Below are 576716 nucleotides of genomic sequence, written 5' to 3'. Positions count from 1 at the left end.
AAAACTGGACTCAAACATCTTACAGAAACGTTATACAAACAAACGGGGGTTTAGTTCTTACCCGGTCGGCAGACAGCCTGTCTAGGGACAACCACTTCTCTTGGTCGATCCTCGGAAACATTAATCACAGGACTTTCGATAGTTTCTGTGTAATTAAAGAGACCGGCATTAATATATATTAAAATGTTTTCATAACTCTAATGAGCCGCTTGAAAACCACACACACCCATACATAAGAACCCATGAGCGCAAACACAAAAAGCTTACCGTCGTTGTTCCAGATGATCTCCTCAGCGTTGGGAATTAACTCCTGTTGACTGACTGAAAAATAATTTTACAGAACTTAAAACAGATGCTATAACCTTATTTACAATACATGCACACAACACGTTCTGAGTCAATGAAAATAATCTGAAGACTTACCTAAAAACTCGTTTAAATCGAAGTCGCTGATGTTGTTTCCGGACATTGTTGATCTTTAGTCTTAAATCGAAAGGTCAGTATGAGTCTGTCGAGCTGAAGACCAGACCTTCATACTTATACTGATGGCCACATGCCGGATCTGCTTGTAAGGCATTGTTCTGGTCTGGCCTTTGTGCCGCCCTGTTACCAATTAACATATCAAAACCAACCAATAAAATGACACTGCATCAAATTTCAAATAGAAACCTAGATGGAGACGATCTCTCTCCTCTCTACTCTAAACTTTTATTAGAACCTTTTGGTCTCTCAAAAAAACATTTTTAAGCATCTAGACCTATAGTCAACAACCACTAAGAATATTTCAGGCCTTTATAAGCGCTAAAAAACAACCTGAGCCAAGAAAATAACTATAAAGATCTAAAATAACTAGCGCTTTTACAGTGATTTTTTTTTTTTTTTTTTTAATAGCGATGCTTTGTTTGGTATTAAACAAGTCACAAACTACTCAGAACAGCGTTTATCCCCGCAAAAGAGATATTTGGGTTTATTTTACAAAGCTTATAAATTATATAGTTTAAAAGTATTCTGAATGTTTTGATACCACACGCCATACCTACTGTTGTCTGAGCCCACCCCCGCCCCCCATGGTGTGAGTGATTTAGCCTTGAGTGTTGTGATCTATTTAGCATTGAGTGATCAGTTGTTTTAATTTTTTAAACGATTCCTTATCATCAGGGATTGAGACCGCTAAAATACCTTAAAAGCATATCCTTATCTTAAGTCTAACTCTTATGAGCTTTAAGACCCTAGAATGTATTTAAGTAAAACAAATGAACACATTATGTGAGAGATAAAATATAACCACAGCTTTTTTTTTTTTTTTACAAAAACAATTAACCTATACACACAAACACCCACACACACACCCTCTTTTTTAATTTTATTTTTAATTAAATTTGAGGCGAGAGACAGAGCCAGATACAGTGTGGATAACATAAGTACCCTATGCAAAACAGGCATTGTTAGGACCTGGGACCATTACAGAGAACAGAACTTGTTGATCTTATAAAATCATTGGGCGAGAGAGAGAGAGAGAGAGACAGACAGAGACAGAGACAGTGTGAATATGATAAACACACTATTCAAAACTGGCATTGTTAAGACCTGGGACCATTACAGACAACAGAACTTGTTGATCTTATAACGGTTTAGATTTACTAAACCATTACATGTATATTTAAAAAAGACCCCCAGACACTACATTCACACTCTACAGTTGACCAACAAGAACAACAAGAACAACGGGTTTTGGGCGGCCTTGTTGTTTAGGGTTTTATGGGTGTACACTTTCTGACGGATATGACGTAGGAATAATTAAGGAAATAACTCTACCTAAAATCACGCCCCCCAATTATGACGTAGGAATATTAATAAGCTTAGGGCATACGTCATAACAAAATAGGCCGCGCCCAAAAAACCCTACTATCTACTATTATGACCACCTGCCTAATATTGTGTAGGTCTCCCTTTTGCCGCCAAAACAGCCCTGATCCGTCTGGGGATCTGGGGAATTTGGAGGCCAAGTCAACACCTTGAACTTGTGATTTATCAGACCAGGCCACCTTCTTCCAGTGCTCCGTGGTCCAGTTCTGATGCTCACGTGCCCATTGTAGGTGCTTTCGGCAGTGGACAGGGGTCAGCATGGGCACCCTGACAGGTCTGCAGCTACGCAGACCCATACGCAACAAACTGCGATGTCCTGTGTGTTACACCTTTCTATCAGAACCAGCATTCACTTTTTCAGCAATTTGAGCTACAGTAGCTCGTCTGTTGGATCGGACCACATGGGCCAGCCTTCGCTCCCCACGTACATCAGTGAGCCTTGGCCGCCCATGACCCTGTCGCCGGTTCACCGCTTTTCCTTCCTTGGACACTTTTGATAGGTACTGACCACTGCAGACCGGGAACACCCCACAAGAGCTGCAGTTGTGGAGATGCTCTGACCCAGTCGTCTAGCCATCACAATTTGGCCCTTGTCAAAGTCGCTCAGATCCTTATGCTTGCTCATTTTTCCTGCTTCTAACACATCAACTTTGAGGACAAAATGTTCACTTGCTGCCTAATATATCCCACTCACTGACAGGTGCCATGATAACGAGATTATCAGTGTTATTCACTTAACCTGTCATGTTATGTTATGGCTAATCGGTGTATGTTTGATGTACCTTGAATTAATTATTACTACTTTGAAAATCATATACTTACTTTGGCAAATATATTCACAAATTCATATACCTTCTAAATTGACAAATTTAGGCTTGTGTTAAAGGACTTAAGGAGACAGCTTTGAAGCTCTGTGTTTTACGACAGGCCTGTGCTCACCAAAGTACGACAGATAACACATCCATGCTGGAGACCCCCCCAACTGAAAACAGGCAGCCATGCCCATCTCCACAGAGACCAGCACCACATCCAAAAATGTATTTTGTATAACTCAGACATTCAATGTACTTTATATATTCCATAGACCAGGGCAACAAACCCAAATACAAACTATATGCTGCTAATAGAAGTGTTGCCCAGCTTCTCCCTCAGTTTGATAACAAACAAGAAAAGGTGACTTTAATGACACGTTAATTGTAATTGTACCTCAATACCAAAACATTCTCAAGCCATGTTTGGTCTTAAAAGAAAGATAATAAGCTACAACAATATGGTAAGAGAATTATTCACACATCCAAATTCACCCTCCACTGGCATGGGCATCAGACCAGCCCCCATGGAATTCCAGGAAATTGCAAATTTAACATTACAATAAAATGATACCTGGCTTGTCTGGTACACTTTGAGGGACTAACTAGAACTAAAATGTGACAATATAGAGTTTTAAACTCTAGGTAACATTTGAACCATTTTCACATTCCTCAAAGCCATCACACCCCCAACACACATTCTGTAGGAATCAAGGGAGAGGAATGGCAAAGACTGCATTGATGATTTGAATTAAAATTGTATCACATTAAACATATAAAAACAGAAATGTAAAATGAGCAATTCGGAGTGGAGTGGAGTGGAACAACCTGGGAGAAGAAACCAAGGAGACAAAATCCAGGAAGACTGAACAGAACCAGAACTAGAACTTCTCCACCAAAAACCTGAAAGCTTTGCAACCGTCCTCAAGTGGACGCAGTTTGCCAGCCCTCCCCGCTTTCGACCGTCTGCATAAATGAATCTCAGTAAACCACACAGGTAGTATATTTCATATACTAGTCAAGAATTAGGTAAACCACAATGACATAAAACCTAGTCGTGTATGGGATCTGAATTGTAGGGACGACTAGCGTAATCATGATACTTGTTTGTTATTTTACATGTTTTGTGCCTCGAGTCAAATCTCAAGTATTGGATAGATCTCTCTCTCACTTTTAATATTATCCACCCTGCTTGTCTCTATCCTATCTTTGCAAATACATGTTGTCTATTTACATGTTTAATAAACCTATATCTGTATAAAATGAAACAGTCTCAAGGTTAATTCATGCAGATCAACCTCACCGCTGATCTGAGCTCATATTAGTAAAGTATTGTGGTAACTTATGCATCAACCTGGTCTTGTTTTCAGAGGACTTGACCGCTGTGGGTTGTGTATGTGGGGGTCAATAGATAGCAGGACTTTTTTCAGCAATTAATATTTCTTCTGATATTGATACCAGATAAACAAGCCAAACTCCTGTTTAAAGTACTAGATCAATAGAAAGTACTTACTAATAAAACAATTTGTCCATTTGGCTGTATCTTATCAGATCAGTATCCTTTCATTTCATTAAAATATTTACAACTTATGACATACATGTGTGGTGAATTAACTAACTGGCTTGTTTTACAATGATGGGCCTTGTAAGAGAATTTTGAATGCTTGGTTTTTCAGTCAATCTAAATAAATAGTTGAACTGAAAACTCATAGGTCAATTGGTTTCTCTTTTAAGATTTAAGAGGGAAGATGCGGTCAAGTCACAGATGTGCAATAATCATTTATTTTGACAAAAATAGGAAACTATCATCATTCAATAATATTACTGAAAATAAGTAATATTAAGCTTCTGCTGGATTACAGTAAGAAACAGATAATACCCATTTTCTTCTTTCTCCTCACAGGACACCTTAGTTCAGTCTGGTCATGTAGGCAGCGGTGTGACTCTCTCTCTCTCCCTCCAGCCCTCTCTTGTTGTGTCTCGTTGCAGGATGAAGAAGTTAAGAGACTAAAATTCTCTTTGTTTTCCCTTTTTATAAGGTTTCCTTCCAACCAGTAGCATTTTGCCACCACCATGACTTAGGTGACTTATGCTAAAGTAATTTAGAAGTGGGGGTCATTTCGAATTTGACTAGGAGCCAATAAGAGGACAGGTCCTTTTTGGTCTTCTGGACATACAGATAAGGTTACCAGGGCCTACCAGGCTACCAGGGCTACCAGATAAAAGGGAGGAAGTCTGTTTCCTCTACCAAACCAGATGGTATAGAATTTCCCATAGAAAAATATATTCTAACAAATAATATCTTACAGCCTTGTTCTCTATGCAGAACCATCAGGAACAATACTGGATGATGAACTGCAATCAAAAGGTTTTTGACATTGAACCACAGTTTCAATAGTCCTAATCTCTGATTTTCCTTCCTGGTGTATAGTCACAGATTATGAGAGGTGAAGGTTGCGGCTATCACGCCTTGCTAATGGTACTAAAAACACTCTGATGTGTGAATTTAGAAACTCTTAACTTTTCTAGAATAATGAGAAAGGTGAAATTTTAACTGTGGCATCTGAAGTCTGAACCTGTGACCCAGCCAACACATTGTGTTCTGGCAACATTGTGTGAGATTGTAGTTTTGTTTGTATTTTGTTTCTGACAAAGACGAGAACAATGTTGCATAAACATGTAACCCTGACTACACAGAGCCTTTAGTGTTTTCTGTTAGTTGTAGCACATGAAACAGTTTCCTCTCTGGAACCATACCTATCCAGTGCCTTGGTAAGACATTGCATGTAACTGTTTTCATGAAACTCTTTCTTGAATTTTGTTTTTTCTCTTCAATCTAGTTACATATGTTAATCTATCACAGTTTTCTAGAAAGTTATGAAAAATGATGTTGCCACACAGTCAAAATTATTCCTTGTGCTCTTTTCTTTTCCCCTCTGTAGACACTTTTTACATTCAATAATGTGCTCTACAATATCCCAACTAATTCAACACAGTCAGAGTGTCTTGGTTTGGTTAACCCCCTGGGAACAGCACATCAGTGCGTACGCAGACCTCCCAGCTGTCAGTGCCACAGGGACAGGACCAGAACTGCTCTGGAGCTAAGCAGCATGCCCTGTCATTCGCCCTGCTAGTTTCTGCACTGGAGGATGTGCACAGCAGCTCAAACAGTGCTGTCAACAATTGTATCCAATATGGCGGATCCATAGAGCTGTCTGGAGATGGAGAGAAAGGGGATATGGCATCTGTGTCACTGCCTCTCAATGGGGACAGCACTTTACCTTCTCTGTTGGACTTGGAAACATTTGTTTAGGGGTTTTTAATCATTGGATTTGTTTTATGATCTGGACTTGCATTGCTTTTTTTGGTAACACTTTATTTTAGGGTTCACTTACTATGCATGTTGTAACGACCTCGAGGGCAAGGTGGATAGATCCAAGTGCAGGCTCTTAGGTAGAAAAGCAGAAAGGTAAACAATCCGAGAGGGGAAATCCAGAAGGGAAAACAGGAACAGTTCAAGGTCGGTCGATCGGGCAAACAGGCTAAACTGGGAGATCCAAAAGAGATGGTCAAAGACAGGAGAACAGGAGTCAAAACACGGTAGGCTAACAAGGAATAGGACTCAGAAATGATCCAGGAATGAATGCAAAACTTTGTGATTAGACTAAGAAACAAAGGGGTTTATATACTGTGTTGAGGGGAAAGAAAAGACTGGGTAAAGGGTGATAGACCAATGGGAAGAGGGGAAAGACAGAACAAGTGCACATGGATGGAAGGAATGAATGTGACTGATTGATCCGGGAACTGAGAGAGAGAAGCACAGGGATTAATACTCGGGAGAGAGAGACTTCTGGTGGTGAGCTGAAGGAATAGGAGGTGAGACCGTGACAGTACCCCTATCCCTAGAATCGGCCCAGGCCGGACCAGAGCGATGAAGACGGTGGCGGGGACGGCCATGGGGCCGAGGAGCAGGAGCAGAAGGATGAGCTCTGTGGAAGTCATCAATCAAGGATGGGTCCAAGATATCAGGAGCAGCAACCCAAGAGCGTTCTTCCAGACCGTAACCTTCCCAATCAACCAAATACTGTAAGCATCCCTTATGGAGACGGGAATTTATCAGGGTCCGGACTGCATATGCAGGACCATCATCGAGACCCAAAGGAGGAGGAGGAGAAGCAGCGGCCCTGGATGGAACAGAATCAGAGGCAGGATCTGGGTGCACTGGTTTCAACAGGGAGATGTGGAAGGAAGAGGCAATTCTGTAATGAGGGGGTAACTGGAGACGATAAGTGACAGGATTAATCTGGTGGAGTATGGGAAAGGTCCAATGAAACACGAACTCAACTTTCTAGATGGGAGTTTCAGCTTAATATCTCATGTGGACAACCAGACCATCTGTCCTGGGTGATATTGTGGAGCGGGGTGTCTGTGACGGTCAGCCATGATCTTTTGTCGACGGACAGCTCTGTGGAGACAGACATGGGCTGCATTCCAGACAGTAGCACTGCGGCGGAATCAATCGTCGATGGCTAGAACGTTAGTGGGTTCCTCGTCCCAAGGAAACAGGGGTGGCTGTTATCCTAGCACACACTGAAAAGGAATAAGGCCTGAGGAAGAACTGGTTAAGGAGTTTTGGGCGTATTCTGCCCAAGGTAAGAATCGGCTCCATTCAGTTTGGGTGGTGCTGCAATATGTAATTTCGTGTAATTTCTTGAGTCAGATGTTCAGTTTGTCCATTGGACTGAGGGTGATAACCGGAGGTTAAACTGACATTTACATTCAATGCTGAAAATAATGCGGACCATACACGGGAGGTGAATTGAGGACCTCAATCTGAGATGATGTCTTCAGGTAAACCGTAGATGCGAAATACATATTGGAAAAGGACCTCGGTTGTCTCGAGAGCAGTGGGGAGTCCTTTCAGAGGTATAAGCCAGCATGACTTGGAAAACCGATCGTTTGCCACTAAGACTGTGATGTAACCCTGAGAAGTGGGAATATCAGTCACAAAATCGATAGAGATGTGAGACCAGGGGCGCTGTGGTATTGGCAGGGGTTCCAGGAAACCTGTTGAGAGGTGCTGAGAGGTCTTTGTAGGTGGGCAATTGATAGGAGCAGGGTCCGAAGCGAGTTCCCTCTGAATTTGGTCCAAGATATTCCATCGTATAGGGGCGACGATGCAGGTAGATGGCAAGATGGGATCAGAAGATGAGGGTTTATGAGTAGAATCAAACTGCCTTGATGTTTTTTGATCCCGGGCGATAAGTCAAGGTGAATTGGAAACGGGTATAAAAGAGAGCCCAGCGTGCTTGACGAGTATTGAGTTGTTTACCTGCCTGGATGTATTCTAAATTTCAATGGTCAGTTAGTACCAAAAAGGGGCTTTTAGAACCCTCCAGCCAGTGTCTCCATTCCTCAAATGCCAATTTCACTGCCAAGAGTTCTCGGTCTCCAATGTCGTAATAGTTTCTTAGAAAAGAAGGCACAAGGATGAAGCTTGGATGGTTGTCCGTGTCGTTGTGAAAGTACTGCTCTTACTCCGGTTTCTGAGGCATCCACTTCTACGACAAAAGGAAGGTTAGGATCAGGGTGTTTGAGGACTGGGGCAGTAGTAAACAATGCCTTGAGTTTCTTGAATGCAGCGTCTGCAGCTTCTGACCAAGGTAGACTTCGAACAGATCCTTTTAATAAAGAGGTTAAAGGAGAGGCAACCGAACTAAAGTTATGGATGAATCGATGGTAGAAGTTAGTGAAACCCAAGAAATGTTGCAACTCTTTAACTGTTCGAGGCTGAGGCCATTCCGTAACTGCTCTCACCTTTTCTGGATCCATATGAACTCCATTCGCATCAATGATGTACCCCAGGAAAGCCATGCGTTGACAGTGAAATTCACATTTCTCCGCTTTGACATAAAGTCCATTCTTTAGCAGAAATTGCAGCACCAGTCACACCTGTGAGATATGTTCGGAGAGAGAATAGGAATAAACCAAGATATCATCAATAAAAGCAATTACAAAACGGTGGAGATAAGGCCGCAGCACCTCATTGACAAAAGCTTGGAAGACCGATGGTGCATTAACCAGGCCAAAGGGCATGACTAAATACTCATAATGTCCAGTATTAGTAATGAATGCAGTCTTCCACTCGTCCTCTTTTCTTATCCAGATTAAATTATAAGCACTGTGCAATCCATCTTCGTGAAGTACCAGGCTCATCGGACTTGTTCCAGGGCAGCTGGAACTAAGGGCAAAGGATAGCGATATTTATCAGTTATGGCATTGAGCCCCCTGTAATCAATACAAGGTCGTAGACCACCATCCTTCTTTGCTACAAAAAATAAATTAGCCACAGCAGGTGATGTGGGAGGATGGATGATGCCCTGAGCCAAAGCTTCTTGGATGTAGTCTTCCGTGGCCTGCGACTCTGGAACGGAAAGAGGAAAAATGCGTCCCCTGGGAGGAGAAGTGCCTGGAAGGAGATCAATGGCACAATCCCAAGGGTGATGTGGAGGTAGGGAAGAGGCTCGGGCTTTGCTGAAAACGGCGGCCAGGTCCTGGTACTCAGGTGAAATCTCGGGCGGCGTAGAGAGGAGTGGACTTTCAATGTGAGTAGCTCTGCAGGGTGAAGACAAACAATGAGAGAAGTAATGATGGCCCCAAGAGATAATCTCACCCTCAGGCCAGGAAATGACTGTATTGTGATGAGTAAGCCATGGAAGTCCAAGTATAATGTCAGCTCCAAGTGAATCGATAACTAGAAAAGGCAACTGCTCAGTGTGTAGTAATCCAATGGACATAGTGACAGACTTGGTCTTTTGGGTAACCGGGCCGGGACCAATGGATTGATTATTGACAGCTTTGATATTAAGTGGTGGTAAGATTGGCACCAGTGGAATCTTCAAACGTTCCACAGTTCTTCTATCTATGAAGTTCTGTGCGGACCCTGAATCTGAGTGCAGACAAAAAAACTTGTTTAGAACCAAACAGAACACTGGCATGGACCATACATTGTGCAGGTGTCACCAGGGGACAAAGTTCAGCACTCACAGATTTCTCTAGGGAATCCGAGGAGGATTCAGGAAGATTGGGACAGGTATCACGATAATGTCCCGACTGTCCACAATAAAGACAGAGACGCTGTTGAAATCTTCTTTGTTTTTCTTCTGCAGAAAGTCGGGTTCTTCCTAATTGCATGGGTTCAGATTCAGGAACACGGCTGGGCTGGAGAGGAGGTCTGGTAAGTGACTTGGACATGGAGGACATGGAACGTTTCCCTCTTTTATTATAAGGTTATCCAAACGAATGGCAAGCTGGATCAGGGGTTGTAAGGTGAGTGTTTCGCCTTTACAGGCTAAATCGGATTGTAGGTCATCATTCAAACCAAGACGGAAAACGGTGATAAGAGAACGCTCACCCTATCCGCTCATCTCCGCTCACTAACAACCACAAAATACCTTTATTGGCAATATGAGGCTTTACAAGGACATTTTTACATAAGTTCAGTGTTCATTTCTTATTGAAGACAAGTTTTGGCCAACGTACCACCTTATAACCCATTTGATAATCATCCATACTGTTGTAATTAAGCAACCAATCACAGTGAGCCTAGACAATGTCCTGGAGGCCTACATACATAGGTTGTTGGTCACCAATAAAGGGTTTTGTGAAGATGAAATTAACATTAGTTAAGATCTTATTAAGAGTTTATACTGTACCTATTTCAACTATTATTTTTAGACTTAAATAAGTACACTTCTGGAAAATACTAATGAATAAAATACAAAACATTATGATATACACTCACCTAAAGGATTATTAGGAACACAATACTAATACTGTGTTTGACCCCCTTTCGCCTTCAGAACTGCCTTAATTCTGCGTGGCATTGAGTCAACAAGGTGCTGAAAGCATTCTTTAGAAATGTTGGCCCATATTGATAGGATAGCATCTTGCAGTTGATGGAGATTTGTGGGATGCACATCCAGGGCACGAAGCTCCCGTTCCACCACATCCCAAAGATGCTCTATTGGGGTGAGATCTGGTGACTGTGGGGGCCAGTTTAGTACAGTGAACTCATTGTCATGTTCAAGAAACCAATTTGAAATTATTCGACCTTTGTGACATGGTGCATTATCCTGCTGGAAGTAGCCATCAGAGGATGGGTACATGGTGGTCATAAAGGGATGGACATGGTCAGAAACAATGCTCAGGTAGGCCGTGGCATTTAAACGATGCCCAATTGGCACTAAGGGGCCTAAAGTGTGCCAAGAAAACATCCCCCACACTATTACACCACCACCACCAGCCTGCACAGTGGTAACAAGGCATGATGGATCAATGTTCTCATTCTGTTTACGCCAAATTCTGACTCTACCATCTGAATGTCTAAACAGAAATCGAGACTCATCAGACCAGGCAACATTTTTCCAGTCTTCAACTGTCCAATTTTGGTGAGCTTGTGCAAATTGTAGCCTCTTTTTCCTATTTGTAGTGGAGATGAGTGGTACCCGGTGGGGTCTTCTGCTGTTGTAGCCCATCCGCCTCAAGGTTGTACGTGTTGTGGCTTCACAAATGCTTTGCTGCATACCTCGGTTGTAACGAGTGGTCATTTCAGTCAAAGTTGCTCTTATATCAGCTTGAATCAGTCGGCCCATTCTCCTCTGACCTCTAGCATCAACAAGGCATTTTCGCCTACAGGACTGCCGCATACTGGATGTTTTTCCCTTTTCACACCATTCTTTGTAAACCCTAGAAATGGTTGTGCGTGAAAATCCCAGTAACTGAGCAGATTGTGAAATACTCAGACCGGCCCGTCTGGCACCAACAACCATGCCACGCTCAAAATTGCTTAAATCACCTTTCTTTCCCATTCAGACATTCAGTTTGGAGTTCAGGAGATTGTCTTGACCAGGACCACACCCCTAAATGCATTGAAGCAACTGCCATGTGATTGGTTGGTTAGATAATTGCATTAATGAGAAATTGAACAGGTGTTCCTAATAATCCTTTAGGTGAGTGTAACTTGCATTCATTAACTTCAGGAAAATAAAGAAAGTGAAGACTGAGGACTGGTTGCAGAAATGTGGTTGAATTCCAAACAACACAATATTTTACTGACATATCTAGGAGTCTACCAACTACAACTTACTACTTTGCAACCATATTTTATCAGACCAGAGAAGCCTTTTGTGACTATTGGGCAACATGCTCTAATAAGCAAACACACCAGCTATGTTCATATCATCAGACCTCTCACACCCCCCGTTTCCCCAAAGTCCTGGTCAACAGCCCCTCACAGAGTGAGAGCACCTGAGACTGTACCTGTACACCTGCACCACACTGATACCACACCCCCTTTCAACTGCCAGACAACAAACCTACACAAGAACAACACAACCAAACACACAATGCATATCAAGTTTAATTATTGTTAGAACGAGTACAACTTTCATGTTTAGAACAGTGTGTTGAAAAGATTGTATACTTTCTGTTTTTGAATGTTTTCATATAATGACAGAGCTTCAATGACTTCAAATGACCAATAACTGCTCATTATGTAACTGGATTTTGGTGATATATCCTTGTTATGAGAAAGATGCTGCAAAGGAAATAATATAGCTTGTTCACTGTATTGGGTGAAGGACATTCACATGCTGCACACTGCTGGGTAGTATTTTTGTACTTTATGGTAATGGTCATCTGCTCTGTAAAGAAATACATATTGTCTGTAGGGTTCTCTCACTGAGACATTTTAAAAGGTCAGCCATTTCCTGGAGAGTCTTGTGTCTCTGCTGTGCAGACAGGGAGACACTGTATCCTGAGGATTCAGTCTTATAGTTATTGTGTCAGAGACATTGTGTCAATCAGTCCCACTGTAGACATCTGGCATTAGCATGGAGGCATGGAGACACTGTGTCCACAGTGTTCAGTCTGTCTGGTGGTACTGGACCTGTGAATACACAGCCTGTCTGTCCATCTCCCTCCTCTTCCTCTCGGACTTCGTCCTGCTGTCAGTGAAGCTCAAGGCAACGTAATTCATCATGCCTGTTCCCTGATTCTTAAACAGAGACAATATACAGTGTCTCATTTCAAATCATTACTTAGCTTAACCATTGTTGGAATTCTCATTATATTTTATATGTGCTCAGGCCCTTTTGTTATATATTTATGTGAATAAATAGATATGTATGTTTTAAAAATCAACAACGTATTACTATTCAGAAATGAACACAGAAGGCTTGATTGGATTGATGTTGATTGAAGCTGATTGATGTTGTGGATTTGTGTTGAATATATATTTCACCCTCCAATCTCAAATTTCTATCAATACTATTCTACCATCACTGAATGTAATGATTGTTATTCTGTATTAACTTCATAATGGAAATTCAAACAGTCCTGTATAGCAGAGTAATTCAGTGTACCTGTTTATCTGCAATGTCTGCAATGGTGTGGCGATGAGGTGTTTACCCAGGTTCTGATATGAGAGAAAGATATTGGAAAAACACATTATATTAACTCTATACATATCCTAAAGGTCCACAACCCTGGGTTTCATATTACCTGGAAATTTGAATGTAAATTATAATATTTAAATGTGCATCTGTGGCAAACACAATAAACAGTATGTTTAGCCTGACCCTCAGTATTAACAGATCTCATATCATTCAGACAATAGCACAAAGTGAGGAGTGCACCACAGTAAGGATTGGGCAGCTGGTTTTTTCCTCAGACCGAAGGAAGAAATAAAATTAAGTATCCTCCTTCTGGGATTGTCATAGCTTGACACTTTGATAATTTCATAATTTTGTAATTGTATACATTTATTCCAGCTTATAATACTGGTAGCATTTCATTCTATGTATTTATCCTGAAATGTATATTGAAAAATACTGTATTGTTCTCCAAATGGAAACTCATAAAGCAAGTAGGAGGAAAGGAAGAGGTTAAATCATACTGGAATTAAATATTTCCTTGGTGGCCTCAAACATTACAGTTTTTCTAGATTGCTTGAGCACATTTGTACAAAGAGAATTCACCTTTGCAAAACAATTAACACACAGCCCCAAACTGAAACGTGTTCATTGGCAAAATGCACTACGACTCTCAAAACGTTAAATGCTTGACACAAAATCAACTACCTCCATCAAAATACACAACTTGTTATCTAATTAAAGATATTTCAATCATTCATTACATAATAGCCCAATAAATCCTAAATACAACTATCAATATACCCTAACATGGTTACCCACTTTGACATGTCTGTGCCATTTGTTTATACTATAAATACAGTATGTACCATACAAGTAAAATAATGTAATACAATTATAACTATTTATGTCACCAGGGATATTCTGATGTATTGTGTAAAATTAATGGATGTATGAAACATATATTTCTTAATTTAAAACAAAACATCACATAACTCTTTGTACTTAACTATTTTTGCACTTTGTTTTGCACTTATGTTGTAAGTCGCCCTAGATAAGGGCGTCTGTCAAAGAAATAATAATAATAATAATAATAATAATAATAATAATAATAATAATAATAATCATAATCATAATCATAATCATAATAATCATAATAAAAAGATAACCATAAAACTTGTTTGCTATATATTTAAAATGTATATTTACTTTTAATATGTTATTCTATATTGTCCTTGTCTTATGTCCTTGAGTATGTGTTGGGATAGTTTGTGTATTATTGATTGATTTAGTTAATTAATTAATGGTACTGCCTCTGTAGCACTTTTCTTTGTAAAGTGTATCTTAATAAAATAACTATTTTTTGCCTGCAATGTCCAGCCGTGTCCCGTTGCCAAACAGGATCTGCCCACATGTGGCCACAGCACAGTAGTAAGTCCCAGCGTCAGAGGAGCGGAGGTTCCTCTTGGGGAGCTCATAGACACAGCCCTGTGCAGGAAGCCCAGGCTCAGAGCTGCTCTCACACGGATCACTCCTGTTCCCATGGGTGTAAATGAGTCCTGGAAGGGCTTCTCCTGAGCCATGCCTGAACCAATGAACACTGTGCTCTCCTGCACAGGTCTCAGTGTGTATTGTACACTGCAGAGTCACACTGTCTCCTGGCTGGACGGGGACAGACGCTGGCTGCTGCACAATGGTTCTGTTGGATTGAGAGCCTGACAGTATAATGAAAATGTTAACATATGTTGTATAACTGTGACCCAACATTCATTAGGTTAAAAAATTCAATATATGAAATTAAGAAGATTCATTTAAAGGAAGATACTGATCATGCCATCCTAATCTCTCTGGGCAGGCAGGTGCAGAGTCTGGGGGCCCAGATGGGGTTACCCTGATCACCCTTTCTTTTTTCATTTTAGATTTTTGTTTTTGTAGAGCCAACCGGTCCCCCTCCTGAGGACGTTAGGATGTGTACCAGCTCATAAGGAATTCAAATTCAAATTCAAATTCAAATTCAAATTCAAAACAAGCTTTATTGGCATGATATGTTTTCACACAAGTATTGCCAAAGCAATTGGGTACATTGAAATTATATACAATAACATTAAGAACTTTACAAATATAAAATAAAATATATTGTTATTTACATGTATTTTACATGGTTAATGTGCTGTGTTGTTGGTTTGGAGACATGGTTGTGGTTCTCTGGCTGTGTGGCAGGCTGTGATGTATTCTGCCGCGATCACAGTGCAGTTTCTGTGCTCCCCCAGCCCCACTCTGAGCCGCGCCTCTGTGCTGAGCTGGGGGAAGTCGGGGACTCTGCTGGCGAATCTGGGGAAGAAGGCGTCTCTGACCTGTGTGTATCTGGAGCAGGTCAGGGCGAAGTGCGCTTCTGTCTCTACCTCCCCAGACCCACACTGTCTGCACAGGCGTCTGTCTCTGGGTGTCCAGGTCTGCCTGTTCCGTCCGGTCTCCATCTCCAGGCTGTGGTCGCTCAGTCTGTACCTGGTCAGAGTCCGTCTCTGCTGTGGGTCTGTGACCAGTGTCAGGTATTCTGCCGGGCTGTATCCTCTGCCCAGGGCCCTGTAGCACTCCAGCTTGTTCTGCTGTTTGGTTTGTTGAGCCCAGTGCTCGATGTAGCGGCAGTGCAGCGCCGCAGTGATGTGCTGGAGCTGGGGGGGCTGTCTCCTGCCTCGGCTGCTCAGAAGCTCTGTGCTGTCAGTGTGGCTCTGGGCACAGAGCCTCAGGGTCAGCTGGCCGAGGGTGTCTGTGTGGGGGCTGCATTCCTGCTGCCTCAGGGCACTGTGCTGGAGGGTCTCTGGGCTGCTGTGCTTCAGGTGCAGCCAGTATTTCAGGGCTCTCTTCTGCACTGCACAGCCCAGAGGCAGGCGCCCCAGTTCGGCTCAGCAGCCATTGTTGGGGCTGCTCCTGTGGAGCTTCAATATGTACCTGCAGAACTCGGCGTGCAGGGCTTCTGTGGGGCTCTTCTCCCATTTGTCGAAGTCGGTGCTGATAATCGGGCCCCAGACCTCACTGCCATAACAGGATGGGCAGGATCACGCTGTAAAAGAGCTTCATCCACAGCTGCACCAGGGGTTCAGGGAGCTGATCTTCTTCCTGATGGTGTATTACGCCCTGCATGCTTTGTCAGCGAGGGTCTTCACAGCGAGGGTGAAGTTGCCTGAGGAGTTTATTACTAGGCCCAGGTAGGTGTAGCTGGCTGTGTGCTCTATTGTGGTGTTGTTGAGAGTGAAATTGTATTTTCTACTTTGGATCCTGGCTTTCTTCTGGAAGATCATGATTTTAGTTTTGTCCATGTTGACCTCCAGGGCCCAGGCTCTGCAGTAGCGCTGCAGTGTGTCCAGCTGCTGCTGTAGTCCTTGCTCTGTGGGTGACAGCAGCACCAGGTCGTCTGCATACAGAAGGCACTTGATCTGGGTGTCGTCCAGCGTCAGGCCAGGGCCGGGGCCTTGCTGCAGCTCTGTGGCCAGCTGGTTGATGTATATGTTGAACAGGGTGGGGCTCAGATTGCAGCCCTGCCTCACCCCTCGGCCCTGGGGGAAGGCTTCAGTCTTCCTGGTGTCCACCTTCACTCTGATCTTGCTGCCTGTGTACATGGATTTGATCACATCGTACGCCCTCCCCCCGATGCCGCTCTGGAGGAGCTTCAGATACAGGCCGGGGTGCCAGATTGAGTCGAATGCCTTTTTGAAGTCGACAAAGCAGGCAAATATCTTCCCTTTCTGTGTGCGGTGGCTGTGTTGGCCGATCAGGGAATGCAGGGTGTAGATGTGGTCGGCAGTGCGGTGGTTGCTCCTGTATGAAGGCCAGGAGGCGGCTGTTCAGGACGCTACAGAACAGCTTCCCCAGGTTGCTGCTCAGACAGATCCCTCTGTAGTTGTCTGGGTTCAGTCTGTCTCCCTTCTTATATATCGGGGTTATGAGTCCTGTGCTCCATGTGTCAGGGAAGCAGCCCGAGGTCAGGATTAGATTGAACAGCTGTACCAGGGCACTCTGCAGGGTACTGTTGCTGTATTTCAGCATTTCGTTTGGGATGCTGTCCTGACCACAGGCTTTCCTGGGCTTGAGCCCCTGGAGTTTGTCTCTGACCTCCTGCAGTGTGATGGCCGAGTCCAGGGGTGACTGTGCATCTTTAATCACACTCTCCAGTGTTTTAAGATCCTGAAAGAGTTCAGTTTGCTCTGGGTTTAGGTCTTTGTCCGTGATTGGCTGGTATAATGATTCGAAGTAGTTTTTCCAGATATTTCCAGTTTGGATACCCAGCTGTTTGTCATGTTTGTTGGGGTTCAGATTGTGCCAATGATCCCAGAAGGTGTTTTTGTCAATGGACTCCTCAATTTGGTCGAGTTTATTTTTCTCGTACTTTCGTTTTTTCTGGATCAGTGTGTGTTTGTACTGTTTCAGGGTTTGGCAGTACGTCTGCCGCAGTGCTGTGTTGTCGGGGTCGCGGTGCTTTTGGTTTGAAAGTGCTCTGAGTTTCTTGCGCATTTTGTTGCAGTCGTTGTCAAACCATTTTTCTGTCATGTTTTGTTTTTTGCTTTTGTGAGAATGTTTCTTGGGCCTCAGATTTGATGATTCTGCCAGAGTTTTGAAGATGTGGTTAAGGTCTTTCACGGCCTGGTTGACTCCTGTCCTGTCCTTGGGGTAGGTGTTTTGCAGGAACTGGGTCAGGAGCCGGTTTGGTTCTTCACTGCTCAGGGCGCTCTCGTACTGCTCTCTGCTGTCTGCCATCCATCTTTAGCAGGGCTGGAGTTTGAGCAGGTGTGCCGAGGGAATGGGCTATGTGTCCGTTTGGGTGCCTGTGCGCAGGTAGAGGACTGTTTGGTTGTGGTCTGAAAGTGCTGACTGTGGTCTGATTACATAGGCGTTGATGCTGTGAGGGTCGAGGTCAGTGATGGTGTAGTCCACCACACTGCACCCCAGAGCTGAGCTGTAGGTGTAGTTTCCCATAGAGTCCCCCCTGGTTCTCCCATTGACTATGTACACACCCAGGCTCTTACACAGTCTCAGCAGCTCTTTCCCACTCCTGTTGACTGTGCTCTCGAAGCTGTTCCCTCAGGGTGGTCGTGGTGCTGTGGCACGGGTTTGCATGTCTGAACAGATGGCTGTTTCCATCGGGGCTGATGAAGTCTCTTTCTCTCCCTGTTCTGGCGTTGAAGTCTCCACAGAGCAGGATGTTCCCCTTTGTTTGGTAAAAGGCCATTTCGGCCTCTATGTTTTGGAGGTACTCGTGCTTGTAGTAGGGGGAGTCCGCTGGGGGGATGTATGTTGCACACAGGTAGATGTCTGATGTGCTTTGGAAAAAAATTCTGTGGAGTTTCAGCCACAGGTGTGTGGCTCCCCTCTTCACCGGGGAGATGAGGTCAGAGTGCTCTCCTCTGTACCACACCGCCATCCCTCCAGAGCTCCGGCCACATTTAATGTTGATGTGCTTGATGGGGGGCAGGAGGAGCTCTCTGTATCCACTTGGGCAGTTCGTGGTTAGGTCCGGTTTCAACCATGTCTCCAGTAGTATTGTGATATCAGTGTTTTTTAAACTATTTACAAAGTCATGGTCTCTGCTTTTCAGCCCAAGGGCTGTGCTGTACAGTCCCTGGATATTCCAAGTGCTGATGATGAAGGGTTTCATCTTCATTTGCATCCATTTTAACGGCTGTAAGTTGCAATTTGTAAGTTGTTGTTATTGTTAGGTGGTGTGGGTTGTGTCCTCACCCCATCATGAGCCTGGAGCAGATGGCACTCAGTAGGTAGCGGATGTCGCTGAGCTCAGAGTTGCTGCCGTGTGTCGCTCCTGTAACAGCCCTGGCGTAGCTCATCGGCGGGGGAGCTGCTGTGGCCCCTGTATTGGGTGGTTGCTGTCTGGTCGGCGGGGCGGGTGGTGCTCGGTGGGTTCGCTGGTTCGCTCTGCTGGGGGCTCTGGGAGTGTGCTGTGCTGGTGCCGTCCGGGGCCTCTGTGTGCGTTGCTGGTGTGTGGTGGGTGGCCTGGGTGTGGTGTGGCTGTGGTGCTGTGACCCAGCAGCTCTCCTCTCCCCTTGGTGTCTCTCACTGGGCAGGCATTCCAGCGCCACGTCTTTGATGGTCTTGGCAAAGACTCGCACGCCCTGGTGGTTCAGGTGGACATCGTCGTGCAGGAGCTGGGTGCCGATGCTGGGGTGTTGAGCCAGGCGCACATGGGGGACGCTGCTGCAGTTGCTGCTGATCCTGTTGTTGGTTTCCTGCGTCAGGTGCTGGGCGGTGCTGCAAGGGTCTTCAGGGCACATTCGCTTGTGGGGCATCTGAGCTTCAGCACCCGCTTGCCTGGGAACAGGCGCCTCTCATTCAGGTACTTACCATTGGAGTCGATAAGCAGGACGACATCCACTGCAGGGCTGGCAGGCTGGTTGCTTGGGCCAGATCGGGGGGGCTGGGCTGGGAGCTGCTTCTTCTCTCTGTGTCTGGCTCCCTGTGTCCCTGTCTGCGGCAGTGTCCTGTGTGTGTGCGGCGGGGTCCTGTGTGTCTGCGGCGGGGTCCTGTGTGTCTGTTGCAGCCCTGTCTGTCTCTGGTGTCTCTGGCTCCGTGTCTGCATCTCTCTCCAGGCAGGGAGGCTCCTGTGGGGGGGCTGTGTCTGGGTCATTCTCCTCTGTGTTGCTCTGTGAGGTGGGGGGCTGTCTCTCCAGTGCTGCCAGCCGGCTGTGTGTCCAGTGCAGCTCAGAGTGGAGCCCTCTGGACTCTGAGGTGAGTTTTCTGAGCAGCTCCTGTCTGGTGTTAAACAGTTCTGTTTGGAGATCTTGGTTTTGTTGTTGCAGGTCACAAAGTTGCCTCTTTAGGCTGGATGTTGTGGCCTTGTGGTCGTTTTTCATTTTGATGATCTCGTCTTTGATCATTTGCATGTCTGGCGTCTCCAGCGCAGTGAGGATCTTTTGTTTGAATTCAGTGAATTCAGCTTCCAGACTGGAGAGGCATTCTTTAAGGGGCCTGATTCTGGGCAAGACCACGCAGTGCCTTAAAAGTAATTAGTAAAATCTTAAAATAAATTCTAAAACTAACTGTTAACCAATATAAGAAATATAAGATTGGGTGGATATGTTCTCTTTATTTGTTTTAAATAGAATCCTCGTAGCCGCGTTTTCAGACTAAGGCTGGGATTAAATCAAAAGTTTGACCAACCCGCTAATAGAAAACTAGAGAACTGTACTCAGTTGCGTATCCATTTTTAGTAAGATGCCACTTTCTTCTACTCATAAATATAACCGCTATAATGTACAGGTTTGTAGTTTGCTATTAGCAGGGGAGTCAAAGTTTTGATTTAATCTGATGCTGAAACAAGAATAAAGTGCATTGCAATTGTCCAGTGAGAATAAATAAAGGCATGAATTACTTTTTCCAGGTCTCTGACAGATACAAATGATCTTATTTCAGAGATGTTCCTCAACTAATTAAAAAAAAAAAGTGTAATATATGTTGCCAGACTGGCTAGAATATGGCAGGGATTACAGTAAATCAAAATGTTGACCCACCTGCTAGTAGAAAACTAAAGAACTATAATCTGTGGTGGCTTCATTTTTAGTAAGATACCAATTTATTCAGATCATAAATGTAACCGCTATGATGAACAAGTTTGTAGTTTGCTATTAGTGGGTAGGTCAAAGTTCTGATTTAATTTTCCCCTATGTTGAAACACATTAGTGTAAATTGCCAGGCAAAGAAAACTATTCAGGATTTGTTATTGTTCAATTGCAGAAAGGTTTGTGACATTTGGGACTTGATATTTGCTAGCCAGTTTGTGAGATTGGCCACGGTAATAGAATCACCAGAATGAAATGGAACATATAACTGAGTGTCATCTGCGCAACAATGGCATGAGATATTATATTTTCTAATAATAATAAAGTCATAGCATATAAATAGTGAACAATATGGTTCCTAGGATTGAGCATTGTGGGACACCACAGGTAATGTGTGCTGAAGAAGAAGACAAATTATAAATTTGAACAGAAACAGTTATATTGGAAAGATATTAATTTAACTACTGAAATTCAGTTTTGGAGATGCCTACCCATTTATTGAGGCGCTCCAATAAAATGCAATGGTCCACTGTGTCAAAAGCAGCACTAAGGTCTAAAATAATTAAATGTTTAAACTGACTCTTTTGTTCTATTAAGGTAAAGTGTACAGATACATTTACTTATTTTAATGTTTATGTACCTCATCCATTCAATCCATTCATTTTGCCATGTTTTCATTAATTTATTAAACATGTTTATTGTGTCAAATCGTGTCAATCAGGTAAAATAGGAACTTGATTGTAAAGTAATTTGCAAAGCCTCATGTATGGCCATTTAATTAACTAATTTGAAAAGATTAATATACAATGTACTATGTACAGTATATACATGTTGCACTATAAAATATACAAAGTAACTGAATTGGTTATAGTAATCATATATATGACTTAATCTAAGACTTACTCAAATATTCAATTGATAAAATAATAAAATAGGATGTTTACATGTTTTGTATTAATGTCATCACTGTGCGCTGGAAATGCATTGTAGACATAGGGCCAGATTAAATCAAAACTTTGACCCACCCGCTAAAAATGAAGCCGCAACTGAGTACAGTTCTTTAGTTTTCTTTTGCGGGTGGGTCAAAGTATTGATTTAATCCGGCCCATAGTGGGTTTGCATTAATATTGCCCTGTGATACACTTTCTCTTATAACAACGATATTCATTTTAACAAACTTTTGGCAAACAAAGAACCCACAAGTTCACAAATCTTTTGATCCATAACAAGAGTAAAGAAGTTTGATTTTAGATTTTTTTTTCTGTAGACTTCAAGTTTACCCTTATTTGTAAATACATAAATAAATCACAGTGACAGAATAATCTATCATCAGAGACAGTGGTTATATCCATTTTTAAATGAATACTGTGCTGTTTTAACAATGTAAGAGTCTTGCTTTGCTGGATACATTTATGCAGCTGGAGGAATAAGAAGACCCTGCATTGTTGATATAAAGTAATCTTTGCTTTACCTGTAATCAATAAAAATGTCCCATTTCCAAATATCAGGAGGTCATAATCACGCACTCTGCAGTAAAATATCCCCATGTCTGAGGTTTTTAAGTCTGAAATAGTGAGGCTGAAACTCTCCCCTTCTTTCTGCACTTTAAAGCGAGTTTCATTAGTGAATTCTCCATACAGTGTCGGCACAGGTGAGTGCACATACAGGGTAAGTATGCACTTTGGAGGCTGTCCAGGGACCTGTCTGAATCAGGAGAAGTAGCTAGAACTGATCCCAGATACTGGTCACGGAGCGTCCAGGGCTGGAGGTCACCAGGAGACTCTGCTGGACAATCACAGCTGGACTCGCCCCTGTGGAGGAACACTCAGACCGTCAGCGTCCAGACACACAGATTCAACATCCCGCTGTATATTTAATTTCAATATTATAATGCAAGATACAAATGTTGAGATATCTCTTTGTCAATTAGTGATATTAATGAAAAGCTTGTTCTTTGTGTTGTTTTGCTGGAGAAATCGAGTCTCATCTGTTTGACTAGTAGCTATGATACATACAATAAAATGGAAATGTACAATCACGTCTAAAACCAAATGTATTTAAGTGAATCATAAATATCATGCTTTGTTTCGTAGATATTATAATATAGGAATGCACTGGATGTTCGAGCCATCATTATTTAGATAGTCTTACCTGCTATAAGCAGGAGCACTGCTGCTGTGCGCAGTGAGATCATCGCAGCGGCTGCGCTGTTGTCTGCTGCTCGGTGGCCCAGGACAGACTGACGCTGGGAATGCATCTGCCTGCCATGCGTGTGTGTAGAGACAGACACCGTTCCTGCACCCATGACACCTTCTGTTTGGGTACTCTGACGAGAAAAGTTATACACCCACAGCTCCTATCGTCTCAAAGAGCCTTCAAAGAAATGGAGCCGTGGTTTTCAAAGAAAACAGTGCAGCATAGACAGAGTTCATCACAACAGGTTTGAAATATATATATATATATATAGTTGTTTTGTTTTTGTTTTGTCAGCTCACAGACAGATCATGACAAAAGGTGCTGACTGAATGATTTTTCTTTACCATGTTATCTCCGGTCATTTGATAACATAAGATAACAAGCTTTTGTTCCTCTTGTTTGATTGTGTTCACACCTCTGAAGATCATACATTTACTTGAGTGACAACAGGAAGTTGTGACTCTGTACGATATGCACTGAGGCACTGCTGGTGAGATTGTATGAACAGGGTGGTACCACTAACTAGAAGTTATTCCTGATTTTAAAATCTGGTAAAGAATATAAAATTCACAAAAATAAAATAAATAAATAAATAAATATAATAAGACAGCTGTTTTCAGAAACTAATACAGATCATAAGAAATGTGTTCCCCTTTTGTGAAATACCCATGTGTGGTGCTGCTGGGATGGCATCAGTTTCTAGAGTCTTATTCTCAAAGTAAATGAGGAACTGATTAATGGATGGATGATAGATGGAGGCAACGTTTCTCATTGCGGATTCAGCATTTACACACAAAACAACAGCTTCATAACCAGCACGATTTCTACTGATGTTTCCCATTTGATACTGAAAGTGATATGGTATTAGGGCCACCACAGACAAGGCAGTGCGCCCCACTGCACAATACATAATGATTTTGTAATTTCATTAGCCAGGGAGCCAGGGAGAAATGTCCTGCTCAGAACTCAGGAGGAAGCAGACTCTTTAATTCAACACAAACTCATTCTTACTCAACAGAAGAGAAGTACGGTCTGACAGAAGACATCTCATCAGAGAATGAGAGGGAGGAATAGATCAGATATTTCACTGTCAGTCAGGATGGATTGTGCTCCTCGGGACAGATCCACTGCACTGTGTTGGTCTTCAGCTTGAAGATTAGAGAAAGATGATGTGAAATTAAGAAACTCTTTAATATGTGAACAGATCTGAATACACAACATATGAGAACTATTGCCATTGTACTATTAAAAGTAAAACAAAACAAAAATAATAATTGTGCTTATACAATATCCTGAGGGTAAGAATTTGAATTCTTGAATTTGCCTTATTTGTAGTTAATTCAGTACAGCTGTTGTGTTAGTTAGAGTAAAAATATTGAAGGAAAAGTGACCAGTTTAGGAAAGTGGACGTGGAGTAAGTGAGTCAGAGAGGTGTCAATTGGTGGCAAGAAGCTCATCACAAAGGTATTTAAGCTGATCCTGAGAAAGAGCTGTGCTGTTTCTCGGTAACAAAAAAAAAGAAGCGAGGCAGTTAAATTAGGGGACCAACAACTTATTAAATTTAGAAGCATGTGGCCACTACACTGTCAGGTTTGCAGAATGATTGCCTTCGTGGATGAACTCATCCAAGAAGATTTAATTTGTGAACGTTGTCGGCAGGTTGAAATCCTAGAGATCAAGGTTCGAGATCTTGAGGCTCAGCTTGTCGATCTGCGCTGTATTAGGGATATAGAAGAATTGGTCAATCAGCCCATGAGAGAGATCTAGGAGACCTAGGAGAGTTGAGACCTCAGAGCAGGACAGCGTAGAGAACTGCTGCGTTACAGTAGGTCGTAACTCCAGAAAAGGGCGTGCACAACCCCTAGAGACACCCCAAGAGCTAGAATTGCCCAACAGTTTCCAACTGCTGGACACTGAGTTGGACAATTACAGCTCAGAGGGTGATGGGGGGGGGCAATTGAGCACCAGAGCACCATGGTGCCCACTCCCCCCAGAAGAAGGAGGTAGTTATAGTAGGAGACTCAATTCTTAGAGGTGTAGATCACACAGTGTGTTCTAGTGACAAGGAGACCCGCATGGTATCTTGCCTGCCTGGTGCTCAGGTTGCAGATCTCCCTAAACTAGTAGATGGGCTACTGGCCAAAGCCGGGCGGAATCCACTGGTCATGGTCCACATTGGAACCAATGACATAGGAAAAGGTAGGACAGAGGTTCTGCAAGACAGATTTAAAGAGTTATGAACAAAACTAAAGAGCAGGATCTCCATGGTAGTTTTCTCTGAAATACTTCCGGTTCCACGTGCCAGGTCAGGGAGACAGGCAGAGATTAGAAAGTTTAACATGTGGTTGAAAGCTTGGTGTAGGGAAGAGGGGTTTAGGTTTATGGAGCATTAGTCTTTCTTCTGGGATAGATGGGACCTGTACAAACTGGACGGTCTACATCTAAACAGAAGGGGGGCTAATGCATTGGGAGAGTGTATGTGCAGTGAATTTGAGAATCATTTAAACTAGGGACCAGGGGGGCAGGGAGCTCTGACAATGGGAGATGTTCCACTAAGGAAAGAAAACCAAGGGAAACTGCTAGTAGGAAAGTCCTGAAATGATTGTACCTCAATGCCAGGAGTATAAGGAACAAGATGTTAGACCTGGAAGCCACAGTGCTGGCATGTGACTATGATGTTGTAGGAGTGACAGAAACATGGCTTACAGAAAATGATGGGCATGAATACAAGTTGAAAGGATACACACAGTTTAGGAGAGACAGGCAAAATCGAAGAGGAGGTGGGGGAGCATTATATGTGAAAAATGACATTGAGGCAGAAGAACTCAAATGAGATCCCAGTAACGGAACAGAATCTTTGTGGGTGAAACTTTTGAATAACAGATCTGGAGGATTAGTGGTAGGAGTGTGTTACAGGCCACCCAACAAAAAGCTGCTGCATTGTACAGTGTAATCAGGACTGCATGTAGCAAGGATGTGGCTGTTATAATGGGGGATTTCAATTTCCCAAACATAGGCTGGAAAGCTCAGTTGGGACCACAGAAGCAGAAAAAGAAATGGTTGAGATGGTAAATGATGGTAAATGATGGTAAATTTGTCAGGGAACCAACCAGAGACCGTGCATGCATTGACTTGATCTTTTCAAATAAGAACTTAAGAAGAAAGTTTTCAATTGAGAGGAGGCCATTCGGCCATTCGTTTTTGAATGTTCCCAAATTGTGTCTTCAGCCAAATCGCTGGGGAGTTTGTTCAGATTGTGATGCCTCTCTGTGTGAAGAAGTGTCTCCTGTTTTCTGTCTTGAATGCCTTGAATGCCTTGAAGCCCAATTTCCATTTGTGTCCTCACGTATGTTGCTGAATAATAGGAGGCAGGCGCGGATTGGCCTTCAGGCTGATGGACTATTGGTGGCTCAGCAGATACAATCTGTATTATGTTCTTAATAATCCAAATAAATAAATTCAAAATTCCCCTATTTTAAAAAACCCTGCAGATTTCTCAAATTATGCCACAGTTACATTTGTGCTGTACCAAATCTGTGCATAGAACATAAGAACATATGGAAGTGTCCAATCGAGAGGAGGTCATTCGCCCCATCGTGCTCGTTTGGTGTCCATTAATAACTAAGTGATCCAAATATCCTATCCAGTCTGATTTTAAATGTTCCCAAACTTTCAGCATCTACCACATCGCTGGGGAGTTTGTTCCAAATTGTGACAACGGGATAACCCTGCACTTCTCTTGTACAAATAGCTCAAGACCAAAGGGGTTCAGTAGATTTCTACAGCCCTACAGAAAGTCAAAGCCTTGAGACAGTGGGTCTGATCTTAGTCAAATGTTTCGCCTAAATGTAACTGGAAAATGTGTAAAAAGCTGAAGGTTAAGTTCAAATAGAAAATACTGACCATTATTAACCTGCATTTGACATTATATTCCTCACACCCCATTCTATGATCCACGTCACCAATTTGGGAGGGATGAATATGGACTCGTTTTGAAATCAGAGCAGGTTTTGCAGTAACATGACGGTGGCAGTAAGGATGGCTGTGATCTTTGTCATCTCTGATGTTTCATCTCATCTCAGCGCTCATATCCTGTGGGTGACTGTAGAGGAGATATGAGCTCTGAGACATGAGCTGTGATCACTAGACGGGTACAGGAAGCCCCCCGGCCTGTCTGACACACAGTGCACTGGCTCTCTGTCTCTGTCAGAGTGAGTCTGTATCTCTGTCTCTCTCTCTGTCTCTCTGTCACTGATACTGTGACTCTCTCTGTCTCTCTGTCACAGTCTCTCTCTGTCTGTCACTGTCTCTGTCTCTCTGTCACTGATACTGTGACTGTTTCTGTCTCTCTGTCACTGATACTGTGACTGTCTCTGTCTCTCTGTCACAGTCTCTCTCTCTGTCTCTGTCTCTCTGTCTCTCTCCCTGTCACTGAGACTCACAATGTCTCTCTGTCACTGTCATTGTCACTGTCTCTGTCTCTGTCACTGTCTCTGTCTCTCTGTCACTTATACTGTCACTGTCTCTCTCTGTCTCTGTCTCTCTGTCTCTCTGTCTCTGATACTGTGACTAAGTCTCTGTCTCTGTCTCTGTCTTTGTCTCTGTCTCTCTCCCTTTTGCTGTCAGAGTCACTAGCTGTCTCTCTCTATCTCTGTGTGTCCCTGTCCCTGTGACTCTCTGTCTCTCTCTCATTGTGACGATGATTGGGGTATCAAATGATATTGATATATTGTTTCTAGTCTGGAAGTGTAGCCCACCCTGTCTGAGGCACCACCCACAGTGAGGAACCCCACCTCTCCCTCCCTCCCTCCCTCCCTCCCTCCCTCCCCCTCTCTCTCTCTCTCTCATACACACACACACACGACAGGCACTGCTGATAGCTGTTCAGGGTGATTACTGAGTTATCCCATCACTCGCCTTGTGGAATATACACATACTGCTTTAAAAATAGGATTATTGGCTGATAACTAGATTGCACATCATGTTATTGAATGTAATATTACATTAATCTGGTAAACACCTTGATCCAAGGCAACATACCAGGCTAACACGGTCATACAACACTGCACACTAGCTGCGTGTGGAGACTGTGGCACTGCACTGATATTAGCATGTCTTCAGCTGTGAATACTCAGTTCGCTCTGTGTGTAAGCAGCACATGAAGCAGAGACACAACAGTGCAGCTCTGCAGGGTCTGAGGAACAGCGTGTCGGTACACGAGCAGCACAGAGTGAAACCGGCGCTGAGCTCGAAGGGGGGTGTGGTGGCATCGGCATTGTGCGACCGTCTCCAAAAGGGACTGTGGGTCCTGCTCTCGACGTGGCTCCGCTCAGAGCGACCGCTGCTCTGGGAATCCCCTGCTTCAGCAGTTATTAAGTCAGCAGACAAGAAAGAAAGCAAGCACATCATTAAGAGACTAACAAAGTAACTTAGAAAAACTAGGTACAAAAAATGATTTATACATATATACATAAGAACTTAAATCAAAACGACTGAAAGTGTCCAGAGTGAGGTCAAACGTCTCAGTGTTACAAAGCAACATCAAAAATGCAAAATGTTCTGAAACCTTCCTCTCTCTCACTTGGTGTCTCTCTCTTCCTGCCTCTGTCTCTGTCTCTCTCTCTCTCACACACAAACACACACAAAGCGGACTGAAGGACACACCAGGCCCTCGCAGGGATGGTGAGAGATACCATCAGTTCTGGCGGGGGGGGGATCTACTCTACTTTCCGTTGGGTGGTGTTTCGTTTCTGTAAGATTTACAAGAAAAGATAAAACGCTTTTTGGTAACATTTTTTTTTCTTTCAATTCAATACAATTGTGTTCTGGTTTTGTTTTGTTTTTTGTAAGAGGGGCTCTTATGAGAATGTATCTATACAGATACACATATCACCAATACTGACACTTTTTCTAAAACTTCTGCAGATACTGTTTCTGTGAGCACTGCTGCTGCTGCTACTATTATTATAGTCATACTATTGGAAATGCATCAGTATTACACCTCAGAAGTATTATTTCCACACAGAAAGGTTATATTTACACTAAAACATTGACAACTTGCACAAGAAATACGCAGCAGCAGTACAACAATATCTGTACCACTTCAACTACTACTACTATAATGAGTATCACTACTACTCATACCAGTAAACAGCAGTGATGATAAGATCGAGACCCAGAAGACATGAAACAGAAGAAGCAGAAGAAGACGCCCTTTTTCTCACCCCTGGCTGCATTCATTCTGCTTTAGGAACAAAGACGCACAACAAAGAGTGCGTTACACAAACAGCATCAAAGTTCACATCACAGCAGCACATCCTGTTTCAGCCCATTCAGGCTGAAGAGTGGGCGTCTCCTACGCAAATGGCCGCAGTGCTCGTGACCACAGCACAGTGCTGTCAGCGCCCCAGACAGACGCGCCAGACCGCAGCTCGCTTGCTCGGCCCACACAGGGGGGGCTTCGGTTGTCAATAAACAGCTCAGAACAGAAAGCGCCCGGCGCTGAATCTCGGTGTCCAGTCTGCAGGCGCTGCGCTCGTTCTGTTTGTGGTCTGGAAACATTAACCACTGAAACACTAGCCTGAGAAGAAAAGCAATACAAATAATTTTCCAGAGCTATTCACACCAGCAGCGCAGCAGCACTCAGAGGTGATGCAGCCTGAGACAGACTGAGAGCTGAGGCAATCACCCTGCACACACACACACACACACACACACACACACACACACACACACACACACTCACACACACACACACACACCCCCACACACGCACACACACACACACACACACACACACACACACCTGCTTACAGAAGAACATACACTTCTGAGAGACTTCTGTCTACTCTTGATTGTTTATTGTGTATTTTTTGTGTTGTTAAAAATGCATTTGAAGTACATTTATGTATGTATGTATGTATGTATGTATGCATGCATGTATGTTTGTATTTATTTATTCTAATCTAATAGCAGAAGAGCAGCAGACTGTCGACTCTCCAGTCTCTGTACTGATCTCCCCCCCGCCATGAGGCTAGAGTACGACACGCCTGGGCTCAGCCTGTGTGTTTTTCTAATGAGACACAGCTGGGTGTGTTACAGAGCTGAGGTGAAAACTGATCTGTGCAATAGAATAATCCAGATTATGAACTGGAGAGGGTGTAATTACACACAGCTAATTGCAATAACTTAATAATGAAATATCTAAATGTGGTGCATTTTGAGATGCATTATTTGGTCTTATTTTTTCTAAAATACCCAAGCCCCAACTAAACTCTCTCTCTCTCTCTCTCACACACACACACACACACACACACACACACACACACACACACACACACACACACACACGCACATACACGCAGAAATCTGTTTTTTTCTTCTATGCAGTTTGCCTGCATTCTTTATACTGTGCTGCCACCTATTGGTACACTAGGGAACTGCAATTCAGTGTGTGCATTACCAGTTTCTCATGGGCAGCCTGAAGCTTCTCTGTACTGAGCTGGAGGGACAGCCCCCTGAGGTTGGAGGGGACCAGGAAGCTCTTCCTACTGCTTACTTACTGACACCTTGTGAAGCTTTTGTATTTGCATGTGTGTGTTTCATTGATAAACATTGCTTTAGATTTGCCAGTAGTCCCCGTTCAGGGGATAAACGCATAACATAAAATGTTTAAAAATAGCTTAAAGCACTGCAGACAACATAAAACCAGAAACAGCAAGTAAACAGATTCTATAGTTAGAACATAAGAACATAAGAAAGTGTCTAATCGAGAGGAGGCCATTCGCCCCATCGTGCTCGTTTGGTGTCCATTAATAACTAAGTTATCCAAGGATCCTATCCAGTCTGTTTTTGAATGTTCCCAAATTGTCTCTTCAGCCACATCGCTGGGGAGTTTGTTCAGATTGTGACGCCTCTCTGTGTGAAGAAGTGTCTCCTGTTTTCTGTCTTGAATGCCTTGAAGCCCAATTTCCATTTGTGTCCCCGGGTGTGTGTGTCCCTGCTGATTGTACAGTCATTGTGTCGGCCCACACCTGAATATTATCTAAGTCCCTCTGAATAGCCTGTGCTGCCAAGATTGTATCTGCTGAGCCACCTATTTTAGTATCATCTGCAAATTTGACAAGTTTGCTAACTATCCCAGAGTCCAGATCATTAATATAGATTAGAAAAAGCAAAGGCCCTAGTACTGATCCCGGTGGAACTCCACTAACAACCTCACTTCATTAGAAGTGACTCCTCTAATCGACACCCTCTGTTTCCTATACATCAACCAGTTCATAATCCATCTACTTACATTACCCTGAATGCCTACAGCTTCCAATTTGAGGATCAGTCTTTGTTGTGGAACTTTATCAAAAGCTTTCTGAAAATCCAAGTATATCATATAATTTGCTTAAACGTGATCTACAGTTAATATACTGCAGAAAAGTATATTGTATAAAAGTATATTAATAATGCTCAATATATTTCTTGTTATTATGTATTGCAATATATTACTATAAAGCAGTCTCTAGTGTGGCTATGTATCCAGAAGTTGTATTTCTACTTTTGACCTGAACTCTGTGTGAAAAGGAGGACCTGCTCCTCTGCTGTTGTGCCGTATTTATAATGCAGCTTCCCAGCAGCCTCTGGGAAAGTTGCTGTGGTGGTAAGGTCTGGGTGGAAAGGTCTGGATGATCTTTGTGAAATAAATAACCTCTGCCAATGAACTAGAGGTACACAGCAACAGGTATAACATCCCTGAATAACATCCAAACAGGACGTTTACCCCTCTTTCTGGTCTGACTCTTAAATAATTGTATAGCAGAGCTACTATCAAAGGGAACTGTTCTGCTGCAATTGCTCTTATTGCAAAGTCCGCATGGCGAGTAACCAGCTGCTCACCTGTCAGCCCAGCCCGGTTTTATAATATTAATATATTCCAGTTCATACAGCATTTATAAACGCAGTTTGTGTACCTTGATCTAAAGGCTAACTAGTAGCATTGAGATGACAGTAATGTTATTTTTGTTGGTGTTATACACGGGTTACGTTAGTAAATCACATTGATAAATGAAATCTGTCTACTGCAGGTCATTGAGATTGTGGCAGTGTTTTGTGTTGCCTGTTATAATTTAAACACAGGGCAAAGCTCTACATAAGGCAGTGTTGCGTGCGGACTATAAAGCCTGACAAAGTAAACAAACAAAAAATAATAATATAAGTGGATAACTTCATACAGTGTCTGATTGAAACCGCTGGCGCTTGAAATACCAATTTCTAGTGATTTATTATAATGTCAATCTTTTTTATCCCTTTCTTTGTTTTTCCATAGCGCACAAGCTGCATGTGTGTGTAGAATGTGGAATTCATGTATTTCTTTCATGTTGTTCCACTTCGACTCGGGGTCCACACATTGCTTTGGCTCTTGACCCCTGTAATTCACCACAGGCCCATGCTGAACAGCTACTACAGAGGCATGGCTGTGTGAGAAAGCAGGCCCAGGCCAGTGCCTGGGTCGCTGCCATGTGTTTGAGATTACAACGCTGCGCAACCCCTGAGATACGCCACTGTGGCCCTCAACACAGCAAGAACAAACACTGTCTCAAAAAGTATAATGCAGATCTGGGCAGGCCGCTGCCATGCCTTTGTATCCCTGTGGAGGGATTACTGGAGGCAAAAAGAAAGTCTGCACAGTTCCTGCCTCTGAGATCAGGAGGGCTTGTTATTAGAGTCTGTCTTTCGCTTCCCGGTGCTGAGATGGCATGTTAGTAGCAGAGAGAGGGAGAGTCACTTCTCAGTGTGTGTGTGTATGATCATGTTTTTGCATGAGTGTGTGTGTGGTGTGTGTGTCAGTGAGTGAGGGTATGTGGTGTGTCAATAACAGCAGAGAGCAGATTTACATGGTGCTGCTTCACTCCACATCCTGAAGCAGGCTCATGCCAAAAGTGCTTCTCAGCAGCACTGGGGTCAGAGTAACACTGACAACACCCCCGATGCATCTGAAAATGCTTTCTACACTCATAGCACTGGATAACTGCACACAGATTACACATAACATATATAATCTATTACTGTCGCAGTGTAGCCATGCACAACAACAGCAATGTTTACATTCAGTGTTTGTATATTTTAATTAAACCGGCTGTGTTTCTTTCAGCTTCACATATTATTTTATACTGTAACAGTTTCAGGGGTTGTGTTGTGGATGGGTGCTATGTGCCTGCCAAATATCTGTCTTTTTGACTGACAGGACCATGGACAGCATCAGGAAACAGTGCTCAGAGTCAGGACCATGGACAGCTCAGGGGGAAATCCCACACAATCTCCCGATACAATGAAGCCGATCCTGCAGAAAGGTGGCCCTGATCAGCCCAGCCTCTGTTTAACCGCTTCCTGTGCTGTCTTTGATCATGGCTGGAGAAGAGATGGGAGAGTAGTGGAGGTGGGAAAGGGAAAGTGAAAGGGAAAGGGAAAGGGCTTTTACTGAGAGGAGGCATACAATACCCAACGACAAACTAGGACTGGAACACCGAACTGGAATACACTTCTCGATGAGAACCCGACCTGGAAGAACCCCTGCCTGAGACTACGAAACTGAAGATTCCCTTGGGCTGTATAGACTTTTGAACAATAAACACAGACTCAAGTCTGTTTGATCATTATTCATTTCGTGGTGTTGTCTTGTGCACAATTCCCACCTCACCCTACAGTGTTTCAATAACTACAGTAAAGTTGTGGAAAGCAGCCTGGGGAGGAGGAGAAGAAACCCCTGGGCTCAGGAGGTTCCAGGTGTGTCAGGATGGAGAAGGCCGTAAAGCACCCATGCTGACTGTAGTCACTGTGTAGACATACGGTCGGAAAGCGGCCCTGTTCTGTGCACCTTAATTAGCTTTATTCATCTTCATACTCTTCTAGTGTTATAAGAAATTACAAAGATCAATACAGATGATTTATCATGAGCAGTGCAGCTGCCTTCTGCTTGATTTGAGTTAAACACTGTTTTTATAAAGGAACCCCAATCAGCAACAGGTGTTATCATTATCCTGCGGAGTGTCTAACCTGTACAGACCCTGATGTGTGCTGGAATCTGTAGTCTTTTCAGTGTCTACCATATATATATATATATATATATATATATATATATATATATATATACACACACACACACACACACATACACACACCCACACAGAGAGATACTGCAGATAGTCACTGCTTACAGTATTATTATTTATTTTTTAGCAGACACCCTTGTCCAGGGCAACTTACAAAATATAAGAGCAATACAAATTATAATAAAGTGCAGTTCAAGGCAATTCCAATTTACACAAGTGTATACAAGATGTACAGTAAAGAATATATAAGGTCTTACATCCTAGACTGTAAAAGCTGATCAGTGCAGACAAGATGTTAAGTCTAAGTTAAGGTGTGTCTTGAGTAAGCGCTGGAAGGAGGTCAAGGACTCTACTGTTTTGACTTCGGTGGGCAGGTCGTTCCACCATTTAGGGGCCAGGGATGAGAAGGAGCGGCTCTGGAGGAAGGAGAGTGGAGAGGAGGTAGAGTTAGTCTTCTGGCACCAGAAGACCGCAGTGGTCTGGAGGGGAAGCTGGGAATCACATGACAGTGTTATTATACAATGATATACATGATTTAAATAACGTGCAAGTCATTGTGTAATTGTGGTTGGAGTATTGTCCCTGTGCAGATCAATGCCAGTCTGTTTGGCAGTGCTTTTATCAGTGAAATATCGCAGCTCAATCAGGACCGCTCTACCAATGCAGTAGTCCTCCCTGACAGACGAGCACTCAGAGCTGTGTGGAGGAGAGTTTAATCTGGCCCGTGACTGAGAAAGACTGCATTCAATCACAGCTATTTACATTACATTGTCTCACCAAGGTAACACCTTGCAAAAATGTGTAATTTGTTTTGCTGAGAATACAGTGCAGGGTATCGATGCCCATCCGTCCCTGCCAGAGCCATGCAGCCCGAGTCTCTCCATGGAAAAGGGCAGGAGGTTCCTCAGACGGAGGAGAGGGACAGTATCACACACTGAGCACAGTCCCACCCCCTCATCATCGGCTCCACAGCTGTTACCCTGTGTACAAAGCTTTAGAGTACATTTCTTTAAAATAATGTAATTCATTTGTATTATTTCTTGCTTCTTTCTCACTAATGGCATTAATGATCTGGACTCTGAGATAGTTAGCAAACTTGTCCAATTTGCAGATGATACTAAAATAGGTGGCTCAGCAGATACAATCTTGACAGCACAGGCTATTCAGCGGGACTTAGATAATATTCAGTTGTGGGCCGACAATTGGCAGATGAAATTGTGGACAAGTGCAAGGTAATACATGCAGGTAACAAAAATGTCCACTATAATTACACTATGGGAGGAACAGAACTAGACGAAGTAACACATGAGAAAGACCTAGGAGTCTACGTGGACTCCTCACTTTCTCCATCCAAACAATGTGGGGAAGCAATAAATAATGCAAACACAATGCTAGGGTATATTGTCAAAAGTGTAGAATTGAGAACAAGGGCAGTGATGTTCAGACTGTACAATGCACTAGTTACTGTGGACAGTTCTGGGCTCCACACTTCAAGAAAGATATCACTGCTCTAGAGGCAGTTCAGAGGAGAGCAACCAGACTTATTCCAGGGAATGTCCTACTGAGAGATTGAGGGACCTGAACCTTTTCACCCTGGAACAGAGGAGACTATGTGGGGACTTGATTCATGTCCTCAAAATCATGAAAGGCATCGACCACATCAAACCAGAGGAGCTTTTCCAGATCAGCAGGGACACACGCACCCGGGGACACAAATGGAAATTGGGCTTCAAGGCATTCAAGACAAAAAACAGGAGACACTTCTTCACACAGAGAGGCATCACAAATCTGAATAGATAATCTAAATAGAGATGTTTCAGCATCATCTGTTTGGGCAACTGGTGTGCTTTTATAATAAAAACTTAAACAATAATTACACGTTGGATTATTTAATTAATTAGTAGTTATATTAGCCAAGTAGAGGAAGGTGGTTTACAATATTCTATTAATGAGAGTGCGGGTTTGTAATCTGGCCTTCTGGTAGTAAGGAAGGAAATGTATTGGCCCTCACCACCGTCAAAGTTGCCCATCCCTGGTTAAGAGGATATCCAAGCCATTGTTCCAGTTAGTCTAGCTTCATGCAAAGAAACCATTGTTAAGAGTGCGGAATAAGAAGAGACTTGCCTGGGTCAAAAAAAAAATGGCTTTCATCACATATTTTAGAGGCATGCAATTCCATAAGGAGGAGGGCTAGTTGGGCAGTCCTGCATTGTTCAGGTAGACAATGATCGAAAACATACTCTGGTGAAGAAGGCTAGTGAGTATGCCAGTTCATTAGATTGACCCTTCTGTCCAGTTCATCCCATACTAATTCTATGGGATTGAAGGGCTACTCAAGGCAAAGCTACCCATAAGTGCCTACATCTCTGGGCATTGCTGCAGAAGAGCTGGGATGATGTCGGCTAATCTCCTGCTGAAACTTGTTAACCGAATGCTTTGTGTTCATGAGGCTGTTATTAAGGCAATGGGAGGCTATTTTGGGGACTCCAAGATTTAGGGACAATTGTCAATGTTCATGAGCACATGTTGCAATGTACAAAACAGTATCAAGGCACTGGTCATTTAAGTATTTACAGAAAGATATGCAACATGAAAAACTAGTTTACATGAACAAAACTCAAACTCAAAGGGTACTGCAGCTGTGATAAGACAATTGGGCCAAATGTGTCGATAAATAGAAAAAAGGAAAACAATACAACTGAAAACAATGCTCTCACAGTTGTGTTAAGCCAGATTTAATATTGTAGGAAGTCATTTGGAGGAAATGTTACAAATGACCACAAGAGAGCAGTATCACTGCAAAATAATACTTCCTTAAAACTACATGCAACCTTAAAAAAATTAAATAAACATTTAAAGGCAATTGAAATTTTCCACAAGGGGGGTGCAGCACTGTCCAGTGCAGTCTCACACATTCACAATAAGAAACGAGGGACAGAGTCCTGTTTAGCGGAGTTAACAAACGAAAAAGTTAAAAAGTCACAACTGAAATTATCTGCTCTTTATGGGTTAGCTCATAACAATGAGCTCACAACGGTCTCAGCCTCCTGGTCCGGCAGAGCATAGGCTTCTGGCCACTTTGTGAAATAATCAAGGGCCACTAGCACAAACCGATTTCCCCGGTCAGACCTAGGAAAGGGCCCTAGGATGTCAACCCCGACCCGCTCCATGGGTCCGCCAACCAGAAACTGTTGAAGGGGTGCATGGGACCGGCCTGTGGGTCCTTTCTGTGCAGTACAGTTGTCGCAGCGGCGGCAAAAGTCTGCCACATGCCCAGGGGCTGTCTGATGGTTCAATTAGACCTGCCTTGTCCATTTCACCCAACATTTTTTCTGCAGCCTCCTGGCGTGCCAGGGGCAGGAGGCGGGGGCGCTGCTTGATGGGTGTCGCCTCCCTTGTGTCGATATGGTGTTGCACCAGAGATGTCTGGCCAACTCCTTCCGGGCTGGCAGCAAAACTGTTCCTGTACTCCTGTAGCAGTGCCCGTAGCTCTTCCTGTTGCTCCAGGTCAAGCCCCTCACAGTTGCGGTGCCAGACTGTGTCCACAGTTGCAAGGGTTGCTTCCTCCTCCGACGGTTGCCCCCATTGAATTGAAGTAGCTTGTTGCCGGTCCAGGGTGGGGGATGGAATATCCAGCACTTCCTGTGCTAAGGCCTGCTGATGACAGGTGGGCAGTGTTAACAGATGTGTTGTCTGGCTTGCTGGGCCTACCGGAAAAAACCTGTTGGTCGCATTCTGTACTTGACAGGTGGAGGGGCTGTGGCCCTGATTAAGCTGCCCCAAGGGTATGGCTAGTTCCCCGGGGTGAGTCATGGCCACGGTGATGCCCCCTTTAAAATATAGAGTGCTAGTTCGATGATCCAGTTGGCAGTCAGTGGATTTCAGGAAGTCGAGCCCCAAGATACAAGGATCTTGCACAGCTGCAACCCAGACAGGGTGGTGTACAGTCTGGTCTGCCAGCCGGATGGCCAGGGTCCCCTTCCCTCTTATTGGTGCTAGCTCAACCATGACAGTGTGGAGTTGTACCGTTGTAGGGTCTAAGCGGACCCACTCAGGAACTACATCAGGTCTCACCAATGTCACAGTGGACCCAGTGTCAACCAGGGCGGTGCAGGGGACCCCTTCCACTTGAACTGGAACATGGCAAAAGTCCCCCACCAAGGCCGGCCTACAACAATGACTCACCTCTGTAATGCATCTGTTAATGCCCCATAGTCTTTCCTTTGATCTGGTGTTAACAGCACTAAACAGGATAAAGCATCATCAGTCAAACACATTGCTAATTGTAGAGCTTTCATCTCTTCAGTCCATCCCCCTGATTGTGCTAACAGTTCGAACTGAGCATGAAAAGCATCCCAATCTGCCTTACCAGAATATTTGGGTGTCTTAATGTGAGCTGCACTTTGTTTGTGTACGTCAGCATGGGCGCAGCCATCTTTGTTTTCATTCCATAGCGGAAATCCTCTGTCGCGGCTCTCCGACATCCTCATTTCCGCGCCGTCTCGAGTCCACATGTCCGCACTCACCCCCGCCGTCATCCTCGGCTCGGGCCATCTTCTCATGCAGCCAGCCTTTCATTTTCTCAGATGCCCGCTTATGCTCCGCGGTCGCTCTGCCTTGCAGTCTTTCCTCTCCCCCCGCAAACGAAATCTCTGTCTCTGTCTCTTCTTCTTTCACTCGCCATGGCGCGGCTTCCATCTCGCACTTCTGATCACCAGTGTAACGACCCACAAAATAAAGTAACAGAGACTTACGTACCGTTTGCGAATACACGGTTTATTCTTTGCACGTGTAAATAACACAGACTACTGTTGGCCGTAGTCCACGCCAGGACAGCAAGTAGGAACAGCGAACACACTCTTCTTTGGGAAAAGACGCAACCAGGTCTCCACACCGCATCAAACCGCACACCTCTCTGTTCCCAGTTCTGGATCGCTCTGCCCTTCCCAGCAACATACCCGTATTTATCACCTCCTTTTACAGCCTGCCCTGTCCCCCCCAGCACCAACCAACTGTAAGCAAGCATTGCCAGAATACACTGTATGCGCAACCGCCATTGTCTTGCTACAACTACAGAGGAAGAACATCTTCAGCTCTTTGATGAACTCTTAAATCTCCTTTCACAAGCAGGTTTGAAAATCAACCCAAAGAAAGTGCAATTGTTTCGAGACTCTGTTTCATATCTAGGTGTTACTCTCACTCCAGAGGGGAAATCACCTGACAATGCCAAGGTTCAGCTAATCACAAAGTTGCCTTTGCCTGTCACTAAAACTGCATTGAGTTCTTTCCTAGGTTTGATGGGATACCAAAGAGATTTTATTCCAGAGTTTGCTGCTTTTGCAAAGCCACTATACAAACTTTTGCGAAAAGAGGTGCCTGAAGATTTCTACAGTACTGAAACTTGGACAGAGAACCACACTAAAGCTGTTGAACAGTTAAAACAAGCATTGGTGCAAGCTACTGTGCTGCTAACTCCAAACCCTACACTACCTTTTCACCTAGAGGTGGGCTCCTCCAAAGAAGCACTGACTGCCGTGCTTTGTCAAGAACGCCACGGTGTGCTGAAACCAGTAGCCTTCGCTTCACGGTGTCTTCAGGGTGTTGAGAGACAGTATGATACGTGCACTAGACACTTGTTAGCGACTTTTTGGGCAGTGAAACATTTCACTTATATTACAGGACTGAAGAAAGTGGTGCTACACACACCACATACTCCACTGAACTTGTTATTGAAGCCCACAGATACTTTAGTTTCATCACAGAGACTTTCGCATTGGACTTTGTTAATGTTGCAACGTGACTTAGACCTTGATTGTAAACGATCCACATTGATTCCACAAATGTTGCTTATGCAGGGTAAACCATATGAGTGTCCATTGCCTGACACTGATATCTTGCCTAATCCTTTTGTTTTTGAGCCGCTTTCACAGGTTCCGAATGTGTATATTGATGGATCAGCATACATTTGTAAGAACTCTGGTAGATTGCTAGCAGGTTTTGCAGTATTGTTCCCTGAGTACACCATTGGCAAGTGCCCGGGGGACAGACAGGCAGCTCTTTCGCGCCCAGAGGCGTCATAACAGACAGAACAAAGCATGCGCAACAGAACTATATACACTGACTCTCCTGCACTCCTACACCACTACCCCCCTCACAGTATAGTTTGCAGGCTCACTACAGTATTAAATGTAATTTGAAAATAGGTGATTATCAAACAACTTGGTCTCCTATATTAATGCCTTTACCTGAGGGTCAGTCAATTATTGGTCCGGATGTCTTGAGAAGAGAAGGTGTAATACTTGATTACGCTAATAATCAGATTTGGTTTAACAGTGGCAGAAATGTTGTGTACACTGTTAGTGATTAACATGCAGTATGTACTATTAAGTCACCAGGTGAATTACCGCTTCCATTCAATGAAAATTATGCAGAGAGGCAAATAATAGCGAAATACTCTGATGTGTTTGCCAGGCATAAGCATGATTGTGGTAATGTGGGTCAGGAGGAAGACATCAATGGTCCTCCTCATACATTTCAAAAACAATATGGGATCCCCACTGAAAGTCACGAATCTGTTGCAACTGTTATTAGTTCTCTGTTACAGCAAGGAGTCATAAGACATTGTACTTCTACAACAAACTCTCCTATTTGGCCTGTGCGGAAGCCAGACGGATCCTGGAGACTGACTGTGGATCCTGACTACAGGCGACTCCATGCTGTGACACCTACCTGTGCACCGATTGGAAGAGACACTGCCACTCTACTGTCCTGTGTCCCAACTGACAGTAAGGTCTTCACAGTGCTGGACATTTCCAATGGTTTCTGGAGCGTTCCACTTGCTCAAAATTGCTAATACAAATTTGCTTTCACTTTTGCCAATCAGCAATACACATGGACTCGCTTACCGCAAGGTTTGCATAATTCTCCAACCATTTTTCACAAGCGGATGGCTGAGGCTATAAAAGGTTTTTCCAGACCTGAGTGCCTTGTCCAATACGTCAATGATCTACTGCTTGCTACAACTACAGAGGAAGAATATCTTCAGCTCTTTGATGAACTCTTAAATCTCCTTTCACAAGCAGGTTTGAAAATCAACCCAAAGAAAGTGCAATTGTTTCGAGACTCTGTTTCATATCTAGGTGTTACTCTCACTCCAGAGGGGAAATCACCTGACAATGCCAAGGTTCAGCTAATCACAAAGTTGCCTTTGCCTGTCACTAAAACTGCATTGAGTTCTTTCCTAGGTTTGATGGGATACCAAAGAGATTTTATTCCAGAGTTTGCTGCTTTTGCAAAGCCACTATACAAACTTTTGCGAAAAGAGGTGCCTGAAGATTTCTACAGTACTGAAACTTGGACAGAGAACCACACTAAAGCTGTTGAACAGTTAAAACAAGCATTGGTGCAAGCTACTGTGCTGCTAACTCCAAACCCTACACTACCTTTTCACCTAGAGGTGGGCTCCTCTAAAGAAGCACTGACTGCCGTGCTTTGTCAAGAACGCCACGGTGTGCTGAAACCAGTAGCCTTCGCTTCACGGTGTCTTCAGGGTGTTGAGAGACAGTATGATACGTGCACTAGACACTTGTTAGCGACTTTTTGGGCAGTGAAACATTTCACTTATATTACAGGACTGAAGAAAGTGGTGCTACACACACCACATACTCCACTGAACTTGTTATTGAAGCCCACAGATACTTTAGTTTCATCACAGAGACTTTCGCATTGGACTTTGTTAATGTTGCAACGTGACTTAGACCTTGATTGTAAACGATCCACATTGATTCCACAAATGTTGCTTATGCAGGGTAAACCATATGAGTGTCCATTGCCTGACACTGATATCTTGCCTAATCCTTTTGTTTTTGAGCCGCGTTCACAGGTTCCGAATGTGTATATTGATGGATCAGCATACATTTGTAAGAACTCTGGTAGATTGCTAGCAGGTTTTGCAGTATTGTTCCCTGAGTACACTGTTAAATTTTCTTGTCCAGGACAATCGTCACAATATTCTGAATTGGCAGCTTTGCTAGAAGCCCTTAGGATAACTGATGATTCTGCAGATATTTATACAGATAGTGCTTATGTTGTTACTGCATGTACCTTGCTACCTCTCTATGCCAAAAACAATTTCCGATCATCAGATGATCGTCCCTTGAAACATACTACCTTACTACAGCATATTTGGTATTCTATTCAGTCGAGACCAGGCGAAATTGCTGTTTTGAAAGTGAAGGCCCATGTGAGAAAGGATCGTAGAGGTGAACATCATATCAGAAATGATGAAGCTGATCGTTGTGCTAAATTTGCTGCTAGACACTGTGGTCCGTGGCATTTGCCAGACCCATTGCCTACCAATTAAAATGTCTCTGCCTTGGTGAACTCACAGTCTCTTTTTGAGATTCAAAAATTAGATTCAGACATCCAGACTAATATTCACTGGCATTTGCAGGAGAATCCGCTTCCACAACCTACGTTTTGGTCTCACAAAACTACTCTAGTGGGTGCGGGTGATTCTGACAAAGTCCTCATGGTAAACATTCCACAATCTGAATACCCTGTAGTCTGTGTTCCCTCACAATTAGCTCCAGATATTTTTGACCTATTTCACAACTCACCAGTAGGAGGTCATTTTTCTGTAGAAAAGACACTAGAGAAGATTACACAGTACTACTGGTGGCCGACTATGAAAGCTGACATGACCACTGCATGTGACCACTGTCTTGTCTGCTTACAGGTGAATCCTGCACCTTTCACACACAAATCCAAACTCAGACTATCAACTCCACCAGAAGGTCCCTGGATTCATATTCAAATTGATTTCATTGGTCCTTTATCCAAAACATCACAGGGAAACCAGTATATTTTGGTTATCCTTGACAAATTCACAAAATGGATTGAGGCTTTTCCTTGCAGGCGTGCCACTGCTGCTACTGTAGCGAAAACTCTCATACAAAATGTGTTCACTAGGTGGGGACTACCGAAGGTGATTGATAGTGATCGAGGAACACATTTCACAAGCAGTGTAGTGAAAGTTATGTGTCAAGCATTAGGCATCACCCAGAAATTACATATTCCATTCCATCCTCAATCGTCAGGAGTAGTCGAGCGTGGAAACCGCACTCTAAAAACACTTTTGAAAAAATGTGTCAAGACAATCCAAAAAGGTGGACTGAGGCATTACCTCTGTGCCTAATGGCAATGCGGTCAACACCACACTCCACTACCAGAATTACACCACATCAAGCAATGACTGGACGTCTTATGTATGTCCCAGGACATTGTTTGCTTTCTTTGGAAGAACAAGCTGTTCTTTTGCAAGCTGCTAATGTGACTTGGTTATGAAATTGCCTAGCGTCTGTAGATCAAATGTAGCGCTTTGTAGCTAAACAATTACATCACAAACAGAGACAAATTAAGAAATATTTTGACACCAAAGTTCATGAAGAAGAACTGCAGATTCGAAATTACAAACACAGACGCCATAACTTAGAAGCCGATTGGTATGGACCATTCCTCATTGTGGACAAATTAAGTCCAGCAGTGTACAAAGTCTAAATTCAGTAAAGATACTCTTAAATGGTTTCACATCAATCAGATAAAAACTGTTAAGTGATCACTGCTACCCTTGATCTTTCAGGTGTTCCTGAGAGAAAATGGAGACCATGATGCTATTCCTCGTTGGTTTCCTGGGGGTTGTCATTGATGCTGCAATAAGTTTACAAACAACCATGAGACTCCATAACCATTATGGGAATTGCAAGCCTAAAATTTGTTCTGAATATTGATAATCTGACTTAGATGTAGAAACTGCTGTAATAGTATCCATGTGTGTTATCCTCATTTAAACTCTATAATATGTGTTACTGGATCTGTAGTTAGTAGACACTTGGTTTGTGATGTATATGATGCACAAACTTGTCAATCCCTGTCACTTGAATTTCCATAACTGTTGAAAACTGTTAGTGTTACCAATTGAAACCACATATAGACACTAAGACTATAGGTTTTGTTTTTATTTTGTATACAGCTGAAAATGTGATGAAGTTCTTGCATAATGTGTATGATTTAGGTATTATTGCACATGGAAAAGTATTAACTCTACGGCAATTACCTCCATTTGTAGGTCAAATGAGAACCCCTTTGGAATGTTGTTGATCATACTGAATGTTGAATCACCTATCGCTCTACTATGTTGTGTACATGTTACGTTACTGGAGACTCATTACAGTTTAGGGTTAATAACATAACCAATTTATCAACCTTACATGCTGTACCTGTGGATAAAATAGGATATTTGCAAGCATGACTAGTAGGCAATCACACGTGGTGCATTACAACAAACCGTTATTATTTGTACAATAATTTGTAATAATGTTGAATAACTAACTCCACTTTCTGTGTTCAATCCAGAAGTGCAATTAAGATTGGTGATCTGACCTTGCCTTATATTCCGCAAGACTTAATTTTTGCACCCATGTTGTCGGCTATGTTTGCAGAGATCCTGAAACCTGTTGATGCCGAAGGTCTTATTAATTTATAGAAACTTTCTGATATAATTATTCTCAAACTTAAAAAAAAATCAATCACAAAACAGTTCAACAGGGGGTACAACATTTGATTTCTGATGGAAATATGGAGATCACTTACATTCTTGGTGGGATTTTGCTTTTAAAGGTGCTACTTTCTTATCTGTGTTAATTGTTACTATGTGTATGTTTTATTACCTATGTCCTCTAATATGTACTTATTATAGTGATTTTATCACCATTCGACGTGGTCAAAATCTCACTGGAGAAAACGCTACAACAAACTTACAACAGTCAAGTCCTACCACAGGACAACCTGGTTTTGGTTCTTACTCCCCCTCGTGGCTGAGGGGATATTGCTGGTTGTTATTATGTTGGTTATTGTACTGCAGGAAGTAGTATATTGCTATCATAATGGCGAGAAAAAGGCATTTAATAAAGGAAGACAGACAGACCATTATAACCCTTAAAAGTATAGGACATTGCAAAGAAAGCCAAGGTGTCAGTGAGTACAGTTTCCTACACCATCAAAAGGCAATTGGAAATTGGAGGAAACTGACAGGAAGACATCTGACAGAGGCTTGTCTGGGCCATGAAGCACTGCCAGTGGACTACTGAAGACTGGAAGAAGATCTTATGGACCGATGGATCAAAATTTGAAATCTTCGGTTCATCACACAAGGGTTTTGTATGCCGTCAAGTAGGCGAAAGGATGGTGTGTGAGACAACAACTGTCAAACATGGAGGAGGAAGCGTGATGATCTGGGGCTCTTTTGCTGGATCCAGAGTCGGCGACTTGCACAGAGTGAGTGGCAGCCTGAATCAAAACGGCTACCAAAGCATTTTGCAGCGCCATGCAGTACCCTCTGGCCAGAACTACCTTTAGAAGAAAAGAACAGGACGGTGGCATCAAAACATGGAATGGCCAGCACAGTCTCCAGACTTAAACCCCATCGAGCTGGTTTGGGATGAACTGGACAGACGGGTGAAAGCAAAGCAACCTGCAAGGGCAACACATTTGTGGGAACTTCTGCAAGAGTGTTGGGAAGAACTTTCCAAACAATATTTGATTTCCACTGTAGAAGGAATGCCACGAGAGTGTTCGGCTGTTGTGACTACTTTGAGTCAAAAAGTTTGATTACATTTTGTTAAAACGATTCCATGATTTCCTTTTTATCTCCAACTGTTTATTTGTTATGTGCTTTAATTTCAGAGTACATTGAAACAAACTGCGTACATTTAAATAAAAAAAAATGGAAAAATTGAGGTGTTCTAAAACTTCTGACCATTAGTGTGTGTAATTATATATATATATATATATATATTGTGATCCAGCTCACAGATCCTCCACTAGGGGGAACTTATGGGCAGGGCTGGAAGAGACCAGAGCAAGCACTCACCCTGGAATCAGCCTTCCTTAATTAGGAGAGAACTGGGAGATTGGCTACAGGTGTGGGTCATCAAGGGCGGGAATCAGACAGCACCTGCAGCCAATGTAATTGATTCTCTTTCCCCCTGTTACACCATTTAAATTAAATTTAGTTTCGGGAGGGAGAGAGGAGAAGCAACCAGGGCTGCAGACTTATATTTTGGAATAGTGTTTGTTTCTTCTTCTTCTTCTTCTTCTTCTTCTTCTTCTTCTTCTTCTTCTTCTTCTTTTTTTTTTGTGTGTGGAGAGACTGGATATAACTTGGGACCAGTTGTTTCATTTTATTATTCTTTTTTTTTGTGTGTAAACCCTCCTCAGCATTTGTTGTTAAAAAAAAGACAAATAAAAAATAAACCCAGCCACTGTTGCCTTCGTTCTGGTGTCTACCTCCACTGTGTCCTGCCTAGGGAGCTGTGCTTGCAGGGTGAAAGGTCACAAAAAAAAAAGTATATATATATATACACTCACATAAAGGATTATTAGGAACACCATACTAATACTGTGTTTGACCCTCTTTCGCCTTCAGAACTGCCTTAATTCTACGTGGCATTGATTCAACAAGGTGCTGAAAGCATTCTTTAGAAATGTTGGCCCATATTGATAGGATAGCATCTTGCAGTTGATGGAGATTTGTGGGATGCACATCCAGGGCACAAAGCTCCCATTGCACCACATCCCAAAGATGCTCTATTGGGTTGAGATCTGGTGACTGTGGGGGCCAGTTTAGTACAGTGAACACATGGTGCATTATCCTGCTGGAAGTAGCCATCAGAGGATGGGTACATGGTGGTCATAAAGGGATGGACATGGTCAGAAACAATGCTCAGGTAGGCCGTGGCATTTAAACGATGCCCAATTGGCACTAAGGGGCCTAAAGTGTGCCAAGAAAACATCCCCCACACCATTACAACACCACCACCAGCCTGCACAGTGGTAACAAGGCATGATGGATCCATGTTCTCATTCGGTTTACGCCAAATTCTGACTCTACCATCTGAATGTCTCAACAGAAATCGAGACTCATCAGACCAGGCAACATTTTTCCAGTCTTCAACTGTCCAATTTTGGTGAGCTTGTGCAAATTGTAGCCTCTTTTTCCTATTTGTAGTGGAGATGAGTGGTACCCGGTGGGGTCTTCTGCTGTTGTAGCCCATCCGCCTCAAGGTTGTACGTGTTGTGGCTTCACAAATGCTTTGCTGCATACCTCGGTTGTAACGAGTGGTTATTTCAGTCAAAGTTGCTCTTCTATCAGCTTGAATCAGTCGGCCCATTCTCCTCTGACCTCTAGCATCAACGAGGCATTTTCGCCCACAGGACTGCCGCATACTGGATGTTTTTCCCTTTTCACACCATTCTTTGTAAACCCTAGAAATGGTTGTGCGTGAAAATCCCAGTAACTGAGCAGATTGTGAAATACTCAGACCGGCTCGTCTGGCACCAACAACCATGCCACGCTCAAAATTGCTTAAATCACCTTTCTTTCCCATTCAGACATTCAGTTTGGAGTTCAGGAGATTGTCTTGACCAGGACCACACCCCTAAATGCATTGAAGCAACTGCCATGTGATTGGTTGGTTAGATAATTGCATTAATGAGAAATTGAACAGGTGTTCCTAATAATCCTTTAGGTGAGTGTATATATTAGACAACTCAAATTACATGTCAATTGGATCCCTTGGACTAGATTTCTATTACACAGATATTTCCCATTAAGACTAGACTGCTTACTAAAATAAATATTAAAACCGTTTAGTCTCATCTAAAAGCAAATATCCTACTCGAAATACGAGGATTTGTTTAACCGTTACAGTGGTAAAGTAGATAAAGTAGGCATTAGGCTACCTATTAAGCCTTTCAGTACAGTAAAGTAAAAAAATTGTCCCCATAAAATAACCCCCCAAACAGCTGTCATTCATCACTATATATTAATTACAATGACACAATCATCTGGGCCCAGTTTTTCAAAACTTGTCTGATAGGATTTAAGTAATTTCAAAACTGAAAAAGGAGATTCTGTTCTTTGAGACTGGGATTTGGATCTGGTAATCCAATCCTACCTTTAATCAAGCTTAAAGGTTTTTTTTTTTTTTTTTTTTTTCAAAACTCAAGGGTGAGACAAGGATAGTCTTGATGCTGAAAATCAGGATAATCTTGATCTTGGAAGGGTGGATTCAGGGTGGATTTAGACACATATTGTGATGTTACTACAGTGGGTAATCTTGTAAAAGATATACAACTTGGCTATAAATCATAAACAGAACTTAATGTTTACATTTTATTAAATTGACACAAGAAATAAGGTGTTCCAATAATTAACAAATGCCTCAATATATAAACAAAAATTAATTGTCTAAAGTTCTTAATCTGAAAAATTAACCCCAACATCTTGCAGTTGTTTTGGAAGAAGACAAATGCGCAATTTTGCTTCTTTCTGTTGGAGCAAGGTCAGCTTGATATGCAGTCTTTCAACAAAACCCCCCAGAGGGCATCATACTAGGTGACAGTGCGTACCCACTCTTACCATGGCTAATGACACCTTTTGCCACAGCAAGCACTGATGCAGAGGAAAGATTCAACAGCACCCATGGAACAACCGGGAGCACAACTGAGCACCTGAATGGAGTGTTGATGAGGCGCTTTGCATGCCTGAACTACCTACATGTTGAGCCACAGCAAGCATGCAATATAACTCTCGCCTGTACTGTCCTTCATAACATAGCTCAAACACGCACAGTTCCTCTCCATGATGACAGCGTGATCTTCCACAGCCCTAAGTGGATGGTCCTGTCACACCACTGGCAGCATTGCAGCGGAATGGATGAGAGATGCTCTAGTGAACCTTTATTATTAAAAGGGTCCTTGAATGAATGAATGATTTATAACAGTTTTCACAGAAATGTGAAGTTTTGTTTTGTTAATTATTTTGTTATCCATTGATATTTGAATTTTGCCTATAAGTTATCTTATGCATTTCATTTATGTATTTACAAACTTTGTGTTACACTTTTTTAGTCTAGTTCACTCATGTCTATTTGGCCTAACATGCTAAACAGAGGCCTATTCAAATCAGGATTCTGTAATCTTGATCTTGTGGTATCTGGATCAGAATGATTCTATCTGATTATTTTCTTAAAAACCGGCACTAAATCAGCAAGATTATTCTGATCCTCGATTGTAGAAAAGGCGATTTCCAAATCGGGATCATACTGATCCACATCAAACATTTTGAAAAACTGGGCCCAGGAGAGCAGGTCTGATGTCTGCAATTCTTACTGTGTCCACAGGGTGGAGACAAACACCACAACATGAGATTCATGCTTTTTGTTCACCGTGTTTTTTTAATCGATTAATCAAATCGGCAGTTTGATTGTGACGGTCTCAGCGAGCCACGGGTTTAGATAACAGTAAATATTACATTTCAATCAATGTCATTGTGCACTGATAATAAATGCGTTAATGAAGAGCTATGAATAAAATGTGCTAGATGAGAGCCAGCGAGGGAGCGGGGAGGAGCTGCTGGAGGCCAGTGAGAGCTGGCTGTTACACTGAGCTGCTGCTGCCCCTCTGCGGTCACTAACGGCTGCAGCTGCTGCTCACTGTCTGATGACACAGCTGTGCAGGAGAAACACACGGGGGAAGTAACACACTTGCTGTTAGTTTTGATGAAAACCGGTAGACATTGCTATTATTGGCACCATCATGATTTAAATTGACAAAACAATAAGATGGATATGAACACAAACACTGTTACACATTCATCAACTCAAACAGACGTCTGACATTGGACCATGGCTAGCGCTCTTGACACCTTAGCGGGGCTTCATGGGTTCTACCCTGTTGACCCCTGGATTGCTCTCGAATAGAAAACTGCTGTATAAATGGGTCAGTGCATGTTATTGTATACAATCATACTGTAACAATGCAAGTTGCCTGAATAAGGGATGTAGCAGTAATGACAACAGTTCAAGGTTAATAAGAGGCCCCTGTAAGGATCACCAGCCCTGGAGTCCTCAGACAGATGCATTGTTCTGCAGACTCCCACAATGAAGAAGCACTTAAAGGCTCGGGGGAAGGATGCCATTCACTGCGTCGATCGGCTGTCAGAGATGCCCATGGATAAACCTGTGGCACGTGTAGTAATGCAAGTAGCTTTATGACTTTATTTCCCAATCCCCCAAGGTAATTCTAACTGTTCATTGCTGTACAATGCAATTCAGACTTTCTGTGTTTCAATAGATAAAAAGCTGAGTTTTAAAGCACACGTGTTTTCTAGAGTTGTTTCCCTAATACTTTAATAATTACATTGCAATCCTGTACATAATGTAATTCTCTCTTTGGAGAGAAACTATAGTATTTTCTGTAAAGTTGCTTATGACTACATTTTGAAAACACGTGAATGTTTTTAATGGCACACAATAGCTTAATTTCTGTAAATAGTATGTCATTAGTTTTGTATTGGAATGAAGTAATATGCTTCGTTTGCAGATCTGGTATTTGTTTCTTGAAGATGGCTGTAATATAGCTTAGAACTAAAATAATGGAAACTTAAAACAATTACACAAAACGGTACTTGTACGGATGTGCAGGGCAGCAGTGTGGAGTAGTGGACTCTGGAGGGGAGGGTTGTGTGTGACTCCCAGCTGGGAGACACTGCTGTTGTGCCCTGGAGCGAGCCACTGCACCCGGATTGCTGCAGCACAAACCCGGCTGTCATCTATTGTAACAGTTGTTAGTTGCCCTGGATAAGGGTGTCTGGTAACAAACGTAATAAAGATGCAGAAACACATTCTCTATTTTCCCAGAGGGACATCAGCAACACTGTCTGACAGACCCACAGACACTCAGCAGTGTGATGGATAGACAGCAGTGTATCTATCCCCTTCCACTCTCTGTGACCACTCTGAACATCTCAGACCTCCACTTTCCATCACATCCATTCCTCCCTCTCCCCCTCCACCCTTTTCTGCACTGCTCTCATGGCTTGACCTCCTGTTGACTGAATCTATCTGTTGACTGTGCTACTTCCACCTTGTTCTCCTCCCTGGATTCTCTCTGCCCTCTCATGTCTTTTCTCTCTACATAAGCTCTCTGAGCCCCTCATCGCATCCCATGGTTTCTCCCATGCAGATGATTCCTAGATGTCCCTGTCTCTGACCTCAACACCCCTTTTCACTTCTCTTCCTGTTTGTCTGCTCTCTCCTCCTGGATGCACTCGCACCACCTCAAGCTCAACTTTTTAAAATCTGATCTTCTCTTCTTTCCCTTCCCCTCCTCACCTTCTACTGATTTCTCAATTTCTATTTCCTTGGCATCTACCACACTCCCCCCACCTCTTCTTCTTCTTCTTCTTCTTCTGAGAGTCTAGGAGTGGCCCTTGACCCGCTGTGTCCTACTCTCGGCACATTCACTCTGACATGCACCTGCCAAGGAGACGCACAAGCCACTGCTTGTCCAGATGCTGGATCTTTCGCCTGCAAGAAGCATAGTTACAGAAACTGCAATATTATCATTTGCTGAACAGCTCAGGAGAATAAGCTGCTGTATTACAAGTACCTGTTTATATGCTTCCTCATGCTCCTGTTTACTTATGCATTGCTGGAAGTATTGTGTTACTGAGATTTCTCCTAGGCCCCTCCCTTAGCACATACCTGGGACTTCACTGCACTTGTTACCTCTTGCTACTGCATGCTTGGCATTTCATAAACTGTACTACTGCACGTTATTAATGCTTACATTTGACTTTGTATTGATTTGTATTACTGCACTTTTGAAATGCTCATGTAAACTGGCTAAAGGCATTTTCCAATAAAGAAATATGTAATGAAGATGATAATGAGGCGTCATGTTATCTTACAAACGCACAGACAGTTGAGGTGACTTGAAAACTGAAGACATACAGACAGATCCGTGCCAAGGTCATATACCTATACTGCCCAGCTCCACAAATAACCACTTCAGTTTGTACATATTTTCAGTTCTTAAAGAGCTTTCAAATCACTTATGTAATTTATAAAAATATCCAAGCTTATTAAAAACAGAAAATGGTTTAAAAAGTTTAAAAAACCTTTTTGTTAATAAAGGATTATGGTAGATGGAGGAGTGCATCTGACAGCCTGATTCACCTCTTCAGTTTAATTTACCACCATTTTAGATGTTTAACTATAATTTAATTCCACTGTATGAATCTGACCAGCAGTCACTTGTGATGTTAGTTTTGAGTGGCCTACTGCATATCCCTGTTTTCCTGTTACCATTATTATTATTTTTTTCCTTTTGTTCTCCAGGAAGTACATTTCCCTGGTTTCTCCAGGCCTGGAAATGCACGCTGGAATTTCCAGGGTTTTCCAGGACTCAGAGGATTCTGCTGGCTGTCCCCTGATCTTCCACCAAAACCACCTTTCACACAGAGAGTTGTCACAATCTGAACAAACTCCCCAGCGATGTGGCTGAAGAGACAATTTGGGAACATTCAAAAACAGACTGGATAGGATCCTTGATCACTTAGTTATTAATGGACACGATGGGCCGAATGGCCTCCTCTCGTTTGTAAACCTTCTTATGTTCTTAAGAATAGATACAGAATGTATAAATATGACACACACAGCAATAACTTTAAAAGACTATACAAATCACATTCAATACCAGAGACGACACATTTATTTGTGAATGATCAAAAGATAGACAATCTGTGTTGATGCGCAGCTCACAGGAATTTCTACATATTTATTGCATTTTATACAGGCCACTAGGAATAGGGGTCAGAAACTGAATGTTAATTATCAACCAGTCAGCTATGAGCCGACGTTTCCACTCACCTTTGAGCCTGCAGAGGCACTCCTTTTTCCATTTGTTTCACACCGTGACAAGATTTTTCAGTTATGACTTCCTCCTTTTACTGCTGTCTGAAACTGAGTAAATGTGCTTTTGTACTGGGTACAAATATCAACCTCAAACGAACTGAAACTAGTTCCCATCGAAACCAATTGTTCCTGAACATTTTTTCTACAGTGAAACTAAAAATCACAAATTAATTAAAAGTATGTCTATATTTAGGTTTATCAAAAAAATACACATGGAATTTAAGAATTGAACGTGTAATTATGTTAATTGATATTAGCCTTCCTAGTTTGGCAGTTGTGTTTCATTAAGGTTTTATTCAAAATGTCAAATTGTCCGAACGAAGGATTTTCACAGTTTTTAGATTTTCACCGTTACAAATTACATATTTGATAAATGTACAACAAACAAACTAAGGCCTGGGCAAAATCAAACCTTTAACCCACCGTCACCTGCAAGTTAACAGTGCTCGGTGGGAATGAAAGAAACAAGCCAGGCAAAGAAAAGGGTTGAGATGGGACACTTGTTGGCAGATGATTGTAGCGTTATGTTGGGTGTATTTGGATAAGAGCATTTGGGCTCTGAGCTGAAGCACTGATCTAAAGAAGACCTCTCCCCCCCCAAAGTTATCAGATTTCCTTAGCTCATCAGCTTGGAACTGGTTTGCAGCATGTGTGCTGTTATCTGAGCCCGAAGCCAGAGAGGCCTCTCTGCGACGAAGTTCACATAAGTTTAACAGTTTGGAGTTCATGATTCATGACATTTGAGAAATCAATTAGGAATGTTAATCTGTGATTCATAACTCTAGAATGTGTAATATCATTTAGTTTTCTTAAATATAAATGTGTGTTGCATTAAACTGTTTTGTTGATAATTTTAGAAATAAAATCTATCAACGCCGAGAAATATCTTCTCATTCCTGTTTAACTGTTTAGTCTGAAATTGACACAAGTTAATAGACATTAGATTATTGGTGGCCCTGCCTATCCTTAATCATTGAATAATAATCAGTTAAGGGAAATTGTGGTAACAAGTAATGATAGGATCTTTCTCGGCACCTAAATGTAAATGAGACTGATATATATATAACGAGAAGTTACCTGACATAAATACTAACCTGCGTAGTTATTTAATGTCTGACTAATAATACTAACGAGAGTCACCTTCGTCTTACTAACCGGTATTGTAGTCAATGTGTTTATAACCTTTTTTGTTTAACGATTTGTGTTATCATATGCGATCCCATGGTCTTTGATTTGGTCACGGAAGTGATTTGTCTTTGATTTGTTGATCTAGAGTTGAATTTTAATTAGTTTTTCCCTTTTGTATAATTAGTGTAGTGCTACATTTAGTCTTTGTTTTGAATAAATTTGACAATTTATATCTTTGGAATTGGTGTCTGCTTCCAATTATTACAGAAATTGAGTTCTACAAGATTCCAGGATTCGTGATAAGGTGATACTATAAATTCACTTCTTTAATTGAAATTTATAAGTGTACCTTACGCTACATGATCATAGTAAGAACATGGGCATGTAAATAATGCAACATTGCTGTCCATAGCATTTTATATATAGGGCTATGGCAAATGTATAGATCATTTATTAACTTTACAACAATCGTTTTTAGTACATTTGAAATCAAACTTTCCTCTCAAAATTATTATTTTTTCATTTACATTTTTAATAATCTATAGGTTGCCTTGTATTCTATAAATACATACATGAACAAATACATACATAATAATGTGGTTAAACCTAACTCTTCCATACTACTGTATGAATTTCTCCCCTCCTCGGTATTGCGAAAGAAGAGAAAGTCTGTGGGGAAAGTCCCAAGAAATTCCATAGAGATAAGAAAATGTATGTAGCTTTCTGTCTGTGTGTCAGTCTGTCTCTGTATAAATGCATAGCTTACAGGTTTATGGGACATGGTGAAATAGTTGGGCAACACTAACAGCACTGCTTGTTGGGCACTACAATATTGAACACATGCTCACTGCTTTACTGTACTCCAGGTGTCTCAGATGGTGCACAAGCTTGTCACAGATTTGTTACGGATGTTGAGTGATTCACAAACACACACACACACAGAGTTATGTAGTTTGATAGTTTTATTAAAATCAACAACTGTAAAAACTGGAATGTAATATAACACAGGCTCTAATATATTAGTAGCAGAAGTAACTGTATAATAAATGTAAGGTATCGCTCAGCTGTGCAGTTTAGCTTGACGGCTGAGCACAGTGTTGCCTTTGTCTGCCTGTGTGCTGGTTTCATAGCACGCCACTCGCCTCGTCTGTGTCTGCGCTAATGAAGCCAGGTTTCCTGCATATCTCACATCTTTCAGAAACACACACTTTTCCAGGAGTCAGTTTTAGACATGGTACATTTAAACTGCCTACCCAGGTGGGTTAGAGATCCTAAGGTGTCACAATCTTTCATTGCTTAGTACAGGTTCACTGCTTACAGATACAAAATAATGCCCAGGAAACTTTTGACTTTTGACAATGACCTTCATTTCTGTAAACCGCAGAGTCGTGTCTCTCACAGTGCAGGTCCTCTGTGCATGATGCTTACATCTTCTCTTGTTCTTCTTGGTTTGACTATAATATTACTTGATGTCTGTTTACTAGGTAGGCCTATCTTAATTTGTCACCAGCTTGTATTTTATGTTTGAAGGCGCCCACAAGACAAGATCTTACATAAATAGCTGACGGTAGACCCATAATTGCATTTCCTCCTAATCAAGAGCCTACTTGAGCTAGCAAGTCAAAAATACTGTAAAAATAAATACACAAAATACAACCATTATATGTATCAATTGACTGAAAAATCGAATGAATTATTATTGCTCATATTCGTTTTATTTGAAAACGAATCTTATCTAAGGTACATTAATGTATTATATACCTAAAATATGAAATACACGTTATTCAGTCGAAATGTTCAGTAGTTGCACAGATATGTATTCCTGTCATAAGGTGATAGATTCATTGTGATTGAGATTTTGTCCTATTATTCCTGGTGTTTTGTGCATTGACTGCTCTGCTGGCGTGTCTCTAGCAGGGAATTCCCACGCCCGTGTCCGGGACTAACCCGTGCTTCGCGGTGTGGGCCGGGGCGGGACTGCGGCGGGGCTGCAGCGCCTCTCCGGCCGCTCTCTCTCTCACTCTCTTCCGTGTGGGCGAGCGGAGCACAGCCCGCCTCCTCTCCCGGCAGCGGGGTTTTCCGGACCCGAGCCCAGCGATGCGTGTGCGCTGTCCAGCGGCTGCCGTGTAGGACAGGACTGCCAGAGACCATGCCCGGGTAAGTGCCTGTTCACTTCGCTGATTCAGCCCAGGCCCGCAAGAACCTCTATTACACATGCGCTTCCACAGGGAAATGAACACAGGCTGTCATTATTCTTAATTAACTGGTTAATGACTTCCAATACAGGGATGCTGTGTCAATACGCGTGTAAGAGATGCTACACAGCCTGTGAAACCGCAGCTCAGCGCCGGGCCGACCGGCAGGAAAGGGTGAAGTCTTTAGCGCAGATATCGGGGCTGTGAAGCCCGTGTAGCTGCAGACACGTCCGGCTGTCGTGATTCACACCCGGGCAGAAAGCGAGAGCTCGGCTTCATTCATACTGTCGACACAGCGACTGTGTCAGCGCTCAGCACTGCCAGCGCCACAACACCAACAGAACTTTAAATATTGAATGAGCGCTTCTCTTGCTTGCTTATGAAGACAGTTATATACATTATTATTACTGGTATTAGTAGTAGTATTTCAAAGTAGCCTAATTGCATGTTCTGGTTTATGGAAAGTTGATGGGCAGTTGAATTCTCTACCCATGATTATGAGCAGCTATACAGATTTGTGTCTCTTTCATTGGAGTCAGAGCTGCACATCCAAAGCTCCTCCCCTGCTCTTGAAGCCCTTGTTTCGCAAATATAAACACTTTTGCAATATAATGATAGTCATTTTTGAATAAAATGATAGAACCGTGTTTGAAATCCATGATGTTTGAGTAACTGAGATCTACCACAGTTCATGAATGTGAATATGTCTGTTTTCACACAGGGCGGGTAACAGCGTTTGGATCGCATTCCTTTTACTGCCTTCCATTTTCTTATATGGTAAGTGTTTATACTGGCTCGTATTCATGTCTGCCTTGTTCTCAGATACACCCCAAAAGATATAGTATGAAATAATAATACTATTAGCAGAGTGAGTCCAGTATTCACTAGATTTGATAATGGAAGCCACCTCTTCTTTCACTGTAATTGAATAGCGACAGGGGATTTAAACACGTTGATGAAAAGAGAGAAATCCCTTGCCTGCAAAGCTGAATAGTGTTCTTTGGGATAAACACACTTCCTTCAAATGCTGACCCAACATGGATGCCTTAAATGAAGTTCCTTAATCTATTTGTGTAAAGCACATCAATAGATAGGTGTCCAGTACTGAGGTGTGCTGATCAACAATGGGTGGAAGTTTCAAAAAGAAGTGAAACCAGTGGGTGTCAGCAAGTATCACTTTTTAAAGGGTTCAGTCATACACAAGTGGTTTGAGACCATTAATAGTAGGTCCTGCACTTTACTGCTGTCTGGAAAGGAACTGAATATGCAAAAGTAGAGAACAATATATTGAGGAACCCATAATATATCTCCACTTTTTCACGTGCCTTGATTCAGTTCTTGAAGCCTACAGCCAACCCATTGCAGGGTCATAGTTGCACTGGATTATATGAGATTAAATACCAATGAAACATACCCTTATAATTTATTTTGAGATGGACTCCACACTTGGTTTATGAACTCTTCCCTTCGTAGCCAGCGTTCTGTTCTGATGCCGGCCAGCAGCATCATCACGGCAGGCAGCGCGCGTACCTGAGCGGCATTCATTTCTCTTCAGACTCAAAGTGCCTGAACGACTGTAGACAAGCGTCCCAGAGCTTGATAGCATAAGAAGAATGCCCTGCTACCCAGAATGCTTTGCTCCCCTTGATGTAAAAACAATAATAAGCCATCTTACTTAGTATAAAGATATAGGGCAGGGGTATGAGTTCAGACAGACGTGGTTTTAAATTAGGTTCAATAAGATACCAGTTTCCAGTTTTGCATGATGGGCCAAATGGCCTCCTCTGGCTTGTAAACTCTCTTCAGTTGAGTTGAGATCTTTATACTGTACTTGTACTCATGCACAGCCTGGTGCAGACGTGTATTAAAGGCAGTTTAAACTGTAGACATGGAAGCAGGACACTTGACAGTTCACCTATCTATAGGGATTCCCATCTAACATGAAAGCTCATACTATTTCAGTATTGTTTTGTAAATAGAAACGTTATAATAGTACATTTGTATAATGTGAAACAATTAGAACATCTTCACTACAGGGGTGTTGCACATTTTTGTGAGACTGAAATTTTAATTTTGCTTTTTGAGCAACTATGACTTCTATTAGACAGACATGCCACATGTAGTCTCCTACAATATGACAGTTTAAGTTTGATCAATCCTCACTAAGGGAAACAATCAGCCTTGAGAGTCTCATTCACACACCTGGAACATTTTATGAGACATTCAAATATAGTCCAATTTACTGCAGCCCTTATTCAGTAGATTGATTTCTCTATAAACTAGGTATGGAAGTCTTTAACGTGTCATTTGATGCATAAGTTCATGAGACCAGTTGAGAGTAAGAGCAGCATTGATCCAATGAGAACAGAGGGAAGTCGTGACGTGGTGTGTATCTGGGCAGATTGTTTCTCTTGTGAAATGGAGGAACGGGAGTGCCGTTGCAGCAGAACTGTGAGTTTCAGCCACAGATTAAAGCAGAAGTGGAGTCACATGAGTGAACTCTCTGAGGTAGACACTGACCCAGGTCAACTGGGGAAGAAAGACAAAGAATGAACAGACAGACTGAAAAATGAAGAAACAGAAAAGGATTAATGTTAGTGTTTGTAAACCTTGGGTTACATTTGGTTAAAATTTCCTATGTGATCTACTTTTTTTTACATGTTTCATTATAAAGGTAAAATAATGCAGGACAAACAGAAACTGGAATAACATACTAGAATAAACAATATTGCCAAGCCTACAGTTTTTCTCACAGTTTAAGAACATTTCTGAATACAAAACATTTGTTTTGCCAAATTAAATTTCAGTTACACTTTATAAAAGGTTTGAATAGACTTGGAGGCAATTGTACTGTATGTTGTTATATATAATTGACTACAGTCAAAGTAAACCTGATTAACATTTAGAGAAAATAATAGAAAGTTAGAGGTAACTGGTGTTTTTATTCGTAGATTTGATGTTCTTGGTATCTTGTTTATTATGAATCCAATATCACTAGCTCTCTGTCTTGTGTTTCCACAGCAGGTGCAGAAACAAAGATACTTGGTTTCATTGGGGAGGATGTGATCCTGCCGTGTGCCTGCAAATTAAATAAGCACAACATATACCTAGTGTGGCAAATCGGTGAATCTTCTGTAGTGGATGCATTTATTAATGGCAGACCATACACAGAAAATCAGAAGCTGGAATTCCAGAACAGAACGCGCTTGTTCGTCGCAGAGCAGATGGGAAACTGCTCCCTCCAGCTATCCAGTGTCTCCGCAGCAGATGAGCACACGTATACCTGCTACTATGAAGGAACTGTGATAGAACAAGTCGTGGTCTCTCTTGAAGTGGCTGGTAAGTGTATTACTTTTACTTTATTATTATTGTAGAACTAACTGTGTTTTTTTGCAAGAAGTCTTGTGAAAGTTATTTGTGCACCTTGTTCTTCAGTCCACTGGGGCTCCTCATTAATCTCCTTTCCCTCCTGATTATAAATGGCCCAGTGCCAAGAGGACTTGAGGCTCGCAACGGTATTTCCTGTGAAATGCTATCTTTAGGTAATCATTTTTGAGAGGATGTATTGCAGAATTAGTTAAAGAAATTTAAAAGACTATTTAAACAAGTTGTTTTGAGTTAATACCGTCGTCCTTGCTGCACTATGAGTCCATAACTGACCCAGGACTGCTGTGATCCTTTATTCCTACGTTTGTAATTGGAAATAATTATCAAATGATGAATGTAAGAAGTGGTACCGTGCCTGTTGTACATCAGTCAGGCGCAGCCTCATGTGTTAGTGTTGATCACATGACCAGACGCACATGTGGCCCTTCTCAATGACTGTCGTTCCTGTCGCAGCGCATTACAGCAATCCGGTGCTGTTGAGTCCCAACGAGTCTGCAGTGGCCGATGCACCAGAGAGCTACAGCTGCATAGCCACTGGGGGATACCCCAAGGGCCGGATTCACTGGATCCTCAACAACAGCAGTCTGGCCTATTCCCGAGACAACAGGCGTGACGTGGATTCCTGGGACAATGCCACGGGCACATACAGCTTGAGCAGCACCCTGAACATCAGCCTCTCCAGAACAGACGTTCTCACCTGCATGGTGGAGAACAGCCGCCTGCAGGTTAACATCTCTGCATCAAAGACCTTCAGCAGGACGGACGGAGGTGGGTCTGACCGACGTCTAGGAAATCTCACTGACAGTTATAAATAGAGAGTTAAGACACATAGACTTTCCCATATTCCTAACAGTGTACTATACCTGTAGAAGATGGAGTACAGCACCTTCAGGTTAGACATTACCCACTGACAGGCCGTTATTTCTAAGCAGACGCCCTTACCAGGGCAACTTACACTTTGCATTACATACAATCAGTGCACAATACAATAATCTCACATGGCAGCAGAGTGAGCTGTGCAGATTAGTGCACTTCAGTCGCAGGCCTGTGCTAAATGGAGGGGTAGTTACAGTGAAGTGATGGAAGTGCTAAAGAAATCATAAGCAAGCAGGTGCAGTGCAGAGCAGAGTTCAGTAAAGCTGCTGGACAGATACAGTCATAGAGGATGTGTAATGAGAAACCACCGGAAAGGGGTCAGGTACTCAGCGGTGGGTGGAGGAAGGATAGTGGAGGGTAGAGAGGGGGTATGGTGAGTCTTCTGGACCAGGAAGACAAGATGGTCTGGAGGGAGGAGTGTAAGGAGAGATGAGAGTCTGGTAGAGGCAGCTGTAGGCAAAAACCAAAGTCGTGTACTGGGTGTGAGCTTACAACTGTGTAAGGCCTGCCTGTGAGAAACACAAGCACTCCCAGGACCGACCCTCGACCTGCTTTATGATGTGAATGCTGTATTAACTCATACCTTCTGTTCTGATATTGTAGGAAGTCCAGACTCCTCTGCGGATGCCCCTCCAGCCCTGAGAATTGTCATCCTGCCTGCTGTGGTTTGCTGCGGTTTTATCCTGGGTGCGATCTTAATTTGTCTGCTGATGAGAAAATTCAACATGTTTAAGGTATGTCTATTAATCTGTATTTAGTCTGCTATGTTGTGTTTCTTGGTTACCACTGCTTTATTGGCAGGGAGAGATATAGAGCCATGTAGTACAGTGTAAATTATCTTTTATCTTTTATCTGCTGGCCCTTTGTCTTGAGGTTCCCACACAGCACCGGCATCTCTTGTGTGTCACAGCAGTGCAGAGCAGGAAATAGTTGTACTAATTCAGGATTGAATACTTAAAGGTTGGAAGCATTTGAACAATCATTTGTCTACTGAAAGTATGCTGTCGTAACACCAGTTCAGAAAAGATCTGAAATTAAACCACTGGGTAAAACCTTTAATTAACTTTGTGATTAATTAGTGATCGTGATTACCGGATCTCGTGCACTCCAGGAGTCCTCAGATCACATCAGTCGTGAAAGCAACACATTTGTGTAGGAACACCTGGGCACACTTTATTTTCATTTTGTTATTTTTATGTATGTATGTATTTGTGTATTTATTTATTTATTCATTCATTCTTCTTTTTTATTTTATTTGAAAGACAAGAGACCCCAGCCCTGCCACTCCTGCCATCGGAGCAGAGAGACAACGCTTGAATGAAGAGCCGGTCTGACTGGGCATGCAGGCCTGAGCTGTCTTGGACGGGACCTGACCATGACCAGCTCGCTAACACTGAGACTGTCCAAGAGACTTCTAGCATTAAGCACAGACTCTCTCTGGCACCTGAGTTCTCCTGCTTCTCTTCACTTTACAGAGAGTTGCAACCTATAAATATTAGTTTTACTGCAGTAATACCTCAGTTAACAAAGTAGACTTCGTTATCAGAAACCATTACCTGAGGTAGAATTAAAACGGGAGGCAGGGGATGCGCTCCAGGTCTTCAGAGAAGGGGGGTTAAAGCATTATCATTAAATACAAACCAAATATATCATCAGATGTGTCTACAAACATGAAATATGCAGTAATGTGCTGCACTGAAGCCTTCCCTTGGCCTGCTGGGAATGAACCAGAGCTTATGATCTGTGTTTTCCACTCCAAAGAGATGCATTACACAGCACTGATGGTGACTTGGGTGACATCACTGCCAAAACCACAACTTCATAAATGTTCCATGAGAGGATATTGAGCAATGAGAGCGGGAAGGGGAAGTTGTGAGGAGCTCTGCTGATTGGACCAGCTGCGGCAGACGCATGCATCTCTCCACTGCTGAGCGTTTGATGATGTAAAGCACAACCCGTGGGTGAGTCTACAGGGCAAGGGCGTCATTCTCTACTCTGGAATTCCTTCTGTGTTTCCGTCTTCATTTCATTGTGTGCACAAAAACCCATTAATGACCGACTGAGTTTTAAAGGAGCTTCTTTCCCCAAGGATTCATTACCTGAGGTGTTGCTGTACTCTAACGACAGATCGTCCCCATGGGATTTTATTTGTACTATTTTTTTACATTGCATGCTAGTATGGTGTCACGTATGCCACATGTATGCCCCAGCTTTTGGTTTTACATATTTTCTGTTCAATTACTTTTTATAAGGGTATATGCTATGCATATGTGTAACATGTAAATTAAACCAGCTGTTTTTTTATGATTGTAATATCCTGATATGGACAGAAAATTCAATGACTAAATTAAAGCTGGCTGATTAAATCTGGTTTAATACTAAGCAAAGTTTTTATACTTGTATTCAGTTGCCATTTCATTGTATTACCACCACTTGTGTACAGTTTTCCTCGATTGCTAGAGCACAAACAGAATTCACTTTTTCAAAACAATGAACACACACGCCAAACTGAAACACATTGGCCACAATGACACAGATCCTTTGCAAAATGCACTCAGATGCACAAAATGGCAAATACACTTTCCATCAGGCACTTCACAATGACACAATAAACACTAACCATGAGCATCACTATGACAGCCAGCCCTGCACTGCTCTCTTCATTCACAGTCTGCTATACACCAGTATTTTACTGTATTTACTGTATTTTACCAGTGTTGGTCAGATACAGTAAGCATAAATGGTCAGTAAGCTTTTCACCCCAGCATGAGCTGCACTCATGTTTTCAGAGTGACTCCAATCAAGACCAAGTAGAAACAGTTTCACTCAAAAGCAGAAAATACACTGACAAAAGATGTTACTATATTTAGTTACAGTAGTGCTCCTGATGCACTGAATGATGCTGGAAATTGCAGCAAATAAATAAGTCCTCTGAAGATACTCGGGGTCAAGCTGGCTTGGGCATTGTCCTGCTGGAAACATCCATGCGCAGATGGGAATCAGGAACCGAGGTTCATGAAACCAGGGCATGTTTTTCCTCTCCTCTGTGTAGTGTTTTCATGCCTTATGCCTTTTCATGCTGCATGTCCTTTGGGTGGTGGAACATCCTTGATCAACACGGGCCACTGTTGACCTAAACCCAGCAGCGCTGCAGTTCTCCACTCAAAGTCCTGCATGAAAAGCAAACAGTATATTTGAATTTGTCCTAAATGGTCATCATTTTTATAATTATGAATATTTTGGTTCTTGTTTCTTTCCATGTTTGTTTTATTCCTCTGCTAGGTAACACTGATATCTGAACCTAAATATAAGTTATCCTTCATTTTGAGAAGTGTACAATATTTTTGGAAGACACAAAGTAAATCAGTGATACGAATTGTGCTGTTCCTAGACGAGCAGATGTAGGTCACTTGAGAGTACATGATTAATTTCACACTTGGGGGAGAAACACAGGTGGTATCGCTCTCATGCACAAGACTAGTATTAATCATCTGTGCCTTATTTGTGGTTATGATCTATGAAATTGTTCATAGTTTGTGAGACTCCAGCCTTTCTCTCATAACACTGGTTACATGAGGGATCTCTGCAGGTTGCAGAGTAGAGAACAGCAGGAGATTCTGCCAGAGGAAGGTTTGGATGCTCTTTTTGCTGCTTGTACACCTTGCTTTTGGATTTTCCAGTAAGAAATGATAAGGGAAGACAGAGAAACCTTACAGGCTTAGAGCAAATTATTAGCCCCTGCAATGTTGGAAGCTGGATCATTAGATAGAAATCAGTGGGACCCTTTCAGGGATATTTTTCTTAAACTCAACAAGATTTGACTTGAAGGTATAATATCCACATGCTGCTTGGTTGTGACAATTTTAACCTTCCATTCCTCTCTATTAATTTAATTCATAGGTAATCATTTGAAGATTAAGCTTCCACCTTCATTTAGTCATCACTTAATCTGACAAGTATTGAGCTCCTTGTGTTTGACCACAGAGCTCTGATGGTCTGTTGTGTTGATTAATTTGAACATACAATTTAAACTGCCATTTTCACTCACCCTTATTCATGATGATTTTTCAGATTTGTCTTCTTTAAACCTGTTCTGGCTAGCCGTGGTGGTATAAGCATTGTGACTGGTGATTGAGTGTATCCTGGGAAGAGAGAATGTGTTCAGATCTTTCACCTTAAGCCACAAAAACATTACAAGTCCGTCTGGCATTGGGGTGCAGCGGGCAGTGCTGTAACACTGTTTGAGCGGGGTTAGCATATATAGAGCCATGCAAAGTTATTCAGACAGATCCTCTCGCAGTTGTCACATTTTGTTGCTTAAAAGCCTTCAATGATGACACTTTGAAGTAGGAATTAATGTGTTATATACACAACCTACCCAAAGCAAAACAAAAAGTAAGATGTGAATTGATCATCTGAAATTGAAAAATGGAAAGTCATGACTGTGTACATATTTTAACCATTTGCTGTGGGATGTGTAAATCAGGTGCTCAAAATTGCCTTTAATCGCAGTGAGTTGAATGACCTCTGTCTGTCTGAAATAATAATGGTTATCAAGATTTGGGAATAAGAACACTGGTTTCTCTGAAACTCCTTTCAAAGTCAAGTCAGGGATAAAATAATTGAAAGATCAGGAGAAGGGTAAGTCCCTGTGAACAATCAATCATGAAGAAATGGAAGATTCATTGCACCACACAGACACTGATCAATAGATCAGGTAGTCCCTCCAAACTGAGCAGCTGGGCAGGGAGGAAACCAGTGAGGGATGCCACTGTGAGGCCATCGACACGTTTGAAAGAGAGTTCAATGACTGAAATTAGTGACAATGTGCATCATTCAACAATATCCAGAACACTTGACACAACTGACCTGTACAGCAGGGTGGCAAGATGGAAGCCATTACAAAAAGTAACCATTTCAAAGCCTACATGGAGCTGGCAACAAAGCACCTGAGTGATCCTGCAGAAATAACGGGTTGAAGTCCTGACTTGGAGAATCTGTGGAAAGACTTGAAAACCGCTGTGCTTAAGCGATCCCCTAGTAATCTGAAAAAGATTGAGCAGATCTGACATGAATAATGAGCACAAATTGCAATGCTGGTAGAGACTTACTTGCAGCTGTAATTGCTGCCAAAGGTGCATCCACCAAATATTATTTGACAGGTCTGAATACTTATTCAATCAACATATTTCTGTTTTTCTTTTGTTTTTGCTGACATGTACTGTAACTTCTCTTACACTTAAAAGTTTTGAATAAAATATAAAATAAAATAAATTAAAAGCATGTAAATACATCATTGTAGTTTGGCCACTAGAGGAAGTGTCTGAATATGCAAGCAAGGCGCTGTACGTCACTGGCAGCTTCACCTCACTGTCTCACTGGGGCTATTTATTATTAATGGTATTTATCCATCATATCGTTAGTATAGAGTTGATATAAAGAGATACTTTTGTTTAACTGAGAGAGGGAAGTTATTAATATACAAACCGGTGACCAGATTTAGGGAAGTGAAAAATCATGCGCTTGACAAAAGGAACTGTTTCCTGTATGACTTCCACAATGAACAAAGACTTTCATGTTATGAAGGTTAAACCACTGAACTTACAGCATTCGTAACATTTTCTGTGATGTACATTTTTAAAGAACAATGTATTTGTCTTTTGTCATAAATAATGCAACGCATAAATATCACCTTTCACCATGAGTTGGAGTGACTGAACCGAGCGGAGGTGCTATCAGTGATGTCTGCAGTAATTGAAGGAGTGTGCTATGCTCTGTCCTGAGGCAGTGTTCTCCCTTGGCACAACCATAACGGTAAACAAGACTCTGACAACAATAAACACATTGCATTACACAGGTGATGAGTGGCCACCAATCCCTTAGCTACAGTGTTACAAGTTACAGTGACTACAGTTACCTCACTATCATCCCTTCCCTGTGCAGGTTCCTCTTACATCTCAGTACACAGACCATGGACAATTTAGGGGTCAGAAGTGGTTATGTATTCTATTAAAAGAATATACTGTAGTTGGGCACAAAGTCTGCTACTACAAAAATGCAAAGGGGATAAACTAAACTAAATTAATAGTCTGTTAAAATTGCCTTCAATAAAAAAACAGGGTTATAGAAGACCATAAAAAGTAGCTTCCCTATAATGAACAAAAAAAAGACAAAACTCAGCTAAAATCCTGAAAACTAACTAAAACCCTTCATCCCCGTAGTCCAACAACATTACCACACATTGGCAAGAAAAGACTGACTGCCACTGGACTCCTCCCCACTGGTGCAGCAGATGACTCCAAGACTCAAAACTAGAAGAGAGAAAGAGCAGGAGGGGGTCTCAGGGACTCAAAGGAGCTCTAATTACTTGGTTTTTGCTTCTTTGCTGTGGTGCTTATAACAAGTTTCTCACTGCTCTAAAACAACAACGCAGATGCGAGTCCTGGACCTAGAGCACCACCTGTATCACAGGGACCCTGCCTCTATAAGGTAGGTTATAAACAACATAGTCTGTTATTTTCAGCATGTCCTAACCCTGTTTGTTTCCTCTTTCACAGGTATCAGATCTTCATGGTCTGAAGGGAATGTCCTACTGAGAGAAGGAGGGAACTGAACCTTTTCACCCTGGAACAGAGGAGACCAGGGCTGGTTCCAAACTTCAAGGTTCAGGTTGGCTACGAAACGATGTCCAGGATCAGTGTTGGGGTGGGGGGGGACAGGGTGCTGACGGGGTGCTGACTAAATAGTGTCTAGAGCCGCCACTGGAGGAGACTATGTGGAGGCTCCTCTGGATTGGACACTCTCATGTTCTTATGTTCTTATAGGGAGGATTCCCTCAACACAACGGAAAAAGCAGCAGCAGGGTCATAAGAACATAAGAAAGTTTACAAATGAGAGGAGGCCATTCGCCCCATCGTTCTCGTTTGGTGTCCATTAATAACTAAGTGATCAAGGATCCTATCCAGTCTGTTTTTGAATGTTCCCAAATTGTCTCTTCAGCCACATCGCTGGGGAGTTTGTTCAGATTGTGACGCCTCTCTGTGTGAAGAATTGTCTCCTGTTTTCTGTCTTGAATGCCTTGAAGCCCAATTTCCATTTGTGTCCCCGGGTGCGTGTGTACCTGCTGATCTGGAAAAGCTCCTCTGGTTTGATGTGGTCGATGCCTTTCATGATTTTGAAGACATGGATTAAGTCCCCACGTAGTCTCCTCTGTTCCAGGGTGAAAAGGTTCAGTTCCTCAGTCTCTCAGTAGGACATTCCCTTCAGACCTGGAATAAGTCTGGTTGCTCTCCTCTGAACTGCCTCTAGAGCAGCGATATCTTTCTTGAAGTGTGGAGCCCAGAACTGTCCACAGTATCCAGATGAGCTCTAACTAGTGCATTGTACAGTCTGAATATTACTTCCCTTGTTTAAATTCTACACTTTTGACAATATACCCTAGCATTGTGTTTGCCTTTGTTATTGCTTCCCCACATTGTTTGGATGGAGAAAGTGTCCACATAGACTCCTAGGTCTTTCTCATGCGATACTTCATGTATTTCTATTCCTTCCATAGTGTCAGGGAAATGCAACTTCCAAACATAGTCTGACTATTATTTCTCCCTCTGTATTCAGTATTTTCTAATACAGTAAGATACTTAGCTGGCTGGCTGGAAACCCTCACGGCCCCTGGCTCCTTCTGAAACAAGACAGTCATCTCCGGCTGCCAAGAACAAGCAGGAACTAAAGACAGCTGCAGAGCATCACCAGGGAAGAAACCCAGCATCTGGTGATGTCTATGGGTTCAGACTTCATGCAGTCATTGACTGCAAAGGATTTTCAACCAAGTATTGAAACTCACAATTTAATTATGTTAGTTTGTCCAATTACATTTGAGCCCCTAAAAGTGGGGGACCACATATAAAACTGGGTGTAATTCCTACACTGTTCACCCAATTTGGATGTAACTACCCTCAAATGAAAGATGAAAGTCTACACTTAAAGCATATCTTGATTGTTTCCTTTCAAATGCATTGTGGTGGCATGCAGAGCCAAAATAATGACAATTGTGTCACTGTCCTAATATTTATGGACCGAACTGTATAAAACTGCATGTAAAACTAAACTAACTATAAATTATTGTTCAGATGATTCAGACAAAACTTGAAGGACCTTGGTTTTGCTTTAAAAGATAAACGTGAGATTGAGAAGTTATCAAAGCTGAATTGTACGTGAATACCTTGTCCTGACCTAGGAGTGAATGTACAAGAACCGATACACAGGCACTGGAAACTGCGCTGAGACATTTACAGATGCACACACTGGCATTCAGAGTATGAATTGAAGTGGATGTAAAATGCAAGCTGAAGACTGAAGGTCAGTGACATTTGTCTGATGGATTGGGTTCCTCTATCAGTCTAATGGGATGACATCTAACGACATGGCGATACATAAATCCTCAGCAGCTGCACTGAGGTGACTTTCAGGACTGTCAGCTCTCTTTCTGCAATCCATATATCCAGACCTGAGAGCCCCAGGAGATAAGCAGATACAGCCCTGGTCCCTAACACTGACACATTGTCTCTTTTCTGTGTTTAGGAGTGGTGTTATACGTGCAACAAACACATTTCCCAGTCAGTGACTCTCGGGACTCCAACAGTAAACTGAGTTGCTGACTGACTGTAGTCAGCAGAGACCCCTGGTTCCATTCCTTTGGTTCTCTGTCTTACCTGCTGCTGTGGAATAGCAACTGAGGGAGGAGAGGTGAGGCCCCTCTCTTCTTCTTCTTCTTCTTCTTCTTCTTCTTCTTCTTCTTCTTACTATTACCATGGAATGTGCAACGTAGGGTGCTACAGTGTAATCAGATTTCAGAAATCATGTCTTCAGCCAAATTATTAGTCATCCAGAGGAAGGGCACCAGCTGCTTTACCTTCGCCTCCTGTCTCTCACTTGCAGAGAACTTTCCTGTTTGCTGATGATCCTTAATGCTGGGCTTATTGGCATTACAGATGGCTGGGTTTCAATTCAGCCTAAAATGTCATTTTCTCTGCTACATTTCCTGCTCAGTGCTCTGATAGTACCAACTGATATGTCAACTTGTGACATTTAACTCATCTCAACGATGATTCATCTAGTTCTCTACATACATGAAACAAAGAGATTGATGTACAGAACTGAGACTATTGTGAAACAGTTTAAAGTAACATCCTTTAATATTAAAGGTGATTCACATGCAACCAATCCCCATTCAAACAATGTGAGGAAGCAATAACAAAGGCAAACACAATGCTAGGGTATATTGTCAAAAGTGTAGAATTGAGAACAAGGGCAGTGATGTTCAGACTGTACAATGCACTAGTTAGAGCTCATCTGGATACTGTGGACAGTTCTGGGCTCCACACTTCAAGAAAGATATCGCTGCTCTAGAGGCAGTTCAGAGGAGAGCAACCAGACTTATTCCAGGTCTGAAGGGAATGTCCTACTGAGAGACTGAGGAACTGAACCTTTGTCTGAAGAGACAATTTGGGAACATTCAAAAACAGACTGGATAGGATCCTTGATCACTTAGTTATTAATGGACACCAGACGAGCACGATGGGGCAAATGGGCTCCTCTCGATTGGAAACTCTCTTATGTTCTTATGTTCTTATGAATGTCAAGGTGTGCAGATAGCAGTCATAGGTACACGACAATGATTTGACCTGGAATCAGCAGTGATGTCTTGGGCAGCAGCCTTACACTGGGGGGATCATGTCTGTAGATTGGTGATTTCCGCTGCTATTGAGCAGAAAGTGCAATTCTCATAAAACTTTCACGGAAACTGTATTTTCCTACAATCTGAACATCAATGTTCGAATTAAAATCAGCTCTGCAGTAAGACAAGTCACAACAATGCAACTGTGCATGTGATTAATGGGAAGTCTAGGTGTTGTTGAGGTGGCATCAGGTGAATGTGTCTGTGGTTAAAATGAACTTAATAAAATTCCACAAAGAATAGAAACAGCACCATAATTGATAGAAATTGAAGTGATATAAACATTTACATTTTGTTTTGATATGTCTTACTTTAATTGTATTGTTATCAAAATATACCAGTGTTAGCTATCACATTTACACCTATGCTTACTATTCTGTCAATAACTCACTAAAAACTTGCGGTCCACTGCATCATTAACTAAAATCACAAGTCAGTATTTCCCTTGCTGGTAATTATTTGTAGCTGAATACAATTTTCTCTTTATGTCTTCCAGCAATAGCCCCCTCAATAGCTGACAAGTTAGCTTGTCCCCCACTTTGGAGTGCGGATGAGGCACCCCACCCTAGGGTGCTGATAATGCACCCCCACTGCTGAGGGCTGACGACTTATCCCCACCCAAGGCCTGTTGATGTTCCATCCCCCCCAAAGCACTGGTCACAGGCCCCCACCTGAGTGAAGAACACAGTCAGGAGCACCACCTAAAAACCTCCTTATCTTCTTGCTGCTGTATCACATAATTACACTGCCTTATTTTCTCCTGTAACAATCTGCCATCCACAGGAGTTTTAGTTTTTTTCTCCTCTCTACCACCACAGGCATGTCTGTGATCTGGGAGCTGTGTGTAGACAGATCCTCCTGATTCTCCCAGACATCCAGATACCACTGAGGAGACCCAGAGCTCTAAATTACTTAATTGAACCCTTAATTGAACTTATAATTTCCTAAGTCAGAGCCTTTTAATTATTTTAAACAGTAGGGGTTTTAAGTTAAGTATAGAATTGTATTAATCATTTCTTAAAAAAACAACTATTTTCTTACACAATTAAAAAAGTCAAATCTAAGCAAAGTATTACTTCAATTAAGGCTCAATTAAGTAAAAATAACAGCAGGGTGGGGCTCCTCCAGGACAGGTTTGGGAACCCCTGGTTTAAAACACAGAGGAATAAGACAAACCCATTCATCTGGAATAGGTGTAAAATGTTTCTTTTGCTTGGAAATGCAAATTGCAATATAGTGTCGGCCAGTAGGTGTTGGTCAGAAAATTATTGAATCGGTTGTTAGATTCATCAATGCATGTAGTTGCATCAGTTAAAGGGTGAAGATGAAAAACATGGAGGACACCACAGTAAATGAAGGGGTCCTGAACTTGCTCAGCGAATATGTGGAGAGTTCGCAGGCAGGATCCTCTCCAATGCCCCTGGGAAGGAGCAGAGCCGGCTTCCAGTCAAGGGCTGTGGGGTTTGGAGCGGATATCAGGTATGTATAAAAACAAATAATGTGTATGTGTGTATACTTGTGTATATACACTCACCTAAAGGATTATTAGGAACATCAAACTAATACTGTGTTTGACCCCCTTTCGCCTTCAGAACTGCCTTAATTCTACGTGGCATTGATTCAACAAGGTGCTGAAAGCATTCTTTAGAAATGTTGGCCCATATTGATAGGATAGCATCTTGCAGTTGATGGAGATTTGTGGGATGCACATCCAGGGCACGAAGCTCCCGTTCCACCACATCCCAAAGATGCTCTATTGGGTTGAGATCTGGTGACTGTGGGGGCCAGTTTAGTACAGTGAACTCATTGTCATGTTCAAGAAACCAATTTGAAATGATTCGACCTTTTTGACATGGTGCATTATCCTGCTGGAAGTAGCCATCAGAGGATGGGTACATGGTGGTCATAAAGGGATGGACATGGTCAGAAACAATGCTCAGGTAGGCCGTGGCATTTAAACGATGCCCAATTGGCACTAAGGGGCCTAAAGTGTGCCAAGAAAACATCCCCCACACCATTACACCACCACCACCAGCCTGCTCACTGGTAACAAGGCATGATGGATCCATGTTCTCATTCTGTTTACGCCAAATTCTGATTCTGACCATCTGAATGTCTCAACAGAAATCGAGACTCATCAGACCAGGCAACATTTTTCCAGTCTTCAACTGTCCAATTTTGGTGATCTTGTGCAAATTGTAGCCTCTTTTTCCTATTTGTAGTGGAGATGAGTGGTACCCGGTGGGGTCTTCTGCTGTTGTAGCCCATCCGCCTCAAGGTTGTACGTGTTGTGGCTTCACAAATGCTTTGCTGCATACCTCGGTTGTAACGAGTGGTTATTTCAGTCAAAGTTGCTCTTCTATCAGCTTGAATCAGTCGGCCCATTCTCCTCTGACCTCTAGCATCAACGAGGCATTTTCGCCCACAGGACTGCCGCATGCTGGATGTTTTTCCCTTTTCACACCATTCTTTGTAAACCCTAGAAATGGTTGTGCGTGAAAATCCCAGTAACTGAGCAGATTGTGAAATACTCAGACCGGCCCGTCTGGCACCAACAACCATGCCACGCTCAAAATTGCTTAAATCACCTTTCTTTCCCATTCAGACATTCAGTTTGGAGTTCAGGAGATTGTCTTGACCAGGACCACACCCCTAAATGCATTGAAGCAACTGCCATGTGATTGGTTGGTTAGATAATTGCATTAATGAGAAATTGAACAGGTGTTCCTAATAATCCTTTAGGTGAGTGTATATTTATATATAGCAAAACAAAGCTGCCACACCCAGGCAAGCTCCTCCTGTCCTCAGTGAAAAGGCAAGTGAGAGAGTTGTAGTGAATGTGGCCTGTGATGGGGGCAGGCCCGGTGAGTCACGGCACGTCTGGGGCTACTGGAAGCTTTGCTATAAGGCTTTCAAGAGCTTCCTGGTGTAAAGGTGATGTCCCATAATCCCCTGGGAACTGTTTTAGAGTTGAAAGATAACTGCTGTTCTATTGGTGGGTCTAAGCCATGAGCTAAAGTCATTGGGTTACTTTATATTTTTTCATTAATTACATTTTTGATAGTATCCTGATAGTATGTTTTCTCCCCTACATGGAAAAAATGTTTTTTTTCTAAGAAGTGTCAGTCTGAGGGTTGAGTTGGATGTTTAGAGTCCAGTACACTTGTACCACAGATACACAGAACTGTGTATTATTTAAATAAAAAGAAAGCAAGCAGTAGACGTGACATGACTGACAGTGTTTCCAGTTGTTTTATTATTAGTAATAGTATTTAAAAAAAATACTATTGCCATGTATTGTCAGTGCTTGTTTTTCTTTACAATGTATTACTTTCATTTTATTTTGCTCTTAATTGAAATGTTCAATTTACTTACTTTATTTGTATATTTTTGCCCTGTTAAAACTGTTTAAAACCGGATGACCTTCCTGTCAAGTTCAGCTCTTCTGTAATCTGGCTGCTCTTGGCTCCTCCCCAGAGGATACAGTTAAAAACACTTAACTCAAGCTGCTGTGAGAAGAACTATAAAGATAAATGTTAAATGTTGATGCTTCACAGTCTATGGTGAAAGAAAATCTGATGATCATTACAAACACAGAATTAGGTTTTAAATCGTTTGTCTTGTAACACAAACTGCAACCCAACTGATGTGCACTTTATTTTTGTGAGTGTAAAAACAAACAGTTCTCTCAGAAGTTCATGTAATAGAAGAACAATATATTAATCTAGAAAACAATGTAGCGATTAGTCCTTGCCATAGGGTTATTATTAGCATAGTATTCGCACACGCTACTCCACTGCTCCGCTCCCTCCACTGGCTCCCGATAGCGGCACGCATTCAGTTCAAGACACTGACCCTCACCTACCGCTGTCTTGACCACACTACACCAAGCTACCTTCAGACCCTCGTCTCTCCATACATCCCCTCCAGACCACTGCGCTCCTCCAGTGCCAGAAGACTAACTCTGCCTCCTCTCCACTCTCCTTCCTCCAGAGCCGCTCCTTCTCATCTCTGGCCCCTAAATGGTGGAACGACCTGCCCACCGAAGTCAAAACAGCAGAGTCCTTGACCTCATTCCGGCGCTTACTCAAGACGCACCTTTTCAGACAGTACTTTATTTAGTCCTTTACTCTCCTGTAAGATTGCACTTTACAATGTTTAATCATAATACTTGCCTTATTATTATTTATTTATTGGCAGACGCCCTTATCCAGGACGACTTACAAAACATAAGCGCAATGAAAAGTGCAAAAATACAGTTCAGTACAAGGCATCAAACATTACAAATTACAATTTACACAAGTGTATACAATAAATTAGGTCTTACATCGTAAATTGTAAAAGCTAAGTTCGGTCAAGATGTTAGGTCACAGTCAAGGGCCAGAGGAAAGGGAGCACAAGGGAAAGTACAAGAAACGCAAGAAGCATGGTAAAAAGTAAAGTGCAATCTTACAGGAGAGTAAAGGATTAAAATTAAAGGACTGTCTGCTGTGATTCTGCTGTTTTGACTTCAGTGGGAAAGTCGTTCCACCACTAGGAGACAGCGCTACCACTGGGAGACAGGGAGACAGAGCTACCACTGGGAGACAGGGCTAACACTGGGAGAGAGGGAGACAGCACTACCACTGGGAGACAAGGAGACAGCGCTACCACTGGGAGACAGGGAGACAGGGCTACCACTGGGAGACAGCACTACCACTGGGAGACAGGGAGACAGGGATACCACTGGGAGACAGGGAGACAGCGCTACCACTGGGAGACAGGGCTAACACTGGGAGACAGGGAGATAGGGCTAACACTGGGAGATAGGGAGACAGGGAGACAGGGCTAACGCTGGGAGACAGGGAGACAGCGCTACCACTGGGAGACAGGGAGACAGCGCTACCACTGGGAGACAGGGCTACCACTTGGAGACAGGGCTACCACTGGGAGACAGCACTACGACTGGGAGACAAGGAGACAGCACTACCACTGGGAGACAGGGAGACAGCGCTACCACTGGGAGACAGGGAGACAGGGCTACCACTGGGAGACAGCACTACCACTGGGAGACAGGGAGACAGGGATACCACTGGGAGACAGGGAGACAGCGCTACCACTGGGAGACAGGGCTAACACTGGGAGACAGGGAGATAGGGCTAACACTGGGAGATAGGGAGACAGGGAGACAGGGCTAACGCTGGGAGACAGGGAGACAGCGCTACCACTGGGAGACAGGGAGACAGCGCTACCACTGGGAGACAGGGCTACCACTTGGAGACAGGGCTACCACTGGGAGACAGCACTACGACTGGGAGACAAGGAGACAGCACTACCACTGGGAGACAGGGAGACAGCGCTACCACTGGGAGACAGGGAGACAGGGCTACCACTGGGAGACAGGGAGACAGCACTACCACTGGGAGACAGGGCTAACACTGGGAGACAGGGAGACAGGGCTAACACTGGGAGATAGGGAGACAGCGCTACCAATGGGAGACTGGGAGACAGGGAGACAGCGCTACCACTGGGAGACAGGGCTACCACTTGGAGACAGCGCTAACACTGGGAGACAGGGAGACAGCACTACCACTGGGAGACAGGGCTACCACTGGGAGACAGCACTACGACTGGGAGACAGGGAGACAGCGCAACCACTGGGAGACAGCACTACCACTGGGAGACAGGGAGACAGGGCTAGCACTGGGAGATAGGGAGACAGCGCTACCACTGGGAGACAGCGCTACCACTGGGAGACAGGGAGACAGCGCTACCACAGGGAGACAGGGCTACCACTGGGAGACAGCGCTATCACTGGGAGACAGGGAGACAGCACTACTGGGAGACAACATTATCACTGGGAGACAGGGCTACCACAGGGAGACAGCATTATCACTGGGAGATAGGGAGACAGCGCTACCACTGGGAGACAGCACTAACATTGGGAGACAGGGCTAACACTGGGAGACAGGGAGACAGGGCTAACACTGGGACACAGGGCTAACACTGGGAGACAGTGATAACAAGGCCTGTTGTGAAGTGGAACGTGTATCAAACTTTTCATAACTGATGGACGAGCTTTCCTTTTCAAAAAGCATTTAATTTTGTAATATTTTAATATATTTGTAATTTGATCAAGCAAATCATTAATAATAGAGTTTATTCACAACAACACTGACAACATCTTGTAAAAACTGTGATCAATTTATTAATGTATAAATTAAATACATTTTATATCTGCTGGTTATTAAATCATCTCCTTAAATGTATCATGACTGAAGGGCAAAATGCTTTAGCCTGACAGCTGTAGCGTTATGTTGGGTGTATTTGGATATGAGCATCTGGGCTCTGAGCTGAAGCACTGATCTAAAGAAGACCTCTCCCCCCCCAAAGTTATCAGATTTCCTTAGCTCATCAGCTTGGAACTGGTTTGCATCAAAGTGACAGTTTTGGGGAGGATGGCACCGAGAATGGGCCGAATGGTTTAGAGTCCTGCTGTGAAATGTCTGGAGAAAGGGGCCTGTAGGTGATAAAAACTCTTTGAAGTGGATGAGAGCCGAAATCCCGACATAGAGCTACGAACCCAAGCCAACCGGCATTTCCAAAAGATGGCATGGATTGACATCAGTCATAAATCAAGCCCCCCTCCAATAGGACACTGGGGGCTGAAACCGAAATCCAATCTCAAGAACTCAGAGACCAATCACCTATTGATCTGACAGACTATAAGGAACAGCGGACAGTCAGGCTCTCGCACTCTCTCACCTGAACCAGTAACTCGCTGCCACAGCTCAACCTGTAGCTCTGTTGCCAGAACCGGAACCAGAAACCAACCAAGTCTTTGCCGGCAACAGAAGAGTTAAACTGGGAGAAGGAGATTGAGCCGTACGAAGAATTCTTTTAAAGGACTTTATTAAATAAAGAACTTTACAGACTGCGCTGCCCGCCTGTGCCCACCTGATCAGTGGAGTTTTACAGCTGGACAATTGACTAATTCGACTGTATACGAAAGTGTTCAGTCATTTAAATAGCTATTTGAGTCTTAAGAAACTTGACCCTTGGAACAAACAGGGCCCTGCTTTCCTCAAAGACTTTGTCTTCAAGTAACTAAGGTGGAACCCCTGCTTACAAAGAAGATTTTGTGCACAACCTTGGAGCCTTCAAACCAGTGGAAAATCTGTTTGGAAACGACTCTACTTTCGCGAAACCCCAACTTCCAGGTGCATCGACTGAGTGGAAGTTCTTGGACAAAGCCGAACCGGACTGCCTTTGTTCCAAACCACACGGACCTCGTGCCATGTGCTGTTATCTGAGCCCGAAGGCAGAGAGGCCTCTCTGCGACGAAGTTCAGATAAGTTTAACAGTTTGGAGTTCATGATTCATGACATTTGAGAAATCAATTAGAAATGTTAATCTGTGATTCATAACTCTAGAATGTGTAATATCATTTAGTTTTCTTAAATATAAATGTGTGTTGCATTAAACTGTTTTGTTGATAATTTTAGAAATAAAATCTGTCAACGCCGAGAAATATCTTCTCATTCCTGTTTAACTGTTTAGTCTGAAATTGACACAAGTTAATAGACATTAGATTATTGGTGGCCCTGCCTATCCTTAATCATTGAATAATAATCAGTTAAGGGAAATTGTGGTAACAAGTAATGATAGGATCTTTCTCGGCACCTAAACGTAAATGAGACTGATATATATATAACGAGAAGTTACCTGACATAAATACTAACCTGCGTAGTTATTTAATGTCTGACTAACAATACTAACGAGAGACTCACCTTCGTCTTACTAACCGGTATTGTAGTCAATGTGTTTATAACCTTTTTTGTTTAACGATTTGTGTTATCATATGTGATCCCATGGTCTTTGATTTGGTCACGGAAGTGATTTGTCTTCGATTTGTTGATCTAGAGTTGAATTTTAATTAGTTTTTCCCTTTTGTATAATTAGTGTAGTGCTACATTTAGTCTTTGTTTTGAATAAATTTGACAATTTATATCTTTGGAATTGGTGTCTGCGTCCAATTATTACAGAAATTGAGTTCTACAAGATTCCAGGATTCGTGATAAGGTGATACTATAAATTCACTTCTTTAATTGAAATTTATAAGTGTACCTTACGCTACACAGCTCACATTGCACAGATGTTGAACATTTATGAAGAAATTGTGAAATTTTATGCATTGATTTCACCACCAGCCAGTAGTCTAATTAATGAAGCATGCATTGACTGGTGATGACAGGAAATAAACAGAGCATTGTATTTAAACGAGAATAAAATCATTGAGCTGTGTCTCCCTAATGAGCCAATGAAAGTCCAGACACATACAATTAATTAATTATGAGCTGACATTGATGGATAAAGACCTACAGGCAGATATCATTGTTTCTGAACATACACCGATCAGCCTTAACATTATGACCACCTGCCTAATATTGTGTAGGTCCCCCTTTTGCCACCAAAACAGCCCTGACCCGTCGAGGCATGGACTCCATTAGACCTCTGAAGGTGTGCTGTGGTATCTGGTACCAAGACGTTAGCAGCTGATCCTTTAAGTCCTGTAAGTTGCGAGGTAGGGCCTCCATGGATCGGACTTGTTTGTCCAGCACACCCCACAGATGCTCGATTGGATTGCAGATTGCAGAGCTGTAGTTTTGGAGATGTTCTGACTCAGTCGTCTAGCCATCACAATTTGGCTCTTGTCAAAGTCGCTCAGATCCTTATGCTTGCCCATTTTTCCTGCTTCTAACACATCAACTTTGAGGACAAAATGTTCACTTGCTGCCTAATATATCACACCCACTGACCGGTGCCATGATAACGAGATTATCAGTGTTATTCAATTCACCTGTCAGTGGGCATAATGTTATCGCTGATCAGTGTTATATAGTATATATTACTTGTTTTAACCACCAATACAGTAAATACAATGGAATATGAATCTGCACCACTTTAAAAAAGAAATGATGTGCCAGGCATTGTGCACTATCTATCATGAAGGTAGCCATCAATCATCAGTGAAGAGTTGATCACTGATCTTTATGAAACTCACAGCGTTGCTGCAACTGAACTCGCTTGAAACTCTCAATTATGCAACAGGATCGCTGGGCAGCTGGATGTTACAACTGAACAACACACCTACTGTCTGTAATAACTGCAGGAACAACAGGAACACATTTTTCACAGGGGATCAATGGCACATGAAGCCCAAACTACTAGTTATTTAGTGAGCAGGGGACCCTCACACCACCCCAATGCACCCCTGTGGCTCGGCTCGGATCTTCAGACACCCACAGATACAGTAAGTCCATATTTATTTACAGTGTATCCACAGAGCCCAAAGTCTGTGTTGTAGGCTAGTATAGGGGAAGCTGATATAAAACGACCTTTAATAATCACCAGCATAAAATCTAGCTAAAGCCCCAAATTTCCCGGTTTCCCTAATCTAATTAATGAATATAAACACGAAAACCCCCCAAAAAACTATTCTAATAAAACACTTGCTTCCACTTTTGCACAGAGACAGGGAATTTCACAGTACACACACCAAGGGATAAACAGTTCACTTCCACGCCCGGCTCTTGGTTTATTTTGGCTTTGTGCTTTAATTACTATGTCATATTGTTCTCTCTGTAGCACCATTTTTTATTACCAAATGAAACAGATTGATTGATAATCCTACCAAATACCTAAGATAATGACCATGTTATCCAGGGCGACTTACAACATAAGTGCAAAAATACAGTAAGTACAAGGCATCAATCATTACAAATTCAATTTAACTAAAACATAGCAATTCAAAATACATTTTACAAATTCCAAATTAAAATTTACACAAGTACAGTAAGTGAGGTCCTACATCCTGGACGGTGAAAGCTAAGTGCTGTCAAGATCAAGGTCACAGTCAGGGGTTATGGGAAAGGGAGCACGGAGGAAAACAAATCAAGAATGCAAGCAGCATAATAAAAACTGTGAAGTGCTATCTAGCAGGGATAAAAGGACTAATATTAAAAGTAGAGTCTGAAAAGATGTGTCTTGAGTAAGCGCCGGAATGAGGTCAAGGACTCTGCTGTTTTGACTTTGGTGGGCAGGTCGTTCCACCATTTAGGGGCCAGGGATGAGAAGGAGCGGCTCTGGAGGAAGGAGAGTGGAGAGGAGGCAGAGTTAGTCTTCTGGCACTGGAGGAGCGCAGTGGTCTGGAGGGGATGTATGGAGAGACAAGGGTCTGAAGGTAGCTTGGTGCAGTGTGGTCGAGACAGCAGTAGGTGAGGGTCAGTGTCTTGAACTGAATGCGTGCCGCTATCGGGAGCCAGTGGAGGGAGTGGAGCAGTGGAGTAGCGTGTGCGAATCGGGGCAGAGAGCATATCAGACGAGCCGCAGAGTTCTGGATGAGCTGGAGTAGACGGGTAGTAGATGCAGGGAGGCCGGCTAGGAGGGTTGCAGTAGTCCAGGTGGGAGAGGACCAGTGACTGGACGAGCAGCTGAGTCGAGTAGTCGATGAGGAAGGGACGGATCCGGCGTATGTTGCTCAGGAAGAATCTACAGGTTCGTGTCAGCGTGGTGATGTGCTGGGTGTAGGAGAGTGCAGGATTGAGGGTGACTCCTAGATTTTTAGTGGAAGAAGAAGGAGAGAGTGTGGTGGATTCCAAGGGGATCAAGGTCAGCAGAAGGTGAGGAAGAGTGGGGGAAAAACAGGAGATCCGATTTGGAGAGGTTGAGCTTGAGGTGGTGTGAGTGCATCCAGGCGGAAATAGCAGACAAGCAGGAAGAGATGCGAGAGGGGATGAGAGGGTCAGAAGAGGGAAAAGACAGGAAGATCTGGGCATCAGCTTAGAAGTGGTAGGAGAAACCATGGGATGTGATGAGGGGGCTCAGGGAGCGAGTGTAGAGAGAACAGGAGCAGGCCCAGGACGGAGCCTTGGGGAACGCCTGTGAGGAGAGGTTGGGGGGTGGATGAGGAGCCTCACCATGTCACTTGGTAGGACCGGTCACTGAGGTAGGAGGAGAACCAGGTGAGAGCAGTCCCAGAGATTCCAAGGTCAGCGAGGCAGGAGAGGAGGATGGAGTGATCGACGGTGTCAAATGCTGCAGAGAGGTCAAGGAGGATGAGGACTGATGAGAGGGAGGCTGCCCGAGTACAGCTGAGGAAGTCAGTGACTGCCAGGAGAGCCGTCTCAGTGGAGTGAGCTGTGCGGAAGCCGGATTGCAGAGGATCAAGGAGTGAGTGTTGGGACAGAAAGTCAGATGACGGTGGATCGCCCGCTCGAGAGTCTATGAGAGGAAGGGGAGTAGGGAGACAGGGTGGTAGTTCTGAGGAGAGGTGGCGTCAAGGGTTGGTTTCTTGAGCAGTGGGATGACAGCAGCTTGTTTAAATGCAGAGGGGAAACAGCCAGAGAGGAGGGAGGAGTTGAGGAGGGAGGAGATGAAGGGGAGAAGATCAGGAGTGGTCGCTTGGAAGAGGTGAGAAGGGAGAGGGTCCAGGGCACACGTTGTAGGTTTGTGACGGAGGAGGAGAGCAGAAACTTCAGCATCAGAGAGAGGTGAGAATGAATGAAGAAAAGGAAGCTTGATCGGTGGGAGATTTGGGTGTGATGGGAGATGAGGGTGGAGTATTGAAGAGCCTGCGGATGTCTGCAATCTTGGAAGAGAAAAAGGAGGTGAAATCATCAGCAGTGAGAGATGAGGGAGGAGGAGGGGGAGGGGGGGCAAGGAGGGAGGAGAAGGTGGAGAAGAGTTTGCAGGGGTTGTTGACAGTGGATTCAAAGAGTGATTGGAAGTAAGACTTCTTGGCTGAGGTGAGAGAGGACGAGAATGTGGACAGTAGAGAGCGGTAGAGTTCGAGGGCAGCTGGGAGTTTGGTCCTTTTCCACTTCTGTTCGGCGGCATGCAGACTAGGAGGAGGAGGTAGCACAGTTGACAGATAGATGGTAAAAACAGCCAATGGAAGGTAAGAGGGTGAGGGCAGTGGAGGCAAGGGTGGAGGGGGAGACAGCGGAGATTACGGCGGAAGGTGACAGAGGGAGTGGGTGGAGTCGGGAGGGAGGGGAGGGAAAGGGAGAAGCAGATGAAGTGGTGGTCCGAGATGTCCATGGGTGTCACGGAGAGTGTTGAAGGGGAGCAGCCTCTAGAGAAGATGAGGTCTAGCTGGCGGCCAGCCCTGTGAGTGGGGGGAGACAGGGAGAGAGAGAAGTTAAAGGAGTGAAGGACAGGAAGAAATCCAGCACCATGTATAGTTCATACATTTGCAATAAGTGAATATATCAACAGATATACAAGAGATGCCTAAAGTTATTTCAGTAACTGGGTGCCCATCTATTTTTCACTGTAAATATAGTTATTCATTTACAGTTACTTTATTTTACTTATAAATTAAGTAACAGTTTGCATGTTGCAATTAACTTAGATTGAGATCTATTATATTCTACCTCTGTAATTGATGTCAAAATCAAAAAACAAAATTATTAATGCAACTGAAAGCTTCTGTTTAATTGCAATGCATTATGTATTTTTCAGACTATGCAGGTGATTGAATTAGCCATAAGTATTTTGGTTTTATTTACTTTAGTCATCAAAGCAATTTCAGGTGAATACCTGTGTGCATTAAGTGACAGAGCACTAGATAGCACGGTTGTGTTATTTTATCATAAGAACATCAGACCGTGTCCAATCGAGAAGAGGCCATTCTCCCCATCGTGCTCGTTTGGTGTCCATTAATTATTAAGTGATCAAGGATCCTATCCAGTCTGTTTTTGAATGTTCCCAAATTGTCTCTTCAGCCACATCGCTGGGGAGTTTGTTCAGATTGTAATTTTTGTTGTAATGAAAGTAACAAAGTAAATTTAAATGTTCATTGACTTACTCTTTCCAATGCCTTCATGTACATTGAATCCATGACAGAATGAGAAGGTTCTTGGTTCAATAAATTATGATAATTTTTATTAGTGGATTTTAAGATTAGTCTTAATTGTTGCAGGGCTGGCGTTACTGTTAATAACATTTGAGATATGATGTTATGATAAATAGCACATTTTAATACACAGAATTTAAAATAAGTTATTTATTTTAACAATTACACTAAAACAATGACAGTTTTGATTATTGTTATTTAACAAAGGGCTTTTTGGTGACTCAAAACTCTAAGCAATAGAAATACAGAAACGGAGGCCTAATAGGAAACATTATGAATTTATCTTGCCAGAAATCTGTGCTCAGAGACGTACTAAAATAAGACATGCTGTTGTTGGGGCTAACAGCTGTCTCCAAAGGAAAATATAATATTCTGACTATAATGAAGTTAATATTTTTCTCATATTACATCTCAGTTCCACAGCTCAAACAATGCAGTTTTCATTTAGATAGGCTTTCACATGAGATAGAGAGGAGATCACAGACTTCTTAAGTTTAAATAAAATATTAAATGTATGGTGGGGAAATGTTTATCTTTAGGGCATGTGTTATACTATGGGTTTTGATTAATTAATTTCCACAAAAGACAATTACAATAACTGTTACCTAACCTTATTTAATGTATTGATTGATCATTTTAATGAAAGTGTAGGCATTATTAACAATGCATTTAGACTATCCATTTGAAATTTGATCTTTAGTCTTTGATCTAAAGTTGTAAAATGTTCAAATGAAAGAGTATAAACTTTGGGATTGAATAGAATACTCCCAGGACAGGGAGATGGCTTCGTCAGGGAGCGAGTCTTTGCTTCACTAAGGGAGGGGCACACGCATTACTATAATTAATATATTCTGTTTCGCTTCTCCTATAGGGGAATATAAAGAACATGAAAGACAGACTGCCTTGTGTGATTATGGTTCCTGGGGAGGTAAAGTTATTTATGCAATTAGTGATTGTTTAACATGATAAAAATTATATTGATTGTGGGCATGTGGAGAAGGTATATTGCAGCAACAGAGAACCCATGCTGGGTTACAGTAGCTAGAGCCATTTCAATCTTCAATACTTTTCTGGAGGTCCTAGTGAAATGCGTAATTCCTGATTCAAGAAGCTGGTGTAAAAGAGCCTGCATTGAGAATGATATTCAGAATATGTGCTCCATCGTGTTATGCTTGGCTTGTGGGTAAAGTACAGCCTTGCTGTTGGATTGCTTCTGTCAGGTGGACTTTAAAATGCAGGAAACCTGGAAGCTGTCATTGTATGCCTTGATCACATAACAACATTATCCAATACAATTCCAGTCACATTATTAAAACAAACTTCAAAATAAGTGTCACAGTGCCCTGTGCCACCCATGAGTAATTAACAGTAAATACAGATATACTGTCACACATTTCTACCAGTTGTACAATTTTCATCTTGTGCAAATCAGCAATTTGGGCTGGATATTGCCTTCTCAGCTGATCTGCTGTATGATCCAGCAATAAACTGCTCCTGAATTTATTACGTTTGTTCAGAAATGCACATAATTTGGGATTATCATTTGTCTCCTCCGGGGGAATATTAGCACAAATAAATGCCTCTGTCAAATTGAGTAAAACATCTTGTCTGCATTCATAATTTTCTTTCCACTTGTGTTTTGTATTGGAGGATGCCTTCTCATAGCTGTCAATCTCAGCCTTTCATTTCTGTGTTTCTCTGATAAGTGCAGGTCTGTTGTTGACTTTCAAGTGTGGATGAAAGATAAATTGCAAGTTGTGCAAAATAAATAAAGCCCATTGGTACAGAACACCAGGTGGATATTGTTGCATTCGTTCGCTTAATGAAAATCTCAATTTTCTTCTTGTAGTGCATCAATTTATTCAGTTACAATCTATACTCATCATAATTAGTTTTCTTCTAATTAATCAAAGTGTAATGTGTAGATTTCTTAATTATTCATTACTATAACTAGAGAGCCTGCAGTGATATTTAGGGCATAGCAATTCAATTACAATTAAAAACAAGTCACATAAAACACCGGGCCCTAATTATATGTTCTTCCAAGTAAAGGCCCATAGTCACTGGATATTCCTCTCATATAGTTAAATATTATACTGTAGTGATCTTGGCGGGTGTCTGCAGGGTGAGTGTGTGTGTGTGAATGTGCCAGTAGGGCAGGCCAAACATGGGGGGGTGTAAAAGTGTGTATGCAGGGTGGGTGGGTCAGTTCGGGGACCCTGTCCGTCTGTGTGTGTGTGCATGAGTGTGAATGTGTGTTACATGTGAGTTGTTATTGTGTGGGGCTACGGAGGGTTTATTGTGTCTGTGTGGCTCCCCCGTCTTCGGGTGGTACAGCCAGAGAGCGGTGATTGGGCGGGAAGGAGTTGCCAGATAGGGGGATACAGTGAGGGAAAAAAGTATTTGATCCCCTGCTGATTTTGTACGTTTGCCCACTGACAAAGAAATGATCAGTCTATAATTTTAATGGTAGGTGTATTTTAACAGTGAGAGACAGAATAACAACAAAACAATCCAGAAAAACGCATTTCAAAAAAGTTATGAATTGATTTGCATGTTAATGAGGGAAATAAGTATTTGACCCCTTCGACTTAGTACTTGGTGGCAAAACCCTTGTTGGCAATCACAGAGGTCAGACGTTTCTTGTAGGTTTGCACACATCTCAGGAGGGATTTTGTCCCACTCCTCTTTGCAGATCCTCTCCAAGTCATTAAGGTTTCGAGGCTGACGTTTGGCAACTCGAACCTTCAGCTCCCTCCACAGATTTTCTATGGGATTAAGGTCTGGAGACTGGCTAGGCCACTCCAGGACCTTAATGTGCTTCTTCTTGAGCCACTCCTTTGTTGCCTTGGCTGTGTGTTTTGGGTCATTGTCATGCTGGAATACTCATCCACGACCCATTGTCAATGCCCTGGCTGAGGGAAGGAGGTTCTCACCCAAGATTTGAAGGTACATGGCCATCGTCCATCGTCCCTTTGATGCGGTGCAGTTGTCCTGTCCCCTTAGCAGAAAAACACCCCCAAAGCATAATGTTTCCACCTCCATGTTTGACGGTGGGGATGGTGTTCTTGGGGTCATTCCTCCTCCTCCAAACACGGCGAGTTGAGTTGATGCCAAAGAGCTCGATTTGGTCTCATCTGACCACAACACTTTCACCCAGTTCTCCTCTGAATCATTCAGATGTTCATTGGCAAACTTCAGACAGGGCCTGTACATGTGCTTTCTTGAGCAGGGGGACCTTGCAGGCGCTGCAGGATTTCAGTCCTTCACGGCGTAGTGTGTTACCAATTGTTTTCTTGGTGACTATGGTCCCATAATCGCACCAACTGTTGCCACCTTCTCACCAAGCTGCTTGGCGATGGTCTTGTAGCCCATTCCAGCCTTGTGTAGGTCTACAATCTTGTCCCTGACATCCTTGGACAGCTCTTTGGTCTTGGCCATGGTGGAGAGTTTGGAATCTGATTGATTGATTGCTTCTGTGGACAGGTGTCTTTTATACAGGTAACGAGCTGAGATCTCAGCTCGTTACCTGTATAAAAGACACCTGGGAGCCAGAAATCTTGCTGATTGATATGGGATCAAATACTTATTTCCCTCATTAACATGCAAATCAATTTATAACTTGTTTGAAATGCATTTTTCTGGATTTTTTTGTTGTTATTCTGTCTCTCACTGTTAAAATACACCTACCATTAAAATTATAGACTGATCATTTCTTTGTCAGTGGGCAAATGTACAAAATCAGCAGGGGATCAAATACTTTTTTCCCTCACTGTATATGCCGCTCTGAGAGTTGTAGGAGAGCTGGACAGAGAACTACACCTGAGAGTTTAATATAACCTGCATAGAAAAGAGGGAAAGTTGATGTACCTTTGGAGAAAGGTTCATAAAGCCTGTTTTTGTTTTGAAAAGCTCCTGTTTCAGTCGCATTTATTTTGATGGTGATCAGAAGAGTGAATAAGTCAATTTAAATGTTCATTGACTTACTTTTTCCAATGCCTTTATGTACATCGAATCCATGACCGAATGAGAAGCTTCTTGGTTCAATAAATTGTGATAATTTTAATTAGTGGATTTTAAGATTGGACTTGATTGTGACAGGGCTTGTGTTACTGTTAATAATAATACTAATGATTAATCAGATATTTGTTCTTACTATAAAGCAATACAAATGTACTGCCTGTATACGTGCATGTGTTATTTTGTGGCAATCTTTTGCTATCAGATTGTGTGAAAGAACTATTGATGAACTGATCCAGATTTACTTCCCTTGGAGGCAGTAATTAGTCAGCAGTGGTCACTTCTTGAGCACATTTACGAGTATCTCAACCTTGAGGAATACCTTGCTGACCTGACTCTCAGTGAGCTGCACACAGACCACAGGGACGGACACCAGCCAGGCCGGCTGCATTGTGATGGGAACGTAACTCTGCTTTGATCAACTTCACATCAGAAGAATTGATCTGTGAATCTGTGTCGTCCAAAAGTGTTTACAGATCATGATTTGTAAATAGAAATAAATAACAAATAAACACGGCAAGTCTATTTTTGTCTCTTTTCCAATTCTAGAACAGGCAAGGTTAAGGTAGAGGCCTCCATTGTCTAAATCACCATGCCTTCGTTTTTCTGAGCCGTGTAATTGCCTGGGCCCCTGACACTTCATGTTTCTTTGGTATTCAGTCAATAAATCAAATAAATGAGACCTGGATAGAAGTTACATTTGTTCTCAAGTAAAAAGACCAGGCTTATATATTGGTACAGGAAACATAGAGCAAACTGATCTTATAAATAGGTAGATTAGTAACAGGTGTTGGGAAAATGTATTAGAGCAAAAATAATAATAATAATCATAATAAATACATTTTGATATATATAGAGAGATGGAGCGAGGGAGAGTGAGAGAGAAACAGGAATCTGAGGAAACAGCAATCACTCAGTGAAGGTTTCTTAGATATGGGTTAAAGCAATAACCAAGTGCTTTGTGAAATTATAATGCTGTAATTTAGCTCTGCCGGTCATTTCCATGATGAAGAGTTTGATGTCCCCAGTCATAACGCAAAATCCCTAAATGCACTGAGTAGGTAAGAGATAAAGTATTGCTCACTTCAATCTGGCTTCGGTAACACACACCAGTGTAGATTGGACTTCAATAGGAGGAAGCTGAAACAATTAAGACATATGAGCCGCACAGGCGGACACCTGTCTTAGTGCTCACACAAGCTCTTTGTTAGGGAAGTGATTGGCTGTACACATTTAATGAAACTTACTTTCCTGAAGTACTTGGGAATCATTAGATATAATAGAATAATTATATAATGTAACGGTATGATATACGTATGACATATATCGATACATAACTTTTTCTGGGGGTAATATTAGTTAAGGAATGAGAGCGGATGAAGAATGTATTAATATGTAAAAATACATATGGGAAAAGATTGGGGGAAGATAAAGAGATAAATAAAAGTGAATTGAGTTAAAGTCATGAAACTCCAGAAAGCTGATGCTGGGAGAGATGCAGTGAGACAGGGCCACACAGAGGGGGGGCAGTGTCAGTGGCTGCAGCCTTGGCCTCCCAGCTGTTCGCCTGCCAGACAGCACGGCCTCACACAAGAAGTTGAGATAGAGAGAGTGCATCTTCGTGTCTTTGACTTTGTACATGAACGGGTTATCATATTGTGATAGAATATTTAACTTATAACTACCTTTGTATCTGTCTTCACAGGCAGGGGCCAGCAACAACAATTAACCCTCACATTCATCCCATAGGTCCCCTACACAAATGCCATGACTTATCACATTGAATGGCCAATGCTCCTGGATGAATTCATCATGGGAATCTACATATTCCCCGACACAGGCTGCTATCATCTCCAAGAACAACAGGAGTGTTGATGTTCATGTGGAGGACATGAACATTGACAGTAACTGTCAGAGGGCCAGAATAATGGTGAACGCTGCTACGATCACTGCGAGTACATGGGTAGTAGTGTGGACAAAGAGGATATCTACATGAGGGACTGGTTTATCTGGGGTGTAGCAGTTGCTTTCACATTTATACTGATAGTCAATACAGGCATGTGTTTCTGTTTAGGACAAGCGTTTGAAAACTACACTTCATGGTTTACATGCACACATTCACTTATATTCTGTAGCTGCCTGCTCCCGGTTCCCTACTGAAGGGGTGAAAGAGATTGCCATCTCCAAGGATGAGCAAAGCTGCCTTGCTCCTCCTGTAAGAGAGATCTGTATTTTAGTAGGGGTTTAGATTTATTTGTGGTTCTTCCGTTACTGAAAGTGCCCAGAGTTATTGTTTAAAATGTCACTAGGTGTTTGAGTATGCTCTGTGTATGTTCTGTCTTTTTCACACTGCTCGGGCAGTAATATTATCTGCCCTTTTCCCCTCACTTCCTTCCTCTACTCCCTGTTTTAGTTTGTTTTTGTACTCAGGGTACTCTGCTGATTAGGCTTTGTGTCCTTCAGGACTTTCCAGTCTGCCATGTTTTTATTTCTTTACTGATGTTTTCATTTCTTGAGATAACTAGTTTTTCTTGGCCGAATGACAAACCACTTGATTTCTTCTTTTAGGATTTCAAAATTGTATTAGGATTTGACTATTGCATTACCATTGAAACGTAGCACTCCACTTTCAAGTTTTCTTATTCTGCAACTGTGATGTTATTGAATGCTGTAATCAATTAAGTGTTTGGAGGACTGCCCTATGGCCTCTGTTGGGAGAATCTGTTGAAGGGATTCCCCAATAACACTCTCTTGGGTGTGTGAGGCCTCCTGATTATGGTTAATATGACATGTTGACATACATGTTTGTATGAGAACTCCTCTCTTCTTTCTCTCTGCTGATGCTTCATTGTGTTTCCCTTCCACTGATGATCATTTATGATTTCTCCCCAAACCTTTCCAATGCTTTGGGTTTAAACCCACGGGAGCAGTACACACTGGCTGTGCATTGCTTTGGAACTCCTAGCTACATGTTGTCATTTCCAGACAACCTTTAATGAGGACAACAACTGACGGTTGCACTAAACTGTCTTTTATGGCTTGTTCGTGTTCCACTCTCCGGGGACGACACACCCTTATCCGTCATCACTGCGCTTTATCCACAGGATGCCAAGGCAACTATACAGGTGTCTACTACACACATGGTGCGCCTTGCCTTAATTAACCACATACAAATTCAGCCCACTGATGTGCTCTACAAACATGGACAATGTGTCTTCCGCTGACTGACACACTGCTCATTGGAGATCCGGGTGCATCCTGAACGGTCTGGTGACCGCACCTCGGTGGCATGGGCCGTTAGCGACGAGCATTGCCCTGGCACAACTTGCTGACACATTACAGACCCTTCCTGATTCCTTGCTCGAACCAGGATGGAAATTAAGCATGGACAATACGAGGTGTAGCTGGGGTCAGCACAGGTCGAAGACCTCCACTCAGTTGGAGGACTTTTTTCAGAGTTCTGCTGCTCTTTGTCGCTTATATTCTTTCTGCCTTATGTCTGTTATTTCACGTTTGTCATGGTGTCCTAGAATACAGTTGTTCCAGACTGTAAGAAGTAATTATACTACCACACCCTATTATAACCCTTAATCACACTATTTCCGTTATTATATTATTCCCTTTAAACACCAACAATCCAGCACCTGCTTACACTTTGCCGACCATATCTGGTAACTGCATACACTTACTGCCTTACTGATATACATCTTATGACTACAGGGATAGAGCTAGACAATACATAGTATGGGGGGGACTTTTCGTTTTTCCGCTCATTTAATTTGCTGTACCGATAGGAGGGATTGTTGAACTGCATGTCTTTCCCTGTGTCTGTGTGAACAAGGTCACTGTGCTACGTACTGTGCTATAGTTACTGTGATACCTAGCAGAACAGGGTCTCATAAGAACCAGTTTTCTCTAGCAATGTGGACTTGATACATCACACAAACCCCCTTATATTAATCATTAATCCTCACCGGTTTGACTATATATGGGTCTTTCTCAGCAGATGTCAGGCAGAAACCGAACTCCACTCCTCACAGGACAGACATGTGGCATGTTATCTGTCTCTACTGTCTGGTCTGCATAACAGTGCCTGTAGTTTGTAACTTCTCTAAGACTGTTCTCGAGATCGCCTCTTGAACTTCTTCCATGCAGCTGCTTGTAATAAAAACCTTTTGATTGGAGGTGCATCTCTCTCTGGATTTCTCTGGACTCTTCAGTGTCCCAATCCATTTTATACATGTATATAGTACATGCATGAAGGCTATAATTGCATCCTGAGCCATACTAGACAGAAATCATAATAGCATAGCTGTCACAATGTCACATTCTTCTTGGTAACTGCGTCTTTCCCTTCAGCCCAATGTGAAGATACACTACTAGGTTGTTGTGAGTTGTAGGTAAACAATTAAATGTTTGTGACATTTCATAACACTCCATTGTACTTGTGGCACAATGACGCACAACCCCTCAGTGGATGCATTTCCTTGTAAAGCCGATCACGCACACGCACACACACACACACTCACACACACACGCACACATGCACATACACAGACACACACATACACGCACAGACACACACACGCACACAGACACATGCACACACAGACACACACATACACGCACACATGCATGCACACGCACACTACAGGGGCAATCAACTTAGTAGCATTTATGTGGGATGTAAGATAAATCTGGAGCACTGAGGGAAATCCACGTGGCCATGTGGAGATCATGCAAGCTCCACACAAGCAGACAGCCTGAGCCCCAGCACCTGTGAGGCAGCAACATTAACCACTGATCCACAGTTACACCATTTTAAAGCTCCTGAATATTTATTGGTTCTGTCTGAACACACAACCCATATTGATGAACATGGCATTATTGTGCATTTCTCCCTCTGCCCCACCCCAGTATTATGAGGGGAGAAAGAGCACAGGTCCTTTTCTCGAGCACTGGAGAGATCAGATCACAGTGCAGCACTCCTTCCACAAAAGAGATAAATGAGTGTATCATACATTCCGTTTGATTCCAAAGCCAATGCATGAAGATAGAGCATATCAACAGCATCTAACCATTCTGCCAGTTTTATGACTTAATACTGAAGAACTGCAGGCAGTGAGCAGGTGGTGCTGCTGAGAGAAGGACAGGGTATTGATGTGCAGTGTAATCCTCATGAGGACTCATCTCAAGGAATAATTGGCCCTGAAATATATCCATTCTCTGGGGTCTAATGCTGAACATTGCATGGAGTTCACTGTCTTCTCCAGGGCAAGTGAGTACTGATTAAAGGATTATTAGGTAGTACCATTATCGCCATCAGTGGGGACTGCAAACTGAAAAAACAAACATTTAAAAACTCAAAAATTGTTAGTTGAAAATAATCAGTTATCTGCATTACTGCACTTTTGTGAAGCTTGTGTAAACTGTAAGTCACCCTGGATAAGGGCGTCTGCCGATAAAAACATATTAATCATATATTAATGCCTGAGGTTCTTAAAAGGACAAATATTGTGTTTGTATGGGTAAGACCAATGTTAAAGAAATAATGGCTCCTAGTTAACATTTGGGGGAATGTTATCTAAATAAGACAACAGTGACCTAACATCCTACCCAAGCGTAGAGGATCATTAGCTTCCTAGCATGCCTTGCATTTGAATGGCTCCTCCTCCCCCGTTCTGCAGCTGGCTGTGTGTGCCCTCACCATGGCACTCACCCAGAGGACCCTCACCCAGAGGACCCTCACCCAGAGGACACTGACCAGGGCGGTCTGCAATACTCCCTCTCTCCCCCCTTGTGCTGGGCGGCACATACAACTCTCACAGTTCCTTGTTGTTCTTCTGTCTTGAGCTGTTTCGGCAGCTGTCCAGCCTAAAGTTTCGCTGCAATGCTTTATTTCAGAGCAGCCACCTAGTGGAATTTATACATTAATTCCTGGAGTGAACAACACCGATGTCATCACCGTCGCCTCCGGTCAAAGCGCATAAATACCCCGTCATCACCGCGCGCCGCCACACCCGGCAGCCTGTCGCTTCTTCGCTCTCCTGCCTTTCATCCAGGCTGCTGGCAAGAAAGTGAGTTTTATGAACCGCTTTTATTTTGCCAGCAGCCTGAGACCATTCGGCCTCTGCGCCATGGATAACACCAGGCCGCACTCGTGGGATCCCCCGCCGTTCTACAGGGCGCTCCGAGCCTTTGCGCTCGAAGTAGGCCTCCATAAAGTCGTGCTGGCCTCCTGGGATTATAAGACCATCTGTAGCCAGATGAGATCTGCCCAGGAGACCAGCCGGATAGAAGATTTCCCTCCCGAAACCTGCCGGTTTATCTGGGCTAACGCTACGCACGTTTGCCTCACGAATACGCAGAAAGATGTCTCCTGGATGGCTGTGAGTCGGTGTCTCCCCACCCGAGTGTTCATGCACAGAAGGGGCATAGCTCCTTATGACACCTGCCCCTATAAGTGTTGCCTGGGGAAGGAGACGGAGGCTCACATCTTTAGTGAGTGCCCCTCCGCCCACAGGGTCTGGCTCCTGTTTTCTCCGTTCCTCCACAGGTTTGCCGTTCCTGCGCGGGCGACCGCCCAGCAGATCCTGTACGGTCCGGCCAGGGGAATATCAACATCCACCCTGAGGTGCTGGTGGCGTGTCGTCTGCGCAGTGAAGCAGGCACTGTGGGAGGGACGGAACATCTGTTTGTTCAACAAGCAGGAGCTGGACCCGATTGTCATCGCGCGGAGGGGCATGGTGTTCGTAAAAGACTATGTCAATCTGGAGGTCCACCAGAGGGGCAAGGAGGAAGCCTATAAGAACTGGCGTATACAAGATCTGGGGGAGCTCAGGATCTCATGATGGGACCCACCTCCGGGGACGGTCAGTTCCCCCTGCTGGAGCCCGAGTCCAAGATCTTTTAAAGATTTTACGGATGATTGTTTTTAAAAAGATTTTAAAAACGAATCTTAATTGTTTTTAAAGATTTAGTTGTTTTTAAATCACATTGTTTAGGGTTTTTGGTATAGTTTTGTTATATTCTTTTGTCAAATACATTGACCGTTTTGGGTTTAATTTAAAATGCATTGGACCTTTTTTGTTTGTTTTTTATTTTTACTTTTTTAATTGTTTCTTTATTTTGTTCAATGCATTTTCAGTTATTTTCAATGTATTTGACCTTTTTGTTGGTGAGCAGTTTTTGCTTTTATCACGTTTGTTTTGTTGTTTTGGGCACGTTTATTTTAAAGTTAATTGTTTTTGTTCTTGTTAAAATCACAGATTTTAAAAAATTTTAAGTGATTTTAAGGATTGATTTTAAAGATTTTAATCATAAGTATTAAAAAAAATGAATTGTTTTTATTCATGTAAAATGTAAAATACTAAACCAAATAAACAGTATTTCATCCAGGCTGCTGGCAAGAAAGTGAGTTTTATGAACCGCTTTTATTTTGCCAGCAGCCTGAGACCATTCGGCCTCTGCGCCATGGATAACACCAGGCCGTACTCGTGGGATCCCCTGCCGTTCTACAGGGCGCTCCGAGCCTTTGCGCTCGAAGTAGGCCTCCATAAAGTCGTGGGGGACCAGCCTGATAGAAGATTTCCCTCCTGAAACCTGCCGGTTTATCTGGGCTAGCGCTACGCACGTTTGCCTCACGAATACACAGAAAGATGTCTCCTGGATGGCTGTGAGTCGGTGTCTCCCCACCCGAGTGTTCATGCACAGAAGGGGCATAGCTCCTTATGACACCTGCCTCTATAAGGGTTGCCTGGGGAAGGAGACGGAGGCTCATAACTTTAGGGATTGCCCCTCCGCCTGCAGGGTCTGGCTCCTGTTTTTCCCGTTCCTCCGCAGGTTTGCCCTTCCTGTGCGGACGACCGCCCAGCGGATCCTTTATGGCCCTGCCAAAGGAATAACATCTCCCTCCCTGAGGTGCTGGTGGCGTGTCATCTGCGCAGTGAAGCAGGCCCTGTGGGAGGGACGGAACATCTGCCTTTTTAATAAGCAGGAGCTGGACCCGATTGTCACCGCGCGGAGGGCCATGGTACTCATTCGTGAGTATGTCAATCTGGAGGTCCATCAGAGGGGCAAGGAGGAAGCCTTTAAGAACTGGCATATACAAGATCTGCGGGAGCTCTGGATCCCATGATGGGACCCACCTCCGGGGACGGTCATTTCCCCCTGCTGGAGCCCGAGTCCAAGATCTTTTAATCCTTTTATGAATGATAATATTTTAAAAATGAATTTTAAAAATGAATTTTAATTGTTTTTAAAGATTTAGTTGTTTTTAAAAAACACTAGTTTGATTGGTTTTTTGGGTTGTTTTTGTTATATTTCTTTGTCAAATGCATTGGCCGTTTGGTTTTAATTTTAAATGAATTGGACTGTTTTGGTTTGTTTTTTATTTTTCTTGTTTTATTTTATTTTTTTGATTTGTCCGATTCATTTTCAGTTATTTTCAATGTATTTGACATTTTTTGTTGGTTAGCAGGTTTGCTTTTAGCACATTTGTTTTTCCTTTTATGCACATTTTCAGTTATTTTGAATTTAATCACTTTGAGATTTTAATTTTTTTTAAGTGATTTTAGTAATTGATTTAAGATTTTTTTTTTTTATCATAAGTATTAAAAATTTGAATGTTTTTATATTTGTAAATGTAAAATACTACTACCTAATAAATAGTATTTCATCCAGGCTGCTGGCAAGAAAGTGAGTTTTATTAACCGCTTCTACTTTGCCAGCAGCCTGAGATCATTCGGCCTCTGCGCCATGGATAACACCAGGCCGCACTCGTGGGATCCCCTGCCGTTCTACAGGGCGCTCCGAGCCTTTGCGCTCGAAGTAGGCCTCCATAAAGTCGTGCAGCCGGATAGAAGATTTCCCTCCCGAAACCTGCCAGTTTATCTGGGCTAATGAGAAATTAGTCTGAAGTCTGAAGTATTTCTCCCTAGAATGATAATTGTCAATTTGACTCAAACTCTCTGTGAGAAAAGACTGAATCTCTTCATTCTGAAAATAAAGATAAAATCATATAAAACAATTAAAAAATATGTGTTCTAGGTATATTATAACATATTATAACATATTAACATATTATAGATTATAGTGAAATTATTCTTTATTAATTGTGGTGCACTGTAATCCTTAGTTTTCAGTTTACATTTTTGTTAAATTTAACAAAAACAATATAGGATTGACAGGTGTATTGATCATAGAACCAACAAATACATTTGAGTTTTTCTAAAGCTAATAAGAAATGCATATGAAAGTAAAAAACAGCTGTTATAATGTGCTTGCAGTTCTTATGTTCATTATGTGTTTGCTTAGTTTTGGATTTAAAAAGTACACAAAAACCATAAATATAGTTTTTTTGAATCGATCTTGTGAGGCGTTTATGTTCTTGCCGAGTTTAGGTTCAGTTATTATGATATGATTCTTCAGAAGCACAGAAGACCGCAGTATTGGAAAACTAAATGTAATTTTTATGACTATATAGATGCTATAAAATGTAACGTGTATCCTCAGTATGACAAAACAAGTGCTTTAAACATGAAGACAATTCATACAAGGCAGTTCAATAATTATTTAACCATTAGACATACCGATGGAAGCAGGCTATAGGAGAGAATAAATGTCGGGGGGTCCAAGGCTTAAGACCTAGGCCTAATGGTTGCCCCCCTCCAGGCAGTGTAACTTAAACAAAAGCATGCCCATCAGAAAGCTCTTAATGGTGCTGCTGGTGGGGGCGTCTCCGGGTCTCTGGTGGGTGGGTGCGTTGGCCTCTTCGGGGCTCAGGAGTCGGAGCCACAGCTGGTCTGTGTTGTCCCTGGCCCCCCTTGTAATTACATAATGCCAGACTGCTGCTTGTAAACTTTTTTAACTCCACGAATAAACTAGAAATGTATGTTTGTTCTAAAGCAAGGAGCTCATTTTGATACACTTCTATTAAACTGTGTATTGATACATCCTTTATCTGAAACATTCGTGACCTATGCTGCTGATTTTAATGTTTCTTTTAACAGCTTTGAGGAGAAAGAAACTAGTCTTCTTATCTTTGTTTTATCTCTGAAATTATAAAACTGCTATATACTATTATAGCCTATTCAGGGCATATGGACGTTATCTAAAAACAAAAGTTATTACAAATTTGTAATCATATCTGTAATGGGATATTTGCAGAATGAAAACAACAAATGTATTATATATTTCTAGAAATTACTGGTTTTATTTATATATTTACGAGCACCTTTTTAGTGCCTTGAAAGATTGCCTTCATCAATTGTAAAATGTATTTACAAAGTCAGTCCCTCTTTCTAGTCTGTAAAGGTGAAATGAGTTGTAACCTGCAGGAGGAAAAGTGACAAATAAAACTCAAGGCTTCACTTATGATTCTGTCAAGATTGATTACTGTTATTTTATGGAGTTGAAAAGGTTTCCCTGGTTAACTGAAATATTGTATTAAGTTGTCTAGATAGAGGTCCACAACTGCCTCCCATATAAAAGTAATTAAATTTATGCTGTGAAAAAGGTTAATGGTAATGCACAAAAGTGCAGTAATGTGTGCTGGAGAAAGCCAGTCTGTACTTGTCCTGCTCCTCATGAGGTAATTATGTTCCTCCAAGTGTTAGAAAAGGCATTTTATTGTGTCAGCAGTATATTACAGATTGTGATTCCATGAGCACAATATGGAGGTGAAGGGTGAAAAACAGATAAGAATAATTGTGAAAGTATTTACACACACACACACACACACAAAGGTATTCACCCCCCTTGGACCTTTCCACAAGAACAATTTGACATTATGGACATGTTCTGTGTTGATCAGTTGCACAAAGTCCTGATTAAATTTCATGTTGTACCACAATGACCTGTGGAAAAGGGGGTTGAATACTTTTGAGAGCCACTGTATATATACAGCGGGAGTTGGAGGGGAAAGCTAAGGCCTGAGAAGAATAGGTGTTCCCGGCACCAGGACAGTTTGTTTTGTGTTTTTTAGTGATTTTTGGTTTTGGGAAGGATTGGAAAGAGCTGCTCAAAAAAGAAAGATTCTCAGTTGCTCTGTTTGGTGTTTTCTTTTGATTCCCCACTGAGCACTGTATATAATGAAAACACGCACTTTGCATCATATCCCTGCCTTGTGTGTTTGTTTCCCTGTACCTCGCCTATTTCGAGAGCATTATATTCTGCTGTGTAGAATAAAGTTGCTCAGAAAAATGGTTTAAAATGACACTGAACTTTTGGTGGCATAAAACCTCTTTTGGTAATAAAAGTCATACATCATAAATTGATTCTACTTGTATGTGTATGAAATTATCATACAGTACTGTATTCTTTGAACTTGTGACTATAGTGATATTTGATCATATTAACCTTTTGACAATTAAAAAAAAAAGCAGGCTTGTTTCTGTCCCAGTGCTTGTTCATTTCTGGCCTTGAGCTAGTCCAGATAAGAGCTTTCACCTGCCTGTAATCACAAATGAAGTAGTTATACCCTGTCGTGTTTTCATTTGTAAATAGTATAATAACAATAAATAATGCCATGATTGTGCACAATTTTGAATAGGTCTAACCCTTTGATTTAATAAAATATGTAATCAATACATTTCGGTTATGAAATTGTGTTGTAGTACAGTGTGCATGTAAATTGTAAGACAGATCTTGACTTGAAAGCACATTGGACAAAGTGGACATCTGGATCCCATTTTATAGAAGTGGTTTGTGCTGAATCACCAGCACAAGACCCTCGCGAAATTAAATTGTTTCATAAAGTTCTCGCAGAGCTGCCAGTATCACAGATTTTACCCTGAAACCCACGACTCCCCCCACGATACAATTTTCAGAATATTCTGCCTGTTGGTCTTGTTACACAAAGCAGAGGTCCTGATAATTCACATTCACAAACATGAGAGGAAGCACAAATTGATAACCATGCTGGTGAGAAGGTTGTGTAGTACCCTGCAAACCACCTGTTTTCTCCACCAGGATCCCCATGTTTCCTTAAACCTGGGGCCGGATTAAATCAAAACTTTGACACACCCGCTAATACCAAACTACAAACCTGTACCTCATAGCGGTTACATTTATTCATTTGAAGAAAGTGGCATCTAACTAAAAATGAAGCCGCAATGAGTTAAAGTTAATCCCGGCCCTGGTTCATCACTGTGTTAATAATGCATGCAGTCTTTGAGTGTAGCAGTGCAATAATCATAGTGTGTCTCTATTTACCACTGAGTGCCGCTGTTGTGAAAACATCCTTGTCTTACACGCAACCCCTGTGTCGGTCTTGGGATTTTGAACCAGGCCGTTTAATAAGATTAATAGAGGCACTTTGTTCCACATCATGAATCCAAACTGTAGGTTTAATTAACAAGGTATATAAATAAATGTTGCAGGCGTAAGTGCATAGTGGTAGCTGCACTTTAATGATTACAGGTTCAGGTTTATAAAAGCCATCATTTAATACACTCTGAGATTTACTATATTATAGATTTTATTTAATTGGTAATTAATGTATAGATTGTATTTCTATAATGCATTTCAGAAAACTCAAATTCTTTGAATTGAAATTTTAATTTACTTGAAAACTATGGTGAACATCTCCTAAAGTTAAAGCATACCTGTACATTTCTTTTCACAAAACACACTATATTTGCCCTTTTCTTTGTGTCACTGAGATATTTCCTGAATAGCAGATCTGATCTTCAGTTCACCTACATGCAACTCATGGTGTATCTGAGATTTCAGAAATGAATGTATGATAATGCAAATTGAATGAGATGAAAGGGCTGAACACAGGTCAAAGCCAGTGAATTGTTTGCAGCTGCTGTTGTTGTAACCTCACTCTCCTATATAGTGATATGGAAATACAGTGATACGGGACTGTTGCACTGTATGAATGATTCATTCTGTGGGGGCTTCCCTTTGTATGTTAATGAGTCACTGTATAATTTGCATGCTTTCAGTTCCTAAAAAATCTCGAATTTGATTGATCAGATCACAACGCACTCATAATAACTCTGAGCTCTGCTACACACTGGCTACTCAAGCATAGTGTGTGTAGCTTCCGTGTAGAACTGATTTACGTATTTGTATGTCTTGTAGTTGTTGTTATTGAATAATTTAAAGTTTGTCATTAGGAATGAAATGCAGTATTGATTATGATCATGTGACATTAATCAGCAGACACCGTTATTGACGCTGACATACATGTTTATTTTGTTTTTCCAAATGCTTTGTAAAGGGCAGCAACATATTGATACAATAATCTACACATTACACTGAATAACATTAAGGTAAAATACATGTGTAAGAATAATCTCATGAGGAATAGAACCTGTCTAGCGCAGTGGCAGGTCCCAGCTGTGTAACAGGGCTTATTCTGTGATGGGGACGATGTGTAGCGGCTCTGTCACATGTCTGGGTTGTGCAGAGTGGGGTGTGTGACGTCTGGACAGAGGCAAGCCCTGTGTGATTCATTAGCTGTGGTTTTGATGTGCTGCTTCTCCAGAGTGATATAAAAAGTTGTGGTACAAAAGACCCATTAACCACATCCTTGTCACTGTACAATATACTATGGAAGCCAAAATTCAGGAACTATAAAAGGAAGAGAAAAATACAATATTTATATATTCTCAACACACAACATAGACTATCTATTTACACACCGTCCTGACTGGCCAGAGCTCCACATTTGTGTTCTTCTAATTCCCTGTGATAAAGGCGCCCCCTGCTGTCCTGCTGAGACACAGTCCCATTTAAAGAGATGAAGAGATTATTAAGACTGCAAGACTAACTGTGAGGACATCTCCATTACCCAGAGTAAATGGAAAGCAGCCTTTGCACAAATGGGATAGCCTCTCAAGTTGGCGGGCTGCTTGAGATTCGACAGAGAGGCACAGGGTTAATGGAATTCTTAAAATATGCAAATTAACAGCTGACCCGTCAGTGTCCTGCCTCACACACTGATTGAATAATCCTCTCGCTCTGGAAGGCAGTGTGGGAAAAGCAAAGGCACACTTTCAGGATTTCATATTCTTTCCTTCAGATGTTCTGGTCATGAATCACCTGGAAGTGACCCTTGGCTTTTTCAGGGGAAAGCACAATTGCACAGTCACACACATTTACACACTCTCACACATACTCTCACACTCATGCGCACGCACACACACACACACACACACTCTCACACATATACACACACACTAGCGCACTTACACACTCACACACACACACACACACACTCTCACACACACACTCTCACACATATACACACTCTCACACATATATACTCACGCACACACACACTCACACACACACACTCTCACACTGGGTTTATTCCCAGTTCAAATCGAGGCGTTGGTCTCATTCTTACATATTGGCTCTGGCTGAGGCTGACTTTCAGACGTCCTGTCAGGAACCCTCATGTCACCAAAAGCCTGCTTTGCATTCAGCCAGGATACCTTGTGTTCACCGGTGTCGGTATGCCGGCTTTTTTCTGGTCTCTTAAGAATATCCAGAGTAATGTGAAAGCATCATACAAACACATTTTGACTGTGACATTTGAGATATATACAAATATAAAATATTTTTAAGGCCAATATGTAAATTAAATGATCTCCAAAATAAATACAAATAAACATTATTCATGAATATATCGAGGCAACTGTAGGTCGATGATGGGACAGAGCGACAACACAGTCTCAGATTCCATCTGGCAAAACCTCCTAATGCTTAATTAATATTAAAAATGGAGAAAATACTGTTTAAAGGCTGAAGGATCTGGATTTCAGATGGGGAAAAGTGTGTTGCAGCAGATGGCTGAAGAAAGCATATGGTATCTGATAAAGTAAACCCAGGCCGTTGGAAAGAAAATGACACTTCATCAAAGTAATATCACACTAAGGAGAATACATAAAGAAATGCACAAATGGGGTTGTTCTACCAGATTTCTCTCCAATCAATCTTCCTAGTGAACCATGTCTTTCTCATCCGTGGATGTGCTGACTGATGGCACCTGAGACTGAGGAGGTGCAATTGGGAAGAGCGAGGGATGGGGGCTGGGCTGGGCAGGGAGGGGCACTATTAAGGGCTAGAACACAGACTGTCAGTGTCATTATGCACTGTATTTCAGTCAGATAAGCATAGTTCAGTATTAGGATGTTATAGGGCAACTTGCAGTGTAGACAAAGACTTCCTGGGGCAGCCTGGGGGCAGTTTTCTGAAGTCTTTTCTCTCTCTTTCTCTCTGCACTGCATACTTGTCTTTTTCACTGTTCACTATTTACAGACCATGATAAGAAACAGTCTTGGATTACCAGACCTTCAATAACATTGGGTCATCCAAGACTTCAGCTAATCTGGGTCTGTGATTCCAGCCTTTACAAGAGATATTTCTAAATGATCATTTGAACAGAAGAATATTCGTTATTTAACTGCAATAATCACAGGACCAAGCAGTAAAAGCTATTGTTACTTGCATAGAAATGCTTTGGAAGTACTAATGACCATGTGTCTGTCCAATGATAACACTACAGCTGGATTTAGCGATCGATAGGAGGTAATGTTTTTAGGTTTAGAACCCAACTGAACAAATTCTCAAGCACAATTAAGGAATCTGTTCTGACTTTGGTAGGACTGTGTCACGGGGACATGAGGCATAATGACTCACTAGCAGTGTTGTTTATTTATCTCCCCAGATTAACAGCGTTCCCACCGTTGCACTCCACTGCCACAACTCAGTATTGCTGGGAGTTGTCTGCATCCTTGTGCAGTGATCTGCCCTAATCTGTTTCAGATCCTGAGGATGGCAGCCCGTATTATGCAGACAAATGACAGAGGAAGAGATAAAGACACAGCACAATTACCAACAGGCTGCTGCATAGTGACAGGTGAAATGAAGACATGAAATAGAGACCAAAGGCTTCAGCTTTAAGCATCTCTGGCGCATGATGTGTCTTTAATGGCTAAACACACCTATGACAGCTACATTCATGTCAGGTTTTTGTAACTGTGATATTTTACTGTTCCTCTAATAACTGACAATGCCATGACAATATTAGTAGTGTTATAATTGATGAAAAAGTGTACAAATGCGGCCTGCCAACCTATTTTGTGTGACACAAATTCAGGGACAAATCGTTTACATAAAATTGGGCTAAAATACCTAATACATATTAGAGTTTAAAGTATCTGCAGATAATGCATGTGACAGTGCCTTTTGCATAATATATTATTCAGTATGTTTTATTTGTGTGGTAGTTAGTATTTTTTGTTTGTCATAGTAGTAGTAGTATTTAAGTTAGTAGTAGCATGCATCAGTGGTAGTATGTGATAAAGTAGGTTAGTAACAGTAGTATAATTACAGGTAGGTTAGTGTCCATGATAGTATGTAAGTTAGTATAGGTATATGCATGTCAGAAGCAGTGACACTATGCATGTATATGGAGACTTACAATAACATTAAACTTTTATTAAATATGTAATAACTGTCAATAACGGTAACTTTAGCTTAAAATCAAAAGGCAGATATTTTGCATAAATGGACAAGAAACAAATCTCTCATCTCCACAGAGCTGCAGACAGGTGCATACTGTCCCACTGGTCAGATGTTTGCATGAAGCACGGGGTGGGCCTGCTGAGCAATGCCAAGGTCGCCATTTCACACAATGAACTCTGTGTTGTGTCTGTGTATCAGAGAATTTTGTCCCAGACTGCTGAGTTTTTCAGCCCTGCCTTGTGCACAATCCAGCCAGCACCCGATCTCTGTCTATCCCTCTCCCGTGTCTATTCTCTGACAGAGGAAAGAGGACAGAAGTGGCAGAGGGAAAGCTTTAGGCTGTATGTAACAGAAAGACACATAGAAAAAATAGTGACTAGAACTGGGTTGTTTCAAAGGGAATATATTGTGTGGCAGTGTGAGAGGCAAGGCTGTGGTCAGGGCGGGTCTTTCAGTGGAGGAGACTACAAAACCTCTTCTCCAAGACTCCAAACCCCAGAAGCCAGCAGGGCTCCTGATGGCCATAGCCCGGCCCACCACTTCCCCTATAAAAGGAAGCGGGAAGCGAACCACTGTGTGCATGCTTGGCTGGGGTAGCAAGGTGCACAGGAGGGCGAGAGGCGAGAGGCGAGAGGCGAGAGGCGAGAGGCGAGAGGCGAGAGGCGAGAGGCGAGAGGCGAGAGGCGAGAGGCGAGAGGCGAGAGGCGAGAGGCGAGAGGCGAGAGCAGGAGAGCAGGAGAAAGAAGGGATAAGTTCACAGTTGATGGATTCACTGGCTTACGACCCTTTTTCTGGACCTGGACCATTCTCCCTCTTAAACCCTGGACTGTCTGACAACCTCCCATTGGTAACGAACTTTGATTACGGACTGTGACTACGAACCTGCCTTGCCCCTGTCGTGCTTCTGTTTGCCCGGTGTTCAGCTCCATTATTGTTTGTTTTATAGTTAGGGATTGTTTAAGTTTAGTTAGTGCTCGGACAGAGCTAGGTTTTGTTTTGCTTTTTGACACTGTGCCTGCCATTTAGGGAAACAATAAAACAACAGCAAGCCTGTTGTGTACCCTTTGCCTGCCTTCCTACTGTGTGTTTCAAGACCAGACCCCGTCTACATACAGCCCTTTCTTGTGACGGGCCCCCCAACCCGTTACAATTGGTGGAGAATGCGGGCATAGGCTGTGTGGTCTGGATCAAGAAAAGAAACACACGCAAGGTTGTTTTGGAAAAAAAAATGGGCCGAAAATCCAAAGCCAAACAACAAAGGCAGGCACACAAAATGGCGGCGGTGGAAAGCAAAGTGGAGATCGGGGCTGACTGGATATTTAATCCCAGCTCTCCACTGTGGCTGAAGACAGAAGGCCTCAAGTACCTGCACCTAACCACTTGCACCTTCCTGTTGGAGTTTCTGAACCTGTCTATTCCTGACAAGCTGGAGGTTATCCAAGGAGGTCAGTCTGACATGAAGACAGCTGTTCAGGAGTTGCTGGATTTCATGGAGAAATGGAGCCTGTCCAGTGTGCCTTGCAGGGGAAGAGTGGTGTTTCCAGGTTGGACAACCTGGGCATGTTTTGCCTGACGGAGAGGAATACTGGGAAGGGGGAAAAGCCTTACCAGTAGAATGCTGTCTGGAGCCTGAGGAGGAAGAGGAGAAACCTCTGTCTGTCCCTGAGCTGAAGACAAAGCACGAGGACCCACAATGGGAGGAACTGGTGCCTTGGCAAAAGACACCAGGAGAAGATGAGGAACTGTTTCTTCCACCATGGTGGGGACAAGAGGAAGACCTGCCAGGGAGAGAGAAAGAAGAGGAACTGTTTCTTCCACCATGGCGGGGACAAGAGGAAGACCTGCCAGGGAGAGAGGAAGAAGAGGAACTGTTTCTTCCACCATGGCGGGGACAAGAGGAAGACCTGCCAGGGAGAGAGAAAGAAGAGGAACTGTTTCTTCCACCATGGCGGGGACAAGAGGAAGACCTGCCAGGGAGAGAGGAAGAAGAGGAACTGCTTCTTCCACCATGGCCAGGACAAGAGGAAGACCTGCCAGGGAGAGAGGAAGAAGAGGACCTGCTGTGGCTAGAGCAAGAGAGCCTCTGGCCATGTCTGCCTCCGGAGCCACAGAGGGCCGAGGTGTTCCTGCCGCCAGAGCCACAGAGGGAGGAACCCGAGTATCCCGTGTCGGAGAGGGAGGAGCCCGAGTGTCCAGAGCCCCGGAGGGAGGAACCCGAGTATCCCGTGTCGGAGAGGGAGGAGCCCGAGTGTCCAGAGCCCCGGAGGGAGGAACCCGAGTATCCCGTGTCGGAGAGGGAGGAGCCCGAGTGTCCAGAGCCCCGGAGGGAGGAACCCGAGTATCCCGTGTCGGAGAGGGAGGAGCCCGAGTGTCCAGAGCCCCGGAGGGAGGAACCCGAGTATCCCGTGTCGGAGAGGGAGGAGCCCGAGTGTCCAGCACCCCGGAGGGAGGAGCCCGAGTATCCTGAAGATGAGGAAGAGGTGCTGCCTTCCTCGTCCCAATCCAAGGGTGAGTGTCCGCCACCATACCTGGAGTAAGAGTATCTGCTACCGTGTATGGCAGAAGAGTTAGCACTGAGGAGCTACAAGGAGAAGATGACTTCAGGAGGGAGTCGCCGTCTGTCTCCTCAGAGGCCACACCAGAACAGGAGGTGCCTACAATCCAGGAGAAGGCATCACCTGTTGTCCCCTGCACTGAATCAGAGGGGAAGATTATACCAGGCCCTGAATGTGGAGAGCAGCCGGAGCAGCCGGAGCAGCCAGAGCAGCCGGAAAAGGAACAGCACCCGCAGATGCTGCAGTTAACTCAGTCAGGATCCCGGAAGACAGAGGAGCTGCAGCAACCAGAGGGTGAGACTCTTGTGCTTCCTCCATCAGGTCTCCCGGACAACCGGAGTTCCTGTCCTCGACCTGAGTTCCTGGCTGCAGTAAAGGAGATGGAGACACCCCAGCATGCCCAGGACCTGCTGTGTCTCCAGGCTGGAACAGAGACTGGAGGGGAGCCAAGTGATGCTGTGGCAGCAGAGAGGTCTCCGCCAGACAAGCCTGGTTCCTGGAGGGATCAGGGAGCAACATGGGAGCCACCTTCATGGCAGTCCACCCCGAGGACCAGATGGGTGCGATATACGGAGAAGGACAGGACATGGGGGACTGGCAGGTCCACCGTGAGGATGACCCAGCAGATGGAGACCCCAGCTGGCTCTTCGGCACTCCCGCCCGCCCCTTGTGTCTTTTGGGGGGGCTTGGCCGTGGTATGGCCGTCATCGTGTGCGCCCCTGGCTTCACTCTTGAGGGGGAGGCTATGTGGCAGTGTAAGAGGCAAGGCTGTGGTCAGGGCGGGTCTTTCAGTGGAGGAGACTACACAACCTCTCCTCCAAGACTCCAAACCCCAGAAGCCAGCAGGGCTCCTGATGGCCATAGCCCCGCCCACCACTTCCCCTATAAAAGGAAGCAGGAAGCGAACCAGTGTGTGCATGCTTGGCTGGGGGTAGCAAGGTGCACAGGAGGGCGAGAAGATGACGGAGAGAGGAGAGAGGAGAGAGGAGAGAGGAGAGAGGAGAGAGGAGAGAGGAGAGAGGAGAGAGTGAGAGTGGAAGAGCAGGAGAAAGAAGGGATAAGTTCACAGTTGACGGATTCACTGGCTTACGACCCTTTTTCTGGACCTGGACCATTCTCCCTCTTAAACCCCAGACTGTCTGATAACCTCCCATAGGTAACGAACTTTGATTACGGACTGTGACCACGAACCTGCCTTGCCCCTGTCGTGCTTCTGTTTGCCCGGTGTTCGGCTCCATTATTGTTTGTTTTATATTTAGGGATTGTTTAAGTTTAGTTAGTGCTCGGACAGAGCTAGGTTTTGTTTTGCTTTTTGACACTGTGCCTGCCATTTAGGGAAACAATAAAACAGCAGCAAGACAGGTTGTGTACCCTTTGCCTGCCTTCCTACTGTGTGTTTCAAGACCAGACCCCATCTACATACAGCCCTTTCTTGGGACGGGCCCCCCAACCTGTTACAATTGGAATACAAATGCATTACTATTATAGAAACACTATAGTAATTAAAAAATATATGTTCTGTAATAAATAATTCTATACTCCCATTTTTCTTTTTCACATTACATTTTTCTGTAATATGTCTTTGTTTTTGTGCAGCCCATGATACACTTCAGGCCACAATGAAAGGCGATCTGAGCTGGTGCTGCTGCATGCCAGGGCCTTCAGTCGAAACAGGAGATGTTTTTCTATAACGAGACAACTGAGATCGGTCAAAAACTGTAAACTACCAATCGAAAGTAACACTGAAAAAGAAATTGGCAGCATTTACTGTGCGCTAACATTGAACACTGATATGCATTTCAAATTGTGCATTCTTTGGACAATGTCTTGTGGTTCCATTCAGCCTCCCATGAGGTTTAATGCTGTGAAACTGAAAGCTTAAAATGACTGAGAATATTATCTGAAGGAATTAATTATATATATACACTACAGTATATATATCATATTCTAAAATGTTTAATAAATCATAAGTGTTTCTTGATTTGAATTATTTAAATTTTAAACTGTTGGGATATAATCAAAACAAACATATTCTTAAGAATAATGTTTAATATCTTGTTTTAGTAACTGGCCTAGTTTACGGTGCATGTTATTTTTAACTGGCTTAGTTTTCACTGTGCCCTTGTGCAACACTTGGGATTACTCAGACCCTGGTGCCTGAACATGTTTTGTATAAATAATTACTATAACATTCAAAATGTTAATTTAGATTTTAAAAAAGCTGTGTCAGCTGTGTTTTGTTTATTTATTTTCAGATGCCCAGGTGCACTTTTCAAAGCAGTTTCAAAATAAAGATGAAAGCATATTACTGTAAGCAGTGACATTAAAATACATTAATTAATGATTTGCGTGCATCTTCAGTGTCCTGCCAATGTTGACTGCGCTTTTGACAGCTGTGAGGGGACAAGGGCATCTCCGTGCTACGCTTACAGGTGCTTTCTGCATCCAGCAGATTTACAAAGACAGAGTAGTTAAGGCACAAACTGAGACTCTGGAGGTGATCAGGAGTTTGAAGGAGTAAAGCTAGGTCAGTCGGCATGGCCTTGAACCAGGAACTCTGGCTAATTGCCAAAATATTGTTTCTCCGCTGTTAGCTCGCCCGCTGTGTGCAGAGAGAGATGGCAGCTGCTGATCTCTTTCAGTGATGGAAACAGATCAACAAAAAGAAAAATCTTCAATAAACTGGAGACATAAAACTCAGGAGCAAAAGAAAGATAAATACTTCATTGTTGTCTTTATTGTGTGTGCATCTGTGTATATTACACCATGGGCAGGATAATGATTCCAGCACCCTGCTGTGTGCTTACGAGAGGAGGAAACCATCTTAGGTCAGAAATGAGCCAAGTGAACACGACAGTCACATCTGCTTCTCCACGGCGCTGCAGGATCTGCCAGCTGTTTCTGGTTGTACGGGTTCACAAAGGGCTCCCTGCAGGAAGCTGAAAGAAATATCTGAAGGCTGAAAGTAAATTTCCAACCAACAAACAAGGACATTTAAGAACTACACAACCAGCATGAATACAGACTGACCTTCGTCTTCAAAGTTGTATCCACATAGTTGGGAATTCTTTATATTCTCTATCATTTTATAAGCCTTTAACACATGACATCCCCTGTTAAAGGAGTGGTGGTAGGGAGGGTCAAGAAGTAATTAGCTACATGCATTTGTTATAATATTAAAAAATAAAAACAAATATGTGTTAAAGAATAGATGTTCTCTGAGTTTACATTCGAATGTTGAACCTGCAGTTTCTCCCACTTGCTAAGACACAGTCGTTAATGGTGAGAAACAAGTTATGAACTCTTTATATTTTTCTTTCAGGAAAGACACGAGAAAGACAGTGATGAGCATAAAGTTCTTACAACGTGTCTCTTTTGAGATGTGAGAGGAATAGCTGTAGAAATAGGAAGTACATGTACAGAAACGGCAAGCACTTAGAACTCCAGGATTGAGTGTGTCAGCCAAGGCAGTGCTGGACAGTTCCTCTCTCAGCGGGTGGAGGGAAATCGAGCAACAGTCCACTCTCATTGTATCTCACTAGGGACTGCAACAGAGAAAGTTATATTTTTATATGAGTGAACTAATCCTGAAGGGAAGCATGATAGTTGTTTAATAATAAAACCAATCTTCCGTCCTCCGCTCAACCAGATCCGCTCTGTGCTCTGCTGAAGACAAATGGAAGAGGTCCAAACTCGCGGCTGCCCACGACCACTGCTGCTCTCTTCTCCTCCTCACTCACCTCATTTCTTTCAATCACTCTTTGAATCGTCTGGTTTTCTTTCCACCTTCTCCTCCCTCTTTGCCCCTCTACTCCTCCAATCTCTGCAGATGATTGTGCCTCCTTCTCCTCTAAATTCGCTGATATTCACAAACACTTCAACACCCTTCCTTCTCCTCAACTCTCCCCTAGGACTCTAACTAAACCACCCTTTTCTTCTTTTTCAACTCTCTGATTTTGAGCTCTCCTCTCTGCTTCAAGGCCACAAACCCACCACATGCACCCCCTCTACACTCGCCTCCTCCAGGCGACTGCTCATGATCTTCTCCCTGCATCTCCTCCCTCCTCACTCCTCTCTGGCTTTTCCTTCAGTTTTCTACACTGTGGACACTGCCGATCACTCCATCCTCCTCTCCTCCCTTGTTAACCTTTGAATCTCTGGAGCTCCCCTCACCTGATTCTTCTCCTGCTGCAATGACCGCTCCTACCGCGTGACAGAACACGCTACTCCACTGCTCCGCTCCCTCCACTGAGTCCCAATCTCGGCTCGCATCCAGTTCAAGACTTTCACTCTCACCTACCGCTGTCTCGACCGGACTGCACCTCTACCTGTACACCTCATCTCTCCATACATCCCCTCCAGACCTCTCTGGTCCTCCTGCACCAGAAGACTCGCTGCATCCCCTCTCCCCCTTCCCTGACCACCTTCCTGTGATGACTCAACACACCTGTTCAGACTGTACCTGTAATACAGCAGCTTATTCTGATGGCATGTTCAGCACTCTTGTAATGTTTTACTTTATATAATTACTTTATATAATTAAGCTCCCTTCTGCTCTGGCTAACTGATACATTGTTGGAGCTCCTGTTGTTTACTGTGATTTCTCCTCTGCCTCCTTCCCTTTAGCTCATACCTTGAACTTCACTGGATCACTAGCTACCTAGGATGTATGCTTTGTATTGTATATTCATTGTACTACTGCACTTTTGTAATGCTTACATTGTATTTTGTACTGAGTTGTATTACTGAACTGTACTACTAATGCTTGTGTAATCTGTAAATCGCCCTGGATGTCTGCCCCCCAAAATGTAAAACAAATACATAAATAAATAATATGGTAATGGTTTTGTCCGGTTCAGTCTCTCAGAATGAAGAACATGAAAGGATGTGGGATGTTTTAACAGTGAAATACACGCAGAGTGTAGAAGTGTGGATCCAGGGACTTGGAGATAAATTTGAAATCAATTACATTTGAAAAATCCCAGTTTCAATTTGTTTTAGTGTTGTAAGGTAATCTTATTCAGAGTTCACTGCTGGTAATTGTCAGAGAGGGAATCAGAGATAATTTATTTTGTTCCTCACTTAAAGGGCAGAAAACAATAGGAATCTGTCAGTTCAGGCTGCCAGCAATATTTAATTGGCTTCCAGTGAGTGGATCGAAGCAGGAACACAGTTCTCATTAAGTGCGGCCCAGTTCACAGAATCAGCGATTCTACTGAATAGTAATCATTTCCTGTAGGTTCCGAGGACACTGCGCTTCAGACTGGCGCCAGCGTCAGATACACGCACTGAATCAAAGGCTGTGGTGCGGTTCCTTCCTTTATGTTTCCCATTGTTATTTCAAAGAAAAGTCAGTCAGCAGGCACCTCTCTATTTACAAAGGAGTGCCAGATGCACACAGAGACCAGCATTTCTGTGCCCGTGTTTCCTATAGCGAAACATCACCCTATTATGTAATTATTGTACATTTTAAAGCTTTTCTGTGTCTTGAGACAGACCCACAGTGTTGAGTACTTAGTAGATTGGAATGATGCTGTTGGCCTCGGGTGCAGGGTGGCTGGGGAGGTTTGGCCTGGAGCCATGGACACTGGGAGGTTGTCACTCTGTGTGTTTATACTTAGGTGGGCAAGCAATCAAAGGTGAGTTTCGGGGCTGTGCTTCTCTCCTGAGCTTCTTTATAAAACTGAATTCAGTAACCGTCTTCTCATCTTATTTTCCACTCCAATCCTTCTTAAAGCCCTGTCTCCACTGGCTAGCAGTGCTTGTCGAGAGTTATTTTTGAAAAGCTCCTGAACAGAGCTGTGTCTGTCGGGAGTTTCTTAATTACAGCTATTATAACACCAGCCATGCACTGCAGTCTTTCCACACAAACTCATCAACACTCCCAAGACTTCAAAAATGGAAACCAGATCATTGAGACCTGAAGGATGTATTGTTCAGTCACGATAACTGTTTTGAGATTCCCTTCTGACCCTGCTTTTCAAAGTACTGTGGAGACCCTCACATTATTGCTCTTCCTGGTGCAGCAATGGCTGTGGGAGTCGCACAGGCTGAGCTTAAATAAAAGTTATTGAATAGTTCATACAAGTTGTCTTATCATTCAACTAACACAAATACATGACAGGATTAATACAGTATAAAAGCAAACAAAAGGAATGCTGAGAAGCTGTACATTTGTGTCTTATTTTACAGTACGTGCCATCCACTTAAATGTGATCTTGTTAAATGCCATCCATTTAAATGTGATCTGCTGCAGATGCATTTGTCTTCCTCTCAGTGATCATAATAAATAGTGAATATTCTGGTTCCTCTGTCTTAGCGCACATTTGTCATTTCTTGCCAGGACTGTAAGGCATTTATCAGGTTAATGTGTTCAGTTCTGTGGGCGTCATGTTGGAAGGCATAGGCATGGTTCAGTCTCTGTATAATAAAGTGGCTAAACCTACAACACAATACAATTTCAGTGAAAATTATTCTTTATACAGTTCCTGAATTTCTGCATTCATGTTGCTTAATTTATAATGTCCTTAATTCTGCATTCATCTGTTCATCTGAAAAGTGGTGCTCAAACTGAAAAAGTGTAATATTGAAGCAGGTGTAGGTAGTTTGGTTTTATATAGAAACTCAGAACTTTCACCCCAGGGAATAGTTGTTGTTCTAACTATTAAAATATTGACAGACTTTCACACTGCAGAGCAAAGATGGCAACAGGGAAGAAACAGAGAGAGGTGCACACACTGAAATGGACATATCTTTAACAGCCAAGCGATTCAAACTTGGGGATCAGTTCCATGTTAAAAAATCATAAATATTTTTTTATTAGATTTATTTTTGGATTTACCAGACCAGTGCACGTATGCAGAAAACATCTCAGAATTACTCCTAGGAATTAGGAGTTAGTGTAGGAGTAAAATTATTAAAGTCTCTCACATCTACATTTAGCTGGGATCCAATTGTATGAAAAGCTTTTAGCAAATGTTTGCGACAGTTTAGGTTAGAATACAGCTGTCTGTGATGTATTTTCTTCATTTTGACAAGCAGAAGCGAAAATACAACTACACAAATATGCTAAGCTTATTACGCTTTTATTTGTTCATAATTTGACACAAAATAATAAGATCTTCCCTCATATTCCTTCATTACGAGGACGTTAAGGTGCTATGGAATTAAAATGCTAGATTAACTTCAAAATTCATAATAACAACCATAATGATTTATCTTTCTGCTGTACATAGGAAATTGTCCACAGGTGGAAACTGTGGGATATTTTTATCAAGGATTTTACACCAATTAGCTATTTCAGACACTTTTGAATAAAATACAAATTAAAGTTAACATGCATCGTCACCACACATACAGTTTATGATGAATATGTTTTGCTTGAGTGGATAATTTTTCATTCATTTTGCAGCTAAGTTGTTACTTTTATTCATGTTAGAAAAAAGTTGGATATAGGACTGGTGTAATGTAAAACCCTTGATGAATATAGGCTAGCACTGATTATGAATTGATTAGGCTGGCATTGGTTTATATAGGCATAATCATTGATTATGAATACGGTTTGTTTGGGGGATATGTGCCGTGCAGTGGTGGGGAAATCAATAAACTGTCGAAAGATCTTCTTATGTTCTTATGTTTCTTATATAAAACATTAACTGCCATTATATTTTGCTATTTTTTTTGTCCATAAGTTTTCCTAATACATTTTCATTAAATCATTAGTTCAAATTACAGGATTTATTGGAGTTCATTGAAAAAGGTAATTGTTCTATCGCAATGAAATACATAATTCACTTTTTTTTAATTAAGGGAACATAATTTTTGAACAACATAAACAACAATGCAATGATAAAGGAGAAAATTAACAAAATTGCAAAGTAATTTGACTGGCACTTTATTCACCAAGTGCTTCCTATTATGTGTGTGGAAAAAGTGCCAGAAAAGTGCCCTATATTGACATGATCTCTCAGTGCAGAGCTACTACCCAGAACAACATCAATGGCTGTGGTAGAAAAACAAACAAGTAAACCTCTCAAATAAAATGATAAGCTATACAGCAGAACCAGTTTTAATGAAAAGAGGGAATTCTTCAGTAAATAATGGAAACCCTTGAACTGCAACAGCTGCTGCCTCAGAAATCGCATGCAGTCACCAATCATAGATAATTCTCTGTGACACCAGATAAATATTACAGAGCCCTGGCTAAAAGTAGCTGTACAGAGTGAGATCAAAGGCTGTGTTAGATGTGTGGAAGTCTCCCTCCGTCATTACCTGAGCTCACAGCTCTGTGGGATCATTAATAATTCTCTGCTCACAATATTTACACTTCGACCTCAGCAGAGATGCAGAAATCATTTGCAGAGCATGATAGATATGTCAAATGCACAACAATAATTAGAATTCATATTAATGGTTGAGGGTAGGGAAATATTTTGAAAACACATGCACACAGAAATAAACACACCAAAATTCATGATGCTCAACAGAAATGATTTAAATGATGGAACTGTGGACTGATGTAATCTGCCCGTTCTCAGTGTTGTTCTGCATAGTGTATTTTATTGTGCCAGTAGGCAGTCATTCATGCAGCTGAAACACCAGTCACAAAACAGAAAGAGACTTACAGCCAATTCATAAGAAGAGATACTTTAAATTCCAGTTTTATATGTCTTCTGGAAAAAAATAAACCACTGCAGTGATGCATCATGTGAGCGCAGGGGTGAGGAGGTTACAGTTTTTTGTAAATCAAATCATGCTTTCTGGGAAGCAGTCCCAGAAATGTAACTGTTCTGACTTGTAGGCTTTTCATTTGCAATGTAAGTCTCTAAAGGCGGTGATTAATAACTAGGCCACAAAACTATTTACAAATTCAGATTTGCTATATCACCCCCTTTTTATGCTTTAAGTTAATTTGCTATACACAGGCATAATGCATACAAACACTGAGAAAGTGTACTTACTGTACTATAGGGCAGAAATCAGTTCGTTACATAAATAAATATATAAATACATACATAAATAAAAACCTTGCTGTTTTGTTAATAATGACAGTGTGTAGTTTAATCAGTATGTCTCTTTTAATGACACAAGACAGGTGACTGAAAAGTCAAGTACCGGGGGATCTTTTTCACTGAATGTACTGAATTTAAAAAATGTTATATTTTATATACAAAATAAATAGAGTTTGGAGATGTTTTAACAAGAAAAGTATTTTGGACAAAATTAGGAAAGCAATTTTAAATCCATTAGTGGAAAGCAAACAGCCCCCTCTTATCGTCTCGTGGATGCTGAGGGCTATTATGCTTTCACAGGGGTAATTTCCATTTCACTACAGGGACAGGCTTTTAGCGCTGATAGATAAATGCTAGTCTAAATCTCTGGAGATTTATTCAAAATAATTGCTATTGTTTGTATAAACTGCGTACTGTAGTAGGGGGTAAGAGGAACATCTATTATTGAATTGATTAAATGATGTTGTTTTTTCTTAATAAAACTCGAAACACCAAATATCACAGAATGCAACTCTTCCAGCCTCATTTGATCTCAAAACTCACAGCGCTTTAGGTTTACCCTGGAAGAGTCAGCTTTATAAACCTTGACACAGCTCTCTAGGGTATTGACTCTTAATAAAGTATTGTTTAGCGTGATGTTTCTGGGACTGCTGGGATGTGGAGCTGCCCTCCCATTCTGGACCATTTTCTCTCTCTCTGGCCCCCTCACTGAAGACCACAATCACAGAGACCACAGTGCCACCCAGAGGTGACAGACACTGCGGTGTCACAGACACACTACTGCTCAATACGACTGAGTACACTGGAAAAGGAGTCATGGATGATAGAGCGGCTGAATCAATCGAAGCCTGAAACAAGCTGCGCTGCTCCAGCTGTCGAGCCTGGGAGAGCCGTGCAGGCTATACAGATACAAATCAAACCAGCGCACAGAGCCCTGCCACTGAGCTGTAGAGCAACAGAAGGAGGGGCAGAGCAACACATGTGCCTGTAATTAAATGATCCCATGGCAGAAATATTTACTGAGATCGAGGACTGTGTTGTGTCACTTTGGCACTGGTGCTTGGTGTCTGATCAGCACATTTCTGTGATTGTCATTCTCTTCTTTCATTTCTGCCCTCATAGCCCCTCATAAATGAAATGCTGCTGTTATTTGTCATTTAGTATATTTACCGAGTCAGGACGTGTGTTGTTAATTAAGTTAGCATTCTTCTCTATTAATTAGAGGAATGCTGGGGACTTGATCACTGGGAAACTGTTTTGAAATCTGTTGACATCCTTGTAGAAACTATTGGAAATTATTGCATTATAATGTGATCTGAACACAAGACTGTATATTCCTAATATATCAAGCTTGACAGCTAAAATCCCAAAATAAATAAATTACACTTGGATTTATTGCATGGGTTATTCTGAATGAAAGAATAGTAATAATAATAACTCAAGTGATCAATGGGGGTGGGCGGGATCAGACTAGATCATGCAAGGCAAACAAAGAGGAAATTAAATGTGTTGTATCTGTCGATTTAGTCCAATGAAACTCACAGCATAAGTGAATTCAGTTGTATAAACCCCACATTATCAAAAATATATATTTTCACGGTAAAGTACAGTTACATATATATACAGGTAGCACTGTGGAGTAGTGGTTAGGGCTCTTTACTCATAACTGGAAGGTTCAAATTCTGGCTGGGACATTGCTGTTGTACCCTTGAGCAGGTACTTCACTTAGATTGCTCCAGTAAAATGCCCAGCTGTATAAATGGGTACAAATGTAATTCATCCTGGATAAGAGTGTCTACTAAATGATAAATAATGTAATATATTTAGAGATATTGTAATTAATTGCTAATTAAAACACCAAACAAGTTGCAAGTAAATTGCAAGTCTGGATGTAGAAATGTTAAATGTTTTGTTACTTACAGTGCCTGAAGTTTAATTTGACCTATTCTATACTTTTTGGCCTCGAGCTGAAAAAAAAGAAACATAGCTAAACTAATGCAAAGAGCTTTTTTCAATATTACAACAGCAGGATGACAATAAAGTAGGAAGTGAAACAGATAAAGGGCAAAAATGGAAGTGTCTTGGAAAACAAACAAGATGTGGCAAATGTTCTAAATGAGTATTTCACAGAGGTGTTCACAAAAGAAAAGACAGATGACATGCCACAGGTTAACAATCAGTCCAGTCAAACCCTAAGAGAGATCAGGATAAATGAGGAGGAAGTACTAAAGGGACTAGCAGAATTAAAAACCAACAAATCACCTGGGCCAGATGGGATATTTCCAACAGTACTTAAAGAAATTAGGGAAATTATTTATAGGCCGCTAACTCAAATATTCCAAATGACACTTAGAACAGGGGATGTGCCGACTGACTGGAAGACAGCAAATGTCATACCAATCCACAAGAAAGGGGACAAAACTGAGCCAGGAAACTACAGACCAATCAGTCTCACCTGCATCACCTGTAAAATGTTGGAGGAAATTAGATTAGAGGAGTTGCTTCTAATGGAGTGAGGTTGTTAGTGGAGTTCCACAGGGGTCAGTACTAGGGCCTGTGCTTTTTCTAATCTATATTAATGATCTGGACTCTGGGATGGTTAGCAAACTTGTCAAATTTGCAGATGATACTAAAATAGGCGTCTCAGCAGATACAATCTGGGCAGCACAGGCTATTCAAAGGGACTTAGATAATATTCAGTTGTGGGCCGACACCTGGCAGATGAAATTAAATGTGGACAAGTGCAAGGTAATACATGCAGGTAACAAAAATGTCCACTATAATTACACTATGGGAGGAATAGAACTAGATGAAGTAACGCATGAGAAAGACCTAGGAGTCTACGTGGACTCCTCACTTTCTCCATCCAAGCAATGTGGGGAAGCAATAAAAAAGGCAAACACAATGCTAGGGTATATTGTCAAAAGTGTAGAATTGAGAACAAGGGCAGTGATGTTCAGACTGTACAATGCACTAGTTAGAGCTCATCTGGATACTGTGGACAGTTCTGGGCTCCACACTTCAAGAAAGATATCGCTGCTCTAGAGGCAGTTCAGAGGGGAGCAACCAGACTTATTCCAGGTCTGAAGGGAAAGTCCTACTGAGAGACTGAGGAACTGAACCTTTTCACCCTGGAACAGAGGAGACTACTTGGGGACTTGATCCAAGTCTTCAAAATCATGAAAGGCATCGACCACATCAAACCAGAGGAGCTTTTCCAGATCAGCAGGGACACACGCACAGAAACAGAAAACAAGAGACACTTCTTCACACAGAGAGGCATCACAATCTGAACAAACTCCCCAGCGATGTGGCTGAAGAGACAATTTGGCAACATTCAAAAACAGACTGGATAGGATCCTTGATCACTCAGTTATTAATGGACACCAGATGAGCACGATGGGGCGAATGGGCTCCTCTCGACTGGACACTGTCTTATGATCTTATGTTCTTAAATGTGCTGCAACTGATCAGAAAATCTCCACAGTGACCTGTGCGTGCTTCACGCCAGCTAGAAAAATAACAAACAGGGTGATGGACACAGAGGAAACTGTGACAGGCTTGTCTCGCTTTGTCACTCAGTTAAAGGTTTGCTAAGCCAAGGGAATATAAGTATCTGGCAGAACAATTAGAGAGAAGAGTGAATAGGTTTTAGAAACAGAAATCAGTCATTAAGTAGATTGATAAAGTAAGTAAAAGGAGAGAATTTATAGGTACCATAATCAATTAAATAATATTTTAGTGTGTCACGGTATACCTATATGCATGAATGTGTGCATAAGACTTTTTAAAGACTTGTGACTGTGGTTCTGCTGTAGTCATCTGGATGTCATTCCAATGTTACTGTATTTTTTTGCAGATGTAAATCACATTAAATATTGATTAAACATAATAGTTACTCTTTCTGAGATGAGACATACGTGTGATATGTAATTGATATTTCAGAGTTCTGTTGTGTTATCAGTGTCCAGAAAGTGCCTAATGTCTGAGCCCTGTGGTGCAGAGATAAGAGGACACATGGGCAGAGTGAACCATTAGTCCAAAGTAACCTGACGGGTGACATCAGGGCCTGGCTGCGAGCCCGACTGCCATGTCCTTAACTCTGTGTCAGTCTACAGTCTGCAGTTAACAGCGATGTGATTTTTCCATTACTCTTAACAGACCATTCACTAAAAAAAACAGGATTGATCTTTCTTTGGCAGAAGACACTAATCAATAAACAGTAGAGGGTATTATAAAAGGTATATAGGTGTATATAAACTCCTCTCAAAATGTAGCGACGGGATATCTGATTTCAAGACTGGTTGATGGCAATTTAATTATGCATTGGAAATCACACGCTCTGAGGGTGTGCTTTCTTTGTGTTGCTGTGTTTACAAGTCAAAGTACACGACCAGGTACAGCAGGACACAGTTACTCACTTGCTATGTCAAAGCCAACACAGAGAGAGGGAAAAGGAGGAGCGATGGCCACAGAGCCACACTCGCCCATCCTGACGCTGTAGTGGACGCCTGAAATGACGCCTCCACAGCAGCCTGAGAGCTCAGGTGCGGCTGCCCTGCTCCCTGACAGTGCTGGCCTCGCACAGCCATGTACAGCCCACTCTGCACACGCACATTGTTTACATGTTTGGTATTTACAGATGTCCACAGATGCCTCTAAAGCTGTAATGAGAGTTGTTAATCCAGGTCTGTTTCTTTGGTAAATTGATGAATAAGCATTTAGTACTAATAAAAAGGACTTTCCATTAAAAGGACATTCCTTAAACTGAAAGGAGATGATCCAGAACAATGCAGCCGTTAGTACAAGACACGAGTCCGGTAGTGTCCCTTGTGAGTGTCCACCCATGGACACAGGTGTGTATCAGTGGCAGGTCAGTGGAGTTTGCTGCTTGTGTGCCTTTACAGTCTGAGCTTGTGACGCCTGGCAGACGGACTCTTGTCACTCGTTGCTCAGTAGGGAAGTAACTGCGATGCCACAATGTGCTCAAAACTCTTAGCCTAGGAAGGTGAATCTTAAATGATAATTGCAAAGCAAATTAGAAACCATATTTTTCTGGTTTCTGGGAGTGAGTGCAGGTGTTCTAGATGACCAGGGTGTGATTCCATATCCTAAAGAATCATTAAATATATTGATCACAAATGGACAAAGGACTGGACATGTAAAGGTTTATAAATATTTTGTATTATAATTATTATTGGAACCTGTCCAATCCGCTCTGTACCTGGGTACCTATAGAGTCTGGGCTATTGGGTCCTGCTCCTTAAGACCCCCCAGGCAAACAAGGATATGGAGCAGAGTGTGATCTTTATATGTAATGCAATTTATTATAACAAAACAAAATGACAGATAATTGGGAATAATTAAAATAGCTGCAGGTAAGTACATTAATCTAGACACAATTATACAATAAATAGTAATTGGTTCAGATTATATTTATCAAATTAGGCACCCTTTAAGACCCTTTGTCAGCAGTGAAAAATTATCACAAATTGAGTCACGATGCATCTAACAATGAGTGTTGTGCTCTTCACTAATTAATTTGAAATAGTATAGAATAATACTGTTTAAGCTTTTTCTGCACTTATATTGTGGAACTAAGTATACTAAACATGACAAAAAATTTCTGCCACACATCAAATAAAAGTAATTAAAATAATAGAGTGTGTATATTTAAATATATATACATCTGGCAGCTGATTAGAACTCATTAAAAAACCTTCCAAGTACTGCGTGATTGGAAACTGTTCTTTAAGTAGTGGACTAATTATTACAATTGTTAGAATATGGATGTTTTTAAGAACAACTTTTGAGAAAGTTTACAAACGACTTTCGCTCGTTTGGTGTTTTAAGTTATATTAGAGGTTCTTAGAGATCACTCTCAAACCTCAACTAAATGTCATAATCGTAATGTAGGAACTAACATAAAAGTGTTGAGTGGTCCAGTGGGTGTGCTGTGCAGCTGCGCTGTGGTCCAGTGGGTGTGCTGTGCTGCTGCGCTGTGGTCCAGTGGGTGTGCTGTGCTGCTGCGCTGTGGTCCAGTGGGTGTGCTGTGCTGCTGCGCTGTGGTCCAGTGGGTGTGCTGTGCTGCTGCGCTGTGGTCTGAGTGTCTTGCTTTGTCCTGGAAGTGGGTGCATCCCTGGGTGTGATTGTTCAGATTTGTGGAAGATTTGTAAACTGGTGCTGCTGTTGTTACTTTTGCATTTCATTCAATGAAATATACATTTAAACAGGATGCCTCTTTTCATTGCCTTTATTACTTGGCTAATTGTTACTGAAGCATCAATGTAATGAGATCAGATTACAGAACAAACAACACAGATCTGTTTGCGTTGTGAAAAACCCCAGTCTCTACTGAGAGCTTTTCGGGAATTGAACAGTAATATTTGACGAACATGTCTGGAATGGTAACGGCCTGAATTAACGGCTCTGTGGTTCAGATTTCGAAAGCTGTGTTCAGCCCCATGCTTGTGTGCAAGGGTACCTGCTCTTGAATGTGTTTCTTCTGCGTTTAGTGTTTAACTGGACCAAACCTAAGCGTCCTGTGAACAGGTGTGACTCCTTTGAAGGTCTTCAGTGGCCCAGCGTCCATAGAGGTTTAATGCCATGTCAAGCAGAGATCTACACAGATTTGTATCTTTCATGAGCACAGGTTCATGGCTCCTCGGTTTACAAGATGGCACCTCCTGCAGCACAGTGACCACAATGCAGACCCAGACCGGAGTTGGTCCTTAATGTCCTGTCTGTAAAACCGTATCCAGCAACACCTCCAATCCAAGTACTGAACCAGTCCGGCCTGCTCCGCTTCCGAGACCCGTTGAGCACCGCTGAAAGAACAGATGTGTTAGAGGCACAAGTCTTTGAGAACTTTGTTCCAAAATTATATTCCCAACGATGATTGAAAGAGACCGGGAGTCAGTGTACCACCGTAATATGTGCCTGGTATGATCTTCTGAGTTAAAGACAAAAAATGAAAAAAACTGTGGTCTGGAGTGCTAAAGCAGATATCCTTGAATTGGCATATGGATTTGTAATGGTGTTTAACCTTCACCCAGTTCATGCGCTTTTCACCCCACGACCAAAATGACAGCTGCAGCAAATTACCCTAATTAACACACAACCCCACTAAATCCCTGGCAGGGCACTGAGATGGAGCTGGGTGTTGCGTCTGCGGGGGTCTGTGGGTGAGGTGTCAGGCTTGAAATCCAGCGGGAGAATATTCACAGAGCCAGAATGGAAAGTCACATATTTCATGCATCCTCCTTCACCATGCTGTATGTAAATGCCTTACATTTGAGTTTTCTGAGCTTTTTAGTCAGCTGAAATCAGGAATATTCCTGAATTGTAACACAATTGGTTATTCATAGTGACTCGATTAATTTCCTGGACATTTGTATCACTACAGGCCAATTAAAATGCAATCAAGCTTTTGAGAAGAGAATAGAGAGACAAAGTAATTTATCTGAAACCTAACCTGAGCCTGACCTGGTTCACTCAGTTTGCAGATTAATTATTTCATGAAAACTTATGTTGATTTTACTAATTAGCCCTTGTTTTCCCTTTCGTTCAACTAAAGCCTATCTGATTATATATATATATATATATATATATTAAATATCTCCATCTATTTAAAGAAAGATCTGCTGAAGGTGCAGCTTCAATGAATTAGAAATGGGAGAGTGGATCTCTCTTAAACGACAAACACCCGGGCGAATTCATATGTTTATGAGCTCTAAATAACCTGATAGCCTCTCAGTAATCTGAATAAGGCCCAGCAACAGCTGTGGGGCTGCTATCTCCGTCCCAAACCATTAAAACATTGCAGTCGGCTGTCTAATTAATTCTATGTCTACTTTTAAGCCTCATCCTGTTATTGGGACTCTTTGTTTCCCTGCTTTTCTTTGTAGGTCAGGTCAGCCAGGAGGAACGCAGCGATTCAGCCCTTTCTTCCCCAGAGCGTCGTTGACTTGTTAATCAGCCGCATTAAAGTGCAATGTGAAGAATAATACTACCTTCATCAATCTCAAAAAGAAAAGTGTCGGACAGACCAGCCACTCAGCAGTGATTACATGATGTGTCAGATATAGTGCTAATTCCTGAGCATTACATTTCTGTAAAAATCTTGCTTTCTATTGAAGCTTGAATTTATTTCCTTTTATTCAGTGCCAGGAAAGCCCAAGGGTGATATGTATCTATCTGTCTGTAAGAGCTGGTTCAATTGTCCTTCACAGACACATGGACATGAGTTGGAGCTTTCTCTGAAGAGTAATGTATACAATCCGATGAGAACAGGAAAGAACAAGGCTATAGCCTGACAGCAGGTATTTTACGCTTCAGTAGCTTCGATTTTGTATGATTATACTGGGTGCAGCAGTCTCCTGCTATCTGCAGAAAGCTTCCTCATGTCCGAATCGTAGCCATTCAACTTCCCTTCTGTACGGCCGGCATCTCTCGATGTATTTGATAAAACCAGTTTTCTGCTGCGACTGCATAGGTAACTGTTCAGGTGATTTCTGAATTTCAGTTTAAAACATGTTTGTGTAACTTATGCCATCATGATTGTTTTTCAGAATAGTTTTGATTGTCGAATCTTGATAATATTGGACCGGAAGTGGCTTTGGGAGAAAATATAAAACAAGTAAAAGGTAAAAACTGGAGAATTGTTCATGTTATGTTTCAGTTTATAAGTTTCAGCAAATGGTACAAATGTCCACTGTACAAACTCGCTGACTTTACATTTCTGTGTATGTATTTATTTAAATGACCTCTAGGATGAGAGTCAGATATTTCACACTGGTATGGTTTGATTTGTACCCAGTGTCAGCAGCAGAAGCCAGAAAGCATGTGCAGCACAGAGAGCTGTGAGCATGAATAACCCTCACAAGACATCGCTGGCAATGTTATCCGATGGTGGAGAACACACCGCGCTCGCTGCCCGCCTCCCCCTGTGACCCACTGCTGCTGTGTGCAGCCTCATGACAGTGTTGACTGGGAGTTCACTTTGGGGCAATGCTGGTTTGATTCAGGTCCCTCACAAATTTAAATTGTATTTGAAACATGTAAATTAAATGAATGCAATGTCTGAGTGATAATTGTATAATTGTTGAGAAAAGATTAGGATAATTAAAAACAAGGCCAATCTTGACGCTGTATTAATACAATTAGAGCGATACGTTATTGAAATGCCAGTATGAACTGCAAAGTCCTCAGCCTGTTACCAGTGGCAGAATACTGTTGTCTTGAACTGTGTGCTGGGAACCACATCTAGTTCTGCATGGCTAAGGGCAGTTCTGTGATAATTTCAGTTTGAATCAAAGGCATTTCAAATGCCAAACAAGAATACATTCATGCTGCTCATCTGCATATGAGAAATCCCTTTCAACACGGCAGGGCATCTTTAATCATTTCTGATCAAAGGTCACACCTTGTCCAGGGATACACAGAGATTATAAACCCAGTCTTCAAAGACTCATTTGACAGTTATAGATCAAATGTTTTAATGTTTCAGGTAGGTTTTTCCCTTGATAACATAGAATTAAAGCTTATCTCTAAATACTTTGTGCAGAAATATGCTTAATTAAATGTATTTGCATGACAGTTTAATTCTATTGCATAACCTTATTTTATGCATGTTGTACTTTATTTAATAAATGTATTACCTTAAACATATTCAAATAATTGTATAATAAAGGCACTTGACAATTAACTGTTCGTGATTGGGGCAGCAGTTCTCTGTGCACTGAATAGTGTTGGAAGCTCTGCATACGAGCCCCTCGCGGTCACATGACTCGCCTGCCCCTGATCTTGGAAGAGCGTCACACCTTGGGAGTCGGCCTCCTGTCGTCGTGGGTTTGTGTTTTGCAGGATCAAGCACTAGATGTGATTCGGAAGATTCTTCCTGAGCAACATACGCCGGATCCGTCCCTTCCTCACCGACTACTCGACTCAGCTGCTCGTCCAGTCACTGGTCCTCTCCCGCCTGGACTACTGCAACTCCCTCCTGGCCGGCCTGCCTGCATCTACTACCCGCCGCTCCAACTCATCCAGAACTCTGCGGCTCGTCTGGTACTCTCTCTGCCCCGATTCACACACGCTACTCCACTGCTCCGCTCCCTCCACTGGCTCACGATAGTGGCACGCATTCAGTTCAAGACACTGACCCTCACCTACCGCTGTCTCGACCACACTGCACCAAGCTACCTTCAGACCCTCATCTCTCCATACATCCCCTCCAGACCACTGCGCTCCTCCAGTGCCAGAAGACTAACTCTGCCTCCTCTCCACTCTCCTTCCTCCAGAGCCGCTCCTTCTCATCCCTGGCCCCTAAATGGTGGAACGACCTGCCCACCGAAGTCAAAACAGCAGAGTCCTTGACCTCATTCCGGCGCTTACTCAAGACACATCTTTTCAGACAGTACTTGTAATATTAGTCCTTTTATCCCTGCTAGATAGCACTTCACAGTTTTATTATGCTTCTTGCGTTCTTGATTGTTTTCCTCCTTGCTCCCTTTCCCATAACCCTTGACTGTGACCCTACATCTTGACAGCACTTAGCTTTCACCATCCAGGATGTATGACCTCACTTACTGTACTTGCCTGTGTAAATTGTAAATTGGAATTTGCAAAATGTATTATATTTTGAATTGCTATTATTAGTTAGCTTGAACTTGTAATGGTTGATGCCTTTAACTGTATTTTTGCACTTTGTTTTGCACTTATGTTGTAAGTCGCCCTGGATAAGGGCGTCTGCCAAGAAATAAAAATAATAATAATAATAATAGGTGTGCTTCTCAGATGAACCCCAGAGGGCTGATGAGGCACAACCCACCACGGAGGGCTGATGAGGCACAACCCACCACGGAGGGCTGACAGTGCACCCACACCCAATGGTGGACGAGCCATTGCCACCCCCCCGAGAGCCGGCAAGAGGCCCCACCAGAGGGAAGACCACGGCCAGCAGCACCGATTAAGAACTGATCTCCTTGCTGCTGTAACAACTATAGTGCCAGGAGGGCAGGCGACCATTAGGCCAAGGTCTTGAGCCGTGGATCCCCAGAGATTTATTTTCTCCTACATGCCATCCATAGGAACTTATATTTTTCTCTCCTCTGTGCCTAATGGTTTATTTAATTTAATTATTTATGTTTTATTTATTTGTTTGTTTGTTATCAGTCTGTAAAGCACTCTGTGGCTACTCTGCAAAAGGCGCTATACTACATAAAAATGTATTGATTGATTGATCATCATAGTGTTTCTGCAGAGTCATCCCCACATTCTGTACACTAAACTCAGAGTAGCAGGACTGGGGTGTTCTGGGTCACAGCATCACCCTGTAGCAGAGTGCAGACGCTCACAGCACATTGACACAGCTGTGTGCCGTGCAGCCAACTCTGGTATGAAGATGTGTTTGAGTCTAGGGGCCGGATTTAATCAAGTATTTAAGTATTGATGCTAATAACATGCTTAAATACTTAAACACAGACATATTTTATAGTGGTTATATTAATGAGCAGAGGAAATAACTTTCTGTCAAAATATCATGCAGCCTCTGAGCAAAAAGTTGTTTTATGTTGCCTTAGGTTAATAGTTTTAAAACCTTATTGTTCACTTTATAATTGTCAATCACGACAGATCAGCACGTTAGTCACTATATCTGTAGCATTCCCACTGAAATGTAATCAGGCGTGCTTCAGTCAAGTACATGAACTGTAATTATGTTTCATGACACAGTGTATACACTCATGTGTGACAGAGCATTGTACTCCACATTCTTAGTTTAATTTGCTGCTCATGATAATGAATTGAGTACAAGGTTATAACTGTATGACTGCAGGCTATGGAAAATGCAGATGGGCGAGTTACGGAATTCTCATCTAATATTTGAAGGATTTAAAGTGGATTTAAGGCACTTCAGTGCTGTTTCTGATCGAGGGGGCAACTCTTCTTTTGTATTAGATACGTACATTGTTCATGTACTGGGAATCAGTACTACTATAAGTAGGAGTGAATACTTTATTTCCCCTTATTTGGAAAGCTTTTAGTCATGGAAAGAAGACATCTCGAGTTAAAACATGTCAATGGCTGGTGTTCAGCCCTCAGCAGCTGTGAGGGGCCTGTGCTCCTTAAAGCCATGATGCAGGTCATGTGACAGTGTTGTGAGTTCAGCAGATATTCAAATTCGAATCTGAAGACATATTTTATGTCAACATGAATGTTCTTTGAATTAAAACTCTGTAAAGATACCGGCAATTCTGGAAAAAGAAGGATAACTCAAGATGTGTTTTTATCAATACTATACAATCTTAAATTACATAGAAAATAGGTTTGTTAAAAAAATGTTGACACAATCGACCCTTCACTTCCTGAGTTCCTCTCAGTGAGTGCAGAGACTCGTCCGCAGTGAGGACCCTGGCTGTAGCTGTGAGCGCGACTCCTGCAGCGCTGGGTTTGGGTTTGCTTGTCTTCAATGTTCAAAGCCTCTGGAGGCTTCACCTTCACTCGAGAAGCCAGCTGTTTCCCTCTCCTGCGCTGGGGCTGTGAATTGGCCTATCTTGGATGGCAGTCAGGACTCTTGGAGGTGAATGAAGAGTAATTTTCACTTTGCTGCCGATCAGAAATAGAGATGCGAATCTAGTACTACTGATTTAATACACCAACGCTTGTGTGTGTGTGTATACACCTCTCCTTCTCCCTCTCTCTCTCCTCTCTGTGTATAGTGATATGGCTAGGTTTGTTACAAACTTTGCACAAGCCTTGTGTCACAGGCGGGGCATGATTGGCAATTTAGCACTTAATTGATTGCACCTCATTGATTTATTACAATGTATTTCACTTATTTATTTAGATGTGTGTACTTATTATTTTCTAAATCATGATTGTCTTATGAACATAAGAACATAAGGCAGTGTTCAATTGAGAGCAGGCCATTCGCCCCATCGTGCTCGTTTGGTGTCCATTAATTACTAAGTGATCCAAGGATCCTATTGTCGCTTCAGCCACATCACTGGGGAGTTTGTTCTTATTGCCAAGCACACATTCTCACCTGGACTCACCTGCACCCCTGCCTCTTTGTTTTTAGTATTTAAGCACAGAGACAGTGTCATTTGAGAGAGAAGCAACTGACCCAGCACACAAAGAGGATATACGGGGTGCAGCAAAGCTCCTGACTGACATCCAAACCAGAAGGCACAGGGCAGGAGGGAAGCAGCGAAAGATAATGAGAACGGCGAAGAACTCCCCCAAGAAGGAGTACAATGAAATTGCCAGAGGAAGCCCTTGGAGGCTGAACGCTGATGAAGGAGAAGGAGACTTAATTGTTGAGAAACCAGAAGTCTAGGCAGCGTTACGTATTCTGCTTTTGTTCTTGAAGGAAATCGTTAAAAGACAAGAAGCATACACAGTGTTCATATAAAATCTGAGACTTTGGACATTTACCTGGACAGAAGGGTCTCTGAGCTGGGTTGTGGAAAGTGTCGCTGGCTTTCCCTCTCCATAGTCCCTGTGGTGTGGATCCGTGCCTGTAAAGATAGTGATCAATTACATTTGGGCTTGTGCAATCTGAGACTTGACATTTAATACTTATTTCTCACCTGCAGTCCGGTTGGGGTCCCAGTCGGCCGACAGGGTCCCGGCTACAGCCGAAAGACTTGTTCAACATCCTCCAAGAGGAAGGGATGTATTCTGCGCTATTGCACTTTCCTGTGAATGAATTAAGAGATTGTGGATTTATGGTTGCTGTTATTTTTTTATTTTAGAACAAGGCAATTGGGGTTTATTCCTAATTAGTTCCTTGCTTTCTTTTTCTTGTTGTTTTGGGTAGGGTTTTTATTAGTTTTATCACCCTGTTTATTAAAGGCAATTTTAGATTAGGTTTTATAGATCTAGCTTCCTTATGTACTGTGTTCCCCGCTATGGCACGGTCTTCATGCCCTGTCCTAGCTGTGTAAATAATAATTTGTGATAGTTGCTGGAAATGTGCCTTTCTGTGTGCATCCGGTCGAGCTTGCCCAGAAAGAGTTAGTGGGTGAACGAGGTCCTTTTGTTAACGAGAGGTGGCGTGGTCGCACAGCGTAGTCACCCCTAATCATCCACTAGGGCGTGACACTAGCAATGCCAAAATGGTTAATATAAATGAAAAACATCAACCACAATCATGGCAGCCGCCCCATACACACACAGTTAGGTCCATAAATATTTGGATCGTGACACAATTGTTGTAATTTTTGCTCTGTACACCATAATGGATTTTAAAGGAACCCCCCCCACCCCCCCAAGAACATGCAGGAACTAAAGACAGCTGCAGTGCAGGCCTGGCAGAGCATCACCAGGGAAGAAACCCGGCATCTGGTGATGTGTATGGGTTCAGACTTCAGGCCGTCATTGACTGCAAAGGATTTGCAACCAAGTATTGAAACTCACAATTGAATTCATGATTATGTTAGTTTGTCCAATTACTTTTGAGTAAAATTAAGGGGACCACATATAAAAATGGGTGTAATTCCTACACCGTTCACCCAATTTGGATGTAACTTCCCTCAAATTAAAGACGTGTCCAAATATTTAAGGACCTAACTGTACACAATTACATAAATGCACACATATTTTGCGATATCATGGGGGGCTGCCAAGGCAGTGGTCTCAGGTAAGAGACACACAAAAGGTAGTGATATGGTGTGAACAATAGATATCGGCTAATTCTGAATGTGTTTTCAGTTTGCCAATGTGTTTGTGTTTCCCAAGGCTCTTGTAAAATTCAGTTTGTCCATATAAAATGCATTTATCTCTTACTGTCCCAGTTACGGAGATTATGTCAATCTTATTTTTCTGTAGAAGTGCAGCGCTCAGCCCAGCAGCCAGAAGGAGTCGATCTGAAGTCACCGCAGCCCCACGACACTATTGAGTGTGCGTTTTATTGAAGATAAGAAATCCTGTTCGAGAAGCCACATAATTCACACAGCCGTCTTATTATTTGTCTGTGATTAAATGTTGCCAAAACACAATCTAATTGAATGAATTAGTCTGAAAATAAATTAATAAATGATAATGATGTATTAAATTCTGTGAAGAAGTATAGACATTTCAAGGACTGCAATTAACACAAAATACAGTATTTATTGTATAATGTTTCACAAAGTTTTGTTTGTCATGCTTCCCTGTTATTGAAAGATGAGAAGATTAATTTTCAGCAGTTTGTCATTGATGCCTCAGCACAGGTCACTGAGAGGATGTACTTTTTCACTGTATTTATAAAGCTCTCCATTTCAGAGTGCTATTCATATAACAATTTCAAAGTCACTTAAAAAATCACACAGTTTAAAATGGCAAGCAAACAAATGTCATGCATGCCTACTCAAATAATGAGTCATAAATTAGTTAATTAAAACTAAGGCAATTAGAAATCCATACGCTCATTATTTTTTAAGCACAACATTACATTTGAAAATATCTTTCTTTAAATAGTGCAGCATGCACTAGTGGTTCTATAAAATAAAGACACAAAGTGATGTTTATTTATGATTTATTTCATGATGAGTGTCCTTAGCTTTTCACCTGGGGACACCGTGAACATTTCTCCATAAGTATCCATTTCATACAATGTTAATAGAATTGTATTAATTTAATGGGTTGCTGGTAGGGCTGGTAAAAATGAAAAATAGTGTTACAGTTACACTCATGCATACATACGTACATTGAATATGTGTCGGTGGTGATGGTAGCTAAGAAAAGGATCCCTTTTGCTGCATGATGACATCTGAACAGTTTTTAGTTCCTAGTGACGTAAAATAATCAATGCAAAGTACATGGATATAATAATGAAATACGGCACAGTGACCAGGAACAGGGCGGCACCTCGGCATGTGTCAACCATGCAAGGCACTTCCCACCAACAGATAGCTATGCTTGTAATGGCTTTTATTAGCCAGATCAGTGGTCTGGCAAATTAATTAGTTCAGAAGTGAAGTACACATTTTTCTGATTAAAACTAAAATGATGTAACTACCATAAAAATGCAATATATTATTTTACCAGTTATAAGTTTTGATATATTGTATGGTCTAGCACAGTCCTGTTACTTAAAATGGAAAGAGGTTGACTATACTATTCAGAGATAAACTGCATCTGTGGTGAACTGCAACAATTTAATTACACAGTGAGATGTCAATTTTATCATTTCCTTAACTGTAAACCTTGTTAGCATTGTACCTGCTTATTTTACCTCACCCATAGCATAGATACAATTTAAGATAATAACATATAAAAACATATAAAAACATGCATTTTATGGTGACAGTGCACACTGCGGGACATTGTGGAAGAATGCGCCTTAACCTAATCTAAAATGCTTTCATCATTTTACCTCATAGGACTAAATTACTGACATCATGAGGAAGATGTATGATTGCTTTTTCTTTCCTTTATTAGATAATGTCCCAGATCCTGGAAGAACCTCATGAGAGGAAGGAGGTCCCATGACAGGAGCATCATTCCTGGGGAGACGGGTCATTCTCACTCAGCATTAAATGTATATAGTGGTCTGAGCCTAGGTAAGCAATGATTTGGGTCATGTATGGATGGTCCAATTGCCAAATAATGTGAAGAACAGCAAGTGTAAGAACTGACAGATAATAATAATTGTAGCCAGGTGGTACATTGATGCTATTTTCCTTGGAGAAACAGTGTTGTATTTAAGTTTAATTTAGTTTAGTTATAAAGCTATGTACGTTGAAAGTTCGCATACACACTGGTTTGTAATCGAGATATGTAGAAAAGGAAGTGTTTGTGGGCTAAGGAGAGACAAATGCAAAAGTGAATCTGAATGGTGACGTCTGTGAGGGCCTTCCCACCTCCAGCCGGCAGGGCCGCTGGTCCGCAGAGGGTTAATGATGCACTTCCTCTCTGGGTTCGGCTGAGTGGGCGGAGAGACAGGGGTGCTGCGGTGCATCGACGCCGATCTGCGGCACAACTTTCATATAGCAAAGGCACTTCATCCAAACCAAACGGTTTCAAATTCACATTGGTGTTTTACATTTGAAATACTGATGTTGTGTGTTAGTGCCTTTTCCTATTGAAACGAATCCAGACGCAGTGGTGACAGTGTATTGTAAGTCAGTGATTTATATGAGGAAGTCAACACAAACACATCTCTAAACACACTGTATTGCATGCATGTATTCTGTCTTTGACACTGCCGTATTGTCTACTATTATTTTGTATTATTTACTATTATCTTGTATTTTTTGTATTATTTTGGATTACATCCTATGATTGTGTATTATCTCATATTTCGTGTTCTGTATTTGCATGTTGTTTGGTGAATCCATGTTATGCCAATTGAGGGAGGCCAGTTGCACATCCTTTCATACCAACATATATAAAAATATCAGAGCCCCAGAGAAGTTGGTGTGTCCTGTGTGGTGCCTCATTTCCACAGCTACACAAAAATAATAGTAATAATAATACAACAATTCTGATTTGTTTGTTAAACCTTCAGTTGAAATTGAAATACAAAAATATAAATAATTTTCCACACTACAAAACAAGTACACGCAATGGCAGTGAAATCCCAAACGCATCTGTTTACTGGCTGCATGGCATTAGTCTCGGCTGAAAGAAGTGTGCACTGAAATGTCTTGTCCTCAGTTTGTCCGTTGTCCACTCTGTCTGTGATCTGCCGATGCAGACCTTCAGTTTTCGAAGCTAGGTTAGCCCCTGCGGCCGGGACATTGAAGGATGCACCTTCTCACTTACCTGTGGCATGACGTATAAATCAAGCTACATGGGACATAAAGCTATGGGCACCAATCATCTATCATTTGCTTGTTCCTCCTCTGCTTTGCTTGCTGGTATGGTGCTGCCTGTGTAGCCTCAATACAGTCCTCTCTGGGATGTTCTGGGATTTTAAAAGCCATGGAAATTACAAGGAAAATTAACATGACTGAACTGACCAGAGATCAGTTTTCATACCTTCTATAACAGTTTATATACAAGAAGATACATTCTGAAACACAGCCCCTCAGCCTCAGGCCAGTCCTGTGGCACGGTGGGGTCTCCCAGGTACAGCTGACAGCAGCATCTATCCCATTCAAACCAGCATTGTCGGGACTTGACAGCATAGTCCCAAAGTAAATGATCAGGGGATGAACCTCCATACAGAGATAATTGTGTACTCTTTCGAAACTAAGCACACCAACTTGCTGCAGCTATATTGGGAATAAACAGAAGGTTCTTAATTCCCTTAACACATTTATTTTTTATTCAGTTTGTTATTCATGCAGTTAGTTGAGATCTCTGAATTTCATGTGGTTTAATCTCTCTGATCTCGCCTTATTCTATTAAACTGAAACACGGTGCAGCCTGTTTACACTGCAGTGTGTTGTCTGTTTAAATCAAATACTCCTCTCAATTTCGCTCAAAACATACATTTCAGGGAGTCCTTAATTAATATTTATATGTGCATACGTGCTTATACCATCATTTACTTTGGAGAAAAATTGGACAAGAAATCAAATAAATAATTGAAGCACGTCCTGGTTTAAACTCCCTTCATGGCAATTGAGCAGCCATGATAAAACTCTTCCAGTTGTCACTGTCACAGAGGCAGCAAGTCATTTCCAGCCAGAGAGAAATCCCGAGCTGCTGTTCTTTCTCGTGTCCTTGGGTCTGGTTTCCTGCAAACTGTTGCAAACCAATAAAGGACTGCAGAGCCCTACAGGTCAGCGGGGCCAGGGTTCTCTCGTTCCACTGCTTCCCAATACAGGAGAAACTGGGAATATTAGGAGTTCACAGCTGCCATTTTCACCTTCTGTTATCTGGTTATCTATTGTTCCTGCAGAAGATAAAAATCTGATGCAATAAATCCAAGTGCATAGAAAATATAACCAAATAAAGATAATTCCTCATATGATATAGCAAGTCACAGTTTCTGATTAAAGCATTTTTAAAATAAAAATATATGCTACCAAATGAAATGATTTAAGAAATGTGCCATCTTGTTACGGCACAGATATTCCTAACATACTGTCCAACATATAAGGATGTCAAGGTCACAAGTCACTGTCTTCATGCACAATGTTCTGATGTCTCTGGAAATGTAGGACAAAGTCCAGGAAGAACTACAAATCAGGTACTCTTAATGTACATGACATCATGACAATATGTGGAAAACAGCCGTAATTAAATAACCTAATGTCACCATTCGCCAGTGTGTGTGCAGAACAGACGCTACCCTTACTGACCTCAGTGCCTTCAGCGCTTCTGTATGCTTTGTCCTGTTGGGTGGTTGTCTCTCAGAGACTCCTCTCCAGCACCGGTGTGTATGATTCAGGGCTGTGTACTGCTCCTTTGCGTTCAAATGAATCTCTTCTGAAATTAGTTCTGGACAGACAGACAGACTTCATTCTGACACACCCTAACCTGCTTGTAGAAGAAACACATACAGTCTCACTCATATGTTAAAAATATAGAGATCTAGAAAATACATGATTTGTGATAAGGAGTAGCTAATCTAAATTGTACAGAGACGGGAATTTGATTATAGTATTAGCCCTTGAGTCACTGACTTTGCACTTGATACCTAAAAGAGAGTTGTCTTTATAATTAATAAATCATAATGCCATTGTCAGCACTGCTCTGCTCGGCTGAATTTACAAAAGCCGCAGCTAAGCCAGGATTAAGTCTTGTAATGCACAAAAGCTCCACATTCCTTTTTTTATGTGAATTTTCTGCTTATTACCTGCTGCTCCCTATTTATCACATCCCTGGCACTTAGCACAGAATATTAATGCCAGAGTTTGGTTGACATCCAAAGGTTTTAAATGGAAATGTGACATTTTACAGACGTTTTCCAAATAACATTTATCTAAGCGCAGTTGGGGACTGATTGAACACACCACACAAGCAGAGATGCAAGCAGAACGAAAGGAAATCAAGAGATGAAGATGATTCACTTAGTTTCTTTTGATGTTCTGTGATGAGCCTGTGATGGATTTCGGTTTTCAAAGGCATGACTTGCAAGGCTGTACAAGCAGAACACCTGACCTTTACAATGCACTTCTGGAAACTCATTATAAAGTAAAAGCTGACAATTACAAGCGTGGCCAAAGGACCCCAGAGGGGCCAGAACAACTCAAACAGCAGCAGAGGTCAACAGCACCCTGTTTACACTCTCTCTCTCTCTCTCTCTTTCTCTCTCTCTCTCTCTCTCACACACACACACACACACACACACACACACACCCTGCTTCAGATTTCAGAGATTGTGACTAGTTATTACTTACTTATTATTTATTTCTTAGCAGACACCCTTATCCAGGGTGACTTACAAAACATAAGAGTATTATAAAAGTGCAATACAGTCTAGAATTACAGATCAAACATATTACAAAATATAATTTGCAAAATTACATACCTGCAAAAGTGAAATACAGTTCATACAAGTCCTACATCCTAGATTTGTGATCTTATAATTGCAGACAAGATGTGAAGCCATAGTTAATAGCTCAGGGGAAGGGGACATAGGGGTAAACAACAGCACGAGTACTAGCAATGTAAAAGCAGTTGGAATTATTGTGAAGAAGAAACCGGGAGGGAGTAAGGGTGTTTAGGATCGTTGTGCAAGCAGCGATTGCCTGCAAGTTCTTCATGGTGAAATGGAAGTAGGATATTCTGATTAATATATTTACATTGTTCACTGGATAAATACTGGCATTAACCGTTTTCGTTGTTCCAGTTTTGATCGTTAACATGTGGGCTACAGTATAGATGTGTATTATACATCTAGTGCAGGGGTGTAAAGTAATGAAGTACAAATACTTTGTTCCTGTACTTAAGTACGTTTTTCGAGTATTTGTACTTTACTTAAGATTTTTTTAGTTGTGGCTCCTTTTACTTTTACTCCACTACATTTATGAACAAAATAATGTACTTTTTACTGCACTACATTTCCCACAGACGACTCGTTACTGTTTTTATAATTGGGGAGAGGAATTACATACATATACGTGCAATTAACATGTTTCAGGTTTGCTAGATACTTGTGACCAATCACACTGTAGCATAATGAGCAGTGCTGCAGTGAGCCAATCAGTGAGCCGGATCCGCGGCTCAGACCCGCCCCTCTCTTGTCATTAGCGAATCAGCTCTTTGATTTCCTGGTCAGAGATGGACTCGGACCTGCGGCCGGACCGGACCCTCCGCACTGAGACACACGTTTAACCTTTCAGAGCAGGTTTCTGTTTTCTGAACAGAGTGAGTTAATGATTGCTCTTATGCATGCATTCGTCTGCAAATAATGTTATTGACATCCAGAGGCTGTTTGGGGTTTGAAAGAGGTCAGCTACACTCTCCACAATGTGGTCCATGTCTCCGACCTTAACAGCTTCATAAAATTAGTAAGAATCGCATCCTCTGAAGGCTCGTCCTGCGTCAGACAGGAATATAAAGTGTGTTGGTGCTTCACACTGGACGGGAGTGGAAATGGAGAGCGGCCTGTATTTCAATAGGAGCTCCATAGACAATCGGCACCCATGACAACCATGGACATCTCAGACCACCACTTCATCTCCTTCTCCCTTTCCCTCCCCTCCCTGCTCTGTTTCTGCTCTCCTCCTACGTCACAAACCTACAACATGTGCCCTGGACCCTCTCCCTTCTCGCCTCTTCCAAGCAACCGCTCCTGATCTTCTCCCCTTCATCTCCTCCCTCCTCAACTCCTCACTCCTCTCTGGCTGTTTCCCCTCTGCATTTAAACAAGCTGCTGTCATCCCATTGCTCAAGAAACCAACCCTTGACGCCACCTCTCCTCAGAACTACCGCCCTGTCTCCCTACTCCCCTTCCTCTCCAAGACTCTCGAGCGGGCGGTCCACCGTCAGCTCTCTGACTTTCTGTCCCAATACTCACTCCTTGATCCTCTGCAATCCAGCTTCCGCACAGCTCACTCCACTGAGATGGCTCCGTCCTGGGCCCGCTCCTGTTCTCTCTCTACACTCGCTCCCTGGGCCCCCTCATCGCATCCCATGGTTTCTCCTACCACTTCTATGCTGATGATGCCCAGATCTTCCTGGCTTTTCCCTCTTCTGACCGTCTCACTCCCTCTCGCATCTCTTCCTGCTTGTCTGCTATCTCCGCCTGGCTCCCGATACTGGCACAAATTCAGTTCAAGACTTTGACCCTCACCTACCGCTGTCTTGACCACACTGCACCAAGCTACCTTCAGTCACTCGTCTCTCCATACATCCCCTCCAGACCACTGCGCTCCTCCAGTGCCAGAAGACTAACTCTGCCTCCTCTCCACTCTCCTTCCTCTAGAGCCGCTCCTTCTCATCCCTGGCCCCTAAATGGTGGAACGACCTGCCCACCGAAGTCAAAACAGCAGAGTCTTTGACCTCCTTCCGGCGGTTACTCAAGACGCATCTTTTCTGACAGTACTTGTAATATTAGTCCTTTATCCCTGTTAGATAGCACATCACAGTTCTTATTATGCTTCTTGTGTTTTCAATTTGTTTTCCTCCTTGCTCCCTTTCCCGTAGTCCTTGACTATGACCCTACATCTTGACAGCACTTAGCTTTTACCATCCAGGATGTAGGACCTCACTTACTGTACTTGCCTGTGTAAATTGTAATTGGAAGTTGTAAAATGTATTATATTTTAAATTGCTATATTGTATGTAAATTGAATTTGTAATAATTGATGATGAATTGTATTTTTGCTCTTTGTTTTGCACTCATGTTGTAAGTTGCCCTGGATAAGGGCATCTGCCAAGAAATAATAATAATAATAATAATAATAATAATAATAATAATAATAATAATGTTTTTTATGTGGCATAACCGCCAGAAGAATGCATAAAAAATGTATTACATAGCCTACATACACAGCACTAAACCTGGACAAGATGGAGTCTCTCTTTACACACCAAAATGACAAGACCAATCTAGTGATTTTAGCTCTGTGGTGTATTCGCTCTACTTGGAGGAATTCTGGTGCTCACTGTATTCCCGTCCCCGTTTTCTGCACCATTGACACTGCCATTGACACACACACAGACAGAGACCCTGACACACTCCTGAGTGAAGGAGCGTACACCCGGAACCGCTGTGACAGGGACTTGTTTCTGGGGGGGGGGGTGTATTTACATGGCGACTGGAGCCTCCTGAGTGTGGTCTGTGTCTCTGTGTGTTTAAACTGGGAGTGTGTGTGTGTGTATGTCTGAGAGAGAGAGTGTGTGTGTGTGTGTGTTTAATCTGACTGTCCCCTAGATGCCCCCTGCAGTACTAACACTCGTCTGTCTGTCTGTGTCTGTCCAGGAGGAGGAGGGCGGAGCCACAGAGGACGAGGATGCCGGCCCTCCAGACGAGTGTTCGCCTGGCTCATCTCGAGTCCCCCGTAGAGCCAACGCTCAGCCAACAGGTCAGACTGACTGACTCTGACTGTAACAAGAGCGAGACACTTACCCGTCTCAGCGGGGCGATGATGTTCCGCCCGTATCACTCTTCTGTATGGCACTGTCCCCCCCGTATTACTCTTTTGTATGGCAGTTTTCCCCTGTATCACTCTTTTGTATGGCACTGTCCCCCTGTATCACACTTTTGTATGGCACTCTTCCCCACTGTATCACTCTTTTGTATGGCACTGTCCCCCCTGTATTACTCTTTTGTATGGCGCTGTCCCCCCTGTATTACTATTTTGTATGGCGCTGTTCCCCTGTATCACTCTTTTGTGTACATTCTCGGCCACAGTCAGAACATTAGCAATGTTTGTAATACTGTTAAAAATGTATCTGAATATAGAAGCACCATCTGAGTGCACATTTTAAGAGTGAACGGAGACTCACTGAGATTGTTTAATCCAAACGATTCTAATAAAGAAGAATGTTACGAGACAGGATTGCTGTGTTTAAAAGGTTCGTGTTCATTGAGATTGACTCTCAATCCATACGTGTGAACTGTCTCTCAGAAAGCAGCGGATATCCGATGGCTGCGATTGGTTGAAGGTACAGACGTGCCGCTCCTTCCCTCTGGAATTCCCTCCCCAGAGACTCTGATACAACTTCTCATTTAAAATCACTGCAGACATTTTTATTCATTACAGCGTTTGGTTTCCTATTTTATTTTATTTTGTTCTGCATTTCTGTTTGTGTTTAACATCCTGTTTTGACACCTCAGTATGAAAAGTGCAATAATAAATTAATGAATATTGTTACACATAATATACAGCAAATAATAGTTCTAATCAATACCTGTTCCTAAGTATTATTATTGGTTTAGTGTGGGTGGAAGACACACAATGAAGAGAAATCTATGGTTTGAGGTGAAAACTATGAGCATGTTACAATAGCGGGCAACGGCACCTGTATCAGCGCCGACCCGCATGCACAGGACCCGACCCCAGGACGGGCTCTGCTGGTCTCCCTGAGTCCGCCCCCGGGGTGCTGTGCAGTGCAGATGAGACCGGTGAAAGAAGAAACACGGAACGAGTCCTTATAGTAGCAAAGAGGTTTATTTTATCGCATTGAATTCCCTGCTGTCTGGGAGAACAGCTGCTTCTGTATGAGCGCCGGCACCTGTGTGCCGGACTCTCCGTGTGCCGGACTCTCTGGACTCTCCATGTGCCGGACTCTCTGGACTCTCCGTGTGCCGGACGCTCCTATTGCCGGACTCTCTGGATTCTCCGTGTGCCGGACTCTCTGGACTCTCCGTGTGCTGTACTCTCCGTGTGCCGGTCTCTCCATGTGCCAGACTCTCTGGACTCTCCGTGTGCTGGACTCTCCATGTGCCAGACTCTCTGGACTCTCCGTGTGCCGGACTCTCCGTGTGCCAGACTCTCTGGACTCCCTGTGTGCTGGACTCCCCGTGTGCCGGAATCTCTGGACTCTCCATGTGCTGGACTCTCCGTGTGCCGGACTCTCCATGTGCCAGACTCTCTGGACTCTCCATGTGCCGGACTCTCCGGGTGCCGGACTCTGTGAACGACTAAGGACTTGTGCTAGTGCAGAGCTTGTATGGTCCTGAACAATGAGTAGAGGAGCCTGTGCTTCATAAACTGATAAGAAACAAAGCGTGCCCTGCAGTGTCTGACCAACATGACCAGTGGTTTGATTGACAGGTTCGGTTAATATTTTAGAGGCGTTCTGCACGATAAAATGTTAAAATGTCTGCTTGTGGAGCACGTGTGCGAAGCATTTAAAAGACATATATTATTCTCCACAGGAGCCGATTGGGCTGTGTTGATGTCTCCTTCGTGTGAAAAGAAGCAGCAGAGCTGTGATGCAGAGGGTCCAGATAAATGTAATGAAGTGAATCATGCTAGTTGTGTCTGCTCTTGTCACTGAGCAAACACAGTGGTGAAAAACAGCTGTGCTGTAGTTCTGATCACACTCGGGCAGGGATGGACAGAGGGGCGAGTGTGTCGCGAGAGCGGGGGACATCGAGGGACATCGAGGGACAGACGTATGAAAACGGCGCCTCAGTCGGGAGCTTTATTGAGATTTGACGGGAAACTGTTCTCGTCTTCACGTCGATGTGGAAAAGTGGAGTCGGAAGAGAACAGTTACTGAGAGAAACTGACAACGTGAAACAGCATGATTCACTTCATTACATTCATCTGGACCCTCTGCATCACAGCTCTGCTGCTTCTCTTCACACGAAGGAGACATCAACACGGCCCAATCGGCTCCTGTGGAGAATAATATATGTCCTTTAACTGCTTCGTACACGTGGTCCACAAGCCAAGCAAGTATCGTGCAGAATGCCTCTAAAATACAAACCGAACATGTCAATCATGTTGGTCAGACATTGCAGGGCACGCTTTGTTTCTTATCAGTTTATGAAGCACAGGCTCCTCTACTCATTGTTCAGGACCATACAAGCTCTGCACTAGCACAAGTCCTTAGTTGTTCACAGAGTCCGGCACCCGGAGAGTCCGGCACATGGAAAGTCCGGCACACGGAGAGTCCAGAGAGTCTGGCACACGGAGAGTCTAGAGAGTCCGGCACACGGAGAGTCTGGTACACGGAGAGTCTGGCACCCAGGGAGTCCAGAGAGTCCGGGACACGTAGAGTCCAGCACCCAAGGAGTCCAGAGAGTCCGGCACACGGAGAGTCTGGCACACAGAGAGTCCAGCACCCAGGGAGTCCAGAGAGTCCAGCACACGGAGAGTCCAGAGAGTCCGGCACATGGAAAGTCCGGCACACGGAGAGTCCAGAGAGTCTGGCACACGGAGAATCCAGCACTCAGGGAGTCCAGAGAGTCCAGCACACGGAGAGTCCAGCACCAAGGGAGTCCAGAGAGTCCGGCACACGGAGAGTCTGGCACACAGAGAGTCCAGCACCCAGGGAGTCCAGCACACGGAGAGTCCGGCACCCAGGGAGTCCAGGGAGTCCGGAGAGTCCGGCACACGGAGAGTCCAGCACCCAGGGAGTCCAGAGAGTCCAGCACACGGAGAGTCCAGCACCAAGGGAGTCCAGAGAGTCCAGCACACGGAGAGTCCAGCACCAAGGGAGTCCAGAGAGTCCGGCACACGGAGAGTCTGGCACACAGAGAGTCCAGCACCCAGGGAGTCCAGGACACGGAGAGTCCGGCACCCAGGGAGTCCAGAGAGTCCGGCACACGGAGAGTCCAGCACCCAGAGAGTCCAGCACATGGAGAGTCCAGAGAGTCCGGCACATGGAAAGTCCGGCACACGGAGAGTCCGGCACACGGAGAGTCCAGAGAGTCTGGCACACGGAGAATCCAGCACTCAGGGAGTCCGGAGAGTCCGGCACACGGAGAGTCCGGCACTCAGGGAGTCCAGAGAGTCCGGCACACAGATAGACGAGCACCAAGGGAGTCCAGAGAGTCTGGCACATGGAGAGTCCAGCACCAAGGGAGTCCAGAGAGTCTGGCACACGGAAAGTCCGGCACACGGAGAGTCCAGCACACGGAGAGTCCGGCCCACTTAAAGTCCGGCCCACGGAGAGTCCAGAGAGTCCGGCACACGGAGAGTCCGGCACACGGAGAGTCCAGCACCCAGGGAGTCCAGAGAGTCCAGCACACGGAGAGTCCAGCACACAGAGAGTCCAGAGAGTCCGGCACACGGAAAGTCCGGCACACGGAGAGACCGGCCCACTTAGAGTCCGGCCCACTTAAAGTCCGGCCCACGGAGAGTCCAGAGAGTCCGGCACACGGAGAGTCCGGCACACGGAGAGTCCAGCACCCAGGGAGTCCAGAGAGTCCAGCACACGGAGAATCCAGCACTCAGGGAGTCCGGAGAGTCCGGCACACGGAGAGTCCGGCACTCAGGGAGTCCAGAGAGTCCGGCACACAGATAGACGAGCACCAAGGGAGTCCAGAGAGTCCGGCACACGGAGAGTCCAGCACCAAGGGAGTCCAGAGAGTCTGGCACACGGAAAGTCCGGCACACGGAGAGTCCAGCACACGGAGAGTCCGGCCCACTTAAAGTCCGGCCCACGGAGAGTCCAGAGAGTCCGGCACACGGAGAGTCCGGCACACGGAGAGTCCAGCACCCAGGGAGTCCAGAGAGTCCAGCACACGGAGAGTCCAGCACACAGAGAGTCCAGAGAGTCTGGCACACGGAGAATCCAGCACTCAGGGAGTCCGGAGAGTCCGGCACACGGAGAGTCCGGCACTCAGGGAGTCCAGAGAGTCCGGCACACAGATAGACGAGCACCAAGGGAGTCCAGAGAGTCCGGCACACGGAGAGTCCAGCACCAAGGGAGTCCAGAGAGTCTGGCACACGGAAAGTCCGGCACACGGAGAGTCCAGCACACGGAGAGTCCGGCCCACTTAAAGTCCGGCCCACGGAGAGTCCAGAGAGTCCGGCACACGGAGAGTCCGGCACACGGAGAGTCCAGCACCCAGGGAGTCCAGAGAGTCCAGCACACGGAGAGTCCAGCACACAGAGAGTCCAGAGAGTCCGGCACACGGAAAGTCCGGCACACGGAGAGACCGGCCCACTTAGAGTCCGGCCCACGGAGAGTCCAGAGAGTCCGGCACCCAGGGAGTCCAGAGAGTCCGGCACACGGAGAGTCCGGCACCCAGGGAGTCCAGAGAGTCCGGCACACGGAGAGTCCGGCACACGGAGAGTCCGGCACCCAGGGAGTCCAGCACCTCAGTATACAGTGTGTCTCAGTATATATAGTGCGTCTCACAATATGCTGAGGTATATAATGAGACACTATATACTCAGCTGTCAGTACTACTATGTTTACTCGCGTGGGCAGAAGCACTCTGGAGGAAGGCAGACTGCGCCCTGCGAGCCCCAGGTGCCGTGCTACAGGCACTTAGGGGAAGCCAGCCTTGGCCAATTCTGCCGACTTCTGGACTCCCCGATCAGGATCGGTCAGAAGGTGAGAGAGAGCTGTGAAGAGAGAGAAACCTGCTGTAGATACGTTTTGCTTTGCACATTCACCAATAAATGACTGAAGTCTCAAATCAAGAGCTTCTCAAGACAGCATTGCTACCCAGTGCTATGGTGTTGCAATGGTGCATCAGGTTTTTTTTGGATTGTCAATATTATTGGGCCATCAAAGCAATCAAATCTGATCACAGTTGCAGGAATGATGCATCAAGCACTGAGCCAACAGCATAAGGCACAGATTTGTATTTCTTCTGTCAATTTAGTTCCTCATTTCCATATTTTCTTTTGTGTTATTGAACCGTGGAACCTTCTTGCACCAAAACAAGCAAGACCACGGCCCTTAAAGTTATGAACCAGAGACGTTTACTTACCTTTCTTCAGTTTCATCACTGTGAAGAAGCTGAAGACGCCGATCCTTTCAAGCAGGGCCCCTGACACAGAAAAACAACAGGTGTGAAACCATGCAAGCTGCTCTACACAGTGGGACAAGTTTATTATTTTAGTGCAGGTAAATAAACCAACATTCGTGACAGAGCTCTTACCCATGAACACAGCGGCACTCGCACGTTGGTTAGGCTGGGGGCTCTTGGTGAATTCCAGGGCAACGTCTCGATACATGGACATCATCCCAGGGAATTTCTCTCGCTATAAGAACAAGAGCAATGTTCAGCAGAAAACACAGGAGGCCACATGATGTAGACAACAGCCTCAAACGCGGACACAGCGAGCGGAACTCCATCCAGAGTCCTGAGAGGACACAGCCGTGGACAGCCACTTACCAGGGCGGCGGCCGCATCTCTGATGAAAGGCGTGTAGACATAGGTGTATTTGCCGAAGTGGTCCTCAAACACCATGCTTAAAGCGTAGCTCTCCACAGCTGGAACACACTTCCTCAGAGTCTGCTGGCAAACCTGGGGAGAGGAAGCACAACACACCCTGTTCACTGAGGCACCAGGAAGCCAGCAGGACAGGGTCATTGCCGAGAAATACAGAAAGAGCTGCTGGTGGCTTTTCTTTGCTCCGAGGTCGCCAGGTTGAGTGTACCGTCTTTCCCCCGGAACATTTGGAACCTGCGACCCACAGCTCCTAGGGCTCAGGCCGCGCTTTAACTGATTGAGCCCCTCGTGAGGCCGTTCAAGCACTATTTTGGTAAAGCCGTCCGAGAGCCAAGATCCTCCTCACAGTCGGAATTCACGGCCCAGCGTTTTTACCTGGGCGACCATTGGGCTGGGGTCCAGCAGCTGGAGCAGCAGGCAGGCCAGGGAGCCGTGGAGCTGCTTCCGGAGTCCTCTTTTACCAGACGACGTCTTCAGCATGGTCCCCAGCAGAAGCACATAGGCCTTGCGGATGTCGGGGTCCTCCTGCAACACAAGCGCAGGACAGACATGACGATGAAGACCAATTGCAGCCGCGATGTTTCAGAGACAGGTGAGCAAACTGGTCAGTCAGAAATGAAACGCTATCCTCCACTCAGACCACACAGAAGAACGTGGCCGTCTTATAAAGAAAGGGGCGGAGTGAGAGAGAGAAATCATCATCTTCTTGACTGATGAACCAAGGAAAAAAGACAATTCTGAGACTCACATGTGCTAGGCCCTCCTTGGCCTTTGGGAACAGCCTGGGGATCAATTTGTCTGGACAAAACTGGAGGATGGTCCTCAGACAGGTGATGGACCTCAGGATCACCGGCTTCCACTGCACCTTGGGCATGCAAAGGGCGCTGGACAGCTCTGCCATCTCCACCACAGCATGCTTGAATATCTGAGCAGAGAAGAGGGCCGAGCTTAGCTTCCTTCGACACACTCCTCTAATTCCCCTCATTTCACTCTAAGATTACAGCCCTTATTTCCTCCCCCACCAGGTACAATTTAAGAACACGAAGAAAGAGTAATTTCATATCAAAAATGTAAACTAAGCACTTTATATACAGTGTCATTATATATACACTCACCTAAAGGATTATTAGGAACACCTGTTCAATTTCTCATTAATGCAATTATCTAACCAACCAATCACATGGCAGTTGCTTCAATGCATTTAGGGGTGTGGTCCTGGTCAAGACAATCTCCTGAACTCCAAACTGAATGTCTGAATGGGAAAGAAAGGTGATTTAAGCAATTTTGAGCATGGCATGGTTGTTGGTGCCAGACGGGCCGGTCTGAGTATTTCACAATCTGCTCAGTTACTGGGATTTTCACGCACAACCATTTCTAGGGTTTACAAAGAATGGTGTGAAAAGGGAAAAACATCCAGTATGCGGCAGTCCTGTGGGCGAAAATGCCTTATTGATTATAGAGGTCAGAGGAGAATGGGCCGACTGATTCAAGCTGATAGAAGAGCAACTTTGACTGAAATAACCACTCGTTACAACCGAGGTATGCAGCAAAGCATTTGTGAAGCCACAACACGTACAGCCTTGAGGCGGATGGGCTACAACAGCAGAAGACCCCACCGGGTACCACTCATCTCCACTACAAATAGGAAAAAGAGGCTACAATTTGCACAAGATCACCAAAATTGGACAGTTGAAGACTGGAAAAATGTTGCCTGGTCTGATGAGTCTCAATTTCTGTTGAGACATTCAGATGGTAGAGTCAGAATTTGGCGTAAACAGAATGAGAACATGGATCCATCATGCCTTGTTACCACTGTGCAGGCTGGTGGTGGTGTTGTAATGGTGTGGGGGATGTTTTCTTGGCACACTTTAGGCCCCTTAGTGCCAACTGGGCATCGTTTAAATGCCACGGCCTACCTGAGCATTGTTTCTGACCATGTCCATCCCTTTATGACCAACATGTACCCATCCTCTGATGGCTACTTCCAGCAGGATAATGCACCATGTCACAAAGGTCAAATCATTTCAAATTGGTTTCTTGAACGAGTTCACTGTACTAAACTGGCCCCCACAGTCACCAGAACTCAACCCAATAGAGCATCTTTGGGATGTGGTGGAACGGGAGCTTCGTGCCCTGGATGTGCATCCCACAAATCTCCATCAACTGCAAGATGCTATCCTATCAATATGGGCCAACATTTCTAAAGAATGGTTTCAGCACCTTGTTGAATCAATGCCACGTAGAATTAAGGCAGTTCTGAAGGCGAAAGGGGGTCAAACACAGTATTAGTTTGGTGTTCCTAATAATCCTTTAGGTGAGTGTATATTACACCATGCATATAAAAACATACTTCAATACAAACACACATTCATTTTCCTACCAATTACAATATGAAGAGAACAAAGATGCATGGTGGGTGTGTGTCACTGTCAGACAGACAGATATGATCCTGAGAGAGAGGACCATCGATGGCTCTCCTTACCTCACTCACGGGCACAGCCTTCAGTCCCTGCAGTGCCAGTAAGCGAGTCTCCTCCAGGTGGTCCTCATAGATCTCCAGCATCATCTCGATGACCGATGCTAGCAATCTGCGTCCCATCAGGCCTTGGTTTTGCAGGAGCTTTGGAGAAGGGAGAGCGAAGAGAGATGGGTGAATCTGGAGACACTGTCGGCCCCAGCGAGCTCGGACAACAGCTTCTCAGTTTAACACTAACGCTGAAGGTGCTGGCACTCACTGTGGAGAAGAAGGCAGCTGCGCAGACCCTCTGGCCTGCGCTCAGCAGACCGTGGCGCTGCCAAACGTGATACACAATCGACGGCAGGATCGGGGCGGCGAACTTCATCAGGGCCCTGTGGATCAACAGCACAGGGATCAGGCCGATCTGTATACGCTTGCTTCTTCTCTAGCTAAGATCGTATTCATCCTGTACTCACGGATGGCTGTAAATTATCTGTTTCTGCTCTGGGCTTAAGGCTTGAGCCCGGCTCGTCTTACCTGGTCAGCAGGGAGATGCCCTCAGTCTCCCGACCTGGTTCCCCCATCAGCGCCCAGGCTCTGTCCTGCCTCATTTGTTGAGCCACTGTATCCACTTTTGCCATGGACAATGTCAATTTCAGGGCCTGGATCGTGGCACTGGAGAGAGAGAGAGAGACATAGAGAGTCGACTTGACTCTGCATTGCAGATAAACGGATACACGTTACACACAAAGCCGTTCTGTTCTGGTGCGATGCTCGGGGTGTCCTGGCTCTTCACACACGTTCTTACCTCCTGACACTCAGGTCTCCGTCCGTAGCTCGGTCCTCAGTGCCCAGGAGAGGCAGCAGAGCCCCGATGAGCTCTGAGAAGTCCATCCCCAACTCCTTCAGGCTGTTCCTGGACAGGAGATCCACTAGAGCACGGGCCTGAGCGAGACAAAAGAAGAGCAGATTGATTCAGAGTCTAGAGGGACAGGTCTGTGCCGTGGCATTGTCACGTTGGGCTTTCTAGTCACTCACCGCCATGGCATGACCGTTCCTTGCCGAAACGATCAGCACCCTCACTGACCAGGGAGCCAGCTTGTTGGGCTCGATGGCCACGGCCTCGGGTTCCCTGTGCTCAGCAGTGCCCACACCGGCCGAGCTGGCCTCCACTGGCTGGGCCACGCAGACAGGCAAGTTGGAGTCAGGGGTTGTCATCGGATCCTGCAAGAACCAGAGCACAACCTCTTACTCACAGAGAATGAAAAAAAAAAGTGTCACAGTACAGCACTTTTCATGATGACACTAAATAAGAGCAAAGAAGTTTTAACAATTATAAACGCCATGAATGAAATGTGTACTAGTTCAAATATAACCTGCTTCACTGTAGCTGCTGTCACTGTATGCGTATTCATGAATCATGTGTATTTGCCCTGAGTAAGGTAAATCAATAATACTGCAAAAAGTGTGTTGTTGTTGGCAGTTATACTATACAAGTCTGGAGTGAAAATAATAAGTTAAGAGGGTCAAGTTGTGCCATTTAAAAGCCACAAACTCTCCTAAATCAGCTACAAGAAGGCATATTTACTAGCACATATCTTGATGATGATTACAACAATAATAATAATCGAACCCTTAATTTAAGTAATTTGATTACATTTGACTCTTTAAATTGTGTTATTGATAAAAAGTTCGTTGCTTAATAAGATAATACTTTCCTTACACAATTCTATACTTAAAACCCCTACTGTTAAAAATAATTAACACTTCAATTAAGGGTTCAATTAACTAATTGGGAGCGGGGTTGGAACACAAACCAGCAGAGTATGGTAATTTACTCAGTTGGAATTTAAGCTTGCTTCGAGGAAGGGAAAAAGCCAGACTTGTGTCCTGAAAGTTTTCTGTCTAACTCGGTTATACAGCTAAGAGGAACACGCCCCTGCTTTACTTTCATTGGGCAAGCATAACTAAACACTTGCAATCGCAAAAAATACAACATGCATTATACAACATAAAGGTTTGTTTGCACTTACAGCTTAATAGATACACGCTCTTCAATGTCGGATGGTCGAACTGTGAGACTCCAGCGCCAGTGAGGATTAAACCACTGTATCCGTGCATTCTAAGAATTGTGACGTAGGCGCCTCTGGAAAGGAGAGCTGCGTCATCACATCCTCATGAATATTCATGAGCACGGGACCGTACGCAGGTGTTGCTAGAAATCCTCCAGTTTGCGGAATTAAAAGGACAGTTATGTCAACATACGAGCTGACGTGATAGCCGTGAGGCACTACAATCAGGAGCTTGTTGTTGGCATGTTCCCTCCGGCCAGGGACAAATATTGTATCAGTGCATCACTGTCCCAAAGACGCCGCACAGCGCCACTGAAACTGGGCGTCCATCTGCCCCCAGTGACGTGTGCCGGTCACCCCCTCTTGACACCTGAGCCCCCCGGCGCTACAGAGTGAGCCCGCAGGCACGGTGCTGCTGTGTGAGACAGACGCTGTCACTGGACCGGCTCGGCTGGTTATTTCTCTCTGAACTACACGTGTCCTGTCCCGTGTAACCGTGCTCCCCCACACAGCGCAACCTCGCTTCAAAATCACGTTAACGCTGTCTCACGAGTCCGCGCCTGTCTGTTCGTTGCTATTCTCTGCTGATGTCTCTGTTTAACATGTCACATGCTTTCTGGGGACACTGAAGTCGCACATGCGCAGTGACGATGTCGATGTTTTACTCGTTGAAGCGTTGCTGACTGGGGCAGATAACCTGCAGGGTCACTTTCGGCATTTCTGTACGCAGCTGAAATGTCGGCAAAGCGAAGCTGCTGCTGGACGTTATATGCAATTGAACGAATAAGCAGTGCTATCGTTTTCATTAACTAAACACATGATAATGCATCCCCAAACACCCGGCGCTGGGGTGGACGTGGCCCGCTGTCTGAGAGTGAAGTGAAGGCCGCGGCTCATGGCAGTCTGAGCACCGAGCAGGCGGATGTTTGTGTCCTCACGGCGGGCATGAACCGGTTTCACTGTATACCGCGGTTTGAAAGTCACGGTTTCCCGTGATACCGTGCGGTATGAGAAAGCGCGGGATGCGCGACCCCTGCCCGGCCTCAGGACCGAGCTGCAGCGCCGCCTCCCGTGGATACAGGAGGAGGGGGACACGCGGCTTGGATGTGAGGAAGAGGCTGCAGGCACTACGGCATGACATCCCGTACGGGACTCACGTCACTCTGCGCCGAGCTCAAGCTAACGCTGTCTTCAGATGGACATTTGCAACAGGCTAAAGAGCATGATTAGCGCTGGTGAAATGATACTACTGGCTTACTACGAGGCAGACAACACGGGTAGTGTCTAATTATAATATATACAGTGCGTAACTATAATATATACAGTGTGCAACTATAATACAGTATATACAGTGTGTGACTATAATATATACAGTGTGCACCTATAATACACTATATACAGTGTGTAACTATAATATATACAGTGTGTAACTATAATACACTATATACAGTGTGTAACTATAATACACTATATACAGTGTGTAACTATATATATAGTGTGTGACTATCATACACTATATACAGTGTGCAACTATAATACACTATATACAGTGTGTAACTATAATACACTATATACAGTGTGTAACTATATATATAGTGTGTGACTATCATACACTATATACAGTGTGTAACTATATTTAATAACTGTTGAACCAGTGTGTCTTCCTGTCCACGTCATCACTGCAGAGAGAGCTATAGAGCTGGTCTTTAAAATGTCTGCTTTCAGACGAAGCCACATCAACTCAGTTCTTGGTGAAATACTTGAGGAAAATGTTTTCCCACTGTGCATGTGACAGAAATGTGTTGGAGGATGAGTCCTGGTTGCAGGAGATGCAGATCACTGGTTTGTGTTGTGGTGGAAACACATCCAACATTTGACACATCCCCACAACCAGCGTCCACTGGTGGATAATCCGTGAGGGCTTGGAGTGCCCGGACAGTCTGTGTAGCTCCTCACATCCCCAGTCCTGGACTGTCATTGCACTACTCTGTGTTGTGATAATCCTCACTAGCTGATGACTTGGACATGGCAGGATATTAGAGCAATTCAATCAGTTGCATCTGGGACACGGAGGATCACGGAACGGCAGCCTTGTCATGCTTATCTCTGTCAGAGATGAGATTTAATAAAATCATTTATGGAACATTAAATGGGAAAAATCACAGCAAGTTAATAGATTGCTATGGGAAATGACTTGCTGTGGGAAACAATTTCACAGAGCATCTGAGCTGCATGACACAGATCTGCTGAAATCAGTGTTGTCCACATTTTTGTAATATTTTATTTTATTAGGGTTGTAATACATGATCTAATCATTCTTTTAAATAATTTATTTTGGGCCAATCACGGTTATTGGGTGATTCACATTTCATTCAAGTCCCAGCTGTTTCTCTCCCCTGTGTTTCATGAGAAGGTTCTCATCGTTGACATTTGAGTTCATGCAGTAATGGGCCCCCAATAACATTTATAGGCACAAGAAGTAACACTTGTCCTTATCAAAGCAGACATTTGTTTGTACTTGATGGAGAGAACTGGTCTCTGGTGACTCTGAGAGCTCAGAGCTGAATTTTGAGCTGCATTAATAAAAGATCAGGCTGCCTCACTCCTGGCATTGCAGTGCATCATCATCAGCGGTGGCTGTGTCTCCAGGGGAGTCTTGCTAACCACATTAGGAATGTATTACACCATCTCAGACAGCCCTGGAAGAATGACTCCCACAACAAACTTCTGGGCTTAAATAAAACACTCAAACACAATTTTGAATGTCAGCATGCACTTTTACAAGCAAATGCATTGGAATCACACTGGCATGCATTTTGAGTTTAGTCTGCATATGTTAAAGGGGTACTCAACTCATTTCACAATATATTTTTACATTACACCTAGACATGACCATATTTAAAATATGAAACATTCGATCTCCATTTTGTGAAATCAGTCGCATATACATGAGTCCATGATGTAATTGCAGAACCATGCAATTTTAGATATAATCAAGTTACCGTGGATCTATCATTACAGTCGTTTTACAGTGTGCATATAGACTTCAGACTAGTGCCACCTCGAGTGCATTGCTCGACAGTTTAATCCTACAATATGCCCGACTGCAGCAGTCGGTTGCAAATATCACAGGACCTACAACAGGGTAACAAGTTGAAAGAAAGTCTCTCCATGCATTTCCACTAGGAAATATGTTTCATATGATTATGAGACAATGCCTGTGTTTTATTACTTGCAAAAAGAAAAACCATCGCTGTATCTCTGAAAGTATGCAAACATCTTACATTTAAAATATTGAGAATGTATTTCCATTGTTAGTTGCAACTGAAAGATATTGTTTCAATAATAATAATTACATATGTGTAAACATTATGACCTATGAAAAGATGTAGCTTAATACCTCCTTAAAATGACATCGTTATGGGTAATTTATTGCACTACTTTATTGTATCATCTTACGGCTTTGGTGTTCAGATGCTTCATTCTGGGATGTGTATCGGGACATTTGCAGAGCTGTAGTGACAGCCAGTTTATGTATTTATTTATTTTACTTCAGTCATCATCCAAATTAAAATGTTCAATGTTTTCTGCTTCACATTCTCTCCCAGAAACGATATGGGGTTTCATTGTGTGGAATGATTACTTTTCAGAGTACTGGCATTATGTGTTGATGATTATTGCCACTACATTTGTGTAAGGGCAAGTCAGCTGTGTGTAAATGAATCAGCCATTGTGCACGCACCACCAGTGCTTTGTGTGTGTAGGTGTGTGCTGTGTATGCCAGTGTCTGCTGTCCATAATCCTTCAACTTTAATTTTACGTTATATACTTTATTGACGTGATCTACATGAGAACGCGCTAGTTGCCCTCTTTAGTTAGGCTATTACACTGGACATCACTGGCACAGAGTGCATATCAGAAAGTAGACCAAAACACACAATCACAGCTTAGATCACACAGGATTGTTTTCTTTGGGAAACGTGTTGGACGTCTTGTGTTTTCATTCCACACTGGTTATTAATATGCTGGCTTTATATTTTACAATATGTTTTCATTTAAAAGTTTTTTGCAGCTGAATCCTTTAAAATTGGTTAATAAGAGCAACCATTAACAATACAATAAATCAAACACAAATACTGTCAATGCAGAGCTGCAGCTTGTGAAGGCAAATTGTAAAGCTATTGTATCTGTGGTTCACGTCAGACTTCAGCAGACAGAGATGGGCGGCTTCAGCACTTCCACACATAGATCTTCATCTTAATCTGTTCACTTGTTTTACATCTGGAGGGATGTGTAAGGGACTGTATAGCATTATATAGCAATATAGCAGTATAATAAACATTTGTAAAACCTCATTATCTTGTGTTAAAGCTACTCTAAAGGTTTTAAATGTAATGTGAAATGTGTGTGTGGCTTTGAAGCATTAATCAAATTGAAGGCACTAAAACAAAGCAAAACAAATCCCCACATTGAGTAAACTCATGTTTTATTGATAATGGCTTTAAAAGAGTTTTTAAACAGTCACAATGAGAATACATTTTATTATTGTTACACACACACACACACACTGGTCTGGGCTGCTTCACATGGACTGAGTAATTGAGCTGTGTAATGTGTGCCACATGTTCGGGCCGGAGCACCGTTCATAACGATGCAGACATTGTGCAATACATATATATATATATATATATATATATATATATATATATATATATATATATATAAAGATCTATCCTGAGGTGTCTGGAAATATGTTTTACATTACGTTGACAAACCATTTTATATATTAATTTCTGTATCTCATCAATAATGAATTGTTTTCCTTTGCATTGCATCTTTCTTACATGGACAATTAGGTTAGGATGATAGTTTTATGCAAATTGTATGTGGGCTGCAAAAACATATTTTTTTTGTACTCTGGGTACCTGAAATAAAGAACGCTTCAAATACATATGTGTAAACAATGTTACACACTGGAAAGCTCATATTTAACCCCACGGTTTGCAAACAGCACTATTAGGGCTCAGCCGTTTGCTCTTCCAATGCCAGAGATGCTGTGATGTATTTTACTGTAGGGAAGTAGGAATGACATGAGCGCCAGTCACTCCTGAAGGTGTGGCAGCAGATCTCTATCCTGCCTTCCAAGGAGGAGGTCTGTATCTGTAAACAGTCACCTGGCCAGCTATTGAAAGCTCCTCTACACACCTGGCAGGATCTCAGATCTGCATTCAGAAACACAGGGGCAATGTTATAGCTGGTTTGATGCTGATGTTGACATTTGTTTCCCATATTTACTTTTAGAGCAGGTATTTTTTCTGCCCTCAGTATTATGTTATGTTTCATTTAAATAACATGAAAAATAAGATAAGACATATCTTTTTCACCTGTGAATCCCCCCAGAAATAAAACATCCTTCTGTGATATAAACTGAAATTGAAATTACATCTTGTTTACCAGATCTGATCTTCTTTAATGCACATAAAAAATATATTATGTCTTTCATCGCTATATCCACTCATGTAAAGAGGGTTAATTCTGACAATACTGTGCCATCCTCAGCCTCCTGGCCAAAGCGTCGCACACGCCTGCCATCAATCACCGTCCCCAAGGTTTCTAATGTATTTCACCACCATTATATCTTTGTCCTTGAGAGCTGAGCAGAAGTGCCTTGAATCGGAGCTGCACTCAATTCTCCTGATAGCGTTATCCTTGAATACTGAGAGACTGTAATCGGATATCTGAAATATGCTCAAGTCAAAGGTCAGCCACCGAAGCATTTTAGTGAAGATGTGATCTTCTCTGTCTTGTTTAAGTTACCATTGAATTGCATTTTTCTTTTCAGTCGACTTCCTAATTTTTAAAAGTACAAAGTTATACAAAGGTAAATGTTTTGGTAGAATTAATGACTTATTATTCCTCATGAGAGTTGTCACACACTAAAGAAGCCTTCTTGTTGGTTGGGGCTGCGAGAATCTCATGGCACCGTCTTTCTCTTGTTCCTGTTTTAAACAGGGATCTCATTGGATGACGCTCTTCTCACCGGTGCTCGGAGGCCCAGTGGGATGCCCTGAGCGGACGGGCAGCGACAGGACAGAGGGCCTATGAGAGGTGAGGGCAGAGTGCAGGTCAGGAGGACCCACAGCTGTGAAGAGCAGACATGGGGTCTTGAATTGTGCACAGGGAAGCTTGAGCACATGAGAGATTCAGTTTAGTTCTGTATTTATTGATCAGTATCAGGAAATGTCTGGTTGATTATTTGATGCCTCAGTTCAGAGTCATTATAAGCAAACCGTTACGAAAAGCAACACATTACAGAACAGAATCGTTAGCCTGTGGCCTGTAGCTTGGAGAGGGGCTTCCCGGTCCTAGGACAGCTGCTGCCATGTCTGTTTGTATGGACAACAATATGATCAATTAGATATTTGGTTTTGGAGATTATCATGTTTTACTTTTGGTTGTAAACAGTTACTTTACTGATTTTTTTTATTTTGTATTTAAAGGACTGAGTATTAAATTGTCATATCAGTTAAGATTCCCTGTTTGTAGTTTAGATGTTTGATTACGCATTATTAAGAGCTTATCACCCATTATTGTGTAAGAAAATTATATTTGCGACAGGCTGTGCAGTGCTGGACCTTCGCTACACTGCAGTCATGTCTTCATGTCAGCAATCAGCCCACCCCCCTGGAGACGAGATCAGATCAGCCACACCAGGCCCTTATTTATTCACTCACCGGAAAAAAGGATTTACAAGGATTAATAAACCACTTTAACATGGCCTTATTTTCAACCGTGTGTAAATATGACACACACAACACAAGCAAACCCTAAAGAGATTAACAGTGGAAAATAAACACTCAAGATTAATTTGATCTTTCTGTAATGATTACATAAATAACCTGACTTGACAATGAATGGCTTGTCTTACATTTATATGCCCTGAAATAATCGAGCCACAAGTTCTATGAAATGCAAATGAAGTGTAATAATCTAAAACTGTGTAGCAGATCCAGCGCTTTCCGTTGAGCGGATAAGTCACGTTTATGAGTCGCCATGCTGAGGCACGGGGTGCCAATGAGATGTACTGTGGGACCGTTTCCAGGACTGATTACAGTCGTTAAAAATGTATGCACTTTTGTTTCTGATGTGATTGGAGACTATCAATTTGTCCATGTATGCATTATTATTATTATATTATTATTATAAAAAAACAAGATGCATTGAGGGGGAGAACAGAATCGGTCTGACCGGCCGGGTTTCTGTTAATCTCTCACAATGAAGTAGATTATTTACAAATAATCAAACAACAAACAAAACCCCACAAAGGGAAGTGTGAAAGGTAGCTAGAAACCCACACTTTGTGTTTCACAGTCACTACTGAATATGATAGTGTCCCTCACCTTCACTGATGTCTGCGTGGCAGTGAATTTGTGCCGATGTTGCCCTGCGATGCACGGTCCTGTCCTGTCTCCCTGCGGCTCAGCCCTTCAACACAGGCAGCTGTCTGTGACACAATGGGCCGCCAATCCCAATCGTCTGGTCTGAGCAGCGCAGATAAGACTGACTGCTTTATAGCTTCCTACAGCAGAACTATATCACGGGTAATTTCGGCGCTGGACAAGCTTTTCGCTCAAGGAATGTGTCAGATATGTGAGAATAAAGAGGACCTTTTCAACAGGAGGTTTGTATGAAGGTTGCTCTGTACAAGAAGTTGAAGAATGAGATTATTAAAGTGTCTTTGTGGCAGTAAATATTTCAGCAGTGAGTGCAGTATATCAGTTTCACCCGTGCTACGCCAGTGATGCAATTATTTGTCCAACCTCCATTTTATTCATGGCCTCGCTTCGTCAGTCTATTAAATTGCATTAATTCTGATGAATCTCAGTGTCTTTATCTTTGTAGGAGATGTAAGTCTTTGCCGTGACTTGAGAAGCCTTATAACATCAATGTGTTCCTTTTTTGCATACAAGTGCCTCCTATTTCTCACTGTAGTGAAGAGATCACTGTAGGGACTGACTGAATGAAATGAAAACCTTCCAGCTATTTCTTGCAAGATTGTAGGAGATCTGCTCTGTGCAGCCATGAATCAATCTGCAGTTCTTTTAACCTTCCACTCTTGTGATCTAGTACTTAATGCTGTGTTGACTTTGATCATCTGGACTAGCTTTGTCAATCTTTTTGGAAACAAAGACCAAACAAACTCACACTAAGACACCTGTAATGTAATGGCTAATTGTTTAGCTCACGGTTTATAATGACTTTTCTTTAGCATCTCGTCCCTCATCTGTGTGCTGCTCAAAACATTCAAGTCTGTGCTCAGGGAACAGCGGCGCCGGCAGAGACTGCGTTTACTGCAGGTCTCCCCTTACTTTTCACTTTATTTCCAGAATGTGAATTGGCTGTAAAAGCACAGGGATCCCGCAGTGCTTTGAGATGAACTCATGGCTGTGACAGAATGTGAAATATTGACTGTTGTGTTTCTGTCTGAGGCGCAAGGCTAAATCACCAGGCTGTACCTGGGCAGCGCACTGCTCTTCACAGAGGGGGTTTCTGTGCTTCATCTCAGCTCCACAGCGTTTGACCTCCAGTCTTTCTTGGAAATCCTGTTTATTTCACCACTCTTGGGTAGCTGTGGAGTAACGACCAGGAGCCCTGCAGGAGCCAATGAAACGGATGTTGATTGATTTACAGCCCAATCAAGACGCATTTGATTTTCACAGTTGTGTGTGGAGAGATGAGACGAATACAACAACTATATCTTCTTGGAGTTTTTTGGTTTGAAAAACGAATTAATTTCCCCCTTCAATTCAAAGTGTTGGAAGCTAAATAATATGAATTGTCTGGTTTTATTCAAACGTGTGAGTTGATGTTTGCTCATGAGCTCATCACTGTCAGAGGAAGCTGAGTGGTGCTGTAGTTAAAATTAAACTCGTTCCTTGATACCTAAATAATATTGTAGTTAATTAAATCATTCATTTTTCATCCTGCAATACACACCTTGATCTGTTAGTATGATTGTGTTTTTTATGACTGGTAACAACTCTCAGGACAAGCAGGCTCTGTCTGATAGAAATATGAAGATGACAGATCTGACCACTCTTTATCCCTGTGAAGCAGACTCTTTCACGAATGCGTTCAAGATGCCTTGTGTTTTTATCACAGTTACTTAGTCTGTGTCAGTGACGTGTTTTGTGTTTTTGTTTGCTTTTTAATTTGTACATTTTTCTAGTAAAGCCAAACAATTCGCTTCACTAAACTGAAGAGTCTTTCTCTTGGAGATTGTTGTGGTCAAATGAAACGATCATTATCTGAAGTACCAAGGACGCAGGGAGTAAATATTATTTTAAACTGAGCAAATTCTATCTTCAGTTGTGCAATAACCAAAATGCATATAGACAGACATAGAGAAATATGTGGAGCATGAATTGCAAATAAGTAGTGGATTTGTAAACATGAATACCGTACTGTTGAACTCGATGCCTTTTAGCCGTGACTAAAGCCGGAGGCAGCGACGCAGGCTGAGGGAGAACACCAGTGATGGGGAAGCGCTCGTTTGTGTAGCTGTGATCCTGATGTGACTGTTCTGTGACTGGACTGTAACAGCCTCACCATACTCTGACTGAATTACTATGAACATGTTGTAGTCCTACTGTAACGTCCCGTTTACAGTGTTAATTCTGCTTTCTTTACCGTGTAACGCAGTGTTGCATTTACTTCGTATGTAAATGTGTCCTCTGCCACGGGGAGTGGTGGCATCGCTGTCACTGTGTGAGAACAGCAGGATATTCAATTGCGAAATGTAAATGGGTGTGTAATGCGCATCAATGCAGTGACCCCTGCAGATCCCTAATGTATGCACATGCATTGTGATACACGTATATTATTACATGCTGGTAATGAGTAACACATGGGTGCACTTGGACACGCACATAACGTTCTCCTCAGCTGGGACTGAACGTCATCTACGCTTTTCCATGAACAGTTACAAAAGTAATTACATGCTTAGAAAAGGTTTCAGTTGTAGCATTTTGTAAAAACAAGTAATTTTAAAAATAAGAGAAATGTCTGAAAGCTTTACTGACAATCACTTTAATTGTGTTCTACAGAAAGTCCCGGTGTCGTTTATCTTCTCTGTCCCCCCGCTTTAATGGGCTTCCATATGATGAATTGCTGCGATTGAACTGTTTCTCCTCCCTCTCAGGATAGCTGGTTGTAGAGCAGCTGCCTTTTCCAAATAATCTTTAACACGGAAGCCAATAATATATAGCTCTGGAAAAAATGAAGAGACCACCAAGTTCAGTTATTTTTTTCCAGAGCTATATATGAATGAACTGCACTTAGCAACAGTAATGAAATGTGAATATTTTAAGGACACAATGATGGTCTTATACTCTTATATCTCATTTTTAATTTTAAAAGAAATCCCACTGTTCGTGAAATACTTGGCTTCGGCACAATAACACAGGATTATGCCGTTTACACCAGGTGGTCACAGTAATTGGGACGTCAAATTACTTTAATCAGGTTCTTGCACAGCATATGCAGTACTGAATTATTTAGGCTTTCCTTAATACTAGTACTGTTAGTCTCAATTAGAGCACTTCAAAGAAAATAAAATCATTCATGCAATAGCAGGTTGAAGGGATAGGAGCTCATTTATAACTAAGCAGGCTTAGACTGCAATTATTTGATAGTGAAGAACTATTTCCATCTTCTTTGCAATGTATTACTTTATTTCATTATAGATGTAAGGACCATTGCCCTCACACAATGCAATAAATCCACTACAGGGTTAAATACAGGAATACTACTACTGTCAAAAGCACAATTTATTCATGTCTATATTAACATTACAAACTAATAAATAAATAACAAATACATAAACACACACTCATATAAGAACATAAGAGAGTTTCCAATCGAGAGGAGGCCATTTGCCCCATCACGCTCGTTTGGTGTCCATTAATAACTAAGTGATCAAGGATCCTTTCCAGTCTGTTTTTGAATGTTCCCAAATTGTCTCTTCAGCCACATCGCTGGGGAGTTTGTTCAGATTGTGACGCCTCTCTGTGTGAAGAAGTGTCTCCTGTTTTCTGTCTTGAAAAAGCCCAGGCTTTTTTGGACAGAGTTAAATGATGTTCAAACCAGTGTGTTTTGGAGAACCATTTAAAATAGGAGAGAGTCGGCACATTATTCACAGGACACGCGGCCACGTGCTCAGCTGGGGACCAGGCCTTTTGGCATAGTTAACTAACTACCTCAATATATCAGCTGTCCATTGTGTATGTTGAACACTGATGTGTGCAATAAGCTTTTCTGCTAATATGCAATTGATATTTATAGGAACTAATTTATTTATAAGCTGAGTGGCTTTCATTTTTATTCTAACCATTTCTCATGAGAAACATCATCTTATTGCCAGGACTGCTATGGAAGCTGCAGAATTCACTCCTAATGGCATCTATATAATTTGTATCTTCTCATTAACATTTCAACAGATTTAAAAATAATTGCATATATGGGTCAATTGTATAATTCCCTGAGGTTCCCAGTTCATTTGACAAAAGTGATTCCACAAACACTGAGAGCTAAGGGAGGATTTAATTTTACAAAGACCCACAGTATGCCAACGTAAGACAGTCGTCTCGGAAAACGAGAGGCAAATAAAATAAATTATGCAATTTCAGAATATTGTGTATAATTGACTGTAGTTCCGGAATTGAATACGGGAGAATATTCCTCACATGAGAGCGTGCCATCGCCGTGTATGTCAGTGTAGACAGCTGTGCCAGATTCCACTCCCTATATATACTCTGAAAATATATAATGTATTAGTAACAATAAAGCATCCCAACAACGTTCGTGTTGTCTGTGATTGAAATGTCATGTGTGTGGCAGGGGGAGCGATTTACACTGCGAAGGATTTACACCTCACTGAGAAGGAGGACAGATCACACCAGCTCCCCCGTTTAGCATTTTACTGTTTAAAGGCACGTTCTGATTCCAAAGCTGGCCAAACTGGTGTCTTCATTAACTTGAGTTATAAACACGACACTTGACACTCAGTGATGTTTATTTTTAATGATGTGTAAGAGCGCAGTGCTTCACAACTTTTATATTACATGCAATATTTTAAACCTGCTGCTCAGGGAATATTTGATCTACACTATCTGAAAATATGAAACTGATTTCCAGAGCCTAACTGATACAGTCACAGAAACTTTCACTACTAGTAGTATTGTATATATTTGTTTTATTTACGTTACATTGGTAAAGTAAATCCACTAAAGGTATTGATGCAAATGTCCAAAAGCAGTAACATTGTCTGTAACTTGTCATATTCTAAAGAATTAAAAAATCGAATATCTGTATTTATTTTCAGACGTTTGGACACTGTTGGCATCTATAGGTGCTGAGAGGGAAGAGAGGCAGAGATGGAGAGAGAGACACAGAGACTGTAGAATTAGGACTCAGGTCCATAGTTAATTAAATGAATGAATCTGTTCATCAGTAAAGATCTGCTTGTGGTGAGTTTAAAATAATTTGTAGGAGTGAATTATGCATGACTTAACAATGAACATAATAGAAATAAGCAGGAAACACTTGCCTGATCTCGGGGAAGCTCTCGTCCGTGGCAGCATGGGGAGGTGTGTCAGCGAGCAGACAAAAATACAAACAGTGCTCAACCCTGGCAGCAGACCAGCGGCTGTGTTCAGCAGAGCGTTCAGGACCAACCTTGTTCACAACTTATGTGTCACTCCTGTTTTACTGCGAAGTCTGATTAGGTGTAGAACATAATCTGTATAAGTTTAGAAAGGATTTTCCCTGCTTAAAATATAGAAGGGATCAAAAAGTAACAGGAATATTAAATAATTGTGATAATTGTCAGAAGTGCAAGAGTTGTGTTTTGTGTAGACGTGCAGTCTGTAACATCGGTTGCTTTGGCATTATTTCGCATTGTTTCCAGGGGCATCGTGAGATGATGATTCATGTGCATTAGTAATTTTTCTAATATCAACACCTTGTCTCCTCTGTCATCGGCTGCACGGCGGAAAAGCCTGTCAATTATTGTGCTGTCAGCTGAGGTCATCTGTGTGGCCGGGCGAGGACGACCGCTTTAGTTATGTCTGCAGTGAAATGTACTCTTATTGACTGCAGTCAGGGAGTGATTGGGGGGGCGTTTTTTGTTTTACACTGCAAAAATATAATGTCTTACCATTCTACGTCATTGATAGCAAACTTTACTTATTTTAGTGTGGGAAGAGCTTTCTCTATCCTTGAGGTGTGAACTTGCATTGACAGCTCTGACAGCATAGTTATACCAGCCAGCAGGACGGCAGACTGATCGCACAGTTCACAACAGTCCTGCTGACAGCATTGCTCTGTGGCCTAATCTCACCTTTTCTCCAGGGACTCATACAAGGTCTCTATCTAGCTGTTCCGTACATTATTTAATTAACTGTATTAATCAAACAATTAACTAGCAGATTGTCCCAGTATTACATGGAAGGATTGAATAGACTTTACTGATGCCGGTTACTAAACCATTAGTAGATACAATTAGTAGATTTTTACATAGTTTTACATACATTAAATGTTTATTAATTGATCAACCTGTCTATTGGGGGGATTTATTTGCCATTTCATATTGTCTCCATAATACTCCCTACTATATCTGAATAGACGGATACTTCCTGATGCATTTCCACAATGAGTTACTATTCTTACTCTTACTCATTTGCATAATATTAGTTTATATATGCAACCAATTTAAAACAAATATTTCAATGCTCTAAAATGAAGATATTTTAGGGAAGCATTTTAAATGCTTGAGGCATTTCAAAGTCCTTTGAAATATCTTAATTTTAAATGCAATAAAAGGTCAATATATTTATTTTCAGACTACACCTGACCTTTAAACGGCCAGGATTTCTGAAAAAATAACTGCATCTGACACAGATTTAATTCAGTTCTTCCATTCTCTCTTTATCTGACAAAAAGAAAAGACAACTCGGTCAGATTAAAGTAGCATTTCATTGTGTTATTTGAGAGTAAAAATTGCTGTTGAGAAATAAAAAATGGCATGAGTACCAAAGGCCATATTGCCAACCATTCAAAATCAAGCCCAAGGCTAACTAAACATTTTAACCTGAGGCACAGTAGCCTTGTGGGATATAGATTGTATTATTGTTCCTTAAACTTAAAGAAATCTTACTTGTTTCTTCAGAGTGACTTCATAAATCATGTACTTTTGGGAGTTTGTTGAGCCAACAAGGTTATTTCACAACAAGCCAAAAGTATAATTTATGATGTTCCTACAGGGTTATATATACATATTCCTCAATTGTCAGAAATACTGAGTCCTTATCATTATTTGCTAAATCAAGTACACAAGTACACTCAAATACAATTTTCTAAATCAAGTACAGGGTTGTGTTTTCCTGGATATTGTACGACATACTTTTCTCATGAAGAATGGGGGACTTTCTAAAGCTTAGAATACATTCACAAAAGTTACATATTTCATGTCTCTTCACAGATTAATAGAGATTGAGCTTTGAAATGTATGTTTCTGCTGTTGAAATTGTCACAGCGCAGAACACAACCCTGCTCACCTGTTTTGCCTTGAGAACCCGGTGCAGGGATGCCACCGCTCAGCTCAGGAGGGTGATAATGCTCTGCCCATTATGCATGTAAAGGCTTCTGCCATACATTCATCAAGCTAGCAGATACAGTAGCTATCCTCATCCTGAGAAAAAAAAAAATCTCATTATATTTGCAGCTACAAGCCGTAATATTTGTCTTATCAGCTATCATGCATGTGACACTAGACTGCTCCACTTACTTACAGCACAGACCACATTGCCTCAGCACAGACTCACGCACGAGCACACGCACGAGCACACCCACGAGCACATGCACGGGCCCAGATCATAAAATAAGGTGTGGAATTACTTCTTAATGAGCCAGGATGTGATGTTCAACTGATTAAGGTTTCTTCGTTCCAGGCAGCACTCCGAGACCAGTTAATGTGTAACAATTTGCAAATGTAATTTCCGGAAATTAATTTGCCATTGTTTGTGTGGAATCATCAGCTGTCCTGTGCTCTCAAAGCCTCGGGGCCCCATTAGGAAGCAGGAGCCCCCGTGGGTGCATCTCTAAACATCAAAGCATAATGCTTTCTCGATTGTGCAGAGGTGCTCTGTGTACTGCTTATATAGAGAGAGCGTTCTGGGCCTGCAGTCTCTGAGCACAGTACAAAAAAAAGAATGTCTTTAATTATGTTCATTATCAGATTCTACACATTGCCTCTTCCTGTGAATGGTTTTATTATAGACAAACTATTTTTATCTTTTTGTTCTACCTCCCCTTGACACTATGAACAATGAGAACAATGCCGTACCTAATTATTTCAGTGCTTTAAAGATTTTCCACAGTTGCTTAGGAGTTGTAATATACCTTTTGAATTGGGGACACATGTAGTCTGATGGTGGATTACTTTGAAACGATTTCATTTTCTTCCTGGAAAGGAGCGGTCCCAGCCATTTAATCAGTTTTAACTTATTTGTCAAATGTCTTTAATAAGACCTGGTTTAGTATAGTGACTGGGACAGGAGCGATACAGATATATCATGTGAATACATATATTCGAGTAATAATAATATTACTCGAATTCTTAGCAGACACCCTTATCCATAATTGCCCCCGGTGGAACTGGTTGGGGTAGTGTGTGCGTGAAGAGAAACTGGTAATTGACCACTTTTGACTTGGACTGTGTGTCTTTGTCTGTCTCTTTATTAGATGTACACTACCGATCAACCGTTTTAGAACACCCCCATTTGTCCAGTTTGTATTGAAATGTAAGCAGTTCAAGTCCAGTGAATAACCTGAAATGGTACAAAGAGGTAAACTGCCAGAGGTTAAAAAAGTTCAGGTTACCAAAAACTGAAAAATAATGTACATTTCAGAGTTATATACTGTGTTACTACACCCTGTTAAGCATTGTTTGGCAGTGTTACGCGCAGCTCCTGTGCATAGAAGTGACTCTGTATTCCTACAATGCGCACATCGTTTGAAAGCTGATTCTCTTGGGTGCCAGCGCGTTTAATCTCAAACACATCCGATTCACAGTGCCCATGTTGCCCCGTCATTCAGAGCCCGGGGGGTAAACGTGCAGTCTGCTCCGGGAGTCTCATTCAGACGGGTACAGATCACTCAGTTTCGATCGGATTTCTTTGCAAATAGGCTTGTTTTGTTCAGAACAACCTAACGATATTATTTTATTTACTATCAAACACAGAGAAGTTCATATCTGATTATGTAAAATCGCTGTGTATTAGTACACTGTAAACAGAGTTGACCATCTTGACATGTTGAGCTCTCTACGGGTGTGTGTTGCTTCTACCAAAGCATGGATGTTTTGATCAGTAGACAGCCTGGTTCCAGAATATGTCATCATTGTCAATATTTTCTGAGATTTTGTATTCCTACTCAGACCAAGTGTAAATGCGGGGGGGAGGTATGAAAACCAAATCGGAGAATGCTTCACATCGTTAGAAAGCTGAGAGTCTCAGTTCGAGTGGAGCTTGGGTTATGTGTGGTTTATCCGCTGAGCGCTGTACACAATAATCTCACCTCCTTTCACCAAATCCCTGCCGTTGTGTGCCTGTTTTCCTTGACCCCACCTACACTCACCTAAAGGATTATTAGGAACACCATACTAATACTGTGTTTGACCCCCTTTCGCCTTCAGAACTGCCTTAATTCTACGTGGCATTGATTCAACAAGGTGCTGAAAGCATTCTTTCGAAATGTTGGCCCATATTGATAGGATAGCATCTTGCAGTTGATGGAGATTTGTGGGATGCACATCCAGGGCACGAAGCTCCCGTTCCACCACATCCCAAAGATGCTCTATTGGGTTGAGATCTGGTGACTGTGGGGGCCAGTTTAGTACAGTGAACTCGTTCAAGAAACCAATTTGAAATGATTCGACCTTTGTGACATGGTGCATTATCCTGCTGGAAGTAGCCATCAGAGGATGGGTACATGGTGGTCATAAAGGGATGGACATGGTCAGAAACAATGCTCAGGTAGGCCGTGGCATTTAAACGATGCCCAATTGGCACTAAGGGGCCTAAAGTGTGCCAAGAAAACATCCCCCACACCATTACACCACCACCACCAGCCTGCACAGTGGTAACAAGGCATGATGGATCCATGTTCTCATTCTGTTTACGCCAAATTCTGACTCTACCATCTGAATGTCTGAACAGAAATCGAGACTCATCAGACCAGGCAACATTTTTCCAGTCTTCAACTGTCCAATTTTGGTGAGCTTGCGCAAATTGTAGCCTCTTTTTCCTATTTGTAGTGGAGATGAGTGGTACCTGGTGGGGTCTTCTGCTGTTGTAGCCCATCCACCTCAAGGTTGTACGTGTTGTGGCTTCACAAATGCTTTGCTGCATACCTCGGTTGTAACGAGTGGTTATTTCAGTCAAAGTTGCTCTTCTATCAGCTTGAATCAGTCGGCCCATTCTCCTCTGACCTCTAGCATCAATAAGGCATTTTCGCCCACAGGACTGCCGCATACTGGATGTTTTTCCCTTTTCACACCATTCTTTGTAAACCCTAGAAATGGTTGTGCGTGAAAATCCCAGTAACTGAGCAGATTGTGAAATACTCAGACCTGCCCGTCTGCCACCAACAACCATGCCACGCTCAAAATTGCTTAAATCACCTTTCTTTCCCATTCAGACATTCAGTTTGGAGTTCAGGAGATTGTCTTGACCAGGACCACACCCCTTAATGCATTGAAGCAACTGCCATGTGATTGGTTGGTTAGATAATTGCATTAATGAGAAATTGAACAGGTGTTCCTAATAATCCTTTAGGTGAGTGTATATATCGAGTCCAGCATTGTGCTCGTCCCAGCACAGTGTCACAACATGTATATAATTCAAATACACTATGTACTGTATATATGTGGATTTGTATTGTGGTACTGGCCTCGTTCTTGTTGTCCAAACTTTAATCCACATAATCTCATACTGTGTGTATCTCATACTGCAGAAATTCCCCACACCCTGTCCCTGCGTCAATACTCATCTGTTCCAGTTTCTTTCTGTAGTTTTAAGCTTTGCCTTCACTACCTGAAGGTAGACTGAAATCTTATTAAAACTAGAGGCAGGAGCCAAATTTGACAGCAATTTAAAAATTATATAGAAATGCCTATGTGCCATTAGGCCATAGTTTTCACTATTATAGACAGTAGCACAAGAGATGCTGATTTGAATGCAAATCTGCCATAAACATAACCCGCTATTACAGTATTTGAATTGTGTCCTTCCTGCTCCTCTGGGAGAGAGCGCTCAATCTTCCACCGAGTTCCCCTGGCTGAGGAGGAGCATCTTTGAGATCCTTGTGTCTGTAAGTGCTGGATGAATCAAATGTGTATTAAATAAGGTATTGCATTCATAAGCTAATGCTGGCGAACAACATGTCTGTGGATGTTTGTGTGCTGTGAGGCTCTTTCCCAGGTGTTTCTTTCTGTGTATAAAGGAGTGCAATTCAAAGGGCCAGGCAGCGTGTTTCTGTGGGATTTGAAAGCTTCTCGATACAAAGTCGAATGAATAGGCGTACAGGGCTGTTTCCTGTTTGTATATGTTGCTTCTGTATAACTGATGATGGTCCATACTTATACTATAATTTTTATCTAGAGAGCTGCTGCAACTAGACCATAGTATCTGAGTTTTAATGTGATCTGAGGACATATGGAAACAAGGCAGCGCAGTGACTACAGTTTACACAGTCGTACTCTGCTTTTAAAAAAAACTTTTCTGACTCATCCACTCAAAGACATCATTACATGTGTTCTCTCCATCCCAGCTAGCTACACACTTCTCTGCATTTTATTATTTTAATATTTGACCTACTTTAAAAATGAATCTGTCATAAGTGAGCCATGTTTCCATGTATTAGCAGAAACAATGGAATTCCAGTTGAAACAAGTGTCAATAGGAGACGTGTTTAAAGTAGCGCTGTTGAAAGCTGCTTCTATTTCACACAGATTATATGGACTTTGAAAATCGTTCGTGAGTTCTGATTGTGATTCTGAACATTTCATGATCATGAAAAACTAAATTTTTCTAGTTTTAAAGCATGTAAAGATTCCTGTATTGTTGTTGTTATTATTAAAGGATTCAAATACAATGAACCAGAATTTCTTGATTCAAGATTGCCACCTATTGTGAAGCAGCAGGAGAAACAACCCCGCGCCTCTTTATCTCAGCTCTGTTAAATGGCCTCATCAAGTGACCTGGAACAGTCGGTTTTGTGCCGGACCCGTCTGTTCCTCCAGTCTCCCAGCTGCTCCTCAGCTCACAGCCCGGTGTTTCTGCCAAGCCCTCGTATTGCTGATGGGTAGTTATCATAATTGAAGCTGTGGTTTCTGAAAGTTACATTGTGCCAGACAATAAGCTACATAGACAATTTAATTACGAAAAGGTTTGCAGTTGAAGCTAAAGTAACACTCTAATATACTTCTGGGCTGGGGGTTAATTTGCTACATGCTACATGTCACGATCAATGAAAACTTTTAGCTTCAGATGTGCACACTTCTGTCATGCCACACATATATGCCTGTCTGCTACAGATTCTTAAGAAGGTTTCATGAAAGAATATTAAATGTAATTCCCATTGATGTTAGAGGTTAATCTCAGTAAAGACTAATCACATCTTGGTCATTCTGAAAAAGAAAGCTACCAGTAAAGATCTCTGACAAGAAAGGGTTTGACAGCACACGCTACGAACAGCACATGTTATGAGCAGCACACGCTACAGGGAAAATGTGTGATAAAATACTGGTAGCTGGGTTGAGTGAAGCAGCATTATACACTGTTGTTCAATTTGGGTGCCAGTAATTTAGTTTTGTTGCTGCTATAACTGCCTCCACTCCTCTGGGAAGGCTTTCCACTAGATGTTGGGTCATTTCTGTAGGGATTTGTTTCCATTCAGCCACAAGAGAATTAGGGGTGGGAATCTTTACCAATCTCACGATTCAATTCAATTTTGACAATTGGGTTCAAAGTTCGATTTTAAAACTAGTCGATTCGATTTTGAATTACCCCAATTTCAATGCAGTAAACCGTTGAATCAATCAAAGCAAAAATATTTGCACATTTTATACTCAAGTACTGCCTTTTAAGTTCATTATACATGCATTCTACTTTAGTTGAAGTTGTTCTGAATCCATAGCTATCAAAAACATTGTGGTTCATAGCAAAAACATGTTTATAAGCTACAATGTAAAAGTCTCTCTCTGTCCTCTGTGCTCTGATTGCTGAGCTCTGGACGTATCTGACACCTGCTGAATTCCAGGGCTTTCAGAGGGTCCTTTGGATTGGCTAGATATTCGTAGAGTCACTGTCTGTGATTGGGTAAAAAATAGCAGATATCCAGGGCTGAGGATAGGGATAATAATGTCCTTTCCACTGGTCAGTACAATCCCCATGTTCTGCAGTTGCGCACTGGATTGCAAATGGCAGGAAAGACACAAAGTAAACAAACCGCACATGGTTCTTTTCAGCGCAATCTCAGCTACACAGCTAAAAGCACTGCATGTCCCTATCACAAATAAATCCCCCATGAATGAATACTAAAAATAGATTTTTGGAATTTGTGCATTGGTTCGTAATCTTAGAAGATGATTCTTACATGAGTCTGTTTTTTCCCCACCCCTAAAGAGAATTAGTGAAGTCGGCCTCTGATGTTGGGCCTGGCTCACAGTCGGTGTTCCAGTTCATCCCTAAGGTGTTCGATGGGGTTGGGGTCAGGGCTCTGTACAGACCAATCAAGTTCTTCCACACCGATCTCAACAAACCATTTCTGTATGGAACTGCTTTGTGCACAGGGCCATTGTCATGCTGTAACAAGAAGCACAGAATCATCTAGAATGTCATTGTATGCTGTAGCGTTAAGACTTCCCTTCAGTGGATCTAAGGGGCCGAGCTCGAACCATGAACCACAGCCCCAGACCATTAGTCCTTCTCCACCAAACTTTCTAGTTGGCACTATGCATTCGAGCAGGTAGCGTGATTGATGCAATCAAGGACATATGATTTTTTTGTGCTACGCACTTCAGTGCCCGGCAGCCCCGTTCTGTGAGCTTGTGTGGCCGTTCACTTCGTGGCTGAGCTGTTGCTCCTAGACATTTCCACTTCACAATAACAGCACTGACTTTTGACAGGGCAGCTCTAGCAGGGCAGAACTTTGACAATCTGACTTGTTGGAAAGGTGGCATCCTGTGACGGTGCCATGTTGAAAGTCACTAAGCTCTTCAGTACGGTCCATTCTACTGCCACTGTTTGTCTATGGAGTTTGCATGGCTGTGTGCTTGATTTTATACACCAGTCACCAATCGGTGTGGCTGAAATAGTCGAATCCTCTAATTTGAAGGGGTGTCCGCTTTCGGATGCATAGTGAAATGTACCTCTAACTGGACACCTCAGAAGAATGTTAAGATCCAGAGATGGCACTGATAAACTTTCCCCTTAACACACATTGCCGGACATCGTAGTTGAGCTCAAAATCTCACTCTGTGTGCTGGCTCTGGTTCAGGACCCTGGCTGCGTTCTCTAAGCAGCTGAAGGTCATGGACTCTTCTGCAGGCACTGACTTTCAGACTCTTCAACCACAAGCTGCAGAAGCTGACCAACCTTCAAAGGCAGCCCCATACATTGTCCTCTCTCAGGGTTGAGGAAGTTGACTCTTGTCTGTGAGAACAGTGTGCTGAAGTCGCTATTTGTAGCATTTAGAGCAGCAGCTAGATTTCTCCTCCTGGATATCTCCTGCTGTTTAACACACACTCAGGGTTTACTTTTTTCAGTGTGAAGAACAATTACTGCTACAATGAAAATGTTGAATGAAAGCAATTCCTTTTCACCCTGAGCCCCACTGGACTGCGGCTCACTGTTGGATTGAATGTTACAAGGAAAGCAATGTGAATTTTGTAGAGTGCAATATATTATATACACCAACACAATGCACTGAAATACTGATTGGAGGTGCTTCTTCTGTAGCTGTACTCCATTAAGCACTGTTTGCGTAAAAGCTGGGATTATAGTTCAGCCATAATAATCAATCATTTGGATTTAAAATGCCAGTTCATTTTGAAATGTAATAATTAATACAAGTTATTCCTAATCTCCCTATCTCATGAGATTAAGATGATATCTCCCACGGATCTCCATTCGCAATCAATTCATAATTCAAACTGCACATATTCCCTGCTATTTCAATTCCATGAGCTTTCGCATTGGACAGGAAGTGCTTATGAAAATTTCACCACATTTTCACCAAATATTTAGTCTACTTCCCAACTTCCAATCTTACAACTTTTGCATATTTTGTCTGTTTCCTAAACAAGTTCTTCAGTCATTGTCTACTTATCCGGCATTCAATTCACAAACTCATAAAGGTCTCCACAGCTCCTCCGTCTCACACCCTCAGATTAGTGTGCTTATCAAGGGTCTCAGCCATCTGAAATGCCCGTGTTAGCCCATGTCAAATGTCCTAATTTGCTGCTGATGATTCTAGTAAATGGTAATAGCTCTCCCTTCATCGATAAAACTCTTGACGCCATTTTTCTACGGTCTTTCTTTGGCTCTTCCTATCCAACATCTCTATCCACTCTGATGACCTTATTCTGTTCCCCTTAAACAGAAGCAAAACTGATCAGATGGGTCAATGGTCTTTGATTTACCTTTTCAAATGACAGTCCTTAATCAGTCTCTTGTCACTCACTCTCTATCAAATGATCTCAAGCAACGGCTCTCAATAACCCTGTATTGGTTAATGATATGTGTCGTGACTAGTGGCTGATTTCTCCATCACCATCGCCTCCACAAGGATCTAAAACGGGCAGGCTTCAATGCAGTTATTTTTCAGGTCATTCCTTTCGGATTGGAGCAGCCTCTTCAGCGGCCCACCAGGCCAGTCCTGACCACATCATTGAAACACTTGGCTGCCGGCCCTCCGACGCGGACCAGCTGTATATCAAAACTGACACCGATGCATTGAAGCGCACTTACATTAAACTTACTTTATAATTCACCACACCTCGTCTAAATGGCCAGGTCATTGTCTGAAGGGAGTTCAAGCCAAATCTAAGTCACTCTGAAACCTCTCACTTCAATCTCACCCTGTGGGTGTGGCCAAAGCTGCTGAAATAAACAGCTGCATTCTGTCACAGTCCAGATGTGGCAATCTCAATTCAAGCCACGTCCCGTGTCTCCGATGCTGTAGTTATTGATCATATGAAACACACCCGTTTACAACGCAATGCTGTGTAAGTGTTTGTCTTGTGTGTCTGTGTGCCCTTGGTATTTGCGAAATGCTCCCAGTGAGACAGGATGACCTTTACAGCTTGGTCACCAGGGATGTAATTACAAAGCACTTTCAGAAGTCTGAAAATATTGATCAGTCATTTTGCTATGTCCAGGCCGGCGAAGCAAGTGTATCTTCTATATTTGACGTTTCGCTCATATTGTTTAAGTCCTACAGACGGAGGGCTACCACAGCACTGGATCAATAGGAAAAAGACAACAGGGGGGAAGAGTCCTTTCATTCTCACTCTTAGGCAGCATCCTTCGCTGGCTGCTACAAAGACTGCCGCCCATCGAGGTTAAGGAGAAATTCCTCGTTATTTGTGTCCTCTAGATTTATGATTTATTTTCAGTCTTTAAGTGGAGGATAAAATGCTATAAAACATAATTCAATCAAAATGATATAATAGGTAGAGCCATTCATCTGTACTGTCCCGAAGTTGGTAAAAGTAGTTAACTATTTAAATATGGCTTTATCATTCAGAGATTCATCTTTATTTCTTCTCTGTATGTTTTTCAACGGAATACTCGTGTTTCTTTATATTTCCTCATATTGCTGCATTCATGTTCCTATGGTTTAAAAGTACTTACTGAAATTGGATATTTAAAGCTTAAAGAATCATCTCTTCTGTGTGATTTAATTGTATTTTTATTAGCTGTTGTTACTTAGCTTGTGTTCTTTTGTGTTCTGATTTTGTATTTTGCTTCTCTGCTTCAGTTGTCAATTTGCAATTGTATGTTTGTGTTCCAAGAAAACCAGTTACTGTTAGTGTTGCTTACATAAATAGAGGATGGAGTGAGCTGAGAAGGTATCTGACACCAGGGGTGTGAAGCTCATTTGTTTCCTGACTTTCCTTCCACATAATCAGTTTTGTAAAGTCCCCTGAGAAGCAGTTTGATCGATCATTTTGATCTGTTCAAATATGGAGCACTTAGTGTGCACACAAAATGAGATTACATTCAGAGGCAATAACATACAATCATACAGAAGATGCTTCAAGCAAAGTGAAATGTGAGACACGAGAGGAGAGCACATTTAACATCTCAGCTCCTCTAATTTAATATTTTTTTCTCTGTAATATTCAATATTGCCGCAAAGAAGCTAATTTCTCCTCATTTTGAGTAATTTCCCTAATAATAATAAAAATAATATGGAGCTGTGTGATACAAAAGATGCAGTTTTATCTCAAATTATTATTATAGTCACTCTACTACTACTGCTGCTGCTACTAATGAGAAGCTGTACTACAGGTTCCCAAGAGTCATTGAATACAAATGTATTTATTATTAACGTCCTTATTTAGGCAAGGTACTTTTCACCACCTGCTATCTTAGGCTGCACTGCATTCCTCCCACCACAAGTCTGCTTAATTAAACTCCTTATTGATTAATCATCTCACGAGTCCTGTAATCATCTCAATTAGTCATTCTATTAACGTACATTGGCTGTACATTGGCGTTGATTAAGGAGCAGCGACTACGGACATTTATGAATCATACATCCCTTCATTACTGATGCGTCTTTGTCATATTATTTATTAGAATGTGCCAGTACCCATTTTAAATGTTTCAGTTTACTCGTAGAAGCACATCATTTGTCAACAAACAAGTAAAAAAAAACATGGATTTATGGAACAGTGTATGAATCATAACATCAATTCAGTAACATACACATTGCAAAGATAACGTAATAATAATGCAAGGTTGTTCACAAACAGCACTGCCATTGGAGAGTTATGAGCTGGTTGAATAAAATGTGTATTATTTTGCATTGTAGTAATTCATCAGTTTTCCAGAGAAGCCAGACGTTTTTACACATAATTTGTTAATTGTGGCATCTGTGCTGTTTACCTATGTATGTATTGGTATTTATTAATTCTGCAACTTGTATTATATGTTTGATCTCACGTCACAGCTTTCAGACCACTGAATCAAACCCACCGATCCCTGGCCATGCATTGGAATCAGGGAGAGTTGACATTTGCACATCTTCAGGACATTTCTGCAGGTCCTTTAACACGACAGTGTTTGGTGTGTATTTGCCTTTTCAAGAACCCTGTGTAGAACGGGATGTATTAGGATTGATATTCAGCAGCCGAAGAGCAAGTGCCCCTTGTGTTATGCTTGGCTTAGGTGGCAGCTCTGTGGGTAAAGCCTTCTTGTTGGATTGCTTTACAAAAATGTGAAGTGTTGCAACCAGCTTGTCTGCCTCCAGGACATTATTTGCCCAGATATTGCTGGCAAGGGCTATTATATGGGCATTACAAGTGTAATGTGCTGAAATTGCTATTAAACCTAGAAGAATGTCATTATATGACTCAGTCTTGTAACTGGTCTGAGGCAAACCCAGCCACATTATTAAAATGAACTTCAAATGGGTTTAACCTTTTCACAATGCTGCCCTGTGCCACCGAGGAGCAATTCAGAGTGCAGATTAATTGTATCGACTTTGTATTGTATTACTTTCAGTTCAGAGGTATAAGATAGTCCTTGGAGAACAATCAAAATGTGCAAAACAAACTGATCTTCTGCATCTGTAGACTGCTCAGTAATGAAGGTGCACTGTTAGACATCTTTGCCAGCTGTACAATTGTCGTCAGTTTGGATCCTCAGCTGGATATTGTTGCGTGTGTGAAATCTCAGTGGAAAGCTTTCCGATTGCTATGACTTAGGTTCATGTTTATGTCTCTTTATTTGTTTTAGCACAAAAAAGTTCAATATCCATTTATATGTATCATCAATTGAACTGAGGTTCTCTCCCTTATGGTCTTGTGGTGCACGGATACTGGCGCAGGCCCTGTCCAGACAGCGTCTATTGCATTGCATTATGGATGCTGATGCCATGGCCTACGAGTCTTGCGCATCCCAGGGCCTGAGCACCATGTGGCACGCTCTACTCGAGTCATGGCTTTGTCCTGGGCCCTTTTTCATGGTGCCTCTTTGAGATCTGTGCAGCTGCGGGCTGGTCTTTCATGCGGTTCTACAGACTGGATGTGAGCCCACCTCCGTCTGTTCCCGGTGTTGGCTTCCGTTGAGCCCCAGGAGCCTGTAGGTCGCATGCCCCCTGTTGTGTTTGGTAGCTGAGCAGCGGGCGTTCCCCATCTCCTGCCTCTGTTATTCATGCGTACCTATCTGTCAGCCCCTGTCTGAGCATCCTGGCAGACTATTGGCCTTGGATGATCCCTGCCCTCCCTTTTTCTCATTTATTTTACAGTTCTCAGTGTGGCCCTGCTCCTTGATTGGTGTTGCGCAGGTGACTCTTGGGCCCTACCTCCCATTTCTTTTAAGATATGAATTTTCTTTCTAGTTGAGCAGGCCGTGTTCCTGGTACAATTGTTGGGTGTTGTGCAGTTGCCTAATGCTCCTGCACTGCGTTCAGTGTGTTATGTTATACTTATTCCAGTTGTGCTTGGCCCTGTGGACCTTTGGCCCCGTGGCCCTGCTCCTGATTTATTTTGATTGTTGGTGTTTGTTGGTGTTGGTCACTGTTGTTTCCCTGGTTCTATTGGCAGGGAGCTCTGACAATAGGAGATGTTCCACTAAGGAAAGAAAACAAAGGGAACCTGCTAGTAGGAAAGTCCTGAAGTGTTTGTACCTCAATGCCTGGAGTATAAGGAACAAGATGTTAGACCTAGAAGACAAAGTGCCGGCGTGTGACTATGATGTTGTAGGAGTGACAGAAACATGGCTTACAGAAAATGACGGGGATGAATACAAGTTGAAAGGATACACACAGTTTAGGAGAGACTAATCGAAGAGGTTGTGGGGTAGCATTATATGTCATAAATGACTATCTGACAGCCCCTGTACATTTCTGGGCTCCACACTTCAATAAAGATATCGCTGCTCTAGAGGCAGTTCAGAGGAGAGCAACCAGACTTATTCCAGGTCTGAAGGGAATGTCCTACTGAGAGACTGAGGAACTGAACCTTTTCACCCTGGAACAGGGAAGACATCATGGAATTATGGAAGACATCGACCACATCAAACCAGAGGAGTTTTTCCAGATCAGCAGGGACACACACACCCGGGGACACAAATGGAAATTGGGCTTCAAGGCATTCAAGACAGAAAACAGGAGACACTTCTTCACACAGAGAGGCGTCACAATCTGAACAAACTCCCCAGCGATGTGTCTGAAGAGACAATTTGTGAATATTCAAAAACAGACTGGATAGGATCATTGGATCACTCAGTTATTAATGGACAACAAACGAGCACGATGGGGCGAATGGCCTCCTGTCGATTGGACACTGTCTCATGTTCTTATATTGTAATTTCCTGTCTTTAAGAGTCCTTCTCTTCCAGCACGCTGTGGCCTCAGGGCTGGCTTCCTTATCTGTATGCCGATGGTCTTCCTCTCAACAGCACCCCATCGACCTTTGGAACCAGAAAGATAATGATAGGTTGCAAACACCACCATGGTACCTGAGAAATAGATTGCAAGGTCATGGGTGAGCCTCGGGGCTCCAGCAAGAAGAGTCGCTGTGCGCTGTGCTTGTTAAATCAGGCGGGGGGGGGGGGTCTCGTTAGACCATGAGTTTGAGTTCCCAGGGTAACAGACGTGTCCCAACACCCTCTGGGTAGTATTCTCCTCCGTGTGCGCAGCCCAGCATCTTCCTGCTGAACAAAGACTTCAGAACATCTAATCCCTGTTGTCATAAAGATTCCCCTTTCAGGCTTGTTAAACGTGGAATATATCTGTGCTTCTGAATGGTTATGATGGCTAGAGGAGATTTTTATCTATGAATTGTCTGTGCTGCACAAGTTCTCTGTGATGAAGCTGGGGGGGTTAAGTATCTCCGGTGCTGTACCTGACAGGTGTGCAGATTGAGTGCTCCTTTCTGGAGCTGAACCCTGTGAAATATCGCTGATATATTAAAGAGGCTGATGTCTCTGTGCTACCCTGAACAATTTGTAAAGCTACCAAGCTGTGAAGACACCGTCCTCTGGGGACCCTTTAGCAGTAAACAGCTTTGATGTGCACAGCAGGGTTCTGGAGCTTCAGGAAAAACAAATTATGGGTTTCCATCAACACAGTTTGATGCTTCCTTTTATCTTCCTTATGTTTACCTGCTGGGATAGGTGGACTGTTTATCTCGCTGGAATAAGAACTAGCTGCCCCCTGACAAGTTTTTTAAATACTATCTAAGTACTTGCAAATTTGTCAGGATAGATGATGATTTTATTTTCAGGGAGTTTCCTAATGCTTTTGTTGTTGATCATTTGAATTAAAAAGATCCAAGGAGGTAGATACTCTGAAGGATATTTACCATAAGGCTTGGTTTTGGAAAAACAAAACCACAACAACAACAAACCATTACATCTATACAGGGTGTGTCCTGTTCATTACATATTTGTCAGTGGAACAGGATTAAAGTAAAATAGTATTTTCTAGCTAATTAATGATATTAGAATTGGTATGTTAATAAAAGACCAATCAGTTATTGTATAGTGGCAGAGAAACAGACCGGAAATAAACTCTTTTACTCTTTATTGACCACAACTTCAGTATTCAATATCTGTTTCTGTTTCTATCTCTACACTTTATAAAAGGAAAAACTCCCCTTTCTCGGGGGTTATTCTCGTGGTTACTGACTCTTAAAATGCACAGACCCGAGGCCATGTAACTGGGCCGCTATCTTCAGAGGTGTCACACCTTACACAGTGCTGTTTGATGACCAGACACTCAATCCCCTGCCACGTCAACTGTCAGAAGCCTTCAGGCTATCGTTGACCCTCAGCGATGCTCGGTGCCCTTGTCACATCCACCTCACTAATCCCCGCAAGCATGTTCTGTCTCCACTGGGATTCTTTATGTGCTTCATTCAGCGTCAATCAGGACACTTTTTTATAAAAGTGGTCAAGGGGTTAAGTATGAGATTCAGATGCAAACTGCTTCACAATAATCCCAGCTAATCACAGAATCACTGGCCTTTCACGCCTCGCATGGAATTATGCAGACAGTACAGCAATGCATGCACAGTTGTAATGGCACTCTTACTAGTGATAATAACATGTTTAAAGAAAAGCTGAATCCCATAGAAAATAAAATGCTATTTGAGCAGCAGCAATGCTATCTTTGGGAAATAGGAAGCCATTATTCAAACAGGGTGGTTTGTTTAGTCTGGGATACTCAAGGGGTTTGACAATTCATAAAGCAACAATATTGTTTTGTAGTAAAATTTAACTTTCTGACATTGATTGTGCTTTTGTCTCTTAACATTCAGAATGCCAGCAAAATTGTTGGTAAACAATGACCAGTTGTCCAAAGTGATAGAAACATCCTGTCACTATAGAGCTATAGAGCCGACATCACAGAAACATTGGTGATTTGATCAAGCCCCTGGATTGATTTTTCCAATCATGTATTTTATAGTTTGACATGGAGCAATTTCAATAAATACAATGATAAATACAATCACACACAGCCTTGCATCCCTCAGACATAATGATCAATCGTCAGATTAAAATAAAGAGAACACATATTTACAGTGTGTATGTGTGTTTGTGTAAAACCTCTATATATCTATCTATCTATCTATAGATATAGATGGATAGATATTGCTTGTCTATATTTCTCCTTGCTTTGAATTAGGTTAGTGATCCTTAGATCAATTTGTTTATTGAACCTTACTCACATTATTGACTGCTAAAACGCTCTGTGGAGTAAATCCTTATGTTATATAACAGCTAAACAACTTTATACATTAATCATCGCACACGATGCTCTGTGTCAGGTTTGTTGTATTTGTTGTGCTGCCTTTTGAGTCGGGCCATTCATCACGTGTGTTTTGTTCCACTTAGGTAAACCATTGCAAAGGCAATCAACCAGCCAGCATTATGTAACAAAAAAAGGTTCACTAATTGCCCTACATTCTTTCTGGGTACGAGATAAACTATTTGAAACAAGCTTTAGGACTCACCACCTAATGGGCTCTTCGCAGTTGCATATGTATCAATGTGAACGGATATCCATTTTAAATTAACAGATCATTAAATGCCATAAAAAAATTAACTCCACACGATCTTAAATACTTGTGTAGTATGTAATGCAACGTATTCATTGTAAATTTAAATTTGATTGCCTGTAGATTAATTCTGGATAACATTTATAACTGCGATTACACGGTGTGTGTGTGAGTGTGTGTGTGTGAGTGTGTGTGTGTGTGTGTGTGTGTGTGTGTGCGCGTGTGTGTGTGTAATTTGTAATACCTTGTTAAAAATGCAGTGCCATCTTATTGGTTTTATACATAAATACTGCAGTTTTGAACCTACCAGGGTGTGTCTATTTGTATACTCTGTATTTTGTAAAAGTTTGATCAATCTATCTTTTAAAATATTTGCCATTAGTTTTTGGGCACATGCTGTTGATGGTCGTGTATGGGCAGTAATTCATCATTTGAACCTTCGTCTCTATCCTTGTGATCAACTGCAGCTCATATGGACGTTCCTGCTGCCACGGATGTGAAAAACAAGCTACTATCACAATAGTGTACAGACTCGTTTTCCACAATCAAGACAATGCCGATACACTCTCTGCGACAGCACTGACAAAACAACAGCCTGCTGACCCACAACTGTGGACAGGAGGGCAATGCGCTCCGACACACTTGTCAGCCATCGTGTTGTCGGAGAATTGGTGACCTCTCCGATCCATCTCGGGGGGCCCAGGTGGTTTGTCCCCCCGGCAGTGAGGTACTGGTGATGACATGAGTTTTTCCGCTGCTTCACGTGGATGTGAGTTTTTTTAAGGACAACACTTGGCAGTAGCAACACAAGTCATGTTGTCAGTGAATCAGGCAAGAGTTAAATAAAAAGGCATTGCGGATTTCAGAAAGAATTAAAACTGCCTTCAGTGGAATTCACTGTGTTTCATCATCCTTACATGCAGGCTGCTATATTACTGCAAATGACATCTATATCAGATTGAAAATTATTGCTGTAAAGAATAAATCTCCATGGTTGTCAAGACAGTCGCAGCTTTATTTTAAAATTGAATTTTATAGTGTCCATACAATTCGGAAAGGCAATCCAATTTGCATGTGTGATGTAATGCATAAAGTGATGAGGGGCGCAGATAAATGTATTTGCAGGGATACTATGAATATGAAGTGTTTGTGTGCGCTGGCTTATGTATTCCTGTTTTAATTCCTGTTTGTGATGTATGTATCCAGTCATTCAGTTTCATTTACCTTCACGGGCATCTTTATTCAAACAGCACGGGGGCGAGACACACACTATACCAGCAGAACTCCCAAATCAACACCCTGGATGTGCAGATACATCTGCCATGTGATGAATAACCAGAGACAGTCCTGCAGTTAAGGCCTGGTTGTTAATGTGGTGAATACTCATTTACTTCTTTTAAAATAATCGGGATAAAAATGTATGAAATTAATAATTTTCATTCGAACAACAAGAACAACAAAAAACTGTACAGTGTCTTTATATAAGGCCTGTGTGTGTGTATATATATATATACATACCAATCAGCCATAACATTATGACCACCTGCCTAATATTGTGTATGTCCCACTTTTGTCGCCAAAACAGCCCTGACCCATCGAGGCATGGACTCCACTAGACCTCTGAAGGTGTGCTGTGGTATCTGGTACCAAGACGTTAGCAGCAGATCCTTTAAGTCCTGTAAGTTGCGAGGTGGGGCCTCCATGGATTGGACTTGTTTGTCCAGCACATCCCACAGATGCTCAATTGGATTGAGATCTGGGGAATTTGGAGGCCAAGTCAACACCTTGAACTCGTGATTCATCAGACCAGGCCACTTTCTTCCATTGCTCCGTGGTCCAGTTCTGATACTCACATGCCCATTGTAGGCGCTTTCGGCAGTGGACAGGGGTCAGCATGGCCACCCTGACTGGTCTGTGGCTACGCAGCCCCATACGCAACAAACTGCGATGCACTGTGTGTTCTGACACCTTTCTATCAGAACCAGCATTCACTTTTTCAGCAATTTGAGCTACAGTAGCTCGTCTGTTGGATCGGACCACACGGGCCAGCCTTCGCTCCCCACGTGCATCAATGAGCCTTGGCCGCCCATGACCCTGTCGCCGGTTCACCGCTTTTCCTTCCTTGGACCACTTTTGATAGGTACTGACCACTGCAGACCGGGAACACCCCACAAGAGCTGCAGTTTTGGAGATGCTCTGACCCAGTCGTCTAGCCATCACAATCTGGCCCTTGTCAAAGTCGCTCAGATCCTTACGCTGCCCATTTTTCCTGCTTCTAACACATCAACTTTGAGGACAAAATGTTCACTTGCTGCCTAATATATCACACCCACTGACCGGTGCCATGATAACGAGATTATCAGTGTTATTCACTTCACCTGTCAGTGGTCATAATGTTATGGCTGATCGGTGTGTATATATATATATATATATATATATATTGTACAGTATGTAAAAGAGCAAAGCTTTTACATCATGAGGCTAAAACAGCTCCTGAACATGATGATTTGGCATAACGGTTTAAGGGAACCTGTCATTTCAGGAAAATGTGCAGTTCTAAACAAAACGCAAGTGCTGAACAATAACACACATGGCTAGAGCAGGTGCCTAGTTAGTCTCCCCACTAGAGTTTATACAGTTAGTGCTCGAGACACCGTGTGTTATACGAAACTGCACTGTTTAATTTGCAATCACAGAAAGAACCTGCTTAGGCATTCAGGGCACAGTGTCATCTCCCAGGACGTGTCTGTGTTTAAGAGGCTTCCCAGAGAGCCCGAGCCCATCTTACTAAACACAAAGGATCCTTCCTAAGTCTGCTCAGTGCTTTTAATAAGGCTTATAAATGTTTGATTAAAGGTAAGATAATATATGCTTGTGCAAAGAAGTCGGCAGTATGCTAGATTAGCTGAATTGGAAACTAGATTAAAGGATTTAAGAGAAGATTATATCATGTATTCCTCTTGATTCCTTCTTGGAGACTTTGACTCATACAAATATAAAAATCAATGCAGGTGCACACTTAACCGCTCCAATTGCTTCCATTTGACTGGAGGGAGAGAGAAAAACCCGTTCACTTGAAATGCACAGATTGAGAAGGTTATGTTATAAAAAATCGGGCCTGTTCACGATGCACGTGTGAAGTGCTTCATCAGAAGAGAAAACCTTTCAGAGGCTGACGATTCAATCTTATACAAACCGATGTGTTGCATTAATATGCATTGTTAATGTGTCTGTTTCTAGATGTTTTCTGTATAGTAATAAGAATTGTTGTTGTTGTTGTTGTTGTCCACTGTGTCGTCAGCCTGCACTTCTGTGACTTGTGTGAGCAGCGTAGTCCACCCAGGCTCTGACTGCAGCTCGAAGCCTGTAGGCTCCTCACACTCCTGCCGCAGAAGCAGTCAGATCGGTGAATGAGTCACTGTGACTGAGAGTGTACACACGCACACATGCACACGCACGCAAGCATACACACACACAGACACGCACACAGAACAAACACAAAACACACACAGAACACACACACGCACGCATATGCACACATACAAAACATAAAAAGCCCTGTCCTCACGTGGGCTACAGTGTGTGTAAAACAGTTTGGGACTGAGGCACCACAGCTTGGGGAAAGCACAGCTGATGGAGCACCCAGTTTAGTGGCACAGCGGGTCTCCTCTGTTCCTGCTGCAGGGATGACGTACACTTAAGAAATACCTGAGCATCCTAGGGGATCCAGTTCACGACTGCCTCCAGCAGGTATGACTGCTCCCAGGACGAGGGTCTCCTGGAAATCTGCACCCCTTGTCAAAGCACAAGAGCCAGCGTCTCTCCTGGGTCCCAGTCACCAGCTCTCAGTCCTTTTCCCTAATCTTGCGTCGTGTGTAGTCATGTGTAGTCTACTACCTTCAACCCCGGTACAGCTGTATATTGACTACTGCAGCACTTCCTGCAATCCTGTGGCAATGTCTGCACTTGTCCTGTGTGTGATACTTACTGTGGCACCCCGTCCACAGGGCTGGGCTCGTTGTGTAGGTGGGGTCTAGGACACAGGCTCACACACAGGGCAGTGGTTGGGTGAAAAGGATTATATTACATACATTATATTATATACAGTGAAGACTCATGAACACGGATCCCTCTGTAAACATACAGGTGATAACTGATGAGACACAGCGATCAGTTCAAATCCCAAACCCAAAGTCCAAGTCTAAGTCAAATCAAAAGGCTGATTATCCGCACCGTCTTCTCTGTCACGTGCTCCTGCTCCCCCGGGACCACGCCCACTGGCCGCCTTCTTCATAAGAACATAAGAAAGAACATAAGAACATAAGAAAGTTTACAAATGAGAGGAGGCCATTCGACCCATCGTGCTCGTTTGGTGTCCATTAATATCTAAGTGATCCAAGGATCCTATCCAGTCTATTTTTGAATGTTCCCAAATTGTCTCTTCAGCCACATCACTGGGTAGTTTGTTCAGATTGTGATGCCTCTCTGTGTGAAGAAGTGTCTCCTGTTTTCTGTCTTGAATGCTTCGTAGCCCAATTTCCATTTGTGTCCCCGGGTGTGTGTGTCCCTGCTGATCTGGAAAAACTCCTCTGGTTTGATGTGGTCGATGTCTTTCATGATTTTGAAGACTTGGATCAAGTCCCCACGTAGTCTCCTCTGTTCCAGGGTGAGAAGATTCAGTTCCTCAGTCTCTCAGTAGGACATTCCCTTCAGACCTGGAATAAGTCTGGTTGCTCTCCTCTGAACTGCCTCTAGAGCAGCGATATCCTTCTTGAAGTGTGGAGCCCAGAACTGTCCACAGTATCCAGATGAGCTCTAACTAGTGCATTGTACAGTCTGAACATCACTGCCCTTGTTCTCAATTCTACACTTTTGACAATATACCCTAGCATTGTGTTTGCCTTTTTTATTGCTTCCCCACATTGTTTGGATGGAGAAAGTGAGGAGTCCACATAGACTCCTAGGTCTTTCTCATGCGTTACTTCATCTAGTTCTATTCCTCCCATAGTGTAATTATAGTGGACATTTTTGTTACCTGCATGTAATACTTAGCATTTGAATTTCATCTGCCAGGTGTCAGCCCACAACTGAATATTATCTAAGTCTCTTTGAATAGCCTGTGCTGCCGAGATTGTATCTGCTGAGCCACCTATTTTAGTATAATCTGCAAATTTGACAAGTTTGCTAACTATCCCAGAGTCCAGATCATTAATATAGATTAGAAAAAGCAAAGGCCCTAGTACTGACCCCTGTGGAACTCCACTAATAACCTCACTCCAGTTAGAAGCAACTCCTCTTATCAACACCTTCTGATTCCTATACATCAACCAGTTCATAATCCATCTACTTACATTACCCTGAATGCCTACAGCTTCCAATCTGAGGATCAGTCTTTGGTGTGGAACCTTATCAAAAGCTTTTTGAAAATCTAAGTATATCATATCATATGCTTTCACCTGATCTACAGCTGCAGTTGCATGTTCAAAAAACTCTAATAAATTAGTAAGACATGATCTGCCTCGTCTAAACCCATGTTGACTATCTCCAAGAATATGGTTTTCAATAAGATGCTCCTCTATTTTCTGTCTAATCATTTTTTCCAACATTTTACAGGTGATGCAGGTGAGACTGATTGGTCTGTAATTTCCTGGCTCAGTTTTGTCCCCTTTCTTGTGGATTGGTATGACATTTGCTGTCTTCCAGTCAGTTGGCACATCCCCTGTTCTAAGTGTCATTTGGAATAATTGAGATAGCAACCTATAAATAATTTCCCTAATTTCTTTAAGTACCTTTGGAAATATCCCATCTGGCCCAGGTGATTTGTTTGTTTTTAATTCTGCTAGTCCCTTTAGTACCTCCTCCTCATTTATCCTGATCTCTCTTAGGGTTTGACTTGACTGATTGTTAACCTGTGGCATGTCATCTGTTTTTTCTTTTGTAAAAACCTCTGTGAAATAGTCATTTAGAACATTTGCCACATCTTGTTCGTTTTCCAAGATACCTCAATTTTTGCCCTTTATCTGTTTCACTTCCTCCTTTATTGACCGCTTGCTGTTGTAATATTGAAAAAAGCTCTTTGCATTGGGTTTTAGCTCCAAGAGCTATGTTTCTTTCTATTTCCCTCTTTGCTTTCCTGATCCCTGTCTTAAGATCTCTTTGCAGCTCAACATTTTCTTCCTCTTGATATTTTTTTGCATACCTCTATTAAACTATTTTGGCCAGTGTTTTTTTGGCCTCAATTTGCTAAGTTTTGGTACAAATTTCTCCTGAGCCTCAAGTAGTATATTCTTAAAATATACCCATCCATTTTCAACTAACTCTGGTTCCAGTGTGCTCCAGTCTACCTCTTCTAAGTGCCGTCTCATACCTTCAAGGTTTGCTTTTCTAAAATTGTAGACCATTGTTTTAGACTTGGTCCTTGTTTTTTGAAAGAATGCCTCAAAGCTAACCATGTTGTGATCACAATTTGCCATTGGTTCTCTAACTACTGTCCCCCTGACTCTATCTTGGTCATTTGAAAAGATCAAGTCAATACATGCGCTCTCTCTGGTTGGTTCCCTGACAAATTGAGTTAGAAAGCAGTCATTTACCATCTCAATCATTTCTATTTCTGCTTCTGTAGTCCCCACTGGGCTTTCCCAGTCTAAGTTTGGGAAATTGAAATCCCCCATTATAACAGCCACATCCTTGCTACATGCAGTCCTGATTACACTGTACAATGCAGCATCTTTCTGAATACCTGAGTTGGGTGGTCTGTAACACACTCCTACCGCTAATCCTCCACATCTCTTGTTCAAAAGTTTCACCCACAAATATTCTGTTCCGTTACTGGGATCTAATACGAGTTCTTCTGCCTCAATGTCATTTTTCACATATAATGCTACCCCACCCCCTCTTCGCGCCGGGCCCGGCTGTGCCGTTGCTGGTGGCCATTTTGTGCACCACAGTACATACATCAGCATCAGCTTTTAATTTCAAATTCAGGAAAATCAATTCCCGAAACGTTGCAAATCATGTCTTCATTCTTTTCAATTTATGACTCTGAAATGAATTGAAAGAAATCTGAAATGTGGCCATTATCCAAATTGTATCCCCAAGCTCTGGAAGATAAGTTTTAATTTTCAGTGCCAACCCAAAGGAGTATAATACTGAGGTCTTCATTTAGCACTGATTTATATTCTCCATTGGTTAGAAATCTAACAACTGTTCCTAGTGAGACATAAAAATAATTCTGAAAGATGAGGGGAATTATTTATATCCTTCTGGGCTAGACTGAACCTAATTAAATTGGTGACCTTGTCTCAAAGAAATTATGTGCGAAATTCTCTTCCTCCAGAAGTCAGGAGAAGGAATCTTAAAACAATCATCGAGCGAAGGAGATGAAACTCACAATACACAATGAGTGTGTGTGCGTGAGCATGTGCGTGTGAGCACGAGCGTGTGTGTGTGTGTGAGAGCGTGTGTGAGCATGTGTGCGTGAGCGTGTGTGTGTGAGCGTGTGTGTGCGTGTGTGTGTGAGCGTGAGCGTGTGCATGTGCGTGTGTCTCACATGTCTCGCTGTATCTATATGTGTTTTTCATGTGAAAGTTTGTAAATAACCTGAGTGTTTAAACTGCTTGTTGCAGCTGGTATAATCACAATGACTTTCTATAAACCCTCTCTAAAGTTTCTGTTTATATCGGCAGCTCAGTCAAGGTAATTTAATTTATTACAGGTCCATGTTTAATTTGAGATAAAGCAAAATGTTCAGGGTGCTTGAACTTTACGGATTTTACTTTTAATGACTGTGCTGCTTTGTTTTCCAGGTTAGCCTGCTTTGCTAATGACATGTCATTACGTCCTGCAGAACAGATACACAGAGCCGATTCACTCTGAATTTATTCAAGCGCAGTTCAGTGCTGCAGATACTGATCACTTCTCATTACTTATGTATCATGAGCGTTTTATCTCAATTTCAATGGGTACATTTACTCAGTGTAGTTCTACGCATTCAACCGGAGCTGGCAGTCCTCAGGACTTCCTAATAATGTGTCAAAGAAAGGAACATCATTTACTGTAATTCCTGAAAGCCGTGGTTTCATTAATTCTTCCACAGTAAATGAATGAAATCAAAGTAAAACCAATTATGGAAACTCACATTTGTTCTCTGTGTTCCATTTCATCTTCATTCACCCAACTGAAGACCGGTGGACCTTTGAGAGCAGAAGACACTTACATTGTGCATTTCTAAACTGTGAATTAGGGCATGAAATGACAGGTCTTTTCTAACCCATCCTTAGGTCTTTATCTCAGATTGTCTAGACTGTAGAAATACAGTCAGCTGAAACAGACTCGGTCAGCCATTAGAAATGATTTTATAGCCCCTGACATTTTCAGCCATGACTGCGTTCATGGGTTAGCTATTACCGCACTCCTGTGCGATCAAGTGGCACCTTCATATTTAAAGACGCTACGGAAACATTTGCTCAAGATACACGTTGTATAATGATTCTGTTTTGACATTAATGGTACCTATTTTATAAAGCAGTGTATTAACATGTTTTTGAATCCTGTGACAGGCTGATAGGACAGTTAGCAGAGAACAGGGAATGTGTGTTACATGTGAGACATAGACTGAAGATCAGAGTGTCACCCGCGCTCCAAGCTGAAGCAAATGAACAAAGGAAGAGGCTGTTAGAAGAAGAAGAACAGAAGACAAGACGAGGGACTGCTTCAATCACAGGTCCTTCACAGAAACTTGCCAACCCTTGTGACAGCTTCTCTGGATTCCTGTAGTTAATATCTACAAGATGCCATTGCAACGAGGGGTAATGTATTTATGACCTTTGGATTTGTGCGACATTTCTCCTAACGTGTAGCGTCTGTCTGCAGATACTAGATCTGGAACCTGGACTCATTCAACACCATTTCTTGGGACCAGTGCGAGTGTCTGTGTCTGTGCATCTCTGTGTGGACAATGATGACAGAATTTTATTTTAAGCCCCAAAAAGATTACACTTATCTTGTCTTCAAAGTTCATCATCTATGCTTAAACATTTTGGATGGAATTCCTCAATTATATGAAGGACTTCAGTTCCAGTCCGGTCTCATGGAGGTTGCACATAATTAGACACACCCAGCAGCCACTGTACCTGTCATTGGACAGCAGAACTGGACTGAACGTGTCTGTAGTCATCCTCTATGTATCAAGATTGACCGCTGATTGATGCTTTTCACTTGTAAGAAACAAGTCTTAATGCATGTCTGAGGCTGAGACATAGCGTCATCTAGTATGAAATGTAAATATTTAAACGCATTTGCGCTGGCCTTCCCCATCCTTCAGCGCCATCTTGGTCTATAACCTATCAGCAGCATGAGACGCCATTCAGAGCTCAGGACAGTGAGTCACACAAATCAGAAGCACAGGGTCGTCTATTATAAGCACATTTATATCTGGACACTCCTTTATTTACATTTGAAAATTACAGTGGACAGCTATTTCATAGATACAATGGGTTCTTGCAGTGCCATTGCTCAGGCAGAACACACTACGTATAAAAACACTAGATCTTTCCTTAGATTAGGGAGTGAAATGAACCCATAAATAAAAAAGAACATGTACAAATATCACAGTCTTTGAACTCTGGCGTTTCATTACATCCCATTAAGCCCCCGGTCAGAAGGGAAAAGACCAGCCTGCTTCCCAAACTGCAAAACAAATATTGCATTAAATCATAAGGGAAGAAACAGAACCAAACAAAATGTGAATCTGGAACAGATACAAGGAAAATTCAAGTGCACATGCAGATGCTTACATTGTTACTCCTGATTCAGTGTAGTTTGTTTTCAATGATGCAAAGAAATTAGATATTGCAGTAATTTCATATATATAATCTGCATGTATTACCAGTTTGTTTGTTACTCTGTCCTTGACCTCTGTCTTGGCTGTTACAGTTCTGTTCTTCCAGTTTTATTAGAACATTTTATTTAGTGGACCTGGAGACACTGTGGCATAACAGTGACCTTTTTCAATACAGTCTTGCCAAATGCTCCACACACACACAAATGCCCTAATCTGTTATGAGTCTGAGGAGGAAGGCATGCTTTTTAATATAACTTTAAATTGACTGCATTTCAAGATCATTAACAACAGACACTCTATGCCCTTCTATAAGATGTAGGCAAATATTCCCACTTATGTACAATCCTATTATCTGTGAAGCTAGTAGAAGATTTCCTCATGATATGGTTTGAAGGTCTCGTAAACAATGAAAACAAGGCAGAAAAGAAACAACGGGATGATGTTTATCATTTCAGAGACCATGTCAAACTGGAGTACCGGTGCTGTAATGAGAATGTGAAATGAGGGCTCAGGCTCTGCCGTGGCGGAACGAAACAAAGTTACTGAACCTTTCAAACGCCGACCGATTCGCACTGCCCGAGTCAACGTCTGTCTGAAGGAGCAGAAATGCTGCCGTTTACCTGACAGCGACACCGTCTCACAGCATCTGTCTTTCTGGGCAGTTTGTAGGACACTGTCTGTGGGACACACCTTGCTCAGCATTGTGTAAGGGCAACAAACAACACACCTCCATCTGCAATGCGATATTGGTAAAGACCATACTGTCCTCGAGTCGAGCGCATGTGCTGAACCTGAGCCGCTGCAAACTGGAACAAAGGGAAGTGCAAACAAAGAAGTTCCAGGGAGAGCCAGGGGAGACAGCAACTCTCCGCTTGGAATAAACGACAAAAGAGCTTCTTGAGGATTGGCAAACCTCAGCACACGTGATACGTATTACAAAGCCTCTTTGATTCAATCAGAAACGATGGCAGGGTTTAGGACAAATACAGGTCTTGTAAAACAACAGGTACTTGATTAAAATGTGATGCTTTGGCCACAGCCTTGAGAGCGGAGCTGAAATACTCCTCACGGTGCCTGAATCAACGGCTGTCCTTTCCGATCATACTGAGGAGAGAGAACAGCCAACCAGCGGTGAGCAAGAGGACGTCTCACTGCAAAACTCTGACTTATCTATGTACACGGCACCATTCTGCATTATTGGCAGAGTTTTCTATCTTATTATTATTACTACTATTATTATATGTTATCCCTATTCATATTTTAATCTCACAGACACTGAATTTCTCTCTGCTGCTGGTGTGTCAAACATACGTGTTATTGTGTCCGAGTATTTATATATATATATATATATATATATATGAATGTAACTATCATGTATTGGGTAGAACTACACCAGACGCCATTAGAATGAATGGTAAATACATGAAGAACCAAAGCTTGCAGCGCAGTAGTTTCATTTCCAAATGTTCACGGAGCGGGGGTTATGGAAACATTGCTCCAGGCTGTATCAGCTGTCAGCAGTATGGGTGGCCTGTGTGAATGTGATTCGTTGTCATGCTAGAGCATCATATCGCACGTCCATTTATTGCACAGATCCAGGCTACGTGTATATCTTTCTACATCTGTGGAGGTGATGTATGAAGTGATCCACTGAAGGATGGCTGTGACAGAGACTGGCCTCAGCTGTGGGCTGCTATTTCCTTTGTTGTCATTCTGACATTATAATACAGTTGTGTCAATCTTTAAAAAACACAGTGCGAATTATATGTCAAAAACATTGTGATGTAGTGCTGGTGTAGCACTGCCGGTAGAAAAACGCTACACCTCCCAGAGGCCCTGGCAGGATGAATAACTTTTAGAGCATAAAAGCAGGAAGTTGGATCCCCTTCTATAAGTTCATTAACAAACACTAAAAACATCCAAATCATAATCCAAAAAGTCCAGAAGCAAAAGTTTGATACCAGGTTAGTTCTCTCTCAGTTCTCTTGGATTCTCTCCTCTGGCCTCCACTCCTTCACCCAACTCCACCACAAAGGGATCCGACTTCCTGCTTTTATGCCAGTCAGCCAGTCGGGCCTCCAGCAAGTGGCACGTAAAGTCCCAGGACTGAAATATTGATAGAGTATGTTGTCTGGAAAATAATAATAAACAGGTAAAATATTGATTTTCTTCAAAAGGACATAATATATTTGCCCAAGTGTGCCATGTAAATAAATGTGTTAAAGTTTGTTTTTTAAATGAGTGTAGATTTCCACAAATGCACCAGTCAGATCACATTCTCCTGCAGCACAGTTTACTCCTCAAAACAGACGCTCAAAGGATTTCTACACCCAGAGGCTCATGACAAACAAGCTCAGTGTATTTATCTTCTCGCCAGTGAAACACACATTATCAGTAAAACAACAGGATTGATCATCCACAATTAATTTCCCCTCGGATGTTCTTTTGAAAGATTAAATAATGGAAACATGTATAGCCTAGTAAATGTGAAAAACAATAAAACCAAGCAAATGAAAAAAGACCCTCACAAAACATTTGATCCACATGTTCAAAGGACAACTAAGCCGTCTCCTGTAGCAGGGCAGGATCGAAGAGGAAACGTGTTCTTTGATTTCTGTCATGGAGAATACCACCAAAAAGGAATTCCCATAATATCCCACAACTGATAAAACATGCGTCTTCCCAGGAGCCCCGTGCCGCACCACAGTTACAGTACCCATCCGTCCAGACATGTTACTTAATTACTATTTACATAATAACCGTGTGAGACAATGATAGTCTTTTGTACCGAAGATGCTATCTTTCACGGTGAACTGCAGAGGTGTGGGAACGTGTCCTGATGAGCGTGCAGCTGATCTGTGAATTGCTTTATGCTGTGTGTGTGTGTGTAGCTCTATATAAATGTAAGTAATTACAGAGCTGCATATGAAGACAATGCTTCTTTCCCACAGTCTCTGCTGGTTTACACAGCTGTACTGTCTTGTCATATCTGTTGCAGATGTCTGGAAATTGCAAGCAAACAGAAGTGCGAACACAGCATCCTGAAACCGCAGAGAGTGATGATCGACTGCGGCAAATCAGACCCACGTGTGCCGATACTGAACACTGATACAGGATAGATCTGTAAGCAACGCGTTTCATTAGACGATATAATACCTGCCTGTTACTGAGGAACCCGACTGTGGTACCGATTGGGGGATTAACTGAATTAAACAAGTGACAAGTGAGAAGTATTCACAATCATGCCACACCCTCAGGAGGAGACCTTGGGGGTGAAGCCCTTGTGTCAACCCTGAACACACAAACAGACTATACCTGCATTATTTATGGTAAATACAAACGGAAATCATCACAACTGATCCCTGGTGAAATCAGTGCGCTCTGGGAGGTGGTTAAGATGAGGTGATGAAATAATAAGGAAAAACAAATTTATATTTAAACACATCAACAGTTGTGTCACAGTGCTGATTAAGTGCAGCTGTGAGGGGTAACGAGGGTTGATGTTTTGATATCAATGATGATACTTTACTGTAAAATGACTGTCAGACAATCCCTGTTGGTTTCTATAAACAAAAGTGTTCGCGTTTGACTTAAGAGTTTATGCTGATTCTTTCCTTCCATTAGTAGGACTTCAGTAAGATCATCCAGCAGGCACTATACTCCTGACCACGTTTATATAAGTAAGGTATCTTTCAAACCACATGGCAATAACACACGACTATAGAATAGAGATTTTGAAAGCTTTTCACTTACTGCAATACTGTGGATTCCCAAAGAAAACAATCAAATATCTAGCAGTAATATGAGTAAGTAAACAATACAGTTTGACGGTGGAAGTCAGAGCCCCAGCGCCAGCGCGCGTCTCGGGTGCAGGGGGTTACAGGCGAGGCCAGCGGACGATGCTCACACTGTGAACCTGCTCTTTAACAGAGGGGAGACACGTGACTGTGAAATAAACATGAAATAAAACATAAAACAGGGTAACTTGGCAATTCAAAATAAATTAATAATATAATCATGCAAAGGCCATGAGAAGCTGAAGATATTGTGCTAACGTCCTGTGGATAGGAGCAGAAGCATTGTGTTTTGGCAGCAGTGGTCAGAGGCCCCTCATTCACCCTCATCTGTAACTCTTGGTCTATTGTTTTAAAGTGAAGTTACAGGACGTCCCCGGACACCACACACCTGTTATTCAGGCTCTGCAGCAGTCTGGTCTGTTTATTATACACCTCTCAAGCAGAAATGCTCGTGTTATACTGTGACTGTTACAACGCTGAGCTGGGAAATGGAGACTTACTAGACATTGGAAAGTGAGTTGCAAAGTCATATAAACAAACGGCAACATGGATCAGAATTTCAACACTTGGACTCCATCTAAATACGGCACAGTAGGAAAAATTGATATTTTCAAAGCCAATCAGAGATCTTATAACATTAACAACATATATTAACATGGACCTGCATTGTAAAACCCAGTACAAATGCCAGTTGCACGGTATATTCTTGAGTTCCCATCCTTTGTCTAGTTCCTGTCCTGAAGATTTACTTTGCTTTCTTCCCCTGACCTCCAGTTTGTGTATTAAGGGCGAAGATGACGTGAGGATGAGAGGCATGGTGCCCAGAGTGTGATTTCCTGTTCACTGATAACAGTCTCTCTGAAGTCTGTGCGTTTCCTTCCTGCAATGGTTAGGTTACACATGTATCTGAGATGCAGAAATAATTTCTTATGAAGGTTTACAGTGTGTGTGGGGGGGTAACATATAACTACAGTGGAAAAGAGTAAGAAATACAAGAACTTAAGTTTCACCACTCATAGTTAACCATCTGTGACTAGGTCCAGCAACCAGGGGCTGCCGAGCCCGAGCGCTTCCCCCGGGGGGGCCAGGTGGCTGCTGGTCTCTGCTGGCGGTCTGTGAACTCTGGACCTGTCGACACAGGTTATGAGTTCAGAAGCAAAGGAACAAAACACGGAAATAAACATGAGCGACAGGTAGGGCTTGAAAAGAAAAAACGATTCAAAGGCATCACTGAACAATGGTCACTACAGACTGGTGGCATCTCCCAAAGAATATTATTGATTTATCATAAAACTATTTTATTCTCCCCCACCCACCCTCTTCCATATTTACACACTGGCTTAGTTGCCCTGACCCCAAAGTTCGTCTCTTTTTGAGTTATAGTTTCCTTTCTTTCCCGCTTTGTCTTGGTTTTGGTCACAGGGTAGCTCGCTATGAATGTTCGTATATCTGGCTGGGTTTCCCATTATGCTTTGCTGTCCTCCTCCTTTGTTTGAATGCTGTTGTCACTGTGAACTTTGACCTCAATTGCTTCTGACTTCAGACTTTCTTTCCCGTTTTCTTCTTTCAGTGGTAGCTTCCTGTGAAGAAAGGGTGAACAGATGTTAGGGTAGATTACAGAACAAAACAGTAAAATAGTCTATTCCATCCAGCTGACTTTACATTAGTGTCTTATAGAGAGCGACAGATCGGACTGCCCATCAAGAACGGGGCACTAAAAACACAAATATGTCTGGGCAGAAATAATGTAATGGTGTGAGAAGAAGTGTTTGATCATTTAAAAGTTCATATACACGCACACTATATATGTAATGAGGAAGTAATTTAATAGAAGGACTTTCATTTTATCAGTCCTTAAAAATATGACATGTTCAAGGAGACTTGTAATGCTTATATGACAATATAAACATGCACAGAGCATGTTTCAACCTCTTGTCTCCAGCAGCCTAAACAAATCCACATGCAGTAAAGACCAGTCCCCTCATGAGTCCAGGGGAGTGATTTTCTGTAGCAGACTGATGTGCACAATGCATCCTCTTACATGTGCTTGTACTGTGTGGAAACTGGACAGATGTGTTCAAAGCAGCATCCTGAGTGCTGAGGATTGACTTAGTTTCCTTGCTAAGAAAGTGTGTGTGGAGCAGGGGAGCAGAAAATAAAAAGACCACTTGCCTTAAAGTTACAGCTCCATCCCAAAGATGATGGTTTAACATAATCAAAGTAACGATGTTTGGTTCTGCATCAGAGCTAGAACACAGACAACACAGCATGGGACATCCCAGGACTTAATGCTCAACAAACATGGTTTGAAATGGATGAATGACACAGTACTGTTTCAGAGGAAAATAAACAATACGCTAGTAAACTAGTTCAGATGGTCGGTGTAACTGTTGTTGAAAAGTAAAGAGAATAATGCCATCTTTACTATTTATTCCTCAACTGTGGACACAGTAACTCTTCACGTTGTTTATGGAAACTATAGATGCTATCAAGGACCATGAAACACTAACACTCGGTCGACTTGATACTCGTTGCCTCAGGAAAGACAAATCTGGTGACTGTGTAGTTTTTCCACAATTTGGAAAGTCATGACAGGACAGATCCGAACAGGCAGAGCAGACATGCTGGAGTTTGACATCCAACATTATTTGGTATATTTTACATTTTAAAAGGGAGCTTATATGATAGGATCAAACCGGAAGAGTGGTGTGTTTCTTACTAATACACCATAACACATAAAGATGCATAAAACCGTGATTTTAGAAATGGCGGGACATTCCCTTTAATAAACTAACTAAACAGGAAAGACTACTGGACTACACAGGCCACTCTGTCCTGAATGAGATCGCTGTTAGGATATCATTCCAGGATTAGTGAGGTTCCTGGCAAAGAGAGAATGAGACTCGGGGTCCGATAGCTCTGACATGTCTTGTCCGGGTGCCAGCGTGCTCTCTAATACACATCCTGCCTGGTCTGGAGTCTGGAGACCAAAACTGCTTATCTTATCTTCCACTTGCAAGGGCATTACTTTTCAATACTTCTTATACTTTTGGTCTTTGGAAAACACCTTCAATCCCGGAGCAGAATGCCCACTATTGCTCGCGATGCTCCGAGCCGTATTCAGTGAGTCAGAGATCCGCAGCCTTCATGCTGTGAAACTCACGCTGTTTTAGTGGCAAAGGTTTTAATAGATTGAGCTACACTGAATCTCTGAAGAATAAAATGCTTTTTATTTATAGATGCTCATTCTTCTAGTGCTCTGTTTTACTGCCAAGAAACACTGTTAATTAAGCCACATATTAAGCTTGCAAAATGTCCTAGTTCTAAATAGCAGCCTGCTGGTGGTTAATGTTGTTAATTATAATCTGAAATACAATAAGCAAAATAACTGTGACATATAAACCTGTTACATTTTTCAGCACGGAGAACTGAGTCATGAACTTGCCTCACTTAAAATAAACCTAAAATCTAGTTTCTTCAATATTGCTTCTACAGTGAGTTACTTATTTCCATCAAACAGGATCTTTCCTCTTCAGTTACATCAGTGTGGTGTTGATCGACCATTTTGAACCGGTACTAAAGATGTTATTTTCAGATCCATCGACTTTTAGTTTATTTACAACATGCTCAGTATATATTATAACCCATTTTCTGATGATGTAATACACAGCGGAGGAGCTGAGCTCGTTCCTCATGAATTGTAAGTAGTTATTCAAGCTGATTACTGCTTATGCTCTGAGGACTTGTGGAAATTAGATGTTCCATCTCAAGATATTATTCAATTACATATTTATTAATTGGATTCTTGATAGAATTTAACAGATCAACAATTGTATGCATTCATTAATTATTTTCTGTGGTATTTTGTATTTGTATCTTCATCCTGTTTAGGAATAACCCCATCATATTTACTTCAATACGGAGATGTTCAGGTATCTTCATAGACGTGCTGAAAATAAATGTAAGGGTTATGTATCGAGTTATTTATAGCTCTAAAGACACGAATATAAAGGAAGGCTGCTGTAAGAAACCCTGGCTATGATGTAGAACAGCTTTGCAGAGATGCACATTGTTTAAATAAGTGGAGGAAACTTCCAAGAACTGCATGTACTTAAACTGGAAAACAATAAATTAATGGCGATGAAATAGCAACTAGAAGGAATGAGAGTCTAGTCATGGTCTGCTTATTAATACACTAAAAACTTCTAATGATTTAAGATCATATATCTCCAGAGCCTGATCCTGGCCCATCAGCGATGGGAACCAACGCAGAAGCTCAAACGGGCACAATTTCAAATGCTACTTCCTTCTGTAGAGCCATTCCAGCAAAGACATTAAGATAAACTAAACTAACCAAACTATAAATAAGTCCAACTATAGATGACAACTTTTACACCTTTCTTTATGCCTTCAAATGCATGTGTGGCATATCTAGATGTTTTTGTATTACCCATGATGCACCACATTTCATATTTTTGTTTGAGTTTCAATGCACTTTCATTGTTAATGTTTCCAATGACATATATACATACATCAGAAAAGGATTAAACCTTTGACCTTCAGTGTGGGATACTGCACATAGTTTTACTTTTCTTATGAATGTGAACTAATTTCCAAATGGATAAAATAAAGATATTTCTGCTCTGTAGCATTAAGAGGTGGTTGATTTTGTGGCTTTAAAGCTGATTGGTACAGTATATACAGCTCTGCAAAAAAATAAGAGACCACTTAACACTGATTTCTGAACTTGGAGTGGTCTCCAGAGCTGTATATAAAGGGATGTGAAAGATAAAGATTTGCCCTGGTCTTTGACCACACCACTCCCCTGGACTGTGCTTTGCTCCGTTAAACCTGAACAGGACCCTGTTCTCTCATCTCGATGATGCTCTTTATTTGTCTGTTATTTCCCAGTCATCTGTCTGGAACAACTCACAATGCAGTGGAAGAAAACAATAAATAATTATGAGGAGAAGCAGCTGCGGTTATTTACAGTCAGTCAGAGACCTGAGATGGTACCTGCATTATTAGTGATCGTACTAAAGAACAAATATCTAAAGAATGTGTAAAAACCCTGTTCGATTGTTCTTCCTGGTTGGAAGGGTTCCTTTTATCAGGGCTCATGTTTGGGCATGCCTGGGATTGGCCCCTTGGTCTCTAGTGTTTGTGCATGTCTGGGATTGGGCCCTGTATGTCTAGTGCTTGTGCATGCCTGGGATTGGCCCCTCGGTCTCCAGTGTTTGGCCATGCCTGGGATTGGCCCTTCAGTGTCCAGTGTCGAAGCACTGCTAAGTGAGCCAATAAAAGCAATTCTTACTCTGGCTCTGTGAGTGGTGTGGTCTCATTGGGCTCGTTAACAGGGCTCCCGTCATCAGGGTTAGTTATTCTCTCCTCTTCAGTTCTCATCTCAACAATGGGCTCCTTCGACCCATCCTTCCTGCACACACAGAAGGCAGTCATTAGCAGCCCGTGTCACACAACGGCGCGACGCACAGCGCAGCAGGGAGCCGGCTGCTCCTGCGTCAGCGCTCTGAAGATGCTGTTACAGTACAGTGTCCCGCTGTAGCGTCCTCTGTCTCTCTTGTCGACCCTGAAGACAGTGCAGAGACAGCTGTCTACATCACAGTGCACATAGGTTTGCTAGGGGAGAAGATTGTAATGAACTCATAATTAGCACCGGGGCTATTGCACTTATAGGCAATGAGATATTATTATTTTCCTCCTTCCTCTTCTGTTTCCATACAGTATATTCTACACCAAATTGTGGAGTCAAGCCCAGCGGCTCAGAGCTGGTTTAATGCCAGACACAGAGACTTGCTGTTGACTCAGACAGAGGTGACAGGACAGGTACTATTACTGTATTACTCTTAACAGTGTGGAGAAGGATCGTGTGTACAGTTGTCATGTGTACAATCCGGAGCACAGAGCACAGTTATTTAAAATCATTCCAAGTAGTTTGATCTGTGTCCCTTCATTGAACTTACTTGTAAAGATTTCCAAGAAGGGCAAAACCAATATAAATAACAAATAAATAAACATAATCCTAGCATTGTTTCCCCTCACAAAATATTTTGCATGTCATTGCATGTCATGTCATTTACATAAATACACACACACACACACACACACACACACACACACACATATATATATATATTCATTGTAAGAGTGCAGGAATGCACACAACAGCACAGCGCAGGCCAGCAAGTGCAGGAGCGAGACTGGAAATGATCAGCTCGAGCTTGTTTGACTAAAGCAGCTGGTGGAGATCCACAGAAGGACAGAGTTCATCTCATTGACACACATGGCTGAAGGGCGGAGTGTGAAATCACGAAACACATTTTCATGTGAAAATGTTGCTCAGTTAGTACTGGGATATTATTATGCACTAATCGTATTGGCAGAGCAGTTCTGATGTCTCTCAGGTCAAAGTCATATCATTCCCTGCCACCATTTCAGACATTGTCCAAAACGATCAACACGAGGCACCCTTGACATCTGCTGATTGTCATCAACATACCTTTTCTCTGCATGGAAACCTTTCTTTTGAGGACTGGTAACACGTGGTCAGTATCAAAATTATAATCTTATGTTTTCTTGCCATTTGCTTCAAATTGATAAGATGGATGTTCCCAACAAACTCTGGCCAATGAAACAGTGATGATGAGACTCGAGGTCGTGCTGTTGTGTCAAGTTGTGGAGTGAAGACAGAGCCTCCGATCACAGACACATCTTTGCACTCAGGATCTCTGACATGGCATCTAGTGAGGCTGGTGCTCATGGGCAACGCTAGCGTTTCCTTCAGAGTCCAGTGAATAGTAAGCCACTGATCATAGACGCGTGTTTATAGGGGTAAGGTTTAAACATTTCAGTGTGGACAGTTTCTAATATAAATTAAATGAGTGAATTAAAAAGCTAATGTTCACCGGTTGACAGGCCGTCAACCGGTGAACATTAGCTTTTTAATTCACTACCTGTATTAATTGACCTCGTTCTCCTGTGTGTTTGGAGCATGTGGGCCGAGGGTCTGTACTTACAGGTAGGCCGCCTTCCCCTCCTCCAGGTCTTTGCTCTTGCCGCTGGTGGCCGTCTTCTTGCCGCACATCTTCCTGGTGATGCACATGAGCAGCCCGCACTGCTTCAGGAAGAAACAGCCCACGTCCACCGCGGCCAGCACCAGGATCAGAGCCGCGACGGCCAGCCCCACCACCGCGCCCAGGCCCAGGCCGCTGAACAGGGAGTCTGCTGGGACGGCACAACAGCACAGCGCTCAGGTCACAACTCTGGACAGCAGCCAGTAAAACACAACACAACACTGGCCTGTGGCACGGTCGACACACTTGTGTGTCATAATATTATTAATACAGGAATACTGCTACCACAATAACACTGTAAACACAAATGCAAGTGACCTTTTAGGCAGTTAGGACTGCAGAAACACGTGTTGAGAGTACAGTAGGAGGTTGCAGGTTTGTGAGAAACAGAAACCAAGTATCAATCTAATATTTATAAATACAAATAATAGTGATGAAAATTGACATGACAGTCGATGTATTAATATATTAAAATTACCAAAGCAGAAAGACCTGCCAAGTGAAGTCCTGAACTGTGTGCGCTGTGCAGTGCAGTGCAGATGTGAACACTGGCACTCAGACCACATCAGACTCCTTCACTGAAATTCCAAAATGTCCTTGAAAGAGACTTCACTTTTTAAACCATCAAATATACATAATCTGTATATGCTAAGATTAACTGGATACATTTTAATATGGTATCCTAACATAAACAGCATATTCTTGGTGTGTAATCAGCGGAAACCAGATGCACGTTTTATAATTTATAAGAGGCTTATGATTGAGGCACAAGGGTCACATTCTGGAATCAAAAGGCTCTCAGCTGTTTATTTCAATTAAAGTTTCAGTTTTAATTACTTGCATTTGAATATGATGTTTTCATTTGCAGGACAGAGACTGCCTGGCATTCGATCAATGTTTGTGTTGCTATAGGCGCCTGTTTATTGGTTTATCTCCGAGTTAATTCAGAGAAAGATGAGGAGAAAGTTTGGCGTGAATAGATACTTCCTCCTGTGATTAAAAGGTATCTTGTTATCCTTGAGGAAAGTCATTGGTTCCTCTCAGAAAAACAATCATCCTTTTAATTATCTGTATTGAACTTGCACAGACTAAAGCACAGAATGACCCGACCCTCTGCACATCGTCTAATTTTAGGCCTATCGTGTAAAATAAGAGGCGTGATAAACTCTGTCACTAGTTTTATATCACACGCTGTAAAACTGCAGCTCTGAGAATCAAGAACTACCAGAAAAAGATGTTTGTGTCTTCTGTGATGAGCACAGCATGTTATAGTGAACTATTCAAATTGACGTATGCTCTATTATATTCTTGTTTTTTGGTTATTAATCAAAATAATAACTTATACAAGCATGTACAGATGTCTGTGCATAGCATGCCTTCTTATTCTCTTGGGTAAATTCCTAAATGAGTGCATGCTGGTGAGGGCCGGCCTTTGCAGAACTGATCAGTGTGTGTTTCAGTATTTCAGCATTTCACTCCTTGCCTTCTGTGCACCATTGTCTGTCTTTCACCTTGGCTGAATGCAGCTTCTTCATCCATTCACCTCTGACAGTTACACAGCAGAGACCAGCTTCTCGTGTAACTAGTGAAAACACTCCATGGACGTCTGTTATTTTTGTCCTTCTCTTTGTCACAAGCACAAGACTAGTACTCTGACTCTTTTTCCATCCGTGTAGATGGATCTGCACGCGCTGAACACATGACGTCAGCGCACTGCTGGCAGAAAGGCCCTCGAACGCCATGCTGGCTAATCTTTTGATAACTCCATTCTGCTCCACAGTGTAACTCCTGCAGCGACCCTTCCTGTAATGTGAGCTCGCAGACTGAATATCGTGCCCCGCTAACTCTGCAGCAGCGCTTCATTCCCGACTCTCATCCTCGCACCACTGACCCCCGACACGCGGTTCCTCCCGCACGGGAAAATGTCATTTCAGTATCTGTCGTTTCCACTCTCCATTCTAATGGAGGCATGTTCATCAACACGCATGGCTGCCGCCTTCCACTCAGACATCACACACAGACATCCCCGCAGTTATTGGCCTGTCGCTTCACTGCGCGCCTCACACACCCGTTTAAGCTTCAGCACTAATATCTTCATCCGCCGTCCATGCAATCATGCCTGGCTGGGGATCCTCGCAGCTTATTGCTTCGTATTCCGTGCTCTTTTGCTCACGACGCACTTCGAAGTGTCCTGTCAGTCACGGCAATGCGATCCTCGTAGTCGTCCCATTTAGTCTGCGCTGTGGTCGAGCACGGCTCAGCCCTGATCCAATCGGCATCAAACAAGCACACGCTTCAGTCGCATCGCCAGCAGGTCAGCAAAGCAGTCTGTCACTCAGCGCTCAGCTGTCACAGCATGGGTGTTTGAATACAGCAGCCAACAGAAGAGCAGGGAAGGAGAATAATCTGACAGCGCTGCCTGGTCTGCAATGTGAGTAACTGCCAGGGTGTCCCGGGATCCACCGCGACTGCAGGCCACTGTGATTACTCCATAAAGGGACAATTCAAAAGCAAAAGAGATGTCATTGAATTCTCCAGGGCAGCTTGCCATGGGAGCACAGGCTTTACACTCAATGAACTGATTGTGTTGACCACAGCGCCTGTGAAGAACTGAGCAATTCCTACCCGAGTCACACTACCCTCCAGAGTCACAACTTTCAGTGGAAACAGGAGCTTGGAGTTGCGCTTTGAACGACTCAGGGAGATTTCCCCTTTGACTGCTAACCCTTCAGGAGCCACATAAACATGTGGAAGAAAATGCCGGGGCAGGCAGAAGAGAGGAATTATATGCTTTTAAAAAATTGTGCTACAAGAAAAAGTACAATAATAAATAAATACATACATAAAAATGATCTCACATTTCAGAGTAAAATAAAATTGTCTTGTGCACAGCTGCTTATTTACTCTGATACTATCAAAAGGAAAGTAAACAATGTATTGTCCACCCTGAGCTGTGACTATAAGGATGTTCTCACAGTCAGCTTTTAACATCCACTCTTCACACCTTAAAAATCCCATTCTACTGGAACGGACACCTTTCTTTAACTGGAGAGCTTCCACAGAAGCTGTACTCAACACACCTGCAGTTACTTGATAATTTCTACGTCTGTCCCTTTACCTGCTAGGTAACCTGATTGTGAAGCCCAGGTCATCGGCAGCCTGTCCATCCTCAAACTACCTGACTTCTGTGACCAGTCAAGGGGGTGGGACGCTTTTCGCAGTCTCGGGGTGAGACATCTTACTAACTAACACCTTGTATTTATTAACGTAAAAATGAGTATCAGAACCACAGCCAGGTCAACTGTGTACTTTTTGTTTAAAGGTCGTCTATGTTTGCTGACCTGCTATGGAAAATAAGTACTCAATTAAATCAATAAACAACACGAATCACACTCAGTAAATCAACTGTTTCATGAATGCCCCAAGTGAGACTGTTGAAGGGATTTGTCAGGCCGTGTATTAGTCTCCCAAATACATCTATCATCTGTGTTTCAGAGCTCCACAGCTGTGCACTTTGCATTTCATTACACCTTAGTCTGATCTCGAACCAAGAGAAGAGGAAATAGCAAAAGCAGCACCTTTTAAATCATGTGGAAGAGAGCCGTAGGGAAATAAAAGGAGCATTTATATATTTCACTCTACCTCTGCATGCAGCTTGCAATTCACACAAAAATCTGGTTTATTCTGAGAAACGTCAGGCATAAAAAAAAAAAGCAGTAGCCATTCAAAAGCACTTTATACTTGAGAAGAAAATCCTTAAAATAAGCAAAAGACTGTGACTGTCAATAGTCACGGTGGCATTAAATACATCCTTCAGTGAAGCAAACTCCCTTATCTGAGGCGTACTGGCTCGCTCTCAGGACTTTATTCTCAGTGTCACGATGTGAAGATATATAGAATGTGTGTGCATAACGACAGGGCTGAAATGGATATTGTATAGAAGTATTGGTGTAATATCATATATATATATATATATATATATACACACACACACACAGTCTTCCCCAGACTGTTTGAGGCGTTATAATTCAAAATACAAGATTGGCGAGGCGCTATAAATATTTACCGATGTGCTTACATTTATAGAATTTTAAGAAATATCGCAATTTTCAGTGTTAACATCATGATTTCGAGACCCAGGCAGTCATTTTTGTATGTATAAACACCAATGTCAACCGAACATTTCTGATTGGCTGACGAGCAAATCGCAAACACCAATTATACCTGAAGTCACCACATCCCTCACCACCCCCCCTCCGCAAGACAAGACACACATACAACATCCAAATTAATAGAATGAGATATTTTCATCATTAAAATAATATAATCACTCTGTTAATATTATTGAATTATTTGTTTGTTTATTTTTCCAGACTGATTTATTTTTCTGACAGAATTTATAGATACTTTATTATCTGTGTTAAGAACTTGTGCTTTACACATTCTGGGAGTAATCCATCCCATGATGCATTTCACCTGTTACAATGCTGTGGCCAAAAGGATTTACGCACCTTCCAGGTGGTTTACAGGGCCCTTCAGCACCAGAGTGGCCCTTGAGCGGCCCTTGAGCAGCTCATGCAGCGACGGCTCAGGGCAGAGGGCGAGGCACTTGGGGTTTTATTTATTTAATTATTTATGTTTGTGGTTGATGTATTGTGTCATTAACAGCGGTATTTAGAACATCATTAATCGTACTCACCCTGCCGTTGCAGTGGTGGGGGAACAAGCCGCCGCTGAGCTCAGACGACTCAATTCATTAAATCTGAAACACATTCATTTAGCCCTGATGAGCCGACTGTCTGACTGGGGACGGAGATTAATGTGCGGGTAATAAATTCAAACTACCAGTTTGCATGATTCCGGCAGGAAGTTTTAATTTATTTAATTATCGTGAAATAGTTTGGAAAAGGGTCGAGCCATGTATTGTAAGATTTTATGACCTAAACGCAATCGACAGATCCAGTACAAATGGTCTAAATAAATGGCTCTTCTAAAACCACACACGCCTGCCCTCCACTTAGCATTTCATTCATCCAGATAATAGTTAAAGAAGAGTCGAATAAAGGAAGTCTTCGTCTGGGTCATTCATGGTGACAGTATGAAAATGTACTTCGGGACTTTGAATAATGATGCTCCGGGTTGTCACTAAGTGTAGAGTTCTTGTCACTTCACATTAACTGGTTGGACTCACCAATACGGCTAGGACATACTGAGGGGCAGTTCATATGTATAAGAGCTAAAACCAGTACTACTGCTGTGAATATAGTAGTAATATCCACACTATAGTGCTGCCATTATAAACTGGATATCAGTTATTCATAGAGGGCGCTGGCAGAAATATGATGCAGCTGCTTTACTCCGGGGCAAAAACACATTTGTGTTTCATCGACACTGAGCTTTACAGTAAGCACACTGCTGTCACAGAATGTCATTTAATGTATTTAAGAACATAAGAAAGTGTCCAGTCGAGAGGAGGCCATTCGCCCCATCATGCTCGTTTGGTGTCCATTAATAACTAAGTGATCAAGGATCCTATCCAGTCTGTTTTTGAATGTTCCCAAATTGTCTCTTCAGCCACATCGCTGGGGAGTTTGTTCAGATTGTGACGCCTCTCTGTGTGAAGAAGTGTCTCCTGTTACAGGATGCCTTGAAGCCCAATTTCCATTTGTGTCCCCGGGTGCGTGTGTCCCTGTTGATCTGGAAAAGCTCCTCTGGTTTGATGTGGTCGATGCCTTTCATGATTTTGAAGACTTGGATCAAGTCCCCACATAGTCTTCTCTGTTCCAGGGTGAAGAGGTTCAGTTCCTCAGTCTCTCAGTAGGACATTCCCTTCAGACCTGGAATAAGTCTGGTTGCTCTCTTCTGAACTGCCTCTAGAGCAGCGATATCTTTCTTGAAGTGTGGAGCCCAGAACTGTCCACAGTATCCAGAGGAGCTCTAACTAGTGCATTGGACATTGTACGCATTGCATGAACGATATTTATCATTCATAGAAAAGCATATTAAGGAAATTAAAGTATGGCATATGTAATAAATAAATACGAAGATGAATACTGAATGTCCTGAGCTTTGGGGAATTCCTAAATGCATTGATGGCTTGTGCTTTATGAACTGTGTGACAGTTAAAGGAAAATCACTCAATTACATATCGCTGTGTGGGATTGCTTTTTGTTCCGCCCCCCACCAGAGTCGATATGCTTGAAATGCGAAACATTATCCTTTAGTTAAAAGTTTTGCTAACGTGCCTTGTTATGTTCACAACTCTGTGCTGAGCATGAAGTACCTCGGTGAGAATAGTGATGAGAAAGTATTTTGCCGAGTGAATTGCCTGCAGCGCAGAGAAGGAAAGGACCACAGGGGGAAACGAGAATACAGAGTATGGCATTAATGTGATGAAAACCATTGAATTAATGAGAAAATAATAATAATATTTATATTAATAATAATCTCCCCTTTTGAAATGTATGTTCAGGAAGTCACCACAGATATCTATTATTCATCTGAGCTTTCCACAGTCACTGGTTGTCATTTCTTTTTCCTGCTGTTGAGCAGAATCTGCGGTGAATCTGTGCCTCGCAGCAGCAGAGCCAGCAGGTTTGTAAGAGCCACTGCTATCTGATTGAGCTGTGAAGTTAAAGCTTGTGAAGAAGCAGTGAGACCTGGCTGGATTGGCACTGAGCCTTGTGCTGTGAAAGCCACGTGTTTTCTGCTGCTCTGGTGTTTCGCATAGCGATCAGGTGCGAGACGCTGGAGTATCTGGAGCGCTGCTGGACAGTAACATCGTACTGTTTTATACTGTGTTGCCTTGACAGGGCTCAGACCTCCCCGAGACCTGTGTACACATCAGCCACATGTTTTTATTCAGTTTCATTTCACAATATTTTATTTGTTCTGGTGTTTATCAGTTCGTTGGGCCCTCGCTGTGAAGTGCAGTTTTTGTTGTTGTGGATAAATCAGATGGCCAGTCTGTAATGGACAGACAATAGAAACACTTGGGTTATATTTGGTTTATTGAAAGCAAGGGCTTCCGCACGTGTGGCTCATGCGTTAATTAAGCAAGTAACATCCCAGCATGCTTAGGGTCATGTACAGAAACTCAGGACAGGCCTGGTTGCTATAATCATGGCTAGCATGGCTGCAAGAGGAGACCTCAGTGCTTTTGAAAGAGGGGTGATGTTTTGGGCATGTTTGGCAGTGACCCAGACAGCCCAACTTGCTGATGTTTCATGAGCGACGGTGTCTGTGGTGATGCTGGAAGTCCAAGGGAAAGACATCATCAGCAAAGGACAACAGTTGGTGGAGCACTTACTGCAGGATCGTGATATCCATTAATTAATTAAAGTCCAAGGCAAAACAAGCAAGATCTGCACATTTCAACCCGGGGCAGGAGCAGTCAGCTGTGTCTGCGGAGAACACCTCGGAATGGCACAGACTGCCCCTCTCACCTGGCAAGGCCCGTCTGGGACTGCGGCGGTGAAAAGAGCACAGGCAACGGCCTACAGCAGGGGAGAAATGCATGTGGTCAGATGAATCATCCTTCACCACGTTCTCAACAAACGGATGAGCACATGATGGCACCTAATGGACTCTACACCCCAGTGCTTGGCTCCCATGAAGGGTTCTGCTGGTTCTGTAATATGGGACGGTTTGGGTGAGCTCATTACCTTAGAAGGCAAGGTCGGTGTTAATCAATGCTTGATGGTACCGAGTGATCATCTCCCCCATGCTGCGGCCTCTTTCCTGAGAGGGGGGTCTTCCAGGATGACAGTGTATCCACAGAGCACGTGCGGTCTCTCTTGGTGAGCAGGACACTGATGTCATCCATGTCATGGCCAATCGAGCATTAAATGGGATATTCTGGAACGACACCCGACAAGCTTCTCCACGTCCATCAGCCAGGCGTGACAGATTGACTTGCTTGTGGAAGTAAGGCGCCGCATCCCTCTGGCAGAAGCGACGCCATGGCGCATACAGACTGCTGGCCACCATGGGGACTCAACTCCTCATTCGGTGACTTTACATTGATGTTTCCATGGCTCTGTCCACTACCTGTATCTTTTCATGAAACAACCTGTCATCTCCCTCAGATCATTAGCTTCGCCGTCAGGGTAGGACTTGCACTGCACATGAATTCATTATCATCATCCTTTTTAGTCTGTTCCTTTCTTTCTACAGGCACAGAGAATGAGTCACCTCGTTGGTGCATATTTAACTTATGCAGATGTACTGGATAATTTACTTTTTAAACCATGTGGTCTACTTATTTGTCTTTTATGTGTGAAAGCACAACAGGTGCCTCTTAGTGCCTTTAGTGTGTGTTTGAACGTGCAATTGTGGTGTCAGCAGGAGCCTACCTTCTGACTCTGTGAGAAAACTGCCTCCCACACTGGAGGGCCCACTCTCATAGAGATGTGAGCGAAGATATGGTGGAGCTCTGTGCTAACTGACACTCCTCCTGAGGGAACGTCCTGAGAGCTGTGTGGCTCCGCAGACACCCGTGTCCCAGTGCGAGCAGACGGGTGCAGTGCTTCCTCGGCACAGGGCCTGCAGAGCTATGCAAGCTTGAGTGAGAATCACCTTCCAACTCCTCACCTCAGGCAGACAATGGGGCAGTGTCGCACATGAGCAGGACAGAAATAAGCCCAAACATCTGGAAATGTCTCCTGAAAAGCCAAGACCCACAGAAGACAAAGCCACACTAATACAGGTCCTTTAGTTTACTTAACAATATGTTGAAGCCGTTCACAAAGTCAGCACAGAGACTGTTAACCCTGTGCTGCTCTGCCGATAACCGGGAATGTGTATGGATCAGCAGCAGCGCTTCTCTCCGTGAATAATACGGCACAGACAGCAGTGCAGTGCACGTATATCCATTTTACACACATCACTTTGCATTATGTCTGAGGATGACCTTTAAGATAGGAAGGCTTAGCCTGTGCCTACCCTTTCTCAGACAGCCCCCACAGGCTCTTACATGCGATACGGCATGCTTGACAGCTATCAGGAGAAAAATAAAACAAAATCGACTCCCTATTTGACTTGTGTGACCTGTGTCTACTTGTGTTACTGTATAACAGCCCGACAGACAGGGTGGGACGGATCTCCTGCTTGGTTTCATTAATTCATATCACAGCCTCACCCGGTCATTGTTTTAGTACAAAGTCTCCATTAATTACATTTTTTGCAAACGATGTGTACCTGTCCCGGGAGAACTCCAGTTAGAGCAGTTAACGAGTTAAGGAGTGTATTTTTAGACTTGCCCCTTCCCGTTTCTTTTAGTCTAGATACAACTGCTACAACCTTAAAAGTGTTCATCTTCCAAGTTCACTATTTTGCTCATGTAGTCTGAGATCTATTAATTACATAATACTGGTGTTTTCAGGGAGTGACTTATCTATTTAATGTAATCATTCTTTAGTTAATTGGCTAATTGGCATTTATTCAACAATTTTTAAACACTTAGATGTGTTGGATACTCATTTAACTGAATAATATAAAGAGAACAACCTTTAAAAGGCAGGTGGAAAAAATAGAACAGTTAAAAATGCTAATTCATTCTGAACCACAAAAGCTCGCGCGCACCGTGTGTAAACAATGACAATAATCTTGAGCCGGTTAGAGGATCGTCTGGCTACAGCAGCAGAGAGACGGAGCTGCAGGTTCAGAGCCGGAGACGCACCTGCCGTCTCTGTATGTGTGTTGATGTCAGTCTGGACTCGGGTGCACAACAGTGTGCCTGGGCCTCAGGTTGAGGTTGTCCTCCCGTTAACACTCAACGGAAAATTAAAGAATAACACAAAAATAGCCAACCGCTTACAAGACACACGTACATGTATCACACACATAAAAAGCCAAGTACTTCTACAGCAAATTGATTCATTTATTGTTCTTTTCCCCCTTGACGTTGAGTCACAATCTAAACTACCCACAGTGGTTTACTACAGTCACATTGGCATGACATGGAGTGAAGTATCGAAATGGCAGAGAGGAAAGACTCACAGACAGGACAGGAGCAGTGAATGCATAATCACACATCTGTCAGTTAAATGAACACGCAATACTTCACAATGACATGTGTTTGGTACACGGAGCGACACCTGACAGCGATCCTACACAAGTTCACACTGAGGGCGGTCGACGCGGCGCAGGACTGGTCTGCATCCCGTAAACAGCGCCTACTCGATGACGTAATGATATGTTTCACTGACATGTGGAATATCATGCTAAACAATAAAGAATATTGGCATAAGTTAACTCCCACCTCCTGCTCAAAGGTAGCCACAAGGCAGCGCTTAAAGACATTGTACATAGGGCTTGAAGTTTTAAAGTGTTTATTTTATTTATCGCTACTTGCCTTTAAAGGAAAACAATCGCAGTCCCTGAAATGATTGGTCTATAAGTACGTGTGTGTTAGCAGGAGTGTATTAGTTAATTAACTGATTTTTTTGTTCCATTTAGTCATTGTAGTAACTTTAAATTGTCTTTAAAATACACATGCATACTAGTTGTCAGAAATGTTGGTTTACTATTGCATTCAGATGACAAAGAAGGCAAAGTAGAATCAGCAGCTCAGTCGAGACACGGAGGTAAAAAGCATCTTTGTTTAGTCATTAACAGCTTTTTAATTGTTTAATATAGAAAGTGAATCATCTCAATGTTTAAAGGTCACGTCCTAAACAATAGAAAACAAAACTTCAAGCCCTAATCTTACATAAATATATACGTTTTCCTTCCATGTATCCAATACAAAGTGGACTTCCTCTCAGTTATCCTCAGCCACTTCATTTTGACCATTATTTTTAAAATGTTTACATTTTATCCAGTTTGTAATTAAATTAACTGTAAACATTAACTGGCAACACTTTATAATAAGGTGATGTTAATTGATGTGTTATTCATGATTTATACATGATTCATATATACTCAATGTATTATATATTAGTTATAACCCAGTTATAGCAATACAGGGAAAGGCCACAGTAACAGGTAGTTATAGTGTCTTACAGTGATTTATAAATCATTAATAACACATCAATAAGCAGCACCTTATTGAAACGTTAACAAGAAACTAAAGTCATAATCACACACAATGAAAACATGTAAAGCATTAAAATCGGTTGCAATATGGAGCCCAGAAACAGAAACGAGAGTCTCGACACAATCCCGAGAGCGGGGGGACTGGCCAGACAGACCGGAACCCCCGGGGGATGAGAAGCGGGGGACTGGCAAGGCAGACAGGATCCCCCCCGACTCGCACTGCCTCCCCAGCCCCGGCCGCCCCCCCGCACACTCCCTGCTCTGAACCCAGAGGATGGGGCGATGTCAACACAAACACGAATGGATGGCAAAGGACAGCGTGACTCCGATGGCAGCGACAGCCGTGATGGGGTGAGAGGGGGTGCTTCCACTTCCTGACTGGAAGCTGTCGTCTGCAATGCGCTCTGGGAAGAGGGAGGGGGGCGGGGCTGATCACAAGAGCAAGAGCAGCAGAGACCAGGAAGCACAGAAAGGAAAGGAAGGAAAGGAAGGAAAGGAAGCACAGGAAGGAAAAGACACAAACATAAACAATACAGCACAAGAGAAGGGTGATGAACATCCATGCAGGATATGGGGAGAGTCAGGGAAACAAGGAAACGTAGGATGGAAAAGGAGGATGAAGCCAGGAAACCGACGGGGTTTTAGAAAGAGCAGAGCAGAGGGGTTGTGTTGATCAGTCAATGTCAGATTTATACATTATTAAAAAGCGTTCATTGAGAGTGTTTATAAATCAAGGTATACAGAGCGTGAGAATCAAGCCGCAGCGGGAGAAGAGAAGGCAAGGGTTCAATAAGGATGCGGTCGCATTAAAAGGGTATTTGAACGAGACGAGAGACAGGGAAGTGAGGAAGTGCAGAGAGAGGCAAATGAAAGATGACAGCATTGAAGGAGACGCGGCGCGGAGAAGGCAGTTCATAAGACGAGGCGCGGGGATGGGGATTGTGTAGGTAAGGAGATTAGAATGCAATAAAGAGAGAAACATGAATTCAAAACAAGGGGACAGCAGGAATGAGTATATTATGATTTTCCAAGTTGTGAGTTTGAAAATTGAAAAGAAGCCAAGGGCACAGAGCAATCAGTCACGTTTGTCAAGCAGGGTTTAATAGGAGACAGGGGTATGTGGCGGCACATTGCAAAACAAAACCGCGCAGATTTGTGATAGAGAAGAGCGCAATGCATTATGCATTAGAGAAGGATTGGAAAGCAGGATTGTTTTGAGAGAAACAGCAGCAATGCAGTGCATGAGAATTGAAACATCAAAGCAGAGGATGGGGAGAAGGGGATGGGAGAAAACACAGAAATGGCAATTGATTAACAAGGTAGAATGGCCTTAAATAACTTCCCTTACACACACACATTGCTCATTAAACTATACAGTGATATAACTGAGGTATACAGATGAAGACAGGAATCAGGGCCGACTCACAGTTTTATTGTCACGGAGGTTGTAAGGGTGTGATTGCCACTACACCTCTACATTAATATATAATTAAGTGTTATAATATAATACACACTTATATGGACATGTGTTTCGCCTACATGACACAACACAGAGACAGCAATGCATGGGATTCCAGTGTCAAACACACAGCGACACCTGGGACACAACCATCGGGTCACACGTGCTGGATTTCCATCAGAGACCCACGAGCAGCACCAGCAGAGCAGCTCGTTCTCCACAGTCACAAAGTCCTCATTGTGGGGGAAGACATGGCAAATGGTGGATGGATGTGATTAGAAATGACTGAAGAAAGAGACGCAGGGAATCTACTCAGCCCTGCTTGTTCTTGCACCACGACTAGTTAGAGGTCATAGTTTCAGTTTGGTTTGCCTTGGGGAGTTCTGCAGCTCAGACAGCGGAGAGGTTACACCAGTGACACGTGCGAATCAGTTACACTTTACTCTGTAAAGTGCTAGATGTAAGAAACGCCTGCCTATGCATCACTCCCTGCCCGTGGCAGCGACAGACGCCCCTGGCACCCCCTGGAAACACGCGAGAGCCAGCCTGGCGGTCAGAGCCTCGGTCTGGTAAAACCGAGGCAAACGCACATTGCTTTCATTGTGCGATACGAAGAGGACTGCGCATGTGCTACAGTTTTGTGTTTTTTATTTAAATCATTTTATTTTGATTGGACTTTTACATTTCCTGTGAACAATGGCAATTTGTATTCATCGCACTATTCAGGCATGGTGTGTCAGAGCAGTATCTGCATTTCACAGGTTTTCTGCACAATGGCTGCCTGTCTTTCACAGAAAGGAAAGTGTGAGAAAAGGTGACAACTTTTCTTTAAATTGAGAAATGACCACATGGGCTGCGGCCCTGTTAAAATATGTAAAAATAACCCAGCAAACAGACCGAACGCACCCATCCTAACAGGACAGGTCCGGTTGTTCGGGAGAGCTGACACTGTCTCCTTGGCAGTGAGTGACGGTGAGAACAGCGAGCGCTGCGGCACCGGGTCAGCTGAGGGTGTCGGAGGCAGGGCAGGGAGACAGTCGTGCCAGGAGCGAGCGCTGACAGCTGCTGTGGGCGGCAGGACGGTCAGGAGGCCCTCAGTCTCCACACGAGACAGACAGGCACTTAGGCTCTGAGTACGACTGCTTATACAGATGTCTGTTATAGTGCCTGATCTGCGTGAGTTGTGTTTCTCGGGTGAGTGTCATTTACACGTGTGTAACGACTGTCACACGTGAGGAACTCTGTTCAGCTACTGCAATTAAACAAACCCTAACGGTTATTATATGCTGGAACAATGCATACATACATACATAAAGTGTTATTAATAAGTTTGTAATTAATTAGTTCAAACTTGAAAGACATGATTGTCAAAGGATTTGTCAGAAATAACATAGTTGAAGTCAAGACAGGCATGTTCTGCATTGCTTGTGTGCCAGTAAATGATGAACAAGCTCCGTCTATAGGAGGCGCCGTCGGAAGAGCTTCTGGAACTGGAGGGAAACTAACAGATCTGTTCTCTCTCTCTCTCTCCTCTCTCTCTCTCTCTCTCTCTCTCTCTCTCTCTCTCTCTCTCTCTCTCCCTCCCTCCCTCTCTCTGGGGAACACAGCGGCATGTGTCCCAGGTTCCCACATTTGCAGCACTTAATTTCACAATCGTGGCAGGAGGCCGGTTTCAGAGCTGCTCGTCGAGGCCCTAATGACCCATGCAGGTGTCGGCGGCGGGTCTCATCTGTACCTGTGATGTCTGGCTTCGGGGGCATGGTGAACTCGTAGCCGGTGGGCTCGGACGGCCCCTGCAGGTTCTTGGCCGTGATCTCCACCTCGTACTGCATGTTCCACTGCAGCTTCTGCAGCAGGACGTAGTCACTGGCGCCGGACACCACCATGGTCGCCCACGGCTCCTCCCGGTCTCTCTGCAACACACAACACGCGGTACTGTGCTGCCCTGCTGTGGAGAGTGACATGACTGTGTAGAAGCTCCCTGACATCTACAGCATTGGGCCCGGAGCCCCGCTCTCCAGATTTCACTCTCAAACTGCAATTCGGATCAATGCAATTAAAAAAAAAAGTGAATCCTGTTTGGAGGTGATTTGCTAGAGTATATATTAATCATGTATAAAATAGTCTTTTAGACAATCCCTGGTCCCGGATAGACCAGACTCGAGAATCTCAATTCCCCATCTTCTCAGGTCCACCAACAAACACCTGCAGATTCAAGACTCCCTACTTAAATGGACCGTGGAGCTGTGATTTAAATACTTATGTTCTTATTCCATCATCCACTAGACATCTTAATACACACCTGGATTTTAGAATTGAAATATAAATACGCAGCAGAGAGAAATTAGTCTGAATGTCAAGGATGTTAAAGGTTATTATGCAGAATCATTCTCCTCACATCAGCGATGAAAAGTGGATTTGTGTTCAAATGAACTCTGAGAATGTGAAAATAGGCTTTTGATTGAGTAGAAGAGTCGGGTGGAATCTGGGGATTATTTGCGATTTAAAAGCGCGGCTCCAATGAGGCCTAACCTTTGTCACGCGCTGATCTAACACAGCTGTAGAGTCTTACATATTAATTAGGTGTACAAGTTTACACATTCACATGCACGGCTTTGTGTACACACGCCTGCTGACACAACGCACACACGAGAGTATGTCTGCACACTGTGGTGTCGGCCGCTGCCATTACGACGTATGGATGCTCAGATAACCTCCTCGATATCTTTCCTCTCTGCATGTGCACAGCGAACACAAGTGACACCAGAGCTGCGTGCGTCCCGGCCGCAGAGAGAGAGATCTGCACAGCCGGAGATAAGATGATCTTCATCTTCTCTTCTTATTTCATTAAGGCCATGGAAATGTCAATGAGCTGCAGCGAAGCACGGAGCGAGGCACCAGAGGGGGAGAGCGTGCTCGTGTTTGATAAGCGCCAACGACGCTGACTTCATGAAGTGAACGGGGGGGTGAAAAAGGGAAGAGAAAGGTTACGAGCTGAAAGGTCACAGCGTGGCGCCCCAACAGACGGAACTGCCGCGGCTCTGCGATTACACTGTTCACAGTGTTGATGCCGTGAGCTCGCTCAGGGGATTCGGAGGCACGTGTGCGCGGGAGATCAGGACGGCAGTGCGGCCCCTGGACTGCTCCACCTCACCTGGGTGCAGCGATCAAGGCCGAGGGGCAACGCTGGTCTGACCGGGGCGCTCACGGATCTTATTTAAATTTAATTCAGGTCAAGATCAGTTCTAGCAGGAAAGACACCAACTATAAGGGTTCGGGCACACAAGCACAGCTTCCTGCGGGAGTCCCGGGCAGTCCTGCACCTCCCAGTCCCCGGCCGCTCTTGTGCTACGAAGCCAAGTTTAAATATCACGTGAGGGGGACCTCTGTCAGAGCGCACAAATGCACAGATTATATCGCATTTCAGGAGAATGCAATTGAGTGGGACTTCAGTTAACTCCAGGAAATGAGCTAAGATGCTCAACTCTTCTGCTTTCTGTCGAGTAACTGCCCCAGCAGTCGGTCCTCTGTGGTAAAATGTCATTCCCTCACCTGAATTCATTTGCTGCTTCGGTAGGCTATTTCAGTTTAAAACTATAAAATATTTTATTTCAATTACTTTTTATTTGCTTTAACTGTGTAAGTGTAAATGATCTGTATAAACTGATTGGTGACTGAAATCTGCTCAACACCTCGGGGGTGTGTTTCTGTAACTACAGAGCGGACAGACTGTGTGTTTGTTTTGCATTGCTATTGACAGTTAAAACTCTGATATACGGGAGCAGGGCATGCTGGGACACGGGAAGGCTGAAGGGGCTTTTAGGCAGCTGCACAGCTGGGGAGGCCCCTCTGGGCCGGCACGGGGGAGCAGTGTACTCACGGTGCGGTACTTGATGATGTACTCCATGATGGGCGTCCCTCCGTCGTCCTGCTTGATCAGGTTGAGTCGGTAGGCCTTGCCCACCATTCTCTGGCCGTGGACCGACGGGGGGCTGGGCTCTCCTGGAACCACAGGGAGTCTCGTCACCCCACAGCACCCAGAGGAACACGCGTGACACATGACCCGGCGCAGTGGGACATTATGTATTAAGAATATGTTATTAACAAGTGTGTGAAGTCAACAGACACTATATGTATTGTGCGAAACCAATGTCCTGAAGTTATCACACTGAAATGAGGCACCCTGTAATTACTGAGCTGCCCTTCACATGAATACAATATTATTATGCAGCCAGCATGTCAGCTCTACACCCTCCGATCATTCCTGTGCCGAAAGACAACATCAGTCTACAGAGATGGAGAGTCTCAAGCAAAAGAGTTTTCCTTAAAGACACTGAAACTCTAACCCGCACATCAGAAGCCCGGCGCCGCAGACTAAATGCCCTCTCGGGGCAGAGCCGAGCGGGGCGGGGGTGCAGAAGAGCACACGTGCCCCATCAGGCTGGAATGTGAGGATATTGCAGCGTGTTCAGCGTTTCACTGAGGGGCCTGATGTGATTTGCCTCAGATCTCTCATGTAGCCCGGTATCTGAGAGAAAATGGCTTTTCTGGAGCCGTTCCCCACATTTGATTACGCTGTGAGGAATGGTGAACGGGCTGGATGTCTGAGGCACATTAAATACGCTCGATGTCAAACCGATATTAGAAATACAAACTCCTCTGCTGGCAAGGAGGCTAATTGCTATGAGGGGGTGGAGAGACATTGCATTAATAAAGCCCCGATGTGGGGGTGCAGCACAGCAGGGAACTCAAGACTACATCAAAAACAGTGTGTGTATATTTGTGTGTGTGTAGCAGTGCAGCGTATTTTGTGTGTGTGTGTGTTGTGAGTTGTGTAGCAGGGCAGCATGTTTTGTGTGTGTGTGTGTGTGTGTTGTGAGTTGTGTAGCAGGGCAGCGTGTTTTGTGTGTGTGTGTAGCAGGGCAGTGTGTTTTGTGTGTGTGTGTGTGTGTGTGTGGTGTAGCAGGGCAGCTCACTCACGGATGGGCAGTGCAGTATGTTATATGTGTGTGTGTTGTGTGTTGTGTAGCAGCACAGCTCACTCACGGATGGGCAGGGTCTGGAAGCTCTCTGTGCGGCTGAACTCTCCCTGGCCTTTGCCGTTGACCGCCGCCACTCGCACCTCGTATGTGGAGTTGGGCTCCAGACCGGTGAGCAGGACCAGCGCTGTGGGACACGAGACAGAGCAGAGACACAGCTGAGCAGAGACACACATGTCCTCACACCACCACACACAGGGTAGCCAAAGGACGTAAGACCACAATTAGAACATTCCTCTGACAATTCCTCTGCGGTTCACAATGTCGGTAGACGCTGACCCAGTGAGATATAAGATTTACGAGCGCAGACACAAGGACCGCATGCAGCAACACACAGCAGTTTGACATGCATTGCGCTCAGCTGTACAACATGTAGCGCCACGTCCTGCGCTCAGCTGCGTAGAACTGTAACAGATATCGACACAAATAACATCACATCCCCAAGTCAGAGTACACACTGATAAAGGTGTAGGTTCACAGAGGAGGTTTCTATATGTAACACACACGCCTGTTTCACTGTGAAGTGCTTCCTGTGCAGAGACAAACACAGATGACTGTATTTACAGAACCATGTCTCCCTTTGTCATCAGTGTAGCAACACTATTTATCTGAAGTCAAACAAGCTTCCGAAACAGAGAACAGCTGTACATATTTGCTGAGAGAGAGACTGGGCTGCAGGGTTTAAACTCGAGTCATTGTGTTTGCTCGAGTTGTTCTCCAGGCCGCGGGGCAAATTCTGCCTTGGAAGGGTTACAGCGTATACTCACACAACTCAAACGATGCATGCAATCTGGATATTTACATGAATTCACATGTCAACTACTGCCTGTGAACGCACTCACACAACAACGCACTCTGGGCCCTGTCTGCGCAGCGCGCTCGACGCTGCCCTCTGGTGGGAACTTCACGTTCAGGACAAGGATGCAGGTGAAAGTTTACAGGTAAAGTTCACTCCTTTATTCTCAACAGTTGTTACACATCCGGAGGACGAGGAGAGAAGAGCAGCAGTCAGGACAGCTGTGTTTGCTCAGGTCCTGCTCAAGAGTGTGCGTCTGCTCCACTGGCCCAATCAGAACATTATTCTCCTCTTCAGTTTTTCAGACGAATCAGAGTAGAAATACAGTGAAAATTAATATCAGGTATCAACAATGAATCAATGAATATATAAATAAACAACTAAATAAATAACACAATTCATCAGCTGTGAGTGTCTGTGCTCAGCCATGCGAACGCCGCTCTGCAGCCGCCAGAGAGTGTCGGACACTGTAATGAGCTTGTACTGCGAACACAAACTGTGATTCTGTCGCATTCTCGTTAAGAGCACCCTCAGGATTTTTGCCCTTCCAAAGTGTCTGAATGAGAATCAAATCACAGTTCCAGGATTTGTGTGTTGCACTCCACAGCCCTCAGCTCCAGCACAACAAACGCACGCAAAACAAACCCGCTGTTGCCTGGACTGCAGACCTGCGCTCTCTGGCCGAGCTCAGGCTGATGTGCTGGTGCGTCCGTTACAGCAGGCTGCAGAGCTCGACACGAGCAACGCTGGACTAGAAGAGCCAGATTTCTGAGAGCCCTACATGCTAGCCAGGTGACATTTTATCATTTCAACGGCATCTGCAAGGTTTTCATGAACTGTGTGCTTCTTCTGACTGCAGGCACTTGTGCACTTTAATGTTCAGCAGAGGGAATCACTCGCAGTCTCGGCGCTGTTGTGACTGTTGTCACTCTGTTCATGGTTCTGGGGCAAACTGAGGCCCGTGTACTGTACGAGCTCCTCACTGCGCACACGCACACGCACCGACCCAGCGGGACTGTTCCTGAATCTCGGCAGTCTCTGAGAAGAGGCCGCCTTGTCCCTGAGCTGTCAGCAGCGCTCCTCTCACGCCGAGCGCCGCACCGACCTGTCCTTGCAGCCGCGTGTCAGAATGACTTCTGTGTCCCAGCGCGGCTCCGGTGTCAGAGTCAGGTGCCTCTTCCCACCGAGTTAGTTTACAAGCCGTGCCGGTCACTGGTGTCGCTGCCATTGTGCATCTCCAAAAACCAGTTCAGCGCTCTCTTTCTCTCTCTCTTTTTGTTTCTTCTAATATGTCAGATATGATTATATTTATATCATTTGCTTTAACACCCCGCCAGTCTCTCAGAGTTGTAACAATATGACCCCTGGGGTATTATCAGAGCAGATAGTATATACAGTGTGTGTGTGTGTTATAACACTAACTGGCCTTCATATAAATACTTTGTTAATAAACCAAAAAGGCTGATGTATTATAGTTGGTGTGTATTTACACAATGAAACAATGATATTTCTAAGCAATGGCCTTGATTTTCAACTTGCAGTGATCTTCTATTACCGAGTATTTCTCCTCCAGACAGCACGATCATCTCTGCCCTCTTCACTGACACTCGAACACAGTCAGAGGAAGGACAGGAGTGAAATAACGCGGCTCCAGCCCGAGTCTGAATCCACAGGTTCAGGACAGAGAGGGAGGAGCGAGGGAGTCGGGCTGGCGGTGAAGACTCTGCTGTGGATCACACGCTCTCGTCAAGATCACGTCACCTCTGAATGCTAATTTGCACAATGCTATGCGTTTGCTCAGAACTCGAGCTCGTTCGGTTAACGGTTTATCCACAGGCTCAACATGCCTCCCTGGCACGGCGGGGAGAGCAGCGCTGCGGAGACGCGCTGCATGAAGCGGCGCCGCTGCATTGTTCCGCTGCAGCGTGTATTGTTCATGAAACAGGTGAATCCCTGCTGGCTGGAAGAACAATCCGTATCAAAGGGAGCAATTACGAGCGATTAATTCACATCTGTTTGCGCTACCTGTTTCCACAGATATAATTTAGCACAGCTTTGTCATGTTCACCTCTATTCCCTGATCGTTTCTTTGTTTTTGCTGGTATGTTTCATGATCATCAAAGGGATGAAAGCGCCGCGCCACGCCTGCCCACAGAGAGGTGAGACGGAGGGAGGAGAGAGACGGGAGACGGGGCTTTCTGGAGAATGCGGGGCTTTGTCTTTCAATGAATCGCCATCGGCCTTGCACAGCCCGGCACGGGTACCGAGATAAGCCTGCTCTGGAGACCTGTGTGTGTGTCTCAAGAGATACTTTATATGGTTATTTTGAAACAATATAATCAGGCATGTCTTTTTATTGAATCACACCAGGAGCTGTCTAAGCCGTGCAGACAGCAGAGGACCATTGTAACGCTGATACACACCAACCAACAGAGAGTGACGTTTGAGACACGGGTCGCCTCGATCTCTAACATTCAGAGGGTCAGTGCATTCCACAGCATTGAAGATGCGTCCTTAACCACATTGATCATAACCACAGAGGACCCACATGAATCTGTCTTCCGGAGGCTCTTTCCCCCCCGCTGCTCGCTCCCTCCCTCTCCCGTCTACACTGTCGATAAGTGCTTTGACATTTGCATTTAGATTTGCACGCTGATTTAAGAGCCGCTAAACTCTCCGTCTAATCTGGCAACTTCCTCGTCACGCCGTGCCCACCTCGTGTGAGTGTTGTTCGGTTGTATAAGATGGAGCTGAAAATAAGACAAATAGACTCACAGATAGACTTTGCTTTTGTTGCCTGAAATATTGCAGGGAAAAGACAGGGCCAGGCAGGGAAGGAAGACAGTGCCACATACTGAGACTAAACCCTCAGTCGAGCTCTGTGTCGGTCCTGTGCCCTGACTGGAGTCAACAATGAGCGCTGAGCTTACACACACTTCACAAGAAGCTCTTGCAAAGACCTGGGGACACAGTATTTAACGCACATCACGCGCCCTCTGCCTGACCTCTCTCTCGGCCTGCGCTGAAAAACAGACACAGCCGGGGGTGATGTCAGGGTCTCTCAGACGGAGCTGGAGCCAGGCCTGCCCTCCACACGCACTGCCGTTTGTGTAATCAAACTCTGATCTACTGAGCTCTCCTGCTGCAGGGTCTGTGGCTCGGCCCGGCTGAGAGCGACGTCTCGGGAACACGTCCGGCTCAGAGCTCCTCCTCTCCAGCGTCTCTGACTCGGCTTCACAGCCAACCTGCTGCAGCTGTACAGACGAAGTCCAAAAGGACAGGGAAGCTCCCGGGACACGCATTGTTATGTTCAAAGGCCTCCTGCTCTGCCCTGTGGGTCGATGTGTGCTTCTTTAAGCTTAAAGATCAATGATGTTGTATTCCATTCATTCATGAGAGACTTGCATGAAAGAGAGACGTTTGTCTTAATTGTTCATTGTTCTAACATTGTGCTCCTGAATTTACCATTGTACTTGAAATGTACTTAAAAAATATACATATTTATACATTAAATATAGTGCAGCGCTGGGGTATAAAGGGTTTCAAAACATCAGACACTGCTATTTAAACAGGAATCTGCTCTCTGTTTCAAAGTCTTTACAAGTCTATCAGGCTGTAATCAGACACCCCAACACAGGGACAGGGATCAGACTGACACCCCAACACAGGGAAGGAAGGCTGTGATGCTCAACGCCCTGCCAGGGTGGACAGATGAAGGAATATCAGGTGCGGACACACAGGACGACAAGTCCACTTGTAACAGTCTCCTGGACAACTGTAACAGTCTCGCTGCCCTGACCGCAGAGTCCACTCAAAGCCCCAAGGGCCACTACACTCCCATGAGCCCCGAGGGCCACACCACTCCCATGAGCCCCGAGGGCCACTGCACGCCCCTGAGCCCTGAGGGCCACCCCACTCCCATGAGCCCTTGCACCGCGGTGACGCTGGCCTCCAGACCTCAGTGCTGACCACACCAGCAGAGGGCGAAACAACAAACACTCACTAATACTTAGGAAGTCACAAAGAAAGAAAAAGGCTGCAATTATATCAAATTACATGCCGCTTTTTCCAGCAATTTGTTGATTTTATGTGATACAAATCTTCCCCTATTTACCATCCCTGAGTTACGCTCATTTAATACCATTCTGCGTAATGCATGATTTTAATAAGTGTCATTAGTGCCGTATCTAGAAAACCTGAGCCCTGAAAAGGCACTTAAAAGCAAACAGTAACTCACACAGCGGTACTTTACTCAATGGCACAGCATTAAAGCGATCACAAACACTCATACATATTCATAGAGGGCAATTTAGCACTAATCAGCTATTTGCTTGATAAATACCAAATATCCCAATCTTTCATGTTCAAAGCAATTTACACTGCTTTGTGTTACATTAGGCACAAATCCCAAAAGGACTTAATAATCACACTCTGGTGTTTACTCAACCTGAGAGTGCAAGGGCTTGGAAGTTAAATAAAGCAGATAACAAATTGAAGAGTAATGTGAAATGAAGAATGAAGAATAAAAGCAAAGCGTTCAGACTTGCGATGATACACTGAAGTCTGAAAAGACGAATAAGTCATAGTGGCTCTAATCTCTATGCTGTAACTTTGGGCTTCGGCCACGTCTTCTGTCACCTGTTTAAAACGGGAAATAACAGATCTGCGTTTGTTGAATTGTCCTGTACAATACTTTATTGGATGCTTTTTGTTACACTGAGTATCTGAAAGGCATCTGGCTTATCACAGGCGTTTCCTCTGCCTCCCGTCCCACCAGGATAGAGGCAGAGGAAGCGTCTGATGAGATGAAGAACTAAAGTGAGGAATTCCTCCAGTCGTTCTTCTCTTTGCTGGTAATTTGCTCACTGAACTCAGCAATGGAAGACAAAATCAACAGCAGCACACCGGATCTAAGGGCCGCCACTCGATGCTACTAATTCACATTTCCCCGTTTCTAAATTTCAACTTTCATAGTTAAAAAAAAGAGCCGTATTTAGTCTTCATGTTTCTTTTTGATGCTGAAGATCACAGGCCTGCGATCACCTGGCTGCTGTAACATGTCCTACAAAATCTGCAAGATCAGACATCTGATCTGTCACCCGTCACTGGAAACACAGAAAGAGAGAATGGATTCGCAATTTCAAACCTTTGAGTAGACATTTCTGTGCTGGTTACTGGGGCTTTTTGTTGAACGTTACTGTAAGAATGTACACACACACATATATCACACATACACATACACAGACTAAACACACACACACACATACACAGATTGAACACACACATATATCACACATACACATACACAGACTGAAAACACACTGTGGCTGTGGTGCTGCTCGGCCGGGGACGTTCACTTACTCTGCTCTCCGTGGGACTTGACTTCCCTCCAGTCCTGCGACGCCACGTCCCTGAACTTCACCAGGTAGTGTCCGATGGGAACCCCGCCGTGCGAGTCCGGCTTCATGAAGGACATGGTGGCCGTCCTCTGGGAGACCAAGCTGAGGCGCACAGAGTACGGCTTCGAGGGGACGTCTGAAACAGAAGCACACAGCCGCTCAGTAAGTCTCAGAAAGGCAGGGCGACAACACAATGGTGACTGAACATTATTAACAATCATCATCGTCGTCGTTGTCAGTATTATTGTGAACACAGCCCCTCTCTGGAGTCTCACAAGGGCGGCTGACAGAGAAAGGGCTGAACACATTAAACCCACACGATCTGTAGCTCTTTAATGAGTTAATTTCATTGATAGATGTTTCCCAGTCAAACACAGCAAGTGAGCAGGACTACAGGTGTTTGCGTGTGAATATATTTCACGGCGTGCTTCTTAACCCGAGACACTGTGATTGTTTGTGATAAATTGCTTACATGTCTTCCAAATAAACTATAAACAAACAAACATGCCAAAAATCCCAACAAAAAGCCTCTTATAGATCAAATGAACTGGTCTGTGATCAATGACAATAGTCTGTGTCCCTGTAGTTCCCTGATGGCTGAATAGGAACATTTATTCTGCAGGAACTGGCAACAATAATAGTGACAACGTGTGCAATGAGGTCCTAAATGAAGTCGCTGGCATTGTGAAAGCATGAGATCATCGCCGCCCCAGCCTGAGCGCGGCCTCTCCCAGCGGTAGTGCCTCCCGATCATTAAAATGCAGACTCACACTTGGAGGGCCGATCGCACAAAGCCCGAGCAGACATCGCCTTTCACACACTCGCAAACATGCGTGGGCGCAGACTCGGTGTTAGGGTCTGCGTTTATCGCCAGCCTCCCCAATTCCCTTATCAAACAAGCACTGCTCCTCATGGCTTCATGCCTCGGGGCTTAAAGAAATCAAAGAAACCCCGTCTCTCCTGCAGAGACTCTCCTTTCAAGCAGGAATGACGGAGAGAGAAGTCTTTAAATCCTTCACTTACACACTCATGTGTGTGGAAACACGATGCCGATGCACCGGCGCTGCTGACCGTCTGTGTTGCGTTCATACAATTAAAACACAGACAGGCGTTTTAATAATGTGTCTACAGGACAAACCCCACCTGGATTAGGAGAGAAGGGATCGTAATAACGGCTCACATTGCAGTAATGTAACAGAAATGTAGATGATGCGTAGCAATCAGCACTGCAGACACACAAGCTACGAGTATCTGATTGTTCCCGTCCTCGGGTAACCATTCGTGCATTAGTTTCTATCCAATTTCTAATCCCTTTGTTGTTTTAGAGGCTTTGCTAGCATTTGCACAAAGTTGCAACTCGAGGAAAATCAATTCACACAGAGAGAGAAAGTGCAATAATCCAGTCGAGAGACAAACATCTTTCTTCTTCACAAATAAACTTCATATTAAACTTTTTAAATGGCACAACAGGTTACGCGTGTATAGAGGTTATAACTGTAGCAATGGCAGTGTGTTTGTTCTGTTTTTCAAATAAACGTATTTCCTTGCTTTTAATCCTTCTTTAAAACTGTCACATTTTATGTAAACCTAAACCATGTGAGTTGCAAAAAAATATAATATATTTAATTTTGATAGATCTGATCTCGCCATCTGGACATGTTTGAGCAGGAAGGAATCTGAATTTTATGGGGATAATATGTAAGTGAGCAGAGTATCCGTGCAATTTTTTCATCAAAGAAACTGCCAGAACAAGTAGTCAGTTAAAAGGCGAAGCATGTTGCGTTGACTCCATCACCGCCACTGCGGAAGAGCCGCACATGCTGATACATTTCTATAAATAATGGCTATCGCTCGTGCGATTCGTCACAGTGCCTATAGTGGAAATGCCGGGTGAGTGTATAGGTAGTATATTACACCCTGTGTCGGCAATTAACATGCAAATTATATGGCAACACATAACTTCCTGTGAATGTGCCCTAATTAATTACTGTCTGTGATTCATTTAGGCTGGGTCATGTTAAACCTCTAATTGAGATTAATTACCGTGTTCAGCGGTTTATTTGAAATGTGCTTATTGTCTTTATTTACAGGGGAGCCAGTGATTAGCAGGCGGGTGCCAGGCACTAATCAGAGAGGACCTTAGCACAGATCTCTGCCCCCCGCCCGGCACCCGCACACACACACTCGTACACAATTACAGACGCTTCATTGCTACATCATCCCTGAACTCTCACGCACACGCAGCTTTGTGTTCGTCTTCTGCTAGACTGAACATCATCATGCTTGTAAAACCACATTTAACTATTATTCTTTGTAGGTATTACATTGCTTTTTCTCTGTTTCCTGATTGAGAATGACCCCACCAAATAGGCAGCCTCAACGCACAGTAATGGGGGCAGAGTGGCATTAAAGAGGATGTCCTGCCCTCCAGTTTTCCAGCCCAATCCCCTTTCCTGATGCCCTCACGCCCTCTCACCCCGTTCCTGTTCCCGTGTTCGAGTCATCCCACCTCGTGCTCCTCTCTGTGCTCATTTACCCCCCAGCTCTTTACCCTGGATGTCTCTGGTCAGTTGCTCTGAACTCTCACTCTGCTGCTTTCCTGTCCCTTCCTGTCCTCACCTCAGCCTGTGAGGCTTCCTGTCCTCTCAGCAAATAACCACCCCCCAGATGAGTTGCCTGTGGCTGACAGTTCAAGGCTGTGGGACGTTCTCAGTCTCCTGGCGATTCTCCAGGCTTTCAGTGGAGCTGTGGTGACCAACGCCCAGCCTTGGAGCGGCGCTGACACCCGACAAGCGATACAGGTGGGACAGAACAGATAGCAGCCAGAGGGCAATTAGGGACTGGGCACCACAAAGCAGACTGGACATCGAAATGATGCAAGAAACTGGGCTTTAGAAAGCAGATTGGACTTCTCGGCATGGCAAGATAACAGCCACCCTGAGGGAAGGCAGACCACAGGGAGGGACAATGGGGCGTCATCCCTTAATACATTTACTCTTTAAGAAGTAATACTCTTTTCTCAAATAAATATCGTGTTGCAGTCAGCTGAGTCTGTGGGCTTCCAGGCAGTTCAGTAATTACTTTTTAAAGTCTTGGTATCTGGTGCTGTGTTTCTAATCTGTAGCAGCCGCCTGAAGGTCAGACAAATTATCAGTATAACTTCGTAACCATCGCTGCGAAGTAGAGGCAGAGCTGCCGGGTGAAGCCACATCTATTCGGGTGCAGCACTTGTCTGAGGAGGACAAAAGACAAGGCTTTCCATAAAGAACAGCCTCGCTGTGAAGAGCGTGAGACATCGGTCACTGCCCACTCATCTTGAGTTCACATTCACCGGCTCCTGCGCGTTCACTGGGCCAGGAGGCACTGGTTACCGGAGTAAACGCACACTTCTCATCCAAAAACATATTTCACATTCCAGGTTCTTTAAACCGTCTTGCCAAGTGAAAAATAACTTTAGTTATAGAGTAATGAATGATTTACAGGAGCTCCTCACTCATTTTCCGATTGTTATAAATGGAGGCGAGAGATCGTAGGTTTCTCAGCCATCCCTGCCATGGACTCATTCCTAATGGCTTCATCAGAGACACTGCCAGGAGGGTTCGAGACAGGTGCTCAATCTGACGGAGACGCGCTGCACACCGTGTATTAATGCAACGCTCACCATCGCCTGCAGGATTCCTCCGTCTTCCTCCTCTTCCTATTAGGATTCTGGAGTCCTTGCCCGGAATATAAAACATGCCCCTTTAATAAAACATGGATCCGGCTCTCTAAAAGAATTGCAATCGGCCGCTCAGAGTGAAGCAGTGGCTGCAGGTCACAGGACTCGAAACTGCATCCGGCTGCAGCTCGACTACAGCAGCTCGATCACAAACACACAACGCACAACAAGCGTCCGGGGAACTGATTCTGATTCCGGCTCAGAATCTCACTTGATTTAAATAACATTAAATATTAATTTTTGTATTATTTTTTAGTAATGATATGACCCCTTGACAATGTAAGAATGTGGCTTATAAATATTGTGTGTTTGTTGTGTAATTCCCAGTCCGCGCTGGCTGTGATTTGTGCTGTTTACACATTAATACCAGCAGAGGCTCAGAGACCCACTCGCCTGATTAATCCTGTTGGGCTCGTCCAACAACAGCTCCGAGTGAAGCCGGAGGAAAACTCAGACCGGCTGCAAAACTAAACCTAGTCTTTAAGGCAGAAGGAAGGCAAAACCACATGGATGTTGTTCCCAGTTACATTATAAACTGCGTGGCTATTTCCTGTACCTTCTGTCAGCTCAGCTTTGAGCGCTGGTGGAGGCCGATGCTGTAAGAACACTTGACATCTCAATGCAATCTGTACTTCCTTATAGCAGAACACTCAATCCAATAGATTCATTTATGCACATTTTAAGCAGAACTGAAGTACAAAGTTCAGCAGAACTTGGAAATATCTCCTGCAGACCCCATCTGTCCTGATAGCATGACCTCACACCCAGCAAACACCAAAATATGACCCTACCCTCAGTTCTATACTCGTTCTAAACAGTGGTGTTTAGCCAGGGAAATGCAACCCTTAGTTTTTGGGTGACCTGACTCTAACCCAGGCTAAGAGCAATGTTGGGCTGGGTAGACAGGTCAACTACACAAACGTTTCTAACCCTAAGAAAGTGGAATTGTGATGTAAACCACACTCACCAGCCTGAGCCAGGATGAACTCCTGGAATCTCAGTCCGATCGCATTCCTGGCTGTGCAATTGTATTGGCCGAACTCTTTATCGGACATGGGGGTTACCTGAGGGCAAACAAGAACAGTTTCATGAATGTGTGTGTGTGCCTGGAATAACACGAGGAGAAAAATACATTAATGAATCAGAGAACAAAGGAAAGTGTGTGACATCATGGAAAGAGTGGATGTGCCACAATGGACACACTGTGAGAAGAACAGATCAGAGATCAGAAGCTGCTGAATGGATCCCAAGAGATGAAGACCTGGAAGACCACATAGAAGATGAGAAGATGAAATGATAAGCTTTTCCGGGCAAGAGGAAACATCCTGGGGGGTCTTCACCAGCAGTGGATCCATACAGGCAGCTGATGACAATGATCTCTGAATCGCTCACCTCCAGCAGGGAGCGGCTGTCCGAGCTGTGCACCCTGGTGTTGCCCGTGCCCTCGGCAGGGATGGTCAGCTTGTCCCTCTTCCAGAAGATGGAGGCGGACGGGTTGGCCATGACGTCGCAGCTGATGTTGATGGGGTTGCCCTCCCAGGAGTAGAAGATGGTTTGATTGGTCTGAAACTTGGGAGCATCTTCAGGAGAAAAGGGAAGTATAAACTGATATTATACTGCTATTATTCATGCTTTTCCTGTTACTCTACCAGTAAAGAATAACAATGTACATTCATTCTACTTGGTGTATATATACAGAAAGAAAACAGGGACAATATAGGCTACAATTTGTATATATAGGAGAAGAAATGAATAATAAAGACACAATCCCCACATTGCATATTGATCTGAACTACCCAATTCCGTTTTAATGTAAATCTGCTAATAGGGGATAATAATAATAATAATAATACATTCTATATAATTACTCAGAGTTCACTCATTGTTTGATTACATATGGGAGCAGTGAGCCAGCGTCAATGTTTATGAAGGTCTTTAAAATCGAGATTAAGTTCATGTTTGTGCAATAACACAATCCAGGCGTGTTCTCTGACTCTCTGCAACGCTGTTGTGTGTCGATGGGACACGTGCACCGCCGCACACTGACACAGACACACCCCTCAGCAGCGACACGTCCCTGTGATCGAGTGCCATGTGGAGAGGTCAGGGAAGGTGCCGAGCAATGCGGTCGATGCCGTTTCAAACACACCCTCTGCACCTGCACAGCCAGGTGGCCCGGGCGGCCGAGACCTGTGAGGCTCCCAGTGAAGCGTGTTTGTCAATCAAGGCCTGTTGATCTTTCACAGGCACTCCACTCCCCGCCTGGAGAAATCACAGGCATCACGGGCAGCCATTCCCGCTAAGTATGACATCCATACAGTGCCATTACCAGGCCGACAGGACTTCATTACCCAATGTTAAGCTGATGTTGGTAATAACTGAGGGTGTTACATTTGAACCGGAGTCGGCAACTTTATTACACGCGCGGCTGTTTTATGCCTCCTTGCAGGATTCCATTTAGAAGATTGATGATCGGCTGTTTGTCACATTCGCAGACTTCTGGACTGTAACTGAGCTCTACAACTAAACAAATTAGCTTCATTAGCGGCTGGCGATCAGCTCTCACAGCGAGGGGCCGTTATGGGTTTTCTGACACCGACTCGGGGCCAGACTGAGGTATCGCAGCGTCAATAGGGCTTTAACTGACAGGGCAGTGAGATGTCTGAGTCGGTTCAGCCCCTATGTCTTTGTGACAGTGTCAGGTCGAAGGCCGTGCTATTTCTGCAACTATGCAAGGTGTGCTGGAGATCAAATTAGCCTCCGTGGCTGCGGGTCCTTCCTTATTAACCTTCTACACAGGACGAATTAAGCCAAGTGAAACCTCTCCTTACTGCTCTCAGTGTTGTAATTGGTGCTGAGACACCTCGTCTACACAGGACCCCCAGGACCCCAGCGCTGGAATTCAGACCCTCCGTTTGAAACCATGCCCTTCGTTTAGCTTCGCATTGTTCACTCAACTCCTCTTATTCACCGGCGATATGATGTCAGAGCTTCCCAACACTGATGAACAATATCTATTACAATAGGGGAGCCACTGAGCATCACGGCTCTAAACGCAGTCATACACAACACACAAGCAGCGCAGCACTCTCCGGGTGGAGAGCTGGCCCTACAGCCTCAGTGCCGGGTAAAGAGGGAGCCCCTACACTCGATCTCCAGGAACATGCTCTTCTGGTGTCCCCCGATGCGGCTCAGCGCCTCGCAGTCGAAGCGGCCCAAGTCCGACAGCTCCACCTCCTTGATGGTCAGCATGGACTTCCCCCGACGGCCACTCGCCGTGATCCTGCCGTCCGAGCTCTGCAAAGACAAGACCCACGGGGTCAACATCATCCGAAAAGTGCCCCACATCTCCCCACGTACAGCCCCAAAACCCTGCTCCCCTGCTCCCACTGCCACAGAGAAGACACACATCACACTGTAGCAATCGGTGCTGATGTATTTGTCTATTAATGTCTTGCAGATGCTTAACTGATGCTTACTAAGTGCACTACAAGCCCAAGGAATCCGTTCTAGGCTTCCAGGACAGAAACAGCTCATCTAACACAGGCCCACAGACCCGTCCAAGGGAATTAACGTGTGGCCGTTTAGTCCACTCTAACTCTCCTCTCATACAGGATGGATGCACAATTAAATAAACGAACACATCCAGGCCTGGCAGGCTGAGGGTGTGAGTCTGGGAGGCGCCGTGTCTCAGGATGGATTAGCGGTGCCACCCAGGTATAGATTTCTGCCAGCGGTGCTGGGAATCGATGTGCATCTTGGCTGATGCATCGCTGCTCATTGACCACAGCAGTCATTTGAAAGGACTTCTTTTATTCTCCATCTGTACAACACATTCAGATTGTATATGGCATTGTTAACACCTCCTTCTGCCATGAGAAACCAGACTTCTGGGCTGCTGTCCCACATTAAAAAATAAAGTGTAAGTGGATTAGTCTCCGTATTAGCGCTGTGCTGCCGCACACTGCTCTGTCCTCTGATCTGCTCACCTGTGAGACTGAAATAGCGCCAGCGGTTACTTCACACACGCACCTCATTGGGTCGGCTCTATAAGCGCTCCGTAACGCATGTCTGTTCTGGGTGTGAAGGCTTATACAGAAGTGATGTGTGTTGTTTTGTGTATTGTTTCATCCCCCCACCTCCCCACACACACACACTTGTGTAATGGTGCCCACAGACCACTGATGTGAATAGCATGAGTTGAAAGGTAGATGGCTGAGCCTCAGATGCCACAGTAAGACAGTGTTATGTAGGACTTGTGTATCTGGCTTTCCCTGCACTAATACACTAGAAACACGGTGACAATCCATCAGTCAGACCATTGAAACTATTGCTTCTATTCTAGACGGCAGCGGAGAACAACACATCTGGAGGGAAGGTGTTTAACGGGAACCCGGCTCCTGAAAGTGTGGTCGAATGCGTCTGTTCGTGTTCAGTGTAAGTAAGATGTATCGAACTCTTCCAGATTCGGTCATTTAGGCAACTATGACATGTAAAACGTACCAAATAATGGTGGACATCACTCACTGACACTCGGTGACTCGATGATAATGACTCGAGTTGCTGCAGGGAAGACAAATCTGGTGATTTTGTAGTTTTTCCGCTTTGTGGGAAGTTATAACTCAACACCTGAATCCCTGAAGGAACAGACAGACATCCGCCGTTATATGGTAAGATTTAAAAGTTGTCCATATGACTGGATCGGTCTGTAAGAGAGCTGTACATCTCACTTCTACACTACAGCAACACGGGACCTGAACCAGTCTCCCTGTAACCCTGTGGGAAGACGCTCTTCTGTGATTCAGCAGAAACCGGTAAATAAATACATAAATACATAATTCCAGTACATTGTTAAATAAATACACAGAAGCTCCAGTAAACAATGAGAAATGAGATGTGAATTCGGCTGCTCTTCTGTCTGCCAGAATCACTGGAAGCAGAAAGAAGCTTTGACACTAAAACAGCGAGGGTCCTGTTCTGCCTGTAATGGGAAGCATTTCTATTCACCCCTCAGGCGGGTCGAAATGCATGCAAATTAAAATATATTCAAATTAAAATGCCTTCAAATTAAACTATATTTGCCCATTCCTCAGATTTCCCATGGCCCGCTCTATAACGCAGCCTCCTCTGAGGGCACACAGCGCCGACGCAAAGCCCCCCTGTGCTTTTAGGCTCCGGTATTAAGTGAAACCACACACATACAGTTATAGCGCTGCCCCCCCCGGCCTGTCATCTCCGCCGCCCCACCCCCCCAAGGCTGTTTAAAACACTGATTTATAAAACATGGAGCAGTAGCAGGACTTGGCGCGCTCAGAAATAGAGCGAAACACAGATGGAGGTGAGAGAGATGGTGCCTGTGCTGCTGCAGGTAAACACTTCAAAGCAAGAATACAGGAATCACCTCTTCACTGCCATTAATATGACATTAAAGAGCCCTGGTTATTTTCACCTTTTTCATCTCTTGGCATTTTCTAATTAAAAAAGAAAAGATTTACTTCAGTGAAGGAGAGAGGAGAAAAAGTTTCCCTTGAAGAAAACTGTCACAGCACCGCCTGGAATAGGTGGCTGGGTTATTAACCCCAAAGTTGAGATTTATTGCTTCATTAATTAATTTTAAGGGAGACCTTTCATTAATACACAAGCTGAAGCAACAGCAATCAGATCAAATCATTCTCCTCAAGCCCGCTCTGGAATCTCTGCAGCGACCTTTATGTTGCCGACTGAACTGAAGTAAAAGAAATGCTAATGAAGCGAGTCTTAATGAGCCGCTCGGTGAGATGGGCCGGGGTTCTGCTCTCTGACATGGCGCTCGCTTAAGACACAACAAGACGGGTCTGGGACTCCACTCTCTCTGACATCCTGGGGCGCTGGGGCCATAATCGCTTCTGCCCTTCTCTACACTGGTGTCACATCCACACAGGCAATGACACTCACATACTAACACACACACGCATGTGCAAGCACACACACACACTGTCTCCTAGCCTCGGGACAGCTGTGTGTCTGCAGTGTAGGAGCTGAGAGACACCAGACCTCCTCAGTCCTGGATTAGTGTAGATTATCCACACGTCTCTGTCCTCTCTCTCTCCTCTCTGTCCTCTGTCTTCACTCTCTCCTCTCTGTCCGCTCCCTCTCCTCTCTGTCCTCTCCCTCTCTCTCTTTCTCTCCCTCCTCTCTCTCTCCTCTCTGTCCTCTTTCTGTCCTATCTCTCTGTCCTCTCTCACTCTCTCTGTCCTCTCTCTGTTCTCTCTGAACACACCAGCCCCTCTGAGCTATTCCTTACAGGACCCCAGTAAAGGGGAAGGCTGTGACTCAAAACCTGCTCCAGCCCAATGTGGAGACCAAACGCTGCGTCTCAAAGCCTCTTCATATCAGCCTCCGTTTGAAGTGTAGAGAAAAGGCAGCAATCAGAGGCGCTACAATGAGTGTGCGGTTTAATTGATTGTAGTCATATGCTTCACTGGCATTTAATAGTAAGGCGATGCTCACTTAATTTAGAGAGGGTGGAAATCAATACTATAATAGCACTCTCTGTGATTAGGTTATTACATATTTCCCTTTCATTTAGTGATGGCATTTCATTTTCCCTAAACAGTTCAAACGTATTTCATTCCGGGGCGGAGAGAAGCAGCCAGGCTGGGCTGCCACAGCGCTTTAAACAGAAATAAACCCATTTACAATCACATCAGGGATCTCTATTATAATAATAATATGGAACATCAGAGCAACAGGTCTGTCTGGGTGAGCAAGTGATCCGGATGAAATACAGAACCGGGTCATTACAGTAAAGCACAATATGGACCTTCCCTGGCTCTGCTCGTGGGATTGAACAGCGCAGTACAATGGTGCAGTGCAGTGCACAACGCCCTACGACACAACACATACCCCCGCTCACATCCGGACCCCCACCCCAGCCTCACCAGCGGAGAGGACAAACTCTCTATGGCCAGGGAGCGCTGCCCGGTGCCAGGGGTTCGAGCGCTCTGCTACGCCACGAGGGACGATCTCACGCTACAGACCCGCCACGCAGCGCAGCGCAGACCCGTGCGGACTGAGTACCGTGTCTCCGTCAGCGAAGCTCTGCCCGTCGCTCGCCCTCCTCCAGGAGATGTCGGGCACGGGCTCCCCCTCAGCCGTGCAGGAGATGAGTGCGGCGCTGCCCTCCACCGCTGTCACGTTCTTCAGCTGCGTGATGTGGGGCTGGACTGGAGGAACGGGGACGGAGAGAAGGACAGACACAGACAGAGGAGGGGACGGAATGAAGGAGAGAGACGGAGGAGGAAGAGACAGAGACATTTTAGATGGAAACACATCCATACACATCCACACAGAGGTTTCTGACATGCTAACGGACAGACCCGGCTGTGTGGGTCAGTGACCCGGCTGTGCTGAGATCCCTCAGTATCAGTCTATCTCACTAATTCATGCCTTAAAGCTCACAAGTAAGAAATTCCTCCTTTCTTCCGTGTAAACGGCCATCAGGGGCCCCGAGTTCCGCCTGACGAATGAGCACATGCCTCTACTCCTCTTTTCTACTGTGTCAGTAACAGTGCAGTTATTAGTAGTGTGGGTTTGCATGTCTCAGAGCAACTGAGCGAGTTTCGCACTTCCCCTCTAAATTAAAAAACGGGTTCACCGGTCAGGTTGCTAGCTCCCCCACATTTCCTGCACCATTTAAAAACACCATCAGATTATTTCACTTTGAATCTTACATTCCATCTCTCTCGTCCGCTGGGTGCCCAGACGCTTTCACAGAGGAAGAGAAGATGCTGAAATTCTCACAGATCAGCACAAACGCAGATAAGCAATAATGAAGCTCAGCCTGCCGCTCCCCCCCCCCCCCCGTATCTGTGGGATCAGCGCCGCCCCGTGTTTCCTCAGATCCTTCTAAATAAAGAACATGGTATTTCGGGAAGAGTTATGTATTATTTATTTAATGATTATAAAGTCTTCAATGAGGAGAGGTAGCCGCCTAATTACAACTGAACCCTGTGTCAGTCAAAGGGGACAGAACATGTTTTTCAAATAAAAGTATAAAGGCAAAAAACGCTCTCCCCACCCACTCCATCCTTTCAATAAGCCCTTAAAAATGCATAAATGCAAAATTAAACAATTTCAAATGTCACATGGAGTGCAGAGGGGAAATGAAAAAGCAACAACTAAATGGACTGCTTTCTTGATTAAAATAATTGTGTTGAGTCCAGGGCCTGCCTGGCCCTTCACCGAGACCCCCTCACCTGGGCTGGTGGGGGGCTGTCACTCAGAGGCAGGCAGAGTGGATCGGGCTGTGAAACACATTTCCATTTGGAGACGTGAATTAAATCTATCGCACCCTTTGCACCTGCAGCTCATCTGAGCGGCTGAAGAGAGCGTGCCATGTGAAGTCTGATCCTTGGAGGGCTTTGCCATGCGCTTAATACAGCGACACGCTGGCAGACATGTGTTCTGGGAAGATATCCGGTTCTGGACTCATTTTCTGGAGTGCCCTACAATTTTATTATTATTGTTGTTACTCTGAGCTGAAAGAGAGGCTTAGTCTGTTTTTACCTGGCCGATAAGAAACGGTAACTAATGAACAGATGAATCTGAGCCGATTCTGAGCAAACGAGCAACAGAGGATACCAGGACAAACCGGGAGATTAAAACAAGAGCACAGCCACTGTCCCCCCGAGAGACAGCGCAGAGCCGTAACCACCTGGGGGTCAGGACATTAAAACTGATGAGAAGCGTATGACCTGGAGGCAGCGCATCTCTCTCGGCACATCGCTGCAGGCGGGTCAGAGCCGACAGCCAATCACTGTCACTCGGAAGACAACACCACACTCAGAAGACAGCAGGGACACACGCACCAGCGATGTGCTAGAAGAGACAATTTAGGAACATTCAAAAACAGACTGGATAGGATCCTTGATCACTTAGTTATGAATGGACACCAAACGAGCACGATGGGGCGAATGGGCTCCTCTCGTTTGGACACTGTCTGATGTTCTTATGTTAGTTTGCTGTAACTCGTGCACATTGCTGTGTGAAATATACAGTTAAAAAGCTCACAAGAAATCACAACACCATTGTGGCCACATGTTTCCAGTGAAGAACAGAGTCGCCCTGCTGGTCTCCAGTCAGTCGATTGGACATTTTCTTATGTTCTTATGTAAGACCTTATTCTCTAAATCTGCAGCAACAAATAAAGCCGCACAGTAATTATTCACTTACAATCCATAAAAAAAATCACTATCCCCTTGTTTTGCTCATTAGCAGACTAATTGGAAATTCATCCCCTTCCAGGTAACAATTTATAGTAAGTGTTTTTCAGTGCCGCTATTAAACAAATACATATATATAATATAAAACCCACTGGGCAAGTTGTAATGCAGCTAAAGAGAATCATTTCAATTCATGCTTATTGCATTTATAATGGCTCTGCTGTTTTTCATTTAAACTGAGACGCACTTTCACGTCACTCAGCCAGGCGGCGATTCAGATGGAGAAGTGCTGCGGATCGCGGCCGGGACGACTCCTCTGGGTGAAGCTCACAGAAAACACAGAGTTCAGACAGATCTCTGCATCGCTCTCCTCTCCCTTCAGTAAGAGTGCACTTCGTGTGGAGTGAGCAAAGGAGTGTGGTGAGAGAGGGAGTGAGCGAGTGAGTGAGCAAGGGAGTCGACGAGGGAGTGAGTGGACGAGGGAGTGAGGGCGAGCGAGGGAGTGTACGAGGGAGTGAGGGCGAGCGAGGGAGTGGGCGAGTGAGGGAGTGAGTGGACGAGTGAATGGGGTCAAGCAAGCAGTGAAAACAGCTTGAACAGCGTTTGTTTTCCCCAGGAATACTTTTCAAATCAGTTTGCGAACGTATGTAATGAGAGGACTTCTTTATTAAATCATCAATCAGAGCTCTGTTCTGTGTTTTGTGTTTTAACTCCTGTGCAGCCGGGTGCTGATCTTACTGTGTTTTGTGAAGCTTTGAAAAATGTTTGAGACAAATGTGAGTCACCCTGGGTAAGAGATCTGCTAATCAATCCATCCATCCATCCATCCATCCATCCAAACAATTGCTGGCAGCTGTCAATAGGGACTGAAATGCTTTATTGATGTTCTTATCATATATTGAAAAAACTAATTATGTGCTTGTTAAATAAGCTGGCGATACGTACAGTGTGTGTCGTCCCACTCGTCCCCATGTATAACACAAGGCATTCTGGGGCTTCAGCACAAAACTCCTCCACAGAAGAGCCCTCAGTCTCAGGGGGCAACACAGCTCCTCTGCCCGGTCCCCGGGGATCTGGAGCCCCTTCAGAGGGAGCACAGACTCTCTCACTGTGTCTATCTGGGTTTCACATTAACCTCTAACAGCAAAACAGCACTGGGAGATCATCTGACGCGATGGAGGCCGAGGACAGCAGCGTCACACGAGTGCGAAGGCTGAGGGGCTCTCATTATCCTCTGAGTCCGTTAACAAACTCATTTACAAGCTGACTCAGCCTCAGTAATAAGCCACAGAAATGTGCGCAGCACCAGCAGTCGCGCTGCGGCAATGAAACTTCCTCTCTGCCGACGCTGACGCCAGGCACGCAGGTTTCGATCCAGCCAGCCCTTCATTTACTGCGCTGACCCCTAAATGCTTAATTGAGCATAGCTGATGATGATAACCTTAATTATGAATGATTAGCTGGAAGCAGAACAAAGATGAGCAATTAAAAGGCAGAGCCGAGGCAGGCGACCCCTGACCAAACCATCCCGACAGTTTCCCTGCCCTTCTCCCATCTGATTGGGAGAGGGCGTCCTCTCTGCACTGCGTCATGCCCTGGGACACGATGCCCTCACAGCTGGGGACTCACTTGTCCCACAGAAGCACTCAAGTCAGCAGCGACTGATTTTGAAGACAATCGCTTGGTCCTGGCATGTCTGAATGTTTGTGTGTGTGTCGGACACCAGTGTGGTTTGACGTGATGAAGGACTGTTCGCCCCTCTCTCTCTGCCGGCTCATGACTGTGGATATTTCTCTCCTTTAGTGGAGAGGTTGGCTGCTGCATAAACGGCTCTCAGTGTCGCCTGCGCTTCCTCCGCTGTCAGCGACCTGCCTGGAAGGGATGTGGAAATAATTAGGAGCCCCGGCCACCTCTGTTCAGACAGATGCCTAGGTACTCTAATGAGGTCCTGGAGACGAAAGCGCGGCGGAGCACAGCTGGGCGAGAGTGATGACAGTGACTCACAGAGCTCTGTGCCGCGGGTCTGATGTACGGCCCGTTGTGTCACACGGCCGCGGTGTTGGGAATCACAAATGAGCCCGAAGTCTGAAACTGAACCTAAAAGAGCTGTCTGTCCTCTCTCTTGCCCGCTCAACGGCTTCATCCATCATTACTTATTCATGTTTGACGGGTAAATGTTTTAGCTGCTGCTCACAATGTTATATCGCAGAATTACGTTTCTGCCATACAACAAAGCGTAGGACAGCAACACAACACAGTGTGAAACAATAGCGCGGGACAACGACACAACACAGTATGAAACAATAGCGCGGGACAACGACACAACACAGTGTGAAACAATAGCACGGGACAACGACACAACACAGTGTGAAACAATAGCGCGGGACAACGACACGACACAGTGTGAAACAATAGCGCGGGACAACGACACGACACAGTGTGAAACAATAGCGCGGGACAACGACACGACACAGTGTGAAAAAACAATAGCACAGGACAACGACACAACACAGTGTGAAACAATAGCGCGGGACAACGACACAACACAGTGTGAAACAATAGCGCGGGACAACGACACAACACAGTGTGAAACAATAGCACAGGACAACGACACAACACAGTGTGAAACAATAGCGCGGGACAAAGACACGACAGTGTGAAACAATAGCACAGGACAACGACACAACACAGTGTGAAACAATAGCGCGGGACAAAGACACGACAGTGTGAAACAATAGCGCGGGACAACGACACAACACAGTGTGAAACAATAGCACAGGACAATGACACAACACAGTGTGAAACAATAGCACGGGACAACGACACAACACAGTGTGAAACAACAGCGCGGGACAACGACACAACACAGTGTGAAACAATAGCGCGGGACAACGACACAACACAGTGTGAAACAATAGCGCGGGACAACGACACAACACAGTGTGAAACAATAGCGCGGGACAAAGACACGACAGTGTGAAACAATAGCGCGGGACAACGACACGACAGTGTGAAACAATAGCACAGGACAACGACACGACACAGTGTGAAACAATAGCACGGGACAACGACACAACACAGTGTGAAACAATAGCGCGGGACAAAGACACAACACAGTGTGAAACAATAGCACAGGACAACGACACGACAGTGTGAAACAATAGCATAGGACAACGACACAACACAGTGTGAAACAATAGCACGGGACAACGACACAACACAGTGTGAAACAATAGCACGGGACAACGACACAACACAGTGTGAAACAATAGCGCGGGACAACGACACGACAGTGTGAAACAATAGCGCGGGACAACGACACAACACAGTGTGAAACAATAGCACAGGACAATGACACAACACAGTGTGAAACAATAGCACGGGACAACGACACAACACAGTGTGAAACAACAGCGCGGGACAACGACACAACACAGTGTGAAACAATAGCGCGGGACAACGACACAACACAGTGTGAAACAATAGCGCGGGACAACGACACAACACAGTGTGAAACAATAGCGCGGGACAAAGACACAACACAGTGTGAAACAATAGCGCGGGACAACGACACAACACAGTGTGAAACAATAGCGCGGGACAACGACACAACACAGTGTGAAACAATAGCGCGGGACAAAGACACGACAGTGTGAAACAATAGCGCGGGACAACGACACGACAGTGTGAAACAATAGCACAGGACAACGACACGACACAGTGTGAAACAATAGCACGGGACAACGACACAACACAGTGTGAAACAATAGCGCGGGACAAAGACACAACACAGTGTGAAACAATAGCACAGGACAACGACACGACAGTGTGAAACAATAGCATAGGACAACGACACAACACAGTGTGAAACAATAGCACGGGACAACGACACAACACAGTGTGAAACAATAGCACGGGACAACGACACAACACAGTGTGAAACAATAGCGCGGGACAACGACACGACAGTGTGAAACAATAGCGCGGGACAACGACACAACACAGTGTGAAACAATAGCACAGGACAATGACACAACACAGTGTGAAACAATAGCACGGGACAACGACACAACACAGTGTGAAACAACAGCGCGGGACAACGACACAACACAGTGTGAAACAATAGCGCGGGACAACGACACAACACAGTGTGAAACAATAGCGCGGGACAACGACACAACACAGTGTGAAACAATAGCGCGGGACAAAGACACGACAGTGTGAAACAATAGCGCGGGACAACGACACGACAGTGTGAAACAATAGCACAGGACAACGACACGACACAGTGTGAAACAATAGCACGGGACAACGACACAACACAGTGTGAAACAATAGCGCGGGACAAAGACACAACACAGTGTGAAACAATAGCACAGGACAACGACACGACAGTGTGAAACAATAGCATAGGACAACGACACAACACAGTGTGAAACAATAGCACGGGACAACGACACAACACAGTGTGAAACAATAGCACGGGACAACGACACAACACAGTGTGAAACAATAGCGCGGGACAACGACACGACACAGTGTGAAACAATAGCGCGGGACAACGACACGACACAGTGTGAAACAATAGCGCGGGACAACGACACGACACAGTGTGAAACAATAGCACAGGACAACGACACAACACAGTGTGAAACAATAGCGCGGGACAACGACACAACACAGTGTGAAACAATAGCGCGGGACAACGACACAACACAGTGTGAAACAATAGCGCGGGACAACGACACAACACAGTGTGAAACAATAGCACGGGACAACGACACAACACAGTGTGAAACAATAGCGCGGGACAAAGACACGACAGTGTGAAACAATAGCACAGGACAACGACACAACACAGTGTGAAACAATAGCGCGGGACAAAGACACGACAGTGTGAAACAATAGCGCGGGACAACGACACAACACAGTGTGAAACAATAGCACAGGACAATGACACAACACAGTGTGAAACAATAGCACGGGACAACGACACAACACAGTGTGAAACAACAGCGCGGGACAACGACACAACACAGTGTGAAACAATAGCGCGGGACAACGACACAACACAGTGTGAAACAATAGCGCGGGACAACGACACAACACAGTGTGAAACAATAGCGCGGGACAAAGACACGACAGTGTGAAACAATAGCGCGGGACAACGACACGACAGTGTGAAACAATAGCACAGGACAACGACACGACACAGTGTGAAACAATAGCACGGGACAACGACAACACAGTGTGAAACAATAGCGCGGGACAAAGACACGACAGTGTGAAACAATAGCGCGGGACAACGACACAACACAGTGTGAAACAATAGCACAGGACAACGACACGACAGTGTGAAACAATAGCATAGGACAACGACACAACACAGTGTGAAACAATAGCGCGGGACAAAGACACGACAGTGTGAAACAATAGCGCGGGACAACGACACGACAGTGTGAAACAATAGCACAGGACAACGACACAACACAGTGTGAAACAATAGCACAGGACAACGACACGACACAGTGTGAAACAATAGCGCGGGACAAAGACACGACAGTGTGAAACAATAGCACAGGACAACGACACAACACAGTGTGAAACAATAGCACGGGACAACGACACAACACAGTGTGAAACAATAGCACAGGACAACGACACAACACAGTGTGAAACAATAGCACAGGACAACGACACAACACAGTGTGAAACAATAGCACGGGACAAAGACACGACAGTGTGAAACAATAGCGCGGGACAACGATACAACACAGTGTGAAACAATAGCACAGGACAACGACACGACAGTGTGAAACAATAGCGCGGGACAAAGACACGACAGTGTGAAACAATAGCACGGGACAACGACACGACAGTGTGAAACAATAGCACAGGACAACGACACAACACAGTGTGAAACAATAGCGCGGGACAAAGACACGACAGTGTGAAACAATAGCGCGGGACAAAGACACGACAGTGTGAAACAATAGCATGGGACAACGACCACACACAGGTTAGCAAACTGTTATACACAATCTACATATTAATTTCCAGTATAAGCAAAGAATAAAGCCAGTCTCTTACAGCGTCTTTGAAAAGACGAAGTAGGGAAATTTACCCTAAATTAATACTATGACACCCAGCTGTTGCATTTAAAACATTGTCTTCATAACGAATGTGCCAGAGAAAAGCTCATAAGAGCAGCCAGTGAAGAAGCTGTTTTGTCGCACAGATACGCAGAATTAAATCCTGAGTTTCATTGATGAAGTGTCTGAGACCAATGGATCGACCAATCGTCATTTCCCATCGCCGGGGTTTAGTGTTCCCTTAATTAATATAAATACTGTCAGAAGGTCTTTACTCAAACTTAAACTGAAAGCTAATTTCAAACATCTCTTTAAAAATGCAGGACTTCTGTAAAATGTTAATAAAACAATTTCCTCTGAATAAAAAGGTCCTGAAACACAGACAGAGTTAATGCTTTCAATTCAGCACCACTCAATCTTTAATGCACAGCTTAAGATTTCAATATAATTCAAAGAAATATATGAAATATCACACGTTTCAAACCACGGACTGTGTGCGTAAGTTATGATTATAAAAAGATTGTTTAATTTCGTCTAGGTTTGTATGAATTTCCAGATTTAAATATAATAGTTTTATTAAATATATTTCCAGGAAAATGTATCTTGGAAATAAATCTCGCTGCTCCTCTGCATAGATATATTTTTAAACAGATTTCATAATTAATAAATAAATAAATAAATAAATAAATAGACAGACAGCCTAACTCCTGTCAGTGATTTACAGTTAATTGTTAATTGAAAAAGGAAGAAAAGCTCAATTCTGTGACCCGACACCTCCTTCATTAGCACTGAGATTGATGTGAGTCAGTGATGCGTCCTGATCATGTCGCTGATCCTCAAAAATACTGTGAACACAGTGAGACACCTGTGAATCTGAGACGTGGTTTCTGTATCTGACAATTCGTTTGTCACACTTTATTTCGACACAGATTTGTCAAAAGCTCATTTTGGTCGTGTCTGTGGAGAACACACACACGCACACACACACAGACACACACACACAGACACAGACACACCACACACACACACCACGCACAGACAGACACACACTCACACACACTCACATACACACACACACACACACACACCACACACAGACAGACAGACAGACAGACACAGACACACACACACACAGACACGCGCACACACACACACACAGACACACACACACGCACATAAGAAGTACAAACATATATTTTGGAAGACATATTGCCCTACAAAGTTTAATAGATCTCCTTCATCAGTTAAGTCTCTATTGACTAATCCTTTAAGTTTTTGAAACTTAAATTATATTAGAATTAAAGTGGACGGAAATCCATGAAAATGAACACAAGGAAATCAGAATTGGACTAAAGCACGCATGTGATCCGAGTTCATAGAGGCCTTGATATGAAATAATCTGGTTGACAGGAAAACGCACAGTATCAGCAGTGTGTTATGTTGTGTTGTGACACCTGGCACACCTAACCCGTCACCAGACCCACAAACACATCCACACTGGTGCACAACCAGCACAACCTGCCTGCACTGTACAACAATCACGCACTGGAACATGAACTCTGTGCATGAACAACAACAGACGTGTGATAGGAGTTTTCAGGACGAGCTTCCAGGATGCAGGACTGACAACGAACACATCTCTCTGAATCCAGTGGCCTGATGATCCCAGCGTGCATTCTGGGATTGACTAACACACAACTACATTTCCCAGCATGCTCTGCTACAGGACGCTCAGCGGGGATCAGTTAATCTCCGTGTACATCTGTAGAACACGACCGCATAGTGAAACCATTCTGATGACTGTGGAATAAATCTGCATGCATTTACATTAACCAGGACACATCGGAATAATCTATAAAGCGCTGTCAATTTAATGAAAATGTATATTGTAATTCTTTTCAATAAAGCATGTGTCACAACTATTTAATAATGTATCACCCTATTTATAGCCCAGCTCCGGCCTGGAACATGGGGCTGCTCCCACTGGACCGGCTTTTCACATACAGTTAATAAGACGTCTCTCTCTTCAGTGCGTCACTCAATACCCCAGCATCCTGCTGTGCTGACCGCAGGAGAATCTCAAACGCTGCTCTAAACCCCAAACCCCAGTGAGGCCTTTGACTGCTGTCAGTCACAACACGCAGCACAAAACAATGTGCTAAATCAAGCGAATACATGTGGCAAACGACTGCAACTCTTTCTCCATTTTCCCTTCATTTCCTCCTGGGATTACTGAGTCCAACACCAGCGTTAACACACCAGGACTTGTGTCACAATGCAGTGCTGGCATGTTTGATTGTGTAAAACACGCAGAATGACACAGAAATACCGAACACTGAGACGAGAGCGTCGCTGCCGCGTTATTTAACACCAAGAACTTTTCATTTGTGTTACTTCCCTTTATATCCGCTACACAAGCACGGCTGATTTATTAATATCGTTTTCCAGCGCGGCTGCAAGCTCTTAAATAGGAAACAGACAGTTTTAAACAGCATCTGTATGCAAATATGAACAGATTAGACTAGAGTATTCCAGTGTATTTTAACGGCGATGTTGTGACGGAGCGCCAGTGCAGTAAACAGAGCGATTCGTCAGTGTCTCAGGAGATTTCTCAGAACGAACATACACAATCTATAGGATGTGACACTATAAGACCGTCCCACATGATGTGTAAATAATGAGTTGTGTAGCTGTTTGCACAATTCACAGGCTATACAGTGACACACTGTGATGACGGGTGCACAGAACAACGCACTGGAGCCCAGATGCGACATCAATCACTCTCTCCACGGTGCATGTCAGTGTAGCAGCTACAAACCAGTCCACTACTGAACACAGCCAGGCCACTGAGCATGACTTACTGAACACAGCCAGGCCACTGCGGATGAAACTAGGAGCCCCAGATCCTTACTGAACACAGCCAGGCCACTGAGCAGGCCTCTGGGGGCCTCAGATCCTTACTGAACACAGCCAGGCCACTGCAGATGAAACCAGGAGCCCCAGATCCTTACTGAACACTTTGAGCAGCAGCTCCTCCTCCACCTGCCCTGCCTTGTTGCTGGCCTTGCAGAAGTAAGAGCCGCCGTCGTCCTGCCGGATGCTGCGGATGGTGAGGGTGGTGCCCCGGCCCTTCAGGCTGTACTGGTCAGACTCCTCGATCTGCTTCCCCCTCCTGCACACAGACAGAGAGACAGACAGCACTTCACAACAACACAGACCACAGCCTCCGCCAGAACACAGGCCCCGAGGGCCCGGCCCCGCGGCGGACAGAGGCTCTCAGAGCAGGATCGATGGGGCTGATGAGGAACGAGGCCCATCTTGTCTGCATGCTCCTGCCTTCCTCAGCCAGGTGAGGGCCACGGGGCAGAGCTGGAGGAGGCCCCTCCTGAGAGGACGGTCCAGTCAGGGCAGCAGATGACCCGTCAGCTTTTCTGCATCGTGTATCTGTGGACGCTTTATTCCCCCCGAGTCCTATGCTATTCCCCTCAGCCTCACACCGTCTGTTCCTGTGATTCAACACCTCTCCATTACAGAAAACAAATGCTTTACACACGTTTAACTCAATGAACTATGGAGGTGTGTAATGAACTTCACTTCCTTTCTCTGAGACCGGTAGCAGTGCGATGAGAGTGGCTGCTGATTTGGTCTGCAGTCGTTCTAATAACACGCTTCCGTCAGAAGGTCTCACTCGGCTTCATTCTTGGCTTTGTTTCAGGCGTTTAGCATCGCAGGATACGTGTGAACTCTCGCTTAATACCATTGCCATTCTGCCATTTCACACAGTTAATTTGGGTTTCGCTGGCAATGAGAGGACCCCCACAGGACCCCCATCATGAGCAGTTCGATACAGTACATCTAAAATGATGCATCTAGGATTCACAATGTCAGAGCGCGCTGCACTGATTGTGGGTTTAAACTCAAAGCTTGTGCTACCGGAGCGTCTGTGACAAAACACGCCGGGACCGGCCAGTTAAACCACCGGGGAAGGCAAGCCTTGCAGTGGAGGTCACGTGACTCTGCAGCTGGAGTGTCTGCACCAGGGGATCTGCGGCTCTTACCTGTGCCAGGTGACCTCGGGCTCGGGGGAGCCGTACGCCCTGCAGGTGAACGTCACCGACTCCTGGTAATCGGCGGTGGCGTTGAAGGCGTGCTGCGGCACGGTGAGGACGGGGGGGACTGCAACACAGAGAACAAGAGGCTGAGATCCAGCGCTTAGAGGGAAGAGAGAATTCTTCATACTTGCCCTGCGGAAATTAAATAAAATGGTTTGTCACTCATGGAGCATAAATCTGAAGGAAAAGTGTGTAAAGTGCCCATTTTCATTTCCAGAATCAATACCATTCTGTTCCTGCTGGTCTGCTCTTATTTTATTTTCATGCTTTTAAAGATAAGGTGTTGGGGATACATTAAAGCCTCTGCCTGATCAATACCCTCAGCAAACAGCGCTGCGCCTCGCACTGCTGGGGGAGGAGGTGAAAATGAAAGGGCGCTTCTCTAAATAACTGAACTATAACTCAAGTGTAAACACTGAGCGCTGTGTGCAGAAGAGCCCCGTCGGGCTTTTCCAACAGGACTGAACAATTGTGTACTTATCCAATCAGAACGTGTTGCATTTCTATTTGTACACCATTCTGCACAGATTGCATGTAGTCATTCACTTCAAATTTACATTTTTACAATTATATTGATTATCTTACATTCTGAGTGCCACTTAATTGATTCCCTGATTGTCTTAAAACTGCCTATTAACCTCATTCTGGTCATTACTGCTCCCTGCCCAGCCTGGTCGTTACGTATATATGGGTCAAACCAGAGGAGCTTTTCCAGATCAGCAGGGACACACGCACCCGGGGACACAAATGGAAATTGGGCTTCAAGGCATTCAAGACAGAAAACAGGAGACACTTCTTCACACAGAGAGGCGTCACAATCTGAACAAACTCCCCAGCGATGTGGCTGAAGAGACAATTTGGGAACATTCAAAAACAGACTGGATAGGATCCTTGATCACTTAGTTATTAATGGACACCAAATGAGCACGATGGGGCAAATGGCCTCCTCTCGATTGGACACTGTCTTATGTGCTTATGTTAGTGTGCTGTAACTCGTGCACATTGCTGTGTGAAATATACAGTTAAAAAGCTCACAAGAAATCACAACACCATTGTGGCCACATGTTTCCAGTGAAGGACAGAGTCGCCCTGCTGGTCTCCAGTCAGAGCCCTGACCCCCAGCTCTGCCAGCCTCTCTGTACAATGTCAGCAAACCCACAACCTCTGCGTTCATATGAACCGATAACTATATAATATTTATATCCGTCAGCATGAGGTCTGATAGCCACACCCAATTAATCCACTGTGTGAGTAATGAGCTAATTTCACGGTCCGGTTGGCAAGCAGATAAGACTATCAAACAGCCAGGACCGATCACTTTAACAGCAGAGGGAGGAATTAAACATAAACCACATTCGATTCTGACATCTTCACAACAGATGTAGGAAACACAACAATGCAATATACAGATTATTCTCCTTAAATCACCAAGCAGAGAATAAAACAGACAATTTACAACTCAAGGTCAATGTAAACACAAGTAACAGATAAAAAGCAGGTTTTCTACTCCAATATGCAGAGTTAAAGAGATGCTAAACAGCAAGCAGAATAGACAGGGGGTGGAAGCAGTGCACTCTGGGACATGGACCTCAGTTTGGCCAGGGTACTGACCCTAATTAAAGGGACACATGGGGGAAATGAGCCGGCAGATTATGTAGCATTATGTAATTCTGTCTCTTGGTACAATGAGAAAACATTCAGGAAAGTAAGATATTGTTTATACCTCATGTGTTTGGTACCAGATACACCAGTTACACACAGAGATACATATCTGTGAATGTGAAACAACACAACACACACTCGGAGCGGAGAAATAGAGAATGAATGAAATAACTGAGAGAGGAAAATAAAAGCACAGGAAACAACAGAGAAGTCATGGCAGCAGTCGTTAGTCTGGCTCGATCAAAGCTCATATTTATATCCAAGAGGATGCGTTGGGAGAATTGACGGGTGTCACAACAGAGGGAACACATCAGGTAGTTCAGAAACGCTTCTCCGATCGCGGCCCCTAAGGATTGAATCTGGACTCCATCTCCGGCAGTGATGTTGGATGAAAAGAAGAATACAAAATGAATAAAAATCCTCGTACGATTGCTCCCAGTTGTTTGTGCGATGGCTTCCAGTCGAGTCTTCACAGAATTATACCCCTGTGTGTGGCAGGGAGAGCGAGTCGCAGGGCGTTGTGCCCAGGGTTAGCAGGGGCAGTGCAGGGTGTTGGGTGTGTAGTGTGTGTACAGGACTGTCTGTCGTTGTGTGATGCGGGCAAAGGGCGTCTCTGGACGGAGGATGTGTCACAGCCCGTCCTGTGATTCAGAGTTCACAGCCACATGGTGACGCCTGGACTGCATGGCCAAGGTTAATCTACCAAAACAGGGCCTGGAAACACTGCTCTTCAGGGACTTCTCTAAGGAAATCTCTCTCATGTCTGAATTATGCACACTTTTAACGCACAGGAAGGGAGATTTGATATCTCTTTCAACTTGACAAAACCAAAAGATTCTTAAGAATGCAACATCAAACAAACCACCCAGAATGGCATGAATAGCTGAGCTCTCTCCTCTAGGCATCGACATCACTGGTCTGGTCTGGTTCACTTTAGGTTTCATGCTAATTTAAATATGGATTCATTCCTTTGTTCTCTGTTGTCTCCTTTCCGTGTCATGCATTTGTATTATTACCCAAGGTCTGAGGCGTCAATGAGTTAAACTCCCCTTCGGAGATAATGGTACTGAAGACACTTACAGACAATTTACTTTGTACATTTCCCCCAATGTGCACTGCGACAGATTGGCAAATTCTCCCAGTAGACTATTATACATGATACATAAAAAAGACAAAGTGATCATTGTTATTAGACTACTTTGTGAAAAGCAGAGAGATAACAAGATTTAATGGAACATGCACTTATGAAATGAATAAATAAAAAGTATGTTTTATTCATGGAACATTTTTAAGCCTGACCTAGCTTTACAGCTTTCACTCACACATCGTCTCCACACTGTGGTACGCGTCACATGTGCCTGGAGCAAACGTCTGAGACCAGAACACGGAACCCGATGGGCGAGAACCCGTGTGTGTCCAGCAGGTCTGCAAAGGCCCTTAAAAGAGGAATGTAGCCTAGAGGTAGACTGGCCCTCAGACCAACAAGTGCAGTGATCATGGCAGGACGCCTTCATTCGACCAGAGGGAATAAACCTGGCCAGCACTCTGCTGACCCACTCACACTCACATGGAGGACAGAGACAGAGGCTCAGAGCTTAAGTTCTAGCTGTGATCTCTCTCTTGTTCTGAATCTCTGCTGTTTGAAAAAGTTGATTAAACAACGACGTACTTTGAGGCTGTTTGGGAAGAACAGATGCAGACGCCTCCGTTCTTTAAGACGGCATTATTCTGTAAGTTTTCCTTTGCCTCATGTGCGATAAATTACTCCCAGGACAGCCAATCATGCCTCCCTGATGCTGGCATTAGGAGCGTAAACTGTGATGTCAGGACGTAATGTACAGATTTATGTGTTTTGGAACATATCGACTTCCACGGGAGGCTGGACGTTTCTGAAACGCCGAACAGATGGGGAATATCGGGCATACGAGAGAGACAGGTGGGACACACACAGATTCCTGAGTACTTTAATTCCAGGGAAAGGATATTAATGGGAGTCGTGATGTGTGAAATGTGAATGTCTATGAGACAGACAAAGAGAAAGGGATGAAAAAGACAAAAATCATTCTCCGTTGTGGTGAAGGGAAGAGGTCGTAAATTCTATTTCAAGTCGTTTTGGAAAATATTGCAAAGTTGCAAAAAATAAATATGAATTCTACAAAAGAAACACAAATCATCATTTATTTTACTAAAACAACAAAAAGATGTGAACTTTAAAAAATGATCAGCTCATAGCCAAAGGAGTTCGAATGCCCTGTTGCTGTGAGAGTCACCGCTCTCAGCAGACAGACACACAACGCTGAGAGACACCGGAGCGCAGGCAGCGGACAGACACACAACGCTGAGAGACACCGGAGCGCAGGCAGCAGACAGACACACAACGCTGAGAGACACCGGAGCGCAGGTATCAGACAGACACACAGCGCTGAGAGACACCGGAGCGCAGGCAGCGGACAGACACACAACGCTGAGAGACACCGGAGCGCAGGCAGCGGACAGACACACAATGCTGAGAGACACCGGAGCACAGGCAGCAGACAGACACACAACGCTGAGAGACACCGGAGTGCAGGTATCGGACAGACACACAACACTGAGAGACACCAGAGTGCAGGCAGCGGACAGACACACAACGCTGAGAGACACTGGAGCGCAGGCAGCGGACAGACACACAATGGATGCACAATTGGCAGCGATTTTCTCTATAAATGTCTAGGACTTTGAAACCCATCGACTTCCAAGCCTGAAGGAACTGGTCAGGGACCGAGTCAAAAACCGGCGCCAATCGAGCAGATGAGTCTCCTCATGAACGCTGCTGTTTTTACGAGTCACAGAAACAGAATCAGCTGCCTCCAAAGACAAAACAAGCCTCTCCAAAGATTAAGCAATGTGCTTCCAGGCAAAAGATAACTAACTGTCCAGGACGTGGAATTTCCTGCTGGAACATCTGGGATGGGAATTAATGCCCTGACTTCTATCGCCCCGTATCTGCGGCAGTGCGTTTCCAGTTATGCACACTTCATTTTCATTTGACAGCTCTGTCAATTGAGATACGATAGATAAGAAAGAGACATCAAAGGCAGAGAACATCAGCAGGATGCTCACCGCGCTGCCTGAAGGCACACAGAGTTCACCGAGGCCCACGTGATGCTCGTCCGATGCCAACGCACCAACCTCGCGCTCACCAGACAAAAACCACAGCTCCTGCACTCGCAGCCCTGGCTACCGCACACTGTTACGCAACAGGGAGGGGGAGATCCTGGAAAGAACGGACACTCTCACCATCACCGGTGTGTGAGGCGCGGCGAGTGGAAACGCTCTGAGGACCAGCACTTGGAGATCGGTGCTCTGAGGAATACCAAGCCCTTCGCAGCGCACTGGGACAGCCCTGCGTGCTAATCGAGGGGATCGTATAACAACTGATCACAGCACACAGATCAATACCAGATCAATACCAGTCCACTCGCAACCCAGTCAAAGAGCACAACGCTGGCAAAACTGTGTAAATGCCAGATTCCAGATTGGAAAGACAGAAAGGCATCAGAGCGGCAGATTGAAAAAAAATCCAGAACTAATGGCAGTAATTACATCCTTGGATATTGCAAGTCCTGCATATGAAACTCTTCTAAATATGTTAGCAACTGCAAAACACTCCCATGTTGATGCAAACACGCAGATCGATTAACCCCTTCAGTTCTGAGGACATACCGTGCACACGTTTGCTTTATACCTTTGCTCTGCCCCTGTGGTTTTGCTACCAGCATCATTTGTATTTCCTTATTCCCTGCTGCACCATTTGCGGTGCATCAGAGCGCGAATGTAAAACATGGTCCTCGCGGAGACAAATGATACCGACACCACATGCCACGGCCGCGCACAGTGACTTATGGCTGAGTAAACACAATCCTTGCAATTTGTGTTAATGCGTGTTCAGGCACAAACACATCACAGAGCAGCACTCAAGGCACCCCCTGTCCATTTGAGAGATGATATCGATGCACTATTATCGTCAATATTATCTATTATATTAACAAACTGTAAAACATACTGACTTTTGTTTTAAATATTAAGAAGTATTTTAAGTAACAATGAGAGTGTTTACAAAATGCAATCATAACTCCAACTGGTGTTCCCATTTGCTGTTCCTAACAATGCCAAGGATCTTAACAGGGCAGCGTTTGTGTGTGTATGTATGGATTAGCTGCCACATACATCTCGTTTTAAATAAATGCATCCTTTGCAATCCATGTTTCTGTAGAGAACTTCACGGGCTTCATCTGCTTGGACACAAAAGCTCTTGCTCTTCTATATTGTTTCTAATCACTGTTTGGAGGGGGAATCGAGGCTCAGGTGGAGTTACTGAGTGATGTCAGTCATTCATGAAGCAGTCTCCCCGAGTGTAAGGTCCATTGATCAAGATGTACACTCCACACAACGCAGCTCTTTATTGCCGGTCGAGTCACGCTAGTGCCGCCCATAGAGCCGCTCCAGCGCCAGCGAGCGGCAGAGCAGTGCCTCCACAGCGCAGCGTGCCGAGCCGATCTCGGGAGGCAGGCGTGCGTTGGTGCTGCAGGAACATGTCGTTAATGGATGTCGGGTATCTGTGCCGGTGATTTATGCTGATGTTAAAGCTTTACTGCAGGTATTTGGGAAGCCATGATAAAAATAAATGAGTCCATTAAACCCTTCTATTAGCGGCCTGCGCTGCGCAGTTCTTGTGTTCAGGTGACTCGCCATGTCCACCCTGTTCGTGCGCTCTGCTGCTGAGGGCCTTTATCAAGTGCCGTTACTTCAGAGCTGTTACACACAAAACTCTCCAGCTGGATCAGTGTTGCGTGTCCTGACAACAGTTTTTCTTGTATCAACTTAATGACAGTGATGATCGATTACTTTTTCAATGGGCGCCACGCGGCCTGCAGCTCTGCCAGCTCTGCGCAGTAGGGCAGTGTTGTCCACACTGTGGTCTGTCACTGTCTCCCACAGTGCGTCGCTGTGGTCGAGACTGGTGGCCCCTCTGTGGACCCGGTGTCTAAACATGCAATCACATTCAATGATCACATTAAGACAATGCTTGAATGCTTGAATGCTGAACTAACCTGGCCGTACAAGAGCAGGCTGTGCTCATGACCATCATCTTCAGCAGCAGCAGCAACAGCAGTATTAATACATGTTAAGAGCACTGAATCTCATCCAGTACAGAGCAAGGACTGAATAAAAATGGTCCAGTAAGCGCAGGACGTGTTGTGTTGTCAGCGAGTGTCTGGCAGCACAGTTGCCCGGCTGGTCGCGGGGACTTTACTCAGGGGAACCTGCGAAACGCACGTCAGCGCTGGCTGCACTAACCCAATCAGTGTCACACATCAGGGATCCGGACCAAACTGTACATCTGTAAAACGATTAAAAAGAGCAAATCATTTCTAGTTTTGAAAGTGACCTGCTCACTGAGCAAACCGATTAACATTCAGTCATTACTTATCCCACCGGCCGCGCCGATGCTGTCGGTGATTCAGCGGAGACTCTGACACATGTAAATGGGTCCCTGGGGGGCTGGCTGCCTGTGCCTCGCTCTTCAATAAAGAGCCCGGCCCCCCGAGGGCCCTAAACCAAGTCAAGGGCTGTGATTTCACCTCCTCAGCACAGCAACACCCTGCAGCGTGCCCCCGACACACTGCACAGCCCCTCAGGTACTGAGTGTGAGGGGGTCGGGGGTCCGCAGCTCGGCAGCGATGGGGGGTAGGCCTGCGGTTTCGGGGTGGGCTGGGGGCTGCGCACTGCAGTGAATAATCGCCCTCTTAGAACATCATTCTGTTTTTTTTATTTTGATAACTAACTGGGATCTTGTCAAAAGGAATTCAGAATAATTCAGTTTTATTACTGTGTTTTTGGGTTAAATACTAATTATTTGTTAAAGATCGGTCTAGTACTGATTCAAACACTCTAGTCCGGCTGTGTCAGGTGATTTAGTGTCACAGCGCACTAATTAAAGATCTGACATCGAGAGATCTGGATTGGCTTCAAATGCAACAGAGACACTCAGAATAGAGGTCTGATTTTCTGGAGAGTAAAGAGACAAAATATTCTTCTTTGTGTTCTGTGTTTTTAAGATCCCGAACGGTTGCACCAGTTCATCTGTCATCTCTGTCACATGGGTCTCTAAATGGATCTATTTCAATGCCAGCAAACATGGCCATGATGGAAATGAAAGAAAGTACACACTACATGTTTAATAGCCTGCTGTATTATAACTATCACATCCTGCCACCGTGTCCCTATTCCTGGATGCGGCCGGCAGTGTGTGATGCAGATTTTCTGTCACATACGGTCTCATGCAGCGGCTGCTTTAATGTCTCTCTCAGTTATTGAGCACATCGTTTAATTATGAAGAGGCATTATAAGACTGCACAGACAGCTGCATTAGGAATACAATAAAAGCATGTGACACAGCCAGGGATTCAGCAGACAGTCCCTTGAAAAAGACATCAGCTTCCACGACCGCAGTCTGTCTTTGCACGGGCCGGTTCTAGAGACCAGAGTGAATCTGAAGCGGAGTACCTCGGCCCGGCACGATGTCTCTATCCACCGAGCAGGAGGGCAGATATCAGCCAGCCTGCGTTGAGAGTCTGTTTCGTCATCGGCAGGCAGGCGTTGATATTCTGGGTGCGGGTCTCGGCACGCCGTGCTGCCAGTGCTGATGTGGGATCACGAGGCGGTGAGACGGAGAGAGAGGAGGAACTGGTAGGGGAGCTGGTTTGCTGATGGAGGAAGTAAAAGAGTAATCTGTGTCCTTCCTCCGGGCTCTGGGATTCAGGGGCACTGGTGCACTGGGGCGCCTGCCGCTAACCCCCTGCACCGCAATTAGGCCGGTCAGAGGCGGATATTTGCACAGCAGCAGAGAGCAGAGTGGCTCTCGTCCGAAAAAGAAAGATGTGCAGTTGTGTTAACAGTTTCCCTGACAAACAGCGCCCAGTGAACTCAGAATTGTTTGTTAATGAGCCCTTGAACATTAATTCAGCTGCTTGAAATCCCAGCGCCCCCCCCAGTGTGTGGATTATCCTGGTGTTGAGCAGGCAGCGCCGGCCTGTGATCAGCATCACAACGCTGCTAATGAACGAGTAATGGCTAATTTGCAGGACACAGTGAGTAAGTGTTTCTGCAGTGAATCGTTGTGTTTAACCCTGGGGGTGGATTGAGCTCAGGCTGCCAGACGGGTCTTACTTTTGATCAAGTCGGACGGAATAATAAACGGCCAGTCACTGGGCACTGATCAGGGTAGAGTGACACAACACTCACACAACCACACAGAACAACACGAAACACAATGAAGTCGGGGCTAGTGCAGCTTCAGGACGTCCCGGCAGCAACATGTTTTATTAATTGACACACAGCTTTATTAATAAAATAGTGTGACAGCAGAGAGGTGGCGAAATTAATCACACCAACTGTTTCAGGAATCAAATATAAATCTCTGCCTGCTACTGTCTTTTTGTGGTCGTCCAAACCGCTGAAATCATTAAATTGTATCTCCAGTCTGAGTTTTACCCTTTAAAGCAGCAGCTAAAACTTTGTTTAAAACCTACTATATAAAATGTCCAGGTGAAGTCTTATTTGAACAAAATAAACAATACAACAATACACGCTGTGTGCAGCTGGTTTGTGTAGGCAAGTGGAGATGATTAAATAGGTAATTAAACGTACTTTATTACAGCTGTTGTAGACGATGCATTATTATAAATGCAAGGCTGTTGTGTTGTAAGACAGGAACCACATTCCCTTCATTCTTTACACTAAATACAAGGCTAAACACAATTCAAAGGAAAAGAGAAACACGCAAACAGAAAAATTGACCTCATTACAACAGAGATCATAGCATCGATTCCCCTCCTGTCAGAGTGAATGAGCCGTGCCGTCCAGCCGTGCCGTCTCCTCTCAGGGCGCGCCCCAGACTCCCAGCCGGAGAGATTCACTTTCGTGGTTAAATAAGTAAACACACAAAGAGATTCACTTTAAAACGTATGAACAGGAAGTGGAAGGAAAGTGACAGGCTTGAGCTAAGTTTGACAGGTTTTCAGTAAATATTCGTCTCTGTTTTAATCTTCTTTTCTCCAGTTGAAATCCAATAGGCTGTGCGAGGGTCACGTCTAGGTGACCAGGCTTCTCACATTTAACGACAGGTTACCAGGCTTTTATCTGTGATCGCGAAGCACAATTACATTAACAAGGCTTGTGGTGTAAGAGGAACAAAGAATCATTATTCACATGTATTACCTGAAAAAAGCATCTCCTTACGGCAGCAAAATACTTTCATCTGTGTATCTATCGATCTACCTATCCATCTATCCATCTATGTATCTGCCTGTCTATCCATGTATACACACGTATACTGCATGTATGTATGCACAGTATATGCTTCTGAAAGCCCGATCTTTCAGAAGAAAATTATTCAAACCTCTCCGTGGGGAAAGCTAAGTAAATCTGGCAAAGCACACTGGCTCTCCCTTCAGGCTCATTTTAAACTGTCCGGTTTCTGGTTCATGGAGTTTTCTGCAGATAAACGAGCAAACGGCACCAGGAGGGATTTCAGGCGAAAATTACAGTCGGCTGGCAGGCGGTTAACCTCCAGGCTCCTGTCTGTGCCGAGCTCTGAGGGCCCGGCTGAGTGAGGGAGTTTGTGTCACACAATCACGGGAGAAAGTGCTTTAATACATAGTGTGTGTGTGTTGTGTGTAAGTATGTATATGTGCACACACACACACACACAGAGTATATTGAAGGATGTTCTCTCATGACTATATACATACATGTGTGAGTCTCTCTTACCGTTGACGATGACGGCGATGTCTCTGAAGTCGATCTCGCCCCTGGCCTCCACCCGGGCCTCGCAGCGGTACACACCCTCATCCCTCTTCGCCACGTTCTGGATCTGCAGGTTGTTGTTGGGAAGGACATGGTAGTGGTCTACAGAGCGAGAGAGAGGGAGACAGATGCACGAGTGCACAGGGACACAGCTCCAGTCCTGTTGTAGGAAAGCCCAAGATGAAGCTGGGGGAGCAGCGATACAGGTGGGATCGGAGGTAAAGCCGCCGGTGATGCTTTAATGCCATTGAAAATCTCTTACAACAGCGGCTGGACAATACTGGCATTCATTTAAATTCTGCTGTCGAGTCGCACACTGCGAGAAGGAGCATTGAGGCTCGAGACTCAGCTGTTCCCCGGGACGTCGTTGAGAGATGTTTGCTCTGACCGTGGAGCGCTCTAAACTCGCCCGGTCTCTGGCCTCAGTTGGTCACTGAGGGACCCTGAGAGTCACCTCTCTCTACCCCGGCAGTGGGTCTCCTGCAGGCAAAGCTGCTGAGAGACGGAGGTGCTGCCCAGGGCACCTGTCTCTGGACTTGCACTGGGTGTAGAAACACAGATCTGCTCGAGTCTGGCCAGCGAGACTTTACCGATTGCTCTGTGATTAGACTGAATGCAATGACAAGCAGCAGAACAGAGATACTGTTCCCAGGGCTGGACATCAACACCTTCCCACCCCAGATACAGAAGAACAGACTTACAAGTAAATAAAAAACACACATGCTTCAGGCCTTAAGAGTCTAAAGGAGCACTGAGACGCATGTAGTGCCATCAGAGAATAATGGGCCGTGTGCTCGAGCCACATCTCAACATTTTAATAATCTACTCTGTGTGTGTCTGTCTTTGAAATATGAGACAATAATGTTCAGTAAAAACACATAGTAATGTGTTTTTACTGAACATTGCTAAAACCATAAATAGACAATGTTTAAAGACTATTTACAAAGTGAAGAGGACTTTAACAACACAATGTGATCTTCATACTTTTAAACTGATGGCTGTATGGCACAGAGAAATCAATCGGTCGTCCCAGCGGCACAGTCTGACACATGTGGCTCTTCCCCTCGTGAGGGGCACACGCATAAAACTGGCTCTGAACATACAATTCTGCCATCACAACGCAGGTCTTCCCATGGACACAGGCTTGTATACCACCACACTATCACAGCACAGGCTTTCACCATTTTGAGGAAATAAAAGCAGTACATCTGTCTATTGAGCTGGGAGATTAATCCTCCCCTCCCCCTGCACTCACTGAACTCCTCAGTTGTGATCTCCCGGTTGTTGTACAGCCAGGTGACCACCGGCACCGGAGAGCTGATGACATCACACACCACCTCCGCCACCTCGCCCTGCCGGAACTCCTGCGGAGACTGCACCTCACGGAACGTCAGCTTCTCTGGGGAGAGACACGCAGGGGACACACAGGGGACACGGGGAGAGACACAGAGGGGACACACAGATGACACAGGGAGAGACATGGAGGGGACACGCAAGGGACACGGGGGGAGACATTGGAGAGACGGGAGAGTTCAGCACCGGTGCTGCAAGTGAATTACACTCACACACGCATGCATACGTGAAAACTGGAATTATGGTGCACAAAAGCCATGTCCACATACATAATGTACAGTTTGGAAACATATTTACCAGCACATATTAACGTAGTCAGACACCATCCTGTAAAAGTCCACAGAAACTCACATAGACAGTAAACCACTTGAGCAGTACCAGCGCTTAGTGACGTCATGGACACATTCACAGCCTTGATGAAAACTGCGCCCCTCCAGTCTGAGCTGAGGGGAGAGGACTTGAGCGGGGGGGACGGGGATCATGCGTGTGTGGTGGCCAGTGCGAGTGCCAGGAGCGACCCTGGGCCCTCAGACGCACGCGGCCGACAACTCTGAGCTGGAAGAGCTGCCTGCTGCGGCCGACATGGAGCTGAAGTAGGCTGTCACAGCTGCGCGTCTGGGCTCTGTTTATATTTAATTCACACTATATGCAGAATGGGATCGTAAAATAAACACTGAAGTCGGATTAAACCAGTTTGATGTAATTGGATAGTTTATCCGAGTAGCAATCCCATCAATTCCAATGATATTTATTTGGTTACTTGTTCCTCCATGCAGTAACTCCTTTCAGCTGATCCAATTGAAACGATTTGTGTGTGTGCGTGTGAATGTGCGTGTGTATGAGAGTGTGCGTGTGAGTGTGTTTGTGTATGTGACTTTGTGTGCGTGTGAGTGTGTTTGTGTATGTGACTCTGTGTGCGCGCACGCGTGTGCATAAGTGAGTGTGTGTGTGTGCGTGTGTGTGAGTGCGTGTGCTCGTGTGTGTGCGTGTGTGCGTGTGTTGGTCCAGGGAGGCCCACATGGTGTGTTGCCAGTGTGCGCACATTTCCTGCTCATCACATCAGCCGCCTGATCTGCAGAGGCACCAGAAGCTGATTAGTTATCCTTTGCTGTTAAAGCACATTCCATATGAATGAGTGTTGGCTGTTCTTTTACTTGTATGTCTCTTTTTCGATCACACAGCACTGACAGTGTGGAAGAGCAGCTTTGCTTCGGAGAAAGTCCTCCTTTTAACTGTCAACCACTGTCTATGCTGGAAGACTGAACACAGGACTTCATTTCGGCAGATTTGTTTAACACGTTATAATGAGCACCCCCCCGTCCACCCTGGGACACATGAACATTCGTGTAGAGGCGTCACGTTGCTGGCGTTCCTCTCGCAGGCGCCTAGTTCAACTGCCTGCGTTTACAAATAAACTTGATCAACACAGTCATGTACATGATTCGAGTCTTCAAAATCATGAAAGGCATCGACCACATCAAACCAGAGGAGCTTTTCCAGATTAGCAGGGACACACGCACCCGGGGACACAAATGGAAATTGGGCTTCAAGGCATTCAAAACAGAAAACAGGCGACACTTCTTTACACAGAGAGTCGTCACAATCTGGAATAAACTACCCAGCGATGTGGTTGAAGCTGAAAGTTTGGGAACATTTAAAAATAGTCTGGATAGGATCCTTGATTCACTTAGTTATTAATGGACACCAAACGAGCACAATGGGGCAAATGGCCTCCTCTCGATTGGACACTGTCTTATGTTCTTATGATGGCGTTACATGCACTTGACCCCCTTCTTTAAATCGTCATCTTCAGCACTTTGGTCTTTATTTCACACTATTATCATCATCATCGTTGTTATTATTATAGTAATTTGGCAGTGTATCCAGTGATCGGACTCTGGAAGCGCCGTGCTCCCTCGATCACTAATCTTCTGGCTGGAGCTGCTCTCCTGCCGTCTACAGGCTGCACTAGACCCAGCTCTACTCGTCTTCCGGCTGACGTCTGTATCATCACTGAGCTGAGCTTATCTATATTCCACGCCAGGTTTAGCAGCTGCTGTCTGGATCTGCACACATTTCATTTTGGAAATAATCCACTAAAGCAACTGCATTTGTGTGTTGGGGGTTTGAAGCCCATTGCCTTCGTTTGAGATGCTCTTCCACACATTCCCTCTCTATGGCAGTTAAACGACACTGTGCAGACAGCGAGTGAAGAAGTAAAATAAACCGGAAGCTGTTTGATCAGATGCGTCCTGTTAAATAACGTTGTGCAGCTGAGCTGTGGATCCGACTCTGTGTCATTAAGAAGCTTTCGACAGGGACCGCGAGCATTAGAGGAGCGTTGTGCGGAGAAATGCTACTACATTTAGGGTTAATGAGTCAGTGATTTGTCATTAAGCAGAGCCCAGAGCATTATCCCAGACCTGTCACGTCTGTGTTTTATTTCTTGTGAGCGGTACTCGTGTAAATGTTTTCTCCTTTCGAGTGCGATGTCTCCGCAGGGGTTTCACTGTGCTGAGCTGATACCATGACCTGCTCAGACCCCGTGTGTGACCCCGTGCTGAAAAGGATCCTCTGTTTCACATGTTTTAAAACTGTTCTTCAGTCGTTCACTGGCTATGAAAGAAAGGGCAGCCCTGCCCTCCGCCACAGTTTACATGGAAGAGGAAGGTACACTCTGAAATGGAGTCCCATCTGTGTGGATTGTCCCCATCGCGCTGCCTGATTGATTGTTCATCGGTTTCACTTTTCGACTCCATCGCAGTCCCCTGGAGGCAGATCAGTCCTACAGTTCAAATCGTCACCACGTCCCGCTTACAGTTACATCCTACAGTACCAGACAAGATATGGATTTGGTCATGAAGGGATTTTATGTATTTATTTGTATTTGTTTTCCGGGTGGGTCTGATTACATCATCTTGTCATTACCAGTAGTTTGATTAACTATATTTTGAGTTTGTTTATTTACTAATTAAGTCAGTGGCTCTCAACCCTGTCCTGGAGGAGCCCCTACCCTGCTGGTTTGTGTTCTAACTGAGCTCTCAATTACTTAATTGAACCTTAATTGAAATAATCATTTCCTAAATCAGAGCCTTTTAATTATTTTAAACAATAGGCGTTTAAGTTAAGTATAGAATTGTATGAAGAACTTAAAGAACCAACTCTTTTTTTTGTTACACCATTTAAAAAGTAAAATCTAAACAGACTGTTACTTCAATTAAGGTCCAATAAGTCATTGGGAGCTCAGTGGACAGTCAGTACATTAGTCAGTAGTCAGTACTTGCAAGACAAACCCTGAGGCTTGATGACAGAGTCTTTGGTACCTTGGTGTTAGGAAGTCTTGAGTTACCACTGATTAAGTGGTATCAGTCATAGCCAGGCTGCGTCTCTGTTGTCCTCCTGGTCTCCGCGGCCGGACAGCAGAGCGGACAGACAGAGGCAGATATCGACAGGTGTGCAAATGCACTCTAACTCAACCTCAATCAAATATAGAGGAGAACGACATTTGCGTTCAGTAATGGAAGAATCGATTTGGGTCTAAGGTAGCAATGGCGATTACACACATTTATCTCGGCCTCTGCAGTGGGAAGGTCACTGAATGACACGGGGACCGCAGCAGGGCTGTCCTGGAGTCGAGGAACGAGCTATCTTACTCCACATCATTCCCTCTTTCTGTTTTTAAACTTGGTCTCAAGCCGAGGCTGCGGCCGCTCAGAGACGCAGCGGTCCACTGTGGAGGGGCAGCAGAGCCATCGCACGGGCCGACGCACCGCTGTGTCCGTGACCGTTACGCAGCGGACGGGCGAGGCCCACACACTCACGGTAGATCTCCAGCACCACCGTGGCCTCCTGTGTCTGGCCCTGGCCGTCGGTGACCTGGCAGCGGTAGATGCCGGCGTCCTCGATGTTGGCGTTGTAGATGGTGAGGCGGGAGCGGACGCCCTCGTTGTGCAGGACGACACGCTGAGACGACACCATGCGCTCCCCCTGCGGGCTGAACCAGTCCATGCTGACCGGCTCCCCGATGGCTGCGGACACACAAGACAACAGGCGCACATCAGTCCAGCATCTCTCACCACTCCACACCGCACAACACCACAGTTCAACGCCATGCCACGTCACAGACACACAGAGGGAACACTTTCATAAACCACAACCCAACATGAAAAAACAAGATCCCGCTCTTCTGTATTTAACCCTCTGATACATATGCGTTACCTGATTAATTATGTTGAGATAAACACCTGTGTTGTGTGACACTACAGTGTGATGCGTGTCTTTCACAGCACCGGGGGCAGACGTTGCTCTCTGCACTAAACACAGCCGCCCTGATGTCATAAGCTTATCAATCAAGTCACATGACTCCCGTCTTTCATTCAGGCAAGGTTAACTGACACTCATCTCCGCGTCTCCAGCAGCCATGACCCAGTGTGTCGTGGCCTGTTTATGTGGCTGTGGTTTTATCCCACCCATGCCTGTAGCTCATGCGGTGCTGCCTGTGACTCTGAGGGTGCAGCGTTCAGGAGGCTGCAGTGTTCAACTGTCGGGCCATGTTCGGCGTCCTGTAGACCCTTCGCGCAGAGCTCATAAACAGCAGAGCCAGGGAAGGAGAGCCAGCCTGTTCATCAGTCAGCGCCCATTTGTAATACGTGACAGACGACTGCGACTGTGATCCAGAGGAAAGTGGGTCACGCAGACCGCTGTGGATCGGAGGCAGGACACGTCCCATACATCTTGTGCACTAGGAGAAGCCATCTCAGCCCTGTGTGTGAAGGTCTGGCCAAAGCAGACCTACTTCTCTCCTTCTGTATGTAGTTAGAAGGTCTTGTGTGGATGGATATTTATAGAAAGGTGAGGGGTTAGCATGTCAATCAAAGACAAAATAACACATACAACACCCTTGTAAGTAATGTCAGTGAGGAGCTGTAAGTGCTGCCACAGCTTTAGAAACCTTAGTTCAGATGATGTCATACAAGAGCTACTGCTCAAGAGTACCCATCGCTATGAAGATCGATATGAACATATATCATTGAAGTGCCACTAAACGTTGGGTCTGCGACCTCGAGATAATTGTAATGCTTGTGAGTATTTTCCCCCCAGAATTAGATTTCTGACATCAAATCTTTAGCAGCTTAGTTGGTTATTTTACTTATCAGGCAGCAATGCCTTTTGACGCTGCAGAAACACTGAGGTTGTATATAAATTGCAGTTCATCAAAGTATAATAACCAAGCTATTAGCACCGATTTATTAACTCACACAGGGCTTATATTTTACGTCAAGAATGTGTCGTAATGAAATGCACTCAGTCCTCATTAGTGGCCAGCTCCTCTCAGGTCTGCAGATTCTCTCTCTGTTCGTTTACAGTGATGCGATGCCTGCACCCCCATCTGCATGTTTACTATCCGCTTTCACAGATGTAATCGCACAACACTTATTCACTGAGTCATGGCTGATTGTGTTGACAGTGCAGATCATATAACTGTCACTGACATTGTTGTGGCCTGTAGGCTCATCACAGAGGTGCGGAGTTCATGGTTTACTGCTCAAAACCAGTGAGACTGCATTCTGAGACCGCGTTCCTTGAGGTCCTTCACAGAGACACTTGCGCATGAGTTGCTTATTTGTTTGCCTCTTGATTTTATTTTTAATTAGTTGATGTGTCAGAATTGAAACCCTGCTTTAATACAGCTTGCAATCACACACCAAAGTGATCTTGATTATTAAAAGCGTCTGAAAAGACTTTCTGGTTAAAAGCGCAGTGATCGATGCCAGAGGAACCTCCCGGAGAAGGAAAAGGGTCTAATCTCACATCACGCTCCCAGGCCCCTCTCCTCCCTTAACAACCGGCACAAAGCAGGGGTTTAATTCCGCAAAACCCTTTTAAATGAACAATCAATGACTCACAGTCAGGAATAATCAATCAGCAATCACCCAGAGAAAGAAAGAAAGGAAGGAAGGAAGAAAATGAAAGGAAAAGAGAAAGAAGGAGAAAAACGCCATTTGCAGGAGCGAGAGTGATTTAGGAGATGGCAAAGATGGCGGGGCAATGAGATCAGCATTTCTACTCATAATGTTTTATCAAGTTATTATTTTACATTGTATTGATTTAGCTTCATTCTCACGGTAATTACAATTACAGAATCTGCGGATGTTAATTTAATATCATTACTTCTTTCATTAGTTTATATTTCCAGATTCAGGTACAGATCACATTCACTGGCTGGAGAAATAACAGCAGCCGGCCGTTGAATCTGTACATCTTGGCAGAGAAACAGTTTGTTATTGTTAAGACTGTAATTGTCTTGCTGGATGTGATGAGTGACAGTCTGTCTATCTGAGCTGCTCTGAGCCACGCGGTCCCCCGAGAGAGGTCAGTCTGGAGGGAGAGAGATATCGGCACAAACACTATATATATAACAAGAGGAAACAGCCACCGTTTCTGTTTAAAACAACCATCGAACACATCCTCAACAATCAAGGTTTTAAAAAAGCACAGAGACAGTTTGATCTTTTCCGTGTTTTGCCTCTGCATCACACACACTTGCACACGCACACGCACATGCACAGACACACACAGACATACACGCACACACACTTGCACACACGCACACGCACAGACACACACAGACACACACGCACACACACGCACATGCACACGCACACACACGCACACACAGACACACACCTGTAAACTGGCACAGAGAATCATCCCTCAGCCTCCGACTTATATATGTGCCGTATAAAAGGACACAGTACAGTAGGAGACAGAGTATGATACATGATCCGACTACAGGTGGCACACCTTGAAAACAGCCAGAGCCGGCGTGGAACTGCGGGAGGAAAATGAATAAAACATTGTGTACGACTGAGAGGGGAATACATCAGAGCCGGCAATCTGCCTGAACCATCTGCGGCTTAATAAAGACTCGGGGACGGTGATCTGAGGATGGAAAATCAATCAATCAATGAGAAACCTTGATCAGTTACTGCATCTGAAGTGTCTGAAGCGAAGAGAAACATTACAATACCTTTATTTTTGGCTTTTTTAGACCACGTAATGAGGGAAAAAAGAAAGAATCAGAGAAAGTCTGGTCTAGTGTTGCGGGAAGACAGAGGAACAGGATGATGGCTTTGTAATGCAGCTGGGCCGACATGTTTATTGCAGTGTATATGTAATATCATTTGTATGAATTACCTATCATTTAATAACACATCAATGAAATCTGTTGACATACAGTGATTGACAGAGCACACATGTAAACTGTATTTTGCTGCTTGGACCCCAGTGAGATGCGGACACGCAGAGACGCCGAGGTGTGTGCGGTGTGTGTTTTATTAACGTGTCAATCCTGCGTCTCTCGCCTGATGCCAGATGTTGCTGGATCCTCTCAGCGAGGATCACGTGACACGGCTGAGCATTGTGTCCTGAATAACCAGCCGTGCCTCTGGATTGTGTTAATTCTTCAGGGAGGATCCGGCTGAGAAATCGCTGCTTTGAAATGCATTGCATGACGTGAGTCCTGAGAAAGTGCAGGGAAATCACTTCATGGACACCTGAATATAGAATCTAATAAGGTGTGAACAAGCAAGGTTTAACTACACCTCATCTCACCTACGCCTACGGTCCCGTCTTAACTCAAATAACAGCATCCAAGCATCAATTCAAACGAGAGAAGAAATCAGACAAATAAACGTATACAGAAAGAAAGAGAGAGAGAGATCTAAGGAGATTGTTGTAGCTTTTACCTGCAATACGGATTCTGTCAAACTAGTGCCTGGAAATTAAACCCAACATGGCATACAGAGATGCAGGAGAGTGACCACAGAAAGTCTCCTGGGCCAAATATCTCATTGTGTCTTTTTCCATTTAATGCAACACAGATTTGCACAATCAGACAAAGCGTTTGGATGCCACTGACCTGCCCCTCCAGGGACCCTGCCCTGTGGACCCTGAGTGAGACGGGGGCTTGAACGCCCTGCAGGCGGCTTCGCAGACCAGCACAGTGTGACGCACCGGCCCAAATAAACTGCCTGTCAGCGGCTTTTTCAGGGTTTCATTTACCACAACCTGAAAGCGATTGCTCATTTACTGCCTTGATCTCACACAGAGTATCTTCGAAACTGAAAGAGAAAGGGCAGGAACTTCTCAACTAATACTTCTTAACACACGGGCAACAGAACATCCCTAGCAATCTGAGCTTTTAAGCCACGTGGTGCGATTCCTGCCCACTACATTCAGGGACAGATATCCTTCAGCCTATTAAAGATTATCAATATATCAGAACCCCGAGGGCATGACCAGCATTTCAAGGATGTTTCCACTGATTTAAATAAAACTATGTCTTTGAGCTTCCAGCACACAGACTGGCATACACAGTGCTGCTTTGGGAGACATCCAGCAAGTCAACATGGTCTGATCAAATTACTTCTCCTTGGAGAGCACGTTCTTCAGACAAGGTCACCCTCTCTTCATCCAGACCGGTCAGAAACCACTAAGCCATTGATTGTGTCAGAGCGCTGGCGCAGGTAACTGCAGGACCACAGCGAGACGGGCAGAGGGGAGGATGATGCACGACGGCCACAGGACTGAGCGCACTGATGAGGGATCGGTGCCAGTGGTTTCAGAGGAACTGACGTGAAGAAAAGAGCTACTCTGAGATCAAAGGAAAGTGATGACACGAATTCTCCGTCAACGCCCTGAAGGTGAACGACGTGCTGCCGGGGGGAAGAGACGGCACAACGGAGGTGTGTTTCTACATGCCACAGGTGCCTCTGAATCGCCAGGGCAGGACACTGGAGAACCTCCTCTGATAGGAGCATCTGGGGCAATTAGTGGAGAGTGAGCAGAGCCTCCTGTCCTGCTGGGGGAGCGCAGAGTAAAGACCCCAGGGGGGCCAACTGGGAGGTGTCAGCTGCTCCAGTCAGGCCACTGTCCCTCAGAGAGGGCATCACTCCGGGGGACATCAGCATGCCATCACTCTCTGCTTCAGTTCTGCAGGAAACATAAAATCACCCAGTCCCTCTTATCGGGATCACTTTTGCAGCACTTAAGCCTCTTTCACACAGTAAAACGTCTTACATAAGCCCTTAAAATAAGACCATCTTAACTGTGTTAATAATGGCGAGGCTATAAACGGCGCAGCGCTCAATAAAACTGTGCCATTTAAGGAAGGGACACAGTGTGTATTTGACTGTTCAGGCAGACGGGGGGTGAATACTATGGATAGAGAAGTACAAGTAATTATTTTGTGCATTGAATTAAGTCCCAGTAAAGTACAAACAGTAAACTGATTTGATGTTGTGGAGTTAGACGCACTAAACATGTTCCTCTTTGCACTCTCGGTCTACTAGATCTGTTCACCAAGTCACAGGATTCACCAACTCAAGAATCACAACATGGACTGGAAGAAAACAAAACCGGGAAATATGCAAATAATCAGGGAGTCTCATTAGGAAACCACTGGAATGTTACATTTATCTCCTGCATTGAATCACAGCCTTATTAGCATATTAATCATAAACAGCTGGATTAGCCACCAGCTACAGCCAGGCAGCAGAGCCCAAATCAAGAGCCAGAGAGGATGCGGCCGCTGCGTCGCTATCAGCCGAGCTGCAGACGCCTGATTTGCATGGCACCTGTGCTCACCTGGCAGGCCGACTGGTCCCGTCACGAGGAGAGAGAGAGGCTGATGATAACCCGATCCCTGCCTCTTTACACCACTGAGCATGGCTTCCACAGGGCCACTATCTCACACTGCCCATGAGCAGAGCAGAGCCGCTGCCCGGTGGTCTGAACTTGCAGAGCAGCCAGGCTCCAGTCAGAGACCATTAAGCCCAGTAATGCATCAATGGCAGCACATGTCCAGAACAGCGAGGTGCAGCTGTGATTCTAAATCAGGAGAAATACAGGAGCGATGCTGTGTCACGGCTGAATTTCCCAGAATGCATCACATCCACACGTCAGAGCTGCAGCGCATTTACAACCAAACAGCAGATCCTATGGGCTTAATAAAGACTCCCCCCACAGCCGGGGGGATTAGAGTCATGGCTATTAAATACTGTTTATTAGGTTGAGTATTTCACATTTTACATAAATAAAAACAATTCCAATTTTAATACTTATGATTAAAATCGTTTAAAATATCAGTTCTTAAAATCACTTAAAATTTTTAAAATCTTGTGATTTTTAACCAAACTAAAACAATTAACTTTAAAATAAACGTGCTCAAATCAAATAAACAAAACGTGATAAAAGCAAAAAATTGCACACCAACAAAAGAGTCAGATACATTGAAAATAACTGAAAATGCATTGAACAAATTAAAAAAACAATTAAAAAGGAAAAAATAAAAAACAAACAAAAAAAGTCCAATGCATTTTAAATTAAACCCAAAACGGTCAATGTATCTGACAACAAAATATAACAAAACTATACCTAAAAAAACCCTAAACAATGTGATTTAAAAACAACTAAATCTTTAAAAACAATTAAGATTCATTATTTAAAATCTTCTTTTAAAAACAATCATTCATAAAATCTTTAAAAGATCTTTAAAAGATCTTGGACTCGGGCTCCAGCAGGGGGAACTAACCGTCCCCGGAGGTGGGTCCCATCATGGGATCCTGAGCTCCCCCAGATCTTGTATGCGCCAGTTCTTAAAGGCTTCCTCCTTGCCCCTCTGATGGACCTCCAGATTGACGTAGTCTTTTACATGGCTATTAAAGCCCAGAACTTCAAACGATGAATATTCTCCACACGACTGATCTGAACATCGACTTGTGTTGATGAATGAGGCAATTCCATCGGCTCCTCCTTCTGCGTCGGGGGGGGAACCTTCAGCTGGAAACACAGCGTCTGCCTCTCAACAGCCTTCACTCTGCCACACGCTACCACAACAAGCGTGTGATTCAAACACACACCTGTCATCTGAATCACACGCCAGGACGTTAAACAATTCCTCAGCATATAAAAACAGAACAAACTGCCAATAATGTAACTTGAAAACCCATGTAGAGTCGGTACATTAAAGTCAGATGAAAACTGTTAAAATGGAGGCGTGTGGAAGATAAAACAATAAAGCATACAAGCACATGTTTCTGAGGAGCTCTTACCTGTGCAGGTGAAGAATTTGGACTCCCCCACACTGAGCTCCACTTTGCTCAGGGAGATGGACACCTGGAGAACAGCTGCAAGAGAGACAGAGATGCGCGTCAGACAGCAGGAGTGAAACGAAGGCAACACGGGCGCAGTTTTAACTTCACAATCTGCACAACCAGCTCTGAAGTGAGGAAGAGATGAGAAGGTGATTGCATCTCTGCTGTTTTAATGCTCGAGTCCTTCTGTCTTTTCACATTTTATTCTGTTTTATTGACAGTGTCATTAAAACAATGCCGTGCTCCACAGAATAATACAGAAATAAACATTCCTCTATCAGCGGTGATTATCGTCTCTCACTGCAATGGAGGCGGTCCAGAACTCATTAAACTGTTCCAAAGGACGATACTTTGCTAAACGAGCTTCGGACCGTCTGTGCATTCAGCTCACAGGGGACAGTACTAGTGACATGGCACAGATTTCAGAACTACAGACACGGGGACACTGACACAGGGGGCCTACTGTCTCATATTCAAAACACTACAACAAAACACACAACACCCCACGTTTTCAGTCAATCTAGACTACAGGCACAGTCGCTTCACTCTGCCCCCCTTCTCACCAATAAAACTACGCCTGGCATCGCTTAACTGTGTCCATTTCCTAAATTAAAAATACCCGATGACGACGTCGTAAAACAGATCAGATTTTCCCTCCATGGACAGAATTGAGTTTCATATGATGGAGATCACTACAGTAGCCGGTGTGGATTCGAACTGCCGGGCGGAGAGCAATCGGCCCGCTGCACCAGAACACCGGGGCCCCCAACGTGGCACACTTATCACTGCACTGACTTAATAGAGGGGTGATGTCACCCGTAACGAGCTCATGTACACCATGACCCCTGTTACACTGTGAAAACAACATCGCTATGATGCCTCTCCTCACGAAAACAAGATGACTTCCATCCACCTCTCCCTTGGTGAAAACAAAAGCGCCTGGATTGGCCCCCTCAAGGCAGGAGGCGAATGACAGCCCTCAGCGCTAACGATCCTGTCTGCATTTCAGAGAGTCATGCAGTAAAGCAGCGTTTCAGACGATCCAATTTCACAAAGAAATTGTTGCAATGAGGCAAAAGGAGTCGCAGGTATTGAACATCTTCACTCGCCCCTGTCTGTGTGCCATGTCGAAGCATCTCTAGTCTTCCTGACTACCTGGTGCGCCCTGCTCCTGTGGCACGATGGCAATAAAGCACAGACAGGTGGGTCTGCGTTACGGACACGTGCATGATCTCGGTCTTCCTCTCTCTTGTAAATAAGCCCTGAAACAGGATGGCCGCGTGAGCAGCAGCATTGATTATGCAAGGACAACATTGTGCAGTATCTCAGGGAGCTTCACAAGACGACAAATGACAAAACAGCCGTTGGCGAACATAAAATGACATCAAACGCAATCAAACTTCGGGTCACGGCTGAATCTCAGTCTTCAATTATCATCCCAGCACTCCACAGTGCGTCTCTGGTCGTGGCGCATGTAGACGCAGGGTTTGTAATTTGCAATTGTGTGGTGGGTGGAAGTCTGGCTTCAATGTGGGCCCCCGTCACTGACTGCAACCTTTAGATTCAGCACACGGATCATCGCAGTCTTTGCCAGTGAATTGCATTTGCATCGACCCTTATTGGGAGAACGGAGAATGGGATGGTGTGAAATGGTTATTCAAAAGACACACAACGCCATGGCCAGTCATTCCCAACCGCAGGCCTGTCATCCTGGCCCGAACGGGGTCTCTACACAGAGATGCTGCCAAGAGCCCCCCCGTCCAGGCAAAAGGAACCAACAGAGACAGAAAATCCGAATGAATCTGAATGAAATTAACTAATGGCACGCTGACAGTAATAAAACTGTGAGGCCAACTGGAAATCTCATTGATATCAAACTGGGAAGGAAAAATCATGCAGAAATGATTGGCTTAGACACAAACTTTATAATCAGAATGCAGTCGAGCCTCTCTGTGCTGGAAATGCCTCCCTGGCTCTGATTGTGATTGTGCTGTGAGCGAGATGAAACGGGAAGATCCTCTAGCTTGCCTCCACTGACCTCCTGTCTGATGGGTGACGTGGCTTAAGAGAACAAATGCTGTGTGGATTGGGCTGAGAAAAGGGTTATGAAATGAGATAAAGTAACAGGAAATGTGCAAATGTATTCACAAATAAATACAGGCACAAACACGCACACACATACGGTGCAGTCTTGCTGTGTGGCTCTCAGATCAGCACGCCCCTGTGCTGCCTCCGTGTGCAGATATGAATGTGCCGGAGGAGCCAAGGGCATCGTCACGCTTGGACCCCCTGCGAAGCCATCACTTTTGCAAAACGTGCCAGTCCTGCTCCGACAGCTGCCACGATGATTGATTACCGCGTAATGATCGCCGGAGCTGCACCGCTGGCACAGACGTGATCCCTCCCCACCTTTACACTCATCGGTGGCTCTGCCTTTTATTATCTGTGCCGGGGGCGAGTGACTCAGGGAAAAGGTCTGAACTCTCTGCTTTACTGGAGTAAAAATAAGACTCGCGAAGCCCAGAGAGAGCTGTGTTAGTGAGAGTGCACCGTGTTAGTGACTGTGTTAGTGACTGTTAGTGAGAGTGCACTGTGTTAGTGAGAGTGCACCATGTTAGTGACTGTGCACCGTGTTAGTGACTGTGTTAGTGACTGTGTTAGTGACTGTGCACCGTGTTATTGACTGTGTTAGTGACTGTGCACCGTTTTAGTGACTGTGTTAGTGACTGTGCACCGTGTTAGTGACTGTGCACCGTTTTAGTGACTGTGCACCGTGTTAGTGACTGTGTTAGTGACTGTTAGTGAGAGTTCACCGTGTTACTGACTGTGTTAAATAATGCACCCCAGCTCCTCGTAGGTGTGAATACGTTCACCCTGAAATATCATTGCATAACAGAAAGGATATCTGGCCAAAGCCTTCTTTTACAGGTGTGGCCGTGTGTCTGTCTGTAGCACCGTGCTTGTACAATCCCAGTGCAGCACAGTACCAGACACATGAACCCCCTCCCCTGTTCAGCGCACATCTGTGCCTCCTGGAGGAAGAGCGCACAGTAAATCTCATATTTGCAAACATCATCTGCGCAAGTTAAACAATAGAAGGCACTTCAGTGTCTAAATGCATTGTCAACAGATGTGTGTTTCACAGGAGGCACATCCAGACTGCGGGGCTCATATGCATGTATCTGGCTTTAAACCCACAGAAAGCCAACAGGGTTTGCGATTGTGTGTCTTAGGATATCCAGCCCCGTTCAGATATAAGACGTTCGGTGCGATCACACAAAAGGACCAATAGATGGCAGTAACGATTTCCTAATTGTATATGTGAAATATCTGGCAGAAGAGCAGTGCTATTCCAATGCAAAGCACAAGGAGTTTATTGTAACGAATATCTTTAATCTCTCGGTGGTGGTTGTTGTTGTTGCTTCTGGTTGTAATAGTCTCTCCAGTTATTGCTGCCCTGTTCCTACCCTTTCAGAGAAGATACAGCTGCATCCTTCTCTGCACTCCTACCTCGAGACCAATTACAGCCCACACTGAAGCAAGATCTGAGCAAGCAGCCCATCTGGCCATCCGCACAGAAGCAGCCTTCCTTCCCAGCGGCGCTGGAAGCTGCTCTGATGCATCTCTCCCTGCCTCGCTCACTCTTATTAGTATTATCATCAGCAGCAACAGTGTGACATTAAAAGTAATAATGTAATTGAATGTCACAGTTAATGACATTGTGGTCTGTGCGATGCATTTTTCACGGTCCAGGACAGTACAAACACACAATACTGTGGGAGATGAAGATGTTTATCTGCACAAGCCGTGGTGACGTGTGACCGTGCTGGATTTCATGAATAATTATCAATGGCGGTTCAGGAACAAAACCAAGATTTCGAGGCAGTTTCCGGAATTAATTAAACTTTAATAGACCCATCGACATAGCTATGCATGGATAAATAATGATACCAAAACACACAGCAAAAGCCACTGGCATTATCAATGTATAGGATCTTGCAATTAACAATTGACAAGTGAAAACTGTTAATGTGGGCGATCGTCATAAATCCCTTGGAATCTGTACTTGAGCAAAACCTGGTAAAAGCAATTAATTAACTCAGTATCCACAGGGGGCTCAGGGGCTATTGTGCGAAAGTCTTTGTCAGCCAAATCATCTAATTAAATTGATAAGATCTAACTATATTGTCCAATCGGGCCCAGGAAGATGGGAATGAATGTTTGCTTGAGAAAAATCACACTTCAGCATTTCAGTCTAATTCTTCACATTGCAGAACAGGTGAAAAAATTTATTCAGAGCCCTGATTATGGGAGGAGGGAGGCAATATGCCATGCATACAAATGGGCCGCTCGGTGCTGAGAAACTGTGTCGAACACACGGGGAGTATCTCGTGACTGGAGGGCTTGACTCGGCGCTCAGAGGACGGTCATCAAGCGACATTGTGTAAAGTTTCTACACAGTATCAAATGGTAAGTGATGCTGATTGCACATCCGTCAGAGAGAGTAAACAGGAAACGCACAAAGAGATGTTGTGCGGAAACAATGAGCCACTCAGGAGCTCAAATCAAGAGCCCTTTATGTGCTGCCATCACAGAGGGGCAGTGAGACGGCAGTGAGGCTCCTCACCGGCACAGAGGGGCAGTGAGATGCACTTTTACACCACATTACCTGCTCCTGCTCAGGGAGGGCTGTGGGACGTGGGCTGCACACTATGTGCGGGCAGCTCAACAACCACACCAGATACCCACCAGAGAGACACCCCTACACCCGCAGGGCAGTGCTGCGTCTCGCACCGCTTCACGGGCTGTGTGCACAACCACTGTGCTCAAAATTGCAGCAACACGAGGGCTCAGCTCACTTGTAAAACCTTGTTTTTGTTTGTTTTCTGAAAAGCTTTCCCTGTTATCTAATCAAACACTTCAAATATGAATACAAAGAGTCAAACTCAAACGGTTACAAAAGAAAAGAAAATGTTCCCTTGAAGAAGCAAACGGACTGGATGTGCCTTCAGGCGAGCCTGTTCACGACAGACGATGGCAGTGGTTCTCTCAACGCTCAGCCCGGCAGTGGCAGACACACGAGCCCAAGGGTGCACAGAGCGCCGAGCTGAGGGCCTCAGGGACACGCTGCTCATGGACACATTGAAAAGGAGCAGCTGAACAGTGGAAGGGTGGTCCTGAGCAGGCCGTGCTATTCCCCTCTGTGCTGGGGATGTTTGGAGAGGGCAGTGGATATGGAAGGGGTTTGAAGTCTCCTCCACCCCCAGCGCCAGAGGAGGCCTCCCCACCTCCACGTGTTCGAGGACACGGCCAGCTTGGTCACGCGTGCAGCAGCTCCATTACAACTTAAGTAATTAAGTGCTGCCTGGCCATCAACTATAGTTTATTTTAAGACAGGTTAACCTTTAAAGTGACGGACTGGCGCCGCAGACTGCGAATCGTTTTCAGACGTTTTCAGTTCCTTCATTAAAAATCTGTCCATTTAGCATTTGGTGGGACATTTAGATTGAGAAGAAAAGGTTAATCTGAAAAGAATGTGCGCGTTACACACTGCGGACTGCCAGAGCATGCGATCGCACATGCGGCCTGTTGTCCTGCGGCGCAAACAGGTTTCGCAGGGCCACCGCAGTGCTGGCACGGGGGACGGACATGTCTGGACACTGCAGTCGAATTGTCAAAGTGTGAACCTCATTCTGCTGAGACTCGAGTGGCCGTATCTACACGAGCTGTCTGTTAGAGGGGGTTAAACCCAGGCCCAGGCGCGCTACACCTGCACACCTACGCACTGCGCTTGCTTCTCGGGGAGCCGGTTCCTCAGACTCTGCCTGGCGTTGTGAGCTCCAGGTTTCTCTCTCCTCCTGGTCTCTCTAGACATGTGTCTTTTATACTCACTGTTTCTCATCTGGACTTCAAACACAACCTATTTTTACCCCTCAAAGTCAGGCGTGAGAGTCTCTCATCCAGAGCCCAGGAAACCCGCAGCTTCCTCTGCTGCTACGGACACTATTCCAGTTTAAATTCCATACCGTTCACCGTTAATCCTCTTAGGTTTGAAACTGGTTTTGTCATCAGGATTCGTTATGGTGTCATTTCGACAGGATTCACAAACTGCACTGTAAATTACAGTCACGGGAATCTGACAGAAGTCAACAGTTACCTAACAGGTGATGGTGCGGATTTGCTAACACTTCTCTAATCTGTGAAAATACGTGGAACGACTCTTCTGAGAGCATCCAACAACACACAGTGCAGAGGAAACGCACTGCTTTACACTCATATAACACTAATCCTGTAGTCGACAGGATTCATTCTATTTCAGTAACATTTCCATGACACCCTGCGATTATGACAATCAGGGGAATGCAGAATACATTTCTAGTTAAAATGACCTTCATTTGAATATACGTTATCAATTTATTTTAATGAATATTATCACATATCAGATTATAACTCTTCCTGCAACTGTACGGAGTGATGGTTGGTCAGCTGGACTCTTCTCTATGCAGAGGCGTTCAGCAGACGAAAAACTGATTGAACGGTATCTATGAAATGGACACAGGTGACATTGTTTAAAAGGAAGGGTGTCAATACCTTAAAGATCGAATTCACAGCGTCCCCAGGAAACCTTACAGGCGACTCACGACAGAAAACCAACTGCTACGACCGATGCAGAAGATGATTATCTATTTCAAAAGAAAGAAGAGTAGCTATAATTTCAGTGACATTTTACTTGTGAAATTGCTCCTGCTTTAAGGATGGCACGGTGAGTGGCCAAGGCTCTGGAGCAGGAGACGAAAGCCACACTCGTGTCTCCATCGCTACGCTTCACAGGCACGGGGGTGCGGACGGAGTCGCAGGGACGGCCACGTCGTGCTCAAAGGTGTCGCTGGTGAACGATCCGGCTTGAATGCGTTAAATTGAGAAGGTCAAGAAGGATGAAACCATGAGCCGGTGAGAAGACCTTTGGATAAAAGGGTCATGGACACACAAAACAATGTTCCCACAGGAAGAGTTGGGTGACTGTGACACACGCTGGGGCTAATGAGCACGGAGGGGCTGGCGGTGGGCAGGGCGGCACTGGGAGTCACAGGACACAACGATAGCACCACCGCCTTAAAGGTCAGGCTGCTCTCTGGAGGCTTCGATTCTTAATGACAGACAGAATGCATCTAAATTAATGAAAGAAAGAAGGAAACAATGTCTGTGTGAACAGGAGCAGACGCCAGCAGGGCATTGAAGGACAGCATCTGAACACCTGTAGCTGCTTGTAAAATATTGACATTTACAGAGACCTGAGCTGAGCGGTTGTGCCCGTTCCCAGCGGGCCTGGACGCCGTTTAAGAGAGACGGGGCTGCGGGGGTCCGGTGCGAGAGCCGGTGAAAGGCGGTCGAAAGCCTCTCGAGGTGGATGTGCACCCCCGCAGTCCCGGGGGGGCTCATTTGTGCCGCCAGATCCGATGGAGAGGCTTCATTTGGGCTTATAAGTGCAACAACAGTGGCGCTGTGAGACGCGGCTGAACTCTCGAATTGCCAAAGCAGAAAACCCCAGCAGCCTCTCGATACGCCGACTCCAGCTGTGCGTGAAGCCTTTGAAACACGCAGCACCTTTCAGCCACTATTCATTTGGTTTTCCATCTCCATGTTGGATTCAGTGCAATGAAAAGACGCGCCGCGAGTGTTAAATAAATGTGTGCTTACATGGGAAATGCAGTCTAAAGAGCTACTGCATTATGTCTCTCTCTCTCCATCTGTGTCTGCAATGTAGAAAGGAATGGGCTGCCTTTGAAAAAAATTTCAGCCGCCAAACAACACAACAAAAACCAAACAAACAGAAAACAGACCCATTGTATCATTGCATCGACTCGCACACAACTCATTGTACCATCGCATCGCACACAACAACTCCATCGGACAGAACTTCTTTAACTCAGCAACCTGGTGGACTCACATTGTATGAAAATGTTTGACAATACTGACACACATCCTCAATGTCAGCTCATATCAGCCCTGTTTGTATTGATCTGCACAATGGGACGCACTCCAGCAGGTATGGGTTGTGTGGGTTTTGTAATGTTTTGTAAAGGCTAATCTTCTTGGCTTCCTCCTGGTACAACAGCGACCACATGCATCCATTCAGCACAGGATTAATGCTCCGTTTGCATCATTTCTTTTGGTATAAGGAGTGAAGTGCCCTCCAGGCCCGCGGGTCTATAAACACAGACTATAAACACAGGTGCGCGCTGTGTCACTCTTTATTTGCCATATAATGAGTCCACAGCAATTAGTGCCCACTCTCACAGCCGGCCCTTCCTCTTCCTGCCAACAGTCAATGTTTCAAGTTATCTGGAAAATAAAGGTTTCTTTAGACGGTGGAGAGCCAAGGTGGGAGGAGGTTATATAAAACATTCATGGCACAGCTCAGTGAAGCAGCACCAATAAATTACGCAACATAATGACATTTTCCATTTACAAGAAAAGGGCCTTCTTTACTTAACATGGGGAAAAGTTTTCGGTCGGTTTGCAGATGAGGGTAGATTGGGAGTTAATAACACTGTGTCTGCAGCGAACGCCTCAGTGCATACAAAGCGAAACTACATGTTTCTTACAACTTCCAGTAAAATATACACATCTTAATTCAGGGATTTCAGAATCAAAAAGCCTTGACATTTTAATTAGTTTTCTGCTCTACTATAAAGAAAAGACCTCAGGAAACGTGTCCATTTTAAAGTAATTGTTTTCTAATTGGGAGATCGCCTAATTATGGGACAATACAATTTAAGAGCATAGTTTTCTGCAACCTGCTGCCGAGCGCATGTTTACGGTGCCGCTCCTGCGCTGTAGACAGGCGATGGAGGAAAGTCAACTCCAGGATGCTCTGATGGGAGACGCCAGCGACAGCACGCACACACGTTCGTTTCAATTACAGGCTCACTTACTACAGTCCAGGAAACGGTCCAGGAATGTATTTCATAGCACACTTGAATAAAAAAAAGTGAAGGGAGGCATAAATAATGCATGAGGCATAGTAGAGCGCTGTGTTGCCGCTGTGCCGAGCGCGGAGGACGGACGCAGCGCTCCCGGATAACAACACCCGCTCTCAGATGTACACACAGGGGGCTGTGTTGCACGGGAAGCCAACGAAACCCCTGCTGACCTCAGATACCCCCCATCCTAGCAGTGGCTGTGCGCTTTACTGAATCCCATTCAAGACAGAAAACAGGAGACACTTCTTCACACAGAGAGGCGTCACAATCTGAACAAACTCCCCAGCGATGTGGCAGAAGAGACAATTTGGGAACATTCAAAAACAGACTGGATAGGATCCTTGATCACTTGGTTATTAATGGACAACAAACGAGCACAATGGGGCGAATGGCCTCCTCTCGATTGGACACTGTCTCATGTTCTAACATGTGCTGCATAAAATAAATGAAATTAAATTGAGATGAAAAGGTGATCTGAGATACTGAATGAATGTAGTGATGATATTTGTTGCAGTGGCTTTCCTTCACATCCAGGGACAGTGACACTAGAGTCCACTGACACAGAGAAGCACAGATCAGGACAGGGGTACTGAGCCGACCTTTAATGCCAGTAAATATATTTAAATCAGTATTGTGTGGCCGTCTTCATCACCATGTTTTTATTGTGCAACAGAGACCCTGCGCTGTGTTCACCCTGCTGGCCTGTCTGGGTACATGTAGCTTTAAAAGTTGAGCACAGAGAGGGAGCATTGTGTAGCTACTGATCTGTAATATTTCTGTGCATCTATATCTATACATGTTGATATATACGAGCACGATGGGGTGAATGGCCTCCTCTTGATTGGACACTCTCTCGTGTTCTTATGAATTCAAGTGAGGGTCCGCTAATAACACGTCCCAGATTTAATAAATCCACTCTTAGCTGCCCCCACGCCAGACCAGATCAATCCCAAAGTTCACAGAGAAGGACTTAAAAATAAACGCATGGCGATACATGTGTAAGTAGTGCTGCCTGACTCTGAATACAGATTCACTGAAACACATCTCCACTCATTACACACATGATGAGTGGGGCTCAAGCACAAACAGAGGGGTGCTGAAGTCATCTATTAATAGGTAGTCAGGCAGGTAGACGCCTCATCCCTTTAACAGAGGTAATCATAAGAAGCACATCACAGCTGTAAACTCCAGCTGTTGTGAAAAATAACAACGGAATATCTTTGCATGCAATCAGTGTCTAACTTTCAACTCTCGCACAAAAATAAAGAGAGAAAACAGCCTCCCACGTGATCATACCGTGTCATTGGGGTGAACAGAGGATTCAGTCTGATCACAGATTCTGCAGTTGAGGTTGTCTGGGAGGAAATAAATATATATTTGTAGTCATTCTCATTATTGATCTTTTTAAAAGTGCATGCAATTTATCTATTTATGAATCTATCTACCTACAGTGAGGGAAAAAAGTATTTGATCCCCTGCTGATTTTGTTTGTTTGCCCACTGACAAAGAAATGATCAGTCTATAATTTTAATGTTAGGTGTATTTTAACAGTGAGAGACAGAATAACAACAAAAAAAATCCAGAAAAACGCATTTCAAAAAAGTTATAAATTGATTTGCATGTTAATGAGGGAAATAATAATAATGATAAGGATGTCAATTCACTGAAAGTGCCTAGCAGACAATAAACGAAGCAGCCATAATTGCACATTAATCAAAGAGGGCTGGTGAGATTAAACAGTGCAGCCTCTGAACACTGGATAAGAAGAGCCAGCGCTCGCCTAGGGTCAGATCATGTCTCTGCCAGCATTCATACGACATTAATGGTATTTTAGAGCAGCTCTCCCTGTCACTATGCAGCCTTATGAGACTGAAGAAGGAAGACGTGAGAGACAGGCGACTGACTAGTAAACTTGCTCTCTGTTGGACAACGATAATCATCATCATCATCATCATCATCTCAAAATGAGCATGGATGTATATATATATATATATATATATATATATATATATACATACATTTTGGCCATGATGTGATCAAATTCAATGACAGCTTTGACACTCAGCTGAGTATAAGATGCTGAGGCTGCCTCTCTGTAAAATCCCTGAAACGTCTTTGGTATTGTTAGTCCTCAGCCCTTTCTCTGTGAGTGTCTGTCTTTCTTGCAGCATGGTCAAATTCAGGAGGGACGCCACTGACACACTCCAGTGTGGTTCCTTGTCCACACCTCGACCTCTCCTAACTGGTGTCCTCCAGGGATCTGTCCTGGACCCCCCTGGTTCTCTCTCTAGGCCACTCTCTGAGCCCCTCATCGCATCCCACATCTCTTCCTGTCTGTTTGCTCTCTCTTCATGGATGCACTCACATCATCTCAAACCGAACCTTTCAAAATCTGATCATCTCTTCTTTCCCTCCTTTGCTTCGCCCTCTTGTGATCCATCCATTTCAATTCTCCTGGAATCTACAACACGCCCCCTCTCCTCCTGCGAAGAAGCATGGAGTCGCCCTTGAACTGCTCTGTCCTACTCCCAGCACATCACTCTGACACGCAGTTGCCGATTCTTCAGCAACAGTTTCAATCATTCCTCACCCACTAAGATCATAAGAACATAAGATCATTGTCCCATCGTGCTCGTTTGGTGTCCAAGTGATCAAGGATCCTATCCAGTCTGTTTTTGAATGTTCCCAAATTGTCTCTTCAGCCACATCGCTGGGGAGTTTGTTCAGATTGTGACACCTCTCTGTGTGAAGAAGTGTCTCCTGTTTTCTGTCTCAAATGCCTTGAAGCCCAATTTCCATTTGTGTCCCCGGGTCTGTGTCCCTGCTGATCTGGAAAAGCTCCTCTGGTTTGATGTGGTCGATGCCTTTCATGATTTTGAAGACTTGAACCAAGTCCCCTTGTAGTCTCCTCTGTTCCAGGATGAAAATGTTCAGTTCCTCAGTAGGACATTCCCTTCAGACCTGGAATAAGTCTGGTTGCTCACCTCTGAACTGCCACTACTCATTTCAACTCCTGGTCCAGACCCGGACTACAGTGACTCCCTCCTGGCCGACTGGCCTGCCTGCGTCTGCTACCCACCAGTTCATCCAGAACTCTGCTGCTCGTCTCACGTTCTCTCTGCCTCGGTTCACACGTTACTCCTGTACTGCCTTCTCTTCATTGGCTCGGCTCATATCCAGTTCAAGACTTCTTGCCTACTGTTGTCTGCTCCTACCGTCCTTGCACCCAACTACCTACAGACCCTCATCTCTTCTTACACTCCCTCCAGACCATTCCGGTCCTCCTGTGCTAGAAGACTCTCTGCACCCCCTCTGTGCTCTCCTTCCTCCAGAGCCGCTAAGTGGAGGGACGACCTTCCCACGGAAGACTTCACAGTCCCTGGCCAGCTCCTGGCATCGGCTCAAGGTACACTTTAATACAGCAGCCTAATCTCCTGGGCTGTTGAGCACACTCTTATTTTACTCTGCTCCTCGTGCTCCTGATTACTTCTGTATTCACTGCGCTTCTATTACTTTACTGAAACTTTTCTAAGCCTACCTTCCGCCTGTATTGTGTGAAAGCTGCGAGTCGCCCTGGGTAAGGGCACCTGTTAAGAAACAAATAACACTACCAATGTTCTCAAGAGCCCCAAGTAAATTATGTGTTCCTCCTGTTTTCAGAAGTTTAACTTATTCTTACAGGCCTTGGTGTAAATGCTAGTTCTATTTAAAGTACATTATAACAGAAACTGCATATTTAAACACTGTAGAAGTTTTGCTGTAACTGAATAACGAGGAGAAAAAACACCTTTTTATTAATAAAAATATCCAAAATTAGGGAGACACCCAACCATATGAAGAATAAATCATTCCTCTGCAATAATGAGCCTCACAGTTTAATCTGTCAGCGTGTTTCTCACAAAGACATGGCCAATTGAACTTCCTAAAGGTCATCTATTAGTGGTGAAATAAACTAGGCTGCTATTTTAAATGCCAATAGATATGACTTCAGCTCTAAATTAATAACTTCTGGTGCACTGGTCTTTACTGTTGAATTTTATGAGCAGTGCTGAGGAAGGGCTGAAGCAACAGTTTTATGTTTCTCTCTCCATCCCTGACATTTACAATAGGAGATTAATTATGATCACGCCCTCGATCTCCTCACTAAAGCTCTTCTGTAAACCTGTTAAGACAACATCGCTGTTTCAAGACGTTACTGACAACATATTGAAAAGATAATGCAAAACAATTTTCACCGACACAGAAAACGGTACGAGATAAAGCCCCTTCCGTCAGGAGTGGACCGCTCAACATTAAGGTTCACTCACGTGGGATACAGTATGTGTTGAGTTGTGGACGAGGCAGGCTGCGGTACCAAAGGATTGAGGCAGCTAATTAAATAGATTCATTAATAAATAATTAAACCAATGACTTGATGAGGAAGCTGAATGTACCAACAACCTGCACTGGTCTGATTGGGTCGGAGGATATCTGCCTGCCTGCTGCAGAATGAAAAGGTCTACAGAGTATCTCAGAGGCATTCAAAAAATGATTACGAAGGTCTAATTTCCTCATATGTCCCATCATGTCCTTCTTTAGCATATCACATTCAGGAGATTAAGATCCAGTTATTCAGAAACGGGGAAATGTGTCTTGTAGCTGAATCACTCGTCTCTGTTCAGTCCTTTTGTGTGTCTGCAGCACACGTGGACAAACACATGAACAGAGAAAAGAAGAAGCTTACAGATCTGTAAATAGTTAATTAAAAACATTACATCATTAAAAAATATACAATCTAACTCAGAGAGATGTGAGAAAATACAAATACTATGGGACAATGGCAGGTAGTGCTGTTTTCAGTCCACATGCAGGCTTTAATTTATACAAAATACTGTTTATTTTTTTCTTTCTCACTTTTGTAGCAGTTTGAAAGAAAGACATTACATTTATTTTACTGGAAATATATTTACATCTTTATGGATGTAGCGTGGAGAAATAATCTTCCTTATCTGTTATGAGATATGGCCCAGTTATTTGAGATTGAACTGATCCATGTGAGCATTGAGAATGACCTTTGAATTAAGACCCACAATCTCTTGACAGAATCAGGAGAGATCTTATCAAAGCCGTTTAATGCAGAATCAGTTTTTCCCCTCCTCTCCGGAATACCTAAGCGCTGCTGAAAGACTACACTTCCTGATGTAGCGCAGATAAACTGAGCTGCACAAATTGACCGGGCATTTCCCCCGTAATTAGAATTGGTGATCGATATTAAACACGGCTACACAACATGCGGGACCAAACAGGGCAGTTACAGAGAAACGTAGCGTATCTGGAACAATATAAATAAGTGCATGAACCACAGACGAGAGATTGTACTAAACCTGGCTCTAAACAGCAGCTTTTGCTGCTTTGCCATCTTGTGATATTTTAATACCAAGAGATGTTATTGCCAGACCTTAACTGATGTTCAATTCACTACAAACTGCTATTGTATAACATGCTGTCGATTGAAATGCAGACCACTGTGCCGTCAGGCTCGTCTCACTATTGTCCTGTATCTCACAGCCTTCAGGAAGTATTAATTAGACTCTGCACTACTCTGACTTTTAACTTACATGCCCCTAATCCCCAAGGCCACATCTTACACCTGGAGTTAGTTTCTTGCACAACCAGTGTGGTTTTATTTCATTCAGGACATCAAATGGCCCACTTCTCATATCTGGTTAAAAAGTCACCTTCGCCTAATTGAATGTCTATATTGAAACACACAGCAGCTCAGCGTCCAAAACATATCCCCCCTCGTCAATGTGGTCCATTTTGACTGCTTTCAATTGTAAAGGTCTAACAGCACGTTTCTATTAATATGAACAATACTCAGCGCTGGTCCTACTATATCCCAGATATGGATCATTGGGAGAAACATGCATTAGTTGTGTATTAGTGGATTTGGGGTTTTGTGACCTGACACTTATTTATAGAGCATAAATAAATCCTCTTCAAACACATCCCCCCCGGGCACCCAATCCAGGAGGATTTATAGGTCTCTTTAAATCGTTACCTGCTGAAAATCTCAGATACGTGTTTCAGTTCAGTGAATAATTAGTTCAATTACCTCTGAGCTCAGATGGAATGAAAACCACGAGGCCATAGAGATCACCCTGGAGCACCCTGGAAATCGAAACCAGTGGGTGAAGTCTTTGTTTTTCCAATACAACAGTGACCCTAAATGCACAGCCATAGCGATCTTAAAGTGAAACAGAGTGAAAGCTGGCAGGCTTATACATCGATGCCCTGCCTGTCACCTGACATCGCCCAGGCTGCTGTGCTGCAGGAGGACTGACACAGAGTACAGCCAGCACGAATACAGTCACATCATTACGACTGACACAGAGTACAGCCAGCACGAATACAGTCACATCATTACGACTGTCACAGAGTACAGCCAGCATGAATACAGTCACATCATCACGACTGACACAGAATACAGCCAGCACGAATACAGTCACATCATCACGACTGACACAGAGTACAGCCAGCACGAATACAGTCACATCGTTACGACTGACACAGAGTACAGCCAGCATGAACAGTCACATCATTACAACTGACACAGAGTACAGCCAGCATGAACAGTCACATCATTCCGACTGACACAGAATACAGCCAGCACGAATACAGTCACATCATCACGACTGACACAGAGTACAGCCAGCACGAATACAGTCACATCCCATTCCCTGACTCAGAAAACACAGATACTCTGCCGAAGTGGCCATGATTCCTCGAGGATGTGCTGCTACAATCGGAGAGCAGAGATGGGGGTCTTTATGAGAAGGAGCTGCAGGAAGAAACCAGGAGCATGTGAATGATTTAATTTTATCCTATGAATAAATACTTGGGACTGAATGCTCCTCACTTTACTCTCCTTTGCTGTCTACATGTTCCCATCATTTTTACAGAAAGTATATGCACAGAATTCATATAGATTTAAATATATATATATATATATATTGATAACTTACATTTCTACTGAAAATAACAATAATACATAACACATCCTTTAGATGGATGTCCTTTGTTATAACTCCCTTAGAAATAGTCCACACTCCAGAATCCCATTCTCTCTGCCTCAACAGTGTCACAAAATATTAATAAGTTGCTTCATCACTCGAGAAGGTCCCCAGCCACTGGATTATAATAATCAGTGCGTTCACATAACTGGCCCCTTCTGTCAAGAAACTAATTAAACTGAATTAAAGTGTCCTTTTAAACTCAAGTGCGCTGTTTTGATTTACAGTTAAGTCAAGGGATCATGGTCCGTCAAACACCTGATTTATTTTGCAGAACCACAAGGGGAATGTCAAGCTTCCCATCTGAAACAGTAGTGAAGTGTTTCTGCCCACTTCCATCGCAAACCACATCACCAGCAACACAGTGCAGGGGCACATTGTGATACAGTAAAAATAAATACACAAACGAGACAAATAAATAATGGGTGTCTGTCGCAGGGTGTCTTCTTAAATACAAACATTTGCAAAATGTTTTCAAACCTTAAGATACCCGCCACTCTGTGGCATCTCTAATTAAACTGTCTTCACGCTGTAGCATCGCAAGAACGGCACCACGGAAACGTTTTGACAGGAACCGGCCAGCCTCCAATTATATATCTGTTCCTTCTTTTAAACACCTGCATCGCAATATCATTTGGCATATCCGTCATCTGGTCCCTTGAACATTAAAAGAAACAAACAAGCAACAAAGGCTCTCCTTAAATATGGCTCAAGGAAAAGACGGAAAAGATGAGGTTTGTCCAGTGTGTGCCCATAAGTCTTGCTCTTTTGATTTGGGAGGAGGATCTCATGATGAAGCCAGGACTGTGAGGGACACCGCGACTGGGAGTCTCTGGCATCTCAAAAGGACGTCTCCTGACTGGCTTTGTGTGTTGGTATTTCAGTTGCCCCAGTTTGAACATAAGAACATAACATTCAATTGCCCAGGTCTGAAGGGAATGTCCTACTGAGAGACTGAGGAACTGAACCTTTTCACCCTGGAACAGAGGAGACTACGTGGGGACTTGATCCAAGTCTTCAAAATCACGAAAGGCATCGACCACATCAAACCAGAGGAGCTTTTCCAGATCAGCAGGGACACACGCACCCGGGGACACAAATGGAAATTGGGCTTCAAGGCATTCAAGACAGAAAACAGGAGACACTTCTTTACACAGAGAGGCGTCACAATCTGAACAAACTCCCCAGCGATGTGGCTGAAGAGACAATTTGGGAACATTCAAAAACAGACTGGATAGGATCCTTGATCACTTAGTTATTAATGGACACCAAACGAGCACGATGGGGTGAATGGCCTCCTCTCGATTGGACACTCTCTCATATACATATGTTTCCCTATCGGCACTTCCTTCAGGATTGTCCACTGTATAATTGTGTGTCGGTGATTGATTGATTGAGTTATTAGCCGCATGCAATTTATTGTAAATTAAATTGTATCCGATTACCGATTTTCCAGATTTTACTGCAGTCCACGTGCATCACCAGCTAGGAACTGCACGGCACTTTATCTATCAGGATGATGCATTCGATTGATTAATGTGCTATTTATATCCTGGTCTTTTTAGTATATATTCAGAGAAGCAATGACCCCGGCTCTCAACCTCACAGGATTCCACTTCATACATCATCCATAATTAATGACTCTCTTTAAATCTATGAAATCCTCTCCCCGTCGGCTCGGTTCAAACCGGAGCACCCGGCTCCTGAGCCTGTGTGCAGAGACGCGTTCTCATTAAGAGGTGTAGGACTGACTTCCCTCATTTCTCTCGCAGCATTGATTTAATCATTTAAAACATGATCAACAGACTGGCCCGCCATTTCCTCGGTCAGTAAGAGCAGGAATTTGGTTTCAGGGTTTTTATATGGATGAACCTCCAGCCATCTGGAAGTTACTTAGATTTAAATTACTGGGAAAAAAATAAAGAAAATAAAGTTCATGCATTCACATACTTCCAGTTTTTTCCACAACAAATACAGCTATAGTTTATTATGGCAAGTTATCATTTAGAGATATCTTCAACTGCAATTCAATATATTATTAAATATTTATGGATATCTTTAAGTATTTAGAGATATATTTAAATTAGAGATATCTCAATTAATTTCAGATCTCAGCAAACATGCAGGAAGTTGTTTACAGTTATCTTTAAATTATTTGCAAATCTCTCTAAATAGACAGTTATTTCAAGATATCTTCAATTAATTTCAAGATATCTGAAATACATTTGGAGACATCTTGAAAAATATAAATATCTTTAATTTACTGAATATATCTTTACATTTATTATTTATCTTTACACTGTATTACTGCACTTTGTATTGCGCTTATATTTTGTAAGTCACCCTGGATAAGGGCGTCTGCTAATACATAAATAATAATCATTTTCATCATACAGTAAATCTGAGGAAACCAGGAGAAACTGCTAACCTTGATTCTGAACTAAGCATTTCCCATCAGTTTTACCCCACACTGGTGTGGGACGATACAGACACAGTGTCTCCGTGTCCGCAGCTCGGCCGGGCAGGAGGAGGACATGGGAGAAATGGACACTATCCGATAAGGACCCCTGCCACGGCTGCTGAGTCTCGGCCCAGTGGAGCCTCTTCTTCCAAGCTGTCTGAATGAATATGCAGAAATCAATGCTACTTAACTTTCTCCTCGCAATCCTACCCAGATGCACATCTCTAACATGCTTAACTCACCCCGTGTGATTACCTCATTATAACTGATCCAGCTTAATTCAGATCTGAGCACGGACACATAAATAGCCATCACTTCATGTGGCTGACAGAGTGCAAATGAACTGAAGGGGCTTTAAACCCACGACAGCCGGCAGCCAGAGAATACCTGTATTGATCCACAGAAGCACCGGCCGGTTCAGACTCTGATAGTCGTGCAGCTTGTGAGATTAATTATGCAGGCTGAGAAAACTGCACCAGATCTGCAATTTTAAACACAAAACAACTATGGCTATCTGTGTGCGTGTCTACACTGAGTAAACCTCTTTGTGAGATCATAATTCAATGTTTATAGATTGATAACATTTCCAAAATGCCAAGTTTCCCAATGGCCACCCCCTGGCAGCTCGAAACACACAATCCCCCGGCCTGAGAGAGACGCACATCACCACTCGTCTGAGAAAAGAATCAGCACAGAGGAGTTTAAAATAACCCACGACCGAGTTGTCGCTGGGACGTTTGAGCCGAGCCCCAGAGCAGCGCAGATCGATGGAGATGTGCTGGGAGCGTCAGAAAGGACACAGAAGCGCTGCTATCTGAAGAGCCAGTAAAATCCGGCCCATCTCAGGAGCCTGGCACCCCGCTGCCCCCCACGGTGTTACACTACATATTAACAAATACGTTTGTATCTCGTCCGTTTCGTGCTTGTGTTCTTATATGATAGAATTGAGCTGGAAGAGTGATAAACATCTCAAGTTAAATACCACAGCAACATGTGAGGATGCAGACTAACACACTGTGTGGTTACTGTGCACACTGCCCCACGAGAGAGAGAGAGAGAGAGTGTGTGGGGGGCCTCAGGGGCTGGGAAGGGGGCTACTTGTCCTCACGCTGCACAGAGCAGGGTAAGTAATCTTCAAGGTTATTTTTAACACAGAAATAAAGTGTATTTACTCAGAAGCAGGCAGTGAAGAGATGACAAGCAGATGCCAGGCAACATGTCCCTTTGGCCCCTGTCACCACTAATTAAACAGCAAGAGGAGAAGAGAGAAAGTAAACACTTGTTTTGATACACACACACACAAACACACAAAAATAACTATATGACTATATTTTAGAGCACAAATGTCACATTCTGGAAAGTACAGTTCTATGGAGGATTAAGAGATACCTGCTGATACCTGATCCAGGTTAATAGAATATATGCAGAAATGTGCAATTTTCACTCAACACATCAGATTACAGGACAGAAATGAGCCGTCGTGGTTTTCTCCAGCGCTGTGCGTCTCATTTGCAGGTGATGTCTCATTCCTGTGTATCACCGTATTCGCTATTGTAACGTGGGAAGACAATTTTTTCCCCGATTACTGCTCAAATACGAAATGTCAGAAAGCATTTGTTGGCAGTAGGTCTAGACAGGATTACTGTGACTAGTTCTGGTGCCATTTTTCTTTTTTCATGTTTATACATATTTCAGGGAAGAAACGATTTCCGCAGCAAGTGGAAAGGTCTGTGAAAATATCCGTGAGCAGGGTTTTCCCCAGCTACGTTCAGGCCAAAACTCGTGATCGTGGAAATTAAAAAAAAAAAAACATAAGCGCCCCGTCGCTCGCTGACAGCCTGCAGCACGCAGCTGTGTTCAGCGCAGGCTCATCCCGACCCGCTGCCTCTGCATCACTGCACATTCCCCCCTCAACACTGGGGTCTCTGCAGGCACTTCCCGATCGGCGATCAATGGGATCGAGATCAAGACTCTACACGGACCATGAAGAGTTTCCAGGGTCAATACTATAACGGGGAGGCCAATCTCTCTGGGTTCGAGGCTGGAGGTGATGCATTAGTAAACTGATCAACACAAGCCGCAATGACGGCTGAACAAAATGACACCACACAATCACACACAGACACAACGACACGAGTCCTGGAGAGATCTAGAGCGCTCCATGGTGCTGAATGGACTGTGTGCCATTCCACATCCCTCGCTCTCCCAGCTTCTTTAGTTCCAGTCAGTGCTGCTAATATCGGAGCTTAGTACCACTCAGACTCCTGTGCTGATCAGGGAATTCTAATAAGACATCCGGTGGGAGCCGTCTCTGATCGGCTCCGATGCACATAACCGCACGCGCTCTTCTCCACCGGTGGCAGTGACGGATGCAGAGCAATGTCAGAGTCGTGGGAGTGACAGATGTGGCACAGTGACACCTCAGCCCTGGTCTGTTTGATGGAGTTACTGCCGTCCGTTTACGGTAGCCTCGTATTTTAACTGAATGCTTGGAGCTCGTGAAATAGCCTTGGAAAATTACAAAAACAAAACAAAACTAAACATTTAAATAGCTTTTTAATGCTTTCATTTGCATCTCAATTTACAGTCTGATTTCCAAACGACCCGGACCAGGCGGGCCGTCACAGCGCCAGCTCCTTCCGTGTGATTATTGTTTGTCGCAGTGAAAGATTAGCGGTTAATAAGCCTGCTAGTGTACACTGCGGCCCGGTGGAGTGCCTGCAAATGAGGGAGCTGCATGGCAACGTAATGAGTTATCGCAAGTGCTCTTACACAGCCTGTGATTGATTGCAGGTGCTGGCTTTACGAACATAAGAAATGCAGATCAGGTCTTCATAACGGAGATTACTCAGGGTACAATATGCATAGGTAGGAATACAAACATTGCATTGGGACAGGTCTGTAAATGCACCTAAATACGGGGCAATTAGCAGCATGCTAGCTAACGCTGATACAGTGTGAATTAACTGCACATATTACAGTCAGATTGACTCATGTTGTGGGATGGGTGAACACATCTGAAACAGGATTTTGATTCCACCAGTTTCCTTTCACTCAATGGGTTTTATAGTAGACTACCTGTACTTCCACAGTTAATCAGCTGAACATCTGGTAAACGTACAGCAAAAACACACTTGTGCACTTTGTGTTTGCATTCATAATGTTTCAGTAGTTTAGACAACGCCAAATAGACGAGCCACAGGGAAATAACCAGTTAATTATGACCTGCTTGACTATGAGAACAAACCCAGGGACACAAACCCTTGGATCACTTAGTTATTAATGGACACCAAATGAGCACGGTGGGGCGAATGGGCTCCTCTCGACTGCACACTGTCTGATGTTTCTAACAATGGCCTGTGGAAACCACTCTGGGTGGAATGAGCTGTGGTGCTGCATAGGGGCGGAGCTTCAGGAGGAGCCAAAGCTTGAACGATGGGTCGGGGTGTTCAAACCTCAGACGTACACTTGGGTGGACTGAGGTCAAGCGTGAGATTGATGTAGTGCTTCTCCCGACCTCTGGTTTCAAACTCCACTTAATCCACTTTACTGAGTCACTAATGATGACTAAATGAGCAACAAGATTCCGGATGTGTGTTCGCAAGATCCTGCTGTCAACTATTCTGAAGTTAATAAAAAATAATAAGATAATTTGAACGTCTATCTGAGGAAAAGGAAATGGATAACGTCTTTGTAAAGCAGAATGCTTAGTGAGGCTCTGTATTGTGAAAAACAAATTGAGTAATTTTACATTTCAAAGAGGTCACGAGTTCGCAGGCCTCAAAGAAGCCGGTCCTGAGAGCGACTGTGCATTGATGTGTGCATTTCACAAGACCTTGTTCTGCTCATTCCTGTCAATGCGGAATTAAACATGGCTTGAGTTACCAGAAAAAAGTAAGAGACAGAATACAGTGCACACAGCGCAAGGTCGTTCTAAAAACCCACTGCACACATTTCATATTCCATTTGCAGCTGCTGTAATTGACTTTGATCTCTTTAAAATGTCACAATGATTTCCATTATGACTGTCAATTAAAGCCGCACAGCCACGCGTCAGTTCTCTATTGTTGCTGTTTGTGAGGAGCTGTAACAGTGTATCAATGCTTGTTGTGGGAACCGTCTCCTTGCGGAAACGTGGTGCCGTGTGCGTGTGTGAGTGGCCTGCCGATGAGAGCTGCTCTTTAAACCCCCTCGCCAGCCAGGCTGGGTCGAACGCACTTTCTGAATAGGTTATCGGCACAAAATGTCAGTGCTCGTAGCTTCCTCACAGAAAAGCCATGGAGACTCCATCACAATAAAATGCTTATTAATTTTAATACCCGGGAGATTAAGGGCTAGGTTGACTAAGGGCTGGCACATGTTTTAAGAGTCATAAACCTGCCGTTAACGAGTCAGAAGTGTCGGGAGACGCGTCTCCACCAGCACAGAGACTTTTGTGAGTTTTAAGTGTTTGGTGTAAATTACGTCTTTGCTGGAAGGCCGTTGATTAAAATTTAATTTCGGCACAAAGGCCGGATAATTGGGGTGGGGATTATGCAAATTAGGCCCTTTATTAAAATGAGAAGTAAAGCAGCCAGCCTGACAGACTCTTAGTGAAGAGCTGGGGGAAGCGCGTTTTAAACAATCACAATCAGCAATCCTTTCAAAGGCGGCGTGGGACAAACACTTTGAAGTGACGGAAATCTAAAGACAGACCAGGAACAGGTTCGCTCTCCAGCCACATCATCGCTGAGCTGGTCTAAATATGCCCCAATCCTGCCCCACTGAGAAGCCACGCCAGCCCTGTGGAAGTGAACCTGTTACACACTACGCACTCTCTTGGCCCGGGTCTTTGCAGCGGAGCCGTGCCGGGCATCTCTCCCTCTCTCCCTCTCACATTTTGGTGACACACTCCAAAGGTGATACCCCAAGATGGGGGTAGAGAGGAAACAATCCTCAGGAGCCTCATAGGCTCCCTCTCTGACTCTGGGTCAGAAGTGGAGGCAGAGGGAGAGTGGACAGTGGTAGCGGGGAAGAGAAGGAGGGCTGAGAAGAGGAGCATGGGTAGGGGGGGTATGATGAAAAAAAGGATTCATTCTGCAGATTCTCCCCCCCCTGCCGGCTCCTCCCCCGCTCCAGAGTCCCCTCCCTCTAATTTTTATACGCCCCACTCTGACTCCGGAGAGGAGAGTGGTGGGCCTTCTCCACTGCCCCGAGTGGGCAGCCTGGTAGATGAGAGGCCCCCTAGAAACAACATTCCTCCTGCCCCACAACTGAGACTCTCCCAGGGGAGGGGTCAGGTATGCCCTCCCGGCAGTAGTGGGAGAGCCGCAGGTCCTCAGGAGACGAGAGTCGGCGCCAGTGTCCTTTCCCAGAAAGACATCAGGGACGTGATGGCAAGGTCACTGGCGCTGGGGGAGGAGGCCTGCGGCGGCAGACAGCCGGGAAGGGAGAGACCACCCCCTCCCCCACCATTAGTTAAAAGAACAACTAGCGGGGTCTACACAGTTTTCTCCCCAGTTGTACATAAAGCCTCTGCCCTGCCATCTGTTCGTCGGGCCTCGGCCTCAAAGGAACCAGGGAGAACCTCCAGCACCACGGGCCCTGAGCCCAGTGGAGTTTTGCCCGCCTTACCGGGTGGCGGGAGCCGAGCCCCCCCCATAGTCTTCCTAGAGGATCAAGCGGTGAGGCAAATGATTGAAATGATGGGTGCTAGCGCTTAGCTAGGTGAGGGAGAAGAGAGGAGTGGGGAAGAGAAAGGTTTCTTTACATGATTGTTACGGAGCGGGTAATTGCCCTCACAGCCATTATGGCATTAACCATTATTTCAATCAATGTGAGGAGCATTGCTGAGGTGAAAAAGAGGACCGATGTTTTAAACTCTCTGGCTGGAATGAAGGCGGATATTATCTGTTTGCAGGAGTGCGGCATCCCGTTCCAAAAAGAATACAAAGATCTCCGGGACACTTGGACCCTAGGAGAATCCTTCTGGTCGGGGTCCAATGTGTCCCGAGCGGACGGGATTGCCGTACTCCTGAAAAACCCCTTCTTAACAGTTAAAACATTTAAGGTCATAGAGGCGGGCAGACTGGCCAGCCTCGATTTTAAATACAAGGGGGCTGTATTGAGGCTGGTCAATGTCTATGCCCCCACCAGCCAGAGAGAGAGAGTCCTCTTTCTCCCTCAGCTACGCCCGCTCCTGATCGGCACCTTGCCAGTTATCATTTCAGGTGATTTCAACTGTGCTCTGAGGGATGTAGACCGGAGTAAGCCCCGTAACGATAGATCCAGCAGGGACCTCGCTGCGTTCGTGGAGGACTTTGAACTCTGCGACGCAGGTCGGGACCTGGTCCCCTTGTTCACCTGGGTGAGTTCTTCTGGCTCCTCCTTCTCCAGGATAGATCTCGTCCTCCTCAGCAAGCCACTGGAGAGGACCGCCATGTCTTCGGAGGCGGTCTTCTTTTCAGACCACAGGCTCCTGACGACAGAGGTGCTCATTCCGAGCACACGGGAGTCGGGGCCTGGGGTCTGGAAGCTCAACACCTCTCTGCTCGATGACCCTCGTGTGATTAAGACCTTTAGCAGACGCCTCGAGGAGTGGAGGACCCTGAAGGACCTTTTTGATTCTCCCATAGAGTGGTGGGAGATGATGAAGAAAAGAACCAAGGGCTACTTCATTCAGCTGGGGAAACGGAAAGCTCGCGAGAGGCGGGCGAGATATTCCCATCTAAACGCCCGCCTCCAGCGCCTGAGTCTTTTACAGCTCAGAGGCTTCGACCTAGCTGAGGAGGTGGCCCGGGTCAAACTGAGTCTCTCCGCCCTCTATCGGGAGGAGCAAGAAAAGATCAAGGTCCTTTCCAGGGTCCGCATCATGGAGGACGATGAGAAATGCAGCCGCTTCTTCTTCAAGAAAACGAAGGAGAGGCGGCCTGCAATGTCCTCCATGATCGACTCCTCGGGGCAAGAGGTGGAGGGCAGAGAGGCTGTTGAGACAGTGGTGCGGGATTTCTACAGGGAGTTGTACGACCAGAAGGTGGTGGATCAAAATCTGATCCATCACTTTCTGTCCCTGTTGGAGTCCCGCAATGAGGGGGACGAGGAGGAGGAGGAGGATCCAGAGATCACCACCACTGAACTCTCCCAGGTGATAAAGAGTCTTAACTCTGGAAGGACACCGGGTCCCGACGGGATCCCTGCTGAGTTCTATAAGATCTTTTGGGAGGTGCTTAAAGAAGATCTGGGCCAGGTCCTGGGGTCGATGTACAGAGAGGGCAGATTGGCCCCTTCGATGAAGAAAAGTATCCTCTCCCTTCTTCACAAGAAGGGAGACCCAAAAGATCTGAGGAACTGGCGGCCAGTCAGCCTCCTGTGCACCGACTACAAGATACTGGCCAAAGCACTGACGCTCCGGCTGCAGCGGCCACTCCCTCAAGTCGTGGGTCCCGACCAGGTCTGTGGTGCCCGGGGGAGATCGGCGGCCGACAACGCCATGCTGCTCAGGGATGTCGTGGCCTACTCGAACGAGAGAGGGCTTCCCCTGGTCCTAATCAGCTTGGACCAGGAGAAAGCCTTCGACAGAGTGGGCCACGAATACCTGCAGCTCGTTATGGAGAGGATGGGTCTCGCTCTTGGCCTGAGGAAGTGGGTGAAGATCATCTACAGCGGCCTAAGCAGCAGGGTCCTTGTGAACCGCCACCTGACCGAACCATTTCCGGTCAGGTCGGGGGTCCGGCAGGGTTGTCCCCTGTCGGCCCTGCTGTACGTCCTCTGCTTGGAGCCGTTCATGCAGGCGATCCGCCGGGACGTCCGGGTGACAGGTTTCCATCTCCCGGGTTCCGGCGGAGAGCAACTGAAGGCCCTGGCCTATATGGACGACGTGGCCGTGGTCTGCACGGACGCTCCGTCCGTGGCCAGGGTCGAGGAACTGCTGGACGGCTTCTGCAGGGCGACGGGGGCCGCTGTGAACAAGGCCAAGAGCGAGGTCTACCTCTCCAGGGCATGGCCTGTCGGCCGGGGCCCGCCGACCGTGTTCCCTGTGAAGCCGTTTATCAAGGTTCTGGGGATCACGATCGACGGGACCAACACGGGCACCCGGAGCTGGGAGGAGGCCATAGCAAAGGTCCAAAGGAAGATCCACGGCTGGAGCACAAGGACCTTGACGATGGCTGGTAAGGTGCTGGTCGTAAAGGCCATCCTCTTCCCGATACTCCTCTACGTAGGAATGATCTTCCCCCCAGACAAGGTTATCGCAAAACTAGTGACCCGAATTATATTTCGGTTTGTCTGGGGGAGCAAAATGGAGAGGCTGAAAAGAGTGCAGATGGTGAAGGGTACCCTGGATGGAGGCAGGGGGGTCCCGGACGTGGTGCGGCTGATAAAGGCGCAGGGGCTGGCCTATGTGGTCAAGAACATCCAGGCTGCTGGCAAGAAAGTGAGTTTCATGAACCGCTTTTATTTTGCCAGCAGCCTGAGACCATTCGGCCTCTGCGCCATAGACAACACCAGGCCGCACTCGTGGGATCCCCCGCCGTTCTACAGGGCGCTCCGAGCCTTCGCGCTCGAAGTAGGCCTCCACAAAGTCGTGCTGGCCTCCTGGGATTATAAGACCATCTGTAGTCAGATGAGATCTGCCCAGGAGACCAGCCGGATAGAAGATTTCCCTCCCGAAACCTGCCGGTTTATCTGGGCTAACGCTACGCACGTTTGCCTCACGAACACGCAGAAAGATGTCTCCTGGATGGCTGTGAGTCGGTGTCTCCCCACCCGAGTGTTCATGCACAGAAGGGGCATAGCTCCTTATGACACCTGCCCCTATAAGGGTTGCTTGGGGAAGGAGACGGAGGCTCACATCTTTAGTGAGTGCCCCTCCGCCCACAGGGTCTGGCTCCTGTTTTCTCCGTTCCTCCACAGGTTCGCCGTTCCTGCGCGGGCGACCGCCCAGCAGATCCTATACGGTCCGGCAAGGGGAATTTCAACATCAACCCTGAGGTGCTGGTGGCGTGTCGTCTGCGCAGTGAAGCAGGCACTGTGGGAGGGACGGAACATCTGTTTGTTTAATAAGCAGGAGCTGGACCCGATCGTCATCGCGCGGAGGGGCATGGTGTTTGTAAAAGACTACGTCAATCTGGAGGTCCATCAGAGGGGCAAGGAGGAAGCCTTTAAGAACTGGCGCATACAAGATCTGGGGGAGCTCAGGATCCCATGATGGGACCCACCTCCGGGGACGGTTAGTTCCCCCTGCTGGAGCCCGAGTCCAAGATCTTTTAAAGATCTTTTAAAGATTTTATGAATGATTGTTTTTAAAAGAAGATTTTAAATAATGAATCTTAATTGTTTTTAAAGATTTAGTTGTTTTTAAATCACACTGTTTAGGGTTTTTTAGGTATAGTTTTGTTATATTTTGTTGTCAGATACATTGACCGTTTTGGGTTTAATTTAAAATGCATTGGACTTTTTTTGTTTGTTTTTTATTTTTTCCTTTTTAATTGTTTTTTTAATTTGTTCAATGCATTTTCAGTTATTTTCAATGTATCTGACTCTTTTGTTGGTGTGCAATTTTTTGCTTTTATCACGTTTTGTTTATTTGATTTGAGCACGTTTATTTTAAAGTTAATTGTTTTAGTTTGGTTAAAAATCACAAGATTTTAAAAATTTTAAGTGATTTTAAGGATTGGTATTTTAACGATTTTAATCATAAGTATTAAATATTGAATTGTTTTTATTTCATGCAATGTAAAATACTTCAACCCAATAAACAGTATTTTGGTGACACACTCCAATTCTTATTGAATTCATGTCTGAACCCCACAGGAATCATATGAAAGCCTCTCGCTCTTCCACCGAGTTCTGGTGTTGACCACATGTATAATCCCTGACCCCAAACCCAGCCTGTGACGCAGTCCCCAACCATGACCCTGTCATACCTGTGATCAACAGCATAGTCATGTGTTATTCCTGTGGTACTCATTACAATCGGTGCCCATTGTTATAAAGAGACCATGTGCCTTAAAACCTCCACTTGTTCTGAGCAGAAACAGAAACAGAAATAGCAGCCATTGTACGAATGTCCAGGTGATGTGTGATTCAAACTTAATTGATTTTAAAGAACAGTCAAAAATTACACCTGACTTTCCAGACTCTAAAATGCTTTTAATCAGCCTTTGTACTGGCTCCACGTCCTTGAACTCTTGTATGTGTAGCACAGAGAGACGTCACAATCTGAACAAACTCCCCAGCGATGTGGCAGAAGAGACAATTTGGGAACATTCAAAAACAGACTGGATAGGATCCTTGATCACTTAGTTATTAATGGACAACAAACGAGCACAATGGGGTGAATGGCCTCCTCTCAATTGGACACTGTCTCATGTTCTAACTGTGCTGCATAAAATAAATGAAATTAAATTGAGATGAAAAGGTGATCTGAGATACTGAATGAATGTAGTGATGATATTTGTTGCAGTGGCTTTCCTTCACATCCAGGGACAGTGACACTAGAGTCCACTGACACAGAGAAGCACAGATCAGGACAGGGGGACTGAGCCGACCTTTAATGCCAGTAAATATATTTAAATCAGTATTGTGTGGCCGTCTTCATCACCATGTTTTTATTGTGTAACAGAGACCCTGCGCTGTGTTCGCCCTGCTGGCCTATCTGGGTACATGTAGCTTTAAAAGTTGAGCACAGAGAGGGAGCATTGTGTAGCTACTGATCTGTAATATTTCTGTGCATCTATATCTATACATGTTGATATATATATACACACACACACATTGAGATAGATCCTATCTGCCATAAAAGTGCAAATCCTTGATCAGAGCATTGCGGTTGTGTTCTACTCTGTCCACCTCTGTGTTCAGGCTTCTTTAAGCCAGTGTAGGCTGCTCTATGAATAGGGATAAAACGAGCCTCTCTGACGCTCTGTAGGTCAAAGCCCCAAGCAGGGGGAGGGCTGCAGCTAAACAGGCCGAACGCATTGGCAGTCATGCTCCTCTTGTTCACAGAGAAACGCTGAAATGAAGCGGCAGCAGCTGGAGGATTCGTGGGAGGCTCTCGTGCCTCTGGGCCACATCGCCTAAACTGATGTCCCTGCGCTGCACTGTAGGAGTAGTCGTCTTTTAGATGAGGCATTAAATCAAAACTGCCCATCTACCGCAGATCACACACTCCCAGGGCATTCTTCACCGCCGAGCCGGGATGCTAATCACGGGTTTAATGGCTAAATCTGATACATGTTAATATTATTCCCATCCCTCTCATTGCCCCCTGTGATTTATCCTTTACATAATGTCTGCTTCTCCCATCCTTTCATCTCTCACGGTCAGGGTGTTGCAGATTCATGGCTCTATCGAGCGCTTGCTCTGACAAAACGGCCCGCGCTGGCTGTCAGCCCCGCGTAACGGATCTGCGCGTCGAAGGCCATGGTGCCGGAGCGCCACAGACCAGGCCAAGGCGGACCGGCGCCGCGTGTGTGAGTGTCCAGGACCCTGCTGCACGCGTGACACACGGCCGGCCGGCATGCTTGCATGATGGATGTTATCTCAGCCGCACGGTGTTCTCCTCAGGGCCAGGTTGTGCGTCTCTGGAATTTAATCGGTTTGTATTATTTTCCGTTCAGGTATTTTTCTTACTCCTGTTCGGGTGTCTGAAGTGCCAGATAAACACCACGGAGAGAAACACTGCACTAGCACAAATACATTCACACATTCTTTATTTACAACATTAATAACCTGATATGAACCGGCCTCTACTACTGATGCTGTTAACACAGAATAGGTTGTTTTCATGTATAAGCCACTGCCAGATATTATTGTAAAAGCTATTGATTTATATTCCTGGAGATAATAACCTCGACCGGTACAGCAGTACGGCAGATGAAAAGTCCTCAGAATCGGTACCGAGCGATTCAGAGCCGGCCATCGGGTCTGAGAAACGCCTGTGTTTCTGCTGTGACCCGAGGCGCCAGGACTCCTCTGATATAATTTGCTCACGGCCTTGATGCTGTCTCGGCCCGTGTCTTGACCCTGAATGTGCAGCTGCTGGTTAAATGGGCTCCACGGTGGCGCGGCTGCTCGGCTCTCCCCTCAGCGCAGCCACGTCAGCCAGCGCAGCGGGGGCTCCTGGCTCGGCTCTTCTCTGCCACAGATGCAGTAAAATGTTTCACGGTGGCTGCCTCGCTTTGATTACTCTTACCGCAGAGATTGACTTCTCGAATCTTGCCTAAGCCCAGAGATAATGACACGGGCAGTGGTATTTTATTCCACCTCGCAGGCCCCAGTGTCATCGCAGTAACTGGAAATCAATACGTGTCTTAGGTAATCTGCTAGCTTATGCTCCCTGATATCTCTGGCTGTAATGTTTGCCGATCTGCACTCTCTCTTTAGAAGGGTTGTCAGAAACCAACACAAACAGGAGACACTTCTTCACACAGAGAGGCGTCACAATCTGAACAAACTCCCCAGCGATGTGGCTGAAGAGACAATTTGGGAACATTCAAAAACAGACTGGATAGGATCCTTGATCACTTGGTTATTAATGGACACCAAACAATGCACGATGGGGCGAATGGCAACCTCTCGACAGGACACTTTCTTATGTTCTTATGTTCTAAATAAATGCAGGGACGAGAATAAACAATCTCAGTCACATAACTGCAGTCTTTAGCAGGTGTCGAAAAGTGTGCAAAGAAGTCACACAACACCCTTAATCTCCGCCACTTCAAACCTCTGCATTTCCACATATAAAGGGCAGAAAAGGCACTGCAGGTCTATCAGCAATCTGGCCATGCAGAGAATATGCTTTCCATTTTAAATTAGCTACACAGACACACAGGAAGATGAAATGCTTATCTACGGCAGGGTATATTGTTGAGTCATAGTGCCTGTGTTGAAGCTTTAGATAAAGCTTTTAAATTATTTAAAATGCTGAAAAAGGAACAGGACACTATTGAAGATTCGGATTACTGTAAGTGTACAGTAATGACATGTTTCTATAAAACACACTGGTGCCAGGCTAATGTCAATGACACAGTCAGACACAGTCAGCAGGGCGAGTCCCGACCGCCACACCGTCTCACAATGTCAGCCATCTGCACGGCTGGGCATTTTGTTTTGGATTTGCCAGCAGAGCCGATGGATTCCACAGGAACTCGGCGTGACGGGATTGCACGGCGTGGGTTTCTGCAGGATTGATTAAAATATCATCCTTCAACGCATGCAGACTGATTTGGTTGTCTACCAAGACAAGAACTTTGAATCACTCAATTAATTTCTTATTGAACAGAAGAAAGAAACACTCTGGAGCCCGTGAAGAATGTCAGCGCAGTATTGACTAACACACACAAAAACAGGAGGGAGCGCAGCGGGCACGGACTGTGTCAGACCATCAGACAGCGCTGGTGCGAGACAAGGCAACACTCCCCTCAGAGCCCGACCCGTTCACACAGAGAGCCCAGGAGTCTGGCTGACGCCCGGACAGAAGGAGCACAAATGAAGGAGCAGAGATCTGTTTCCCTATACGGTGGTAAAGATGAATCCAGTTGCCCCTGTCGTAGACCCCTGACGAGGCTGGGTAGTTACAGTCCTCCAGGGCTGGGTTCCTGCAGGCCTTACAGGTACTTTTCATCAGGAACTAATGAAGCCCTGGACAAATTAGGCAATCTGAATTCTACACCAGATAATGTAATTAGTGAATTGAGTCCTGCGGTGGAATGAGAACCAGAATTCACCCGCGGCCCTGGAGGACTGGCGCTGCCCGGCCCAGCCTGGAGGCTGCGGTCTGTACCGTGGCAAATAGCCGAGTTTCTGTTAATTGCTCTCGGTACGGTGTGGGGCGAGGGCACGTCTCACCCACGGCCTGCCCATCGCAACTGCGCACTGAAACCCACGAGTCACTCTGTGTAACGCCGCATGAACTGCTCTGGAGGAGTGTAATGAAATAAATACGATCATGCAACATGCAACTGCATCTCCACTGTGTCTCGCTATGCTAGAGGCGGTCGCACTACACTCTTTCCCTGACACACTGCAGTGTCCCAGAGCTCAGACGGCGCAGGAGGCGGTCACAGCACGGCGGCACCCAGCAGCTGTCCCGGGGCACCGGCAGCAGGCCTGTGAAAGGGCAGCCGGCCTTCAGCTGCTTCAAGGTGAGAAGAATCACTGGAAGAGGTGTGTGAGGGAGAAGACACGGTGCTCATTTAACACGCATGTTCTCACAGCCCTTCCACACTAGCAGAGTGAAGATGAATGGCTTCAGCTCCTTAATTCTCCTCTGCAGGAAAACAAACAAACGTCCTCCGACTCCAGTAAGGCGCCACACGACGTCTTCCCCCGATCTTCAGACACGCAGCGTATATTCTAGTGCAGGGACAGTCAAACCGCAGCCCAGGTGTGCAGCATACATCATTGCTAAATGAAAGAAACCCTGCGCTGGAAGGGGAAGTGTAAGAACAGCCGCTGGCTCTCAGTGCATGATCTGAGGAGCCGGGCGTGTCCGTCAGCAGACAGACTGAGCGCTCAAGCCCTGAGGATCGGGCATCGCCGGAGCAGGGGAGGAACGCTGCTGAAGGTGTGAGGAACAAGGATCACTGACAAGGGGAGCGCACAACGACAGTGCAGCGACGGAGGCTTCTGTTTATTTACCTGTATGCAGTTTAGTGTAACACTTCAGACTAGATTAAACCCGCTGTACATTAACCCCCACTGTATTTTAAACTCACTGGACATTAACCCCAATATACATTAACCCCGCTGTATTTTAAACCCACTATTTTAATTCACTGTACATTAAACCCACTGTATTTTAATTCACTGTACATTAAACCCACTGTATTTTAACCCCCCCTGTATTTTAACCTCACTGTGCTTTACAGTTGTAATTTCACTCAGTAGGAAACATTTAAAAGCTGGAATTACAATTCTGAATGGAAGTGGCTTCACAGGGGGTTTAAAATGCAGATATATAGAAAATGAAGAATAGCATTAAACTACAATCGTGCCAAAGACTATTGTAATGTGCTGGAGAAAATTAGAGGCAACTGACATTTTCCTTTTGGCATCAAGAGACATTAAATAGGTATTTTATAGTAGGAGACCTTTCTATGTGACACAGTTACAGCAACTTGAATAAACCTATTTAGTTATATTACACGACTTGCTTTTGAGCAATGCAATATGTTCCAAAATTAGGTCATTTGCTGGCCATCAATCTGTATTTCACAATATGGTTTGCGCATAATTAATTCAGTCTCTCTGTCTCCCTCCCCCAACCCCCTCCCTTGTTGCCCTGAGTTATTATGACTCGCAAACGCTTTAACATTTAAATTAATATCTCGGGCAATCTGTTCACTTTAATGATATAACTTAATCAGGAAACGATGATAGAATTACTTATTTTAGGCCCAGACGAATATATCACCTTAATTCCCTTCTGCCGTTCGTGAAATGACTATCCTTTGCCATTAAATCTGCTTGTTAAGTGGGACTGTGGTCGAGGTGAACTCTCTCTGCATCAGTAGCTGTCGGCTCTGATCTGCGCCACGTTCTCAGCCGGCTGCTTCCCTCAACACGGTTTGTGTGATCCTGTAACTGTGCTCACAATTCAATTTAAAGACAGACGATACACTAAAACATGAGTCTGCACAGCTGTCAGTGCATTACAGTGATTAGGACAGCAACACAACATTCTGCTCAATTTGGTTGTTTTATTAATGTCTGAATCTAAGGTCTAACCTAAGGTCAGACGCACCACCTTGTGAAGGACAGACACTTCATAACGCCAGTCAGAGTACAGTTATTATTCCAGTACAATATTGTTCTGAGTTTTGACACATTTGGGCCAATAGCCTTCAAGGAAAACACGGCTGTGCGTGATAATCTAACCCTGCTGCCAAAGACCGCTTCCTCACCAGACGGGTGATTCACTGTAAGGTACCGTGTCACACGTGGTTCACACGCCTGGCACTCGTGTTCGGGACGGCGGGGCTCGGTCAGGGTCACACCAGGTGGCATGCACGGGGCTCCCTTAAAGGATCGTCTGCCTCTGCTCTCCCTGGCATTCATCTCGTTGCACAAAGACGTGTTGGGCTCTGACACTCGCTGCCCAGCCCCGTGGTCAAAGCAGACTCCCTGGGACCGTTTGAGAAAGCAGGGGGGGATTTCTACAGAGAAGGTTATTCCTTTCACACACAAACTCCTCGTCCGAGACTGTGACACATGAAACCTGTCAAACTCTGTCACTCTGTCAAACCCTTTTCAAATCTGCTGATACTTGCCATGGTGCTCTGTGGACTGAGGTGTGGACTCTGAGCTGCGGGACATCGTCCAGGATCTGTGCTCAAAGCGTGGTGTTCCTCCAGGTGTTGTCAGGCTGATGGACACATAGGACCCAACCATAACAACACGACAATACAGCGCACTGTTGTATAGAATAACACACTGCCCTTCGCCAGACTGCACAACACACTGCTTGTGTTCAGATATCTGCACTTCCATCCACACAGAAGTTCAAGGGAAAAGTCTGCTCCTTTAACAAGCCCCGGCCCGAGCGCTACGCCAGGAAACATCAGTAAAGACACTCGGACAGATCTCCGCATGGCTGTGGACAGTAATGGCATTTCGCAGGGGCTATAAGCACTGTTTGTTCCAACACTCTTAAAGCTGTGTCTGCTGAAAGAGACAGCGATGGAAATCCAATGGCTGTCTTTTTAGATACACAACTGTAAATTATCCATGTAATGTAGCATAAAACGGGATTGTGATGCCTGTCCTGGGAGGCCCTCTGTGGACTAACGGGCCCTGATAACTGTGCGGATCTGAAGGCGAGAGGCGCTCTGTGAGGCCGACGCCACTTTCAGAGCGTCCGACACAGTGACAGCAGCGCCGACAGCCGAGGCAATTAGAGCCCTGGCGCTCGATAGCTGCCCTGCCCAGGGCACCGCGGTCAACAGCTCCTCCGGCGCTCCATTGGGCCGATTATGGACCAATTAAGCCATTAAGGAGCTGATTGCACATGCAGTCCAGCTGAGTGGAAGGAAGTGCAGGATGTTCCTGTGGGGGCAGGGGGCTCTGTATTGTGTTTATTAACAGTCATTCAGAAGGAAGTGAACATCCCCAGTGAAGGGGTTCTGTGCAAGACCCCGTTTCTGGGCCAAGGAGGGCCAAAGCTCTTTGCAAATAAAGATCTCCAGTCTGTTCCTGGTATCAGTCTGTTGCTTTCCACATGCAAAGACATGTTGTTACTATTGGGGTCTGGCACATTACTCTGGAAATCGAGCTTCAACTTCCAAGCATGACTCCTTATATCTGGACCGATATCCTTAAGGGTCACAATCTAGAGGCAGTGGTGATCTGGACCGGTCAAACATGACTGTAGGACATTCAGACACGCGTGTCATTGTTTCTAAGACAGATCGGGAAGGTGAAGAACACAGAACGGATGCTTGAAAACACTCAACACAAACACAAGCAGAAAGAGGGCCATCAAATGAAATGACACTGTTGACTCCAAGTAGCCCTGCCCTGCCCTCTCCTCTTTATTAACACAAGCGCAGCACAGAGAGAAATGAAATAATGCCGTCTGATTTGGTGCATCCCCCACAGCCATCTACTTCACGAGGTGCACAGAGCTATTATTTGCACTCTCGGATTTCAGTGGGCCCTGATTGTAATGAGCTGAGAGCTGTGAGATTGGGGCCGTGGGCGTGAAGTGCCTAATCAACAACTCTGGTTGAGAAAGTAATAAATAAACCCTTGCTTCCAGCCCTTGTCAATATCAACAAACGACAACTGCCTCTACACGGAAGCTCAGATCGCAGCTCTGATATTTCCAACACCACGCAGCTCAGAGGGAGGCAGCGGCAGAGGAAGCAGGAGAAGAAACTTTCAGCGTGTGACTCTCCGGGGGGGTATTCAATGTGTGCCAAGCTGTGACAGAGTTCCTCAGATTATGCAACCGAAGACGACGTTGAGAGCAGAATGCACAGCGATGCAAACGCAGACAGAGAGAGGCAGACACAACGTCACCGTGGATTTAAAGCTACAATACAAGCACACGAGCCCCTTGTCTTGTGGATTATTGAAATTTCATCAGCAAAATAAGATGTTGGCTGCCAATTAAAGTGTGAAACAGCACTGTATCAACACGTGTCTACTGCATCTGTCTTGTGCAAACCTTATTTTGCATTGTTTTCCTTTGGTTGTCTGGTACTGTGGCTGTGCTATACAACACACACAACAATACCACAGAGAAGACTTAAAAACTGCTGTCCTGGAATAGTTGTCAAACAGGAACTAAAGCAGAGAGGAAAAACTACATCAGCAAACGCAATATACTGAACAAACACGAAAGGCTGCTGTATCAGACTATGAGTACAAGAATACACACATATTTAAAAAAGTGTCCGTAACATAAAGAGAGGGAGGTCACATGACAGTAACTAATTAGGAACCAACTCAAAGCTACACAAGCTGTGTCTCAGACAGTGAGCTGCTACACCTAGTGTGTGTGTGTGTGTGTGTGTGTGCGTCAGTGCTGCACAGACAGAGTGTGTGTGGGTGTGTGTTTGTGTGTGTGGGGGGGGTGTGAGTGTGTGTGTGTGTGTGTGCGGGTCAGTGCTGCACAGACAGAGTGTGTGTGTGTGAGTGTGTGTTTGTGTGTGTGGGGGGGGGAGGTGTCAGTGTGTGTATGCGTCAGTGCTGCACACATGCACACTCGTCAGATGGGGGGTCGACTCTGAGCACTCCACCTCCCACACACACAGCAGTGCAAACACAACGCTGGCCAGCAGTACACATGTACCGTTTACACACTCTGTGTGAGTCATGCTTTGACAGATAAAGACGGGATAATAATTTTAATTGCTATGTTTATCCGAGTTCCCAACAGGAACCGATGGCAAATTGTTTGCCAGATGGCTTTTCTCTTCAGGCCCTGACTAGGTCACCCTGAAAACTGACATTGCGCTTAATTTAAGAAGCTGAAAGAATAAACTAAATGCATACAAACATACATTAATAGACATATTCACAGATACATAAATTAATAAATAACAATATAAATACATATAAACAAGTCAGTATCGTAGGAGGTTTGAAAAATTGCTGAAGGAGAAATCGAGGAAGTATGTATGAAAAGGACAAATATAAATAATTAATAGTTCAGTCTGTTTCTAAGAGCTGCACATTGAAACACAGAGACACTGCACTGCCTCTCGCTGGTGACCGCAGAGTTCGGACACGATGTTGACGAATAATGTTCACAAACATGTGAGATGAGCGGGGGCTCATTGTGAGAAGCGTGGATGTGTTTCAGACACGCTCAGTCACGAGAGCGGGAGACACGTGTGGTCAACGTGTGACTCGAAGAAAAGATTCTTTAACTGGCACATACGTTTACAACAAAGTTTCCTTGGCTGTTTCAGCACCTTGTGAACTTTCTGCTCATCTTCATTAATGTCACAACGTTTCTCCAGTCAGACATCGGGAGTTTCACTGCCGGAGACGGGTGTGAAACGGCAGCTTTGTCAGGTCAGAGCAGCGTCAACACAACTGTGTGTGAGTTCCTCCAGCGCAGTGGAGTCACAGGCCTGAGTGAGCAGACCAATCACAAGAGCCGACCAGTACCACATGACCACCAACGCTACGCAGAGACCAATCACAAGAGAGGACCACCATCACATGACCACCAACGCTACGTAGAGACCAATCACAGGAGCCGACCAGCACCACATGACAACCAACGCTAAGCAGAGACCAATCACAGGAGCCGACCAGTACCACATGACCACCATGCATCTGCTCTGCAGTGTGTGACTGCAGTGTGTGCATCTGCTGTGTGTGTCTGCAGTGTGTGACTGCAGTGTGTGCATCTGCTGTGTGAGTCATCTGTGCAGTGTGTGACTGCAGTGTGTGCGTCTTCTCTGCAGTGTGTCTGCAGTGTGTGCGTCTTCTCTGCAGTATGTCTGCAGTGTTTGCGTCTGCTCTGCAGTGTATGTGTGTGTCTGCAGTGTATATGTGTGTCTGAAGTGTGTGTGTGTGTGTCTGCTCTGTGTGTGTGTCTGCATTGTGTGCGTCTGCTCTGTGTGTGAGTCTGCAGTGTGTGCGTCTGCTCTGCAGTGTATGTGTGTGTCTGCAGTGTATGTGTGTGTCTGAAGTGTGTGTGTGTCTACAGTGTATGTGTGTCTGCAGTGTATGTATTGGGATCTGTGTGTGTGTGTGTGTCTGTGCCGGCCCGTGTCCACAGCACTGCCCTCTGATGGAGGAGCCAGCACCCACACGCCCTCGCCTGGGTCTGAGATAGCAGAATGAGCACACACACACACACACACAGATCCCAATACACACAGGTTATTTGACAGCTGTCAGTCACCCTGAGCTGGGTTTTCTGCACACAAATAAACAATACTCCACTCTGCACTCAATATAAGAGCAGAAGAGCGGTCATAAGTGAAGGGGGTCTCCTGGCCCTGTTTAGACTGCAGTCCAATTACTAAACCATCCAAGGGCTTCACCGGGTGCTTTCTGGAAGGAATCTGAGGGGGCATCTGCTTCCACAACAAGGAAGCGTTCTCCCAGACGCCCACAACCCCGTGCTGAGAAGTGTCTCCTCTTAAAAACACAGCTTGTGAATTTCCACTTGTCCACAATGTCCGCGTCCCGTTTCTGTGGCACAGTGACACCGTGGAAGAGAGCACTGCAGACGCAGAGAGGTTTCTACAGCCGCTGCGTGCTCTGATCCACGCTACGTCCATGACTGTTCCTGAGTCCACAGACAGACAAAGAGTCAATCCGTGTCCATGAGAGCAAAGGGACGTTACCTCTGGTTTTAGGAGAGGAACAGCACCATGTTTTCACTCACTAATATATAAGTTAGTTTCCAAATGAGATCCCTGAACGCTGTCAACATGTTGTAAGCGTCTTCAAATTGCAATCTGTCAATCGGTAGAGCATGCAGGTTGTGCGGTAGAATGCAATCATGTTGTGTTGTTGTTGAAATCATGTAAGTGGCTTTTGATTAGGTTACCTAAACTAAACATGGCATCTCAGAGAGCTAATGTTGAGCTAATACTGAGAGCAGGAACAATCCTGGGCGACTGTACAGAGAGGAGCTCCACACCTGTGGTCACACGATCTCATCGGTGCTCCTCCAAGAGCTCCTTTCAAAACATCACCCTTCAGAGCAGGTCTGTGTTGTTCCTCGATAATCAAATTTAAGGGTGTCTTAATGTTGATTTACTGATCCATTCGATATGAAGCCAGCTATTTCACTTACTTAATTCCTTTTTAATCTCAAAGCAGCTTCTGCGGAACTCTTATTTTAATTATCCGTTTGGGTAAGCCCAGCGCGTAAACTACGTCTGTAAATCACGAGTCTTATCCAGACGGCTGTCGCAGAGCGCCCGGCTGGGTCGGCGCTACAGAGGCGGCCGCGTTGCGCTCAGCGTCTATTTATGTCCTCAGCATCCAGTTTAATTAACTTCCAGGGGGAAAAAAAAAACACACAAAGCAATAGTGGATTAAAACAAGCCAGTTAATTAATGAAATATTTCTGTTAAAAAAAGTGTCCAATTTAATTCAGTACTACACATTAAAGGATTGCTGATTCGATGCTGTTTCACTGTCGTTCTGTTGCAGGGTTATTTTTAATTTAGATTTCATATCCTCATTATCTGACAAACACATCAGGCTCCCTGTGCCCGTCCATCAGCCTGGCCTCCGCACAGACACACAGCTGTCTCGATCTAGTAAAAACTGGAAACTGTACTTATTAATCAGTGAAGTACACATATATACCCCATGCAACTCTTCAGATAAGAAGCCTGTCAACTATTTTGTGGGAGTTGCAGAAGGTGTCCCGTAACAATGTTGTTGTTTAGCTAAGAGTTTAGCTAACAGCAGCATACTCATTAAGTCACAACGTGGATGACAAATAACCAACCGTGAGTCTCACCCATGAAAGAGACGAGGAGATTCAGGGCGAAGGACCGAACTGAAGGACAGAACCGTATGTTTGGACCCATGACCCTCCAATTGCAAGTCCAAAGCCTTCTTGCTGCGCACATTACCTCTGGGGCCGTGGGGAGGAACACAATTAGATCAGCGGCGGTTCTGCCTGTGATTGATAATTGCATTACATACAGAGCGGCAGCGGCGGCGCCGGGTGTCACAACGTCTCCTCATGGCTAATACATAATTACGGCGGGGGGGCGCCTGCAACTGTAGCCCATTTCAATCACAGTTTGAATGTGTCTCCATCGTCTCAATATGCACAGCCCTGCAGTTGTAATATTGTAGCTGCCCACGTCTTTGTATTGGTACACTCCTCGACACTGTGATTGACTTGGAGGGGCGTCGGCCACATGACGCTCCTCGACGAGGATTTTAAAACCGTGCTTCCACACAATTAGTCGGGCTCTCCTCAGAATTAATGAAGACAATTAGAACGGCCGACGTCAAAGAGAAGACTAAAGCCAACCAATCCCGGCGATGCGATCTCTTAATCCCGGCCTGTTAATTGCATTCCATGGGTTCTGTCGTTGCTCGTTCTATTTTAGGAGCAATGCTTTCCGACGGTGCTGTAATCACATCATGCAGAAGTATTGCTCCCCTGTTGTGGTTATTAATTGTGGTTGTACTAAGTGTAGTATTTTGTTTATTTCCACATTTCCTCTGGTATTAAAACAAGGAGAACCATCCTCCTGACAGAGCCTCTCGCACCTCCACACTGTGGACTGTGTTGATTATTATCAGACATCAGCAGACTATTCAGAAACGGACACAGACAAATGTAAGAGCGCTCACTACATCTGTAACATGGTTGTGGTGATGTCACTCCCAGAGACGTGGAGAGGGTACGACCGTGGAGGGGACCCGTCTCTGGGCGCATTGAAGCCCGGCAGGTCTCAGCGACGAAGACGTGTCGCTCATGTGGCACTGTGCCGCAGCAGGCGGGGTCCGAATCTGAGCAGCACCATTGTTGTCGCTCTGCAGTCTGTACCTGCATGTTGTGTGAGGCTGATGAGCAAGTCATGGCAGGAGAGCCGGTCCCAGAGCAGCCCCACTGGAGTTTCACTGGCAACAGAGCTCCACTGGACCACACATGCACACACACAACCACCGAGCGAAGACTGTCCTCGAGCCCACACTGGACACACACACAACCACACACTCACACACACACACACCCACACACACAACCACACACACACACACACACACACACACACACAACCACACACACACACACTCACGCACGCACACACACACAAAACCACACGCACACACACACACACACCCCGACACACAACCACACACGCACACGCACACGCACACACCCACACACACCCACCGAGCAAAGACTGTCCTTGAGCCCACGTCATAGCCCTGGATAGCACCAGACATTGACTGCAGACACTGCTGGTCTGGACGGTTACAGGATAGGATGCGGTTTTCATGTTTTTATGGGATTTTCATACATTTGAAATTAATTCTGCTTTCTTTACTGGTTTAAAAACACATTCTCAAGGGGCTTCATGGAAGACAGGGCCTTCCACAGCATTGCTGTGCTATAGTTTAGTACAAACAGCTCCTTAATCATTTAATTCATTATAAATCAAGCAAAGAGGTCAAATGACTGTTGTGTGAAGAATCTCAGGAGTGGAGCAGACTGTAAGGTGTTTTAATGTCCCCGGCACGCCGAACACTTCAGACACACATGCAACAATGCAAACAGACAAATCCTTCCTGGATGACGGTCTTTGAAGTGGATCTCTAATGGTTAGGCAAGGTGTGAAATTAATATTTAACCTCTGGATTCCTTCAAGATCATGGCCAGCAGGTCCCCTGTGTGTATAATCACCAAGAATGACTTCACCCAGGCCTTCAAACATGGGCCAGGAATTAATGCTTCTTTGAAAAAGAAAAAGAAAAATCATTTCCATAGATTCACTTCCACTGAGTTGTACAGCAGCGATAGTGACATTCACCTTTAATTCAATCCTCAGCACTCGATTACTGTATTTGTAGCCATATCAATCATGGCCCGACATAAGCATAGAGCAGCAACATCAGCAATAATCACAATAAAGATACTTTCAATTCCAAATACACATCATTAAGATTGGTGATGTCCTATTTTAGGCACAAACGGGCGTCAGACTGGTGGGCGCTCACAGGTTCTTCCTGCATGTCGGCTGCTTTTCCCACGAGCCGCACGCTGACAGTCGTGCAGAAGCTCCCGTCTTCCTGCAGGCGCCTGCGAGAGAAAGGAAGGCACGCACTGCTTGAGTTGCCTGTCTCTCTAATTGTCCAGCACACTGCACAGTGAAGTGAACTGTCCGTCCCCTGACAGCACAGAAGCCGTGTGTCGTGTTGGTTGTGAGGGTCGAACACTGGAAGCACGAGAAACCACTTGAACCGCACAACTGCAGACACGATCCCCCCGCTTGCACAGCTCCACACTGCTCTCCACGCTGACTGAGACCCTCGAATGTCTAATTATTTTGTTTTCTGCTCATGGAGCGTGGCACACACTCGGACCCCCAGGGCTCACGTGTTGTTTCATATTATTTAATTTTTCTGATTGTTAGAAAAGAGCTACCTCACACATCCCTCAATCACACACAAAGGTTGACTTTGTTAGCGTTTCTGAAAAGGGCGCGTCGAGCAAGGTTTTGTCACCGGATTTTGCTGACCCCTGCCATGGAGATGCGCCGGCACAAGAGTGAGATCCACATCTGTGACGGGTGACATTTACGCCAGATCTAAGTCTTGGGAACCATCCCAGCAAGAACAGGATAGGATAATCTATTCAAAGAATAAGTGTCGGATAGTAAAGTGCACCGCGGACGTCCTTTAATAGCTTCTGTCCTCCTTGTACTCTGGCTGTCCTTCACTCGCTGTCTTCGTCGGTTACAAAGGAGCAGTTTTAAAAGCAACAAGTGCCCCCGGCCACTCTGATGACAGAAGCTGTGCGCGGCTCGCTGCTCTGAGATCAAAGCTGGCGGCTCTGTTGATCAAAGCCAGGCTTGAATACCTCATTGTAGCGCAGCTCTTTGGAGACGCCGGTTTCCTGCTCTGAAGGACCTGTTCAGAGGGGCTCCTATCAGTCGCCCTATTAAAAACCGGAGTGACGATTACCCTCAATCTACGCTCGCTGCAGGAATGCGAGAGGCCTTCACCCCGGCCAGCGTGGCTGACAGGGTGGAGGGCACGATTAGGGAAGTGGGAAAGGGTTTACATACACATCTCTGCCATAAGGAAACATGAATCATATATAATACACCGCTTACACAATTACAGTTCCTATTAATAGATCCATAACCTTCTATAACTGACTGGAAAACCTCGATATCCAGAGTTATCGGTGCAATGGTATCAGCGCTAACAGCCTCCTGAGTGTCTGTCACTTCAATAGGGACGCTTTGTGTCATCTGCATTGAGCAACAATGCGCTCTTCCGCTAATCCGCTTTAATATTTCAACACTAAAGTCTTAGTTCAATGACTTATGGGCTTTAGAAGAATGACTCATTTGATGCTTGTAACCATTGATATTATTCCATACTTTGAATAATCTGAGATTTATTTGATTCAGTGCATTTTAGCTACTGAATTTTAATTTAAAAATAATCCTTTCATCGCCCGTCTGTATCTCGTACTGAATGTGTCGCCTCCATTTATCACTCTGTACTTTGTGTCCTTGAGTTATGTAAGTGCACCGGTTACCTCTTTTCCTGCTTCGGCCTCTTCCATTGATGCTCCTTAAAGCGATACAATCAGAGGCACTTCCTGAGTGCCGTATCCTTCCCGTTCCTTCACGTTTCAGCTGGGACATGGAGGCTCTACAGTCACAGAGCAACCAGCCTTGTCTTGAGCTGATCTGAGTGTGTTTCCTTTAGGAACTCAATGCAGGAAACACATGTACTTATTTATTTGATATTTCCAATAGCAGATCCACTGCAGATTGGGTTTTCAAAGCACAACCAGGCCGTCGATGTGTTCCTCCCACTTCCCTGAGATCGCACCGTCCCTCCTCTCAGCGCTCAGTGGACTCTCACACAGAGGGCCTGAGCACAATGTATATGTACAGTATATCATCATCATCAGCAGCAGCCTATATTGATCGACTGCTGGATGAAGGCTCTCCAAGAGGTTTTCTCTCGCTCCATCTACAGCTTCTCTTTTTCATGTCATGCCTGCAACATGTATGATTTCATATTTTTTCGTCTCGGCATCCATTCAATAGCCTCCACTGGCCATTTGGTCTGTTCTTCTTTCAATGATCAAGCGAAATGATCTCTGTCCCATTCATGTCTATTTCTGTGTGTCTTTCCTTGCCTCTCTGTCTTGCCCCAGTTTCTGTATAATTTCTGTAAGTAGTGCCATGTGCGAGCAGGTAGTGATTGATACCTGGGTTTAAACGGAGAATCTATCACAAAGGGGAATAACTTCAATACAATAATTTAATACACTTTCACAGGAAATTAAGAACTTCTTACTCAGTATCGACCAAAAGTGCAGAAGAAGCCTAAATAATGAGAGCAGTTAACAAAGTCTAAGATTTGACAGGCCCTGACAAATTGATAGGATGAACAGATCAATCCTCTCTATATAATTTACAGCAGAACAAAAGTTTCTGACGCTGAGCTCTGAAGTGGATGAGAAACACTGTTCTGTGGTTCCATAGTTAGCACTGATATTAATATGGTTATATCCACGAGAATGATCTTGTTAAACTGGTTCTGGTCAAAACAGATGATTAGGATTCGTCAACCTCCTCATGAGCACCGGTGCTACTGGATGTGAAATATGGATTACACAGAAAGCCGTGCTCGTGCCACAATTCACTTTTTAAACAGACTGGACGAAAACACCGCCATGAGGTAGGTCATCGGAAAATATATGCAAAATAAGCAGGAGCCGTCTGTAGTCATCCAAGGACGTGTGGTTTCATTCACCTGCCATTCAGATGCCCAGTAAATCAAAACGTCAGCGATGAACCCACAGAACCGGCACCAGAACCCATTCTCCTGTGGGGAGGATGAACGCAGGATGTTCTCCTGGCTCTTACACTGGCACAGACTGTCCTGCGCTCTCGAGTTTTCAACCCTGTCTATTGCCTGTGCAACACTGACACCGAAGCATGTAAGTATGTCCATTTTCTAAACAAAGATCAGCATTTATTAAACTTAAACGCTTACTATCTCAGAGCTCCCCAACCCAGGTCCTGGACGAGCCCTAGCCTGTTGGTGCCAAACGAGCTCCCAATTACGTAATTCAGCCATTAATTGAAGTAATCATTTGCTTATATTTTACTTTTTAAATTGTGTAACTGATAAAAAGTTGCACAATTTTATACTTAGAACTTTAAAATAATGTAAAGACTCTGATTTAGGAAATTATTAGAAAATTAAGGGTTCAATTAAGAAATTGAGAGTTCGGTTGGAACAAAACCCAGCAGGGCAGGGCTCCGCCAGGACAGGGCTGAGAGCCGCTGATCCGTCTGTCTGCATTTAAACCAATATAACTGTAATAGTTAAAACGGGTAATTTTTCACACATTTACATCTCTAGTATATCCCTGTGTTTCCTCACACACTTCGAGTTAAAGAGCTGCCTTTATCTCGATCACATGCAGGCAGTAAAGCCCAGCTCCATATGTCCTGAACGTGGGTTTCGCACGCCTGAATGCACTTCAAGCACAGGTTCTTAAAGATGGCTCTTTCTGTGCCGATCAAACGGACACATCACTTGAAGCGAACCTGCTCTCAGCCCTGGGCGGAGCGGAGTGGCAGTCGGTGCCAAGCTGTCACTGCGCCTCCACTCCAAACCCTCTCCCAGACTTGCTCTGCCACCGGGAGGTCCTGCCAAGCTCCGCCACCCGACACCACACTGTCCACGGGGAGTACGGCCCTGCCAGAGGCCTCATCAGTGCTCTTCAAACCCCCGCTATATCAAACAGCACCAACGTCCCGTCAGGCTTCTCAAACACACTTCAGCTGCATCATGCATCGCCAGGTTTCCAGCTGCGCGTCCTGTCGGCCTGAAGCCCCGTCATCACAGCAGATCCTAACTCGGCGCCCTTCGTGGGCTGTACTCTAATCTACGGATGTTATGAGTTCTTCTCCTCTGTACACACAATACAGATTATTACCAATTTCCAAAACACAACAATCATTAGACTCGTCGCGGCTGCCATGTGTGGTACCTCACTATGGTACGTGTTTATAAGGCTCCTCTTGTGTAGGATGAGCAAGTTGTGCTGTGAATCTGGACGTTGCCCCTCTCCACACCGAGGGGTCTGACAGAGCTGTGCCATCCCCTCCCAACCCCCCACCTCGCCCTCCCATGCCAGCTGGCCAGCCCTGAAACACGGGCCTATTGATTTGATGTGAATGAAACTCCCACTAATTCCAATTCCAAGAGGTGAGAGGAAAAAAAATAGTTTAATCAAAAGTAAATCAATAAGTTCTTAATGAAAATGCTCCATAACCCACTCTGTCAAAACACACTCGGCCGGCGGGTTCATTTCCACCGGCGCTGGATGCAAGAGAAGACGCGTTAACCCTGCGTTGTCCAGGCCGTCTCGGTTGGTTTTGTGTGTGAGATTACTGAGACACACGCCCAGAATGGATTAGACAGATCTTAATAGTGTTGTGTTTTGATTTCCCTTTTGGTAACACAATGTCTGGCCAACAAAAAAAAACTGAATCTATCTTTGGAAAAAAGTTTTTTCAACGTTTCAACACAAACACAAACAAGCAAACAGATCAGCTGACACCTGAGAGAAATCCACAACTTCTGCATGAAGACAATTATAAAAGACTGGGCCTCATTCCCATCGACCTCCAGACGCAACAGAACAGGAAAGAGAGCAGCGAGATGGCAGACTGGGGCCCCAGAGCAGCTGTCAGGACACAGACTCTCCCCGGCGAATCCAGAAGGTGTTATCGATTGTGCTTTATAACACAGCGGCTGCGTCTCAGACACCGTCCCCAGACTGAGGGGGGGATATCAGGGCCTCATGCCCGTCACCCTGCTCCCCACGCACCTCGAAGTGCATGAGGCCTGTAAGAGGAGAAGCCGCGTCCCAGGCTTGTCATCTGGCAGCGCAGCGGACGCACGGCCCTGCTCTGAGTCGTCCAGCGAGCTTATTATTGAGACGTCGGCACTGGGGTCAGCAAATTGAAAACAAAAGACTTTGTATTGGCATCTCTGAGCTAGAAAACTCATTACAGAGAAGTCTGCAGCAGTCTGAGCACTTAGCAGTCAATCCAATACTGAGCAGGCAGAACTGGAACGGGCCTGACCGACTCCAAGAGGCCGAAGTGTTGCTGCTGTTTGTTTTTCTTGTAACTGTGGTTTTATTTTCCACATTTAAAGACCAATTGTATATTGCTTTAGGACAGAAATACACAATGAAAACAAATCTTTACAATAAACAGACCATTTATTACAAATGCCACAAGCCTGTAGTCAGATTCGATTTGTTCCAATGCTGTAATGTGTATGAAGTGTTATAGAACAGAATGCATTACACTGTTAACCCTGCACACCTACTCTCCTGTGCGAGGCTGGGGTTCGATCGCACTGCTTTGACGCCACACTGAGGAGGCTCCCTGTTAGCGTGTTTTCAAACACAGGAACACAAACCACAGGCTCATCCGCAGCTTGAATCTGAAACCTGTGGCAACTCGGGCTGCAGATTCAACGTCACGCTTAGTGCCAGCAGAGCAGACACCCCGACTCCTGTGCAACACCATCGATCAGCTACTGAAGTCCCCACGAGCTGGATGGACCGAACGGCCCACACGTGCTGGTACGTGTTCCTACGCAGCTGTGTTTTAAACGGCACGCTGCGGCTTTACAGAGCACAAGGCCGCCGGGACACGAGGAACTATCTCTGCGCATTATTTAAACAATGCCAGTCCAGGACATGTCAAGAATAAAAAAGGTGCTGTCAGAGAACATGTTCATTAAGTCTGATTAAAGATATATGATCCAGTAAGCACAATTTAATCAAAACAGGGACGCCCGAGAAAGCTTCTGAGAGTTTTCCTTTACACTGAAATCAGCTGCGTTATCAAGGCAACAGCACGAGCAAAACAGAGACCCTGTCTGCAAAGCTTCAAAACACGATGCCGGCAAATTCACAGTCTATATTTCACTCAAACGACACAGGGGTGACAGCGGAATAACGTGTGCACTTTTATTAGATTTCCAGAAGCCTGAACTTTTGAATTCTCTCCAGGAAATTACACTTCATGTGGATTTAATTGTCCTCAGTTATGACGCACATCTGGTCATCTTTAAGTCCACCAGCTGGGGTATCGCTGCAGAGTTCATCATGCAATTATGTCAGCACTGTCAACTTCATACACACCCTCCCGCTCAGTTCACTGGAAATCATCCTTTTTCACCTCTGCCAATCAGTTTGTCATTGAGTATCAAATTGAAACAATGCACTGCCATTTACAAGTGTGAGTCCTTGTGAAGAACAGATGTGTCCCCGTCTCCATGGACGAGAGCCGCACCAGACCTGCTCGTCGTGGCCTGGCTGTCTGAAGCATGGCTCTGTTCGAGGCGCTGTCCGAGTCACGGCGTCACAATGAGGATCTGTGTTTGATGCTGGGTCATCTCACCCTGCGCGCGAAGATGCTTTGCGAGGGTTAATTAAGACTCACTTGAGAAGCGATGACCTGGGACATATGCGGGTCAGAGGGAGCTCAAACTGCAGGCCCGTTTATTAGTAGATGTAGACTTATTCTCACAGGGACGACCTTGCTTCTCTGGCTGGTACTGGAGGCTCCTACGAGTACGCAACACACACACACAGCCTCTCAATCTCTCTCTCTCTCCGTTTCTGGATTCCTTTTTATGATCTTTCTTTTTTTTTCCCCACTGAATGTCTTCCCAAGCCCCAGGGACCCGCTGTGTTTATGATTTATTTATTTATGGAGGCAGATTGGGGACATATTGCCAGCCAGTAAAGTAAGAACCCGCCTGGTGGTTTTTAGCTGTCTGAGCAGATGCCAGCATGCATGTCACAAACCTTGTTGCGCCTCGGTGATGCGCTACCGGAGTAGCAGCACAGCTAATGAAACTCGATGGTAAACTTATCCTGCTTTATTGATCAGAAATGTCAGAACAGCCTCGGCAGATGGCGAATCTACATAATCAGTCATTAACGAGGTGCCGCAGACAGGTAATTCTTTTCCTGGCCGGCGGCGGAGAACGCGGCCTGCGCTCGAGCTTAGTGAGGGGCCACGTGCTCAGGACGGCCGCACCCGACTCCAGCTCAAACCCCATCACAGTCCTTCACTCTGGCCCTGAGCCACACAATACTAAGACAGAGTGTTCTGGAACTCCTACAGAAATCCATTGAAGGCATCGTGTTTAGAGACAACACAGGCGTGATCCACACGAAGCCACATCCCCCGCCGCTCTCCGCGTCTCCCTGCACAAACCCACCGGTGTGTATCTGATGTGCAGCAGATGGCTAATAGAAGTCAATAACCAACAGGGGGGGAAATGTGCACTGGCTTCAACCAAAACCAAAGACATGCACTTAACGTGTCTAATTGAGAGCTCTGCCACTCGCAGCCTCCAGCTCCTGAGCCAAGGGAACTGCTTTGTGTTTCATAAAGCTGCCTGCTCTTCCCATCAAAGGCCGTTCTGTCCACAGTGACTGGCAGCGCAAATGTAAAGAATGTAAGGCTAATTGCAGACAATTGCACATAATCATCAGCCAGACACAATTCAGAGATAGAGGGTGGGGGGGGAGACTGAACTCTCCTATCCAAGATGCCCGAGACCCACACAAAGTTCATCACCAGCCCCAAGACTTCGCAGCCAGCATGTATTATTAAATCTTAAAAGGGTCTGGATCTCTGTCTGCGGAGCAATCATGGGCTGTTAGCGAGAGCGCATCGTCAGTCTCACAGCAAAGTGTGTGTCAGAGCAGCACAAGCTAGCCGAGGCGATGTGCAAATAGTTCAAGGCAGACGAGTTGTAACTTCCATTATCATGAAAATGTAACATTTCACTTCCCGGTGAGTGATCAGCACGGCTCCCTGGTGCAGCCTCCGATACACAGCGAGGACTGTACTGAATTAAAATAACATACATTTGCACCAACTGTGGAAATATTGCAAATCGTATATGATTTGACTAAAGAGACGAAGTTAAAGTTGATGCTTGGTGTCTTACGAGGTTCCAGACGCGATTGGTTGCAGCGTGGGGGAGATCCGATGATTCGAATCTCTTCTATCGAGTCCACTCAAGGACAGGTCAGGTCCCTCTTTCTTTGACACCTTTTCTCTGAGCACCATCTCCACAAACTACACACCAGCGCCACACAACATTCATACGATGCACTCACACACTTACTTCACATCCTCTGTGACCGCTGTGCGCACACACACCGTCCTGTTCATCTCCCCATCTGAACACAGGATCCTGGGATAGCAGCGCAGAGCGGCTCGTCTCATTGCAGCCGGTCATCAGCTCATTCTCGAGCATCAATGTAACAATACAGAAATGTGGTTTTGCTCCCTGGCAGTGGAGAAACTATCCCAGCATGCAGCGTGTCTGTGGTGGGTGTGAAGGAGGACATGGGGAGTCAGGTAAGATAATCACATCCTGAATGGCTGCCGTGCCGGGGTCTCGCCCCGTCTTTACCCCGCCCGCCCGTGCTCCACTGGAGCAGAGACTTCCTCTCTCTACAGGGCCAGTGTGTGTCCTGGAGTGCACTGCTGTGTGAGCAGAAGGGCTGACAGGAGCGAATAAAACTGCTCTGCGTCTCTTTTGTTTCAATGTTTCCAGGCTCCGTCCTTTCAACTGTTATTGCCATTGTGTAGAGGTTTTAAATGGCAGGGATCCACATCAGGGGAAGCTCATTATTTTCACATTTCTATTTCTACTCGAATCCAGTGTCAAACAGAGAAACCAAAACTCGCTGATAACAGTGCGATCGAACGTGCGATGCGGCATTACTACAGTGAAATTCGGTCTCAGTAAATACAATCATTATAGGCAGGTCAGGAAAATGTCAATGATAAATATCAAAAGAACCATCAATTCAGATTCAGAGCATTGTGATGCCTTTTCTCCTTATAAGAGCACTACATGAGAGGAATAAAGCTGGACTGGGCAACTGAACTGACAGTAAAAAGACCAGGAAGAACTGGAATCAGACTCAGCCATCCACTGCAGAGCCACATCTCTCAACACACAATACTGTTCAATCCACAGCGCAGAGCCCAGCCAGCCAGGCCCCGCGGACGCACTTTCACTCACCGCAACGCACTCACTGGAGTGTCAGCATTGAGACACAAACGAGCTGGACAAGGACAAAGTCATTTAGTGTTAATTATAGTTTCACCTCTCAGTCGAATGAAATTCAAATGGACTTCCTATAAAGCATGCATTGTGCAGGAATTGTACCCGACAACTTTGTTATTTACAGCCTGACTGAGAGATAGAGACCAGAGTAGCAAGAACTTCTCCCGCTCATCAGATGTTTCCACTCTCAGTCCCAAACCAAAGCCACCCTGCCTTGCGTCCCAGTGCAGCTGGACAACGTGTTCTGATCACTGGACTGGTCCTCAGCAGCCCTTCAGCCACAGGGCAACAATACTCATTCCCACACTGATCTGTGTTCATATAAACGTGTGTGTGTGTTACTAGGGGGTTTTAGCTCTAAACGGGTGACACACTTTGACATGCTTAGCTCACCCGTGTCAGGCTGAAGTAGCCCCTGTTGAACACATGTGCTGAACTGCCTCGTCCCGGAGGTCCGGAGCAACACAACCCACACCGATGACTGCGATGCTGCAGGGCTCCTCCTGTCACATTACTGCAGCGCGTTTCATATTTCAAACCAACACTTAAATCAAATAACATGGTACATACTTTGCTGAGGTAAACTAGCATCAATATGCTAACTGATTATTCCACAAAGAGACAGCTAAATCATTTTGATACAAAACAGCTTCTATATTCATTTACTTAGTGCAAGATTTGAAGGCATATCAGCCGTTGTGCAGCCTTGATTGTATCTCTCTCTCTCTCTATTTTAGAAGTTGCAAAACTGATCAGGAACACTTCCCTCCAGCATTAATGATCTCTCGAGTCTTCCTCCAGACAGCATTATTTAACCTGTCAGCTCTTCACTGTCTTTCTGTTTATCCTTTTATCTGTCGTCAGAATCAAGTCTCCAATTGGTATAAATTATACAGCGCTGCCAAGGTATTGATCTGACGGAGGCTGGCATTGAAGCGGGGCGTTTCGCAAGCTGTTTGAGCAGTCGCTCCTGTTCAGAGGAGGTAAACAGCTCTGTTCAGACTGCCTGCTGCGATCAGCTCACCCTGGCTGAGCGGGGGAAGAGCTGGGAGGCTGCTCTGCTGCTCACACTCGGGATTTCTGTACAATTATTGACCATTTGAGCGCGAAGAACATTCCTGGAGCAGCTGACCAGCATGTTGCCCAGTGGGGCGTCTCCAAAGCACTGGAACAGACATGCATATCAATCAGCTCCGCTCAGATGTTTAAAGTGGTTATTCTCTTATCTCCATATGTATGCCAAGTACAAGTACAAATACAGTGATTTAACATCGCCTAGTATTTCAAAAATGCTTCCACAATAGTTCTGAAAGAGAGTCTGTATTCTGTGAAAAGAGGCTCTAACACACAGAGGGAGCATATGATGTGCACTGTAACAGCAGTGTAATAATAATGTTTGCACTTGGCACAGCTCAGAGCTGGAGCACAGAACAACGTAAATAAACTGTTATATAGGCATGAGGCACGCTATTAAAAACCAGGACAGTAACGACTCCATATGATCACCCATATTCCGCCACAGATGCGTCTTTAAACTGCGGTTCTGTTTTTTTTATCAACATCATCATTATTGTTGTGGTCTGGTCTCCAGCAGAGGTTATGAACTGTAATAGATATGGATTTTGAAACTCTAAAATTAAATACCACCCTCTCTCTCAGCTGAAGAACAGCAACCGCTAACCCTGCTGCATCGTATGTGGCGTCCGTTTCAGTCCAGGGCGTAGTTTTCTCGCTGCGCTCTCTGCGTCTTGCTGCCTCTTTGAGTGGCAGAGTCTCATCTCTCTTCACAGAGGCTCAGCGCACACGTGTGCAACAATGCAATCTTTTGAAAAAACAGCAAATAAATATCCTGTTTCCATCCTTGCTTAGTTTGTTGTACTCCGTTTTCCCTGCCTTGTTTCTGGCGGTCCAATATTTTGAGAATAATGGATGTTTACTAAATGCTCTTGAATTGCGTGATGAATGCATAGATAAACTTGGGGTGATGTGAGGAAATGAATATGCTTCTTTATGTAAGAACACAATGTTAAACAAGCACGCCGTATCGCCTCGTGTTCATGTCATTAAAACGAGCTGTTTGCCGTGCTGTAAAAATGAACACTTGTAGAGAATCTATTCATACTGTGCCAAAACTAAATATTTAAGCTGCTGCTAAGTGGTATCAGAACGATGATCAGCAGAGAGCCATCACCGAGCAAACGAGCGACGGCCATCTGCCAGGGGCCTCGGAGGGACTGCTAATAAAGCCTTGCTCTTCAGCACGGCTCGGCGTCTCCCAGGAGGCGATCGGACTCCACTCTGAACGCCAGGGTCCATGAACCCTTGATGTCATCTATGGATCAACTTCAGATACAACCGTGATATTCTTCAGGTTGTCTAAAGAAAAGAAACCCGCCCTGCTGAGAAAGGAAAGGAAGTGTGTTTGTGTTGCGCAGCGTGCTTGGATGAAACGTCAGGGTGAGCAGGTGTGCAGTCGTCGCCTCGAGCTGCCAGTGCAGTGACACAGACGTGAAGCGGGACGAAGACATCAACTGGCAAAGCAGTGCCCTTCAGCTGCACCGACGCACGTCATCGGTAACTACACTAGACAGGCTGTCACATGAGAATACTCCGTTTTGTTTTTCCCCTCTATCTGTGTGTTTGTCTTTCCTGAGTGCAGAAGTGCAAGTTGTTGTCAAGATACATGTAGGAGTTGTGGAGCAGTATGGGTGTTGCTCACTGCCGAGGAGCTCAACTTAGCTTGGAAGCTGATGTGTTGATTGCATAGCCATTTATGTGTTCTTGGGAGATCTGGTTTGATATTGTGAGGATTCAGACTGAAAACCAGGCTGTGGGTTCATTCAAATTCATCCTTCGGTCTCTCAGAGCACGATACATGAACACCAACAAGAATGTGCTTTAAACACCAGTGCTGTGCGCTACATGAACTCCTGACCAGCGCACCTGGCTGGGACTCGGAACCTGAAAGCTGCCCACGGGTTCCCGGATGTCAGGCTGCGGAGATCAGAGGGAGGCCGCTGGTGTTCGGGGCTGCGGGGCGTGTTCAGAACATGTTGAGCGGTGATGTTTCCCACAATGCCCGAGTCTGAGAGAATGCCGCGATGCTGGACAGGCAGGACGCTGAAATGGTGACCTTAGTGTCCCACGAACAGGACGATCTATATCCCGTTCAATACATGCACAGCAGAGAAGCGGGCCTTATAATGAAAGCGTTCAACATGGATACGACATGATCGGCGAGTGGCAGGACCCGTCCCCTGCGCCAGGAGAGGAGGCATCTCTACGGACTCACAAGAGGGCTGAGAGGACCAGACGGTCTCTGCTCTGGTCACCTGACTGGCCATCCACGTCTTCGATTCCACCTGCGTCTGAGACTCAACGCAGCGAGCTCACACCTGAACACCTGACACAGGGGAGATCTCCACTAAGGTCTCCACTAAGATAAAGCGCGCCTACAGTGAAGATGTTGAGAGAGAGGTGGAGACGGCAGCCTGGCAGATACAGGTCTTGTGTGATTGCCAGAGGTCTTTTCACTGGTTTTCTCTCACCTCACTACATATTGGACAGTATTACAGTGAGGTACAATATAAGAACATCTTTGTGTCATATTAGGAAGCAAATTCAAAACAATAATACACATTACAAGATCGTCCACATCTGCTGCACTTGTTTCTTTGCGGTTATAAAAGCTCCTCGATGGTCCAGGTCCTTGCGAGGATCCTTCCTCATACTTCACTCTGAGCCTCCTGTCTTGAGCTCAGACCCGCATCCCTCATAACAACTCACAGTGTAATCATGACAAGCGCTATTATGCAGATTATTAAATTTAAACATTTGATTTAATTGAAAATATCAATTTGTATCCCACAGGATTTTGTTCCTCCGTTTAATTTTCTTTTTCTCATTTCCAAAAATAAATCTTATTTGCATAAAACAAATCTGCGAACTCCAATGTGATATTAGACTACAGAAAAAAAATAGCCAAGCTTGCCAACCGCCTCCATTCTGTCCGTATAATATCCTATTTACATAAAATAATCCCATTCACTGCAGCGCATAATACAGCCATATAATCAATCTGTAGCAGAATCAAGGAGGACTGTGGTTAGCGTGCCTCTCCTCTCCCTCTCTCCGTGCTCTCCAGGCGATCAATAGGTCTCCCAGACCGATTATTCATGTTGTCGAGTTCGTCCTCCATTCATTCTGCAAAGTTTGCTCATCCCACAGATAGTACCTGATATTCAGCAAAGGTTGGTGACTGGAAGTAACAGAGGCTCGGACAGAAACCTCTCATCCACAGCTGTGTGTGTGTGCGTCTGGGCCTCTCCTCCCAGGGTAACACACACACACAATGAAACACACACCACAATCGAAGTGTTACTCATATCATTTCGTTTTGCAAATCACACTTTCATCTTAAACCTCGTCTATCTGGCAATCGTAATATATCTACACCGTGTGCTTCGTGGCATTTGCAATAGCACTGGTGGAAGTTACAAAGGGAAATACATGAATAAATAAATAAAACTATTTCCTGTAGCTACAGGATTTCAAACCGCCGGGATAACTGCACTGGGAGACCAGTGTGATTATTTATTTACCCACTGAGGCGGGAGGCAGAGACTTGTTTAAGTCGTACAACTAAATGTGCACCAGGAGAAACACTGCCCTTCTGAACAGGGGAGAGGTGGCATTGATTACAATCCACAGAAACTGCTTACTGTTATAAAGCTCTGCTCTATTCTCCTTCAGCAGCAGCACAGAGACGGTTCAATCCATGGAGATAATCACACGGATCACCTGTGGCTTCGCTCAACTGCAGTGCTGAATTGTTTAACTTTTTGAAGATGAGTAGTGTTGTAATAATGAAGCAATAACTGCGTGTAGCTTTAAAAATGTATACTAGGTAATTCAATTTGAAAATTAAAAGCCTTTTGCCTTCATGGTCCTCAAACTCCCTGAAGCGCAGACTGCTGTCCGGAGAAAAAGACCCACAGCACTGAGAGAGGAGGATTCTGGTCATTCATATTCAACAGCATTGTCATAGCCCTTTCTGACTAATTATCTTGGGGGAAAAGAGTATAATTTGTACGTAAATGACAGCCACCGCTCTTAATTAATCTTCCTTGTGTGAGTGGGTTCAATTGAAAGGGAATATATATGGTTTTGTTAACAATGTCACTTAGAGGAGGAGCGATAATTTCTGGCGCATTCTGCAGTTGGGACATAAGCTGGCACTTCCACAAATGATGAGTGATCGTCTCGAGGATCCATCGCTGACTGAGAGGAGTAGCATTTCACTGCCACAAACAATTAGACATCATCACTGTCAGCTGCTGGCAGGGCTGTCATTATGTGGCGCTCTCATCCCAGTTCAGACTGGAGTCTTAGACGCTGCGTCGCCCCGCCCATCGATACAGAAACACCAGCAGCTCAGTCTCCACCACTCTGACAACTCCATCACATACACTGCAGCAAACTGGATTTCTAAATCATGGTTCAGACAACATGGGGACTTGATTCAAGTATTCAACATCATGAAAGGCATCGACCACATCAAACCAGAGGAGCTTTTCCAGATCAGCAGGGACACACAGACCTGGGGACACAAATGGAAATTGGGCTTCAAGGCATTCAAAACGGAAAACAGGAGACACTTCTTCACACAGAGAGGAGTCACAATCTGAACAAACTCCCCAGCGATGTGGTAGAAGCTGAAAGTTGAGGAACATTCAAAAACAGACTGGATAGGCTCCTTGATCACTTAGTTATTAATGGACACCAAACGAGCACGATGGGGCGAATGGCAACCTCTCGATTGGACAGTCTCTCATGTTCTTATATATATATATATATATATATATATATATATACACTCACCTAAAGGATTATTAGGAACACCATACTAATACTGTGTTTGACCCCCTTTCGCCTTCAGAACTGCCTTAATTCTACATGGCATTGATTCAACAAGGTGCTGAAAGCATTCTTTAGAAATGTTGGCCCATATTGATAGGATAGCATCTTGCAGTTGATGGAGATTTGTGGGATGCACATCCAGGGCACGAAGCTCCCGTTCCACCACATCCCAAAGATGCTCTATTGGGTTGAGATCTGGTGACTGTGGGGGCCAGTTTAGTACAGTGAACTCATTGTCATGTTCAAGAAACCAATTTGAAATGATTCGACCTTTGTGACATGGTGCATTATCCTGCTGGAAGTAGCCATCAGAGGATGGATACATGGTGGTCATAAAGGGATGGACATGGTCAGAAACAATGCTCAGGTAGGCCGTGGCATTTAAACGATGCCCAATTGGCACTAAGGGGCTAAAGTGTGCCAAGAAAACATCCCCCACACCATTACACCACCACCACCAGCCTGCACAGTGATAACAAGGCATGATGGATCCATGTTCTCATTCTGTTTACGCCAAATTCTGACTCTACCATCTGAATGTCTCAACAGAAATGGAGACTCATCAGACCAGGCAACATTTTTCCAGTCTTCAACTGTCCAATTTTGGTGAGCTTGTGCAAATTGTAGCCTCTTTTTCCTAATTGTAGTGGGGATGAGTGGTACCCGGTGGGGTCTTCTGCTGTTGTAGCCCATCCGCCTCAAGGTTGTACGTGTTGTGGCTTCACAAATGCTTTGCTGCATACCTCGGTTGTAACGAGTGGTTATTTCAGTCAAAGTTGCTCTTCTATCAGCTTGAATCAGTCGGCCCATTCTCCTCTGACCTCTAGAATCAACAAGGCATTTTCGCCCACAGGACTGCCGCATACTGGATGTTTTTCCCTTTTCACACCATTCTTTGTAAACCCTAGAAATGATTGTGCGTGAAAATCCCAGTAACTGAGCAGATTGTGAAATACTCAGACCGGCCCGTCTGGCACCAACAACCATGCCACGCTCAAAATTGCTTAAATCACCTTTCTTTCCCATTCAGACATTCAGTTTGGAGTTCAGGAGATTGTCTTGACCAGGACCACACCCCTAAATGCATTGAAGCAACTGCCATGTGATTGGTTGATTAGATAATTGCATTAATGAGAAATTGAACAGGTGTTCCTAATAATCCTTTAGGTGAGTGTGTATATATATATATATATATATATATATATATATATATATATATATATACACATACATACACACACATATACTGTAATATTATATATATATATAAATATACACACATATACAGTTAGTCCATGGGGCAAGGGAGCTCACCCAGTCACTATATATACATATATATATATATATATATATATATATATATATATAGTATACATATAAAATGCATTTTATTTTTATTTAGATCTTAAGAAGCTTGTGTACTCCAAATCTTCCAATTTCCTTAATCTGAGGTCAAAAGCAGCCGGTGCCACTCACTCAGGCAGATTAGCGTGGAAATTTGTTTCCAGATCTTGGGGATGAGTTGGATAATCCCAGTGATCCGCCTGTTTGATATTAATTTAAAAGGCACCCTGTCTCCCCTCAGCTGTCTTATCCTACGTGCAGCACGTTAGCCCCTTGTATAACGGACAGTTCAGACCCTGTCCGTGGCGCTCTGGCTCTGATCTCTCTGATCTTTAAGCCTTCGTGTTGCTCTCTTATTCAGGCTGCACTGAGCATCATCTCTCCACACGGAGATACAGGGACACATAGACCAATACGACACATGCCTGAAAAATGTGTGCACATCTTAAATCCATCGACAGCTCTCTCTCATCTAGTCTCAACCAGAATTCAACACTGATCAATTAGAGTAAGATTAACAATAATTCAGCTAAAAGGAATCCGTGAACAGCAGCAGTGACAAACACAGTTCTGCTTCCCGTTAACGTAGTCTTCCAAATGCCACGACACGTGTGTAACATGTTCTGTGGTACAACCTGACATCCTAGAGTACAGAACACTATGTATCATTAATTAAACACTCTACTATTTATCCATGGCGGTGGATACAATACAAATATTTATAAACACACACTTGGTCTTTGCATTTTGTTTCATAATATTGTAAAACCTTGACAATAATATTGTAGAGTCTTGGAGCACTGTTTTTACATCATAAATAAACTACTTAGTTTTCAGATGTGGTACCAGAGACAGATCATTGAATTATGTACCGATAGACAGATAATATGTCATTAGTATTATTAGATATGCAATGGCTATAGCCCCCAAAATAATTAAGCTGTTTCTACATCATAACCCCTAAATAGGAAACAGGAGTGCGATGATGAAAAGACTCAGCTGGACCGAATCAAATGACTTCTATTAACTCCTGCACATGCTTAAGGCAGCCAATTATAACAACAATTAGCAGCAGCAATTATCGCTGGTTCCTAATTGGCCCCTTCCACTTTGCACAGCCGGATTTTGATGCCGTGCAATGTTGTGTGTGTGTGATATGTATAAAGTAACACTCATTTGAGCAGGCATGCCTCAGCCCCACCGGTACCGACTGTGTCCAGCACTGCACAGCCCGTCCGCACCACCTGTCCTGGGCCGAGCTGCGCCAATATTTCACCAATCACTGATCGATGTGTCCGTTTTCACATATAACCCGACACACGAGTTGTTCAGGAGAGAGAAGCGTGTCTTTTCCGACACCGATCCGGGTCTTTATAGTGCGCATGTCACCAGGCCATACGTGACCTTACAACTATTAATAATAATAAAACCAGCACAGCTGTACACTACTGTATGAGATGCGCTGCTGCGCGCCTGTGTGCTAAAATACAAAGCTGTCAATATGAATTGAGCCAGGAAACACTTATACCAGGCAGTAATAATGATAATATGTGCTGTAGTCACTCTAAGGCTGCTGTGTCATGTAACTCCTGCTCTAGTGTGCCATGTGTTGCTGTTTCTGGAAATGAATAAAAGTATTCAATACACAGAATATAAATTCACTGCCTTTGTACAGTTGAATAAATAAAGGGCATTAATCCACAGATCACAGTGTCAGATGCAGTGAGACGCTGTGGATTCTTTAGTCTCACAAGGCAGATCGACCTGACTTCACTTGTGTGCATTTAGCTCCCTTTGCTCCTCCTGCCTCCATTGCTCTCTCCCTTTCACTCACTCCCTCCCTCTCCCTGTCCCTCTCTCACTGTCCCTCTCCCTCCATCTCTCCCTCTCACTGTCCCTCTCCCTCTCCCTCAAGAGAGAAGCCCCTGCACCTGTGTCCCTGCCCGGCCTGCCTCTCTTTAGAGGCCGTTGACTTGCAGGGGCCCCGCTCTGACACTCTGTCTAATTGCACGAGTGCCTCGGGTGGCGTGTAGAGCCGGCTCCACCAATCAGAGGGCTGCAGGTATCCCAGCGCTCTGAGCAGCGGCTGTGTCTGGCGTCTCCCACCCGCCCCGCACCCCCGCCCCGGGCTCTTCCACAGTCCATCCCATCACTCAACGCCATCTGATCACTTCATGGACAGCGGCTGAAAACAAAGTTGTCTTTCCATCTATCTCACACATATTTGATTTTCTTTTCGTTTTCATTTTCTCGATTTGAATGCGTTTGTGAAACACGAAGCCTCAGGCACAGACATCGGGCACCGCGGGGGCGAGAGAGAGAGAGGGGGGGGGGAGAGGAGATAGAGAGGGAGAGGGGGAGAGAGAGAGGAGAGAGAGAGAGGGGGAGAGAGGGGAGATAGAGAGGAGAGAGAGAGAGGAGAGAGAGAGGAGAAAGAGAGAGAGAGAGAGGGAGAGAGAGGAGAGTGAGGGGGAGGGAAAGGAGAGAGGGGTGAGAGAGTGAGGGGCTGGGGGCATATTGTGACAGGAAACCGTGATGATACCACACAGCCAAGAAGCGCTGCTGCGGTTTTGTACATTCACTGCGACTATTAATAGCCTGCTGGTGATTAAAGCGATGGCTAATTAACAGATATGAGCGGCTACAGGCATAATTATAACAAATACACACACATTAGGACAAATAAATACAGTTATGATACTCTGCCAACCAGCACGCTGTATTAATTGAAATGTGAAGTGTGTGTATGGGGGTGTGCAGAGTAACCCCCCCCCCCAGTGTGTTCGGGGGTCCCGGGGACGGCTGTCCTCACACACACAGATGTTCTGCCGCAGGCGGGGCGCGTCTCACAGAGGACAGGATTACCGTGTGGTCGGGCAGCATTTTAACACAGCTGTCTCACATCGGGGTCTAGTGTGAAATAGTCCTGCCAGCGCGGAGGAGCGGGACCCTGCGTTGGGACGAACGTACAAACGAACCCGGCGCAGTGCAGCGCACTCTGAATCGGCACTGCATTAAACACAGGGATTTAAAACCAGTTAATACAAGTCTTGTTGTTTGTAAATGTATTGAAAATGATTCTGAATGGCCTGATATCAGTCTCCACATTGTGATAATGGTAATAATCGATATCATGATGATGATTATGATGATGATGATGGTTATTACCATTATGATGATGATGATGATGATGATGAATATGTAGCTACTAATGGTGAATGAAATCGGTGATTTGACAGACCATGTCATTGTAAGGAATGTAATCTTAGCCGTGTTGGACTCATGCAGATGCCTCCGCTGGAGCCCGGGAGCGGGGGCCACACTGCCAGGCCTCTCTCTGCCCCGTGCGGCGCTGTTTAAGAGCCCGGCATCTGACGGGCGATGTGGCCCCGGCCCCGCTGCCTGCCGTGCGGCCGCGCTCATGACAACAGGCACAGGTGCCGGTGAAGATTTTAAGGTTTCCAGTTTAGCCGGAGCTGATCTCTGAGTCAACACAATCAAGGTGCTGCGGCGCCGCGCACGTCTAGTGTTTGATTTGAACAGCTCCGGCGCCTGCATGCTAATGTGATTGAGCTTTCACTACGTCTCTTATTAGCTCATTGACAGTGGGAGGGAGCGTCAGGCGGGAGCCAGCAGAGCTCCCCTCTCCCCCGCGGGGACACGCCACGGGACGGGCTCAGGCAGGTTAACCGCTGAAGCGTGTGTGTAGCGTGTGCCGTTAGGATGCAGATCGCCAGCCCAGGCTCACCTCAGAGCCTCCAAACAACACACACAGCCCCCACACGTCCGGCAAACCCATCGTGCCAGACGAGAAAATACACAAGAAACTCAACCGACACACGCTCTTCATGTCAATTGACCGGGGTTGATCTTTAATCTCTCTCTCCTCCCAGGCCGTGGACGGCCGTGTCTGTTATCTAGCACACTGGACACCACAGCCCGGCTGGCAGAGGGTGCGCTCTGCGTCGAAACTGGCAGGAGCTGCAGTAGACGGATCAAGTGGCCTTCACTTGAGTGTCCAGGAAGAAGATACGCACTTCAACAGTCTTATAAGGTACAGGTCAATACATACGTTCATTCATTTATAAAATGCTGTTCCTGCTGTGTTCCACTGGACCTTTTTACATACAGACTCCATCTGCCTATCCAAACCCATGTCACCTCAATATAATTGGGTCATGTCTCTCGGCCGCAGAACGAGCCCGAGCGAGACCAGGGACCCCGTGTCAACCGTCAGACACACACACGGAGAGCAAGTATGAAGGGGAATGACAGCTGTGGTTTGTGTGAGTGAAGATGAGGGTCAGGTGATGAACACAGATCCCTCCCGCTCACAGGGTGCAATGGCACATAGGAGGCGACTGCTGCCTTTTACACTGTTGTCTAATAGCAACTGCACTGCACTAAAGTCGCCCAGGCCTGCCACCTCTCCCATGGAGAACCGATGTCACGCTGATCTTCGAAATGCCATCGAGTGGGTTTTGCTTCCTGATATTCGTAAAACACCTTTTACTTTAATTCAATGTTTTACTTAACAATCGTCTAGACGGAGCAGCTGCGAGAGCCAGCGGTCAGCGGTGTTCAGCGGTCACACAATCACACACACAGTGGTCACATAATCACACACAGGCACTCTTCCATTCCAATGCCAGAAGAATAAATAGAAACAAATCCAAAACCTCCCTCGATATTTGTAATGGAACTTGACAGGGAAGTCTGCTCTGACTAAATTCAGCATCACTGATGGTCCGGATGCTTGCGGCCGTACAGCAGCGGTCAGTTGTGTGCCGAACCCGTGTCGCTGTGTAGAGCACAGTGGAGACGCCGTGGCGCTCGCTATTCGATACGGACACTTGTTACAATGCATCCGCCCCGAGACTCATACATATTTCAAAGCTTAGAGGTGAGGTAACTCAGTTTTATATTCCAATAACTTTTTGTTACTCTCCTCTACAGCATCATTAAAATGTTAATGACGGCTGAGATTTCTCCTGCTCGTCGCGGTTCACAGAGTTTAACCACATCTCTGCTGTTCTGCTCTCTATCTGCCGCGCTGTGCGCAGCTTGGTCTCGTTACAGACACACTGCTCTGGGGTCAGTGCGCAGCAGAGCAACAGGCTGAGGGCTGCTGTTAAAGGACGGTCCCGCACTGCCAGGCTAAAGGAGCAGGATCTTTAGCCCAGATCAGAGATGATTTCGAGGGGACTGATCAGGACTATTTAGGATCCCGAATGGAAGGAGGACAGTCACCTGATCACCAGCGACACACAGAGAGTAGGGGACACTTGGCCATCAGGAGGAGGCTGGAAACAGGAGGCACTTCTGGGTTCCCAGCACAAGGGCCAATCAGACGCTCTCAGATTCCCAGATGAACTCTGTGGGTCAATAAGTTCACAGCAATGCATTCCAATGAGCTTGTGAGCTTTCCTGTGCGTCTCCCCTTCCAGCAGAAATGAACAAAGAGTCTGTTTCCAGTGGCAGTGATTTACAGTCGTGATTCAGGCGGTTCGTGGCAGACAGGGGTGCAAGCTCGTTCCAGCCGAATCATTCGCCTGGGTGAGTCAGGGGCCGCAGATACCGGAACTAAACCCAGAGTGACCCACAGATGCAGGGCCTCGTCCTCGGGACACTTCACAGAAAACACGTCCAACACAACGAATAGCAGCCTCTGTTGTGAGGACGGAGACCCAGTGAAGATCTGAAGACTCTGTCACTACCTGTGGAAATATCATCGAGGTTTGAAGCCGCAACTGTAAATCTGCTGAAATGGTGACAATTAGTGATAGAGCAGCGGACATCGATCAGACGATGTGGATATACTGTTTCCACTTGATACACCTGCACCTTTAAAGGTCAACGAGCTGCTCTTTACCAAACAAGAGAAAAAGCACTATAACTATAGCACTAGAAGTTAAACAGAAATAAAAGTGTCATTTCATTCCTGCTCTAGTGCTGGGCATCGCCAGTGACTGCAGCGCAGATGTGTGGAGATCCGCTCTCCCTGCCCACATCTCTTAAACACCTCTGTGCAGTTTAGAGTGCAGCTCCTCACAATCAAACTGCCAAAGTCGACCTCACGAGATGGCAGTTTTTACAGCTGATATCCCTGTGTCATGTGTGTCTTCAGTGCCCCCCCACGCTCATGAAGACGTGTGTCTGCGCAACGTGCAGCCGGGCGAGCCGCCGGCCAGAGACCGAGGAACCCGACACTCCGCTGGCAAATCAATAACGCACACAATGAGGATTAAGGCAGCTTGAAATATGCAATTAGTTAGTGCAGCGCAGATTGATTGCCAGCGTCCGAGGAAGTAGTTAACTGCCCCCCTGACGGGAGAGCGGCTGTGTTTCAGAAACTCCTCTGGGGGGGGGGGGGCGTCTGCATGATGAGCAATTATGTTCCTGCCAGTTGTTTGTCAGTGTTCCTCTAATTGCTTTTTGATTTTGTTGTTGTGGAACTCGCAGGGCTGTGGTCAATTAAGATTCCAATTAACAGGTGGTTGGAGACGCTCGAGTGAATCCACTGCTCGACAGGATAATGGTTCCTGACAGGAAACCCGGCATCACACGCGGCTCTTCCACCTCAGAGACACTGCGCTGATTCACTGCCTCGCTCTCTTTTTCGCGTTTCCTTCATTCAGATTTTCAGTCTGATTGCAGGGAAACTGAGCCCTGGTCTGTCCTTTACACGTGAGACTATGTGCGTATGAAGGAAGCGCATGGGACGAGTAAAGATCTGGCTGCAGGTAGGGTACATACAGGTGGCTCGACTTGGCACCTATTTTGGAGGATTAAACGTTTTTACCGAAACTGCGATGGCTTCAATTTAAAGGTGCGTCCTCTCCCCGGAGCAACGCCAGCAGTCGCACTGAGCGAACGATGCATGCAGATGATGGTGTGAACAGATTTAATTAACACCTGCATGGTTCCCTCCATCGGTCACGGCTGTGTATCGCTGAGAGGAGCCGCTCAGAGCACGGGGGGACTGGGCTTGTTCAGTGCAGAAGAATGCAGTCAGGAACTCGTATCGCTATCGCTTCTGCATTATTGCTGGCACGATCACATGCTCTGGTCCATTTGCACCGAGAAAACTGATAATTAATGGCATTGCAATTATTATATATATATGTCGGAGAGAAAACTCCTCTAAAACTACTGTACAGGAAGGAGAAAACAGAAAGAGGAGCAGAGAAGAGAAAAGGCCGAACAGACAGAAGTGCAGTACAGAACTGCGCTGGTATTAAAATGACTCTTCAGTTCAGTGCGGTGGACGAGTTTAAATTCACGGACCGGTTTTGAAAGCCGGAGACACTTATGGAAAACAGGATGCGGTGAAGATAAATCTGAAGAACAATAAAACCTCCGATGTAAAACATACTGGCCTTCCCGAACATAAGCAGCAGCTTCTGGCAGCGATAACCAAGTCAGGGCTGGTATTGATCAGCCTGAGAGTGATGCCCCGAGAGCGCGGGCGACGTCCTCCGCCCATCGGCACACAGCAGCTCCACATAAAACAGCACTTAGACCCACGCGGGTGAGTCAGTCCCGAGCCGGGCCGGGCCGTCACGCCGGTACAGTACGCAGATCCGCCGGTGTCTGGAAGGGACCCAGCTCTGTTATTTACAGATAAGTGTGAGTTATTACATCACATTAACTGAAGCTAAAAGCAATTATTTGTTCCTCTTGTTGCCGCGGTCTCAGTGAAACTGTGTAACCACTTAAGTGGAGGTTTGAGAGCTGCAGGCCCTTCCGTTCTCCGCAATCAAGATATTAATTAAGTGCAATGCAATCCGAACGGCTATAATTTAGAATATTTTATTGGGAGGGACGATGCACTCTGAGAGCAAAAGAGAAAAAAAGTTAAGGTACTGAACAGCACTTGGCTGCCCTGAAACAGGCCATTAAGCAGGTGATTAGTGATGCCTGGAACTTATTCAATTAAGGAGCTTAGCAAGATTAATTGAAATATGAGAATTGTCTCTGAAAGTCTGGAAGAAAGACATATACACTCCCCTTGACCATCCTTTAGAAGATCTGGAGACATGATCCATGTTCCTTCCTTAATACATGCGCAACAGAGAAATTTAATATCCGGTGGTTGTCAGATAAAACTAAGTATTTGATTTAAGGGATATGTATTGTTTTTTAAACATGCCTCCATTAAACCCTGCACCGAGTCACTGCTCTGAGCGCCTGGACCTGGACGCCACGCCGGTCAGCCGTGCTCCCGCAGTGCATCTGCTTTTACTCCCACCTCAACTCTTAATGTCTTAATTGAACCACTGGTTTGATAAATCGCACCAATAAAGAGCTGCTCCTCGTTGTGAGTGTGAGAGGGTATAAAAAGAGTTCCTGTCTGCACTCACTGTAAAACCACTGATCTGGGCCAGTACAGACAACCATGATGTTAATGAAATGATGATAAAAGCAGAGGAAGCCCGGGGCAGAGGCCTGTCATCTCGAGTCCAGGGGAGCTCAGCGGACGTCTGAGAGACACCCCCCATCAGCAGAATGGAAACCCCTGGAGTTCAGACTGACACACCAGAGATCCGCTAACCCCCCAAGTGCAATGATGCAGCTGTGGACATCTCAGCCCTTTGACACAGAGCCCTGCTCCTCAGCACTGCAGCTCTGGACACCTCAGCCCTTTGACACAGAGCCCTGCTCCTCAGCCCTGGGCACCTGAAACACAGAGCAATTCAGCTGCTCCCACTCCTGTAATGTTTCTTTCCCAACATTTGCCTTCCTTTAGTCTGGGCGCTGCAGGTTTAAGATTCTGAGCACTGTCCTCTCACTCATAAATATGCAGCGGAGGGCTGCCCAGGGCAATCAAACACACGATCATCCGTAGGTTTAAAGCAGAGAGAGTCCATTAGGCTGAACAAGCCTGTTCTCTTTGCTTAGGGTTCTTATCTCTCTGCCTCTCGCTGCATTATCCTCATATCACCATCGTCTGCTTGTACAAATGTGGGTCCGTGGAGCTTTAAAGGGAAGCAGCGGAGGAGGACTGGCGTTCAGGGCAGAGGGCCAGCTGGGTCTGCTTCTGGCCTGGGATCCATCAGAAACAGGGACGAAATCCCTGGATGAATCAGCTGTTTGCATACAACTCATCGATCTGTATCTGGCAAAAGCCCTGCTCTCTTACGAGACCTTTCTTTGTTATGCTCTTTGTCATGCCTGTATTTTAATAGACAGTTTTCGTTTGACTGAGAACTGCCTCTCCTGCTTAACGCAGTCCTGACGGCCGAGAGCAGCTTCTTCAGAGGGTCGCCATAACTGTTCTTCCACACCAAGGTTAAGACACAGAATGAAATGTAATGACACAGTCACCTCCACACTTGTGGACAGGACACGGCTCACCCTCATGCAGCGTGGAATCGGTGGGGCACAGTCAGAATGATAACAAGGCTGGTCAGTCTGTGATCAGATGAAAGACTGATAAAGCCCCGCAGTGACGGCGAGGGAAGCTTGGCTCAGACTCAGACGGGGCCCCGCCTGTCCCTCGGGCTCTCCAGGGCGTTCGGCACTTTATGATTCCTTTGATGAGATTATTCCTCCCTGCGGATTGAAGAGCCACCTCCACACTGCCACAGACTCTTTGATTCACTGAAGCCAACAGAACAATATATATAGCTAGGCTGACGGGCGCTGTGTGTGACAGTGAGAGAGAGAGACCCTGATGATCGGCTCACAGCCCCGTCAGAGTGAAGTCTCTCCCCAGCTCCGACTCTGTTGGGAGTCTGTTGTGTATATATATATCCATACAAAGACAGAAAACAGGAGACACTTCTTCACACAGAGAGGCGTCACAATCTGAACAAACTCCCCAGCGATGTGGCTGAAGAGACAATTTGGGAACATTCAAAAACAGACTGGATAGGATCCTTGATCACTTAGTTATTAATGGACACCAAACGAGCACGATGGGGCGGATGGCCTCCTCTCGATTGGACACTCTCTGATGTTCTTATGTTCTAATAGTGGATCCAGGGCTCGGAGGTGCGTCTGAGAGCAGAGGGACGGCGCACACAACACTAACATAACCCCTTTTCGAGCCACACAAATACATAACGTGTATGTGTAACATCTCAGATGTGTCATGTTCTCTGGTCAATATCAAGTGGCTGAGCTCTGAAATGCTGCACTGAGCGTCCATAAATCCTACATGACAAGCTGTCTGTGTGTGTTTTAAAAAGTCATTAAGACTCCCAAGAGCCATATTGACATTCTGTCACAAAACAGCACGAAAAGCTGGAAAAGTACTCTTACATATTTATAATTTCTCTCTACAAATTCAGATTATATATATATATATATATATATATATATATATATATATATATACACTCACCTAAAGGATTATTAGGAACACCATACTAATACTGTGTTTGACCCCCTTTCGCCTTCAGAACTGCCTTAATTCTACGTGGCATTGATTCAACAAGGTGCTGAAAGCATTCTTTAGAAATGTTGGCCCATATTGATAGGATAGCATCTTGCAGTTGATGGAGATTTGTGGGATGCACATCCAGGGCACGAAGCTCCCGTTCCACCACATCCCAAAGATGCTCTATTGGGTTGAGATCTTGTGACTGTGGGGGCCAGTTTAGTACAGTGAACTCATTGTCATGTTCAAGAAACCAATTTGAAATGATTCGACCTTTGTGACATGGTGCATTATCCTGCTGGAAGTAGCGATCAGAGGATGGGTACATGGTGGTCATAAAGGGATGGACATGGTCAGAAACAATGCTCAGGTAGGCCGTGGCATTTAAACGATGCCCAATTGGCACTAAGGGGCCTAAAGTGTGCCAAGAAAACATCCCCCACACCATTACACCACCACCACCAGCCTGCACAGTGGTAACAAGGCATGATGGATCCATGTTCTCATTCTGTTCACGCCAAATTCTGACTCTACCATCTGAATGTCTCAACAGAAATGGAGACTCATCAGACCAGGCAACATTTTTCCAGTCTTCAACTGTCCAATTTTGGTGAGCTTGTGCAAATTGTAGCCTCTTTTTCCTATTTGTAGTAGAGATGAGTGGTACCCGGTGGGGTCTTCTGCTGTTGTAGCCCATCCGCCTCAAGGTTGTACGTGTTGTGGCTTCACAAATGCTTTGCTGCATACCTCGGTTGTAACGAGTGGTTATTTCAGTCAAAGTTGCTCTTCTATCAGCTTGAATCAGTCGGCCCATTCTCCTCTGATCTCTAGCATCAACAAGGCATTTTCGCCCACAGGACTGCTGCATACTGGATGTTTTTCCCTTTTCACACCATTCTTTGTAAACCCTAGAAATGGTTGTGCGTGAAAATCCCAGTAACTGAGCAGATTGTGAAATACTCAGACCGGCCTGTCTGGCACCAACAACCATGCCACGCTCAAAATTGCTTAAATCACCTTTCTTTCCCATTCAGACATTCAGTTTGGAGTTCAGGAGATTGTCTTGACCAGGACCACACCCCTAAATGCATTGAAGCAACTGCCATGTGATTGGTTGGTTAGATAATTGCATTAATGAGAAATTGAACAGGTGTTCCTAATAATCCTTTAGGTGAGTGTATATGTGATATAAAGGTCACTCTAGGGGATGTGCACATGATTTACAAGCTGATCACATTGTACATATTTATATTTACATGGACAAATGTCCTGATGTCACAGCACAGATATACAATCAACAGTGCGGGCTGTTAGTCTGATAATGGAGGAACGCACAGTATCTCAGCTTCTCTCACATACGAGACAGAGCCGCACTGTGAACACGCGAAGAAGGGAGAGGAATGGCTGGAGACGGTGGGCGAGCGATCGGAGGGGAGTGTAGCAGGAGAGCAGTGATGACCCAGCTGTGCACAACACAGGGGACTCACACCGCTAAGGACAAGTCCACAGTACCAAGAGCAGGAGACACTTTGCACAGAGAGAGGCAGGAGTGTGGAACAGACTCCCCAGCCCTGCAGTCAGAACACAGACCATGTGCATCCATAATCACTCAGTCACTGCAGTGATCGAATACATTATCAGAGAAAGAAAAACAGAAAATGAGCATCAACGAAAAGAGGAAGCTTTTAAAAAAACAGATCCACTCAATTAAAAAAAATTACTATATACTATATATGTTATTTTTTCATTCTGTAAAATGCACTTTTTTAAAACAATTATCACAATGTTCAGATATCGGCCCAGTTCCTGGATTTCAGTGTTATTTATTATTTAAAAAAATATAGAATAATGTACTTAAAAAGATCCCTGACTGTATTTACTCGCCCGTGTCTCCCCGTTCATATATTTGCATAGTGTACTGCATTTCGGTGTTATTTCATGCATATTTCACACACTGGTCGGCCTTTAATTTTGCAATGAAAAATCAAAATGTGGACTTGAGTTAGACGGTTATTACTGCACTAAAATGCAGTTTAATTAAGTGGGTATTTCAGCACAACTGAATGTATTCCAGTACGCAACACCAAACTACACTATACACACAAACTACACTGTACACACAAGCTACACCATACATACACACTACACCATACATACACACACTACACTGTACACACAGACTACACTATATACACAAACTACACTACACACTACACTGTACACACAAACTACACTGTACACACAAACCCCGTGGCTGCAGCTGTACTACCAGTCATACTGTACTCACTGCCTCCTAATCCTGTTTCCTCTGATCAAGTGATGCGTCTCTGTGGCCTGATGGCATCCAAACTGGTGTCAATCTGCACAGAGATCAGAATGAACCATCTTTATTCGTCACTGATGTAGGGGTGACCTCTAACGACCCCGCTGGACCAGGTCTGAGACCCTCCCTGACATTGGAGGACCAAGCCGCGAGATGTGCTCTCGCTGTGGGGCTTGATTGGCAGCTTTATTAGACACAGACAGGCACATGTCAACCCCAGGAACCTGGTTTTCAGTGCGGTCACGAATCACTAATTCAGCAGGAACAGGCGGTCCCTACGGAGAACACGATGTCGCCCGTCGAGACGATCCAGGAAGACGGGCCTCACAGTGTTTATACAGCGAGCACCAGCCTTTATCTGCCGTTGCTTCTGACTGGTATTGCAATGCCCTGTGTTACCTTCTCAATGAATGAGCGGCTACACAAGTTTTCCATCTGAGTCTCGCTCGCTGAAAATAAATAAATAAATAATAATAATAATAAAAAAAAATATATATATATATATAAATATATTACGAATGCAAAAATAAATAAGGGGACCGATCTCCTTGGGCCCCAAACTTGTACAAACATAATCAGTGAGTAGAAAATACGTTAGAGTAACCACTGTGTAAAAGATCAAACTGTCCTAAGGAATGGGTTCACACACACACACAAGGGCCCCTCCACACATAACACCAGTCGTTACTGACAGTCAGAACTCTTGAGAAGGTCTTGAGCAGAATCTCATCCTGAACCAGGTCTTACAGGAGCCCGAGCTATGATTCTGCCGTCGGCATCGCTGGATAGCCGGCCCTTAGAAACATTCCCACATATCTTTGGATCAATATTTAATTTTCAGTGACGTTAGATGGCGGGTAGAGCTCTCCATCTCCACCTCGGTAAGTGACTCGAGCCCAAGCCGCTTCCAGGACCCTGCGTCCCGCTCCGGCGCTCTGCTGCGCGGGGAGTGAGCAGATACTGTGAGCGTGGCACTATACACGGCTACTGTACGCGGGGGCCACTGTACACGGCTCGACGGCAGAATGACGGGTAACAGAGATTAGGCTGTCAGAGTACAGGAGCGCTGTCACACACACTGACAGATAAAACGTGTGCTCTGTCTGCGCGAGCGGACGAGGGCTGTACTTTCTCACTGGGGTTGTTTTTTTTAGCCCTTCCCAGCCATTAACAGTTGCTCTGATCCCGCCTGGACGGCTCTCCCCCCTCAGAGAGAGCACCGCCGAGCCTGAGACTCAAGCTGGGCCTTGGTGTCAGCCGCTAGGACCGAGCCGGCAGGGTAAATTACCTACTTTCAAAATGCCAGGGTCCGTGCCGTCCTTCAGAATGACTGCCACTCGCCAAGGCTTTTCTCTCCGATCCGAGGAGAGAACAACAGAATGTCAATCTGGCCTCGTTCTGGTGGAGGGGGCTTTTAAGTTGGCCTAAAATGCCTGCTGGCAAGAATCATCCTTTTGCACGAATCTTAAAATGACTGAATGAATAAATACATCAATTGGACTGCTGAATTATTGCCATTATCATGATCTATTTGATGATGTATTTATGATCTGGATGTTTCTGAGCGCTCTGCGATGTCATACAGATCTGGGAACAGAATCCAATTAAAAAGACGACCGCAGCTCTGAGAGCGAGGAGCAGAGACGTGCTTGAGTGAGTGGCACGGCTCCGCTCACAGGCACGTCCTCTCACGGCTGGGCAGCAGCCTCTGTTTATCTCCGGGTAACACATGTGACAGGAAGCTGATTTGCAGGCACTGTGTGTGTCCTTCCTTAAATAATTCATCAGGGCGAGATTGCTCTGTGCCCGGCCGTGGCATCACGATCGCTCTTAGCCGTGCGTCTCTCCTCTCTCAGGGCAGTCGAAATACAGTACAGTCACAACAGCCCTCCTGCTGATCAATACCCAATCAAACTGAAGTCTCACACAGAGCATCCTCCGCTCCCACGCTTTCCCCCAGCGGAAGCAGCGTCCTGTGCATCTCCTCAGACGGCCCGGTTCACCCTGATTCTGTCTGAGCACTCGTATCTTTCTAATCTCAGATTTCCGTCACATTGGGCTGATTACTGTGAGCTGAAGGAGTCAACAGCTGTCGATCATTCTACACATAACATAATTAAAACAAACAGAAGTCCTGCGTGTCCCTCTTCGCTGAGACGGGGGGCAGAGTGGGCACTCTCACCACATCGACGCTTAAAAACCATCTCTCTACTCTACTCATTGATAATGTCACAGAACCCTGAGCAATAATGATGTTCTCGTACCTCAGTGAAGCCTCTCTGTTTATGTTCCATGTTATGTATGTATGTTTCTATGTATTTGAGTACATGGCGGGTTGGCTAGCTGTGCTCACAGCACCCTGGACGGCAGACGGCGGTGTTGGTTTCAGCTCCACGGACAGACTGGTCACCGGGTGGGTCTGGCCAGCAAGCTGCTTCAGTGCTGAACATCAGTGTTAAGTACCGCAGCAAAGTTGTTTTACACAACTGCCCCAGGGCCTTGTGCAGAGAATGGGCTCGGCTTTGACAACATATCTGAAGGAGTGAATGGATTGTGTGAGGCGGAAGCTCCTCAGTGGCTGGAGAGCTGTGCGTGTCGAGGGATGTGTGTCGGGGGATTGTGTGTCGGGGGATTGTGTGTTGGGGGATTGTGTGTTGGGGGATGGCTAATGCGTCCTTGCATAGTTAAGGGATTAAGGTCAAATAAAATGTTTAAACAACGATGACATTTTGACTTTAGAATGAATGTATTGTGGGTTTTCTTGTATGATGCACAATACAGTTATAACCTTTCATTTATTTTTTAAGCAATAATATGCTTGACAGCCCATCTTATCAGACAAAACTACATCCTTATGATTTTTAACAGCAGAAGATTTGTTGTTGGAAAACTCATTCTGTAAAACACTACAAAAGGTTTTAAATGTTTTCTCTTCTCATTTCTTCATTGCACATCAATTACCAAAGTAAACCACAACAAACCCACAGCTGCTTCATTTGTACTGTAGAAAAGACGCTACATTAACATCATCAATGTTAAATGGATTATAATGCACTTAATTATAGTATAATCCTTTTGTCTCTGAGAGTAATCATCAAAAGCAATTTTTGAAGGCACTCACAAAACTAAGGTGATTAATTAACTGCTTTAAAAAGCATTGTGGACTGTGTTCCTTTCACAGAATGAGAATGGGTCTAAAATTAGGATAATTATTTTGCTGTCAGAGACCAAAATGTGTTTAATAATACACTTGATATTAAACGAGTCTTTCAGGAGAGTTATAAAGATGTAATAGTAGGCCTGACCTTGGAGGACAAAGAATCAGCTCAGTGGTAAATAACACAGATGTGATGCTCGTGTGTGGTGTTTAATGGAGGCGTGTCAGTTACATTATCAAATGCATAAAAACAAATTAATCCATCACATCAACTGCAGCCTTTGAGTGGGAAAAAAGATTCTGGACGAAGCCATTACGGTGAACATCTTTGAAATGGAAATCCTCAGGGACTGGAGCTGAAGAGCACGTGATTCACTGGCAGAGCTCCGTCGGGTTTCAGATCTGAGCGTGTGTGCGGGATGAGGGGCTGGACATGCCAGTGCCGTGTCAGTGAGGGGCTCCGCTGGGCTGAAGACCCCTAGTGCGGCCGGACAGGCAGCAGAGACGCAGCTTTTTCTCTGTTTACACCTCGGTGCTTCTGCTGCATATTATTTAACTCGACATAATTCTAAAACGTGCAGAAATCGAAAGCCTTTGTTTACTTATTGTCCCATTAGTGCCGAGCAGTCTATTGTGCGCGGCGGAGAATCAATACCTCATTCTCTGGTGCCCACAGTGCCGCAGCTCTCCAGATTTATCTCCGCAATGAACTCTGTACCTGGGAGAATACATCTATTTATTGAATAGCGGGTGATACAAGCTATTCTTTATAGAAAATGACTTGTACGATGCACATGTAACGACCGGAGTTTGTCTTAGCGGTCGGGACCTTCTGCAGTACTGGTCAAGATTCATCACTGTCTAATTCTTTCATAGATATTTGTTCTATGATTTAGTGGACTGTTGTTATTGAGCAGTGCTGCTGTTTGCTGGTGTGAGATGCATCGGAGGAGCAGGCCGCTGCATCAATCAGCATGTTGTCGATTGTCCCCTGGTCATGCTAAGTAACCAACTCCCCAGGATCGCCAAAAATAGAAAAAGGACCGTTGTGCATTTTAATATGTGAGGGTTGAAACTTCTGCAAGTTGGAGAGATAACGTATGAGACTAATTTGTCGGTAGTTTCTCTGTCTTAGTGTTTCCGGCTACAGGATTGACCATCTCACTGAGATGCTCACTCAAACCATTTTAAAACACAAACAACGACTCTGTGAATATAACTACAACTATAAAATGGATATAATACACCCTGAACAGTGTAACGGACCACACTGGACTTCAGTCGGTTCTGATTGAGTCACACGCCTCCCAGTCTGATCCATTAATAACACAACCTTCACACACTGGCTCAGCCATTTCAGAGAGAGAGCCAGAGCGGTGGCTTGAAACAGTGTCTATCACACACCGGATCATTGTGACGCTGGCGGGAGTGTCATGGCAGATTGATTCTGTGTGCTGCAGGAGCCCGTGCATGGCTCATTCGTCTGTCATCATACAATCACAGCAGGGCTGTAGCTCATGCTTCTGTGTCACAGATATGTTCTCAGAGCTGAATTCTCCAGCTACTGCTCGTCCTCACTAACACACATCTCCCTCTCATCCGTTTTATACCACCAGTGATTCCTTTTTCTGTCTTTGACTCCTCAGCATCTCATAACCTTGGTGACTGTCCAGGAGCAGCCCAAAGGTGCAGGGTTTACTGCAGAGACCCCCTCACGGCCGCAGGGCTCAGACCGCCAGAGCTTCGTATGGACCACCAGTTGCCTGGAGTTCTGGTGCGCGTGACTGTGTGAGTTTCTGAGGAAGGGAAACTACACCCTGGTGGGACGAGGCCCCAGAGGAGGGTCCGGTGGAGTGTGGTGTGACCTGATCACCTTCAGAGATCTCACTGAATCCACACCTGCCTTCCAGAGATGAGGGAATAGGACAGTCGGGTATTTGATTGAAATATTATCATCTTTATGAATATGTGGGCTGCCAGGACACACAGCAGGCTTCTTTGCTTTGGTCAACTCCGTGACCTGCAGACATCCTGCTTTATTGACTCCGACGTGCGGAGAAGCGGTTCAATCCCGGGCCCCGAGGCGGCCGCGGCCCGTGCTCTCGCTCTGCACAGAGACTGCGAAATGAGTCGTCACCGCAGACAGACAGAGATAATAATCCGAGACGTGGGCCTAATCATGTTTAAAATAAAAGCCATTTGTATTAATTTGAATTAAATACCAGTGGGACCCCGGAAACAGGAGCGGAGGAACTCATTCACAGTGAGAGAGACGGGAACCCGAGCCACTGCCAAGCCCGGGACGATCCTAAAGGGGCCAAGATATCAGAAACGATATTTCACAATGTCCTGCTATCACACTTCATAAACACCTTGAACCCTTATAACGCGCGAGTCATTAATCAGGAGCCTCGTCTCGTAACGAGCCGCGGACGCTAACCGAGCCCGGCTCCGGGGAGCAGCGCTGTGGTGCGGTCCCATGCATTACTGTCAGCTTAACCTTGAGTCCCTTCAGATCAGAGATAAATTCTTCAACGAGACGCAAAAGGCAGCGCAAATAAAATAAAAGAGCAGAGCGCCTTCAGATGTGATGCCCCCTGCGAACGCATCGAGGTTAAATATTGTCAGAGGCATCAGAAGCTTGAGCACATTTTAATCACAGCCTCGTGGCTTTCATGTTTGATCACACACACACACACACACACACACACACGCACACACATACATATATATATATATATACGCATGCATGATTATTATTGGTTCTGAACCACAAAATGACCAAATTAGAGCACAAATAAACCCCGTTCTGCCTGATCATTAGAAGTAATGGCTTTCTCCTTAAAGAGCCACCAAATCAGCAGGCTTTGAAGCCGATTTTCGCTTGAGAGATTTCTCCTGCCTTAATCCCCCCGCCTTCCCCGGGCCTTTATTTCTTTTTAACACCCCGAGACGGAGAGACGGGCAGCTTTGGAGTTGAAAGTAAGAACCTCAAACACACCTACTCTCTCCGTTAAGCAAGCTTTCAATATGACATCCCCCTTTTCCAGAGAAGAAATTGAACAATGTGCTTATTTTGGGAAAGGATCTTATAATCCTCTTTGTTTTAATAATAGCAGTAGAAATCAGCGCTTTCTACAGACTTTGTCTTTGTCTCAGTGTAGGACTACGTGCTCTGTCTCTCGATGCCGTGGTTTTAAATCTATAAACGTTTATCCAGGCTGTTCTCCACTTCGTTTTGATGTGGCTCAGTAGCGGGTAATTTTAGAAACAGCAGATTTAAGACAATTTGTGATCATTGTCAGAAAGGAGGCCTAAAACTATATACAAATTAGCAAACAAACTGAGCATTATGAGGACATCATCCCTACACTGCACCGTTCCCCTGTCTGTGTCTCAGAGCCACGCTGTCTTTATCGACGCAGGGCCGTTCACCGCGAACACAACGGGCCCCTCCGTGGCTGCCACTCCTGGCCGGTTCTCTAACTCTGATGAATGCACGGCTGGATCTCTCCATTCCTCACGCTAACAATAACACAATTACTGATGATGCAAGCGTGCCGTGCTGGCCTTGAGTAAATCTTTATTACTCCACACTTACACGTGTGACAGATATACGAGCACTTAGCCCCGCATGTACAGACGCCCCGCCTCGCCCGTGCCTCGCTCACCGGGTTTCCTGCATCAGCACTCCTTCACTTTGCTCAAAAACAGGAGGACCGCAGCATCTCCGAATAATTGAAATCCGGCAGATTGCTGTTTCATATTCACGTACATTTCTTACAAAAATATTGTAATGGAACGTGTCAGCCTGAGAAAGGCAGTGCTTCAGACAGCCTCTCTAATTGACAGGATGTGTACAATCACAAAGGTTTCTTCAGTGCGAGAGACGGACAGTAATGGCGACAGAGCAGAGATCCGGCACATATCGATATCTCCTCCTCTTCACGTTAATCTCTGTAATGCGCCAGATGGTGGAGAGGGTTCAGTCCTCAGTCAACGACACAGATAAATATGATTACTGGGGACGAAGGAACGCAGAGACAGGATGGGTGTAAAAAGGTGGACGGAATAAAGTCGTGGAAGAAAATGATGATTTTCCCATCCTTAAGGCAGGGTCCAGGTGATAAAACATTGTGCTGGTTTGATACCTATATTTTCAGCACAATAGCAGGTCAAGGGACACATCTGGACACAAACAGAGCCTCACCATCTGCTCGGTGGACAGGTGACGGTGACTGAGGGCTTCAGCACTAGTTTAGTTTGGGACTCCATGTCCTAGACAGCCATGTCTGTCCCCGAGAGGGAAAGAGAACAGAAAGGGCCCCAGGAAACGAGAAAACTCTAACAAAGTGAGGATTTCAATCTTCAAAAGGAGAGTCTTCGGCTCAAAAAGAAAGAGAGAGAGAAAGAGAATAGGATGTCTGTCTCTACTCATGAGATTGCTTTCTGCCAAAATCTACTTTTCTCTCTGCAGCTTTGAAAAGCATCACAAAGCCTCCCCTGCCCTCCTTCATTTCATATTCCTTTAATTTGCAAGAAGAGAGCGCAGAGAGCTGAGCTACATCTTCCTCCGCTCCTCTGAGCTTGGGAGACGGGAGCTGGGGGGTCACTGTGCTCAGCCCTCGCTCCGCCAGGACCCGTCTCTGACAGGCTCTGTAAGAGGATTTCGCTCGACTGAAGGACCTCCCTGGAATTCATTGGGCACAGCGCGATTATCCCGGCGCTTCGCTCAGAACTGTCTCCTCGTTCGTGCCGGGGGGATCCCCTCGTCTGAGAGGCGGTGTATATTAGGGAAGATCAAAATAAAGCGATGGAAGAGGCGCATATCTAATGTGAATGCGTGACGCACCATGTGCCGCACAACGTGTGAGAGTCTGTTTTGCAGGTCTACGTCCCACGGTCATGCAGGAGACGGTTGTGACAAGAGTGGGTATAAGGGCTGGAGTCCCTCGAGACGCCTCTCTCTGTCTCTGTCTCGTTCTCTCTCATGGAGTAATGTTCAGACTGTACAATGCACTAGTTAGAGCTCATCTGGATACTGTGGACAGTTCTGGGCTCCACACTTCAAGAAAGATATCGCTGCTCTAGAGGCAGTTCAGAGGAGAGCAACCAGACTTATTCCAGGTCTGAAGGGAATGTCCTACTGAGAGACTGAGGGACTGAACCTTTTCACCCTGGAACAGAGGAGACTACGTGGGCACTTGATCCAAGTCTTCAAAATCATGAAAGGCATCGAGCACATCAAACCAAAGGAGCTTTTCCAGATCAGCAGGGACACACGCACCCGGGGACACAAATGGAAATTGGGCTTCAAGGCATTCAAGACAGAAAACAGGAGACACTTCTTTACACAGAGAGTAGTCACAATCTGGAATAAACTACCCAGCGATGCGGCTGAAGAGACAATTTGGGAACATTCAAAAACAGACTGGATAGGATTCTTGATCACTTAGTTATTAATGGACAACAAACGAGCAGGATGGGGCGAATGGCCTCCTCTCGACTGGACACTTTTTTATGTTTAAAGTCAGTAATACAGTTTCTATGCTTTAATGGAAGATGATGGTGGAAAAATCAAGAACTGGGGAGTCACTGAACTGAGCTCGACTGGTCTTATGGCAGGAAAAACAGACACGTTGGCACTGAGAGGCTGAAGTAAATATATTATTTACCAAGTACTGCATTTTACCCACTCATTCACCATCGTAGAGAAGATACACAAGACAAATGAAAGCCTGGGGTGGGTCAGTGAAAGTCAAGCGCAGGACTTTGTGATCATTACAATGTTTTTCTTTATGTTCTAACCTGAATAAAACATTGTCCAGTTGCTGTTGTGTTCACACAGTCATACCTACTGTCATTAACAGTGAAAGCAGTTCACAAACCTTATCGATTGCAATGCCTGGTTCAAACAGCCGGTTTCATCCCTCACACATTCCACACATCTGCACAGAAAAAGCCCACTGAAGCACAAACAGCATCTCCACAATGGGGCACTGTGACAATAGCCCAACTGATACAATGCTACAGTGTGTGTTTAATCTCAGAAGGAATATTATGTTAATCCTGGTATTGGATGTTGACCATTACAATGGTGTGGAAAGTGAAGGGGGAAGCAATCGTGTAATCCCGTTACTGGATTAAATAAGAGATGGCACTGTAACAGCGCTGCCAGGCCGTCCTACACACAGGCGGCACTCCTGGGCATCTCACCGCAGAGAGCAGAGAACATGTTCACCAAATTGCTGCATTTCCTGCCCTAAAAGCATGCATTATTTAGCATTACAGGTCTCGGCACTCCCAACTGCTGGCTCGATGCACTGAGTGACGGAGCCTCAAATGCAGGTTGTGTGAAGCAGGACACTGACAATCCTGCACTCTGTGATCCGAGACACTACGAGTCAAGAGGGTCATGGTCTGCAGCTCGGCACTCTCTCAATACAGTCTAATTGACTGAATTGCCAAATAAATGGTCAATTCCCTGGCCGAAGCCCCTGTAATGAACGCACTGCTAGAAGCAACAGTCAGAGGACTGGAGTCCCGTGTCTGTGTGTTACTGTAGCTCTAACACAGGCCGCGCTCTTGAGTTCACGTGTGTGCACTGTGACGTCCGTGTCTGTGTGTTACTGTAGCTCGGTTTTGACAATTACTACAGCACATAGAGGGCCGTCGACACTCTCTCGATGTCTACTGATGACCACTCACCGAAACACAACATTGTCAGGAGGAAAAACAAACCAATTTAAAAGTGTAGGTTTAAAAGTAAACAAAACACTTGGATAAAAACAGCATCTGACGAATGAATATGTCATAAAAACAACCAGCAAGTGAAAAAAATAAATCCTTCTTTCACAGTTGCTAAAATATGACGCATATATAACCGTTTCATCTGACACCTGGATCTCCACACAGCACTCAGCAGTCCCACCCGCTGCGGCCCGGACTGCGCTCCTGTCCTCTGTGTGCGTCAAGACGTTCCTCTCTCCGAGTCTGAGACGCATTGTGATTGATGGGTCTGATCGGGTTTTAACAGATTCCTACACAGCGGTTTGAGGTCTCAGCACTTCTTTATCTTCCAGCCAAAATGAACAGAAACACACAGACACACATCACGCTCTGAGCCGGGAGAGACGCTCAGCGTTCGCTGTGAGCGGCAGCTGAACACGGAACCAGAGCTCAGACACCAGTGTGTCGGTGTGAGAGTGTGAATTACTTGGCATTCTGATCCGCACTGCAATCTGAGGACTGGGTTCCATTAGTCAGAACTCCTTCTGTAGCTGCTTTGTAACTCAGAACAATGGAAATACAAATCTGTGATCTAGACTTCAAGCACAGCCTAGTTTATCTGGATTCCTTCAGATCCTTAAAAACCCAGAAGAACAACAGTGCAGCGCTTGGAAAGGAAGTGAACCCCTGGCATGCTTACCTGCACAGTAGAAGAGCATCAGTGAAGCAACGCGGCGCCGGGGAGGAAGAGGACAGCCGGATGTCATGGTAATTGATGTCGGAGGAGAGACGGGTTGTCATTGAGGACAGGACACACCAGGACGACAGGAGGATGCACGTTGTGATGGAGAGATCAACGGAGAGAGAGAGAGAGAAAAGAAGAACAAAACTGAAACAGCATTTTACAACATTCAATGACTCCTTTCATATGATCTGCCACAGACACAGCACACATTGTTTCAAGCCCAATGCATGGGATGTACTACACATTCATGTCATGGAAACATTTGTTTTGCATTGTCTTTATATTCACAAGTTATGATTTATTTATGAGACGTCTCACACACTCCACATGCATGATGCATAAGTCGCACACGCCTGACCAGTGGAGATAAGTGGAGTAGTCGAGGTATACAGTGTTGTGTGTTGCGTTACTCTTTACACTACAGCACAACACACCCTGGACTCCATGAACACTTCCGGATTACTGACCCACAGATGCAGTCCCAGCCCGTGAGGTAAAGCCAGCAGGCCGATCGCACCCCGAAGAGCAATTTCCACGCCGATCCATGAACCAGACTGAGAGCCTAAAGGTCACCCTGCTGCGGCTGGACGGTGCTTCCTCTGACATCCATTACTGAGCAGCTCTGAACCTCCCTGGACGGCACAGAGCGATAAGCAGGCCTGATTGATATCGATACCTCTTCCCTCAGACTCTAATCGAATGAGCCCAGCGTGCTCCGAGTCAGCGCTGCTGCCCATGAAGTCACAGTGCAATACACGCATGTTGGGGGGCATCACTATTGGTTTCTTGTCCCGCACGGAGATGCAGAGCACCGCAGCAGCTGTGATAGGGGCCCCCTGGAGCCCCCAGTCATTATGCCCAGCATGTGCAACACTGATGCTGATTACTCGTGTTCAAGCAGCTATTCGCAATGCAAATGACAAGCCCAGGCACAGTCCTCATGGAAATATCACGCCAGCAGAGCCCCAGAAGGATGGCTTGAAAAGGAGGGAATGTAGACATAGACACACAGTCTGTAACTCTTCTTCAGATGAAACACAACCATAACCTCCGTCAAGTCTAAGCAGACTAGAAAAATGTACGGGTTTATCAGCGAGTCTCAGCCCTAATCAAGTGTGAACAGACCGGGAACACGAGGCTTGAACCCCAGCCTGGGCAGAGTCTTTATCTAAACATCAGAGCAATAACACCCAGCCTAACTCCTCTCACAGCAGCAGACCCAGCCAATCGGGTTTCACGAGAAGTAAAACGAGGCGTGAACTGGAGGAGCTCGGAGTCCGTTCTGTCGCCTCGGGAATAGCGATGGCCTGCAGTTAGGTCCTCTCCGTCTTGCTGAGGATCGAGGGCAGCTCAGTAAAGGGACACAAAGATTGATACACATCCAACTGCATCAGAGTGGGGAAAAACAGAGGCCTGTAAATTTGCTTTTTTCGCTTCTTTCACCCCCAAAGAGCCAGTGTGGAAACCTGCACACAGGGGCAGAGAAAGGAGGAGAAAACCATCCCAAACAGAAGGCAGGCTGGAGGCAGCAGAGATGTTTTAAAGATGAAGGGTGGGAGAAGTTCAAAACTTTGTTCAGGTGAGAAAATCACGAATGCCTGGGAAACACGATCAGCTACAGAGAGTGGACAACAGGGCGTCTTCTACACAATGTCCTGGAGGCATGAAGAAGAAGTCAAAAGGCTACCCGGCGCCCGCAGTGAAACATGATCTCTGTTATGATCAGGTTTCTCCAGAGAAGGTAGAAGCATCTTTAATAAGGTGAGGAATACATGTTCAAACCGATGCACTCTCTCAATCGTGACTGTCAGGATGAGTGTGTTTTCAGCTAGAGAAATATGCTGATCGAGAGATGGAGGGAGAGAGAGAAAGAGAGCGCATGATGTTTGTGGGCGAGTTTAGACCTGGCCCTCATGCTTCACTTGAACCCGTTTCTAGAGCAGGCGAACTTGGGAAGTTGTGTTGACATTGTGCTTGAAGAGGTGAAGCACTCTGGGAAAACACAGAGTACGTGTCTTTTGTTTTGTTAAATGTTTTTTAGTTTTTTTAAATGCGTTTGCAAACACTGACCTCCAGCTGTAGAGCTGAAGCAAAGGGATGCTGTGAAAGCTGCACTGGGTTAATCCCTGTGTACTGTAGGTACTCCTGCCACGATTATAGCGGTTATGATTATAGCTGTCATACTGAAGCGTGCGAGATGGGAGCGTGATCAAAGCTGCTTTATTCCCAATAAATCAAAGCTAGCGGGTTTACCCTACGCTTTGGAAAAACAAGTGGCTGTGTGTAAAAAGATTATGGATTATGATCCTTGATTCTATTGTAATCCTTTCATTTTAGTTCCACTGCGCCTTGGAGTTGTATATCCTTTGGCTTCAAACAGTTCAGGAAATGCTGATATATTGTGTTTGTTCCTGTGCTCGTTCTTAAGGCTTTGTGGTACACAGAATGAATTTGAAATCGCAAGCGAGCACGGCTGAGGAGATGGCACGAGCGGCGCTTCTCGGCTCTGAGCGGAAAGACCGGTCAGGTACTCTGAGAGGAATCCTAAAATCATAATCCTGTTTAATGCAGCGCTCAGATGAACAGCATCAGTTTTGATTAGATTTTATCATCACAGCGACGTTTAGCCCTTCTTGCATCGTACTTAAATTAAACTAATTGAAAAGAAGATAAAATAGCGACGTTCAATTGGAAATAAACAGACCCAAGAGCCGAACCGGAAGTCTTCAGCTCACATTCAGGTTCCTGTGATATAGGGGTGCAGATATGGACACTAGAGTGAGAAAAGGAAAGTCCAGAGGTGACCCCCCCTTTCTCGCCTCTCCCCTCACTACCCCTCGCCTGCTCCCCGCTCCGCCGCTCTTTGTTTACCTCTCATAAGGAGATGTTCTGCTCTACATGAGGGGTTTATCAAATTATAAACAATTAAGAAGCATGTGCTAATTAATTTTATTTAGTACTAATAATAGAGAAAACCACAAAATTGTCAAGACTGCCAACACATCGATAACTGTCATCTGTGGAATCTGGCTGGCAAGACTGGAGAAAACCTCCTCTGACGCTGATGTAAGCCGACAGCTGGCACTGCGTACCTGCGAGTTCATTGGATGGAACGGGTGTTTTTCGTGTGAGGAGCTTCATCCTCAGTGGGTCCTGCGTCTCGGCCCGGGAATGTGCTGCAGCCCCAGGGACTCACTGGCACCAGTAACGCACATCCCCTGTGTCATTGTGTGGGGAAAGTTACGGTGATGTCACGGTTGTTAAACTGTGCATATTGACGATTGAAAAGGTATCATAACCAGCTTACTGAAACCAGATAATTAATTTGCAAAGGGTTTGTGTTCGAGAACAAACGGTCATCAGTGCAGAGTGCACAGCAGCTGCTGCCAGGTCATTTAAACCCCATTAATACAGTCCAGGTGACAAATAAGTTATAATTATTATGAACTGAACTGAACTGAACTGAAGTAGCAATGTGTGATTCAAAATCTGTGCTTTATTCAGCTTGTCTATCAAAACTTTGAATCAAAACGAGAAAGGAAACAGTGACGTCTGCGGGGCAGTTAACTTGTGGGGTGAGAGCGAGGCACTGCCAGCGCAATGGTGCACAGCTCTGAGGTCTATGGCTGCTGGATGCCCAGAGCTCCTGTGTCTTATTGCTGGCATCCCCCTTCCCTCCACATCTCTTTGTTTGTATCTGAGCACCTTTTAGCACGCTGTTTCAGAGATATATTGTACTTTCAGAAGGTAAGTGAGATGGATCAGGGGGCGAGAGCAAAGGAGAGCCAACCGCCGTCCCGAGTCCTTGCTTTCCAGGGGGAGAGGAGGAGACACGAGCCGGGGACAGGGCGCTGGGGGAGCAGGCTGAGGAGGAGGGGGGGGTGTTTACAGATCGGCGACGGAGGTTCGGAGACGGGGAGATGAAAGAGGAGGAGAGCAGGAAGGAGACCATTGGAGTCCCGAGGAACAGAGCTATTACACCCGGCTTTATCGGGTCTTGAGGAGAATATAATCCGCCTGCTCATCAGCAGATAAGATTGTGCCAAAACAAATGACAACACACGGCAGAAACACACTCCAGAGTGATACCAGTTGCTGGGAAATGCACACGTTTTAGCGAAAGCCTCAATGGACAGATAAGGAACTGGGTTATTACTGGGAACACAGTTCTGTGTCTTAGCAAAGTGTTTTACAAGGCAGGGACTTCACTTTGGGAGAGGAGCATCAGAGCAGCCCTTATCTATTGCTTGAGCAGTCAGGGGACGTGGAGGCGCGACTCAAACGCTTAACATGCAGAATCAATCGTAAATATAGATTGTGCAATTGCTGTACAGAAAGATCTTACTTGGTGAGTGACAAACACAGTATACTTTAACTGAACCCAAACCCATAGTCTGTGTGTCCCAATACACGACCAGCGGCTCCAGACTCAGAGACATTCCTGCGGCGCTGCGTTGTCTCGTGGACGGGATGGAGACGGGCAGGGCACGGGGACGAGCGCGGGCAGGTCGGGGTGACACTCCAGCGGCTCTGCGCCAAGAGAACTGGAGCTTAGCGCTACTCTAAACTCCTAATCCCCTCCTGGCACCAAACGAGTGGCAAGATGGATGGATTTCATCATCTCAACTCGCTGTGAATTTCAAGGAGGCTGCTCTGGCACCTTGCCCAGCGGCAGCCGAGCTCCTGTGCCGCGGGTTCGTCATTCCTGCCGTCAGACCATGCTGCTTCCAAGGTTAATGAACACTTTGTGGACGGCCAGTCTGCTGCTGATATCGGTTTAATAAGACTACTAAATTAAACCGTAAGTTGCATCTTTTTCTGAACGTATATGATGAGGTATTATATTTTGAATGTGTATGAAGTAATTTATTATGCTTTGATTGTTATTACTCCCAACCCCACTATGATTATTTTACTGCGACTGCCTTTATTATGATTTCTGTTGCAGATAGCAGAGGAATTTCAAATGAAGAGTTCATGACCTGGTTTTGTTTGTGTAAAAACGCTGTCACAGACGCTCTAAGAGTACTCCTCAAACACCCAGACACGTCCCTCACCCCCTGCTGCCAGTCCTACCACGGGCTCTGAGAGTGGCAGCGCGTCGACATCGGCACAACCACAGCCTGACCTTGTGGGGGGGGGCTCGTGACAGCTCTGTGCTCTGGTCCACCCCGCGCTACAGTCTGCACTTCAAAACACGTGGGAGACGTGTGTGTGGCATCACGACTCTCTGAGTCGGAGCGAGTTGCATAACACACCGTCCCAGGCGTGGCCTCAGCCGCTCAGTCACTGGGAGCAGAGTGTCATTAACGGGCCTCTCGAGTCTCACCATCCCTCCCTGGCCTTGTGCCGCCAGCACCTCTGTGGAGACAAGCCGGTTTTATCTGTGAAATATGCTAAGTGTGCTATTACAGCAGTCCAGCTACAGCCCGTTCTAATTACACTGCTTTCCCTCAGTGTTTCAAAGTGCTTAGAGTCCTTTTTCAGCAGGATAAATCTAACCCAGTCCTCCATTTTAACGAAGGCTACAGAATACATTCCCTATAATAACTATATAATAAGAACTTAAACAAACACATTATGAAGCATAAAGTGTAAAACAAAAGTATATTTAATGTGAAAGATGAGATTGAATAGTTGTAGGTCAAAGTAATACATTTATATAAGTGGTCAAGTAATTGCCTGACTTGTATTGTGTCATACTGGAAAACAATCACTTTCTGTTATCCAACAATGTCACTCGTTATCTGGAGTGACTTGCTTATACTTTTATTGTTTTTAGGAGTATTTGTAAGCGTGTAGACATCACATTTACATTGCCATGTTGTATTAACAACACCATAACATATTTATAACATTATTTCTATAATTTTAATGCAAATTTAGTCTGTGTGGATGTCCTTAAATAACAAACGAGATGGCAACATGGTCATGATTTTTAATTTATGTTTATGCCATGAAGCCATTTGCAAGTTTTAAGAGAATATATAAATCCAAGTTCAGAAATAGCATAATTCCTAGTTATTTAAATTGTCATGATATCAAAATGTTCAATAAACTTTTAACTCTGTTGAAATGTTAATGAACTGAATTGACTTCATGTCATAAATGAGTTACAACATTGTTGTTGCCATTTTTTTTAAATGGCATGTTACATGTTTCCTGTATCACCTAAAACACAGTTAATGTTTTTAAATCTTAAATTATTTTACAGCTACTGTTTTATCAAAGCCTGTGCCTTGAGTGGAACTGTATTACATCAAAGTGACGTCTCACTTCTGATTATTTACTATTCATTAAAAAAAGATACATTTAGTGCCTCTCACTCTGGGTTAAATACAGAATGATTTTTAAGTGCATCTCTGCTGCTGAGACTCTCTTTAGAGATCATCTGATAAGAAATCTCACAGTCTGTCATTCCAGTAACAATATCAGTCAGGTAGGACAACACCGATTATTTTTGTAAAAATACACAAGTCAGTGTCCTTGAGTTAAGGATACAACAATAATCATATAATTTTTACTAGAAAGCATTTTCAGACATTTCCCAGCATTTTTCACTATTCAGCGTTATGTTTTGGGTGAATAACTTCAAACAAAGCCCAGATTTGTGAGATTAATTGTGATTTGTTTTCCCCTGGGCTGAATGTTTGTTGAGATCAAACTAAAGTCAAATAATTTGCAAATCTATCATTGTTATGACATTTTTGATAATAGAAATCTTGATTTATAATAAAAAAAGTATACACTCACCTAAAGGATTATTAGGAACACCTGTTCAATTTCTCATTAATGCAATTATCTAACCAACCAATCACATGGCAGTTGCTTCAATGCATTTAGGGGTGTGGTCCTGGTCAAGACAATCTCCTGAACTCCAAACTGAATGTCTGAATGGGAAAGAAAGGTGATTTAAGCAATTTTGAGCGTGGCATGGTTGTTGGTGCCAGACGGGCCGGTCTGAGTATTTCACAATCTGCTCAGTTACTGGGATTTTCACGCACAACCATTTCTAGGGTTTACAAAGAATGGTGTGAAAAGGGAAAAACATCCAGAATGCGGCAGTCCTGTGGGCGAAAATGCCTTGTTGATGCTAGAGGTCAGAGGAGAATGGGCCGACTGATTCAAGCTGATAGAAGAGCAACTTTGACTGAAATAACCACTCGTTACAACCGAGGTATGCAGCAAAGCATTTGTGAAGCCACAACACGTACAACCTTGAGGTGGATGGGCTACAACAGTAGAAGACCCCACCGGGTACCACTCATCTCCACTACAAATAGGAAAAAGAGGCTACAATTTGCACAAGCTCACCAAAATTGGACAGTTGAAGACTGGAAAAATGTTGCCTGGTCTGATGAGTCTCGATTTCTGTTGAGACATTCAGATGGTAGAGTCAGAATTTGGCGTAAACAGAATGAGAACATGGATCCATCATGCCTTGTTACCACTGTGCAGGCTGGTGGTGGTGGTGTAATGGTGTGGGGGATGTTTTCTTGGCACACTTTAGGCCCCTTAGTGCCAATTGGGCATCGTTTAAATGCCACGGCCTACCTGAGCATTGTTTCTGACCATGTCCATCCCTTTATGACCACCATGTACCCATCCTCTGATGGCTACTTCCAGCAGGATAATGCACCATGTCACAAAGGTCGAATCATTTCAAATTGGTTTCTTGAACATGACAATGAGTTCACTGTACAAAACTGGCCCCCACAGTCACCAGATCTCAACCCAATAGAGCATCTTTGGGATGTGGTGGAACGGGAGCTTCGTGCCCTGGATGTGCATCCCACAAATCTCCATCAACTGCAAGATGCTATCCTATCAATATGTGCCAACATTTCTAAAGAATGCTTTCAGCACCTTGTTGAATCAATGCCACGTAGAATTAAGGCAGTTCTGAAGGCGAAAGGGGGTCAAACACAGTATTAGTATGGTGTCCCTAATAATCCTTTAGGTGAGTGTAAATGATTATTTTCAGAAATAAAACTTTCTGAAATATATGCATAGCATTCTAATGAAGGTAGAAAGAGATTTAATTTGTATTTTATTCGTCACTGACCCGGGTACAGACAACAGGGGTGTGATTAACGGTCATCCCCACACACTGAGACCCACTGCTGAAAAGACCTCAGGACAGTGGTGCAGCACTATTAACACAGTAAAATACGAAGGCACTTTAAGAAGGAGCCTGGTCCCTCCCTTTCATGGGAACATGGCTGTTTAACTGATACAGGACAGAGAGAGGGAGAGAGGGAGAAGGAGAGCTGTTTGTATTGTGTTATTTTGTAATTGTGCTTTAATAATTCACATTTGAATGTTTTGGATGTATCTGCGCATAACTTAAGGATGCTTACTGAACGCTAACGAAGGCTTGACACTGGGACCTGTAGTACTGGAGCTCGTTTACACACACAGTGGAAATACCTGGGATTCACACCTGCTGGTGTTGCCTTCTGAAAGAGTTTCTAAAACCTTCATCTTCATTGGACTAGAGACCATAGTCAACTGACACTAAGACCCGATCAGCTGACCTGAACTGAAAACAGGAGTTGTGAGGAAAGAAAAGAGAGAGCAACAGTCCATGAGGTGTGTGGGCTGGGCTGGCACTGAGGGACGAGACCCCACCTCAGAGAGGGCAGCAGAGCCAGGGGTCCCGCTTTCACACATTGCATGAGCCACCGAGTGCTTGAAACCACACGGATCTCCGAGAGCGTGGTTCAACAGAGAAAGCCCCCATCCTCCATAAAGTAGACAAAGATAGACAAGAGAAGAAAAAGAAAAACCATCAGGTACAACAGTTACAACAGACTGCAAAGGGCCGTGTCTTAACCTGAACCCGCGTCCAGTCCTGAGCACAGGGCCCGTAGAAAGGACAGTAACGCACTTAACACAGCGGTGCCTCGAGAAACCAGGCGTCCCTGAATACAGATGACATAAAAACTCACGCATGTATTGGGAACGTTAATAATAAAGTCTCTCATGTTCTAGTGAGGATGATGTTCTTTAAAATCAATATGAATCTGCCTGCAGACACATGATCAGAGCCAAGACCCTGAGAATTGATAGCAAGAGTGAGGTGAGGCGTGGGGGTGCAGAGGGCTGTTCCTGCGACAATCGATCAGCTGCTGTGAAACAAAAAGCTAATGTGGGAGTCGAGTCGCTTGTACTGGGTCTTCGGCTCAAACATTTCATACACAAACACAAAACACAGAAGATTGGTTTTCCGCGGCTTCCATTCCAAGTGTAACCTCAGTGCCCGGGCAGATCCATCTTCGTGTGTGTGGCTGAAGACAACCATAACTCACGGACCACCCTCACACCGGAGCGGGCATCAATCACAGCCCCGTCCGGGCGCGGGGGCAGGGAGCAGCAGACAGAGACTGATGTGGCCCCGCTGTGGACAGGTTCCCCGCTGCCAGCACAGCTCCCGAGAAGCCTTCATGGTACGGCCCCGATTCCAGAGGACTCTAGTCAACCATCGTTAAACCACAGTACATAAGATCTGGAAAAACTCCTCTGGTTTGATGTGGTCGATGCCTTTCAATATTTTGAAGACTTGGATCAAGTCCCCACGTAGTCTCCTCTGTTCCAGGGTGAGAAGGTTCAGTTCCTCAGTCTCTCAGTAGGACATTCCCTTCAGACCTGGAATAAGGCTGGTTGAGTGTAGAAAAACAAAGGGAGAGGTTTCCATTTGACTCAAAGGAAGAGGGCCCGATGTCTTCTCGTCACCCTCCTGCCATGCCAGTGTGTTTGCACCGAGTGAAGCCATGCCTAGCTGGCTTACACAGTGAGAAATACAGGAAATACGGAAATACCTTTGGGCGAAGTCACAAAGCCGGGCTGTTAACAATAACTGGGCTCAGATAGAAGCAGCACAAAGGATGAGCACTAATGCCATAAACAGGCGTTTCAGATTAAAATGTGTACAAAGTTGGAGATGATTTTGGATCAGTGAGGCTGTAAATACTACCCTAGCGTGGTTTTTCCCACGCTTTTCGCCTTGAGCTGGTTTTATTTATTTATAATGTGGATTCCTCTGCACTTAGCGTGTTTGCCTTAGCCGCGCTTTGTTCCTCCGACACGTTCCATCACCACCGTCCTTATTCTGAGCGGCAGCGCTGGCAGGCCCTCCGTGGAAGGCGGCGAACAATGATAATATCAATAAGGAAGATCGTCCTTCTCACGCCCTCGGGACACGCTGAATGGAACATCTGCGGACGGTTTGAAAGGGACGGGAGACAAAGCTCGTTAGGAGAACATACGTGTCACTCCAACATGAGCATGTAATTATCTCCACGGACAAAACCTTTTATTTGCAAATGAATGCAGCAGCCGCACGCCTTTCTGTCCATCGTCGCTATCAGCACTGTGTACCACGCGTGAATAAAGCTCATGAGCACCAGGAGTAAGCGAGCAGTGAAACAACCTGGCCTGCTCTCAAGGTCTAGCCGTCACTGTCACTGTCAGCCGAAGCTCTGTTGTGATCTCAGAGCCTTGGAAGCTCCCTCTCGTCTCTCTCTGCATCTCTCATCTCTCCCCATCTCTCTCTCTCTCGCTCTCTGTCAGGCAGCGATCCTCCTGCCATCGGGACTCCCGGGGTTACACAGTGTCCTCAGGCTCTGCACTGGAATTGGCACTGAGGTTTTTTGGTCAATACCTGCTTCTGCTGAGACCTTCTGGTTTGTTTGATCCTTTAATTAACATTTTGTATTGTGCAAAAGTAATCCAGACATTATTAAAAGATTTAAGTCGAATTAAGTGCATCAGAATGGACTCGTCAGGAGCTGAAGATCAAAGGCAGGGAGAGTCTCCTTCAATGTCTTGTTTTAATATTGACTATATGATATAGATTGCACAGATCTGATGATATCATACTCCTGCTGACCTTGTAAGTCACCCAGGGAGAGAAGCATCTGCAGAATAAATTCAGAATAATAACAACTCGAATGTCAAGTATCTGAAGGTACGTTGTCTGCATGTAGCAGTAGGTTTAGCAGGATATATGACAGAATGTGTACTGTTTGTATGACAGAATGCAGGTTAATACCAGTCATAACTTGTAATCAGTGCAGTAGTGGTGATTTAGGTTAGAAGTAGTATGCAATAGTCAGTGGGTTAGTAGCTGTAATATATTTGTATTCTTGATAGTATGTAAGTTACTATAAGCATAAACAGGCAAATATTATAATTATTGATCATACAAGCTATTTTCATATTAAGCTGTTAGGAGGAAGAATTATTTTTATTCTGATTGTGAGTTTGACCTTGAAGAAGAGGTCAAAGGTCAAAAACAACGGCGATTTTGGATGGACCATAAATGACTTCCTTTGTGTGTTCCATACGACCCATTCATCTGCATTCCTTAAGGACCAACACGCTACTGTACATGCTACATGACCTTTGAGGAGAGGTCAAGGGTCAGCATGCTCTTTCAGGATCTGCAGGAACAATCAGGACATCTTTGACACTAATAGTCAGGTTGACTTTGATGGAGAGGTCAAAGGTCATGACCAGGTCTCTCTCTCCTCTCTGGGGCTTTACAGAGCTACGATCAGGCACATTTTTACCTGAAAGAGAGGTCAAAGGTGAAAATCAAGGCCATCCTCAGACTGGCTCTGTGAGAGAACGGACTGATCTGATGCAAACTGACAACTTGAAGGGGTTTGTAAGTTGCAGTTCGGTTTGAAAACGCTGCGGCGCGATACACTGGGGCTTTGAAATATACATGCCAGGCAGGCAGCGGTAAAGATGCGCATCCTGCCGCTCCACCTAACAAGCGCTCTGACAGACGCCATGATGAGAACCGTATTCAACACATGTAGATTCGCGGGCGGGAGAGCGATGAAAGCAGGAGGGGAATACGATGGCTGCTGCATAAACAAACAGCAGCTTCGCAGAGTCCCTGGGTGACACGGGCGCAGAATCCCGTCTGCTTTAAAACACACCGTCTCGGTTGCAATACCGCAGCCCTGTGCCGGGGACGTCTTCTGGCCCCGGGCTTGTTTGTGTGCTGCATTCAGCGAACATACAAAACAGCACACACACGCACAGAATAACAAGCAATTTGTAACACTTTGTGATCACTCTTGAACCAACGCCGTCTGAACTGAGCTTTTACCAGGCAGGACACCTGCAGTTACAGACGCCTTTCCAACATGACACAGAATTACTGCGAAAGGTTACACATTCTTCAGAGCTCCTGTGGGGAATGGAAATTCACTTTTAATATGATTCATCGCTCCTCTCTCTACTGGAGAATACAGAAGATTTGTGAAAGCTTTAATTACAAACCAGCAGCACAAAACGCAAGGAAAATAACAAATGCATTATATATGAAGTGCGCGCATTAATCAGGTCTTGAAACAAATCTGGAAACACGCTGGCGAACTAAACGGAACACTAATCTGGTCTAATTGATTTACGTTCATTTGGGAAATTAATGACACAACCGATTTTGATCAAAAGTGACATCGCAGCAGTGCAGCGCTGACATTCATAGAGGGATGCAGCGGGACCCCTGTGAGCAGCAGTGCGGCCCCCAGCTCTGCGATTGCAAAACGACAGGCTGAGACGCTGTCTGGTGTCCTGTCCACTGCAGGACACAGTGCCAGTCACAATCCTAATCACCCTATAGAAAGTTCCCACCACTAACTGTGGCTCAGTAATGTTTTACCACGGTGCACCCTTGGTTATACCACGCACGCACTTTGCTTTGCCATGGTTTTCCACACTTGATTGACTACTCTTCACTGTGCTTTCGCCACAGCATGCTACATTAAACATTTTTAGGGCAATGCACACTGCGCTGTGCTTCAGTCAAAGACGATGCCGGCTACAAGGAACCGCAACAGTCTCTCCAGTTTCCCCGAGTCAAAGGCTCAAATGCTGCACTTCTGAGAGGCTGTTCAGGTACCTGTCAGAAGGATCCTCACAGATGGGCAGCCTGCCAATCGCAGGACCCAGAGCGCAGGTGTCAGGCAGAGGCAGGAGATGATCAGACGGGCCTGCGAAGTGCAGCAGACAACAGGCAGTCTCCCAATTAAATCATCTCTGCATGTTGCTGCTGCGGGTCTCTGCTGTTCTACAGATTGGCCGGTGTCAGCAGGCATGTGCCGAAGACTACCAATTCGGAGGCCCTCGGTATGCAGTGCTCCTCTGGGTTTTACTGAAGGCGTTTATTGAATTCTTAAAGAAATCGCACAAGAAGTTCCATATGAGCACAAAGCCTGTGTGTTCAGCACATATTGTTGAGTTGATCGTGCTTTAAAATGTTTCTGAAAACTCAAAACATAGCATTGACTGCAGCATGACTATTTATTTTGACCTACCTGGGCTAAAACTACTCAATTAAAACCTCTACCGCACACCAGAAATGTGTGTTTGTCTGGTTTAGTGTTGTTTTGCTGGGCAGTGAAAGAAATCCAACGGGTAATTAATCCAATGAAACCAACAGATTAATTCCAGCATTCAGTTTCCTGCCCCTGAGTTGAGGCGGTGGAGAGACGGAGGGTCTCACGGGCTTGTGAAACAGCCAGACCCCCGCTCTGCCGCGGCGCTGACCTCTGCTGTGGGACACTCTGCAGATTACAGCTAACAGTGCCATCCATCTGCACAGCCTCCACACGGCACGCGGTTCACAAGGCTAATTCGACCCAGAAGAGGAGCTTAACCAGGACCCTCGAACATGCCGTACTGTGTCACACAACACAACAGCCGCGCTGCAGACAGAGCCACCTCAGGGCTCTTTCACATGCAGCAGGATGAGCACATCACACAGATAGTACAGACCCACGGTTTGTACACCTCCGCCTGCTGCACATCCCTGTGTGTCTGTGAATTCACTGCCAGTTCAGCAGTGACTCTTAGGTCTTGTTGTCGAGTAAGCAGCTGCATTATGAGCCCAACACGGCTGCAAGAGGACACCGATTGCTGGTGAGCATTTGACAGTGTTTTAATGATGAAGCTGCACAAATTGCTAGCGTGTCACGATGAACTGTCTCCGAGTGAGGTCAAGACAGAGAGACAGACATCATCAAAGGGCTACAGTGGGTGAAAAGGCAGAAATGTAGAAACTACATTACTGTGGGCGACAAGCCAACACAGAAGAGCAACAGCAGACCAACCGTTAACCGTGAGCAACTCAAGAGAACCATCTAGACCCATCAGACAATGAATAATCATCTTTCACACAGAGATTCTTTATGTGTTAGTAACTCTGATGGTTTTGTAAAATGGATCACATTAAAATCAATTGAGCCCTATCAGACAGAGAAACAAACAGGGACATCTTTAATTGAAATAATTTCTCAATCTCGATTCACGTGTCTCCTATTGCAATATCTCAGAAACAATGCCAAAGAATAAAAGTATTAACAAAAAACCTCATAAACACAATTAAAACTCATTAAACTGACGTATCACCATCCCTGCGCCTCAGTGGTTTCATATCCCGTGGATAACTGCGGTATGAACTCCACCACTTGCTTATCATGTTTTGTCACAAGTGCTCAGAATAATAAAGCAGAAACAAATTATATTTTATATTAGTGTCAGATCAATTATGCTGAAAAATAATACCACACTTTGAAGATGGCTTTTCAGGAGGGGAGAGGATCTGTATAATGTGATTTGAGCTGAATCTAATCTCTCTCAATAAAATAAATGATAAGCAAAACTATCCAAGTATACACCATTTCAAACTGCCCACTGAAATCTCGTCATGCTGACTGATTGCTATGTTGCATTGTTTCTATAACTTCCCCCCACGAGTAAAAACCCAAAATCACCTCACAAAACTGGATCAGACTCTGACAGCTTCCCTCTCTCTCTCTAAATGAAGAGCTGAACCGTTCTCTTCCTGATCTCTCGGTGAGGAGCGGTGCCCAGTATGTCCCCATAGCACACGGATCACTGCTCCTCGAAACACGGGTCGGACTGAGTGCCGCGCGCCTCCGAAGCAGCGAGCGCAGGTTTGATTGACGAGGCCGGAGACAATCCTGAGCGCCAGAGCGCAGGACACAGGTCGCATTCGGTGACATTTCTGAACTCGGAGCCCAAGCTTCCGGATTCTGAACCCATCAGTCGTCATTAATGGATGAAAGCCAGAGGAGCCAATTTGTTAAATTAAAATGAGTAAATAAATAAGTAAGACCCCCGTTCACACTCATACATGAACAGGGTCATAGATTTAGGCCGGCCCTCGGCCGGGTCAAAACTAGTCCTGCTTTTCGACCCGGCCGAAATCTTTCGACCCGGCCTAATACGGCCTAAATGTGACTGTGACGCGCCGGCCCTGGGCCGGAGGAAAGCGTCAGCGTGTGACGTAACTCAAGCCCCGCCCCCAGAGACGCGTGTCTGAGTCAGAGAGACGCGGAATAAACACAGAATAAACACAGAATAAACACGGAGTAAACACGGAGTAAACACGGGCACCGACACAGCTGTCAGTTTTGTCTCTGTATTGTTTCAATGTCATATCGATCTATAGCCTTAAATGTACTGATACATTTCGCTAGTTCACATCTTTATATACAGTGCATCCGGAAAGTATTCACAGCGCTTCACTTTTTCCACATTTTGTCATGTATCAGGACAGCATGCATTTTACACGTGGAAATTGCCTTGTGAAATTGTGAACGGGACCATAACTTTATTAATTATCCTAATTTTGCATTAAAACGATATAAATGTAACCAAAGCAGGATTCCATTCACATCAGTGCATTTTAATATGAGACCAGTTATTTACTATGCAATCCGAAATGCGATTATATTGAGTTGAGCAGTACAGTCACAAATGCCGGCGTTAGAGGTGACAACTGGGACGATGCAAAAATGAAAGCGCTGTTACAACAAGGATGAAGGTAAAGTTAAAACAGAAACTGAACGAAGTGTCCAGCCCTGCTGTCTGATAAAACTATAGACGCGTCACAGAGGCTGCTTTCAATGCAGACGATTGCATACTAATGCACACGATTTATTGTGATTTAATGCTGATGTCCTTATAAAGGTGCTTCGCTTTCAGGTGAATTGTAACAGCACTTTTAAACTTGCAGAACCGAAGATAGACATTTGAAAAGGGAAATATATTAATTAGATTCCCCATTGAACCAGCACATTTTTAATTATTTTAGAAAACTTCGGCTGCAAAGGGTTAAGAATACTTTCAAATAAAATATAGAACCGAACAATAGCCAATCGATGTTAATAAATTGAGATTATAAACACATCGCACACACCTGTAATCAGACATAATGTCCTGCGTCACTGGTTTGTTTGAGCAGATGTGTTTATTCCCGGCATGCATTTCGTTTAGGCCGCCTTTTTGCCTGCATATGTGACGCACTGAGGCTCCTAAAACCGCAAGTGTGAAAAAAGCCGGACTAAATTTGAGGCGCCCAGGGCCGGCCTAATAAGTGTGAACGGGGTCTAAGTTTGACCTGAAGGCAGGTTTCGTGCTATCTTGGTTACTCACAGTATTGTACAATGCAAGAAAGCAGACATTTCTAAAGCCAGGATGAGATAACAATTCATGTCTAAATTCAGAGAGGATCGTCTATGAGTGCGAAGGGCGATACAATACGGATGTTTGCGCCGACATATTCTTTATTGAGACACGTGTTTTCCCGGCAGTATCTGCCTCTTCGAGGAGCTTCCGTCGGCGCCGTGTCTGCGATTGTTCCTCTGCCCTCGTGCTTCGTTTAATTTGCTCTGAAACTCGGATAAACACGGAGATCGTTAATGGTCCCCCTGTTGCGTAGCTGCCGCAGAACAATTTTAGCTCTGAGAAAAGAAGCACTGAGAACACGCCGAATTTCCCTCTTTGGCCCATTAATGCTCAGATACACATTGCTCCTGATAACCCCTGCAAACCCAAGCATGCAGACAACGTGGTGGACAGCATGGCAAACAGCATGGCGGACAGCGTGGCAGACAGCGTGGCGGACAGCGTGGCGGACAGAGTGGCGGTCAGCGTGGCGGCTCACAGCCACACACAGCATAGAGTCACGCTCTGCTGGGCCCAGAGAGGCTCTACAGGAGCTGGGTCTCAGTCATCGTCTGAGGTGGCTTCACATCAGGAGACAAAAAGCACTGTGGCTTCCTGCTCTTTAAAAATGTGTCTTTTTACTTACTAAAGTCTTCTAACTGTATAACTGTATGTGTCTCTAGTGTTGCACGCAATCTAGTCAAGGCAGGACAGTGCCTCATTAGGTATGTATTTACAGACACCTTGCCATGGTTTCTATCGGACCTGATGAAGCCCAAGTGTCTGAATTGGCCCTGCTTTGCTGTGTTGAGAGGAAATGGAGCTCCTTGTGGGATGGGCTGAGAGCGAGAGAGAGTCTGGATCAGAAACACTGCTGCAGGTCTTCAAAGGAGCATGGCTTAAGAAGCCAGAGAAAGTGACTGAGGAAGCAGCGCTGCAAAGCGCTTGAATATCCCCCCGGCGGGCATCAGAGGCAGAAGACGAGTGTCTTCAGTGACTGCACTTCAACCCTCCCACCAACGCACTCCACTCAGGTTCTGGATAATTGTTAATCTGCTGCATCAAGACCCTTGAAATCATCATCAGGGGCTCTGTCAAGAGGGGATGCTGGGGCTCTCAAGAGGGGACCCTGGGGCTCTCAAGAGGGGACGCTGGGGCTCTGTCAAGAGGGGACGCTGGGGCTTGGCTCCTGCTCTTCACTGCTCCTCGTTCTTTGTGTTTGCAAACTCCAATTACAGTAATTGTAATTACAATTACACAGTGCCTTAACGAGGCAGTGCTTCTCACAGGAAGCTCATCGCATCTCATTAGGAACAACACTGTTATACAGTCGTAGCTGGCCTTGTAAAGGGGGGACTAACCAACTGTTCAAAAGAGAAAACTGGATTTATCACGGAAGGCAAAGAAGGGGAGTGGAGTAGTCTCAATGATCATGTTTCCTGTCGTGCGCCCTGGCGATCATCTGTCATCTTCCCAAAGATGAGATATACCAGGCAACTGAGAGAGCAACACAATCATCAGTGACAATGGAGGAGAAGGTGACACACACAATACATCATACTGAGACGCAAGCAGACAATGAACATTGTGTTTCACACGCCTGTACCGTAATTAAAACATGCCAACAAACTGGAGAAGGTCCTTCGGTTAGGAATTCAGTCCAGAGCCACACTGTACATCTGAGGACTCGCACATTAAACGGTCACGGAAGAGCCGTTTTGCTCGAATTATGTTTAATTTGCTCATAAAGAGGTTGTTATGAGAGCTCGGTGTGAGGGGCTGTGATTTAGCACCGTTTAAAGTAGAGAGGAGGATACTGAGCTCCACTGCTGGGCCACTGTGTGTGCAGCTTTGACAAAAGCTCAAGAACAGTGTCTGTATAATCCAGACGTGTAGAGTAGCTGTGACGAAGGCTGGGGACACGGGCTGTGACGGACGCGCTCGCCCGGACGCCGCGCTGCCCTGGCGCTGCCCTGGCGCTGCCGGTGTAGTGACAGTCACTGAGGGGTTCTGAAGACATCAGAGAAGCAGGTCAACCAGCAGCCTACTTATGTTGACATAAACTGCATTGCACAAATGGAAATTTGTAACATAAGATCATGAATGAATCATTATTAATAATGATGAATGAATAATAATAGTTTTATTGAGGGGAAATGTGCATGGCCTATTTTTTGCTCAATAGTCCGTTCACACACAGTTCCCAGTCGCTCTGGTCTCACACCCTGATGTCTGCAGAGGACGGTCCCATGAACCTGTATCGATGACTAGGTGGCGAATCGCAGTGTTACAGAGCAGGTGGCTGAAGCGTGTATTTCACACAGACAGCTCTACAGTTTAGCTCATTAAATGGGTGTTTCGTGTTATCACACCACTGTGTGAGGAATAAATAAGGCGTTTCATCTCAATGAGATCCACACACCCAGCGTCGAGCCCAGTTTCAGTCCTCCAGGGCGGGGCTCCTGCAGGGCTTATCAGTGCTTTTCAATTAGCGACCGATTAAGACCTGGAATAAACAGCTGATTTGAATTCATTATCCTGAGAAGTATTTAAGATGGGAGGAGGAATGAAAAACAAAACCCCGTTCAGCCCCTGAGGGCTGGCACTGCCGACCCGTCGCACAGTACCTCACACATCCTGAGCTGAGCGGTGTCACCCCGAACCCGATGGCCACAAGCCTCAGTGTCAGCTGGCCCTTTCCAACTCGATCACAGCCCAGAGTGCGTACATCCGGCAGCGAGGCACCGCTCTCTCATGAATACTTCATTATTAGCAGCAGTAGTGTTAACAAGATCCGGTCTTGAACACGTCGAGATCTTCACCGCAAAATATTTATTTTATAAAGATCATGAACACATACGAGTTATGAAACAAAGTGATAGTTGAATAAAGTATACAAAAAAAATGTAGACCGATATGTATTGAAACATGCTCTGCTCACAGTAGCGAGCCTACAGTCCCAAACTGCTTCCCTGCGACACAGCGCATTAACAGGGCTCGCGAGTTCACTCCCCCGAGAAAGCGTGGTCTCCTCTGTGACAAACGAGACCACCGCTCCAGGCGATGCCCCGGAGATGCAGCATGCTCCCCAGCTCACAGCGCCCGAGACCTGCAGCCTCACATCCAGGGGATAAAATTCACTTCTTTGGCCACTAGCCACTGTGTCTGATGCCAAAGGCAAACATCACCAGAAATGCATGAGGGTGCGTAAATGTGTGGTGAACATGTTAAAACATTACATTTATTCAGGTAATTAATCACCATAACAAAAGCTAATCGCACACCTGCATAGACTCTTAGACAGGTGCATATGAGGGGAAAGGATCTGGATAGAAAAACAAGCTCCCACACAGTTTCTACTTGCAAGTGTTAGGTCTTTGATCAAAACATTGCATTCTGTTGAATTATAACAGTTGCTAGTAGAGACTGTGCGGGAGCATCTTTTTCAAATTAATCAATCAAATATGAAATAACACGGCAGCTAATGCGGATCTGTATCAACACACTAAACTAACACAGGGGTGTTATATGGTGACACATTGTCGCTCTTCATACTCCTCTTACTCTTCACTGCTACTCCCTGCTCTGGGTTTCTGCCCGTCATTAAAAGTCATTACATTTCAAAGTATTTTCTTAAGGCCCTTAAAAGTCATTAAAATGAATGTTGTTGTCGTTAAAATCACTGTTTGTGAGCTAGAATTTAAAAGTCTGTTTCTCTCTCTCATCTGCAAAAAATGCTTGTCTCTATCACAAATTATTTCCCCATAAATTAATACTTTGTTATTGATGTAACTGATGAATACTTCTCTAACACAACAACTTTGTGAAATATCTATGCAGAAATATATTATTAGAATTCGTATGGAAATAGTGCGTATGGATCTGTCAACTCTCACGTCTCGTATCAGACTCTTGTATTATTGTTTCCCGACATTATCACGACTTTATATTGTCACAATTTCAAATTAACTATAAAGGTTGTGACTATTTGTTGATAAAGGAATATTTTGCAATTACAGCTGTAATTGACCAACCAATACATTTTTATTTTTCAATTTATATTAATTTTCATTCAGTTGCCAGTTTAGCAGTGTGAACTGCAATGAAAATGCCTGAACAGTAGTGTCCTTGTGGCAATGTTTTCCGGTCACAACAGCGAAATAAAAAATATATAAGACCAATCTAGCTAGCTAATGTATACAATCTACTTGACTAAATGATTTACTTTTCCACGTTTCCAAACCACACGCAACGTTATACCTGTGCACTCGAGTTACACTGAATAAAAATAAATAGCAATAGCTGGCTGTGTATGTAATATTAATGTCTTTGTTGCTCCTCTTCCTTTTTCTGTCATTGCTAGTTTCGCAGAAGGGTGTTTGGCTTTTAGGTGCGTTAACATACCAGATGTAGATTTGTGGCAGTTTAATTGCACTGCACACTTATGTGCTTCTCTGTGAGGAAGCCACGGGGCGCGTTGTAGCGCAGATTTCCACCGATTGTGCGTATATGGACTTTGTAAATGCAACTATTATAATTCTAAAACACTTTGATCCAGGTCATTAAAAAGTCAGTAATTATGACTATGACAACTCATTAAAAGTAATTATTTTTCCACATCCTTAACCTGCAGGTACCTTGTTTCTGTTTCATTGCTTTCCATGAAATATGTCCTCCCGGACCGAAGGCTGTCCAAATGCCATATATTTTCAAAAAACATGATATTGCGGTTTGCCAAATGAACCATACCAACACTACAACATCACCAAATGAATTAGTATTTTGAAATACATCGACCAATACGCGATGAGAAACTAAAAAAAGGTGAGTTCCTGTACACTTGTTGGCTACCCGGCAAAGTGGCTGGTAAAATTACAGATTGGCATTTGGCGGGTGTTAATTTTATTCCCTGCTCACATCCCAGACCTCTTGAGAAAATATGAACACTGGACTGAACATTAACCTGAGTGAAACCAAAGTTTAACCACTTTTTTAAATCTGAGAACATGTAAGTAGATCAACGGATACTTGAGGAACTCAAAAGGTTTGTCTGCCTTGGACAAATCAGCGCAGACAGATATTATGGAAGAAATCAAAAGAGTAGAAATGGGATGGGATTTGGAAATCTTTTCATTTGCCAGAAGTATGTGATCAATGACACGACTAGAGCTCAGTCCAGGCTGTGAAGCCTGACCACTAAACGCAAAGATGACACAGAAACTGAGAGCACGAAGGAGTGGACAGATGTCTGCTCGGAATAAGGAGAACAGACAGAAAAATAAACGAATGGATCCGAGAATATATACAAATATGTGACACCATGGAAAGAGTGGATGCGTTACAATGGCAAAGGGCCGGACACTTGGCGAGGATGACAGATCAGAGATGGACAGAGATCCCAAGGGATGAAAAAAATACCTGGAAGAACACATAGCAGATGGGAAAATGCGATAATAAGCTTTGCAGGCGTGCCACTGGAAAGGGTAGCTATGGATCGAAGCAAGTAGTGGAAACATCCAGCAGTGGATCAATACAGAATAATTATAATGATGGTGTATAAATAAATACATACATATTATATCCCATAAAGCACAAGAAAAGAGGGTGATTGATTGGTTTTGAAGCACCGAAGTCAGCCAGACAGTTTAATAAAAGTAAAAATATCTGCTTAGCATGTCTTAAAGCCTCTGGGTGTTTGGACTATTACGAAGTGATGAATTATTCTAAGGATAATCGCATCAAAAGGGAGGATGTGTTTTCTTTTAGAAAAACAGAAGGAAAGAAAGAGAGAAGGTTTTGGCAATGAAGGTTTCCTGCTCTTCCAAGAGCTAAAGATGAGTGAAATGGGAATTGAAAGGTGTGACGTGACCAGCCAGGCTGCTCCACAGAGGATCACGGTTTAACACAATCCCCACACGGCAAACACACAAACAAACACGCACACGTCCACCTCTGGCCTGTCTCCTGTCTGAGGCGTGGCTGGACAGATCACCTCATCTTACTTAACGCACAGACGAAAGGACAGAGGAACATCCGGGAAGAGACTCTCGTAGGAAGTGCCCGTTTTATTTCCACGAGATTAGAGACCAGAGACATGATGTCCTGTGGACAGATGGACATAAAGCCTGTGTTCCCTTTACCAGACAGGACTGAAGCCCACCCAGGCCCAGCAGTACACTGGAGACACACACACACACACACACACACACACACACCGAATGACTCAAATGCGATGTGAAAAGTGTGACATGTTCTCTAAACCGGGTTTCTGAATGAAGTGTCTCTTTCTCCGAAGCGGTTCATCATGCTTTTATTCCGGGATGACCTTTTCACTCATCTTCAGAGGGTGAGCCGGGCCGTAGTGGGGGTGATTATTGAAATGTCTTCACGGTGGCAAGCCTGTGACCAATTAAATGATAAACACTCGGCAGCAGGCGGGGGGGTGGCGCGATGCACGCGTGCGGATCAGGAGGGAGAGGATTAATGGGCTTTATCAGAGTGCTCTCTACCTGCCTGGCGAGAAATACCCCCTCGAGATCCCCGGGTCGGGGGGCCGCTCGGCTCAGGGCTCGGCTGGCTTTATTAGTATTGATTGGGTGGGCCGATGGCTCCCAGCGCCACAATGCCAAGCCCAGGCTTTCATCTGGAGGGTCATTAAATGTCCCATTTTCTTTATCACCTTGAGGAATGAGCTTGACAAGGCTCTGGAGTATTGCTGTCTTTTCTATGCCTCCCCCCCGCTCTCTCTCTCTCTCAGTCGCTCTTTCTTCTTTTCTATTAGACATCTCAGAACTGTTTGGGTGCAAGCAGCCCGATATAATCCTGGAGTATAAATCTACACCGAGAGACACACACCCGACTCCTCCGAAAGGTGCTTTACAATGCTGACATGTCACTCAGACACTGAGACTCGTCTTCAGAGAAGGACTGACTGTTGTGGAAGATGACCACATGGCGTCAGACCAGCCCGATTCACGCTTTCACACCAATAAGTGACCGATGACTCAATTACAGCTTTCTATTTTACTATCATTCACTTCATCCGTTTTTTTTGCAATGTATGACAGCTGTAGAACAAACAGCCAGAATCACGAACACGTCGCCCTGCTGTGTGTCTGATATATGAACCCTCTCAGAAAATAAAACAAAACCAAAGACACACGCGCTCTGTTTGGATGTGTCTGGTTCTTAGTGTGCTGGTTATATACTGTCACATCACTGTGCATCTCACACACATGCCTGGGGACAGGGGTGACCTCCCAGCGATTCTACCTCTGTGTATTTCTACCTATGTGTTTATCTACTGATTTCTTTCTTAGCATATTCATGTATTTATACGTATTGATCAATTATATATTTTCTGTGCGTGCTTCTCTGTCAGCTCGACTCCTCACAATGGAGAGAGAGAAGCTCTCGGGGAATCTGTACCACATCCTCGAATGTGTGTCATGTTACACAACACTGGGATTCTCCACAGAGAGCCGATTGTGTAGCACACACTGTGTATTGCCCTTCCTGTCAGGTTTGCATGAGTGTTGAACCTGCAGATCTTTGAACTCTGTCCAGATTCCCATCAGCCCCGAGAGTGTTTAACTGCCTCTGTCTTCTCATGGTGGGGACGGCCGTACGACCCCCAGAGCAGACGTTTAATCCACTCACAGGCTTTACGGGCATCTCGTAGCACTGAAGCTAACTGGCCCGACACGTCGAGCACCTAGTTCTGGCTCAATCACAAGAAGCTCAAGTTGAAGTGGGTCTCAGCGCCGTGGAGTGGAAGACTTATCTCAGCCCCTGCACTGGAATGATAAACTGAAGCGACTGCAAACACAGTTAATAGAGAAGGAAAAAACCTGGATCTGAACCAGACAGACAGAGGACAGGAAGCAGAGAGAGAGAGAGAGAGAATGAGTCCAACTCAGGGCTGGTCGCACAAAACCCAAACTCTAAAACACACAAACACGAGACCGGCCAAAGGAAATATGGATCTGCGTCTCAGCCGTCTCCTCTGCGTCTGGCGGCGCTGGATGGAGTTTGCCCCCCTGTCGGTCCAGAGCAGCCCTGTCCATTCCCCTGCTCTCCCATGCCAACGTGTTTCTGGGCCAGCACGCTTCAATGCCAATCACCCCCTCTCCCCTCGGCCACCGAAATAGACGGATAACAGTCTCCAAGTATCGCTGGGAGTGCACAGCGCTGCCAGGGCCTGAATGGCAGGGATTCAGAGACTGGGCAGTCGCCAGCGCTGGAGGCACTCGTACACAAATCTTCTGGTTGTGCGTCAAGATAATGAAACTAGGTTACTGCCATCACACAACAACAGGGCTTATGTTGTAGCCAGTTTTCTTCCATGTATTATTCATCCCCATATCTCACAGCATCAAACATATATGGATCTTTTATTAATCTCGCTGTGGGGCATTAGAAAAATAAGCATTTCCAATATATGAAAACACTGCTTTTAAAGTTTAAGTGATGGTACAAAAAGAATTTAAAGAAAAGTAAGCTCTGGTTTAAAGCAGGGCAGCCACGCTGACGTGGCAGTTCCCTCAGGTACGCACACACATCGCATCTGCTCTGTTATTAAACCCTCTTGCTTCCAGGTGCCTCATTTCCATTGAGCTCCTCATGAATGTAAAATAATTTAATCACAAAACTAAATATTGTGTTTGTTTTTTTAAGATGGGAAAAACATGACATCATAACTGAGCTGAGATTATGTGAAAAGAAGAAACTGAAAACCTGTTCGGTATGTCTTATCGTTATAATGTAACTTCTATAAACCTGCTGCAAAACCAGCCCCTCAAAACAAGCCACTAAACGAGCATCCTGTCAACACACACACAGCGCTGGGAGGGGTGCTTCAAAAACAGAATAGTAATGACCTTGAGTATGATATCATCTGTACCAATCCACACAAGACTACAGATCAGTCACTTAACCAGATTACCTATAGATCACCCTGGAAATACATAATAATAATACAAATAATAATAAAATAAAACACAAAAGAGGTTGAATACAAGAATCTTGTAAAGACATTTGGAAATATGATCTATATTTAATGTACAATCATGTTTAATATGGAGGACTAATTAAAGTTCTAAAATCTATCCAGCTGAGGTTCGTTTGCGGTGAGTTCATATAAAAGTCACACAGTTCTCTTAATCAGCTTGACAATCGGCACACAGATTCTCATGCATTTCACTGCATTCAACGCCTCTCTGTGTGAAGAAGTGTCTCCTGTTTTCTGTCTTGAATGCCTTGAAGCCCAATTTCCATTTGTGTCCCCGGGTGCGTGTGTCCCTGCTGATCTGGAAAAGCTCCTCTGGTTTGATGTGGTCGATGCCCTTCATGATTTTGAAGACCTGGATCAAGTCCCCACGTAGTCTCCTCTGTTCCAGGGTGAAAAGGTTCAGTTCCTCAGTCTCTCAGTAGGACATTCCCTTCAGACCTGGAATAAGTCTGGTTGCTCTCCTCTGAACTGCCTCTAGAGCAGCGATATCTTTCTTGAAGTGTGGAGCCCAGAACTGTCCACAGTATCCAGATGAGGTCTAACTAGTGCATTGTACAGTCTGAACATCACTGCCCTTGTTCTCAATTCTACACTTTTGACAATATACCCTAGCATTCTGTTTGCCTATTTTATTGCTTCCCCACATTGTTTGGATGGAGAAAGTGAGGAGTCCACGTAGACTCCTAGGTCTTTCTCATGTGTTACTTCATCTAGTTCTATTCCTCCCATAGTGTAATTATAGTGGACATTTTTGTTACCTGCATGTATTACCTTGCACATTGAATTTCATCTGCCAGGTATCAGCCCACAACTGAATATTATCTAAGTCCCTTTGAATAGCCTGTGCTGCCCAGATTGTATCTGCTGAACCACCTATTTTAGTATCATCGGCAAATTTGACAAGTTTGCTAACTATCCCAGAGTCCAGATCATTAATATAGATTAGAAAAAGCAAAGGCCCTAGTACTGATCCCTGTGGAACTCCACTAACAACCTCACTCCATTAGAAGTGACTCCTCTAATCGACACCCTCTGTTTCCTATACATCAACCAGTTCATAATCCATCTACTTACATTACCCTGAATGCCTACAGCTTCCAATTTGAGGATCAGTCTTTGGTGTGGAAGAGCTTTTTGGAAATCTAAGTATATAATATCATATGCTTTCACGTGATCTACAGCTGCAGTTGCATGTTCAAACAATTCTAATAAGTTAGTAAGACATGATCTGCCTCGTCTAAACCCATGTTGACTATCTCCAAGAATATGGTTTTCATTAAGATGCTCCTCTATTTTCTGTCTAATCATTTTTTCCAACATTTTACAAGTGATGCAGGTGAGACTGATTGGTCTGTAATTTCCTGGCTCAGTTTTGTCCCCTTTCTTGTGGATTGGTATGACATTTGCTGTCTTCCAGTCAGTTGGCACATCCCCTATTCTAAGTGTCATTTGGAATATTTGAGTTAGCGGCCTATAAATAATTTCCCTCATTTCTTTAAGTACTGTTGGAAATATCCCATCTGGCCCAGGTGATTTGTTTGTTTTTAATTCTGCTAGTCCCTTTAGTACCTCCTCCTCATTGATCCTGATCTCTCTTAGGGTTTGACTGGACTGATTACTGATAATGAAGTCAACTGCTTTCAGGAGCAGCAATTAATTTACTGTTGCTGAATATCTTGCTCTGTCCTTCTAAAACAAACCTAGAAAAGGTGAAAGCCTAAATATAAACGATTGTTTTAGGGCAAAACATTAGAAAATACTCAAACTACAGGCTGCAGAATGCGTTGTGCGCTGCATGTCTGCGGATCGGCACATTTATAGACCACTCAATACAGAACGACTGGGGAGAATCATTAATTACCTATAGCTGACTTTTAAACAGGATACACATAACTTTCAATCTCATGGTTCTTTTAAATGAGAATGAATGTGTCAGAGAAAGCACAGAACCCCTGCCCTGATTCAAACGCACAGCTACGACATTGCACACACAACAGCAGCCCGGGTCTCTCAGTGCCACAGAGCTGCCCAGTGGCACAATATCACACCACCACTATTGTTCACGTCGCTGATTGAATGTGTTAAACACGCCTGGCCTTCTCCTCGTGTTGTTGCTGCACTGATTTTGTTTTCCTGTCAATCTTTTTTTCTTTTTTCTAATGTGTGGCAGCAATTCCTACTTAATTTAAAAGTAAAAGGTCTGATAGCGACATGTCTGATTCTCTCTGACAAAAAACACGTCTGTACCGCCGCGTGATGAAAGCACAGTCTGGCAGCTCCCACTTATGCCTGCTTACACAACGGCCATCAATACACAATCCTTCAACCAGCTTGTTATTTTCAATGCATCCGTAATGGTAAACAGTTATTACAGTTCTATTTTCTGAACACAATACGTTGTTTCTTCTCAACACTGTATATATATGGAATGATGATATTATAGAGAACAGAAGATTTATTGCAGGACAGATGGGAAAGTCAAAGTATTGTTCTAGATTTCTAGCCACTAATTGATCACAGAAGTCATGCTGATATCTTCACAGGGACCCTTCAAAGTTAGGTGTTCAGACTGAATCAAGCTCCGAGTCCCTTAAGCTTTAAATTGCACGTATGCAATAAATTACCCTGAGACAAGCGTGTACCTTAAAACTACATCCTCTGCCTCAATTCCCACGGGCTTTTACACTTTATTAAAAACAATATAATCTTCAAAGGGAAGTTAACAATGTTTTTCTATTTCTCAAAACACTAATAATAGATAATGACAATTCCTCTCATCCCAGGGAAAGGCTGCCTTGCCCGTCACCTGCCAGCGGTCGCAGTTCGGCCCCATGTGGAGGAGGTGCTGGGCTGCACAATCAGAGAGCATTTGAGCCATTTGAGCAAGTGTGTAGACTCCTGCAGTCACCCTCAATCCCAGCACAGTCACCCTCAATCCCAGCAGTCACCCTCAATCCCAGCACAGTCACCCTCAATGCCAGCACAGTCACCCTCAATGCCAACACAAAACCACCATTATTTATTTAAGAGTATTAGTGTGTGAAATGTTTGATTAAGGGGCACGTATTGCACTCACTCATTGACCTATAAAACAGGTCAGCTGTTTCAGACAAACACCATTAATTCATAGCCTGATCAATTAAACATACAATAGCTGAATTCCCAATAATTAAACTTAATTATTGATCTTGCACACCCAGTGTTAGCGTGTCATCGGGACACTGCTCTCCGTATGTGCACACGCGTGACCCGGACACACACTGACACATGGCACACGTGGCCCCAGAAGGACCCTGTGCTCAGAGAAGGGGCTCGAGTCACAGACAGGAAACTGTTCACATCGTAGATCAGTTGATGTTTTTCTCGTTCTTTTCATGATGATCTTCTGAAGGGAAATATCCTGCGGTTTCCCCCAGCTTCACTGTGGCTTTAAAGCGGAACTGTTCACACCTCCCTCTGTACGGCAGTCTGGCTGTCAGAGCTGACACCCCCACACACTGTCAGCCTGTCAGCGCTGTGCTGCAGCAGAGTCCAGCTCCCGCACAGAGGCTCCTGCAGGGTGACTGGACAGTACCGCCTCGTGTGGAGAGAAAACCCGCTTCATTAACACTTTGTAAGGGTCCCTGCAGGAATATGAACACACGGTCTGTAGCCCCAATCCCAGACTGACTCGGCGAGGGGCAGCCGGGGTGATTTAGCTCTGCCACAAAAGTCTCGTTCTCCAGGAGGCCAGAGCGGCCATCGGCTGGGTCTGGCCGTTAATGCAGAGGCCGGCGTTGGCACCAGCTCAGCGCCAGGAGGAAGAGCGGGGCTCACACTAGCACATCAGAGCAGAGTTGACGAGCCAGACACCGCAGGGCTCCTCAGGGGCCACGAACACAAGCGCAACAGAGTGCGCCTACTCTGGTTTCTGCTGAAGATGAGGATGTGGCTTCGAGTTGTTGTTGAGTGCTGGGGATATTCGTGTGGATCCTCACATCTGTCTGTAATCGTTGCCCAGCTGTTTTACAGAGCACAGCGGCGGCGAGCGAGGAAGTGGACTCTGAGCCTCTGACTTCACTCACACACTCTCTCTCGAAAGATCTGAGCGGCACACAGCTCTCTCTCTCTCACACTTTTATTTTTTTCCCTTTATTAATGAGAAATAATTGTCTTGACCCCAAAATCAGCCAACGATTCATGAGTCTGATTCATCGTGTGAAGATCTGAACACCAGTCTAATTGAACATTTAAATGATTTAACCCTGTGGAAACTTCACGCCCACATACACTTTGTGAGCACAGATACATAATTGCTGGTTCCATTGTTAGTCGTCTCATGATAGCGTGAGACACCCCTCACTCACTCTGAATAATCATTCCCCATGAAGTCACACTAGCGAGGAGAGCGTGCGTCACATCTGCGTCGTGGGGACAGAGGGACGTTTCTGCCCCAGCCTGGGCGTTTGATTGCTGGCAGCTTCATTATTGGAGAATATTATGAAGCTGTGGTTTGAAGGACACTGATAGATAATGAGGCCTTCAACAAGGAAGTGTGGTCCAGTCACCCACAACTCTCAGTGTGAAGGACTACCTCCCGATTGGTCATACACTGCGTTTTCACTTGTGTGCCCAAGTTTGTGTCTCATCGCTGACCCTGCAGGGTTCCTGAAGGACGCCCACACAGTCTTCTCTGTCTCAGAGTGAGGATAATCTGTGCTTTCCTTCGTCTGCACCCCAAACTCCCCAGAGCCAGGGGACCAGGAACAGCACTGCTGACTCGTTATGAAGGCCAGCACAGCTGCTCAATGTGTGTAGCGAGAATTTGATCAAATGTATGGGTGTATTTCACCATCGGCCCATATCGATCCACTTCTGGATGAAGGCTCCCCCAGATGTTTCCTACTTCTTCAATCTGCAGCTTCTCTTTTCCACGTCACACCTGCAATGGATATGATGCCATCTTCAATGATAACTTATTTTTCATCTCTTGACATCCCTTCAATAACTTGTGTTGTCCATCTTTGATCTGTTCTTCTCAGTGTGTCCGGCCTCTTTCAATGATGTCACATATTCCTTTGTTCTCGGATGCACTCATTTATTATTTTCCCTCTTGTTATTCCCAGCAGACATCTCTCCATGCTTCTTTGTGCGTGTGTATAGATAAATAGATAGACAGACAGATATAGATGTGTGTCGATTCAGAGAACAACTGAAAGGAAAATGATCAGGAACTTCTGAACTCCTGATTTATTTGAACGTATGTATCACTATATATATGAACAGAGTCAGTGTCAATCAACAGTGCGCATCCATACAGTTATATGATTCCATTCTGGGATACTGATCAATCAATCAGTGTTTCCTTAATGACCGTGTGTATCCTCATCGCACATTAATGAGACAAAGCGACCGCCAATTGTGTTGTGCAGGAACAAAAGACAACGACTGTAGCTCAGATCTCCCCTCATGGGAGCACGCTCAGCAGGGGGGTGTACTGACACGGACAGAGCGTGTTGACACTCTGGATGCAGAGATTCCCAAACATCCTGAGACTAATGAGCCAGCGCCACACAGCTCAATGTGTGTGTGTGTGTGTGTGTGTGTGCGCGCATGTGTGAGTGTGTGTGTGTGTGTGTGTGTGTGTGTTGAGTGTGTGTGCATGTGTGTGTGCGTGTTGTGTGTATGCGTGTGTGTGTGTGTGTGTTGAGTGTGTGTACATGTGTGTGCGTGTTGTGTGTATGTGTGTGTGTGTATGCGTGTGTGTGTGTGCGTGTGTGTTGAGTGTGTGTGCGTGTGTGTGCGTGTTGTGTGTATGCGTGTGTGTGTGTGTGTGTGTAAATCCTCACACATCTGCATGAGCGGCACAATCACAATTACAGAAGTAAACCCATGAAGAGCTCATTAGTGTAAGAGTCCGTGATTGAAGAGAACATAAAGTAGAAACCCATCCACGTCTGAACCAGGAAACTAATTAAAAATAATAATGAGCATTTTTATAATTAATTAATTAGACAGTGTTTTCATTTAGCATCATTAAAGCCACAATGCTGTTAATTGCCTGAATCAAATGTTTCTTAATACGAAGTTTTCAACCTTCAAAGGTAAGAGTGCGCAATGAATGTTCCATTAAAAGATTACGGAGAAAATCAAATAAGAAAGCATGAAAACACAACACACAACAAACCGCAGTGCACAGAGCAACAACCCACCCCCTGACACCAGCCTCCTCCTGTCAGATACCTATGAGCTGCATGAACGCAGCGGTGGGCAGCGGCCTCCTCCTCACAGCAAGTGAAGCTGCTCCTCTGGCCTCACACACAAACACACAGAGCAAAACAGACGCAGCAGGAAGACCGGCATGGTCAGAGGCCGATGATTGGACAGGCTGTCAGAGGAGCTGCCAGCGCCATATTTTCAGAGTGCCAGTCAAGGACAAGCAAGGTAGCCGGGACGAGTAACGGACTCCAGCACCGCCGAATCGCTCTGGAAATGGCTGCTGTCACCGTGCAAGCGGGCGTGGGGAGAGGGGTTTACGGAGAGCAGCGAGCGCGTCGTCCCGCCGCGTGTGGAGACGTCTGCACTGAGACACCGCCGACAGGGGCAGGGTGCTGGCAGCCGTCAGTGAAGCCACGCACCGCGCCATCGCACTTCACCGGAGAAGTGATGGAACAGGAGATACGACACAAGGAACGTCCCAGATAACGAAACAACTGCACCGGAAACCGGCGGGAGAAAAGCCTCCCTCTGCACGAGGCCAGAGCTGTGATATCTGACAAGAAGTACGCATACTGCACACGGCTAAACATCATCCATCATTCACAATGGATGCGTTTTGACATGGGCGTGCCAATGGTCGGTACAAGAATCTCGTGTCCGTATCCAGTCCACTACTTCAGCGGAGGTCCTGGCACATGCGATGCACGTGTTCCTGAACACGAGTGGCTGTGGTTCTGTACACAGGTGCGTCACTCTGACACTGCACAGTAGGCAGTGCGTTTAAACCCAGCTCTCTCAGAGCCGGTGCCTCTGTCAGCGCCCAGCCGATAAGCCCGGGTGGGATTATCTTGTCAGGGATCCTTCTGGCAGAGGTGCCGTCTCCCTCTCGCCCCGGGACATGTTCTGACAGGAGATCTGCGCGATACGACTGAAGTTTTTAATCAGGCACACGGCCCAGCGAGCTGGCGCTGGCTCTGTCTCTCTCTGTCTCCCCGCCTCCCTCCCTCCACCTGCCTCTTGCTGCACCTCGGCTCCAAGACTGTGACAAAGAGGAGACGCGAGGGTGTAAACATCTCAACAACTCCGCTGGGGCTGCGTCTGACTGCAGCCTCAACCCCCTGGGATTATTGGACAATTAACAGCTAATGTTTGTTCACCATTGGGTTGTCAGAAAACACAAATGCTACTTTACAAACATGCATGTCTGCTCTGGTATGATCCATTCACAGAGCCTCGGTGTTACAGTGGATGCTCATATTTATACCCCATTTAGGTGTGTGTTAATGGCTAATGAGGGTGTGTAGTAATGCCCTGGGGGTGTGTAGTGATGGTTAACGAGGGTGTGTGGTAATGCCCTGGTGGTGTGTAGTAATGGCTAACGAGGGTGTGTGGTAATGCCCTGGGGGTGTGTAGTAATGGCTAACGAGGGTGTGTGATAATGCCCTGGGGGTGTGAAGTAATGGCTAACAAGGGTGTGTAGTAAAGGCTAACGAGATGGAATCTGGATGAGGAATGTTTATCGTCTCTTGTTAAACTTGGCGGATCATGCATTTTCTTTATCCGGTGCATGTAGTGAATAATGGATGATGAGCTGCCATGAATGCTTGATGCACACCGTGGAACAGTAACACACAGTAATGTCAGTACACCACTGTGTCAGAAAGCTCCGTGTGATGAGATACTCCTCGTTGCAAATAAAATATGTACACTAATTAATTAATTGGGGGAAAAAACTGACCTAAAATAACATGCAAACTCGGATGCCTTGGCTATGCTTTGTGTGATTTAAATCCCCCCCCAATTTATTTTTATATGAATCGCCAAATGACACATCGCTGCTACAGCGGGCTGACAGGCTGCAGCAGAGACGCTGGACTGGACATGAACGGGAAACGCGGTTCCCTGGAGCAATATGCTGGAATACTATTTTAATGGATAAGTATTTTACATTACAGAATAAAAACATACAAAAATTGTAATACTTATGATTAAATTAAAACAAAAAAAACAAAAAAATAACTTAAAACTTTAAAAATCTTAATGTGATTTAAATTCAACCAAAAAATACAAGAACTCAAAATACTCGTGCAATAAATCAATCATTCAATTAACTTGTGGAATGTGCTGGAAGCCGAGTGCTGCCTGTGCCGGGGGGGCCTGGCCGTCTGACAAGCCCCCCCACCCCACCACCCCCAGTGCTATTCCTGCACGGACAGCACAGGCAGGCCTGCCACGGACCGCCTGCCACGGACCGCCCCCCCATGACGGCAGCCGGACGACGCTGATTTGACGCTGATGTTCGTCTCCGCGGTGTTTACTGTCACTGCGATAGATACAACAGAGGGAGAACGCAAACCTACAATCAGTGCATTGTCCACATACGCCATGCTATCTGTGTGCACGTGTTCTCTGCAGGCTGGTTTACGGTCAATAAGACCAGATGCATGTTTTCTTGTGCCAGTAAATGTAATGTACATCACAGTTCATTTGAATCTGTCACAAGTGCTTTATGGGAAGGGAGACTGACTGTTGTTTGTTTTGAACGTATTTAATTGAGTTAATAAAGTCTGTTAATACTGTTGATGTATTTCAGGTTTGGTTAATTAGTTTCAATAGTTTTATTCAATTTTATTTCTGACATTTAAAGTAAAGCATAAGAGGTAACAGTCTGTCTTGACAACTCAGAGTGCAGCACACATTCAGACTTGGTTTCACACGTGAAAACAAAGCAAACCTGCCGCAGTAATAAGAAGAACATAAGAACATAAGACAGTGTCCAGTCTAGAGGAGGCCATTCACCCCCATCGTGCTCGTTTGGTGTCCATTAATAACTGAGTGATCCAAGGATCCTATCCAGTCTATATTTAAATGTTCCCAAATTTTCAGCTTCTAACACATCACTGGGGAGTTTGTTCAGATTGTGACTACTGTCTACCTCCAGCAGCGCTGCAGTGCTCTTGCACTGGACCTTGGAGAACAAGAGCGACATGGTGGACAGCAGTATCAACACCCCTCTCGACAGCAAGGCCCGTCCCTGCTGCTATGACGGGCAGCGAGGCTTGGGAGGTGCATTGATAGGCCTCTCATCTTCTTTCGAGTGACAGGATGCCCAACAGCTGCTGTTCACGACTCGTGCTGCTGGTCTGTAAAGATCAGAGATGCGATCGGGGCTCGAACCACAAGAGAAAGGCCACAGTGTTTCTGAATGCCTTGAAAGAGAAGAGCCAAGCTGCGTCCCTGACCGCGCCCCCGCTCCCTTCCCCTGCAGGGCGATGCTGTGTGCTTACCCTGTTACAGGGGGTCCCAGTTCCTGAGGAAACGAGTGATGGAGGCTTCTCCTGCACTCGGATGCTCCTCCCACCGAGCGTGACCCCAGTGCACTCCATCAGAACAGTTTTGTCCCAGCATGCCTTGCATTAAAGGCAGAGACCAGAGGGGAACAGGCCGACAAGAAAATTGTACATGTTTTTGGTAACAAGCAATTAATTGGTGACATTTATGTTGTATGGTGCTACAGAGCCAATAAAATTAATGAAATTAATGATTAGAACATTACATCACACACGTTTGAGTAGCTATCAGTAGCTGTCAGGGATAATTATGCATGTTTATTTCTCAGCAGACACCCGAACGCAGGTGAGTCGTCACAAGAAACCGCTTTCACAGCATTAGCAGTGCAAATTAGTGAGATGAGCAGACGCCCCGGTACGCGTGAGCTAGAGCAAGCAGATAACGGCAGATAAACCGTTTCAATTATTGAATGAATAAAGAAGCCTTCTAATGACATGATATAAGAGCAATATATTTTAAAACAGGGACAGAGGTTTAACTCTGAAGCTTGTCCAGCTGTGCACAGCAAACATGCAGGGGAAGCTGGGCGGGGATCGAGTGCTGAAGGTGTCCGAGCGAGGGATGGAGTCGAGTACAGGAAGGAGTGAGAAGCGCTCAATGGCACACCCTTGCCGAGGGGCGGGCGAGAGGGGCAGTTTGGGACCAGAGTCTTGTGTAACAGTGTCAAGCCGGGCTGTAATGATGTAACGACATGGTCCTCGGCCAACAGCTCCATTTGAAAACCCTCCAGGAGCTCTTTAAAGTCTGGACAGTAACATGTATAATCAATGAAGTGCTTCTCTCCTGGGCCCATATAAAACTAGCTGTAAAACGCAATGTCCCATTAACACAAGTAGACTTGTTTAAAAATGGAAACGCTACTCAATGCCCGAACAGAAAGCACTTTCATATCGGCAGACTCACAAGGGACGCTTAATTAGTTACTGTCATGTAACGGAACTGAACAGGGAAACGATCCCTTATGAGACGGGTCGCTCGGACTCAGCTCTGTGCTGCTCAGGAGTCTAACTATTCCCCGATTGCAAAACGGCACCCTGGCTGGAAATAACTCATGGGACTGGAGTGATGCTCCGTCAGGAACAGCAAGCCACTTTTGTCGTCATATTGCCGTCTTGCACGAGTTGTGAAAGTGAAAACAAACCACGCCCTGTCCCTTGACAACTGAGGGGGAGTGTCACAGAAAGAGAGAGCTGCTCGGCGTCACGTTTCAGATCACAGTCAGTCAATACAGGACCGCCGCTTATTTGGTCTGTGCCGTCCCTGAACACAAGGCATTAGACCGTTGTGAGGCCGATTAGCTTCCACCCTGTTTAGTGAACAACCTTCTAACACATCCATGTCACCACACAGGAAACGGGCTCAGTCACTCACAGCAGCCGTCTCAGTGCCGATCTACTCGCCTTGACCGCAGTGGAAAACACACTGATAATCATCATAAAGACATCGACCACATCAAACCAGAGGAGCTTTTCCAGATCAGCAGGGACACACGCACCCGGGGACACAAATGGAAATTGGGCTTCAAGGCATTCAAGACAGAAAACAGGAGACACTTCTTCACACAGAGAGGCGTCACAATCTGAACAAACTCCCCAGCGATGTGGCTGAAGAGACAATTTGGGAACATTCGAAAACAGACTGGATAGGATCCTTGATCACTTAGTTATTAATGGACACCAAATGCCGAATGGCCTCCTGTCGATTGGACACTATGCTCATTATCGTTTTAAATCAATAAAATAAAGCCCCTGGAGATTTCTAACATGTGATGTATTGATAACACCAGGGTCTGGGACTTGCTGTGTTCCTGCTCCCATATACTCTCTGACACACCATGTCCACTTGCACGATGACAGGGAACCATTCACCCCCTGCGAACTGTGTGAGGATGTGCGGATAAACACGGGACTATGCATGTGTACAATGCGATCACACACCCAGAGCACCAGGGAAGCTTGTGTTCAGGTACTCCCATGAAAAATAAATATGTAAATAAACTAGGATTGTGCTGCCTGCAGTCAGTGCTTAGAGAGCTTCTGATCGGTGGATTTGGTGAAGGTGAAGTTGTCACCATTTTCAATGCCCTCGGGCAGCGGTGCCTTCCTAAAACGAGAACCCAGGCTTTGGGACGGATGGGTTCAATCAAAACGTTGACCCACCCGCTAATAGCAAAGATACAAGTCTGCCCTGCATGGCGGTTACACTCAGGAGTAGAGGACAGAGCATCTGAGCAGGAATACAGCTCCACTGAGCACTGGCTCGTAGTTTCCATTAGCAAGTGGGTTCGTGTTCGTGCCAGACTTGGACTTCATACCTTACAGATGTCCTGTGATCATCACTGCGGTCTACTGTTGCCAAAGTCAACATCATTGCTCCTCTAAAATACACAGAGAGCAAATGAGGCTGAAATCCAGAAAATTAGTATGTAGCCCATTGCCAGTGCGTCGCGCACTACAGTGTGTAATTGAGTTGACAGAAATGGGTTTCCTTTGTGCGGAATAGCAGGCCATAGTAATGCCATTGTCGGTGTAATAACTGAAGCACTTTCCATTCTGCGCAGCCATTTGTGTTGTAAAGACACGCGGTTGTGCCTGCAGCGCAGAACAGCCCAGCGCATCTTTAAGTGAAATGCAAATTTATGAATTAATATTTTGTGATGTGCGGGATATCAGAGGCGCCGCGACGGGTCGAGTACAGAGCGGGGAAGCTGTGCCGTTGCGGGCCACGGGACACTGGGCTCTCTCCGACATGGCACCGGCGCCCCCAGCTCCTGCACAGACCGGCACAGGTGAACACAGAAGCGTCTGGGGCAAGCTCCTCATGAACAATGCCTTTAAACACACCTGAACGCACAACAGTCTGTGTATCTCACTGAACACATGCTCTCTCGGTTTTGAACATGTTATTCTCCATCAGCTCTCTGCCACGGTCCTTTAAAGGGGAACCAACTACACCTGGAGCCAGGCATTATTAGACACGGGTTCAATGTACTTCCCGTCTTAATGTGAATGAATCTGAATGTGTGCGTGTGCGTGAGAGTGTGTGCGTGTGAGTGTGTTTGTGTGTGTGTGCGTGAGAGTGTGTGTGTGTGAGAGTGTGTGCGCGTGAGAGTGTGTGTATGTGGGCGTGTGAGTGTGTGTGTGCGTGAGAGTGTGTGTGCGTGATAGTGTGTGTATGTGGGCGTGTGAGTGCGTGAGTGTGTGTGTGCGTGAGAGTGTGTGTATGTGGGCGTGTGAGTGCGTGAGTGTGTGTGTGCATGAGAGTGTGTGTGCGTGAGAGTGTGTGTGTGTGTGTGTGGGTGTGTGTGTGTGTGTGTGTGTGTGTGTGTGAGTAAGTCCGTGTGAGAGTGCCAGTGCGTGACTGCGTGTGTGCCTGTGTGAGAGAGAGAGAGCGCGCGTGATGTTTTATTTCTCACTAGATGCATCGATCTCTGTCTCTTGTCCTGAATCTGAATCTGAATCTCGTTGCTATGCTGCTTTGGCACGTATCAGCTCTGATACACAAGCAATTTTTAAAGCACTTTTTCTTGGCAACACAGACTGACAATAAAAATTGACTGTGTGTCACTAATTGACACCTCCATTTGTTGTTGAATTTCCCACTGAAAACGCAGTCTACATAGAACTACGCCTCTCAGCCAGCAATTCAAGCCATTCTGCAACATGCCCGTGTTTAACTGCTATTGCATTTTAATTATTTATTTAACTTAATAGAACTTCATTTTCTTTGTTTCATTCCTTCCTTCTCCCTCTCTCTAAAGAACATTGATGTTCACTGGGTGTAAAATTATAAAGACTGCAATAAAAACAGACATACAAAATGAGTGAAAGTTTTTAGGGAAATCAAAGCAGAGGTGAAGGACAAACTCAACAGTCACAGCCACACTGCGACACGCATCGACCTGTTCACAGTTACTGCAGTTACTGCACCAGCGGCTAGTATCCGAGAGCAAGAGGAATCTTAACATTGTTATTATAGCATGTTAATTTCCTGAAATTCAGTCATACGTGTCTTGGAGGGGGTTGTTTTGTTTAGTTTTTATCAGCTACAATGGCCAATAAAGCCGTGCTTGTGTATTCCCATCCATCAGCCTCCCTGATTCTTTACTGTAATCTTTAAAGATTGAAACGTATAGGGCACATCGGAGAACTGGACTCCTGCCGTCATTATTCTGTGCTATTGGCCTCAATACACAAACTCCTTTAAAACGCAATTCACTCTGCTCTGAGTTTGCATCTACTTGGCCGGCTTTACACAAAACAACAGCCATAAGGATGGAAACGTCAACACCTTGCAATTCCTTTAAACGCGTTTCTAACTCCGTCTTCTTTCCCTGGCAGTCCAGCGTCTCCCCGGGCCGAGTATCGATGCCGCTCTCCCTCTCCACGTGTCCACATCCGCTGCACACATTCCCTCTCGTACTGCAGCCGTGGTGCAGCGTTGTGTCGGTGTTTGATCTCAGAGGGATGCCTGTCCGAGCGTCTCCAGCGTGTCACACGTGTAGATATGTCATTCCACACTTTGTTATGCATTAATAAATGAAACGATGAGTGAAGTGCAGAGAGAGTAGCTATGCGTTCTGAAGTGCCACGCCGCTCTGAACTGCATCTTAATGAGTGACTGAGGGGTTCACGTCATGCTAATGGGTGCCAGCCCCGCTCCCCAGCCCAGCTCCCCAGCCCCGCTCCCCGGCCCCGCTCCCCAGCCCTGGCCCCGCTCCCCGGCCCCGCTCCCCGGCCCCGCTCCCCAGCCCCGCTCCCCGGCCCCGGCCCCGCTCCCCAGCCCCGCCCCCGCTCCCCGGCCCCGCTCCCCAGCCCCTCTCCCCAGCCCCAGCCCCGTAACCCCGGCCCCGCAACACAGCCCCGGCCCCACTCCACAACCCCGCGTTGTTTAAAAACTGATGTCTGGCAATTTTTATTAAATGCAAACATTTTTTTAAGAATGGACAAAACGGCATAACATTGTCATATTGCTCCTAGTGGACATCTTCAGTAATCTCTCTGCTAAGTGGACTGTGAATGGCATAATAAAATACTTACTGTCTTCTAGGGAATAAAAGAGACATCCTCTACTCTCCAGAAACGCATTATGCACAGGCAGTACAATTAATGGGTCCACCTGGAGATGGTACTGAGGAAGGGAAGGGGATGTGTACATGAACCACATCAAGGCAGGGTTCAGGAAGGTTCCCCATGATATCTTCTGGCAGCCCGTAGTGTCACCATCCCCTGTGTCCCTGTGCTCATATAAACAGACAGGGTCCAGATAATCAAATGGTATTAATTTTTCATTAAGTCTGTCCCAAATAAATGATTACGCACAAGTGACTTGCCACATTTCCCTCTGAAAAGACTATAGAGGTGAGTTTCAGTTAAACCGTTATGCAGATTATCTGGAAATCATACGTGCGAAAAATCCCATTGCATTAACTAACTAATTAAATATGTTTAAACAAACCTAGTAATCTTAATTATCAAAGAAGATGTCCCTGGAGAAGTGGAGAACAGAAGCTCCCTCACTGCGGTGGCCAGCCAGTGTCCAGTCAGACCTCACCGGTCACCCCACACAGAGCTCCCTCACTGCAGTCATCCCACACAGAGCTCCCTCACTGCGGTGGCCAGTGTCCGGTCAGACCTCACCGGTCACCCCACACAGAGCTCCCTCACTGCAGTCATCCCACAGAGAGCTCCCTCACTGCGGTGGCCAGTGTCCGGTCAGACCTCACCGGTCACCCCACACAGAGCTCCCTCACTGCGGTCAACCCACACAGAGCTCCCTCATTGCGGTGGCCAGTGTCCGGTCAGACCTCACCGGCCACCCCACACAGAGCTCCCTCACTGCAGTCATCCCACACAGAGCTCCCTCACTGCGGTGGCCAGTGTCCGGTCAGACCTCACCGGTCACCCCACACAGAGCTCCCTCACCGGTCACCCCACACAGAGCTCCCTCACTGCGGTCAACCCACACAGAGCTCCCTCACTGCGGTCACCCCACACAGAGCTCGCAGTGAGCTCCCTCACTGCGGTCACCCCACACAGAGCTCCCTCACTGCGGTCAACCCACACAGAGCTCCCTCACTGCGGTGGCCAGTGTCCGGTCAGACCTCACCGGTCACCCCACACAGAGCTCCCTCACTGCGGTCAACCCACACAGAGCTCCCTCATTGCGGTGGCCAGTGTCCGGTCAGACCTCACCGGCCACCCCACACAGAGCTCCCTCACTGCAGTCATCCCACACAGAGCTCCCTCACTGCGGTGGCCAGTGTCCGGTCAGACCTCACCGGTCACCCCACACAGAGCTCCCTCACCGGTCACCCCACACAGAGCTCCCTCACTGCGGTCAACCCACACAGAGCTCCCTCACTGCGGTCACCCCACACAGAGCTCGCAGTGAGCTCCCTCACTGCGGTCACCCCACACAGAGCTCCCTCACTGCGGTCAACCCACACAGAGCTCCATCACTGCGGTGGCCAGTGTCCGGTCAGACCTCACCGGTCACCCCACACAGAGCTCCCTCACTGCGGTCATCCCACACAGAGCTCCCTCACTGTGGTGGCCAGTGTCCGGTCAGACCTCACCGGTCACCCCACACAGAGCTCCCTCACTGCGGTCACCCCACACAGAGCTCCCTCACTGCGGTGGCCAGTGTCCGGTCAGACCTCACCGGTCACCCCACACAGAGCTCCCTCACTGCGGTCACCCCACACAGAGCTCCCTCACTGCGGTGGCCAGTGTCCGGTCAGACCTCACCGGTCACCCCACACAGAGCTCCCTCACTGCGGTCACCCCACACAGAGCTCCCTCACTGCGGTGGCCAGTGTCCGGTCAGACCTCACCGGTCACCCCACACAGAGCTCCCTCACTGCAGTCACCCCACACAGAGCTCCCTCACTGCGGTGGCCAGTGTCCGGTCAGACCTCACCGGTCACCCCACACAGAGCTCCCTCACTGCGGTCACCCCACACAGAGCTCCCTCACTGCGGTGGCCAGTGTCCGGTCAGACCTCACCGGTCACCCCACACAGAGCTCCCTCACTGCGGTCAACCCACACAGAGCTCCCTCACTGCGGTCACCCCACACAGAGCTCCCTCACTGCGGTCACCCCACACAGAGCTCCCTCACTGCGGTGGCCAGTGTCCGGTCAGACCTCACCGGTCACCCCACACAGAGCTCCCTCACTGCGGTCATCCCACACAGAGCTCCCTCACTGCGGTGGCCAGTATCCGGTCAGACCTCACCGGTCACCCCACACAGAGCTCCCTCACTGCGGTGGCCAGTGTCTGGTCAGATCTCAGTGGTCATCCCACACAGGGTGCAGCCGTCAGCACGGACACGTGGCAGGGAGAGACTCGAACAAGATGACCGCTCGATTGCAGCGGCCGTCTCCCAGGGAACCTCACAATGTAACTCTATATTCTGTCAGCTTTGATAAAAATCATTTCATTTCCTCTCCATAAGCGGGCTTTATCTCCACAAACAGGTGGCCGTGGTATTTTACTAAACTAGGCGGCGCGGGTGCAGTTCAAGACGATTCTGAAGGAAAGCTCGGGATTTGCTGATGGCCAGAGACACTTTCAATATATAAATAAGCTTTAAGCCTCTTCACTTCTATTCCATTCCCACGCATCAGGTGTCACCGGCACAATTTAAATGCATTGAAGTTTCATGGGCTTTTGCTATATCTGTCTACTTTATTGCCTCTATTTTTTCCCTCCTCCTTCTAAATCCATTTAAATTGCAGGCCTATTCCCAGAGATAACCCCGTGGCACCGTGCTTCAGAAGGCGAGAACACAAAATGCCTTTTTCTCCCCTCCTTTACTGCCACTTGATGGAGAGAGCTCTTTTAACGGCTAGATGCATGAAATCCCGGAACTGAATCACCTCCAAGGAAGAACCAAAACAACATTAACACAAACGTAAGAGCGTCATTTAAAAGTGAGAACTGGGCTGCTGTTAAATTGGCAGTTAACACAACACATCCGCATGCTAACGATGTATACACACACACACACACACATACACACACGCACAAGCGCACACACACACACACACACGCACACAGACACACACGAGCATCGCAGAGGTGCGTGCGGCACGGATCGCCAGCCTAAAATGGATTGCATAATCTGATGCTCTGATACTTTTCTTTTCTTGCAGGTGTGATAATATGAAGGAAGTTAAAAAGCAAAGCTGCTCGAGTGATGACTGGAGGCTCCTGCTGCTGTGCATCCCAGTCACACCCACACTGCTGCGATCTTCACATGTTCACTCGCAGCTTAAGGCTCTAATCCCTCCGTTAACACATTTAAATATGACGGTGGAGAGCAGGAAACCCTTAAAACATGCAAAGTGTAAACACAGGGATAAAAACAAATCAGAACTGGGAAGTGGAGAAAGAGCCTCTGGTATCTGAGAGTGTGTCCTACTGAGGTCAGGCCCTCCCGGATCATGAGGTCTGGTGCTGTAACCACTCGCTCACACATCTGTCCAGAGGTCAGCATTCAGTGCAGCCTGGCTTTGCTGTTGTTGCCTTTAAACTGGAGAAAATCCTAAACTAGGGGCGCTTTGGAAATCAGAGTCTCTTGAGCGTGAATGCAGTGCGCAGCCATCAGCTACCAGGCAACACAAGGCCAATGTCGAGGGCAGAAAGCGATCCAACCCATTCACTCGCAGGGTGACGCACACACTGCGACAAACACACCAGCCGCTGGTGGCCGGGCACGCTGTCCGTGCTGCCCCTGGGCCTTGGCTCTCATGGTGGCACTTCTCCTACTGAAAGGACGCTGCCAGCACCGATAGATAAGAGCAGTGCACCGTGATCACCCTTCCCAAAAAAACTAAATAATCGAACTAATCACAATGACTCCGAGAGGCGAGAGTTCAGTCACATGCACGTCAGGTCGTCTGTTTGAGCTGGTCGGCAGTCAGTGTATACGAGCTCGGGGGGGAAACTGCAGCTGCCTGTTGTGCTGTATAGAGGTGGGGGGGGAGCCCTGGTCCTGGGGGGCCACAGGGTCTTCTGATTTTTATTCCACATCAGCTCTCAATTACACAACTGAGCCATGTATTTGCTGAACTGAACCAATTAAGCACTGCTTCAGGAATACAGTTCAAGAAACATAGGAAAATGATGGTTAGATGGCTTCCTGAGCCCCCATTTAAGACACATTCATGATCAGATCAAAGGCCCTACTGTCAGACGTTACTGCAGCGCACTTTAACCCCACTCTTGCCGTGTGTGGCTGTGCCCTACACACTACTGTGTTATTGTGATCTTCACCCAGATTACTGATTCACCATGAAGCGTTTATTAATCACTTTCTAATTGAATGTATCGATTATTGCAATGTTGAATGTCAGCCAAATATAAATAGATAGACACATGGATATTTGGATAGATGGAGGGCGTTGCAGGCCAGCAATGACAAACAGGTGTTTAACAATGCAGATCAACCCCAACAAGCACACATCTGCCCTGCTGCCTCTGCTCAGATCTGGGGTTTCACACGTCTGTCTAAACACAGACACCATCCCTGCCAGAGCGGCCAGCAGACGCACATTTCAATTGCGCAGCCTGACGGGATAATTGATCACTCAGTGACTTCAACCTCTGGTCAATCAACAACCGTTTAACCAATCAGGACAATCTATGAAGAAAAGGCCTGGGTTTGCACGAGAATATGAGCTCAGGGGCCGGAGAGCCTCACTGCGTCATATAGTCGCCTCATGCAGATGCCAGGGAGCAGATTTCACTTTGCCAACGCAGATACAGCGTCATCGGACAGCCTCAGCCCGTATCGCTCACACCCGCTCTGTGGTGAAACCCAGTGACGATGAACAGCACTGAGCAGACATGAGTTTAACTAAGAATATGACAACACTAGAAAACCAAAGGCATTAAAAGAGCAGTAACTGGTGTATGATCTCATCATGCAATGATAAACCAGGCCAGACTGCAGCTGCACTAGATCAAAAACCAGCGACGGAGACAATGAGTGGATCCCCAAATGGCATTAAACTCCAATGGAATTATACATTTCAAACGTGTTGTTAGAATCATAAACACACTCAGAGCCAAAAGCAACGTGAAGACGGACAGTGACTAGTATTGAAGATGGTTGCAAACATCAAAAGCTGCCTGAAAAATAACACTTAAAACTCCTTCAGTTAATGCAGTTTCTCTGTCTCTGCATTTCCTGGACACATTGAGCCCTTTAACACACCACTGAGGAGCATTTAGAAAGACTGTTCCTTCTACGAAGACTGCCAGTCTTTTGCTCCTTCCTTCTTTTCTTTGCTGTCTTTAATTCTCTTCCAGCAAAGACACGGCACCTTTGAATCCAGATTCCCATGTCTGTCACACGTGGGTGTGTGCACGGCGGTGCTGGGCTGCCACATCGGGGTCCTCTGTTGTCCTTTAAAGAGCCAGATGTCCCTTCAGTCTCTTCACCTCTGGACCACATGAACATCAGGGTTTGACAGAGAGACAAGATCTGTCATTTTATGTCATGATGGTATGTGATCCTCACTGCCATGCTATTGCTATTGCAGGTCCCTGTGTTGCACACTGTCAAAGTATTCACAGTGTGCGATTCTCAACCATATCGCTGGGGAGTTTGTTCACATTGTGACGCTTTTCTGTGTGAAGAAGTGTCTTGAATGCCCAATTTCCATTTGTGTCCCCGGGTGCGTGTGTCCCTGCTGATCTGGAAAAGCTCCTCTGGTTTGATGTGGTCGATGTGTTTCATGATTTTGAAGACTTGGATCAAGTCCCCACGTAGTCTCCTCTGTTCCAGGGTGAAAAGGTTCAGTTCCTCAGTCTCTCAGTAGGACATTCCCTTCAGACCTGGAATAAGTCTGGTTGCTCTCCTCTGAACTGCCTCTAGAGCAGCGATATCTTTCTTGAAGTGTGGAGCACAGAACTGTACACAGTATTCCAGATATAAAAAATACAATAAACCAGGAGCTGCCATCTGTTTATCAGAGAGCTGTAATGGCTCTACTGCGCCCCTCAACTCAGAGTGCCGAGTGCAGGGGAAGATGATGGCTAAAAGGCCAGTGTCTGCTTGCAGCTCAGAACAAGCACTAGAAAAATGCCAGGGGATGCACAGCTGCCTTCCCAGATTAGAGCCCTCCAAATGACAGCCCCTCGCAGGGGTTCGGTGGCCACCTGACTGATGGCTCTGTGCTCCTGCTGCAAAGCAGGCAGCGCTCCACACAGAGCCCAGCTGAACAGCACAGAAAGGCAGTATTTCACGTCCGTCTCCGTCGGGCCTCCACTCGAGCGCGGCACCCTGCTGCGCCACTGCAGATCAGCGCACAGCCCAGGTGGAGGAGTCGCCTGCGAGAGACCGCCCTCGGCCGGCAGCGAGAGGACAGGCGCTGCTGCGCCGCTCAGCCAGAGACGAGCGACAGCAGATGCGCATTGACGCCGAAGATTAGCATGCAGCTCTACAGGTTTTTAATTACACGTGAAAGAGAAAGAACAGGAAGCTTCCCTGCGCTGTGCTGAACACACTGAAAACACAATGTAAACTGTGTAGGATCACCATGAGGAGAGTAACCCGACCCAAACACACCCTGAGACGGATGTCTTTTTCCGGTTCTCGTTCCTAATGCCTCAGTGGTGAGAGCAGGTGGGATACAGCTGGAACAACCTGGACCACGCACACCCCTGCGCCACTCTCACCTGGTGCCCCTCAGCAACCCACCGGCGCTGGTCATACAAATGTGATCCCTAGCAGTCCGCACTCTGCTCTGCGTTACTGCAGCGTTCATCTTCCTCGCCTCTCCGCTCCCGCCTCAGTACCGGCACTCCTGTTTGCCCTGAAGGCCATGCTTGCCCCAGGCACCGCCAGCCCGCCGTACGGAGAACACCGCGTTCCCGCAGAACGCCTGAACGCCTCCATTAGCCGAGAGCGGTCCGACCCCGGGGGACGGCACCACGGGGAGAAGGAGCCATCTCAGCCTCCTGCCTTCAAAGGAGAGACGCAGAGACAGCGGAGCAGCAACAGTCGAGTGTTCTTTGTGTGTGCATGTGTGGGTTTGTGCGTGCGTGTGTGTGTGTGTTGTGTGTGCGTGCGTGCGTGTGTGTGTTTGTGTTCTGTGCTTGTTGTGTGTGTGTGTTCTGTGCGTGTTCTGTGTGTGCGCGTGTGTGTGTGTGTTCTGTGTGTGTGTGCGAGTGTTCTGTGTGTGTGTGTGTTCTGCGTGTGTGTGTGCGCGTGTGCGTGCGTGTGTGTGTGTGTGTGCGTGTTTACATGCGTCTGAACAGGCAGTAGATCTTCCAGACGTGAGAGGTGACATCATTCTGAACATATTTGTTGCTGATGTAGGTCTTGGCTGCCCCCTGTGTTTTTTGTTTAAATTTAAATTTGTGTTTTAGACAAAACTAAAACTCCTCAAGAAAGAGCAACAGAGCTGACACTGATCCCCACAGACCCCCGATGAGTGCCTGGACCCCCGAGCCATGCATACTGCCTCAGATGAACACCATGCCCGGACCCCCGCGCCGTGACAACATGTCGTCTCGGCGCATGAACATGACGCATCTGGAACCACTTCAAGTGCAAAACGTTAACCTTTCATGTTCGAACAGCTCACACCAGCCCTTCGGTGCTTGAAGACATGAGGAGGAAAGACGCGGTGCATCTGAGCCAGAGCGGCTGCGAACGCCCGCTTCCCCTGAGAGGGACCAGCGTGCTTTACTCACTGTCCTCTCTTCTTCAACGAATTTAATCTCTTTTGCCGCTAATGCGGACGGGACGGGCGGCACCTGCCACCACTTTTCTCTCTGCTGCACTCGGCCCTAAGCGTCTGCACGTGCAGAAGGGCTTCTGTTCTTTCGCTCCTGCGTTCTTACTGCGTCTCCATGGAAACCTGCCGAAGCGATCGAGGTGCCGCCCGGGATACGCACGGGATCCTCCTGGGAGCAAATTACCAAGACGAGCAGCGCATGGTGTTACATAACGATGGTACAGATCTGGCTCCCGTGCAGTGGTGTCCTTGATCATTAGGGGGGTGTGGAGCCAGCCCTGGGGTGGAGAGCGGATACGGACCGCTTCAGGCGGCTTCCACTAACTTTCTTCTTTCCAAACCGGCGCTAGTTGACTACGAGCGGTTTCTCCAACGCTTCTGCAAAACCCAGATTCTTTCTGCCCTGATTTAAATAAATAATCTTCCACACATCCTGGCCGCCCAACTGTGAAGTCTCTCCACAAGCGCAGCCCTGCTGGGCTTTAACGCACCAGATGCATAATGAAACACAACAGCAGAATATAACGGGCTAAAACCTGCGCCCTGAATACTCCAAATTATACATGCACGTCTCGTCGAGAGCCAGCTTGGCGTGGCATGAAACGCTTTGCGAACATGCATCCGTCTCTTTGATGGGAACAGTATCTGGGACACGACGCTCCGCAATCAGACACGGGCCGCTCCTCTCACTTCGAGTCCTGAACTGCCACCGAGCAGCGCCTCTCAATCCCAGCCATTCCTACAAATCTTACAGAGCGCAGTCAGATATTCCAGCACACACCAGCCCCAGCCGTCATCAGCCTCCTCTTCGGAGATCACATCTAATTTTGTTAACTAATTAACTCCTCTTTTATGGTTTGGCTGTTTAAATCAATCGCACCCAGGTGTAGATGGGAGTGTATTGTGGTTTTACTTCTAAATTAAAGCTACTGCAAAAACAAATATAATGTTGGCACGTGCAACCTGCCACAAGCGTGTAGTTCTGCTTACCGGGTTGCTCTGTGGAGACTAGAGTAATGCCTGGACTCAGAATAAAGTCTGGTTAATGGACCCGAGCCTTGAAAGCAGGAGATCGCAGGGGGATGTGATGCAGCTATTCAGAAAGAACGACATCAGGCCTAAGAATGAAACCAGGACCGGATGCGACAACTGCAAATGAAGATCAGTGCATCAAGGAGTTGACGTTTCCAAAACAGCTTCGAGCTGGCGTGGATCGAGCTGTGGAGATGAAGGCGACTCTAGTTCTCTTCAACAGACAGCTGGGTGAGATGTTGGGGTTGATTAGTGACTCAAACCCAGATGCGCCTCCTATCAATAGTGTCCTGTAGTCTCAGGCACCGGATCATCTCCACACGTGCAGTGTGATCGCAAAAACAGCTGCAGTTATCCGTCTATTCCATATTGGATTATTGTCTTTAAAACTTGAAAACACAGGTTTCTGTGCCTCTGAAAACACCCGACTTTCCTGCACATGTATATCTCTATTGCACTATATGTGTATATATACACTCACCTAAAGGATTATTAGGAACACCTGTTCAATTTCTCATTAATGCAATTATCTAATCAACCAATCACATGGCAGTTGCTTCAATGCATTTAGGGGTGTGGTCCTGGTCAAGACAATCTCCTGAACTCCAAACTGAATGTCTGAATGGGAAAGAAAGGTGATTTAAGCAATTTTGAGCGTGGCATGGTTGTTGGTGCCAGACGGGCCGGTCTGAGTATTTCACAATCTGCTCAGTTACTGGGATTTTCACGCACAACCATTTCTAGGGTTTACAAAGAATGGTGTGAAAAAGGAAAAACATCCAGTATGCGGCAGTCCTGTGGGCGAAAATGCCTTGTTGATGCTAGAGGTCAGAGGAGAATGGGCCAACTGATTCAAGCTGATAGAAGAGCAACTTTGACTGAAATAACCACTCGTTACAACCGAGGTATGCAGCAAAGCATTTGTGAAGCCACAACACGTACAACCTTGAGGCGGATGGGCTACAACAGCAGAAGACCCCACCGGGTACCACTCATCTCCACTACAAATAGGAAAAAGAGGCTACAATTTGCACAAGCTCACCAAAATTGGACAGTTGAAGACTGGAAAAATGTTGCCTGGTCTGATGAGTCTCCATTTCTGTTGAGACATTCAGATGGTAGAGTCAGAATTTGGCGTAAACAGAATGAGAACATAGATCCATCATGCCTTGTTACCACTGTGCAGGCTGGTGGTGGTGGTGTAATGGTGTGGGGGATGTTTTCTTGGCACACTTTAGGCCCCTTAGTGCCAATTGGGCATCGTTTAAATGCCACGGCCTACCTGAGCATTGTTTCTGACCATGTCCATCCCTTTATGACCACCATGTACCCATCCTCTGATGGCTACTTCCAGCAGGATAATGCACCATGTCACAAAGGTCGAATCATTTCAAATTGGTTTCTTGAACATGACAATGAGTTCACTGTACTAAACTGGCCCCCACAGTCACCAGATCTCACCCCAATAGAGCATCTTTGGGATGTGGTGGAACGGGAGCTTCGTGCCCTGGATGTGCATCCCACAAATCTCCATCAACTGCAAGATGCTATCCTATCAATATGGGCCAACATTTCTAAAGAATGCTTTCAGCACCTTGTTGAATCAATGCCACGTAGAATTAAGGCAGTTCTGAAGGCGAAAGGGGGTCAAACACAGTATTAGTATGGTGTTCCTAATAATCCTTTAGGTAAGTGTATATATATATATATATTCTTAGTTGCAGTGAGACGAGGTTATGAATGACAACTAAATTATCGCTGTTGAAAGTAAAATGGATCTCTCAATCTCTGGATAGTGTTCCTGCACGATGTCAGCTCAACAAAAAACGTTTGCCCCCCTTCCTCCCCACACGTCCTCCATTTCCCCTCCTCTCCCCCCCATGCAGGCCCTGACTGCCGGCATTGCGCCACCCATGTGAATCTAATTCAACGGCTCTGACAGTCTAATACATCCACGGCCCCGTCGCCCGCCGTCCATAACCGCGCAATTCACAGAGAGAGCCGAGCTGATGATATCGAAGCCTTCATCCATGACTCGTACATATTAAAGGCCTCTGCCAGAGAAAGGCTGGCTGTGTGTGGATTTCTGCCAGGCTGGGGACAGAGCTGTGCGTGTGCGTGTGCATGTTCAGGGACCATCCTGCCTGGCACTGCCCACCTCCTCCGCAGCGTCTCGCATTGTGTGATTCTGCAACAGCGTTAGTCAGATTCAGTCCTCAAGGGACTCAATCCATCAGCTGTTGTAGGTCTCTTTAAACCACTGACCGCATTAGAACCAGGAAAGCAGTTACATTGTTCCAGTTAAGTAATTCATGATTTCAACTGCCTAAAGAGCTGGGGTGGAATGAGAACGTGATCCAGCCCTCAGAACAGCAGCGGTTCTGAAGAGGCAGAAGAGATTCAGACTGCGGCCGCAGTACTGCGCTCCTCACACGTGCACATGGAGGGGAACGAGACGCGTTAATTGCCCCGAACACTTCTCCACAAAGCCTCTGCCAGTGCACGGCGATGGTAGGTAAATAACAGAGCCTCAGATGAAACGTTACTGCGCTCTGCTTTCACGAGAGAGAACTTCAAAGCAGCTGCGAGATGCTTTAAATGAAAAAACATCTTCTTCCCTCTTCTTTGTTGTTTTTCCCATTTCTTTTCTTCCCTTCTATTTTTAACGGCTTAATTTACTGAAATTGACACACTTTGCAATTTCAAGTTCTTCCTCAGACACTGTGAACCCTCCAGGAATAAAGTTTGACACCCCTGTCTAACAGGATAAAGTTAAACCCTTTAGAAGATTGGAATAATAAGACGAAGCAAACAAAGACAATTTCTGAAATATTTCCAAAGTTATTGAAAAATATTTACAGAAAAAATGTGTCAGAAGTCACCGTATACGACTTGTTTATAAAACAGGTTGAAGTCACACCCCTGGACGTGCAGAGTGCTTTTCGGTCGGCTCACTCAAGAGCGGTGCTTTAGCAGCAGATGAAGGCATGGACAGGAGGGGACAGCGTTGATGTAATGGCTACAGGAAATTGGCAGGAGGATATGATCCCGCTGCCATCGCTGACCTGCTTGTTACACTCACCTCCCTCTGGTGCATCCCTGACCCCCATGACCACCCCCATTGGACGAGTCCAGTGCCAGTGCTGTACTGTGTCCCCCGCAGCGCACTCTGCCAGGCAGTGCAGCCTACATGTGCTTTCTAAAGCATTAAAGCAGTTAAAAAGCTTTCTGCAGTGAACCTGTCAGCTGTGATCCACAGGCCACTCCACACATCTCAGCACTAGTGCTCAGCCCCCGCGTGGCACAGACAACCTGGGAGGGGCGTGCGCAGTGCTGGGGATCAGTGTGTGTGTGGATGTGTTTTCGGGAGCAGACCTGTATGACTGTGTGGCAGGACTGTGGTCTTGCTGGGTGACCTTGCAAGGACTGTCTTATCACAAACTGTCTGCTTATCTCTCATCCACCTGGGCATCAATACCAATCAACTGATCGATGCGCAGCCGCTGCAGCATTTTCAAAGAGGTTGCTCAGGCCATGGCGCCAGGTTCTTCCTGCCGATTCCATCCTCATGATTTAAAAACACATCTCTTTGAACGGCTGATTGAACATGAACATGTTTGTTTCAAAGTCCCAGAAGACAGCAGCTCATACTGCTGCAACAACACCCACCAAGTCCAGACAGCTAGCCACTGAAGGACACACTGACACTGGGCAGAAGCCACGGTGGCTTAAACGAGCGTTCCGGTCCACCGGGCTCCACAGTTCTCCGAGAGATGCGCTGTGCTGAGTTTGCGCTAAACGGAGCACTTGCACTTGAACAAAAACTTCCATTTTAGTTACGTCAGAGAACAGCACTTTGCCACAGAAATGCAGAACCTCCCGAGTTATTTGCACACTTCAAACAGGATTCAAAGTGGGTTTTCCTGTCCATCATCCAGGACAGACTTGGGCAGTGCTTGGGTTACTGTTGCCTGCAGCTCTGACAGAGTTGGTCTTGACCTCTTGGTAGCCTCTCTCATCCAGTTTGAAGGGCCGGCCTTAATAATCCTCCTTGCCAGGGTTTGCATTAATAATCCTCTTGTCCGAGCTCCAAGGTATATCCAAGGCCTGTGATATTGTTTATATCCATTCCCTGATCTGTGCCTTTCAACAGCTTTGTCCTGGAGCTCTTTTGGAAACTCCTTGGTGCTCCTGGTTGAGTCTTTGCTTTGAAATGCCCAGCAGGGAACCTACAGGAACTGCTGAATGTATCCAGGATGTCTTGACAGTGATGTGTTAATATCTTTGTGAGTACTTTGTGTAAGATGGGAAGTAGTCTGAGTTCTTGAGATATCCATCTATCTGATGTATAGGACTTCACAATACATCACTCCGAATACAAGTTATGCAAGAGCCACAGCAGGACCGTCTTTCCCCTCCTGGAGCTCCTGGCTGCCCCCCCAGCTCCCTGCTCTCCTCTAGACGTTACTCAAAGAGTTGCCAAGAGCTGGATTTGAAAAGATCTGCATGGAGAGGAACCCCTAGGAAGCGAGTGGGATGCGTTTGTGCATGTCCTTCGACTGCAGTGATGAATGTCTCTGCATTGAAGACTGTGGCAGCTGGAGAACTCACAGCTTTCTGTTCCTGCGTCTCAATATCAGCATCAAGGAAGTAATTATACGGCTTCAAACAGACATTCTTACAAATTTATTAAAAAAAATATGAATAATGAATTTAAAATGCTGCATATTGCATACCTTAAAAGACATAAATGCCCAGATTAGAAAGAAAGTCATCATTCTTTCCTCAAATGTGCGCAGAGTAAAAACATTTTCCATATCTCCCGACAGTTTGTTCCAGCGAGATGGAGAGGGGCAGTAAAGAAAGCACTTAGGGCTGTAATGTGTGATCTTTTGGGATAAAAAGGTAACCTCTCTCCCTCTTCAAGAGCACCATTACAGCCCAAGATTATAAATTCCCAGCCGGATACAGGGGGCCAATTCCATTAAGGCCACTCCATTCAAACAACATATTAAAGTGTCAAATTTAATTCCTCAGTTTTTAGTTTATGGGGAATTAGCTCCCGTCCTCCACAGGGCATTCAAATCTCCTGCTAATTAATGTTGGCACACGGCACTCTGACTCTGAATAACTCAGTTTGCACTCAAGGACCCGAGCAGGAACATCGGAGTTTGCCACGTTCCTGGTAAAGAAGTTTCTCTGCATCTTGGCCCACTTGGTGCTTGGTTTATTAAAGGGATGGTAAACTCAACATAATTAGGCCCATCAGATATATCGGAGCACTGATATTATCAGCCGATATCAGCCTTTTACAGAAATATCTGTATCCGCACATTCCCCCGATAATGCACCGATATGTTTTCTCAAACTATTGGCTATTTTGGTGCTGAAAAATATTTTTTTCAAATTACGTCAAAATCCTTCGTCAGACTTCATACAAGAAATACATGTTTATTTGGTTGTACAGTTATTATAATTATGTACCATTATTTAACAGTTCCGGTGCTTTAGTTTTCTCTGGAAGCTCCGACTCCACAGTGACTCATGCGCAGCGGCGCTGTGTGAATCAAACACACCCACCGAGACACACAGGGCTCTTAAACCAATGAACACGTGTTTTACTAACACCCTCATAACCAACAGAAAGCCTTTTTGAAAGCTGTGCTGCATTGGACTATCCATGGTTTTGATTATGTATATTATGGCATAGAGGTGCATTTTTACTGAAACATTAATTAAATTACTTTTCAAGATTCACAATAGCAATTAAAATAAAGAAAACAGTAAATGTTCGCTGAAGATGTTGACTTGTATATCAGCAAACAAAACCTGTCTCCAAATGACAAGCAAGCTCAGATCACAAGACAATGAGGGAAAAACACACCTTAGACAATGTTGGATAAAACTGAAATGATACATTATAACTATGCGTGTAAAATGCCAAGCATAAGCCAAACCAGCATGTAACACTCAATCTCAATATTTGCTGTAATGTATAGAACATTTATCTATTTTTCCTTTATTCTCCCTTATTCTAACTTATTTATTTTTACAAAGGTTGATTTGTGGTTGTTATTTACGATGAAAATGAATGTTAAGTTTATTATATTATGTACAAATGTAAAACTCCTGCCTTCGGTGCGTATTTGACAGTTTCTCTGACAGGGAGAGCTGGGAGGGGTCAGTGCTAGAAACAAACAAAAAAAAGCTAATATCGGGAGATACCAGTAATCAGGAAATGTAGCTTTCCAATTATTGGTAATAAAACCTGTATCAGTCGGGCTCTAAGCGTGTAAAATGTTTGACCTAATTAGTGCTGAAACGAGTCCCCATATGTTCCCACAAATCTATCTTGACATGTATGTCAAGGCCAGGATGAAGTGTCCGTGTCTGTCAGGATGATCGCATTGCTCACACGCTCTGCCCAGATGCTACCTGCGTCTCCACAGCATCCTTTATTAATCACTCACCGATAGATAATGTGGCACATGTTTAAATAAACCTGATATAACCTGTATAGGTTTTAATCTCTACCAGTGATGATCTACTACAGTTTCATACTCTGCCGGTTCAACTGATCCTGCTGTACTAATAACAGCTAGAACAATGAGCCCAGCCTTCCCTCCAGGCCAGAGCTGAGCGTGCGCAGTGTGGTGGGGACGGAGGGTTTGAAGGAGAACCACTGGAGGACTGACAGCGTCCCTCTCTCGTTCTTACCATGCGCTAGAGAAGGCGACCGCACCGTGGCACTGCACCGTGCGGCGGACATACAGACATGTCTCAGACAAACCCACAGCATACCGCACAGGCTCACACACTCAAACGCACTGACAAGTATGAAAGGGCGAGGAAGAAGACAGGCACAAGAACAGATGACAAAAGAGACAGAAAGGGCTCCCGTTACGTGGCTGTTGCCTCAGGTCACACGACGTGCCTCCAGATGAAAGCGGTTCCATGAGCTGCTGAAGTGAGGGTGTTTCATCCAAACTCGCTCATCTAATTAATGTAGGATGAAGTCCGTGCCAGCACTGTGGTCTTAAAAGGCACCAGTGCTGGCACGGACTTCAGGGAAAGGGAATCGATAGCTTCCAGAGAAGGTGTACTGTAGCGAGTCACACTGTCCCTTCGAGAGGAACCGATTAAGAGACCCAGTCGCCTCAACACTCGCAAGGTTGAAGCTCCACGATGAGGGCACACACTTCACAGGGCAAGGGTGGCGGACCAGATAAGTAGCTTTTAAAGTGAAGCCGGCCTCTTGAGGATTAAGTTTATGAAGTAAATTAAGTCTCGTAGCAATAACTCGGGAAAGGAAGAAAAGTTTTGCGCAGCTTTGAAAGAAATGTACTGCAAATATGTATTTTTGGTTGAAAGAATTCTGAAGCCAAAGAAAATGATTTGGCTGCCGAAGCCGAGCGCACCGACATTAATGATCCAGCCCGGCAGGACTGCGGCTGCTTATCAAGAAATTAAACGTGTAGGCTTCCGCAGAACCAACACGCACTGCATCGCCATCCCAGCTCTCACATCCTCCTCCTCTCTGATCTTCATGTGAAAGGAGCCTTTGGTACAAATGTCTACGGCAATTTAGAGCATCATGTTTGTCATAAATGAAGGAAGGTTTCCAGAAAAACAGCACCAAAAGCACATAACGAAGGAAGCACGTGTGTGGGATCGTGAGCACTCGGGTGTTTCATTCCGTGGCGCTCCTGACGGATGGGGTTCAGTTCTCTTTGTGCGAGCTTCAATATGTGCTTTTATTCACACTGTGCCAAGTCATGCTTTCAAGTCTGTTTTATCACTCAACACGCAGGACTCATCTGATGTACAGCCAAGGAACACAATAAGCCCATATAGTCAGTGTCAATTACACACCAGCGCTTCTCTGCAGAGATAAATACATATTAATCAATTAGGTAATGGCAATAAACACCACAAAGAGGGGATGTAAAGAACAATCTGTCTGGAAACGTGGAAACACCTCTAAGCATGATTTTAAACAATCCTTCCCTATTTATTAATGCATTCAATTGATCATTTAGTGGGTTAGCTTGATCCATGTTTAATAGGGATCCTAAAACCTCTCTCCTGAGACTGTCAGGAAATGAGCAACAACAATAGGAATATACAGAAGACCCCTTTATAAGACCCCTTTATAAATATACCTGTGTGTGCGACTTCTGTTAAACCGACAGGATTGTCCCTGGTTCCCGGCAGAGAGAGATTTCAGGGTTCAGGCTAATACCCTCCAGTCCCCTGTTCACTCTGATAACATATACTGGCATTCATTTACATATAAAAAGGTATTTCAATGCGATATCTGATTCACCCCGTGGGATTTCCTTAAGCTTCTTGTGGGGAAAGTCCACACTAAGCATTAGCAGCGCTGGTCAAAGTGAAAAGCACGTTTTAAAGAGCTCTTATTTATTCTGGAATCATACTCCAATAGTCCATTTACGGCCTTAATTAAAGACACCGGATGTTGTGTCATCAGAGTTGGGGCTGAATGTGTGGAGTGTGCAGCTGATGTTCCTGAGATGGCCACTCAGAGCAGTTTCTGATCGTCGATCTCCCCAAACTAGAAGACCAGCAGCCACCAGGGCCCCGACACGCACACTGTTCAATCGAGGTCTGTCGCAAACTAAAGGGATCGACGCCTCAGTTCCGGAACACAAAAGTCATCTGTATTGTACTATTGTACATGTTCACAGAAAAACAAACACTCAACACAAACGAACACGGTGTAAACTTACGTTCTTATACCTCACTTAAACCATGGAATACCTGTAACCTGTGTAGTAAATGTAACGATTTTCCTTACACACATCTCTCTCTCCCCCTCTGTCTTTGTCTCTCCCGTGTGTGTGTTTAGTTTACAGTAGAGTGTAATGTTCAGCTCCTCAATGATTCTCTTTTCTCAGTGGTCCTGGAGTTTGTTAGCTTCTCTAAAGCATTTTCAAAAGGGGAGAGGAGATATTAGCAAGCATTGTAATATATAAGAGCAATTATGGGAATTATCATTAGGAAACAAAATCTTTTTTTTATATATCAAAAACAAGTTTGGCAAATGTAATCGATGCAGGGAGGAAAGCCCAGCGCTGCCACCCCTCAAGACCAGCAGCGCTACTTAATTAATTTGTCTCCCTGTGTTCAGAGGAGCTTTAGTAATGAAATTGTTAATTGTCTTTGATGTCCTTGTTCTTGGATTCTGAACCAACTCCTTTACAGAGAAGAAGAAAGAAAACGGGGACCAGAGGCAGGAAATTCAGTTTGTTCCTCCACTACATGATCGCACAATATTAAATACTGTACAATTGCAGCTGAAACACAGTTATACAGCTGTATCAAAAGCCAGGCATCTACAGAACACAGGACCTTGAGTGCAGCGCTGAACAATGCAGTCCCTGTACTCTGCATTCCTCTAAAGGGCGCTTTACTGGATAAACGTCACTTTAAATATCTGCGGCAGTAAGAGATTATGAACAGTGAATGGAGATACAGAGTTATTTTACCCCGGGAGCCGGAGAATGTTAATGACCTCATCAAGAGATTGATCTGAACTGTGCACAATTAACACAGTCTTCAGCGCAGCAGCGCTCTCCTGTGCTCCACGGTCCCACCCACCGGGTCCTCGTCTACAGACCCGCAGATGACCCCTGCCTGAGACTGCCACTTCCCAGACCGGGAGCTCCGATGACCCGTGGGTCCCCTGCGTGGCTGGGAACCAAACATCACACACTCGGTCACAGCTCACGTGTGTGATTGTATGTGTGTCAGGGGCCATTTGTCTCTTTTACGGTTTCATATATTATTAGGGCAGCCTTCAGAGCTTTTTGCTCAGACAATCTGCCTCGGTTGTTTGACCACAGAATGATACCCAGCAACCGATCCAAACATCATTAAAAGCAAAACACAAACGCACAAACAAAGTGCTCTCTGTCGTGTCTTGTTGGACCTATAACTGAAATGACTTTCAGGAACAGAGTGATGCTCTCGCTGAATGAGCTCTGACAACTTCGATGCATCTTCTCAATGAAGCGTTGTTGAACGGCGTGGGTTGCTACACAAGGTCGGCCTTCGCACGGCTCTGCGACGTGGCCGCTCCGCTCCAGACGAGCCCTCAGACACCCATGTACGATCTGATCCACAGCAGCTGAACCAGATGAGCCATGGACCCAGAATGAAAGCGTCCGCCCGTGTGGGTCTCCGGGATGTTTCCATATCGTGCAGCTCTGAAGCAGGAGAAGCACCGTGTGGGAAGGTAGCAGCAGCTGCCGGAGCAGGTGCTCCTCGCAGAATCAATCATTATGCCCACATGAGGTGTCAATACACATAATGCAGTTCTGTAAGACAACGCATCGCTCCCGGGGAAGAGCGGGGCTGAGGACATCGCTTCAGCTCTCCGGCTGCTTCAGCGCTCGAAAACGTCCCCGGCTGCGCCTGCTGTCTGTCTAGCTACCGAGTCGCAGGGCTTCCTGGGCAGAGAGGTGAAACCTGCGCCACTTTGAAACGCCGGGCTGCTGCCAGTGCGAAGGGCAAAGCAGGCGCAACAAGTCTGCGTAAGGGGCCTGACTTCGGGAGATCACTTAAGGAAATTGGATATTTAATGGAAGTGGGAGGGGAGCCAGTGAGGAAAGTGCATTAAAATAACCTTTCATTTCACATTATTTGTGAACTTCACCAGACCACGGTGGGGGGTTTTGCAATTATTTCCCTATTTTTGTGTCACCGCATTATATTATTATTGTTATTATAATTATGCTTTCCTTGTTTAGTTGCCTCTTTTTTAAATTAAAATAATTAAAAGCGTAGTATTTTTTAACTGCTGTATTGGCTTAGTGACATGCATTAGGGCCCCGGACTCTGTGGCCCAGACGGGCCACTCATCCTCTTCAGAAAACGCTTCAGACTCTTCTACAGGGATCCCATGCATTTGCTAATGTAGCTGCTTCATTACCTTCCCATGTCTGAATGAGATGCACCCACACTACTCCCTGCTTTTAGCAGCATCGTCTCTGAATGCCCTGCACAACACCGGGGCCCCTTCACCGGGTCGGCACCAGGAACCCAGTCTGCCAATGGCCGATAATGAAAACTAGCTCTGGATCCATCGGCTCTTCGGAGTTGCTAATGGTGCTAGAAAGGCATCATCTCTCTTCACTAGAGCTTGTTTTCGTTTCCTGGTTCAAGAAGCCAGTGAAGTCCATTAATGAATATGTGGGCTACTTCCTATAGGCAGTGAAGATGCATGCTGACATCTAGCTGAAATCACTGGCCTACAGCACCCATTACAAAACCGGACCAGGCGAGAAACCCCGAATGAATCATTTTTAAATACATTAAAAACAGAGACCATTATGCTCTAAACCTAGATAGACACTGCTAACTTAAAAAATGATTGTCATTCACAATGAAAGATTGAAAGATTACACAGTTATTATTTTCTCCTACAGTACATTTCTGGTGAAAATAAATCCTTCTTCCCAGACGTGCACAGCCATTAGAAGCAGGTGATTAAATTAAACGGTTCAGGCAACGTGTAAGACTCTTGGTCCTCCTCTCTCAACACAGAGCCGCCGTGAAACGATCCGAGCCTGTGGATCTGAACCTGTGGACACCCTGAGAAACGCGCCCTGAGCACACAGCAGGGCAGAAACAAAAGCAACAACTCTTCAACTTCTTCCGCCTAACATCCATTTTGTCTTATGTATCTTATTGACTTTCAATCTTGCCTCCACTGTTGCAGCGCACTTTACTGTGCAGCCGGCCTGTCCACTCAGAACCAGCAGCCTAATGTGAATGCGCTCTTCCACACCGCACAGCAGGAACATCTGAGCCATGAACACTGATCTAGTGCGACGGCAAGAGGAGCCGGAGATCAGATCTCCAGGTGCGCCGGGCCGCCAGCACCACGAGCAGCCGTCGCTTCACAGCCAGAGGAGCGCAGGTTGCGGCCATGGGGCACCGCTGGGCTGGGGCGAAGCATCGTCTCGCTGACTGATCAGGCCACAGGAATAAGGACGTCCCAAGCACAACGTTGAGGCGAGATTGAAGGGGGAGACGCAGCCGGTGGTTCTGATCTCCCCTTGATGCCACAGACGGAGAAGTGGCCCAGCAGGGGAGCAGTAACGTCACACAGGGAAGCACCTGCGGATCTTGTCTGGCTTGTTTTTAATTTAAGAATAGCAGCAGAACACAAGCTTGCTTCAGAATCTGGATCTGAAGTGGAGTTGGGCTGGTATCGGTTAAAACAGTGGGCTAATCTTCAGCAGGCTGGGAGAGTTTCCTCGGCCCTGCTTGAATTTCCACTGCTTTTAAATGTAGAAGATGTTTCTAATGATGAGGAAAAACGTGTGTATGATTTCCTGTTTTCAATCTGTTATCGGTCATCACGGATTAACACATTCTGGATTCTGTTTGTTCTTTTATTTTGTACTAGGCATACAGTGTCCACGAACTACATTCTGGAGGAATTGGAATCACAAGCCTCGCATTGAGAGCGTTTACCGTCCACAGAAACAGGTCAGACACTGAAGAGATAAAAACAAAGCGAAACACAGAGCTGTCACAGAGCTGGGAAGATGCACAGCAGGACAAGAACAGGGGCAATGAAACTAGACAAGAGCAACCTTGGCCTTAAATACAATAAAAGCACCAACAAGGTATTGAAAATCGTAATAAGTTACGTCTGGTACGTTAGATTTACAGTTAACGTGTGTTATGTATGCGACTCATACAGCTTTTAGTTCCAGTCAGGCTTTTCGTGGGAACCGTGGATATTTATAGGAATATTCACAGGCCTTTTTTGCAGGTGTGGAAGTGATGAAGAAACCCAACTCACAGGCCTCGGCACACAAGGGCCACGGGGCCAACACAGACAACTTCGGCACCAGCCGGAGCCACCGAGACGCTGAGAAAACCAAAACCACATCTTTCTACTGATCTCGTCTCTTATTTGAAAGTTATACCATGAATACTGACTGATGTACAAAGGGCTATAAAAAGCTGCTGCTTCAAAAGACTGATTCTATAATCCGGTTTCTTTGTTCTCTGGAACATTTTCAGATAAAATGGATCACAATCAAACAGATTAAAAGTAATCTTGATAAAAATATGGGATTACAAGCCCTGGATCGTCTTGTGAAAGCAGCCCCTGAATACAAACACTGACAGCCAATAATATCCAAACAAACAAACTCACAGCAACCCAATTATGTAAATAATCTGAGAGGTAGTTTTGATAGAATGTATTTCAAATGGATCGTGTGTGTCTTCAGCCCCTCATAGTGAAAGATGGTGTTTAATCCACAGCCAGCATCCAACAATGCCAGGAGTCTGAAAAGCTCAAGATGTTGTTAACTGGATTTGTTTGCCTGAATTGTTGTGTAAGTGCGCCAGAGACAGGCTTTGAGAGCTGCTGGTGGAAGTGGATTCTGATGTGCAGAGATGCCATTGATGTGGCGGGACAGCGCGGCAGGAAGCAATCTGAGCAGCGGCACGGCTGTCTCTGTGAAATAATCTGGAAGCGGCTGAACTGGAGACGGATGGCCGCGTGCGGTGCGTTGTTTCGGGAGACTATCGGCGTGGGACGTCGCTCCGAACAGGACCTTGGAGATTTAGGGGCCTATCGTTCGGTGAAACGGACAGACACACACATACTGTGTGCATCTCGGCTGAGAGAGCAGTTGTCCATCATTGGGAGGGTCCTGTTCATGTCTCCTGCTCCCCTCTGCCCTCCTCTCCTCTCGGCTCCTGCAGCTGTTGCTCTATTGATTGATTTCATTGGGTGATTCATCTTCATTAGTGCTGCAAACTTTCAGTTCAGTTTGCAGGGCCAGTTTAAGGACAGCCGGGGAAGACGGAGCAGCCGTGCGCAGTGTCTGTGCAGATGCGGGGATTGTGCCGGAGACCTCCCGTCTCTTTAGTCCGGGTCTCCCACACTCCCTTGGCCTGCTTGGTACGTATTGAGTGTCCTGAAAAGCGACAGGTTTGCACTTTCAATACTACTTAGAGCAGGTTTACATCATTTAATCTCCTTACAGAATGTACTGTGTTTATATTCTCCTGACAGCGGGCCGAGCTTTGAAACAAACAGCTGCTCTATTGTGAAGCTTCTTCTTTTTTAAGCTGCAAAATCTGGAAGCGTCCAGGAGACAGCTCTTCACACGCACACTTGTCCGTGTGTGATTTACACGCTGGACCGAAGATGTACTCTGCTCAATCTTAACCATCTGGGGAAGAGCGTGAAGCACCGTAGAGTTACTGTACGAGAGCATCGATGGATCTGCCTCTGTGGCGCTCACGGTCTGTCCCTCCATCCCTCTGCCCCGCTGCACGGCGTTTGAAGAATAATGCCGAGGCGCCAGTCAGAATCCATACAGTATGGTGCTTTAATGCAGTACATCTGAGGAGTAGAATAAAATCGGGTACTGTGACTCCGTGGCTTTCACACGGGGTTACCTCAGGCAGGAGAGACACAGTGTGATGAATGAAGCCTTGTGTTGCTTTTGTTTTCCACTTTTAAATGTATTTTTCCACATTGCACGGAAATGTGGGTTTGGTTCTGCAGACTCTCAATGCTGCACAAACCTGACAAACGCTGTGCTTGAGTCACATATATCCCTGCAGCTCCTGAGGCGAGTGTCCATCCTTCTCTACAGCAGTGGGGTTTGTGCATCCACTCAAAGACACGGCCGTTTTCACCGTGATGTTTTGATAGCGTGGCATGTTGCTTTGTCATGGTATTCGAGGGCTGGATTCAGTTTGCTCCCCATGTTCTACTTCATCTTGCCCTCTACCCTTTACCAGGGATTTGCCAAGTTATAGGGCCTACTGCGGTCAATGTTTATGACCCAGCTGTCACACTTATTATAACCACCCGGCATCCTGTCAGTGGCACCTCTTCCCTGTCTATCGGCACTGCTCTCCCCATCGCTCTGTGCGAGTCTCAAATGTACCGTACGTTCACTGGTCACCTTTTCACTCCCCCAATGACAGAGAGTTTCTCTGGGCCCCTCTCCTGCCCCCCAGGGGCCACAGCAGGACAGAGACAGCCGGGTGAAACAGAGCCATGCTTTAGGCTTTGCTAATGAAACAGATACAGTTCCCATATCCACACATTATGGACCTCTGGGCCTTCTGAGCATCTGTGCGCTGCCTGAGTCCCGTCACTATTTACATAATCGCTCTCCAAATCCTGGCCAACAGGATTATTTTCAGTGCATTTATGTACAATTACATAATACACTAGATCTCCAAGAGAAAACGCATTACATGAACAGATCGGCAACAAAGGGACGGACAAAGGGAGCAGAAGATGCCCAGTGGGACGAATCTGTATTCTACTGATGTCTTGAGTAATAGAGTAATGCGGTCAATGCTCTATTGTCTATTGATAAACCATGTGAGAATATTGGCATACATTTACAATATCTTTATAATGACAAATATGAATATATTACTACTACTAGTAGGAGTTATATTACTACTACTAGGTCCTGGGAGTCTGGGCTGAGATCGGGAGGAAGAGCAGGTCCTTCAGGGCGCATGGGAGGGATTAATCGCGTGCATTGCGGGGGTGTAATAGGACTGGCAGGGGGTAATTCCCCAGATACAGAAGCAGATGAAGGACATTCCTGTTCCCTGTGATACAGCAGTGATGCAATCTGGAATTTTCGCAGGGAGCTGCCGGAGTCACAGCATGAGATACTGGCGCACAGTGAGGTATTTAACATAAATCTACTCTTTATATAATGCAGGGGAGCTAGAACGGCATCAACAGCTTGCAGCTAGAAGTGGATTATTTTAAAAGTGCCAGTATCATTGCAACACCTCTGTATGGATTACAAACGTCTCCTACTCACAATGTGCGTCTCGGTGCTCAGATGCTCCTTAAAACAGTCATTCAGCAGGATCTGCAGTGCAGGTAATGGTATCACACACTTTTATGAATGTAACGTTTAACTTTATTGGATCTGTTTCTGAATTAAAATCAAAATAGGGATAAATCAAAATATAATCTGGGTACTAGTGAACAATTGACTATTCATATTCCATATCTACTGCAGCCAGCCTCTCCTGCTATCTTTTTTACCTCTCTTTCTCTCCCCTCTTCAGAGTAGCATCCCACAGCCCCCACACTTTGAGAACAGCAGATAATTACAGCCCCCAGTGAAGGCACAGAAACACCACCTCACTGGCCTTCACAACACTGTTTCCACAGCCATCTTAATGGGCTCAGGAAGCGCTGAGTAGTTTAAGCATTTCCATCACAGTGTGCTTTCTGTGCCGGCCCACCCACACTGCACACAGAGCCCACAATCCCTGAGGAATATTATCTCACAGTCCTCTGCTCACATCCAGCAGGTCTGCGATGCCCAGGCAAATTAAAGCTAATAAAAAAGGCAATATTTTACTATATCTTGCATATAAAACCTAAAGCATCAGGATGTTTAAATGTGCCTTAATAAAAGCTTAATCCAGAACAGTAACCATAAGGGTTTTTGCAAGGTAGTGAAGATATACATATATCGTTATATGAATGTTAGAACCACACAGCAGGGATTCACTGGGCGCAATATTGCTGGGATAATCACAGAGCGCAGCTTTAAACTGCTGCATGAAAGACGTTTACCTCTGCCTGAGGTGCACGGATGTGATTTTGGTGGCACATGAAGCTGCAACTCATAAGTCATGGCAATTATTCCAATTGTGTGATTCGGTTCTGGTCAGGGAGCCGCTATTTGAACACGAACAGAAAATGAAGTGTGGGCAATGCTGTCAGGAAACCCAACACTAAGATGAACACAATCTGCACTTAAAAACAAAAGCACAATGTGTGTGTACTGCTCTCTCCTACTGCGAGCTCCTTAAACGAAACCACCGTTTAGGTTATTGAATTTGGCGCATTTTCACTCAAGCAGCATTTCCCTGTAATGATATTCCCTGCATGTTTATTGTCTAATTGTATAATGTTTAATTGTGTAATGCATTATCTGCTGGCACTGCATCTCGGTGCTGCTGTTGCCGTCTGTTGACGCACCCCGAGGGCAGAGCGGCTCGTCTCATTAGACCCGTGCCGAGGAAGCGCAGAGTCAAGTCGTGCAGATATCGCCGCTTCCCTGTCTCTCGTGTAAAACGCTGCTATACATACTCCAGTGATTGCTACGTTTCCGTCACATTGATCACGGCAGACTGTGAAGCAGATTTAAAACCTGCTCCTGTTTGAACCGCCACCAACACCCATTTAGCATGATCATCACTGATGGTGCAGCCCTTCCACAGGTGCGGCGAGATCGTCTCCCTGCGCTCGCTGGATCAGCACTGCAGGAGAGACGCACTGAGGTTGTTTCATATGAGCAGGAAACGTCTAGAGCAAGATAAACCCTCTGTTGCGAGTCTTCATGTGTGAAAACAACCATCAACTGATCCACAGTGCTCAGGACATGGGAAACCAGGCAAGCGTGTGTCACACAGTGAAACCCAGGTAAAGCACCGGCAACAAAGACATGGGAAATTCAAACAAACCGGAATAGCCTGGACGGCAACAACCCCCCAAACGCTGAGACTAACAACGTGTGCAACTACAACAAGTCCCCCGACATCAGGGACAAGCTGGTGACAAAGACTGCTAACAGAAACGCACAATACGGCTCAGCTGCGTCTCGGCAGGAGCAAACAACTACTGCAGTAGTTCTATTAAAAGAAAGAAATCAATACTTTTAATCAACTGCAAACACTATATATTTATTTTCTCCAGCACTGCCATGGTTTTACCCACTTTCTTGTATACTTTAAAGACCCGACTACGTTCAAAACAACACACAGAGGAAAAATGTGTTGTGGTTGCTTTTTACCCTCCAACTGTTTTACGAGGCGCTGGAAAGTTACAAGGGTCATTATCCTCATTGACTTCCAATCTCGCCATCCCACACAGCGCGGAGGATGGCGCAGTGTCACGGCACAGCGGATCCACTACCTTAAACACTGGAATCGCTTAAATCAAACACCGCATTTAATGTCACACAACAAAACACCCTTTGAAATGGAAATCAGCAACACAGCGCTGTTTTGCATGGCCTGCTACGTGAATTCCCGGGATTACACTTTAGCGTGAAGCCGTTTCAAAGCCTCCGTGCCGTGTGCCGAGGAGGGCTAATGTAGATAAACGAGTGTTTGGTTACTTGATCACACACGGGGTGCACTGAGAGCATGGGGTCACAACAGAAATTAGGTTCAGAGGCAACACTGCAGGAGGCGGAAAGTTGGCGGTGGAAGAAAGTAAACTAAGGTTCCAACATAATAATGAATCAGGAGGAAAAGTACAGCATCTGACAGCTTGAAGACAATGAACCTTCTCGCTCTCCTTAGCAAAGAGAGAACTTCATTAGCTAGCAAAAGGGCACCGATGCACACATCTATGATAAATACAAGTGCTGCACACACACAAATAAATAAATAAATACATGCACAGACCTTGTGTGTATGAGTAATGATGAAAAACGGCATTTACATCAAACCGCAATCTGTCTCTCGGTGCCATGCAGGTAATTGAATGCGTTTGCCATCGATCCGCACAGATGTTATCCAGCGTCCGGGCCGCAGTGATCGCTGTATACAGGAGCGAGAGCTAGAGGGCACCCGGCCCTGCAGTCAGCACAGAGCAGGCCCTGGCTCGGCATCGCATGATTGCTTTGAGAATCGCTCTCCTCATCTGTAAAGTCACTGGGACAAAGGAAGTCAGATTGTGCCGCTGGGACCTCAGAGCAATGAACTGGCAATGATGCATCACAATTCCCTTTTTGCGTGTAAAGGTTGTGAGATTCCTACATGTTTAAATTGAGAGTTCCGAGCCCACAAAAACAGCCTCACGGATATATAAGAGTGTAATAACCAAACACTAATACAATTGTTATTAAGCTACAAATATGCTACAGATTGTTTATTAACTGCGACACTGTTACAACGGGCTCCGGACTCCCCTATTATTTTAAGATCTTGATAATAACGATAATATCAACACCTAGATCAGTCTTCACAATCTGCTTCTGGTGCGTCTGGTATTTATAGTGTGCTTCCCTGCTACCTGCCTGTAGGACTTTTGCATTTGACAGCAGTGGAAGTAATTTGCCAAGCGTCTGCCTGGCTCTGAATCTGCTGTCTGCCATGCCTTTGAAGCCGCCACCACGCTGTTTGCTACTCCCCCACTCATTTTACTTATTTATAAATTTATTTTCCTAAACGTAAGCGATTGCTTGTGTTTCAAAGTACTGCCAAAGTAACTTTCTACATTAGGGAGTTTTGCAATCGCACCTCCGCTCACTGACACATCGCATCTGCACACAATCCCATCAGTACGCCACTGCAGGCAGCTGAATACAAACCGGTAACCTGTTCGTCTCCACACCGCTGGGGCCGGCCCTGCGGTTCCCCACACCAGACTGCAATGGCTTCGGATTATGGCCGAGCACAATGTGTGTCACAAACAATAACCGCTTCACACAGAAAGCACAAAGAGAATCTAATGAAATGGAAATAAACTAATTATACCATGCTTTGTAAACCAAAGAAAAGACATGACAATTTCACAACCGCACAGACGCTCAGTTCCAAAGTGCCCGATGCCCGAGGATCCAGGAACAGCGTTTCATCTGCTCTCCCACGGCTATAGGATGCTCTCTCTGGACCCCTATCTATTCTAATCTCACCCTGATGGGGTAATTACCGACAGTCTATAGTCTATAGGTCTATATGTCAGGCATCTGCAGATGGAACATTCCAGCACCGCTCCAAAGGAAACAGCGTCACTCGGTGTGTGAGATTGTTAAAAGCAGTTTTTCTCTTTGTCATGCAGTCAGAGCCCGCTCGTCCAACAGCCAACTCTCTGGCACCCCCCCAAACCCCTCATTGCCAGTTATGATTACATTTGTAACAGGGGGTCAGTCTGCTGTCCCCCCCCCCAACAGGAGCTCCAAGTCATTCAATTAATGTCATTATTCTCCCAGGTAGGTTTATCTAAGACGTTTACATTGTATTGTTTACAGCTGATAACTAATAAAATATGTTGATTACTCCCGATATCGAACATTTCAGTCTGGAGAGCAGAGGTAAATTCATCCAGTTAATCATTTAATTAGACCCAATAAAGCTGGGCTGGAAGGCTACATCATTATTATTTACATAAAAGTCATTATTTAGTGTCTCGTCTGCAGCTCTAATGAAGCCGGAGGACTCTGCCTTGTACTGTGCTGTGATACACTGTGCTGTAGTGTCAGGGTCTGTTGTGCTGCAACACACAGCGATACACTGACTGCTGTTCTCGGTCGTGCTGTACTACACAAACTCACCTCGAACTGTGATGATGTGTAATACTGCACACAAACCTGAGGGCCGGATCTGTGAGTATGTCGGGAGAGAGAGAGAGAACAGAAAGACGCTCCCCAAGCCTGACCGCACACACGAAAGCCGAGAACTGCACGCGCAACCCCCCCCCCCCCCAAATCGCACAATAATAACAATAATTACAATTAGAATACATTAGCAGTATTGCGATGTACTGACTGCTATGCGGCGCAGGAACGCAGCCGCTCCCTGCAGCTTGCCCTGGACCCGCTGAAGTTCAAGTCGATTTAAGGAAACGGTTCCCAGACACGTGAAATGTAGCACAATTGGTCCCAGGACATACGGGCCGAACAGTAGCGCTAAGTGGTTCATTTTGATGTGCAAAGCAAAGTAATTGAATGTCCCGTCAGCCACTGGAATATAATAAGTGCTGCGATCCCCTTGCCCTGTAATTGCCTGGGCATGCAAGACTACATCCCCGGTGCTCGAGAGGTGTCTCTGCTACAGCGTCCTCTTACTGTCGTGAGTAATTTACTGCGGTAAACACGCTGATAACAGTTCAGCACAGAGACGAATTAGTCTTTGAAATGCGGCGCACGGATCTTTAATGGCATCTTTGTGCCATCGACTCGCGGTCATGTCGAGATGAAAGCTGGACTTAAGCGGAGAGCGCTTTCACTAGAGCCACCGGACACCGGAGGAAAGTCAATCCCATCCTTCATGGGTAAAACACACACACACACAAGCAGCAGACTGGATTATTCTTCTCTCAACAAAGAACACAAGCTTCCTCAGGAGTTTATTGATCTCCACAATATAGTACGACTTTATTTATGTATTTTATCCTTCTGCTCAGCCTTGACACCTCGATGTGCATGTGCGTGTGTCTGTACATACATGACCAGCTTCCTGGTCAGCCATGACGCTCACCAATGTCTTTCAAATATCCCGTCATGTCCGTAAAACTGCTGTTCTCTTCACATTTTATTAACAGGGTTATATGTTATTATTTTTTATTTCTTGGCAGACGCCCTTATCCAGGGCGACTTACAACATAAGCGCAAAAATACAGTGAAGTACAAGGCATCAATCATTACAAATTCAATTTAACTAAAACATAGCAATTCAAAATAATACATTTTACAAAATTCCAATTTACAATTTACGCAAGTACGTTAAGAGACTTCCTACATCCTGGACGGTGAAAGCTAAGTGCTGTCAAGATCAAGTTCACAGTCAGGGGTTATGGGAAAGGGAGCAAGGAGGAAAACAATCAAGAACGCAAGAAGCATAATAAGAACTGTGAAGTGCTATCTAACAGGGATAGAGGACTAATATTACAAGTACTGTCGGAAAAGATGCGTCTTGAGTAAGCGCCGGAATGAGGTCAAGGACATGCTGTTTTGACTTCGGTGGGCAGGTCGTTCCACCATTTAGGGGCCAGAGATGAGAAGGAGCGGCTGTGGAGGAAGGAGAGTGGAGAGGAGGAAGTACACGTACAGCCATGGTCACCAGCGTGATGGTACCAGTCCCACGCCTGAAATAACCTGGTCTATGACATCAGAAGCATGTCTCAGTGCGGAGAGAGGTTGTGGATTCACGCTCACCTCTCCACATCGCTCAATATCCCCTCGTCTCTACCCGGTATTGTTTACTCTCAATCAGCGGGTTTCGAGAGTCATATCTCACCTATTAGGCAATGATTTTGTTGTTTAAATTGTTGTGAATCATTAATTATATAGACATACTGCATAGCACAGTGTTAGGCAGAGACTCCATAATTAGTCCACGATTAAAGTAATCAAGCCTGTGTCGTTCTTCCCTCGGATCCCTCTGTGAGTAACACACATACCAGAGAGGCAAACTGCTTTATTTCAAACCACACTTCTGTTAAACCCTGTCAGAGCATCCAAGACTACACAGAGGCAGCTCAACGAGTAACACCACAAAGGATTGCATTTCTGAGTTAAAACTGCGAAATGTAACATGATTTCATCACTCAACATGTACTTTCACACAACACAGATACAGATGTTTTGAAGAGAGCCACAAGGAATCCAAGAGGATTGTGCATTACAGAATAAATTAAAATGATGAATAACGTGACAGAATACACTCCACTTCTATTGAGCTGTGAAAACGATCATGCCCGTGTCTCTATATCCGTGTTTTAACCCAGATGGAGGGGGTTTAACAGCTGTAGTGAAGCTGGTTCCCTGGCACACACGCAGCAGAGTTTAAAACCTTCAATAAAAATAATAATAATAATAATTATTATTATTATAATTATACCAAAATAATAAATGCAATGGCCACGGGATAAGAATGATTGCTTCAGATCTATAAAGCCTTGTTTAAATCTATGAAGCAAGAATCTTATCTTTCGCTTTGTTCTGTAAAAACGACTGGAACAAAGCTTTAAATTAACGCCTTGAGTGGAGAGCTTAAAAACCAGCGAGCCTTGTAATTAAACATTTAAATAGCTTCTCCAATATTTATGTAGTAACTGTATGTAGCCACGGCGCTCCTATATCCCGTTTCCGCCTCCTCCTGCCCCCACGTGAAAGCTGCCAGTGTATGTGCTGGCCATGTTTACCCCGCTCGTCCTGGTTCCTAGCAGAACCAGGTCTCATAAGAACCAGTTTTCTCTAGCAATGTGGGCTTGATACATCATACAAACCCCCTTATATTAACCATTAATCCTCCTCGGTTTGACTATATATGGGTCTTTCTCAGCAGATGTCAGGCAGAAACCGAACTCCACTCCTCACAGGACAGACATGTGGCATGTTATCTGCCTCTCCTGTCTGGTCTGCATAACAGTGTCTGTAGTTTGTAACTTCTCTAAGACTATTCTCGAGATCGCCTCTTGAACTTCTTCCATGCAGATGCTCTCTGGATTTCTGCGACTCTTCAACATATATAAGGGCATATTCTTCAATGTGTGTCTATACATGATGAACGTATGGATCTTCTGCCCTGACCTTCATATCCAAGGGACTTCTTCACGAAGCACAACTCTCCCTGTTGATTAATACCCCATCGCTCAGGCAGTGTTTCATCATCACCAGAGAGGATGTGGAAGTCCTGAACGCAGAGGGCCGGGGACCGGGGGGCACGGCAAGCCGGCAGAGCACTGGCCTCAGTGACTTCCACAGGTCCGACTCATACTCAAGCACAAACGGCTGCTTCACATCTGAACAGCAATCTATTTTGCTAAATATTATATTGCATTTATATAATTTGACCCATTTTAGACAAAAACTAAAAACAATATTCGAGAAATGTGCATCACTACATGAATAAAGAGTCTTGCATTAAGATGTCTTTTGTTAATTTACATGATACACACTGCATGGGAAGGAATCCTTCAGTCTACGCAACTTTCTTCTCTCAAGTGAGAGAACTGTGGATTCCTTAATACGACTGGAAAGAGAAAGCAAAACTTTTTTCTTCCGATTCCACAAAATAGCCGCAGCAAACAGCTCCTGCTGGAATTGGTGAACTGCCAGCTCGACTTCATTTTAATTATCTACAGATGAAGTGCCAAACAGATGTCTTCTGCCTCCAATAAGGAGTACAGAAGTAATAACAGAGATGCATGTGCCACGGAATACATGAAAATTGCATTACGCCAGATAAGTACAAAAAATAATTATAAAGTGCATTTGCTTTGCAGAGATAAATGACTGCCTGGAAACATACAAACTCAGATTTTACACTTGTCAGACTGGGAGGCTCCCGAGAGTCGCTGGATTTCAGATCTGAGATGTGCGGATGTTTTCTTAAAAAGCAGCGGAGCTGGTGACTCACGGAGATGAAGAACAGTTGTCTGTTGGCGGATAAAGCAGCTCTCCAGAGACGGAGCAGCACTCCGCCACACTAGCTGTGCACTGCTAATCTCAGCTGTGTGGAGGGGAGCGTCACTGGGGGCCCCTGACCTCTGTGGGGAGGCACAGCCGCAGTGGTTTCTCAGTGCTGGGCTCTCCGGGGACCCGTGTCTCACCACACTGCTCTCACAGAGCCGCTGCAGACACGCGGAGACCCGAGGACACTGGCACTGAACACAGCTGCATACACGAGAGAACGAGGGTGAGAGACAAAGACACACTCGCAGACCCACGGACACTAACTGAGCCACCGGCTAATCCCATTGTAGACTGACAACACACAGGAAGTGCACGGCCACATCTGTAACAGCACTGGAGAGGAGAGTCTGAGCCCTGCCCACCCACAGTGTGGGTTCTGTTGACACAGGCAGCACAGGTGTGTGTAGATCTTTCAGTTCACTACGCTGCACTTCTTGTGTCACATGCGAAGAGTACTCCAACACCGCGCCCACAGGCTCGGGTCCGGCTCCGTGACCTGGACTGGGTGTGGATATACAGCCCTCCTTGACTGCAAGCACACAACATATCACTCACTCGTCCTCCACTAAATGCACAACACCAGTCAAACTGATACACGCTGGTAGGAATACAACCGCAGATTGAATGAATAAGTAATGACTAATCTGTTTGCCTGGTCTTACAGGCTTCAGCTCCTGTCCTTCCCCCGTGTTTACGAAGGGAGAGTGCTCTCTATTGACGGTGAAGGGAAGCGTGTGGAAGACCTCTCTGCTCCGAGAGAAGAGGCTCATTAGTCCCAGCCCTTCAGGAGCGGCGCTGCGTTAGTGTTTGTTCTGCAGAGGCGAGGACACTTCGCAGCTGAGCTTCCTTTGATGAGCTCAACCTGCTTCACATACGCCTTGCTGGGGAAGAGACATTATTTTGGGGGGGGATAATCAAGTGCTATTCTTTGCCTCCTCTTTAAAAAGCAAGAATGCCGTGTGTAGCAGTAATAACAATAAGTGCTGCAAGGCACTGCTGATGGAAATGCACACGAAGAAGGTCAGATCTCTGAAGGCCGACGCTCCGAGCCGTCCTTCCTCACGCTGTCCCTCACCGTGTGCGTGCAGAGAGCTGTCTCTGAGCACAGAGAGCTCATGTGCAACCCTGTGGCCTCGTGTGAAATACGATCTAAAGATACCCGCCACGGAGTCCAGGAGAGAGGAGAGGCTGGCAAAGCGCGCGTCCACTCCACGGATCACACTTTCAGATTCAGCCACGTTGCCACCAGCTAATCAAGTGGCATCAGGAAACCGAATCTTAAACAGAGGAAGTCTAAACCGCTCACGTAAATGTGCTTATAATCCAAAGTGACTGATAACCTAAAATTCGTAGATTGTGAGGATTGTTTAATCCGTTTTGTTGTTCCTGAGCTGAGGCCGATGTGTTGCTCTTGGATATTGCTTCGCTTTGATTCAAGCGGCGGCGTTTATTCCAAGCAGATCTCATTTCTTCTCTCCCGTTATTCGATTTCTGCGTACTTCAAAGGGGAAGGGACTATAAAATAGAAGTTATTCAGCAGTGGTCTGTCGGGGCAATACTGAAATGCGTGCTTCTGCAGGGCAATTCAATTATTTGACATTTGCATTTTAGTGGAGGGAGACCGCTGGCATTGATCACAACAGTGCTGCCTGGTACAGCAGCTGCACAAAGTTTACGGATATTTTACTCAGCCAAATGCCAGTTCCTGCCATACTTAAGAAAGGTTACAAACGAGAGGGAGGCATTTAGTTCATCGTATTCATCTGTTTTTTCAGCAGCTAATCAACCGCATGCAGCAAATTCTCAAGGGAGCATGGAGCTGCTTCACTGCCCAGCAAAATGGGTAAACTAACTTCAGTCTTAACATTGTAGCACTGCTGCTGAAATATGCACACACACACAAAACTGGTATCTAATGTAGACGTATATTAATCTCTTCACTAAGATTGTGCACGAATGAGAATATTTAAAATAATGTAATAATTCAAAGTGTTTCCACTTCATCCCAGTACTACAAACGTTCCAGGGCAGCTTTTCCTAACTTAAACCTGGTGATAATTGAACAGATATAATTAATGCATGACATCGCGGTTCATCTTGCTCTCAATCACTAGTGCGTCATTTCTCTCAAACAAATGAGTGCCTCTCACTGATACGAATCTCTCTTTCAATGCGATGACCACAGCGGACCGCGGCCTCGTAGAGAAGGGTCCCCAGATCAAAGCCCCGCCGCAGGGAGTTTGTGAATCCCAGACTCTTCTAGCAGCAGCTGCGCGGCACCGCAAAGCACACAGCCCCCCCCAGAAGACCGCGCGTTCACCCAGGCCTTCACTGCCGTTGTGTGGGGGCTCTGCCTACAGGAGGAAGCCAGATCAAACTGAATCTGCAGAGGGAGACGCAGATGATAAAACGCGCTTCTTCCGGAGATACACATCTTTCCATATTTTATAACACACGATAATGGTCTTTTTAAACCGCCACGCTAACAAGAAATGCGCTTTTCTAATTCAATACATTTTTCAACAGCCCATTTCGCTGCTCAACGGCCCCAGCCATTACATCATCAATACAAGAGGCAGATAATAGGCAATTCTGGGAATCGGCTCCTCAGGTTCTGCTTCCTGGGGTTAACTCCTTCACGGCCAAGGCCTGCAGACAGACGCCAGGGCTGAAGACACGGCTGCCCTGGACACCCTCTGGACTTCAGACCCCTCAACCCCCCATGTCAGGAGCAGAGCTGGGTGCTCTTGGCTCTGTGAGGACCAGATGCCTGCCAGAGATGGTGCTTCAGATGGGGGGGAGATGTGACAGCAGGTTATGACAAGGCTAAAGTACAGTCCCTTAAGGGTTAATGCTGCCACTGGCCTTGAATGGGTTCTCTCTCCCCAGAATAGTTGCTTTTGAAAATCCACAGTGAGGACACAAGACAATTGATTATTTCCTTAAAATCTCAATCTTCTTTTATTTTGAATTTTAATTTTAATGAGGTGATTTGAGCAGCAGTTTTCCCTCCGAAACAGCTGACATGGGGGGAAATGAAGAAGTGTTTCTGTATGTTAATGACACGCGAGAGCCCTGGCGTGTTCCCGGAGCCGTGTGCGCCGCTCAGAGAGCGGTGTCCTCCAGAGACGGGCTGGAAGGACCAGGGAACGATCCCTGCAGGACATCACGTCAGCATGAGCGCTTCAATATAACCCCGTTAGTGTGGGATGTCTTAGGAAACCACTTAAACAGGTTTACTGTTAACTCCCCTCTCCTCTCTCAACCCCTCTATCCCTCCATAATAACCCTGCTTTACGTCCCGGACTGGCTGACCGCTTTGCTCTCCAGTTGAACAGCCTGAGATGCGTGGACTGTCTCTCTCAGATGAAGTCTGGTCTCTAACGATAATGGCCAACAGCTGCTCTCTCGCTCGCTCTAAATAGTAAGTAAATAAGTACAAACTATTCGCAGAAGAGGGATTAGTGTAGAAAAGTTGATCCTTTACATGGTGTACCACAAATAGTAGGCACTCGTTATTCCAAACAGTTGAATAGCCACCGGTTGTTCAATTCATGGTGGAGAACAGCGCGCCGCGAGATTAACGTCTTTCACAAAATATCACGCTAATGACTTCTAAATGTCAGAGCAGGCTGGTGCAGATTCAGGATGCGGAGGAGAGAAGCGCCACCTTCCACGGGACACAGGGAGCGCCACGCTGGCACGCCTGAAGAGCCCAGTCCAGTTTCGGTGACTGTGCGGCACCGCAGTGAGAGACTGGCACGGTGCCCACGGGAACTCTCAGGGTAGAGCTACTTGTATGAAGTGGTACACATACATAGTAGGACTCTTCCACTGTGCAAGAGGTCGGTTTAAGCTCTGGCATGCACGTACACACGTGGCTTAGTTATGTTGAGACTCGGCATCATACATTTTGTTGGCACCCCCCCACCACAAATGAAAAGCAGTTGTTTTCCACCGGACTTGCCAGCAGCTGCTCTGTGATGCCTCCCATGGGGGTCAGTTGGGTTGTACCCTGAAAAACCTTACAGGTCTGTTACTCTGAAAACAAGGCAGTTTGTTACGGATGTATTCTACGAGCATCACAATACTGTGCAATGAAGCCAAGGGATTACAGGCCAAACCAAGAGACAAGATACTGATATTCAGCCAGGAGTTCAAACTCATTTTCAAAGAGCACAAAAATGGGTGGCATTGCTTTCTTTAACGTGCTACTTTACAAGCAGCGTGTCACTCTGCCCATACTCTGCCCTCTGCTCGCCCGGCACTGGGAGAATGAGCAGAGCAGCTTGCGGACGCTGTTTCTAAGGGCAGAGGCCTGACTCTTGTGAGGGCAGGAGGCCTACATATTTGCTTTCTTATCAACTGTAGCAAAACATAACGCACTTTTTGTCAGTAAACGATAAAAGCATAACAGGATATTTTGTAACCCCACTGCAAGGCCCCTCCTAGGGCAACTCTGGAAACTCACGAAGGAACAACCAAAACCCTCATGGATGTGCAAACAAGTTTTTGAGATTCCCGTTTCCATGCTATACATTGTTAACTGCAGTGCTTACAACTGAATACTACTTTTACACAACAGCTCGAGTCAAAAACAGCCCTCAGCAACCGGACATGCCCACTCAGACAGTTGTGGAGTATTCGTAACCAGAAATAGGAGAAGGCCATGTAATATTATTATTATTATTATTATTATTATTTATTTTTTTATTATTATTATTTATTTTATTTTTTTCTTGGCAGATGCCCTTATCCTGGGTGACAAATAACACACAAAAAGTAATACAAGTAATACAAATTGGCAGAGAATTACATAAATATAATGTATCACAGGAAGATTGCATTCCTAATCAGATTTGATATGAGAAGCATGCACTTGGAGAACATCCAGTTTTGTTTCATATTTTCTTCTCTCTCCCAACAAAAGGACCACTGTCCTCTTCGATAGCGCCTCCTGTCAGTCCAGAGACCCCACGCAGGTGCTGGCACAGCTCGGTGTGAATCGGCGGGAAACAGACCAATCAATGCTCATCGTGAAGCAGTGTTTAAAAGCTTGTACAAGTCTCATCAGCGGCTGATTTCCCAGGGGGTTAGAACGAGTCTCGACCCCCTGATCCACAGAGCCAAAGAAAACATTTCCTATTTATTTAGGTGCTAAACCATTCCACCCACGATGCATCACACACACATCCTGAGAAGATGATGCTAATGATAATTAATAATAATAATAATTACAGCGGTTTGGTTCTTGAGTTGGTGCAGATTTAATTGCTTTTTTTTGTTATTGTTTTTTGTAAATGTTCAGTGAATGAGATAAAGCCCTGCCAATAAGCTCTTGGGTGGTTTAGGTTTGGCAGGAAATCGGCTTTGGTAAACAGCTGTACAAGTTTTCATTTGGCAGGAAAATGAGCTGCTGGCCACACTTATCTTCAACTGCATCCACCAGTAAGTGGCCAAATCCTCCATTTGACACACACAGGCACATTTAAACATCTTTCTCTCTCTCTCTCTCTCAGTCACCCACTCCCACGCAGTCACAATCACAATCATATGCTGCGTTATCAAAAATGATATTAAAATAAATACATACAATTGAAACAGCAAAAACATTAACTGCACACCTCACACTTCCTGGAACTGAGAGTGTAAAGAGTTTTTAAAAGTTTTTAAATGCACACCCAGCTTTACGCCGTAGTGAATCAGTAGAAAATCAGCCCAGATCAGAGTAATAAGACAAATGTTTTATGAGAAAGAGGCTTTATGTTCTTTGATGCAGTACATCTTCCCTGCGAAGAGCGCCATCTCTGTGCGCCACAGACGTCCTCCCAAAGAATTGAGATGTGCTTGTATCCTAAAAATGTATTATTGTATCCTACAAGTCTAGTGGAAACACCGTTTGGGGAAATGAATCAACTTCTCGGGAACATTCATCCTACAGCTGTTAAGATGGAGGCTTGTACAGAGTTTGTGAAAACACTGGAGCAGCAGGTACCTTCTGCCCGAGTCCCAACAGCTGGGCCACGGAGAATATCCATCCCCGCTTTCAAGACTCCCAGGCACTCACTCCAACTGTCTTTCACTGACATTCAGGAAGAATCGATTTCCCTGCGTTATCTCGTATCTCTAAACATGCTCTTCACATGTGAAATGAGAGGAGAGGAGAGGACGGGTCTCCAGGTTGTGGTCTCTGGCTCTGGAGCCTGTGGTGGCTTTGCCTTAATCCGTTCAACCCAAACACAGGCCCAGCGTGTGCAGGCTGTGTGTGCTGCTGGCGTATCAACACAACACAGGTTCCATGAGAACAAGATTGTCTCACTACCCTGTGTGTTACACGTGGGTGTATCTATGCACGGTATGTGTATCTGTAATATGTAAATGTATAACTTTGTGGAGATCATTTCTCTCAACGTGACAGTTATTCAGAGGTTTTCTTGTGCTCCATTTTGAAATGACGAACAAGTGGAGTCACATTTTCAATTTCATCTGAAGAACAGAGAGATGTTTCCATAGGCAATTAAGCAGGACCTTCCCCCCAGAGAGTGGTCCTTCAGCTAGCTCCACACCTCCATAAAGGAGGGAGGAAATCAGACCCAAGGAGCCGTGAATCCTTCACAGATCCTCACATGACTCCTCAGAGCTCCACACCCAAATGAGGAGCCGGATCATTGAGGACTGAATACAGGAAGCCCAGAGCCCAGTTTTCTGCCTAGAGAGCTCCAGGGGAGTCTGGAACAAACTACCATCCGCGTGTGTGGAGCTGACTCCCTGGGACTCTTCGAGGATTGGCCGAGACTCTCGGATCGATGAGCCACTGGGCAGCCGAATGAGCTGGAGCAGCAAAGCCGGGCTGCACTAATTTGAAACCTCTCTCATGGCCTTTCCTTCCCAGGATGCAGACGAAGGAACAGATGGAATCAATACAAGTTTCTAGTTTTATTTATTCTTTATTTTTGCAGGTATACATTTAGTGAACTATTATCATTTACAAGGGTATGAGACACTTGTGCGCCACAGCAAAGGTCAAATGCCTGCACCGTGGCTGCTCACATCGGAACAGAGAAAAGGCCACTATGAGCGCAGGGCCGGGGAGACGTCTCTGAGGAACGGTCCTGACTCCCCCCATGCCTGGTTAGTCAGAAACCCGGCACAGCCCCTGAACCTGACTGGAAATATCACTCAGCCCCCACAGACAGTCTTGCTGCAAGTTATTTAAAGAGCGGTGCAGGATGCTGCTTCTACCGGAAGGAAAGGTACCGTTGCCCCGGAGGACAGGCTGAACAGATGGCATTAGCCGAGGCTAGCCTCAAGAACACGCATCATTTCAAACGCTTGACAGCCAGCTTCAAGCAGCCCTTAACGAGGCTTCCCAGGACAACCAGGCATTGTGACTGCGAGGGCCCTGTATGGATTTAACATTTACATTTGCGAGAGTTGACAGTCCCTGTGATGGCAGACCTGCTGCTGGCAGAGACGCACGATGACGCCAAGCAAAACAACCTCACTGAGGAACGCACAGCACAAGCGTGGGCTCCTCAAACGACTGCCTCCCATCCTTCATAACCTAGTCTCTGTCTGTCTGTGAAAGCAAGGCCAGGCCCCTCTCCGTTTCCATACCCCACTGGTCCCAGTGCCCTGAAGAAAGACTCACAGAGAGAACTCTGATGCAAAACATCTCCCCTGAACCACCCAAGCCAACAAATACAAACACACCTCATCCTCTTTTCACAGTTCTGTTACTAAATGAGTTGTTATTCCAAATGTCAGATAATATTCAGCACTTGGTGTGCCACTCAGACTTGGGTTGAGGTCATCTCTGGGTCAGCCCTGGGTGAGATAAAGTGTTTCTGGGCTGGGGATAAGCCTGAAGCCTTCAGTCCAGGAGGGGATTCAAGAACATTGGGTTGCGGATACAACCTTGGTTATGCAAACGGAGGAAACAGTTCCCCAAGGGATTATGGGACATCACCTTTCACACAGAAGAACTGAAAATCTTTACAGCAACCCTGCGGATAGGTCCCTGTGTGCTGTGATGCACTGCCCGCCCCCTGCATAGCCCAAGTACACTGCACACACTGGGGCTGTAGCAGGGAGGGGCCAGTCAAGTCACAGCACACGGGGCCAATCGGCAGCATTGCTTTAAGGCTCTTCAGGTGAAAGGTGACATCCCATACTCCCTTGAGGAACCATTCCAAAACTGAAAGCTAAGCAAACCTAGTTTCACAAGATTAAGGGTGTTTTTACTACCAAATCTTTATCTTGTTCGACTAATGAGAATATACCAACGATACATCTTAGGTGCATCAATTTTACATTACAGTCTCCACATGCAGTAAAATAAAAACATTAAAAGCATGATCAGTTGCACAGAAAATCCATTGCCTAATGAGGGCTGAGGAACTGTACTTAAGGGAACATTTAGGGAGTCTGCAACACTCAAAAATAAAAGTAATTTCATACATTGGGCATAACAGTCTTTTAAACACAGGGTAGCGTTCTCCAGCATATGTTTTATGCTGGTACTTTCCCATTTGTATGCCAGGCATATATCGCAGACTTCTGAATCAATCTATTTTATGTATTGCAAATGTACATACCAATGTGCAAAGGCATGAATATTTGATACCTCGGCGTGTTGTGGTATCATGGCGATTGCCGTGCTTTACTATGAAATGTTAATAGAGACATTGTGTGAGTGGGCTCGGTTATTTTCCTTGCAGTGCAAGATACAATACTCCGTCAAGCATTTCCCCAGCAGCCCACATCGTAGAGAGCCTTCAGACTCGCTAACAATCTCCCTGTCAAGAACAATTACACAATTCATTTAAACAAACAATCCAACGGAAGCTCAGAACACAATCCTCGTTTTTGACCTGCTTTGCATTGTGTGAGTGGGGGGGGGGGGGGGGGGTTAAAATCCCTGCGCTGGGGGCTGCGAGTCCCTCGTCTGTGGAGAGATCAGCCCACGACTCCGGCCCACAAATGACAGAAATAAGTCGATCTCTGCACCGGGACCAATGGAGCCCTGGAGGGGAACACAAACCCAGATGAACCCCAAAGGCAGAGCACCACACACCAGCGCAGCTATTCATTACAAGAGGCCCGGCTCTGCCTTTAATTTGATTTTAATGAGGAGGATTTTTTATCCCAAGCTTTCACAGGTCGCAGTGATAATTGCGGCTCCTGTTTTTCCTTTTCTTTACCCCAGACGGATAGGAGAAAAGCTGCTGGAGTGAAAAACACTCTGTGACATACACCTCCACACACACACACACACAGAGAAAACACACACACAACACACGCAACACACACAGAAGGTCTGCTCTCAATCGCAGGCTAAACACAGTTACAGACGCCCGTTCTTGACCAACCTCTGCTGTATTTGTTTAATGATCCTAGAGGGAGCTCTTAAACACTGGGATGCTGGTCTAAGGCTGAGGAAATTGGATTTTCAAATTAATTGTCCGTTATTTTCCAAAAACTACTGTATCTAGGCCGTGTAAACCGGTACAGTGCCAACAGGGGACTTGGAGTGGTTCAGATCCACCTGGATCACTTCCTTAAGAGAAAAATATACATCTGTCCAATGCCATGCAACTCTATGGCACATTTAAAGAAACATCTGGAGCAGCTGTTTCCTAGTTTGTGTTTGTTAGTTTTTTGACAACAGCATTTAATCCCACTGTCGAGTATAGCAACAGCAAACACACAAAGCTCTGAACAGCACAGACAACATATTCAGAATGACGAGCCTCCTGCGGGACGAAATGGGAGGGTTCAAGTAGTCACGGAGCCTCCTCTGATTGGATGACCAAGGACAGCTCGAGGAACAACCGGACCAATGATGAGTGATGATGGAGGAACCAGGACCTGAGAGAGAACACAGAGCACAGACGAGAAAACAAGGACGCCACACAGACTGCACATGTGTGGGGTCGTCACACAAATGACAAACGTGCTCTGAAACGTGACCATGTCAGAATGATCCTGATTGTTATTGTGAATTAAAAGAGTGGTCAGAAACGGGTCATCCTGATCTTCTGAAACACCATTGCAGAACCAGTCAAATAACCTCGCTGTGTCCCGCAGTGCTGATAAACGCGCCCCCAGTGCTCCCACACTGAAACAACACACTACAAAAGGAGCCCCACCAGAAGACGCACTCTGTGGTCTGGCTCAACACCACTGCACACTTCTCACAGCAGTCACGAGCTCCATTACAGACAGGGATCTCGGCCCACTCGTTTGCACAGACTCGCTGGAATAACTCACAGAGTCAGGCCTCTCTGTGTTCATTAATAAAGGCCAATTAATCCATCACAGAGTCATATACCACCATGATTAATACACTAAAAGATGTAAAGAGTCGCAATACGTACTCCTCTTATGTCACTTTACCTGCCATTTCCCTCTCCTTAGCACTCGCTTATACAGCCTTATAAGTCACAAGATTATTCCTGCATTATTCCAGAAAGTGAAATGTGTTCAAATGTTCCAGGCAGGCTTGTTCGACTCCATACGTTTGCATCTGTATCTGGGTTAGATGCATTATTATAACATTCATATAAAATAAATAAATAATGAGCAATCACTCACAAAGTGGGAATTTGTGTCGCCCCATTCTAGCTAAATGAGGATTCTATAAATCCATTATTACTATAGCGGTCAGTTTTCCCAATTACCACTGTACTGACACATGTGCGTGTGTGTGTGCATGTGTGTGTGTCTGCCACACAAGGGGGGACCTAGGGGCCGCGATGAGCCACTGGAGCTCAAGAATCACATTAAACAATTGCACAGCGTAAGTGAATCCGGAAACAGGATGCTGATCCGAACATCATTCTCTCCGATGCTGATGCAGTGCGTTCATCAGGCCACGTCCACAGGAGAACACGCGGGGGAACAGTCCGATTCGATCGAGGTTGTGCTTCCGCTGGCGTCCCAGGTGACCGGGGGTGGATCAGGCTGATGAAGAGTCAGTGGAAGTGGTTTGGTGGAGTACGGAGAGCTACAGGTACAGCAAACCCTCGATACGAAGCAAGTGAGGACCAAAACCAGGAGAAACTGTACTGTGAAATGACAGTAATAAAGTTTAACGAGGGCTTCACTCCCTCTTGGTGCTTTTTGAGCTGTTGCTGTTGGGTTCCAGTACAGGTTGCTTTTAAGTTCCGGTCACAAACGAGCGCCTGCCTGCGGTGAGCCGGTCTTGGATGGAGCCGATTATCCCGCAGAGCCGGTTTATTCCCCCCCACTGCTCTGCTCACTGCGCAGCCTTGCCACTGCAGCCTCGGCTCACAGGAACAGGTGCCTCTCTCATTACCGGGCCTCAGCCCACAGGAACACTGGAGCCACTCGTTTCCACACGCCAGGAATGGGATCTAATTGCATTTTCAGATGCCGATTAAAATGCAGCCATAAATCATTTTCTGTCAGGGCCCTGTTTTAAATTAAACCAGGCACCCGGCCACGTGATGCTCAGCTCTGATGCTGTATCTATGTGATGTCAGGAACGATGCGAGATGAACCAATGCTCGTCCTGTATTCCACTACAGACCCGGAGATGTTTTCAGCTGAGCGCTACCGCTAGGAGACCAGTGGTCTCTGACAATAATGAACAATACATGTTCCAAGACTCTCCATGATATAGAACATGTTTACCAATACATTCACCGAATTAGATTAAATGATAGAGGAAGTTATTTAAGGAAGCTCTAAGTCCCACTGTGATGTCACTCAGGCATGGCGATGTCATCAATAATAGACTAAAACAGAGTGATGGTGGCCTTTAAGGCACACCATAATAAAAGCATAAAGCCATGGGGTTTCAATGAGTGTTTACAGAATCTGATCAAGAGGGCTTACTTTGTGATTAACATGTCCAAAATGTCTTTTTATATCCAACGCAATTTTACGGAATTAATGTAACATGTTCATGTTTCATTAAAGAGGGCAACTGTTCGGGTAAAATTGCCCCCTATGTATTGTATATACCCACTGTTTAATACTCTGCATGTTGGGAGAACAGAGTACAAGGATTTGTATATAAGATATTCTACTAACTGTTAGGAATTATTAAGCTTTGTTCTGATATTAGGTAGGCATAGTGATTATTTAACCTACTGTAACCATGTAACTCATTGTATTGTATTCTGATTGTAGGATTAGATTAGACCAGACGCTGCAGATTTGACATTGACATATCTCACTGGAAATGTTGCCGTGGCAGGGGGGCTGAAACTTGTCATTATTGCAGAAATAACATACTCGCGCATAACTGTGTTTCTGTGAAAATCTAGACACTTGAACCCACGGCCTTCCCCTCGACTCTATCTTGGAAATGTCAAACCACAAACTCCCTATATTTATATTATATTTTGAAGAACAGCTCAGAGCTGACAACATAAACAATATACATGCTGCTCTTCAGACAAACCAGCAATAAGATAGAGTCCCACGTCATCTAGTGCTAGGCAAACCGTGCAGATATGTCAACCGAAACTGTCGAGTGTGTTAGGGGTTATAATATTGGACACATTCCATGTCTGCCCAGGAACTAGATCTGTATATGATATGTCCTGCCCCGGAACTCTGACTTCTGACATGTATAAAACTGTGTGGTGTTGCAAAAATAAACTGAAGACAAACGATCTGGCATTGTGTTGGTGACTTTTTTGTTCCCGAGCTCGTCTCCTGCGGAGGATCCACCATCCTGCACTGACGGCGCTGGGTTATCCTAGTCCAGGGAACCTGAAGGGTTTACTTCTGGTGAAGTGGTTGTACCTTAACAAAGAGACATTGAAAAAATGTGCACAATTCCCAAAGAGACAAATAATAATAAGAAAATCATACAATTCACGCAAAAACCACTATAAATTTAACGATAAAGCGTTAATGCACTGCAAAGGAAATAAAGGGCTGCTAATTGTGAGTGGAAATGAATGCCGTGTCAATGAGAAAGTTTCACTCGGCGTGCCTGTAGCTGGAGATGTGCTCTGTGATGGGGAGAATATGCCAAGTGCTTCACCCCGCTGGCACTGCCCATGTCTGGCAGCTTGTTCCTGGCTCGACAGCCGCGGAGATGTCAAGAGCTTCTCTCCATCTCCAGACTCGCATCACTCTGCACGCCTCAGCCCTCTCATCTCCCAGCTCCTGAGGGACAGTCCGCTCTGCACTCGGAGCCAATTAGACATGTCTGTCTCCGTGCTTTTGATCCACTGGAGCCAGACGAGGGATTTGACTGCACAGAAGGATGAGAAGGTTGGGAGACTCACAACCATCTGTCCCAGAGCAACTACGGCATTTTCCCCTTGTCTGGCTGCTAATGTTTGCAATGTTTGAAGAACATCTGCGGCAGTGACTGTGCTCTGACCGCTCAGTGTGCTTGGCGTGTTTAAAGGCAAAATGGGGGACGAGGAGGAGGAAGAATGAAAAAGGGAGAAGGAGAAGTTCACAGAACTTATGGAAGAGCAGTGTGGGATGCCACTATCAGTTTGAACACAGTTTTACTGTAGCTACAAATATATGATTTCTGCTGCCACTGCACAGCCCAACTCACTGTGCTGAACTGAAGCACAATGTCCATATTACACCTCCTCTTGTAATATTAAGAATAGGAACCTTCATATAAACAATGCATATTGAGCTCAGTGTGAAAGGGTGGAGCAATTAAGCAACACGTCTTGAGCCGACTGAATTACAGTTTTGGGTCTTCAACAGCCCTGCCAGCCAGACCATTCATTCAATTATCGGAAGAGACAGATATAACCATTTTCTTGCTGCCTCTTGTCTTTGTCCTCCATGAGAGAAAAGACAGACAGACTCTCATGTGTCCACACTGGCCTCTGGTACAGGGAGGGTATTCCCTGCAGCAAGCAGAGCGACCGACTGTGCGCTTATTCCAGCTGAAAGACAATAACGGCCGACTTCAGCAGCTTTGTTCTCTGCAGAGGCACCAGAGACACGCTGGGCATCAGTTTAAACCACTTCCCTGGAAGGACAGATGGCTGTGGTGCAGGACAGTCAACATCTGCACTGTGTGCCACTTACAATCTGCTCAGCTGCACACAGCCTGGGGCATGGGTCACCTGCTGGTCCTGTGATGGGGAGTAACCCCTGGTGCACAGTAGCCGGGAACATCAGCAGATGTCACTCTGTGTTAGTATCAGCTACTCTGTGTGCCTGGATCTGGGCGCTTGGGCAGTTTGTGCTCTAAGGGAATGTGTGGAGATCCGAAATAAGTTGTGGGCCTCCTACATTTCACAAACAGCCTGCTCTAGAAAACTAAAAGAATCTAATCTCTTAATTGTCAAACTGTGTGAGTGTGAAATGTTTCCCCAATCGCAGGTCTTATCAACATTAGAATCACAAACACCTGTGGAGACTTGATCCCATTGCAATGCACCTCCAGCTGTTCTCTGGATGAGAGCTACGAGACTATGGGAGGAACAAAACTGCAGCAACTGGAACACATGAAGAGCTAAGCTGATTGAGACGAGAAGAAACTGCACTTTGTGACTCCTTTGGGAAACGTGACCGACTCTTCTGCCACAGCAGGCGCAGAGCCTCACCACACACGGGTTGTGCCCACCCCACTCCACCCAAGACATATCTGGAGACTCTGCATAGAGAGATTGCACTACAGGACACGACACAGGGCGTCTACACAAGGCCGAGGGAGGCCCCTGCGCACAGAGGGCCTCAGCAGCCATGACCCAGCGGGTTGTGCTTTAATCCTCTGAGCCAGAAGCCACGACCAGAGGTTTTACAATGACGATTCTGTGGTGATCATCTACACGGTACACGCACAGCTGCGTGACACGGTGGTCCACTGGGCACTTGAGACACGGCACAATGTGTGAATGTTCACCAGCAGCACGACTGTGTTAGCGTAGATGTTGCACAGCATAACGGAGGCTAGTAGGGGGTCATATCCTGCAGTTGTATCAGAACCTCTGGTCTGGGGAACAGGGCTGGTATCGGACTATGCCACCTGTACCGTAGCAAGACCTTCACATCAGCATGAGCCGATTTCACACAGCGGCCCTGTTAACACTATCTGTACTGTCTGTGGGAGGTTCTGATGAGCCTGGAAAGCACGACCTACCTAACCACAGACGTGATGCTGAAAACAAGGGAACAGAAATAAACTTATATGTCCATCTCGCTCACCTGTAACAACAGGGACAAAAGTATCCAGATTGAATCCCACAGAGCTGGAAACGGTTTAGATATTAGTAGAAAATGTTTTACGTTGTCATGGGTCATGCAGCCTGAAGACCACTGGCCCCCAGGGCTGAAGTGCTCATCAACGCACCCCAAGAAGTGGCACAGTCTCTCTCAGGAGGCTTGGATTCCTTAACAGAGTACACACATCACCGTTCCTGACCAGGGCTGGAGTTTCCAGCGTTTGTGAAGGCTTTACAAATGAGGAATGGCACACCGCGTCATATTTGCAGTAACATCCGGACATCTTCTCACACACAAGGGATACAAACATCCCCCTTCAATTATATTAATTTGAAAAATTCCCAAATGCAAGAAACTGAACTCAAACTATTGGTGTTACTCAAGAGAAAATCATTTACCAACCTTGGAAAAACTGAAGGTTTCTTTTTCCTCTGCTCTAAAGCCTTGCTCTGCTCACCCATGAATAATATTAATATTAATAAAAGCAGCTCTTCACTGGAATGGCATTCGCAGGTCTGAGTCTGGCAACAGAGGAGGTGTAAAGCACAGGAAACAGAGAAGGTGTTAATGAGACGATTGCATACCAGAGCGCTGTTAATGTGTTTGTTTGTAAGATGACTGATCGCAAATGCAAATTAAAACAATGCTGACGCTGGAGTTTGTGAGTAACACCACCGTAAATAAAGGGGAAGTGTGTGTAACAGTGTACAACTCAATGTGCGGTACGAGTGCACTAAAGAGCTCAAACTGTATTTCAAAAAGCACCGTTTACGTTTCTGTATTGTTACTTCCGCTCAGAATAATTGCTGTTGATTAACCCGGCTCCACTTTCCATCTCTCTTTTATGAATGAATACAATTACAGGGCAATTTAATTGTAATGCATTGCCGAGTACAGGGCTCGTGTTGTTCCTATTGATTTTGGAATTTGAACTTAACCACCTCCAAAAGCATCACGATTTCCCTTCCCAGCGAGCGCCAGGACCGGCCCACAGCTCTGAGGGCTGAGACAAGATTCCCACTATGGTCAGCACTGGGATGGTTAGGTTTCCATTTCTCACAGCGCTGTACAGGCCCAGAGCCCTTCAGCTGGACTGGGTCCCACAAGATCCTGGAGACGAGCTTTGAGGGAGCAGGGAAACACTGCTCCTAAGTATTAATAGAAGGACAAACACCCCTTTACACCGTCTATGGCTTTGTCCTCCGCCCCTCCATCCTGCTCACAGACGAGGCCTCCCCTCACCCTGTAGGACTTTGAACATAAGACCGTGTCCAATCGAGAGGAGCCCATTCGCCCCATCGTGCTCCTTTGGTGTCCATTAATAACTGAGTGATCAAGGATCCTATCCAGTCTGTTTTTGAATGTTCCCAAATTGTCTCTTCAGCCACATCGCTGGGGAGTTTGTTCAGATTGTGAAGTTAAAAGCAATGCCAGGTAGAAAGGGAAATGGAGAGGAATAAAAGCACAGCTAGAGAAAAATGGCGCAGACGACGACCAGGAAAACAAACAAAAGGCTTATTAGGAGGAGGACTGTGTCTGTACTTTCCTGCATCCATCACTGCTGACAAAGGGATATAGGGATCAAACTCCGGGATTGAGTGCCTAATCTGTGCCAGGCTATACATATTAAACACCATGCCTGCGATGCCTAATTCACCTCTCGCCCGCCATCCCGGCAGTGGCTCCCTATCACAGGCTGACCTGCCTAACACCGTAATCTCCGCAGGCAGCGGGACCAGGCGGTGTCCCCCTCGTCTTCATTAACTCGGAGCCTCTTCAGACGCGCGTCCCTGAGAAAGCCTGGCCTGTCGCACTTGATTGTCTATTATGTGCACAAATAGCGACTCTCAACCGTATACATGAATAATAAAAATCAAGGTAATGAGAGGAGAAAGAAGGGAAGAAAGACTGTTTGTCTGGCAATAATGAGAGTCGTGTCACAGAGAGAGTGGATCTGGGTCTGTGCAGGAAGCTCATGTTTAATGATCCTGGCGAAGAAGATGCAGTATTGTGATGTTGCCTCCACACGGCAATTAGGAAGGTCACGCGCAGAGTAAACCCCAGTGTGAATCGATGAGGGAACAAACAAACAAACGGACAAGTCAGGAATTCAATCTGGATAAACAGGTGCAGGTCGGAGCTCCTGAGCATCTGGACTGAGTCACACACAGAGACACTGCAAATCCTGAGGTCCTCCACTCTGGACAGGAGTGTGTCGGACTCTTGTGTTGAGCAACAATGATGTCAACTTAGACGTTACACTACTGAGAGATGCAGCGACTTCCCCATGGTCTGTGTGGATTATTGTGCGCCCCACCAACGCGTTGCCCGTCACTGTGCTGCCTGGCAGTAAGTCAAATACTGGAGAAGGGTAGCCACACTCCCAGAACACAAGGCGACACACAAACTGAAAAAATGAACAGCATTTAAAAACAACAGCTGGGGGGTTAAATTGTACTCCTCTTTGAAAGGAAACTCTTCAGATGCAGAGATTAAGGAAGACAAGTTTGCATGTTTTTCAAAACCATTCCTACATGGTTTTATTCCCTCCAGTAAGGTAATTATGACAGCGCTCACTTCATTATACACTCAATGCCATAGCAGCAGGGATGGAATTGGAGGTAAATGTCTTCTGACCACTGGGTATCCAAGTTTCTCAAGTGTGAGAGACAATTCTAGGAAGCTGATCTGATCTTTGGCTCATTGGTCCCTCCGGTCTCTTCGTTACATTGAGAAGGTGTGGGTCTAATTCATTTCAGCCCTTCACCACAAACACAAGAGATGAGATATGCTATGCAATGCAGAAGAGTTTGCAGTGAATACACCACTCAGGATCCACCAACACAGCCCAGGTAATGCTCAACAGAAACTGGACTGTTCTGGTTCTGTACCTCAAGGGCTGTTCAAGGCTTACAGGCTCTGTACAGCTACATGTACTGATAGTTTCTGATTAAAATGTAATACATTATTATTAATAATAATAAAATGCAAGCATCCTTACTGTTTCCATTCTCCCAGGTTATTTGTTTTTAATACTGAACTCATCTGGATGTAGGCCTAAGTGCAGATATAAAACCTCTCTCTCCCTCATTCTCTCTGTTAAGAGACAATGAAAGGTAGGAAATATAGTGTACAATAAGTCAGGCATCTTCCGTGTTGATCTCCGCTCTGAGAATATTTCAGGAAACATGTGTTCAGTGACAACCCAAATCCCACCTCTGTGGTTATCTCTACACAATAAATTTAGTGTGGCTGCTATCCCATCTTATCCATATTGTATTACTGGACGGGTTTGTATGCGATTTATACTCCACCGCACTATCTTCTCCTTGTGTTTTGACCTCTGCATCAACGAGAAGGATTTAAAGGTTTAAAATATGAAATCCACTTTTATGGCAGGAACCTAAATCACAAGTGACAAGGCAAACCAAACCAAGGTCTGCAGCTTTACACCGTTTATCACGATATGACAAGAATTAAATGTCATTAAAATGTTTCAAAAGGAAAGAGACCTCAAATGAATGTGCATTAGTGTATGTATGCATGTTCTTTCACCGTCGATATCTTCCTCAAACACCAGCAGCCGCCCCTCAACACAAACTCAGACTCCAGAAGACAGATGCAGAGCAGCAGGGCAAAGTGGAACTGATTAAGATGACACTGGAGAGCGCAGAGGCATTTTACAGTCTGCTGGCTTCGGCAGCACCGCACTCAAAACCCTGCGTCTGCAAGGTGTGAGCGAAGGTGCGTCGAGCAGCGGAGCAGGACGACGCCGGGTAACGGGGCCCAGATCTGTCTGTGTGTCTGCATTAATAAATCCTTCGCATGCCTAGGTGAGCTCCTGGTGCGTTCAGCTGGCAGCACAGTGAAATGAACTCGTTGGAAATGCAGCTCTGTAATGCGGGGACCTGAGAGGCTGGGCTCTGGACTGGGACCAGCAGGTCTCTCACACACACAGATCGAGCCACACACACATACAAGAAAGTGTCCATTCACCCCATCGTGCTCGTTTGGTGTCCATTAATAATTAAGTGATCCAAGGATCCTATCCAGTTTGTTTTTTAATGTTCACAAATTGTTGGCTTCACAAGGATCGAGAGTCTTTGAGAAACACTAATACACCTGGTGCAGTGTTATATAAGAGGCCAAATCACAAACAGGATGCACACATCCATGTATGATTTGATTTCCATTCAGATACATATAGTGTCTAAATATGGTTTTGAATCACATCCTTCAATTAGGTTGGAGTTTTAAATGATTGTTCTAAGATACCTGAGAAATGGCACATACATGGGCTTCTGTTAGATCTGCAAAATTAGAAAGCATAAATAATACACAGAAGAAATAAAACTTGTGTGGCTCTGCTTTAATTGGGGAGATGCTCATTGATCTTTGGGTCTGTTGAGATTCGGGCTCATTAGGCAGACAGCCATGTTGAAGACCATGACCATTAGCAACGTTCCGATACTTAGAATAAAATATTTATAATGCATTGAAAGAAAGATGTTCAATGCAATAAAAACAAGCTTCTGCCTGGAGTTTTATTTATGTTCCTAATATGGGTCTCTCAGTAATTATAAATTAAATGTAAATGTAAGATTCATTGATATCTCACTATGAGTGCTCATACAGAGAGTTCACTCCTCTTTAGACATACAGAGGACACTTACACACGCTGGGAATAAGCTCCTGTATTAAAGATGTCACACCTATAAAAGCCTGGTTATTTCACTCTGTTCTGCTGTTGTGAAAGACCAAGAGCGTTCATTCTGTACATATACGCAGTTATTTATTTATTTCCCTGTACTTGTCGGCCGAACTGTAATCAGATCTCAGCATGGTGGGAAATAATTATGTTTTTCTCTCTGGTATATTTTGTTTTTGTATTTCGGTTTTGTTTTCAGCTGAACTGGATCAAACAGACCCGCTCCCCACGGGCTTCATTATACAAGAGGGTTTGATCCAAACTGAACTTCCTGGTTGCTCACATTCCTGAGCATAGCAGACTGCAGACCTGACGCAGTGAGTTACTCCTCAGATACTGTACTATCAGCTTCCTCTTACTATTTATACCTCTCCACCCTAATAGAGGCACCGTGCGTCTCTCCCTGCTTCAGTCCCTGGTGACTGAGGCCAAATCCCCTTCACCATGTTCTGATCCTATTGCACAAGGTAGCGTTATCAAAGTACTGTAGCAAAAAAGTCATTTCTTCATCTGGGTATTTGTAATGCAGTATTAGGAGTATAAAAAGTTAACAGTGGAGGAGATTGACATCCAGACTGTTCTCAGAGCAGACGTGCACATCACAGACGCACAACAGAAACAGTTTGATTTACTGTGTTGTCATGTGCCTCAGCTATTTAAAAAAAAAAAAAAACAGTTTTATGTTATCAAGGCTTCATATGAGGCATACTCTATATAGATCTGCCTCCGATGACCTTGATGCAAAGAATAGCTTGTGTTTTATTGTCTTTGATGCATCTGGCCTCAGCTTCAACTATTGAGCTTGTGTCTCTCACAGCTTCAAACAGCTCATGGAAAGCAAAGAGCGATGGGAAGGGAAAAAACACTGCAATACTGAAGAGAAACAACAAAAACAGCAGCAGAATAGTTTTCAGATGAAGAGGTTTGTTGGGGAATGATTCTGAGCTGGTGTGGTTCTGTGCGGTCGGTCACACGCCGACGGGCTTCATGCCGTGCGCATGCTAATGCAGTCGACTGAAGGACCAGCTCAGGGCCACGGAGATCGAGGAGGCAACTGCCCCAACTATACCAGCTCTTGGGAAACTGCAGCTATACTTTACTGCAGAAGAATGTCTACTCACAGAGCGCAGTGCGCCTTAATGTGACAATATCGTCCGTGTTACTGTATTACAGTGTAAACAATGACTCATTGTGGAGAAACATTGTGGAGATTATAGACAGAGAGATAGATGGACAGACATGTCTGCCATGAGATCGCTGGAAATGAAGAGCCCTCAGCAGGACTTGCTCAGGAGCTAACAAGTAGCAGCGGCAGAACAAATTACAGAGCCCATTCATCTTGCGCTTCAGTGGCACTCATTCTAAATATACTACAGTGACTTTATTGTGTTTGGTTTTTCCCCAGAGGTTCTGCTCTCACTCCTCACTCCCACCCCCCCCATGTATTCAGCAGGTGACGAATACCTCGGTACCAGACTGACAGAGAGCGATGCGCTCCATCCCCGAGGAGCTGCTCCATTTAGTGCGCCTACCTGTTGGTGGATTTAGCTGCACACCCCCTTAGCCTGTCAGTATCCGCACTCATACCTGTGCACACGCAGGAAGGCATGGCTTCTCGAGGAGACCTGCACTCGCACCTGCACACATGGAGGAAAGTGTGGCTTCTCAGTGCGGTCTTCACTACTGGTCAACATATCACAACAGGCACATGCAGGACTGAAGGAGATGCAGGGCAGCGTAAACACTGATAACACACTGATGGATGGACAGTGCAATCAAAGACCAGACCGAGAACAAGATCAACATCTTTACAGAGACGCGTGATGTTTTTGGGATTCACTGGGAGACGTACAAGAAGAATCTTTTAAGGGAATTCTTGGAAGATTAAACCAAGTTGTTGTCTGCCTGTCCATTGCAATCTGTCCAGTGCTCTGCTGTAATGTCTGTTGGTTTGTTTTTCCTTTGGGGGGAAAAATAAACTGTATTTTTCATTTAAATTGTTTAAAATATTCTGTACACTTAGTCTATTAAGGCAACGTGAAAAAAGTGAAAAGCAGCAGCGCCCAGCTTTGGCATAATTCCTCCAGCAAGCCAATGCTCTTAGTTTTCACAAACCCTAGCTTACAGCTTAGGAGCCAAGAAGGAAGATGTTAATTTTCACTCAGAAGCACCACCTCCATTTAAATATTCATACAGAAAATATATACAAATACCATTTATATATATATATATATATATATATATATATATATGAGAGAGAGAGAGAGAGAGAGAGAGAGAGAGAGAATACAATTTTAAAAAACAGCTGAAGGGATATGGGAGAAAATGGCACAAAGAAACTGGAGAAATCATATTCTGCTCTAATCAAGGAACAACAATAGCTTACAGAAAGCATCTGGGGAACTCAATTTAAAGCTCCAAAAGCACCGATGTTTACATCTCCAAAATAAAGTGTGTGATCGACTCATAGCAGAGAATAATGGCCACTCCAGGGATGAGCAAGGAGAGCTGCAGCTCCTCCACACGCATGGCCCTTTATCTCATTCTGCTTTAATATTACAACCAAATCCTCACTTTCGGAGACAGAGAATCCCTAAAAAATATGTTCATCTTCTCCTGCAAATGCAATTGGAAAGCTAAACAAACAAACAAACATCTATTGAAATGAATGTGCCAATGTGGTCACCTCACAAGAAGGATATGGTATTGTGTGTGGAGAGAATTCTGCAATAAAATGCCACAGCCGAAGACCGCATGTGTTGCATTTGCTCATTTTTCAGTCTTCCTCTTTACTAACATTTCCAGGAGACCCCATTGTTGTGTGCATGCATTTGAGACGTGCAATAACTGAGGTACGTGACAGATTGAGTGGGAGCAGTGCTCAGGAGTGACGTTTAGCAGTGCCACGCTCTGCAGGGTGGACTGTGGCAGCACAGTGGGGCTTCCACACTTAGTCATCATGGCTCCTTTCATTGCCTTATACTTTTGAATCAATCTTGCAATCAACATGTAAAGCGCTCCGTATCTGCTGTGTTCAAAGAAAACTCGTTTGCAAATATTGCATATGATTTCAAACAGCACCACATACCCGAAGCCAGGTGAGCTTTTTGAGTCAATTCACTTGTGGAAGCAAAAGCATTTTTATTTTTGAACAGACTTGGATCCAATCAGTGGGTGCATTCCCATACTCCAAGCTCGAATAATCAATTTCTGGCAGAGTGGTTTGTGCGGACACCCTCCTAAGTAAAGCACCTCCCAGGCATTTACCAACCTCTCAGCACTCACTTGAGAGAACAGCAGCAATCAATCCAGGCCATGTTTAATTTATCGTTGTTTACGGTGACATTTCCGCACTGTCATCTGGCAGAGATGCATATGGTGTTAACATCATTAGAAAGTTAATATTGCTGATTGGCACAGCAGCCACTCATTGGTATTTTAATTGGCTAAAGTTATTTAAATTGGCAGCCAACTGTAGGTGACTTAGACCGTTTCTTGCCATTGTGCCTCAACCAAATACGAACCGCCTGCCAGGGACCCTGTCACTCAGACTGACTGATGGCTCTCCAAACAGATTAGCGTTTCTGTAAAAGCTTCCTTACCCATTTTCTGATTTTCTTTCGCTTTTAATAAGTCCCACTTTCTTAGATGAATGATTTATTAGCTATAAATATGCAATATGCCATGCATTGAAGTAGAAACTGTTAGAACTGTTAATGGATTAAAATAATGTATTGCTGAATCAACAAATTAAACATATATCGCATGACTTTTCATCACAATCGAAAATGAAACACTGCCCCGTGATTCCACACAGATGAATTAAACCTACATACTTCCATGTAAGATCACCAGGTCAGTGGATTCTACATGACGGAAGCAGAATCCTTAGATTTCTCCAACCAACTGGGCAAGGATCGGCATTTCTTTAATTTGAAACACATGCGTTTCCTGCTGTGAAATTCAACAACTAGTACACAAAACACACAAAGGTAGCATTGTGCCCCACCACAGGCCACTGTAAAGCCACTGTGCAGCTGCAGGCTCTCTTTAGAAAGAAAATATTAGAAGCTCTTATATAAATATAGACTAAGAAAATTAATTTGAAAGAATCACACATTCACAGTTCACGTCATTACAATCTAACAATGCATTTCAGCGGGTCTCCTAACAGGGGAGTTGCCTACATTTCATTTCTCCCCGATTTAATATAGAAATGTCCCTCATTACAGAGCTGCATACTGGAGGGCTGAAACTCTGAACACACTTAATGAAATAAATGGCTTTGCAGAGAACAGCGTGGGGGGGGTAGACGAGGGGCTTCATTACTAATGGGGATCATACTTCTCTTAATTACGAACCAGAAGGATCTCGCAATTCATTCTGATTATGTCACACAAAAAATCAATGGCTATTGAGAACACTATTATTATGATTAATATAACAGTATTATTGATAGCCAATATCATCAGGACCACTAGTCAGATATTCCACAACTATTTTAAAAAGATTTAAAAAAAAAACTGCAGCCAATCCTTTACACAAGTATTCTCTGTTTTCTAATAATAACATCAATAAAACCATAAGTAATAGCTTTCCCTTTTCCACTTTCTCTCTCTACAGCCTGTCTTCCTTCAGCTGCTGACCTGCAGTTTGAGCCAGTGGCTGCCTTGGACAACATAGACACGCCCCTCGCACCGTACACTCACACGTCACACGCAACGTACACTCACATATCACACTCGCCATACACGCACACGTCACACGCACCATACACTCGCCGTACATGCACCGTACACTCACACGCCCCTCGCACCGTACACTCGCATATCACACTCGCCATACACGCACACGTCACACGCACCGTACACTCACATGCCCCTCGCACCATACACGCACTGTACACTCACACGTCACACGCACTGTACACGCACCGTACACTCACATGTCACATGTAACACGCACACGTCGCACGCAACTTACGCTCACACGCCCCTCGCACCATACACGCACCATACTCTCACACGTCGCACGCACCGTACGCTCACACGTCACACGCTCACGTCTCACGCCCCCGCAGTGCACGCTGGGAACAACGGCGGTTGTAACCTAATCAGGTGAATACTGACCGCAGCGCCAGCTCTTCAGCGCTCGACACCCCAACACAGAACGAATTAAATGGCAAACTCACCGCCTGGAGATGAAACCCAGCCAGAGCGATGCGTCTGAGCTCCTCCCGACACAAACACGGACAGGCATGAGCGCCGGCCTCGTCCTCACTCGTCTCACGCCGACAGTTCTCCACCGGTCGACATTTCTCTGAGCCAATTAGCAAACTCGGCGCGTCGCAGCGCTGCTGCTCAAACATGGCGCCGCTGCAGGCGCTCGCTGGAGCCCCCAGTGACGTAGGGGGTAAGAGCCCGCCCACAACACGTCCATGGATTGGCTGCTCATACAGTCACTCAGAGGAATGCCTGTGTGGGAGGGGCCAGCGCCATGTTTTTACCAGTGTCTGAACTGGAGCAGTGTTGAGCGCAATGGTGCTTATTATTTACAGTCCGCCGATAATGTCGAAGTGCTGTGTCATTCTTTACACGAGTGCATTACTGCAGTGTCCTTTCATTTGACTTTGTGCATGTGGACAGACATGCGGACTGGTGTCAAATTCACAGGATGGCCTGTCAGGATCTCAAACCCAAATATATATATACACACATACACACACACAGTGGGCTGTAAAACATCCAAAAACATTATGCCATGTTCAATTCATCATCCCTCTTTTAAAAACATGAAAAACAAACAGCAGGAAATAAAATAAAAATAATAATAATTTGCTTTTGTTAACTCAGAGAAGACACTTCTGCACTGCTTTCCATGGAAAAAGCAGGAAAGCAGGTGTTAAATAACTCTGAGGGTGTTTTATCAGTCTGGCCCTGTGTCACACCACTATATAAATATACATATATTTATGAAGTCACTCAATCTCTTCAGAAGTAAAGAGCCAATGCTGTGGCCTCTTGCTGTTCTTCATCAGAGACTCATTTCCCCGCGGCTGCCTCTCTCCTCCAGGGCGCCCGGTGTTTGTGTGGAGAGGGGGATCACCCGTCTCTCTGAAACCACAGAGAGAGCTGGAAAAGCAAATGTGCCTTCTCTGAAATGTAAGGGTGAAATGTGTGGGTCTCCCTTACCATTTAATTTCTAGGGTGGCTCATCTCTGCTCCCTCTGAGTGGCGTGGAGGAACACGAGTGGTAAAAATAGGCCATGCTCTGATGGGGCACTGAGAGGAAACTGTATCGTCATCAGATGTCTGTTTACCCAGCGCAGAGAGGGACTGCGTCTCTGGTGGCATCGCAACCACGACAGGAGAGGCTGTCATCAACCTCTTAAGAGCCGGAGTGTCTGCTGGGAATCTCTGATGTTTACACCCTAATTAGCCTGGCTCTTAAAACCCACAGCCTCGCACAGAAGACACTTCATACCCAGGAATAAAAATAATATGCGAAAAAACAAAACACTGCACAACCTAAAAAATACAGATAATAAACCTCAGCTGTGGTATAAAAACATTAATTTAAACATCCTCAATCTGCTAACTGCCGCTCCGTCCCGTTTCACAGATTTCTGCGCTGTTTTGAGGAAGAGAAACATATCTAACTGCTCAGTGTGAAGCACTTGGGAATTGCTTTTCTATCATTTTTACTTTTCTACTTTTCCTACAAAATAATACTGATCATGTCATAGATTATTTTACAAGTTTAATATGTCAATCAATAATAATAATAATGTTATCAGTGGAAATGCACTGAAGCTATAAATACAACATCTTGCAGCTGAAAGGTCATCTTTTTCTTTTAAAACATTTCCCTGCCTCTTGCATCCTCTATGTTCGGCCCATTCCATCTCAAAGTCATGTTTTTTAGAAGCTTAACTGATTTAAAACTTCAAGAAAGAGGTCAATTAAAGGAAACCACTGTGGTGTGAAGCGAACCGGCGCACTGTGGAAAACGTGTGTCACTGTGCCACGTGGAATTGCCCTGTGGGTTTAGGGTTAGGGTTACGTTTGGGTCAAGGTAAGGAATGGGGTCTGCATTTCACCGTTTCTACTGTCACTGTGGCCCCCATTTCCTTTCACACCACTAGCCTACAAAGGTCTGTGTTGACAGTGTAGCAAAAGCCAGATCACAGTCTCGGGCTAAAGCACACAGTATCCCCGCTCTCGACAGCACAGCACAGCACACGGCCCTCCGGCAGCCGGGAGACACTCTCATTAGAAGCTGCTATTTTTAACACGAGAGAACGCGTTGTTGTTGCTGCTGTTGTTTTTCTAACTGTTCTGTGCTTGCTAGTGTCTAACGGGAATCAATTCCACAGGCAGGCAGCTCTGGGGCTGTCTTGGACACTGGTTTGACTCTTATTTCAGAAATTGGGGGACATTCATTGTGAGTCTGGCCGGTGGGGAAGGGAGTGCTGCCGAGTTGTTTTTTCTTGGTTTATCTCCAGGATTGTCTTGGTTTATTTTACAGAGGCATTTTAATCCCGAAGTCCCCGCTGTGCCTATTAAAACTCTTAAGATAAGTGGGCTGTGCTGCCCTGCGGCCGGGAGCAGGCGAAGACAGTCAGGAGCTCCCCTTTGAATGGCTATTAAAGTCATCGGCTCTTCTCGTTTCCCACCTTGATTAACAACAACACTGTCTATCACAAGCCTCTCCATCCCCAACTCAGTCCCAGTGAACAGCAGAAGCAGCTACCGGTGTGCATTGGGCGGCTCAGAGAAATACAGCAGCTCCGCGTCGTATCATTGTGCAGATTAGTCTCCTCCTGAGGTCATGGGTTCAGTCGAGGTGGGGACACTGTGCGGTAGTCTTGAGTGAGGTCATGGCTGTATAAATGACCAATCGTTCATCAACGTAATGTGATACATTGTAACATCTATATAATAATATTAATAATATCTTAATGAGCAGTGTTACAAATTAGACTTTAATATGGGCTTCGATCAGGCTTCCCAGCACACACTGCTGGCAGAAAACGATACTGATGTTTTGTTAATTTAATTACACCCACAACCTTTAGATTATAGACACGTATTTTCATCCTTGTGGAAGATGGATGGAATAGCGCAATTCGAACATAGCCTTTATCTATTTCACATGTAATGTAACGCACACCTAGGCTGATCAAGACAGATGCGGTATATGAATTTGATACGACAGCACAGCAGCGTGTAGTTCTCACACGCCCTGCCGATGAGTCACATCCGACTGCCATCATTCAGGTGTTTGTCTCCGCGTCCCTTTAGAAGGAAGTCAAATTAAAATGAGGCTTTATTCCAGGTTTCCGCGGCACACAGAGGACATGAGAGAGATGCTTGCAATATGTTCCCTCTCACGGCAGAATAAATTACAAGCAGTCATGAGACGCAGAGTTTTCCTCAGTGTGTTATTCACCGCTGACTTTATTAAAACCCAAGCTCTCATTCTTAATGCATTTTATTATCTTCATTTTCATAAGTACTAAATTACACCATCAAGTGCTGTTTTTCTATACCCCCCTCCACCTAACCACGCTTTCCTCCTCACCTATAGCCATTCATCCGCTGCTCTCTTCTATGCCTCAGCGACTCACTACCTCAGGAAAAAACATTGTGGCATTTTGGTTGTGAGGAAATCACAGCAGACATTGTTTTTGGCGGAGGATGGTAATTGCCTGTGCTTCCTGTAAAGAAGGCAGACAAACACACATCCTCTACCTCTGACACATTTTATTAAAACTGCTGACATGCCCTTTCAAAGACAGCTTGTTAAATAAAAACACATATTTTCTGTATGATCATATTAGTTCCCAACACATTCATAGTGTCTCTAACTGCACACATACATATATACATACACTCACCTAAAGGATTATTAGGAACACCTGTTCAATTTCTCATTAATGCAATTATCTAACCAACCAATCACATGGCAGTTGCTTCAATGCATTTAGGGGTGTGGTCCTGGTCAAGACAATCTCCTGAACTCCAAACTGAATGTCTGAATGGGAAAGAAAGGTGATTTAAGCAATTTTGAGTGTGGCATGGTTGTTGGTGCCAGACGGGCCGGTCTGAGTATTTCACAATCTGCTCAGTTACTGGGATTTTCACGCACAATCATTTCTAGGGTTTACAAAGAATGGTGTGAAAAGGGAAAAACATGCAGTATGCGGCAGTCCTGTGGGCGAAAATGCCTTGTTGATGCTAGAGGTCAGAGGAGAATGGGCCGACTGATTCAAGCTGATAGAAGAGCAACTTTGATTGAAATAACCACTCGTTACAACCGAGGTATGCAGCAAAGCATTTGTGAAGCCACAACACGTACAACCTTGAGGCGGATGGGCTACAACAGCAGAAGACCCCACCGGGTACCACTCATCTCCACTACAAATAGGAAAAAGAGGCTACAATTTGCACAAGCTCACCAAAATTGGACAGTTGAAGACTGGAAAAATGTTGCCTGGTCTGATGAGTCTCCATTTCTGTTGAGACATTCAGATGGTAGAGTCAGAATTTGGCGTAAACAGAATGAGAACATGGATCCATCATGCCTTGTTACCACTGTGCAGGCTGGTGGTGGTGGTGTAATGGTGTGGGGGATGTTTTCTTGGCACACTTTAGGCCCCTTAGTGCCAATTGGGCATCGTTTAAATGCCACGGCCTACCTGAGCATTGTTTCTGACCATGTCCATCCCTTTATGACCACCATGTACCCATCCTCTGATGGCTACTTCCAGCAGGATAATGCACCATGTCACAAAGGTCGAATAATTTCAAATTGGTTTCTTGAACATGACAATGAGTTCACTGTACTAAACTGGCCCCCACAGTCACCAGATCTCACCCCAATAGAGCATCTTTGGGATGTGGTGGAACGGGAGCTTCGTGCCCTGGATGTGCATCCCACAAATCTCCATCAACTGCAAGATGCTATCCTATCAATATGGGCCAACATTTCTAAAGAATGCTTTCAGCACCTTGTTGAATCAATGCCACGTAGAATTAAGGCAGTTCTGAAGGCGAAAGGGGGTCAAACACAGTATTAGTATGGTGTTCCTAATAATCCTTTAGGTGAGTGTATATAGAGAGAGACCGATACACAGGAATCCTTATATACATATATTAATACAAATGCAAAATGTATAACTAGGAAGGAGTTCTGATAATGTGTGTAAATTAAACTGCACATGAAAGGGAACAGGGAATATTTAGCTCCAAGGTGCAGTAATGTATGCAGGAGCCCAGCCGGCGTCACAGGATTGTGGGGAATGGAGGCACAGTGGGCTGCCCTGAGAGGAGACGTGTCTGTACAGGTGCACTGGACACTGTTACCATCGGCTCAATGCCACCAAAACACTCACTATAGTATGAACCGACAAGGAACATAAGCAAGTCCGTTTCTTCCAACGCTGCCACTGTTGTTGCACACACTGCACACAGCACACAACCACGTAGGGAGATAATCATTACGAATACTCAATTGTTCAAACGTGTCATTGTTTTACGACGATGATTACTATAATTAGTCTATTTCATTGGAAAATAGCATTCTTTTCGTCCTATTCAAGATCCAAACTGCATATAATTACTGGTTCTTCAGAAAGGAGGAGGAAAGAAAGAGCTCAACTCATTCGGTAGGGTCAGGATGTACTGCTCCTCGGTGCACCAGAGAGCTCCATCCCTCCTGAGCGACGACACCGGTTTACCAGCGATCCCGGGAGCCTGCTGCAGAGTCGAAATGTAATCACGCCACGTCTGCACAAGGTAACGCAGCAGCCATATCGGTTTAAAAACTGCCGAGCGTAAAAATGTGTATAACCTTGACAGCATTGTTTTCACAATTCATTATTGTTGTGTAAACTGTCTGAGAGGAGCACGGCCCCGGCGTTCAATCCCGAGACTCACACATTTAGTGTGGAGTGAGCATTAAGGGCCCGAGATGTCAGCTCGCTGTGAAATAAACTGTCAGCTGGTTAAATACCATTTCCAACCCCTAGACCAGTGAAGGACGCACTCACACAGATGACTCATTCTAATATTCAACAAAGAAAAGTTACCGATGCATGTACTTTACAGTTAATGAAAACCTTGGCCCAGAAGCTCGGCAATGAGTGTCTGGGAAAAAACCTCTTATATAAAACCTTGTCATGTCCACGTCCTGAGAATATAATGTGATTATGAAACTGCAACGAGTGTGAAGTCTGCTCCAGAAGCGCGCCCCTCCGTCACGCTGCACATACGTCATGGCAGGGACCAACTGACCCACATCTGAGAACAGGTACAATAGCAAGCATGCCCTTACAGATTCGTCCTCTGCTAGCGGAGGATGCAGATGGATTCTGCACAGCTGTGGACTGCAGCGCTCCTCGTGTGAGAGCAGGCAGCAGGCTGGCGCAAACAAACTCACTGAGGGTGCATCACATGAGGAGCACCTTCCTAATATTGAGGTGCCCCCTTTTGCCCTCAGAGCAATCTTGATGCATCACTGTCATGTTTGTGGAACCAGTCCTGGACAATCCCAGACTTGTGGCCTGGGGCACAGTCCCACTGAAACAGCCCATTCGCAGATGGATAGCAGGAACTGGGATTCATCAGACCAGGCAATGGTTTCCAGTCCCCCGGTGTCCAGTGTTTTCATTCCTTAGCCCCCTGCACTCGCAGTTTCTGGTGTTTTGCTGAAATAAGTGGAGGTACGATGAGTTGGGTGGACCATCCTTGATACACGGGGAAACTGCTGAGCATGAAGAACCCAGCAGCGTCTGGCTCGAACCGAACCGACATCCCAGGCACCTGCTACCATACCTGCTCAATGTCACTTGAACCCTTTGTCTTGCCCATTTACCCCCTGAGTGTCACACTTACACAACCCATGTCTCAATTGTGTCAAGGCTTAAAAATCCTTCTTTAACCCTCCTGCCCTTCATCTACACTGACTGAAGTGGATTGAACAGGTTATATCAATGAGGGATCACAGCTTTCACCTGGCTTCACCTGGAAAGAGCAGGTGACAAAGCCAGGCTCTGTCCCTTTTAAGAATGGCTGAAGGGAGGGCAAACTACGTTTCCCAGAACCCTACACAGCGAAGTCACTGAGGGGCCGTGGCTCCACAGTATGAAGGGAAGGCAGTTGGATAGCTGAGGGCAGTTGTGTTTGGCTGTGCCGGGTGATGGGTTCTGCCGGGGGGTCTTCTGGAGTGAAATAATGCCACTCAAATCGCTGGGAGTTGCTCTCTTCTCTGCCACGCTTTAACGCATTTCATTTTAATACTATTTCCCATGGAGGGTGAGTCACTGTCTTTAGTAAGGTGTTTATTAACGCCTATGAGAAACAGTTCACCCTATTCTCATCATACCTGGGCCTGTTTTATGTTGTTGACTGCCAGAAAGTGTCCCTGCTCCAGAAAAGGAGCCTAATATAGAGTCTGTCTGTCTGTCTGTCCATCCAACGGCACCAAAATACCTCCCACCTGGTAAATATCATACAATATATAAATAAAAAGGGAGCCCATGTTCTGTTCTACACAACCACATGCTACACAGGTACATAGAAACACCAAAGTGTCTAGATGACTATTAATTTATCATAAACACACACACACAGTTCGTGTAGGTTTAACAATAAAGATGGGGACTTCTGCTGCAGATACGGTCCCGAGAACCCAGTGAGGCTTGTGCCGTGAGTCCAGCCACCTCTTTGACTCCTACATGAGCCGTCAGCAGCTGCACGAACACATTCACACCGTGAGAGACGGCAGCAGCGTGGCTGTGCGTTCAGGAGGTCAGTGAAGTGCAACAGAGAAAAGACCGGCCCCCACAGGCCAGACCTCAGCGCTGCTCCAGGCTCCTTGGTTCACCATGTTTTCGGCGGCTGTATTAGGAGTCAGGCTGTAAGGCAGCGCAGGACGCAACACTCATCAGGGCTCGATGGACTGCTGCCCTACACGGCTGTCAGCGCATACAGCAGAGGGACCGCGCCGCCCTCAAACCCCTCCGTCACAGCACAGCCAACGATACAAGATGGAAAGAGACACAGAGGGTTCAGCCTGAAAGAGGAGTTCATAATTATTGTTAATAATAATAATAATATTAATAATATTAATAATAATAATAATATTATTCGGCAATCCCGTTCTTTGATGCTCTTTCTGAAATTGATTTCCTCCTTGCAGGCCCATAAGATTACTCTTCCATTTTCATCCGAACGAACTCTCATTTCATTCAATTAATCAAAGCACACAATCAATTCCAGCGCAGGAGAGTCGTCACGTCCTCTACAGAGGGAAGCTGATATCGTTCTGCCGTACAAACTCGCTGGTACAACAGAGCCGCACTGCCTTCCATGTCTGGGCTGGTGCAGAATACAAACGCGTCGCTCAGCTCCACGGCCAGCCCCGGACACTTCATTATCTTAGTCTTGCGGACGCGTATTGTGCATCATGCACAGATGCTGTCTCCTGTCTCCCGTTGATGTGTTTCTCTGAGAACACCCTGCACGACCAGTTAGGTAATCAGCGGAGTGTTGCTTTCTGTTTTTTTGTCTCCTACGAGAGGCAGCGCCGTGTTCACGGAGTATCGCTGCTCATTCTGACACGTCTGATGTTTCCAGGGCTTTAAATCCAGACCAGAGGATGGCTGCTGCTACGTCAGGTCCATCTGTGTCTCTTTACTGTCTGAATTGATGGAAAACTCACGTCCAATACGGCCATCTCCTCCTTCTTGCCCAGATGGTGAAAGTCAAGCTCTGAAACACTTATCCAAGCATCTTAAGAGACAGGGAATTAATTTCCTGAGTAAGGTCCTATACCTAACATACAGACTCAATTATGAACACCACACCTTAATGGACCTGTTGTCTCCACTAGAGTGCTGGAAATTAGGTTCGTCCTTCCTGCCAACTCATCCTGGGGGGCAGAGAAAAAGCGCCCAGTCATTCTCTAGCTCTCGTTATGGCCACGCTGCTGATTCTGGGGGGTAGGGGTGCCTCGTTCCCTGCCAGGCTACAAGACAACCACCACAATGGCTGTAATAAGATACACTGTTTAAAGGTGTCACATAATACCCCTGACAAGCATCTAATTCTGCAGCCAGGATTACTTTCTGCAAGATGCCTGACCTAGATAGCCCCAAGATATTATCTGGGAATCCTTCTCTGCCTCCCGTTAATCTAAACATGCTTTTCGCCCTTGTACAGCAGTGAATGCAGTTTTGTCAGTTTGGTGTGAGGTTATTATCTCTCGTTACTACAGTCCTTATCTCTGTCCAATAAAGCATCCCCTTGTTTGGTGACAGCTCAGGCGGACAGGAACCTGGCGTGGGCCTCTGTGCTGGCTGGCCTGTGTGACTGTTTCACTGGTTCTCGGAGTTTAAATGATTAATCTATAAGCCATACATTCATAGCCTTAAACCAATCAAATTAACCTGACAAGGCTCGGTAGAGATTCTCACAGGGAAACGCAACCTTTACTGTACTTAAGATACGTTAGGGTAGGAATCATTAATTGCTGTCCTGTTTCTGAGCGATTGCACTTTATGTATTCTCTCTTGCTCTACGTCTCTCTCCGTAAACTTGACACCTCTGTAAACGAGTGAAAATACAATTGCTACCAATTTGTTTCTTGGATCACGGTGTGGCTGTGGAGCACTTTGTGTTCGACAGCTTGGACTGCAGTTACCGTCCCTCAACGGCTCAGATGGCCACTAATTTGATTCATCGGGTCACTTAATAAAAATGTCCATCCATCCATCAATCCATTCTCAATAACCACAGCATCCAGTACAGGGCCACGGCAATCAAAATGTGATTGTCAAAATATTATTATCATTATCATTCATTAAAATATGTACCAGAGGAGCTTTTCCAGATCAGCAGGGACACGCACCCGGGACACAAATGGAAATTGGGCTTCAAGGCATTCAAGACAGAAAACAGGAGACACTTCTTCACACAGAGAGGCGTCACAATCTGAACAAACTCCCCAGCGATGTGGCTGAAGAGACAATTTGGGAACATTCAAAAACATACTGGATAGGATCCTTGATCACTTAGTTATTAATGGACACCAAACGAGCACTATGGGGCGAATGGCCTCCTCTCGATTGGACATTTTCTTATGTTCTTATGTATTAAATGTACTTGCATTTTTTACCAAAGAAATCAAACATCACAAAGCCTGTACCCTGTGGTCAGATGAAGACGAGAGCAGAGGACATGCTGTATTGATCCACATAGGAAGGTCCACATGGCCGCTCATTAGTTATTTCTTTCAGCTGTGTGTGGATCTGTCATGTGCACAGTGCTGGGCGTTTGATTGTTCATTTCCTTTGGAGTCACACAAGATCCTAACATGTTTCTGTTTTGGGAGAATGTGTGGAATTAATTATCCAACGCCTGCCTCTTCAGAGGGTAAGACATCGCCAGTGTTTGCCTTAGTCTCATTAGATTGTGACGTTTCCATACTGTGTGTGCGACACAAAACCAAGGCGGAATAATCGCGGTGATGTGCGGCGGTGCCGTGGCCAGGCCTGGCTCTCCTGTGTCAGCGCTGCGCCCGGCCGGGGGGCGAACTCCGGCCCTGGGGGACTCCAGCCAACTCCAGCCAGGTTTGTTAGCCAACAAGCACTTACTGCACTCATCTATTTAAAGACTTACATTTGATTTACACTGCATATTTAAACTCTCATATGTCCTGGATTTGAATGTTAAGGATGGTATTTAAGTGCTTCATACTACAACGCAAATCATCTGCAAGAGGTGCCTGGGGACAGTGTGCCGGCAGCCTGCTTCACAACACCGGAGCTCGTACAGTGCCATTCTGAACTGCGGCACATTCAGTGGAGGCAGCAGGGTGGGCATGGGGAGGCAGTTGCTCCCACATGAGCTCACTTGGCCCCCCCGTGGAAGTGAAGTGGAAAAAGTGTCATGATGTGCATGGGTTTCCACAGGTTTGTCCTACATGTGTCAAGAAGTAAACAAACAGTCGTGTGATGTTGTCACTGTGCTGAGAGGCACTATAACCCCTGCTGTGCAAGTGGCCCATCATTATTATGGGGCGCACCATAGTGTGTATCCAAACCTTTGCCCACACCCAATGACATACAACGCCGCCTGTCTTGCCCCCACAACACATCTAATTGGTTAAAAACCATCGAAAACTCTCACTGAAGATCCCTGTGAATCCTGATGGATTGGGGCTCTCCAGAACCACATCAAGATTTGATTACAGAACCTGGGCTAACATCACCTTGAGGATATAGAGGGCATGTGTCAAACTTGTCAAATTTGCAGATGATACTAAAATAGGTGGCTCAGCAGATACAATCTCGGCAGCACAGGCTATTCAAAGGGACTTAGATAATATTCAGTTGTGGGCCGACACCTGGCAGATGAAATTCAATGTGGACAAGTGCAAGGTATTACATGCAGGTAACAAAAATGTCCACTATAATTACACTATGGGAGGAATAGAACTAGATGAAGTAACGCATGAGAAAGACCTAGGAGTCTATGTGGACTTCTCACTTTCTCCATCCAAACAATGTGGGGAAGCAATAAAAAAAGGCAAACACAATGCTAGGGTATATTGTCAAAAGTGTAGAATTGAGAACAAGGGCAGTGATGTTCAGACTGTACAATGCACTAGTTAGAGCTCATCTGGATACTGTGTACAGTTTTGGGCTTCACACTTCAAGAAGGATATCGCTGCTCTAGAGGCAGTTCAGAGGAGAGCAACCAGACTTATTCCAGGTCTGAAGGGAATGTCCTACTGAGAGACTGAGGAACTGAACCTTTTCACCCTGGAACAGAGGAGACTATGTGGGGACTTGATCCAAGTCTTCAAAATCATGAAAGGCATCGACCACATCAAACCAGAACAGCTTTTCCAGATCAGCAGGGACACACGCACCCGGGGACACAAATGGGCATTCAAGACATCACAATCTGAACAAACTCCCCAGCAATGTGGCTGAAGAGACAATTTGGGAACATTCAAAAACAGACTGGATAGGATCCTTGGATCACTTAGTTATTAATGGACACCAAACGAGCACGATGCGTAAAATGGCCTCCTCTCGACTGGACACACTCACGTTCTTATATACTGATTTGCACTTCTCCAGAGAAAGGATGGATCAAGCATATACTTTGCAGATAATTTTCCAGATTGCCTCAGATATATCAGACCTACTGTCCTTTACAGTCCCTGCGTGTATCAGTGAACATACTGCTCGATGTCACGTGTCTTTATAGAGTACTGTGTCATCCCATAACCAACAGTCAAAACCTCGCCCTGCTTTGGGATATCAGGTTCCTAGACATAGATCAAACAGTGAAGAGTTTCAAAAGAAAATGACATCATTCTGCATCGTAAAACCACCGACCCGTCCCCGAGCTGCCCTGGGAAACGGAAAACTCTTTATTGGTATCATGGTTAATAAAGCACATTCCCTCCACAGCAGCCTCAGTGTTGCACGTACAGCCATCACACTGTTTAGGGCTATTTATTAGTGTTATTGTTATGATGATGGTGATGGTGATGATTATTATTCAATTTGTGCCACAGTTTATTTGGGAAAGGTTCCATATGAATGTGGTGTATAGATTGAGATTATGAAATGGAACATAAAAACATTCAGTACAAGCGTCTGTGGGGAAATGCATGTCATCTGCTTTAAAGGAAATCACATGTTGACAGAGAGCTCCACATGATTGATTAATGTATTGAAACTTACATTTCACATTAAAACAAATGAGGTTTCTTATCCCTTTCTTTTTTATGACAGTGATCTTTAGTTCCTGAAAACAAAAAGAAAATCTCTGATTGGCATTAGTCTACATCAAAATGAAAGCACAATGAGCTAAGACATTTCCACGTGTAATGAGATATCCATGATGGGCTTTTTATTACAGAGCACTGCTCCAGCTGGATGCTGCTGCAAAATCACCAGGCTGCTGAGAATATATCTCCTGCTTTTCTTCACTGCTTTGAAAGTTCATTTATGTGCATCACGTTTGTTGTGATGGTGTATAATCTGTATGTCTTGGAATATTACCAATATTCCTCTATTTGTACAGTGTACTGGCAAACACTGATGCAAGCAGGGGCAAGACATGCCTAGCAGACTCACTGCTCCGCAGCCAGATTTCCTGCAGCTGCCACTTAGTCCATTTCTCTAAATCGAGTTCTCGTCAACAAATACAAGTCACGCAGACCGCAGCGAAGGCCATCTGTGCCTGGTACTCTTTAGGAATGCCACTGGCCAGTAGCGGACACAAACTTAAACAAATTAGTGATATACTGAAGAGATATATATTATATATATATATATATATATATATATATATATATATATATATATATATATATAAACCACAAAAACTTAAGTTAGACATTATTAAAATTCCTCAATCAGTATTGAACAAATTGGAAAATTTAGGAGATGATATATAGGCTAATGCACGTTGTTACTTGGTTTAAAAGAATAAGTAACAGACAGTCTCAAATGAAGGGTGTGAATACTTTCTTGTATAACTGTACATGCTGTTGTATGGCATGCGGCCAACCTAATTACGCTAAACCATGACTCTTATTTATCAACGATTACTGAATCACAAGACAACTTAACACTCAATATTTGGGAGCAAAACAGATAACGAGACTTGTGAAAATCAGTATGTTTTAATGACCGAGTGTCTGAAGCATCACTCGCTGAGACACGGCCAGCTCTCCAGCGACGGAGTGTGAGTGACGGGCCAGCAGGGACAGGTTTGATCCAGCCCAGGAGAGCCGGGCGCGTCTGCGGCAATATGGACCAGCACAACTCAGCAGCGCATCCGCCAGCGTGACAGAGACGTGCAGCGCAGAACAGAGCGGTGGGAAGACATCTGTAGTGTAATTATCAAAAGGGCGCAAAATAAGTTTCCCAATGTTGCTGTGGACAGAGGTCACTGCTGAGATCCCCGGCCACTGATTACTGCTTTCACAACGCAACGCAACGCAGCTGATTAGGCTGATTGGCAGCCCCGGGTTCAGCCCAGATCTGCGGGTTCAGCCTCAGCACCAAACCCCGCTGACTGTCGGAGCAGTGTGCGGCGCTCTACCCCCACCTGCCGTCCTGCATTAGCATCTCTCTCTCTCATGCACTCACATTGATCCGCGCAGTTTGCTCCGCTGCTTGCACATTTCTCCCAGTGCCGCAGGTAGGGTAAAAGCAGCTCAGGTGTGTGTGTGTGTGTGTGTGTGTGTGTGTGAGAGAGAGAGAGAGAGAGAAGGGACTGTGCGTCTACGACTCACCCCGTTCATCAGGCTGATTGACAAGTGTCTCTCAAGTCAACGTTTCCTTTACTCCATCTTCACATCCATCTATCTATCTATCTATCTACTGCTCTAGACGTTGGAGCAGCACAGTTAGAGCTCGGATCCGACTAAAGCGGCTGTGATGGTGGGAACACAAACGGCTTTAGTTTTCAAACATTTGTGAGAGTATCGGCATTCAGTATAATCTACCGATGGCTACGGGTCTGTCTTCCTGTGTCTTATGTATGTACGTTGCTATCTATCCATCCATCTATCTCTAAATATATGTATGTATGCGTTTGTGTGTATACCTATCTATCTCATTAAATACAACGACACAAGTTAATTATGCCCAATAAATGCCATGTATAAATACTCGATAGCAGGGTAGCAGGGATACTTCCCAGCCCGGTTGTCCACCTGACAGCACCTCACACATCTGACCCATCAATCACTGGCATCTCAACCCTGAAACCCGCTCAAGCTCTCTCACGCAACGTGGCAGAGGGGCACAGACCCCCGCAACATTGCGCCAGTTTTCAACTTGCAAGACATCGGAACAGCCCGAGATTACAGCCCGGTCTGATCACAGGGATGTCACCGCACATCACCGCAGGGAAGGAGGGCTCGTTAAACATGCCTGTGCAGGGATTGCATTTCGGTTCACATGTCCCCAAACAAACCCCCCTTTTCATGTATTTTTTTCCAAAAGGACGTGCTCCAACTGCAAAACACTGCCGCCTCAATCCGCCTCTCTGTGCCCCTCTCCCCGCTGAAGCCAGCTCTCTACCCACAGATCGCACTTCCAACCAACACTGGAATATGCACAAGCGGGGACATCGCAAACAGCCAGCAACTTATTCCCGGGCATGTCGAGCAATGTTGCCTCCTACCTTGACTGCTGCCGATGAGCAATCCGAGCAGACAGAGCAGGTTGCGAATCATTTTCAGCACGTTGTGTGATGGACAGCTTCCTGTGAGCGGTGAGTTGTGCGCACTGTGCCAGAGACCGAGCTGGCTTCTCTCCCTCTCCCTCTCTCTCTCTCTGCCTCCACCGCGGAGATGCACCACAGTGAGGCAGCACTATATCCACAGTCTGCCTCCGCAGCCCCACATCAGTCTTAAACCCATATCCATCCGCAAAAAAAAAAGAAAAAAGAAAAAGGAAAATAAAACTAGTCCTGGAAAGACAAGGCAAGCAAAGACAGTGCGAGTGGAGCTGTGTGTCTGTGCTGCATGTCTCCGCACTCACACTAATGGGGGGCTAGTCGGACACCCAGGAGGGACAGGAGTCACTGTGGTTTATTCTTTTCTTTTAACCCATCTTCACAAAGTGTGTGAAAACATTGGACAGACTGAGACACAGCAGCTCCAGAGAGACTGAGACACACAGGGGAGTGCGCTCGACCCCTGGAGGCTGGAGCTGGACTGAGACTCGGGGCCACTGGCCTGCAGACATGGGCAGCCACTGGGCAGGCGCCATGCACAAGATCATGGGCTGGGACTACAAAAAGGCAGGACAATATCCCCCATATCTAAACAATCATCACCGTCTTTATGAGCTAAACATCTCTAAAAGAAAGTACAAGTGGTAATCTGCTGTCTCCCCTAATCCTGGCCCAGGCCCCCGGGCTCTCTCTGGTCTGATTTCCATCTCGTTTCAGTGCCAGTCCCAGAGGGGCGGTAGATGTTTCTGCCTGTGTTTCAGGGTGCGCGGAGCTCTGGACTCTGATAGGTCATTTATTCAGCGGCTCCCTGGTGCTTTCACAGAGCGGCTCTCGGGAGCTCCAGAGATTTCAATAACTTTCTCAGTCGTGACCTTTAATGTCTTCTCTACAGTAGAGAATCCAGCGAAGACAGATTAGACTTAGGATGGGAAGTGATATGTTCCCATTTAGTACATTTTAATAGAAGACAAGGGACTTAATAATAATATAATAACAATAATATATATTCCCATGCTGGATGGATGTGCAGTCAGCCTGTTCTCGGTTCTGGTGAATCAGAAAAAGGAAAAGTCTTCTATTTTCGCATCAAACTTCCCCCTGGGTTCAAGTGGAACAGAAAAAGGCAGGATTTATGCCCAGACCATAGCCTCCCTCTGTGTGAAACTGTTAGATTAAACCCACAGAGCCCAGAGAGGAGGTTTTATATTCTAGCTTATTACTGACATTCAGTGGCACCAATGGACGGCTATCACACACACACTCAAGAGTCCCTCAGCTCATTTCCTTTAGAAAGACTGATGAATATAGCGTGAATCAAAGAGTTTGACAAGCTTACAATACTCATCAAAATTAATAACTTCAATTTCACGATCTGAGGAGGGAAAAAAAAGGTAGAGGCAGCAGCAGTGGGAGAGAAAATAGCTCCAGAAATATAATATCACCTTTTATATGCAGTTTGTTATCCATTAAATTGTTACGTGTCAAAGAAGGTCTTCTGAAAATTACATACAAAAATATAAAAATCATATCTAATCTTTGGGCACATTATTCTGTGAAACAATGACTTCCTTCAGTGGCACAATTGCCTACAGCGGAGTACAGAGTGTGTAAAGGGGACCGCTGAACTACAGCAGATAAAAATAGACAATATAGCTTCAAAACAGGTAGGACTCCTTTGAAATTGGTTGCTCAGAGTCTGAGTAGTTTCTTGCATCTCTGCGGTCATATGATTTCCATTCCACGGGAAACTGTCCATTTTGTTTTAGCACAGGATCATCTTTGGCTTCTGTGTGCTGTCTGGATGAAATGCACGCCTGTGGCAAGCGCTACCTGTGAGTCTTTTAAAGACTTGCTTCAGTAGAAAACCCGCTCGGTGCGTTTTGCCCTCATGGCACCAGTAGAAGATCTAGCAATGAGAAAGCGTGGTTCTATTTGTGATTCGTCAGGAAGTAGTAACTCTTTGATGTCTTCCAGTCTAGTGTGATACAGAACAGTAAGGAGAATAGATTTTTGTTCCTATTTGTTCCCATATCCAGGGTCGCACCATTTCTCTTAGACTGTGCTGTAAGGTCCCAGCCCTGAGGAGGGTTTAGACAAGGGGTTGGCAGCCCTGTCTTTCACAGATCAGGTCATTGCAGGTCTGTGTTCCAGCGTTATGCTTTCATTACTTAATTGACTCTTAATTACTTAATTGATTCTGCTGCTCGAGATCACTTAGAATAATTAAGAATTAATTAGAATAAAACTTGAATAGCAGAGGTTGCCCCCTCTGGCTATGACGATGTGGAGAAGGGCTTCAGTGGCAGCGGTCGATATACAGGAATGCATCAGGAATGAAGTCCTCCATTTAAACTAGTATCCTCTCTATAAAACTGATAAGTGCACAGCTAGCAAGTTCAGTGGATATAGCAGTTTCAACAAGTGTGCCCTGGCTATTGTGATGAACACCATGCCTGCAATTAATACTTGTTTCAGTCAAAACAGCACTTTCCAAATTTTAGATTGATTAGGTCAAGCTCCAAAGTTAACGAGGTAACAATATGTCTGGTGGGCAAATCAAGCATTCACATGGACATGGTTTGAGCTGCAGAGCTGTGGGGGGCTTTTATTAGGAATTGTGTGATGACAATCATACCCAGCACATCTGGAAGTCAGTTATACATTTTGCCATATAAACTGCCAAAAATAACCTGAAAAGGGTTGGGATTCTGCTTCTTATATGCAGTATTTCAGAAGATCAAACCCTAATCTGTGAATACATCTGGTTAATATTCAGGAAACTGTGCAGTTTTTCTGCAGCCACAATTGAAGTTGAATGAGACACATGACAAAAGGAAGCATCATTAGCTGAAAAGGGCAGGACCATTTATTCCAGGTGAGTAATAACATCTGTGTGATCTAGGGGGATTTAGCAGCACCTTCACAGGAAAGTGCAGACTGTGCCTGTCATGTGTTGTCTTCTAGGTGAAGAGCCCTGTGGGGTTTTAAACACAAAAACAACAACGGACAGACATCTGTAGAACAGCCATTAATGAGTAAAAAGTTAATTTGATATTAGGTAGGGGGCCCATCTTTGACCTCATCAATCTAAAACACGTCTTTCTTTTTTCAAGACCGTTTATTTTAAACCAGAAAGCTCTGGGCTTATTTCACCCCAGTGAAAACTTCGACAGGACCAATGACTGTAAATTATGTTTAGGAACATACAGGACACTTCTGAACACTTAGTTAGAGTTGGGTGGGTCTGTAATAACGTTCCCCACCATGCAGTCGAGGCCGAGTGACTGTTCCTTCAGGACACGTCCAGAATCAATGCTGGGGTCAATTAGCTATGACAATCCAGACAGGCGAGATGAACCAAGAAATCTCCTTAAGTGGGAACCTTTCTCATGTCCTTGTATTCCTTTTTTACATTAAATGACCCCATAGAAATTATTTATGGGAAAACCAAAGATAACTAGCAATAGCTACTGTACATTTCAATCCCGTCTTTTTACAACATCACTGAGAAGCCATTCATTCCCCCATGATTGTCTTATAGGTGGACGACATCTTGAAAGAGAAACCCAGAATATGACACATTTCAGGAGAAACAGAAGGCAGATGCTTCACTGTACTATCTATGAAGCGGACAAACCTGTTACCAGGTTATAACCAGGTCCGCAGACTGGGCTGTGTGATACAGTCCAGATTACCGAATTCCTCCAGAGCTTTTGTTGAAGAACACACACTGTGGGAGAGCAGTTCAGTCTTACAGTCTCATACAACGTCTAGAAGCTTCCAGGACTACCCTGACAATATGAGGACAGAGGATGTTCTGTTGCCTTTCTAATCTATGTTGTGAACATGTGATCCATAATTAATAGCAGGAACAAATTAACCAAGAACCCTGAAATTAGGAGGGATCGTGTTTCGGGAGGATGTGTTTAACGTGAGCACTTCCAGATCTGCTGATATCTTGCACTTTCCTAACACTGATGCAGCAAAATGCTCAGCTCTCGCCATGTACCACAAAGTCAACAACAGCTGTCTGCCTGTTGGTGTCTATGCAAATGATTAAATGTGTATTTGATATTCTGTAATAGACGGGTTTACTCTGAACAATTCCACTCTACCTTTGGAGCCACAGATGTCACAGATATTTCTGGGCATGATCGTACCGTAGAAAACTGGATACTATATCTCTCAGCTTCCAGATATTGCATGTATTGTGACAGCTGGCTGAATGCTATTTTTTCTATTATCCTATTGATAGTTACTTTAGCAATCTGGCACTGTGACTCAGAAAGATACAGTGTGTTAGGGGGTTATCTGCGCCATGAATAGAAAGAGCTGCAGATAGTCAATAACAGTTTCCACCTTTGGGAATGTCCCCTGAACACGGCTGAATACGGTTAATTGTATAACGGGGCTTACACTTGTGATGGTGGACGGCTGGTGTAGAATCCCCCCAGCACTGCAGTTACAAATGAGATGTGCACTGCAATAAGACTTATAGATACCGTATTAAAAAAAGGCTCTCAGGAATATTGCCTTCAGTGTGCATACTGAAAAAGGGCCGCCGCAATTTATAGGGCTCTCTCTGGAAACCTGCGCAGACCGAGACAAGTTGAGACGGAGGTTTATGTCTCAGATATTCTAGGCTGGATAATGTAATGTGTGAAGGTGGCAGGTGAGCCTTCAGCCTGATCGGGAGGAATGGGTATCTTATTACTGCAGTAATGCAGTGCAGAACTACTACAGTATTCAGAGATGTCAGTAGCAATACTAACACACTTAAATCATTATATCAGTGCCATTCTTTAGAGATGGCCTCCCTTCTAATCCAAATACATTATTGTGTCTATGCATGACTTTATGTCCTTAGATGAGGCCCATAAAAAGCTTCCTTCAGAGCACAATGGCACCAGTTGAAAATAACTTGATTTTTCTGATGCTCTGATTAAAGCAGGACAGCAGTTTCTGTGTGATTATACAGTTACGGTATAAAGAGGCAATTACTTTCCTCCTGCTTCCCCTGACGTGCTGCAGGTTCACCACAGAGCACCGTGCAGGAGCGGGTGATGAGCAAACTACAGCGAAAGACAAACAAACAACACACACAGCCCCGCTTCTCTCCCTAGGTTAGTCTGGGTTCTCTCTTAAGCCGTTGCAAATATGCATCATATGGTCTACCCCATGTTAATTTAGGCAGGGTACCCCAAGACCAGGGCTAATCAAAGTCTGTGAAACCAGCACCTAAATATATCAAACACACCCTCTTTTCTGTGTAATTTAGTGTAAGGTTGAAATGGCATTGGCATTTTGTTTGGGTCATGGTTTAATGCATCGCCCTTTGCTGGTTTTCAGTGATTGTGTCATACAAGACCGGTGAACAATAAAGTTGTAGACAAACAGAGAGACCACATGTGGTGGAGAGGAAGAAAGTCAGCCTTCTGTAATATCCGTGTTTGTGCTTTTGGATCCTGACTATTGCCAATTTTCTGACTTAGAAAAGGAATAAACCGCAATTTGTTGGAGCCCTTGCATCGTCCCGAGTTACTAAACTCAAACTTTACATCAGGATCCCTGATTTTCCTCTCAGAGCCCGAAATCTACTTAAACCAGTAAGCAGAGACTGTATGAGATCCTCCTGCATCATCTAGTGTCCAGATCTGTGTCACTCCCAACGTAACTGATCGACAGTCGGCTCTTCAAGCTGAAGGGAGAGTTTGAGCGGAGCATCTTCGTTTGGCTTCAGGGGTGTCACTGTGGCACCGAGTCTGAGGAGAATCCAAAGTCTCAAATCTTTAATTCTGAAGATAACAGTGAGATAAATCTTGGTGGTCTCCAGTTAACAATAAGGAGCTGGCACTGCTGCAATTACAGCTCAGTGCCATTACTGCACTGATAACGTGTGCCCAGTTAAATCTGTGTGGACGACTTCACTGCTCTGAGCAATAAAGGATAAGATCTCTACCCATAAGTTATTACTTTTTCAGTCTAAAATTCACGAAGGCTTGAGCAACTCACACACACACACACACACACAAATAATAAGGTGCATGACAGGAACATGCGAGCCGGTGTGCTTGTGGCCATGTCAAATCCAGGCAGGCTTGGTCGTTCCTGCAGGAGGATTCTCTGGGAAGAGGATGCCAGCGAGGTGGTGGGCTGATGGAATTTTTATATGTCTCTCTCTGCACTATGTAAGTTGTAAATGCATTATCTCATATCAGTATCCTGCCTCTGCTCGAATACTGCATTTGAAAATTAAATCAAAGACAGACAATTGCATTGGAAATGAGAGACAGAGGAAGCCTTGAGCAGAGCCGTGGCAAATCAAAGCAATTTCAGCATTCAACATTATCCCCTCTGATCAACGGCACTTATCTTAAACAAATACATGGACATCAAATGTGCACAGCCTCCTGAACGCACTGAAGACACTCAAAGACTGCACTCCTATTTGTTTCCGATTTATAGATATCATATAGATGTTTTCCAGAAGGAATGTGAAGCCCAACATCTACTATAAATACATAACAATAATAATTATTAAAATAACAACTTCTATCTCTTAGAAATGAGTGGCAACCAGAAAGCACAGACAGAGCGTTAACTACAAGTGACAGCCTGCTCTGAGGTTTGAAACAGGATGATTCTTTCAACCAGTGCCACTAACTTGCAGGCTGTCAATCAAGCGTCTGGATAGGATTAATTAAACTGAGCAAAAAGACTTAAGCAGGAAGGATTTGACTTGCCTTTCTCAGCCATCCTCCCGAGCAAACCTTGTCAAAGGGAGCCCTGCTTTGTGTCCTGTTCTGTCTTGTTGAAAAGATTCCTGCTCTCTGTGGCATCAGCATTTCACACCTGTACCCATTTTGCTTCCCCGCTGTTTATTCCACTGAATGACAGTCAGATGGATATTCAGATTACCTTGATTTGTAAAAGTCATCAGGATAAAGAGACAAATGCGAGGAGAGGTGCTGATTTATGGCAGGGTGATCATTAGAGCCATTGTCTAGACAGGTGACGACAATCAGGGGGATTGACAAAGTGATGAGGATTAACTGACAGCTGAAAAATCACTCAGGGAATGATCACAATAATTCATTACAAATATAAATCAGTTTTAATTTCAGCTCCATATACATATTGTGATTTCTCTACAAAATGATTATTTCTTTCAACGTGCACTATTGGAAAGGATTAGCAAATGGAGAATCTGAAAGTTACTATTTGATTTATATGGAGCATCTGTACATTTTATTATATTTCACTCTTTTGCGTTTGATAAATAATTGCTGCAAAATGATTATTTTAAGACATGTAAACAATCTGTTTTCAATTAAGATATCCATAAATCAATTAATCTAATAATTCTGTGATTATAATAAAACAGTGTTACTAAGGCTTTTCTTGGCACTTTTCTTAATAAAAACACTGTGAAAGCTCAATTGTTTTTAAGGTTGTTTGCTATTTAAAACATAAATTGCATCTCATAAATCCAGTAAAACAACATTGGGTTACCTGAAATGAAGAAGCAGTTGCCAAGGCATTATGGGACCGTACAGGTCAACAGAAGGACCTCGCAAGGACCTGTCTTGAGAAAGGAGTAATTGGCACAGGAACAATATCATGCATCAAGACATTGAGAGCGGGGAGAAACTCAGACCTGCTCTGGTGGCACAGCAGTGTTCAGCACAGGCGATGTGAGGGACGGAGCAGCACTCAGCACATCCAGCATGTAGAAACACATGGATGTGTGGCATAGACCAGCTCACCGTAGCACAGACCGCAGACCACACCACGTGTCACCAGCTGACTCTCAAAGTCCACAGCCCCCTCAAAGCTGTACCCAGCACACCATGCAGAACTCGTGAGGGTCACCGGCAGCTTGGCAGGGCATCGCCCATAATGATGGAAGCCCGACGTCTAAGAATAGGAGCGGGAATGGTGATGCCGATGCTGACGGTCTCTGTGGTTTCGAGCACCTAAAACTTGAGCTCTCACGAAACAGCGCGATGAAAAAGTATCCACCGTCGAGATCTGTGGAGAAAATCTGAGAAGAAACTAAAGCGCTCAACAGGATACTGTTTTATTGTTTGGAGTATTTTACATATAACAAATAAAAACAATTCAAATTTTTAATACTTATGATTAAAAACTTTTTTAAAATCAATTCTTAAAATCACTTAAAATTTTTAAAATCTTTGTGATTTAACAAAAACAAAAAAACTTAACTTTAAATAAACAAGTGCACAAAACAACAAAACAAACGTGATTAAAGCAAAACTGCTAACCAACATAAAAGTCAAATACATTGATAATAACTGAAAATGCACTGGACAAAATAAAAAAACAATTAAAAAGGTAAAAATAAAAAACAAACAAAAAGGTCCAATGCATTTAAAATTAAATCCAAAACGGACAATGTATTTGACAAAAAAATAGAACAAAACTAAACCAAAAAAACCCTAAACAATTAGTGTTTTAAAAACAACTAAATCTTTAAAAACAGTTAAGATTCAGTAATTCATAAAATGGTTAAAAGATCTTGGACTCGGGCTCCAGCAGGGGGAACTGACCGTCCCCGGAGGTGGGTCCCATCATGGGATCCTGAGCTCCCCCAGATCTTGTATATGCCAGTTCTTATAGGCTTCCTCCTTGCCCCTCTGATGGACCTCCAGATTGACGTAGTCTCTCACAAGCACCATGCCCCTCCGCGCGATGACAATCGGGTCCAGCTCCTGCTTATTGAATAGACAGATATTCCGTCCCTCCCACAGGGCCTGCTTCACTGCACAGACGACACGCCACCAGCACCTCAGGGTGGAAGATGTTAATCCCCTGGCAGGACCATATAAGATCTGCTGGGCGGTCGCCCGCACAGGAACGGCAAACCTGTGGAGGAACGGAGAAAACAGGAGCCAGACCCTGTAGGCGGAGGGGCAATCTCTAAAGATGTGAGCCTCTGTCTCCTTCCCCAGGCAACCCTTATAGGGGCAGATGTCATAAGGAGCTATGCCCCTTCTGTGCATGAACACTCGGGTGGGGAGACACCGACTCACAGCCATCCAGGAGACATCTTTTTGCGTATTCGTGAGGCAAACGTGCGTAGCGTTAGCCCAGATAAACCGGCAGGTTTCGGGAGGGAAATCTTCTATCCGGCTGGTCTCCTGGGTAGATCTCATCTGGCTACAGATGGTCTTATAATCCCAGGAGGCCAGCACGACTTTATGGAGGCCTACTTCGAGCGCAAAGGCTCGGAGCGCCCTGTAGAACGGCGGGGGATCCCACGAGTGCGGCCTGGTGTTATCCATGGCGCAGAGGCCGGATGTTCTTGACCACATAGGCCAGCCCCTGCGCCTTTATCAGCCGCACAATGTCCGGGACCCCCCTGCCTCCATCCAGGGTACCCTTCACCATCTGCACTCTTTTCAGCCTCTCCATTTTGCTCCCCCAGACAAACCAAAATATAATTTGGGTCACTAGTTTTGTGATGACCTTGTCTGGGGGGAAGATCATTCCTACGTAGAGGAGTATCGGGAAGAGGATGGCCTTTATGACCAGCACCTTACCAGCCATCGTCAAGGTCCTTGTGCTCCAGCCGTGGATCTTCTTTTGGACCTTAGATATGGCCTCCTCCCAGCTCCGGGTGCCCGTGTTGGTCCCGTCGATCATGATCCCCAGAACCTTGATAAACGGCTTCACAGGGAACACGGTCGGCGGGCCCCGGCTGACAGGCCATGCCCTGGAGAGGTAGACCTCGCTCTTGGCCTTGTTGACAGCGGCCCCCGTCGCCCTGCAGAAGCCGTCCAGCAGTTCCTCGACCCTGGCCACGGACGGAGCGTCCGTGCAAACCACGGCCACGTCGTCCATGTAGGCCAGGGCCTTCAGTTGCTCTCCGCCGGAACCTGATGGAAACCTGTCACCCGGCCTGCATGAACGGCTCCAGACAGAGGACGTACAGCAGGGCCGACAAGGGGCAACCCTGCCGGACCCCCGACCTGACCGGAAATGGTTCGGTCAGGTGGCGGTTCACAAGGACCCTGCTGCTTAGACCGCTGTAAATGATCTTAACCCATTTCCTCAGGCCAAGAGCGAGACCCATCCTCTCCATGACGAGCTGCAGGTATTCGTGGCCCACTCTGTCGGAGGCTTTCTCCTGGTCCAAGCTGATTAGGACCAGGGGAAGCCCTCTCTCGTTCGAGTAGGCCACGACTTGAGGGAGTGGCCGCTGCAGCCGGAGCGTCAGTGCTTTGGCCAGTATCTTGTAGTCGGTGCACAGGAGGCTGACCGGCCGCCAGTTCCTCAGATCTTTTTGGTCTCCCTTCTTGTGAAGAAGGGAGAGGATACTCTTCTTCATAGAAGGGGCCAATCTGCCCTCTCTGTACATCGACCCCAAGACCTGGGCCAGATCTTCTTTAAGCACCTCCCAAAAGATCTTATAGAACTCAGCAGGGATCCCATCGGGACCCGGTGTCCTTCCAGAGTTAAGACTCTTTATCACCTGGGAGAGTTCAGTGGTGGTGATCTCTGGATCCTCCTCCTCCTCCTCGTCCCCCTCATTGCGGGACTCCAACAGGGACAGAAAGTGATGGATCAGATTTTGATCCACCACCTTCTGATCATACAACTCCCTGTAGAAATCCCGCACCACTGTCTCAACAGCTTCTGTGCCCTCCACCTCTTGCCCCGAGGAGTCGATCATGGAGGACATTGCAGGCCGCCTCTCCTTCGTTTTCTTGAAGAAGAAGCGGCTGCATTTCTCATCGTCCTCTATGATGCGGACCCTGGAAAGGACCTTGATCTTCTCTTGCTCCTCCCGATAGAGGGCGGAGAGACTCAGTTTGACCCGAGCCACCTCTTCAGCTAGGTCGAAGCCTCTGAGCTGTAAAAGACTCAGGCGCTGGAGGCGGGCGTTTAGATGGAAATATCTCGCCCGCCTCTCACGAGCTTTCCGTTTCCCTAGCTGAATGAAGTAGCCCTTGGTCCTTTTCTTCACCATCTCCCACCACTCTATGGGAGAATCAAAAAGGTCCTTCAGGGTCCTCCACTCCTCGCGCTCAACAGGATACTCAAGGAACCGAAATCAAATCCAGCACAGACAGCATCTCCTGCACTTTGAAAAGGAAAAAGAGGGATTTCTCGTGCGGGCGGCGCACCTGGGCTGTAACAGGGGTGGCCAGGTCAGTCACAGGGGCCAATCAGCAGCTTTACTATGAGGCTTTTCAAGAGCTTCCTAGTGACAGGTGATGTCCCATGATGCCCTGGAAACTGTTTTGAAATTGAAAGATAACTATTTAAAGGGCAATATTGCTAAATGTGTATTACTGAATACTTACACAAATTGCCTTGAGAAAGAGAGAGAGAGATAGAGAGAGAGAGGAGCAGAAATCCTGCACTAGGTGCCCCTGTGACTGACATAAAAGGGCAGTATTTTGATACATCAGTTTGCAGTAAAATTACATCCAAACATGAAATGTGTTGCATTTTCCATTGAGGATGCAAACCATATATATTTCACAAAGATCATCAAGGTTTGTCCCTGATATTTACCTACAGAATACGTATGAAAATAAATCTCAGTACCTTAAACAATAAAACAATTAAAGGAGATCTTTGCATAATGTACGCATTTATACAAAAGGTTTTTTGAGTATGGATTTGCGAGATGGGCAGAGGGGCTCACGACATCACATTCAGTTGAAAACTAGTATTTGAACATCTTTACAGTAGTTTTACAGGGGAGTTAGCGCACAAAGAGGCAGAGTCCCAGGTACGAGCACACCTCTCTCTCCACTTCACCGCCTCTCCGCGCTCACTGGCCCACCCTGGGCCTTGTGGGGTCTGGCCACTGGACCCGTGGAAGTGCTGTAGAGACCCACAGGGCCGCGGGGCGTCCGAGGAAGCAGCGCAGCCACTGCCAGCCCTCGGTGAGAAAAGCATCCCGCTCCCATCCAGGTCACGAGCAGATGAGTGCGATGTGTTGTGACAGAGCGAGGCCCAGACTTTATTATTAGTCAGGAGCTCCTATGGTTGATATCCTGCCAGTGGCCACGAGGGGCCTGTAATATTGTACGATTTTCCTCCTTTCACACACACACAGCGAGAAGACGCTCTCTATCAGGCCGGCAGCGTCTCAAACTGTCACAGAACTGTCAATCAGTGCACTGAAACCAGTTGTTTCAATCAAATCTAACAGCTTCTCTTAAAACCTCAAACCCACAAAAATTCCCATGGTCTCTCCCGAGGAGCGAAATCTTAATAAAACATTTCACATCGCTGTGTCACATCATCAGGACCGGATTGGAGAAGGTAACATTGATACACTGGGTAAAATAAATGATATAGTTGTGGATTTCCAATCAAATGAACTAACACAGTAATTGACATTTTGATAATTTAGACAGCTTTCCAAACAATGATACTCTTCACAATTCTGTAGATTTTTCAATACATATATTTATTTGTTATTATTATTATTATTATTATTATTATTATTATTATTATTATTATTATTATTATTATTATTATTATTATAATTTAATATCACATATTCAATTTAAATTTATTTAATACATGAAACACAGGCAAACGTGGCTGAATGTTGGTATCTTAGTGCTTTAGAGTCCATCAAGAGATCTCCATAAGGTCCTTCGTTCTGTCCTGCTGGTCTGTCCTTCTTCAGACGCTGCAGACTATGAGGGGCTCCTGTCAAATCCTTGTTACTGTACCAATAACTCTCATTATCAGGCTGGACGTGGCACCACAGATGAGCGCACAAAGGGGTGTGAGGTCTTTCTGAATAATTGATAGCAGCAAAGGTTGTGCTGGTGAGAAAATGCGAGACTGTATTAAGAAATCCAGAGTCGTTTATTTGCACAGATACAACACTGTTTGTCGATGCGCGCGGCGGAAAGATGCCTCCTCTCCTGCACTTTCGCTCTCCTTGTTGTGGGCTGACATTTAAAAAACCCTGGAACGATGCCAGTGTTGCAATCGGATGAAGCTGTGCTCCCTCCTTAAAGGTTTTCTCTGTAACTCTTAGATACAGTTAGGGGACAGCTGTCTGCTCAGTCTGTCTGTAAACGGATACAGCCGTGTGGGATGTGCAGCCTGCGTCCTGATGCACCAGAACCATTAACCGTTTATTCACCGAGGGGTCCAGCTTATGACCCTAACGGCTGAGAGCCACCAGGGGTGTAACCAAGAATATACTTTCACTTTGGCTAAACATTACAGGAGGTTTATTTGTCTATCTCTCTATCTGTCTATCTACCCATACCTGCAAACGTACCACTACCTACCCGCATATTGTGGCACAGATGTGTGAGTAAAGGCATATGGCTCAAACCCCTCTTGTTCAGCTGGCAGCTGGGCACAGAAATCCCGAGCTGTGTTCGGGCCACTACTTGGTTCCTGAATAAAATGATCAGGCAATGGTTCGCAACGCCGTCTCACAGTGGTGGTTCAGAGGAAGAGCTTATGATTCGTATCTCTCCAGTCCTGGTCAGGTGCCAGATTGGATTCTCAGTATTTGGTGTCCTGTAGTATCAAAACAATCACACTCGTGGTTAATTCCCGCTCAAAAACCCTACCACCGCCCTCCTGCGCTGCCCCGTGCAATGAGGCAGCGCGTGTTTCCTGTTATAGGGTTTCGTTGATCCGCGATGGCGTGTCTCTCTCTGGAGCTACAGGTATAGGTGAGGACTACGGGCAGCCGCTGGCTTGCTGTGGCACAATCGCTCCAGGAAGAGGAGTCATCCCTTCCTCATGTACCGTCCATCCAGAATTACACGTTATATATATATACTGTCACAGTATACAGAGGCCAGGGTTTCACCCCACAGGCCTGGATGCAGCAGAACTATATACAGAAGGTGAATAATATGCAGGGATATGAGGGCTATTGATTTTACAATGTTGCCAGGAAGAGAGAGCCATTAACGGGAGGGGGGGTAACCAGAGGCAGAAGACGAGGGCAGAAACCCAAGCTTTACACACTTATCACTCTAAATAATGGCTCTGCTTCACCAGTGCAACATTGCTAACAGGTTTATAACTGAAATGCGTTTATTATGATTAGTATTTATTGGTTTTTATTTCTTGTGGAGGGCGATTTATTCCTGCAGTTTTAATAAGCTTCCCTTTCATTTGCAGGTAACTCCAATGGTCTAATTACTCCTACGCTGACACAATGTGCTCTTTTCCAGGAATGAAGCGTTGAACTTCTGTCATCAAAGCTTTACTGTTTACACGGCTCTGATTCTTTACTGCGCAGATACGAACAACGGATACACCTGCTGTGAGTAATGTGCTTGTTGGAAACATGGAAAACAGACATTGCCGGAAAGGCTAAATCAGCATTTTCATACTCAAGGCATTGTCAAATCAGTGTCAGTCCAAGTGGAGGAGAATAGGAGGGTGAAATGCATACATTTTTGTTTTGGGAGGCTTTTTCCAGCTGAGCCCTAATTTAGATGCATGTCAAATAAGTAGTACTTGCACCGGTTGCAATATCTTTTTTTTAAAGTCTCAGATGTATTTTGCTCAAGTCTCCTCCACCCAGACAGTGAAGAGTACACTGAACCGCACAGCTGCTTCGGTGCCACAAACCCTACCTTGTCTTCCTGGTGACCCGCTCCACCGTCTAAGCAGGTCGTGTCTCCACTGCCAGCTTCTCCATGGACCACAGTCCTGTAATGGACTTGCATCTTCGCAGTTCTTAGTCATTTCTGAAATGAGGAGAACGGAAGTCTTCAGCCATCCTCAGTGCTCTTCAAACGCAGTCCACAGGGACACCAGCCCAGCAGGGTTTTAGGTTTCTTTAAATCGTTGTCTGCCCTAGACCCAGGAAAGGGGTTTAATTGATAATGCTTTAAATGAACTCGTGAAGAGCTCTGGTGCCGTCTCAAGGATCAGACATTGAGAACGCTGGTTTTAGGGGGTTGCTGCTGGCCGTTCTGTCCAGGACACCCCCTGCCTTGTGCCTGTCCCGCGGGGTTGGGCTGTAGATTACCATGACCCTGTCCTGCATGACTCGGGTTATTGGAGATGAAGGAATGGATAGTTTAGGTACTGTTCCGGTTTTCTCTTCCTAAGGAGCACCATTTCCTACTCCCTCCTCTGCAGACAACAACAACAACAACAGTCAGTTCCAAAACCACAAACAGTTCATGAATCTCAGCTGGGCTTGTCAGATCATGACAAGACTGACATGTGAAACAGCAGCACAGAGGTCCTGACTGCATGAGGATTTCCCACCATTGTGGTTTATATATTATGCACTGAATTTATGACCCTAGAAGAATAATCCACACTGTCAATTGCTGTCCAGGTGTGTGCCTCAGTTACCTACACCGTCCTTACACCTCGGACTACAACACAACACAATACATAGAGGGACAATTACTAATAACTAAAACCAGTTTAAAATGCCTTGCTGGCCCAGGCCATCACTATAAAACCCCTACCCTAATCTAAACCAAAATAGAAAAGAAAATATAATGATACTGACTAAAAAGCCCTAAAATACTAAACTAAAACTATTCCCTCACTCATACATATTGACCATGCATAATACCCCTGGGCTTGTCCCCACAGACAGCAACACCACACACTACCACCACTAGGTAAGCGTTAAAACCGTGCTCTGTTGCCTTCGCCCTGGCGCCAGTCCACTCTGTGGCACAACCTTGCTGCCCGCTGGAGGCAGCGCTCTCAGCTGGGGGTCTGCAGGCGCAGAGGGCAGAGGCAATGCGACCCCGAGGTCTGGGACTCGTTTCCCTGCCCGTCCGGGGTACCCAAGCAGATAGTCAGGGATTCGGGAGCCCTGGGGCTGCCCATCTTCTGCCACAAGCTCCCACGCGGATGGTCAGGGCATGCACAAACCTTTGCTCTCCTGTCTTCTGTCCACTTTGCCCCCGGGCGGGGCGCCTGGTCCCTCACCCGCTACTTTGGTCGCCTATCCTCTCTGCCCTTGTCTCATGCACTGCCCAACCCCATCTACTGCCCAGAGAGAGCCACCACCTGCCACTGTGCCATTGCACTACTGCTGCGCATTTCTGCGTCTGTCCGTTCCTTTCTGTGCTCTCGTCTCTCCGGTCTGCCCAACCAGCCTTTATCCAGAAGGATTCCAGAGACCGTGTGCAGTATGTCCGAAAGAGGGCAGGTGATCCGCTGGGTGATAAAGCAATAAAAACACACATGCAAATAATAAAGCAATTAAGCAATTAATTGTGACTAAGTGACTAAGTGATTAAACAAAGCGAAGCAAGCGTAAAGTGAATAATTGAAATTAAATTCAAAAATAATAAACTAGTGAAAAACCCGGCTGTCACCATCTGTAACATCATATCTTCTACTGCAGTCAATGACACAACTCTGTCAGGACTAAGAGCTCTGCAGCTCAGCGGTCGGGCTGGAGTCTGTCTTTGGCATTCACTGTCCACTCTAACAAGTGTGTGCAGATGGCTTTTTTAATACTTCAGATATGAATAAAAGCTCACAAGGCCTCACATCAATCTGTTACACTCTACGACATGACAGGGATTTTGCATTTTGCACAGAAAGCATGAAAAGTAATGCTTAGGAAAAAAATACTTAAGGCCCACACTGGTTAATACTCGCTGAACGACGCAGGAGGGCAGTAAACCAGCTTCCACACTGACCTTCCATGTGTGTCTGCTCGTATGCCCTGCAGATGTCTGCTTCTCCAAACAGACTCTCGTGTGTGTCAGAGGCAGAGAGGGGTGCACTGGACCGTCTGCTCGAGTGGGCATGCTTTATGAAAAATGGGGGTAAAATTTTGACAAATGTCCACACAAAGACAGTAAGTCCAGACAACCGTGGGAACAGTAAGTCCAGACAACACCAGGCCGTGGGAACCAGTGCACTTTGTAAAGCATATACTGTTTTAAAACAGCTGCAGCGATGCTGGAGCTTGGCTTAGGGGCCGGGCCTTCTAGTCACACGTCACTTCCCTGCACTGCAGCGCAGGAGACTGGGGTCCGAGATGTTACACAATGCACAAGTGCCTACATATGTAGTTTGATGTAGACCTTCACTCTGCGTGGGCTTCAGTTAGAGTGGAATAGGTAAGTAAGGTGGAAATAGTTAATCAAAAAGAGTCAATGGGAAGTCTCAAACATATAGCAAGATGAACACATCCGCACGTCGGTGTGTGTGTGTGTTGGATCTGAGATTGTGTTGGTTCTTCAGCCCATGTCTGGATGTTTTACTGCACTGGGTTCTCCCATTGTTGTCAATCAGACTGGCTAAGAAGAAAGCAGAGCATTGCTAATGGCCGCCCAGTGAGGAATTTGAGCAAAGCAGTCTGAATGGATCAATCGAGACAAAGCTAATGAGATGTTTGGGTTTTGAGCCTTTCGTTGCATTGTACTATTCTGCTTTAATAATCTCGTCTTTATAGTCTTCAATGAAAAACAGAAATGCAGTTATCTTTCAAGTCGAAAATAGCTCCCAAAGGGGACTATGGGACATTGCACACAAAATGGGAAGTAGTGAGATAAAACAACGACTCATAACAAAGCAGCTGATAGGCCCTCCGCGGTGTCCGCTTTATCTGCACGGAGCACAGACACGTCCCCTGCTCTGGGGAGGAGCGCCGCTTTGTTCTGTCTATAGCAGGGCAGCACTGTGGCTGTGCACTGGCCTCGCTCTCTGGACTGCCAGGCTGGCAGCTGCCCCCTTCCCGGCTATTGAAGCGCTTCGCTAATACAATAATGATATATTGTTTAGCATGAGATTCACACTGCACAGCTCTGTGTTTGTTTCATTCAGAGACTCTTACAGCACGTAACAGCTTGTTTTTATGTGCTTATGTAACTGCTGCTATCGTGGGCTTGTCTCCACAGCTGCAGGAAGTGCATTGTAGGGTTGTTGTTTTTTCGGAAGACGGTGAGGCCACAGGTCACATATAACCCAGCCGAGTAGAGGTCTCTCTTCCCCAGCCACTCCACCTATTATTATTATTATTATTATTATTATTATTATTATTATTATTATTATTATTATTATTTATTTCTGAGCAGACGCCCTTATCCAGGGCAACATCTGCTAGTCCACCTACTGCAGCCATACGTATTGTTTACAACATGGCAGGGTTAGTGCAGGGACCTCCTCCTCCCTCACCACAGGACACTCTGTAGGGTTTCTGCTCCTGAGTTTTGGTTGAGCAGGGCCCTCTGCTGGTGGTCTTTGAGTTTCGGTAGAGTCTTGGGGCCTTATATGGGCTCTCTGGTCCTGAAGATGATGGTCCTCGGTGGAGCCCATGCCCTGTGGTGGCCCCTTGTTCTAGTCACGTCTTCCCTCAGTTTGAGTTGCAGGCCCCTTCCAGGGCCCCTGCCTCCTGAGATCTTTGATCATGTTTATTTTCAGTTGAGTCCCAGGGCCCCCTCAGGTTCCCTGTTCCTTAATTACTCATCTCCATAAGAACATAAGAAAGTGTCCAATTCGAGAGGAGGCCATTTTACCCATAGTGCTCGTTTGGTGTCCATTAATAACTAAGTGATCCAAGGATCCTATCCAGTCTGTTTTTGAATGTTCACAAATTGTCTCTTCAGCCACATCGCTGGGGAGTTTGTTCAGATTGTGACGCCTCTCTGTGTGAAGAAGTGTCTCCTGTTTTCTGTCTTGAATGCCTTGAAGCCCAATTTCCATTTGTGTCCCCGGGTGCGTGTGTCCCTGCTGATCTGGAAAAGCTCCTCTGGTTTGATGTGGTCGATGCCTTTCATGATTTTGAAGACTTGGATCAAGTCCCCACGTAGTCTCCTCTGTTCCAGGGTGAAAAGGTTCAGGTCCCTCTGTCTCTCTGACATTCCTTAGTTGACTCCAGTTGGGCCCTTGATGGCCCCTGCTCCTGCTTATGCATCTTTTTATATTTCAGTTGAGTCCCATGGTCCCTTTTGGCTTCTGCTCCTGATGACATTGGTCTACAGGAGAGCTTCTGCCTTGAGTGGCCCCTGCTTCTGGTTATGTGCTTTCATTTCAGTTGAGTCTCCAGGCTCCCTGCCCTTGAATTTTCCTGTTTTCCTGTTGGTCTTGGTCCTTGTGAGGGGCCTTGCTTCTGGTCTTTTATGATTAACTTGTTCAGTAGAGTCTCAGGGCCCATTTCGTGTTTTTCCCCAGCACTTGCTCAATGTCCCTCATTGCCCTTCGGTAGCTATTTTCCTTTTCAGATGACCAGGGTTGAGAAGCTTCCTCTTATTTGAGTACTCTTGTGACATGTATTGTAGTAGTGGGGTCTGATTTCTCCATCAATTAACCACTTATTAACCACACACACACACACACGCACACACGCATGCACGCACACACGCACACACATACGCACACGCACACATACACACATGCACACACGCACACGCACACACACACACACACACACACACACACACACGCACACACGTACACACGTCTCTGCACAGAGCCGGTAATGTTTCAATACACTCTTTACCCCCGTAAAATTGCTTCATTGTATATCATTGTACATGGGCCTAAAGTCAGCAGATTAAGTCTTCACACCATTCATCGCTGTCACTCCTCCCCTGAGTTATTATTTAACTAACCGAACAACTGCGACTCAAAGAAAAGGTGCTTGACAACGAGTGGGTGAAATTAAACATCTTATCACTGACCTGCAAAACAAAAGCCAGAATGGTTATTTGTAGTGATGTGACAGTCAGGACTCACAGATATTCACAAGAGAGAGAGAAACATACATTTACACAGCAGAGAACATCCCCTTAGAAACTGCCTGGGGAAGGCACACACACATCGCCGCAGCAATTACAGCAAGTTTTGTTCTTTTTACCTTATCTACTTTCTTCCAATCCTCCATGCACAAATATGTCTGTGTTTGTTTCTCCACATTCCTGGAATATGAAAAAATGAAAAAACAAAATCCATTAGCTCTTAAAAAGAAAGTGTCGTTCATACTTTTTGTAATCTTTTAACTGTTTCCGGACAGAAACACAATCCCTGCTTGAATGTATTTGAGTGGCTTGTGAAATGTAAATGCCAATGAGAGCAAGGAAGCTTTCTGTACCATTCTGAACCTCTCCAGACATAACGGACCCGCATATCAATTTCTCAGTGTCATGTAATGCGAGGAATTGTCTTAATTAGCAATGTCTCTAAGCTGGAGGAAGGAACATCTCGACACATTCTGAACGCATGATTAAAAGGATTGGTTTGGGTCACATTTGACACCCAGGTCCCAGCTCCTCAGGGGAGAAATTCAAGTCGTCATTATTCAGTTCTGTCAGTGCATGATGAACAGTTAGATCTGTGTCCCCGATTAACACTTCTGTCTTATCAGAGATTAACATAAGGACATTTCTCATCATCCAAGTTTTAATAGCATATGATACCCTGTTATCTGGGACCTTCCATTGCTTTGTGTGTTTCCAAATTGAAAACATGTTGAATTAAGTGAGTTAAGCACCTAAGTTAAAGGAGATCCCACTGTTTTAGCTACATGGGTTGGCCATTTATGTGCGTGTGTGTGTCTGTGTGTGTCTGTCTCTGTTCATATAGGAGAGGGGAATTGTGGCATTATGACATGTACTGTGCCCTCTCTGTAAGGATGTCCTTACTGTCAACAACACATTTTCCCTGTGCCCGCTGTGCAGAAACTACTGCAGGAGAAATCAAGAGAAACTCTGTGTGAAACTGACTCTGTCTGTGTCAAGGTGACTCAAACCAGCAAGAAGCCGCCAAATAGTGGAGTCTATTCATTCACATCATGAAGTGGAAAACAGGAAGGTTAAAAAACAAATCCTGCTCCATCACTCAGTGCGAAGACGAGCGTCCACGCCGAGCCCAGCGCTGTCTGTCAGGCGACGCTCAGGTTACACACCGGCTCTGGCCAGGAGAGCCCATCACACCCAGGGAAACAGGAGTGAAAACAGACCGGGGTTCAAACACCTGAACAGACACGTTTATGTTTCATTTTCCCCCTGAGTGTGATTTGAGTGGATGTTGTTTCTGAAGAGCTGTGACTAGACGGTCTCACCTTAATCGATTGGGGCAATTACAACCTTCAGATTACTCAAAGAGCTGTGCACATGCATTACCCTCCACCATTACCCCTCAAGCATCATGAACACACAGATTCTATTTGATTTAAACAGTACTATATTAAAAAACAACACTTTCTGCCACAAATATTTTGGAACTGAGTTCTAGCTTTGTGTCCTGGAAGTAACACTATTCCTATGCCAAACCAATTATAAAACCTCACTTTCTCAAATAATATTAACACAATTAGCACAATGAATACTCCTCTGAACAGTTTTGAGCCAAGCTACAACACATAAGAGCTCGTATATCTTATCTTAAGGGAATGTCCTACTGAGAGACTGAGGAACTGAACCTTTTCTCCCTGGAACAGAGGAGACTACGTGGGGACTTGATCCAAGTCTTCAAAATCATGAAAGGCATCGACCACATCAAACCAGAGGAGCTTTTCCAGATCAGCAGGGACACACAGACCCGGGGACACAAATGGAAATTGGGCTTCAAGGCATTCAAGACAGAAAACAGGAGACACTTCTTCACACAGAGAGGCGTCACAATCTGAACAATCTCCCCAGCGATGTGGCTGAAGAGACAATTTGGGAACATTCAAAAACAGACTGTAAATTAGTTATTAATGGACACCAAACGAGCACGATGGGGCGAATGGGCTCCTCTCGATTGGACACTGTCTTATGTTCTTATGTTCTTATGTTCTTATGTATAACAACCACTCACTTCTATTGCACCTCAGGGCCCCCTGACTCAGAGGGTTAGACCATGTGGTCTATGTTTTAGGACGGGCTGGGTGGGCTGCTGACATTGCTGCTGTGGACTCCTGGCGTCCGTGTGGGGGCTGGTACAGGGGAGGAACTGGGGAAGTGACAGAGGAAGTCAGGTCCCATAGTGCGGCCCTGAGTACAGTTGTGCAGGTATCCTCACACAGAGGATGTGTGTTTGGATTCATGTCTGTGCCCCAACCCTCCTTTCCTCCTTCCCTCCCTCCCTCGCTTCCCATCCTGAAAACACTCCCCGGCCTGTATCTCAGTAAAACATGAACACGAGTCACCTTATTAAAAGTCTAATTTATAGCCTTTTCAGAAATAAAAGTGCTATTATTCCCATAATATTTGAATATATGTTTCATGCTTCAGGTTTATGTGAAATCGTCTGCAAGGGAAATATTAGAGAACATAGAGAAACACTTCATATACTCATATCTATGGTACCATGCAATAAACTCCATTCAGAATTGGTGACATTAGTGCCGATACAAAATGGCCCGTCAGTACTTGTGTCAGGAATTGCAATACATACAAAAGATGGAGTTAGTTAATTTTACTTTCCATCTGATAAGCAGAAGATGGCATTAGAACAGATGTGCGAATGGCAGATCCACATTTTGGGTCGAGTTGAGTTCAGTCATCTGTATCGACCATTTCGAACGCTGCGCACAAACGCTGTGCTCATGCTGCCGAGGTCAGTACAATGTCTGTTTATTATCTATTTCTAACAGTCTGTTTGTTGATGGAAATATAAAATTAAACAAAAGGCAATGATATTTTATTTTGCAGGGTGCGGAGCACTAACTACTCGTGGAATACATGGGGGTATCCGTGGCAGGGCAGACACAGTGATGGGATAGTGAATCTTGTTGCTCAAACCCAAACACGTATTAAATACGGAAACAAAAACTGTTGAAATGGCAATAAAACTGTAAACATCCATAGAAAGCACTTGCAACATAATTATCAGAATCAATCTATGTTTGTCCTCCTATTTTATACATTTTATGATTTCGCAGATTTGAATACACAATTTTATGATAGTACTTTCGCAGTCATTATCATTAATAATACATATAACCATAGAAGTGGAAGAAAACAGATTCCTCCCTGCAATTAAACCTCAAGATCCTGTGTTTGTACATCAGAAGCAAGAGGGATGGGCCACCTGCAGGAATAAGGAATCAGAACGTACTGTTGTTGTGGAGGAAACCCTTTCATTTTCTAAGCAAGTTATCTTTTGCTGAAATTTTACTGCAGACTTTTCTAATCAGAACAGAATAATAACATTTGAAGGGGTTAGGGTCAGGCGACAGAGACCAAAACTTCAATTTCAACACGTGTTCATCTTCCTTTCTCTCGTTCTGTCTTTATTTATCAAATATATAGTCTTGTGTGTATGAGCATAGTGAGAGATGAGATTAGCCCTACCTGTTGCATTCTTTAGGGTGTTGAAATGCTCACTGTATTGTTTGTATAATTATTGGAATTCTGTATAATTATATTAATAATTGTAATAATGCCTTAGACTTCAAATCATGTCAGACAACTCCCTGTTGTCACATTTTATAAATGGTGGCTTATATATATATACAGCTCTGGAAAAAATTAAGAGACCACTCCAAGTTCAGATTTTTTTTCCAGATCTGTATATATAAGACAATGAAATGTTGATTCAAGATCTATAATAAATGTACATTGGTAAATAAAGTGATATTTTAAAAAGGCAATATATTAGAGCTTTTGTGTTTAAGTATTTTAGGACACCAGCACATCTAAGCTGAGGCACCAGAAGGTCAATGGGAGAGAGCAAGCTGTAGAAGGTGCTGCCAGGGAGGGAGCTGCCAGGGAGGGAGCTGCAGGAGAGCATAAATGGAGGCAGTGGGGACCAGGCAGTTCGAGCAGGGAAAGAAAGGCTCTTTGTAAAAATGAACACGTAAATTATAAAATAAAACCGTTCCAGTTTACCCACATTCCCCAGTCGGGCTCAACGCTTGGAGTAACCGCCAATCTCTTCAGCGTCTCCTATCTCTCTCAGCGCAAACAAGCAACGGTAACAGACACCCGTGATGACCCACATCCTGGAGTCCAAGCCACAGTTCTTCAGTTCTTCCTGTCCTCCTCCAGCACAAGTGACACTCAGACTGCATCCTTGGAAACGTATTTAATGGAGAATACAGAAAGCTACTCCACACCATGGTCTATTTTAAGAATGAAAACAAGATCATAAAAAACAGTGGCCCTTAGCTACAGAGGGAAATTAAATCCCACTGAATTTCAGAAGGCCTACGGCAGGCGAGAGGAAACAGTGCTGGTATTTAAACTGCACCACAGGTATGTCTCAGTGACTCTGAGATCAACTGCTGTCCTGGGACTGCTGTGAACCGAACAAGGTGCTAGATGGTGCGTGATTTTGTTATCATGTTTTTCCAGTATCCCAGTATGTGTGTTGAGTGTGATTGACATAAACTCTTCATCCTCTACTGCCTATACCACACACCATCATCTTCATTTAACAGACACTTTTATTGTTTAAGTGTAACCTACAGAGACAAGGGGACAATCTAGCTGTCAACACCTGCAGTGTCGCTGACAGGACAACCTCTGGGACAAAGCACAGGTTAAACACCTCGCTCACATGTCTGTGATTTGGAGGAGGAGGAGGAGGAGGAGAATTAAGTTCAGTAATAATTATATCAGAAACGTCCCCTGAAAACTAGACAATAATCAGCCACTGTGAGGTGTGACTCTTCCACTTCCCCAGGGCAAATTATTATTATTATTATTTTTATTTCTTGGCAGACGCCCTTATCCAGGGGGCGACTTACAACATAAGTGCAAACAAAGTGCAAACATACAGTGAAGTACAAGGCATCAATCATTACAAATTCAATTTAGCTAAAACAGCAATTCAAAATAATACATTTTACAAATTACAATTTACAATTTACACAAGTACAGTAAGTGAGGTCCTACATCCTGGACGGTGAAAGCTAAGTGCTGTCAAGATGTAGGGTCACAGTCAGGGGTTATGGGAAAGGGAGCAAGGAGGAAAACAATCAAGAACACAAGAAGCACATTAAGAACTGTGAAGTGCTATCTAGCAATGATAGAGGACTGTCGGAAGAGATGCGTCTTGAGTAAGCGGCAGAATGAGGTCAAGGACTCTGGTGTTTTGACTGTTTTGACAGGTCGTTTCACCATTTAGGGGTCAGGGATGAGAAGGAGTGGCTCTGGAGGAAGGGGAGTGGAGAGCAGGCAGAGATAGTCTTCTGGCACTGGAGGAGCGCAGTGGTCTGGAGGGGATGTATGGATAGATGAGTGACTGAAGGTAGCTTGGTGCAGTGTGGTCAAGGCAGCGGTAGGTGAGGGTCAGTGTCTTGAACTGAATGCGTGCCGCTATTGGGAGCCAGTGGAGGTAGCGGAGCAGTGGAGTAGCGTGTGCGAATCGTGGCAGAGAGAATATCAGATGAGCCGCAAATATCTGTTACCGTGCTCAGCCGTAATCAGTAATCAGGCACAGACACACGGGCGATATAAGTCTGATTCAGCGAATACCAGAATAATATGTAAGAAACACCCCTATAGACAGTATCACTACTCGCCTCTAACCCAATGAAATGCGTTGGCAGTGCTCTGCCCGTCTGATTGGCTAAAAGAAACTCCGCTGCGTACTTTGTGCTGGTGGAGGAATTCGCAGGCTCTTGTTTCATGTGTTTATTTTGCTATCAGTGCGATTGGCGAGGCGCTGCTCCGGTCTCATGCTCTGAGATTCAGTCGTACTTTATTAAATCGGCTCATACTGTACGTTAGCTTTCACTTTTATTGTATCGGTCGCAGAATGGCAGGAGCTGTCCAGAGGTATTTTGCAATTACATTGGATGATTTATGCCTTGATTTTTAAAGGATCCATTCGATTAGTTTCACTGGAGCGGCTGAGATTGAGGTTTGAGAGTCGTGAAGGTCAGCTATGTTTGAAGTGCCCCCTACCGTCTTTACGCCCCCTGGGCCTCCTCTGTTCACAGCGTGCTTCGAGGTGAGGTCAGCCCAGGCTGAGGCAACGATGCAGTGGATCAGCGTGACCGCTTCGAGACTCCCTCATTAAGAGCAAGATCAAATACAGCACCCCGAGGAGAAAGTCCTTCAGAGGAAGCTGCACAGACAGACACACAGACAGACACACAATCAGACAGACACACAGACAGACACACAGACAGACAGGGCCAAGGAACAGATAGAGTAGATAAGATTGCTGGAAGTGGAAATGATCTCAGAATCGGAGGGATTAACAAGCCCATCCTCTCCTGCTCTTATTAGCACATAATTAGATTCATAGACCTAAGTAAGGCTTCTGATGAGAAACAGCCCTGTGTTGTGGGTTGTAAAGCAGAATAATTTCTACGGAAAGCCCATTTCACTGCAAACAGCACAATACTGTAGCTTTCAACCCAGCCCTGCTCAAATTGAAACACTAATTGCTGCCTCTGGTTTTGACCATATTTTTTTATTTTACAAATCATGGAGATGTTTTCCATTATTAATCTGTAACCCACAGGACAAAGGGAACTCTCTTATACTCTTCTCCACCTGCACCAGGATGCGGTATGTCATATTTTATAGAGACATCAGTTCCTTTCTCTTTTGTGTTTTGAGACATGGCTTTATACGCATCTTAATAGTTGTAGTATTTTGTAATGTATTTGCTTTGCATCTTTAAGATATCACTCAAGCAAAATCAATGACGGCAGATCAAAGTTGGATGCCTTCACAATTGGTTTATATTGCAGTTGAGAGAAGCAACTATTTCAAAACACACAATTTATTGTAGCTAATCAAAAGTAGGTTCAAATGTCACTCTTTCAACAATATCATGGCTTCAGGCTCAGTGACCTTATGTTTTTAATGTGAGTTTGAATCATTTTGATTATGACCTTTAATTCCCTTCGTTTCTTTTCCTTTTTCCCCCTTCTCTGGCACTGTTATCTTATCTCAGAACAGAGCGATAATGTGCGATTTTCTGGCCAGACGAAAACTGCATTTCTTCATATCAGTGCTGAGAGGAAAGGGTAGCAATGAAAAAATTAAACATTTCAGAGCTCTGCTTTGATGTGCAGACAGAGACTTTCACTCTCCACATGCTGACAGCCATAATAAATGTGACGATAACGCCATTGTAAGAGGGATAAAGGAAAAGGACCTGATGGTCTGCTTCTCTGGAAGTCTCTAAACCCTGTAGGCCAAGCCGGCGTTTGGCATTTCTTCCTCGTTCAGTGTTTTTCTTCTATTTTTTGCTACACTGCCCTGGATGGCTTCTTTCCAGGGAGCAGAACTGAAGTGCGTTGCATAAGCAGCCCGGGACTCAGATTAATGATGGCTATCAATCACGGCAGGACACTCGCACATGTATCCACCTGACTGAAATAACTTTCTGTTATTAATGTAGGAAATGGTCACAGAGGGCGCTGGGCAAGGATGCAATGGCACACCCCCCCCAGCCCTGACCGATGAGTCCTAGATCACCTGACCATGAACGCACTGTAAATCCAAAGTGACCTGTGATCTATGCAACGCAACTTCATAGATGCTAAAAGTTGTCTTACATAGGAAGACACGTTGCTTTACAAGTGTATTAATAGAGCCCCCGTTGTCCATACTAAATCAATAAACTACAGTTTATAGAGCCTCTAAATCTTTTACTTTCCACAACTCATAAAGGATACAAATTAAAACCAAACCACAACGACCACAAACAGCCGTCCACAGCGCTTCTTTTCATTAACAATAATAATTTCTGTGGCAATCGTAACACATGTTGTGAAGGAAGTGCACGTGTCTGTGACAGATACGTTTGAACACGTCTCAAACAAAGGGAACTCACCTCTGGACTGGTGCAGGACTCTTATTTACAAATGAAAAGTTATGGGAAGAAATCTGACAAACTGAGACAAACTGAATCAAACGTTTGAAGCTGTGACAGAGTGATACTGTGGTACATAACCCCTAGTTTACTGCACACTTAGTTCCCAGTTACCTGTAGTGCTTGTCTTGAGCCCCAGTTACTGACAGTGTTTCTATGCCTCTGGTTTCCTGCCATTCTGTACAAAAGTAGTCTGGAGACTCTTATTACACTTCCATTGGCAGATATCATTCTGCAGTATGAATTCAAATACTTTGTTTTAAAACAACCAGTCCAAGTCCTCACCTCCCTGTGTATAAATCGTCACCTCAGCCTGGAGATGTCTGCTGTGTTTGTAGTACAGAGCGTGATGGATAGAGACTGGGCTGCGTATGATTTATCGAATGGTAAAACACTTGTTATGCAAAATGCTTTTGAGCCAACAGTGAGGGAATCAATAAACCCTAGTTTATTATCACTTTTTAAAATTATGATTTATAAATTATAATACACCAAATGCTGATGATTTAAATTTTTCTAAGGTCGAATGTAATTTACTGATGTGGAAAAGAAAATGCCAGAACCATAAAAAATAAAACCCAGTGGCAAAGTTACCTGGATCCATCAACGCTAAAATGCAACAATTTAAACATGAGATACTACTACTACTACTACTACTACTACTACTACTACTACTGCTGCTGCTGTGGCTAATAATAATAATATTAATAACATACTGTAAGAAAGTCATCTCTTGCAGGAATCACAGGCTTTGTTATTCATATACATTAAGACTAAAATAATAAAGGTAATTACGTTAATATTTTACATCTTTTGACACAACAAATTACTCAGCAGCATCGAAGCATTTCCCACCAACATTATAATCAGCTACTCAGATTACTTTTAAGGTTTTTATGCATTTTATTTATAGACTGTAGACCGCTTCAATTTTCCACATTCATTCAAATGCATTTCTAGAAGATGAATCTAAATTATGTAGAACTGCTATCAGGGGTTGACTAATCAACCTTTACACATTCACAACACGTCTCCCATAGACCTCAGCTGAAGACCTATCAACACAGAAGCCCTGCATGTTGACCATGAGGCACAACAACAGTGTGAATACACAGTCATCACATCACGTCCTAGTTAACCCTCTGTGTGATATCACAGTATGTATTTGTGTAACAGGGGTTGTGATCAGAGAGTCATGGGTACAAATCCCAAAAGGAACGTTGTTCTTGTGACCTTGAGCAAAGCTATTACCCAGATTTCTCTAATCGAATCCTGATTTTATAACACCTTGCTTTTGGATAAAATCAGCTAAATAAATGATTAATAATATTCTTCATTCACAATGTATGTTGGGTGATGTTTTTGGGCATTTATCAACACCTGTATTTCAGCGACTCAGTCTAATCAACTGGAAAGCCCTTTATCTCAGTATCCCTCACACACATCAAAACAAATGAAGATACACAGACCAATTCATGGCTATTATTGAGACAAGTGTGTGTGTGTGTGTGTTGATCATTCCTTAGCCTCAGCGCTGGATGTTCCTCACATCGGTTGTGCTCTTGTCTGGACAGCAGAAAACACAACTCACAAAACTTGGACCCAAAAAGCTTTAGCCTTCCCTTTCTTGTGTTTGTTAGCTTTTGATTGTTTTTGTTGGTTTGTTTTGTGGAGCTTTGAGCATCTGGTTGTGATTGCTTGGTTTTCGTACTTCCTAGCTAAGTGGTCTGGCTTTTCTCTTCAGAGTGCCTGAAATCAGACCAAAGTACGGTAGCAATTATTTCCCCCACTCTCCCCAGGAGACAGCTGTCCGGCGCTGGAGAACACCAGCAGTTCGCTGCCACCCCTCTGCCGGGACTACGTGGCCCACTCTCTGCAGCAGCTGCGACGAGGACAGTGTGAGCGACTGATGCCTTTGATTTCCGAGAGCCAACCAGACTTGCAGAGCCCCCACTTTTAATTTCTCTGCCAACGAGCAAGTTGATTTAAGGACTTTAAAGGAAAGCATCTGATTCTGATGCGTTGAAAATGGTACAAAAAGGAGAATTATAGGGCAGGCAGTAAGACACTGTAAAATGCTCTCTGATCAAAGGCTCATTTGTTTCTTTCTACCCTGAACATTCATTACATCAAGTTAAAGTCATTGCTCATAATGACCTTTTCTTCCATTTGTGCATGACCTTGTACAACTTACGTCTTCCCTAACATTCAGACATTCATGAGTTCAAGTTAAAGCGATACAGCTCAGCCTTTTGCTTCAGTGTGTCTTTCTGACAGAGACACTGAGAAGTAGTCAGTACACAAAACTGTGTACACATATTCAGCTTAGAGAAATCAGCTCATTGCCTGCTTAGGATGATATTCAAAGATCTTGATTTTCTATTCTGATATCTAGTAGGGTTTGGGAAATGAATGAATGAAAAGGGAATGAAAAACAAATCAAATCTCGGTCAATGTGAGTCATTTGAAAATTAGAACAAAACCACCAAGATCTTTGTGAGATCAGATCGAGTTCTTTGGGCTTTAAGAGTCTAATACAAGTCTAACACTAGTCTCCCATCCTGAAGGAGGCTGTGAGAGTCTAACACGAGTTAACCAGCCATGTCAATGAAGCACACTCTTGGATCCTAATGGAAACAGCTGGAGAAAATCCTGGGATCAGTTAGTTATTAGCATAGATCCAAATGGGACACCCTCTTACGTTCTTGAATACAGACATGTCCTCAAGTAAGACCTGCAACGTGAAAAGAAAAGACCTGCCTGATAATCAAGGTTTACAATCTTTGTCCCATAGAAGGCACGCTTAGCTACAGCAGGAATCCTTTAACCAGGAGCACCACAATAGTGTAATAATCCAGAACACATCTTTGTTTTTGTTGTTTCTCCCTCTAAGTGATCCAGTTTACTGTTCTTCTGTGACTTAATTTCCTTCAAATGATTCTTGTCACCATGGAAACATAAATATAACGCTAAAATAAATTGCTTTCAATTAAAAACAAAGAAATTATTTTCCTCTACAGAAACCATGACAAAGAATTAAGGGAGACATGACATATGAATTAAGATTGTTACTTTCATGCTCACTCTAATTAACACAGTCTATTTTTGTCCATTTCTTTTTTCATTATCTTCCACGCCTTCTAATTAACAGGTGATGCATATTCTGTGCTGTCAGATGTATAGTGCATGAACAGTATTCATTTATTTTGAATATGTGTTGAGGGCAACATTAGACCTGCACAGTGCCCTCCCACCCCTCCACACATTCGTCAGATGCATCTGTTCAGATCACACTTGCAGACTATCTTCTCTCATACCTTTCTATTCCCTGCACTGTGTAGATTCTCTATATCATAAACCCATTCGACCCTCGTCAATGCTGGCTCTGACATCACAGCAGGTGAGACCAGAATAGAGAGATACCGATTGTGATCTTCTATCCTTGCTTGCAATTATGAGAGGATGTCAGGTTCTTTCTAAAAGCCTGGAATCAGGGATCACCTACAGTGATAGACCATGATATGAGCCCGTCAGCTCTCACTTCTGCAGACTGATGCCTAGTATCTTTCTTCAGCTTGCACAATCAGAAAATAAGTGCCAGAATTAATGGCAACATCTAAAAGAATAGGATCCAGAAAAAAAATGGTACACTACATCAGGCACCTTGTACCAGATGACTGGTGACATCTTAATTTGCAACCTCTCTGAACTGAAGATACATTATCCTGAACAAACGGTTTCATGCCGTTTCATGCCCCCATGCTGTGCTGAAATTATCCGAACCTCTGCTCTAAATATAGGTCATGCTTAGGTCAGTTCATATGTAAAGTAATTCACTATAGGGGTGTACAGATCTATTAACCCACATTACAGTGATTCATTGGGGCTAATACTAATGGAGACAGACGATCGTAGGAACTGAAAAGGAAGATTTAATCCGTCTCAGTTTGTGTGACACTCAGATACAGTTGTCACAAACGAGAAAGCACAAGGTGCTTCAGCGGACTCACAGAGGGACTGGAATTAAGCAGGGGGAAGTAAAGCCACCAGCTCTTATATGTAAATACACTTAGAAACAGCATGGGAATGAATTGAACACTGTTTTAAGCACATGCTGAGAATGCCACAATTGGGAGAATAATTGTCTCTATTATAACTTAGTGTCAATAGGTTTTTAATGGTGAAGTGGTTTTGAATATGTCTACCTCGTTCTATAATTTTCTCAGCTATTGTAATTTTAGCAATAGCCTTGCAGAATGTTTTCTGTTATTTGATTTTGAAAAGGACAAAAAAACACGAAGTACTGAAATTAAATTTGAAAGCTTGTTTCCCTTTTTCCATTGTTGTTACATTTTTCATGTATACAGCTCCATTTAATCATTTTTACAAAGTAAGAACAAATGCATTGCAGTGTCTCATCTGTCTCCTTCAGGTCCTGAGAACCATCAATCATCAGCACCAGTCTGCACTACTTAGCATGTGAAGCAGCTGTACTGCGTGTCGATGTCTGTGCGACGCATGGGAACTGCGCTGGCTGCATAGGTGCAGGTCTGAACGCTGCTGCAATCTTCCTCTAGACACACACTTTTATTGTGTTACAGCAAAGCCCATTCTGATGTCATACTTCAAGCATTGTGACTTAATCTAACAACTAGCACGGCGAGGCTGGAGGACCACGTCCGCACAAAATAAATTAGTTCAACTGAATTCTGGATCCAGCTCCCTTTAGTAACTTAATTTAGTCCCTCTTAGGCTAATGAAGAAATCTCTACCTGAGAAACTGTGTCGGCCCACTGAATCGCACAGCGCTCTTCACTGCAGAGACTTGGACAGTGGACTGGATGAAGATGATGACAATGAAGACCATGACCATGAATACATCATGATGACACATGCACAGTCCAGCAGGGAACCACCAGCAAAGGTAACACAATGTTTAGATACAGCCAAAGGTCTCACAAGCTCTAGAATAACAAGGGAATCCCCCCCCATGATTACACTATTAATAATTATTCATTAGACATTTTAATGCAATATAAACAAGTTGTTATTCAATAAGATTACTCTGTGTAGGTGGATTGTACTTGAGCAGCTTCACTGTGAGTAGGATGCAGTCGCTACACGGTTTATCTGATGAAAGAAACAATTGGACAGATTAGTCATGCGTCTGCATTCGAAACAGAAATGTAAAATTGCAACCTGCTGCCGCACAGCACTGCACCTGTTGAAGTGAAATCAGACCCACTGATCAGTTTCCACGCCACTGTGTTTCTGTAGCACCACGGACTTGAAGAGGCAATAGTGGCGATAGGAATTAACATCAATTTAATTTTGCAGGTTGCCCTAACCAATGATGAAACAAATGGCAAAAAGCAAGCTGTCTTAGCATCTCCATCGTGGTAATCTTGATATCACAATATATGGTACTGTGGACTGGCTAAAGTTTGGATGTGTTTATTTTGATGTCCCCTGTGCTCCCTCTCCCTCAGCTGTTAACTTTGACTTTACATCTTGTCTGCACTCATCAGCTTTTACAATCTAGGATGTAAGAACTTATATATTGTTTACTGTACATCTCGTATACATATATATAACTGCACTGTATTATTGCACTTTGTATTGCTCTTATATTTTGTAAGTCGCCCTGGACAAAGAATATATAATAATAAATAGTAATAATGTTTTGGTGAACGCATCACTCAGCTCTGTGTTCTTCAGCCATGATGCCCCACAGAAACACATGATTGACACTATAGTCCGCCAGTGGCCTGTTTTACAATCTGTGCTCTAATGCCACACTTAGAGACTAAGTGATGCAATAATAATGGAAAAGAAGTGCTCCGAGACTTTACCCATATTGAGTTTGTCAAAAACTATTATATAATATTATTATTAAACTAAATGCAAGTCATGAAGGACAGATGAGGAAGCGACAGGTTTTTCAAAGAGTGACATAACATTGCAGGGCCTGGAGAAGCTCTTGTGTGTTCGCAACCACCAGCAGAAGATTCATTGCAAAAAATAAATGTTTACAGTCACACTAATTTCTGGCAACACTATGGTTTCCTGCATCCTGGAGGGAAGGTTGTTATTCCACTCCTCGCCCACGGAAAGCCTTCTCAATGCAGCATGTTTCAGTAATAAAACCCTGGAGCCCTTAATGCTGATTTAGAAAGTATTTTCACCCTGGAATTCAGAGGAATATTTGAGAACTGTATTCAAAATCCTAAAAGGTATTGACAAAGTCTTCGAGATCAGAAACGATACCCCTGTGGGGGTCTGGAACACACTTAAGAACATAAGCACATAAGACAGCGTCCAATCGAGAGGAGGCCATTCACCCCATCGTGCTCGTTTGTTGTCCATTAATAACTGAGTGATCAAGGATCCTATCCAGTCTGTTTTTGAATGTTCCCAAATTGTCTCTTCAGCCACATCGCTGGGGAGTTTGTTCAGATTGTGACACCTCTCTGTGTGAAGAAGTGTCTCCTGTTTTCTGTCTTGAATGCCTTGAAGCCCAATTTCCATTTGTGTCTCCGGGTGCATGTGTCCCTGCTGATCTGGAAAAGCTCCTCTGGTTTGATGTGGTCGATTACTTCTCTGTAACGTCTCCAAATCTTCAGGATCCTTAAAAAACATCTTGCTGAGATTCCCAAATCATGAGTCTCCCAGCAGTCATGCTAACTGCTAAATGGCCTCCTGCCTGGTCTCCATCCTCATGGTCTTTTTTTTCTAATCCTGTGGCCTCTCTACTTATCAGAAAAGGTGCCCAAACCCCTCATTTTCCAAACTCTCAAGATGTCTGTACGTCTTGTTTTCTTTTGCTGAGATCTACAAGATGCCTTTATGGCAGTTTATGAAATCCCAGAGATCACTCAGCTTGTGTGACCTAAGCCCTAAGTGCCTTGTGGTTTACAATGTGTGCTTTCCTTCGAGGAACATCAGCCCTGCAGTACGTGTTGTTTGTTTGCCAACTGCACCATAAATAAAGTTCAGTGAGTGCAACAGTATTCTGAACATTATGTAATTTTAAAAGGTACGGGCAAGTAATCTGTCTCTTCAGATATATCTCCAAAAACTGCCTTAACTGTGCAACTCCAGAATCCAACCCTTACCCGTTGCTGCAGATGCTCTGAAGAGAAATATTGTCAGGCTCATTTGCTGGGATATCACCACTAAATGAATGTAGCTGTTCCAACAGGTAACTCAAACCAGTACAGTAGAAATCAGCGTGGGCTCCTGTCTCCGCTTTCAGAGGATGTTGAGAAGCTGTTCTTGAATAATATCAGAAGAAGCACTACATCACATGGAACAAATAAATATGTATAAACAACAGGTACAACTATATTAAAAAGTCTATGGAAGGAACTACTGCTTAAGTAAGCTACAGGACACTGTTTTGATAATGTAATATTGACCAAAAGGAAGACGTCTTCCATGACAGATGAGATAAGGTTGGTCTTTTCCAGCCTCCAGGGCCACAGGGATTTCTGGTTCTCATTTCACTTCAGACCTTCCTATTAGATGTCATATTACCCTTTATTTATTTTTCCATGTCTTAATCTGTTACTGATTGAAAGGTACCTATACAAACTGTAGGAATGGGGTAGCTCACCAGGTTAGATCCCAGAGGGTCAGCAAGTCCTTTTCACTTTTCTATATTGCACTTCACCTGCTCATGCACAGACATGGTACAATGAAGGGTCTTACTCTGCATACTTTTAAGATTAAAACATGAAGTGCTTAGGTTAATGAAATGCTGTATTGTTGTGCATCTCTCTCTCTCTCTCTCTCTCTCTGTAACACAGAAGTGAGCTCATGGGAGAAAAAAAGCTTTAACACCGAAGCAAATTAAATATTTGAAACTGCATTTATCCATTAACACTGCCTGCTGTGGCCTGGATCTGTTCTTCGTGGCATGCACATACACAAGTAAAAAGTAAGAATGTAGTCTGACAGAAAAAGGAATTGTAATGTTTAACGAACAAACGAGGCTCATTTTGGGAAGGTCTGGCTCTTCCCTGGAATGCTGTATTTGCTGAAGCCCTTGCTATTGCTTTCTTCTGTAGAAAACCGACTTACAAAAAAGAAAAACAGAACAATAAAAAAGAAAATCAAAGACAGGGAACACGATTATGAGCTTCTGTGTGCAAGCGATTCAATATTTTCTGTGTTTGTTCCGTTTAACTGGGAAGCCTTCGTTATTTTTCTGAGCTGACATTCAGCATGGCTCTGTTTACAACACAGCTAACTGTAATATATTGTATGTGTTGGGAATTGCTTTAAATGAAGATTATTGAGAGAAGCTGCAACTAAAAGAAACTGCCGAATAAATGATGTTCTGTTGCACTTTAGCAGCAACACTGTTGGGTTTCCATTGTATTTTAGAAGATACAAAATGATATCCTTACCCCTGCAGTCTAGCAGCCTCGTGTCAGTGCTTTTGTTATACTTCCATTAGTGCGGGAGACAGCTATTTACAGAGTGGCTGTTAAACTATTGTAATGGTATAGTTGGGAAGTGGTGAAGGAATTATTCCTTAAACAACAATGCAGCTTGATTTCAATGGAGCACCATTTACAGTTTCATTACTGCCAGAGACAATGCGGACACTTCCATAGACCATGACTAACTTCCTGCTTGGTCAATAAAGCTTTAATCTATAGTCTTATAATGCAGCCCCATTCAATTATTGCAAAGTAAATAATGCTAATAGGAATGCTGTACCAAACAGATGTAACTATATGTTGTTTTATTATTATTTGAAAACAGTTAATTTTACAAAGTATAAATGGTACAGTTATTACTGGCGCTGTAATTATTTGTCCCAGGCAATAACGAACACAATCCAGCGCTATGCTGTGAAATTGCCTATTTGTTGAGAGTACACATTATCAGTTGTGAAGAATGAGAGTTGCCCATCTGACTTGTAAGACGGGTTTAATGTTTGCAGCAGAACGCCTTTGAGTCAATTAGTGGCGTCTGAAATGACTCAGTAACAAGTTTCCACACGTTCCTCCTAACGGAGCAGCTTGACTTTCTCCTACTTGTTCTGTGTAGTATCCTGCCCGTCCCTGCGCACAAGCAACGACCACGTGGACGCCGAACTCCAGCAGGAACAGTTTGTGAATGTGAGACGAGGAGGAGGAGGAGGGAAGGTGTTTCTGTTGAGAAATGGTCTCCAGAACCCTAACAATGGTCTTTGAACAAAAATAAAAATAAACTCTTCTTCCGTAATAGCTAGTTAGCATTTCAAAGAACAACACATAAAACCCACATGCTGCAGACACTGGCACAGGAAACATAATGAATCACTGTTCAGAGCGCTCACAGAATGACATTTTTCATACTTTACACACGGCCTTAATAATGCACCGTCATCACATCACGGAAGTGGGATGGCGGTGGCAGTTAAATGGTACTCACATGCGTTCAGCACGTTCATCATACATTATTAAGTTCAAAGTATTTAAGGCAAAGGTGTATTAATTTCCTGCTAACAGCTGTAGCATCTGCATCATGGAAACACTGCTCTGGCGAGAGTTTCCACCTGCATGCACTGCGATCCTCATTAATGCTCACTGTAATTCCCTTTCATCTCTCTCTAGCCCCCGATAACAAGGCAGTACTAACACCACAGCAACCCAGCGCTGCCCCATCGCATTTAGTCATAGCTGTGCACTCACTGAGTTGCAACATTGTTTCAATATACAATACAGCGGCCTTTTGATATATAGAGATATATCTCAGCATTCCCCATGACTACTGAATGAAAACTAACCGTGCAATTTACAATGTCTTAATGCATGACATAACGTAAAGTGAATGTTTACCAAGGATCAATATCTCCTAATTTGTATGTAACACGCATATGGAAAACATTTACACGCCGAGTTTACAGCAGCAGCCACATTGTTTCCAAGCTCCTGAGGAATTACTTCGACAATATCAGTTGTCTGTGCATTGTTATGGGCCGACTTTCCTCATCAGAGGCCTCTGTCAGTCTGTCATTACACGCAGCGAGATAGCATGGTCCACCAAACCTAATGGATTCAAAATAAACACTTGATGATATCCTGGCACGAAGCTCGTTGTGTTCTTTAAGACACATCCAAGTGCCCATCTGGTGCTCTCTGTGCGATACACATAAACAAAACACACTCCTTGTCTTGCCAAACTTTAATTAAGATATTGCAAAACAGAAGCATTGTTTACGCTGTAAACAGAAACTCCAAAAAATGTTTCATTTAATCATTAACTAAGGGTGATTTGATAGAGGGTTAGACTATACCATATGTTTTTATTTTGCATAATATAAAGTGTATGGCCAGAGCCCCCGCTCCAAGCACACCTCCGCGCCGGCAGAGCGACAAACCAAAGACCGGTCAGGTGAGGAGCTTCAGAGAGGGATGACGTCAGCGCTGTCGTTCCCACAGCTGAGATCATTGTGGGGCTCCATTATGACACAGAGTCTGAAATGGAAACATACACAGAATTCTGCACACACAGTTACAGATGTAATAAATCACTAATATAATCAAAATCTACAATTTTGAAAGCTGAAGATTTTCACCTTCCCGCAACCGTACCAAATCCCTGCAAAACGTATTACGTTAGTGGGATTATTACATTAAAAGCTGCAGATTTGTATTACGTTTGTAGTTTATTACGTTTGTGGGATGTTGTTACGTTTGCGGGTCTAACAGATCATCCTATGATGTGTCACGTTATCAACTACAGTCCGCACTCTTTGAATGACAGCTGACTTCATTTCCAAACAGATGATGTGAATTATTTCTGAAGAGGTATACTTAACAATTGAAAAGGTCTCCGCTGACCTCCCTATCTCTGGCTCCCCTGTGCGCCTCTCCTGTGAAGATAGGATCTGTGCTGTCAAACTGTCCATTTCAGGGTTTGTTTTATGAGTTGTAAGACTAGTCGCTAAGGCCATGGCAATCAATTGTGTTTGAAAGGATCCACAAAATGAAAAAAATAAAGGTTTGTGGTCAGAGCTGTAAGTAATGTTCAGCTGTGATTAATGAGTGTCAATTACAGATGCATTGTCGACAGAAATGTTGTTTGTAGCCGATATCACGAGTTCCATTCTTTTTTTGTTTGTTTGTTCATCATCAATTAGGGTTTATTGCCCATATCATCATATATGTATCGTAGGTGAGTAGTTTTAAAAAAAAAATGTTATTGCACTTGTTGCTAGTGCTGCTACCTACTGCAGTTTTCAGGACACGATTATTGTGTTGCGGAAGATAGTGTCGTCCAGATGTGCATTTCCTGTCCATGCTGCGGATTCTTGAGCAAAATGGATGATGTCAGGAAGTATTTTATTGTTTCTTTTCTCCAGAACACAGTAATTACATTTCAATTACAAATGTAGCGGTTGGTTTAATGCAACTGATTTTATTTCCCTACAGAACATCTTTTAAAATCATAAATTTTCACTCATAAAACAGAATAACCAAATGACATCCACAGGAGAGTACATTTTAATATGCAAATAATGAGTAATGAAACACAGATATGCAGGGCACCCCTTATTACAACCACTTTGAGATCTTGTATTGGAATTAATGGAGGATTAGTAAATTATTATTAAAGTGTTGCATATGAGTTTGTTAATGAAAAAGTAAGACTTGGATGACTTTACAAGACAGTGTAGTTGTGCAACTGCAGAGTGCTGTAAATTAATCAAATTTCACCTTTAACATGTTGCTTTGTTTCATCTTGGGTTTTCTTAAAGAGGGGTAAATAAATGCCTTCCTAGGGCAGGAAAAGAAAGAGAGCAGAAATTGCATCCAGCTTTGTTTACAAGGAGGGAAGTAGAGGCAATTCAGTTACCCTGCACTCCTGTCCCAGGTTTAATCCCTTGTTGTTTTAGTTTTTGGCACTTCAGTTTATACAATGCAAACGAACTCCATCGCCAGAAACTTTACCTCTATCTCCTGTTTCTTTACTGCAACCTTGTTAAGAATTGGCACCACTTGGGGTTATTTTTGTATGTTTTTATTAAACCTACACTCATTCTCTTTAATTCACTTAACATTTTTTTTATATATATATCAAAGTCTGTCACTTAAAACTGCAGGAATAAACACAGTGAGAAAATAATTATTACCTGACAAGTTCATTTACATTACAGCCCCTGCATCGAAACTTTGTCATTTAAGAATAAGGACATGCAATTTGCCACCGATTTGAACAGGCAATGACATGCTTTGACAGTCGTGCACTTCAGTCCAGATTTAGCAAACATTTTCTTCACCGCAGGAGGTTTTTTATGTTTGAAAGTAAAGGGTGTAGCTGTGGCAATTGAAAGCATTTTTCTCACATTATAGTTTGGTTGAAGAACAGTGGAGTGCTTTTGTGTGTGGGGGGTATTTATGTATTTATTTATTTATTTAGCTTTTTCATTATATTTCTGTCATTAATGAACAACTCAGATTCATAGATGTGTTATTTAGAGAAATTTCCTGATTTCCTCTGAGCACTTTTCTTCTTTGAAAGGATTTTATTTAAATTGATATTTTATTACTTTAAACTGACTAAAAGCAAATAAATAGAGAGAAATGGCTCGCTGCGGATCGTATGGTAGCGAGTGTGAGAGCGCACAGTCTGCGGCTGCGTTATAACACATTCCTCATGGCAAGGAGAAAACACTGCTGTCTTCCCATCTGAATTGTGCTTCATGCCTTCCTGCTGAAACACATAAAGTAGGCTATTAGTATTATTTATTTAAGTCACTCGATTGCACTTATTCCACCTCCGGAATAAAAAAAAGTTATATTATATATATATATATATATATATATATATATATATATATTCTAATTTCAGATATATCAGATGTCTTCTTCGCACACAGCCATCATAGGATGCATCTCCTCTGTTAAACCCACTTATGGAACTTGGTCTTTAAATATTAATGTAACATTACAATCTCCACTTAATGTACCACTGTGACTTGAACAAATTGACTTGAACCTGGTAGATTTATGATGCAGAACATATTTTATGATGGATCGAAGGTTTTTCTAAAAGCTAAGTGGTTCGCCTATGGCAGAGATGCAACACAGACCAAGAAATTTCACATTAAACACACTTCATAGTACTTCAGAGATCCCCTGGAAATGCCATATTACTGCGTTAGGCACTCCCAAGGTGTTGAGGGAGAAACAGGAGGGTCATGAAACGTTCACTTAGTCTCCACACCTGCGAGCCGCTATCTGACGGGCCCCTCTCCTCACACAGCAGGCAGAGCCGAGTTGAACGTCATTTGCATATTCAATCTATCTATCATCAAGGTGAGAACGTCTAATGCTGGCCTTATTAAACCATTCAATCTCACCTGTTTGTGACCTTGCACTGCTGAAGGGGACGTCTCTGAAGTGGCTGAAAGGAAGCTGAGCAGGTGAGTGTGACTGAGCTGATTGGAAAGCGACAGGTGGAGCTGTGATTAGATGCTCTCACCTCTTTTATGAACAGGGTTGAATACAATCTTAAAAGTGCTTGAAAAGAGCACTGCTAAAGCATTTGATCACAAGACTGTCGACAGGCCAGGCGTCCTCCAGCTCCCAAACTCCCAAAATGCGACATTTACTGCAATTGAAAAACAAGATTTCCCAGCAAAGGCTGTGGAGAACCCCTACACCCCCCATGCTGGCATTGCTCCTGCAGCTGCTGAGAGCCTGGCCGATTCCTCCAGGTAGATTCGATTGCATGTTGTTCCTTTTTCCAGCTAGAATTCCACATTTCAATTCACGACTCTGTGCTGATGAAGTTGTGCCCCAGCCAGGCGCTTTCCCCCAGGCCCCTTCACTGTAAGCTCAGTCCCTCAGGAATTCATTAAAACGCTGTGTCTTTCTGCAGGAGACCTGCTCCAGTGGCATGTCTTCATAGGTCAATGCAGACCGCAAACACTGGAAGAGCTGCGGTTCACTAGAGGACACAAAAAGCAGCATCCGAAAGAGCCTGTGATTGTAAAGCTCTGAAGAGACACAGAAATCCAATTAAGACACTTTTAATATGTCTGTGGCATCAGCTTCATAAAACAATAAATACAAAAAATCTGAGAAGATGAGAAAGAAATTAGGCTCTATTTGGTCATCGTTTATTAAATTGCATGTAAACTCTGTTCATCTCCCTGGTGGTTTGCAATCTGAGAAAACCTCAATGAATAATTAAAATCGGGATAATAGGGTTGTCAATTAAATCAAATACTGTTTATTATCTTTTGATGTATTGTTCTACTGTGTATGCTGTGTCTCTTTGCTGAAAACTATACAATGCCTTAGGGGTTGTTTAATCACCTCTATAAGAATCATTAGTACAAACCTTTTTCTTTTCTTTTAGTTTCCTTGCAAGCAATAAAATAATGTTTGCAAGCTGATTTGAAAACTCCTCAATTTTAAACATTTGTGTTTTTTGCTCGCTTACTACTTCAGTGTATTGAAAATGGTGTGATAGAAACCCACGGGAGAATACATGGCACTTTCTGGGATGGAGAGGTGACACACACGTTTACAGTCAAAGGTGAACCCTGTCACATTAAAAGTGCCTGATATCTGCACTGAAAAAGAGGTAAAGAAAGAGTGTCAGTCCTTCCCCCCACTGAGAAGTATAGTCAAGGGAGGGGTCTGTTAATACATTTATAATTCTTACACAATCATATCCTATTTGTGTATCTCAGGTAGGAAATTAAATGAAACCAAAGCTTGGAAGTTTAAGCAAATCACAGCCCTTGGAATACCCAGTACAATGGAGATCCACAGGTTAGGTTGTCTTGGGTTCAAAACACAGTTCCAGATTAATCAATATTGCAATTACACCTGGCTATGTGTGGGGCTGGGGGGGGCACTTCAGGCTTCGTGTAGGCCCACAATGTCCTTTAATCTGGCTCTGAGCATGGCAGCTATACAGAGGGTGTCTGCTGTAATTGCCAAAGATTGCCAGGGTCACTCAAAGTCACCTGCGCCAATAAAATCGGCTGCATTGCTGAAGGTGTCATGAAAATAAATCTTCATTGAACACCTCCAGGCTTTCTTAACACAGAAACAAACTCCTTGTTCTGAAAAGAAAATGCTATTGATTTTAGAGAGAAAAGAGAAAAAAACAATCCCTGGAGAAAGACTCCTTGCGTCTGTGGTGAGTTATACGTTTTAGAAGGTGATAAGACTCTTCTGCATCGTGTGAAGAAAGAAAACACAGGCGCCCAAATTAAGGCAGCATTGTGAACCAGAGCAGACTAGAACAACAAAGCAGCAAAAACAGTATGCACAGTGCATTTCTGAACCAGGGAAGAAGTCCCGTGTTCAGAAGCATTGGCAAAGTCAAAGAACAAGGAGGTTGAGGATTTGGAGCAAACGGTGTCTGTCCATTACAGCGGAGGAAATAAGTCTCAAGCCATTCCAGGTTTTACTTAGAGCTAGGATCCTTTTATCACATATTTTATGCATTATCTCAACAAACTGCCACAGAGTGCTTCACACATTACAATAAATACAAATATGACTACAGGTGTACTTAATAATACTAATGCTAGCACAGAACTAGTAATAACAATACAGAAATGGAACAAGCTAGAAAATAAAATACATACATAGAAGGATGTGTCAGCTCAACTCCCAAAGAGGCCAGTCAGACATCTCTCTTGACATCGAGGGTTGCAGGAGTGTGGAACAAGTTACTCAGCCATGTTGTTGAAGCAGACACGGCTGGATCCTTTGAGGTACAGCTGGACCAAATCCTTGCATAGCTTTGTTATTATCAGTGCACCAAAATGAGCCAGATGGGTCAAGGGGCCTCTACTCATTTGTATCCCTTCTTCTGTTCTTCAGACAGCGATTCAGCTCAGCAAATCTGACGCCTCTGAACAAGCATTTCCTCATCTCCTCACTCCTAAACACACTTCCAGGTAATGTGCAGGTGTGCTGCAGTCTAGGTACAATGACCTCAGTATGAGAGACTGGGACCCCTGGGACTGGGAACTCCACCAGGATTGAGTTCAAAGTTTAATCTCTCCTGCACTGGAGACACAGGGGCCATGCAGCCACTGCAGTGAGAGTGCAGAGGGATGCGAGAGAGGCTAGAAATTTCTCATTTAAATGCATTGCTCTGCTCTTCAAACTGAGGGAATCCAAAGTTCAGTGAATGAGAAAGACTGTGCATTGTGCGGGGACAGGGTGCAGTCTGCTAAATTCCTTATTTAAAAGCACAGTGAGTCCAGTCTAATTCAAAAACTTTAAACTCAACAAAGATGAAAGACCAAGGGACCTGACAGTCTGAAAGAGATTTTCTCCCAAGATGTTGTTTGTCACAAGATATTTGTTGAATATAAATCTGTCATTGTATTTTGCAGTGGTTTACTGTCGGCGAGTGGAGATTGTTTCAGTGCAGTCTGGGATGCAATTCGGATGCTAGCAGCATTAATCCAAGTATGGAGGGCGGCAAACATCGCACTCTTGTAGGCAATTCGAGTGTCTGTGATTGCTGTGTAGGTGTTAGAGGTGAAGAAGCCAGAGGGGGAAGATGTAATTGAATTCCTTTATTTTAAAAATTTTCCTCTGGGCCCCTGTATGAAACATTTTACAACACAGAGAACTGGAGTGAAATCTTTCGAAAAAAGACCTGGTTAGACACAATTACTGCACCAGTCAACTCAAATACTCTACAAGGTTTTGCTTGTCTGTTGTGTTGGTACTCAGTTGTGCACCAGGAGATGTCCATCATACGTTCAGGTACAGAGAGCGCTTCATGAAGACCTGCTGTTCACTCACTGAATCAGACCATTCATTACAGAAGGATTTATCACTTTCTTCAGCATCTATCAGATTTTGCATGTTGAAGTTCCCTGTGTCAAGGTCCTAGTTCAAGGGTCTAGACCCAAGCGCGGGGCGAAATATAAAGCAGATAGACAAAGTTGGAGAATGAACAGGGGTCCAAGAATAGGAAAACAAGTCAAACAGGGGAACCCGGTGCTCATAGTCAATATGGAGGCAATAGGTAGGAGATCAGGCAACCAGGACAGAGAAGAGGATCCAAGAAACGTAAACAGTAAAACAGACAAATAGGACAAGAGGAATCATCAGGACGGTCTTTTGGAAATTAGGCTTGGGATTGTCACTCAGGAGCAAACAAGACTTCACCAGGAGCTGAGGGAACAGAGGGCTATACATACTCAGGACTGTGCGAAGCAGGCACCTGTGGCTTGGAGAGCTGGATCAATGAGAGATGTGGGCAGGTACACGGGATGCACATGTGTAATGTCAGAGGCTAGAATGCGGGAGATGACGACTGCTGGCGGCGAACTGGGGAAGTGTGGGTCAAAGATGTGACACCCTGCTTCTCCCTATCCACACAATATGACAACATCAAAGACCAACAAACATGTGGTGAGCATGGGGTGTTCGTCCACATCCAGTCCAACAAAACACCTTCAACCAAGTGGGTTTGAGACCACTTCAATGAAAACAATGTTTACATCCTGCATTTGCAACAAATATGCGTGTGACTATTAGTGTACTGTTAGTTAAAGTATAATTAGTTACCTGTGATATCTTTACAGAGTATCTAACTTTGCACCACAAGCCTCAATCAATCAATCAATAAATCAATATTTTTTTATTTAGTATAGTGCCCTTCACAAAGTTTTCATAGAGCAACGTAGTAAAAAAACAACAACTTAAAAGCTCGTAATTGCAATACAATAAAAATAAACCATTAGGCACGGAGAACTAAACCTCCTGCAGGATGACAGAATAAATCACGGGGGCTGGAGGCCCAGGCCGAATGGTTGTCTGCCCCCCCAGGGAATAATAAAGAAGCAGATGATCATATGAAGATGAATACTGAACGAGCATCAATTATCAGTAAATCGGTGTGCTTTAAACACGGCCAGCTGGTGAGATCACAGGGTGGTGGGTCCAGTTTCCAGGGCTGAGACTCCAGTGAAGCCAGAAAAGCATGCTGACAGCACTGCCAACTCCCAGCTCCCGACTTTCCGTCAGCCGAGGCCAGGCAGAGAGCCGGGGGGTGACAGAGCGCAGCAGCACACGCTGAGCACCGGCAGGGCTGTGGTGACACGAGCGCCGCCAGGGTGACAGTGCTGGTCTCATGTGCGCTGTTCTGTGTGTGCATGTGAGTCATTAGTCACGTGCTTCACATCTAAACCCTTCACACGTCAGATCTCCCTCTGGCCGGGGTCTTTGGCCCATTGTAATCAAAACAGTTTTCTGAAAAACTACATTTGAGTTCATTCCCAAATCTGGAAAGCAAACAAACAAAGCAACAACAAAAATTATGATGATGATTTCATAATAATACTAATAAATATCAAGAGCAGCATTAGGTTAGCTATAGTAAATAACGACTGAAGGCAACCCTTTAGCACATCTGTTGATGATAAAGCATTCACAAAAGAAAAATAAATCAGGAGGCAGGAGACAAAGCTGCCAAAGGCTTCCTCCAACTGGCACCCTGCCAACACGATCTATGATCCCAGACTTTTGGGAACTTTGACGACGGCATTTGGACTAGACTGTTGACTGCGTGTGCGGTTCGTGTTTATTACTGGTCCGTGTTCAGTCACGGTCCCATGTTTATGTTTAGTTTAGGCTGAACGAGGAGCTGGGGTTTGTTTCTGGTGTTTGTATGTCCTTTTGTTTTGCTCACCTCCTCACTGTGTGTAATAAATCACAGCTTTCCGCCACAATGCCCTGCCTCTGCGGTTCCTAAAGTGCCACACCTGCCCGCATTCTCCACCACGTGTGACACCGTGCGGGGCTGGACACGGCATCGGGGGGCTCTCAGGCCAGGTCTGGGGAACACTAATGAATATATGAGGTCCATTATAAACTGCTCCGGGCCATTGTTTCTTGGTTTATATAATGTATAACCTAATAAAAGGCAAACAAACATGCATTCCCTGACATTTTTCTTTTCTTCCTGCTCTGTGTTGTCTCTACACTTATTATTATTATTTTTTTTATATTTATTTCTTATCCAGTACAGTACAGTAGTACAGTAACAATTCTCTCCAATCAGCCAGTAGTGTGCCAGGCTATAGTGCTTAGTTATTTTCCCAGAAAATAAATAAAAACGTTAAAATAATATCATTACATGTGAGCCTGGATTATGAACATCTTTCAGAAATGGTGCCAAGCATGACCTGTAGTCCTTTGCATTTTAATCCCAGCCTATTACTAAGCTGGATCAAGGAAATTATGAAAAGTAAAGTCTGCTAAAAGGTGACTTTTGGAGGGATTTGGTGGGTTCAATGACTGTTCAGTGTCCTCGCTACACCAATCCTCTTTGTGAGAGTAATTTGATTTCCACATTGAAGACATGTCTGCGATGTCACCGGAGGTAATCCTTTACAAAGACGGAGCCATGGTAATGGGTCAGCCTGGCTCTCCCGGTGCAGAAGACACTGTGTCTCACGCTGTTAATTAGCACCGCGGAGGGAGGATAGTTCCCTTCTTCATCTTGTCTGTGTTCAGTGAGAAGAGCAGGTCACAAATACAGCAGCAACCTGCTCGAGCTGCTTTCTCCCCTTGCTCAGTATTAGAAAAGAAAATGCTGTAATTACGTTGTCACTGTGGCAGGCTTGTGTTGAACATCAGCTAAAATTATTACTTATATCTCTTCGCATGTCTTTAACTGTTAAATAGCAATAGCGAAAACTGTGTTTTATAATTATTTAACAAAAACCCGGTAGCGGAGTCTGTTTTTGTTCTGTCATGTTTTCTTCACTAGTCATTGGTTCCCAGTGACCAGAGTTCAGGTCGGAGAAGTACTACAAAAGGACCAGTCTGGGACAGCTCCTCTCAGCACATAATTGTCTCCTAAACAAAATACATAAAACATATTAGTCAGGTGAATCTGTTTACATAAAAGAAGACAATCTGGTTTAATGTCTAGACCCACAAAATGATAACACGCTGAAAAGCCCAAGCCAGCAGACACAGGTCAGTGGGCTCCTCATCTCACACAGAAATATAGGAATCCATAACGGTGCACACTCCAAAAGAGCAAGTTGTTGGCAGACTAACAGTACAATATCAGTTTATGGTTTTGGCTTATAGTGCTGCCAGCTGTCAGCATGTTAGACACCAGAGAAAACACCTGCCAAAGCCCCCTGCCAGAGTCCTTTTTCATGTCTGTTCATATTTTAAGAGTTGTTCTGTGTGGTTTGGGCTTTTTGTGCAGAGCAATTACTCATGCATACGGCGATATCATAGCATAGACCTGGGCAGAGAATCGTGATCCTCGATGCCCTGTATTGCACACCTTCACCTATGACTGGTGTTGTCTGATACATCCTTGAGCCGCACTTCTCTTGCCTCAGTTTCTGTCGGCAGCCGGGGGCATCGGGGGCGGGCAGCGCACACTTTCCCACAGAGATTGCCCGGTCCAGCAGCCACGTCCCACCGGCCGGCTGTCAGGGGAAAAGCACGACGAAGCCACGGGCCTCTACAAGCGGGCGTGCTTCTGCCTTGAGGAATTGTCTTCCAAGGGAAATTAGTGTGTATCTTATAATTTTTTGTGTTTGAATGACGTAAATCGCAATGGATAAAGACTTATAACAATACTCATGTGACGCATAGCCACATGTCTGGTAATCTAATCATTCTAAAGTCTAGGATGTTGTGATAGTTAAGGGAATACATAATTATGATAAGAATAACCACATAATGGGAACAGTTGCCTATTAGATGTTGATGATGTTTCTAAAGGTGTTAACATGCATTAATTGTAGGCAATTACGGCTGCATAAATGCATTTACAACATTTTGTACAGAAGCCTGCTAATAAAAATGAATGTAGAGCACAGCTACGTGCGTGAATGCAGGCCGGGACGTTTTACTGCCTTGGCTGTGTTATTGGTCAAATAAAATGTTTTGTTCTGTAACAAAAAAGCTCCAAATGTTTCAGCGCTTACGGACCGTGTTTTCTATTCAAAATGTCATTGTCGGATTTGTACTGACCAATTAGTATTCTCAAAAAATGTCATCTTGTTTCACTGTTTCATGTTTTCGCAGAAGGATGAAGATGTTACATATTGTTTTTCCAACAACGACAACACGATATTGAATCGTGAAAAACAGTAGTTTAAAAACTAAAACACTCGGGAGTTAATCATATCATTTCACAGTATAACTTTAATTTGAAATCTTACCGCTGAATCAAAGTCAAAAATACTCTGACTGTCTAAGCTGACTGACTAGGCACAGCACTGTGAACACTTATTGATGAGATGCGAAAAGTAGGATTAATGGAGCATATTTGCTTGGGGGGGGCAACACATTTCTAGCCAGGCCCCCCTGTTGAATTTGATCAAATTCATCCTGCTTTGAGGACAAGCAGCTGCCATTACTGTTACTCTCGATTAAAAAGCTGGATTTGTCTTTTACCCTCATGAGCAGGTGTATAAAATCACCTCTGTTGATGATTTGGGTCTTCTGTGTTTCGTTAAATAACATATCCTTATTGTTTGAGTGTCGAGCAGGAGATTAAGGAGATTCACCAAAATATTTACTGCTTGAAAAACACCTGGGACAAAGCCAGATTCTCTTTGAATCTGGCTTTGTTTTAGGTGAGAGAGGAGGCCTGTGGCTGGTCTGTGAACACAATGCGAGGCTCACTTCATTTGCTCGCGCTGCGTGGAGAACGGGAGGGGGGTCAGACATTTTATTCATCGTTGCCTTTTCATCCTTTCTTTTTTCATTTGGGTTTTGAAAATTATCTACCGACAAGAAAATGATAGTCATTTGTTTCCCTTTTAAAATGGTCTTCGTCGCTGTCAGAGCGAGGATTCGCCGCCACGAGACAGAATAACAGCAATTTGTTCTGCATTGATAACACCTCCATCAGGCCGTCAGGAGTTCGGTCTGTTTCCCCTGCAGTACGTCTCCCCACTTAGCCTTTTATGATGGTGACATCTGTGACAGACTGAGAAGAAACACACAGCAACGGCTACACACACATTACTGCTAACTTAGATGATTCATATTTTAAAACAAAAAGAGGACTGTGACGAAGGGTTTGTGAACGTGCTGTTAATGATGATGATAATAATAATTATAATATTAATTATAATAATAATAGTATCAATTGTCCTGGACATTTAGAGGTTAAAACAGAAAATAGTGGTTAAGTGGAATAATCCCAATACGATGATGACCCCGTCTTTACTTCTACCACACGTTTGTGAGACTTTGTTCTCTCTGGAGGGAGTGATGCACACGCTTTGGGAGCCATTGACTCATTGATGCTGTGAACACACTGGCGTCCCGTCTAGGGGACACTGCCGGGCACCCCGTGTCTGCCTGGCTCTCCGTGACCCTGATGAGGTGATTCATGAAAATGGAGCGACAGACAATGTCAATAAGTCATTATAGAATTGGCCACCAGGGGGTGAACTCCACACTCCCTGCCTGCCACTGTGACGCTGATGACCTTGTAACACCAGAGCAGTGGACCACTGTGGACACAACACCCTGGACAGTATAATTATAAGAATCTGCTTGTAATTTTCGATTCACAGGCTGGGCTAAAAATTTGGTCTGGGCCTGTGTCTCTCTGACCTCTGTCTGGTCTTGTCCACCTTTTTTGTGTATGTGTGCCGTAGGTGTAGGGGTTGCGTCGCCCCAATATTGACATCAAACCCTTTCCCAATTCTGAAATGAAACCTGATCTGTGCTGTGAGATGCTTGCCCTCTGTGGGCACCAGACAAACCTCTGGGAGAAACCTGCAGCTGCCTGCTTAGCTGTCTTGTCAGCTCTTTCCGCTCCGTTCTCAGTTCTGCGCAGTAGCTGCACCGTATCTCCTCAGTGCAGCACATTTACCATGGTGTGTCTTCCTCCGGTTCTCTCTGCTCTGTGAAGGAGCTGCTCCCCCCCGGAGGGATCTGCTGAGGCCCATGGTCTATGCTGCACCTTCCTGCTTGTCATCACCGCTGCCTAGCGAGGCTGTAACTCTGCTATTGCAAATTGTCCTCGTTGGCTCTCAACTCTCTCTCCATGGCATCTCCTCTCCCCACTTCAGCTGCTCTGTTCTTGCGCCCCTCAAACATCGGCACACAGTGGAGGAGTGGGTTCATTCCTCTGACCACCCTGGCCGTCGCCCCACTTTCTCCTCCCGCTCTGGAAGTGAACAAGGAAAGAAAAGTTTCAGACACGTAACAAGCTGAACCCGACTGCAAAGATGTCATTGACAGGAAAGGTACTTTAAAAACCTTAAAACATGCATCCGAGGTGTCTTTCTCACTTTCCTTAATGTATGTGTGATTTGAAAATGTCAGAGCTTGTTATAAATGTCTTCCAAATTAATGATTTTGTGCAGGCAATATCTTGACAGTCCCATCAGCAGCTGCATGGAATTCCAACACATTTTTCACCACATAAAAAAATATATTTTTGACAAATTTATACAACATGCAATCACGTGATATAATGTTCTTTTTCTGATCTCATTAACATCCAGAAGTACAATGCTATGGTGCTATTTAAAGAGCAGACATCATTTCCATTGACAATTGAAGATCTTGACAATCTTGAAGAGGTTTTTCTCATGAATATTTCATTGACTGCAGGATAGTTAATTATAAACATTACAGCATATAAGGCTTATGTTTTTCATGTTCATGGTTTTATTTGTCCAAATCACATTTGTCATTCTTCAGAAATGTTGCATATATATATATATATATATATATATATATATATATATATATATATAGAGAGAGAGAGAGAGAGAGAGAGAGAGACATAGATACCTACTGTATATAGACATTGAAAGTAATCAGACCGCAGAGGAAGAGATTAAGCATGAAAATGCAGTTGCACTAATTACAGGAGGCCCTCCCTGTAGCTTTTTAATTGGTTCTATAATATAGTCAGGAGTTGATTCTGGATATTTTATGACTCCAGTTCCTCTAGGCTGAATGGATCGCACTTGAGCACTGTGCTCATACCACACATTTTCTATCGAATTAAGCTCTAAAGATTGTGACGGCCAATCAAGAGCATTGATTTTACGTTCCTTTAATTACTTGTTCATGGGCTTTCCATTGTTAAGGAGCAGGTTAAGCTGTTGGCAGCCAAAGCTTGATCAGCAGGGACACACGCACCCGGGGACACAAATGGAAATTGGGCTTCAAGACATTCAAGACAGAAAACAGGAGACACTTCTTCACACAGAGAGGTGTCACAATCTGAACAAACTCCCCAGCGATGTGGCTGAAGAGACAATTTGGGAACATTCAAAAACAGACTGGATAGGATCCTTGATCACTTAGTTATTAATGGACACCAAATGAGCACGATGGGGCGAATGGCCTCCTCTCGATTGTAAAGTTTCTTATGTTCTTATGTTCTTATGTTCTTATGTTCTTAAGCTTCTTGACAGAGGGTGTGGCTGTTTTTATGGTTTAAATATTGTGGTATGTTTTACACTGTCAGCTATAAAAGGAACACCTTGATTGGAGGTGAAAAAAAGACCCAAAGCAAAACAGATGCAGCTCCATGCTTCACAGAGGGTATGGCATGGCACAGTGTGCATGACTCGCCCTGCAGGGGACGGCGTGGCGCACATGGGGATCAACCCCAGACCCTGCTGTTAGGGGCTCCACACCCACACAGAGCTGATACACACGTATCTGCGTGATGACTATTATACGGCTGCACTGCTTAGTGTCTGCCATGTGCACCGGGCTTGAAAGCACATTTCAAAATACAAAGTAGAATTTCATTTAAATCTATTTATGTTTTTAATTTAGTTTCTTATTTTCAATATTGAACACATTTTTCTTTCAAACTTTTTATATTTTTTTAGGTCCATTACTTTGCCGACTGCAGATTCAAATGAAATAAGGTAATAACAGTAATAAATTGCTTTTTTTACCAGAAAAAATGAAATAGAAAGAATGAGCATGAGATATGAATTATGTGGACGTGGGGCTGTGCATTAAATTGTAATTTCTGAGGGACAGTAAATGTGAAATTTAAGGTGAATATTATTTTAATTCACCAATGATAAAGTCATGGAAAAAAAGCAATGAAAAACATTCCCCTGTAGCAGCGGAGTCGTGTTTAAATTAGTATTTGGCCATTTAGAGGAAGGCAGTCCTGCAGAAATAAGGTCAGGGTGAACTCGTCACAAAACAGCACATTTCAGTTTCCCATTGTAAATGCACAGGGCCGCTCGACAGTAGAGGGGACTGGGATGACTGACATTAGCGAAAGATCATTGTTCTCCTCCTGGAATAAGAGACACAACATGATCAACTGCACAGACATGCACTTAGTTAAACATGCACTTAATTAAACATTATTCTTATCACTGATTTGTTGAGTACTTAATATGTTCTCCATGTTTCGGTTACTCAGTTGCCTGAGACGGTCCTGGTGACAAAGTGTTCAACACAGAAGATACCTCTGGAGACCCAGCTGATGTTAAGTCTGTGCTGATGGTAATGTGATGCCCATTAAGGAAACACTACAGGTGGAAACTGGAGAAACAATAAAGTCATAGTATTTCACTGCCTCTCAGCCCTGAAATTCATTCCAATGTTATTGTTGCTCCAATTATTAGGTGAAGTGCCTAATTAATGTTTATTTATAAATATCACCATCAGCATCAGCTCGCATCGATTCACAGCTGGATGAAGGCTCCCCAAGATGGCTCCACTGGCTTCGGTCTATAGCTTCACTTTTCCATGTCATGCCTGCAAATCATTATTTTATCATATATTTTATCGTGGTTGATTTCTAGGTCTGATCTGTTGTTCTGGCCCGTTGCCATTTTAACACTTTTTCAATAATGTGACGTATTTTTGTTTCTTCTCGGATCCATTCATTTATTTTTCTTTCTCTTCTTGTTATTTCAAATAAAATCTTTCCATGCTCTTTTATGTCATTCATAGTTTCTGTATCATTTAACTCCTCTGGGGAACAGTGGGGGTGCCCCTGATTGGGGGAGCAAGGAGATATATAGGGGTACCCTGATTCTAGCTGGGGAGAAGTCATTTAGAGCGAGAGTGAGAACAGCACTGCTCCTTAAATGCTACTCTGAGAATAAAACCAGGTGCATTAACCCCGACTCACCTCTATTAGTATTTGTTGTTTTTGAATCCAGCTGCAATAAGAATAAAATGCTACTATCTATATTTATATTTATATAATTATATATATAACATGTTGCTAGTAGACATTGCATTATGAAATGACTCACAACATTACGAAAACAAAAGAAAAATGCATTTATCTCTGACAACGACATTAATAATAATAGTAATATAATGTGTTTTTATATTCTGAAGTTACATTTCTATCACTGATGGAGGCAGTTTCAGTGTGTCTGTTGTTGATTTGTGTGTTTCTTGCAAAAGGTTTTGGGTTTTTGCTGCTGCTGTACAGTCCAGGTATGTATTTGCTGCGACTCTGTTATTCTTAATAATATGTATCACGTCAGAATATCAGGGAAGTTATAAACGCCTCGCTTCCTGCTGGATCTCCACTCAAGTTTTATTGTCTGGAATGGAAACCGGGCTCTGTATAATTCTGCGTGACACAAACATATTTGTTCACATTAAACTCAGACCTGCATGCATTTTGGATGTATTGGTTGCTGTAGTTATTGACATCAATGTTTTCAGAGTGTTTTGGAAACACGTTTGTATTTTTCAGAACCACAGTGTACCATGACAAGAGACTCTGCCGCTGACATACTGATCATCCTGAGGAGCTCGGGCCCAGCAGCCCCCAGCACAGACAGACTGGCTTCAGCTGAACTACAAACATTTCACAGGTCAACAACCACTCGCTCGCTGACCTTCAGTAATGCTGTTGTGAAGAGGAATAGAACACAAAGAGTCAGGTTATATTTGAGAGAATGCCCTCTCTCCCTCTCTGTCTCTCTATCTATCTATCTATATTATATATACAGTATATATAGAGAGACAGACAGACAGATGGAAAAATCTTTAATTTCCATCTGGAGTTGAAGCTCGATTTCTAAAACGTATTTTGTCAAAACCTGATACATTCAGACACCTTGGCGTAATTGGGTTTGAAAGTGGGAACACTCACAGCTAGCTTCATACATCTGAGTAATAATGTTAGGTCCAGCAATAAGGGTTGCCTCCTCCAATTTGAGTTTTCATATTTACTTTTTCTTCTGTAAGTTTAGTATTTCTTTAGTCAATTTATATTCTATCAACAAGCATGAAAGTGCTTTGGATCATAATATAATGTTTAGTGACTACTAATCCTCAGAAAACGAAGGGAAAGTGGGTCAGCAGAGAAGAAGGCAAAGGAAACAAGATTTTAAAAAATCTTTTTAAATCCATCATATATTTTAAACATAGTGTCTTAAATGACAGACAGTTTGTTCTTGACTTTCTCTGTATTAAAGCACTGAGTACTCCAGGTCTGTCTGGCTCGTGTCCCACGCTCCGGGACAGACCATACTGAACCCTCGCTTTGGACTGATGTTGTCGTTGTTGAGTGTATGTTTGACATTTTACTGTGTTTCTGTTTACAGAGGGATCTGTAAAAAGTATAATTAGGTTCAAAGAGTAGTTAGATTTTCTTTTATTTGATTTACTAGCTGCACTGTATATATAACTTTTCACCCCTTATACTCTTTCACATTGTGTTGTCTTGTAACCTGACATTTTTCCCCTTTGATTTACACAACCTACTCTGCACTGTCAATGTAGAATAAAGGGGATGAAAAACAAATCAGTTGTAAATAAAAACCATCTGTGCTCAATAAAAGTGCTTCACGTGATTTCAGATTGAATTCACAAGTCTCTGTCAGGTCCCACAGCTGGCTAGTGCATTCAAAACAAAGATACTACCATGAATTTCAAATTTCAAAACAGTGTCACGGGTGGTAGTGACAATCAATCCCTTAAAATCTCAGACTATGCCACCCCAAGGTTTTCTGAGGATGGGGAGACTCAAGACCAGCTTTATGGCCCCCAAGCATAAGACCAGACTCTCAACACAGTGTTTACTTTTTAACACGGTCAGTAATACATAATATCTGTTCTATCTACATACTATCTGTTGACAATACATACTATCTGTTCTACCTGTTTGCTTACGCATTCATTTGTGTCTCAGTTGAGCTTTGAGAAGCTGTAGATTTGCTGGTTAGCATGCTCTACTTACATATTGCTTTATCACTTTGCGACAAGGCGGACGGCTGTTTTATGTGTCTCTTTAGGGTGAAGACTTCACGCTCTCAGGGCTCTCAGTGTGTCTCTCTTCAGATTTCACACTCTCAGGGCAGCAGTCTCCTGCACTGAGAATGGCATGGTTGGAGGTGAAGGGCATTAACTGCTTGCCGCATGCAGCCCCGGGGTAATATAAACTGCTGCAGCCCAGTCATTTATCTCCAGAACGCCTGGAAAGATCATTAGGTCTGAAAGACACTTTGCAAGTCGAATTCAGTGATTTAAATAGGTATTTCAAAGTTAATCTATTTTAAATATTAATAGCTTTCCTCAACTGGCATGGCTGTGCTACTTCCTGTAGACAGTGTGCCCCCCCAGCGTGTGTGTGTGTGTGTGTGTGTGTGTGTGTGTGTGTGTGTGTGTGGGATGGGGGGGTTCTGCTCTCAGTCTGTAGGATCTGCAGCAATGTTTGCTGCTGGGATTGTGCCAAGAACAGCCTATGCTATTACCCACACTTGTCTCCTCAGTTCAACACATCACATTTAGGTTTTGACATGCCAGAATTAGCTACTGTTAACTTTCTGGCGTTTGAGAGGCTGTGACTAATCTGACTGGCTATGGTAAGACCTTGGTCAATTCTTCTTATTATTATTATAATTATTTGTATTATGTGTAAATGCTGATTCTTTGTGTACCACTAAACTCCCCTCCAAGGAGATTTGGCCCTGTCCTTAGGAGAAATACACATCTTACCTCAAGTTCTGGCCTTGTACACAGATTGTAAGATCGGGATACAATTATTATTTGTATATATTTTTTGTGTGTGGTGGTGCTGGCATTAAAATGACACCGGACTTGGAGAGAGTAATGGTTCACAGCCCTGCCTCTGCAATAGTATTGAAAACACAGGCAGTCCTTTTCTCTTACGACCCTGGGTGATTCTCAGGCCTAGTGGATATTACTGGGATAAATCATGCTCCGATGTGAAGATTGAGGTGTCCACACTGTGATCTCATGGAGTGGAATGACATCCAGCAATAACAAACCAAGCTGTAGCTTGTAGATTGTAGGATGTGTAATAATCTTCATCATCATCATCATCATCTGCATTTTACAAAGCTCCTCTCAAAGAGCTGTACATTGAAGGTAGTGTAAATACATACCAACAACAAATTAATATACAGCAGAGCACAGATAAATACATCATAATACATAAATACAATAAGGCTGAGGATTCCATTTTGTACAAGTGAGTTTTAAGGTAGGTCTTAAAAAAGCACAAAAGGCCAATTCTAATGTATCTGAAAGGGTTTTCCATATATTAGGGGTATAATAACCACAGGCCCATCTTACAGTCTTATAGAGAGGACACAAGACTGCATGTAGGGGTATAAACAGGTAAAAGATCAGTTTAATATAAGGCAGACAAACTATGCAAGGCTTTAAAAGTCAATAATGTTGATAATAATGTAATCTAGACAGAATTTGGAGGACTTTCTGTATCCAACCTCCAGCATCATTACACAGGAATACTTTATACTCTCGGTCAACACCTAATCAGGATTTCAGCTGTTGACAGATCCTTCCCTCTCCTGGTCACAGATGTTCATGTGAGTTACTGCAAGTGACAAACATCAGCGCACAGGTGCTGTGAAATGATTGCTCATTAGCAAGACAACAGCTGCATGAACACGTCAAGAGTTACACGATGGAAGATGAAGCCATGGAAGCGGAGGTTGAGCAGATGAACACAAGGATACATTTTCAAGTGTTATATCTGTCCTACCAACTAAAAAAACGGTACATTTCATAGGATGTGTCGTACGGGATTAAAGTGTCATATGCAATAGGAGTGTTGTACGGTATGAGTGTCATGAGGGACAATGCAGCCTCACGTTTGGCCCATATTGTAAACCAATTTATTATTACCAGTACATCACTGCTGACAGTCACAAGCACACTGTGACACACAGAGAACACATGCAAACAGCATCTAGTCACTTCTTCAATTATAAGCATTCACACACACACATATATATTACTATTATGGTAACACTTTACAATAATGGGCATTAATTCCTCATGAAATGATTATGTATTTATTGGCATTCTAGTTTAAAGACAGAGGTATAGGATAAATCACCGTAAACAACAAGAGATCTAGCAGGAGCAGAATGAAGCTAAATTATATAAAGTGCTGAACAGGTCAGGAGAACAAGCTGCTGTATTACAATATTATTACTATGTTATTATTATTATGGTCAGGGACTCCTGGGTGAAAAGCAGGAAGAGGAGTGGAGAGTGGAGAGGGGTACAGTGGACTGGAGGGAGTGCAGTCTTGTTCGAGACAGCGCTAGGTAAGAGTGAAAGTCTGGAACTGGATGTGAGCCGAGATCAGGAGCACGAGTTAAATACAATTTACAAATCGGCGCAGAGAGACACCAGATGTTGCGGATGTGCTGGAGCGGGCGGGTAGGAGTTGCAGGCAGGCAATCCAGGAGGAAACTACAGTAATCCAGGCAGGACAGAACCAGGGTCTGGAAGAGGAGTAAGTCGAGGATTTGGTGAGGAAGGGACAGATTCGGGGTAGGTGGCTCATGAAGAATCGGCAGGTGCGTGTCAGTGTGGAGATGTGCCAAGAGTAGTATAACATATAGAATATATTATTTACATGGAGTTACATTTAAAACATTAAGGACTTCAGGACTATATGAACAGATCTGACACCGGTAAGCAGGTTTTTCCTGATTCTGTGTAGTCAACTCAGGCTTCCTCAGTGTTCATATATAAAGAGGTCTCTTTCTCGCAGCCAACTTATGCATTTGGGGTGAGCAAAAGGACAGAGCAGTGAGGCGAAGTGCTGATTTCACTGACAACAGCCTCTGATCAGAGCAAGTATCCTTCACAAGCCAACAGTGGCTAAATTAAGAATACACTAAGCTCTTCATTGTAAGCAAATTTTACACATAAGCTATAGAATTCTCAAGTTACCATATTTTTTCTTATGGGGGGGGTGAAGACTGACATTGAAACTTTATTTTCCACTGTGAAGCTTGTGTCTTTAAGTGTTATGAAAAAGAAAACAATGTTTTACGTGTGGCCTTGTGTCCCTTAATTGGTAGTGTGGTTTTTTTGGAGTTGGGTGGGACTCAAAATAATTAGTCATGAGTATATAATTGATCATTTATCTATGTATTTATATTTTTCATATGCTACAGTTTATGCTCATGAGATCATGGTATGATAGAGTTTGTATTATTCTTTATTGAAGACCTTTAATGTTGAAAATCACATCTTCCAGGTTCCTTTCCCTAGGCATCTGGTCTTTGTGCATGAAAAGGAGCTTTACGGTCAAGTGCTTTTGACTAGGAGTGGGTTAAATGGCCTGCTGTGGTTCTGTAACTCCCTTCCTTCTCAACCCACACTTTAGCAGAATGCCGGAAATACTGCCTGCAGTCAGAAAGGTTAAGAGTCTATTGTGTTCGGAAAAAATCCTGATCTGAAAGCAATTATGCTCTCCACTCTGTAGACAGGAAAACTAATTAAACTACAGAATTTAACCTGATGGCTCTCATTAAAGTAGAGCGCAGAAGTTAATTGTACAAGAGCTGTGGTTAGAAGACACCGTGGCATCACAAGGCTATCATCTCAGAGCTGCTGAGAATGTCATCCCAGGACCTGTTCAGTAGGTCAGCATCTAGAAGTTCTCTAAACCCAGATCAAGAGGTTTTCAATATAACACTGACTGGTTAGTAGTAAAAAAGTGTCACGGCGTTAGCACCCTAAACCCAGATGCCATCTCTTATTTTCTATGAGGGGAACCTCAACTGTTTTACTATTTGTCAACAATACCATGATACTTAGCTTTTGTTTTTAAGCAATGAAATACAGCCTGTGCATTTGGCTCTAAACATCCAGTGCTGTGTGCTTCTGAAGCCATAGACCCAGCTCTCTCCATCTCTCTCCATCTCTCCCCATCTCTCTCCAGCTCTCTCAATCTCTCTCCAGCTCTCTCCAGCTCTCTCCAGCTCCTGGCACTCAGCTCCACACTGCCAGCTCCCTTTGCCCGTTTCACTTCTCTCCCAAAACAGGCTGCTTTTAAAGCGCCAGCCCTTAATCAGGGGAAGGGGATTCAGGTGCGGCTACCGGCTCAGTGAAACTGTTGCCAAGCAACATCCTGCAAGGGTGATCAAGGGGGTTAGGGCTTGTCAACCAAAATAAACAATTAAACTAAGGATAAAGAAATAATCATAACAGAAACATAAATGTCCATAATTCACACATAAAATCACAATAATGACATAAACGATCATCCCCAGTCAGATTTGTTGCTTTCAATGTGTATATGCAAAGGAAAAAACACCCATTTTATGCAACATGCTGGCATAGTGGGGGTTTTGCTGGGTGGGAGTGATTACAGACATTAGAGTATAGAGTGTATATGTTCAAGGCAGTTGGAGAAGAGAAACATTTGCTCTCTCTCTTTCATACCCAGCTAAAATAATGAGGGATAAAAGAAAGCCCTTGAAGACATGGTTGGAAATACGTTAAATGCACTGTGTATAACTCAGTTAGAAGTGCAGAAAAGTCTGGCTGCCCCTGGTGTGTATTGTTTTCTGTGAAGGACTGCCCTTCCGCAGAGTAAAATCATGGCTCAGATTGTGCTTATTCAGTCGGGCTGTGCTGTTAGACTTTGTTGGCCACTGGATAGCTATTGGATGGAGCATAACTCATGCTAAAGGAAACATCCCTGTTTCTTCTGTAATTATAGACTTGCCTCATGGGCATACACTGCTAAACAAACACACAGACAAATCGCTATTCAAGGTCTCACAAATGGATGAGCTATTTCAACCACTGATTCAATTTGTTTAGTTTGAAACTGAAACAAATGTCCTTACAAAATGCAAAAGCCTTTAAAATATATAAAAATGTTTAACATCTCCACATGCTCTTATATATATATATATATATATATATATATATATATATATATATATATATATCTTGACAAGTACTTGACGTTGCCCTGCATTAGTGCAGCCGTGTGTCGCTTGGGCTGCGGTCTGTCTGACATCACTGGCAGCTCTGAAAGAAGGGTGTCTCCCACAATGCCATGGGGAATCCAGACCACAATGTCATAGGGAAGCCTTAGATGTTTTTCCAAGCAGCAGCTGTGAGTGACATCACACAGACAGCAGCCTTGAGCACGTGAATGCACGTTGACTTTGTGTAGTGAATTGGATGTTTAACTAAGATGCTTCACATTTCTCTCAAGATGCAAACAATCCAAAGAGACATTAAACCCTTATAAATGTGATCCATAGCACAGGAAATAAATCATGTTCAAACATGGGGAGGTATAGGATAGTAAGTCATGATGCAAACTGAAAAATTTTAGCAATGCAATGTACATGCATGGGAAGACCATGGGAAAAGAAAGCCAAATGGCTGCAGATTCACGGATGCAAACATTCACGAGATCAGGCACATGACCTGAAGGTCTGTAGTAACGTGCAATGATGTATACATTGTAAACTGTCACGATGCTTCGGCTTGCTTTAGCTTTGGGATCAATAGATAGTGTTCAGTTCCCCTCCAGCTGGGGAGATCCCAGTTCTGCTGGTTTTATATGTTTTTATTGTTTATGAATCAAGAGTCACACAGATATGATACTCTTTTGAGGTTAACCCTTTCTAGATAATGGGTTATCTTGAAGTCATGCTTATTGACAGTACTTTGAGATAAGAAACAAACATGTTCCAAGCCATTAGTTTTATGTTTATAAAATCAAACATAAAAGCATTCCTAAAAAAGAAGGACGTCATAAGAAAAGATGTGTGCAGCAGCATTAACTGCGGGCCTAGAATTATTTTAAAAGCAAGAAAAATAAAGAACAAAATTAAAATGTTTAGATAAAGAAAAGCTTCTTAGGTTCAGGTTTGAAAGGAAACAAAAGCACTGCAGTTTCCTCTGCTGATTTAAAGGGCAATCTGAGACTCAAAAGAATATAATACCGGACAGAGCTTTAAAACTATAAAAGCTGTGCAGCCTTTTTAGGTAGACATAAAAGAAAACAGACAAAGCAAAAAGCAAGCCAGCCACGGTCTAGATGTGTATTGATTGTTTAATGCATGTCGTGTAGTTCAGACCCATCTTTTCAAAATGACAAGAAATCTGAACCTTCACATTTTACATACAAATAAATGTAACAACAGTGATATGAATCAGGATGTTTGCATTAGAGACTGAAAGATAGTACAGGTGCAGATGTTTGAGGTGGACAGTGCACACTTCAGGAGCGAAGGAGCATTAATAAAAGTAAAAGTCGGGTGAAAAAACTAACTGTGAAGGGGAATTCATAGAAAAATAAGAGCAACTGTGGGGGGTGACGTAGAGGGACAGGACAGCGTCTGAGGGATCAATCTGGCTGCTGAGCTGGTAATAGAGGTCGCCTCACTGCTCGTGTACAGCAGGGAAACGCTCACCTGTGCTGCACGAGGCACCTGCCATCCTGCAGCCGCTGCCTCTCTGGAGGAGGATAGGATTTCAACCACATGGCCATCACCAGCTGCTCAGGAGTGGCAGCATGGGTGGTGTGAGGAATGTTGTGAAAAGGATCTGTAGGAATGACCCCTCCCGGAAGTCCTACCTTGGAAAGTTCAAGTTGTTGGTGACGGGCACCAGGCGGCTCAACACAATATGAAGAAGAGATTTATAATGATTTGACCCAGGACTGCATAGATATCCTGCAACAATTTCCATGTGTTTCAAAAGGGGCAAAACAATGTTATAAAATGTGGGTTCCTTGTCAAACTCTGATCCAAGATCATGTTTACCTTTTTCAGCACCTTGTAACGAGGTGTGGGGTTGGGCCGAAGTAGCCTATGATGGATAGGTGCGGAACAATGTCAAAACAGGACTCAGGAAGAGGAATAGTGAGAAACAGACCACAGGCTGCTTTATTGGTTTCCTTTCTGGGAAAAATGATAATAAATGAAAAAAGGGAGGGTAACAAAACAGGCTTTAGGGGTCAGGCAGCCTGTGCTGTCCATGGTCCTGATCCACAGAGGAGAACTGGCTGTGCTGTCTGCGGTCTTGATCCACTGAGACCTGGCTGTGTTGTCCACGGTTCTGATCCACTGAGGAGACCTGGCTGTGCTGTCCACGGTTCTGATCCACCGAGAAGACCGGGCTGTGCTGTCTGTGGTCCTGATCCACTGAGACCTGGCTGTGCTGTCTGTTGTACTGATCCACTATTACCTGGCTGTGCTGTCCGTGGTTCTGATCCACTGAGGATATCTGGCTGTGCTGTCTATGGTACTGATCCACTGAGGAGCCCTGGCTGTGCTGTCTGTGGTCCTGATCCACTGAGACCTGGCTGTGATGTCTGAGGTACTGATCCACTGAGACCTGGCTGTGCTGTCCGCGGTTCTGATCCATTTAAGAGATCTGGCTGTGCTGTCTGTGGTCCTGATCCATTGAGACCTGGCTGTACTGTCTGTGGTCCTGATCCACTGAGCCCTGGATGTGCTGTCTGTGGTCCTGATCCACTGAGACTTGGTTGTGCTGTCCGTGGTACTGATCCACTGAGACCTGGCTGTGCTGTCCGTGGTCCTGATCCACTGAGACCTGGCTGTGCTGTCCGTGGTTCTGATCCACTGAGGAGACCTGGCTGTGCTGTCTGTGGTCCTGATCCACTGAGACCTGGCTGTGCTGTCTGTGGTCCTGATCCACTAAGAACTGGCTGTGCTGTCTGTGGTCCTGATCCACTGAGACCTGGCTGTACTGTCTGTGGTCCTGATCCACTGAGACCTGGCTGTGCTGTCTGTGGTCCTGATCCACTGAGACTTGGCTGTGCTGTCCGTGGTACTGATCCACTGAGACCTGGCTGTGCTGTCCATGGCAAAAGAGAACATTTGAGCAGCACATGATGGTGATTACAAATAAACATTAAGTGATTAAGTAAGTAACCATAAGTTTGGCCTTGGTTTTATGTATGTATGTATCTATGTATGTTTTTATTTCTATCATGATTTTAAGCCTGCACTCCACACCCTGTTATTATATTGATATCATAAATTTTACTGTTACTAATAAATGGTATTATGGTAATTGCACCATTACAAAAAGAACACATTTGGTTATTTTCAAACAGTCTTTTTAATAACAAGATAAAAGTGTAACACAGTATCCAAATGACAGATAAATAAAGTCAAAATAGCCCTGTGGAGCTTGTCACCCTGCAGTGCATCAAATGGGCCTCCTGGGCCTCCTTCCAAAAACCCAATTAAAACATTAGTAAAGGATGCTTTGTTTGATATACGGGTATTTGTATGTATTAAATCTGATTGTGTTGGTCTTATTCATGATGACAATGCCACAGCACAGCAACCCCCATCTGTGTATCGGTCTCCTAGACACCTTATAACTTCTAGCTCTGCAGTCCCTCATTCTGAGTCTGTAGGTGTTGCTGGTCTTGCATCTTAATCACTCACAGTAACAACTGCGATTCATTGAATGATAGACCACAGCCATATCTAAAGTCACAGCAATTACATTATCCAGTGTCAGATACCTTGTGATACAGCAACGCAAATGCCACGGCAAATAGAGTCACCCAAACAATGACAAACACAAGAACTGAAGCCTATGTCTGTGTCTATATGATTCAGACAGACACCATGGGGTTCGAGTGAGTGATGCGTACATTACATGCTAATGATTCAGGGTTCTTTCTTTATTCACAAGGTGTTTATAACCAGTTAATCCCCGATGCCCACATGTGATCTCCCCTCCCATTATTCCCATTGGCTTCCCAAGAAGACATTCCTTAGAGCTCCACACTAACAGTATCAAAACACACAGCGTAGTTTGAGATAAAAGAGCGATTCTTTTAAATTATGCCATTATAAAATAAATAAATAATGATGATAATGAATGAAGAATATTATGTAAAAGCCTCATCTGAAATGAGGGTGACTCTTTTTTATTAACGAGACCTATAACAGTCATGTTGAAATATGATCAGTTTAATTACAATCCATTTATCCACCTCGAGTTCAAGCAATAGATATAAGGTTACTAATTGATGTCAAAGGCAGTGCACTTCATGGATTATTTATTCAGGCTGTAGTAATGCTTTGACCGAAGACAGAAACAAGTCAAGCACTGAAAGTGGTGAGGATCAAAACCAGCAAACACTGCGACAGCACAGCGCTCCCAGGTGTCCATGTGGCCTCGGTGAGGAGGCACGGCGCAGAAGGATGGCAACGAATACATGCAGAACATTTAAAACATTCACTTAAGAGGAACGATGTACAGTGACTCATAGACGGAGTATTTAATGTGTACCTTTTACAGCAGCTCCAGAAGGTGCCATGTGTACATCGGATTACACAACACTATTTACATGCAGTTGAGGTCAGTTGTATTCACACCCTTAATTTGAATGAGTGCTATTCTGTGTTTGCAGAGTTAAAGATGGGGCTGGGGAAACATCAGGCTGCCACTCCTTAGGGATCAATGGTGCGGTATCCAAATTCATTTTGGTCTTAGTGGTTTCTGAACAGGTTTGTCTAAGCTGAATCAACGTGATATATAAAACTATATAATTGATATATCATTGATTAAGACAAAACAAAAAACATCAGCCAATAACTTTGAATTGTCTGTGTAAATGGGCCTACTTTTGTTTTGTGTTGCTGTTAAACACTCTGGAGGAATTGTGCCCTTAGTGCATATCCAGGGGGATATCGGATCATGGAGAGCTAAGCGTTGTCTTTGTGTTCAAGGTCATAAAACTGCAGTAATGGTGACATCCTGTCTGTGACCATCAGCATCCAGATCCCAGGGATATTGCTACCAAGAAGAAAATTGCCCACTGACTGTACTGCTGAAGCCAAGTTTTCTAGGATCGACTTGAAATAAATTCTCATTGAAATTAGCAGGAGCCTCTATTCCAGTCTTTATTACTGTATGAATAAATACAAGTATATATACAATAAGATAAACAATTAAATAAATAAGGGAAGATACAGCCTTGAATATCCAATACCAGGGACGTGGCACTAATTGTAAAATCCAATCCCATGATTCTATGTTTAGCAGTTAAACAGTTCTCATTAAGATACCAATCAGTCACTGTACTTGGATTTTCTCTTCCCAGGCACAACCTTATACACATATGCATGGCATTAGATTGTAAGATTACTGAAATATTGTAAAAAACAAACAAACAAATAAATAAACAGAAAGCCCAACCCTAACCAGCCATACGAACAACCTGTTACTCGGGACGGAAAACAGGAGACACTTCATTACACAGAGAGGCATCACATTCTGGAATAAACTACCCAGTGATGTGGTAGAAGCTGAAAGTTTGAGAACATTTAAAAATAGACTGGATAGGATCCTTGGATCACTTAGATATTAATGAACACCAAACGAGCACAATGGGTCGAATGGCCTCCTCTCGTTTGTAAACTTTCTTATGTTCTTATGTTCTTACTCAACTCAACTGCTAGTTGTAGTAACAATAGTAGGGGCAGTAGTGGGAGTTATTATGACGCTTATTTGCTGTTTTTCTATTTGTATTATTGATCCTGTTAGTTCAGTGAGAAACAGAAGGACCGGAATTGTTTACCCTTGAAAAGGAACTTTTTCTCTTCTTCCTTTTTCTACAGTATAGAAAATCACAGCGCACATCAGTGGGACCTCCGCGGTTTGACATCTCCCCACGCCTGTGAATCACAAAGCCCGGCTTTAATCACACTGGTGCTCGGAGCCTCCTCACGCCAGCATTAGAGCTCATTTATTATTGTTGTCGGTGGTCTCTGTACTTCTGAGGCAGCGTACATAAAACCCCAGCATCGGCAGCCTGTGCATCTGCTGGACGGGGGTCTCCCCGGCAGATCGGGAGTCTGGAAGCCCCTGCCGCACTGAATCTTTAAACACTCCCCAATGCAGACTGGCTTAGCCTAATGTACTGCTGTCAGTTCACTGCCAGGGAGTAATCCACATCGCTTTCTCACTTTCATAAAATATATATCTGGAGGAAGTAAACAGGATTTTATTTTATTTTTTCTTGTCAAGGTCCCCGGAGCGCCAGATTAAAGTTTGGTTAAAGTTAAGAATGTGGCTTTCATGCGAAGAATGAGTCTGCTTCTCTCAGGGCAGGAAAAGCATGTTCTCTATGTGTGTGTGTGTATGTGCCAATGTGTGTCTGTGTGTCTGTGTGTTTCTGTGCCAGTGTGTGTCTGTGTGTCTGTGTGTTTGTGTGCCACTGTGTGTGCACCAGTGTGTGTCTCTGTGTGTATGCCTGTGTGTGTGTGTGTGCCACTGTGTGGCTGTGTGTGTGTGTGTGTGTGTGTGTCTCTGTGTGCATTCCTGTGTGTGTGTGTGGCAGTGTATCTCTGTGTGTTTGTGTGTGAGTGAGGAAAGTTATATGCACATTCGTTACAATTGTCAGTGAATTTCAGTCAAATACTTATATGACTTTAAATTAAATACACAAATGAATGAATACATGATCTGCTCAACACACACAAGCTCACACATGAGAAAAACAACACATGATGTTTTGTGTTTTCTAATTTATTGTTACATGTCAGTTGTGATATCCATTGTTATTGTTTTTAAGGTAACCATTTCACCCAATTAAAATCCATATTCTATATCTAAATTGTCTACCCCCAGATATGTGACCTCTATTATTATTATTATTATTCCTGCCTTGCTCCCTATTATGCCTGCCGGGATCGGCTCTGGCTTCCCCGCGACCCTCACCAGGATAAGCGGTTAAGAAGATGGAGGGTTGGATGGATGGAGTATTATTATTATTAATATTATTATTATTATTATTCTCTCATGTGGGAGAGATAGTGCACATGGCCAAGTGTGTGAAGGGTGATGCTCCAAATTTCTAATCCTGATGAGTAAATTAGATGTGAAGGACTCAGTGCGGAGCAATTTACTCCTCGTGCCGGAGGCAAATAAACTAACAACATGCAACACAATTTAGTGTCACCGCAGGGGGCAAAGCACCATGATTAGCATAGTAAAATACTGCTCATTCTGTGGTAATTGCTTTTCAGAAGTTATAGGCAGAAGCGGGAAAGTTCTGTATTGAACTGGAATAAATAGGTCAATGTGTTAAATGAATCTGTCATGGACTCATATTGCTCTGCACTGATCTGCATACTGTTGCTGATCACTGACTGCTAAGTGAATGCCAATAGGGTGTTATTATTATTATTATTATTATTATTATTATTATTATTATTATTATTATTATTAGTTGTAGTAGTCATAGTTGTAGAAGTATCATAGGCTTCAGTTCTTAATTATGCAATGTTGAAACTCATCACCGTGGAGTCAGTGCAGGGAACCACATCTGCCCTCGTTCCTCTCGAGCACACACTGTTCACAAATCTGCAACATCTGGATCCTTGCAAGGCAGCTGGGGCATTTTCCTGGGATCTTCGTTTATTTGTTTATTTTGTTTAAATTCAATCTGTGGCTACCCTGCGAAGGGTGCAATACTAAATACAAATTTATTGAGTGATTGTGTGGCATGTAATCTGTGTCTTCTGTCTGTGTCTCTGTCAGGGCCCTGTTCAAAGCAGTCCTGCATGGTCTCATTTCCTTCTGCAGCTGAACTGATCAGCAGGAACTGAACCTGCTTTTGTGATTCTTGAAGATGGTCGTACAATTTGGTGCTTTTCACAGCCGTTGTGGTGCAGAAGACCTGGTCACACATCCACTACCCACAGCACTGCCCAGGAAGAAGGTCTGCCCAGAGCCCAGTTGCCCATGGTGCTCTGGAGAGTTGTGCCCTTGGGCCTCTGCTTTCTAACCTGCACAAACCTGCCAGAGTTACTCAAATGAGACGGCACAGCCCTTGGCCCCTCTCCTTCACTGTCAGCACCCAGACACTGTAGACAAACCCTCATGGAGTCCCCACCTGAAGATCTCCACAAACACCACAGCCAAGCTCAGCTCATGCCAGCTTACCTGGGGAGTTTTAACATAGGATTTATTTATTTATTGATTAATAATTTTACAGTGGTTTCAACACACCTTCACTGTGCTTCCCTACTATCACTGTTACTGCCACTACAACCACTACGACTTCAACTATCGATTCTGCTACTGCTGCTACTACTCATAATAATGCCCATGGCGCAGATGGCACGGTCAAGTGAGGCGGTCGTGGGTCCTGTTTGTTGCTTTTCTCTTCCTCTTGCTGAGACGCACGGTTTTAGCATCCAGGCTGTCTCAACAGCAGGGCTCATAAAGCGGCCTTTGTTACAGGCACTGTATCGCATCAGATTGTTTTGCAGTCTGACAGTGCTGCAAAAGGAGGATTGATTTCAACTGAAAGAAAAAGGTGAAAAGCTACTTCGGCTTCGCAGTATCACTTATCTTTCAATAATTTACAGTAGCAGTGCCAGCACCGTGATGATAGCCAGCCTCCCAGATCATGTGAAAGCTCTGCATTGCTGAGGCACAGGATGGGAAAGAGCCTGATTTGTTTGTTTTCCTTCAGTTCTCGAAGTACACAGGTGTACAAATGCCCATTTTAGTTTTTATTTGCCATTTTGTGATGAAGTGGAGATCTTCCCTCCTCTGCCGACACGGATCCCATAAAACCATCCTGTTTGGCTTTGAGAATCGGGAGAAATTGATTGGGACAAATGATAGATGATGACAGTTTTCTGTGGGTATTTGGCAACGCTACTGCAGACAGCACTGTATTACACCCGCTCTGATTGCAAATAGAGAGGGAGCAGAAAAAGGATGATAAAAATCACTTTGGATTGGAGATTCACAGAGACAAACTAGCAGAAAATTTCACAGATCGCTTCGGGATAGGGAGGCAATGAAAAGGAACTGTTTATGTGCATTGTTTTTATACTTTCATCCCACCCATAACACACGAGCTTCCTTACAAACAAGAGATGCTGAACATGACTGGGAGTTTTCTGGGGATGCGTGTGGGATATAATAGGGAGTCAGTGAGAATGAACAGTAATGGAAATGAGGCAGTTCATTAATTCATTACCCATTAATTATATATGCTGCCAAGATTTTTTTGGTAACTGTTTTACCAGCTTATAACAGGAAAGGCATGATTGAAATTATAATGAAGTTAAGTTGAATATTTAGTTAATTAGTCTTTGTATCATAACCTCGCGCCTGCTGCCAGTCTGATAATCCTCCGGCTGGCTTGACAGACACTTTTCACGTCAGTCTCAGTGTAAAAGATTTCGAGTGTGAAGTGGGATCATATGTAACACTGATATAGACACTGTTTACTGAAACATTATCCACAGACTCGATTCAGAGTCTGAATTTGTCTGCTCAGTACGCCGTGAGCTTCTGATCTCTACACCCATTGCCTGTTCTCCCAAAATACATCTAACTGGCATTTAGCTGCTCCCCACCTTGATATGTGTATATAGACATGAGAGTCAGCACAAATGCAATACTTTTATTGCAATTGATGTTGGCCCTTTGCCAGTAATGACTGCACTGTTTCCCGCCATGCTGCTGAAGTTTCATCGCTCTGCCCCCCAGATATAAATGTGCACAGAGTTCAAAATGGCAGAGTCCTGTTTTTAGTCGAGAGCTGTGATTAAATTTATACTGTGGAAGTGGATGTGCCAAAAGTGATCCACAGCCAGTTGCTACGGCCATATGTCGAGCTCTTACTGGAACGGACATGAATGGCCACGAACAGACTAATGCACTGCAATTTGTACTTGTCAATTTTACTCTTTAGAACTAAAGTCGTGTATAATGTTTTCTTCCTCTTTTGGTACCTTGTATGTGTTTGTGAAAACTGTAACACAGTAACATTGTGGTAAAATCAGGGTACAAATATAGTGTAGCCTGCTCAAAATATGGAAAAGTATAGTGTACACAGGAAAACAAACACAGAGACCATATGGGCCAAAGACTTCTTCCTTGTCCCCTACGACACGTCCAGCTGTCTCCTGTAACTTAAAACATTAGAACGAATGTCCCTGTAATTTACCAGGGTAAACACCTGACCTGCCGATTCCTCCATGACTGCCCCCCCGCCGATAATAAGGAAGAGACAGGGTCCTGTTGAGGAGGGCAGAGGAGCGCCTGGGAGCAGAGCATGTGGAGAGAGCAACATGATTGATTACGGTGACGGACATGGTGCGTGAACTTGGATTGGATTTGGATTGCATTTTGGACTGGTAGCTGTTTGTCACTTTTATTAGTATTTGTGTGTAGTTAGGGACCAGGGCTGTACATTCAGTTAGGCTCCAGTAAGAGTTAGGGTTGTGTTTGTGTCTGATTGTTGATCACCACGCACTGTAAATAAATACGTACTCGTTGGCACCATGTTTCCTGAACCGCACTCAGAGCCCAGACAGTGACATAGGAGTATTATTATGAACAATCGAATAATATAGTGGTTTTAATTCGGCACTGGGAAAGCCTGGTGCAGCACAGCAATGTGGAGAGAATCAGCACTACTTACAGGGAGATGTAGTGTATTTGATCATTCATGTAAAGGAAGGGAATCTCTTCAAACAGAATTTCTTGAAATGTGTATATTGTACGGCAACAGTTAGTTGCCCCGGGTAAAGACGCCTTATTGTAGGTCAAGAAGAAAAATTAAATAATGGGACTAGAAACAAAACTGCAGCCTATAAAAGCAATGTGTGTCAGAGAGTAAACAAGAGGAATTAAAGAGACTTTGTTAAATTCCTGTGATTTCCCCATGGAGTAAATCAACTTTTACAAAACAAAAGCATCTCTCCTGTTCAAAATCTCCTCCAAGGACTCCAGCAAACTCCCTAGAGCCAAACCTCTGGAGCGCTGACCTAAAATTGAACCCACAGGTGAGTGTCTCTCAGAATCCGCTTCCTTGGCTCAACAGCTGTAATCAGAGAGGGGAAATGCACCATTTTAATAGACTGCTGGAGCCGTTCTGGGTTTTTATAGGAGATGCCTGTAGCAGGTTTATTTTATAGAGCTCAGAACTCAAGGAAATTGTATGGAATGGTGCCATTTAATTCACAACTGCCCAGCAGCCCCCCCAGAGGGGCGATGCAGTGAGCTCCTCAATTAATGCCAGGTGCCGCAGTGTATGTAGCTAATAACATTAAGCTATTTGGAAGAAATTAAAAATAACGCGCACAGTTTAAATGCATAGTAGAGGCAGATTGTGTGGATACCTTCTCTGTGCAATTGTGAATAGTGTTTATGAAGTACCAGGAAGTGTCAGGAGTTCTGATTGAAAATCAAGCCGTTCACCGCGTTTTCTGATTTAAAGGAGAAACATGGGATTTTTATTTATCTCCTACGGCTAAAGCTGCGGATCTCTGTCATACGCACTGTCGATAAATTGAGAGAGATTGGATTGGAGCTGGAGAACGATGCCAGTTCCACTGCTCTCACTCTGATACTGTCTGCAGGGAAACACAAATGAGAAATTCACAGTGTGAGCGGCAAAATACATGTCTGAACTACTTATCAAACCTTGTGCTTTTTGCCACCTTGTTTTTGTCTTTTGATACCTGTTGGGCTTTACATATAGTCGTGCGGGGAGACGTGCAGTTTGTGCTGTTTGATTTTAGCTGATTTGAATTGATTGCTCTCAGCACTGGAAGATGTTGAGAAAGCGAACCACAGAATAATGCAAATGATTTTGAACATGCTTTCAGAGACATACAGCAGGCCTGCACATCCTCGTATTATTAGTTTAAACTAATACTAAAAGTAAAATCTGTACAATGCAGACAACTGTAGATCTAATCCACTCCTGTTGGATGAGGTTTATGACAAAACAGAAATAAAAGTTGGCTTTAACCACAGAAGGATCCCACGACAGAGAGGAACATGGTTTCGATTATGAGCTCTTGTCTCGCCTTGTCTCGGGAAAACGTCAAAGGAGCAGCGCGGGCGAATTGAAACAGCTCTCGGAGACCAGTTAGTGAATAACCTCTTAACTCTGCCCGGCGAGATCTTTTGCCACCGCTGTAAACTACAGCCGCCACTCCAACAGCTCTGAGAGGACAGTAATGAGGGTCTGTGCTAGCAGAAGGTCTCTCAGCCTGACAAGAGCGTGTAAATGAGAATGAATTAATACAAAAATAAAGCAGAGAGAAAAAGTACTAACAAATCTGCGTCTCCTTTCTATTGAACATGGGTGATATTATTACCCGACTGGAGCCCGAACAAGCAGAGCCGTGCACAGCGTGACCAGCCGGGAATACGGGCTGAGTCTGTGGATCCATTCAGGTGTCATCTGCGTTCACTTCTGAGGATGGAGGTGACGTCCGCTGACTGAAGTTGGGATGTACAGCACACTGCAGTATGCTGCAGTACAGTGCAGACCAGTTTTCTGTGTTTGCTGCTGAGACGCAGTGTGGGCATGCTGCACTGTTTGCCGTCAGATTTGCACACACTGTCTTTCTATGTACATGCTGGACTGTGGCCAGGGTCAAATGCCCTTGCTGTCTTCTGACAAGTGCACTGGGATCTTTAGCATCTGTAGAGCAGATGGGACCACAGTCTAACATCTTCTCCTCCCTGGCCTGCTGCCTTCAGCAATTCTGCCTCCATCCTATTGCCAAATGATCACCTGGTCACCCACACACACCTGAGAGTAAACAGCTACATGTTGGAATCAAGGATTCAATGAACTCGTGATGAATATATTTATGGAATATGACAGTTTGTTTGACACATACCTACACTACTGTAGGTATGTAACACAGTTAAGAACGATAATAAATATTAATAAGTGATGATGGGGCTGTGACAGTTCAGTGGAAAAAATATTATGTGTTTTTATTTCAATCAAAACTGAGTAAATGTTACAATACAGAAAGCTGACTGAAAAAAATATTTTCCGTGATGAGTGTTCAGAAAGCATTCTGTAGATTCTGATTACTTTTCAAATATGTTTGATCAAGCTGGGAATGTTTTGTTACATTAAATTAAAAATATGCTTTTCATATTTTATAGTTTATTTGCATTGTTATAAAACAGCAGGCATTCTTTGTTAAAATGTCAACAAATGTCTGCAAAAGAAGCTTCTATGGCAATAAGATGGCTTACAATTTCAATAATTTGTTTTAGTACAATATACCAGATGTAAAAGCATGGCTAGATTTGTTCTGCTGCTTTATATGTTGCATTCAGTTTTTATTTTGCATGAACCTGACAAACTCCGATGCACTTTGCATAAATTGAAAAAGTATTGATATGGGATGTAGAAGTGACTTTTAGCTTCTTCAATCTCTGTAAAATAGCAGCTATAATAAACTGACAAATTCTAAACTGGAAATGGATTCCACATTTCTACCAGAGACTCGGCGCGACTACAGTAAACTTTAATAGGATCGCTTCAAGCATTCCAGTACGCGAGCAGCTGCATGCAAACCTGCGATGATAAATGCTACAGAGATGGGAAGAAGTTCCTCAGCTGCAGTGAATATCAATAACTCCCTGAAGTATCGGAGGCCCAGACAATGCTTGAATACATTCCTAAAATCAGGGGTGGATGGTTTCTTGGGTGACATAAGTTGCAGTCCAGGCAACTGTTTCTTCCAGGACATTTAATCTGAAGGCTCCACTGACCCATAAACTTTCATCACTAAAGACAGAGTGCCCCTCTTCCCCTTTGTCAAATGTAATAATGAGTTACATTCACAGTACGATAACAAATGCATAAGCGTTTTTAAAACAAAGCATTATTATCAGGTTCTGCACCCCGGGGTTGCTATCCTGTCTGCTGTAGCCCACAGAGAAGCGTCTGGGTTTGGCCTCTCAGTCGGCCTCCTCGGCACAGGAGCTCCAGCCCAGCCTGTACTGTGAGGGCCAGCAGCGCTGAAGATCTCGCTTTCCGCTGTGACGCTAGGCAGACCTTCACAACACGCCCCTTTCAACTGAGTCTATTCTTCTCTACATGCCTTGGTGTATTTTATTATTCATACCATAGCAAATAGAATAAAAGGTAAAGTTCAATTAAATAGTAAATCAAAAGGGCACCTGAAAGGCTTTTTAATTGACAGATTTTTGGACTGCAATGCAGATAAAGAGTTGGGTGAGCCTTTAAAGACATGATGAGGAAGTGTAAAGTGGGATCCGTGCACTTTGAAGACTGAATTTTGGATCGGCCCCATCTGGAGGTACTTTAGACACGGTTATATCTTGAAAAAGAGCAGGCTGAGTAATCTTTAATTGGTTTTATTTACTTCTATTGGGAAACTGCCGATGCACGACTGCTCTCAGGACTGCATTTAGTTTAACTCTGCAAACAGCAAAACCATACAGCAACGGAAAACACACAGCGACCCCTGGAGTAACTTCCCACTCTTATCTATAACTAACTAACTATAAAGTTACATCACTAGGGACACCCACAGGTTATTGGGGCTGCAAGGCTGTCGTAAATCCTGAGCAAGAGGATAAGTATGTGTTCAGGCCCAGCTGGCTTGTACACACTCATCCTCTCTGACCTCCTTCGCCCTCAGCGACAGTGTCTCTCTCTCACTGACCGCTGAGGTCCGTGCCGTCAGTCCAGTCAGAACCCGTTCCAGCCACCTGTGCCTGGGAGAGCAGCTCACTTCTGGGCACGGGTCTGACTGCTCACTGTGTGCCATAATGTTCAAGTGCTGTGAAACGAAATTGGATATTTCCAAAACGTACATACTCCTGAGCATTGTTTTTCTGTATGTGAATGTATTTGCTATTATGTTGTTGTTTTTAATACACAAAACCCTTAAAATGAAAGCAACAAGCCAGCAAAGTATTGTTTTGGCTAATTAATTCTACCCTGTACACAGGCACAGTAATTCGGTGCATGCATCACTGATTAAGTTACTGCTTCTTCACAAAGCGGTGTTGTTAGCAGGAAGCTTGTTTGTGGGAACATCAGACAGTCCCAGAAGACTGTGCTTGTGGATGGAAACCCAAACGACAGGAAGCTCTCTAATTAAAACATCTCAGCTTTCCCAATTACAAGAGTTAATAAAACACGTGACCTGAAAACGCATTACAAATGAGCATGTCTGATGACATTTCAAATGAGGGGATAAACAAAGATTTGTTATTATACCACCTGAGTGTCCATGGAAAGCAAACCAACATTATAATTCAATTATCATAATTATGAAAAGAACTGCATATAAATATATCGTTGTGTATAATTATGATACACATATATGCATACTACAGTGTAATAGTGTCTCTGTGCAGCCGGTCTGACAGGAGGAGCCACTGATCGCCATGAGCGGCCGTTTCTTAGCAACTGCTTTAAGCGCAACAAATTGAGCAAGACAGTGAAGACGCACGGCGTCGGCACATCTTAAAATAACTTCCTGAACACTTTCCACACGTGTGGATGTGGAAGACAGAGGCGGGCTTGAACGGGGCTCTGCTATTGTCCTGGAGTAGCAAGTATTTAGCAGCACCACATACTCCAGCTGGTTCAGTTCATGTTCTGCATTCAATTCCAACCAACAATAAGACTGCAAGCAAAGGATGGATTCAAAAGTAAATGTGTTTCAATACAATGACTTGCTGTCTTGTTTTTATTTGCTTGATTAACTTATTTGCACACATTTCTGACTAATTGCATGACTAATAAATGCTAGAGAGTTGTCACAATCTGAACAAACTCCCCAGCGATGCGGCTGAAGAGACAATTTGGGAACATTCAGAAACAGACTGGATAGGATCCTTGATCACTTAGTTATTAATGGACACCAAACGAGCACGAAGGGGCGAATGGCCTCCTCTCGACTGGACACTTTCTCATGTTCTTATGTTCTTATATTGCTATGTTCTTTTTCATAGAAATATAGATGAAGAGTAAAGTGTGTGATGAGTCGTTATTTGGGGCTTTTATTTCAGTACAGTCTTTGAAAACAGATGACAGGGTCGCAGTCCAGTTCAGGGTGCGGGTGTTTGTGAGAGCACGCTACATTCAGGACTCTTTAAAATGTATTCCTCGGTATTGATCTGTTCAGGTTAGATAAATTGTGTGTGATTGTTGAATTGTTTCTTCAGCAAGGCTAAGTACTGCATAACCATATGGGTTTTTCTGTGAGAGCTACAGCGCTGCATTAGTTTTATGCTCGTGAAGTATTAGTTGTAAAATGGAAAAATGATTTTAAATATAAAAATAGACAATTTTATATTTCTGATGCACATTAAAGCCACACACAAACATCAACAACAAAAACTAAAAATACATTTTCTTTTGTTATTGTGCATTTTTGTAATGGCTAAATGAATCTAAATGAAATGTGTGTTGAGTGTGTCTCTGCCTTTACCTGAATTCAGATTAATCTCATCAATCTACGGGCCTCGACAGCCTGAACACAGAACCATTGCTTCAAAAACCAAACTAGTATGCCACCCCTTTATAAAGAGGAACATCTGTACTTTGTTTTCTGGGTTTCAGCAAATTCTACTTAACCAATAGGGCCCGTCGATGCGGATTCTATCGTTTAATAGACAACTATGACAGGAGTTATGCCTCCCAGGATGAAATCATGATTTATTTTGTCTGCAGACCACTGTCAGAAAGTAGGTATATATGCGTGTTGATTTATATCAGTTTCATTTGTTTAATTCTTTTGAATTTACAGTTGGGCAGATCTGGGAGCTGATTGGCTGTTGGCACACAATCATGCATCTTGCATCTTTTGCACAGAAGACAGAACTGATGTGACTCACAGGCCTGTACATTGTCCAATCAGATCCTCCTGTATCACTTTAGCAGCTGTAGAGGTCTCTTCCCTAATTCAGACCAAGCACTCGATTTAAGGTCTTTCATTCTCCCATTGATCAGCCTCTTTTCTCAGAGGCTAGACTAACCGACCCACGATCAATAATCATTCTGTTATCTCTTGTACAGTAATACCCCATCTGTGACTAATTACCATGGCCCAAAATGCATGCTGATTGGTCTGCTGACCAGCTCATGTCTGATATATGGTTTCCTATCGATCTGCACAATCCTTATTTATCAGAGAGGGAAACGAGTTACCTCATGTGCTCATGGTGTGCTTGGTTTGCCTCTTACTTGATTTAATTTAAATGTATTTAATTTTATTATTAAATTAATATACATTTCCTGCTATCCTAAGTATTTTTTTATTTAAAACATTATTGTAAATGTATTTATTAATTACGTTATTTTATTATTTTGACAAAAAGTGTATAATGTTGATATGCTCAGTACTTTACTTAGTGTATTAGGTGAGGTTACATCATGTGTGTAACAGTGTGGAAGAGCAATGAATGAAAGGTGAGTGATGTAAGTAACAAAGCACACAGTGTGTAGTAAGGATAGCGGCAGAGCAGCCCTGCAGTCAGCAGGTGCAAGACAGAAGCAGATTGTAAGATCTCCAGGTGTGGCCCCCGACAGCTGGGCTTCCATATTTGAGGCTAGCTGCAGTCACACGGGGAGGCAGGCAGCTGAAGCAGGTGGCACGAGTGAAGAGCGGTGGCAGGTGAATTAGGAAGAGACAGGATATGGGAGTTAAGAAGGAGCAGAGGAGAGAATGCGTTGATGGATAAGGTGAGTTGGGACACAGATCTTCAGCTGGATATGAACGGGGCCTGGGAGCCTGTGGAGGGTGAGAAAGGGGGTGAGTGATGAGTGACATTGTGGAAACCAAACAGGGGAGAGTGGCAGTACTTCAGTCAGACAGAGCAGACGAGACACAGGGTCGGACAGGTGCCGAGGAAAGGGCGGACGCTGGGGGTGTTTCTCAGAAAGGAAGAGCGGCAGGGCAGAGATGTGCTGAGGCAAGAGAGAGAGGGAAATCAAGATAGAGAGGTCAGGGCAGGGAGAAGAAAGGATGAAAACTATGTCAAGCTTGACACTTGAGCTTAAGGTGATGGGAAAACATGATTGGAAAAGGTACGTGAGTCCAAAGGAGAACCTAAGAGACCTAAGAATCAGCAGGGTAGAAGAGCTAAGAAGCAAAGGCCCGAGTGTAGAAAGAGGAATAGGATGGGTGCCAGCACACATCCTTGGGGGACACCGGCAAGGTGAATGTGAGATCAAAAGAGACATTCAGAGCTGGAGAGTTGCTGGATGCAATGCTGGTATATTTTAGATTAATAATAAATCACTACAAGAAGGATATTGTGGTTCATAGTATGACTGCCTGAGACATTTGTTTTGATAAAAATGTATCATTATGTATTCCAGCAAACATATTTACTCCATACACACCACGCCAACCTCAAAACACTGGTGCTATTTCATGTGACTGCACATTCATTTTAATTTCAAAAACACAGAAAAGAGAGAGATTGGCACAAAGACACACAGGCCTGGGCGAGAGTACAGAGGGAAGGTTTGAAGCTTACAGGGAAGTGCAATTAAGCACACTTAGGGACCTGACAGATAGAGGGAGATACTTCTCATCTCTGGCTTCAGTTGCGCTTTGTTATTCTCATTCCCACGTCTGCTGCCTCTTCAAAGACTGAAAAAGATTAAAAACAATGGGGGGTGTAATGTGTTTAATTCTTCTTGAAATTATCCTCACAATTATAAAATCTAATTTATTTACCACAAGGAATGAGTTGCAAACAATAAACAATGTGAGACAAGATGTTCTCTTAACTGGGAATCACATGGAAAGACAAAGGATTTAGGCAGAAGTGATAATTTATGTAATTCACATCTGTATATCTCACCTGGTGTTATCCACCACAATAGCACCATTTCCCTGTGTACACCATAGCTTCGAATCGACAATTCACTTGACGGGAGGGGAAAATCAAATGGCACAATGAGAAAATCCCATTCTGCGGTATGCATTATCCTCAGGGATGTCAGAGCCTGGGAAAATAGCAGTGTGATAAATTTAAACACAAATTTGAAAATAAAACATTAACTTTCTCATCACAGAATATTTTACAGATTATTACATAAATACTATGAAAGACTGAAGTGACCCCTGTGTGCGCGTCCACAACACATTTCTTTAGATGTCTCTCTGTAGAGAATCGGATGAGTTATATCACCTGGAGGTATTTATGGCTTCTGTGTTATTACTATATGCATCTCTCTCCATATGGGACACTAGTGAAATAAATGTGCTGTGGATCTGCTCTGTGCTGAGGCGGACAATGAACTGTTCTCAGTGAAGAAGACATTCCAACAGACCCCCCCCATAACCCACTGTAGGTATGTGTGTGGGTGTGAATCCATACAAATATATCTTTCAATTCATGGCGTGTTTGTTATTCAGTATTTTCTTTCATTCACTTCACCGGCATGCGATGTATCACAGTGAGAAGCCCACACACCACAGGGAAGTCACTGGCCTTAAGCCTGAGGTCGGCGGCCTTGAGCTCTCTTCCTCAGCACTAGGTCGTCTCTTGAGAATATTTTCTTTTCATCCAGCCATGAATGCATATTTTATCAGCTCGTTATATTTAAATACACCAACAGATTCCCGTGTGATGCTTGAATACATACTTCAGTCAGTAGGAGCCAGTAGGTGTAGCTCTCACACACCATGTTGCTGAAACAAACATGCTGCCAAGCCATTACTGTCTCAGCAGGCGGTGGCGATGCTTAGGTGACAGTGCTGTCTATATTTCAGGATTTTGTTCGTAGCAGGGGGGCACACAAATCTGGTCCCGAAGAGCTGCATCCAGCAAGGTTTATAGGTCCGTCTGAATCATCAGCGGCTTAATCACCGGGGAATGTTGCTGGGGATTGAATGAAACCCTCTTCCCTGCAGGTCCATGGCCCTGGCTGATAGTTGAATGAAGGTACTGCTCAGTTCGGGGGTTTGCTCTCTGGTCATGGAGCCAGGGATGGCGTTTGCATGATCGAAGTCAATCTCAATTCTCTTTCATGATTTATAATAATAATAGTAATAATAATGATCAGATGTCCTTCACCCTTATTGATTCCAGGATCTTGTTGTTATTCAGGAGCTTGTTTTAATTGAAATGCACAACAGTAGGATGTTTGAAAGACATTAATACCTGCTGTTAATACAGTGGCTCTCAAAAGTATTCACCCCCCTTGGACTTGTCCACGTGTCATGTGTTACAACATGAAATCAGAATGGATTTAATCAGGAGTTTTTGCCACTGATCAACACAGAGCAGAACACAAGCTTTCCATAATGTCAAAGTGAAAAATATAATCTGCAAATTGTTCTAAATTAATTACAAATAAAAAAAAGAAAATACTTGAATGCATAAATAATCACCCCTTCAGTCAATATTTGGTAGAGGCACCTTTGGCAGCAATTACAGCCATGAGTCTATGTGGACAAGTCTCTACCAGCTGTGCACATCTGGACACAGCAATGTTTGCCCATTCTTCTTTGCAAAATTGCTCCATCAAGTTGGATGTTGACTTTTGGTGAACAGCAATGTTCAACTCTTTCCACATATTCTCAATTGGATTGAGGTCTGGGCTTTGACTGGGCCACTCCAGGACATTGACCTTTTTGTTTTTATGCCACACCAGTAATCCATTCTGATATAATGTTGTAACACAATGAAATGTGGAAAAGTCCAAGGGGGTGATTACTTTTGAGAGCCACTGTATGTATTGTATCAACCTCTGAGAATCTCAATATTTATGTATGTATGCATGTATTTATTTATTTGTTTATTTGTTTGTTTGTTTATGAGTTTGGAATCTGATACTCTTTTCAGATAAACTGACAGCAATAATATGTCAGTTGTAAGCTGTAAGATTACCCTTTTAGGTGTTAGGAGTTAGGGTTTAGGGGACACTTTATTATGAATGAATACATAAATAGTTTAATGCTTAATTATTCATTTATAACATATGAATATATGGGTATACACATGTCATATCTATTAATAAGTAACTGTTATTACCGGGTTAATGACCCTCTACTGAATATTGTGCTGTCTTGGAAGCCTAATATTTGTTATTTCCAACCTAGTGCTTCCATTAAAAGTGTGTGCCATGGATTTAATTATACTTTAAAGTACAATGCATGATTAAATAAATTACCATATTTTAGGATTTATCTGCAGTTAAGGAACTTCACAGCTCATCCCCCTGTCACTCATGTGTCACACATTGTAATTATGATAACTGTAATTACATCTATGACTTTAACTCAAGAAACAAACAAACAAAAGTGGCTCTTTTTCTAGGACAAAATTGCCCAACAAATGAAATCAAACAGCTAATCAGATTGATCGTGTAAACTGTGTAGATTTCCCTGAGACGTGCTCTTTTCTACCTGAACCCTGTCATTATTTTTTATTGGCTCCTTTGATAATTATATTAGATCAGTGAAGGTGCCTTCGCAATAGACATCAAACACTGTTTATTTATTCAGTTGTAAAAGGGAAATCATGTACAATCAAATCAATGTCTCTTTTGTTGTTATTTTCTTCCTGTTGTATTTGTAGTGTTTGAGGGGAGACCACAATTGACTTGGTAGGAATCAAACATGGCAATTTGTTATTGTGTTTACATTGTTCTTGTGGCGCTTTGTTATTAGTTGTACCTCTTGTTCTGGTAGCTGAGTGTAGTTGAGAACGTAGCTAAACAAGAAACACATCCAGAATGTCCCGGACTTCACTTGGACAGATTCAAAGCCCCAAGCCAAGCTGACAGGAAGAGCACCCACAGGACCACTCAGCCAGAGGACTGGTAGGTCTAGGAGAGGGTGAAAAGGTCTACCTGAAGACAGCGAACCCAAACAGTGGGAAGTAAACCCAACGCCAATGTGAAAAGTGTGCAGCATGTGGAATCAGCCCGTGTGGATAAGCTCGTAATCCATGCTGACATGGGACGACTGCTGAGCCCTGTACCATGCTGAGTATTTCTCTCCCTCTGTCACTCTTACATTCATTTAGGCAAGAGCACCGATGAGACACTACTGCTGCCTTGGCAAAATATCTTCTGAGACCGAGGGATATTGTGCTCCAGTTCCGGAGATACATTTTCAAATGATAAATCACTTTTTTACTAGAGCTGTTTGTAAAGCAGAAATGTAGTAGTAACACATTATGGGGAATAAAACCTGTAATTATTTTGCCATGAGTGAAAATAATAAGTTCAGTAAAGCAGATACTATTGAACTGCCCATTCTGGGTGTTTGCAGTTGACCAGGACACACAGACATTAAAACACACAAGTTCATATGCAATACCAAGACAAATCCACAGCGTTCACATGTAAAGAGTTTTTTGGCTTCAAGGCTGATAGGAATCAAATGAGGGGAGATGTGCTTGTAAAGAGTGGAACAATATTCTTCATCTGTTACTCCAGTTCAGGTTCAAGGTCTCCCACTAAGCTGCAGGCCATGCAGGCTCAGAGCAGCGCGGCTTTCCTGAAAAATGAGTCTTATTGCACTTTTATCTATTAGTATGTGCAGCTCTTTCTCATTGTATTGGGCACTTGAAACTCTCCTGGAAAACATATTGGCCAAACCCAGCCATAGCAGACAGCCTGGAGATGTTAGGAAATGTATTATATCTTACGTTTATCTCTCCCTCTCTCTCCATCTCCTGCCTCTCTCTCTCTCTCTCTCTCTCTCTCTCTCTCTCTCTATATATATATATATATATATATATATATATATATATATATATATATATATATATATATTATTCTCTCAGCTTTCCCCTGAGCCTGGGCAGGTGGAAATAATATTAGTGATATATAGGGTGATGACAGTGGTGAATTCAATCCATTTTGTTCTGTCAGAGGCACTTATCAAACATCTTCTGTTTGCGCTGACAAATCCTTGACTCCTTGCTGACAGGAGGGGACAATGAAAACGTTCACATATGCTGAGTCTCGCCATCTGATGAGATGTCACTTCATCTGTTAATGGAATACTGACTTTAAATCGACTCGGACTTCAAATAAATAAGATCACATTTTTCTACCTTTGTGTAAACTCTTACAATTAATTAGTAACACGGTCAGGCAGTTTTAAATATTAAATTATATGTATTTTTTTAATGGAAAGTTTAGTCTGCAGAGTGTGCAATTGGAGGCACATCGTGGGTAAAAAAAGAGCAGTGACAAATGAACCCAACAATGACAACAGTCGCACCCATCTGTCCATCTATGTCTGGCTCCCTGTCCCAGCATCAACCTACCGTGTAGCTGGACCCTCCATTCCTGTGTCCTAGTGTTTCATTTGTTTATTTCTTTCCTTAATTCCCTCTTTTTTTTAGTCCGGTTTGGTTTTGATCTAGTAACACTCGTGTTAAAAATATGAAGTCATCCTGTGAGGGAAATTAGTTGTCTCAGTGGTTGCTGTGTTCCACGGACCACACCTGTGTCCTCCCTGCCATATATTGGCTACACTGTCCATTTTCAATAACCGCTTCAACTAGTACTGGGTCACACTGAGACAGAGCCCAGCCCAGCGGCACGGGGCAGAAGGCAGGGCACACCCTGATGGGAGAGGCTTGAGAGCTGGTGCTTTTATCTGCGCTGAGGCATTCAAAGGCATTATCATCTCAGTGACAGTTGAGGTTAAGTGTGATTTCCTATTTTCAAAATACTTGAATCAAGTATTTGAATCCCTGAAAGGTACTGGGCAAGTCAAATCTGACAGCTCAACAAGGACCAAGAAATTAAGAGTTTAGGACTGCGGATAGAGGACATTACTTCACACAAACAAAAATAGTGTCGGCAACAAGATAACCAGCTGTGCCGATAGGGCTCTTTGGGACAGTTGGATATGATTCTTGGATCAATCAGCTGCTGGCAAGCAAGCAAACAAACAAGCAAGCGAGGGAGACGAGCTCCCAGTTCTCCCCTCTTCTGAAATGTTTCTTATGTTTTTATCCCATCCTGGGAAATCCCACACAATGAGCTGGTTTATCATCCTGTATTATGATCATAAATAAATACAACAATAAGAGAGTGATGCATCATCTTACAGCGCCGCCTGATCCAAATAGACATCCACGCGTCTCCCGAAGCTGCCTCTGCATCCCGGTTTTCTCTCAGCTCCTTTACATGGCAGCTGCTGGATTCATTGTCAGCAGCAGTGCTTTCCCTATTGTCTGCTTTTACATTTGAAGACAGCGGCTGATTTCACTGTAGTGCACAGTGACAGGAAACAGCTGTGCCCTGCGTGAGCGACGTGACTCGAGAGGGCCTCTCTGTGGGCAGAGAGCTCGTTGGCCTGGACTGCTCAAGATGGCTAAAAGTTTATTGCTTCACATATGTCGAGTTTTTTCTGTTGCTGTTAGTGCTTGTTTAAAGCTGACAAGCCAGGGAAAGCTGTTGTTTTATTGAGAGAAAAAGGAGAAGAGACATCATGTCAAGTGCTCATGTGAAGCAAACATAAAAATACACAACTTTGAGGAAGCAAAATCTAAGATTATAAATTGTCTCCGGCATGCGCAAAGTATCCGCCGTACCATGCCACAGCTCCATGACATTCTCCAGCATGTTTCCTGAGATGGAAACACACTCCAGACGTGTTCCCCGGCTCTGCAGACAGCTGGTGAGGCTGCCGTGTGCACAGCTCCTTGGTTATCATAGCAGAGGGCAAAGTGAAAGACAGCAGGGAACGCACATTATCACAAAAGCAGACGTAATTACAACAATTCGTTGGGTTTCCAGGCAAGACATGGATGGCTGACGGCAGCTCTGCATAGCTTCAAATACACATCAGCAAACAAGGACACTTTGAAGAAATTAGATTGATACAAAGTGAATATTAAAATTAGCCCTTTTCTGAAATGGAAATGTAATAAACCTCGGTTTCAGCACACGCACGGGTACAAAGATACAGAACCTGTTATTCACTGTGTGTGTGCTTTACTTCACATTGATTCTTATTCTAGAATTTGTTTGGAAATAATTGAAATATATGTGTTTTGTATATCTCAAGGGTACTCTTATCTAAAATGATGTCTAAATCAATATAATGGATTTCTACGATTTTCTGTCATTTCAATCCCTTTCAGGCATACACATATCTATCTCATTCTATTCATATGTCATTGCTCATAACAGTTTCTGAAATATTATTTTAACCAATATTTTATTTTTTCCAAATGTGAGAGTACTCCCCCCAAAAATAATTATCAAATGATTAAAAAAGGATAACCTTGTACTAAATTCATTAAGTCCTTTTGAAACATCTGGAATATTTAATTACATGAGTACCTAGAGACAATACTGAAGATGATTTGATATTCAGACGGGGATATTTGCCTGCTAACTGCTGTCTGATCGCAAACAGGGAGTTGAAATAGTTGTGAAACACCCAGACCTCAGTCCACTCATGAAGTTCAGATATCAGTTCATGTTAAATTGTGCACAGGACCCAAATGACCATCAAGAAGAAATCAACTATTGGCTGGATTAAAGCGCAGAAGCTCCGCTGATTTTTGATTGATTAATGTCTGTGAGTAGCATCTGGAAAGATGCTCTCTGTGTTTGTACAGTAGTCTGTGGGGTTTAGAATAAGATTGACACATTTCTTAAGCAAACAATACACAGTTTAATGTTGCTATCAAATATAGATACAATACAATTAAATGTAAGGTGAAATGATGGTCTCTCCTCCATTCTGCTATTGCTCTCTTCACTGCCTTTCAGCCTTCCTCCCTCCTGTCATCTCTCTTAACCCTATTCCCTCTCTTATCTTCTTCTACACCAGCTCACATTTGTTTTTCCTTCTCTCCTGTCCTTGGCTTCTCCTTTCTTTTGCTCCCAACAAACAAATCCATTGGCTGGTTCTACACCCTGCATCCTGTATGTAACCATTGTACTTTATTTGATGAAAACATTTTTAAGGTAACCCTCTGTAATCAACACTGAGTTTACAGTGATGGGCAGTGACAATCACTTACACACTGAAAGTGGTACTTGAGGCACACTCAGTGAAACCATTAAGTCATGCACCTAATTTTCAGACCAAGTCTGCAAAACTGCAAGCACATTATCTGCTTTACACTCAGTTTGCAAGTGTAAAACACACTTTTTGCAAAACACTAAACACAAGTCGCGGAGATAAAGCAAATAGAACTTTAATCGAGCCGCTCGGAAGCCCCACGTCAGAAATAATTCCTTCAGTGAGACTTAATGTTTACAAACATGAGTACAACTTTATAGGAAAAATGACGTAACATCTTATGGCCATTCATCCAATCGGAAGATACAGGTCTGGGTCCGTTTACGATCTGTCCTCCCGTGAAGAGGTGATGGATACAAAAAGCAGATGTCCGTCTTTGATGTGCACTAGGAAGATGCGATCCCACGGTGGTCATTTACCTAGTGTCAATCGCTCAGTAACAGAAACATTCCTGCCTATCTTGAGAAACGATTAAGTCATAAACAAATTCACAGCAGACATCTGTAGGCTATTTCAGCACTGTGTAATCTTTCATTACTGACAGGAGATTCTAACAAACCAACCTTGTTGACCCTTTACTTGTCCTGCTAAATCTAATCTGCTCAGTCTGTATACAAACTACTTCTAATGCTAGTATTAATATAAAACATTATATAATTATCACAAAACACTTTCTTCAACATCCTATACAGAGTCTTCATTCCCTACTTTTTGGCAATAGAGCGAAACGAATAGAAGCCAAAATAATCGTGTTTGTCAGTTACAATAATTTCTTCCTCCTGAGGGGCAGGTGGTATAGTGCTGCGTTTTCAGCTCCCATCCATCCCAACCTGCCACCTATGAGGTATTCAAATAATCAGGGGATAGGAATGTCTTTTTCTTTGCCTGGTCAGGCAAACAATTATATCATAACTATACCTTAATGCATATTGAGCTCTCTTATGGAAATTGCAGTGGCCACCTACAATTTCCTGGAGCTTTACTGTGTATCTCAAATTATATTTCATCCTGCCCCAGGTCATAAAGGTCAATCCCCAGTTACATAATACATACATTGTTTTGCTTCTAAAGGAATACAAAAGTCAGCAAAAATGTTATTTTTACAAATTCAGTTATTCACATATATTTCTGTTGCATTTTAATTTATAAACATTGTACATTCCATACATCTCAAGAGAAGGGCAATGGACTTATTCTTACTTCATGACTCTTATTCTATTCATTTGAGTAATTTGACATCTCCACCAAAAGTACATTATAAATTAACTACCAATACAAGAATATATGCTACTGCAGATGTCATTTGAGCTGTTTTCACAATGTATTGCAGATTCCTATAATCTGGACAACCTTTAATAGCAGTATTTTAACTTATTTCTCCATTAAGTCAAGCATCACTTCAGCGTTGTGGACCTCAACATCGGTCTGTTCAAGATGCCGTGAGGCTGTCTTTAAAGCCACGCCCTCGGCCTACTGTGTCTCAAGGAGAACACCAGCGTCTTCTCCATATGCACCTCTGCCACTACGGGTCAGACATCGGTTCCTTCAGGACACGATTCATAATGTGCATATCTGCCATGTGGAATAAATCAGTCATCTGAAGACACAATGTGTGGTTCGCACAACATCAGAGATCCTCCTTATAAAAGGCATCTCTATCACATGGACAGTAGTTGACATTCACACAATCTATAAGGTTTCCAGTAAAGGGACAATTCAAAATAATAATCTTGATCCCAATTTATCACAGATTATTTCAGTACAGCACTCAGCTGTCGTCAGCAGCATCATATCTCCTGTGTTACTGAATCAACTTTACTTCCTAGTGTAAATACTCTTTTGTGTGGAGCTGTCAAACTTTCAAAACAATGTGCTTATCTCTTTGCTTTTATCTGACTTAAATATCTGAGACTATTTTAATAATTATTACAGCAGCTCTTTCAACAACATAGTTAATAGTTGTTAGGTAAATGATGGCTGTTATTAATCTTTTCTTAAATTCATTCTTTATAAATGAACCATCATTTGAAATTATTTCCATAGTTTCATTAGGAACAACTCCTATTATTACTATTTTCATTATTATTATTTAATTCTCTAATATTTCCTTCCAACATTGCCAGTGTCTTGATTTGTATTTTACCCATTAATAGACATTCATTGTCTCCATATATAAATTTACTTCGAATAAACCTTCATCTTTAAGAATAGATTATATAATTCCTTTTATAATTCCATCCTTATTCTACTAAACCTTATAATGACTGCTGTACACATCTTTGCATAAACATTATCATTATATTTCCCAAAAGTCAGAACCAAATTGGCACTGCTCTAAAGCCAATTCTATCACCCAATAGACTTATGCAATAAAACCTTTTTTTTTTTTTAACTAGAGCAAATATGTATTATTCGTTCATTTCAAAGCATTGGCTTTGTTATCACATACAATTTTTAGAACTAGTTTTTCACTCAATTCCCATATACAATAATACAATACACCATAGTAGCATTATTCAGTGTGTATCCACTTACATCACATTGAAACATCACATATCATTTCACATTTTAGTCACACATGCAAACAGCACAATTCTTTCAATCCAGTAGTCACTCTATTAAACTATGGAAAGGATAGTTAATGAAATGCCCATAGTCCAACCAGACTCTGTATTCAATTGCGCTTAGATTTAAAAGAGGTTGGAGTTGTATGACTATTCATGTTTCTTTTCAATCTATTTCCATATTGTTTCTTCAGGCCTTTCTCCAACTTTTCCTGAAAGATAAAATTATATTATTTTCAGCACCTGAAATCAATCAGAAATGCATTGTTAATGCTCTGTCCTTCTATTCCTGGACATCGCCACCCTCCTGTTGTCAATTGGAATCTGCAGAGTTAGTTAGTTTATCACTTTCACAATATTATGGTAAGCATCGTATGCTTCCACCATCCCCATCCCTCCTGTCCGTCCACACACACTGACATCAGTGGCCATGAGGACGGATTATGGGCCGCAGCACTTAGAGCGGAGGCCAGTGTAAGAGGGGAGACTATGCACTGATGTGTCATGGCATGTGAGTAGGGAACCTGTGGACTAAATGTGAGGGAAATTCATTGTTGCTGGTTCCTGTGAAGACAGATAATAGTAGTTATTTTCCTATTCATCTGTATCAACATCAGTATTATTAGCATTAGTAATGTAACTATTCTTGATTTCCCAGGACATTACTGTCGGTTGACAATGTTGCTTGGTTCGTTGTAGTACATCTGTATTTAGTTACAAGGCAGCTCTCTTATCTCTCTCAGTGGGGAGCTGACCTCACAGACACTTTCACTGCCCCAATCCCCCCCCCCCCCCCTTTTTTTTTTTTTGTTTGGGGGGGTGAATCCCTTCCTGATTAATAGGGTATTTCTGTTTGGGAAAGCAGTATTTCCATACAGTTTCAAGACTTTAGATTTTAAACTATATCTCATTCAATGATTTATTTATTTTACATTAAGTTATACCTTAAGTAACTTCCTTATTTTCCCTCATATTCCATTCAATCGCCATCAAAACTCTTGTGCTGAAAGTGGCAGCACATTTCTTTCACACATACCAAACTCCCTTTTGACAGCTTCCCAAGCCTCATCAACTTTTAAACCCCTTGTCAACTTCCTCAAACCTTCATCAACATCGCTCAGACCCTCTTAAAACATCGCTCTCTGTGTCCTAACAGCTGTTCTTTCTCCTTTTCCTAATTTCTTACTAGACAATTCAAGTTATATTTATTGACATGTATTATTACTATTTATACACATATTTTGCTCCATTATTTGAGTTAATAAATTCAAATATTTTCCTAATAAAATATATTTTTAGAAAATAAGCATTTTAATTGATTTCAATAATGATTCCCAGATACCTCAGGAAAACCAATTTTCAAAAGATTTGTTCAGTCAATGATTTCACCAATGAAGCGTGGGCACTAAGACTGTCCGCCTGCGCGGCTCATATATGTCTTTATTGTGTCACTTCCTCCCATTGAAGTCCAATCTACACCGGTTCAGGTTCAGAAGAACTGTTCCCAAAGCCAGATTGAACTGATCAATAGTTCATTTCTTACCTACACCTTGTATTTAGGGATCTTATATCTGGGGATTTCAAAAACTCTTCATTGTGGAACTCACAGCTACCAAATGACCACACCTTTAATTTCCTGGAGTATCTGGTTATCTATGTATTCATATCTTCACCAAATTTCTCAGATTCTCATTTCAAAAATTAGCTCTAATTCAATTTTCAACATTTATTTTTTTATTTCTGGTTCGTAAAACTCATTCTAATAGTATTTTTATGTTTTATTTTCTCCTTCAAAATTATGCAATACTAATTTTAGCTCACTTATTCAATGCTCATAATTTATATTTCTATAGTATCCTTAAAATTCTTACCCTTTGACTAATTCACTCATCTTAAATCCAAGGTCTAATTTTAACTTTTATTTCAGGTATTTTATGCAATGCACCAATAACCAAATATTTTCTAAAATAAGACTATAATATGTCACTATACTGTTTACATTCTCCTGCTATGGATTTCACATCAGGCTGTCACTCAGGGCTGCACCAGAGTGCTGCTCCTGTGGATTCCAGCCTTTAGTTTTCCTTTAATTTGACTTTACAGAATTTGTCCATAATATGATTTTAACAAACAAATTCTTGTTCTTCTGAGTCTTAGAGGACACCATTACTATTTATTTACTTTATTAGTAGTATTAATCTATGTATTTAGTGTATATTGTGTATTACTTTAACATTATTCTTATAATAGAATGCATTATTCATTTCTTATTTCTGATGCTTTATGCACTCTGTATACAGTTAAATGTCTAAATCCTCATTAATCTGTTGTTAAAACATCAACTGCGTAATTGTAAATATAATTCTGAAATTATTGGTTACTTCCCTTCTCAGTCTTATTCTGGACTATGTACAATATTAAAAATACAAAGCATACAAAACAGACATTTACCTTACATAACCTTCAGACTATTATGTTTATATATATATGTACATAAACACACAAAGCACATACAGATTGAAATCCAAAGATAATTCAGATATTAGATTAGTGGTGTGTTTTGTTGACCCTGCAGCGTCTCAAACAGCCCTTAGCATTTATTTATTTATTATATTGTTATTATTAAAAATCAGATATAAAATAATCTTTGAATTACACTACTTTTTTTTTTTATCTATTATGATCAATTTCTTCTCTAAATTCTTATTATTCAGACAAAGAATTATAGAAACTTTGTCGGTTTTTATCTTGTCTTTACAATTTTAAGTTTAACATTTTTAAACTTCTCTTATCATTTTAAGTTTAACATTTTAAACTTGTAGGAATTCACATACAGACACGTATTTTAACGCCATTATGCCAATCCTATCTTTGCCAACGATGGGGCTATATCGCTGGACTTTATGTACCTCAGGTTCCGTCTGGCTTTGACTGCCACTGACTGTCTCAGCGTACAAGGGTTTCCTTGCTTAACTTGGAGCTCAGCAGGCCTCGTCGTACCTTTCGGTTCCCTTGGTATCTCTCCCCGCAGATCTGTCTTACCTGGAGTTCACCCTACTGTGAACCTCCGCTGTACAGTCAACCTTTCTATTTGTTTTACCTCAACCTCTCCACAGGTTCTCTTTAAATTACAATCTGAGAGCCTCACACAATCCCGAGATCAAATCTAAATATACAGGGTGGTCATTTTTAAAGCTACTCACCCATATTTTGGTCCCGGGAGTGGAGGCAAGTTCAGATCCTCGTTCGTGACGCCAAGTTGTAGAACCGTCTTTCAAATAAGTGGAGAAGTCGCGGAGATAAAGCAAATCGAGCCGCTCGGAAGCCCCACATCAGGAATAATTCCTTCAGTGAGACTTAATGTTTACAAACATGAGTACAACTTTATAGGAAAAATGACGTAACATCTTATGGCCATTCATCCAATCGGAAGATACAGGTCCGGGTCCGTTTACGATCTGTCCTCCCGTGAAGAGGTGATGGATACAAAAAGCAGATGTCCGTCTTTGATGTGCACTAGGAAGATGCAATCCCACGGTGGTCATTTACCTAGTGTCAATCGCTCAGTAACAGAAACATTCCTGCCTATCTTGAGAAACGATTAAGTCATAAACAAATTCACAGCAGACATCTGTAGGCTATTTCAGCACTGTGTAATCTTTCATTACTGACAGGAGATTCAAACAAACCAACCTTGTTGACCCTTTACTTGTCCTGCTAAATCTAATCTGCTCAGTCTGTATACAAACTACTTCTAATGCTAGTATTAATATAAAACATTATATAATTATCACAAAACACTTTCTTCAACATTTTATACAGAGTCTTCACAAGGACTCATTATTGTACAGGAAAAATTAAGCAACAAAGAGCAGAAAGGGGAAGAGGTAGGGAAGACACAGAGGACGAGGAAGGTGATGGAATATTTAGAATGAAATAAGAGCCGTGCTGGTTGATAGTGTAATCAACCATAGGACGAGTATGCGGGAAGCTGGGCAGCGAGTGCAACCAAATTTGAGCCACTTTACTGTGGCTAGAATCATCAGGACATTCAGGACTACGAATCGGTGAGTGGGGATAAATTTACCATGCACAGCATCTGGCTTTCAGAGATCAACAAGAGTACTGCATGTCTGCACATGACATTGTATTGTTTACATACAGGGTTGAGAGAAGACCAGCTGCTATTGGGAGGAACTGGTGGGAGGACAATGGGATGTTTCAGAACGTACTATGTGTTTCAATATCCACTATTGATCGTTTGCTGAGAAGGCACAGGATGAGCATGAAGCAAACGATGACCACATTGAGTTCATCTATGTCAACGATGCAGGATTCAATCTGTTCAACAGGCGGCGCCGGGGAAGGAACATCATTGGCCACCGAGTGAGGGTGGAGGTTCCTGGCCAAAGTTGTGGAAACATAACCATGTGTGCTGCTATCAGTCAGTAGGGGGTTGTGCAACGCCATGTCACACTTGGCCCTTACAACACAGAACTCCTTCTGGTATTCCTTGATGACCTTTTTTCCCACCCCCAGAGAGACAACATAGGGCCCAGGTCACACCACTTATGCTGTCATATGGGACAATGTGAGCTCCACCGTGCAGCACTAATCCAAGAATGGTTCACCAACCACCCCCAGATCCAAATGATTTCACTTACACCATATTCCCCCGTCCTCAATCCAACTGAGGATTTTTCTCAGTTTGGCGATAGAAGGTGTATGATCGGAAACCTCATCAGCTTGTGAGTCTTCTCCAGGCGATGGAGGAGGCCTGCGGCGATCTCTCTGCAGGGGTGTACCGAGGATGCATTCAGATACATAAATAGGGTGAGTTTATCCACACTTGGCCATCTCCTGAAACACCATCAGATTTGTATGAAGCAGCTCTACAGAGTGCCATTTGAGTGAAATTCTGACAGAGTGAAACAACTGCGCTATAAATACACACAAGTAAGCTATACTATCCTGCCATTGGTACTGTATTCCGGTGTATTGTGCAACATATTGACTCCTCTATGTCTATTCATACTGTCATACAATAATGTTTTGTCCTGTCTTTTTCAAAGAGTTATGGAACTGGATGCTGCTGCAGATCATCATGATTTCATCTACATTGATGAGGTTGGCTTTAACCTAGCCAAAACAAGACGATGAAACCTCATAGGACACCGCGCCATCGTCAGTGTCCCTGGACAGCGTGGTGGCAATATCACAGTTTCTACAGCCATCAGTCAGAACAGTGTCCTTCATCATCATGCCACTCTTGGTCCTTACAATACTGCCCACATCATCACTTTCCTTGACACCCTGCATAATATCCTCATTCCCAATGACCATAGGAATGGGCCAGAGCAGTCCAGGTTTGTTGTCATCTGGGACAACATAATTTTCCATCAGGCTGTTCTGGTCCGCAATTGGTTCATTGACCATCTGCAAGTTTTGATGCTCAACCTGCCACCACATTCCCCATGTCTAAACCCAATAGAAGAGTTCTTTTTGGCGTGGCATTGGAAGGTTTACGATCGCCAACCCCACCAATGCATACCCCTTCTCCAGGCGTTGGAGGAGGCCTGTGGTGACATAGACAAGTGGGCATGCCAGCGCTGGATATGCCACTCCAGACACTAGTTCCCCGGCTGTTTAGCCAGAGAGAACATCGCTTGTGATGTTGATGAGGTGCTGTAGCCACACCCAAATAGGAGACAGGATGCACCCTAATTTGTTTTTTCTTTATAGTAACAAGTCTATTTGTTTATCTTCTACTGTATTTGTTTGGTCTGTTACTGTTCATCCGGAAGTCTGGATGAAAATACAATGTTTTGAGAGAAATCAATGTTATTTTTCCCCCCATACTGAATATTCATACATACTGTATATATTTGTGCACATACATGTACGTGTGAGTGCTATGACACACTGCCGTGCACACTGAACATGCAAAAGACAAGATAGTAGTGTTTTACATTTGTCACATCTGTGTGTAGTTGGCGTGTATAAGAGCTAATCATTTGATGGTTTGTATGTAGAGTTTTGATGCAAAAACACCATTTTGAGAAGAGTTAAAATAGTTTTGAATGAAGTGTTTGCTTTTGCAAGAGATGTGTGACGTTTTGCATGCTGTGTGTGTTTTGGGGTTCTGTGTGTAGAGTTTAGAGAAAAGTAGCCATAGTTTCAGAAATCGTGTGTAAGCAATTGTCAAAAACTGTAATCAATAATGCATATGTGTACGAAAAAATAACAGGATTATACTGATACTGATTACATATAGAGTCAATTATTGTCCCACATTAAATTGAAGTTGAAAATACTTTGTCAAGTGTTTGTTCAAGCTGCAGATGTCAGATTCTTCCTTTTTATATAAGAAAATCACAACGGAAAGAGGATGTAGGCAGCCATTCAGCCGATAGCTTTTTATCTTTGAAAGCATGCAGTTTCAACTCCTCTGAAATAAGTTTTAAGCAAGCAGACATGTCGAGACGGCCGTGTCTTTTCTGGAGTTCAGTGACCCTCTCACAGGCGAAAGCCATCTCTGGGGAATAGAAAGGACTCACGCTGCGAAGCCGAGTATTTTGCGAGGAAATCCACAGGAGTCTCCAGATACAGCCCCCCCAGTCGAGGGTCAGCTCTTAGTGGCTTGAATCCTGAGGAGGTGAAGGGAACAGGCATGTGAGGATGACAGTGTGAGAGAAGAGCTGGAATCCATCAGAGCTGGGAAGCAGAAGAGATTTTAGATATCCGCCTTTAGTTTGAAGATAAGAACAAAAAGAGAAGAAAATCTAATATCCTAGAGGAAATATTTTGCGATGAGATGTACAGAAATGTGTTTCCTTTTTTTCTACTTTCCGGTGAGTGAAAAGAGATAATCCTTTCGTCTAAAGTAAAGACACATGGAAATAAAAAAATATCTAAAAGGTCAGAGATGTGTCACAGTTCAGTAGTGGATAACTGATCGAATGCTAATGGCCATGGTCCCTCAGCCACATCGCAATCCTCCATGTGCTTGTGAGAAAGCTGCAGCACCGGGTTAGAAGCTCAGATGGAAGAGCTCAGAAACCTGTCACCTCTGGCTGTAAATCCTCACCTCCACCTCCCACAAACGTCCAAGAAATAATTTAACAATAAGAGAGAAGGTTCTCTAAAAACATGTATTCTGTATTGTTTTATGCCAGGCTTTATATTCCTTTAAATCATCTTTTTAATACGTGGGAACAGATTAATTGATGATGAATGATAATTAAAGTTTGGTCTTCTGGCATGGCGCGTTGTTGTCCTGGTGCAGATACACTCTTCCTCCAGTTCGTGTGTAACCGCAGTGAGGTTCAGTGGAGGACCTTTTCCCATTTGTAACAATGCCGGGTGAGGTGAGCACCACATAACCTCTGTTCAAGCACCCCTGCTTCCTAAACACATTGTGTATTTACTAGACTAATAGTACCATGATAAGGATACAGTACATCCACATGCTGATGGAGAATTTGATTTTCTCTTTCTTCAAATATTTACAGACTACACTGTCTGAACACGGCGCAAAACCCCGGGATCATCTCTCATCTTCTGTAATGCGAGGGTTCATTTCAGTGATAGATACTGAATATTTTATACTTTTTTGGTGCTTAATTCCCTACAGCGAAATGCACAACATTGAAAAAGAGAACATGTGTTCATTTACATCTGACAAGAAATACAAGGTAGAACATAAGTGATACACATGTCCAAGTATTTTCAATTTATGCAGTCTGATTAAGCAGCTGAGTTCATTTAAATATGTTATTGAATTTATTATTATTTATTTATTATCAATGTATTATTGATGAATCTGCAATGCAGCAGGGTATTAGCACAGATGCATGATGATATTCCAGTTTATGAAAAGCAAAACCAATACTATACTATCTGTACATTAATCAGTATGCGATGTCTCAGTTCAATATGCAGTACGTATGTGAAGAAACTGCAGGTGTATATTCAGTGTTTTCCAACAAGAAAACAAAAAATGCACATTCATATATATATATATATAATACATAGTGGATATCGATAGCATAACAGAAAAAATATATAATTGTAAATGTTCAGATGAGTTTATCCTCTGCAGATAGGAGCATTCTGCAGGTCACAAAACCTCTCAGACATATCGGGAATAACATTCACTTCTGGAATGGAAGTTGATTGCAGTGGCAACTCAGTCAACAGAAAAAACAAGTCTTTGGGCACGTATGAGAGAGCGTATATATACATTTTTACCCAATTTGCAGACAGATCCAGCCAACGAGATGATTGAAATGCAATGTCAGACTACTGATTCTGTACTTATAATGAGCTGATAATGAATTAAAATGTTTCTCTTTGTTTAATGTCCTTAATTAATTTGCCCAAAATGCACAGCACATCCTGTGAATACTAATCTGAAATCAGTCCACAGAGGCACATTAAAGAACCCCCTGGATTAGTACAATTAACAACTAAGTGCTCTGCATGCTAATTGCATTTACATTCATGACTTGCAATATGAGTTGACATTTAATATTTTTTTGAGGATTTGAAATATTTTAAAGGAATCTTAATGACTAGACACTGTATTCTACAGAGACGTGTACAGTTCATTCTTACACAGATGTTTTGTATGTGGGATCCTGAACAGAAGAGATTGTGTTAATGCTATAGCTGCGCTGTTTGTAAAGGTTTGTGTAATTGGAAGCTCTTCCAACCTGCTACTCACTGGAGTTCAACTCAGATGAAGTGGCACATGATGGAAGTGGAGTTGATATTTTTCTGACAACATGGGTATCTTGTGCTGATGCCATGCATGTACACCGATCAGCCATAACATTATGACCACCTGCCTAATATTGTTTAGGACCCCCTTTTGCCACCAAAACAGCCCTGACCCATCGAGGCATGGACTCCACTAGACCTCTGAAGGTGTGCTGTGGTATCTGGTGCCAAGACGTTAGCAGCAGATCCTTTAAGTCCTGTAGGTTGCGAGGTGGGGCCTCCATGAATCAGACTTGTTTGTCCAGCACATCCCACAGATGCTCAATTGGATTGAGATCTGGGGAATTTGGAGGCCAAGTCAACACCATGAATTCATCAGACCAGGCCACCTTCTTCCATTGCTCTGTGGTCCAGTTCTGATGCTCACGTGCCCATTGTAGGCGCTTTTGGCAGTGGACAGGGGTCAGCATGGGCACCATGCCTGGTCTGCGGCTACGTAGCCCCATACGCAACAAACTGCGATGCACTGTGTCTTCTGAAACCTTTCTATCAGAACAAGCATTCACTTTTTCAGCAATTTGAGCTACAGTAGCTCATCTGTTGGATCGGACCACACGGGCCAGCCTTCGCTCCCCACGTGCATCAGTGAGCCTTGGCCGCCCATGACCCTGTCGCCAGTTCACCGCTTTTCCTTCCTTTGACCAATTTTGATAGGTACTGACCACTGCAGACCGGGAACACCCCACAAGAGCTGCAGTTTTGGAGATGCTCTGACCCAGTCATCGAGCCTTCACAATTTGGCCCTTGTCAGTCACTCAGATCCTTACACTTGCCCATTTTTCCTGCTTCTAACACATCAACTTTGAGGACAAAATGTTCACTTGCTGCCTAATATATCCCACCCACTGACAGGTGCCATGAGAACGAGATTATCAGTGTTATTCACTTCACCTGTCAGTGCTCATAATGTTATGGCTGATTGGTGTATAAAGTGTAATTCATGTCTGGGCTGGATGGAAAACAGACCCTTCTGCTCACCTGCAAGCTAATAATCATCCTTCTTTGTGTTCTTGTATTGTAAAAATACCAGATGAGACGGGGCAGGATGCAGCACAAAACCTAGGTTTTCCTTTGAATCAGACTGCATTTAAAAGGTACCTTTATGACCAAATGGTAGGATTAAATCAGAAGAAATGTTCAGAACACATGCACAACCCAAACCAGGGTGATTCTAAATGGAAAAACATAGTCATGCAAAAAACTCTGGATTGATTTTTGTTTTTGTATTGAAAATTAGAAGATCTCAAGCAAAGGCTTGATTTATATGTATGTATGCATTTATTTATTCTGTCCATTTTGTTTTTTGTCAGAAATTGTAATTACAGTCCCTCTTCCAGGGATAATACAGAGGCAGAGAGTTTGTGTTTGTAAGAATGTCAAATGCATGCACGTAGTAGAACGCTGTATTTAAACATATACTGCATCACACTATCCTCAGAGGTGAAAACACAACTACCATTCAGAGCTGGACAGGAAGGAAATGAACTCCAAGGTCAATTGCAATGAACTTGCAGAGTTAGTACAGAGCTGTACTAAGTTGCGCACTAGCTAGATTGGTACTATCTCAGGATCATCCCCAGCTGCGTACTAAAGTTAATATCCATTGCAATGAAAAAAAGGAGGAGCAAAGATGGAGACCAGCTGATCCCCAATTTCAGTACCGGACTAAGGATTAATTGTGTTGTTATGCTGCCAAGCAGGAAGTGAAATCAGTGAAGAGGCCTCCACTAGCAAACCTGAGCCGAGCGCCAGTGCTGACATGTATCAGTATACAGTGTTATATAGCAGCAGCACATTTATTTTATTAGCATAATCAATTAAACAATTTCTGCAGATATTTTTTTTTTGCAATGTTATATATTGTAACGGTTTGGGGGGGCCCCCCCCCCGTCACAAGAAAGGGCTGTATGTAGGCGGGGTCTGGTCTTGAAACACAAAGTAGGGAGGCAGGCAGAGGGTACAAAACAGGCTTGCTGTTGTTTTATTGGCAGACACAGTGTCAAAAAGCAAAACAAAACCTAGCTCTGTCCGAGCACTAATTAAACGTCAACAATCCACACTGCCTCTCACACTGCCACAATATATACATTTAATAATTTTAACTCAAGACGTATTTATGTCACAAAAATATATAGCTAAAGCTAAATTGCATTTCCCATTGCACTTTATTTCCCAAAACGAGACCCAAACACATTATCCAGAATAAACATTTATTTTAAAGAAGATAACGGGAGTGATGCACAGGCGGAGGTTCGGAGCTGGCACCTCCAACACCGCAGCCCAGCAGAACAGAGCTGCAGGCCCGAGCTGAGCTCTCAGTGCTGACCAGCCCTGTGTTATTGCACTTTGTATTGCCCTGGACAAGGGCGTCTGCTAATAAATAAACAAACAAACAAACAAATAAATAATAATAATAATAATAATAATAATAATAATAACATTTGCTATGATTTAATTTAATCAGGAATGTGCAGATTGAGAATTAAGCCTCAGTTATAAGGGGTCCTGAGACATCATACAAACAAAACAACAATTGACTCAATAAAGACTTCTTCAATGCTCTAATAAGGGTCAGCACAAGACGTATAGCATGGTCAAATGAATGGCAATACTACAGCAATGGACATAGCAAAAAATAACAGTAAGATTATAGTCTGTATTGGAAATTGCATTCAAAGATAGCAATCCTTCCCCAAGTGAACCACGTTTTATCTGAAATTAGAAAAGCATGGTGCCTTTCAATCACTTAAACTGTTACCAAGCTATTATCAGATTGTGAGATGTATTAGACTTCCATGAAAACAGAAATGAGCCTTAAAATTGTAAACCCTTCAAAACAATGTCAGGGACAAGTAATTATTTTAAAATTAAACCTGTCAGTTTTATTGGCACCTTGATAGACTATTTGATGCATACCTCTATTTGCAGGTACAAATGCATAAATAAATAAATAAATAAATAAACAAACAAATAAAGTTTAGTGTATTATAATAAAGTTACAGAATAAAGGATGATAAACAGTAAGTATGAAAAGGCATTGGCACTGGGATGATAGTGAGAAGGGCCTTATTTCAGAAGTGACATGTGAGCCTCACAGAGGGAACTGTCTTGGTGCTGCAGTACAGACTGAAAGAAGACATCTGTCTCATTCAATACCCTGTTTTATAAAGTATCTACATATCAACCCCATCTTAAGACCTGGAAAACATGTTCAGTTTGTACAAATGAATCATCTGAAAGACACGGTGAGATAATTAGGGTCTTTAAGAAAATAATAAAAACTCTAAATTCTCATGTGTATACGCATATGGAAAACTCACACATTCATAAGTGCATCGATTTTTAGTGTCCTAGTAAACAAAAACAAAGTATAATATATACATTCCTTGAAAGAGAAGGGAGCCATCAAGGTCTTGTTACATCACTTCTTGCTGAAGCCAACCTGACATCTTTGCAATGCAAGGACGGACACTTGCATCTCTTGTGGCGATTTCCCACACGCTTTGTGGCTTTTTGAAAGGGACCTGAACTTGAATCTTGTTCTATTTTCAGATTAACTGTTCAGCAGATGAACTGCAGAATCACAACATAAATATTTATGTTGCAGGGGCACAGCGCACCACATCTCGGTGTAATTGTCATCCCATCTGCACTTGAAAGCAGGCCAGGCTCTACAAAAATGCCCAGTGTGGGGAGGTCTCTCACACAGCACAGAGCCCTCCACTCAGTCCGACATGATCCAGTCGGTCTGTAGCTTCCACTTTAATTAAAAAGCACATTTATTACTCGGCATGATATAATTCACGCTGTCGGATTTGGATGTTGATGTTCGGAAAATGGCTTGTCTCGAACAATTAAGTCAATAAAATTAACCTAATTTAATTAAGAGAGCGACTCGTCTTGTGCTCAGACGAGTTATTATAATTACAAGCCGCTAAATAGAAATTTATTGATGGCTGTCCTGTGAGAAATGTCACACCTCGTGGAGAAGCCAAAGACAGTCAGTTGTCATGTAGAAAGCTTTGGGATAAGAGACATTTTGGCAGGGGCACATTCCCGTCCCCAGACTGGGACATCAATTTGGACAGTCAGCCCTGGTGTGAATTCCAGTTTGGTTTCCAGCTCCAAGTCTCTGGTGAAGCACACTGTGATCGCTCTAAAGTTAAAAAAATCAACAACAACACAAGAATAATGATCCCAATTTCTGAGCTATACTTGTGTTCCACATTTTCTGTGGCCTTCCTTGATTATCTGCTCATTAAGGTTGACAATTAAAGTTGCAGAAAGGTCAAAGAACCCAAGATCATTACACTACTTTTAAAATATTATCAATTTCAAATAAAATAACCACGCACAAAGCTGAACCAGTCAGTTAAATCCCAATCAGGCTAATTTCTAATGTGTGTAACCTTATGGGGTCACTCATCTGCACTGGCATGATATCTCAGCCGACTCAAGATTACAGAGGGAAGATTTCTGACAGATTTCTTTGAGGGATGACCGTGACTTGATGTGCCCAGATTTCCAGAAGGCTTTTGCTGAAGTTTGACTTGAAAGCTGAGCTCTCAAACCGAAAGCAATGGGAATCCAAGGGAACACATGCATTGGGATTAACTAGGAAACGCACAGAAAACATGAGGGACTGATAAGGGGAGAAACATCAAAGAGGACAGAGGTAACCAGGAAGACTGCAGGCAGCACTTCTGATAAGGGTTTGGGTCTTTGTGTCATTTACTGGCTAATTTTAGTACCATGTCTGTAAAATATAGTTTGGTTGGGTAAAATGCAATCTGACCTTGAAGTCATGAGTGCTTATGATAAATATGATTCTTCAGTGCTAAGAGTAGGCTTTCACCACTGCTTCAAAATGGAATGGAAGGTTTTTACTTTGGATGTACAAATACGAAATCCTCTAATAAAAAAATATAGTTTGATACATTAATCTAAAACAATCTACCTATGAAGCCAGCAAAACACATAATCAAACAACAACAACATCAAAGAATGGTCTCAAATTCCAGAGCTTCAGACAAAACTGAATGTGCAGTGTCTGTGCACTGCGAGTGACTTGATGGGGCTGCACAGAGGCAGATGTGCTTGCCATCTGACCACAGGGTGGAGATTATAATGGAGATGATGATGATGGTGAAACATATGTAAACTGTTTATCAATGCTTTCTAAAGTACTGTAATTGACCCTTCAGGCCATATGAATTGCGATTCAACCAAATGAAATCAGGTTCCATGCATAACCTGTCTGACAGGACTCGTGTGGTGGTGCACTCTGCACTGCTGAATTTCTGCTTAATTTCTTCCCCTATTCCTTCTGCTACTAATGCTTCAGTTCACATCAGTCTGGTTCTGCCAGCTCAGCTCAGCTCTGGACAGCCAGTACGCTCCCTCATTCGCTCGCTCGCTCGCTCACTCGCTCCCTGCCTCACTCATTCGCTTGCTCACTCCCTCGCTCACTCACTCGCTCACTCATTCGCTCGCTCCCTCCGTCCCTCACTCACTCATTCGTTCACTCCCTCCCTCCCTCACTAATTTACTCATTCACTCGCTCACTCCCTCCCTCACCTCTTCACTCACTCACTCATTTGCTCGCTCACTCGCTCCCTGCCTCACTCACTCGCTCACTTGCTCCCTCCCTCCCTCACTCACTCATTCGCTTGCTCACTCACTCATTCGGTCGCTCACTCCCTCCCTCACTCGCTCACTCTCTTCCCCACACAGTTAACACACGTCCGATCCAGTCCATTCAGCTTCTTTGGTTTCCTCGCTGATTATTTTGCGAGCTGCTGCCCTTGTTGGGGGCTGGAGGGCACTCACTAATGCTATCAATCCTGTTCAGTGTTTACATAATGTCAAAATTAAATGTTTGAGAACAAGTTAGTGTGGGCTTAGCCATTGAATCACTCTTTTCATCTACCCTGATGCTGTCATGATATACTGAGCTTCTAATCCTATTTTTCCCAAACCAATTATACGTGTCAGGAATGTTTTCTGCGTGTGTAGTGCAGTTCCACGGCAGGCCTTGACAAGTGATGTGTTTTCTCAACCTGGAGATTTAATTATCCCGGGTGAGATACCCAATTACTCTCACCAAAAGCTACCTGCTCTTAAACATAGGATAATTATATTCTGCAGTGTATCTGAATTGGAAATAAGTTAGGTTCAAGATATATGTGCCTCCACTGATGCATCAATGTCATACAAAGATTTCTGTTGCATTTTCTCCCCTCGTGAAGTGATGGCTCACTTTCTCTTTGAGTGCTTGGAATTTTAATACATGGAAATGTAGTGCATATTTGTTTTACGACATTCAAGAAAAGGTTGAAAGAAAAGAAAAGAAAAAAAAAAAAGAAATGACATCAGCATAAATTACTGCAGCCAAATCAGTTTATCCCTGCAGAGCCAGGAATGGCAGCCAGAAGATCCCGTTCTCCCCCCAAAAAGTGCCAGCTGATCATCTTGACAAAGGATGGCACATTGTATTGATTACTGCATGTATAACAGCAACATAACATTAGCTTCACTCGTGTTCTGCCTAATATAAACTAAGAGCACACTATTGTGAAAAACTGTGTGTCTGTGTATATAGAGTTCTCTTTCACACAGTGTGACCTTAGATTTAAGCCCTCAGCTTCACATTGTGATGTGGAAGTGATGTAACACCTTCAAACCACAAATGGACTAGAGTAAGTAGATCAAAAGATACTTCAAGAAGTCAACAGTTATCTACTTTGGACAACAAATCAGCGCAGGTGGAGATCTTATAGAATAAATAAAATGCAGAGTTAATATGCCATGGAGCGCATTTGAAGAACCGGGTCACTTTTAAAAGGAAATCTTTAGTTACTTTAATTTCAAATTAAAATCTCCCACATGGGTATGAAGGAGGAGATACTCCAACACTGCATGGTTCTTCAGAAGCAGGGAGGTGCCTATTTATCTTTATTGAGTTTGAACACTGTCCGTAGCCACTGAGCACATAGCAAAGGTTCACACCCAAAAGAGGTTCTCAGACAATCAAAGTGTATGGCTTACACATAGATTTGAATGTTTTTATGTGAATATGGTATTATGTGGATAGTTTGTGGATAGTAGTCAAACAATTTTGATTCCAATCGCTCAGAATAGAAGACACACTGCACATAAAACAGTTAAAACTCAAGATTTTAGCCGAGATGAGAATAAATGAAAAACAAGCAAACAAATGAACAAACCGAGTGGTTTGAGTTTTGTCTTACTGCAGGAGTATCTGAGCATGATTGCCTTCTTGTCTTCCAGCAACAGCCCCCTCCAAGGGTCCAACGAGGCACCTCATCCCCCACCATGGAAGTCTGAAGTTTTCTCCTACATGCCATCCAGACGTTTATTTGTTTTTCTCTCCTCCGGGCCTAAATGGTTTATTTACTTATATGTTCACTCACTTTATTCTAGATCATGTAAAATGTTTTACAGGTCTATATTTCATTTTATTGTATTTATGTATTTTATTTTACTGAATGTTTGTTGTATGTTTACCAGTCTGTAAAGCACTCTGTGGCTACCCTGCGAAGGGCGCTATACAAATAAAAATTGATTGATTGAGTACTGGAGGTGAATGGCTGTATTGTGTCAATGAATGAGCACATTCGTCATGTGTTGTGTGGGTTGGCAATCTACAGCTCCAGAACTCAGTCTCGGGCATTGTGCCTCCAGTCTCACTGCCACCACACGGAGGCCGTGTCAGACCTGCTCATTGCTGCTGCAGCAGATTCCCCCTCTGATTGATAGGCCACGCACTTCCAGAGCGACGGGGTGATCAAACGTGAACACCACACTGAATTCAGTGCTTTTAATGTAAGCCCCATTGGCCTTCCTTAAGGAACACAAAGTCTGTTCACTGCCTCTGGGGACACAGCTGTACACTTTCAGTTTACACGCTTTCTCACTGTTTCATACGTGACATTCGGGACCAACTCGGGCAAGCCAGCTGAGAAGTCGCTCAAGTCGCCACAGCTAAGTATCGCTTTTTCTCTTGCGTTTCCTAGTTAGTTAAGAGTTACATTGATTGTTTACGTGGTTTGTTGTTTAGCTACGAATTGTATATCTTGCACCTGTTTTGTAGTAAGAGCAGCGACTGTTTGTTAGTGAATTTAGCAAGTTACTTAGCACACTCGACACGCCCTGTCTGCAATCAGAAGCGTTACACTGTGTAGGCTGTGATTATTTAGCATTTGTTTAACATTACTATGAGCTATTGTTCAGTGTAACTGCGTGTGTCTGGTACCAGTGTGTCTTAAGTGGCCAGTAATTGTGCTATTAGCAGTCCTGCGTGGGAGGGAGGGCCATCCTGACCAGCCTTGTGTCATTCAACGCAACACAGGTGTGCACTGTCATAATCTGCGCCAGCAGTCAGCGCCAGCAGCCTCAGTGCCCCCCTTCCGAAGGGCCTCGTCTCCAAAGGGCAGGGACTCTAGCTGCGGGGACTCTAGCTGCGGGGAGTCTAGCTGCGGGGACTCCAGCGAGGAGAAGACTGCGAGGAGATGCTGCACAGCAACAACAGGCAACCATGATGATCTCTCCGATTTCCATCCTGCTCTCTCCGTCTTCTCGCCATGCACCTGAACGCCATTGCTTCCCTAATCCTCCCCCCCTCTTCCTCCCTCTCCTCTACTCCACTCTCTGGAGGCCTGTGGAACTGCCAGTCAGCTTCCAACAAGGCTGACTTCATCTCTGCATTCGCCTCCCACCAGTCTGGATTTCCTCGCTCTCACCGAGACATGGATCTCCCCAGACAACTCTACCACCCCTGCTGCCTTATCCTCTCTCTTTGTCCTGTCCCACTCCCCTCGTCTTACCGGGCGGGGAGGAGGAACAGGGCACCTGCTCTCCACTTCTCTCCTCTTCTCTGTCCCCCCCTCTCTCTCCTCTATCTCGACCCACAGCTTTGAATTCCATGCAGTGGAAATCACCTCTCCCTCTCACCTCTTCCTTCTAGTTCTCTACCGTCCACCTGGTCCACTCACCTCCTTCCTGGATGAACTCGACTTTCTTCTCTCCTCCCTCCCCTCGCTGTCCTCACCTACCATCCTCCTGGGAGACTTCAACATCCACCTCTCCAACCCTTCCCACTGTGCCAGACTTCTTCCTCTCCTTCACTCCTTTAACTTCTCTCTCTCCCCTTCTCCCCCCACTCACAGGGCAGGCCGCCAGCTAGACCTCATCTTCTCTAGAGGCTGCTCCCCTTTGACACTCTCCGTGACACCCATGGACATCTCGGACCACCACTTCATCTGCTTCTCCCTTTCCCTCCCCTCCCTCCCCACTCCACCCACTCCCTCTGTCACCTTCCGCTGTAATCTCCGCTCTGTCTCCCCCCCACCCTTGCTTCCACTGCCCTCACTCTCTTACCTTCCATTGACTGTTTTTCCCATCTATCTGTCAACTGTGCTACCTCCTCTTTTTTTTCTCCTACCTCACCTTCTCCCTTGACTCTCTCTGTCCTCTCACGTCTTGTCGTGCCCGTCCCTCTAACTAACTCTGCCTCCTCTCCACTCTCCTTCCTCCAGAGCTGCTCCTTCTCATCTCTGGCCCCTAAATGGTGGAACGACCTTCCCACTGAAGTCAAAACAGCAGAGTCCTTGACCTCATTCCGGCACTTACTCAAGATGCATCTTTTCCGACAGTACTTGTAATATTAGTCCTTTTATCCCTGCTAGATAGCACTCCACAGTTTTATTATGCTCCATGCGCTTTTGATTGTTTTCCTCCTTGCTCCCTTTCCTGTAGCCCTTCACTGTGACCCTACATCTTGACAGCACTTAGCTTTACTGTCCAGGATGTAGGACCTCAACTTACTGTACTTGCCTGTGTAAATTGTAAATTGGAATTTGTAACATGCATTATTTTGAATTGCTATGTTTTATGTAAATTGAATTTGTAATGATTGATGCCTTTTACTTAACTGTATTTTTGCACTTTGTTTTGCACTTATGTTGTAAGTCACCCTGTATAAGGGCGTCTGCCAAGAAATAATAATAATAATAATAATAATAATAATAATAATAATAATAATAATAATAATAATAATAATCACTTGGACATCAACTACAACATTTTCTTATGATAATCTCATTAGATATCCTAACACTCATCGACGCACTTCCAGTCATTGGAGTGGCTTATTTGAAACACATTCATGGGACAAACAGGACACGAACTGTACTGTTACCTGCAGCCACAGCATCTTCAGCTGCTACACTGCATTTCTCTATTCTGTACCTGCATGAAAACTCCAGTGTTGTAGAGAATATCCTATATATATATATATATATATATATATAATACAAAATCTGTATCTGTATTTTGATGTTACTTTGTATCAGACTTTAGTAAAGCTTCACCGCTCAGTGTTCGTGGTGCATTATTAATGTTTTATTTATTCTTTTCTGGTTTCGGTTTTCTCTGCTGCATAATTGATCCTTTTTACTGAACGCTAATAATGTAAACTAGGCGCGGTGGTGTTCGGTACAAAGCTAATTGGTCTGTGTAAACTTGGTACCGTTACTCTGGATTTGCATTTGTGAGCAGATGTATAATTATAAGGCATTGGAACACAATGAACTAAAGAGAGTGTATCAATCCATTTAACGATTAATAAAAATGCAAATAGAAACCATAAGGATAGGAGAAGTTTATGTTTTGATGGTGTTCCGAAATTGTCAAAGACTATTTCAACTCATCTTCAGGCCTGGCTCCAAGATTAGTATTATATAATGCTTGTATATTCTCCCCCAGTTCCCCTCACATTATTATATAACAGTTTTTTGTCCCTTTACTGTAATTGACATCTCTACCATCCATCCGTCTTTGTGGTGGTGAGTTTCCCACTCAAACAGATCTTTGTCTTCCTCTTCTCCTTAAGACACAGACAATACTTAAATCTGACACATCTTATTAAATCAATGCAAACCATCCTAAGCAAACACTCACAGCAGAATAAGAAGGGGATCCACTGAACAAAGTGGCAGCAATTATGCCAAAAGAATGCAGTGAAGATAAGAAAAGAAAGTATAGGATCTCAGGAGAGAGAGAGAGAGACTGAGAGTTACGAGCTCCCCCTTTCTTGGTCTAGGATCTAGGGGTAGAAAGTGTGGGGGGGAAACACAACATAACGCGCCTGCACAAGCAGCTGGGGGAAGTGTGGTGGGAGGAGCAAGCAGTGGGGAGACAGATGGGGCCACGGACAATGGTGTAAAATAATAAATATTTATTGTTGACACAACAATACTGAATACCGTGGCATGACAATTACCCCAGATAAAACACAATAATGAACAATAACACAGATGCAAAGGGAGGACGAACACACAGGTGTCAAATCAAAGAAATAAACAAAACCCCAACCTATTAAAGCCCTACGGCAAAACCCACCTAGTCTATCCCAAAAATACACACTGCGGCACCCTGCGATGGACTAGCCTGGTGTATTTCAACAAAATACCAATCCTGCGTGATGAATATGTAAGCCCTGGGGCGTCTTACCTACCTACCTCGCCCTCCCCAGGCTGACTACAGGGATGGGTGACAGTGGGATAAACACAGATAAGATACACACCAACAATACACACAAAACCCTCAGGTATCAGCAAACACACAAAGTAAAATACTGTTTTTAATGAGTGAAACTTTTACATTGCAAAATAAAAACATTCAAAATTGTAATACTTATGATTAATTGTTTTTTAAAACAATTCTAAAATCTTTTTAAAATCTTAATGTGATTTAAATTCAATCAAAAAATACAAAAACTCAAAATACTTGTGCAATACATCAATCAAACAATGAACTTGTGATAAAAGGGCAATACTGCCAAATGAAACACAATTAAACAAAATGGTCAAATGCATTGAAATTAACTGAAAATGCACCAGATAAATAAAAAATAAAATAAAACAATCCTTGGATCACTTAGATATTAATGAACACCAAACGAGCACGTTGGGTCGAATGGCCCCCTCTCGTTTGTAAACTTTCTTATGTTCTTATGTTCTTAATAAAATAAAAACAAAAACAAAACAATCTGATGCATTTAAAATTAAAATCCAAACGGTCAATGCATTTGACAGAAGAACAGAACAAAAACAACCAAAGAACCAAAACAAAACAAGTGCTTTTAAAATCAAAACATTCTTTAAAAGCAATTCAAATTCATTTTTAAATTAATTTTTAAAGGCAATCAGGCTCCAGCAGGGGGAGATGGCCGTCCCCGGAGGTGGGGTCCCATCACGGGATCCTAAGCTCCCCCAGATCTTGAAGATGCCAGTTCTTGAAGGCTTCCTCCTTGCCCCTCTGATGGATCTCCAGTTTGGCATAGTCCCTGACTAGGTCCATGCCCCTCCGTGCGATGACGACTGTTGAACAGACAGATGTTCCGTCCCTCCCACAGACCTGTTTCACTGCGCAGACGACACGCCACCAGCACCTCAAGGCAGGAGATGTCAATACTTTAGTTGGTCCGTAGAGGATCTGCTGGGCGGTCACCCGCACAGGAACGGCAAACCTGCGGAGGAATGGAGAAAACAGGAGCCAGACCCTGCAGGCGGAGGGGCAATCCCTAAAGATATGAGCAACACACAAAGCTCTGGACAGCACAGGCAACACACTCAGAATGATGAGCCTCCTGCTGGATGGAATGGGAGGGTTCAAGTAGTCAGGGAGCCTCCTCTGATTGGCTGATCCAGGACAGCACGGGAAACAAACGGACCAATGATGAGTCAGGCTGGAGGAACCCGGACCTGAGAGAGACAGCGGGGGAAACACAGCACAAGTGCGGGGTCGTGACACTGAGAGACTTGACAGTCGATGTCCTTTTGCTGTTTGTAGAACAGTCATTCAGAGGAACACGGGTGCTGCTTCCTTTTAAATCCTAATGAGTCTGCAACCGGTACAGGGATGAAAAGTTGACTGGCGGACAGGCTGCGAGATACAGCAGCACCCCCCAAACTGCGGCTTTTTGGGATCTGGGAGGGGTACCTCCATCTGGCTGGGCGGGGAGGCCAGAGCACGAGGGCAGGTCCAGGTGGGCTCTGATGACAGGTGCTTTTCAGGTGTATGGCAATATATAAATAAATTAAATGGTGGCAGACACGGAGACCAGAAAAGGGCCTTGTAAAAGTCCCGGGGGGGTGCAGTTACAGTTTCCAATTCCAATACTTTTGGCAGT

The 576716-nt window shown here is 44.4% G+C and overlaps 3 protein-coding genes and 1 long non-coding RNA gene across 5 annotated transcripts; 1 reads left to right on the top strand and 3 right to left on the bottom strand.

The window, feature by feature from the left end:
* The first annotated feature begins 55889 nt into the window (after positions 1–55889).
* Positions 55890–62759, top strand: LOC136750718 (CD276 antigen homolog). 2 transcript variants are annotated; one of them, XM_066705759.1, is made up of 6 exons: positions 55890–56071; positions 56831–56886; positions 59134–59448; positions 59950–60264; positions 60976–61106; positions 61635–62759. In XM_066705759.1, the coding sequence occupies exons 1-6, from the start codon at positions 56064–56066 to the stop codon at positions 61704–61706; spliced, it is 897 nt and encodes a 298-aa protein (XP_066561856.1). In that variant the 5' UTR covers positions 55890–56063; the 3' UTR covers positions 61707–62759. The 2 variants fall into 2 exon arrangements, with proteins under 2 accessions (XP_066561856.1, XP_066561855.1); XM_066705758.1 differs by having other exon boundaries at positions 55891–56071; positions 59131–59448.
* Positions 62760–188557: 125798 nt separating this feature from the next.
* On the bottom strand, positions 188558–201618 carry LOC136751672 (neural cell adhesion molecule 2-like). Its single transcript, XM_066707464.1, has 4 exons — positions 201591–201618; positions 199820–200027; positions 198100–198219; positions 188558–194365 (listed from the first exon to the last, which is right to left on the bottom strand). The coding sequence occupies exons 1-4, from the start codon at positions 201616–201618 to the stop codon at positions 194251–194253; spliced, it is 471 nt and encodes a 156-aa protein (XP_066563561.1). The 3' UTR covers positions 188558–194250.
* An 8117-nt stretch (positions 201619–209735) lies between these two features.
* On the bottom strand, positions 209736–465516 carry LOC136750717 (neural cell adhesion molecule 2). Its single transcript, XM_066705757.1, has 16 exons — positions 465323–465516; positions 269711–269785; positions 262418–262624; positions 258499–258642; positions 257208–257345; positions 246678–246795; positions 245631–245791; positions 234384–234529; positions 230471–230621; positions 228717–228904; positions 228292–228388; positions 223569–223742; positions 217419–217538; positions 216253–216374; positions 214108–214285; positions 209736–211341 (listed from the first exon to the last, which is right to left on the bottom strand). Exons 1-16 carry the CDS (start codon positions 465372–465374, stop codon positions 211199–211201), a joined length of 2214 nt encoding a protein of 737 aa, XP_066561854.1. The 5' UTR covers positions 465375–465516; the 3' UTR covers positions 209736–211198.
* Positions 465517–551780: 86264 nt separating this feature from the next.
* On the bottom strand, positions 551781–558527 carry LOC136750716 (uncharacterized). The gene is made up of 2 exons (XR_010816944.1): positions 557632–558527; positions 551781–554934 (listed from the first exon to the last, which is right to left on the bottom strand). It is a non-coding gene; the product is annotated as an uncharacterized LOC136750716 (long non-coding RNA).
* Positions 558528–576716: the final 18189 nt, after the last annotated feature.

The sequence above is a fragment of the Amia ocellicauda genome, chromosome 6, assembly GCF_036373705.1.
Source record: "Amia ocellicauda isolate fAmiCal2 chromosome 6, fAmiCal2.hap1, whole genome shotgun sequence".
Taxonomy (NCBI): Eukaryota; Metazoa; Chordata; class Actinopteri; order Amiiformes; family Amiidae; genus Amia; species Amia ocellicauda.
This window is presented reverse-complemented; position numbering and strand designations above follow the sequence as displayed.

Excerpts from the sequence above, each read along its gene's own strand:
- LOC136751672 (XM_066707464.1), bottom strand. The coding sequence starts at position 201,618 with ATGGCGTTCGAGGGCCTTTCTGCCAGCA. Across the intron at positions 200,028-201,590 it reads CGAGGGCCTTTCTGCCAGCA|CAGACTCCCTGTTCAGCGGC; the intron begins GTGCGCTGACGT and ends GTGCCGTCCCAG. Across the intron at positions 198,220-199,819 it reads GAGGGGAAGGCGGCCTACCT|GAAGGATGGGTCGAAGGAGC; the intron begins GTAAGTACAGAC and ends CTGTGTGTGCAG.
- LOC136750717 (XM_066705757.1), bottom strand. The coding sequence starts at position 465,374 with ATGATTCGCAACCTGCTCTGTCTGCTCGGATTGCTCATCGGCAGCAGT. Across the intron at positions 262,625-269,710 it reads CAAATTCTTCACCTGCACAG|CCATCGGGGAGCCGGTCAGC; the intron begins GTAAGAGCTCCT and ends GTGTGTCCGCAG. Across the intron at positions 234,530-245,630 it reads GCTGCTGCTCAAAGTGTTCA|TCCAGCCCCACATCACGCAG; the intron begins GTAAGGATCTGG and ends CCGTTCCTCCAG.
- LOC136750718 (XM_066705758.1), top strand. Across the intron at positions 59,449-59,949 it reads GGTCTCTCTTGAAGTGGCTG|CGCATTACAGCAATCCGGTG; the intron begins GTAAGTGTATTA and ends TTCCTGTCGCAG. Across the intron at positions 60,265-60,975 it reads CTTCAGCAGGACGGACGGAG|GAAGTCCAGACTCCTCTGCG; the intron begins GTGGGTCTGACC and ends CTGATATTGTAG.